At 41.0% G+C, this 544,510-nt stretch overlaps 39 protein-coding genes and 1 long non-coding RNA gene across 85 annotated transcripts in view; 24 read left to right on the forward strand and 16 right to left on the reverse strand.

Moving 5' to 3' along the window:
- LOC109624185 (transcription factor 12-like) overlaps positions 1-7,257 on the forward strand; it is a 10,569-nt gene extending 3,312 nt beyond the window's left edge. The window contains exons 3-13 of the mRNA XM_020078703.2: positions 169-311; positions 403-526; positions 612-682; positions 1,053-1,149; positions 1,268-1,341; positions 2,227-2,403; positions 3,534-3,645; positions 3,753-3,900; positions 5,411-5,640; positions 5,903-6,058; positions 6,292-7,257. Coding sequence (XP_019934262.1) covers positions 169-311; positions 403-526; positions 612-682; positions 1,053-1,149; positions 1,268-1,341; positions 2,227-2,403; positions 3,534-3,645; positions 3,753-3,900; positions 5,411-5,640; positions 5,903-6,039 — 1,313 coding nt within the window. The 3' untranslated portion in view covers positions 6,040-6,058; positions 6,292-7,257. The remainder of the gene's footprint in view (positions 1-168; positions 312-402; positions 527-611; positions 683-1,052; positions 1,150-1,267; positions 1,342-2,226; positions 2,404-3,533; positions 3,646-3,752; positions 3,901-5,410; positions 5,641-5,902; positions 6,059-6,291) is intronic.
- A 2,162-nt stretch (positions 7,258-9,419) lies between these two features.
- LOC109624671 (cingulin-like protein 1) lies at positions 9,420-20,487 on the forward strand. Of its 2 annotated transcripts, none has more exons than XM_069528692.1 (19): positions 9,420-9,551; positions 11,194-12,151; positions 12,225-12,319; positions 13,623-13,728; positions 13,816-13,911; positions 14,000-14,148; positions 15,023-15,164; positions 15,267-15,479; positions 15,567-15,773; positions 16,051-16,155; positions 16,293-16,445; positions 16,837-17,007; positions 17,212-17,364; positions 18,268-18,357; positions 19,112-19,195; positions 19,337-19,461; positions 19,701-19,809; positions 19,904-20,067; positions 20,145-20,487. In XM_069528692.1, exons 2-19 carry the CDS (start codon positions 11,213-11,215, stop codon positions 20,221-20,223), a joined length of 3,180 nt encoding a protein of 1,059 aa, XP_069384793.1. In that variant the 5' UTR covers positions 9,420-9,551; positions 11,194-11,212; the 3' UTR covers positions 20,224-20,487. The 2 variants fall into 2 exon arrangements, with proteins under 2 accessions (XP_069384793.1, XP_069384794.1); XM_069528693.1 differs by having other exon boundaries at positions 12,252-12,319.
- Positions 20,488-20,696: 209 nt separating this feature from the next.
- Positions 20,697-25,280, forward strand: LOC109624672 (aquaporin-9-like). The gene is made up of 6 exons (XM_020079527.2): positions 20,697-20,932; positions 21,157-21,283; positions 22,342-22,479; positions 22,647-22,765; positions 23,574-23,791; positions 24,489-25,280. The coding sequence occupies exons 1-6, from the start codon at positions 20,831-20,833 to the stop codon at positions 24,694-24,696; spliced, it is 912 nt and encodes a 303-aa protein (XP_019935086.2). The 5' UTR covers positions 20,697-20,830; the 3' UTR covers positions 24,697-25,280.
- Positions 25,281-27,728: 2,448 nt separating this feature from the next.
- Positions 27,729-43,164, reverse strand: LOC109624447 (disintegrin and metalloproteinase domain-containing protein 10-like). The gene is made up of 16 exons (XM_020079103.2): positions 42,931-43,164; positions 39,802-39,952; positions 38,340-38,458; positions 37,984-38,142; positions 37,365-37,465; positions 35,701-35,850; positions 34,838-34,930; positions 34,563-34,746; positions 34,111-34,274; positions 33,826-34,009; positions 32,693-32,843; positions 32,424-32,607; positions 32,211-32,319; positions 31,881-32,101; positions 31,649-31,775; positions 27,729-30,897 (listed from the first exon to the last, which is right to left on the reverse strand). Exons 1-16 carry the CDS (start codon positions 42,995-42,997, stop codon positions 30,695-30,697), a joined length of 2,367 nt encoding a protein of 788 aa, XP_019934662.1. The 5' UTR covers positions 42,998-43,164; the 3' UTR covers positions 27,729-30,694.
- Positions 43,165-44,051: 887 nt separating this feature from the next.
- fan1 (FANCD2 and FANCI associated nuclease 1) lies at positions 44,052-50,302 on the reverse strand. The gene is made up of 13 exons (XM_020114013.2): positions 48,876-50,302; positions 48,652-48,792; positions 48,175-48,373; positions 47,857-48,090; positions 47,638-47,769; positions 47,423-47,531; positions 47,218-47,337; positions 46,928-47,092; positions 46,675-46,837; positions 46,480-46,583; positions 46,204-46,398; positions 44,841-44,969; positions 44,052-44,741 (listed from the first exon to the last, which is right to left on the reverse strand). The coding sequence occupies exons 1-13, from the start codon at positions 50,038-50,040 to the stop codon at positions 44,604-44,606; spliced, it is 2,994 nt and encodes a 997-aa protein (XP_019969572.2). The 5' UTR covers positions 50,041-50,302; the 3' UTR covers positions 44,052-44,603.
- A 377-nt stretch (positions 50,303-50,679) lies between these two features.
- apba2a (amyloid beta (A4) precursor protein-binding, family A, member 2a) lies at positions 50,680-60,466 on the forward strand. The gene is made up of 12 exons (XM_020078404.2): positions 50,680-50,838; positions 53,770-55,021; positions 55,178-55,282; positions 55,478-55,517; positions 55,635-55,780; positions 56,367-56,453; positions 56,919-57,104; positions 57,275-57,454; positions 57,561-57,773; positions 58,671-58,790; positions 58,920-59,060; positions 59,576-60,466. The coding sequence occupies exons 2-12, from the start codon at positions 53,801-53,803 to the stop codon at positions 59,645-59,647; spliced, it is 2,511 nt and encodes an 836-aa protein (XP_019933963.2). The 5' UTR covers positions 50,680-50,838; positions 53,770-53,800; the 3' UTR covers positions 59,648-60,466.
- A 46-nt stretch (positions 60,467-60,512) lies between these two features.
- On the reverse strand, positions 60,513-63,260 carry duox2 (dual oxidase 2). The gene is made up of 7 exons (XM_020078580.2): positions 63,113-63,260; positions 62,897-62,954; positions 62,669-62,803; positions 62,320-62,527; positions 62,020-62,234; positions 61,734-61,924; positions 60,513-61,299 (listed from the first exon to the last, which is right to left on the reverse strand). The coding sequence occupies exons 1-7, from the start codon at positions 63,257-63,259 to the stop codon at positions 61,288-61,290; spliced, it is 966 nt and encodes a 321-aa protein (XP_019934139.1). The 5' UTR covers position 63,260; the 3' UTR covers positions 60,513-61,287.
- Positions 63,261-64,222: 962 nt separating this feature from the next.
- Positions 64,223-79,384, forward strand: duox (dual oxidase). The gene is given in 32 exon segments (XM_069527758.1): positions 64,223-64,313; positions 64,409-64,492; positions 64,603-64,767; positions 65,179-65,366; positions 65,530-65,731; positions 66,807-66,973; positions 67,690-67,753; positions 68,126-68,222; positions 68,366-68,456; positions 69,001-69,103; positions 69,214-69,450; positions 69,453-69,651; positions 69,806-69,924; positions 70,012-70,356; positions 70,924-71,126; positions 71,435-71,620; positions 71,865-72,090; positions 72,364-72,457; positions 72,559-72,734; positions 72,819-72,888; positions 73,925-73,963; positions 74,262-74,440; positions 74,536-74,766; positions 74,890-74,989; positions 75,090-75,139; positions 75,230-75,357; positions 75,459-75,612; positions 75,742-75,974; positions 76,074-76,232; positions 76,346-76,501; positions 76,824-76,952; positions 77,046-79,384. Coding segments are annotated over 32 exon segments (4,788 nt in total). The 3' UTR covers positions 77,169-79,384.
- Positions 79,385-79,525: 141 nt separating this feature from the next.
- tjp1b (tight junction protein 1b) lies at positions 79,526-138,440 on the forward strand. Of its 20 annotated transcripts, none has more exons than XM_069527736.1 (31): positions 79,526-80,055; positions 80,651-80,762; positions 96,453-96,594; positions 119,916-119,972; positions 120,241-120,365; positions 120,481-120,583; positions 120,805-121,120; positions 121,493-121,599; positions 122,597-122,765; positions 122,883-123,027; positions 123,708-123,719; positions 125,019-125,152; positions 125,709-125,814; positions 126,296-126,446; positions 127,100-127,208; positions 127,285-127,504; positions 127,735-127,919; positions 128,014-128,109; positions 128,218-128,300; positions 128,394-128,604; positions 128,712-128,812; positions 128,924-129,274; positions 129,607-129,834; positions 130,883-131,740; positions 132,191-132,282; positions 132,718-132,933; positions 133,034-133,170; positions 133,642-134,113; positions 134,253-134,470; positions 134,945-135,088; positions 136,664-138,440. In XM_069527736.1, exons 1-31 carry the CDS (start codon positions 79,620-79,622, stop codon positions 136,756-136,758), a joined length of 5,931 nt encoding a protein of 1,976 aa, XP_069383837.1. In that variant the 5' UTR covers positions 79,526-79,619; the 3' UTR covers positions 136,759-138,440. The 20 variants fall into 20 exon arrangements, with proteins under 20 accessions (XP_069383837.1, XP_069383842.1, XP_069383843.1 ...); XM_069527741.1 differs by having other exon boundaries at positions 134,945-135,049; XM_069527742.1 differs by having other exon boundaries at positions 134,945-135,028.
- Positions 138,441-139,816: 1,376 nt separating this feature from the next.
- LOC109624412 (long-chain fatty acid transport protein 2) lies at positions 139,817-147,815 on the reverse strand. Its single transcript, XM_020079048.2, has 10 exons — positions 147,252-147,815; positions 145,690-145,899; positions 144,363-144,521; positions 144,103-144,227; positions 143,814-144,008; positions 143,076-143,166; positions 142,765-142,963; positions 141,681-141,778; positions 141,434-141,564; positions 139,817-140,959 (listed from the first exon to the last, which is right to left on the reverse strand). Exons 1-10 carry the CDS (start codon positions 147,727-147,729, stop codon positions 140,783-140,785), a joined length of 1,863 nt encoding a protein of 620 aa, XP_019934607.2. The 5' UTR covers positions 147,730-147,815; the 3' UTR covers positions 139,817-140,782.
- A 1,061-nt stretch (positions 147,816-148,876) lies between these two features.
- On the reverse strand, positions 148,877-156,550 carry LOC109624413 (long-chain fatty acid transport protein 2-like). The gene is made up of 10 exons (XM_020079049.2): positions 155,890-156,550; positions 154,864-155,073; positions 154,628-154,783; positions 154,300-154,424; positions 154,001-154,195; positions 153,830-153,920; positions 152,868-153,066; positions 152,694-152,791; positions 150,540-150,670; positions 148,877-150,367 (listed from the first exon to the last, which is right to left on the reverse strand). The coding sequence occupies exons 1-10, from the start codon at positions 156,350-156,352 to the stop codon at positions 150,191-150,193; spliced, it is 1,845 nt and encodes a 614-aa protein (XP_019934608.2). The 5' UTR covers positions 156,353-156,550; the 3' UTR covers positions 148,877-150,190.
- A 688-nt stretch (positions 156,551-157,238) lies between these two features.
- Positions 157,239-170,881, reverse strand: cep152 (centrosomal protein 152). 3 transcript variants are annotated; one of them, XM_020079066.2, is made up of 28 exons: positions 170,514-170,881; positions 170,098-170,194; positions 167,852-167,958; positions 167,669-167,729; positions 167,265-167,576; positions 166,703-166,853; positions 166,187-166,327; positions 165,803-165,942; positions 165,230-165,430; positions 164,993-165,140; positions 164,817-164,908; positions 164,553-164,716; positions 164,225-164,429; positions 163,917-164,021; positions 163,701-163,831; positions 163,486-163,614; positions 163,264-163,399; positions 162,990-163,175; positions 162,638-162,898; positions 162,376-162,507; positions 161,642-162,283; positions 161,052-161,127; positions 160,748-160,915; positions 160,579-160,663; positions 159,979-160,049; positions 159,637-159,793; positions 159,445-159,548; positions 157,239-159,329 (listed from the first exon to the last, which is right to left on the reverse strand). In XM_020079066.2, exons 2-28 carry the CDS (start codon positions 170,182-170,184, stop codon positions 158,551-158,553), a joined length of 4,971 nt encoding a protein of 1,656 aa, XP_019934625.2. In that variant the 5' UTR covers positions 170,185-170,194; positions 170,514-170,881; the 3' UTR covers positions 157,239-158,550. The 3 variants fall into 3 exon arrangements, with proteins under 3 accessions (XP_019934625.2, XP_069383858.1, XP_069383856.1); XM_069527757.1 differs by lacking the exon at positions 162,990-163,175; XM_069527755.1 differs by lacking the exons at positions 170,098-170,194; positions 170,514-170,881 and adding an exon at positions 168,547-169,009.
- Positions 170,882-171,552: 671 nt separating this feature from the next.
- On the forward strand, positions 171,553-177,435 carry galk2 (galactokinase 2). Its single transcript, XM_020079067.2, has 10 exons — positions 171,553-171,766; positions 171,867-171,955; positions 172,609-172,732; positions 173,082-173,175; positions 173,304-173,450; positions 173,555-173,653; positions 173,826-173,978; positions 174,596-174,806; positions 175,565-175,766; positions 176,769-177,435. Exons 1-10 carry the CDS (start codon positions 171,717-171,719, stop codon positions 176,971-176,973), a joined length of 1,374 nt encoding a protein of 457 aa, XP_019934626.2. The 5' UTR covers positions 171,553-171,716; the 3' UTR covers positions 176,974-177,435.
- On the reverse strand, positions 176,769-191,568 carry atp8b4 (ATPase phospholipid transporting 8B4). The gene is made up of 27 exons (XM_020079274.2): positions 191,013-191,568; positions 188,821-188,879; positions 188,628-188,741; positions 188,433-188,531; positions 188,282-188,343; positions 188,109-188,181; positions 187,790-187,860; positions 187,539-187,618; positions 187,243-187,401; positions 187,011-187,099; positions 186,209-186,405; positions 185,652-185,860; positions 185,268-185,311; positions 185,013-185,178; positions 184,725-184,913; positions 183,998-184,113; positions 183,598-183,762; positions 183,402-183,513; positions 183,221-183,326; positions 182,244-182,385; positions 181,654-181,837; positions 181,037-181,260; positions 180,852-180,935; positions 180,352-180,597; positions 180,122-180,260; positions 179,901-180,031; positions 176,769-179,065 (listed from the first exon to the last, which is right to left on the reverse strand). Exons 1-27 carry the CDS (start codon positions 191,080-191,082, stop codon positions 178,760-178,762), a joined length of 3,636 nt encoding a protein of 1,211 aa, XP_019934833.2. The 5' UTR covers positions 191,083-191,568; the 3' UTR covers positions 176,769-178,759.
- Positions 191,569-192,714: 1,146 nt separating this feature from the next.
- sqor (sulfide quinone oxidoreductase) lies at positions 192,715-196,845 on the forward strand. Its single transcript, XM_020079278.2, has 10 exons — positions 192,715-192,869; positions 193,395-193,593; positions 193,739-193,909; positions 194,048-194,101; positions 194,199-194,393; positions 194,488-194,697; positions 194,928-195,111; positions 195,848-195,915; positions 196,022-196,200; positions 196,301-196,845. The coding sequence occupies exons 2-10, from the start codon at positions 193,396-193,398 to the stop codon at positions 196,356-196,358; spliced, it is 1,317 nt and encodes a 438-aa protein (XP_019934837.1). The 5' UTR covers positions 192,715-192,869; position 193,395; the 3' UTR covers positions 196,359-196,845.
- A 610-nt stretch (positions 196,846-197,455) lies between these two features.
- On the forward strand, positions 197,456-206,546 carry ctdspl2a (CTD (carboxy-terminal domain, RNA polymerase II, polypeptide A) small phosphatase like 2a). 2 transcript variants are annotated; one of them, XM_020079276.2, is made up of 13 exons: positions 197,456-198,246; positions 200,032-200,243; positions 201,322-201,457; positions 201,588-201,734; positions 201,844-202,071; positions 203,023-203,116; positions 203,832-203,943; positions 204,029-204,115; positions 204,204-204,266; positions 204,358-204,437; positions 204,553-204,679; positions 204,775-204,870; positions 205,235-206,546. In XM_020079276.2, exons 2-13 carry the CDS (start codon positions 200,055-200,057, stop codon positions 205,298-205,300), a joined length of 1,425 nt encoding a protein of 474 aa, XP_019934835.1. In that variant the 5' UTR covers positions 197,456-198,246; positions 200,032-200,054; the 3' UTR covers positions 205,301-206,546. The 2 variants fall into 2 exon arrangements, with proteins under 2 accessions (XP_019934835.1, XP_019934836.1); XM_020079277.2 differs by having other exon boundaries at positions 203,026-203,116.
- A 1,615-nt stretch (positions 206,547-208,161) lies between these two features.
- On the forward strand, positions 208,162-210,195 carry LOC109624281 (cysteine-rich motor neuron 1 protein). Its single transcript, XM_020078835.2, has 4 exons — positions 208,162-208,594; positions 209,470-209,557; positions 209,640-209,835; positions 209,946-210,195. The coding sequence occupies exons 1-4, from the start codon at positions 208,267-208,269 to the stop codon at positions 210,015-210,017; spliced, it is 684 nt and encodes a 227-aa protein (XP_019934394.2). The 5' UTR covers positions 208,162-208,266; the 3' UTR covers positions 210,018-210,195.
- Positions 210,196-213,803: 3,608 nt separating this feature from the next.
- Positions 213,804-217,923, reverse strand: parp16 (poly (ADP-ribose) polymerase family, member 16). 2 transcript variants are annotated; one of them, XM_069528442.1, is made up of 7 exons: positions 217,816-217,923; positions 216,377-216,573; positions 215,423-215,560; positions 215,127-215,333; positions 214,840-215,011; positions 214,605-214,749; positions 213,804-214,241 (listed from the first exon to the last, which is right to left on the reverse strand). In XM_069528442.1, the coding sequence occupies exons 2-7, from the start codon at positions 216,563-216,565 to the stop codon at positions 214,106-214,108; spliced, it is 987 nt and encodes a 328-aa protein (XP_069384543.1). In that variant the 5' UTR covers positions 216,566-216,573; positions 217,816-217,923; the 3' UTR covers positions 213,804-214,105. The 2 variants fall into 2 exon arrangements, with proteins under 2 accessions (XP_069384543.1, XP_069384546.1); XM_069528445.1 differs by lacking the exon at positions 217,816-217,923 and adding an exon at positions 217,119-217,242.
- Positions 217,924-219,915: 1,992 nt separating this feature from the next.
- Positions 219,916-227,072, forward strand: scamp5a (secretory carrier membrane protein 5a). The gene is made up of 7 exons (XM_020079480.2): positions 219,916-220,099; positions 220,985-221,065; positions 221,237-221,356; positions 222,124-222,280; positions 222,365-222,466; positions 223,393-223,510; positions 224,132-227,072. The coding sequence occupies exons 2-7, from the start codon at positions 221,059-221,061 to the stop codon at positions 224,318-224,320; spliced, it is 693 nt and encodes a 230-aa protein (XP_019935039.1). The 5' UTR covers positions 219,916-220,099; positions 220,985-221,058; the 3' UTR covers positions 224,321-227,072.
- Positions 227,073-227,965: 893 nt separating this feature from the next.
- Positions 227,966-238,210, reverse strand: LOC109624488 (ubiquitin-conjugating enzyme E2 Q2-like). Of its 2 annotated transcripts, none has more exons than XM_069528276.1 (13): positions 237,941-238,210; positions 235,085-235,189; positions 233,945-234,067; positions 233,789-233,845; positions 233,529-233,678; positions 232,011-232,095; positions 231,862-231,922; positions 231,688-231,778; positions 231,543-231,601; positions 230,976-231,024; positions 230,778-230,873; positions 230,474-230,540; positions 227,966-230,363 (listed from the first exon to the last, which is right to left on the reverse strand). In XM_069528276.1, exons 1-13 carry the CDS (start codon positions 238,097-238,099, stop codon positions 230,332-230,334), a joined length of 1,134 nt encoding a protein of 377 aa, XP_069384377.1. In that variant the 5' UTR covers positions 238,100-238,210; the 3' UTR covers positions 227,966-230,331. The 2 variants fall into 2 exon arrangements, with proteins under 2 accessions (XP_069384377.1, XP_019934753.1); XM_020079194.2 differs by having other exon boundaries at positions 233,529-233,681; positions 237,941-238,207.
- Positions 238,211-239,348: 1,138 nt separating this feature from the next.
- On the forward strand, positions 239,349-243,431 carry LOC109623945 (UDP-glucuronosyltransferase 2C1-like). 3 transcript variants are annotated; one of them, XM_069528272.1, is made up of 2 exons: positions 239,349-239,726; positions 240,635-243,431. In XM_069528272.1, exon 2 carries the CDS (start codon positions 240,646-240,648, stop codon positions 242,251-242,253), a length of 1,608 nt encoding a protein of 535 aa, XP_069384373.1. In that variant the 5' UTR covers positions 239,349-239,726; positions 240,635-240,645; the 3' UTR covers positions 242,254-243,431. The 3 variants fall into 3 exon arrangements, with proteins under 3 accessions (XP_069384373.1, XP_069384372.1, XP_069384371.1); XM_069528271.1 differs by lacking the exon at positions 239,349-239,726 and adding an exon at positions 239,769-240,226; XM_069528270.1 differs by lacking the exon at positions 239,349-239,726 and adding an exon at positions 240,295-240,345.
- Positions 243,432-244,635: 1,204 nt separating this feature from the next.
- nptna (neuroplastin a) lies at positions 244,636-258,308 on the forward strand. 4 transcript variants are annotated; one of them, XM_069528273.1, is made up of 9 exons: positions 244,637-245,174; positions 250,315-250,662; positions 252,249-252,417; positions 252,513-252,607; positions 253,532-253,665; positions 254,346-254,619; positions 256,154-256,163; positions 257,103-257,179; positions 257,324-258,308. In XM_069528273.1, exons 1-8 carry the CDS (start codon positions 245,084-245,086, stop codon positions 257,161-257,163), a joined length of 1,182 nt encoding a protein of 393 aa, XP_069384374.1. In that variant the 5' UTR covers positions 244,637-245,083; the 3' UTR covers positions 257,164-257,179; positions 257,324-258,308. The 4 variants fall into 4 exon arrangements, with proteins under 4 accessions (XP_069384375.1, XP_069384374.1, XP_019934050.1 ...); XM_020078491.2 differs by having other exon boundaries at positions 244,638-245,174; positions 256,142-256,163; XM_069528275.1 differs by lacking the exon at positions 250,315-250,662 and having other exon boundaries at positions 244,657-245,174; positions 256,142-256,163.
- Positions 258,309-262,695: 4,387 nt separating this feature from the next.
- On the forward strand, positions 262,696-280,225 carry LOC109624227 (potassium/sodium hyperpolarization-activated cyclic nucleotide-gated channel 3-like). The gene is made up of 8 exons (XM_020078768.2): positions 262,696-263,745; positions 267,920-268,343; positions 269,207-269,368; positions 270,334-270,552; positions 271,607-271,753; positions 273,448-273,688; positions 274,972-275,136; positions 276,093-280,225. The coding sequence occupies exons 1-8, from the start codon at positions 263,090-263,092 to the stop codon at positions 277,613-277,615; spliced, it is 3,537 nt and encodes a 1,178-aa protein (XP_019934327.2). The 5' UTR covers positions 262,696-263,089; the 3' UTR covers positions 277,616-280,225.
- pkmb (pyruvate kinase M1/2b) lies at positions 279,613-287,452 on the reverse strand. The gene is made up of 11 exons (XM_020079577.2): positions 287,299-287,452; positions 285,911-286,089; positions 285,711-285,802; positions 283,897-284,028; positions 283,589-283,775; positions 283,222-283,492; positions 282,992-283,142; positions 282,746-282,898; positions 281,352-281,518; positions 280,319-280,500; positions 279,613-280,224 (listed from the first exon to the last, which is right to left on the reverse strand). The coding sequence occupies exons 2-11, from the start codon at positions 286,059-286,061 to the stop codon at positions 280,118-280,120; spliced, it is 1,593 nt and encodes a 530-aa protein (XP_019935136.1). The 5' UTR covers positions 286,062-286,089; positions 287,299-287,452; the 3' UTR covers positions 279,613-280,117.
- Positions 287,453-288,142: 690 nt separating this feature from the next.
- On the forward strand, positions 288,143-296,259 carry LOC109624084 (protein mono-ADP-ribosyltransferase PARP6-like). Of its 2 annotated transcripts, XM_069528268.1 has the most exons (23): positions 288,145-289,884; positions 289,974-290,047; positions 290,476-290,553; positions 290,784-290,878; positions 290,961-291,021; positions 291,401-291,491; positions 291,578-291,644; positions 292,010-292,159; positions 292,253-292,394; positions 292,499-292,630; positions 293,378-293,473; positions 293,565-293,657; positions 293,747-293,872; positions 293,972-294,037; positions 294,142-294,209; positions 294,315-294,363; positions 294,506-294,618; positions 294,725-294,797; positions 294,920-294,989; positions 295,174-295,253; positions 295,354-295,411; positions 295,508-295,592; positions 295,676-296,259. In XM_069528268.1, the coding sequence occupies exons 2-23, from the start codon at positions 290,045-290,047 to the stop codon at positions 295,770-295,772; spliced, it is 1,893 nt and encodes a 630-aa protein (XP_069384369.1). In that variant the 5' UTR covers positions 288,145-289,884; positions 289,974-290,044; the 3' UTR covers positions 295,773-296,259. The 2 variants fall into 2 exon arrangements, with proteins under 2 accessions (XP_069384370.1, XP_069384369.1); XM_069528269.1 differs by lacking the exon at positions 293,972-294,037 and having other exon boundaries at positions 288,143-289,884.
- Positions 296,260-298,251: 1,992 nt separating this feature from the next.
- LOC109648243 (ribonuclease P protein subunit p25-like protein) lies at positions 298,252-299,119 on the forward strand. Its single transcript, XM_020114035.2, has one exon. It carries the CDS (start codon positions 298,381-298,383, stop codon positions 298,996-298,998), a length of 618 nt encoding a protein of 205 aa, XP_019969594.2. The 5' UTR covers positions 298,252-298,380; the 3' UTR covers positions 298,999-299,119.
- Positions 299,120-300,399: 1,280 nt separating this feature from the next.
- On the reverse strand, positions 300,400-302,088 carry LOC138410810 (uncharacterized). The gene is made up of 2 exons (XR_011243426.1): positions 301,915-302,088; positions 300,400-300,984 (listed from the first exon to the last, which is right to left on the reverse strand). It is a non-coding gene; the product is annotated as an uncharacterized lncRNA (long non-coding RNA).
- On the forward strand, positions 301,166-304,607 carry LOC109624165 (cytochrome c oxidase subunit 5A, mitochondrial-like). Its single transcript, XM_020078671.2, has 5 exons — positions 301,166-301,358; positions 302,181-302,297; positions 303,741-303,862; positions 303,984-304,101; positions 304,190-304,607. The coding sequence occupies exons 1-4, from the start codon at positions 301,169-301,171 to the stop codon at positions 304,095-304,097; spliced, it is 543 nt and encodes a 180-aa protein (XP_019934230.2). The 5' UTR covers positions 301,166-301,168; the 3' UTR covers positions 304,098-304,101; positions 304,190-304,607.
- A 2,353-nt stretch (positions 304,608-306,960) lies between these two features.
- LOC109624571 (AT-rich interactive domain-containing protein 3A-like) lies at positions 306,961-318,993 on the forward strand. Its single transcript, XM_020079347.2, has 9 exons — positions 306,961-307,229; positions 307,929-308,507; positions 313,564-313,638; positions 313,740-313,812; positions 315,173-315,356; positions 315,989-316,239; positions 316,436-316,708; positions 316,798-316,887; positions 317,653-318,993. Exons 1-9 carry the CDS (start codon positions 307,203-307,205, stop codon positions 317,790-317,792), a joined length of 1,692 nt encoding a protein of 563 aa, XP_019934906.2. The 5' UTR covers positions 306,961-307,202; the 3' UTR covers positions 317,793-318,993.
- Positions 318,994-320,331: 1,338 nt separating this feature from the next.
- LOC138410871 (uncharacterized) lies at positions 320,332-324,604 on the forward strand. The gene is made up of 5 exons (XM_069528869.1): positions 320,332-321,014; positions 321,583-322,595; positions 323,002-323,158; positions 324,041-324,201; positions 324,310-324,604. Exons 1-5 carry the CDS (start codon positions 320,870-320,872, stop codon positions 324,454-324,456), a joined length of 1,623 nt encoding a protein of 540 aa, XP_069384970.1. The 5' UTR covers positions 320,332-320,869; the 3' UTR covers positions 324,457-324,604.
- A 136-nt stretch (positions 324,605-324,740) lies between these two features.
- Positions 324,741-332,745, reverse strand: LOC109624085 (putative leucine-rich repeat-containing protein DDB_G0290503). Of its 5 annotated transcripts, none has more exons than XM_069528865.1 (20): positions 332,216-332,745; positions 332,075-332,139; positions 331,709-331,988; positions 331,508-331,602; positions 331,291-331,420; positions 331,069-331,194; positions 330,694-330,819; positions 330,493-330,597; positions 330,233-330,394; positions 329,927-330,144; positions 329,579-329,843; positions 328,856-328,967; positions 328,725-328,767; positions 328,552-328,621; positions 328,164-328,242; positions 327,806-328,074; positions 327,180-327,302; positions 326,528-326,677; positions 325,678-325,738; positions 324,741-325,355 (listed from the first exon to the last, which is right to left on the reverse strand). In XM_069528865.1, exons 1-20 carry the CDS (start codon positions 332,360-332,362, stop codon positions 325,135-325,137), a joined length of 2,847 nt encoding a protein of 948 aa, XP_069384966.1. In that variant the 5' UTR covers positions 332,363-332,745; the 3' UTR covers positions 324,741-325,134. The 5 variants fall into 5 exon arrangements, with proteins under 5 accessions (XP_069384966.1, XP_069384968.1, XP_019934142.2 ...); XM_069528867.1 differs by having other exon boundaries at positions 327,995-328,074; positions 331,508-331,605; XM_020078583.2 differs by having other exon boundaries at positions 328,164-328,239; positions 331,508-331,605; positions 332,216-332,744.
- A 710-nt stretch (positions 332,746-333,455) lies between these two features.
- Positions 333,456-338,396, forward strand: edc3 (enhancer of mRNA decapping 3 homolog (S. cerevisiae)). The gene is made up of 7 exons (XM_069528278.1): positions 333,456-333,604; positions 333,853-334,018; positions 334,110-334,336; positions 334,435-334,773; positions 334,867-335,020; positions 335,399-335,616; positions 335,735-338,396. Exons 2-7 carry the CDS (start codon positions 333,855-333,857, stop codon positions 336,067-336,069), a joined length of 1,437 nt encoding a protein of 478 aa, XP_069384379.1. The 5' UTR covers positions 333,456-333,604; positions 333,853-333,854; the 3' UTR covers positions 336,070-338,396.
- Positions 338,397-338,473: 77 nt separating this feature from the next.
- LOC109623953 (tyrosine-protein kinase CSK-like) lies at positions 338,474-352,601 on the forward strand. Of its 3 annotated transcripts, none has more exons than XM_069528280.1 (14): positions 338,474-338,525; positions 338,838-338,959; positions 345,419-345,507; positions 345,590-345,703; positions 345,821-345,933; positions 347,718-347,937; positions 348,975-349,068; positions 349,190-349,255; positions 349,646-349,745; positions 349,835-349,925; positions 350,017-350,090; positions 350,651-350,846; positions 350,954-351,040; positions 351,313-352,601. In XM_069528280.1, exons 3-14 carry the CDS (start codon positions 345,493-345,495, stop codon positions 351,496-351,498), a joined length of 1,356 nt encoding a protein of 451 aa, XP_069384381.1. In that variant the 5' UTR covers positions 338,474-338,525; positions 338,838-338,959; positions 345,419-345,492; the 3' UTR covers positions 351,499-352,601. The 3 variants fall into 3 exon arrangements, with proteins under 3 accessions (XP_069384381.1, XP_069384380.1, XP_019933973.2); XM_069528279.1 differs by lacking the exon at positions 338,474-338,525 and adding an exon at positions 338,556-338,729; XM_020078414.2 differs by lacking the exons at positions 338,474-338,525; positions 338,838-338,959 and adding an exon at positions 339,955-340,291.
- A 700-nt stretch (positions 352,602-353,301) lies between these two features.
- On the forward strand, positions 353,302-356,662 carry mapda (N6-Methyl-AMP deaminase). The gene is made up of 10 exons (XM_020079256.2): positions 353,302-353,520; positions 353,642-353,772; positions 353,958-354,018; positions 354,101-354,188; positions 354,560-354,641; positions 354,996-355,122; positions 355,428-355,508; positions 355,598-355,736; positions 355,818-355,918; positions 356,314-356,662. Exons 1-10 carry the CDS (start codon positions 353,476-353,478, stop codon positions 356,518-356,520), a joined length of 1,062 nt encoding a protein of 353 aa, XP_019934815.2. The 5' UTR covers positions 353,302-353,475; the 3' UTR covers positions 356,521-356,662.
- Positions 356,273-365,450, reverse strand: nat10 (N-acetyltransferase 10). 3 transcript variants are annotated; one of them, XM_020079255.2, is made up of 29 exons: positions 365,310-365,450; positions 365,029-365,149; positions 364,837-364,928; positions 364,575-364,746; positions 364,062-364,184; positions 363,912-363,973; positions 363,705-363,819; positions 363,157-363,264; positions 362,866-362,999; positions 362,678-362,771; positions 362,493-362,591; positions 362,269-362,405; positions 361,861-361,985; positions 361,633-361,783; positions 361,085-361,181; positions 360,868-360,984; positions 360,353-360,454; positions 360,192-360,266; positions 359,996-360,112; positions 359,737-359,870; positions 359,600-359,648; positions 358,610-358,706; positions 358,423-358,530; positions 358,167-358,339; positions 357,953-358,072; positions 357,775-357,873; positions 357,239-357,312; positions 357,057-357,137; positions 356,273-356,973 (listed from the first exon to the last, which is right to left on the reverse strand). In XM_020079255.2, exons 2-29 carry the CDS (start codon positions 365,140-365,142, stop codon positions 356,829-356,831), a joined length of 3,114 nt encoding a protein of 1,037 aa, XP_019934814.1. In that variant the 5' UTR covers positions 365,143-365,149; positions 365,310-365,450; the 3' UTR covers positions 356,273-356,828. The 3 variants fall into 3 exon arrangements, with proteins under 3 accessions (XP_019934814.1, XP_019934812.1, XP_019934813.1); XM_020079253.2 differs by having other exon boundaries at positions 365,029-365,193; positions 365,310-365,449; XM_020079254.2 differs by having other exon boundaries at positions 365,029-365,152; positions 365,310-365,448.
- A 996-nt stretch (positions 365,451-366,446) lies between these two features.
- On the reverse strand, positions 366,447-376,933 carry caprin1b (cell cycle associated protein 1b). Of its 4 annotated transcripts, none has more exons than XM_020079334.2 (18): positions 376,710-376,933; positions 375,151-375,315; positions 374,967-375,029; positions 374,781-374,867; positions 374,442-374,680; positions 374,261-374,343; positions 372,038-372,226; positions 371,873-371,925; positions 371,704-371,787; positions 370,142-370,318; positions 369,956-370,064; positions 369,791-369,852; positions 369,614-369,706; positions 369,226-369,372; positions 368,798-368,951; positions 368,522-368,698; positions 367,104-367,210; positions 366,447-366,997 (listed from the first exon to the last, which is right to left on the reverse strand). In XM_020079334.2, the coding sequence occupies exons 2-18, from the start codon at positions 375,313-375,315 to the stop codon at positions 366,911-366,913; spliced, it is 2,076 nt and encodes a 691-aa protein (XP_019934893.2). In that variant the 5' UTR covers positions 376,710-376,933; the 3' UTR covers positions 366,447-366,910. The 4 variants fall into 4 exon arrangements, with proteins under 4 accessions (XP_019934893.2, XP_019934892.2, XP_019934891.2 ...); XM_020079333.2 differs by having other exon boundaries at positions 368,522-368,701; XM_020079332.2 differs by having other exon boundaries at positions 374,766-374,867; positions 376,710-376,876.
- Positions 376,934-381,693: 4,760 nt separating this feature from the next.
- Positions 381,694-387,246, forward strand: lmo2 (LIM domain only 2 (rhombotin-like 1)). 4 transcript variants are annotated; one of them, XM_069528283.1, is made up of 4 exons: positions 381,694-381,869; positions 383,160-383,367; positions 385,181-385,396; positions 386,152-387,246. In XM_069528283.1, exons 2-4 carry the CDS (start codon positions 383,327-383,329, stop codon positions 386,372-386,374), a joined length of 480 nt encoding a protein of 159 aa, XP_069384384.1. In that variant the 5' UTR covers positions 381,694-381,869; positions 383,160-383,326; the 3' UTR covers positions 386,375-387,246. The 4 variants fall into 4 exon arrangements, with proteins under 4 accessions (XP_069384384.1, XP_019934000.1, XP_019934001.1 ...); XM_020078441.2 differs by lacking the exon at positions 381,694-381,869 and adding an exon at positions 382,767-382,986; XM_020078442.2 differs by lacking the exon at positions 381,694-381,869 and adding an exon at positions 382,777-383,046.
- A 25,480-nt stretch (positions 387,247-412,726) lies between these two features.
- On the forward strand, positions 412,727-433,199 carry alx4b (ALX homeobox 4b). Its single transcript, XM_020078090.2, has 4 exons — positions 412,727-413,455; positions 422,071-422,384; positions 429,571-429,699; positions 430,515-433,199. Exons 1-4 carry the CDS (start codon positions 413,107-413,109, stop codon positions 430,833-430,835), a joined length of 1,113 nt encoding a protein of 370 aa, XP_019933649.2. The 5' UTR covers positions 412,727-413,106; the 3' UTR covers positions 430,836-433,199.
- A 13,679-nt stretch (positions 433,200-446,878) lies between these two features.
- Positions 446,879-484,547, reverse strand: tspan18b (tetraspanin 18b). The gene is made up of 9 exons (XM_020078169.2): positions 484,260-484,547; positions 462,029-462,112; positions 453,095-453,190; positions 451,830-452,024; positions 451,469-451,543; positions 450,516-450,614; positions 449,182-449,358; positions 448,456-448,539; positions 446,879-447,749 (listed from the first exon to the last, which is right to left on the reverse strand). The coding sequence occupies exons 2-9, from the start codon at positions 462,029-462,031 to the stop codon at positions 447,702-447,704; spliced, it is 777 nt and encodes a 258-aa protein (XP_019933728.1). The 5' UTR covers positions 462,032-462,112; positions 484,260-484,547; the 3' UTR covers positions 446,879-447,701.
- Positions 484,548-518,984: 34,437 nt separating this feature from the next.
- Positions 518,985-540,226, reverse strand: cd82b (CD82 molecule b). The gene is made up of 9 exons (XM_020078408.2): positions 540,084-540,226; positions 534,863-534,935; positions 533,283-533,355; positions 527,593-527,717; positions 526,349-526,423; positions 524,915-525,013; positions 523,385-523,558; positions 522,173-522,256; positions 518,985-521,187 (listed from the first exon to the last, which is right to left on the reverse strand). The coding sequence occupies exons 2-9, from the start codon at positions 534,923-534,925 to the stop codon at positions 521,110-521,112; spliced, it is 771 nt and encodes a 256-aa protein (XP_019933967.2). The 5' UTR covers positions 534,926-534,935; positions 540,084-540,226; the 3' UTR covers positions 518,985-521,109.
- Between the last annotated feature and the right edge of the window lie 4,284 nt (positions 540,227-544,510).

A 544,510-nucleotide genomic window follows, 5' to 3' on the forward strand; every position in this document is an offset into this window, starting at 1 on the left:
CAGGAAACAAACATTGTTTTATTTCTGAACAAGCTTAACATTAGCTTTAATTCAACAAGTGGGGGGACTTAATTGTCTCTGTACAGGCGGCTGTGGAGCTTCATGGCTGCACTGGCTGCTTGAGATGCTGTTCCTGTGCAGGCTATAACATATCGTTATGCATTTTAGAGGGGACGAGCAATTCGCCCGACATCTGGAATGCTGTAAATGGGCTGAACCAGCAGGGCTATGAAGGTGCACTGGGAGCAGCCACAACCCACCAAACACAGCCGGGGAGCTACAGCAGCCTGCAGCCACCACACAGTCACCTGGTGAGATTTACATCCAGGACCTTGGATGTTGACAGCACAGCATCTTTTGTTGTCCCCTGTGTATTTAACTGTGGGTTTGCTTATGGTTCAGGACTACTCCTCACATTCAGTGATGGCTGCTGATATGAACAGGGGTCTTCCACCCATGTCCACATTTCACCGCAACAATACAGCACCACGCACCCCGTCCATCAACACCTCAGAGAATTCAACAGGTGAGGAAATAATCTCCGCTGCTTTTTTCAGCTCAGGTTTGACTGTTAATTCTTCCGTTTTATGATGATTGTTTTTCTTCTCCAGTCTCAGGGAGCCAGGGAAACGTATCAGGAGGGTCACAGACAGGAGCTACCTTGGGCAAAGCTCTGGCCTCTGTAAGTATGCAACACCTCGGTCCCAATAGACTGACTCATCCACGCCTTGTTATGTTCAAACAGTCAGACCACGGCATAAAACCAAGCCTGTGAGAGTCCCAGTAGTATAATCCAAAAGGGAAACACTGCCACTAGCAGACGAGAGCATATTAACGAAGGGCTACTTCTGTGCTACTGGACTTTTTTATTAGCCGGTGACTTGTAAAATGACCAGAATTGATGAGTTTAGCTCAGGTTACGATCCCGCTCCAAAGGCTGTGGCAGCAGCTGTAAAACGTTACGCAGAAATGACAAGTTGTGCTTTTAAAATGATGCATGACCTGGTCCCGCCCCTCCCCCTCTCTCTCTCCCTCCCTGTCTCCCCCACCAGATTTATTCCCCTGATCATACCAGCAGCAGCTTCCCCTCCAGCTCATCCACACCAGTGAGGACTCCATCTCCACTGCCCAACACAGCTGAACCTGCAGGTAAACCGGAGTGATGGAAGCAGCCGGAGGTGCTGCCTACAGTGTAATAAAGTTTATTTTTATTTTGTGTATCTCAGCCTCTTCATGCTCTATTTTTGTTTTGTTTTTTTCCTGCCAGGTTCTAACATGTGGCCCCGGAGTTCAGTCCAGGCACCAGTGTCACCACATTATGAGTCTTCACTTATATCAATGGTAAAGACCTCATTTCACACATCAGAACCATCCAACACACTCATACATATACGTTCATTTACATGCACCAGCATGTGTACACATTTCAAAAATGGACCACACAATACTAATATAACAAATGTAATTATATATATTTGATTATTAAACCACTTCATCACATTAAGTGTGCAGACTAAATTTTGCTGATAAAGAAATAATATTTCCACATTTTACCAATATCTTACTAATACTATTTAATCATTTATTGTAATCATGCTTACAAACAAACCAACAAATAAACCAACAAACAGACAGGGGTGAAAATATGACCTCCCTGGCAAAGATAATATTATATAATATTTGCTTATCATACCAGTTCCGAGAACAGAGACTGAAAAATGGAGTGAAATTAAAAAGCACCCTCCACATATGTTTTCAGTTTACACTCCTGGAGGGATATTTCCCTATTTAAAAAGATATGATTATTTGCTGTCTTGCAGAGTGAACATCCAGGCCACTGTCCTTTCTGTCCAGTAATTAGCTTAGCTTATGATAGGCCATATAAGAGGAAACTGCCAAAATGAATTTGTCCAACTTAAGAAAATCCAATCATCAGCACCTGTGAATCTCACTAATAGACTTGTTGTGTTATGTTGAGGTTAAACAGGTGTTTGTGTACAGGGCTGGTTGCCTGCCAGCCAAACTTCCCAGCTATTTGAGCTTATTAAAGTAAGGATTGTGACCTTAGAAGTATACTGCTGCTTATGTTTGGGAGAATAATTTGGGCAGCTACAATTGAAAACCAAATATCCCATTTTTACTGATGGGATCTTAAAAATTTTGCCCTTATTGACAAATATCCCCCCAAAATTGCCATTTTGACCTTTTGTCTCCTGGTGTTTGCAGTCTCAGGTGGAAGACCGTCTGGACAGACTGGACGATGTGATCCACGTTCTGAGGAACCACGCCGTGGGCCCCACGTCCGGTCTGCCCGCCGACATCCACGCCCTGCTGAACCAGAACCACCACAGCCACCAGGGCTCCACCAACGCTCTGCACTCCACCTGTCATAATCAAGCCATGGTGAACAAGCATTACTTTTTAATCTTGAGTATTTAAAGGTACAGTGTGTAGAATTTTGTGATATCTCCTGTTGAAATTGCATGTTGCAGCTGAACACCCCTCACCTCACCTTCTCCTTCCAAACATGAAAAAGAACCTGTGGTAGCCTTTAATTATCATAAAAACTCAAAAGGGTGTTTAGTTTGTCCAGTCCGGACTAATGTAAAAAACATGGCGGCCTCCGTAGAGAGGGTCCCCTCGATGTAAATATCAAGTATTTAAATATAAAGGGCCTTTTCTGGGGTTAAAAAAACTACAATTCATACAATTTAGATAAAATGAACTAGTGAAAACATCATGAGAAATATTTTGCATTAAATTTCTGCCAATAGTTCCCTTTCACCTAAATCTTTACCTTTAAGGAAGGACAGGGTAGTTTGTATGGAAACCCCTTGTTGTATGTGTGTGGACAATATATATGCTGGTATTCAGTTTCATGAATTTTCCACCCACTATGTTTTTCCTCAGGTTGTTGTCCTTGAAATAGGAAACTGAGCACAATGAGAGAGTGCTGTGATGTGTCGCCCTTGTATGGCGCGTGTGCGGCGTAATTCTGTGTGGGCCGATGGGGGACGGATGTATCGTGCATTCACATTATAGCATGTTTCCCTTTCAACCGACCAAGGGGATTTTAGCCCAGCTGGAGTGGAAGTATATGCAGGGGAAAGGGGTTTTTAGTCTAATCCTTTGGGGGAGGGGGGTATTAAATTCTCTCACTTATATATTTTTTTCTCCAAATGATGTGACCAGGTTTAGGAGTGAATCGTTCCTGAAAAGAATTAGGGAGTATATGTGGTAGTTTTAAGGGAAAGATTAAGATTGTCTGAGATTAAATTAATTCTGCAGAGCGAGAGATCTACTCTGGGTTACGTCGGAAATGAGAGGGCAGATGTTGGTTTTGTGGTTTGTTTGTCATTGGTTGGATGTAAGAGTTTGTGCACTGTATGTGACTGAGGCTGCCTCGCTGTCTCAGAAAGATTTACAGAGATGCTGCATCGACCACGTTTAACATTAAGAGAAATTTCACGTGCTCAAGACTCAGGAACACAAACCCTGCCCTTATCTCATCCCGTTCTCTGTGTGTCATAAAGGTTGAGGCTGTCGTCATGAACAACAACCACGCAGCCTTCCAGGGCCGCACACAAAATGGCCACCCCTACCCGGCCAGGCAGAGGGCCGTTCTTCAGCCCATGCAAGGTGGAGGTAAAAAGTGAATTATTTCCACTCATTTATCCTCTGCTGCAGTCCTGCAACACTTTGAACCATTAAAAGATTTCACTGTTTGATTTTATTTCTGTGATGTTCCACAGGAGGTGTGGGAGTTCAGGGTAATCTGGAGCTGAAGATAGAGAGCGGGGAGAGGGAGGAGATGATGCACACCAGCCACAGCTCCGACAGCCAGAGATCAGACGAGGAGAGCGAACACAAAACACAGGGAGAAAACAGCAGCAGGGACAGGTGAATGCTCACAAACACTCCGGCTTTACTCTGACAGGGGAAAATAACACACACAGGATGCACCTGGTGTAAAAAACTATGTTGTTGTGTAAAATCTGCTGCTCAAAGAAAAAGTCCAAGAAAAGCAAACTGGGATTTATGGTGCTGATTATGCAGAGTCAGAGTCACAATCTGCTGACGTGTGGAGCGCATTATACAAAAACTGTATTTTTAGGTATTTCGTGACAAAGAAATGAAGCTAAATCTGTAATTTTTTAGAATTTCACACAACCGTTTTAAAATGAAGAGTCTCTCACTGTAAGGCAAGTATTAGTGCCTGCTTGCCGTTCAGTTTCACTCTCTTTAAGTACTGTCAGACCCCCCGGTGTGAAGGGCAGCTGTGTCCACGCCGGTCTATTTAGCTCTGCCTCATATTTCTTCTTCATGTCGCTTGAAGTTGCAGTAAATTAACAGATGAAAGAAAAAGAGGGATAAGAGCAGCTGCTCGGACATACAGTTAATAGTAAAGACATCACAGCACAGGCTGCTTTGCATTATACTGCATTATACATTAGAGGCTACACCGCTTTACATTGTACTTCACTGTCCTCAGTCAAAATGAAGAGTTTGCAGTTTTTGCTGCATTTAGATTCTTTTTAACTCCTGCTGCTGATTATTTTCTTTATGGGTAATAATTAATGAGGTCTTAGTTTAGAAGAATAAAAATATATAAAGATATAAAGCTGAAATAAAATTCAATACGACTTTTATTGTCTTTCAGAGTCTGGAACCAGGCAATGTTTTTTTTATTTTTTATTTTATTTGATAAATTAAATAAAATATTAAAGATCAATTTCATTTTTCCTGATGAATCGACTGAATGAATTGTGACATCAGACATGATCACTGTGGATGATTGATGGTGTTTTAGATTGATTAACATGGCTTTGGTTTTAAATGATCCAGTAGAACAAGTCGGTCTGATTTAAACCCAGAATGCACATTTTGAAAATCACAGATTGTCACAGACTGAACCTCCAGATGTCTCAAGTCTCAGAGGTCACATCAGGACGAACCTCGTCATGACATCAGCTCTGATGTCTGAGTGCATGCTGTCTTTTTATTTAGATCTATAATCTAGTTGAGGGATATCAATGCTGGCATATGTGAATGACCTCCAGCAACAATTGCTTTTATTTAACATTGTTTGTTTTATATTTTCTACTGAAACCAAAAGATTTATTTGAAAATATCAATCAATCGAATCAATCACATTTTATTTGTATAGCCCATATTCACAAACCACAATTTGTCTCATGGGGCTTAACAAGATGTGACATCCTCTGTCCTTCAACAAGAGAGAAAACGACCCAAAAAAACTATTAACAGAGGAAAAAACATAGAAACCTTAGAGAGAGCCACATGTGAGGGGTCCCTCTGCCAGAGAAATCCACCATTAAACTTAACACACTTCACTTTGATCTACTTATGGAGTTTTTCACACTCTGTATTGTTCTTGTACCTGTCGTAGTATTCACGAGGATGAGGACCTGAGCCCAGAGCAGAAGGTCGAACGTGAGCGAGAGAGGAGGATGGCCAACAACGCCCGCGAACGTCTGCGTGTGCGGGACATCAACGAGGCCTTCAAGGAGCTGGGGCACATGTGTCAGCTGCACCTGAAGAGCGAGAAGCCGCAGACCAAACTGCTGGTGCTGCACCAGGCCGTGTCGGTGATCCTGAGCCTGGAGCAACAGGTCAGAGGTCAGTGCATTGCTGCTGCAGGAGGGGGAGGAGGCAGGAGAGGCTACATGTCCTTCTATTATGAGATGGTGAAAAGTAAAGGAGAGGGTGAAAGTAAAGAGGGAGAATAGCTGAGACAACATTCCAGTAGTTTCCCCTCAATTCAAGTATTTGGGTGTGCATTACACGGGCGATGGAAATGAACGATATCCTCATTAAACCTAATTGAAAATTCTAAATTTAGAATTCAAATTCTAACCCTGTTGTTTGTTGAATCCCACAGAGAGGAACCTGAACCCGAAGGCGGCGTGTCTGCGGAGGAGAGAGGAAGAGAAGGCGTCCATGACAGATCCGCAGTCCATGCATCTCGCTTTTCACCCCAGTCTGACTGACCAAGCAAACCCCATGGGCCATCTCTGAGCATCACGTCCAACATCAAGTATTTAACATTCAATTATACACTTTAATATTTGTGGTCAATTACAATCATATACAGTAGACGATTTTTCATAGTATAAGAAAATAATGTTTCTTTTTTTAAATGTTCTTCCAAACCATAATATCACTACTTTTATATATATATATAGAAATTCAAGGATATTTGGATATGAAGCATATTTGAACTAAAACTCATTATTGTCCCTTTAATGTCTCCGTGTCTTTGATTTTCAGATGTTGACTAAAGATCATCTCGGGAGCATCCAGCGTTCCAGAGTGGAGAGGTCGACCTCTCTGATTGTAAAGTGTGATGCAGTCGAACAATCATCTCCTCACTTCCCCCAAAAGGACTTTTAACTTTGTGCCTAAACTTTAGACGTAACAGACAAATGCATTGTAAGCTGCAGATGTTTTTTTGTACATATTTTGTATATTTATTGATTATCCTCTACGTTTGATTATATCTGAATAGATGAGACCTGGTAGCGACATGTGACCTGCAGTCTTGACTTTTACAGTGCATCACTATTTACCACAGACACTCGAGATTTCCACCGAGCTCAGAGGACCGACGATACCACAGTGTGTTCAGGCGACGGATTTCATTTGTCCTGTGGTCTGTGTGTGTGCCAGCGTGAGAGTGTTTTTTGTGGGAGTTTGAACATTCTGTGAATGAACAGATCTCCGAGAATGTTCTTTAACGTGCAGGCGTCATCTGTTACTTGTATATTTGTTATGAATTTGTGCTGTAGCACTGTTACAAGGATACACTCGCTGAAACACTGGTGGACAATCCTTCTTCTGAGTGTAATCACTGCTCGTCACATGTAGTCAAAGCTCTTTGCATGTTTGAGTTTTTAAATAGGACATTTTGTTTTTTCTAAGTTATGTAAGTTATCTTTTATACAGATCTTGTGAATTTGTTAATGTCTCTATTTGCTTTTTTTCATTTTGATTTTACAAAGAAACACTTTTGTGCAGTTTTTTTTAGATGTAGCCACGTTTCATGCTCTGAGCAATACAGTGTTACAGAATAACTGATGTCTTGTTTGCTTATCACACTGCCCAAACAGGTAATGAATAATAATCAAGAATAATCTGAAATACTATCATAACATGTACAGTGTGTACAGTTTGAAGTAGCCTACAGGCATGTGTCAAATGATAATGTAGCAATAAATGTCTTTTTTTTCCCAAATAGTTTCTGTGTCAGATAGTACAAGAGCACAGCAGCACAAACACACAGTATATATAGTTCAAATGATCGATTAGTGACACAGAAAGATGTTTGAAAATCACCTTAATCATGTGGTAGTAGATAATGAGTGAATTTTAATTTGGGGGTGAACTATCCCTTTAATCAGATGACTCAGAGCAGGAGGAGTCTTTTTCATCACAGCACAATATTCTCTATTAGAGCATCTTAGATTGTATTTACCATTAAATTCACTGTAGTCAAAAATATTGCCTCTGTCATCCATTAAGTGGTGAATAGACCAGATCTCCTGTGTTCAGGCAATGCTTCATGGGAGCAGTGTGCTCATGTGTGTACCTTGACTCGCCAGGAGGTGGCGGTACGCAATAAGAAATTATTATACTCATGTGGACAAAAATAATGGTAATGTTAATGAAAGTGGAAAATAATGCTGGAGCTGTCAGGACCTGCACCAACATTTACCAAGTTCATCCCTGGTCCATACCACACCCTTCCATCCAGTTGTGTGGTAATCCATCCAGATGTTTGTGTAATCGTGCTTACATACAAACCATCAGACAAATGGACAGAGGTGAAAACATGAGCTCCTGGGCCCAGGTGAAAAGGAACAATACTATACAATAAAGTTACAGCTAAATGGAAGAACAGATACAGAAGGAGAAAATAAACAAGTATGTAAACAAAAACCATTACAGTGATGATCACAATGTCTAAAAATGTACTGCAGTTCTTTCCAACCAGAGGGGAAAGATTGTGTTTCTATATCTAAAATAACTTGTTAAATACAAGATGCAATGTGGGCGAAGGAGCAACTTGCTTTGTAACATTTCAACTAATCATAATATATAAATTACACAAGTTCAATCCTCAGGGCAAATAGACTGTCAGCCGTTACACTTCTGAATCAACATGATATATGTACATAGATGACAGACAGACAGACAGACAGACAGACAGACAGACAGACAGATAGACAGATAGATAGATAGACAGATAGATAGACAGATAGACAGATAGATAGATAGATAGATAGATAGATAGACTGACAGACTGATAGATACACAGATAGATAGACAGATAGATAGATAGATAGATAGATAGATAGATAGATAGATAGATAGATAGATAGATAGATAGATAGATAGATACACAGACAGACAGATAGATACACAGATAGATAGACAGATAGATAGATAGATAGATTGATAGATAGATAGATAGATAGATACACAGACAGACAGATAGATAGACTGATAGATAGATAGACAGATAGATAGATACACAGATAGATAGATAGACATACAGATAGATAGATAGACTGATAGATAGATAGATAGATAGATAGATAGATAGATAGATAGATAGATAGATAGATAGATAGATAGATAGATAGATAGACTGACAGACTGATAGATACACAGATAGATAGACAGATAGATAGATAGATAGATAGATACACAGATAGATAGATAGATAGATAGATAGACTGACAGATAGATAGACAGATAGATAGATAGATAGATAGATAGATAGATAGATAGATAGATAGACTGACAGATAGATAGATGATAGATAGATAGATAGATAGATAGATAGATAGACAGACAGACAGACAGACAGACAGACAGATAGATAGATAGATAGATAGATAGATAGATAGATAGATAGATAGATAGATAGATGGATGGATAGATAGATAGATAGATAGACAGACAGACAGACAGACAGATAGATAGATAGATAGATAGATAGATAGATAGATAGATAGATAGATAGACTGACAGATAGATAGATGATAGATAGATAGATAGATAGATAGATAGATAGATAGATAGATAGATAGATAGATAGACAGACAGACAGACAGACAGACAGACAGATAGATAGATAGATAGATAGATAGATAGATAGATAGATGGATGGATAGATAGATAGATAGATAGACAGACAGACAGACAGACAGATAGATAGATAGATAGATAGATAGATAGATAGATAGATAGATAGATAGATGTTCACAGTCATATGGGTGGAGTCTGACAAATAGTTCACAGTGAACAGTGAACGTCTCTCGGAGCGAGGCAGGCAGGAGGAGGTGCCCGGACAGAGGAGGAGGAGGAGGAAGAGGAGGAGGAGAAAGAGTGTGAGCGGGCCGACTGAGCTCTCCCTCTCCCTCCCCCTCCCTCCCTCCCTCTCTCGCTCTCTCACACACATCGACTCACACAGTTCGTGTGATATTGATCCTGGACAGACGTGTAGTTTGCTGCTGAGCTCTGTGGTGAGTTCAGGGACCACACGGTCCCTCCTTCTTCTTCTTCTTCTTCTTCACTTTATCTGCTCTCTTCCTCGTGTTGGACACAACTCCAGAACAGTTTTCTGTCATGTGTTAGTTTATGTTCCTAAATGTGATGTAACTAACAGAAGAGTCTGTTTGTGTGAATGTAACAGTGTCATCAAGAAGCCAAAAACCGGATATAACCAGCAATTAACTTAATAATTAATTTATAAATATATATTTTGTTTGTTATATCTGGTTCTTGTTTTCATATAAACTATGCCTGGTTTCTGCCACACCCACAAGTATTTAAGTATTTACGTTGTGTGAACTAATCTAAACTAAACTACACTTAGAAGTGATACTACAAAAGTATTTTTTATGAATAGTCGTATAAATCATGCATATAAATGATTAAAATCTGTGATTAATGATGTTGTTATAATGGTTAATAAATTGTTTGTTTTGAACAAAGTTTATTATAAGATATTAATAGGAACATCAGTGGGTTGCCAGATTGTATAAAATCCTATGCTTCGGCATGACACTTAATTTGGCTTTTATTCATTAAGGAGACCCTTAATGTCTTTCTAACCTTTTTCAAGAAGCCAGTGATGATGAAGCGATGTTGTTAAAGTTGGTGATGAATGAGTTTCTGTGGTCAAACAGTCAATTTGAAGGGACTTTCTGATGAATCTTGAGAGTTTGATTTAAAGGTCGAGGAAGCAACTTGTTAGAGGAGGATTCCTCACAACCTTCACAAAAATACTTATTCATGACTTCAAAATGATCCTTCTGGTGAAGGTTCAAAAGAACAAACAATTCAGTTTAGAATTGAGGTCTCCGTGGTAACCCACGATGGTCATGGAATCACAATGTCCCAGGTCTGAGTCTGGAGACCTTAGTCGCATAAAATGACTCAAAAAGCCTACTTGAATGGACTTCCTGATTAATTTAACAGTCAATTTAAGAGGACTGAGCAAGTGTGCTTGAGGAGGACAACCTGGCAACCCAAAAATGGTTCTTCTTAATGACTTATAACATAACAGATCTATCAGTGAATGATTGATAACTTTTATTAAAGCCATTCATAACAGGCAATAATTCTCTTTTGAAGGATACCGCACTACTTAACACTTTTCTTCCTGAACGTGCTCTTTTAATAAAGGAGCTACAGTCTGTGGTGTCATAAATTAAAGGATTCATGCAGAGGATGGTGCGTTTAGGAAGATGTCGTTTTGTCTTCCACACAACACCTCCTCTGTTCTGGTGTGTCACCCTCACAGTAACATATTTGTTGACAAACATTTTCCTCAAGCGTCATACCATGATGCGGGTGACGACACCTCGGAGACCTCGGCCAGCTGTAGTCGTCATTCCATGGGCTCAGCTCTGGCTGTACAATAGTACGCTGTCATTAGCACACAGGAGGAGCTGTTTTCATTGCACAGCAATATCAGGCTGTTCTCAGCGTCTGTTTATTGTGTGTGTGTGTGTGATTGACGCTCCAACCCGGCTCCTCTGTTTTGTAAACATCAATCTCAGCTTGACCAACCAGATGCATCAGTTTTCAGTTCACCTTCCCACACAGAATCAGTCTCCTTCAGTGCAGTCTCTCAACCTATACTTGTCTGTTTTTTGCCAGTTCATCTCGTGGAGTCAGGATGGATTCTCACAGACTCAGCGGCTCTTCGGACGTCAGGATACAGAGGAGCTACGTGCAGCAGCAGGACAACTTGTTTGGAGTGAGGGTTCAGGTTCAAGGGATTAAAGGTCAACCTTTCATCGTTCTGAACAGTTCGGGCCAGGATAGCCACAGGGACGTCTCTGTCATAACTCACCAGGCCGGGTACAACCCAGGTATGGTGAGGAGGTCAGTGGATGAGAAACGCTCCCCAGCTGAGACACAGAGGCCTGCTTCCTCCTCTGGGTTTCATTATCAGCAACATCCAGAGATTCTGAGCCCTTATGACCCTGAAAGTAATAACCTCACTCGCCTCATTCCTTCACAAATGACCTCAGCTGCCCAACCTGGACCTTCTCCTGAGAAAACCCCCAACATGACCAAACCCAGGATCCCTTTGCCAGCTGAGGGCCCAGTTGAAGTAGCCCAGAACAAGATGCTTCCTGCATGTGGACACATCCCTGCACGATCCCCGAACTATGTGGAAACAGACTCCATCATATCTGTGGGGAAGCTGATAAGCCAGTTCAACAGCAGCCAGCGGAGGGGAAGGGGTGGTCCTAGGAACAGGCTGGACCCTGAGCAGTGTCGAAGGTCACGTAGTGTGGACAGCAGACATCCCTCAGACTCCTCCACGTGCTCCTCTTCCTCCAGCAGACCCTCATCTCTTAAAGGCCTCAGGGGGGAGACCCCAGGTGGGACATATCTCTTGGGGTCAGCTGGGGCTCGACACCATAGCGTAGACGGCTTTTCGGTGAACCAAAGGGAGGAGAATAAGCACAGCACACTGCCCGGAGTTCATAATGGAAAAGAGACCATATCTCCACATGCTGCAAAACTGCTTCACAGAACAGAGAAATTGTCCACCTCCCGGTCATGTAGTGACCAGACGGATGAATCAGACGAACGAGACACTCAGGTAATGAGATCTGCTTCAGAGCACAGTTGTCCTCTCCAAGGTTTTATTTATTCGCTGTACGTTCTCTAACCAGGTCACTCCTGATCTTCTGAAAGGACAGCAAGAAGTCTCAGTCGATCCAACTGAAGACACCGCAAAACAAGTGCTGTTCGCCTACCTCAAGGATGGGTGAGTTCTCAGCAATCTGCACTTTTAGTTGAAATAATAGTTTTTATGTTTTTTGGAAATAGTGGTGATTCACCTTCTTGCTGAGAGTGTAATAGAACCATGATACCTCTTTTCTGTTTGTACAGAATCTATGAGGCTACAGCAACTGCTTAGCTTAGCGCAAAGCCAGGTTAACTTTATTTATACAGTGCCTTGTAAACACAGCCAATTCAAACAGCTTCCTTACAAAACAAGGCATCAGTGTTACTAATACAATGAAAATCTAAGTGAAGATTTTGAATTAGATTCCAAGTTCAGCTGAGGTCTTTCTGTGTGGAGTTTGCACAGAAGAAAATCACTTATAAAAGAATATTGGAATTTTCTAGCATGAATGTGAATAATGTACATAACAAGTTGTGATTCTACAAGCGGTCATAATCTGGACTTATTCTTGTTCGGGTGTGCAGTAACTTCCTGGAGGCAGACAAATGAGATACAAACTGTTAACTAGCACATACCTTCACCAAGGCCCAGTCTCCTTAAATTCAATCATTCAATCACCAATCTGTCTGCACCAAAATACACACACTCACAGAAATAAGTGCCTATAATGTGCCTGATCTAGTGATTTAGATCCATGAATTAGTTGCTGAGAAATCAGTGAAAGTGAGGAAAAACGCCCAATGTTAAAGAAAGTGATAAAAAGCTCCTGGATCCACCAATATTCTTTCTTGACCCATACCACATCCTTTCACCGAGTTTCATGGTAATTTTGTAGTTTTTGTTAAATGCTGCTAAATAGCAGATTCACTATTGTGCAGATCTAGGCTAGCAGTTTCCACCTGTTTCTAGTCCTTTTGCTAAGCGAAGCTAACTGGCTGCTAAAACTGGCAAGTGGTATCAATCATCTCATCTTATTCAGCGAGGGGAAGAGAAAGACATTTCCTTTAATATCAAAATGCTCTCCTTTGTAACAGCATAATACATTTGTTTGTTTCCACTTTGAGCTGAGGTTGAGATGGATGGTGTGTAGTACAGTCAGATAAGAGCGTGCTGATCCAGCTGTGTGTGCTCAAACACACAGAAGTCAGGAATGCAGAGCATGAACTTGTTTCCACTGATGAATAACTTTTTTTACACTGAAGGTTTTTCAGACCCATCAGGGCCAATTGTCAAATATGTGCAGATGTAGAGCTGTTATATTTCTAAGAATAGGCCTACACATTTTCCTCTCTGGATACCAAAAGCTCAGAGCCCCGCGCCCTCCAGGTATTTGTTGAGCTCGCGAGTTCCTACTTTGTGGAATATTTGTCTTGCCTTGCAGGACGACTGACGACGACTCCACCACTGAGAGGAAAGTCAACCTGCTGCTCGAGCGGATCAACAAGCTCAAGTGGAGGACTGCTAAGAATGTGGAGGAGGAGGAGAAAGTGAGTGTCAGGATGATGTGTTTTCCAGCGTTGATGGTTGTTCAGCAGGATTTTGCCTGAAACTCCCGCGCCTCTCTTTTCATGTAGGATTACGCTGCCGAGGTGAAGCGGCTGCAGGGGAAACAGACGGTGCTGGAGAGAGAAGTGACTGGGTTGAGGCAAAAACTGGAAACTGAAATGAAGGTGCAGCGCGTCCCCATCCTGCTGACTCACGTCTAAACCACTCACTTCCTGTTCCTGTGACTGATGATGGTGTTGTTGTATTGTGCAGAATGAAAAGACCCTTGCCAAGGCCTGTGAGAAGGCCAGGACGGAGAAGAAGAAGCTTCAGGAAGAGCTGACCAGAAGTCAAACTGAGCTCAGCAAACTGAGCGACAGGCTGGCTGAAATTCAGGCAGAGCTTCAGTCCACCAAACAGGAGTAAGGATTTCGACTCCTGCTCATTCAGAAAAGTCTGCTCAATAACAATACATCCATTGTCTGATGTGTACTCTCCTATTAACCACACAAACGAGAGTTGTATCAATGTTCTCCGGAAAACATTTTCTGGGGTTTGGCCTTTCTAATATAAAGAACACAGCAGGAGATTGTCCAGGTCAGACGCGTTCACAACAACAGGAAAATGTCTGGGGCGTTTAGTCAAGGGGTGGTGTCAGAGTAGAACGTGCAGGAGGCAGGACACTGTGGAGATCACATGTTTGCATTTACAGCACCAGCGTCAGCTCTTATCACCAAAAACCCTTAAATTTCATTATCTTTCAAATTTAACATGGTGATCTGAGATATATTATTATTTTTCCTTTTGTCTTGGTTGTGTGCATCACACAGACATTTTGCTGGGAGGCTCGCAGGAAGAAATTCTGGAAAATGTCCGGAGCAACTCACTTAGACATTTACTTTCTCAGATACAACCCCCAAATTTCAGGATAGTGTTCGGACTCCAGTGCATGTCTGACTACAGCTTAAGTGTTTTCCCCGTTATTTCTTTAAATGAGTCTCACAGCTATTTCATAGCCACAGAGGAGAATGCATGTTTTCCATTAACAGCAAATAAAACAGAAATGAAGGACTAAAGTGAAAACCCAGACTTAAGCTCAGTGCTCACACTCTAAGGTCATTCATGTAAACTGTAACGTGTGATCTGATGGAGCTGAGTCAAATACCACTTGGATTATGTGTACAGATATTATGTTTTTCTCATCTAGTCCTGTTCTAAAACTCCAAAGCTGGGTTACACAGGCTTCTTGCATTAACACAAAACATTCAACTAACTGCACATTTTTTACGTCGTCAGACTGAGTCAGATGAAGGCGGAGAGGGAGCGTTCTCGTACGGAGATGAAAGATCTTCAGCAGCAGCTCTCTGAGATGCACGATGAGTTGGACCAAGCCAAGAAGACCGAGGTGATAAACACAGAGAAAGAAATCCTCCTGAAGGTAAATGAAAGCAGGTGTAGAAGACACAAATCAGCAGCAGCAAAGCTTCTACACTGCACTCGAGGTTAGTGACACTGAATTGTGGTGGATTGTCTTTTTCAGGATATGGAACATCTGCGTGCCGACTTCCTGGAGACGCTGCAGGTGAAGGAGGAGCAGGAGGAGACGCTGCATCACCTGGAGAGGGAGCTCATTGCCCTGAAGGGGGCGCTCAAAGAGGAGGTGGAATCTCATGACCAATACATGGCTGCTCTGAAGGAGGAATATGAGCAGGAGCTGGAGAAGCTGTTTAGAGATTTAGACATGGCCAAAGAGGTAACAAGGAAGATGCACAAGACTGTTTGAAGTCTCTTTTATGTCACTTGTGGGGTTCAAAGTTTGTTTCTCAAACTGGTCTTTTAGAGCAACGGTGTGCTGTGCCAAGAGAAGGTGGAGGTGGAGGAGGAGAAAGGTGTGGCTAAGGTGCAGCTGAAGGAACTGAGCCAAGAGCGAGACCAGCTGAGGTCAAAGGTGCAGGAGCTCAACAAGAGAGTGGATCAGCTGAGCCAGGGGGTCCAGGAGGCTCGAACCACGGAGAGGCTCCTGGAGCAGAGAGCAAAGCAGCTGGAGGTGGGGAGAAGGTGTCGGGGTGGGCCGAGGACATTTCAATTTTTTTCAAAATCCATTTTATCTGCCATTTATATGTTTGGAGTTTGTATGGGTTTTCTCTTGGGACTTCAGCTTCCTCTATCAGTCCAAAAACATGCAGATTGGGGTGAAGTCTCCAGGGTGTACCCCGCCTCCTGCCCAATGTCCACTGGGATTAACTCCAGCTCAAAGGAAAAAGCAGTAGAGATAAAGGATGAATGGATTTAATGTTAATCACTGCTGATGTCTTGTTCATTAGAGAGAGAAGCAGCAGGTTGAGGAAATGCTGAAGGATGTGAGGAGGAACGAGGAGGAGATGTGTCAGTCTAACCAATCGCTGCTCAGTCGGCTGGAGGATGTGCAGGTAAGACCATGTCGCTGTTGGTCTCTGAGGAGCAGCTAGAGAGCTACGCTGTCGTTTGTCATCCCATCTCTCTGTCAGTGTTTCAGTGTTAAACAAATGTTTGGAACCTCAGTGTCTCCATTGTTTTCCTCTGACAGAGTAAGTTGGCCAAACTCAATCAAGAGCACAGGGACCTGAAGGAGAAGCTCAAGGACGAGAGGAAACAAATGGAGGAGCTGTGGAAGATGAAAACTGAACTGGAGGACGAGAGGAGGATGCAGGACCGAGCTGTGGAGCAACTGCAGAGGAAGGTGAGAGGTGGACTATTTATTGATTGATTTATTTACCCTTTCAGAGCGAGTCGTCCACTAACCAGGAGGCTGATGGTTTTATACAAATCGGTCCCCATTCCACGTGCCGAAGCGTCCTTGGTCAAGATACTGAAGCCCAAATTGCCCCTGATGTGCTGCACGTAGATGCACATGTATGAATGTGTGAAAAGCAAAAAGCACTCTGAGTTTTCATCAAGAAAAAACACCAAATAAATACATCATTTATTTACTAGGCCCTGTGGGAGAATTCAACAAGACCAAGAAACATGAGATCAGCAGAAATAGCAGATTTTTCTTGTGCATACAAAGTTTCCTTCATCCCTTGTCTTCGTAAACACTTATCTCACTCTTTGTTATTCCGTCTGCTCAGATGAATAACATCATGGAGGAGTGCGAGGCGTCCACAGACGTGCTTCAGAACCAGGTCGACGAGGCGAGAGAGAAGAGTCAGAGGGAGTTGGCCGAGCTGCGGAGGCAGCTGCAGGACAAGGGAGCAGAGCTGGAGAAATCCAGACAGTCGGCCAAAAAACTGCAGGAGGAGGTGTGGCACTCATTGTCTGTCTGATTCATCAGTTCGTAGCTTCAACTGTCTTAGTCACCAAAATAAAATCACAGAGTTAGATGTTATTAGACTTGATTAGATCTGTGTTCTCTTAATAACGTCTGATTTACTCGCCAACACCAAATGCCCCATGTTACCTTAACTCATAGTGTGTGTTCACTCCGTGGTCTCCTCTACGTTCAGCTCCTTCCCCTGGACGAGGAGCTGCAGCGGTGTCGTGGGAAGCAGCAGGAGGCCCAGCTGCGGGGCCAACAGCTGGAGCAGAGGCTGGAGGAGCTGGAGGAGAGGAGCGCAGCCGCCATGGAGGAGAGAGAGCGACAGGTCAAACTCATGGAGGTAAATTTCTTGGCAGAACTTCCACAAGACCGGACAAGACTGTAAATAAATATACACTCTCGTCCTGTATATAAACATAAAGGACAAGACTTATAATTATACTGGACAAGACTGTATATACAGGTGGACGACATGATGACGCTGCACACATGACGCCAAAGTGCCTCAATCGCCCCCTGGTGGGTGGTCATAACCTCCTCCATGTTAGTGGATGGGACATGGCCTAAAATAAAAGGCCAATTTACTCCAGACTTTGTCATCGGCGCAGGATTGCAACGTTCATACCTGCAACATTTCTCTGTAAATTGTGGCCCCTTTATGGCCCCTGACTTAGAAAATCCTAGATCCGCCCCTGCAACTTATAAATGCTAAACTTAACTGTAACTCTGGACTGTTCATCTGTTCAGGTGCCAGTATTTACACTCTGTTGTCCCTGGGAACCATGAGGGCGCTGGACTGAGCCGTAGTGACAGCATCTCACAGCTCAGCACTGTTTGTCTTGCTGATGACAAAACACGACACTGTGACTCCGGTACACTCACTGTTGACACAGCGTATCAACTGAGGAAGCTGCTGTTTACAGTAAAAAGTTATCAGACCTGTCTGGGTGTTCTCAGGAATCTTCTTTTCCTCCTTCACCCCGGTTTCCATTGTGGAACTCTCTCATCAACACAGAAATCTCTCATCTGATTTAGTTTTTCAGACGCTATTATATTGGAGTTGCTTTCCCTCCAGGCTCCACATATGTTATTACCCAATAACCCTTTTTTTCTCTGAGTAGTTTCCTAACCACAGTCAAGAGTCATATTCATCATGCCCTCTGTATTATTGTGCACTATATGTTGTAATATTAGCGTATTGATGATGATTTGACACATTTTTCATGTTTTCCTCTCCCCTCAGGGACGAATCGGTCACCTAGTAGAAGATCTCAATGATGAGCGCAGCAGTGCCGACCGCCTGATGGAGCGATTAGACAAAACCAAAGAGCAGGCAGGTTCACTCCCTCTCTCTTCTTTTTCTTTTCCTCTTCACTTCTCATTCTGTATTTGCTAAAGTTCATAAATTTCCCTAAAGAAGACTCATCTGTGAAATAATAAGCTCAGTCTCTGGTGTGAACACCACACCCTACATCTGTTTTTATCACAAACAGATGTCGAGCTGAGAGCTCAGATTTCCCCTTCGACCCTGAGAGCTGCTGATTGGTGTATTCAGAGAAGCTCATTAGACGAGTTATGTTTTCGTTTCTTTAAACTCGCCGTGTAACTCCCCTGAAATATATCAGATCTCAACTTTAGATACGCGTCTTTATCTGATGCCTCACGTCCTCGGTGCGTCGGTGAAGTAGGCCACTATTCATGGGAGAAAAGTGGTGCAGACTAATTGATACTAAACACTGTTTTGGGTGCAGAGCAAGGACAAATAAGAGTGAACTATTGTGTGCAGCTATTCACACTCCCTTCACTGGGCCTCTGCATGTTATTAGAGGGGAGAGAGGCTTTAGATCTGATGTGGCCGCTCACAACAGACGGAGCATTTCCTCTGGGTTTAGGAGTTTAAGCTGGAAACTTTTCATTGAACCTGAAAATGCCTGTTGTCATGTCCTGTCCTCTTTAATAACCTCCAGGCATGTTTTTAGTCGAGAGGAAGCACATACGCACATGTCCTACCCTTGTTAACTTACCAAACATTTACCTTGCGCTCTGAGTTATGTCTGAAACTGCGTCTCACTGTGTGTGTGTGACAGATGGATCAGATGAGGAACGAGCTGTTGCAGGAGCGAACGGTCAGACAGGACCTGGAGTGTGACAAGATGAGCCTGGAGAGACAGGTACTGACCCCTGACCTCTGACCTCTGACCCCTGACCCCGTCACACTGCCCCCTAAAATCTACACTGACTGACACTAAACTGAAACATAGAAGATCTGCTGCGTCTATGTCATACGTCTTCTGTTTGATTTCCTTCTTTAGAATAAAGACCTGAAGAGCAGAGTGACTCATCTGGAAGGATCACAGAGGACCAACCAGGATTCACTGGTCTCCAAACTCAACAGTCGCATCCAGGAGCTGGAGGAGAAGCTGCAGGGAGAAGAACGGTGAGCATCTGCTTATTATTATTCCGTACGCACATTCATCTATATGCACAGTTTGTGTTTACCAGTGCAGTGCAGGCCGACACTTTGGATAAGAGCTCCATCCCATACTTGATGGACCCACTCCTTTCACTTTCCCTGTGGTCGTAGGAGTCAGAGTGTCTCTGCTCCAAACACACTTGAGGTGTTGAGTTACAGGAAGCTGCAGCAGAGTTGTGATCTCCTGATGCTTTTGCTCACAGGGACAACAACAGCCTGCAACAAGCGAACCGCAAGCTGGAGCGCAAAGTGAAGGAGATGAAGATGCAGGCGGACGAGGAGCACGTCAACCTGCAGAGCCAGAGAGACCAGGTAGAAACGCATGCTGTTTTTTTTTTTTCTTTAAATGAAGAAACTAATTTGAGTGGTCAGGAGCAGCAATGTCTCACTTTGGTGAACTCTGCAGCTGACTCAGAGGCTGAAGACGGCGAAGAGACAGATGGACGAGGCGGAGGGAGAGATCGAGCGTCTGGAGCACAGCAAAAAGAAGCTGCAGCGAGAGCTGGACGAGCAGATCGAGGCCAACGAGCAGCTTCACGGCCAACTGAGCACAATGAGGAACGAGATGAGGTGACCACTCGGCTTCTGCCACTCAGCTGCCATGACGTCAGACACTTCAATTTAATCAGTGTTCTTTGCATTCACAGGCGTAGGAAGAAATCTCCTCCTCTCATCAAGGTTGTGGAGGACGACGTGAACGACGTGGACGACTTTGGCTCTGACTGATTGAGGAATTTTTAATTTAATAATTCTGTATATTAACAACTCAGGTGTGATTTCATAGTGTTTCCTGTTGTGAGCAGTGGCACCTCGCCAAGGGTGCCCTCTTGTGGCGATGTGCATAACTACAATATCTGATAAACATGTTTTTCAACTTGACAGACAAACTGATTTATTTACTCCAATAGATTTTTTTCATTCCATTACTGTGTGAGTTAATGTGATGCAAACTGCCAATTTTAAACTGATAAATAAATATATTAAAATGCATATGTGTTTATACACCTAAACAGAAACTCTTAAAACAGAAATAAATCCAGCTGCATGATGTTTCAGTTAATCTGAGTTTGTCCGCAACGACACATATAAATACAAGAAATTAGATTTTAATGCACGTTTAAAGGGAAATGTGAGACAAAACTCACCCGTGGATGTTTGCGTGTTCTGATGAGGCACGAGACGAGAAGCGTGTGGTTGTACAAACGGATCAATGGTCTGTGCTGAGTGGCTGCGGAGGGGCAGAGGTGGGGATTTCAACTCTGATCAGCTCCAGAGGTTCACACACTGCTGGACGTCTGGCAGCAGTTTTCACCAGCGATTTCCACTGTGATACATGGCAATACAACACAAGAGAAGCATGAGGCAACACTGTGCAATCAAACATGGAATACTCAAGGAATTCCTGGCAGAATTCCTGGGGACGTTTGTCTTGGTCGTGAGTATATTTGTGTTTTGAGATAGAAATATATTGTATTTAATGTTTTGTATCTGTTTTATGATTGATTTTAAAGTTTTCTTCTGAAGTTAATGTTTATGTGTTCATTTCAGTTTGTTGTTTTTGTTGTACAGATTGAATGACTTCCAATTGAAAATTAGTTTAAAGTGATTTGAAGACTTGTGGGTAAAATCCTGTGGTCCTCTCCCCCCCTCTCTGGTCAGTTGTTCGGCTGTGGCTCAGTCGCTCAAACCGTTCTCAGTCGAAACACCCTGGGCGAACCTCTCACCGTCCACATCGGCTTCTCTGTGGGACTGATGATGGCAGCGTATGTGGCCGGTGGAGTGTCAGGTAAATATGACTTGAATGCTCATATGGCAAGAGCCACAGCACCTCACTAGCAGTGTGATATGATGAACAGTTAATACTTGTTGATGGGCGATATTGATACTGCTGCTGTCACATCAACTAAAATATATAAACAGTTTTAATGCCATTGTTTGTTTTGCATTTTCAGTTTCTTTGCTGCCGTTAAATCTCCTCTTCACTGCTCAGACTCTTGAAAAGAATTGATAGTTATTCAAAACAACCTCATATAGCAAATAAAACAGTTTCTTCCTTGTGTTTAATCCAAACACAGTTAATCGTGTGGTTTGCAGTTTGTAATAATGCTACTTTAGGGCTTCCTGTCCCTCTGTGTGCCACCTCCACCGCTCCAGTGTCGACAGGAACGTGCCAGCGTTCCCTTCGAATTCAATGAATGTGTATTGGCCATTGATTTGTTAGTGCTAGTGCACAACCTCTCCAGGGTCACACATCACCCCGGGCACTAAATGTCCTGCAAACTCCATCGATCACGGGCTACGTTCACCCGTCTATGATAGAGACCGTTCGCCTCCTCTGAGCAGCATCAACACATCCAAATGACCAAGAACATTATATTCAAATAGGGTGCGACGTGCCTTACAAGCCTGCACATTACTCACATCACAATAGTACATCCACAGACAATGAAATAGATTCAGATAGGAAAAGTTTAAAGTAGGCTACTAAAGATGAAATGAGAAAATGATATGTATAAAGGATGGATGGATGGATGGATGGATGGATGGACGAAAGGATGGAACATGCAGGATCTGAGCACAGTTTGATAAAAGAAGGAACAGAGTAATTCTCACTTTCGGTTTTTGACTTGCAGGATGATTTGTGACCATTATTCTGCCTTTGTGGCCTTGAACATCTTTAACCAACCCCTGCACTGTCCCAGGGGCTGCTCCCCTCCTGCTGCTCCCCTCCTGCTGCTCCCTATAAATTTGGGGGCAGCCTTCCTCATAATGGAGAGCGTATCATGCCAGACACCCCCACCCACTGCTCCCCTCTTTCACTCTGTGCTTTGTCCTCTCTCCCAGGGGGCCACGTGAACCCCGCTGTCTCTCTGGCCATGGTGATTCTGGGCAAACTGAAGATTTGGAAATTTCCCTTCTACGTCATCGCTCAGTTTCTTGGTGCCTTTGCAGGAGCTGCTGCAGTCTTTGGATTATACTATGGTAAAACCACTGTCACTCTCTTATTGTTCATTATTATTCATGCTTCTGAAACCGTGATCTCCAAATGATTAGCTTCTCCCGAACTGTATTAAAACTGAATATGTTATAAACATAAGTATAAGCAACAATCGTGCACAGTTACAACTCTGTGTTTGTCCTGTGCACAGATGCTTTCATGGACTTCACCAGTGGAATTCTGTCAGTGACTGGAATCAATGCAACAGGCCACATTTTTGCCTCCTACCCAGCGAGGCACCTGTCAGTCCTCGGCGGCTTCATCGACCAGGTGACACACACACACACACACACAAACACACACACACACACACACACACACACACACACACACACACACACACACACACACACACACACACACACCCCTCCACTGTGACCTGCCGCTCCCATTCAGCCTCTAAATACCAAAAAGTCTGGCAAATGTGGCTAATGCAAAATTGATCGTCCCATTTAGTCTGAGAACATCCTACTTTTGCTCGGTTTTGACCCATTTCCTGTCGTTCACTGGGAGGTCAGATCTATACTGAACACCATTTCTCAGTCTGGTGAGTTGTTGCAGTGATCCAACGATAACACGTCTACCTACCGGCTGAACTCCACATCAGACGAAGCACTAAGATAAATCCAGTCAGGTCAGACTGTGCTCATCTTAAAGTTTCCTTCGTTAGAGCTGTGTGACTGTAGTGCTGTGAGGTGTAGCGCCTCAAATAACTTACAACGCTTAAATACCCACATTTGAAACTTTAAGAGAAAACTGAATTGTTCTAGTGACATATATTCAGGTACAAGCACTGATAGACCGAAATATTAAAGGTTTGAAGCAAAAAGCCTGATATATGTACAAAGTACACATTTATATATAGTAGCTTGCACATTAAAATGCAGTTATTAAAAAGATATACACACTTTTACATAAACATGACTTACATAAGGACGAAGTGCAGGAGAGGAAACTAAAAGATAAATAAACAACAGGGTGACACAGGAAGGATGAATCAAAATAAATCACTCAGTTATAACAGGTTCGGCTGCGTCTGTTGTGTTAATGTGTTCATCCTCTCGCTCTGGTCCTCCAGGTGGTGGGGACAGGGATGCTGGTTTTGTGTATCCTCGCCATCATCGATGGTGGGAACATTGGAGCTCCTAAAGGCGTGGAGCCGCTGGCCATCGGACTCATCGTCATGGCCATCGGGGTGTCCATGGGACTGAACTGCGGATACCCCCTGAACCCTGCCAGAGACCTGGGACCCCGACTGTTCACGGCAGTGGCTGGATGGGGGATGGAGGTTTTTAGGTAACTGTGCGACAGAAGAAGACAGATTGGGATCTTGTTTTTAATATATCTGATTTTTTCTCTCATATGTGATTTCTCAAATACAGGTACATTTGATACGTGTGGGTCTTGTTGCAATCATCATCAGGGTGACACTTATGGAATAGTTTGAATATGCCACAGTTAAAAAAATATAATATATAAATATATTTATCGAATAGAAAAACATTAAATAGTAACGTGTGAATTGCTAAAATATAAATTATAGAAATAATATGTCCCTAATTTCATAATATGAATGAAAAAGAAATGATTATTGGTTACTGTCAGAAACAGGATGTTTGATCAGAAGTTTGTTTAACTTAATTTTATGTCATATGTCATACATGTCATGTTTATTGTTATATATTCCAAAAATTCAATTTTAGGAATCTAATCTGTACTAACAAATGAATTTAGTTTGTGATAAGTTATGTATTTAATGTGTAATGTAGAGATGTATATGTGTCGACCTGAGTCACTTTTATGTGTTCAGATTTGTTTTGAAGCTGCCGACATGAACCACACTTGTTATATAACGTCACATGTATTTGACAGATGCAGTCGATGGTTGTAAATGATCCAGTGATGGCTCCTCTGACCTGCGGTGATGTTTGTGTCAGATGCTTGACTCGCTGCCAGAGACGTGTCTAACTGTTGAACTCTTTCACACTCGCAGCACCGCAGACTACTGGTGGTGGATCCCTGTGGCGGGGCCCATGGTCGGGGGAGTGGTCGCGGCCGTCATCTACTACCTGCTCATCGAGCTGCACCACCACCGCGATGAGCCCGAGAAGCCCCACGAGGAGGAGGAGGACGAAGACGAAGACGAGGACGAGGACGACAGCAGTCTGAAGGACAAATATGAGATGATCACCATGAGCTAAAAAAAACATCACCAGACTTGAACCTCCAGGACTGAGTGTATTCAGATTCATCTGCTCTCACTGTCGGTCGGTCAGACGACAAACACCCAGCACAGCCTCCTCTGTCAGTGTCAGCTCTCTGTGCTCAACCTGTTCATAGGCTGTAGTCCCACCTCTGATTGACTTCATGCTCTGCAGAGACCAGCTTCTCCAGCTCAGCGATGACACCATTAAAACCTGCACAACTCAAAGCTCACAGTAAAATAAATAAGGAAACTTTCTAGATTGAAAAACTGCTGCTAGTTCCACAAAATAAAGATGCGTGGACACTGTTTTAACAACCAACACTGGACTGTCTCCTCTGCAGTTTTATGTTTTATGTTTCATAAACACATGGAAATCTCTGTCCTGCTTCACGTTGTTATGACTTTTCATATATTTGTGTTGTAAATACTGTTTATAAATATGATCCCCTATTGAATGTACTCAGTTGGAATAATAGTTTCATGTGCATGCCAGTTTCCTCTCATTATTCTTCTTCATATTTGTATTTGACTCCATGTTGTTTTGTCTACATTAAAGTTTATAAAAATAACAACTTCTTACTTCAGGGACTGATTTCACATCAGCATATGTTTTTTTGACTCATCACTGAAAACTGCAGTTTAACTGGAGGACTTTACTGAAGTAATTTCCCTCTCAGCATTTTCACCATTAACCTCATACATCTTTGAAATTGGTGTGTAGGCTACAATAGTCAATATGAGACAGTGACAGAAAACAGTAGCAGCAACGTGAATCTTTCCAGTAAAACTCACCCGCAGACATTAGAGCTGGATGATTTGTGAATCGGAGGATGATTATCACGGACAGAATCAGCTCGGAGCTGTATTAGCTTCTTCCTGTATCATCAGTCTAGTTAACGTTGATGTGAGTCACAGTGGGGCGTCTGATTCTGACTCCTCAGGTGGTGACCCCACTGACGCACAGATGAAGAAGTAGAAGAAATGTACTTACACCACAGAGTTACACACAGTGAATTAAACAGTGAGCTGTTCTAACATCCTGCGGAGACTCTGCACATATTCAGTCAGACATATTGGAAACCGGAGCCTGAGTGTAAATTTCACTGCCGTAGAGAAAACGATTTTGATTTAAGATTTACTAACAGACACCTTCCTTATAGACCCCACAAAAACATTCACTTGACAATTCTTAAAAGTGTATCTGCCCTTTCTCCCACAATGAAAAGTCCACAGTTTATAAAGATGTGATTAAATATGTAATAAACTCTCTCTATGCAAAACCATAATAATGTGTATATATAAACTGTATATATTTATAGTAGAAAGATTGAGGTGTTATTTTAACTTCAGTAAAACTTTGTGTACTTCCTTCTTTTCCTTATACATAGATTTCCACACACGTTACTTATCAATTGCCCTTGTTGTAACAATATCCCCGATTTGGGACTAATAAAGGATTCTCTTATCTTATCTTAATTTATCTTATCTTATAGCGAGTAGTGCCTTAATGTTTTCATGAGATATACAAAAGTCTGATTAAATCTCCTGAGAGTAAATGAAGGAGATGTAAGACAGATCTCTAGTGGCCGTTACTTGACACTGTGGACAACGACCTGTCAGTCAAGTCTTTGTGTCTGCTGTGTTTCCATCCTTTTGTTCTGCGGGCCTCAGGCTGCTGATCCCAGCGAGTGTTGGTTGCCACCTCTGGGTGACACTCAGCCGGCCGGGGCCACTTCTACAATCCTGCTTTGTCACTGCGAGGAGACAAAAGGTGCTGCTCGCTCACATGTGGGACGTCAGCTCCTTGCACAGAGCTGCAGCTCGTAGTGCAGAATACTGACCAGGGCCGGTGGCACAGGCCTCTCGGCCTGGATTCTGGTTTCAGGCACAAAGTGGCCACAGTTTGTGGAGAATTGTGGGAAAATTGACCACAGCAGCAGCAGTGACAACAATATAAACTGACTGACACGACTCTCCGGCTGCATTACGCAGAAAGCATCGAACCCAAACTCCTGTTGTGGGTGACGGTGCTCGCTCATGACACAACCAGCGACTGCAGCTCAGGATCTGCATTGAAAATCAATGGCAGGCATCATTCCATTGCATGTGCAAACGTGTGCTTCCACAATCTCACGCACACTTTCCTGTGGCTGTTACATCATCAAACACACTCATGAGGAAAGAGTCGTCAATAAATATCAACAATGATAGTGACGTGTGTGATAAACATGTGGATTAGATCAGCTGTTTGCTCGGGCAGAGCTTTACGGCAGCAACATTTACTTTCTGTCAATTTGAAATAAAAATCAGTATCACTGATCCCAGCAACATTTGGAGTTAAGTTCAGAGGAGTGTGTGCTGATGTTGGCATCTGGCCTCACACGCAGCAGCTGCTCCCTCTGGTGTGGACGCCCTCATACTGCATATAGCAGAGGGTTAAAGATACAGGAACTTAATATCCAGGAATTCTCCAAAATAAAGGATCATTCAGAGCCGAGGAGGCGCCAACACTACAGAGAAACACGTCAACAAACAATCATTGTTCTCGCTGTAGACAAAATGATTATATCCACCCCTTGAACTCCCCTACAAAGTTTAGCGGAATTCCTTTTAGGAAAAAAAACTAAATAACAAACAGGTAAAACAAAACCTCTTTAATGGTGGTGAGAAGAAAAGAAATTGAAAATGTCGTAACTCATTTACATTTGAATCTATCAAAACAACTTGTATTTACACTTTTAACCTTTCAATTGATTATTCAAGAGGATTTTCATATCAATAAAGTTGGGGGGAATTGCAGCATACAGATATTTCAGTAAAATAAATATTAAGATAAAAAAAAAAAGCATCAGCACAATCTGATCTCCACAGAGCGAATTTATTTCTATTTCAGAGACCTGAACATTCGCCCTCGATAAATGATCTCTGGAAAGACTCAAGTGTGCAGATGCTCTCAGCTACAGCAGCTGTGACTATGATTGTGGTGCTTATTAGAGAAATAAATTACAAAAACAACAGACAGAATCATTGCAGGAGAAACATTTTCACTTTTAATCCCAATTTGTTCCAAAAACACTGAAATCCAACACGTCCCGTCTGTGAAAATGTCCACATCTCTATAAGCTCACACCAGTTTGTAACACAAGCTGTTGTTCATTCATGTTTATGTGTTAAATCAGACCTCAGAACACACGACTAAAACTGCACCACACAAACAATAAAAACCAAAGACTGCACACTTTACAGACAGTAAACAGGGGTCTATTTTATTTTGAATGAGTCTTTTAATTAATGCATTTCAAGTACTCCAAAAATTACATCTCTTTGCACAATACAATTTGAAATTTTTTTTTTTTTAGTAAAAATGTTCAAAGTGAACAAAAATTTCCGATACTGTATAAAACACAGTGAACATTAAAATCAGACAGTAGTATTACTTTTTAATCTTGTGTTCTTTCGGCCTACATCACCTACCACATTTCAACTCAATTTGGACATTTTCAGTGCACGTTTATCTAAAAACTTTACCAAGACTACGAAATTAAAAAGAAAAAGTAAATTTACAGGCATTATTTCTTCTGTTCGTCTACCCAAACCATGCCACAGGATAACAAAGACAAAAATGAGAATGTAACATTAACTCCATCACACTGAATTTGTTTTAACCATTGATGATGGTGGAGAAAACGTATCATCGTAAGCAAATCAGTTCAACTAGCACATAGAAAGAACATAAATAACTTAGAGGAGAGGAAAGTTTGTCACATATGAACATCTTTGAACAATTTACTCTGGAATTAGAATACAAAAAATGAAACTGATGTATCAAAATGTCGTTTTCATCTTCAAATGAAATCCAAATTTTTCCGAAGTACTGTACAAGTTTTACACGTAGGGTTTTCTAGGCCTAATGGGCGCGACGCAGCCTAGACGGTGAAATTTAAAAAGAGCTCCATTTTGTACAGACGTTGGAAGTTGTAGCAACAGCCGACCTGCCTGAATCACCTGCTGTGTGAAATGGATGAAACCGCGAGACACAGTATTTTCATGTCCCCTTCAGAGCCCGCGTTTGATTACTACAACCATCAGGACCGTGTGCATCAATGTTATTTCAGATTCGCAGTGCATGCTTTTAAAAATAATGACGCCATAGCCCGAGCAGAAATTTGCTGAATGTATAATTTGAAACTCTGCCTTTTAATGCTTGTGCAAATCTACACGCCAAATTATTTTTGGTGTGTAAAACCTTTGCATCATAAATAAAGATTCTGCATAATAGATCATGACCAGATTTATCACACCCTTCCAACTGGTATAATCGCTTTCCCAAATCCACCTCCTGCACCGAGAGGAAGAAGAAAACATCTCTCCCACAGAAACAATCCCATCTCCTTCATTTCCTCCAGAAACCTTAACAATGAACAAAAATCAGCTTTTCTAAAGTTTTATGGCACGCTGATGTAAACTCACATTAGGGCCTGCGCTCACGGTCTCTAAATGGGTTTCAGTCCATGATGCGATGTGACCAGGAGAAAACTGCACGTGAGTTTTTGAAGAAAACTAAAACATAACAGCTGCTCGTCTCCTGTGAAACTAGTGAACACACAGAGGAATGTGTTAGTGAATAATGTGACAACACTGCTGCGATACACGGCTCCTTCCACTTTGTTTTAAGACTAACATTAATATTTGTCAAAGTAAATAGTGTTGAGTGACATACAAACATTACAGACCTTGGTCAATTAATAGTCACATTTAATAAATGTGTCTGCATGCCCACATTGAAAAGTTCTTAGATTCGCTATCTTGAAGAATAATAGAATGTTTTCATCTTACATTTTTTTTTGTACATCCACACCGGAGTCATTTTTCAATTTACTTCCACACCCACATAAGCTAACTCTGAAACATGACACACTCTCATTTCTAAACTAAGCAGTCTTCACTTTCCCTTGTTTTCGTAACAGGTAGAATCATCTTAAGCTTCATTTAGTGGTTATTCATTCTTCTTCATCAAAAACAGTAAAGACAATAAAAAGGTGTACCTTCCTTTCTGTTCCCGTGATTCCAAACCTCATCTAGCTTGTTATGCGACATGAGCAAAATGTGATGTTAGCAAGACAGTTTTTTAAAAAAATATGAAGAAAGGGGGACCTTAAACAAACAAGGCCTAGAATGCGGGATATGGTGACCTTGTTGTTCAAATCTGGAACCTTGCAATCGAAACGTGAGAGAGATCCACCTGACTGGAAGACCGCGGAGAGAACTTGACGGCCTCAAATCCTCAGCAGCGACATCCAAGGAACTCCTCACGACCATCATTCCTTCATTCATGTGTTAAAGAGTCCTGAGAGCACTAACCAAAACAATAAAAAGAAAAAAAGTGAAGAATTACACATTTACAGTAGAAGAAATAGTTTGTTTTCACTTATGATACACTAAATATGTACAGTCACATGCAGAAGACTGTCTGCACAAGAGACCGGAGCCTGTGTCTTTTGCCGTTTGACATGTGTAAATCACAAAAAGTGCCGCAAATCCTCTCTGAGTGTCTCTCATTTCTGGCTTGAGTGTCAAAAGAAAAGCACAGAACAATTTACCAGCAGCCACGGGTGTGTCACTCAACGAAAAAAAAATAAAAATAAAATAAACACTTCACAGAATGTACTAAAGCTACACATTAATCCTTAACTCCTTGGCACTCCTTCAAAAAAAAGAAAGAAAGAAAAAGAAAAAATGTGGAGATGCTAGATCGCACTGCATTGGAAATGGCTGATGGTCGAGTCAACTCCACAAAGAGCCAATTGAGTTGCTAGATAGTGTTTTCTCTTTTCCACGTGTCCGTTTTGTCTGTAGATGGAGGATATGGTAGTGACTAACAACCATGTCAGGCTTTTCTTTGGATGGAGTGACGCTTTTGTTTCCCACTGTAGGCACAAGGAGGAGCCAAGGCATTGGGGGGAGGTGTGGGGGGAGGTGGTGTCCGCAGGGTCTCAGCGTCTCATCTGGCCCATCTGATAGTTTTCTCTGGGCTGACGGTGGTGCCTCTGGGGCTGTGCCTGTCGCTGGGGCTGCCTCTGGGGCTGCCGCTGGCCCCCGTGCCCGGCGTGGCCGTGCGGGTGGGAGTGCGGGTGCTGAGACTGGTGCTGCACCTGGGAGTTAGCGTGCTGCTGCGCTCGCCGCCTCTTCAAAGTGCCTGTCGGGAGAAACATTCTGGGTGAGCTTGTTGAAAGACAGAATATCGATCAACAACGCTTCAAACTAAATCTTTGTGCATCATTCTGCCTTCGAAAAAGTCAAGATCTTTAGATCATTGTATCGACAACAAATGGAGGGATTTGTGAATTGTAAAGGTTACATATGGTGCAAGGACTTCTATAGAAACACTGCAGAAATGGGATAGATGAGATACATTTGGGAAAACGTTTACCTAAGAAAAAAATGAATTTATTTGAACAGGCATAACAGTCGGGCTGCAAAACATGGGTGAGTGGCAGGTGTTTGTTGCAGAACTTCCTGCTTTTCATTCTGGTGACGTGATGATCTGTCACCACAGTTTCAAGCAGTTTGCCAGCAACATAAATACTTGATTATAACTGACAAATGCTTCTTAAACCTTTTTCTGTCCAAACTTAATGTAGAGTAAATATACAAGCAGAGCAGGGTGGCTGCGGGGGATGTGAGTGGTCCCCATGTGCATGCCTAATTGTCCTTGGACAAGATACTGAATATGTTAACAGTTTAATCAGATTTCTTTTTTAATATATGAAAAACAAAACTTTGCTCAGAAAAGTGCTGTGGGAAGTGATGATGACAAATTTGGACTCATAAAGCTCATTACCCAGTCGATGGGGTATTAATGTGAAGGTAATTGTACTTGTTAAAAGCTTAATGATCCTGTTTACCTCAGATGTGAAAAAAGTTAGTTTGTAAACCTCGGAACTCACCTGGAAGTGGTTTGGGAGGGGGGAGTTTGGGGTTACTGCTCGGTGTGTGCACACTGCAGATCTTAATAAATCCAGCCATGAGCATGATGAGGGCAATACCCATCAGCAACACTGCCCACCAATGAGCCTGGAGAAGAGAAGGAACTAAGTCAAACACAATCGATACAGAAAACACTTCATATAATTATAACTAACAACTGCTCAGAATCCTAATCAATGGGACAACACATACCACAATCCACTCTGCAATGTTCTCATACAGCTCAGGGTTGAAGATGGCCTTCTTTAGCCTGGCCAGCGGCCCATCTGCATCCACCAGTCGACATTTCATGAACACGTCACAGTAACCCTTGAAATCGTTGCAAGGTGAGCCGGCCGGCAGTGTGGTCACTTTCTTATTAAAGAAACGAGCCAGCCGCTCTGATCCGGTGCTGCTGCACGTGTTAGGATTCACTGGGGAGAGCGATCAAAGATAGTCAAAACTATTTGAATGGCAAAGACCTAATCTAAGGCAGAAGGAAAAAATAGCTATGAAGCTGAGAAAAAAGGGTAAGTGACTCACTCTTCTCCATGCAGCACACGTGGCAGAGCTCGGTTTCGTCCTTGCCATCTTGGCTGGCACAGGTGCACGCCTCAAGCCCATACTTTTCACAGATGGAACCGGAGCAGCCCTGTCGGGGAGGAGCGTGAGGACAGGTGAGGTCAGGCAATGGCTGCTTTGAATGCGACATCGCTATGACAACCACTTCGGAGTGTTAAGCCTTCGGCTACTCACCCCGTTGAGGCAGACTTGTGTCTCTCCGTGGCAGGCGGTGAAGTTGGCTTTGGGCTCAGATGTGGGGCACTGAGGACTGACTCCGTTGCACATGCCCTGGTGAGCACACTCTGACTCCTCTCTGCACTTGTCATTACGACCCTTGTAAGAGCAATCGGCCGTACAACAAGGACCTTGGCTGGGACTGGTGGGAGAGAGACAAGTGTTGAGTCGTGAGGGATCACAACTAAAGTTCCCTAAGATACATAAGAAATAGAATCCAGGTCTACCTGCAAACTTTGTTTGACTTTAATTTGCACTTCTTGTTGTCGGCCTGGTTGGCATCATAGCAGCACTGGTCCTTGCACTGATCACTGTAGCCGCAGTCACACTCCTCTCCTGGCTCCACCAGACCATTACCACAGATGGGCTGACCAGACTCTGTTTAGAGAAGGAAGAATAAAAACTAAGCCTGGGCAGCAAAAACTTTGTTTCCAACTTTGACATGAAACTATTTTATCACGAAAGCCAAAGCAAAGAAAAAATGATGCAAAAGAATAAGTTGCTGCAGTAATAGGGAAATAAAATCAATGTTTAACTGTGTTCATATAGAAACAGACTACAGTGATAACCGCTTATAGTGATCACAGATATAAAGATAAACCATTTATATGGATCAAAAAGCTTGGAACAGAATCGTTCCTATACAAATGCTGTTTAAATTATTTGGTAAAAGTGATCAGGTAGACATGAATTATTGAAATGCTTTTAAGTTGCTGTTTGAAAGTTGACTTAAGTGACAAAAAAAGATAGGAAGAAACTAGAGCCTAACCAAGGTGGATTTATTTAAGGCTCTGTATATTACAGTTGAATTTAATTAAAAAATGTATGTAAAATGTAAACAATCTTTTCTGCATCATTTACTCTGTAAAATAAAAGGTTTCATATAGACAAACATAAACGTTGATATCGCTGTGTTGTATCTCATATCGACCAATATCATTGGCCAACCTATAGTTTATACATTGGTCGGGTTCTGGAAAAATATATTTAACTGTCTGTGATGGATTGAACTTTGACCTCTCCTGATATACTGTTTATTTACTATTGAATTTATTTGTATTCTATGTTGTTGTTTTTCTGTGGGCCCAAAAACTATTTATTGCATAGTGGACAACAAAATTTTACCTAACCTAGCACTATCTTCCAATTACTCCTTGTGAAAGAATTATACAGTACTAATGCCAATATTGCTTTTCAAAGCCAACATCACCTTAAGTCCTGGTGCTTTCTGAGTTACATTGATTTAATAATCAGCCTTCATAGGGTTAAAAATCCCCAACACTCATTAGAATGGCAGAGAATCTGAAACAAATCTCAGTAGAGGCAGTTAAATCGAAAGTAAAAAAAACATAAAACGTACCAACAAAGCAGTTGCCTCTCTTCTTCTCCAGCACCTGGCTGATGTTGCGAACGCTACAGATGGAGAACTTATTGTTGTTGAGCTTGTCTCCTGATGTGGCTCTTGCATACATGATATAATTGCCCTTCTCCTTCTTGTCTTGGCTCTTGGATTCCCCGGGGGTACACTCAGATCCAGAGTCATGCTGAGAGTGAGGGGAAAAAAGGTTAAAAGAGAAAAGGATAAAATGTACAAGCCCCTAATAAATCTCAATGTGTATAAATGTGGAACATCTGAGTAACTCACCGGGGAGCCAAAGTTGTGTCCTACTTCATGTGCAAAAGTGATATGGGAGACTTTGGGGGGTACGTGGGAGGCATAGTTCTGTACGGTGATTATACCAGTGTTGAGAGATTTCTTTTTTCCATCTGAGTAGAGCTTGCTTTTTTCACAGATGCCTCCAGAGCTCCCTGAGAAGCAAAAGCACAGGTTGGAACAATCCTTCCAAACCACAGCACAAATGAAGGATTTTCTCATTAGAGAAGAAAATCTGTTTTTTGTCAGGATAACTATTCATTATTTTTTCCTTGAATGATCTTACATATACACTAAGCAAGGTTTGGCTATAATGTGCCTACAACCCAGTACAATGAATGTAATAAAGGATTAAAGGCTTCAGGGTATATTCATATCTTGCTTGAAAATGGATCAGACTTTCTGGAGTTGCTGAATACTGATGATACGCTGTCTTCCAGTACCTGAGGGGGCTCCCACCCAGGCCAAGCCCAGCACTCCGTCATCAAAGTCTCTGTCTGTGAAAACGTAAGCGAGGCAGTAGTCGTCATGGTTCTGCTCAGAGTTGAGCTCCAGGAACTTCTCCACGCCAATATTTGAAAAGCGGAATGGGTTGGACCTGTCCCTCTCGACATTGGTGGTGTTTATCTGTGAAGGACAATGAGGACAATGTCAGAGGAAAGGCAGTGACCATATGTAAAATAAAAACTTCAGATCAGTTTATCAATACATCACTTACCCTGATCCTTTTCACCATGAAGCTGATGTTACGAATGCCCATAAAGTCAGTGCCCTGGTAAATGGCATCAATGGCCTTGACGTGACTGGAGATCTGAAATTGAAAAGGTTTCACAAAACATTTTTTTTTTTTTAAAAGCTTTGACTGATCTTAACAGAGATAAAAAAACAAATCAAAACATCTCACTGTCAGATATTGACCTGTGATGTGTGCTAACTTACTATGAAAGAACAGTATGTGTGTAAAGAGCTAAGCAAACAAACTTTCACTGTATTCTTTTCAGCATCGGTGGAATAACTAATATTACTAAAACTATCCACGCATTAGCTATGCGGCTCATCCTTTCAGGGTCATGGGGGGGGTCTGGAGTCAATCCCAGCTGACATTATGCTTGAGGCGAGGTACACTCTGGATTTTTGAGTCGCCAATTAACATAACCTGCAAGTCTTTGGACTGTGGGGGGGGGTAGCCTGAGTACATACAGAAAACTCACACAACACACTCCTCCACAGCCCTTCACAAGGAAAGGCCCTCACCAAATCAGGGTTTCAACATTGTATTTGAGAAATAATGTGAATTTGTTTAGAATTTAAGAGGAATAGTTTGATATTGTGATAAAAACCGTAACTGGAAGGAAGCAATCAAACCCTGATGTTAGCTCTGGTGTGATTTTTTTGTTTGTTTCGAGGTTGTTAAGTGTTAGGACTAATCACTGGCAGAGGTGTTATTATTCTGATACCACCATTTTTGATCATTTAAAATCTGCCTCTGTGGATGGAATGATTTCATACTTGCTGTGTAAATGTCATTTCTACAGCCCTGCAATGGCATGACTCAAGTGACTGACACTGACTGTGTGTTACCTGAGCAATGACAGCCTCTCTGGTCTTGTAGTACTTGAAGAAGAGATGGTCAGTCTGAATGAAAAGCTGGCAGGTGTTTTTCTCAGCCTGCGCCATCCTCCTCTTCCTCAGCAGCACAGGTTCGTTAAAACCTGCCTCAGCGTAGAGCTCCTGGTGTGAGCAGAACAGGAGACGGAGAGCAGGAAACAGTCAGTTAAATAAAACATATATATAACATTTTCAACCAAACAGTGGGTAAATAAGTAATGACTGGTATTTTTAGGCTGTGGTTTTCAGCTGCAGCATGTTCATAGGCAGCAACTGTGCTTAGGAACATGTACTTCTCATGTCACACACGAGGAGAGTGTGGAAAAAAGAAGGAATAATAAGGCCGAATGCAAACTTAACCATTTAAATGAAAGACTTTTATTTTGGGGGAAATTTCTTGATTGACTCAAAGTGACAACTGGACAGTGCTTCTCTTGTGTTGTGTGCAGCTTTAGGAATCTTCAGTTTGTCTCTCTCCAGTATTACCATTACAATAATATACTTCAGAGCGAAGCATCTGATTATAAAAATAAATAACCAGTGATAAAAATTAAATACCTGTGCTTATCTGAGGGGTTGTGATCAGAAAGAAAATATATACAGATATCAAAAAAATGTTTAAGAAACAACAACATGTCTCAATAAAGCATTTGTATTTTTGGTTTGGGTGGTAGAAATTGAACATAGACAAGTATCTCTGCTTGGAGTAGAAAAACAGGAACAACTTGAGAAAGGGCTTAAAAATCTTTTTTGGTTGGCAGAGTCTGAGGATTCTGAAAATACCGTCAGAAAGGTGTCACGTGTTGTTAAAAGGCCTTTCAGGGATTTCAAAGATTGCTGCTGAGTTATTTTCCAGAAAATTGGATGCTTAGCACTGTGACTTTAATTTAATGATAATGGTGAGCATGGGAGGCATAGTAGTTTGTGGGGTGAGAAGTAACAGCTGCTATTAAATGAAAAATACAACATGAAATTTCTCTCAAGATGAATGGCTGATCAGACTAAATTTTGTACTATGTAATTTCACAATTCACATACAGAACACATTGCATTAAACCTCTAATGTAAATTTTTATCTGAATACATACACATACAGAAATACACTGTAGCAGGTCTTTGAATTTGATTTTTACTAAAAGTAATTCCAAAGAAAATGTCACTGTTAGAACACGTGTTGATTATGTGTCTATGTGTTTGTTGAGAAAATATTATTAGGCTAATGTGTTAAATGTAACAGTACAGTATCTAAGCTTGATTAGACAGGTTTGATTGTTTCATATACTATGTTGAGGATTAGAGTGTATATTTGTATGGAATTTGAATGTACAATAGTTCCATGTGAATTCTTTGATTAAAATGAAACCAGGAGATACTGTGTGCAACCCCACTTTAGAATGAGAAAGTAAAAAACATTCAGCAAAGAACAACTCTGTTCCTGCTGTTCAGATGAGCTACTCATTTATCATGTTGACAACCACTAATTAAGTAGAGATGGGCTTTTCTCACCAGTCAATGTAAATTCAAATTGCACAGAGACACTAAAAAATGTCTGTGTGGGCATCTCTGGAGCTGGGTAACAAAAAGAAATGTCTTTCTTTAACTGTGAGGGTTAATTGTGGTGTGTGGTGAAGTTTCACCTTGGGTGGCTCATCTATGGCAGATGTCTGGTACTTCTTCATCCTTTCAAACACTGAGCTATCAGCACAGCCTCCTTCTGGGCCATACTTGTGCGGGTAGTCTGAGTGAGAGAGGCAGACACAACACTATGAGGATTATGGGAGACAATGATAGCTACTTAACCCCCTGAGTCACTCTATTTCTGGCACTATTCATGATCAGCTAATGGATGTACTTACACGCCACTTGAGCCTAGCTTTGCTGTGTGAGCTGTTACTTTCCTGTCTCCCTCATTAGCGATTCTATTCACATTTCTGTTTAATTTGCCCCTCAGCATCATACTATATGTACACAGATGATTTGAAATTACAGGGTGCCAGGGTAGTGAAGTGTGTTTGGTGCTCACTAGTAGTACCAACATTGTAAAGACTGTGTAAATGAGCTTGTAGCCAAAGAGAAAGATCGTATTACTCATCTAATGAGCACCTCAGGTATCTTTACTCCCTGGGAGGTGATTTATACCAGTCAGCCTCCATCAGCTCCACGGCTCCAACCTCGCACTGTCCCGACCACACATTTACATATGCGTGCATTCAGACTCTCAAAGCATTTCTGTAACTGAATTTGCTGGAAACTTACGTATGTCGTCTTCGTGGTAAATGACAGAGTGGAAAGGCACATCTTTGCCCTCCAAGTATCTCTCTGCAGGCTCCACGTAGTAGTTGCCCTGGTAGCTCTGAATGAAGCCCTCGAACTTACCATCCACAATGGAGCCATGAGTCAGGGTACCTTTCTCTCCTGGGAATCCAAAATTACAAAGTTATAGATGTTTTTTTTTTGTTTTTTTTTTTACACAAGATCGGAAATGTGTATTTCAAAAACAAACAAAAAAAATCAACATAATACATAAAAAACAAAAGGCCTAGGACTGCATTGCTGCTTTGCTTTTACTTCAATAAACACATTCAAACAAGTGGGTTTAAATGCAGCCTTACCATAGATTTCTCCAGTGTAGATATGAGCCGTATCATAAGGAATCTCTTCTCCTGAAACATCTACCTTTAAATCTTGGGAAAACAAGGTGGTATCCCTCTTCATCCGTAGATTAAAATGCCTAAAATCAAAGACATAAAAATATACAATATGGTAAAACTGTTTCTTTGATGTCCCAAAACCTCTCCTGATTTATTCATGCCATATTCATATTCATGAGTGTGAGCCTATGGATTTGGGTGTGGATCTGAATTTGGATTCACTTTGGAGGTAAGCAGTATTTCCCAAGCCCTTAAGAAAAAGGAAAATGTAAATGAAAATAGCGAGGAAAGGGGTGAAAGCAAGGACATGGTTTGGTATCTAAGCCCTTTTCCAAGCGAAGAGAAAATGAGGATTTATTGAAACAATGGTGTTTTTTTGTCGATCGAACATATGGTAGGGAAACAAAGATGTTATAGTAAACCTTGGGTTTCATGTAACACCTACACAGTGCTATCATTGTGTGCTTGTGTTGTGTGCAAGTGGTTGTTGTGTAGGTCAGTGCACAGTCGCTACATTAACTGCTAGAAAACAAAGGACTTTAGATCTGCAAAATATGCTTAAAGTTAACATGATGACTAGACACATAAATCTTGCCCTTACATGTGAACAGTAGCTATTGAGTCACAGCAGTTTCGTTATGACTTAGTCTCAGGTTGAAAATGCAAGGTACACAAAGAAAGCAGAATAACAGCTATTTCAGCCATATTTAGACATTTTGTTCAAATGAGGCAAAAAAAAAAAGCGCAGCAAAGAATTTGGGTTGCATGTCTAGCTTTGACACAAAGTCAAAAGGAAAAGGAGCTGACACACTTTTCAAAAGGAACAGATATCTTCTTTCTATGGGCCTGTTTTCTTAGCTCTTATCGTTGTCTTCCCTATTAAGCACCATCGGTGTATAGGAACAGCAGGCTGTGCTATGGGCAGGGTGAAAAACAGCCTCAGCCAAGCTCCTAGCCAGATGGTCTTGACTTTGTCATGGAGAGAGTGGGCACTTTCCATCAAACAACACCACCTCTTCAAAAGGCTGGACGAGGAACCATCATAAGGACATGATAAGGACATGAGGTGTCCATCCAGCCATCCCTTACTATATCTTGAGGGAACCTCAACCTGACTGTTTTATCTCTAATGCAGTAACTACCATAAAAAAACTACAAAGAAAATATTTTTAAATCCGCTATCACCTGAGTCAAAACGATGCTCCTGACCAGGTTTATGATTTCATAAAACAGGATTAAATGTAAACAAATTTCAATCACTCTGTAGATCTCTGCTACAGCTGACCTCCAACTTTACTCACAAAGCATGTAGGCATATGTGATGAGCATTGCAAAGTAAACAGACAGGTAAATAAGGAGATCGACAGAGATGCTGTTAAATTTCCCTTTAGGTTAATATCTGCAAAAAACAATCTTGACAAACCTTCCATGGGCATGAAAATCTAAATGAAGGAACTTGTCTTCGTGAGTGACCGCCCTCTTGGCCCTCTGATGCTTGCTGTGCACAAGCTCTGTGTCGTAGGACAGGCCTTCATAGTGACGGATGTACTTGTTCAGGGGGTTTCTGTAGTGTCCTGTTTGAAAAGAACAGAGGGACTCCTGTTAACAACAAGAAGCAAGGACAATTCAAGGCTAATAAACTCTTGTGAACTACACACTATTCCAGAATCTCAGAAATGGATAGATCTTTCTGGCCCTGTTCAGACCTGGTATTAACATCCATCCTGAGAGATCCGATCCCAAGTGGAGAGCTATAAGTTTGTCTGTTCACATCTGGACTTAAAATCCTTCCTGAAATGGTCTCCTGTGACTGCTTCTGATCTGATTCCACTTCCCCACTCTGTATGGAAATAAACATGCACATCCTCTCTTCTCACAAACACCAAATGATGTTGTTTTTATCCAGTCTGACTATAGAGACGGGAGCACCGTCAATGTGTTTGGGTGTTATCAGCGTGTGTGTGAGAGAGAGAAAGAGAGATAAGAGGAGCCAAGCAAAGCCGAGTAAAGCAATGCAGTAAACACAGCTTAAAAAAATAGAAATGTAAATAAAAATATAGAAAATATGAAATATGTGGAAGTCAGTGTTGATATTATAGTGTTCACTGCTTATTCAGTTTATCCGGAAAACACAGAAAATTGTTCAAATACTTTAGATTCATTATGAAATCAATCAAAAGTAGTGTATTCAGCTGGTTAGCTGAGTAGGTGGTACTTCAATGTGGCCCACAACACATTTGCGTCCACACAGCTTAAAGAAGGTGGACCAAATTCCGAGGTGGTCATAGAGATTGGATCTCAAATACATTCTCAATGTTCCTTGAGTGCATTCACACCTGTACTTAGAGGTGTCTACTTCAGATCAGACCCCTCAGGATGGATGTTTATACCAGGTCTGATCGTTGTCTCATTCGTTCTCAGATTTGAATTCATTTACTGTACATAATCAAACATAATAACAATAATATGTGAACATGTTACTAAGATTTCATCACAATAATATACTGATAAAACACAATACATGACCAAATGTCAGAGATAAAACACAAACGTTCAAGGCCAGAGGTTTCAAACAACCCCGGTACAACAGCGTCTCTCTCACATCTGTTAATCTTGGCAGATCAGTTAAACCTAATATAGTTAAAGAAATAGATAATGTGATTTGAATCTTCAAAGTATGATTTGTTTTAGAGTAAATAACTGAGGCATGGTTCATGTTAGGATAATTGAAGTGTTCAAAAGAATGGATGATCGGACAGATATTTGACAGGAAGGATTAGAAAGATGGAAAATAACAGCAAACCAGCATGGTCTGTGTTTTAAAATTCAGCTAAATCTATTTAAGTCAAATGGATGCCAGTTTTGGAGCTGTGCTAAACAACTGCCCCCAGCATCGCAGCATAATTATTTCGCCACCAGAGGAGTGGGTGGCGGGCTTGAAGGAGAGAGATTCTCCAGCACCTCCACCCATTTCACCAACTGCTTCACACGCCTTCTGACAAACTCCACAGGCCATTTAAGCCCTTCTGAAAGTTCCTTATACTTAGATCTTTGCCCCATAACATGGAACACAGAAGAAAGTATTTTCAGTAAAACCAGTTTATGTAATTAGTACTCTCTGACAGGTAATTATCTCAGAAGACTGAGCCATAAATTACAGGATTCAGAGTAACCATGTAACAAAGATGGGTAAGTAGACCAAGCCTCAGCTTCTTCTCCAGTCATGTGCATAATGAAATATTTAGGTGCTAACATTGAATTTTTCATTGAGGTGACTATGAGAAGTAAAGGCCATGGCTATCCAGAAGTATCTTAATTCCTCAAGGCCTACATCAGATAAAACCATAAACACTGAGCAAACACAACAATTTCTGAGACTTGGACTTCTGCGATCATACGAAACCTTCAGAAACACTTACAAACCCACAAAATCCAACATAGTTATATAATAACGTGGTCAAATAATGTATCCCATGCATTTCTTTATGTTAATTTCCCTACATGAGATTGATCAAATGTTAGAAAACTAAAAGCTACTTTTAACACTTTGACAGTGGCTCCAATTTAGGGTTTAAAATATACGTATCACACATTACTGAGTGACACTGATGATATGATGGTGGCTATGGATTAAGGTCTGATTGATTTGCTATGGGATTTGTGAAATGTAAGGTAATCACTAAAGGGATGGTCATGTGTATTTATATGAAATGGGAAGGTAATATAAGAATGTTCTCCCTTCCTGCTCCTTATTTCATTGAGGGAATGTAAACAAGTATACAGGTCTAATTTGTTTTTGGATTACATTGAAATTAATGAAATAAAGTAAACTAACGGACACTGTTGAGTGACTGACACATTGTGTATAACAGTAATATAGCTAATGTAATTCAGTTAATTTCACCTATATACAGGTTGTATAGTGTCAAAGGTACAACTATTAAATCCCTATAAAATAGAGGATTCTTTATATTATCTCTGTTCAGATAACATTGCGGCTAACAGGGTGAACCTGTACCAAACAACACTGACCAGCAGCTAAACAGACACTACAAGTATGCCACTAAACATAAAAACGCATTACATGTAACGTGTTAGCTGTAGCCTAGCTCAGGTAACACAATGTCGGGGGCTAAATGTGCTGTTTTCACGATATTGTCAACGTTAGCGACTACAGCGCTAGCTAGCTCAAAGCTAACGGTCTGCTAGCCGAGTCGGCATCTCCATCTTCTCATAACAATGGCTGTCGGCGCTGTTCCCACGATAACAACAAAACCGAGGCCAAGCCCGACAGTAAAAACCGTGACAACACAGGCAGACAACCGGGCGACGTCGCTTTGTGTCAACGAGCTGCGCGGATCCGGGTCGGCTCCTGCGCTGCGTCTGGTTTGTTCGCTGGAAGTGAGAAAAGGGCGCAGTTCTGTTGACAACACGCAGGCCCCGCTGAGCCCTCCCGAAGCTAACGGCTGCTACACCAGCCTTTTCTGCTCCTCTCTGCCGAACCGAGGCAGCGCGGCGCCCCGGAGCTTTTCCCCGGACACGTCTCACTCACCTTGGGTGTAGTTCAGTAAGTAGGCGAAGAGGAACACTTTGAGAAGAAGCATGTCTGATAAATCCATTGTTAGCGCATTGATGCCGTCCTCACTTTATTGTCCTACTTAGAGGCGCAGCCGCCCTGTGTGTTTATTGCAGCTTCCTCTCATCTCCTCCCTCCCTCCCTCGCTCGCTCTCGCTCTCTCTCTCCCTCTCTCCCTCTCCTACGCTCTGACGTCACGCGCGTAGCAACCTGGCATCCCTTCCCCCAAGCGCGTCCACGACCCAGGTCCGCAAACACTAACCAGGATGTAATGTAACGTAAAGTAATGTAACGTGACGTAATGTGTGTATCTTCTCCAATCCTTACGGAAACTTTCAAAACGAGGAAACCAACGTGATTTTTTCAACATGTCCCAGAGTCCACATTATTACATCCAAGGTGCTCTTAGATTCTAACGTTGGTACAAAGTTATCAAGCACATGTACTCAAGTACAGGTACTTCTACTTTACTTTCATACTTCGGTATTTAAATGTATAATACATCTTTAATTTTGCACTTTTACTTTACACTAATTTGAAACTTATATTTCGTAGCTGCTTTGTTTTTAAAAACAAAAATATGGTGTATTATTATGGATTAAATGCATTGGTGTGAAGCCCTGATAAGGTTTACATGAGGTAATTAATTACTAATATAAATCATAAGGTAATTTGTCTTATGATAAAATAACTTCAATCAATAGTAAAAGTAAAGCCTCTTCCATTTAATTTGTTTTCATCTTCTTCCATAATAAAATTGCAATCCAAACAACCTGTGTGCACAAAATGTCATCTTATTCACAAAAGACCTTGAATGCTCTATAAAAAAAAGTATTATATCGTTCTGTAACAAAATATTTTTTACTTTCACTTGAGTAAATATCTGATACATAAAATGCCTGATTTAAACTTTAAACAAAAATGGAAAATCAATTCCCAGGTCCAATTGTGAGGATTTGCTGCTTTTTTCTTATGTGATGATTCTTGTAGTAAATCGACTTTTATTCAGACAAACATGATATTTTATAGACCAACCAATTATTCACAATATGGAGAAAACAAACAGCAGTTTAATCAATAATGGAAATAATCATTAATGATCTTTTTCTCAGTTACCCACTGATGTTTTATTTCTGGTAGAGTAGCAGCAAAGTGTATTATATATATATATATATATATATATAGCCACTTTATCACAGTAATTACTTGCAAAACAAACTCACAGAGCCATTTTACAATTCATAAGAAGCCAACTACATGTTTCTGTTGCTTGGCAACCCAAGATCCCGTGAATGCGGTGTTGGAAGAGAGAAGGAAGCACCATCAGGTTTGTGTGGTCGTTGGACCAATTTCCTGTCATGCATAACCTCTGATTATGTGTAAGCTATTTCTGATCCTGGCAGTTCTCTGTGATGATCATCCCATGATGCACCTCTTCCTGTTGATGCAGTGGTTGACTTGATGATAAAAACACATTCCCAAGGAACACTCCTTTTGACAACAATCCCCTTACTCAAACAGAGTTAAAGTTGTATATGGAAGATACATTGAGATTTGTGAGTTAAACAGAATCAGCACCCAAATCATGTTTATTTCAGTATTTTTGCTCTGTTTCTATTTAATCTCTTCAGTCATTTATTTTTGTGTGTTTATTCCAGGCGAACTCCTCTGGCTCCACAAGCTTCCACGTGACACACCTCTACATCGGCCCCCAGTTTCTGCAGCTCATCCAGCCAGATCTGTTGTTTCTGGGACAGCCGGTCACTGGGCCCCTTCACCTCCACCAGCTAAAACAAGATAACCCATGTCACAAGGCTATGCAGAATAATCAGACATGATTTAGGGATCAATGTAATTCTAATAGCTCGGATGTGACAGTATCTCACCTTGTAGGTGTTTTCTGAGGTGTTCCAAACCACCAGATCAGGCAAACCTCCACGACAGTGTCTGTAGTCTTTTGACATTCTTGCTATTACTCCTCCTAAGAAGGCTCCACCAAGGCAAGACACCAGAGACTGCAAATATCAGTGAATAAAGGTGGTTATGTTAGTACCATGTTAGTACCTCGTAGACACATTTTATCAGTTATTTTTTGAAACAGATTATTTTTCACAATAATACATCACACAATGTAAGTAAAAAATAGAATACACTATTAGATTCATATAATGTATAACATGACATATAATGACCTCAGACATTTTTTGTCCATTATTTTTAAATTGGCAAAATTGCCATTTTTGCTTATCAATCTACACATCGTACTGATAATGCAGAAACTTGTTTTCAGAAATTTTAGCTAATTTCTTAAACAAAAACTGAAACCTTAAAAGTTTGCTTTTAATTAGTTATTTGATGTTATAAAATGGAGTAAAACATCACGATTGGCTGAGATCGACTCCTGAGTCATGTTTCTGCAGGACTTCAGTACCGTGGCTCCATTAATTGCTACAAGAGTAGACGTCTTCGGCAAAAGATGTCAGAGTTCATATCTAGGATATTTTGACTTCTTTTCTGGATAGTGGGAGGACACAGACACATGACGTCCATCTTTATATCCAGTCTATGTTTATACTAGTCTTCCTTTCCATGCTACTGAGAAGGCCCCTCCCAACGCATCGCACTGCACATTCTAAAGCTCTGTTAAATGACTTTTGATTGTTGGACAACTCCCTGACCAAGGTCCTTTTTGCCAGTCATTTGGGTCGGACAGGCAACTCTCGGAATTTCTTTTTCACAATAACTGTGATTACTGCGCCCCTGGGACCATTCAAAGCTTTAGAAATGGTTTTGTACCCTCTCTCTGATCTATGCCCTGCTAAAGTTTTATCGCAGCGGTGTACAGAGACCTCCTTGGACTAGATGACCTGGGTTTTGTCCTGACATGCAGTGTGAATTATGGGACCTTATTTACAGAGGTATGTACTTTTCTAAACTATGTCCATTCATTTTGCCACAGGTTGAATCCAATCAACCTCTAGACACAAACAAAGGCTCGAGTGCCACAACAAAAGATCTTAATACTTTTGTAAATGTGAGATTTTGGTATCTGATTAAGAGATTTAATGAGGATTTGTAATTATTTAAAAACATATTTAATTTTGCCATTATCTTGCACAGATTGATGGGCATTTATGGCAATTTAATCAAATTAAAATAGCATCAACAACACAATATAGTGTGCTAGTGCTTTATTATACTGAATACTTTCTGAAGCCACTGTATACTTGCAAGATTGACAGTAAATACCTGTGCATGTTGAAGAGATGAGAAACGCTCCCAGCTGACCAATGAACACACTTTACCCTCCTGTGAGGTCCAGACATCCTCTAACATGCTATGTAGCGTCTCCACAGACGCCTCACTGAGTAACTGAACACGTGAATCTATTGCCTCCTTCCTGTTCTCATAGAAACAGTCGGTGTAAAGATCCAGTGGACATGTCTGTGAGAGGAAATAAACATGAGTTAAAAACTTGTTCAGATGCGTGGTTATTCAGCAAAACTTATAGAGAGCTTAATTGACCTGGTATGGGTTTCGGAAAACATCTGGAATTCCTTCCATAAAAATGACGTCCCACAGCAAAAGAGCAAACAATGTAGAGAAGGTTGAACCCTCACCATGGATCCCTGTTACATTAACAACAACAATATATTGTTCTTGTGATCAGAGGAACATCCACGTGTTTTAATTTTTTATAGGGCAAGAAACAATGTTTACCTTGGTCAAATCCTTGTTGGCGGTAATGTGCTAAACACAGCTCTTCCACAGAACATATTACAGTGGCATCATCGCTCTCTTTCCCCTCCTCATTTGCATGTAAAAGAAACCTAGATTTGCCCATGCCTCCCTCATGAGGAAACAGCTGTCCTCGGATTGTAACCTGCAGACAAAAGTACAAGCAGGAAAATATAAAAGTAATAAAAGGGTTTTCCCAAGAAAGCTCAGTGCAGACATACTGCAGCAAACTCACATGTTTGACATCTTGGACTTGAATAGTGGGTAAATCTCTGAGTTGCAGGCGATACTTCTTGAAGCTGGCAGACTCTTTCATCCGAATGGCTCTCTGATGCAGGGAGAGTTTATGTCCTGTTCGTACCAGAGTGTCTGTCAGCCCATCTCTAATAGCACAAATTGCCTGAATGCAACAGGAAAAGAACAGCAGCCATGCACATGAAAACTCGTCACATCTATTCCTGAGCACGATGAGTGAATGAAGTGATAAGGATGTATCTGAGGAGGTGAGAGGATACTGCAACTCACTTGCTCAGGTTTCTTTAGGTGCTGGTGAAGGTTTAACGCCAGTCGGTCCCACCATCGTCCTCGACTGTCAGGACAGTAAACGGACTGCGACAGTAAGGTGTGCAGCTCCTCTACTGCTTCCTGTGACACAAAACTCCTCTTTTTAATGATGACATACTTCAAACATGGTTACATGTGTGAGTTTCAGTGGATGAGGTCAACAAACCTCATATTGACGTAGCCTCTGCAAGATCTCCACCCCTCTGGATAAAATACGAGTGTAAGACCATCCTGTAGTGAAGCTGCGCAGGAACACAGGCAACTCTTCCTGATGACTATCCAACACAATAATAATGTTAATGTTTAACAATCACGAAGGACTCTGTATCTGTTTTTCAGACAGAAACAAATGGATTGATAAATAAATTGACGGCTCATCACCTGAAGTCATGGTTTTTCTTCAGCTCCTGCCAGGCACTTTTGGCAACAGTGTAAAGCTCTAGGGCCTCTTCCCACTGACCTGCCTGCATCGCTGAGTTTACCTCTTGCAGAGATCGCATGGATAATTCATACCTGGTGGGATGAATGGAGTTAGATGTATATATTTCTGTTTATACTTCTAACAAAAACATCATCTGAACCCTGTTGGCAGGCCCTCACCTGATCAGGTCGTCTCTGTCCTGGAAAACCTTGGTGGTACGTTGCATTGTGTAGTCTGGGAAGGCCAGACGCCCTGAATTGACGAGCAGGATGGTAAAAAGCTGGCTCTGCCCAGCAGCTGCCATCTCTTCCTCATCCATGGTGTCCGTCAGAGAGAAGAGCAGAAGGATGCGGGAGAAAACAGCTCGAGGACCATGACACAGACGCACACAGGAACCTGCAAGCTTTTTCACCCTTTAACGTTGGAGAGGAAAGCACAGGTGTGAAATCATTACAACATTAGTAGTGCAGTGAATACAAAGTCACTGCTCATCTCACCTTTTGAGGATGACAGCCCTGATGTTTTGAGCAGGGCTCAGAGAGAAGATGGACTTTTGTTTGCTCAGATTAAGCAGCCCGTCCACAAGCTGCTGTTTCTGAGTCCCAGAACTGCCCAGATGGAAGCTTTTAGCCAGAGCTTTGAGTTCAGGAGCGGGCAACAGATCTAGAGCCTCTCCGAGGTCCTCAAGATCATTCTCTTTAAGATAAAAAATCTAAATTTAGCGGACATCTGAAGAATAAAAATAAATAATGTACACATTTGGGTTGGTGTGGATTTTCACAAGGATAACACAAATGGTATTAACTCACAGTTACTATACAACAATTCAATAAGTCATTGTCTTAGCAGTAAAAAAAAATTAAGAAATATTAAAACACAGCTTGCAACAGTCTACTAATAAATGTCAGTAATTTGGAGTTTCGGCCAACTCAGCCAGAGATGTAACATATTAAAAACATCTGGGCTTCATTTACCTGACAGCAGAAAACCACTTTGAACCAGCTCCTCAGCAACAGGTCCCAGATCACTGCATATCTGTTCATAATCCAGTTTATTTACTTGAAGCCACTTAAGCTTCCTCTGAAAGAGCCTCACATACAGCTTCTGCCCCATGACTTTTGATAGAGAAGACACATGAGAACAATTATTTCTATTCATTGTTGTTAAATTATAATAACTGTGTGACACTCTAGCGTACCTGATAGCTTCTCAAATGCGTGTACGAGTGACATATCATCCTGGTTGAACAAGGCTCTGTCGTCTTCATTCTCCAGCACAGCTTGTAGTACAGTTCTGAAGTTACGGAGGTAGTATGGAAGATTTGGTGGATGAAGGCTGTCGACAGCTTGGTCGCTGATGGTCTGCTGAGCAAACTCTGGCAGGGAATCACTATTAATGACTGCAGCGGTTAAATCACATATCTCCTCTGAACTCAGAGGGAGGTCAGACGTTGTGGAAGGCACTAGAGTTTTATCTTGGTCTGTATCAGTTTTTTTGGCTTTATTTTCACTAGAAAACACCTCATCTGACTCCCTGCTCTTGTCAAATTTTGCTTTCTTAGTGAGAACGGAAACCTTGCCAGTGGAAGCCGCTATCTTTTTCCTCTTTGCTAGTTTGGAGGAAGAAACATGCAACTTTGGAGTGACTAGTTTTTGGGAGGTTTCTGGCATAAGAGGTCCTTTTTCTGAACACGATAGATATGTCACTGCTGTTGGAGTCTCGTCGCAGGTTTCTGTCAGGTCGATGACTTTCACACAATCTTTATTGTCCTCAAAACTCTGATTCAGGACATTTTCTTTCTGCGAGCTGCTGAGAGTCTCAGGAGGGTCACTCTCCTTTTCCAGCTGTTCACCATCCGTTTGTGTCCTCTCAGGTAGGTCGTGACACGTTTTAGATAACTTGGAGGAGAGACTTCCCAGGTCAATCGTCCTGACCACAGTTTTACTGTTTATCTCACGTGGAGCCTGCTGAAAGTTATTCTTCTTGAAGTAAGGGCTGATCTTGGTCTCTTTGACCTCCTCTCCCTTGTTTCGATCCTGCTCTGGGGACTTTGCAGGATTCTTTCTGGGTGACAGCTGGGTGCTTGGCACAACATTATTACTTGCTGAGGTGGCACTGCTGTCTCCTCTGTCAAAGTTCTGACATTGCAAATCAATGTGCTCATTGATCCTGAATCTTGGTACCAGTTGGCCACACAGGGGACAGGCCAGCTTGGATGGAGGCTGGCTGCTGAAGAATGAGGTGATTGGAGTCATGGAGGAGGCAGCACTGGCAGGAGTCCCAGCTGAGACATTACCTTTCTTCTTGCTCTTGGACAATGACAGACTTATCCTGGGTTTGTCCTTGTTGGCTCTCTCGGTCATTGTTTTGTTGCTCAGTGAAAACGTCTTTCAGAAACTTCTCTTCGCTGCAAACTTCTCAGTGTAGACAGGGCTAACAATGCTGTGGTTAAGCTAACTTAGCTTAGAGATACTCACATTTAACACGTCGCATATTTGCAGCTTGTTTAGTCTCACGTGCGTCCCAAAGAACACAGAAACATGAACAGAAACCCTGTCAGTGGCTCAGGATGTTAGCTAACGTGCCGGGTAGCATTTAGCCGGAGAGGCGCTGCAGGGCAACAACAATCCCGCTTCTCAGGCGTAACCGGCCGAGCACAGAATGACTGTCAGGGGGAAGTAATCGATCCCAAGTGAGTCGATTATATTAAATTAACTAAGCAAAAAAACACAAACGGGGAAATAAACACAATTGGATGTAAAATAAGTATGTGTACAAATTTAACTCAACTTATATTGTTTGAATTAAAATACAAAAAATACACATAACTCGGTTTTTTTTTTCAAAAAAAATTAATTCCAAATGTAATCACATATGGATTTTTTTTTCAAATTTAAATGATCGCTTATTTAGAGAATGTTTGGCTGTGCAGACCTCACACGGTGTGTATGTGTGTGTGTGTGTGTGTGTGTGTGTGTGTGTGTGATGTTGGGGGGCAGTGAGCACATAATGGAGGGTGGAGTGGGGGGTGTATTTTCTTACACACGTTCCTGGGCTGCTGTGCGGCTTTTATTCAAAACTCACCATTCCGGAGAGCAAACCAGATGTGATCGGCACACGGGCGTGTTTCACATGGAGGGACAGCGACGGGACTGATGCTGGTGAGTGGAAACACGCTGGACTCGTGTGTATGCGTGGACGGATTAAAATGTCACAGTGATGCATTTACACAAATAGGCCCCGAGAAGAGCAGGTCTGAGGAGGACAATGCTGTGATGGGCTCCAGCATCAGCCTCTGAGCTGCATGTCAGCTCGCTGCAGCCTCCACATCAAGGTCGATGTGAATTACAGCAGCAGCAGGATGATGATGATGATATGATGCTTACAGATGCTGAAGCCAGCAGCGTGTGTGTGTGTGTGTGTGTGTGTGTGTGTGTGTGTGTTGTGTGCGTGTGTGTGGAGGGAGTGGGCTCCATTAACGCACACTACAATGTACGCGCAGGGAAAACCATATGTCCGGTTATGTTATCGATTTGTGGCCAGATGTGAGTGCGGCGTCCACATGCGGCACATGCTGCGGCAAAAGTTCGGCGTAATGGCTTTATTAAATACCACCGCAGATCCGCAAAGGGCAGGGCAACATGCGTGAGAAGGGGGATTGCGATGGTCCCTATTGTTTTCAATTAGCAGAGAGGTCATGATGAGGTCTGCGTGGTTTATTATGGGGGTTAAGACCACCACCATTTCAGTTTCATCTGATCTGATCGACACTGCTGTGACCACAGTGTTGAATCCCCCCCCCCAAAGAAAAGCTTGAGCCACAACAGCACAGCAGTGTTTCCAGTACAGCCACAAGATGCTTCATGTTGAGATGAGGGCTTGGTGATGATGACATGTTTATACAGGGCGTGTAGTGGCAGCAGATCCAGTACACACACAGTATATATGATTTTAAACCGAGGAGCCAAGCAAGCCAAAACACATGAGATATACATGTGAATATAAATATATATATATTCGTGTTTAAACATTCATATTGTGGGGCCCTGTTTTCTTTATGGGGACAAAAACAAGTCCCTATAAAATAAATCATTGCATTTGAAGGTGAGGTCATGTTTTAAGTTTAGGTTTAGGTTTAGATTAGGTTTAGATTAAGGTAAGGGTTAGGCAAGTATAAGTAAGTAAATCTCCAAGAAATCAGTTAAGGTCAATTTAACGCCAAAGTCTGTGTGTGTGTGTGTGTGTGTGTGTGTGTGTGTGTGTTTGTGTGTGTGTATGTTTACCTATTATTTCATGTCAAAATGGCTGCCATAAAAAGGGTCTATTATTTTGCTAATGAATATATTAATAATAGATTGATAATAGATAATAGATTGCTTGGGCCATAGTAAGTAGTGAAATGGGCCCATCAAAAATGAGTATCACAGACGTATATGTTCACATTTCAGGGGCTGGAACCGCTGAACTGAGAGATTTCACGTGATAAAATGCAATGAACTGATTTTCAAAATAGTTGCAGATTAAACTTCTGCTAATCCACTAATCAATCGACAAATAAATTCACCTCTATAGGGACATATGACTTAGTTTGATTCATGCAACTGAGTCGTGATGGGTATATGGCTTCTTTTTTACTGTTGTTTGGCTCCTAAAATACATAAAAAATCACAAACAAGAGGACACAGATACTTGATTTCTACCAGTTGTGTTTACATTCTTGTTGAGCTATAACATTATCTGTCCATTTGCCAATACACAGGCTGTTTTGGTGTGCTTTGGTCCAGGTCAAACATTTATTCAGAGCTGCTTTTCAGATGTCAAGAGAATGATGTACTGTTCCACACACAGTATCCTCAGAGACTATAAGCCATGAATCATAAATCTGGCACACACACTATAACCACACTGTATGGATTATTCTGGGATGCGTCTTTGTAAGAACTATAAGTAAACAATGATCAAACAGAAAAGAAACACTGCATGCTGCTGGCTCTGCTCACTTAGAGTAGTTGTACAGCAGGTTTCCTGTTCTGCAGGACATCAGGACAGAATTAGAGCAGACACAACAAAGCAAGACGGCAGATAACAAACAACATCAGCAGACAAAAGGGGTGATATGACACGTGTGTGGGTGCTGAGGGTGCAGAAATAATGGATGAATGTAGATCAGTATGACGTTCATCAGTGGATACTTGTTTGACGTGCGAAACAAAGACATTTAGTCAGTTATTGAAAATAATCACTAGCCACAAGTCATTTAAGTCTGGTGTTTGAGTGCTGCTCTGTTAGTGTCGTTGGGTTTTATCCTAACAAACAAGTGAAGAGGTGGTTTTGCTCCTGAAATTAATCTTAATGGCTTAATAATTTGTGTATTTACAGAGAAAGAGACGCTGCGATAATTGATTTAGACAATATTAGTTCCAATAAATAGTTTATCTGTTTATTTAACAGAGGCCATGCACAACACAACAATTGAGCGGGACACACACAACTCATTACTTCCACAAAGGAGGTTAAGTTTCATCCGTGTTTGTTTGTTAGCAGGATTACTCTAAAACTACTCAACTGATTTCCATATTTGTGGAGGGCTGACCCAAAAAAGATCCCATTAAATGTTAGTGCAGATCACGGGGCAGATCCAGGAATGGTTTTTCACTTTCTTTAACAATGCAAGATATGCTGTTTTTGTGCAATCTGGTGCAAGTCCAAAAATCCCTGATCTAGTGAATTTAAATGTGATGTCATAAGGGGTCTGTTGGGCCGTGGTGGATGTGTGTACTCTAGTGCCATTTAGTTTGGTCCCTTGGCAACACAATATAAAAGACATTACAACAATTCACAGCAAACAACTCAGAGAAATTACACACGGTAGATCACATATAAAACATCATAAATACACATGACAGAGTGTCCATGCATGTTAGAAAATGAATGTAAGCTTAATTATAAAAGCTAGGATTTGTTCAGTGACTTTTCTGAGAACTAGGAAACAGGCAGCATGGTGTTGTTGATAGCATGAAGTAAACATTTACTACAAATTTATTTTACTTAACTGATAAATAAAACAATTGGTTATCTATTTATGTTAACAGGGTTGACAGTGGTGGGCATGCAGGGCCAGTGATGGCTCATGGTAAAAAAACAGGAACCATTTCCAAAATATTGGCTCCCAACCCTCCACCGTGCCCCAGTACAGGACTCACCAAACAGAGCCACGAGGAGCAGCAGGGTTCGGTGAGGGAGGCGTCTGAGCAACCACCTCACACCTTCAAGGATGACAACACCGACCAGCTGACGCCTCCTGCTTCTGCCAAACACTTTTACATGAGCTCTGACCCCAGTCCCGAGGACATGGAGGACACCTGCTCTGAGTACGACAACGTGGGCTCTGATGTTGAGCAGGACTATGACGAGGTGCTGCATTTGAACAGGGAGGGCATGGTGGACATGAGGTATTACAAGCAGTACTGTCCCGAGGATGCTGGCTACATAAAGCATGCAGGAGGTGATAATATTAATGAGAACAGCAGCGCTGTTGACCAGTTCACTCCCAGAGTTCGTCATAGTACAGAAATATGTGAGGGATCGCAGTCTAACACTAAGCCTCTCAAGACGGGCCATCGCTTCAGGTCACACTGTGTCCCCATTCCTGTGGATGAAGCAGAGAAGGGAGCAGAGAAGGGCCAAGAGAACAGGTTTGTTTATAGTGACGGAGATGAGATAGAGGAGGTGCTGGATGGGGCCAGGTTTATAGAGGATTTAGAGGAGACAGTGAACACTGTTCAAAGACCAACCAGCCTTTATCCTGGCAATGATAATGAAAAAATTAGAAAGGGAGGCGATGAAAGGGAAAGAGAAGATGTCACCCGGGTTACAAGAAACCCTAATATCCAAGGAGCCAGTAAGAAGTGTGAGTCATCCCACATGGGTTCAAAAGAGAGGGAGAGGCAGGGCAAAGGACGAGGGAGGAGGGGAACAGCAGAGGACACTGAGCATATTGTCTCTGGGATCAAACGATGCTCGACCAACAGCACTGAACAGCGTCCAAAGGCTTCAGTGAGGGACTGCAAAAAGGCAGCTGTTCGCACCAAAGCTAAGTCTGGTTCCAGTAAACAACATCCTCCTCCGCCACCCCGTCATTCCCACGCACAGTCACCTGCAGATGCCCAGAAGCCACAGTCTCGCCAAGAGACTCCCCCAGTTCCCAGACCCAGTCCCCCTTCTGCCAACGGCCAGGAGAACAAAGCCAGGGTCACCAAACCCTTGCCTGCTCCTCAGCACACACCACAACAACAGAGGGAGCCGCTGGAGGAGAGGCAGAGACGGCCAGAGAAAACCCAGCAGGTAACCACAGCGCACAGGCCTGATCTCATCCTCCGTAGCTTGTGTTTGTTAATGCTTGTGCCACAAATACTCTTTGTCCCCTTTTTCCATGTGGGACAACAAGAAACATTTAAAACAAGACTTGGCCAAGTTAAAGCAGATTTTTGTGTACAACAGGGTGAGAAGCCAAGCACAGCCGTGATGCCTGAGGATGTGGTGGAGCAGCTGAGGAGGCCTCATTGTCAGGAGCTCGTCCCTGCAGAGATGGCCAACACACCCAAGGTGAACATGTGCTTTCATCTGTTTCATCTGATCCATCAAAGAAGGAAATCGGCAACTTTAAATGTGTGACTTTGTAAATTCACCCTCATAATGTCATCTTTTTTAATTCACACATTTATATTTTAACGATTAACCACAATACACACAAATACACTTGAAATCAAACTAACTAATAACTAATACCTTATTTTAAAGAAAACACAGGAGGCTTCTTCTTTCCCCAGCTTTGAAGATGGTAAATATCTCAGAATGTCCTTCTTATTCATTAAAATATATCATATCTATTTTGATATAGTTTATCAATGCTGCGTGTTAGTGTGTCACAACGCGAGGTGTTTGTTCTGCTGCATAGTCCCAGGTCCCTGTGAGCCAGAGGACCTTATTGACGGGATCATCTTCGCTGCGAACTACCTTGGCTGCACTCAGGTGTTGTCTGATAAAAATCCATCCAAGTCTATTCGCATGTCCCAGGCTCAAGAAGCTGTCAGTCGTATCAAGGTAAATCTTCAGGGAGGCAGTCATGAGCATTGTTTTGGTTTCTGAATCTTTAAATCTGCCACACATAGAAACAGACTCAGGTGTAAATGATTCGATTCTGGATCTAGGATCCTGTTTAGTCATGTTAATGCTTCTGGAGCATTAATTGTCAGATTAATGGAGATTTGAACCTGATTCTCAGGATTTTGTTTGCAGGTTTAAAGAAGAGACTTGTTCAGTACTGGCAGACGTTTATGCTCCAAGCACTTTTCAAATAATTTATTTAAAAACATTTTTTCAAGTGTATAGATGTATCTGTATTGGCAGGTTAACTATGAATGAAACGTCAGCAGTGCAGTAGATTATTTTTGTTACCACACGGTGGAGCTGTTATTCCTTTTTTGCCTACAGTTCTTCCTCGTGTCAGTGTTTTGATGACAGACTGTATATAAAGTATATATTATTTATATTCAGACAGATGTAATATTGTATATCTGTCTGAATATAAACCTATGCACAGTCTATGTGTTTGGACAATAAGCTCAAAGTTTATGTTGTGAGATAAAAATACAGAAAACTAATTTAAAAAATGTTATTTATTTAAAAGAGCCAGGATGAAGACTCTCAGATGATGACAGAAGTCGACCTGTTCATCTCCACTAAAGCTGTCAAAGTGCTGAACGCTGACACACAGGTCAGTAACTGAGAACTTTGTGTGTATGTAAATGTGCCAAATTTTCCTACGTAGGCTAGTTTGCATCTGCAGTCCCTAGTAGGTAGACGGTTTAAACATACAATCAACATATATGTATATGTATAAAAAAAAGACACTTCACATAAATTCTTATAAAATCATGGACAACATGGATAAAAGTTAAATAGCACATAGAAGGCACAAAAGTATAAATGATGAGTAAAACAAGATACAGACACAGACGTAACAATTGAAAGCAGATAAACAATAAAACAAAACACACAAAAAATGTTGGCCCTGTGATATGCAGGGGACTTTTCCAGATTGTATCCAGCTTCTCACTCAATGTCAGCTAAGATTGGCTCCAGCTCTTCCCGGAACCTCAAAGGATAAGTGGTACAGATGGATGGATGAAGAATATTTAGCTAAACAACAACAATATTTCATATTCTTGTTGCTCCATAGGAGACAATGATGGACAGTGCCTTGCGTACCATCTCTTACATCGCAGACATTGGTAGCATTGTGGTTCTGATGGCTCGGAGGCGCGTGTCTCAGGCTTCACCAGAGGAATTTTCAGAATCTCCCGATTCAAACGGCGAAGGGACGACTCAGTACAGGATGGTCTGCCACGTCTTTGAGTCCGAGGATGTGAGTGTTGTGTGCTTGACTATGGATACTCGTGTACTTTTGGGTTTACGCTCAACTTTATTTATCTTGTGGTCACTTTAACCACCGTGATCCCTCTCACCTCTTTGCTGTGGTCAACTGGGATATCCTTTATTCTGAGTGGTTTTCCCCAAACGCTCCCCTTCCCACAGGCACAGCTGATCGCACAGTCCATTGGTCAGGCCTTTAGTGTGGCCTACAGAGAGTTCCTGCGAGCCAACGGCATCAACCCCACCGACTTGAGCCAGAAACAATACAGCGACATCATCAACTCCCAGGAAATGTACCACGACGACCTTGTCCATTTCTCAAACTCAGACAACTGTAAAGAGGTGCAATGTTTTTTTCATGAGGCGTAATGAATGATGGTAACCATGAATGATTTAGGCAGAATCTCACATTCAAGAAACTTCAATTGATGCTTTTTCTTCTTTCCAGCTGCACGTGGAGAAACAGAAAGGGGAGAGCCTCGGTGTGGTGATCGTGGAGTCCGGCTGGGGCTCCATCCTGCCCACCGTTATCCTGGCCAGTATGCTGAACAGCGGCCCCGCAGCTCGCTCGGGAAAACTCAGCGTCGGTGACCAGATCATGTCCATTAATGACACCAGCCTGGTGGGGCTGCCGTTGGCCACGTGTCAGGGCATCATCAAGGTACAGAGCTTCTCAGGGAGCTCGAGTTAGTGTTTACAGAGTCTAAACTGTGCCTCAATCCTAACTTCACAACAAAAAGGTCTATCTCTAGCACAAACTACAACCTCTGATGACACCCTAATAAATTAAAATGGATAGAAACAGGTATATGTTAATATGAAACCATACCATTGTAATGTTAAGTTATTCTATCCACATTATTATGCAAAAACACAGCCAACATCACGTGAAAACAAAACATTGATCCAAGCCCATTAGTACCAATTCATGATGTTATTATGTATTTCAAAAATATACATTTGAATCGAATTATTGTTTTAAAAAAAGACTATATATTTTTGTAAAGTGAGCAAACATAACAAAAAGTTATAAGTAGTGGATTTAATATCTTCAGCTGTGGATTTGTTCCACTTGTGTTTAGCAGGTAGATTCATGTGGGTTCAAATCTAAATAAATGTCACTTAAGTGAAACTTTAGGGTCTGTAGCTCTGAATGGTCTGTATTTGTACAGATCTTTTCTAGTCTGTCCACTTTACAAGCACTTTAAAGTTTTTGCCATTCACCCATTCACACACAAGTCATACTGTGCATATATGCACCAGTCACAATCTGCCACCACAGCAAAATTTGGGGTTTGATGTATTTCCCCAAGGACACGATGGCATGCTGAAGAAAGCTCCCATCATCTCTTCAGCCAGTTTGAGCATGTGAGCTCCGGGAGGCGCTATAGAGTTCCTCTGCCAACTAAAATGTTTTTAAAAAGGCCTTAATAATTCCTCACTCAACAAAGTCACATTCAGTCCACAGAAAGACTGCAAGAACTCTTTTTGTTTGCAATTCTATTCTATTCTATTTAAAGTTGTCCTTTTAAAATAAGCTTATGTGTTTTTGTTTCAGGGTCTAAAGAATCAGGTGAAGGTGAAGCTGAGCATCGTGAGCTGTCCTCCTGTCACAACCGTCCTCATCAAGAGACCTGATCTCAAGTTCCAGCTGGGCTTCAGTGTTCAGAACGGCATTGTGAGTAAGCCCTTGTCAGTGAGCAGCGTGACACTAAACTTTAGAGTCAGGCTAAAAATGAATGGTTGGCTACTTCTGAAGAGCACCAGTGTTTTTGATGCAGTCACAGAATCTTTCTCACACCCTCAGATCTGCAGTCTGATGCGAGGTGGCATTGCAGAGCGAGGCGGTGTTCGTGTTGGACACAGAATCATTGAAATAAACGGCCAGAGTGTTGTTGCCATGGCACACGAGAAGATCGTCCAAAACCTGTCCGTGTCAGTGGGTGAGGTAAGAAGTCTGCATGCCACAAGATGGCAGTTTTCAGTAATTACTGAGGCACACCGAGCACTGAGCCATGCAGGCCTTTTAAAGAAACACACACAAATTAGATCAGTTTGAGACTGGTTCAGATCTGATCTATAAATCACAAACAATCTTTAATGAAAATAGCTCGGTTAAATATTTAAACCTTAATGATAAAAGCTTAGTAGTACATAGTGCAAAACATGGAGGTTGATAGTTTGTGAAGATTTAGTTTGCCAGAAATTTATTTTAATTCCATACAATGCAACTCAAAAGTTCTTGACAACAAATAAAATGAATATACAAAATAAAGAAAGTATTAATAAGTGTAAATATCGGTAATGTGAAGCAGAAGCCAGTTATAAATTTGTCCCTAAAAGCTTGTCATGAATGGATCTAAGCTCTCCTCTGACTCAGATTCAAGTGATGTGAATAGTGACTGTGCCTCTACAAGTGGACTCTTAAAGTTGGCAGTGTAATGCTCGTCTTGTCTCTGTCAGATCAACATGAAGACGATGCCGGCTGTGATGTTCCGACTGCTGACAGGACAGGAGACACCCGTCTACATATAGAGTCCCTGCATGGATTGGCCCACTGCAGCTCTGCATGTCTGTGCCGTGTGACGACCGCTGACAGACAGACGACGGACAGGCGGCTCGGTGGGACGAGGAGAATTTATTTTTCTATCATTTTATTTTTTTTCGGCCTCTCGTTGCAATGCTGTAAAGAACACCCAGTTCTCATTTTCAGGTTTCGTCTCGAATTACATTGTCATAATGGCCTTACAATGTGAATACTCTGTCTGTAGTACTGTACGTGAGTTTCTGGTGATGAGGAGAAGTAGCTTTAAGGTCATGGTTATTTTCTTATGAAGAGATAAATTGGTACATTTATTTTTTATTTAGTCATTTTTATAATGTGTATGGAGTTTAAAAATGTACTTCTACTGTAAATACTTTGGATTACTCAAGGACTCGATTGGAAAGGCCATATTACTCCTACAGTATATGCATGTTATTATGAAGAATTACTGACCAGGGATTAAGTCTCAATCTGACATGATAATCTATTACAGTAAATATTTAAAGAAGATGATAATATGCTGTACAAAGGCACTAGACTATGTGTATTATGGTGATGCTGACGGCCAAAGACACACACAGACTTTTCAAAGACATACAGTATGGGTTATCATTATCTTTACCAGAGCGTACAAGAATGTATAAAAACACACATTACTGAATGTAATGTTAAAACACACAAAAAAAAACACAGACTCACTGCTGAACACTCGCTTGTCTTTAATTTATTAAGGTGTTGCTGCAAAAAACAAACAGATACGACAATAAAATACATTTGCTTCGTTTAGCAATTGATGGTTTGAACTTTCATGGGTTGTTTCCTCTTGTGTTTTCACATTTTTGGGGAGGGGGGAGGGGGGGTGACGCCGCTCTGAAAGTATGCACAAATTAAAGTGCCCATCAGCAACCTGCGTGCACCGCTAGGAATCCTGCACTGGCTATGAAATGTCAAGGTAATCCAAATTAAATGGGTTGAAACATAGACTTCATATCAAGATGGAGGAAATGTCAGCTCAAAAAGTGAAGCCAAATCATCTTGAATGCCCTCTTGTGGCTGGCTGCAGTATCGTTCATAAACATTGCCTCCTCCATGTTAGTTAACAACATGGACCAAACTAAAAAGTGCACTGTAAATAGCACTTTCTCAGATTTGAAAGTAGTTCTTATGGCACTGAGTGTCAGTGCTAAGTGAATTTGGTTTAAACACTTACTTGAGCTATAAGTATGGAGTGAAACATCATGATTGACAGTTGAGACTGACTCATGATTGGTTGAGAGCGTAATTATTTGCGGGACCTTGATACGGTGGCTCCACTCCACGATCATTACTGTACAGACATGGGCGTCCATTTTTATACACATTCAATGAGTTAAACAGTGACAGTAACATTATCCATAATGCCCATATAAATGTATATCCACATTGTATGGATCCCATACAAGTTAATATAATCTATTTACAACTACTCTAACATGAACTTTACAATTCTTTTTTACAGTAAATCACTTCTAAATTAACACTTACATTCTCAGTTAGGTATTTCAAACAAACACAGAATCATTTGCACATTCACAAAATAAATCTTCAAGTAGTGGATGGAGAAGTTCCATCAGGGAAATATGGGACGGCTTCATATATGAACCTGAAACAGAAAACAAATGATTGTAGTAAATGAGCAGCAAAGGAGGGGTTAATGGTTTTATTCCTGGTTTATAAACATTTCACCATACCTGTGATTCATTACCTCCACCCAGGAGGTTTTGTTTGTCTTTTATTTAGCAGGATCATGCAAAAACTAGCAAAAGGATTACCACAAAACCTCATGTGAGGATGTTGTATGTCTCAGGGAAGAGCCCATTTAATTTAAGTGCTGATCTAGTATATTCATTTTACATTTTCGCAATTCTATAATATTGAATTGGTCCCATTTTTCAAATATCCAAAATAAGACAACAATGAATAATTCTCTATTGCTGCTTGTAGATAAATGACTACTCCATTAACAAGCAGCTAATATTTACAAGGGTGGCAGTAGAAGAATTATCACCCTCTTTATTCTTAATTCTACCAACTTACCATGCTAACTTGTGATGTCAATGGGGAAATCGTCACTCCTTCAAGAAAAATTGAATTCAGGTATCCCTCCTCGTTAGTACCATCCTCATCTTCATAACTGTCGATGCCACCACTGAATGCCTCCTTCATCTTCTCTGGCATCATGAAATCGAACATCACCACCAGGATCCCAATGATGGTGCACAGGACACCTGGAAATCAACTCAGTTACTAGAAATCACCATCTTCCAGTATGATCTGTGAAATATATTGCAAGGACAAAACATCTGCAGCCATGTATCTGTACCTGTAGCTAGAGCCAGCCAGAATGAGTGGCTGTACGCTGTTTCGAAGGAGTCGGTTCCTATAGAGAAAACACACTGTGGCGCATTCATGACAGTGGAGAAGGAGGCCATGGAGAAGAAGATGAAGGCGGCCGTCGCAATCATCATGTAACCAGCGTACAGGATGACCGGCATAGAAAACAAGATATTGGCAAGCATCCAGCAGCAAAACGCTGTCCTGTGGAAGTGGGAAGCCATTATTGTTTCCTGCTAACTGCTGAATTCAACTGCATAACATCATGCTGTGGGTGACGTGTGGTTACCAGAGGGTCGCGGAGGCGTATCGCCCAGAGTATCTGTAATGGAAGATGAGTCCACACGGGCTGCTGAGGGTGAATTTCTCAGCGATATACAGGATGGGATTGGGTAAACCTTTCTCCAGAGCTTCCTCGTACTCTTCTTCAATGGTGTCGTGCCAGCTGAACATCTCATTGTAGTCGATGGTCTCGTTGAACTGCACAACAGGATTGCCTGAGAGAAAAGAAATGTAAACTCAGGCACGTGCACTAAGATAAATGCACCTAAAATACCAGCTTAAAACATGTAACTCTTCTCTGGAACATTACAGCCACCAGTATGTAAATTTAACCACACACAACCGCAGCGACTCACCCTTCAGAGTGACGTTGATGCCGTACAGTCCGACGTGCAGGCCGATTGTAGCGTTGACCACGGCATTGCTGAAAGACTTGTAAGTGGCAGTCGTGGTCATCCTGGCCTCGGCCCAGTCGTTAGTAAAGTTGAGAGCTGTGGAGGAAAGATCATAAAGGTTTATCATGAGGCCAGGGAACTGAAAATCTCTGATGTATTTAACGATGATGATAACAAAACAAAACTCACCCACTATCACCGCACCTATGAACAAGCTGATGATTATTCTAAACATCCAGAACAGCCTCTGATTGGAAGTGAAATAAGAGAATGAATTTTATTTTGGTGCATAGGATAAAAAGGTGGAAACAATCAAGTTAAATCATCCTAACAAGCACAGAGGGGCGACGGCATCTCTGAGGTTTTGTGATATGAGTAATAGTTAACCTGATGACTCGCACTCACCGACTTCCCTCGTATCCCTGGCAGAATGAGGAGAAGACTCACTGCGAGCACAAGGAACACCAGGATAATGGTGAACAAGCGGCCGCTGAAGATGAAGGAAGTCCTTTGTAGAAGGTAGAATGGGTAAATGTCATCGTAGAAAGTCATCTTAGCTCCTGATCTCGCAGACACAGCTGAGACTGGACGGTGCGACAGAGGAGACAGTGTTAGAGGCGGCGTTCTCAGTTTCCTCCAGATGCACAGATAGCAGCTCCTGTTTCTTTACGGCAGATAAAGGATGGGACATCATTGTCAACGTGTAACATTGAACATGACAAAGTGGAAGCATGTCAGTAACATTCAACTTTCATCGGCACTGTTTTGCATCTTTACTGCAAAGACAAATGTGCATAAATATGATGCACAAATGCAATTCTGTACATCTGACCAGTGTCAGAGTGATGTCAATATGTGCTCTCAACATTTGAACCTAAATAAAGGTTCAGAGATTGGAATAAAGCCAATCAGTGGAGAAGTGAATAACCCCAAAAATGTCCTTACCTGAAAGTTGAAAAGACGAGCAGTGAAGAGGAGGAGAAGTGAAGTGTGAACGTCGAGGGGAACATACACTTCTTTTATACCACCTGTCTCCTTTGTGTCACAGAGGAGGAGGATGCATTCAGTGAAATGCAGCTTGAAAGAGGTGTGATCCCCAGATGTAGACCATTCCCATTCGTTTGGCACAGGTCACATGCAGTTTGTGATAAGCTGTGCAACACATGTTTGGCTTTAGTGTTGCACCACAACCCCTCACCTGTACCTGTGCTCCTGCACCTACTGCATTCAGCCTCTGCAGGAGGTAAGTCTCAACTATTTCATCTCTTCATATAATATTTCACTTGATAACTGGAACATTTGTGTTTAGAGTTTACAGTTAATAAGGAAAGTGTCAACGTTTTTAAATGTTTATTCAAGCGAACAAAGGGCAACTTTTCTTCATATTTTTGCCAAACTAACTTCATAACTACTTAATATAACTGTAAATGTAACTGTAATAGAGCAGTAAACGTTAGTTACCTTCACCCTGTCTCCAGTTCCCAGAAGCACTTCTCTGCTCTTGTCAGAAGTCTGATGTCAGGACCATCTCTCGCATCAATGGATGTGCGTAAACAGGTTTGGAGTGTGTGCGCAGTGGTTGGCTTGGTGCTCCTCGTCAGTGAACGTGAGTAGACGGAGACTACAGTTTATTAAAATAACTTTGCTGAACTCAGGTGATGTGGAAAAAGTGTTTCAACAAACTCGCCATGTGTTGAACAGACTCAGGTGGAGAGAAAAGCTGGGAGGTTCCTCGCTTTGACGGCTGGTACAACAGTCTGGGGTCTCCAAGACGCGGAGCTGTCGGTGAGTTATCAGAGCGCATAGCGGCGGCAGTAAAAGAAATAGTACTAAAAGTAAAAGTACTAGTTGTAGTATAACACACAGTGGTCACCGCTGTCTTCATGTCCGCGCAGGTTCTCACCTTGTGCGTCTCGTGCCCGCGCATTACTGGGACGGAGTCTACCAGCCAGTGCAGGAGCCGCTGCTGCCAAACCCCCGCACACTGAGCAGCCTGCTGGCACAGGGCCCCTCCGGTGCACAGTCCTCACGCAACCAGACCGTGCTCTCACTCTTCTTTGGTAAATATGTAAATATGTTGGACTTTTCTCTAAAAATATTACTGCGAGTGCGCAAAAATTGGATACAAGCCAAGCCAAAGGCAGCATTCCAGCATGGCTCCCATATTTGCAGATGCAACAGAGAAGTGACATGGGTTATGCAAACTAACATATAACAATACATCTCAAAATGCAAAATCAAATGGTCTGACGTTTATAAAGAGGACATGACATCACATGAGATGGATGGATGTACTTTATTGATTCCACTGTCACACAAGTAATGAACATGTTACAGGCCATTTCCTGGATAGTTGTTATCAACAATATAACTGAATGTTTACCCCAGTGTCTTTATCATTACCCCTGACAATATGTTAATTTTAGTGGTAATTGCATTTTGATGTCATTCACTTTTCTTGAATATTTCAGGGTATCATGTCACCTTTGAGATTTTTGACTTAAGACTTCCTGGGTGTCCACCTGAGTTCATGAACATCCCCGTCCCAAAAGGTGACCCGGTGTTCGACCCGGCCGCCACGGGAAAAGTCCTGCTGCCCTTCCAGCGAGGACCATGGGACAAGGAGTCTGGACAGAGTCCCAGTAACCCTCGCACTCAGGTGCTGATCATTGACTCTTATCAATATGAATATCAATATGAATGTCATCTAAGCAGCCTCCAGAAGCAATCGGGCAATGTGAATAGTGCTTTATATTTTGTTACCCTGCGTTTCCCTTTCACAAAATGCAATAATTTGAGAAAAACAAACCCCACACATGCAGGTGAACATGGTGACAGCGTGGATAGATGGCAGCTCCATCTACGGCCCCTCCACCTCCTGGTCTGACTCTTTGAGAAGCTTCTCAGGAGGGCTCTTGACTCCAGGTTCTGAGTGGAACATGCCAAAACATGGAGGCAGACCCAACCTCATGTGGCGTGCTGCTGACCCCTCTACAGGAGAGCATGGGGCCGATGGACTTTATGGTGAGACACGTTATACTTTCAACTTCTGTCCTGCACCAAAGAGTTAATGTTATCATCCACTGAGTTGACTGACCAGAAGTGTTTTATAAATCTGAGCTGGTTCTGAGCAAAATCCTATAATCCTATTGTATTTCATTGGTTCAAGAAACAGTTCACACGATCAAACATAAATTTCCGTCTTACCTGGAGTGCAGAACACAACAGAAATCTTGGCTGGAACGCAATCTTAAGCACTGGTGCAAAGTGATATTAAATGAATGGCCTTTAAAACCCCAAACCTCAACTACAGCAACGTCTCTTTCCAGGTAGAATAACACAGTGGTTAACAATAATCCACAGCTCTACTCTGAGTGTTTTCTTCACATGCTGCAACTATTTTAGCCATTTTGCATATCACAAACTAATTGTTAAAGCAAATAACAGATCTCCAATTTATTTGGTTGAACTTTTCAACGTATCTGTTCTGTATTTTTGTGCTGTCTGTTGAAATACCCTCCCAGTCAATGCGACAGGCTGCTGAAAACATACAGAGAATTTCTTGCAAATATAATTTGACTGCTAGCACGGTTGCAGCCTGCAAGACTGAGTCAAGAGAGGCCCTGGCCTGACGTGTGTAATGACTCTTTAATTATTGTGTAAATGGATTGTCACGCTCACCGCAGTAAATCCCTGTCTCTATAGCGAAGAGGGCAGAGAAGATGCCACACAGGTGTCATGAAACCAGTGTTTTGTTGCTTGTGTTGTTAAAGGTGTGTAGTTATTATGTGGGGTGGAGGTGGAGGATCTTCTCCTGTTGTCACCGCTCTGTTGTCACGTCCTTGAAAACAAACAGCCAAATGATCCTTCCATTAGTGGTCAGAGATCATCACCAATCAATCCAAAGAGTGTGGTGTTCTACTGATAAGGAACAGAAAACCCAGAGACTTGGGGACAGTTTTCTGTTTTCTGTAAGAAAAACATTATCTACATAACCTATTCTGTGCTTATTTTCTTGTAGCTGTAGTGTTGTAGTGTTCTTTCTCATGATGGAGAAGAAGAATTCCCACTAACTGATGCCATCTTCTCCTTCGTCTAGAGTTGGGAAACGCCTGGGCCAATGAGAACATGTTCACTGCAGCAGAGGGGATTATCTGGTTTCGCTACCACAATTATGTAGCCTCCAAACTGCATGAGGAACACCCTGAGTGGTCAGACGAAAAGCTGTTTCAAAACGCCAGGAAGACCGTTGTGGCCACGTTCCAGGTAGAGCGGAAAGTCTCCTTGTAATCTCCTCGCTACGCAAGTGCTGATTTACTGTGCACTCTGGGAAAAAAACGGAGGTTGCATCAACGCAAGGTGGTCGAGATTTTATGGGTGAAATTGATGGTTTTAGTGGAAGGATGAATGCATCATCTCTGACTGGTTCAGACTCTGCAACAGCCTTAACAACATTACGCACAGTTTACTTCTATTGAAAACAATAGGCTACAAACATTAAAATCATTCAAATTCAAAAAGTGAAATGCTCAAAGGTCCAATGTGTAAGATTTAGGTGAAAGAGATCTATGGCAGACATTTTATGTAGAATAATTCTCATGATATTTTCACTAGACCATTTCATCTAAATTGTATAAATTGTAGTTTTGTCCAGACTGGACAAACTAAACACTTTTTGAGTTTTTATGACAACTGAAGGCTACCACAGGTTCTTTTTCATGTTTGGAAGGAGAGAGTGAGGTGAGGGGTGTTCAGCTGCAACATGTAATTTTAACACTAGATATCACAAAATTCTACACACTGTACCTTTAAGTTATATAAAATCACAATTTATAAATGAAGAAACTACATCACCATCCTCAGATTACAGGATATTATCATCTAGAGTGTAACATCCAAGTGTTTATCCCTTTATGAAATGGTTCAACTTGTGCTGTGGATTCAAATAACAACTTTTTGTATTTCTTTATTTTTGCAAACAGAATATCGCTCTCTACGAATGGCTGCCTGGATTTCTCAGAGACAAAAAGCTCCCTCCTTACCCAGGTGAGAATGAGCCACAGTGCTTGTGCGTACAAGTGGAGGGTAAATGGGTAATGCACCACTGACCACAAGCCAGGGTGAGTTGTGCTATCGTCGCTGGTGTTTGACAAATATGCGCTCCGTCAGCAAAGCATTACCCAGAGCCTCCTTTCTTCTGCTGAATAAGCACCCACGGCCGAAGAAAGTTAAAGGGATACTGGTCAGATTAGCCCATCACCTCAACCACTCTTCATTTTTTTGCACATATTGTATTAACATTTGGATGGAGACGATGCACTGGAGGAGGTTTATCATGCACAAAGATTCTTGTAGTTCACTTGTTGTGTCACTCTCATTCTGTTGTTTTGTATCATGAGCTGATTTGTGTGTGCACAGGTTACCAGAAGTTTGTTGATCCAGGAATCTCTCCAGAGTTCCAGGCTGCTGCCATAAGATTTGGCATCACTATGGCCCCACCTGGTGTTTACATGAGGTAGTGTGTCTTTTTATCTCCCCTTGGCACACACTGGAAAATCAGAGCTCACCTTTGTCTATGCACTGCTGGGAATGTGAACACTATGTGTTTTCTGTAAGAAATGCAATGTATTGCATGATCCCCCTTTTTTTTTCCAACAGAAACCGAACCTGTCACTTTCGGCAGATCCTCAACATAGATGGAAGCTCATCGCCAGCACTGCGTCTTTGTAACAGCTTTTGGAAACGTCAGGTGTGTAACAATCATACTTGTGCATTTTTCATAAGAGTGCAAGGAGAATTAGTGCGTAGCTTTTTGTCTGTGCCCATTTAAATACTTTTTGTGTTCATCACCACAAACCTTTTGTCCATCACCCTTTTGTGTGATGGTTTCTTTTGGTAAGAGCGGAGTTACTACTGCAGGTGTGGATCCAGATCAGGGGGCAGATTTATTTTCACTTTCTAGTGCTGTATAGAGTGCTTACATGAACTGGTGAAATTTGTTGTGGATCCGAATAATAATCCTGGTTTTGTTAATCAAAATAAATATTTTTAATAGGGGTTGATCTTTATTCAGCTGCTATGCAGCAATACATATTCATTATATATTTTCCCTGCAAAACATTCCTGTGTACATGGATAATGTATCTGATCTTAATATATATGCAATACACTAAATACAGTGATAAAGTGGCCAATCAGGAAAGCACTCTCTGAGTGTCCTTCTAATTTAACTATGGAGACAATTAAAGAAAGGGTTTTAATATAGCACAAATGCTTTGTTCTTTTGTTTGCAGAGCCCTAATATGAAGACAAGCCAGGATGTAGACGAGCTCCTCATGGGCATGGCCTCCCAGATTGCAGAGAAAGAAGACAATATTGTTGTGGAGGATCTGAGAGGTTATTAATCTGTCTTATTCACCGCCTGCATCACTTCACATATTGATATTGATTCTTGTTTAAGTAAAAAATGAATAACCACTGCTCTCATCTTATTTGTACCTTGATAGACTACATGTACGGACCCCTAAGGTTCACCCGGACTGATCTGGTGGCCATGACCATCCAGAGAGGAAGAGACTTCGGCCTCCGGAGTTACACTGAGCTCAGAGAGGCTCTGGATCTGCCTCCTGTCAAAACGTTTGAGGAGATAAATCCTAAACTGAACAGCATCAACCCAAAGGCAAAATAGAAAATCTTTAAACCAAAAAAAAGATCAAAGATGAGCTATATGAAAAAGTTTAACAGATAATTAATCTGTGTCGTGTACAGTTGCTCCATGATGTTGCAGAACTGTATAACAGAGACATCTCAAAACTGGAGCTTTTCCCCGGAGGACTGCTGGAGTCCCTCGACGGTCCAGGTCCAGTTTTCTCTGTGATAATCTTGGACCAGTTTGAACGAATTAGAAATGGAGATCGCTTCTGGTTCGAGAACAAACAGAATGGGTAAGAGCCCCTCTGAAGCACTTAGAAATAACTGTAATGTAGTCTCAATGCTACAGAAGTCTGACTGATCTCACTTTACTGTTTTATTCCATCCATTTATATCCTTTGGGTGAGTCCGTCCTCCACAGCTTTTTACTGACTTAGAGTTTTCCAGTTTGTTTACAGATGAAGAAATGCAGGCCATCCGCAATGTGACGTTTCATGACGTCCTTATTGCAGTCACCGCTGCAGAGGCCGCTGATATACAAGCTGATGTGTTCTTCTGGAAGGATGGTACATCATACAGCATGTGTAATACACAAATAAATGAATATTACACTGAAAGAATTAATTTAAAAAAACCTCTTCCTCTTGCCTTAGGTGACCCTTGTCCTCAGCCCACACAGCTGAATGCGTCAATGCTCTATCCCTGCAGCAATGCTACCAAACTTCATTATTTTCATGGGAGCAAAGCTGGCTTTGGAATATTTATCATTGTACTCTTCCTCTTTCCTGTCGGTCGGTATCATTGTTACAAATCTGCCTCTCATTGCACCATAAATAACACTGATATCACTCATCAGCAGTATTATTATTGTTTTACCTTCACAGTGAGTTTTCTTGTGGCCTGCATGGTGGCGTACCTCCGCAAGTACAGGTACAGGAAGTTCCAGAGAGCAAGGAAAGCTGGTGCTAAAACAGAGGAGCTGGCCGTGGGAATCAATGGTGAATCACTGTGTCTAATGTTAATAAAGACAAAACATCAATCTATCACACATCAGATCTATCAGCTCTTAAGACTGATTCTATGCCACACTGGTGTTCAACAACCACAAATCACTTTCTCAAAACAACATGAGCTTTTTATTAACCCTAGCACAGACAACACCTAAACGTGTTGTCGGTTTTATGATCTTATTATTTTATAATTTGTCTTTTTTTTTGCCATTCTGTTGTTTTAATCCTGTATTTTATTTATATTTGAGTATTTTTTATTATCTGATCTTAGTCCTGTAAGTACTTAACCCTTTTATTATTATTATTATTATTATAAGGTACATTACATAGAAATTAACGTAAGTGCAACAGAGCTGATTTTATGCCACAGCCACAACACTCATTTGATAGTTGTTATGAACCTCTTTATAAACACTAGTCAAACTGAATTCAACTCATAGTCATTCACAACACAAACCAAACCAAAATGTCTTTGCTGTTGTCTCTAGTGTCAGTATCTGATGTTATTTTACGACCACATGCCACCTATTTTAACTCTGTTTCTGTTTGTTGCAGCGTTCGAGTGGCAGGGCCATAAAAAACCTTTGCATCCAGTCAGCGTGGAGGTCGATGATAAGAGGAGGCTGCAGGTCTTCGACAGATCTGGACCTGCTCTGCGCTGCCTCAACCTGAGCAACCAGGATTACCTGGATGTCCGACTCTCCAACGATCGTTACTGCAAAGCTCTGCTGCTCAAAGTAGCTAAAGAGTATGACCTGGTGAGCGGCTGGAAATGTGGAGGGGATGTTTGCAGAGTTTAATCTAAAAATGCAGTCGAAGTCTAATTAAAGTTACAAGAAAAATAATGTTGCTGGTGCTGCATCTTTTGCAAGCACGCACAGCGAAATTCTGTCTTTACATATAGGGTTGTTTGCACTTTTAGCAACATCTGCATTCTCAATTTTACACTTACGTTGACCCCACTTGTATTTCACCTCATCCTGTCATTGGTACAAACATGATTCTGCAGAAGCACCTTAGCTTACACCACTGTTATCTCTCTGATGTCCTCTGTTTGCACACACAGGTGCTGTTTTTTGATGACGAAAGTAAACGGACAGCATTTGTCAAGCATCTGCGGGCGGTGGTGTCAGACATCGGGCAGGAAATTAAAGTGAAGGAGACGAGAGAGAAGGAGCTGCTGAAGGAAGCTTTAACCAAAGATAAAAGGGCTCAGATTGTGGAAACTTTCATTCGACATGCTTTCTCTAAGGTACCATCAGCCTCTGGGTGTTTATCTCATCCTCTGCACTGTTACAGCGGCAGCAGCTTTAAGATTCACCACAAAATGTCGTCAAACCGCCGTTTGAGGTCAAATTATGTCCAACTTCAAGCCAAAAGAACTAATCGTTGGTCTCGATGGTGACCTCACCTGTGACGATAACCTCAGCTGTCGTCAGTGATATTACTAATGCCGATCTGGTGACATATAATAACACTGTCCCTCTGGTGCTTAGGTCCTGGAAATAGAGAAGTGTGACGCTGGTGACCTGAGTGGCGTTTCCCATGAGAAAGCCAGGGAGGTTCTCCAGTGCGAGCTCACAGCATCAGAGTTTGCTGATGCACTGGGACTCAAGCCCGACTCTTTATTTGTGGACTCCATGTTCACGCTCGCTGATAAAGATGGAAACGGTTACCTCTCATTCCAGGAGTTTCTCGATGTGATGGTTATCTTTATGAAAGGTAAAACCTCTCACAATAATATTCTATCTCTGTGGGTCTCCAGTGTTAGGCCTTCTATCACCACGTACTGTATAACATGAACATCTAAAGATGCTAACACAGGTATGTTTTTCATGAAACCACATTTAAATTCCATAGATCTTTTAGATTTTATGTGGATTTGCTCCAAATTACACACACTCATTAATATAAACTCCCTAAACATGTCTGACTTATTTTATCAACATCTGTGATAGTAATCAACAAAAATGACAATGACGTGGCTTTATCCAGGGTCTCCTGAGGAAAAATCCAAACTGATGTTCTCCATGAACGACATTGGTGGAACTGGTTTCTTGTCCAAAGACGAATTTGCCAGGATGCTCAGGTCTGATAGCCTGCTTTTTTTTAAATGCCTGAACCAAGTCTACCAGTTGTTTTTTTTATTTTTGTTTGATGGGTTGCTTTCACCCTTCTGATGTGCTTCAGGTCTTTCATCGAAATCTCCAACAGCCCCCTGTCAAAGATCCAGGCAGAGGACGGCATCAAGGCCATGATTGAGGCTGCGTGCTTCGACAATAAGGAGTATATCTCATGGGCGGATTTCCATTTCCTCCTGCGGGACCACGAGAAGGAGCTGCAGTTTGCTCAGCTCAACGTCAAAGGTCGGAGAAAGTTTTGTCGAAGAAGATCTTTTTATATCCTTATATCTGTGACCTTGCTTGATGAATTATCTGCTGTGTGCATAGGGATGGAGAAACAGGGGAAGAAGCGGCTGAGTCGAGACCAGAGGGTGTCCTTCATCTGTCGAGCAAACAGGTAAGAGAACGAATAACACAGGCGGTAATTTGTCATCCAGATCACTAATGTAAATATTAACATTTCAGCATATTTTCTGGCTCTTAAGGTGGATAATAGAGATAGAGACATGACTAAAGTCCAGAAATGAATATACAAAGACTAAATTTGGTCAAAGTGACTCTAACAAAGGCTTTAGTAGTAAACCAGGGTGGTTCCAGGTCTGACTGAGCCCTGTCTTTGATTCAGAGAATGTCTGAGTCCAGGGGGGTTAATATGGATGAGAGGCTGGCTTATCATGGCAGGCAAACAGAGTTTATGAAGGTGATACTGGGCAGAGAAACTTAGAGTTAGTGTTCCAGGAACAGAAATACAAAAAGCTCTCCAAAAGGTCAAGTTCTGACAAGAGTTGGCTGAGCCGTTAAAGCCACAGGGTATCTAATGATTTGGCAGAGTGTTGTCCAAGCTGGTCCTTTCATACTGCAGCAGGGGGTAGTTGATTGATGAATGAAATGCAGGGGACTGAATGAGTTGGCAGGAGATGAAGGAAACCGAAAGCCCCAGGCCCAGCAGGTACAGGAACAGGCAGAACATTCAAAAGTGATTCGGTAATAGTCAGATGATCCACAATCCTGACTGCAACTGTTGCATACCACTGTCAAAACAACTGTCTCTGTACTGTACCTTGTGTGTGTATCTTTTCACGTGTTGAAGTGGAACAGTGGTTAGAATTCACAATAAGAAGGTTCCCAGTGTGAGAGAGTTTTGAAATTCATAAATTGGGTGTAGGTGTGAATAGTTTGACACTGTATGTTAGACCTGGTCTCTGTATGTTAGATCTGGTCTCTGTATGTTAGACCTGGTCTCTGTATGTTAGACCTGGTCTTTGTATGTTAGACCTGGTCTTTGTGTGTTAGACCTGGTCTTTGTATGTTAGCATGGTATAGATGGTATATAGATAATGATGGATGGATTGATGGAGCTTTTCATTAAGTTTCATGTAATAATTGTTTCCAACCTCTTAATGCGATTATATTTGTTCACCTCTCGTTTGCAGCTACATCACAGATGGACCGGAGATACGTAGACGCAAAAAGTATGTTTCTTGTTTCACTGTTCTTGTAAATGAGTGAAGACTATTGAGAAAGATGTTGCACAACTTCTAATGAACCAATACTGTTGAATCTTTGTGTCATCACTCGGCATGGAATAATATCTGATAAGTAGACTTGATATTGATACAGATATTTACTCTCACATAGTTCAAACATTTTCCTGTGTAAATACAGCCTTTGGTTTGAATGACCTGAGTAAGGTCAAATACTTCCAAGTGATAGGCATGAGATCAAATATTTCAATGAATAAAGTGAAAGAGTGAAGTTGGATATTTTCAGGTTAAGCGTCAAGACTCCAAATGTCTACGTGAAGCCAAAGCGTGACCAGTACATAAGGAACCCAGTGCAACAAAAGATCCAACACTTCAAACGTTTCATCGAGAATTATCGCCGTCATATCGTCTGCTTTATCATCGTATACGGAATCATGGCTGGGGTGACACTGGAAAGATGTTACTGTGAGTGTTATACTTCCTCACGATGTGTTACGGTCCTTCATTACCTGCTGGTATCCTACATTTTGGTCTGACCTAATTATAAATACTGTGTCCAGACTATGGTTTCCAGGCTGAGTCAACAGGCATCCCAGAGACTTCAATGGTGGGAATCATTGTCTCCCGGGGCTCGGCAGCAGCTATCTCCTTCCTGTTTCCCTACATGCTCCTCACCGTGTGTCGTAACCTCATCACACTGTGCAGGGAGACCTTCCTCAACCGATACATCCCCTTTGACGCCGCCATCGACTTCCATCGCTTCATGGCCATGACCGCCATCATCCTTTCAGGTTGGCACACAGAAGGATCAAGCATCACAATAATTACAGTGATTTGCGATGGGGTGCTATGTTTTTATGTCTTCGCCTGTCTATTTTATTTATTACTTATTCTTATTTCTCTTCTCGCTGTAGTCGTACATACTTTGGGCCATGTGGTCAACATCTACATCTTCTCCATCAGTGACCTCAGCATCCTGTCCTGTCTGTTCCCCAAAGTCTTTTCTAACAATGGGTAACGTTTGAAACATCTGATCATCAGATACTTCGACACTTTGCTGCAGAGTGATGACATGTGGAATCTGTTTGATTAACATTAGGTTTATATATTATAGGTCTGAACTTCCTCTCAAGTGGTCGTGGTGGGTCTTTCAGACGGTTCCAGGTATAATAAGAAACTGACCTGCAGCAGTTATACACTACATGAGCTGTTTGTAATACTGAATAATCCTGTTTCTACTCTGTCCTTTCCTAGGAATGACAGGCGTCTTGCTTCTTATTACGTTTTCATTTATGTACATTTTTTCCTCACACTATTTCCGTCGCATCAGTTTTCGTGGATTTTGGATCACACACTATCTCTATGTTGTTGTGTACCTTCTGGTAAGTAGTTTTCTGCTGTCCGCAATCAGTTGGCTCTCATGACAGAAAGGAGTTTTTAGGTATTACGCTGTTGTGATGTTGGCTTTGTTTTCATCCAACAGACAGTGATTCACGGCAGCTTCGCCCTCCTGCAGGAGCCCCGTTTCCACATTTATCTGATCCCTCCAGCACTCGTCTTCCTGCTGGACAAACTCATCAGCCTGAGCAGGAAAAAAGTGGAGATCCCAGTGGTCAGAGCGGAGCTGTTGCCCTCAGGTTACAATGTTATCTTTAAAATCTCTCACTAGTCTCAGTCCTTGGTTTTAGTCCCTGCAAATCATCCTCACCTCACGTAATGCATGTGTGCAATCGAGTTCACACCTCCCTTGGCTGTCCTACCTGTAGGTGTGACACATCTGGAGTTCAAGCGACCACAGGGCTTTGTTTACCGTTCAGGCCAGTGGGTGCGCATAGCATGCCTGATGTTGGGCACAGATGAGTACCACCCATTCACGCTGACGTCAGCCCCTCACGAAGAGACCCTGAGCCTGCACATCCGAGCCGTGGGGCCTTGGACCAGTCAGCTCCGAGAGCTCTACACCGAAGAAAGCCAGATCGAGCTTGGAGCCTATCCAAAGGCAGGTCACTGTTGTTTTGCGTGTGTGTGAGTGATTTCTGCTGCTTCTCCATTCTTTGTCTCTACATTACATTTATATTCATTTTTATTTGATACCCAGCTGTACTTGGACGGCCCGTTTGGTGAAGGCCACCAGGAGTGGGTTAACTTTGAGGTGTCTGTTCTGGTGGGAGGAGGAATTGGAGTCACTCCATTCACCTCCATCCTCAAAGACCTGGTGTTCAACTCTTCCATCAAGTCCAAGATTCAGTGTAAAAAGGTGCAGCTCAAAATGAACCTAGGGTCATAGAAATCTGGAATCTCAACTTGTAGTATCATATATTTGTAAAGTCTTTAAAAAAACCTTTGCTAACGGTCATTGATTGTGTGAAGGTGTACTTCATCTGGGTGACACGGACACAGCACCAGTTCGAGTGGGTGTCAGAAATCATTAGGGAGGTGGAGGAGATGGACACCCAGGAGCTGGTGTCAGTCCACACTTACATCACTCAGGTGGCCGAGAAGTTTGACCTCCGCACCACAATGCTGGTGAGATCTGCAGATGCCTTTTCAAAGTATAACAAAACAACAGAAACTGAACTAAATGACAATGAAAATTTGACACACATTCATTTTAAGATTGTTATTATATATTATATGATTAAAGGTTTTCTTGCAAAGAATTTTATGTTTGTTAAGTGTAAAGCTAAAAAGTCTCAGTTGGATCTCTGGCAGCTTAATAATCATGATAGGACACCAGGAAGTAACTGCTCATCCCCAAGAAATAGTCCCACACAAAACACCTGATAAAATCACACTTGACTCTATAACTAATAAATTCCTCATCATTGTGCTTGTATTGTGTGGACAGTATGTGTGTGAGCGGCACTTTCAGAAGGTGTGGAACCGCAGTCTCTTCACTGGCCTGAGATCTGTCACACACTTCGGACGTCCACCCTTTGTGTCCTTTTTCAGCTCACTGCAGGAAGTTCACCCCGAGGTCAGCCCGCCTCATCCATCTTCATCTATCTCAGTGCACCAGCCTGTGCTCCATGAATTATCTACATTTTAAACTTGTCATTATTTTCTATAGGTGGGTAAAATTGGTGTATTCAGCTGTGGACCACCTGGACTGACCAAGAACGTGGAGAAAGCTTGTCAGCAGATGAACAAGAGGGATCAGGCCCATTTCATGCATCACTATGAGAACTTCTAACTCTGTGTGTCCTCAGCCCTGGAGTGCTCGTCACAGAGGGAACAATTAGCCACTCATAATATAAGTAACTGCAGCTTTTAATGAAAAATAACACAAATGTCTTCTTTTTTACACCTTTATTCTCTAAACATGACTATTATTGCTAATTAATTTTAATCAGGGCAATTTAATTCTGTATAATATTGCAAAAATACAGGATTGTAATTTATGTCAACTCTTCATAATCATCACGCATCATGTTTTTTATTTAAAATATAGCCTCATGTTTTTGAGATCATAATTTATGAAGGATTTTATGTTAAGAATTTCTTTTGTCTTACATATATTGTGAACAAATAAACATTTCACAATAAATAGTTGTAACAGTGTCATATCAAACGCTGTCCCAAATCAGAAAGATTATGCAAGGATCTGTGGGGTTTTGTGCACTGGGAGTTGACTAAATTCAGCTGTTGGCTCCTTCTGATGCCTAAAGCTTTTGGAAGACAATTACACTTGAATTAACCTAAAAACTAAATTTGATTTGTTGGTTGAGTGATGAGCCAGACACTCCATCCAGAGGAAAAACAAGGAGAGAAAATGTTGATTTTTCACAAGGAAACAAGAAATGTCTGTGGTGCTGCATGGATGTACTTATTACTTTCTGGTTATAGCCAAGTCCTCAGACAGCATCTTTCATATTGAACAATACAGTACGTTCTGTCAGTAAATGTTGGGCTACGGCACAGTCACAAAAGAACTGCTGGCTGGCTGCACACATTTGTTTATCAGATACACATATAAGGGTGTGTGCAGAGGTTTAATAAACTGAATGAGACAACAATGAATTTTAGGCAACTGCAAGATTTCTTTCCGAGCCAAATCCAGCTTGTCTGACTCAGCAGTGTGGATTTACTTCTGCTGAAAATGTCTTAGTTCTTAGACCAATTAAAAACATATTTAATATAATTTATTTCATGCATGCAGTGTCATTGTGTAGCAGATTGTTGGATGTTCATGAAAATTCCGCACTTGAACATGAATTATTTATCATAAATGACTGTATATGAATATATTAGATTGTGTGACTGTATTACCATGCAGGATTTATGTTCAGCTTTACTCTTGAAAACATCTAAGTGTTTCTGGTTGGTGAATAGTGATTTTCAGGCTAAATGATTATTTTCAGTGATTATATATAAATATATAAAGACATTTGTAAAATTGGAGTACAACAACAATATGTATTATAAAACACATGTATGAGAAAAGGTTCATCAGAAGTTAACATTAAAGACTTTCATTATCTCGTGTCCTCTGTCCCCATGTGGTGTTCAATTGTACCGAAGCTCCATATACTGTATTTATATATATATGTTTTACATACAGTTACAGTTAGCTTTTTAAATGTATTTGACAGGTTATTTGTCATTTGTCTTTCTTGCCTTTTCACAGATCTAGTGACTTTGTTCATTTTCTTGCCCAACAGGAAAAGGAAGTTTTTCATCATTCTGCAAAGCTTGGAAACAAACATATACAATTAGTAAAATTTTGCTCTAAATCAGATTCTTAGTGTATCATGTTCGATGTATGTTAGGTTGATATTAAAAGCTTTGAAGGTTAAATATTGGATAAATACATAAAACTGTCACCACATAATTTACTGTTAACGTGACATGTAATGATCAAACAGCACCCTCCTCTGGCACAGAGCAGGCCGCCCTCCATCCTCTCACACAGCAGCTGGAGAAAATGTGATTCAAGGTCATGCTGGTTTGTGCTTCTTTAAAAAAAGAAAAATAGATTTTCAATACAATACATCACGCTCTCCTTGTTGTCCTTGTTGTCCCATTTCATTATGGGTTAATGATTCTCCTGAATGAAGGCCTGACATCTCACTATCACAGATCAATGCTGAGTTTTAATGTCATCTTAATCAGGTGTCACATTGACAGAAATAACAGAAAGGTGAGTGTGAGTTTAACTCAGGGGCAACGTTAAAGTGTGATTCATGCACATGATGCAGATTTTCCAGCATGTGTAGAGGATTTGAATCTCATAAGCCCTCTTTTGTAACTCCCTGATGATTTTTGGGCTACTCAGCATTACCTGAAATAACCAAGGAACTGTGCTTAATTTACCTTCAAGGAACTAAAAGAAAAGTGAAACTAGTTTGATGCATTTTTAATTAAAGAAGCCTGTGGTGATTAAATGACCACTTATAGCTCAGAGGTTTGATCACCAGGAGGAGAGGAAAAATTATGTAAAATTTGTTGAGGATGTACATGTCTGTGCAGAGCAGTTTGCATTGGTGTTCTTAAGAGTCTGGTAATCTTCTTAGTGTCAGTAAGTACCCAGCTAGAAATCAGCTACTGTCCAGATTGTCTCTTCCTGCCCCAGATAAACCCCTCAGACAAAAACAACGTGCGACTCGAGGAAATATGTGGCATGGTCGCACCACTGGCATGAAATATGCACCTCCCCTCCTTTGGGACCTGTGTTGACAGAGCCGTGGAAGAAGTCCTGGTGGGTCTCCTCAGTTTGAAGATGTTCAGCAGTGGCACCAAGAAGTGGTTCGTGAGGAAGCAGAAGCGGCAGCAGCAGAGGGCTGGCAGGAGGCCATGCACCAGGAAGAAGAAGAGGTGGGCAAACAAGATCCTCAAACAGAACCGACAAAAGATCCTGAGCGAGCTGGACGTCAACACCGTGCTCCCCTACCTGGTGTATGACAAGGTGTTCTCACTGGGGGAGTACAAGGAAATACTGGGACAGGAGTCCAGCAAGAAGAGGACGGAGATATTCTTGGACCATCTGTCCTTGAAGGGGCCTGCTGCATTCTACTCGTTCTGCTCTGTTTTGGAGGAAGTGTGTCCACACCTGCTAACCTGCTTCCTGCTGGATGGAGAAGGTAACAGCCATCGAGCCTCTAATTACGTCAAAGACAAACACTAATTAAAGTTCAGAGAGGGCAGTGTGATCTGTACTGGTGTTTTCTTTAAAAAAATATTCCAGTTTGCATTTGTGAGAGAAGAACTGGAGCAACAGATCATGAACTTAGAAGCTTTATACTTATTTGTTCTCGTTATTTTCTGTGAGAAGATGAAAACAAAAAGAAATATAAAGAGAAGTTTCAGTAAGCTAGTGCCACAGACTAAGAGCCAGCAAAAATAGCTTCTTAAATCTGGATGGCTGAGGGGATTACTCAGCCACCAGCGTTCCTAACTAGCCTCTGACAACATATGGCCTAAACGTGGCTACAGTCTGCAGGGCCTTGTCTGTTCTGCACGATAACAAATCAATACGATTTACTTACATTTAAATAAAACCGAGCTCTCTCAAGGACATGGCTCGCATTTACAGCTTAGTGTCTACTTTATCTGTGGCTAATATCCTGCAATTAAGACCATGTGATTGCTTCTTACTCCTCCAGACACAGGGGGAAGAAGTGTAAATTAGCACAGCCATAAAAAAAGAGTGGCTAATATATTAATCTGTTCCCACAGATGGTGCTGCACAGCGGGGGAGGAAAGGGGGCCTCCCTGTGCCCCCAAACAGTCCCGGAGACCAACCTCTGTGCTCCCCTCCCATGTACACCGACCCAGTGTTTGACTCGAGGTGAGGCACACTTTACATATCACTGATGTCATGGGAGAACCTCATGCTGTGAGCCTTACAGTCTTTCTGCTTTATTATATAATGTTCAAGGAGTTGATAAAGTAATTCCGGTGGGAAAAAAGTTGTTCCGAGCCACATTAGATAGAATAGAAACACAAGGACCAGGTTCAATTCACTGATTCTTAGGGTCTGAAAAGTTGCTGGTGGAGATGTCAAATCACACAAATATCTTTGTCTTAAATTTAGAAAGTCCACTTCTCTTTACCCTATAGACAGACAATCAAGGTTGATTTCATCTATAACTTAGACACTCAGGCAAATCTTATATCGCTATTGTCATCATATCATCTTATAAATAATCAAACAGATGGAAAGAAGAACTAAATGAAAATACTGGGAAACATATAAATGCCTCCAAACATGGTTCAAATCTTAATTGAGTGGTTTGAAAAGTATGTGACAACTATATGGGCATCATATGCTTTGGAATTTGCAGTCACCAGATCTCAACTCATCTGAGCACATGCTGTATTTGGACCACCTCAGCCAAGCAGCGCTGAGAAAGTGTCCGAGCACCTCACCGAGACACTTAATGCTGCTTTTCCCTTTAATTTATCACCTGTGTGTAATGTGGCTACTTTGCAGACATTATTATTCTCAAGTGAAAGCTTTCGCTGCTCTATATTCATGTCTTATAATGGCAACACTTAATGATGTATATAAATGAATTGACAGAAAAGAGGAAGCATAAAATGTCATCTGCTGAGCTCTGCTGTATATAATGATCTATGAGTGAGAGCGACTGGTTTCTATTGGTCCTGCAAGGCTGCTTTTTCCACTGTGTGTCAGGCCCAGTGAACGCATCATGACTGAGTGAGTGTCTTTCCCGTACCCTCTGGAGAGTACCCTTCACTCAAATCACAGTGTGGGGGGGTAAACTTGACAGTGTATACGTGTGGGTGTGTGTGTGTGTGTGTGTGTGTGTGTGTGTGTGTGTGGTGGGAAGTTTCCTTGGATGTGATGCCTGAAGTGACAGGACAGACAAGCTGATATGCTCCCAGGACCATTGAGGGGGGGCTCCTCAGTGTATGACAGCTAAGTCAGCATGGAGACAGCTATCCCAATGGTCTGACCATGGGTACTGACACACAAACACACACACACATGCACCCAGACAGGCAGACAGAAACAGACCAGCACACACAATACCACAGCAGCACACACAGGAAGAGATGCTGTACGCCAAGGCAATGTAAGTCTCATACTTTGTTTGTACAAAGACTCTTGAGTGCAGTTGTGTATAATGATGCTCACTGTATTCTGACGTCTCTCCAACATTTCAGCTGGTGTTACAGGGACATTCCCTCTAACCTAAAGAGAAGGCTTTTCTTGCTGTGTTTACGTTGCATCCTTTAAGGACATTAACTGTGACTGCCGGCTGATTCAAGTTACAAAGAGCAAGTCAAATGTCGCACAAGGTTTAATATCTAGATAAAAAAGGGATAATCTTTTGTTTATCCACTCTTTAGAGGAAGTAGGACAGAAAGCGCCTCGAGTCATGGATGCTTGGCTTGGCTAGAATTTGTGTGCCAGCATGTGTCCCTGTGTGACAGAGGGAAGCATGTCTGCAGCCGCGCTTTGTTATAAATGTGGAAGCAACCTGGGAATATCTTCCTGGGGTTATATCGGCGTCTTTGCACGAAGTCGTGTGTGTGAGGGTTTCACCCCCCTGCTCCGCACACTTTCTTTGATCCACAGCAGTGAAGCAGATTGATTGTCAGCTCTGTGGGTTCAAAGAGACACTGTGTTTATTAGCTTGGCTCTTCGTGTCCGCCTCTGGTCAGTATCTTGCTGACTGAGAGTGAACATGCAGCATTTAATCACATCTCTGGGCTTCTGTCTGAAAGGGCACAAAGGACCTGTGAGAGAGCAGTGCAGGAGCTGAGCTGGAACTGACTGAATCCAGTTTCAGGGCCATTGACTCCCATGATAGGACTGTTGTAATGGTTTAAACCAACGTTTCAAATCTCTAGATCGCAAATCTTGAAATTAATTTGTAAATTCCAGTGCAGATTTAGGCGTTACACATTATTATGCAGAAATATCGCTTGGATAACTTTCTCGTTTTAACCGTAGGACATATCACTCTCTCCTGGATGCACGTGTCATTCGCCAGGATGAGTTGGCCATGTGTTTGGATCTGAGGCCTTATATGTATATGTGAGGCTGCAGTGATGATGTAAGCCAGCGTGCCTTCATCCATAAGTGGAGAAAATTAGATGCTGGCAGGTTGGAGGAGGAGGAGGAGGAGGAGGTGGAGGAGGAGGAGAAGAGGAGAGATTAGCTGGAGCTGTGAGGTTATGCTTCTCTGTGCTGATGACTCACCTCACAGCACATAGAGAGGAAGCACTGCGACAGCACCGAGGTGTGACTGTGTGTGTGTGTGTGTGTGCGTGCGTGTGCGTGTGTTTCATTACTCTTGTTCTTCCTGGTGCAGTGCATTCATGTGAAGAGGACTTTCTCTGTGAACTTCTCCTCTTTGTTTGGTGCAAAAGTAATAAATCACGGCGTTACAGCGGTAGTGGTTCTTCGGGCTTTGGTCCAGGTTTGCCTCCTCTGGGAGCGCAGCCTCTGAGTCCTACAAACCAGCTTTGATTTTTGCTACAGCAAATAAAGTGGACAAGAGAGTGTAAGGACACGAGAAAGAAGGGCAGGTCTGTCTGTCCTATTTAATTGCTGAAAAAAGAACATTAGTGTGTTAACAGTGCTTTTCTGTGTGTGTTTGCTATGTATAAGCGCGTGTGTGTGTGTGTGCTGGTGTACAGTAAAAGATGTCAGCAGTGGGTTCTCATGTGAGAAGGGTAATGATGGGGCAGGCTGCTCTGAGCCATTACAGTGGAGATGCAGAGGGGGGGATGCCAATGTGAAATCAAAGTGCTGCAGTGGAGTGTGCACAGATATGCAGTGGGCTTCAGACTGCAGCACAACCACTGACCCACTGCTGTCTCCAAGCTTCCCCACTGACACACTATGACTGGTTCCCATACAACCTCCCCATTATGTGTAAGGGTGTGCATGAAGGAGAGAGAGAGGGAGTCCTGTGTAATGTGTGTGTACATCGGCAGCAGTTTCCCCCATCTGCTAATGAGCGCTGTGTCTTACATGGCTGATAATGATGATGTGTAGTGCCTGATAAATCAGCAGTTATGTGAGTGGCGTCCCGGTCAATGAGAGGTTACAGAGTGCACGGCCGGTGGGTTTGTTGGAGCACGGCTCTGCTTAATGGTTCTGTTAGTGGAGTATTAGTTGAGTGTTGGCTGGATTCAAGAGGATGCTCACAGGAAGCATTGACATATACATCCTGCAACTGGAACTCTGTGTAGACGTTTGCACTCAGTTTAACTATAGCCTAAACCTTTTTATTGTTGTGAGAAATATTTGTTATGTAAAATTGAGTAGAAATCCTATCAAAATAAATGTATGTCCTGTGGAATTGATTTTGGCTCAACATGTAGCTGTTATTATCACCTTCTTATTGCCAGGACCGAAGCCAGGATTTCAAAAATACTCAGGTCCTGAGCCGAAGCCGAACCAACAAAAAGAAGATTTCAAATATTTGTTGAGTTTCTCAATGTATTTCTTATAGTTGTATGTGTATCTTGAGATTTGAATTAATCAGTTGTTCGGTTTTATTTGAAATAATGATATGATAATAACAATAATAATAATTACAGCACTTTTCTCATCTACATAACAAAGTGCACCACAACAAGAAGTAATACCACAAAAATAAGGACATTAGCCATATAAGTGATAAAGCGTTAAAATAAATTCTAATCAACTCAAAACCGTAAATAAGCCAACCTTAAAAAAGCCACATCTATTTTGTCTTTAATCTAATTAGTAATTGCATATGTAATTATAAAGAAATTATGGACCAGCAAAACAAAGTGTGGACATTTGATTTCTACCTTAAATACAGACCTGGTGTAAAAAAAATGTGTGCATTTGTTCTCACTTCTTTCTAGATATTCTGTTTCAAACCCAGAAACAAATCCATCCTTGTTTCAAGTGTCAACATCAGTATTTGATGTAGACACAAGTTTTGCATTTTCTTTCTTTCGAAATGAAGCCATTTGTAATTGTTGTACACAGATGACGTGAGATGCCTTCTCACCAGCAGGTGATGCATAGAGGAGATTTTTCACACACGAACACTGGATGAATTTAAGTTCCTTTAATGGCCTGAAGGGTTTTCTGGTTCCAGTCAACCAGAAATAACTAACTAGCAACCACAAAAAGGGCTGTTTTACATTTAGGCCTGATTTAGTTCATTCTCTGTGCTTTATACAAGGATTATTTTAAAGGCTCTAGATCTAAAATATACAAACTTATAGAGGTGTTTAATTTATTTGCATTTGCAATTTATAAAACAATTGTTTTTATAATTTTTTTAATCAAATGTTTTTTTATAACAGTGCACCTAAACATGCAGTTCCATCAGTTTGTCCTTCACTTGCTACAGAGAGGTTCAGACTGTGCTGCAGGTTATCATTACACATACCATGTGGAGGATGGAGCCATAGAGCACTACAGTGTCATGGGTTCATACATTTTTAGCAACACTGGCCACAGAGGGATTCTCTCCCCTGACACCGGCAGTGTCAGTGCCATGCTCTGCCTCTTTAGCCGTATGGTGGATGTCTTCTGGCAGACACAATGTTTCCTCAAGTTCATTTCCAGTGTTCGCGTCAGTCCAATTCCTCCTAATTAACAAAACGGATAATCCCTTTATCATATAATGCTTATATCAGCTCTTTTTCTATTATGCTTTGTATCACTCACAACAGATACGATCGGTTTTCATTTATCGGGCCTCCTCAGACCGTCCTCTGCTGCTCGACATCTCTCTTTAAGTCTGTTGGGTCTGGTGAGAGTGTGAAGTGCACTTCTCTACTCAGGTGAGAAGGCAGCTCTCTCCTCTAAGACTTCAAAGTCTAGACTAATCGACTTACTCCAAAGTGTAGAACGGCACCAGTGAGTCACTCTATTGACTGAAAAACAACCACGCCAGCCTCTGTTTGCTGCTGATGACAGGTCGTGTGGGCACAGTGCACTCCTGCTGGGTGCTGCGCTTCCATGAGTTCAGCAAACACTAAGCCACAGTCTAATCTGCAAAACCGACTCAGAAACTCCAAGCACCAAAATAACACTATAACTTTAAATTGCTAATAGTATTAAGTCATTAATGTCGCTTGATGAGCCTCGCACAAAATGTTTAATTCCTCCAAATAATTTTCTCAGCCTCACCCATGAAACATTATAGTCACAAACCACATTTTATTCATATCTAAGCTTGAAACATCTACAGTTCCCAAAGTTCTAACTGAGGGATATGTATTTAGATGGCTGGGTGATAATGTGTGGTGGGAAAAAAACGCAAAAAATAAACATAATTGTAAAATGATGAAGAGCTTTGAAACACAAGGGGTTCAAAATTTAGAGATCCAACCATTATAAGCTCAATATTTATGCAGTAAATTATAAGATAATTCATAAAATAAGTACAAGTGTCCAATAACATTAGTTTAGCAGAAAACATCAATTTATTTGTCCAAAATCTTCTTCACAGAACGGTTAAAATGAGGAAGTTATTTTTGCTTAATTCTCATCCTTGCTCACCGATACAACCTAAAGGAGAGATAGATGCATATTCTTTTCTTATTATGCATATTTCCAATTATGTTTTCCCAGTTCATTCCCTGTAATTTACATTTTTGAAAACATACACAGCAAAGCAGCTTGCAATTCTGATGATTATGCAAAATGTGCTTTATATGCAGAAAATATCAGAGTTCTATGTTCCCATGTTACATTCAGGGAATGTTCAGTGTGTCCTTCTAGCATTGAATGGTTGTCTGTGTGAAGTATACATATCAGCCTGGTGACAGATATCCAACTTGTCCAGGATGTTATCCCACCTCTCACTCCAATATAACCTGAGGTAGGTCAGTCGGCTCTGACCTTGCACAGGATAAATTGGTTTGTGTTATGATGGATGGATCAACTGAAGGAGGGTCCTTGACCGGTGTCCACGGTGCCCTACCAAATTTTACAGCATGACGTTAAGTTAAATTAACCACCAACGATTTGCTGTTACCATCTGCCATTCTGTGTGACACGTGATTGGTATTCAGTGCACAGCAAAAGAGAAACGCCAGAAAGCTTTAGTGTCTCTGAGTGTAGGTGTTTCACTGTAACATGAGCAGTTGGGGTTAGGGATATTAGAGTTGCCCCGCTCATTTAACAGAGTGTTAACTAAGTCAGACATTTAAGGTTAAAAGTAATTACAGAGGCCAATAAAAGCTCCTCAGTTACATTCACAGCGCTTTGACTTTACATTCACTTAAAACCGAGAATGACAGAGTAAATAGACTTCTTAACAGTGTGAACTTTAGGGTTCATTTACCTTGGAAATGACGCATTGACGGCCTTGGTCTACTAATTAGAAATTCTCTGGTGAAGACCATTAAATGTGACTGAAACCACCTGAAAAAGTCAAGTAGGACAAACCTTCAGTTGTATTTTATTGCCCTCCTCAGGAGAAAGGGTTTACTCCAACAGCACATAGCCAGAGACATCTGAGATTGATATAACGAGTTCTCGACATTCACTGCTGAACGCCACAAGATGCAAATCAAAGCTCCTGAACAGTAAGTGGCCCTTACACACAGATATAAGCTGTGCTCCAATTCAGCGACTGCATCCTTCGAAGGGTACATTTGAAGGCCGATTGCGTCACAGCAGCGTAAATATGCTGTCCCATTTCTACGGCTCTTCAAAACGCGGCTGACAAATGCGTCCTTCCAGCCCAAAACAAAAAACGCTCCAATGATTGGGTCCAAGTCGGGGCAACATATCCCGGGATTCTGTTAGCAACGGTGACGAAGCTAACAAGCTAGCTATGTGTGAAGCCAAGCTATAAGTGCAGCAGCTCATTACGCTGGTTTTGCAAACAAGACTATTGAAACAAAAAAATTCAGAATTTCTAGCTATACACACCCCTGTCTGTCGCTACATGATTCCAAAAAGTATGTTGTGTAACATGAAGACACTGGGCTAAAGACAAATTTAGAGTGAAAACATTTTTTGGAATATTTTATGTTTTTCATTTTTACCTCCACCAAGACGGTTATGGTTTCAGCCCTGTCTAATTAGTTTGTTGGTTTGTTTGTTTGTGACCAAGATTATGCAAAAACTACTGGTCATCTTTATCCAAAACTTGGTGGAAGGATGTCATCTGGATGAAGGAAGAACCCATACAAATTTGGTGCTGATCCGGATCGGGGGTGCTCACTTTCTTTACATTGCGAGATAGGGTGCTTTGGTGCGTGCTGAACGATTGGTTATTACAGTCCGTCGAGGGTGGAACATACCACCAGGACATCATGTATTAATGGCTATCGGGTCAGATTTTACATTATTTCAAATATCAACCCTTCTGTTTTCCTAATTTGATGCTTTCAGGGAGTGTCCGAATTTCTAGGTATGTACTCCCCTGTCGATCGCTGCATGATTCCAATAAGATTCCAATAAAATATTGTGTATGCAACCCTTTAACAAGTAATCACAGAGAAACTTAGGACTTCCTAAACAGATGCGATACTGAGCACCCCCTCCTCCTCTTCCCTCCTCTTCACCTCCTCCCCATCCTCCTACTCCCTCCTCACCCTCCCCTTCCTCCCAGTTGCTCCCCTCTGACTATACACTGTACACACACGCACACACACACACACTCTTTCCCCTACCTCACACACACGGACGCCTGGACGCTGCAGCGTTTTTTTTTTTTAAAGAGTGTTTCCAGCCCTGGATAGGAGGGAGGAGGAGGAGGCAGGAGGCAGGAGGAAAGGAGATCATGTCCAGATCTTAAAAAAAGAGAGAGAGAATAATCATCAGAAATCGGATGGATGTGGATGGGTCGGTGTGCGGGCGCTGAAACACGGTGGGGCTGAGTGTCATTGCAGACATGGGTCGTACGGCACCTCTCGCTCAGCTCCTCGGGGAGTGTTTTCACCGTCAGTCCTTCAGCGCTGGAAATGGCGTTGTGATGCCGAGCGCGGAAGACGCAGCGGAGGCGGATGCCAGGGAATAAAGAGAGAGATATCTGTATGATCACCTGCGCTTTTCTTCGGGGTCGGATTTTCAGTAGCGGCGGACAGTACCATGGTGAATTACCAGAAATACATTACTGTTATGCAGCTGGCTCTGGGGGTGACCGCCTCCAACAAAGAACATTGTCTTCCGCCCAGGAAGCGTATGTGGTGAGTATATGAATCTCGGTGCGGATGCTGCTGCTGATGATAATGCTGATGGTGGGGATGCGGGTTGGGAGGAAAAAAAAAAAAAAAAAAGGGGGGACCGATGATCCGAGCTGTCGCCTCCCACATCCCCATGAGCGGGTCACGGAACCACGGTGCCGCCGCTCACTCTCCACAATGACATAATATTCAGCCACTGCAGCCAGTCTGCACCATGTTCATCCCAAACCCATAGGTGCACAGGCAACTATGGAGTTTGCGTGCGTGCCCCCGTGCGTGCGTGTGCGCGTGTGTCCTTCCTCTTCCCTCACTTTGTAAAGTTGAATGATGTCATAGCCTCATCACTGTTTCTTCTCCTTCAACTCCATGTGCTTGAATGTACCATATGGCCTCCACTGCACTGCTGTGTGTTGTCACTGGGAATGTCATCATCGAGCTAACCATGTGGTGAACCATCATCATCCCTCCTCTGCCTCCCACTGCTGTGTTGTAACTCATTAATAAAATGCAAAAAAAAAAAAACAGAAGCATGAAACATGGTCCTCTCCTGTTTTTATTGTCCAGGCCTCACAAACGTCTCTCATGGTCATGTCCACATTAAATGATTTCCACCCATACGCAGCTCCCAGCATGTGTCTTTGTGTCCATCCACCTGTTCAGTGTCCTCATTACTCTGTGTATGCTCCAGTATATTTCAGGGGACCACCTCTAACTCACTCACTCACTCTCTCTGTGTCTCTCCTCTCCTGCGGCCTTCTTCTTTTGTTTACTTTAAGACAGTCTTCCTCCTCTCATTCCCTTTTTCATTGCTGTAAGCAGATTGCTGCCGGGGCTGCAACGTGTGTGTACGTGTGTGTGTGTGAGACATAGTTTCCCCTAATTACAGTCGGATAACCATCTTGTTTGAAAGCAAAGATGGTTAATTAGGAGTCATTGGGCTCAATGGCATTCTGATAGCAAGCGTTCCACACAGACTCCAAAATCCATCGTGTGGTGTTGATCATTTAGCCACATAATGCAGCTACACTGGCTCTATAGTGTGTGTGAGGCTTTTCTATTATCATCACCTCCTAAAGCCAAAATAAATCAGCTCCTAAACTGTTTCTGTCTCGCAATCAAGGACAAAACATTGAAGCTGAAAATCTCCGAGAATCATATTGTCATGAGACAGATTATCGTGATCAAAAGAAGGTTTAGAGACTCTCACACAGCCTGGATGTTAGAACATGTGAAATTACAATCCAAGCAGAAACGAATGCAAATCATGCAAATACATTGTATTAGTATGAGGATGCATTTTACAGTTTGTACATCATTTACTACTGTATCTAAAATGTATTCATTTACGAGAACATGCCCATCACCCTTTTATATACAGTGATGTCTCTGAAGTCAAAGTGCTGCTGTAACCTGAGCGGGGGTCAGATGCTCATCACATGTAGTTTTTGAACTCTTGGTCTTTTTGGCTAATCATATTCTTTAGTCATCTTCTTATAAGTCTAATTTCCCTCCTGGGAGAAGATGAGGGATTTCACTGAGATACAGAGGACTCCTTTCATGTTTCCTGATTCCTCTGATACTGTACTCCTAACCCTAATATCTCCACATTTAAGGGGATTTTGGAAAGGGCTCCTTGTTTCATCTGTGCACTGATACAAAAAGCTAAACTAGTTATGTAACTCCTGGAGCAAACTCTGACCTTGTTAAACTGAGTATTTTTTACAGCCTGAGTGAAGAGCAGTTGCCTCAACCACTCTGAGATGTAAAGAAAATCCTGAGCTATGCCATTACAAACACTGATCAAGTTACAATTAATATTTTTGTTTTTAAACTTTACATTTCAAGAATCATACAAGAGATCTTGTATGTTAAGCTCCATCTTGTCTTGCTGTAGTTTAGATTTTTTTTTAATCATATATAAATGGGTGCTAGTTGAGTTATTCATCACCTGAAAACAATGTTCACATTTACTTTTGTTGAAGACACATTATTGTTACAAAGTGGACTAACGGACCAACATACATTTAACCCTTGGGTGTCTAATTTGGCTGTTTTGAACACCTTAGCACATGAGCTTTGGATTTTATTAGACCCAAAAACACAAAACACAATATATGTTTTGATCATGCCGACGTGATTGCACACTCTAGTTTGTGCACATATTTAACAATAATTGTTCTTAAACAAAACATTTTGTGGATTTGATAGTTACTGTGTCTTAAACATGGTTACCTCTCCATTTCACACTTAAAAAATACTGAATCTGTATTCATGCCAAGTCACTAATTCACTAATTCTGTAATATGATATGGAAGCGCTGCCGTGGTCCTTTAAGATTAATAATAAAACCAATCGGAAAAAAAGCCTCTAATAAAGAGTTAAAGAACTTCAGAAAACACAAAGGCTTGAGGATGTTTTCATGTACCAAGAGACAGAAACAGCTGCACTCTTTTAAGATCCAATCAACCTGATATAATGTGTAGAACCCAAGCCCATCCTGATGTGATAGAAACAATAGTAGTTTCAGAAATGGTAGATTTAGTAATAGTAGTAGTAACTAGTACTAGTGGTAATGTGATTAAACTTCCTTCCCTGTGGCTCAAACTGCCCTCAGCAGGCGCTGCACTCTATCGGGATTTTGGAGACCGCCTCTCTATTGGTTTAAGCTTGTTCCACAAATGATATTGATAATTTGATTAAAGTGACCTTTTAGATCAATACAGCTATACTCATTAACACTGTCCGTGAAAATACTCCGGATACACACAACTGGAGCTGAAACTGAATCTATGGTAGTTATATTTGAGTTATCGGTATTAACATTCTCTTTGCAGATTTACTGGTTTTCTGTTTCATAAATACTGATTGTATACTGTGATAAATATGAGCACTAATGGAACATGTGATTGTCAGATGTCATGGACAAAGATCAAAATTTTTTGAAAAATACATATCTACTAAGTAATAACGAAAAATAACTATATACCCTCCCCCGTTCATGATTTGGAAAGGCACTATGGATTATATTGTTGCCATTCATTATCATTTATCATACAGATGTATGACAGGATGTGACATCACTGACAGACACACCAGCGTAAACAGAAAAATGGCTCCATTCCATTTATATAAAGAAACGGCTCATTGTATGATTCATGAATCCTGTTTTTTAAGGTTTGCTTTTTACATAATTGCAGCATTAATTCTGTCCCATTTCTGTTCAAATGATCAGAGCCGCTTCCCGTTGTGCTGATCTCCCAGCGTGTGGTGGTGAGATTACACGGTGCTCTGCCTGAACACTTTCACTATCCAGCGAGCAGAGACTGAGTGAGCCATGTGCATCATATTCTCCCAAAATTAGAGGAGACACAGCTCCGCTCTCCTTTGATAAAGACTGAATAGCAGCAGCAGCAGCAGCGGCAGCAGCAGCCCTCTAAATTGGGATTAGTCTTTGCAAACAGATGTTCCACTTGCCTGCAGTCTTAAAAACGCACTCCCCCTGAACACAGCCAAAGATTGGCATTAACCTGACTTAATGAACTTTACACTCTGTTGCAAGCCTGCAGGGATAATACAACAAGTCTATTGTGTTTATGTAATGTTTCCTGTTATTTTTATCTGAAACAAAAACAGGCAGATATCGTGGTTATAGCTCATTTAGAGTCGCACTCGTTGTTGAGTGTGTTTGTGTTTCTCTTACTTTGTGAGTTTTATTGTGTCTGTGTGTGTGTATCAGACACTTTTCAGGATCGCTCTCTGTGTTAAGTGTTATAATAGCACTGGCCAGGATGGGAGGAATGAAGTGTAACATTGCCTATTGACCTGCTGATGAAGCAGTAGCCGTTATTGCTCAAACTAATCGTACTTGATGGCTCCTTCAGGCAAACCAAAGAGAGAGGGAAGAGAGGAACAGCAGCATAAAGTCCTGCAACTGATTAATGTGTGCAGCCGTCGTTCTTTCTCTGTAATGGCATCAGGCTCCTTCATGACCTTATCTGTGAACTACGTTGTGCAGGGTGCAGTGTTCACAGAGACTACAAAATGTGATCATCAAATCATCATATCAGGGCCAAGCAGACACATCTGTACCATGAACCATCCAAATAGCAAGAATCTGACCTGTTTGCTAAAAAAACTATCATCTGACTTCAACAAAGAAGAAAAAAAAACATCCTACCCTCCCCTGATATTATGTTTGGGAAAATGTGACATTTTGGAAACTACACTTATTCTTCTCCCTACATGAAAGTTACATCAAGACTGGAACCACAGTGAAGCAGATAAACTGGCTCTGTCCAATGGTAACACAATCTCCTCACCAGCACCTCTAAAGCTTTCTCATTAGCACTTGTCATTTCCTTAAATATCACAAATGGCCAGCTGCAGTTTAACATGGGGTTATGTGCTGGATTGCCACTTTGCTCAAATTGATGCAAGAAATAGAATTACATGTAATCCCTTGTAAGACTGCAACGTACTTTTAAAAAAAGTCTTAGTCCAAATGACCTTTGCTGTTTAAAATATCTCCACACAGAAGAGAACACAAAAATAATGCTCAAACAAGCATGTCGGACCAATAGGGGGCCTTAAAGTCTACATTAACGATCCGTCAAATAGCAGAAAGGAACATTGGGAGCATGCACTATAAGCTTATTCTCCTTTGGTGGTAGTAACAATACAAACAACAATGGTAGCACATTTTTATTTTAGTTTGTTTTGTCACCTTATCCTTTTGGCACAAAGCCCTAGTGTGCTATGATATACACAAAGCAACAGTGGGGATGTACAAAGTAAGCTGTGATGTCATCATGGCACAAACGCACCATCTTTTGAGAATCTGCACTTTGGAAGCCGTTTATAAAAATCTCACTTTTAGTGATTTAAAAACAAGAGGATCAAAGGCAGATGAAAAAAATGTGTTTTGCAAAATAATCGCATTAGTGTGGCTAGGAAGTTAATGCTAAGCTAAGCTAACCAGCTGCTGGCTGTAGCTTCATAATTAGCATTCAAACATCAATATGGTATTAATCTTGTTATATCGGCTTAACTCTAGGCAAGAAAACTGATCATCTCAATTCCCAAAATGTCAAGTGCTTCAAAATGTAGAATGTATCATAATAGGTACAACATGTGTCTATGACCACAATAAAGTGAAAAGGAGACATTAACATTCTATGTCATCGTTTTATTTTACATTCTCTCGAACTGCAAGTAAAGCACATTATACCTGCATATGTTATATATTTGATAGTGAAGAAGAACTCATCACAAAAGCAACATGAATCCATTCGCTGCACATTATCTCTGAGTCGGCAGAGAAAGCTGGCACTGTGCTACATTCTGCCTTTGTGGCCTCAAGTGTTTTGGCTTAAATCCATTTCAGAATCAACATCCAAGAAACAAGCCTCTGAATGAGAAGCACTGCACCGGGCCTGTGATACAGTCCAAGCAGCTTTTCTCATTAGTCATGTTTGCTGTATTGTTTATGAGAACGATCTGAGGTCGTATGTAATTGACTGCATGTAGAGCAGGATGCTTTTACCTTGCATTTGCAGCCAGTAAGCTCTTTACAGATGCAGATAGAAATTGGAAGGTGACGCTCTCTTTCCCCCCATCTTTGTTCATTCCTTTCTCTCATAATTTCCCTTGCCGGGTCTCCAAACCTCAGGAGCTCCTCAGGGCCTACTGCTGAGCATGCTAATAGATATCTACTGTCTCCGAGCTGCACCGTGTAGAAAGGATTTTTCCTCATTGAATTTTGTGTAAGGTAAATCCTCATTAAGACTGACGGTCCTGACACCTAGAGAAAAGACTGGGGTGATATAGAGGAAGAGAAGAGGAAGGAATAAGAGTAAAAATGTGAGCTACAACACGCTGCATGAACACAGTGCAATAATTGTGTATTCTATACTAAGTTCATTCTGTGGCTCTAATGTTGCTGGCCTTTCATTATCATTATCTTCATGATTATTTTCTTGATTAGCATACCAATTAGAATACCAACACTTTTTTGTTGGTATTAGAATACCAACACTTTTAGCCAATAAATATGAGAAGAAAAGCTTAACTCCAATCAGAGATATTTTTCACCTTTGTAACCTAAACCTATCAGGTTTAGGTTACTTTATTTGTAGCTGTGGGTAGATGTGATTTGCAGTTTAAGAGAGATGCATCTGTTTGACAGACAGCACAGAGAGAGAAATGTTGAAACGCAACAAAATATTAGAAATGTGCAAATAAAAGAGCAATAAAAAAAACAACAGAACTGGTCCTAACAACTGATACTAAATTAAAATGGAGAGAAAAAACTCTTCAGATTATATTATATTATATTATATTACACAATTCATAATAGATAAAAAGGGCTATTTATGTACTGCACATGCCCTTTGAATATGGGCGATAGATGTGGCTGGCCCAAAAATGTACCCCCTGCTGGAGATGGATTGATAAACGCTCAATTCATTTCAGATTTATTCATCCCCACAGGGTGGATTCATTTTGAACCAAACAGGACACATTACAAAGCAATTAAAGGTTCAGTGTGTAAAATTTAAGTGAAAGGGAACTATTGGCAGAAATTGAATATAAAATAATCCTAGGGATGTTTTCACTAGTGTGTTTCATCTAATTGTACAAATTGCTGTCTCTTAACCGTAGAATGTGCCCTTTATATTTAAATACATCCTCTCTACGGAGTCCACCATGTTTTCTACAGTCGTCCAGACTGGATAAACTGAACACCTTTTGAGTTTTCATGAAAATCGAAGTCTACCATGGGTATTTTTCATGTTTGGAAGGGGAGGGTGAGGTGAGGGGTGTTCAGCTGCAACATGCAAATTCACCACTAAATTCTACACAATGAACCTTTAAGCTGCAAGCATGTGAAACACGAAGGGAATGAAGAGCGTATGTTAATGTGGTCAGCAGGACTCCATCAGTGTTGCTTTTTAAATATTTCATTGGTGAAGGAAAACATTTCCTGAGAGTATTGATGCTGGGTCAACTGTGCCTCTTGTGCACATCTCACCATGAACCAGCTCCACTCTGACTGGTGAGGCCCAAAGAGCAGCAGAGGCCGTGGCTGAAGCTGCAGTGCTTCCTGAGCTCCAACCAGCTCCCCTACAGGGCCTCTGTGACATTAAATCCAATTATAGATTTCCTTAAATGCCATTTTATCCAGCGGGGGACTGTGGCATTTTGAAAAGCGCAAACGTGACCACAGTGGTTTTTTTCTCCTCTTCTTCCATCTTGCCTGTGGCACTTTGTCCTGCTGTGATATAGCCATGCTGGGTGTGCACTTACTTGCCCTGATGTACTGCTGTGGTTTCTCTTTGTCCTCCTCCCGCTCCCTCCATGCTGACCTCAGGATACACCCCAGCCCAACCGCTGGCTCCGTCACAGCAGCGTCCTCAGCGAGCACCGCACAGGGCAAGCCATCACTCCGCCGCATCAAGGGCCGCATACACAGGAGCAAGAGCCTGGACAGCATTGATCTCCTTGACTCCAATGTAAGTAAACTGACTGTACTGCAAACACAATGCATCAATGAACTGAATCTAATGAAAGACACAGTAATACATGACCAAAGTGTACAGAACTAACAATCCAGCCATCTGACATGAGAAAGATTTGATTATAGTGAAAATAAAACTTTTAGACATTCTCTCTTTATTTGATTTGTGACTTAAAACACTATGAGAGACATGTAATGGATTGTTTAAGCATCCAGCATATTTTAACGTACTCCAAATACGGACATTTGCTATTTGAAATATCCATAAAACTATTAAGCGACAAAAAAAGCTTTCACAAAGCAAGTTAGGATCTGTATCTTGGGTAAATTCAAGTATAAAGTATGTGAGATATATGCAATACATATGAATCATGAAAAAGATAAAATGTAATTATTAAAAACTACTTGACGATGAGACGCAAGGGAACAGGATTTGGCCTCAGGAGTTTCTTACATCACAATGATTTTTGAGCATGACTCACACAAAGATAGCAAATGATGGCAGAGTCACATATCACAAAAGAACATTCCTCGTAAATTGCAGATCATTTCCATTGCCCTAGAGGGCCCTTTCATTTTCGTGCACGAACCAAAAGTAAAGCATTTGATTCCATGCACATAATAGCAGAGAGATTTCTTCACAGTTTTAGAAACAGAGCTGAAAATGGTTTTATTGCTGCTCCATCATGTCCAAATGTTATTGTTTGCATATTTGAGACTCGTGTCCATATAATAGTATGAGGCAACAGCAGCAAGACATTTAGCTTGGCCAAAATACTGGACTATACCACTTGCCAGCCCTTATTTAATCTGTATAGTGAAGTGTATAAATGGCACGTAGTGGTTTTGTAGAAGAAAAGAGATATAACATGAAAAATCATGACCTTTAGAGTTGCTGGAAGGTGGATTTATTTACATCTGGATACAGAGCCTGGATTTCTTTCTCCCAATGTTTCCAGCTTAATGCTAAGCTAACTGGCTGCTGGCTGAAGCTTCATGTTGAGCAGGTAAAAATAACAGCGGTGACAAAGACTCTGTCCCTTCAATGAAAGAGAGTAGTGCGGTCGTCCTCTAACCAGAAGGTCGGCTGTTGGATCCCAGTCTCCTCCATCTGCATGCCAAAGTGTCCTTGAATGCACCGTATGAACGTGTGTGTGAATGGATGAATGTGCTTTGAGTGACTAGAACAACATTATATAAATACAGATCATTTTTACAATATCAATTTCTTTCAGTTTTTAAACAAAACAAGGTGAAGAGATGATGGTGTTTTGCTTCCATCAGGCAGAAACAGATGTTTGATGGAAATTTCTTTTCAAAAAATTGAAATTAGATTTGAACATCAAGGTTGTAATAGATGTCCTCCAAAGCTCAAGGTGCAGCTCTTGTCTTTTTAATTTCAATGAATGATCATGAAATATCTACTTTTGAGTATTTTTTATACAAAAGACATAATAATTCACAAAGCAGTGTTTTTGATGCAGATCTTTGATGTGTGTAAATCAAAGCACACAAAGTTGTAATACACACACACACACACACACACGTACCTTGTTGTTTCCAGACAGATCAGTAGACTGCTGCAGGGCCTCAGCCTCAGGGGAATTATATTGTGTTGATCGCTATAACCTGACTGTGAATTCATCCAAATGCTCCATCTCATCAAAAGACACCACAAAACCACTCAGCTGGTTGAATTATTGATAAGTATTGGTCTGCAATAGTGTCACTGACTTCTGCTGATTCGCAGTGGCCTGAAATCATAGCTTATTTATGTTATTTCTACATAAAACGTTCTTTGAAATGCTATTCAGTGAAGCTTGAGAGTTCATCTTTCTTAAGCCACTCTCTGATATGCAGATTTATTAACGAGATCAATAGTGGACAAATTATAATTTTGACCTGACGATGGCACTTCATCATGATCATCAAAGTGAGTATTTATCCTGAGGGTGGCAGGAGATGAGACATTTCCCTCAAACCCTTAAATGTCACCCTTATGCTGAGGGCACTGTAGGAAAAGTCAAGAATCAATAAAAACATGAGGATACATCGTCTGGGGATACATCTATATCAGTGCCACATTTTGTGCCAAAGGAAAAGTTTGGCAAAGTTAAGTTAAGTTTATCAGCTGGGCAACATAAATATATGGCAAGTATAACGTATGATTAGGATTATTTCTACTGTTTATCAAGCCATTGCCATTGATAAGAAATAGTATATTAGAATAATTTGTTAGTATTTGTTAGTCAGTGCAAAGTTACGCCCTTTAACCAAATGACCAAAAGGCTGACATTTAAAAGCAGTGAATATATCACAGCACTTATCAGTCCTACCTACATTTTAAATGTAATTAAAAAATCATGAACAAGTTCCCATCTAGTACACCTGTCATTGATATGTTGGATGATTTTAGGCTGTAATTGGCAGATTAGTGGTTGCCTTGATTTGGAGCCACACACGGACAAAGTTAATCTGAGTGGAAAATGCTGCGTAATGACTCTGTCTTCTCTTATCCTCTTCTGTTCTGTAAGTCACACCACATTGCACGCATTTGTCTTTATGGCCCGCCGCTCAGAGGACGCTTCTAACGGCCACTATCTCACCCGAGAGCTCCCAGCTCGAGCCGGGGCCTTTCCACGGTATATTTCTTTTGTACAGGCTGTGTGTGCACTAGAGGAAAACTTGCTGACTTGCCCAAACTCAAATGCAGCTGATGGAAGTAACGGTCCGCCTTACAGTGAGTGATGAGACTGCAGGATGCTGAGCTGAGGAGCAGTTTCCATTGCATCCTACTAAAATGTCACAACAGACACAACGCTGCCTCTGTGCCGCTGGCGATTCATTCCAACAGAAAAGTGAAGATATTAATCACACACATGTATTAATTTAGCTCCATAGCTATCATTGCTCATCAGCGTAGAGCTTAATAATCGATAGTAGTTAAGACTTTGTTTGTATCGATTGCTTCTTTTGATTGCTTTTCTCTCTTGATAGTCAGGGGAGGACTTTGGCACCGGGCCCACTCCCGCTGTCATTTGTGTTGGCAAGCAGCGCACTTGTTCACAGAAAGCTTGAATCAGATTTTAGTGCTAAGGCTGCAGAAAGCACAACAGAGATGGAGGGGGGGGGGGGGGGGGGGGGGGGGGGGGGGGAACTACAGTCTTTTATGCACCCGGTGCCTTTGTGTGCTGAAGTTATTTTTCAGTGTTCATCAGTGACACATCCACTCATTTCAGAATGGCAGCGTTGACACTGGTTCTTATAATGATGAAGATTTTCCTTCTTTGCAACAGTGTGTGTTTAAATATGGTTGTGAAATATGCAGCTCACCTATATGTGCATTTTATTTCATCATTTCCACGTTGAAAACAACATATTTTACAAACACACTGACAGAACCCACTTTGTAGCCCTGCTGCATTTTGGATGGTAAACTGAGGTTGCTGTTTTTGATTTTGGGAACGATCCATGCAGAATTTTTCCTGCACTCTCAGCTGTTTTGGGAAAATGTTATAGGAATATTTACTGCAGAGGCCATAACCAGGTGAGCTGCAGAGAAAACCAAGTGTGTATTAGCCGGAGAAGATACAACTAAAGCCGAGATGAAAAACACAATTAAATTAATTACTCCTTTACAGATCAGGATCAGTCATCAAACTGGGCCTTGAGCTTTGCCTTGGTCAACGGCTTAATCTCTTATTAGTTCTGCTCGCCCCATCTCACTTCTAAATTCCCATCCTTGGCTGCAGTCTGCCATGGACAGACGCGCTCTCCCCCCTAACCACCACCAAAAAAAGCCCCAGCGTAAGCATTTATTCGCTGCTCAGTCTTCGGAAAGTGCTGCAGATGCATTATACTGGGGGGGGGGGGGGGGAGCAACTGCAGCTGAATTAACCAATCTGCATATTCAGGGGCCTGTTAGAGGGAGATTGTTCCCGTGTGATGAAGGCGTGGAGGTGCATGAGGGTGGGATCTGGACCTGAGTGAGACACACCACAAATGCTGTGGAGAGGGAGAGAGAGGGGCAGAGCAGGGGGGGTGGACGCAGCAGATTTATCACACGGACACTGTAGGAGGCCTTATTGGAAGGAGGGGAGAGGGGGGATGAGGGGAGAGGGGGGACGAGGGGAGGCTCTGTGATTGGAGCTGCAGCTGATTTTCTCTGGGTGAGACGGGATTGTTATGTAAGAACAGAGTCGAATGGATGGTGTTTTTTTGTCCTGCAGGTGATGAGCTCTGGGGGATGGTTGGAGGTGATGGAGGGGGGTTGTGTGTGACAGTGAGGTGAAGCTGGCCATGCGTGATGCGTGCAAAGGTGGTGTGCGTGATGCCACGAGCTGCGTGGAGGCGATGACAGATGCTGAGTTTGTTTCTGGAGGCTGTGACTCAGGATCAAGACCTACCTATGTGTCCTCTGATGGGACATATGGTAGGTCGCTATAAGCACGGTGCACTGTGTGTATCCATCATTACATCTTGACTTCAAAGCCTCTCCAGCAGTGTTTTGTTTTTATGGTCGGCCTCGCGTCCCTCATCTACACCAAATCATTTCAGGAGCGAAGACTCAAACCCACATAAATCCCAACTACTACTATTGACTTTCCCACGTGATTTATGACATTAGTGAAATTAGAGTAGTGAAAAAAATGTAGTGCTAAACCAACATCACATACAATTATTTATTTTGCTGCAAAAGCCTGGTCTGGGTCTCTACCAGAATAGCAGCCTGCTGTTATAATTTGAGCTTATTTTTGAGGAGCGCTTGCGTTGTTATTCCGCCCATTTGAGTACTTGAGCGTTGGGTCAAGTGAAGGACAACCAGCAGGATGATGTAATGTTTGTAGGGAGTCAAGATGGTGGCCATGGCGGAGAAGTCAAGCATGACGAATGAGCCACTGGAGTGGTTGCAAGAAGACAATCAATCACAGGGTTTGATGCTCTGTAGATTATATTGTCTGTTGATTATTATGAGACGAACACAAACCTCGATTTTGGAGGCGATATTTTTTGCTACTAAAATAAGATTCTATCAGATGGAAAAGACTCTCAGCATTTCTTTCCCACAATGTATTGAAATCATGTTTGGATGTGATGTATTAATTTCTTTATTCAATAATAAAATTATTACATTCTTGAGTAACGAGCTGATCTATTCGTTTTTGAAGTGTTGAAATAATCTAGTAAATTTTGAAAAAATTATCCATTAGAATTTACACAACCATAAGCAACAGTTGCAAATTGAACCAGTACTCGCACTACAATGAATTTACAATGATATACAGAAGAAAGCAGGAAATACTCACATTTAGGAAGCACATGTTTGTTTTTGTTTTTTTGTTGAAATATTGCTGATTAATTGACAAATAATTTCAGGCATCATGTAGTGTGAAGTATATAAGCATACATACATAAGATATGCCACAATACAATAGTAGCCATAAGAAAACCTTTTATTCTATTAAGACCTAATGGCTAATGTGATTCCAAAATGCATCTATTCTGTGTTTGAGAATGAATGAATGGAGGGACGTGTGTGTTCACTTAGTGAATTTATAAGTGTGTGAGTGTGTGTGGTGGATCAGTGGTGTGTGAGCGTATCACACAGCCTGCCATGTTTGCTCGACATGTAGGATGTGTGTTGATGCCCCGGGAGGCACCATATGCTGTTTAGACTCGGGAGCGTCCCATCAACGTCGGGCCTGAAGGTGAACAACCCCAGCTCCTTCTTGTGTCTCCCTCACTCAGCTCATGCATGCATCATCATCCAGCAGGGGTGGAAAACAAGTAGGGCCCCTCTCTCCTCCATGCTTGTTTTCATGCCACCATAAATAACGTTGCATATAGATTTCCTCTTGCACAGCTTGACATGGCCAGGCTTGAGCTGATGACTAGTGTTCAGCTGGAGTCCTGCAGAGGGCAGAGTTTTACTACATAAACATACAGGAGCACTAGTGCAACATCCATGTTTGTGTAGCTGATGGACAGAGACACAGAAAGGAGGGGTTGGATGTGCAGATCATTTATTCTGGATATTGAATTTAAATGTTGAGGCTTTTTTATATGTTGTGATAAAAGAACAGTGGTGTTTGCCAATATACATATAATATAATAATAAGAACTATAATAAGATGAGGTGTAAGGTCTTTAGATGTGATGGGGTTTTTTCCAACCAGCCAAACAAACAATGTAACCCCCCCCCCCACTCGTTGGATGTATTATGTTAGGGGAAACCTTGCACTGTTAGCGATGTTAAAAATAATTAACTTTTTTTCCTCACTGGATTTATCAATATGTCAAAGTGTAGTTGTGATAAAATGAATTTCAAGCGGTGTACAGTATTGTCTGGCTCCTTTCCGCAGTGCGGTAAATTACCCATGGGTAATTTTTCCCCCTTTTTTTTCTCCTCCTGTCTCTTTTACCCCCATCGCCTGCCCTCCATAATACCCCTCGGCCTGGTCTGAAGGGAGCACCTGATCCCAGACCACCAGGGCTTCTAATTGCTTCACTCTCATCCTGAGCGAGGTTGCTCCCTCGGGACAAAGCCATGAATAGACAACCACTTATGAATCCAAACTAATTTAAAGCTCTGTTTGATGGGAGATAAAATATTACAGCCACTTCATTTATAATTTAACTGCCAGTATACATCTCAGGTCACACTGTGTGTAATGTTATTCCACTCTTGTGTTTGTAAATAGCACTGTAGATTTTTAGAGAATAATTTTTTTCAATGAGAAGCCTCAGAGTACTTAATTAACATAAATAATTAAACATCAATAATTGTTGCCGTTTGCATCAGTCTTTGAAATCACAATTGGATTGATCATGATCTTGCAGCTTTCCCTGAGGAAATCACGGTTAGCTCTGCAATCTATGATCTGGGCTTGTATTCAAAGGCAGAATAATTCAATTCCCTGTTTTCCTGCTGAAAAAACGTCTCTGCTGTACATGCATCCACATTAACTGATTGGAATTGTTCCTGTTTATTAGCATTTGTGTTCCCTTCCTGGGCTAAACATACTTAGGTGATTGCTTGGTTGCTACTGTGCATAATGCTGTAGTTTGATCCAGAGAGGATTTGGATGTTGGTGGCCTGTTGTCACATGATCCGCAGGCCGGGGATGTGAGGTCATTTTATGTCACCTGATATGTCTGAGCTCTCAGCTGTTGGTGGGAAAATGAGATGGAGATTACAGGTTCATTCGAGGAATCTTGAAAAATATGTATATCTTTCCTGTAGTGGGGCTTTATTTTTTAATTTTAGCTCACTGAATGAGTAAATCCAGATTTGTGCTTGAGTCAATCATCCTTTATGTTCACGGTGTCAGATGATTTCTTTCCTCTTATTTCTTTGGCTCAAAATCTTTATGTATTTATACCATTTTATGATAACACTGTCAAAAAAGGGTGAGTGTTTGTTAAAAATGGACACTTGTGTAATAGAGTATTGATTAAGGATAATTTATTTGGCACAATGTGATATTATACATGAATGCAAGAAGCATTTTTATCCAAATACGTTTTTCATGCACACATACAGTGCTTACAAGAATGAAAGGAGTTTGATACCTTGCTTTCTCACTGTAGACTGATATTTACGAATTTATACTGATTTAGTTATTTGATTGCACCAACCCACTGCAGTTAATGCAACACAAATATGTCAAACATGCATCTCCTGGCAACCAGATGACAATATAGTTGTTATTAAAATATACACATTTTAAAATCCCCTGAATAACAACAACTCAAACCACAAAGAGACAAAAAATCAGTAAAATGCATTGGCCCTTACATAAAGAGCTGAGCACACACAATCCCAAGGAGACCAGAGCCGACTGCATCGTTATTATAATTATTATGTGTGTTTAAAGCAGAGTCGGAATGTGATAGTGAAAGTGCATGATGCGTTATTTCTCCTATTGTGAGGCAGGTGGTACAATCACAGACTGTAAAATCAGCTGCTAATAAGCTGGACGGAGATCAGGCGGCTGCAGCCAAACTCCTGCATGTTGCAGCTGCATTTTACTGCTGCACAGCCTCAGCTCACTGAGGTCATACTTCACTCTTTCATAAAGCGCCTTTTGATAAGTGTCTTTTTTTTTACTGCTGACTTCACAAAATATCTCAGGCCTGCATGGATCATAGATCCCTGTCACTCTCTCTCTTCAGCTCTGATTGGGCTGCACCGTGTAATCATGGGGCATTATGAAACCCCGTCCAAGGAATTTCTGTCCTGAACTAATAGGTCGGCTGTCAAGTCAGAGCTGCTGTCTCATGCTGGAGGTCAGAGATACTGACAGAGGACGACACGGAAATCACAGAAACACAAGCCTCTGTACAGTAGCCAGCTGACTCCATTATGGTATTACACTGCTGTACTTCAATTTGTAAAACTAAAGACTTGATAACAAGATAAGAAGCACACAGTTATGGTTATCATCTTACAGCTTTGGCAGCACGGTGTCACATAATATCACGATTTTCTTTCCTCACAAATGCATTTATTTTTCCTCTGCTGCAGTGCTATGTTTAACATCTGTCATGTCATTCAATAGCTGCAGCCATTACAGCTCATAGATAGTCACGCCAACCTTTGCTTAGTAGGCTGTTTTCCTGACCTGCACAGCTGAGAGGTGACTCACTCACCATCAGGGGCAGTGCTCTCTCTAAAAGCCAACCTGCTGTGAATTTCCAATTTGCTCCTCCGCTCGTGTGATCAGCTCCTGCAGTCGTACCCCGGCTCGGATGCTGTCTGCGTATATAAATGTGCTAATGGGAGAGAAGGGGGCTGCGTAATTCTGCTGCACGGCATGTGGAACTCCCTCTGTGCGGTTGGAGCCAGTGATGCAAACACTGTCTGTAGCATTAACAGAGGGTATTTCAAGGGCTTTAACTGAGATGCATTAAGCAAGTCCACATCCTGGGCTATTCAATCACACATGCATGAGGATGGGGAAATAGTTTGCAGTCATTCATTTCCATGGGGGTTTGATAGTTTGATTACATGTCTCTGCCTCAATACTAAAGCAAGTTTTAATCTTGTGATATGAGGATGATAACTATTGACTACATCTAGCATCATCTAACCATTTAGCCACATGCAGGTCAAAGAGGAATCAACCTTTTTTTGTTGAGTTCCCTTTATATTTTCATCATATATTGTTTACCCTCGGGATATTTATGACTGCCCTTGTTTATCTAATTCTTATGACCTTGGCCAACTCACATTCTTCCATTCAAGATGCCCCCGCCCGCCCCTTATTCTCCTCCCGATCCTCCAATGGAATCTGCGGCAGGTCTCCTTACGTCAGCAACATTGCAGGACCTCTGTGCTCCTCCGGCATAACATTCAGCCCCCTATCTTCTCCTGCGCTCATTAGTGCCAGAGGTAGAGGTGACAAGAACGGTCATGCAATCTCAAAGTGATAAAATGCACAATGGAAGGTGCTTCAGAGAATAAGGTTCTCCTGGAAAAAAGCAGCACAAAAAAACAGCCTGAAGTGCATGTGATAGAGACTTAAGAGTGGGGTTTGGTGCAGTGCACAATTTACATTCTACTGTATATTGATTAAATCTGTATACCCCATGGGAAGGAGTATTGAGCATCGTGGCTGTAGGGTGGATTTTAGCTCTATCCTCTGCATTTTAAAATGGCTTTATGCAGCATGTCATTACTACTAAAGTAGCCTACCTCAGCTTTCCCAATAAAGAGTTTATGTTTGCTGTAGTTAAAAGTGTTATCCAAATAGATCTTTGCAGGCAAGGCAGTATAACTTTAGAGTGGAATATCTTACACATTATGGGCCTCTAATCTTCATCCCGCAGAGCATATTTTTCAGAGAGCTGACATTTAAATTGTGGTGTTTTACCCACATACATCACATAGTCTGCTTACAGATACACAAGGGAAGACAGGACAGATAAAGTAATCTTTTCTTTGTCCAGTCTGTTGCTTTCAGGGAATAATCAATCAAATTGCTCATTTTTTGCATCTGAGTGTGAAGATGTTCATGTAAAGGCAGCATCAACTGGATGTTGAATGCATCCTGCTGTTGAATGTTTACAAAGCAGGTGTAAAAAACAGAAGGACAATTTTTAACACCCCTCTGTTTCCGTCCATGAGGGTGATGTCACTGCAGATATAGATCTCAGTTGCCCTTAAATTGTCTCACTGGTTTATTAGCTCTCTGTTTGATCAGGATGCTTGTTAAGAGCTCTTAAAAAATTGAGCTGCTTACGTCACATGCCACAAACGCGAAGCTGATAATGCTTTGTGTGCACGTTTGTTATACCACTGAGGGTTGCCTGTATAGTTTTCTATAGTACAATTTAATATAAAATGTAAAAAAGTTAAACATATCCCAAGATTTAGGATGAATCATTTATGAAATCTCGAATCAATATTGTTATTTGACTGTTAACATTTTCAGATCAACAGGAACAAAAATATTTTTTTGTTGAGGCTAGAAATAGACCCCAATTTATGAGGCCACATATCTCTTGATTTGTAGTATAGTTCATGTTTAATAAAATATTAATGCCATCAATAAAACCTATAACAGCCCATTAGTATTGGTTATGGTCTCCATTTAAAGTTATTATGAGCTGATACTGAACGTGCTATTCCATCATTGCAAATGCACATGCATTGGTACTTCTCTAACAACTCCCAGGACTTCTGTAATATTTTTATGATTTATGTTGTTTTTGTAAACTACGGATATAAAGCACGGCAGCAAGTTGGCGACAGTCACATCCACCCGTGCATGTGCAGTGGACACTTCTGCCATGTTCACCAGGAGCCCACGAAGCTTCCTCGGTGCGGTTTCATCCTCGTCGGTGACGGTCTGTTCTCACGCTGGAATGGCGCTTGATGCAGCTGGAAGCTGGAGATCTGCTGCTGCTGCTGTGGACCCTCTATCTCTCTCCGCATCCCCCCACCCCCCCGCCCCCTGCGGACAAACCGGAATGGTTTCTTCCAGGCGAACCTGTCACTGTCACCGCGGCAGCCGGAGCGTGAGAGCGGAGGGGGGGAGACGGAAGGCTTCATCCACTGCTGCCATTGCGGTGCGGCGGCCGCTGCTGCTCTGGAGCCACACCAGGAAGATATTTCCATTTCTTTCGATTCTCCGTGAGGGGTTTCCCCCACTTAAAGAGAGGACCGTTGCTTCTGTAGAAGGTGAATGTGTTTCTCAATCCGATCTGTGAGTACGTTGTTGGGGAGAGTGTGTTTCTGTGAGGCGGCAGCAGCTGAGTGGATGTGCTGTCTCCCAGCGGGGACCGATAACGGTGCAAGCCGATGTAACTTAGCTGCTAGCGAACTGCATCTACGCGCTATGCTAAGCCGTTAGCTAGTTACCCCAAAACACGCTAACGGTGTCTTCTGGTTGTCGGCGTGAATAATTGCGCGAGTCAGCCCTCGTGTTTTGCGGAGCTTGTGTTGGGTCGTGATGGGTCACACGATGCTGTGCGGCCGAGCTGTCATCGGGCGGACGGGCTGTTACCGCGTCAAGTGCGCGGAGCGTCCAGGTAACGTTAGCAGGGATGAGCTAGCCTAGCCGCTGGAACAAAATGTCGGCCAGCTATGGGTCGATTTGACCAAGAGGGTATCACGGAGGGGGGGCACGGGATTTATGAAGTGTCAGGACTGCCGGAGCCAGAGCAGGGAGTGGTGACGTGAGGTCAGCCGCCTGAAATACGACAGCGGTTTTCTGAATTAAAGGGAAGGTCATCGGGCGGCTCGCATTGTTTTGATAGCGGTGCGCTGGTGCAGCCGAAGTGGGTGAAGCTAGGTAGCATCTGGCTAACGTTAGCTTGTTAGCTGACCAGTGGCACAGAAATACCTGCTCGTCTGTTCGGTCCTGCCAGCTGTCATAATAAACGCAGTGTCATGTGTGCGTGCGTGTGTGTGCGTGTGAGTCCAGTATCTCACCATGGTCATCTCTATCAGATCTGATGGGGCTGCTAACATGAACTAAGAGCAGCAGTCGTCACCTGTTGAATATTGATTAGGTTGGCCAGCATCGTCTGTGTCTCGCTGGGGTCACAGCTTTGTGTTGAAGCTTGAATGTATTGACCTTACCCGAACCGTTAAATGAACTGATATGATTGCTGAGGAAGATTAAAGCACATGCAATGCTTTGTATTGCATATCCAATTGAAGCATCACTTAACGATGGCCGGCATGTCATTAATGTCATTTCACATTAAGGTTGTGTTTGCATATTCTGGGAATAGAATAAGTTTGATCAGTTTGTCCTTATACACCTGAGTTGTCTTTGATTTCCCTTATTTTTACAAGCTTGGAATTTAAAGTCAAGCCAAAAATGCTACTCATAGATATATTATGTAACAATTATTTATTAAAATGCCTAAAAAGCATGAGTTGCATCAGGTTGATTTTCAGTATTGTAATGGGGTTGATGACAACATTTCCCATGATGGCATGCTGCTTCAGGATGTCATCAAACTAGGTCTTTTCTTATTGTTTTGATTGAAAGACCTCTTGCAGCCGAAGTTGCATTTTGTAAGATTAAAGGCTAAAGTGTTATTACCTATCGTAACTGTAACGTATGCAATTGATACATCTCCCCAAGTGAAGCACAAGGATTTATTATCAGTGTTATACTTCCTGCCCTTGAGTCTGTGACTTAATGTGTCATCGCTAGCCTCTTGATAGTGATATTACATAAAATGGCAGTTTGGCAGGGCAACAGATTGGTCAAATGAAGTGGAGGAGGCACAGTACAGATGCTATGTGTGGCAGCCATTAGATGTTTCATTGCTTGAATGAATTGACTGTTTATTTGAATAATTAAGATGACAGTGTTGCACATTGGATGAGTCTTGCAAACGTGTTGCCTGAGAGGAAGAGAATATCTTTCTGGTCAAGGGCAGCCATACATGGTTGGCCTGTAAATCATGTTGCCCTAAGCTGTCATTTGTACAGCAGTCATCTGAGTCATCTGGGTTTTAGAACATGTATCTGATACTTTGCTTACTTAAGTAAAATTTGACTGTGGTTTTGTAGACCTGTGTATTTGTAGAAACTGCAATAAAAGACTCATCCAGTTGCACGTTATAAGATACCTACGTGACTGCAGACATACTAATGAGACTGCATCACTTTATTTATATGATAAGCTGCAGTCTGGAGAAACAAAACCTTGTATATATTTAACCCTTTCGTTGCATAAGTTAATGTCCAACAAAATGTTTTTTTTATTGAAATAAAACCGCCCACAGTCTATGGCCTCTGGTACTTCTTTGAAATGAATAATGATCAAATTGTACACAGAGATGGTGCTGGGAAAAACAAACACAAAACGGTGGGAGACTGTAAACATAGCATGTGTTTCAGTGTTAGAGATAGCCTGGAGATACCACCAAAATAAAAAGAACATGATTTTAATGAGCTGGTCTGCACAATCCTGAAGTACTGTATCTCTGCTTACACCATGGATTATTCTGCATAATTATCACCATTGTCAGGGTTTCATCCATTGAGTTGTGTTTTGAAACTCAGATTAATTTTTGACCTCCTGTTTAACGTTTCCAGGACTCGTACATCTAATCAGTGATTTCAAACCCGGAGGTGTTTTTGTTTTACAATGCATCATAGTTTAATCCCCTCTCCCTCTAAATGTTCAATTAAATATTACTCTGCATGTTGTTTAATTAATTGGCACAAGATTAATTACATTGCAATGTTTTTTTTCCGCTGCTAACTTTGCATTTAAACATCATAGCATTTAATGGGAATATACTTTAACATCGTTTAAAAAAAAAAATTTCAACAATAAACTGTTTCCATGGACAAAAAAAAGAAAATAAACTACCATATGCATGGATAGATCTTATCAATGACATTTTGTTGATTAGGTTTTAAAAAGCTAATGGATCCTCTTTCATTCCTTAGTACCCTATACCTTCTATACTACCTGATTTTAAGCTACTTCTTAAAGATGTGAGTTGTTATTCTAATTGGTTCCTTGGACACTGAAAGGTCATTGCTTTGATACCTGTCTATAGCTGTAAGTTTTGATAAAGTCTTATGTTATAATAGTACATCACATCTCTCTTTCTTTACAAATGCCGCTTCACACTATGGTTGCGGATTCAGTTTTGCTCGCTTTCACACAGAAGTTACTTCTATAAATCAAGTCCATCGTAAATTCCTCTTTGAATATGTGTGGAATTATCGGGATGCAGATAAATCGCTCCTCCGCATCACATTTTAGCATGATCAGTCTTTAACTTCCAGTCCAGAAAAATCCCTCATCATTGCCACTTTTCATGGGCTCCGTTATCCTCATTTCAATCACAGTGACTGTGAGGAGGTGGGGCGCAGGTCAGTGGCTCAGCTTATCAGCACATTCCTGCCCTCCTGTGTGCTTTGTGTGGGGCACTGATAACTTCCACTGGGCTGAAAGAGTTCAGGAGCTGATTTCTTGGTCCATGTGTTTGAGACACAATGAGATTCAGGATATGTTCATTGGCTCCAGCTGTGAAGCTGAGAGTAGGCTCTGCTCATACTGAACCACTATCCAAATATCAAAGGTGTTTATTATTATTTTTATTTAGAATGAAGAAACATATACACTCAAAAAATGAGCCAAAAATATAGATATAGTATCAGGTTAAAACGTGTGTCACAGATATTAAAAAAACAAAGCAAAATGCAAAAAATAGTGACAGAATTGAAGTATTTTCTGTTTTGTAATATGCTAGAACACAAATGTTCCCGTCTCAAGTACCCAGAAGTGAAACACAAGCTGTAGCAGTGGTTTATTTGAGAAAATGTTTTTGTGACAGAACTGCTCATGTGCATGCTCCCAAACATTTAACCTTTACATGATAAACATTAAAATGAGAGCAACAGTAGAATGAGCTTAAAAGCTTGAATAGCAAGTCGATTTGCCTGAAGCACACATCCTGTGCTGGTCTTGAAGAAAAGTAATGTGGAAGAACTTATTTTGCATATATAATTATAACACCTCTGCATTTTGAAGTCATGAATCTAGTGTTATACTCAAAATGGTCACAGATGTCTTTTACATTTGTCAATTCTAATGATAAGGAAACAAATCTTGCCCCTACCTTAATTAAACCTCATATTTACATTTATAGACTACTGTATAGTTTAGAATGCATGTTTTAAAAAGGTCCATCTTCCCCATATTGAAATAACACAAATCAACTGAAAGCCCAGATGTCCCAGTTTTCCACCAGCACCCATACTCTGCATATATTTGTGAATCTGTTTGAAAATTATGGATAAATCATTTTTGCACATTTGTAAAAAATGTGCGACCCTAATTTCTGTCCAAATGTTTTGGTTTATGTGGATGTAATTTGAGGCTGGTAGGCACAAGGTAGTAGAGCAAGCAAACTATGTGTGGAATCTGTCACCTCTCTCAGGCTCTGCTCTGAGGGATGTAAATTTAACTCATCCCCATCGCCAGCAGTGACTCTGTCAAACTTGTCCAACTCCATCATTATCCTGACTGATAGTGGGATGTCATGACCTTCATGGCCTTGGGCCTTGGTCTGCTGTTTAGTCAGTGTGTTATTTCACAGATCTTGGCTTAACATTTGTACCTGTAATTCTTTTTATTAAATGACTTCACTGTAACAAGGGTTGGCAGGTTTTTGCTTTTTTTTCCCCCGTCATGTCAAATATATTTTGTGATTTTGTTGTATATTGACATTTATTATTCGCTCCTGCACAGACGCAAATAATCTGTATTAGCACTATGTTAATCCATTCTCAGCTGAGTCATTCATTTACTTTTTGTGGATGCTCAGTGCATCTGTGTCAGTGGTGGTGACAAAGACAGCAGGACAAAGACTGCACTGGGTATGCAAATCATGCCCTTACATAAAGCGGTATCAGTAATAACAGTCTCATAAATGTCAGGAATTGTATAAGGAAGAAGCAGTGTGCTACAGGCAATAGGGGTGTTTAAGTACATGATGTTGAGAAGATAGCTTATGATTTAGCATCATACGAAGGCCCCCCCGAGCTTTCTGTGGATAACCTCCTGATCATGTCTGAAATGCTGCCACATTCGTCTCTGATACAGCCCATAATTACAGTAGTTTCTCTCACTGTGGTGTATCCTGGAACAAACGTTGCATTGTGAAGAGACGAGTAGTCCCAGACTTTAATATGGTTGTGTCTACCATGTATTTCCTGTTGGTGATGAGGGAGTACACAGCTCTTCATGGACAACAAGGAACGCTTCAGTGTGTGTGGTTGGCACACACTGCTGTTGCTTGAAGTTGCCTTAGGATGAATTCACATGTTTGTGCAGTCATGCAGTATGTTCCTCTGTAGAAAACACATAGGCCTGAACAATGGTGGGAGAAAATGACTCAACTACTAAAACAAATATAAACAGGCTTGATTTTGTTGTCCATTGTTAGGGTTGTTTGCTTGAAATCGCATATAGTATGTTGTTTTCACTTCTCATTAATTTTGTAATAAAATGTAAGTCGTTTTTAACTATTTTAAAAGCCAAAGAAGCAAAGGATCAGTTCAGTGATGTTTCAGCCGCTTTGCAAAGTGATGTTTGAGTCATTAATTCTTATTAAAAGGCTTTTAAAACTCACAGCTTCCACCACCATGTTTTGCTCAGATGACAACATTTGTCTGAAGAACCTTTGTGATGTGTGTGGGATGTTACACAACTAACCTTTGTTTAATGAGCTTTATTAGCAACCTGTTAATGTTGTTTAAGTCAATGTAAGAGGTGACATGTAGAGGTGATTGTGTTTATGTTGTCTGCAGTATAAACATACTAAGAATCATGTCGTCATGCTTCGCATGTGTATGATTACTGACCATCAAGCTCACAGGTGCATAATGAATGCATGTAATGCAGCACACCTGGGGAGGAGGGGTGTGCATAACACTCCCTCATACAGAGAGAGAATTGATAGATTCTGTTCTGGTTCAACGTGGCAGCTCAAGGGTTAAGTCCAGTACAGCAGTTTACACTGCGGATGGATGTTCGCTAGTACAGAGGAGTCCCATGCTGTAGCGGAACTGCAGATCCCACACAGATCGCTGCCAAGCCAGAAGGGATTTGCTTCGATCCCATGAGCGTAAGGAGAGCGTTGAAGGAGGGATAAATTCTGAAGAAAGATGCTGGGAGAGGAAACAGCCCTGTCCTGGGCAGAGGAAGCGTCAGGGCGTCGTTGCAGGGTGTGTTTCATAACCACTCACCTGTGGTCGTAATTTTTGTTGTTTCCGAGCTGAGGAAAGAAAAAGGACAGGGAGGTGCGGGCAAGTGGCTCCCAGCAATGATTGGTGCGGTCATGAGCTGAGGCTGTCGATGTGCGTCTGCAGGAATGTCCTGCTGGATTTAGTAAGAAGTAGCTGGAGGTTTGAGATGTTTTTGTATGCGTCCTCTGGAGTGACCAGGATGAACTGATGTAAGTACCCCTGATCTTCTACGCATCCAATTTTATTTAAATCTTAAAACAATGAGATGAAGGGCTGAGGTCTACGTCTGTTTTACTGAAGCTTTTAAACAATGCGCGTGTGTCTCCTGAAGCTGCGATGGTTCGTCATTAAGTTTTATGTCACAGTTAATAGGTTCCATCTCTTGACCTTCTCAACATTCGTGCAATGCTGCATCTCTACTTCTGTCCGTCCCCCGTTAGAGGTCTGCAGCAGTGTCAAACCATGTTGTATGTGCAGTGTCATTTATCTCTCAGAGGACCTGCTGGTGTTAAGGCAGGGGCCTTCGTTAGCATTTGAATATGTGCTCCGAAGCAGGGGCGAGGGGGGGGTTAGCAGTTGTCAGCACTCCCCAGCACATCGTTCTCAATTTCTGAAGTCATCAATCATCTTATTCTTCTTGTTTGCTGCTTCACTGCCAGCAGCCACAGTGGAGTGTGATCCTGTTGTTGTTTTCTCTCTTTGGCTGCAGTGCAACTTGCAGAGTTCTGGGAGTAAACTGGTTTAGACTTAGCAATTTGTTGATTGCTGGCACACTTGTCTTTGTGTCAGTATCTTTCTTGGTTTGATTTACTGCCTTAAAAAATCACAATAAATTGCTCACTGGGTGATTGACTAGGTCAAGGATTCTCCAGAAAATGTGTGTTTGTCTTATCTCAACCTCATCATCGCAAATTGAAATGTATGTAGAAAAAAGAGTTTAATGTTTTATTACATTTCTCAGAGGAAATTTAATTTAGGGTAGATGCCAGTGCCATTATGTTCTCTGTATCTCAGCATCAACACTTAAGCATCCCTTATTGTAATTAAAGCCTGACTGACTTATTGGTGTGAGCCTTTCTCAGACATATCAGTATTGGCATTTATGTTTGCCAGTATGCAGCTTTGTATAATCTTCCATTATATATAATAAATGATGCAGTAAAGATGTGTCTTTTATGTTGACATTTTGCATACACAAATTATTTTCTCAATTCAAGTTTAATGTATTTGGTTTTCTTTTCATTTATAGTTATTTTTATGGTCTTTATGGTTAAACTATAAAATATCAAGCCTAAATTACATTTCTTGGTCATAAGGGTTTGATAGCGACATATTAGGAATCATTGCCAATTCAAAACAATAAATAATTATAATATTTATATGTGTGTAATGTAAATCTTTACTTTTTAATATCAGTATCGGCCCTCAAAAGACTCTACTGGTCTGGCTATAATGGTGCTACTTGTTTGAGTAGCCACATTTTCTTTCCCTGCAATTGAAACTGATCTGTCTGTCTTTGTTTTCCTCAGACACCACAGACAAATCCAACAAATTGGCACTAGGGAGGAGTGAATGTATTTTCTTCGCTGCACTGCATCATTTGTTTCAGTCGATCCGTGGCATTTAATACAACAAAAGGTTATTAAATGTTCTCCAGTGTTCATGCTGCAAGTTTCCCTTAAATCATTCTGTTGCAGCATCACAACAGCAGAATTAATGAGAACTATTTTTAGCACCGTGGGTCCCAGAATGGTCAAAATTGAATAAGGTTCTGCTTCACCCCGAAACCACACTACAACACTAAATCTATTCTCCTATTCATTGAATTGAACACCCCACCTTATCGCCTTTTCAGAAGAAATATGATTTTGTTTTTCTGCTGAACAGAGAGTTGGGGAGGCTGTACTATTTTATTTTTTAATGATACTCCAAATAGAATACAAAATAAAACACCCTCTTCATGGGTCCTGTTAGCACTTTTTCTCCAAGTCAAGATAAAGATGATTCTTCTATAGTTTTAGGTTTACATTTTTTTGCAGTCTCTAGACAAAGCAGTTGACTCCACCTCTGCTTATATATACTCCAAAATATAGAATTTTACTATTTTATTTATTAAATGATAAATTGAGGCCATCAATTAAATAGATCCAATAAATCCATTGATTAATAAGCAATGTAGTGCTGCAACTAATTATTGTTATATGTTGTCTTGATTAACCATTTGGTCTATAGTATGTCAACAAATGGCAAAAATGACCAGTCTCAGCTTCTCAGAGCTGAAGACGATGTCCTTCTTAAAATGTCTGAGCAAAGATTTTAGTTTACAATCACAGAAGACTTGAAAACATCTTCTACAACATTTACATTTGAGAAGCTGGAATCAGTGAGTCTTAGTTATTTCTTTCTCAAACATCAATTACAGTTGAATGAAAGTGTTTAAAATAATTTAAGTTTACATTTCTTTTAAACAATTAAACTAATTATTTTTACTCTACAGTAATCAAAATTCATCATAAATGCAGCCCTAAATGAATTTAAAATAAAGATCTTCAGATGTTGTCGGTAGAACATTTGAACGACGCGCCCCAAGTTTGTTCAGTCGCAGAGCAATATGCCACAGTAGGCTTATTAAACAATTGTGCTGTTTACCATTTTGGGTATTGACCTGACACAGTTCGTTTGGACCACAGCTTTCCTGCACGTTCTCCACCCTCAGCTGTGTGATCCATCTGTGTCGTCGTCCATCTGTGTGTTGCTGTGCTGGCTCCCAAGTTGCCTGGTTGTAATCCCCCAAGCATGACCCAACTGACATGGTGCGTCTCCGCTGTGGAGCGGCTGCCAGCCCTGGCTCCGGCTTGTGGCATGAAGCTTCTGTTGGCACAAGTAGTTTGTGGCCATAAAGGGGTGTACACAACAGTGCCACAAAAAGTCATCAGTCAGTGGATGCTGACGCCACTTTACTACAAACTGTACACAGGAGCAGTGCAGAGAGAGTCTGCACAGCTCAAACCAAACTATGGGAAACTCGTTCTTCCTCTAGTGTTTACTCACCTGTAGAGATTAGTGCCTTTGGCTGGGAATCAGGCCCTACAATTTTGGTTTGACTCAGAGTAAACAGAAAATTTCAAATTTTTGTTGTTCTATTATTCTGCAGTGTCCACAAACAACAGCACTTATGAGTTTTTCTAAAATGGTGACATGTTTGTGTTTGCCAGTAGTGCTGACCAGGCTGTATTTAGGTGCAGGCATAGCTGGGAATAAGTAGTGCTCATCTAAAATGTAAAAAAGGTTTTTGCCTTTTAAATTAATTCAGTGTCTTTTTTTAACCTTCCACGGTTGAGAGGAACCTGAAGACGGCCTGAAAATGTCACTTAAACAACACCGCACAGTTCCCCCTCTGTTACCAGAGCAACACGCTCTGCAAGAGGAGCAAACAAAATTACATCCCTTCAAAATGAAAGGTGTGTGTGTGCATGTGTGTGAGTAAGAAAGAGGGATGGGTGGGATGTCGGAGGAGAGGGAGAGACGCAGGACCTTGCTAAACCTGCCCCCCACCCCCACTCCTAAATTCTGTTTCTTTTTAACTCCATCTTAGATTCCTCCTCTTCTGCTCCATCTGAGATTTTACATCCCATTTATTTTATGGTGATTTATTTATATTGGATGTGACATAGTAAGCATTCTGTAATCGTATTTTCCAGACAACAAAATCACATTTCTCACATTACCGCTGCTACATAGGGCCCAAACACTTTTGCGTTTGTGTGTGTGCATGTTTGCGTTATGCTGCATTAATGTCTATAAAGATTTAGAGTGTGGGAATGTCAGCAGGGAACAGTTACCTCCATTACTTTTCAGTTTAGAGGCAAACCCTCTATAAATTTAGACAAAATGACTTCTTTGCGTCAGCGCTTCCTTCCACAGTGCTAATCACGAAGATACAGGGATAAATCCTCCTCCCTGAAGACCATCCCTCCGATGGGAATTCATGCTTTAGTCTCCAGCAGTCTTTTAAATATTCAGTTGTCCTTTTTTCCTTTTTCAAATGCAGTGTATTCACCATAAAAGGCAAGAAGGAGTTTCCTTTGTTCGAACTTTTGTTGTCCCTCTTTGTGTGAGTCCCACCATAGGCTGCTTGGAGAGTTGGTGACTTTTGTTGCCTAGATGAGACTTTTCTGGGGCCACTTGTGGCCATTTATTCAGCTGCCTGCGTTCCCAGATGCCAGCTAACGTTTGGCGCTCGGCTGACAGGTTTCAACAAAAACAAGTACAAAGTGTTTAAGGAAGCTGTGGTGGTAAAACAATAAACAGGATGACAGCAGAGACAGTTGTCGAAGTTACTTCCTCAGACTGCTCTTTTCCAACATACTTTTTTATTACCTTACTAAGATTTGCCCTTGTTTGTTTATTTGTCAGTAGAATTACACGAAAACCTTTGAACACATTTACAAAAAAAGAATTAGCCTTTCTTTAACACTGCGAGATAGATAGATCGTGTTTTTTTTTTTTACATTTTCCCGGGCAATAGTACACACATCATGATGAAGAAAATCTGATATATTTAGGAAACTAATATTAATGAGTGTGGGAAATATTGTGAAGCTTGATTGACTTTGAGGCGACTGTTTTCCCTTGGCTGAGGCTTGCACTCTTTTAAGTGCCATTCTAGTTTAAATGGAGAAGATGTTTGTTCAAAGTGTATTTTTTTCTTTTCGCTCTTGCTCTTCCAGTACCTGGACGCCATGATCACTGTGGGAACTGTTTGTCATGCTGTGAGTTTACATCCTATACGTCAAAATGAAGCTGGACAATTTGCAGGTGTTTTTTTGGATTGAAGTTGTCGACACACTGAGGACTGATGCTGCTTTTGATATACTTTAAATATTTTAATATATTATGACTCATCTCCCATCGCTCTTCTTTCACTATGCTTTAATGAGCCGCAACATGAGATCATTCTTCCCCTTGAGTTTTCTGCCGAGGTGGACTTATTGAAGTGTTCAGAGGTGTCAAAGAAATTACCGGCAAAGCAGGAAGGAAATGTGGGATGGTCCCACCTATTAAGGTCAGAGACCTTGGACCAATTTACATGACAAATGGGAGTTATTGCATTAGGTGCTGATGTGGGTTGTAATTTCCCCCAAAGGGACGGACCTGATAGTATTTTATATGCACTCATTGAATGTCTAATGTGTCGTGAGATTGTGGTGGAGGTGAGATGATACAGAAGAAGAGATAAGATAAGAATTGAGCAGTGGGGCGCAGGGAACAGTGCTGACCCAACAGCTGAATGAGTCGACCTTCATCTTCTCCTCTTCGCTTGTTAATGTGATGGAGTGTGCACTTTAATATCTGACTCACTGTCCGTGGGGTCTCATTGTATCTATCACAGTGTTTATCATTGTACATATTGTATTCAGTGCACTGTAAACCTGGGAGCTCATACTGTGCAACCACTAGGAGAGTGTTTCCACACTGACACCAGTGTGTTGATGGTATGTGCTCTGTTTGGCACTGTGTTAGGGCGCTGCAACTAATAAAGTGCACCACATAGTGCTATCTGTATCACTGCTAATAAATAAGAGTGTAACAAACTGAAGAACCTGCTGAGTGCAGCCTTCAGTGTGAGTGGTTGTGACAGTTTGTATCCTCATCAAATTTCATCTGTAGAGTGTGCAGAAAAACCAGGACTGCTTTCCTCATATTGTTAATCATTTTCACGTTTTTCCTGTGGTTTTGTTTTCGGTAGTTTAACTTTCTTGACTGTGTATCCCCTTAGCGAGATGCAAATAATTACATAAAATCAAAATCCTTCCCCAAGTTTATAAAAAAACAAAACACTATCCAAACATTTAAAATATTCTATTATTCTTGACAGCAGTGGTCTTGGAGTCATGATGTAATACTTGTTTCCAGATGTAACAAAGATGTAAAATGATGTAGAACAAAATTTGGTGTTTTGCTCAAGGAAGCGTTGACAGGAGACACATGACCTTAAGTTGACTGTCTTAGGGATGATCAGTCCATCGTTTACGTGCTGCGCCTCTTATGTTAATCACATCCTTATCTCTTTCCTCCAGAGCGCAGCAATGGAGGAGACTGTCATTTGGGAACAGCACACCGTTACACTACACAGGGTAGGTATCTGTTCTCCTCCCTCATTTTCACTCTACATCGACTTAGTATGTTGAAACCTGTTTCTGGTCTCAGCATCTATCTGTCCTTTCTGTCTTTGTCCCATTCTTCCATTATTTCCTTTCTATCTCCACTAGTACTGTATTAAATCTAAGATGTTGTGGTTTACACACAATCTAAAAACTGTCTAATGGCTTAAGTACAAACTTTCATGGTCTATTGTATTTTTGTATAGTCAGTATCCTAATGTATTTGTTTCTATGTGTGCAGGCACCAGGGTTTGGCTTCGGGATAGCCATATCTGGAGGTCGGGATAACCCTCATTTTCAGAGTGGTGAGACCTCCATTGTCATCTCAGATGTACTGAAGGGAGGCCCAGCAGAAGGCCTACTGCAGTAAGATTTTCTTCCATTATTGGCATCCTAGTCATATTGCTAGTTATTAGTATTAAATTACCCTGCCTGCTCCAGAAACATTCCAGCCTGTCTGTTCTGTGTCCCCTCTCTGTAGAGAAAATGACAGAGTCGTTATGGTCAATGCTGTCTCCATGGACAATGTGGAGCACGCGTACGCAGTCCAGCAGCTACGTAAAAGTGGGAAAATTGCCAAAATTGTGAGTATCAAATTCCCATTATGAATGAAATAGGAAAAGTTGTAGGAATAGAAAGAATTGTTAGAATGTAAAACTAAATTCAAGGAGGACAATGGTTTGTCATGTGTATATTAATGTGTGGAATTTTACTGTTGACTCGAATGAGAAGTGTGATTGATTCACCTTGGTGTAAGTGACTGGCCATCAGTGGGCTGATGTCAAATCTCATTCCCCTCTGCCAGACAATCAGACGGAAGAGGAAGGTGCATGTCCCCATGGGCCGCCTGGGGGAGAGGGAAACTATGTCGGAGCATGACGAAGAAGAGGACAGTTACGATGAGGAGATATATGAGACACGGAGCGGACGCAGTGGTGCTTACAGTGGTATGGGCGGGGCCATGGGCAGGCGCAGTGGCCGGAGCAGCGGTCGAAGAGACAGGGAACGCGAGCGCAGCGTCTCACGGGAGAGGAGTCTCTCCCCACGCTCAGACCGCCGCTCGCATAACCTGCCCCCACGTCCTGCCAAGGTCACACTTGTGAAATCACGCAAAAATGAAGGTGAGGCTCACAAAGTCGGGGATAGAAGTGACAGCAAGAGAGTTTTTTGTATTCTGAACCTAGTACAGTCACTGGTAATCCAAGAAATCACGATTTTATTTAGCCGACTCCTGCCAGACAGCCAGGCTTTCAGAAGAGAATAAGACCTTCAAATCAGCATTGGTCAAGGGCCAGAATAAACAAAACTTGCCAGCCACTGCAAAATCCAAGTTAACTCAAGTAAATCTAAGTAGAAGAGCAATTAATCTTCTTTAATCAGTACTGTTAATCCCTCTGGGAGCAGCGGCTCTCAAAGCAAAGTGTGGTCAGTGTGGTGCGGTTACGTGAACTCTGTGCTAACATTATCTTTGTTGCTGTCGTTCACTTTGTAAGCAGAATATGGCCTGCGCCTGGCCAGCCATATCTTTGTCAAGGACATTTCCCCTGAGAGTCTGGCAGCCAGGGACGGCAATATCCAGGAAGGGGATGTTGTACTGAAGGTGAGACAGAATGAGAGATGGGGGGTTGGAGACAAGAAGCCGGGTGAACATTTGATATGTCATCATAAAATATTTAAGAAACTATTGAACATAATTTTCTCTTTTACATTTTGCTTTCGAAAGGAAAGAATTGATCATGTGTTGCACCAGCCCCTGTGCTGATGTCTTATGTCATTCGCTGTTATTTCCCATTTTAATTAACTATGTTCATAATGCATACGTTAAATCATTTATTCACCAGGAACTTTCAAAACTGAGTTTTAACTGAACCAGTCATTTCTCACATGTAGCATTTTCACATTGCGCTAGTTTCTATAAATGCAACCACTGAATACATTTTATAATAGATAATGAATAGAAAAGAATGATACAATAAAATTCAATAATACCCATTTGATGACTTAACTGAACTTTATTATCCCTCTTTTGTGCTGCTTATCTTTTAAAACAACTAGTGTTGCCTTTAAATAGCATTTGATCTCGTGCCCTTAAAACGGTGCATTTGTAATCTGAACATAACTCATCGTATGACCCTTATATTGTACAGGGTTTCCGCAGGGTCTTAAAAAGTATAAAAAATATCTAGAATTGAATAATTGTTTTGATAAGTCAATATTTAGTAACATTTTTATAAGAAATGTGCATAGTTTATAAGGTCTCCATGCGTTTTAAGTTCTTTCTTAATGATACAGTGATACAGATATTAGCACACTTCAATAAAACTACTAACAGACCAACGTATAACTAAATAGAATCTTTTACAGTATACTCATAGTCAAAATTGGGGTAGTGTAAGTCATCCAGGGACTCTGATATTCATTCATAACAATCGTATTTCATTTCATGATGGTCTCAAAGTTGTTGAAGCCGACAGAAACCCTGATGTATATAATGTGAAACAAAAGCATCATTATTCTACTTCTCAGCCTTTTTCAAGTTCTGAAGCTTATTTGTCACGGCCACGCTAAATAGTCTTTTATCCCCCTTATACTCTCAGATCAATGGCACAGTGACGGAGAACCTCTCCTTGATAGACGCCAAGAAGCTGATAGAAAGGTCAAAGGGCAAGCTAAAAATGGTTGTCCAGAGGGACGAGAGGGCGACCCTGCTGAACATCCCTGACCTCGATGACAGCATTCCTTCAGCCAACGCCTCCGACAGAGATGGTGAGAGCAGTGTTTGGTTGGATTCAGTTGAAATGGGGCAAAGCTTCAAAGCAGGACTTGTCAGTGCGAATTTCACTTCACCCTGCAGTCGTTGACCTGTGGCTCCTGTTTGATCAGACATTTCAGATATCCATTCTCTGGCATCCGACCATTCCAATCGATCGCATGACAGACATCGTAGCAGCCGCTCCCGCTCACCAGACAGAAGATCGGAACCCTCAGACCACTCAAGACACTCGCCCCCTCAAATCAGCAATGGCAGGTAAAGACCGTCTGTCCACAGATGTGAGGTTTTGAGTTGTCATGAGTGAAATGCAATAGAATAAACTTAGTTTTCTCTTTGTCTTGTTTGGTAGTAAACAAATTATTTAGGAAAACAAACAAATAATAATATCAGAGTGGGCTTTAGAAAATGATAATGGGCATTGTTTTCTATTTTCTGATATTTCTTTAGTATAAACAAGTGAAAATTTGCTAAGATAATCAATAATTAAAATAACTTATCATTTTAGACATTTTAATAGATATAAAGATATTATAATAATACCTGTTATAAAGGACGTTTGATTTTATGTTTGAGTAAACACCAGCAATCAGATCATTCAGCACTTCTTTGACTGTAATCTTGTTTGAATGACCGTTAAACTCAACAGAGCAACAGAGTTGTTCCCCTTTCACACTGTTTATCAACCTGAGAAAAATCAAGTCTTAAAAAGTTAAAAGTTAAAAACTACAAACGAGTCAAGAGCATCAGATCATAGCTCCACTCTGTTGAATGTAAAAGATGAATGGATTTTTAAAGCATTTTTGCTGCATCAGTTTTAGCTCTGCAAAATAATATAAAGTGGCTGAAGGAAAAGTCTTAAGATTATACTGTCATCTCATCCACACGGACACTTCATGAGATTTGTTTGCCCTTTTCTTTCTTTTACACGTCAACAGCTGGAGAATACCGTAAGTCATCTTATTAGCCTGAGTGAATGTGTCGTATTGATAGCAGTAGTAACTCCTCAATAGATTTAAAGTAGAGGAATCGTTGTGTTCTCGTCTTGCTCTGTTTTAGGTGTCGCAACTTTGACAAATTATTGTAAGCTTAGATTCCAAAAGAGAAATGAAGAATGATGAATACACATCAGTTGAAATGACTAAAGACAATGTCACATCTTTTGTGACACATCTCGTTTTTTCTTGTTCTATGAAAGTGTCACAGGATCTCTTACCTTTTGTGTTTTGGTGAACAAACAGTCAATCAGCTCTACCAATGAAGAAACAAAAGACCTTCACTGACAATCAGTGTCATCTGTCTCCTCTTTTACTTGGAACTCAGCTGTTGTACCTTCTCTGTTTATATCTGCATATCTCATCTTTGTTAAAAAAAAAAGGCAATAGCCACAATTCTGCATGTGTGCAAGTAAAGATGCCAAAAGAAAAAATGTTTTAATAGTTTCAAGGAGAGACATCGAGATCAAGTATTTTGATTAACAGGAAAGAGATTTGGGAACAGGATGTTGTTATTTATCTCATCCTGATCTTAGACCTTTTCAATCTTTTCTCTCAGTTCAGGAAGTTAGCAGTTAAATGTAGAGTTTCCACCAGGACTCAGGAGAAAAAGAAGTTTGTTACCCGTCCAACAACGTCAAACTTTGTTACCCAGTCTGTGAATAAAGCGCCAGTTAAGCTGTGCCAGTGAACAGACATGTGACTAGAGGGTCTGAGTCACAGCCACAGATCCGGACCAGCGGTCAGCCGGCTTTGCTTACGTCTTTTCCCTTCGGATTCCTCATTAGAAACACTGGAAATTAGTCAATTTGCCAAAAAGGGGGGGATTTTGTCATTATTTACAATTATGTGACTGATATTTGGCCAAATCACAGTGTTAAAGCTTTAGGCTAAGTCAAACCTAAAGCCAGAGCCACACAGTAAAATTCACCTGGAGGACAGAAGCCACTTTGACACTTTAGATAAGGTTCTCTAAAAATAGACCATAAAAAAGTAGAAAGGCAAAGTGGTGACCTTCAAGACTAAGACACAGCTTCAGACTCAAGCTGTTTCTCTTTACCAGACGAGAGTCAGGAGAAAAATCTCATTTAGTTTGGATCTGAACTTGGTAGTGTTGCGTGTAGCCAAGAACTTACAGCCTTAAAGCTTCCCTGTTGCCCCCAAGATCAACATCTACAGAATAGACTATTTATAATCTTACATATTTTTATTTCTTAAGAGAGACTGTTCAAAAATGTCTATTTTTGTCCACAGTCACAGAAGTCGTGATGACGAACGGATCTCGAAGGCGGCGTCGACTCCGGTGAAGCTACCGGAGGACGTGCCTATACCCAAACCGAAGGAGTCGGCGATTGCCAGAGAGGAGAAACAGCTTCCACCGCTCCCAGGTCAGACACAAAACCATCAGCCATCAAATCAAATTATTGTGTGCAATCTTTTTTAAACCAATCAGATTTTAATCTGATTAAACACTATGTACCCATTTGTAAAAAAATAAAACGGCCTGTGTTTTCTGCCTGTCATTTGCAGCAAAACATTAAATGGCTTCAAGATAGTGAAGTGAAATCTTGTTTAAACTGGACATTTTTGTCCTTTTTTAAAAGCACAATGACCAAAAAAAGAGTTAGATGCAGACGCCTGCTGAGCCCGGCTGAATTTGCCTGAAGCCAAGTGAAAATAAACTGTATGAGTTGATTGAGTCTGACGTTCCTCCCCAGCCAGCAGCACTCTGGTGCCTTTCTGTTTGACCTCCCTGCTCAGGACACTGTGTGTGTGTGCAGTTGTGTACTTATTCTCACTTAAACATAAGGGTCTGCAGTTCTGTTAAGTTGTGACAGTGTGTGGGGGAGTATTCCTCTGTTTTTAAACATGGAGAGTGCTGTTTTACATTCTCCATCAGTCTGCATTAATAACATGAGTTTTTGTGTGTGTGTTTTTGTTTAGAGCCCAAGCCGGTGTATGCTCAGCCTGGACAGCCCGATGTAGACCTGCCAGTCAGTCCCTCTGATGCTCCTGTGCCAAGTGCTGCCCATGATGACAGTATTCTAAGGTAATATTGAGAGTAAAATATGTGCAAATATGAACGATTTCCAGAAAGGTACAAGCTTTATTAAAATAAGAAGTCAGTTTTAACAAGACATTTAAACTGCAGTAAAATTGCAAATGAAAAAAGTAGCATTGCACATAGAGTTAATTGTATTTTTCTCAGTTGCATTTAGTGGTTAATAAACTAAGGTAAATAAACAGTTTTAACTGGTAAAGGGTTCTCAACTATCTACAGCTGGTTTTGCACTACACATTTTACAGTAGTTGTTTTTGTTGGCAGCAAACATATTGAAATGTATTCAAATGTTTTCTAGGATTGTATCCAATTTTACATATTTGCTTTTGTAAGCTCCAAAAAGAGTAAAAAGAGAAACTTGGACTTGCAGAGAAGTCCCTTAACTATTCATGAAGTATTCGTTAAAAGTAACTTCCATCAAATGATGTCATGTCAAAGAAATCATCCCAACTCTCGTTTTCGTCCTCAGGCCGAGCATGAAGCTGGTGAAGTTCAAGAAGGGGGAGAGTGTGGGGCTGCGTCTGGCTGGAGGGAATGACGTGGGCATCTTTGTAGCCGGAGTGCTGGAGGATAGCCCAGCTGCTAAGGAGGGCCTGGAGGAGGGCGACCAAATTCTCAGGGTGAGCTACTTTATTTTTAACACAGCCGTACAAGCCGACAGCTGAAAGCAAGACCTTTTTTTTTTTTAAATTGGTTTAAAATTTAAGCTTGCTGTTGAAAACTTAGACCTGTTAGTCTGTACAACAGAGAATCATGTTTTATTATCTTTGTTTTACCCAGTGGGTAGCTCATAGCATCTGTAAACAGACAGGTTTTATGGGATATGCGTCCTCAAGCGTTTCCTTTTCTTTTTTTCTTTTTTTTAAGTCATGCTTTTACACACTAGCTGCTCCAAAATTCCTTTGCCTCCTGGCTGGTCTCTTAGCAATAGGCCAGAGAGATCACATGCACAAAAAACGGTTTCCTCTCCCGTGTTGGTCCCATTTCCTCACAGTCGTATATCTCTCTGTTCGTACCACCTCCTCTTTTCTCCAAGTATAATGACAAATGGCTTGAATTCTTGCAGCGCAGTAAAACCTGCAGTTACCCAGGCAATGCTGAAAACAGGAAGAGCTATGTAAACCTTTATCTTAAAAGATTTACATATGTTTTCTCTCATGCGCTCTGTAGAGAATAAAGCCTACTCCACAACATAAACTTAAAAGCCTTAAATAACAGTGAAGTTATTCTGGGAAAATCATACAGCATTAACCTCTGTTTTCCTAAATTCCAGGTAAATAATGTAGACTTTGCAAACATAATCCGAGAGGAGGCAGTGCTGTTCCTCCTGGACCTTCCTAAGGGTGAGGAGGTCACTATTCTGGCCCAGAAGAAGAAAGATGGTAAGTGAAGTGAGAAAGCAGAGGAAGCAAAAGTAGAATTTCTAAACTTTTGAACTCACAACTCTTTCCTCTTCAGTGTATCGGCGGATCGTGGAGTCTGATGTCGGTGACTCCTTCTACATCCGGACACACTTTGAGTATGAAAAAGAATCTCCGTATGGGTTAAGCTTCAACAAGGGCGAGGTGTTCCGTGTGGTGGACACCCTCTACAATGGCAAGCTGGGCTCCTGGCTGGCTATTCGCATTGGCAAGAACCACCAGGAGGTTGAGAGAGGCATAATCCCCAACAAGAACAGGTGACGACACCCTAACAGACGTGTGTCTGCTTTGAATTCCAGTCAAGTTATCTAAAAAGAACAACATGTCCCCTCATTTGTATTACATTTGTTATGATTATCATTGCCATGTAATGTCCTCAGGTACTGGCAGTGTTGAGACTGGCTGTGCCAAGTTTATGACACTTTTTTATGACACTCCATTAACTTGTGATACACTAAGAACTTGTCTTCCTGCTGTTTGTCAACAGAGCGGAGCAGCTCTCCAGTGTCCAATACACTCTCCCTAAAACAGCAGGCGGTGACAGGGCCGACTTCTGGAGGTTCCGCGGTCTTCGCAGCTCGAAGAGGAACCTGAGGAAGAGCAGAGAGGACCTCTCTTCCCAGCCAGTCCAAACAAAGTTCCCAGCTTATGAAAGAGTTGTACTGAGAGAGGGTGAGGAATTTGATCATGTTTGTCAGGCTATAAAGTCTGTAAATGTGTAGAATACCATTATTTAGTTTTGATTTATTTATTTGCTTTTGCGCAGCTGGCTTCTTGAGACCGGTTGTAATTTTTGGGCCAATTGCTGACGTTGCTCGAGAAAAACTGTCCAGAGAAGAGCCGGATCTGTTTGAGCTTGCAAGTATGTTTTTATGTATTGCTTTGCACATTTATTGAAGATGATGATAACCACTAATCAACCTGTACTGAGAAATGTCTCTTCATAAATCACTTGTACAACATTTTCCAGAGAGTGAACCAAGAGATGCAGGAACAGACCAACGTAGTTCAGGAATCATTCGTCTTCACACCATCAAGCAGATTATTGACAGAGTGAGTATGTCTTCTTTTTTATCATGTTTTCAAATATTTCACTATAGATATGTTTTCTTCATCTCTCTCATTTCCTGTCTTTATCCCATGAAGGACAAACATGCTGTGCTGGACATCACCCCGAACGCTGTGGACAGGCTGAACTATGCTCAGTGGTATCCGATCGTAGTCTTCCTAAATCCAGATAATAAGCAGGGTGTGAAGAACATGAGGACCAGACTGTGTCCTGAGTCCAGGAAGAGTGCCAGGAAGCTCTATGAGCGAGCCATTAAACTGAGGAAGAATAACCACCACCTGTTCACCAGTGAGTGTGCACAGTGTTAAAACACAGCAAAATTAAAAAGTGTATTGTCTTTTTTTACAGGTTTTATTCCTAGTGTGGTGATAGTAACACAAAATATTCTCTCTTAGCCACCATTAACCTGAACAACATGAACGACGGCTGGTACGGAGCTCTGAAAGAAACAATCCAGCAACAGCAGAACCAGTTGGTTTGGGTTTCAGAGGGCAAGGTGAGGAAAAGTGGCCAACTGGTTGATCTATTCCACTGCACTGAACATCATATGAGTCCTGCTAGTCTGACTTGGTGAGCCATCAGATGACTGTTTCTCTGCTCTGCTCAGGCGGATGGCACTACCGAGGATGACTTGGACATCCACGATGACCGCCTGTCCTACCTGTCGGCGCCAGGTAGCGAATACTCCATGTATAGTACGGACAGCCGGCACACTTCTGACTACGAGGACACAGACACAGAGGGTGGAGCATACACCGACCAGGAGCTTGATGAGACTTTGAATGACGAGGTGGGTCTGCCCACGGAGCCTGCCATCACCCGTTCTTCAGAGCCTGTGCGAGAAGACCCGCCTGTAATTCAGGACACCCCTGGTTACCCTGGATACCAGCATCCTGTGCAGCCCGAACCATCAAGTCGCATAGACCCAGCCGGGTTCAAGATGGCTACACCGCAGCAGGTAAAGTTCGTATCTAGCTTTGCAGGCAGTCCACTGCAGGCTGTGCCTGTCAGAAATAAAAGCACGGCTAAATGTATGACTGCAGAGCAGAGGAATAGCTCCTTTGTGTTCGGTGCCTTGTCCTGACCTTTGTTAGATTAAATGTGCTTTGCTAAGTGATAAACATGTTTTAGAAGCTACTGGTATGTTATCTATACTGACCACATGTTGTAAGTACAAGCTCTGGCTGGTGTTAAACTGATTCAGTTTAAGGAGGTAGATCATGGTGTTGGGGTGAGCTGTGCTTTGTATGCCAGGGTGTGTTATAAATGTCTGTTAACAATACTTCACAGCAAGATGAGGCTGCTCTACCCATGTCCTCGTTGCCTCCATCGGTGGTAACGCCCCCTGCTGTTGAGCAGCCTGTACAGCTTGAGGGTATGCACCTAGAGGAGCCGCCTGCTGCAGCCGCAGCTCCTCAGGCTGACTCACTTAGCAGCCCCAGCCCTGCCCCTGAGCTTATTCCGCCCCCACCACCACACGAATCCCACCCGTCTGGACCGTCTGGTCCAGAACCAAAGGTACCCACTGTTTCACCAGCCACTTGGACCGGGCCTGGGCCCCAGCCTGCTGTTTTAACTGCCTGTCTTCTCGCACATGCTTTCCACTCGCTCTCTGCATGAAACGCCCACACTGTGTGACTCACTGATCCCACTGTGTGCCTCTGGCTCCCAGAGAAAATGTGCGACAGACTAGTCCACATGCACCACAGTGGGCTGGGAGACCAGAAGGACTGGTACATCTGAGTCTTTGACCAGGGTGAAGACATCCACAACCAGCCCTAACTGTTGCCTCTTACTTCCTTTGCATGGCTCCTAATGTTTTTTGGGTTCCTTTCAGCTTTTAATCTCCTTTGTAGATGAACAATAGTGGCACTTGCGGTGGCATCGTAGTGGTAGATGTGTGGTTTGTTTTAGTGCCAGTAGTTTGACGTTGCATTAGATGCAAACTGAATGTTGTTTGCATGATGAACGCTAACCTGCAGACAGTACTCTTGGTAATGATTTCCATTGAGTAATTCTCCCTATGGAAAAACAAACATCACACTGCATTATGTCTTCTGTTAAATAGTTTTACTGAGTAGATGCCAACAAATCAACCTCCTTCCATAGGAAGTACTCTAACTTGCTGTCTACAGGCTACACATCATATGTTTGAAATGAGGCCTTTCAGAAATGTGAAAATTTCTTGTTGGGTCAGAATTTATGAAACATGTTGATGTTTTAAATCCAGATGTGTTTATTATCATCATTCTTGAAAGGCATCTTGTCAAACAGGCATTCAGGTCTGTTTTTGAGTAATGGATTAAGGTTTGCTTGTGTATTTGCACTTTGACTTGATGTTTGTTGAATCAATCTGTACTCAGATTTTTCTAATCTGTTTAATCTTCTTCATTTTCAAGCTTTTGGTTTGTTTCTCAGCATTGACTTTGATCTTGCAGTTATTCTTAATCTGATGTTGGGAAAACATTTTTCCCTGACAGCTTTCTTTCCTACAACATGGTTTGGTTTTTTTAAGATCGAAGTAATGAGGTGATGGATGTATTCATTTAGTGTTGTTTTTTCGCAGATGTACAAAAAAGAGCTGTACAACATGGAGGACCCGGTGCGAATCAACCACGGTTTGAAGCAGTCTATGAGCTACAGTCACCAGCCGTACCAGGACAAACAGCCATACCGTGAATACGACCTCCCGCCTTACGGATACGAAGGAGGTGGCTACACAGAACCAAAGCCTCACAACACTGACTCTCACCTGCACTACGACAACCGTGTGCCTCATTACAACGAACAGTGGCCCCCCTATGACCAGCAGACCTCATCCTCCCAGCCCACAGGGTACCAGACGGGCCACCAGCAACCCATGGGCTACAACCCCCATTCCCCCTACGAGGATGGGCCAGGGAGGGACTACAGTCCCCCTCAGCCGCGTTATGATGAGGCCTCACCAGTGGGCTATGATGGCAGACCACGCCACAGTAAACCTGGGCCCATTCGTTATGATGAGCCCCCACCCCCTCCCCCAGCAAGCTACGACGCCCGCTCTCCTTACGAGGCAGAACCTCACACTTTCCCCATTAACTCACCTCGTTCACCGGAGCCTCCAAAACAGTATTACGGCGACTCTGGTCTGAGGCCCACCTATATTCCCGGGCATCCAAACCGGGGCTATAAGCCAGGGATGCACGAGCCCATAATAAACTCTGAACCCGCCATTCTTCCTCCTAAACCAGAGGCACTGCCCTCCCCAGGTGAGCCAGCGATCACTCCAGGCTCCAAACCCCTCCCTCCCCTTCCCAGGGACGACCTGGACGAGGACCCGGCCATGAAACCACAGTCAGTGCTTAACAGAGTCAAGATGTTTGAGAATAAACGGTCTGTTTCAATGGACAGGGCTAAAGAGGGAGGAGAGTCGTCAGCACTCAAGGTACGTTGCACACAGAGATGCACAGCTGTCACGTGACCACTCGCTAACACTGGTGCACTGGCTCTAAAACTCTGCAAAGATGACGTGTTTTCAAACTTAGTGTAGAATAGATTTAGCCCGAGTTACTTATCATACAATATAATGACTTTCAAAGAGGAATAAAGATGAAAGCACCAATAACTTATTTTAAAAAACTGAACAAAATCTAACACAACCAACCTGAGTATGTGAGTCATATTGGGGTAAATGTCAGATATTTACAGTCTACAAATATCTGACAAGTTTGTCATTTAGTACTAGATAACCAATGTTTGAAAGCAACACAGGATAACAAACTAACAGAAACTCCTTTCAGAGTCCTTTCTGCAGATCTCATGTCTCATGTCATTTCATGTGTATGCAATTCATTCATGTGAATGAAAACGTGGAAACTCTGTCTTTGTTTTACAGCCTGCAGATGTTCCTAAACCTGTGAGTGCACCAGGCCCAGTCCTCAAAGCCAATTCCCTCAGCAACCTGGAGCAGGAGAAGTCCACCTTTAGGTATGTAGTCCCCATTACAGCACCCTGGGCTGCAGAGTAACTGGGTGAAGGACAACTCTTGAGATCCTCGCCAAGGCCTCTTGGAAATTCATTTATTGTTGTTTGAGCACCATCTAGTGGAGTTAAGTCACTGTACAGCCAGTGCCCTGTGCAGTACGTTGCAAACGACAAGTGTGTACTAAAAGGAAGGGACTCGACCCAAACTGCTTGTCCTGCTGCAGGGCCTGTTGGTTTCATCGAGCCCTGACCTCCTCACCTTGTCTAGGATTTCCAGATGAATTTCCAAAATACTTGATCATTTCAGAACTTGGTAACATTCAGGATATATGAGTAGTCTTTCCTCAAAACATCATCCGGCTTGAGGTCAAACCTGCTGTCTCTCTGCTGTGAAAACCTCTGCAGCTGTTTACTTGTCTCTTTCTGCTCCCACTGCAGGGCTCCTGAGCCACAGAAGCCCCACACTAAACCTCTGGATGATGTAATGCGTTCCAACCACTATGACCCAGATGAGGATGAAGAGTACTACAGGAAGCAGTTGTCCTACTTTGATCGCCGCAGCTTTGACAGCAAAGCCATGGGCCAACCTGCCCCTGGCATCAACCGGTTCCACGATCTGCCCAAACCAGCTCAACTGTCCTACCCATACAACAGGTATAACAACACACCTTAATACCAGCAGTGCTCCGTGCACAGCGGCTGCAGCATTACTATTGTTTTGATTTGCTGTATCGCCTGTGACTTTCTGCCACAGAGTCGAGTCTGTTGAGAAGGTGAGTCCAGTGGAGAAAAGATATGAACCCTTGCCCCAAATCAGCCCCTCCTCTCAGTACGGACCCCCAGCCTCAACCATCCCACCCAACACACTGCCCAAACTCAGCCCCAATGACGGTAAGCTCTCATGTTTTCTGCCTCTTGAACTTCTTTCGCAATGTTAGTGTGAAATTAAGATAGTTTCACACTAACATTGTCCAATAATTCAAACATTGAAACTTAAGTTACCTCCTTTATCAAATGATGCAGTTCAACCACTTTCAAGTCATGTTCAGTTTATGCCTGGGATGTTCGCTTGTGCCTTCCTATGAGGTGCTAACATGCATGGGACTAAGCACAAAAGGATTATGACCACAGTTCAAATAATCATCATCACTTTCATTATTAACAAGGCATCATAGTACTTTTACTTTCAGTCATATTCATTATAAATGCTTATAATCTTTAGTTACTTCCCCAACAATACTGATTTATTGTGCTAACTGTAAAGAACATGAAAGCATTATCTGAACTTCTCATTTGTTCAGATAGGATATTTTGCTAAACGTCTGTATTTAAGTGCTTGTATCATCCTCCTCACATTTCCAGCAAACTCCATAGCCGAACCGTTGACTTCTCCCAACCCTAAACCTGAGCTGTCAGCTCTCAGGCCTGCCAGCAGGGATGAACCCGCACCAGGTGGCTACCTGCCCCCAAGGGGCATCCCTGACAAATCCCCAGTAAACGGCACTGATGCAGCACCCCCAAAGACCCTCGGCGCTCCTGCTCCAACTAGCTACAACCGCTATGTCCCCAAGCCTTACACCAGTGCAGCGAGGCCCTTTGAGCGCAAGTTTGAGAGCCCAAAGTTCAACCACAACCTGCTGCCCAACGACACACAGGTGAAGACAGAACTACTCAGCAAGCCCAGTGCGGTCAGCGGCAGTGTCGGGAAGCCTCAGCTGTCACCACAGCCCCTAGATCACGACAGCGGCCTGGACACCTTCACACGCACCATGGACAACAGGCCCAAATACCAGCACAATAACATCAACGCCATCCCCAAGGCCATCCCTGTAAGGTAAGACGCTCATAAAGCTCCCCATCCCGCAGCAGCACTACACTTTGATGTTTAGCACTGAGATACAGTTCTCTCATGTCATCTGCTAGTGTGACTGATGATGATGATGATGATAACGATGATAACTTCTGTTCCTCAGCCCCAACGCATTGGACGATGATGATGAAGACGAAGGGCACACGGTGGTGGCCACCGCCCGCGGAATCTTTAACTGTAATGGTGGAGTTCTGAGCTCCATCGAGACGGGCGTTAGCATCATCATCCCTCAAGGTGCTATCCCTGAGAATGTGGAGCAGGAGATTTACTTCAAGGTGTGCCGGGACAACAGTATCCTGCCCCCCCTCGACAAGGAGAAAGGTCAGTGCTGCACAACCGTACACTTCACATGGGTGAACCAAACACTGCCGTTCTAGCCGCTGAGCAGCCGAGTTCTAATCCATCACAGATCTTCTGCACATCGTCTTCCCTCTGTTCTCTGCCTTCTCTTCTGTGTCTCATCAAATAAAGTGGAAATGCCAAAAACAAAATATGTCTTTATGATGAGCAGAATGAACTTACAAGGTTGTGTAAATAAACTATTGATTTCCACCTAAAACAGTTGTACGTAGAATAACATCCATATTTGCATATCTTAAATTAACATTTAGCAACAGGGGAGTGTACTTACGTAATTAACCTGGCAGTTCAGTTAGCAGTTTAATTCTCGTTCACTGTGATGTGTCTGACAGCAGCTTCCATTTTGGACTCTTGACTGGCTAATAGATAATCCTGTATGCTCATTAATTCCTGCATGTTTAATTAGTGGAATTAAAATGTCATGTGTCTGTGCAGGAGAAACGCTGCTAAGTCCGTTGGTGATGTGCGGCCCTCACGGACTCAAGTTCCTGAAGCCGGTGGAGCTGCGCTTACCTCACTGTGCGTCCATGACCCCTGATGGTTGGTCTTTTGCTCTAAAATCCTCCGACTCTTCGTCGGGTACGCTGTCCTCTCTCTGTCCTTTTGGGGTCTGTGGGCTGGCTTTGGTGATTAGAGAGGAGATTTTCTGAATCTTTTTTAATCATCTCATCTGTTTTCCATATTCCCCCTCACTTCTTTATCGTGCATGAGTTATTTGGACATTTAAAAAAAACTCTGTCGTTCAATCTAGTAAGGGATTGCTTGACTGATTTGATTAGACAAAGAATTACATTTTTGAGATAAGCAAAACTTAACAATTGCCTCCACCAAGGCTCAACAGTTCCCTCATGAAACCGCATTTAAATTCACTAGATCCGCATTTTTATTTTGAATCTGATTGCACAAATGCATAAACGTAGCTGTGATTGTTACTTAAAGGGTTCACGAGTCTGCCAGGTAACTTAATGCTCTCATGTGAAGTAGTGATAAAAAAAGAATCTGTCATTATATACACTCAATATTTTTTAGTCACTGTATTGTTTAGGCCTATGCAGGAGTCAGTAACCTTTCTCAGTCAAAGACCCCTTAAATGAATAAATGAAACCTCTGGCTTGTGAAGCACTGTAATAGATCACTCCTCTGCTTGAGCATTACACCCCTGCAACACTGCAGGGTTCAGAATGGACAGTTCTTTTTAAAAAGGATCATAATTAATGCAACAGAACCAGAGATGTTTTCTTCTTCTCTGTTAAAGCCTGACGAGTACATGGCGGTGTAACCCCGTCACTGACAGTTCAGTTGGAGATCATTTCACATTAAGCAGTAATCCTCCCTAAGAACTGTAACCAAACTGATGCATGAAGTTTTTTTTCATATATCTACTTATTCTCTCCTGATTAGTCAGCCAACATCTCCTCCGTGTTGTAATGTAACGTCTCTTTAGTGCTACACAGCATTTTGTTGATGTTCAGTAACCTATTAAAACAGACTCTATAGAGGCCGATCATATGTGTTGGATTCCAGCTCACTCACTGGTGTATAGATTCATGTATGAAATAACTAATGAAGTAACATTCATATTATTAACAATCCATTAAGCATTTAACTCATCTCATGAACTCAAGCAACAGGACTTACATCACATCCTGTCTCCAGATGAGCAGTAAAGGTTCAGTGTGTAATGTTTAGGTGAAAGGGATTTTTTGCAGAAATTGGCTATAAAATAATCCTAGTGATGTTTTCACTGGTGTGTTTCATCTAAACTGTATGAATTGTTGTTTTCTCTACAATAGAATTGACCCTTTATTTTTAAAAACATTATATTTACATGGAGGGGGGGTCCTCTCTGTGGAGGCTGCCATGTTTTTTATAGTCGTCCAAACTGGACAAACTAAAACCTTTTGAGTTTCTATGACAACTGAAGTTCACCACAGGTTCTCTTTCATGTTTGGAAGGAGAAGGTGAGGTGAGGAGCTTTCAGCTGCAACATGCGACTTCACCTCTAGATGTCACTAAATTCTACACACTGAACCTTTAAATCATCATTCGATGAATGGAACAATCTCTTGATCTGTTTTGAGCTTCTACTGTTTTCTGTGTTTTAAGATGAAGGTTCTCCAGCGGCTGACGTCACGTCTCTCTTTTTTCCTGCAGGTGATCCCAAAACCTGGCAGAACAAATCTCTCCCTGGAGACCCCAACTACCTGGTGGGTGCAAACTGTGTATCTGTGCTCATTGACCACTTCTGAAGAGGGCGACAGCTGGCCTGTTACTGAATGTGATAAACTGGGGGCCCCCCCGGCCGTGCTCCCTGAAATGTGGCGGGGTGCACAGTGCTCAATGAAGTATAAACTCGGTACTCTCATGTTGTTTACTGTGCCCAAAACTAAAAAAAAAAAAAAAGACACTCACACAAGGAGAGTCGGAGGAGTCCAGCATCTCCAAGGCTGAACTCTCGTTTTTTTCCTTTTTTCTTTTTCTTTTTTTTTGGTGCTTTCAAGGCTTGCAAAAAATAGAAGATAACATGAAGTTATTTAAACAAAGGAACTGAAGTTGGAATGCATGACCAGTGCACAGACTGAATTATCTCATTTTGACATTTTTAGCTAATTTTGTAAAAGGTTCAGAGCAGTGCAAGAAAAAAAGGAAAATTTTGGAAACTTGTTTAATATTGAAATGAGATTTTTTGCGTACTGTAAGAAAAAAAAAACCCATAACACTCACAAACAGCAAAGTTGGTATATGCAAAACTTTTGTTTGCGAGTTTGTGGTCATGCGTTTCACCCTCGAAGGATCTTGGAGGACTTGAGAAATGCTGAGCCTGACGCACGAAGGAAGAAGAAGTAGGCATCATAAACATAAAAAAATAATAATAATAAAGAATGAAGGTTAAGTATTAGTATCAGATGCCCGTCACTTCTGACGGGGCTCTCTGTTTAAACTGATATTTTGTAGCAAACGTTTTACCGTAGATAAATATACTGACTTGATTTTACAAACTCCTGCTGTCTAGAGATCTATGCATGTGCTATGACTCAGGTCCAGAAGCCTGTTACTACTAAGTTCAACACATGGAAATCCCATCGTACACTGCAAGCAGTGATGCCTTATCTGCATATTAACTTTTCAGTGACACATTCGAACATCGGGTCCTTCGGTTAGAGCGATCACTACAGAAGAAAACTTTGTCTCTGCATTTTCTCATAACCAGTGAACTTGGATTTAGCACACGAGAATAATTGAGGCTGATAAAAAGGTATGCTTTCTTTTACTGCTATGCATATGAAGTCTGAGGAAATACAAAAAGCTAGAAGATGTTTAAAATTGTGGCTGTACATATTGCTAGCATATGGCCTTGGTTCTCTGTAAATTGACTTTTGTACATCTTTGTTATTTTGTATAAAAGAGAAAAGGTTTGTTTAAAAAAGACAAAGCGGTTACATTGGTTATGTTTGTATTCTGGTTATACCCCTGAGCCTTGGAACTGACATAAGCAGTAATAAGTCCGACTTTTTTACCAACATATACACACACTACTTAAGGCATTTTTAACAGTCAGAAAAAGTTTTTATTCTTATTTACAAAATAGAGAAGTGCTTGGTTTAAATGATTTTAAAAGATGTACTTGAGGGGGTCTGCTGTGAAGAGTGGTCCCTTTCTTTATTTGTGATACTGGATGCTGTATTGTGTGCCCTGAAATGTATTTTTGTACTAATAGACAATTTATTATGGCACATCGGTACTATTTTCTTTTGATATAATAACACTGCTTCAACCCAACACTAGTTTATTTTCCTGTGTGGCTGACATTTATTTTTATTTATTTTGATTTGTCTTTGGTTCAACTTTTTTGTTTGTTTTTTTCCTTTGCAACACATTTCTAAGTATACCACTGTATTAATAAATAAATTCATTTTTAAAGTAACTGCTAGTTGGACTCCAGTGTTGTGTTTGAAAGGGGCCATATTCCGAAAAAGTTCTTGTGTTCAAATTTGTAGAAAATTGAAAGGGAGGGGGACTTTAACAAGCTTAAGACTTTAATAATTAAGAGTTATTATATAACTCTGTCAGGTGTTTTTAAATAAATATTGTAGCAATCACCTGCGCGTGAAGAATTCCGTGTGCTGCAATCTGCCCCCTCACTTTTAGACTAAAACACAGTCACACACCACCACTGTGCACACACACTCCTCACTAGTGCAGAGGGATGCCTCCTATGCCTCTTGTGTTTGCGCTCCAACACCAGGTCCTGATCTTCCTCTTAAAATGTTTTTACACTCGTCAACTGTAAACACTGGTCGTCTGTGGAGTCGAGTTTTGTGCTTCTTTATCTTTATCTAGCAGAGACTGTCCAGCAATCACACATGTTGATGAAAGCTTAGCTATTAAACAGATTGAGTGTTAAAATTAGTAGTAAGGTAAATAAATTAAAAAACTAGGAAGACACTCAGTAGAGCACATACCACATCCAAGGTCCAACCAGCTCATAGATATCAGTTCCCAATCAGTTCTCATTGGTTTTTTTCATCAAGATCCATGAATCATTATCTGGAATCAATGAAAATGTTGAAACACACTCTCTTGCAATTTAAATAGAAAGAAAAGAATTCCTGGTCCCCTGATCCGGATCCACACCTTTTAATATATTCAAAACAAATGTTCATTAGATACCTGAGACTATTTCTACTATCACTACACATTCACTACTATTATCACAAAGATATTTACGTTGTTTGATTATTTACTCACACCGGTTCCAAGAATGTGTCACACCTAGCAACAGACCTGACCACACCCCCTCCCTGACCCAAAACATTCCTAAATCACTCCTGAGCTTGGACTCGAAAAGTTTGGCTCAGTCAAGAGTGTGCTCAGTTTGTGTGTGAGTGCACACACACACACAGCCCCAGATGTTTTACATAGTAACACACCCAGACTGTTTTTTCTGCCAAATGCCATAAAGGATTCCTCTGTGTTCAGAAGTTGGCGACTGTATTAACAGTTTGCAGTGATTGATTTATGTTTGTTCTACCGTTCACAGGTGCTTCATCAACACATTCAACATGTTCATTTAGTGAACTGAGCAAAACTTAAATCCAATGCAGACGATCTTCATTTGAACATGAGGAATCCCATTGGTTTCCTAACCACAACTACACTTAAATGTGACTTCATCCTGTTCAGTGGCAATGTTGAATCAAAAATCTGTTTTAAGATTTCCTCTAATCTGCTTAATTAAGTGGGGTTTCAACTAAAAATGTTCAGTTATTTCATTTAAATCTATAATTCAAAATGTAAAAATACAAGTTTTTCTTGAATCAAAAGTTTAATGACATAATCACTAATATATGAACAATGGAGACATCAACTATGCCCGTCACAAACTCAGCACAGCACATATGTCCGTCAAGGCCTAACTATCCCTGAAACTGAATCAAGCTGCAAGAACATGTACACACTCACAGATGATAGTTCACTAAATATACCTGATTGTTTTCATCAAGATTAATTATTCCCAAGGAAATCAGTGGACCCATAACTGTAAACCATCAAACACAGAGAAACTCCCTCAAACTCCAACATCCAAGGGAAGAAACAAAGTCGTTTTTGAGACATCACCAGAGAGACACCAGAACATTTACTTGTTTGCCGTGTGACCAGACTTGTGACAAAGTCTGAGTATAGTTTTATCTCAAAGGGTCAGTCACACCGTCACATCATACAGCTGCTCTGTTCACATGTGTGCTTACAGGAGCACAGCGGCAGCTTATAGATTAACAACAGGACGAGAGACCCAGACCTTCCTGAGTTAAGTGTTGGTCACACACACAACCTAGATAGAGCAAAGATAGTGGCTGTGTGTAACATCGGTACAAAGGTGATAAACACACACTGATTGTACAATATGTGATATAATTACATTTAGTAAGTCATAAAAGCTGACCTTAATTAGTTTTTTAAATATTAGTGTCCTCAGCCTGATGCAAAAAGCTTTAGATAATAGTAAAAATTAGCTTTAAGCAAAAAACAAAGTTAAATTATTAACAGTACAACTGTAGCAGTGATCATATCTATATCAGACTGTCAGCGTCGTAGAATACATTTACAGAGATGAACTGTAGTTGAGTTAATTTAAAAATAAAAGTGTCTCTTCAGATGATAATGATGATGTACCGCTTCAAAGTCAGTCTGCCCCTGAGATTAGTTGACCGCATTAAAAAAGGTCCACGAGTAAACTGTTCAATTTTTTGTAAAGGACGGGTCATGTCCCTGTTAGAGTTTGATATCTTTCGACGCTATCGCTCTGTAGATCTCCTCCGTCAGCGGGACGTAACTCTTTTTCTCAGGATCCAGGAAGTACAGAGGATCTTTGATTTGAGCCGGGTCGAATCCTTCCTGCACCAACTTCACTTTCCTCATCTTGAACGTCCCCGTCATCTCCAGGCAGGGCTGCAACCAAGAAAAAGTGTGGAGGTCAGAAACGTTTCAGTACAGCTTCAGTTTCTGAACAACACATGACCACATCAGTGTGTCAGTGTTTTCCCTGCATTCACTGCTGACTCAATAACTCCACTTCCTGTCCTCATGTGAATTCTGGTTTTCGGGAGAACGTGCATGTGTGATTGCAAATGTCTGCGTGAGAGCCAGAGATTCGGCGAACTTTCTCCACCGAAAGTGGATGTGATATTTGCGGTAGAATTGATACGTTGCATCCTACGTCTGGCCTGCTGCACCTTCCCTGACCGCTGAGGAGAATTTGTTGCTGTTGTGAACGAGTCTGAGCAGAGAACCCACTGCTGTGTTGTGCATGTGCGAAAGGAAAACTGTGGAGAAAGTCCGGACCCAGTTCTCCGGGGTTCCTCTGCAGGTCATGTTGAAAGTACCTTTAATGAGCTAGTCTGGTTAGAGGAAGTGATTTGTTACCTGAATTCTGATGAATCGAGGTCTGGCGTATCCTGGGAGGTTGTCGACCACCTGCTTGTAGACGTCTGAGCAGTCAAAATCTTCTCCGGCGTTCAAAGTGACAGCTGCCATGCCGATTCGCCCTTCGTGACCTTAGTGTTTGATTCACGTACAGGAAATATTAAAAATACAATGTTTATCTATTTATGATTGTCTTCAACTTCAGAGACACATTTCTACTAGAACAATTTCTGAGTTTTTTTTTTACCTTTAACCTCAACACCATAGACGTTTGCCTCAAAAATGCAATGAGCCTTTGTGAGATTGTCTGCGACCTCTGATGTGGCAACGTTCTCTCCTTTCCATCTGTAACGAAGGCACAGAGACGTTTTTTCTTCAAATACACAGTTTCTTGAAACACCAGTCTTGCAACTGAGAAAAACTGTTAATACATCTTATTGTGTTGGGTATGAAAAATTAGCTGAGCAATCAAAACTTTCTAAAACAAGTTTTGACCTAAAAAGCTGTAATTATAGGTGAATGCATTGCAGGGGCGATCGCTGTGCTATTACTTTTCTAAGACATTCATCAAGCAAATCGCAAAAATAATGAAACCTAAATGCATGGGAGTCAAGGTCTCTCGCTCATTTAGAGTGAGTAGTCAAGGGCTCTCGCCCAATTAGAGCAAGTGTGAAAAAATGGCTGAAAACAGCTAACTTTTTGTTAGCTAAAACAGCAACAAATGGAGGTTGTCAGACATGATTTTTAAATCAAAATAAAATAGTGTTTGTTTGCTTCGCAGACATGTGACTATGACATCTCTCGGACCTATACTTTTGGCTGTATCATTTTTTTGAAAAATGTTTTCTGGTTTCACCTCTCCATTGGATGCCATGTTAATTTGAAAAAAAAAGGTTAGAGAGGAGAACAACAGTCAAACTTTTTGAACTCGCTCCCACAGTCACATTTCTTAACTCTAACCAGTTAAGTTATCAAGAAACCTGTAAGGAGCCTAGATTTTCAAAATAAGCCCCCCCATAGTAAGAGGATGTTATCAGGAAACTTGTAAGGAGCCTAGATTTTCAAAATAAGCCCATCCCCATAGTAACAGGATGTTATCAGGACACCCAAAGGGCCTAGATTTTCAAAATAGTCAGGAGTGGACTACAGTTCCGCTGCACCCCAGTCGATCAGATGAATGCATGTCGATAACTTCGAAATTAAAGTAGAGACAGTCAGAGAGAAAGGATTTTTCTGTTTTGTGAAATACATTTAGTCCAATCAGGATGATCCTTTGAGAGAAAACAGTAGCAACAAACGGATTGATAAATACATAATTAGTAGCTACGTGCCTGAAAGTGTCACCAACTCGATCCTGGAAGTACACAAAGTTCTCGTGGTCAAACCGAAGCAGATCCCCCGTGTTGAAGTACATGTCGCCCTTTTTCAAAACATTGTGGAGCCTCTTCTTCTCGTTCTGTTGCTGATTACCAGCGTATCCAATAAAGGGAGACCTCTGAGTTATCTTTCCCACCAAAAGTCCTGTCTCACCTGATAAGGAGATACAGGAACAATGGTCATCACAGTTTCCCATAGAGCCACAGTGAAGTCTTGAAGTTGCAGATCAAGAATCTAAAGGTTTGGTATGAGTGAGTCCACTCACCTCTGGCTGCTTCGATGCACAGACCCTCAGAGTTTCTGACAGGCTCCTCGTTCTCAATGTCAAACTTGATCAGAGTGTAGGGGAAGAAGAACTAAGAAAGAACAAAGACAACGTACATCGGTTCAAAATGTAAATCAGTGAGAAGTTGGTATTTGATTTAATAGTTGATTAAGTTTACAGTCTACGGTGATTACGACTTTGGGCACAGGTCTCTTTCGAGCTAAATGCTAATGCTAGTGTGCTCAAAATAAAAAAAGGCTAACCTGCTGATGTTTAGTGAGAATAATTCTCTCTATGTTAAGCTAGCACTAAACATAAAGAACAGCTGATGTTGGGAATGTTGTTTTGCAGGTTTGATTGTTAAAATGAAAAACATAACAAAGGTGTCCAGTATGTAGTGTGGCTCTCAAACAATGTTGACAAGTGGCCCTTGATAAGGAAAGAGTTCAACTCTGTGCTAGATAAAAAGTCAGAGACTACCAGAATCATTACGGTTCATCCTGAGGGGGACATGAATTTCTGGACTAAATTCCACGGTAATCTCTCTGATAGTTGTTGAGACGCTCCATGAAGAGTCAGAGGAAGTTGTTGGGCTTCATCCTCTTGGAGCTTGAATGTCTATTTTGTGTCAATCCCTCCAGTATTGTTAAAAAACATCAGCCTGAGAGACGGACAGACCAACCATTCCTAGAGCCACATGACTACCATGAATGAAAAACACCACATATGCTCCTTTACCTTGTGGACAAAATTGACTCGCCCCACCGCTCCGATCTTGGACGTGTAGTTTATGAAGCCGATGTTTCCCTCTGTGGCAGCGTACAACTCTCGGACTTGAATATCCCCGAAGCGATTCAGGAACTCTGACCAAATGTCTTCCCGGATTCCGTTTCCGATGGCGATCTTCACTTTGTGGTTCTTCTCGTTGTCCTTCTGCAAACAGTGGCATCACTTCTGATTAGTAAGAGACACAATCGAAACAGGTCATGATATATTTAAGGACGTGCTGGCCTTGGATCCTTGTTACCTTGGGCGTGTTGCAGAGGTAGCGCATTGTTTCACCGATGTACTGCACTACCGTCACGTTATATTTCCGGCAGTCTTCCCAGAACTGAGAGGCAGAGAACTTTCTCTTCAGAACAATGGTCATACCTGCAGCAGACATGAAGTTACGCAGATATTACAGCTTTATCTCACTGTGAACACAATCCCCTTCTTTAAAGCCCAAAACCAGCTGTGTAAATGCTTTTATTCTTCTTCTCATGAGAAGATCAGGAGGATCATCACCTCTCTCAATGGCTCCGGCCAACCCGATAAGGAAGCCTGCACTGTGATACAGAGGAAGATTGATGTAGAAGATGTCGTCTGCTGTGATCCCACACGCTGCCTGGATGAAGGAGGCGGCCCACACCCTCTCATGGGTGACAACCGCTGCTTTAGGTAAACCTGCAAAGGTAAAAGAACAATTAATTAACTCAGGTTTTTCAATGCAACAAATAGAGGTATCTGTTTTTACAGAGATAAACAGGGTTTCAAAACATCCATACAAAGATTAACCCAGTCCTTCAGCGTGATCCACCTCTCTGCTGTTCATTCACAGTACAGGGTATTTTTTCTTTAAAGCTGCACTAATCAATATTTCTTTTTAGAAAATGTGTCTCAACTTTCACTTAATTATTTCTGTTTCAAAACATGTTTTTTTACAATTCACTCTCAGTCCTCTCATATAAGAACAGCAGAAAAAAAACTATAAACCCACTGAGTGTTCCCTGCTTGTGTTGTAAGCAATGACCATGAGTGTCACAGGTTTGGGTTGCACACACAGTTAGTTTCTTTTGGGCTTAAATGGGACAGAAAAATATGACCTGAGCCGCACTCTACTGCACAGCACCAAACAGTCAAAGTTAACAACTAGCCGGTGAATGTGGTGGAGCATTCAGCAGCTTGAGTGGTCATCAAGAATAGAAAAATATATAAATACACACAATTTACCATTTTCTATTTGGTTAAAGGTCCAGTGTGTAAGATTTAGGTGAAAGGGATCTTTTGGCAGAAATTTAATGTAGAATAATCCTCATGATGTTTTCACTAGTTCATTTAATCTAAATTGTATGAATTGTATTTTTCTTTACCCCAGTAAAGGCCCTTTATATTCAAATACTTTATATTTACATCGAGGGGGTCCTCTCTACGGAGGCCGCCATGTTTTTTACATTAGTCCAGACTGGACAAACTAAACACCTTTTGAGTTTTTATGACAATTAAAGGCTACCACAGGTTCTTTCTCATGTTTGGAAGGAGAGGGTGAGGTGAGGGGTGTTCAGCTGCAACATGCAATTTTAACACTAGATATCACAAAATTCTACACACTGTACTTTTAAATAGATGCTTTAGATTAATAACAGTGTGTGGGAGGGAATATGTTCTGCTCTAACAATCCAGCATAAGAAACTAGAGTTTCCCTGTGGAGTTTATGAGCACTAGTCGAGCTTTGGAGCAGCTTTTTATGATTTTTAGTTTAGTTTGTGTTGAGCACATGGACATGCACATTGTGCAAAAAGAAAAGTAGACGTTTACTTATTTGTTGTGTTTTAAGAGAAGTTTCCGGGTGTACCTGTGGTGCCTGACGTGTAGATGTACAGAGCGGTGCTCTTGATGTTGACATTGGCTCTGAGGTCCCGGGACAGAGGCTGATCTGAGGCCTGGGAGATCTTGTCAGACAAAGAGTTTATGCCCTGGACACGGCAGCTGTCCGACAGGATATACACACTGATCCCCTGCTCCCTGAGCGTCGGTAGAACCTCCTCCACAGCGTCCTGCAGCTCTGCAAATATAGAAAAGTCTTCAGCCCCATGCAATATGTCAGAGCCTTGTGTTGCACAATCATGCACATGCCTGCATCACGTTACCTCGGGCCCCACTGGGATACGAGCACATGGTGTAGGCGGCTCAGCTCAAATGCATTTTTCAATAGTAAAACTCCATGAGCCATAGTGAGAGTGTGGAAAAACTGGATTCCTGAGAGCAATGGTTCCTTAAATAACCTCAATCTGCAGGAGTGAATGTGGAACACACAGACTGAGTCCATACAGGACATGAAGTCACTAAAAACTGAACTGTTGAAATATTGACCTGTCCAGGAGATACTGCAACAAGTTGAAATAAATCTGCATATTACATTATCCTCATGAAAAACTTATCAGCTAACAGTGTAAGTACACAGGAATGATACTGGATGAGAGGAATTATTTTTACACTGTTTTTACCTGTTTGTTGAAAAGTCTGGTAACACTTTAGTTTAGGGAACACAATGTTAGCCACTAATACATGAGTAATAAGTGTATGTGTTAATGATCAATAAGATCTGCATTAAGCATCTCTACATATGTATTAGGTATTTATTCAACAATTTCTTATTCTTACTGAATAGGTCATTTATTCTTGACAAACCCTTAATAAGCAGCTAGTTAGTCTTGAGGTTAAGTTGCTGATATATAGTATGGATCAAAGTAGACTCCTAATACATTGTCACAATATGTTGCTACACTGTCTCAATAGGTAGTATATTAAGACAGTGTATAAGGAGTCTGTAGCCTCTTTATTTTGACCCATACTAAATACTAATAACTTACGATCATGGCCAACTAAGGCCTTCTAAGGATTTACCAAGAATAAACCAGTTGTTAAGCAAAAATAAGAATGTGTTCAATTAAGACCTAATACATATATGCAGATGCTTAATAAAAACCTTACTAAGCACTAATAGATATACTTATTAGTTATGTATTAATGACTAATATCGTGTTCCCTAAACTAATGTGTTACCAAAAGCCTTATGGCTGTTGGGATGAAGGACCTTTGAAACCCCTCTGACTTGCACTGTGGGTGCTGCAGTCTGCCACTGAATGAGCTGCTCAGAGTTCCCACATAATTACACACAGGGAACAGATAAATGAATAGATGATAAATGAAAACACACATGTCTTATCTTTGGTGGAACAAAAAGATGTTTCATTCTGAAACGTGGACAAGGGCCCAAATAGACAGATTTTAATAAAAATAATAATAATGATCAGACACCCGACACCCGACACCCCCCCCCCCCCCCCCCCCCCCCCCCCCCCCCCCCGGACCCCTGCCCCTCTTTCCTGCGGCCCTGGCACCTGTCTCTCTTACCTGGGCAGGTGATGATGACCTTGGCCCCGGAGCAGGAGAAGCAGTGCAGCAGAGACTTGGACCTGATGTTGAAGTTGAGCAGAGCTGCGGGACACCCCAGTTTGAACAAGCCGAGCCAGACCCACACGAAGCTGGGCTCGTTGGGGAGAAACAGGGCCACCGTGTCCCCCTCCTCCAGCCGGGCTGCAGCCTGCAGGGCTCGGGCCACCTTGTTGCTCCGCTGGTCCACATCTCCGTAAGAAAAGTCTCGACCCTCGAAGCGCAGGAAGATTTTTTCGGGGTGTTGTTGGGCCGCGTCCAGGAAACAGTCCAGGATGCTGTAGAAACTCTTGCTTTTCTTGTACTTGACGAGCCTGACGCCGAGTTTGAGGCTCCGCAGAATGTACGTCAGGTCCGCGGCCAAGTACGGGAAAAGTGTTGTGATGACCGGGAGGGACAGCAGAGCCAGTCCGGCCAGCACGGTGAACCACAGGTACATTTTGCAGCTCTGTCTGCGAGCTGGGTCATCAGTGTGTGTGTGTGTGTGTGTGTGTGTGTGAGAGAGAGAGGGGGGGTGAGGAATCACTGGATATTTGTGACAAAGTTCAGCAGCTCTCCCCGGGGCGGTGCTCAACTCCGACCCACTGACCCCTCCCTCATACCGGAGTGGTTTCCAGTCGCTGAGCGGGTGTTTGCACATTTGAGCCCTCGGTTGATTTCAGGGTGTCACTGATGCAGTTGTTGTGTTGATCAGCTGCTGCTCTGTGGATGAGATCCTCCAGAGGAGCGACTGAAGCGAAGACACAAACATGGAGAGAGACACTCACCCCCATCGAACTGACTCACACCAGCGACACCTGCAGGTTAGAGAGTTAATGTTGTTTTTAAAAAGGACAACATGTATTCAGAACACGATTATAAAACAAGAAACTCAGGAGCAAGCTTCATCACAAATAATAATTCTGATTAATGAGGAGGACACACACACACACACACAGTCATGTCTCCATGGCTTTAGAGGACATTAAATTGACTTGTATTACATTTCTGGAAACTTATTCTAACCTAATACATAGTTACTACTTACCTAACCCGAACTTTTATCTTAATCTAAGTTTAACCTAATCCTAGCTTTAACCTAAACCTAAATTAAACTTCACCTTAAAACATGTCTTCACCATAAAAAGGAATGATTTACAAACCTCTGGACGGTGTAAACAGAATTAGGTCCCCACAACATGAGTAATACCTGCACCACCCCCCAACACACACACACAGGTTTGTGGGATCCTTATTAGGACATTGTAATGACTTCCATTCATAGACAACCTAACCCAAACTGACCACAGTTCACATCTTATCATTAACTTTAACCAGGACCACAGAAATGAAGGTAAGCCTCAGTAGGACCAGGCCTGGGTCCCCATCACATGTACTGGTTCTGTCAATGTCAGTGTTTATGCTGGGAAAGGTCCTGAAGAGGTGAGGAAAACACACACACACACACACACACACACACACACACACACACACACACACACACACACACACACACACACACACACACACACACACACACACACACACACACACACACAAACACACACACACCACAAAAAAAGGAAAGAAAAAGAAAAAAGAACCACATATTTTACACTTCAGACTTTATGTAGTAAAAGTACCATGACAACAGTGGATGGTTCATACATCATCGTGTTTTCAGGAACATTTCCATTGCATTGAAGTGAAATTCACTGCTGGTTAATGAGGTTGCTCTCCATGTCTGAGCTGCTGGGTCACCCTGCTCCCGACCTGAGTCAGTGTCATATCGATCAGAAACACTCTGTCGTGATTCATGTTGAGCATGACACGACAAACCAGTCACGTGCGGTTATTTTAAGAAAACCACACAAGTTATTAATCTGCAGGATTTAAAAAGTCACCTTTCTACATTAACATAGATTAATGTGCCCAAAATAACAGACTCTAATATTTACAGGATACACAAGTGTGAGAAATGACTCATTTAGTCCACATTAATGATTCTTTTCTTTTAAACTGAAATCAAGAGTTAAGAGCTTGTGATAACTTTATTTTAACTTTAACTTATATTTAACAGTGTCTAAAAAGGCATGGGTTCAGATCGAATTAACAGTGTAGGACTCAAATAATTCCATCACTTTATTTTATTCTATTAAGCAGAAGAGGACATGTGTGAATATGTTGGCCACAGTCATTTCTGTGTGTTTGGTCATTGCCCCTCGGTAGAGGGAGGGACCCTACAGCAGACACTCTCTTACAAAGAGAGGTGTGTTGTATCCAGGCCAGAGATTTCACCTCCTACACTGACAATAGGCTCCACAGAGCAGAATGCAGGGAGAAGCTGCTCTATGAACAAGAGGCTCACAGCTCTGCTTTCTTCAACAGGAAGAACTCGCTTTCTTGTTTCATTTGAAGCCACGGTGTCGCTGCAGCAGTGTAGATGTGTTCTGTATGTGTTACTCACAGCATCAAACATGTGCCACAATGTGTCATCAGGGGGTAGGTGTGAAATGAATGCAGAGGTAGAAGAACAAACACGTGAAGATAAATCACAACCCAGCATCACATGGATTTTTCCTTTAAAGGTTCAGTGTGTAGAAATCAGTGACATCTAGTGGTGAAGTTGCATGTTGCAGCTGAATACCCCTCCCCTCACCCTCCCCTAAACACGAAAGAGAACTTGAGGCCTTCAACTTAAAAGATGTTTAGTTTGTCCAGTCTGGACTACTGTTAAAAACATGCAGCCTCCGTAGAGAGGACCCGCTCCTGATGTAAATATAAAGTATTTCAATATAAAGGCTCATTCTAGGGTAAAGAAAACAACAATTTGTACAATTTAGATGAAAAACACTAGTGAAACATCACTAGGATTATTTTATATTTCATTTCTGCCAATAGATCCCTTTCACCTAAATCTTTTATATTTTGATTTTCCCTGACGTCACTCCATTAAAGATGTCCAGCGTTAGTGGGATGTAACTCCTCTCTTTCTCATCCAGGAAGTAGAGAGGGTCGGTTATTAGATTTAGGTCAAAGCCTTCCTCCACCAGCTTCACCTTCAAGTGCTTGAACGTGCCTGTTACCTCGATGGAACTCTGCAACAATCAAAATGATTAAATGACATGAATGATCATAAATAAATCATGCTCTCAACACCAGAGAAATATTCCATCCGTCCATTATCTATACCACTTATGAGCTGACACTGGGTGAGAGGTGGGGTACATTCTGGATTTGTAAACATTTCGAAAGAAAAGGAAAATGCACCTGAATCCTGATAAACCGGGGTCGTGCGTAGGCTGGCAGGAAGTTTTCAACGTGTTTAAAAACATCTGCAGAGTCAAACTTCTGTCCGTCTCTTAAAGTGACAGCAGCCATCCCAGCCCTCCCCTCCTGACCTGTAAAAACACATTAAATCAAGATTCACAAGAAATCAGTTTACTGATGTGAAGCAGTAATGATTCAACGTACACAATGATACATGGTACATGCAGTAACATAGTGGTACTCAGCGCCTTGTACTTGTTGTTATCACTGCTCTTAAAGGGGCAGTCCACCAATCTCACACATAAACATCAGAAGTAGAAATAGCCTGTGATAAAAGTTGTGTAATGTGTTGTCAAGCTGTGGAGGAGAACATCTCCTTAAGTCAAACCCAGGGTGTGAGTGGGCTTGCAACGGAACAGGAGGGTTGTATAAAACACAAATTGTATTATGGGAAATGTAGGATCCAGTGTTTTGGGCCTTGACTCATACTGGGGACTAAAAGAAATGCTTTAAACAAACCAGACTTCAACTGAGGGTCTTCTGAACATCAACACACAGAGTCGGGGGGAAATGTCGCTTTTTGTAAAGAAAGATGAGAAATGAAAATAATTCCGATAACAGGGATCACAGTGTGAGTGTGGGAGCACACACTCCTCGCTGCACTGATTTGAGCAAACAAAGTGACAGTAGTTTTGTAAAGAACAAGGTGCTGTGGCACTTTCTGCCAAAAACAACGAAGGATTTATGTAGCCCCCCCCCCAGTCCCTTTTGCTTCTATTGTTCTGTTATTTAAAGTTCACTCTGATCCAAGTCATGAGTTGCAACATGTTGCAATCTGTCTGTGTTTTGAACTTTGCGCTGCCAGTGTCTTCTCTGCCATTTCTGGTTCTGATTTTTTACTTCACATCAACTGCAGCCAATCCCCGGAGTGGGATCGTCTGTTAGCACATCACTGTGGGACTGGGAGAACTGGAAACCCAGGATGAACTTGTTCCTCTTTCTCAGTCTGGTGTAAGAGTCTAAAAACCAGTGATGCGCTCGGTCGGCACATAAAACTGCTTTTACTGGTCAAAGTTTACGACCGGATCATTGACTTCAACACACTGACAGAGTGTAAACACAGCTTCACCGAGGCAAGGTCCACTGTGAGTTTATAACACGAGCTGTGACCTTTCACTTAAAAACAACGTGTCTGGTCTGTGACATTCACGCAGAACAAAACCAACACATGAAGCTCATGTTTAACTCGATCTGTATTCACAACAATGTAGTGATTTATGTTGACTGATCACACATCTGACACAGAATACATACATGTGATGTGCTCATTAGGTTGGTTGTAGAAAAACTACATTTCCTTTCACTGTGAAGTGAGAAGATACTTGTTGGTGTTCCCTGTTCATTTCAGTTATAAGTCAATTATTCAACATTAAGAAGTGACTCAACATCATGGTGAATTATTAACACGTGTTCAGTTGGGGTTTGTGTAGTTGCAAAGTGCCCAAGATTCACAATAGATGGCTTTAAATATTTAGATTAATAGAGGTATTATTAGATACATGAGTAATATAGTGTTAGTAATAAGTATTATTTTGTCAGATCAATATTGTGTGAGACAAATTAAATAAAACCAACATTTAAATCAGTTTAAGAATTATGAATAATTATTATATTCTACTCATGTATTTGTTTAATAAAACATATTTGACTGATTAAATAATTAATTAGGGTTAAATCATGGAATAAGATTTATTAAAAATTATGTGACAGGAATATATTTACTCACTCAATAAAATAAAAATATATAAAAAATAATCAATTTAAGAATTGATATTCAACAGATTTGTTTAAGTCATTTTGACAGAAATGACAAACAGTCCCAAGTTGCAGCCTCTAAAATATGAGCACATGCTGCTCTTCTGTTTAAAGTTATTGCAAAGTGAATATATTTAAGTGATATTACATTTGTAGACAAAAAAAATCAATCTGAAGACGTCTTATTGGTTTTTAGGAAGTTGTGATGGACATTTTTCCTGACATTTTACTAATTTAATTAATTGCTCATCAAATGAAATGAGTTGTTATTTGCTGCTCTGGTTTATGCAACGATTTCTGCTGCTGCATCTGTGACAAGAAGATGTCAGTGAGAATTACCTGGCACTTTAATTCCGTACACGTTGGCTTCTTTGATGCAGTCAGCCACCGTCATGATGTCAGCCACCTCAGTTGTGGCCACATTTTCTCCTTTCCATCTGTTGACGATAAAAAACTAATCTTACAGGCTGCGTGGCACCAAGAGGTTTGAACTGCACGTGACTGAAACACAACCTGAACGTGTCTCCGACTCGGTCGTGGAAATAGATGAAATCATCCTCATCGATGCGCAGCAGGTCGCCAGTGTTGAAGTACACGTCTCCTTTCTTGAAGACGTCGTGGAGCTTCTTCTTCTCCGTCTGCTGCAGGTCTCGGGCATAACCAGAGAACGGAGTCCTCGCTGATATTTCAGACACCAACAGTCCAGACTCACCTGAGGGAAAAGGTTCAAACAGGAGAAGTTGGTGAGGTGGCCCCACCAGTCTTTCATGGTGTCATGTACAACAGAGACCTGGAGGCAACAGACAAGAGTTTAAAGTCAACATTTATTATAACAATTATAAAGTGACAGTGTTGTTGAGCACAGGGATCATCTATGATTGTATAAAATGGAATTCACCGAAGTGAAAAGTGCTAACTGGGTCATAGCAAGGATTTCAGAAATACTGATGTCATACGTCCGAGTAGACCTCTGCCAAAGAGGTTATGATCTCCCTCCCTCCATCTCTTTGTTTATTATCAGGATTACTCAAAAACAACTGAATGGATTTCCGTTAAAACAAAAGGATGAGACATGGGCCAGGGAAGAACCAATTAAACTTTTGGTGCAGATCACAGATTTCTCAGTCAACTTTTTTTCATCCAGATCCATGAATTATTCTCTGAGATGTTGAAAAAGGTTATTTCCTGACCCATGGTGCATCCTTCCACCATGTTTTGTGGTAATCTGTCCATTATGTTTGTGTAATCTTGTTCATAAACCAACTAACAAACAAACTGACAGTACCAAAGTGTTTCTACACAATAATAATTTCCTTCTTTACTCCACTGGGGATATATTCCAGTGTCTGTATTGTATTCTAGAATTGTCAGATTTAAGGACACTGAGTTTAAAAATGTATTGGTCTTTTGAAGGCAAACTAAGGCTAACTTATAACATTTAAATTGTAACCATATTATTTATGGTCCTGACAAACCTTTCGCAGCCTTTATGCAGAACCCAGAAGAATCCCGCACAGGTTCTCCTCCTTCTACGTTGTATTTGACCACACAGAATGGGAAAAGCATCTGCAAAACAAAAACAATAACCATATTGATGAACACATTTAACTTCATAATGTAGGAAAGAAAACATGAACTTTATTTACCCTGTTGAGGAAGGAGTCTCGCCCCACAGCTCCGATCTTGCCGGTGTAATTGTACAGAGCGAAGTTCCCCTCCGTCGCTCCGTAAAACTCTCGGATTTTGATTTTCCCAAACCTGCTGAGGAATTCCCTCCAGACATCAGCTCGAATCCCGTTGCCCAATGCGAGTCTGACTCTGTGGTCCCGATCGTTGGGTCTCTGACAGGAAAGACGATATAAAAACATCAGAACGGTTTTGTTGAATATTCTTTCCTGGTGACAGTAGCTGCGTTAGTGTTAGTGCTGCCACAGACGGTACACACCTTTGGTGTGTTGCAGAGGTAACGCATGATCTCACCGATGTACTGTACGACAGTAACATTATATTTTCTGCAGTCGTCCCAAAACTGAGAGGCAGAAAATTTACTCCTCAAAGCCACAGTGATACCTGCACACAAACAGCAAGGTGACAAACAACAACCATGGAGGAGGAGGTGGGTGACATTTTTTATTATATAGATTTTAATATTTTCTTAGCAGAAATTTTTGGGTTTTTTTTTCGTTGGATTTGTTGACTACAGGGGAAATTTACAATAACCCTATAGCCTCCTCCTTGAACTAAATGACTGTTAAACCCAGAGGTGTGCGTACCTCTCTCAATGGCTCCGGTGCAGCCGAGGAAGCCGGTGCTGTGATACAGAGGGAGGGTGATGTAGATCACATCACTGGAGTTCACTCCTGATGTGCGCTGAAGCCAAGATAGGAACCACAGTTTGGTGTAAGTGATCACCGCTGCTTTAGGGAGACCTGGTGAAGAGAAGCCAGAGGCTGCATGTAGCTGACATGTCGCTGTGGAATCCCACACGTTAGAGCCTCGAGTAGCTCACCTGTTGTTCCAGATGTGTATATGTAGGCCGCTGGACTGTGCAGGGTCACGTGTGACCTTGAATCCTTGGGCAGAGGCTCAGAAGAGGCCAGGCTCATCTTATCTGTGAAGCTCTCCATGCCGACGGTCGTGCACGTGTCAGTCAGGATGTAAACAGTGACCTGCTGCTCCAGCAGAGTGGGCAGGATCTCCTCCACTGCATCCTGCAACTCTGGAAATAAAACCCAGTGAGCACGATCGTTCTCTGACACTGAGACTTGAAGATATCTTGAAAAAATGTGATCACAATCACAGGGAACAGTGTATAAATATATTGTTGTTTTCTTTGTAAGAGGCCACAGATAAAAACCTCTGGTAGTTTTCATATCTGTAAAATATAATATTTCGTAACATGGTCCCACATGTACAATCTTATTGGGCAAAGTGCAACTAAACCTCGTAAATATATGTGTTGGGTACAAGTAACATAAAAGGAAATACAAGTACAAATACCTAAAGATTTTATGTAATTCATGGCTGCATCACCCAGCCTTAGCGAAATGTATAATATTATGTATATAGTAGGAAGACAATTAATTCAATAATAAATAAATAACATCAAATTCATTGTGATAATTATCGACATTTGATTTTGTCAAATCTTGGTGTAATTTTTGTCCATATAGCTCTGCTCTAGTATTTAGTAAATGATGCCACAGGATCTGGAATCACTGATTAAATACTGTGTATGTGCACATGGGTCCTGAGCTCCACTGGGTGTTTTACAGGCTGGAATGACATTAATAAACCTGACGTGTGATTTAAATTGTATAAAAAAAACTTCTATTGCTCCTCAAATAGTTAAAGAGGGAAAATGCTCTGCAAGATTCCGTCAAACTCCAGGTGTGAGCCAGATATTTAGTTACTGACTTTAAAGATGAAGACAATGTTAGATGAACTGATGTTGGATTTGTTCTGATGAAAGTGATGCTGCAGAGACAGATGTGTTGCCAGCTGTAAGTGAATGAGTGAGATGGGACATATGAACCTGCAGCAGCCACCAGTGTGGACGCTCCGCAGCAGCTGAAGCAGTGTAGCAGGGACTTGGATCTGACGTTGTGGTTGAGGAACGCGGCGGAGCATCCGATCTTCGCCAGGCCGAGCCACAGCCACAGGAACATGGGCTCGTTTCCCAGGAACATCGCCACCGTGTCGCCCTGCTTCAGCAGGCCGCTCTGCAGGAACACTCTGGCGGCCTTGTTGCTGAGCGCGTCCGCGTCCCGGTACGTGAACGTCTCATCCTTGAAGCGGAGGTACGGTTTGAGCGGATGCGTCCTCACCGCGTCCAGGAACCGGTCCAGGACAGTGTAGTTGTTCCGGATGTGTTCCAGGATCAGGCGTCCCGTTTTGACTTTGTCGAGCACGTGTTGGAGGTCCAGGTGGAGGTAAGGGAAGCGGAGGAAGAGGAGGCCGAGCAGGAGCACAGCTGCACACAGGATCCAGAGGAGCATGGTGGCGTGAAGAGGAGTTCAGCCAGAGAGACGAAAGTTTCAGAGGGAGAGAGGGGGAGAGGAGGGTGGGCGAAGGTGGTGAGGAGAAGGAGCTCAGAGAAAAAGTGAAGGTGTGGAAACATTTACAATCTGGTTATAAACTAACTGAGCTGCCACAGATCTGGAATGACGGATTCACACTGAGTCCATTCACTCTTGTAGAGAGAAAATGCTCTGCAGGATGCCTTCAGGCTCAACCTGTTATTCATATTTATTTTCACACTTGAGGAACAGGAGCCAGTGGATTTAGAAATGTCATTATTTACCTATTTAAATTGTTGCCATAAATTTTGTTTTTGTTTGAACCAAAATGAGCTTTAGTTAAATATTAAAGAGGTACTACATACTAAAATGTGTTTTGGAGCTATGTGCTCCCTATTACCAAATCTATAAATTAAAATTTACATTTATGGATTGGACATGCCAGGAAATAGTGAAAAAATTGCCCACTGTTTCAAACACGGTCGGTAGAATCAAACATTTGTTGAACACATTCATAGACACTAGTTCCCTAAGTAAGTCTGAGGTCATCAAGATCTATGAATTATTATTATTATAAGAAATCAGTGAAAATGCCAAAAAAAAAAAATCTCACAATTGTAAAGAAAGTGATACAGAATATTCTGGATCTTTGTCTTTGAGCAGATCTGTGGTATATTATAGTGGATTTTTTTCCCATCCTTCCACTAAGTTTCAAGGAAAATTGTTCAGTAGAGCTTGATAATCCTGCTAACAAACAAACTAACAAACAAACAAGCGGGGGTCTAATAAATACTTATCTCTTGTATAAACAATATTTTAGATTAGGAACAACAGGATTTGCTTCACAAAAGAATTATTCTCTCAATTTTCAATAAAATGATAAGATTTATTCAAATGAATTAAAGCAATAAATATAAATATAAAACATTCATACTCATCTGTACACAGTGTGTCATTAATAAGACAAACATATTTACAAAATATAAAAACATAAAACACATTAAAATCTAAGTCTGGGAGAAAAAAGATTGCAAAAACAGTGACATAAGCTGCCAGCGTCTCATGTGGTGTCACAAGTTCAAATTCACGTGTGGGCAGAGCTGCGGCTTTAGACCTGAAGGCATTTCTTTTCAAAGTGCACATATCCCTGATGTACTTATCAGGCATATCAGGTCTACCCAACAGGAAGAGAACACCTGAACACTCATGGACATTAACCTCCATCAGGTAACACTGATATTCATAACTAACTAACTTATTGCGGCTGTGTTTATCAAATCTCTCGGGCCAACAGTAAGACAGCAAAGACACTGAGCACTAATTAATCTCACAGTTTCTGCTGCTGAGGATGTGAAGAGCAGCACAGTGTTGGGAGTTTCAGGACAGAGGCAGGTTTACTCAACACTGGTAAATAAGTCAGTACACCCTTGTTGAAATAGGTAAATCCTTATTAAGTAAATTGTTTCAACCCGGACGTACGGCAAAACAACCACAAACTGCAGAACTGGGTTTGAAATGTAACGGCGAAAGAGAAACGTCTTTGGAGTGTTGCCTGAGGTGACAGATCGTACAATCCACAGACAGATAGGTTCTTATAAACTTGAAGAAATAGTTTGAGATTATTGGCAAATACGTTTGTTTGCTTTCTTGTTGAGTGTTGAATATTTGCAATGATAAAAAAAAGCACAAATGAAATGAAACCAGGGGGAAACAGCAAGTGTGGCTTCCCACACAGTGAACACTGCAGCTGTGCAGTTCTTTTTTTCAGCTCGTTTTCTCATTTAATCTGGTTTAATCTCGCAGTCAATAAATAGTAAATTAACTTTAAATCTTATTTAGGAGCAGCAGTGAAAATTTATTTTGTTACCATTTGTTAACTGTTCCAGTTTAAACCATGTTAGCCAGCTGCTCACTCTAGCTTCATGTTTAGCTTACAAACATACTAGTAGCAACTATCTCATCAAACTCTCAACAAGAAAGTGATTGAATGTGTTCGCCCATATGTCAAACTTTTCCGACAATCTTAACGCAACACACAGACATAAAAACACTGCTATCAACTATAGAGGCAAAAGTTCTACACTCATGTAAACTTTGTACACTGTATTGAAGGCACTATTTGGTATGGTCAATTTTGACTACTTCATATTTCACCTCATATCTGCCTCTACACTTTGTCATTTTTGTTGGTATAACGGACTTTCAAAGCCACTGTCCTGCTGCCGCTGCCTCAGCTCGGAGAACAGAGGCCTGGAAGCAACTCTTTGCTGCTGCTCAGCCTCAGAGCCAGGGGTTGGCTCTCTGTGGGTACTCATCTTCACACTGGGGAGGTTTAAAGTCTGGGTTTGAGGCGTCTTCTTGGCGATTTCATTATAAACTGTCAGGTCGGACGCATCCGGGGAGAGGCCCCCGAACTCTTTAAAGATGCCGGCCGATGTCACAGAGACAGAAAACGGCTTCACCGGTTCTACTTTCCTCCCCGAGAAAGAGAGTCGGGGAACTTGGAAGCTTTTATCTGAGTCGCTGCTAGTCATGCTCCAGTCCGTGTGTTTCTCACCTCTCACAGGAGCCTCCTGGACGAGAAAAGCTTTGCTCTGTTGGTCTGAGTCTGGCTGGTTGTCGGCTCCCGGCGGGTACAGATCCCTGCTCTTACTCCTCACAGGCGCTCCGACTAAATTCACCTGGGATGAAGAGGCCATGTGATGCAAAGAGGTCGTCTGTTTGGATGGTTTGTTGGAGAGAGGTTGTGTGTGAGCAGAGGTTTGGGGTTTCTTGGCTACGTCCTCAGGGGCCTCATCCTTACCAGAAGTAGAACTGTCCTGGTGACTCGAAGGTTTAGTCCTGTCTGCAGCAGTCTGCTCTGGATCAGCTGACATCTTTCCTCTTCTCTCCTCTGCTCTGATGTCCGGAAGCTCAGGTAGGGTCGAGGGGTTCTTATTGAAAGCTGCGTTTCTAACTGGAGGGCAACAAACAGTGGAAACAGTAGTTGAACAATCTGCTGAAAACAAAGATCAACAAAACATTTTGAGGGAATAATCCACAGTAACACAGCTCTGAACAACAGGACTCACTTGGTAAACTGTAGTTCTTTCCAGATTTACTTCTGACAGGCGTCTCTAGCACTTTAGCCATGGCCGCCAGCTTGCTTGCAGCATTCATTATTTTCTTTTCAGCGCTGCAGAACATGAGGATCAATACAATTAGCCTGAGGAGCCATGATGAAGCAAGCAAACAAACTTTAACAAACAAGTATGGCGTCTTGCCCTGTGGTTTTCCCTCCATCCTCCAGTAGCTCCTGCAGACAGGTCAGATAATAAAGCCGCATCTTTCTGGCAGTGTCCTGTCGCTCCCTCTGCACCTCCATGCACATCATCTCTGCTGCTCGCTCCCGACTCTCCTGGAGGTAACGCAGCATGTCCTCTGTCATTAAAAAAGAAAACCACAATCACAAGCTGTGAGTTTGATGAAAACGTGTGTGTGAGCACTGACTCTTTCCATCACAGGTGTATTATTGTAGATTTACCACCCATTAATTAGTGTTCATACGACTGAATTATTTAACTCCACAGATACAAACAATAATGAATCAATAAATGATAACAAACCTCTGATCTTTTCTACAGTCATCAAATATTGCTGCTTCATCTCTTCCAGGCCGTGCTGAAGATCAGAACTCCTGCAACCAAAAAAAATCTGTTGGTATTGTTCAACTGAAATTCATAAACACAACTAATGTCATCTATGAATGTTACCAACACCATCCTGAAACTTCATCTGATCACTTATATACTTTTTTTCCACTATTTCCTGGCATATAATAGAGATTAATCGAGAAAACAATTGACAAACTGAATAATAATGAAAATATTCATCAATTTCTATATATTGTCATAGCATTGCATCCATTTGTCTTAATGATCCAATAAATGAAACTGAGATTTCTAATTTTTAGAAAGACTTCGGGTTCACAAGTTCTGCCTGAGCTTGTCATCTTCATGATGAAGGCAGATTGATAGATTTTATAAAATAGGAGAAGATGGTTGTTGCAAATTGCTACAATAAAATACTGCAAGTCGTGTGATTCATTTTTGACATATGTTTGTATATAACAACAGATAACAGGTAATCATACAGCCAGAGAAACAATACATACCTTCATTAAGACTTTACTAAATGAGAACAGAGGTGATAAAAACAGCACAAACCCTGAAGATTCTTTGGCTTTCTTCACTTCTTCCAGCTGCTGCAGATGTTCCTCCTTTGCCTTTTGTAAGCTGCGCTCATGCTCGTCTACAAGACATGAAGCATCTCATCAACATAGAGGCACAGATGTAGTTGAGTAATACTTTTTAAATGCCTAGGAAAAAAATGTACCTTTGAGACGCTGCACTGTGGTTTTGTGTTCTCGAACACTGAGCTGGAGCTGACGGCAGGCTTTCTCCAAGTGTCTCTGGAGCTCCTGGTTTTTCTTCTGCAGTTTACTTGAGGTCTCAGTGCACTCCTTCCTGCAACGAGCCGACTCCTTCCTCTGCGACAAAGAGCCTGGACAACGTGGATAATATTGTTCAGTACTTTGTTGATGGGAACTTTGATATAATCAAATCGGTTAATGCTGAATCTCAATGATTAAAGTTGAAATGTTTCCCGATGCCATGTGAAGTGAAGAGACATTACATACTCAGCATTTTGTCCATTTCTTGTTCATGTTGTTTCTGGGTTTCTTTTAACACACGGCTCAGTCTCTCCTCACTGATCTGAAGGACAGAGATGAAACCATGAAGCTACTCAAACATAGAACCGCATCAGAGACTACAATAGCAGTAGTAGAGCACAGACCTCCGCCAAGGCCCGACAGTCCCCTTAATACCACCAAACGTCATCAAATTTCACAGACACATTGATACCAGTCTCCTAAATGTTCCTGATTTTTTTCATCATGATCCATGAATTTTTCCCTGGGAAATTGGTCAAAACATTTTTTTAAGTCCTATCGCTCAAGTCTTCCAGACTTATACTTCATTCTTCCACCATGTTTGATGTCAGGCCATCCAGTAGTTTTTGTCTGATGCTGACAAGGGTGGAGGGAAATATTAACATTTTTTTAAGCATATAACCAACGCAGCACTCTGTGTTTTAGCAACAGTTTAACCTTTGTTTTGTGCAGATTTAGCAAATGAAGCATTTTTCGCAACACTTCCTCTAAAATCCTTTACAGATTAAAGCACTCCACTCATGGTTAGATGACAGATAACCCCAAAATAAACTCACTTTCTTCCACTCCTTCTTGGTCTGGGATACTGCCCTGCTGACCATGTCTTTGCAGGATGTTTGTATGACCTGTGTTATTGTTGTATCTGCTGTGGCCTCGCTGGTCCTCCTGGTGTTTTCACTGCCCTGCTGATCAGTTTTGGGATCTCTAAGAAGTTGTGCCTGGACCTGTGCCATTCCAGACTGAAGCTCTGTCAAGAGTGCCTCCCTCATCTGCTGTCTCTGAGTCAGCTCTCTCTCAGCATGCTGACATCTCCACTCCTCTTCTCTGACCCTCAGAGTCTCCTGAAGCTTGGCCTCCATTTGCAGAAGCAGCTCCTTCTTCTGGAGGTCAGCGTCCTCTCTGGCCTGCTCCAGCTTCTTGTGCTGCTCTTGCAGCTTGCTCTGGTACACCTGCTCACTGCGGACTCGAATGAGGGCGATCTCCTGCTGTTTGTCTCGGTTCCAGACCGCTCTAGCTCCGGCCAGCTCGGCCTTCAGCAGGGCAGCTTGTGCTCTCTTCACTTGCTCTAGCTGGCACTGGAGTGTCACCACCTCCTCTTGCAGCTCCTCCAGCCTCAGCACTCCAGAGCCCTGCCCCTCCTGCTGGTTCTTGTGTTTCTTATGCCACTGCTCCTCTGCCACCCTCAGAGCCTGGGACACCTGAGACATTTAAAGGAATATACATGATCACAGCAGAAAAGCCAGATGACATCGACAGCATTTGTTTTACTCAAAGATGGAAAACATCATACTTGTTGTTCAGTGTGTATTTCTTGCAGTTCTTCCCATTTCTCCTTCTCTGTTTGGAGAGAGGCTTGATATTCTGGTAATGAAGTCAAATCCTCGATCCAGCGATTGTAGGCCCTGGTCACCGCACCTTCAACCTGCAACAACAACACATATGTTCACTACTCGGTTGATCCTTTCAAATAACCAAGGACAGTGGTTTGTTATTTCCAATTGGTCCCACCCATACAAAACTACAAGATAAAACAGATGTATTAACTCAGTGACCTGCTTGGCCATGTCCTCCAGATGTTTCTCCTGAAGCTCTCTCTGGGCTTGTTTCCTGGTCTCCTCCACAGCCTTACGTTTGACTTTGTCAGCCTCCAGTTGCAGCTGTTGTTTCTGGGCGCTGAGCCTGGAGTCCAACTCCTCAGGAGTCAACGTCTCACTGCTGCCCTCGATCTCTTCTGTCTGACAGGTTACCTCAGCAGTCTCTCTGTGCTTCTCCCTCCTTGCCTCATCCAGCCTTTTTGCCCATGTTCTCTCCATCTACACAAAAGCAGAAAAGAAAAATTCCGGTCAGAGATGATATTCTCATTTGGGAGATAAGGGGGCTGATGGGGATTGTAGGGAATCATACTTTTTCCACTTCTTCCTTACACGTAGCCTTGGCTGAGGCTACATGAGAGTTCACCTGCTGCTGGATCTCAGCCTCCTTCTGTTTGGACCAGAGAGCTTTCAGTTGGTTCATTGAGGCCTGATGCTGAGCCTCCAGCTCCACCCTAAGCTTCTCCACAGCTGTCACACTTTCCTCTCTTATTTTTTGCTGGGAATAACAACCAATCAATCATAAATCATGCTACAATGTGGATTTTGTGTGATTTCTCATACACTTTATAGGATCTTTTATTTACCTCATTTTCTCTGATCAAAGCCTCCTCTTTCTCCCTGTTGTGTATTCTTTCTTCGAGTGTGTCTTTCTCTTTGCAGACAGATATGTAACATTCTTGTACACCCAACATCTTATCATTGGCCTCACATAGCTGGGTCCTGTAAAGGAAGACGTGAACAATATCAACATGTTGCAAAGGCGTACAGTTGACTTGAATTCTCAGTGTCAGGGTCTGAGGACTTACTGTAATAGTTGGATCTGCTGCTGGTGCTGTGCAGTCAGCTGTTCGACCTGAGCATCATGTTCCAGCATGAGCTCTGTTTGGACCCTGTTCACTACGTCATCCCTGTACTGCTGATGAATCCGTTCAGTTCTACATGAAAAAAACAAAGATTGCCTACATGAATCAGTAAATAGATAAAATAAGCAGCATGTGATTAGCATCCCTGTGTGATTCACCTCTGAGCAGCCTCTTGCTTTTCTTGGTCCAGCTCCTGGATCATCTCCCTCATCTTAGAGCACAGCTCTGCGTTGGCAGTCCTCACCTTCTCCTCACTCTGTTTCAACTCTTGATTCTTTTTCTCTAGCACCTGAATTTCACACAAAGGAAGTCTTTCACGATTTAGTCCAAAAAGAAAGAACATAAATAATGAGACAATAAACTCAAACACAAACCTCTACTTGTTCCTGCAAGTGTTTCTTATCTTTCTGTAGTTTCATCAACTCTTTGTGAGATTCTCCAGTCATGTCAAGATGTTTCATCTGACTTTTCTCTCTGATCTGTGGACATAAAGTCAGTTTTAAAGACAGTTTTTTTGATCACTGTACAAATTAAAGCCATTTAATTCATTTGTATCGTGCTATTTACACCAAGTTTTTCATATTATTGTGTGTCTGGGACAACAGTTTTATGGATTTCTCATCTTAAATGTCAGCAGTTCAATATTAAATCGGGCGTATGTTCATACAGGGCGAGTCCTTACCGAAGAGCTGAGCTGGGCTTCTTCTAACTGGGTGTTGAGTTCATTTACTTGGCTCTGACAGTGCTGAAGCTCCTCCTGCAGCTGACTGATTTTCTGCCGCTTCCCTTTCAGACTACCCAGACAGCGTTGCATCTCCACACGCAGCAGCCGCAAAGCCTCGTCAGCCTTGGGCAGCTTGGATTCTGACAGATGAGCCAAGGCAGGGCTGATGAAACGGAAGAAATGTAAGAATTTGTAGTTTCACAGTATATACCAGCACTCATTGCACCAAGACAAAAGGACACAGGCTGTGAAGATAATCAGAGGCCCTATAATGAACACAGTGTACCTTTGGAGAATGCCATTTTTCCTGCTCATTTTCTTTAATCCTAAATCTACACAGGAATCAGACAGCTGATGGTCCCAGTCGTTGTTCAGATCTAACGCAATTACACCATGTTTCACAGCAGATTCATACAGAGTGATCTGCTCCTTCAAGTCGGCCAGGTCCTCCTTCAGGGTGAACATGTGAAAATAAAAATAAAACATTTAATTTGCATGTTAAGTTTTTTCAGAGTGGTTTCATTTGTGACAGAAGAATAAGAGAGCAAACCTGCAAAACTTCGTTCATGTTTTCACTCAGAGCCTTGGCAGATAGAGCCTGTTGAAGCTTAATTTGCACCTGACTCATCTCCTGCACTGAGCCTGAAGACAAATATCAATTAGTATAAAGCAAAGTAAATATATGAGCACAGAAGTTCATATATGTCCACAGACGCCTTCACTCACTTGTCTGCAGTAACTTAGCACATTGATGCTGACTCTCCTCCAGTCGCTGAGTGAGGCAGTTGATGACTCTCGCCCTCTCAAGTTGCTCCTCCTCTCTCTGGCTCTCCAGCTGTTTCACCTGCTCTCGTAACCTCTGATTGACATCAATCTGGAAGGAACAACACAAAGCTTTTAGTGTCTTATGACAATGTCTGATGAATAGCCTGTTGACACATTCATCTCAGAAAAACCACAGACCTGTTCATTCAGAGCCTGAGAAGAAGAGTCGATCTTCTGCTTCAGGGCCAACACTGCAACGTCATGCTGTTCTCTGATGATGGTAAGGTCATGGTCGTGCTGCTCTCGCACTCTGGACAGGGTGTCAGAACGACAAAGCTCCAGCATCTGCTGCTTCATGCTGTCCACCGCAGCGTCTGCCACCCTCTGCTTCTTCATGTTCTGCAAACAAAGTAAAACTTATTTCCAAAACTGTAATCTTTAACTGAATCTCTCACTGTGGATTTGAACGTTCTCTGCTTGTTTCAGTAAGCTCTGCTCAGATACATTTTAAAGATTTTTAAATCCTGAAGCTGAATTTTAAATGCATTAAATAAATACTGTATGACTGATTATTGTCTTTTCCTTCTTTATTTCTTCCATAAGCTGAACTTGGCTGATTAAGACAGTTTTTACATATACATGTTATCAGACTAATCCACAACAAGCCTAAAGAAATTACAGATAACCTAGTATATTACACTCCATCTTGTATTTTGCTTTAAACAATTAGGAAGATGTGTAAACAGTGAAGTGTTTCAGCACAGAACTCACCTCATGGTCTCTCTCGGTGAGGGCGTGTATTTGCTGCTCCATAGCCTTCACTTTATTTTTCATTTGCACCTCTTGCTCCTTGGACTCTTCAACCAATCGACTTGATTCCTTTAGACTTACTGTAAGGCCATCCTTTTCATCTATTGATGAAAAAAAAAGACAATGCCCTCATGAGCAGCACATCCAACAAAACAAGGATACAACAGGCCAGTGCAGGATTGACTGATTCTGTAGATAGCACAAGCCTACTCAACAGCCACAAGGGGGCATATGAATGATTTTATTTAATTCTATCAATCTCAAGAAATCATGAGTTCTGTTCTGCTGTAAAGTAAAAGGCAATGCCCACCTCCCATTTTGCAGGTACAATCTCTTTAAACATACCTTTGACAATTGCAAACTGATGCTCGATGTATCTCATATTACGCCTTGAATCTTCCAGTTTTTGCTCCAAGTCTTCAATTTGTCTCTGCTGAGCTTTGTTTAAAATCTGCAGCTGAGCGAGTTGCTCCCGGTCAGCAGTTTCTGAAACACAGCACAACAATGTGTATACAACAAATCAAACATCAACCCCTTACTTGAACAGCAAGAAGATATTTAATATGTCTATGTCATTTGAGAGGGTGTATATTATACAATAACATTGTAGGTCTCCAGTTTCACTGTAGTAAACTGGGATTAATCAAGGGCTCCGTGTCTGTTTAGGTCTATTTGTATCACAGTTTGATTTCAGGTCTTAGAATCATTAAACCCCAAATCTTTATTGCTTGTACACAAGGAATTTTAAAGAAGTCACTAAACACTGAGCACAGATTTCCCTTCAGATTATTGTGCAGTAGCTCAGGTAAATTTGTTCAGTCTGGAGGAGACACATCTCAAAGATAAAATGAAACCACTCACGTTGTGTCGAGTCGAGGAATTCTCTCTGCAGATGATCAAACTGAGCTCCTTGGCGAGTGGCCTGTGGGTTAAACATCTTTGGCTGATGGGCAGGATGGTGAGGATTGTAACTGACCTTGTACTGATTGGTTACATTGTCTCCAGCTCCAGGCTTCAAATTCAGAGGAACAAAGACACAAAACGAAGACGGAGAATGTTTGAAATACAGATATATGTGCTAAATACACAAGAACAAACCAATTCAATATTGCACAATTTAAAAACTGCACAAAATACAAACTTACTTATTACAGACAAAATCATGTACAATATGAATTAAAGTGAGAGATTCTTTTGGATTGAAATGAAAAAAGTTTTAGACTTGTGACTGGTTTACAACAGGACATTGTTTTTACTCTGACAAATGATAGAAAGCATATCATTACATTTCTAGGAGACTTTAAAGGACAAGAAGAGAAGCAATCCCTGCACTGAATTATCAAAACATTAAAACTTTCATTCTTAATATGACACATGTAAAACACTACCGTTAGGTGATGCACTGATGAAATAGTTCACTCACCTGAAATTGGTTTCTGATATTATGGTCCCCATGGTTTTGGACGTCTCTGTATCCTCCATCTCCGTTACATTCCATGTGGTTATCAGATTCTTGAGAATATGGTTTAGACTCTGTGGAGAAGTCATTGGTCTCTATAGATTTCTCTGTGCCCATGCTCGTGTACGTATAATCTCCTTGGGTGAACTGGTGATCTCCTGACTGCTGGTTCCAGGTGTGAGGCAAAGGTTGCCTCCGCTGTCCATTAATCTGATCTGCACCATCCTCGTAAGTGTACTCATCATGAGAGCCTTGATCATAGTCGCCTCCATAGCTCTTCAGAGAGACATTGACAGTAAGAAGGATTTTTATTCTCCTTTAGAAGTTCAGAAAAAAAAACGTTCTGTGAAAACAAACTATATCTCTACCTGCTCATGGGAGATTGGCTTCGTGTGATTTGACCATTGCTGAGTCCACGTGGACTGTGGGCTGAGCAGAGAGGGCAAGAGAGAAAGAATTGTATTATAAAAGAAAAGCTGCTTGTCTAATACTACAGACAGACTTTACAAAATCAGTGTGTTGTGTGTCAGCAGCATCATCCTGTGTGTTACCTGTTTCTGGTGTTTTTATTGCTGCAGGCAGAATACTCAAGCTCTGGGGAGGAGTCTCTGCTGTCCTCCAGCATGTCATCGGGCAGGTCTGTGAGCAGTTTGTGCAGCTGTGGAAAAACAGCACAAGGAAATGAGTCACCATGGTTGCTCTGCAACTGAGTGATAAAGTAACACAGATTTGTGAAAAGTCAATAACCTAACAGACGGAGAAACAGAGCATGCCGGGGGGGTCTGAGTTTTGGTCCTAAGTGATCTACAGTGGTTATTAAAGTTAAAATGAATTCCAATTTCTTTTTCATTATATATTAGTGTACGCAATAGTTGTGTTATTGTGTATATATTTCATTCTGTAGTCAAAGATAAAATAATTCATTATTTGAATAGTTACAAATGAATAGCAAACATTGCAGCTTAATGAATCATTGAAGTATTTTATCAAGCAAAAAATCACAACATTTCTGATAAAAGCTTCTTAAATGTGCTTTAAGATTAATCAATACTGAGAGGACTCGTTACAGCCGTAAATGAAACAAAGCTTTACTCAACACTGACAATCAGCATCTTGTTCTCTCAGTGTAAAACATCTCAGCTCTTTCACTTAAAGGCAAAAGGGGAAACGGTAACAGACAAACACACACACACTTGCTTTTCAACCAACCATGTGAGATAGAACAAGCACAGCCATTTGCACTTACTTCCCATAAGGACTGTTGAATATTCCTCAAATCCTCAACAGTGTCCAAAACAGAAGGACCCATATTATCCCATTTACACATTCAACAAAGATTGAAGAAGCAATTCTTCTTCAGCTGTGAGGCCACATGATAACCATGTCGCCTAATCTTTCTGCACTGAAGACCTTCCGTGAGAACCATCCAAAACGTCCCTGGCATGTTGTCAGCGCTCAGTGGCATTCTTGTGTTTTGCTCCCAGAGAACTCCATTGTTTTGTCAAACATATAGGAAGGTTAACTGGAGCAGAAATAATCATGTTCCACTTGGCCAACATGTGAATAATAAGCAGGCTATATCCAAAGAAAAAAGTCCATTTAAGAAATAATATTGAAAATCAAATGTGTGGCAGCAAACCAGCAAGACATCCAACAGACCGTTCTCATCATGCTTGCTCTACTCAAGAAGGAGTGAGGTCAAACACAGAAACAAGGCAACCTAGATAAAGAGAAAGTAGGGAAACCACAGGGCAGAGCTAGTTTCAGCGTGACACACCTGGAAGGAGGCATTTTCTCTGAGCCAATAATAGCTCAGGTTCATGGTGCAACAGACGTGTGGGCGTGGGTAATAACATAGCACGCCTCTCAAGCTGTGAAGCCGGGAGACTTGTGAAACTCAAATGTGCACACCTCAAATGCTTCCCCAAACAACAACAACACAAACTCACAAATCTGAAGAACCTGATAAATTTAAGGTTCTCAAAGGAGAGGGAACTGTCGGGGTTCTCAACAACTTTTAAGCTCTCAACCTTGCTATGTAAAGTGGCTTGAGTATGTCATAATGTAGCACAATACAAATACAACTGAATTGAAAGGACAACATAAATGTACAGATATGAAAATGTACATTATGAGAGAGCAACAGTATTAGTAGGGCTGCTGGGCTATATGGCCTGAAATTACATCAAGATACATTATTCAAGTCAATATTGATAGTTATAACTATAAAGGTGAAATTATAATTTATAGTCTGTTGTTTTTTAAATTAAAGACTATGGAGACTAAAGATTATGGGTTTAAACCCCTCTGTATTACAAACACTTGATAAACAGCAAAACATTTTACAAATGGGAGGTTTCTGTGTATTACCTCCTCAATCTGCTTGAACAATGCATAATCATTACAATCAATGTTTATGGGACTTTTGTTATATGGCTACTAATGAAAATTATATTACAATAATAACTGATATTGCTCTATTTTCCAGAAGAGGTGACAGTAATGGTATTACTTAAGTACAGACAAATAATACCTGAAGAACTTCCATGCTACAATTGTAAAATGGTTATATATATATATATACGTATACGTATAATACACTGTATTATACTGTAATCTCACATATTGAATGGTAGCTGTGATTGACCATTTGAAAATCGAATTACCGCAGCTCATAAAATCTGGACAGCTTTAAGAAAATCACAACATCACACAACCACAGTACAAAAACACAACTGTAACACACATGTGAAGCCAAAATCTTCCCAATGATACCAGCTATGAATATTTAATGCACCTCCTGCTCTCTGGCATAGTCCTCCGGGTCGTACTCCTCCTCCTCATGCTGGGTCTGGAGAGCAGCACTGTCAAAGTCGATGGACATGATGCACAGCCTGCAGGTGAGGGACACAGACACGATGCGGAGTTAATGGAGGGAAATCCCAATCACGAACTATGTGTAACTCTGCTCCCGGTGTGAAACGGGGGAAGTAAAGGTCGCAGGGCTGCGGGATGTGGGCACCAGAGGCTGTGGCTAGGGTGAAGCATCATCAGATAACGAGGCTCTGGTTAGAGTCAGGGTTAAAAGTCTTCGTCACAAAACAACTTCTCCACAGCTCGAAGACAAGCACACATCCGATCGTGTGTCGTTCACGTTAACTTAGCGAACATGACCGGTCGGTTAAATATTCCGTGTGGAATCATGAAGCTTACCTTCAGTGAAACTGTGGCCGATGCTTCTTCTGTCGAGCTGCTTCTTCCTTCAGTGAAGTTGGTGTGAATCGACTGCCAGCAACACATGTGTTTACATTACAAAGCCCCGCTGCTAGCTAACCAGCTAGCCTGGCCATGTTGGCTTCACTTAGCAACGACGAGCACGACTAAACGTTTAAACGTGATGAAGCCCATGTTGTGAAAATGTCCGCAGAGCTCGTCAGGTAAAGAGAGTTGGTTTCTTTAAGCTTGTGCAGGTTTAGCGCCGCTGAGGGTGAATGAAGCAGGAAACTGAGAGAGCAGATAAACACACACACACACAGACTGAGCGTCAGACGGTTTCTCCAAGAACTCAGGGCTCGCCCACTTTGAAAAGTCGCGCGCATTAGCAGCGGCAAATCACCACACACACACACACACACACACACACACACACACACACACACACACACACACACACACACACACACACACACACACACACACACACACACACACACACACACACACAAATATATATATATATATGATGCACTCATGTTAACGTAACCATTTTTCTTTGTGATTGCATGATCTTTGTCTGTGTTGTCAATGTTAAACATTAATTTCAATATATATATATGCATTGTTGTACGATTCATTAAACATTAATATTGTGCATAATGAAATTAATGTTCAACATTGACAACACAGACAAAGATCATGCAATCACAAAGAAACATGGTTACGTTAACATGAGTGCATCACATCTGGACAGAGATTTTTTTAAATCTTTATTTACAAAGGTGAACATTTACAATCATGGCTCAGCATAAAATAATCAACACAACAGCTCAACAACAAAATATTAGTTATAAAAATAAATCATTATATACCTACTTTATGTAAAAAAATATATACATAACACGAATATAAAGGAGAGAAGAATAACATTAAATATTTTTCCATTTTGCTCATTGTAAAGTTGATTGCACATTTGGACAGTTGTGTTACTTTGATAGTGTGTACGAGTTGCACACGTAGGTTGTACACGTCTTTTAGAAACTCTGTGGCTGAGCTCAGCTGCTGACGTCTGCTGCGGTTCAACATCCGGGATCCTCTTGTGACAGTCAGCTGACCACCGCCTCCAGGATGTACAGACAGTTCTGAGATCTGCTGTGCGACGACCAGAGCTCCACTGATCGTCACTGTTAAAGTGTAGCAATGGCAACTAACCCACCGAAGTTAAAGACCAACTTTACCGGAAATGAAAGGTGAGTGTTAGTGCTCGTTGTTGGAGAAGCAGAGGAAGAAAGCTGTGTCTTTTAAGTCGTCGATCAGCTGATTGGGTTTTGTCTCGTTCTTCCCATGCAGGCTGCAAAACCTGAAGAATACTTTTGAAAAGAAATATGGAGAATCTCCTCTCTTCTATGCATATGCACCAGGAAGAGTGAATCTGATAGGTAACTTCATTCTGTATAGTTTGTTAGTTTTACACTTTTATAGGTTTGAAGCAGAGGAAGGTTTGAGACAGATGTTCAGTGAATTAGGACTGATGTGCTATTTAACATGGTGTTGTTTATAAGTTACAATTAATGGCTTTAAATAAGAGTGAAGGAGTTGGTTAACGATGATTACAGTTATTGTTTTAAGGCCTTAAACAATAGAATTGGTTTAAGTTCAGGGAATTTTACTATATGACACCAGTATTAATTAATTGTATGTAACTGATCTATGAGCAATGAATTAATGACTTTATTGATTACATTAAAATGTACAAATTATTAACCTATTTGAAAAGTTTACGTTTGATGTATTGATCCTGCCAGACCACAGCTACACTTGAGCAGCTGGTTGGTTCCTAAAATCTTCAATGAAATACTCTTTTGATTCTCAGTAATTTCAAGGAATCTAATTTGTTCTAATAGGGGGTGAGTTTAATGTTTGGATACTGTGTCAGAACATTTTGTTTGTTCAACTCAGGGAAATGTAGTTTTATAATCAAATGTATTGATATTGGCTATTGCCAGCTTTGGTCTCGACACATTCATACTGGTTGTAAACATATCAACATTTATATTTACACATTTATCCTCATCTGTTTCATGTTTAACAGGAGAGCACATTGATTACTGCGGCTATTCTGTGCTTCCAATGGCCATTGAACAGAATATCCTCACTGCAGTGTCAGTGAACAGTTCAGGGATGATCCAGCTGGCCAACATGAATCCTCAGTTCCAGTAAGAGTTACACACTCATCATTCAGAGCAGTGCTGAACTTTAACATGTAGCCGTGTGGGTAATCCGGTGATTTAAAATGCATCATTATAATTGTAGCCAATTTTAAAGGGTTATTTAAATCCACGTCAGTGATAAATTGCTAATAGCTGCTGCTATTTCAGCTGCACACATTAGGCCAGAAATACTATTCACTATAGCTGTAATCTTTTGTAGGTGTTTTTAAATACATCTACATAAAGAACTGAAATGCAGACACTGAGGTCTCATCTTTCTTTGCACCACTACGTGTTGGAAGTGGCTTCAGAATCTCTCAAGTGTCATTTTTGTTGGTTGTTTCTGACTGTGCAGGGATTTCACTGTGTCATGTTTAGAGGACATCGCCATAGACAGAGACAATCCAAAGTGGTATTATTATTTTCTCTGTGGAGTTAAAGCTATTCAGGTGAGACATATTTGATTCTTCTGACTCTCATAATGAAGAATCTAGTAGTACAGTAATAAAATGATTGTATTCATGATACCTTTGTTCCAATTTTACAACTTACCCTCCTGCTGCGTTTTTCTGAGCAGGAGAAGTTTGGAGTCGCTCGTCTCTCTGGGATGTCGTGTGTCGTTGATGGAACGGTTCCTCCGAGCTCTGGTCTGTCCAGCTCCAGTGCCTTAGTTTGTTGTGCCGGGCTTGTAACGATGGAGGCAAATCAGAAATCCCTCTCGAAGGTAAAATGCTTTAACCTTGAATCATTTCATTTTATAAAACTACATGTTTACATGGTAAAAAATTATATCTACAACTTCAAAACTAACATCTGTATTATGTTTAGTTGGCTCTTGCTGAGATCTGTGCCAAGTGTGAGAACTACATTGGCACAGAGGGAGGAGGCATGGACCAGTCCATCTCGTTCCTGGCTGAGGAAGGAACTGTACGTTGCTTCTCGTAAAGTGCATGTGGTCAAACAAGTGATGCAAGTTTTTATCCACACCATTTAAATTCAATATAAAACTATGTTTGAGGTACAAAGTTCCTGACATATAAGTAGTGACCTGAACGTAGTTTGTTTTGTTAACATTAAAACTTTTTGAATGGTCTGTCAGGCAAAGCTGATAGAGTTCCAGCCTCTGCGGGCCACTGATGTCAAGCTCCCAGATGGTGCCGTGTTTGTGATCTCCAACTGCTGCAGGGAAATGAACAAAGCTGCTTCCTCTCACTACAACATCCGTGTGGTGGAGTGTCGAATCGCTACAAAGGTACAGTGATCCAGACCACTGATTCTCAGCCCGACTCCGGGAGTGGTCTATGTGAAAGAATCATTTTACAATTGAAGTTTATTATCGTGACTTTATATTCAGATTTTTCTGAATTTGTTTGTTGTCGTTGCTCAATATCTCAACCTCTCCTCTTAACCAATAATCAATCAGTCAAACTGAAATGGTTAATGGACTGTATTTATATAGCATTCACCCATTCATACACCACTCCTATATTTTTCTATCACACATATTCATACTCTGTAGGCACAGCCTTAAATTTAGGGTTTAGTATCTTGCCCAAGGACACTTCAGAATGCAGAGGGGGAACCACCAACCTTCTGGATAGTGTACGATCCTCTCTATCTCCTGATCCACAGCTGTAATTTAAGTGATCACAGGCCTGAAAGGTTCAGAAACAGTGATCTGTGGGACATTTTGACATTTAAATCTTGACACAAGAACCTGCTGACAAAGACATTTGTCAATGATCCTGGTGAGAAATCTCATTAACTATGTGACCATCAATCTAGGTTAAGTGCAGAGAACATCAACAAGCTTGTGTGTGAGTAAAAATTAGATTTTGATCCAAAATGTCCCGGCTGGTTTGACCTCAGATGCTGGCACAGGCGCGGGGTTTGGACTCGAGCAGACTGCTGAAGCTGTCTGAAGCGCAGAAAGAGCTGCGAGCCTCCCTGGAGGAGATGCTGGCTCTGGTGGAAGAGGTGCTGCATCCTGAGCCGTACACCCGAGAGGAGATCTGCAAGGTGCTGCAAATCACCTCTGAGCAGTTCTCCACGGAGCTGCTGAGCGCTAACACCCAGCATAGTAAGTAACAACACCCAGAACATCTGTGTATTCATATTTTAGATTTAAAACTCAATCATATTAAATGTTGGAAGAATTGGTTGATTAGTAGATTTGGAAAAGATCTCCCTGTGTGGGTTTTCTCCGGGTACAGACACTACACTCAGGTTAACTTACATCTTTCCATAGGTGTGAATGACTGTGAATGGTTTGTCTCTATATGTTGGCCCGTTCAAACACTGGGGACCTAACCCAATGTCAGGGGACATAACTCTGTGACCCTCAAAGGATAAATGGTATAGATAATGGATGGATGAATAATCAACTGCAATTTTGATTATAGGTGAGTTTATTGAGGTCAGTTATCTAAGAAAAATCCCCCAAATTAACTTTCCAAATTCCAAAATACTTGAAATACTTAATTGTATGTTCTTGTACATTTTTTGTGTTGGGCTTCTGGTAACTTGTAAAAGACATTTATCATGATCAGTAATTCAAATTAAAGGTAATCGCAGACTTTATTTTATCAACATTGAAGTGAGTAACATCCATCATTATTGTGATATGTGTTTTTCCCAGACTCAGTGTACACATTTTCAACTATATAACAGAAATCATCACATTCTCTCGATGTTGAAGGACATGACAAAAGAAACCATCATAAAGATTTGTGTTCATGTCCATCCTCATGTCCACTCTTTTATATAACCAAGCAGAAAGATTGGCTGAACCAGTCTCCATACAAATGGTGGAACACATTTTCCTCTCCTCTGTTTCAGTGACGCACTTTAAGCTGCACCAGCGAGCCAAGCATGTGTATGGTGAAGCAGCGCGGGTGCTGCAGTTTAAGGCCGTGTGCGACTCTGAACCTGCTGAGTCCGTACAGCTGCTGGGAGACCTGATGAACCAGAGCCATGCGAGCTGCAGAGACCTGTACGAGTGCAGCTGCCCTGAACTGGATCAGCTGGTCGACATCTGTCTGTGAGTACAGACAAAAACTCCCTGCACTCATTGATCTCACAGATTTACAATCGTGAGAGAAGATAAAATGAGACGTTAGCTGATCTACTTTTAGAAGTCTAGCAAATAAAAAGCAGCTCTTTGTTTGTATGTAGCTGCTTCAGTCTCCAGGTCATGTTATAGTGAATGTTGGCTCACCTGCTGCATCCAAATCCCATATTAATTTAAAAAAGAAACTCAGAAAAGCAAAAACCACTTAATGACAGCAGTCACCACGTCTGTCTTGTTAAAAACCACTGATCCGATTTCCATGAAATTTTGTGGAGGGATGGAAGGTGACCCAAGAAAAAACTGATTAAAATTTGGATATGGATCAATTTTTCCATTTTCTTTAACATGGCAAGATCGGGTGTCAGCTTTGGTGGAGGTACACGCTTACTGAGCATCCTTCTAGTTTTTATGCTATAAAAGAAATCAAATGTACACCGTGAGACAAACTATGCATATTTTTAACATTACAGTATGTAGTCCTATTCTTGTAGACCAATCTCAATGGACAAAATATAGGCACTGTAAATATCGTGTCCATGGCAACATTCTCACTCTGGCCCAAAATGATCTAGAAAAGGTTCGAGCACGGCATCATTAGTGTGGATTGTTCTTGTTGCGGAGTCCTGCAGTTTGTATAATTACTCTGGCAGAGGGGAAGACAAAGGTTCTGCACGTCAGGTTCATCAAAGCACCCACAAAACTAATGATGGTCAGCCTCAGCTCTACTTTGTATTTAGTGCAAATAAGCAGAAGTGAACACAATGAACTAAGATGATGAACATTAAAATGTGAAAAACTTGGACGAACATGTTGCGTGTGGACATCTTATCCTCTGTATATTTAGTGTTGGCTGGTCGATGTTGAATTTAGCTGTGTCTCTGTACAGTGGATTCTGAAAATCTACTTTTTAATCTTACTGTCTTAACCGTGTTCTCTCAATGTTTTTCTTTTTCGTGTTTCCTTTGGTTACAGGAAGTCAGGGGCTGTGGGCTCCCGACTGACCGGGGCAGGCTGGGGCGGCTGTGCCGTATCCATGGTTCCCAATGAGAAAGTGGAGTCTTTCTTGCACGCTGTTCGAGAGGCTTACTACCTTCCTGATCCACGCAGAGCCGCGATGGAAAAACAAAGTTTGTTTGTGACAAAGCCGGGTGGAGGAGCTGCAATTTTCCTGGAGTGAAGTGGATCATACTCCTGCAACGCTGTTTGTACAGCGATGAATACGTTTCAAATACACTGCTCCAGGGAAATGAATTCCATTTTCCCCTGTTTTCTTACACTTGAGGTGAAGGCAATTGCAAATATAAAGATAATACAAAATGTAAACCTAAGTTGGTGTTTCATTTGACTGCTTTGTGGATAATCTGGATTTGAAGGGCCAAAAAATGTAATTCACTGGTGCTATATTTTAATGAAGAGAACAATGCTTTTTTAAATCATAAATGCTCTTTGTAATGATTCCTTATCTCTGTCTCATTGTTTGCATCGGACTGTTTTCCTATAAAGAGAAACAGATGTCAGATAAAATTACATTAACACGTTTCATTTGTGCTTTATAAAATCCATTCAGTTGTCTTTTATTAACATTATGTTGTTTCCATGAAGATGTAAAATCCATGAAGAATTAAACATGATGAATATTTTCAGGCTTTACATCATTGGAACAGCATCACTCAGCCATGTTTCTTCAGGATGTTTAAGTGTGTGATGGTGTAGTTGTGTTAAAGGTGTGTGAGCCTTTGGGGAAATCAGAAAGAAAAGTCCTGATCACGCTCATCTGCCCTTGAGCTTCTGCACACGATCAATTTTTACTTCATTAGACTAAAACAGTGATGGTGGAGGCTTGGTGGTCTAAGGCACATTCTCCTGTACTGTAATGAATGTGACTGCAACATTCTGCTTTAATAAGTCTCAGGATCTAGTGGATTTAAAGGTGGTTTCAGGGTGTAGGCTTATTTTAGTTACTGTATGGTAACAAATAGATCTAGAAACCTGATGTGTTGTTGAGAAATATAATGTTGGCCTTAGCTATAAGCATTTTTTTAATAAAGGAGGCTTTAGGGCCATGGTGGAAGCCATGTGCTCTACTGAGTGAGATTCTAGTTCATTCATAAGAACTAAATTGAAAATAAAAATCATTTGGAATTTGATAATGCAAAAACTGCCAGGAAAGAAATACTTGTTTTTATGATGTTTTTTTGAGAGGATGTCAGACATGTAAAAGGCACTGCACATTGGATACAGCTCTCAGAATGATTCTTGCACGTCCTTGTCCACAAATGCTGTAGGTTTTAAAAATCCCATATTTGAGGTGGTATGAATGGACTAAATATAGAGTCAGTAAAATGTAACCAGAGATTTATATCAGTAGCAAAGTTGTGCTTATCACTATATTCAGCAGCTTTATTTAAGTAATTACACAAACCTCTGTGTTGGTAGGTTGAGGTGAATGTTTCAATGCATAGGCTTTACAGACAGAAGTCTATTAATAAACTTAGTTTTTGCTTGTGTTCGTTTTGCATTACACCTCTGGTTAATGGCACTAAATGTTTATCCCAAGGTGCTGAAATGTGCCAATTGATTTTTGAAAAATCAGACAAGGACATGCCATTGATATAATATAGAAAAAACTCCAGCTGCTTAAAGATCAAATAGGATCAGTTAATGCAGGATGACTTTGACAACCCATGCATAACATTGCCTCAAATTATTCTGAACCTGCTGTTGTCAGATCAGCTTTTATAAATTGATTGTGTTTTACTCGATACAGTTTAGAAACAAATCTGTTTAAATTGGCCTTTCACAAGAATCACACTGATACAAAATGAGGTACATGTGAGTTGTTGGAAATTTAGTATAAACTCACTCACAACTTGTGATTTGTCTGTGGGATCCATTTGTTCATGCGATCCTATAGTTTATACAGTGTTCATTGGAGGTGGAGCTCAGTGTGTGTGTTGATGCTGTTACGGAGTCTGTAACGTTCTGTTGCTCTTCTCCGGTGCTACTGTGCTTTCGTCAGAGATGCAGGAGACTTCGTTCTTTCTCTTTAACATATTTTCTATCCAGTTGGAGCTGTGCTGTGTTCTTTCAGGGGAGCGAGCTGTAGACGCCGTGTGTGTCCTCATGTTCTTGCCTGAGGTTATCAGCTCTCCGTAACCCTGCTGGTGGGAGAAGGCATAAGCAGAGCGGCGGGAGCTCGTCCTGCGAACTTGCCTCAGGTTCTGCTCCTGAGGCCCTTGCCTCTTTCTGGACTGTTGTAGGTGACGAACCTGTTGAAATACAGCAGTGGTGAAAGTACTCAGACACATACCAGTACTTCAATGTAAGAAAAATGTTTTACTGTTGTAGTTGGCGGAGATGGAGTTAATATGTTCATATAGTTAAATGCTTGAGCTCCGTGGTTTTCAAGCCAGTGGCCATGGCCATAGTGTCACAAGATAAATCTGAAGTGTCATTAGAAAGTGCAGCAAATAGATGCACTGTCTGAATGGGTGAATGGGAAAAAGGACTGTAAAGCGCTTTGAGTGGTCATCAGACTAGAAAAATATCGACCATTACTATTTACCATGAGATGATATACGGATTAGTAAGAAAAGTTCTATTTCACGTTGGGTATTCATTATTTTGACTTTCCTCTAATCTTTGTTTTTATGCCTGTGCCCGGAGACTTAATGTATCCTAGGTTGTCCCATTCTTGTGTGCACAATACCACAAGGAACGTTCAGTTTGACTCAAGATTGAAGTGATTTGAGTTTGGAGGTCAAAGGTCACTGTGACCACATGAAACCTATTTTTGCCTTTTGAACATTTTAGAGCCTCAAGAGAATCCTTTCAAATTTGCCACACATACACTGATTGACTGATTAGATTTGGGTGGTGGAAGGTCAAAGGTTAAGGTGATGAAGGCCTCACAGATCATGTTTTTGTGGAGACATACAACTGCAGGACGGTGATGCCTCTGAAAGGTAGTGAAATGTAAGAAAAGTATAAAATAACAGTGAAAGGAAATATTTACTATACAATTACAGCAGATATATTCAGTTACTTTGCACTTCTATAATACAGCAATGGGAGAAACAATAATATGTATAATAGTTACTGCACCTTGTCTGTCAGAGTTGGAGAGAGGTCTATTCTCAGGAAGATGATGACTAACCCCGGCACCACACACACCACAGTGGTTAGCAGAATGACCAACCATACGCTCTTCTCTGACAGACAGTTGCGGGCCGTGCCTGAGGAGACACACATCTAAATTAATTCGTACTCAATATCCGTGCATCGGCTTTTATTCCCTCACATGTATCACAATGAACCAAACGTACCTACGAATGGGAAATTACTGGGAAAGATGCCAAACATGCCGTTGCTTTGCATCGCGAATAAAATGACAAAGTACACAGTCAGACTCCCCCATATGAAGAGGTGATTGACAGCGGTCCAATAGTGTGTGTCAAGTCCAATCTAAAAACAGACACAAGCGTCATAAACACAATTATCTTCTCTTCATCTTATCATATCAGGGTCACTTTTTTTTTTCTATTTATAATCATACCTGAACACTCACGACTATAACCAAGGATGTTGCTATGGTGACAGCAAAAGTTTGTTGGTCGGAAAAGTGTGAGCCGTCTTCTTTCACCATGACAGAGAAGGCTCCGTAGGGAATAAAGAAAAGTAGGAAGGACGTGCATATCCCCTGCAGTGTGCACAGGAAAAACTGACGCTTGTTGAAGAGGAGGTTCTGTTGGCCGGGTCTGTACAGGCTCGGGTAGCGAAGGCTGTTGTGGTCGTTGACGTCCTTTAGAAAATATAAAAATTGTGATGGTTATCTATTTTGTTTATTATAGATATCTTATATCGTTGGTGAGGGGGGAAGTGATGGCACTCATGGCACAGTTAAAGAGGTCGACACTGATTCAAATATTCATGACTTGACAGTATCTTGAAAATAAAAATAAAAATAAAAGATGCCATTGGAGACTGAGAAAAATACTTTTAATTTGACAATGACTCAATAGAGGTCAGTGATGTATTTCCCTCATATACTCTTACCTGATCAAAAAGTCCCATTGCCAGTACTGGCAAAGATGTGTAGACTATATTGAAGAGGGTTATGAACCACTGGTCATACACAATCTGTGCAAAGAACACAGTGACAGTACATATTTATTTCAACATAAAAAATGCAGCAACATTCAGAGCAGAAAGGCCTCATGATGTTTTCACCATATTCTCACCTGAGCTGAGAAACCACAGAAGAAACCGTACCAGAAGTGGACCAGAGTGAAGGCAAAGTTCTTGTAGAAGAAGTAACGCAGGAAATGACACATGCGGAAGTAGGACCAGCGTCCGTGCACCAGCAGGAGCCGCTGGAGATACCGAAACTGAGCGAAGGAGTAATCTGATGCCAGAGCGGCCTGCATCCCCTCCTGACCACTGATGCCAACACCGATGTGAGCAGCTGAGGAACAGATACACAAAGTATGGTTCACCAACACTAGAAAGTAAAACATTGAATATCATTGATTGTTCAAATATTGAATTAATCATGTTAAAAAGGAACAACCTGTGATTCTAAAGTTTGAAATTGACTGATACACTTTGTTTTCTTCAGAAACTCAAAACGATTTTTCATCTGTAATAAAACACTTGTCCTATTGTTTGCCCAGAAAGGTCAGGTTCAGCTTAGGAAGAGTGCAACTGAAGCTGGTGCATGCAAAATAAATATAAAGTACTTGTAGGACAAAGCTTTGTGAGTAAAACACTGGAGGCAGAAACTGGGGCTGTGCTTCATGTTGCTGCTCCTGTTCAGTGTCAAACTCAATCGTTAAAAGTGATCAATCCTGAGGTTTACTCTTGATCATGCTGACGTCATTGGCTCCGTCTCCTATGGCCAGGGTGACGGCCCTCTTGTGCCTCTTCACCAGCTCCACCACCTGAGCTTTCTGCATCGGAGTGACCCGGCAGCAGATGACGGTTTTACACAAACAGGCCAAGTCCAACAGGACGTGCTCCAGTTGTGGCTCCAGAGCATGAGCCTGCAGGGAGAACACACACTCATCATAATGGTTAAACCTGTCATTACCATCCTATAACATCAACCCCCTGTAGAGGCACCTCCAAGCAGCAGTTGCTGAATGCATCACTTCCATCGCCATGCAAACTGCTCAAAGGGCAGCGAGGGAGCAACTCCTCTGTGAGGAAGTGGATGTTAATGAAAACCTGTAATAGCGTGGAGGGCCCTCAGCAGCACAACAGCTCTCTGCTCATTACAGACTTAGCTCAGTCAGCAGCAGATACAGAGATGCACGACTCAGCAGACAGCAACACAAACTACCTTTTAATTAAGTTAAACCTGCAAGCTAAAAACAAGCATGGACAAAACAAGCACAATAAAGAAGAAGGTCATCATTTCACATGATGTAACACATTTGAGTATCTTACCAAACTGTGTCCATTGATGACTAAGGCGTACTCTGCTATAATGGTTTCTTCAAACACAGAGCCATCTGCAAACATGTCCGACTTCTTAACGTCTCCTGCACTGCCAACTCGAGTCAGCCCGAGGATGTGCTCCTTTGCACTTCTGACAAGAGACAAGAGCAAGTAAACATGCAGTGGCATCCAAAGCGCGGGTTGTTTCAAGGAACTTTAGGGGACCCAGGCAATAACCCAGACATAACCACATAATTCCAATCTTCAAACAATTCTTTCTTTATCAAAATGCTGTGCAGAGTGCAGACAGTACACACACATAAATAATAGTAAAGTAATAAAGTTGAAGTGAAAACCTCCACCACCATCCCAGGCACATTTAGACACATTCAACGATTTGGTCTTCACAAACAGAAATGACGTACATGATTATTTGCATACAGAGCAGGGAAGTGGGATCTGATTACATTTGGTCACAGGAAAAACATTCCAGATGCATTTTAATGCCAGGTGTGTACAGACTTACTTAAAGCTGTCCTCATGATCGGATCTGTCAGAACGAAAGTTAATACCAGGTCTGAATAGGGCCTTAGACTTTTGACATGGGGTCTCGATAGGAGGTTTCTGACCACGGTGGCATTGCAGTCATACATAGCAGATCATAGAATTCAAGGGGGTTCTCAAAAATTGTCATTGCTGTGTACTAATCACCCATTCATGGGGGCCCACTCTCAGCTCAGGGCCCCAAGTAATGCTTTGCATATCCTTTCGCAACGCCCCTGCCACCCTCCCATGTTTCGGACCCTTCTGTAAATCTTCAGTAGTTTTCTAAAATATCTCTTACATACTGTTGTCAATTGTTACTCATAGGCTATAAGATATTTTAAAGATTTTAGACACCAAGATTGTCCACCACTTGGGCCATAAACATAGTGGCCCATCAGATTTCCTCCTGTGTCATCAGAGAACCAAGAATAATGTGTCACCTGAGCTGCTGCTGCACCTCCAGCAGAGTGTGGCCAGACATAACAAACACCTCGTTCATGTCGTCTCGCAGCATGTTGCAGGAGTAGCCGATGTTCATTGCAGTCTCTGGAACGTCACACACAGTATATATCAGAGATGGGCAAGCAGGTATTAAAGATGTATGACCAATAAGATAATTACCTAGTTTGTCTCCTGTGAGGACCCAGATCTTGATGTCGGCCAGACTTAGACAGGCGATCGTTTCTGGGACTCCTTCCTGCAGCTTGTCCTCTATCGCTGTGGCTCCTAGAAGCTTCAACCAGAACAGCAGTCAGTCTGCAGACACTAAATGAGGTCGACCGGTTCAGGGATGTAAAGGAGAAGTTGTCAATTTTACCTTCAGGCCCTGCTCGATCTCCTCATATAGAACAGCCAGCTGAGCCTCCCGGTTGTCAATAACAGTGCTGGCGAACCGAAGCTTCTTCATCCAAACTTCAAAATCATTTTCATCGAGGTCTTTGCAGGCCAGAGCTAATGTCCGGAGGCCTTCTCCGGCAAATTCCTGGAGGGGGGAGAAAAGTCTCAAAATCTGGGGAGAAACTAAGTAAAGCACAATAATGTATGCAATTATAATATTACTGCATAACTGTGGCACATGACATGTCAATGTTAATGCTTGGATTTTTCCAGTAGTAACACTTGTACAATTTTATTGCAATTTCTGAAATTAGTATTGCAAAGTGCATTATTTAAAAAGGTAGTCACTGAGTAAGGTCGTCCATCCAAACGGCACTCACATTGAGATGCTCTGAGGTAGTGTGCATGAGGTCTTCACTGGGTGGATCCAGGCGTTCGAAGATAACAGTGTCAGCTCCTTTGGAGTAAAGTTTAATTTGACCTTGTGGATTTCTCACTGTAAAACACAGGAAGAGATGCATGTACATAAAAACTAAAACTTCATACTATTTGAAAATCAATTACTGATGTCAACAAGTAGTCTTAACTGGTAAGGCTTATAAACTGTAATGAATGGCTCTATTAATGGTTCTTAAATAATTCTCTCATGCTTTTTAGATCAGTGAGTTATTATCATCAACTTTTGGGTTGCCAGGTTGTGGAAAATCCTCCTTTGCCAGCCCTTCTGCTCGGGTAAACTCAAAATGAACCCATCACCTGTAAATGTTGATGAATCATCGGTAAAGGCTTCAACAACTAACTACCAAGTCTTTTGTTATGAATATTATTAATAAGCTGTTTTTGAACTTATTTTCTTCCAGATGTCCTGCAGCTCTTTTCTCAAAGGTCAGAAGTAAGAAAGTTCACATCATAATAAAGCCATTAATTACTGCTTTATAAACCTTTTATAAATTATGCCTTATCAAAAAGTCAAATAAAAATAAAGATGTTAGAAATAAGAAGTCACATTCATTTCATTTCCTGATTATTAATCTGCATGAAAATGTACTTGTGAAGCTAAAACCAGCGCTTGAACTTGAGCATTGCTGTTAAAAGGGAAGACCTAACCAATGACACTCATTCTCTTGCGCACGTTGTTGAAGTCCAGTATGGCCAGCAGCTGGTAGGTGACGGCTCGTCCCATCTCACACAGTGTGATGGTCTCCGGGGTTCGAGTCTGGAAGACAAACCCAAAGTTTCGTGCCGCGGTGACCAGAGCTCCCTCATCAGGTGACTGGGCCTGGTACACTAGAAGTCCTTCAAGTTACAGAAACATCATTCAGAAAGCACCATAGTAAACTGAGTGGCTATGTGTTATTATTACTTCTACAACTCCTGTGTGTGTTTGTGTTTTACCTTCATTCTTCTCCTCTGGCATCACTGTGTGGCACAAAGCCAGCAGCCTGAAGAACTCGTGCACGGCAGGGTCCTCCACTTTAATAGCTTCAACCAGGCGGCTGTCGTAAAACTTAAACCTTCTGTCAAACAGAGGGTTGAAGGAAAAGTCCACACAGGCTGTTTTCTGAGGGGACATTTTCACCATCAGCATGGACGTTAGAAAATAAATATAGTATTAGAGAGCAAGTAAATTAGCTACTTTAACTTACTTACTTCTGTAATTTCCACCTTCTGGTCAAATTCATCATAAACATCACCTAAGAGGGAAAACAAATTAATGAGTGTCATCTATGTCAAATATTACAGAAGTTCAGCACTGCCTGTGTGATTGCTGTTTTTATCTACACTTCTCAATATGGCTCTTAAGACTGAATAAAAAGAGAAGAAACAGTAACCACCACTCTATGTTTGATGCATTTTCATGTCTCTCACTTAAAAACAGTAAATAAAGTGAGAAATTCCAAGTAAATGGATTTAAATATTTTTTTCTTCCTCTGATATTTGAGTTAATTACCTGTTAATCTAAAAGAAAACATATTGTATTAATTGTCAAAAAGTAATATACAAGTTATTATAGAGTATCACAAAGCTCCGTACCATACGTCTGTCCATTAATGGAGCACTTGCCGAACACCATGATGTTTTGGGTGAGGGTGCCGGTCTTGTCGGAGAAGATGAACTCCACCTGGCCCAGCTCCTCGTTCAGGGTGGTGGTGCGAGCTTCAGCTGCAGTGTTCGTCTGACCGTGGTACATTCTGTGGTCCCAGTTAATGAAGAAACTGTGACCGAGCCGCAGAACCTCCACACTGAAGGAAAGGCCATACAGCTCATTGTATAATACAACTACAACAAGAGATCATTTGAAAATGAGCAAAATAAAATATCCACTGCCTGAACAAAGTGACCATGGAGCTCGAGCATGAACTGTGATGACATCTATATTGAGATCATCATCAAGTGGTTGGTTCTCAGTGTAAAAGAAACCATCTCCGTTGACTTTTTCAAGAACTGCTCGTCCAAAATTCAGCACACATTACAGCTCCTCAGGCCATCAGCTACTCACCCACCAAGTCCACCAGGTAAGCAGTTACTGGGACAACTTAAATTAACACAGACAGACAGAGATTCCTCAAGTGTATATTCTTTGATTGTACCTGACATATAGTGAGATGGGCACCACAGTGTTGAGGTTAATGATGTAGGACCAGAAGGTGAGGAAGCCAGAAAAAACAGCGCTGCTCTGAAACTCCGTCCAAGGCAAGAACACCTGGAAACTTCTGCCGATCCGACTCTCCCAGATCGTGTTTCCAATGGCCAAAATAACTCCCATGCATATGAGGAAGGCAAAGATCTGAAATACAGAATGAGCATTTAATGTAGATATCGAAGGTTGTCTCTAATAGAGGGGGCTATCATAATAACTGTGCTACACTCTCAGTACACAGACACTTGTCTGAAGCGCCTTTTCCACTCAGGACTGAGTGGATGTACACACTACGCTTGATTGACATGTCCCTCATGCTCTGTTTTGTGTTGTTGTGGAAACTCTGATGGGACAACTTACTCTACCTATAAATGACCTGTTTACATGCTCCAGTGTTCAGAAACACATTACTTTCTGCCGAAAACTGTCAGCCTCCATTCTTGCTTTATATGAAATCTTTAGGGGTGAGTGCAAGACTAGCCACTATGTGTGTATTGTGCAAATTATTGTTTTTATGCAAAAGCTTGATGCAAAAGCTTCAAGAGCTTCAAGAGCAGAGTTTCCTTTGGAGGGGAGGAGCTCACTTTACCTCAGTTTGTCTGTTTTACTTTACATAGACAAAACCCCTATAACACACCAGAGAAAACAACACTGCACAGTCAAATATGTTTGGTTTATTCATCAGCACCCCTGTTGATTAATTGGAAATATACAGTGTGTACATTTCCATGAAGAAGCAAACTGCGGCTCACCCAAAGAACCAGAGTGTTCATCAGTTTGTCTATACTTGTTCTCTTAAATTTTGTTCTTCCACAGTTCTGCATCAGTTTGGTTTGCAGCCCTGTTGAATAAAGAGAAAACAACATCAGCGATGACATAATGTGAGCAACAGGAGGGTTTATGGGAAGGTCAGAGAGAGAAAACACAAGAAAATAGAAACAAGTTTAATGGATGTGGTGAAAGAAAACAATCTAAATATCTTACCAGCAAATATGACCATTCCAAAGCAGCACTCAGTGTTTCTGAGTACACACCCTCGCAGCAGCATCCTGTCATTATCCAGAGGGTATTTACTGTCTCTCCAGAATAATGTTCCTGTGAATTTATCCAGCTTGTTGTTCGGTGGTTCACAAATGACTTCTCCTGAAGAAGACAGTTAAAAGAGTTTTAGATAAAAACAGTAAAGGAAAATTGAGATACTTACTCATCCAACAAAAATGTGTCATATATGCACATAAGGCAAAAATGTACATGAATAAATATTCCAAACATCAACTCACCATCAAATTCCATCAGTTTTGAAATATCTCCCAAGTCTGAGGTCACGGTCAAGGCCTGACGAACTTTTAGATTTGTCTCTCTATGAGGGCAAAAATGGAAAATTCTTCTAATGTGAAATATAAGAACTCAAACAGATCTTAAAGCCACATTTACTACATTTCTCATATTCCCACAGTTTCCATCATCACACTATTGATATTGTGTCATATTTGATTGTTTTACCTTGAAAAAAGGCCAGTACGGCACTTACCCATCTAGCTCTGCCGTCTCAATATAACACAGTCCATTGGGCTCACTGCTACAGAGGAGGAGGATGTCTGCCTGAGTGTAAAACCAATTTGAAACACTAATGAGAAAATGCAATAAATCATTCACCACTGAACCTGCAAAAGCAGCAGCCTCTGGATCCTCCAATAACTTTTCTCTGTATTATATCCTAACATAAAGACGCAGAAATGAACTTACTCCAATAATTTGTTTCACAAATTGAAAAAGAAATTCCCCTCTGAATGCATCAGCAGCATCTACTTGGTATCAATGCACACAGATTAAAAGCACAATTTACTCACAGCAACAAACTGATTATTCTCTAGTTTGATGATGTCCCCCACTAGAACGTTCATCCATTTCTTATTCTGCAAACTTGGGAACAAATAGCACAAGATCTTACAATTATATTCATGAAATGTGTTGAGAATAAAAAGCATATAATAATTTGTGCAGGTGATTTGAACTTTCATACCTTCCCCTAATGAGAACCTGAGACTGACGGTTGTTGACTTGCTGGTCGCTCTTATGTCGGAACTGAAATTAAAGAAGTAAAAATGACCATGGGAGATGTAGGAGGAGTATTTAGAAGAGCTGCAAACACAAACTGATCTGGATTAACTAACGTAGTCGTCTGTGGCGTCCTTCACAGCTGTGATTAGCAGCACCAACACCAAAGGCACGATGGTTGTGAACCAGGACAGAGAGGATATTGTTGGAATTAGCTATGTAAAAAGAAAATCTGAGGTTAGTCCACTCAATCATTAGATAAATCAATATGTGAAAGCAGATTTTGTCTTCATAGACACAGTTTCTCTTACCTGCAGTATCAACAGCACTATGAAGTAAGCATTGGCTACTCTCTGCAGCTGCTCAAACAGGTTGAGGGGCAGGAAGGTGACGATGTTGTACTTTGAGGTTTTGATGTGATTGTCCTGAATAATGAAAAAAACACAAATCAGCTTGAACTTGTGGATGATGCAAATAAAAAATGATGTTGCGATGTCTACTTACAGCATATGAGAACTTGTCATTGTAGTCCCGTGCATTGGCTTTAACGTGGCGTTCCCTCTCTATACAGAGAAAGAACCTTCATTAATGTGAGGAACCCTGCATGTTTCCTGTTGTGACGAGTCAACACGTCTGCTGTGACAGAGGTCGTTCATGTTTCAGGTTGTATCTTCATCCTTTCACATGATCTGTTGCAGGTTCTGTGTCTCCCTCATGTCCTCAGGTACTTTTTACTTTAGAAAGAGATTTTTATTAAAGGGGCAATCTCTCATATAGAAGGGGACTCATAAGAGACCAACTTTAAATTAGATCTTGCAATGAAATCACACCAGCTGTCACACCCTTCACAATGTTGACATTCATGAGTACTCAGTAGACATTAGTACATTATTAAATCCCTTAGTATTAATTTGTGTGTTGAATCACTGCCGAGTTTGATACGAGGGAGAGATTCCTGTCAATATCACCTGACATCAGACGCCTCACCAGCTGTGAGTAGCATCTTCATCACCATCATCATCATCACCATCATCATCATCATCATCATCATCACTATCACCACCATCATCATCATCACCATCACCACCATCATCATCATCATCATCACCATCATCATCACCATCATCATCATCACCATCATCATCACCATCACCACCATCATCATCATCATCATCATCATCATCACCATCATCATCACCATCATCATCATCACCATCATCATCACCATGATCATCACCATCACCACCATCATCATAAATTATAAAGTTCATTAATTAGAAACAACAGTTTGTTGCTACAATTTAATCCCACTTCTCTGTGAATGTTAAAAGCTATGTTTACTGTTAGGGTTCTTTCACACAGTCTCACTCGTATCACATTTAAAGTTGGAATATTTATGTATACAGCTTGAACAATTCATATGATTGATCAATATCCTCTAAAATGAAGTTAAGCTTCAACAGACACCTCTTACATGTTTGGACTGAGATACTCTAACAGTGTCTGTGGCAGATTGAACCCGCCTGAGCCTGAAGACTTCACCAACACTCAAAGCTTTGGCATTCATCTCATGGCTCATACGTCAAGGTGATGCATTAATAGTCATTGTCATGCTCGACCATGCTTTTTAAACCATCCAGACAGGAAACATATTAAGTCATGAAACAACACAATTAATACCAGTCACCTGCAAAATGATGAAACCATAAACTTTCCACAAAGCAACACCTTAAGGAGCTCAGAGCTAGATCAGTTGTTTCAAAACGACCTTAAATCATTGTTGAATTATGCATAAAACACACGCAGAGATGCTGCAACAGGATAGATCCTCTCACAAAAACCCACTGCCCTCATCCTGCTATCAGTTACTGTGACAATCAATTATTTAAAAAAGGCTTTTGTAGTTTGAAGGCTTCAGTCTGCTTAAGCATTTGATTAGAAGATGCATCAATACAAAATTGTTTTTCTAATGAAGCACAAAATTGATAAAGTTTTCTGATTCCTGAGGGAGTTTTACTTTTTTACCAGAGACTTCTACAGACTCTTGAGTAAGCCTGAAGTTCTGAACAACACTGTGATATCATGCAGCGGTGAAATTATTCACAAATGCTTCTGGAATTATTTCAGACCACTGAGACTTACCGTTGACACAAGAATGTTTTAGATGACCAGTGTCAGTAGCTCTGAAACATCTTTCTTCCCCAACACACATATAGTTGAGAAATTTAAATAAATAGAATTTCATTAAAAAAGAGAACATGTTTGTCACAGGGTCACCTCACTCTGTGTCTGCCAGCCACATACTGATTACATGAGGTGACACACGACAAGCACATGCACACAGAAAAAGACACACATAGAGACAGAGAGAGTACATCTGACTGTGAGAGGACGAAACAACATCCGACTCATGCTTTTTGAATAATAATAATAACAATAACAAAAATAATTTAACAAATATGTATAATTTATTTATGTAATACCAGAATTATTGTTCCTATCTTATTTTGGATCTTTTTAAGAAAACCATCAGCTACTTTTTTATGCATTAACTAAATACTTCAATATGTTGTATATCTATTGTATCATTTAATATAGGCTACAATAAAGGACCTGCCCCTTCTTGAAAACAAAAAAGAATGATTTTTGTTTCTTAAATAAATTGAATGAAAATGAATGGAAAATATGTGTCTTACCAACAAGAGTATTTCTCCTCCAGAAAGCCATCTTCTCCTGGGACCTTCCCCTAAAAGACACAATAACCATCTATCTGACTGCCAATAATAATAAAAAGCGTGGTGCTGAGCATTTTACAGAGGAGCACAAGTGGAGTATGTGTTGGAGGAGGAATGAGTCAGTCTGTAATAATAATGCAAGTTGGAGTTACATCTGAGGCAATAGGAAGCAAAGTGGTGTCTTGTTTCTTTTGTCTTGAGACAAGCTCCAGCAGCAACAGCAGCAGAAGCAAATACATCCCCTGGGAGCTGTTTCCTTAGGAAAAGGTTCCAAGTACAAATATTCCTCAAACTTGATGTACAGTTCAGTCATGTTACAAGGAAATAGCTCTCTTTGTGTTTGGATGTATCATGGAAATATTTCTGAAGTCTGCCTCCATTTCTCTTTTCCTTGCATAAGTTTGTCACAGGCGCATCCCTGTGTTTCCTCCATGTATCTTCTGATTCAAGCTTATTCCAAGCATCACATTGTGCGGAGTTCTCCTCACAAGACCTGCGTCCTCCCCCTGAATCAAAATCACCAGCAATGGATGGAGTCATGTAAAGGGTGAGAGACGAAACGAGAGAGAGAGAGAGAGAGAGAGAGAGAGAGAGAGAGAGAGAGAGAGAGAGAGAGAGAGAGAGAGAGATGGGGACTGACTGCAGGCTGTGAAAATGGTGCAGGAAGACACCAGTGTCTCAGGCTGGAGCTGTGTGTGTGTGTGTGTGTGTGTGTGCACCTGTGCATGTAGCAGCAGGAGGTCTGTCAGATTGGATTGGACCAATGGTTACTTTGAAAAACTTTTTTTCATAATTATTCTTATCATATTTATCTAATTTTATATTTCATTTTATATAGTGGTAGCATAATAAAAACATAGCACTGAATATAATGATTAATGTACAAGTATGATGCTGTTATTAATAAAATAAATAAATAAATAATCAAAATAAAGCTTGGTTAACAAGATACATATAAAATATGCTCCATTAAGGAAGGTGAAATTAAGTAAAGTAATATGCAAGGTGCAATGCAAATATATAAGATAATCTCATATGAAGTGAATATGTAGTGTATTTCTGTAAATGTATATAAACGCTCATATGAATATATAAAACTATCCAGAAATGAAACCAAAATATCTGGGATACTAATGTCACTCTTTTGTACATTAGGATCCACAGTCTGCACAATAGAGATCGGAAGACAAAGCCACGGTCTGTAAACCGGCTCAATCAATCATGAGTCAGTTTCAGCGGTCAATCATGACATGACAGTTTTTACTGCCTCAATTAACTAATTAAAACCAACATTGCCAGGAAAAATTAACAGTTGAACATGTAACCACAATGTACTTTTTAATTTCAGTCCATGTCCCATCCACCAACATAGAGGAGGCCAGCTTTCTAACCTATACTGCAGCCAGCCACCAGGCGGTGTTTGAGATGCTTTGGCTTCACCTTTGGGCAGCAGTCATGCCATCCTACAGGCTTGAAGATGATTAGATGGGTTGTGGAGAGAAAGAAAGAAGGAAAGAAAGAGAGAAGGAAATAAAGAAAGAAAGAATCATAGAAAGAAAGAAAGAAAAAAAGGGAAACAGATGAGATGTTCATTATTTTATTAGTGGGATGTGTTTAAATCTGAAGCTTTTGACTGGTCAGATTGTGGAGGGGGCGGGACTAAGGCTGTGAACTACATATACCGACACAACTCATTTCATTCTTCGCTCCAGAACCAGGAAGTTCAGTCCAGGTAACTGCGACTGTTCTGTCCGCTGGTGACAGGAAGCACACTGACTCTGCAGGCTCCAGACAGGACTTTAACGGAAAACAGACGAGGTAGGTTTATGTGCGTGTGTGTAGACAAGTGGTCTCTGTCGACGCTTCTGTCCTAAACTGTACCTGAATACCACGTTAAAGCTGTCTACGCTGGTGACGGAGGCTGTTTGTTACGCAGAAGTACTAAACAGCCTCCCAAGTTCATCTCAGATTAGGATCCATGATATCCCCTGACTGAACGTCTCATTCAAGTTAAAGGTTTTTAACTTATTTGTTTAACAACTTGTTTTAAAAAATTTCAATATAATGAAGCATTTTTTCCTACAGATAATCTGCAGTATTTTTATTGTGATAGTCCTTTGAATCCAATTCCTCTTCTTCGTATTACCACATGACTGAATGTCACGTGTTTATTACTTAATCATAAAGTCATTTTAACCTACAATAGTGAGAACAAGTGAAAACCAGTCATTTTCTATGTTGAGCATAAACCAGTAAGTTCCGTTTGTCAACTCTTCCGCTCACAGACAAATATATCAGATTTGTTGCCAACCAGCATGACTTGCATTTGTTGTTTGGACGCAGAATGGCTGCACTGCTTCGTCTGAGGCAATGCCACTCCAAGGCCAATGCCATCTGTAATCTTCACACCAGCAGCCGGGCCTCTGCTAAAGAGCACTACAAAATGCTTGTGCTCGGAGGAGGCAGCGGGGGCATCACAATGAGTGCACGGATGAAGAGGATGATGGGAGCCGGGAACGTCGCTGTCATAGAGCCTAGTGAGGCAAGGATCTACTAGTCTGTGCCCCAGACCCTAATACAAACTGTCATGTATTAAACTTTGCTTTCATCTCTCCTGTAGAAAACATTATAATGCCTTCTGTCAAACCAAACTGCTGTTTAAGACTTTCTTTTCATTTTTTTCTCAGATGCACTACTATCAGCCAATATGGACCCTGGTCGGTGCCGGTGCAAAATCTGTAGCCTCATCCGGTCGACCCACTGCGAGCGTAATACCTTCTGGAGTGAAGTGGGTCAAATCTAAAGTTCAGGAAATAAACCCAGACACAAATATGGTCCTCACAGAGGATGGAACTGAAGTATGTTTGCTTTAGGGAGCTATAACAATGGCTGTCCACAAATTGAAGTTATAAAATTGCTGATACTGGCTTATCATTATTGGCTTTTGCACTGAGCAAGCTGAAGCCGTCCATCTAGCCCTGTCTTTCACATTGCAGATCTCATATGAGTATTTGATTGTGGCTCTTGGAATACAACTGCATTTCGAGAAGGTGAATTTCCATAAAGCTTTCTGTCTTTTGCAGCTCTATAAACAGTAATTACAACTGCAGTTATGTCCCAGGAAACTTACACTCTTCTTAAACACAGATCAAAGGACTACCAGAGGGGTTCAAACATCCAAAGATCGGGTCAAACTACTCAGTGGAAACTGTGGAGAAAACATGGAAAGCTCTGGAGAACTTCACCGAGGGCAACGCTGTGTTCTCTTTCCCAAATACTCCTGTGAAATGTGCCGGAGCGCCACAGAAGATCATGTACCTTTCAGATTCCTTTCTCAGGAAGGTACTTCACATTTTGGGATGTAACAACTATTTTTTGTTTATGTCCCATGATCTCTCAGAATTAGTCAAGCTCTCTTTTTATGTTTATTTTCAAGACAGGAAAAAGGGCCAAGGCCAATATAATATACAACACATCACTCCCTGTGATCTTTGGCGTCAAGAAATATGCTGACTCATTGTGGGAAATTGTGAAAAGCCGTGACCTACAAGTGAACCTGAGGCAGAACCTGATAGAAGTGCGGGCAGACAAACACGAAGCTGTGTTTGAAAACCTTGACAAACCAGGAGAAACAAATGTCATTGAGGTATTTGTATTTCTGTACCTCCTCGTGTTGTATAGACCAATTGCCTCTGTGGTTTGTCATTTGCTTTCTATTTAAATCCTGAAATAATAATGCAGTGTTTTTGTCTGCAGTGTCTGTGTGGTATCAACAACCTAGTTTATCTTTTGTTTCAATTTGTACCTAAATATATGACACATTAGGAAAAGAGACCAGGGTAATAACCCTTCACCTTCACTGTTCTTCTTCATCAGTATGAAATGCTTCACGTCACACCCCCAATGGGACCCAACTTGGTGATTAAAGGCAGTCCACTGGCAGATGAGGGCGGCTGGTTGGATGTCAACAAAGAGACTCTCCAACATAAGACGTATCCAAATGTGTTTGGGATCGGAGACTGTACCAGCCTGCCCACGTCCAAAACTGCTGCTGCTGTCGGTAAGTGATGATTGTGTAACAACTGTGAACATTGCAGCATCACATTACTGGAAAGTACACTGTTTTTTTGTACTATTAATCATGTTTTATCTTCAGTTAGCTGCCAGTGTATCTTGTAGTTTGATAGTCATTGTGTTCCGTGGGTGAGTTACACAACAAACTACTTTAACAAGACTGTAAAATAGGGCACCACACCCTGTGACGCTTGTAATGTAGATACACTTCTCAATAAGAGACAGACTCTCCCATCACTTTATCAGTCTCAAGTGTACTTTGTGTTTAACATAATGTTATGTTAAGATGCTGACTGTGTTAACATGTTGAACATTACAACTTAAATATTGTCCTATTTTTGTATTTCAGTAAGCTCACTACAGATGTGATCTCTTTTTTGCCTTCTAATTAATACTAAAAATTATTGTGCAAACTATTTTGTTTTAAACATAACCTTGCTTTCAGACATGAACTCTGGGAAATGTCTGGAAAATTGGGTCTGGACATTTTCCGATTGTTGTTATAAATTCCGCTGCGGAAATCACATGTTATGTGTAATCTCTTCCTGCTTTTATTCATCTATGAAACTTTTTAATTCCTTGCTGCTCACCATGAACAGGACTCCCTGGCAGATGAGATGCGATCTTCCTGGTTAAATTAAGGATACATTTAATTTTAAAAAAGTTCCCTAAAGGAAACATCTATAGATTTCTTTACTCTTAAACTGTCCTTTTCTCTATAGCTGCGCAGTCTGCCATCCTGAACAGAACCATCAGCAAAGTCCTGAAAAAAGAGAAGCCAGATAAGAAGGTAAAGTGGCACATAAACATCAACTTAGAATTGTTTTATAACTTCCCTGTTGGAAGCGTCTCAGTTGCAAAATGTGCAAATACATTATCAGTTATGTTGTTAACAGTATGATGGCTACACATCATGTCCACTGGTTACGAGCTACAACACAGTCATCCTGGCAGAGTTTGACTACAATGGACAACCTCTGGAAACGTTCCCCATCAACCAGGCCAAAGAAAGACGATTAATGTACTACATGAAAGCTGATGTAATGCCTCATCTCTATTGGCACGGGCTTCTCAGGTATTTATACATTGTGGTTGAGCAACAACGTGTTGATAGCTTGTAGTACTGATTCATTCCAACATATTTACTACTATTCTCTTTATTTCTCTTACATAAGGGGCCTGTGGGGTGGACCAGGACCGTACAGGAAACTCTTTCATCTTGGGATGAAATAAACCCTTAATCATGCGTTACATTTCATTGTATGACATTTCTATTATGAAAAAAGAGCAGGAAATTCATCATTCGTGGTTATTTTTCAGGAAGGGATTTTAGTGATTCAAGTGTCATCAACTATGAAGTTAACACTGTCTGTGACACTTATAAAACTACTATGATTGTATTCATGTAAAAACTTAAATTGTTAATGAAAATGATAAATATATACCGAGTATAGTTTTAACTTTGTACTTTATGGTGTTTTATGATAATTTTATATTATAACAACAATATTGATCTATTGCTTAAAGGTACAGTGTGTAGAATTTTGTGATATCTAGTGTTGAAATTGCATGTTGCAGCTAACACCCTTCACCACACCCTCCACTTCCAAAAATGAAAAAGAACCTGCGGGAACCTTCAGTTGTCATAAAAACTCATAAGGTGTTAAGTTTTTCCAGTCTGGACTTATGTAAAAAAAATATATATATATTCTACATAAAATTTCTGCCAATACTTTCCTTTCACCTAAATCTTAAACACTTTAAGGCTTTGTGTTTCTTTAGTAATTATTTTTTTACTTGATGTCTAAGATTATTATTGTCACTTTAGGTCTTTGGGCACACTGACTGGTTGATTGATTGAATACCACTGTCTTTGTTACAAGCATCAAAATTCATCAGTGAAGCAGGTTTCAAATCAACTCCTTTATTCATGCAAACCACAATTTTTCATGTTATCATATTGCCCCCAGCTGCTGACTTAGATTTTTCTTTGGACTTTTGATTTATTTATTATTATATTATTGTTATTATACTGCTTTCCAGGTGGCCAGTTTGTCTCATTGTCATGGAATTCACCTTGCAGACCCTTAAACTTATTTGACATTAAGTTTTATTATAGGATTGTTGTATGTTGCATTTTGGTTACAAGACAGTGCAGCTATGTGTTTCAGAGAATCCATCCATGTTGCCGCTGAGTTATGACGGCAGAGACACACATTAAAACTTTGCCTTTTACACCGTGAACCAGGGGTGGGGCCAGGGGACATCTTATTTTATCTTTTTAATAAACAAACCAGACTTACTCACAATACTATTAAAGAGCTTTTATTTTGAAAAGTTGTGAACTTGGGTCCAAAGATGTTCGATAGTTTCACAGACTCCTGAAATAGCTGACAATTACATTTATGGAAAAATAAAAACAGCCCATCAAAATATTCAAACATAAACCACACACATGAACAGTAATAAAGCAAATTCCCCTTCATTTTATGAAAAACATCACTGCAGATAAACTAGGTAGGATGAACGCAAAGTTTTTCTCACTTCACTCTGCACCATGGACTGTTAATAAAAAGCTCTGCTCAAACTGCCCAGCACATAAACAATAACAAAGTGACGGTATATTTACACAGGTCAAGCAGACGGCAGGTTTTAGTGAACGTTGGCTGCATCCCACACTGAAATGTTAAACTAATGATAACAATGTGAGCTAGCAAAAAAAATAAATAAAAGAATACATAAAGAACCAGATCATGCTCTCCATGTAACATGGAACAGGCTGCAGGTGCACCAGCGTGAACATGCAGTCCCACCGCAGCGCCAGCAGGGACTCGGTGCGGTAGTGAGCCTCGGTGCAGCTGCTCTCAGTCTAAAGCCATTTTCCTCCGCTCTCCGCCACGTTGGTTCCCCGACGCGCGTGTCGCATTCTCCTGCGTTGTGTTTGTGAAGAGGCGGGAAATGGCGTCTACGCGCAGACATGGTTGATCTGTGACCAGCCACCGAGCGACACTCACCGCTGCCAGCGACCACCACGGCCCGACATCCACCAGCTGGGCCGCCACGGTCGCCGCCGAGAGCCGACCACGCTGCAGCAGGGGTCCGCGAGCTTTCCGGGTCATCGGTAAGCAACAAACAACGTCAACATGTAAACAAAAAGAAAAGGGTTCGTCCTCCGCCGCTGCTACATAGCGGCTAACGTTAGCCTAGCGAAGGGGGCGTAGTCTAATGGCTGAACATAGTTATGGAGGCAAACAAAATAGCCACAGCGCGGCTAGCTGTCAATTAGCTTCATTCCACCGATGGATTCGTGGGTAGTTTGCGTGTTTAACACACGGGTGTCACCGGGGACACGTGTGAGGACTGAGGTGAACACTGTCACCGCTTTGCCCCTGCTGCCTCTGGTTGTTTTGTTAGCCTAGGAGCTAACTACACTGTAGCTTCCTGCGCTAACCACTGAAGCCATTAACAGCAGCCGGTTCACGGTGCGACTGATCCCAGTTGACCGCAGACATAAGCGGCAATTACGACCACACACACGTGGGACCCCAGCTTTGCTTCAATGGTTGTAGCTTGTGGTTTGTGACGTTTAATACCAGCAGATGGCTAATGCTAGCGCTAGCTGTTGTCGCTAGTGTTAACGCTGCCTGTCCGATGTTACATAACTACAGACAGCGGTGCTGTGAGGCCATCACATGTGGATCAACTACAGCTACATGATACATAAATAAATATACAGCTTCACTGACCAAATATGAAAAGAGAGAGAGAGAGTTTGTAGAGAACATGTCTGATGTTCACATATCAGAGTGACACAGTGTACACTGACAGGTCTGACTCATCTGGTGGGGACGTCAGCTTGTGCTCTCAACTTTGTTGCGACAACCAAACATGACTTGATGTCAATTGAATCGATGATCATGTTCAGACAATCCACTCTGATGTAATTCAATCTATTGAGGCATCAGCAGAGATCAGTGTGATCATACACCGACAAGAGGCTGGAGCTCAGAAAGGCTCCACATGTTGTTTGTTTGAGGTCATTTAAACACAATGTTTCCCTCACATAGTTTGTCTCTGGGAGATTTAGTCATAATGCACACATCTTTGTCACATTATTCAATAACTAACTGCAGAAGATCTCTATTAAAAACGTTTGATTCTAAAAAGCATAATCTCCTAAATTCCTAAATGGCTGTGATTTTGGATTTTATTCAACAGAACTGTGCTAAATTTTACAAAACAAATGTACACTGAATTTACAGCCTTTTTAAGATTGTAACCAGGCAGACATACAAAAACACTCACATTCCAGCAGAAGAAGGGATGTTGACTCATGACATTGACTGATGTTTGGTATTAAACCGGTAAAATGACTTGTTGACTTGTCTTTGACTTATAAAATACAGAAATATGTTCTTATTGACTTGATCTTTGCTAAGTTAACTTGTGAATTTGACATTTGTCACTTCTTACCTATGTTGGTCTCTACTCAGTGGTCATTTTATTAGGCACAGATGTACAATAATAAGAATAAAATAATCATTTTATTTTGTGACGTCCGTCTAAATACCTCACAGTACATAAATAAACACACAAATATGTTACAGTTCAATGCAACCACTCTGCCATCAATTCTACAAAGTTCACTATGTACATTTTTGTTGACGTTGTGGTAAATATGTAAATGTTATTACAATTTCAAAAAGATTCACCATGAAGGTTAAAGTTGAAGGTGACATTGTTTGACTACAATATATTGAAGTGTTACTAATTTTCACACACACAAGAAGGGAGCTAAATCTGAATATAATGTGCTCTACAAATAATAATTCTCTATTGAATGTCTAGTTTATATTATCTCCAATATTAAATCAACATTTCTCTTGGTTTTTTTCCCCCTTCTCAGATTTTTCTATGTGACGGTGGAGCATGATGAGGCTGAGAGTGCGTAAAGCTCCTCAGCAGCCAAACTTAGGGCGTCGAACCCACCCAACCCCGGCCAAACGGAAACACTGTGAAGTGGAGCCATCCTCGGTGAGAGGTCGAGGCAAAATGCAGAAGAATGAAACCGGCCTGTTCTCCACGATAAAGAAATTCATACGTGGAAATGCTGTCAAGGTGAGCATGCATCAGGATCCACTGCCGCTCTTGTGCAATTTCGTTTTTTCTGCTTTAACATGATCATACGCTCTTAAGATTACACACACACACTCACTGTTAGTAGAAACAGAGCAGCTCTTCAGCTGTTTTTTGTGCTGATAAAGTGAAAGTGTGACTCAGTCTGACTGTGACTGTTTTTAGAGCCATAAACTTAAAACACAACCAACATTGTTCCCCACCAGCCAGTTTCTGTGAACGTCTTCTGTATTCAGTCTGGCAGCTGTGGCACATAGTAATAATAAATAGTTTGCCACTTGAGCTTATTTCAATTATTTAATACTTATGTTATTCAAACTTGTGTCAATGTAAAAAAGTAAGGCACATAATGAGAATTTATTCAAAAAGCAAAACTTTTTTAGATTGCTTTTAAATTGCTGAAGGGGTCACTTTTACACAAACTTCTTGCTACATCTCACAAAGTGAATCCCATCGGTGGTTTGAACGTGATGCACTGTGAGAATGTGTGTGGGTGGTAATAACTGTACTGTACGATGAGTGGTCAAGACTAGAAAAACAATATAAATACAGACATTTACAAATAAGTAAGTTTGAGTATGAACCAAATAAAGAACTGTAGGTGTGAATGATAAAATATGAAATCGTTTTTTAAATAATTTTTAATGGCAAAGTTGAGAATAATTACTTTTTGCCATTTACAACATACAACTATGATGTGATGTCCACTAAACTATTTCTATTTCATTACCTCTCAAGCCTGATCTGTCATTTTGTAGCAGGAGGATCAGTCAGACTCACAGTGTCTTCTCTTATGCATGTTTTCTTGAGCAAACATAGTTTGTAGACCAGATACTAGTCAGAGTTTCTCCTTGTGAAAGATCGTGTGTTGTGTGACCCCCGCCTCGTGTTGTATGACCTCACAATGACTGCACATCACATGGCTGCAAACTGTGTAGTGTGATCAGACAACTTTGAAAGTTGTGTTGTGTGACTTTGGCATCAGACATGTACAGAGAGAAATTGAGATTGAGAATTGTCACAGTATCCCAGACTTCAGATGACATTTTTCCTCCCGCAGGTTGAGCAGGAAATCCCTGCCAAGAGGAGTCGTATTGATTGTAATTCTGACGGCAATCTCATCACTTCAACACCACAGACTAGAGGCCTTTCCAATAAAACAGTCACCAGAGTTTGCCGGAAAACTCCAAATAAAGGTCAGTCACAGTCTGAGTAGGAAGTGTAATTTGGTTCCCTCTTCACTGCAGCTTCACAAGTTGAATGGTAACAAAAAAACACACCATATACAGAAAATGATACATTTATTTTTTCCTGTAAATATTCAAGAAACAATGACGTGCAGCAGTAAACCCATTAAACCAAATGGTAAACTAGACGCCCCTGTTGAGCCAGCAAGCAGCCCACCACGCACCACCCTGCTGGGAACCATCTTCTCTCCCGTCTTCAACTTTTTCTCACCAGCGACGAAAACTGGTAAGGCAAAAGTAATCTTTAGATATGTGTCAGAAACTATATAGATTTAAAAAAGTGTCTGGACCAAACTATAATCCCCGCTCTTTCCTTTTGTGTTCCCTCTTTGAAGCCACTCCTGGTTCAGACTCTCCTGGCCAAGCCGTGGAGGCAGAGGAGATCATGAAACAGCTGGACATTGAGCAGGCAGAAGAAATGCCGAGCAGCACTCTCACGTCCACAGAGGACATCACCACGTGTCACACTGACCCCATGTTGCCGCCGAGGCTTCAGATCACCTCTGACACAACCATTGAACAAGCGGAGATTGTCACTGAAACCGACATGCCCCCGTTAACAGGTACGACTGCTCTTACGTTAAATCATTCTTGTAAGTTGGGAAACTTTCTTGACACGAGCGTGAGCAGAGACAGCTAACGTGACGGATCATTTATGTGTCGGGCACCATCATGACGTGCTCTTACAAGTTAATTGCATGTTTTATTTTCACTGCCAGCAGTTTAAACCTGAGTCAAATGCTAACTGCTGACAGTTCTCAGTACTTCCACCAAGGAGGCTCTGTCATTGCTACGTGTCTGTTTGTCTGTCAGAAGGATAATAAAACTACTGAACTTATTTTCATGAAATTGCATGAAGCAAGAAGGAACCCATTCAAATTTAGATCAGATACAGATTAAGGGGCTGGTCCAGGAATTCTTTTCTCTTTCTGTAACATGTTTAGATGGAAGATCAGTCACAAACAAGCAAACAAATCAGTGGCGAGCCTTCACCTCCCATTCATTTCCAATCTGTGCGAGGACGTGAACTTTGACCCACGATATTCACTTTGCATTCGTGTACGACTGTGCCAAAAAACGTATGCGCCCCCTAGTGCCCTCGTAGTTCTAAATGAGGTGGACAACTTAATACAAACATCTGTCAGTCTTTATCAAGTCAGTTTGACAGATGCTAACATAGTTGTGGCCTCTGCTTTATGATCCACAATAATTAAATCTGATAATTAAGAAATACGACCTCAGAACGAAGCTTTTCTCAACATTAAGCTCTGAGGTTCACTCCAGGCGTTAGATGAGGGCAGTGAACTCAGTGGACTCAACACTGTAGACGTCTTTAGACAGCATAGATCAAGGCTCAGGTGTTTGTGAGTTTGATGGATGGAACCAAGTCACGATGATGATGGCGACATTAAGCCTCAGGAACGTGCTTCATGCTCTCAGAGGGACTGATGTAAGAAACACTGAACGAGAGATTATTACTTATTTCCACTAATTCTCCATCTTTCTCCTGTCAGCAGCTCCGGGTTGTATGCCAGGCGGTTACCCACACACTTTACCCTCAGCTCCTCCTGAAACTACATACGATGAGGACTGGGAAGTTTTCGACCCGTAAGTAGAGCAATTTACAAATCTTTCCAAAATGTCTTTCCAAATCGACATCTCTTCTTTTACATTCTGAAATATTTGTATTATTTTTGTTGTTTTTAGTATTCTGTATTAAAATCTCTGGAGCAACTGACTCAGAGCTTAACGTCATCACATACTGCCCCTCCAGTCCGGACTTCATTGCTTGTTTGAAAGCAGATACAGTGACTTAACATTGTGTGTGATCTGACGCTGGTGTCATGTAAAGATTTAACCACTGGATGGCAGCAGAAAGTCAAACTTTCTTTTTCCCCAAATTGATTGACTCATCTGAGAATATCATGTTCTAATGTTATGATCTGATGATAGTATGATCTTCAAACCCCTGAAAGATTAATTAATACATAATCAAAGTATTCAGTTAAATGTCCTTATCGTTCACATTTGAGGCCAAATGATGACCAACACGATTTTAAACCAACTTTAATGTCAAAGTCAATTTTATGTACAGGACATAAGCGGGATTGTAATGCTGTTTGATCCCTGGTGTAAACATATAAGTAGACAGAACATGTAAGTACGCAACATATTGAGCACTCGAAACATAACACATAGTACAACCTAGTATACAGTCAAAAGGCACACGGTGGATAGAGTGAAGTAACGGTGTTTCTTTTCTGTCACATTCATTTTTAACTTCAGTAAATAAAGACTCTTTTTATGTTTCCTCTGCCTTCAGGTATTTCTTCATCAAGCATGTGCCTCCGCTGACAGAAGAGCAGTTAACACGCAAACCAGCGTTACCTTTAAAGACCCGCAGCACGCCAGAGTTTTCTCTCGTCTTAGATCTGGTAAGAACCGACACGTCTCCTGTCTCATTTTATTTCTTGTAAACTGACTTTAAAGGTTTTTTTTGTGCTGTTTTTCTTCTCTCAGGATGAAACTCTGGTTCACTGTAGTTTGAATGAGCTAGAAGACGCAGCACTGACTTTCCCTGTGCTCTTTCAAGATGTCATATACCAGGTACTAACTGTTGAAGGTGAATCACGAAATGGAAGAGTTTCTATATTCTTGCAGCTCTAAATTTCTTTTGTTCTTTTTGAATCTGAAGGTGTATGTTCGGTTGAGACCCTTTTTCCGGGAATTTCTTGAGCGCATGTCTCAAAAGTACGAGGTGAGGTGTCTCTTTGTTACAGTATTTCTTCAGTCTGACAAAGTTATAGCACTCATTACACATTTATTGATGCTGTCTGTTCACATTTCAGATTATCCTCTTCACGGCTTCAAAGAAAGTCTACGCCGACAAGTTACTCAACATCCTGGATCCGAAGAAACAGCTGGTCAGGTGAGTGGTCCGGTTCTAGTTCTAGTTCCTTTGTTTATGTTTGTTTGGCTAAATCTAATTTAAAAAGCTGTATTATACATTTTTCACACTCTGTAATATTCTTCTTTCTCTTCAGACATCGGCTATTTCGTGAGCACTGTGTATGTGTTCAAGGAAATTATATTAAAGACCTAAATATTCTCGGACGGGATCTTTCCAAGACGATAATAATCGACAACTCACCCCAAGCCTTTGCTTATCAGGTAAACCCCCCCCCCCCCCCTCACTATTTTAAAAAGCAGTGTGTGATTTATTTTTTTGTGACGCAGTGATACTCGAACACGTTTTTGTTTTTCAGCTTTCCAATGGAATCCCTATAGAGAGCTGGTTTGTGGATAGAAATGACAATGAACTTCTAAAGCTTGTCCCTTTCCTGGAGAAGCTTGTGGAGCTGGTAAGTGTTTCAAGTTTAGACATTACGTCTTTTGTCCAAATAGATTAGCAGCCTGACTTCCGCGGTGGTGGATAAATCGTCTATCTCACCATCTGATATGAGATGAAAACATCAGTGCTGAGCAGCGAAACCCAGAATCTGCTACTTTCTGACATTTTCTTGATTTTCTGAACTTTGGATGTTTCAGGGGTGAAATATGTCAATACAATCATGAAACTTAAAAATATATAGACGAAATATTATGATCACTCCTCAGTATGATGCTAAGAAACATGAGGTTGTTGTCATTGACAGTGGATTAAAAAGTCTGTTTTCTTATGAAATGATTTCCACGGTTCTCTCTCTCTCTCTCTCTCTGTCACAGAACGAAGACGTCAGACCGCACATCCGAGAACAGTTTCGTTTGCACAACCTCCTTCCTCCAGACTGAGGACCTCATGTTCGTCGTTCACTTCCAGATTGTATCAACTAATGAAAAAAAAAACAGACTCCTCGAAGGATATATTTGATGGACTTTTGTTTGAAAAGAAAACATAACTATTGTGATCATTATTTTTGAAAAATCGTGCAAAAAAAAAAATTTGACAGCTATGTTGGAGTCAAAAAGTCCTGGATGTTTTTATACGTACGCAGTCGAGCGCGCCTCAGAACAAACCGACCTGCTTGCGGCGGGGGGGGGGGGGGGCGGGGGGGTTCTTCACTTTTCACTTGCTTCTTTTTAGTGTGACCATGAAGATGGTGGCCTCCTCAAAGGTGTTTAGTCTCTTCAGAAGATTTTTGGACAAATATGAATGTCATGCAGTGTTGGATTTTATGGACTTTGTTGGCTTCAGCCTGACGTTGACCGGCCAGTCAAACCTGTATAATATTCTCTCTATTGAATTGTAAATAACTGTACATATATTATTTTTTTCTTCAAGGTTTTTAAGTCGTTTTATTTTCACTTTCACAGATTTTAGTATGTATTCTTTGATCAGGTTTCTTTTATAAAAACCAACCAACTGTTAGTGTGTTTCGTTTGGAGTTGTTGATAAACTGCTGCTTTTCTGTTTGTATGCCTGCGTTTTACCTGTGATGCTTTACTCCATTACATGCAGTCGTCTGTATTAAGGTGCAGTTTTTAAAAAAAGAATTATCTTTGGAAGGACCATGTTTCTGAGAAGATATTTTAACGATATGTAATTTAAGCTTGAAGAGGGTCTCATCTGAATACAAAGCCATAATGGCGCAACAATAATTTTTCGGGGGAGATTTATATCTGAGAGTCCATCTCCGATTTCAATACGTCCTCTTTGATGATGGGAGGCGAGGGAGGTGGGGCTGAGCGGGGGGGGGGGGGGGGGGGGGGGGGGGGTTCAGGCATCTTGCACTTTGACATCCAGCCCTTTGTAAGTTGATGTTAAAAAAAAAAAAAAAAAAAATCTCGTCACTTTTTCTACAGGGGTGTGCATCACCTCGATTTGGTTTCTGAGGAGAGAGAGAAAAAAAAAAGATGAAATTGTAGCACCAGCAAATTGCCGACATGTTTGCTTTGAGATCTTGTTTTCCAAGACGTCTTGTATGTGGGATTCTTTATGATGTAGGAGTCACAAGTTTTCTTGACTATTGAATGATCACTCCTGTTGTATTCAGTGTTACTCAATGGTTTCCTTGAAAATAAATACATTTTTATACGACTGAGCTTCTTACTGATAATTTAAAAGCACAACTTCGGGCTATGTAATAATTCTTGTATAACAAAGCAGGTACCTGAGAAGAGAACTGAGCAGTTGCTCATATGTTGAATTTGTCTGATTTCCCTGTTTTAACTTTACTTCCAAATGATCACTAGATAACTAATTTAACATCTTAAAGATAAAGAATAAGTTGACTTTGAGTAGAATTTAATGTACTGTAGTATGTTTCGTCTTAAAAAGTGGATCTGTTTTCCTCAAAATAAAGTCTTTGGAAATGATTCAAAATATATTTTCTCTTGACTGATGAGAGACATTACACACTAACACAATCAAAGTTGGATTGTGGAAACTGGTTTGTGCTGCAGGAGTTTGAGTTGCTTCAATCAGAGCTTACATCTTTGTCTTAAAATGGTAAAATGATGCTATTTCAATGGGAAATATTGTTTTTAATTTGTAAATTATTTATCTTTTTTTATGCTGCATATCTGAGTTCAGGTCACTGACTACGTTTTAAGAAGTTGGCCGCTGCTGCTGGAATGAGCATCTCTACTAACTCTCAGTCATACCTCCATATTTTTTGTATTAAAAAGTTCTTTAAAAAATCTGAATCCCTCTGGTGAATGACTGTGTTGATAACAGTCGTGTTATTGATGCTTTTTAAACAGTGTTACACACTGAGCAGGAGAAGCTATCCATTTCTACACAAAATCATATCAGAGCAAATCAATCAACACATTTATATCATGAGTTTCTGAATTGTTAAAAAGTAAAATGCTAATAATAATAATTATTATTAATAATAATTATTATTATTAATACAATAATAAGACCTGCAGCATCTCTTATGCTCAAAAAATATTGTTTATCTGCTGTGCTATTTTTTTTAAATCGTGTATTATTATTTTAAATAGATTTACAGTTATTTACTTTTACTTTTATTGCATCAAAACAGCTCAGCTGTCTGATTTAAAAAATCTAAATAATATATAATATATACTATAAAACCAAAACTGTACTATTGTTTTTAATAGTATTTAAATTTGACTTTTATTGCATCAAAAATAAAAATTTACCTCAACTGTCGACTGATTTGAAAACTGAAATAGTATAGAATAAAATATTATTCAAGAAAACCAGGATTTTCAATGGTCAGCAATTTGTCAGTTATGATTCAACCTGCTCCGTCATTTAAAAAAACATTTCCTCACACTGTAACCGAACAAAATAAATTGTTTGTAGAGAGGAAGGCAGATTATATTGAACTTGACAGACGTCCAGTAACAGTGGCCGTCTTTTATTGTAACGTACACAAGCTGCCAGCTTTCATTGAGAGATAGGAAGCTTGAGACGATAACCTGTCGATGTCTTCATCCCATTGTTCTTTGAAGAAATAGGTCATTACCTGATTGTAAGTGTGCAATGAGTTGGCCCCTCCAGAGGTCATGTGACTCCAAACACAAAGGGGGCCAGTCTTCATCACACTTATCTGACACTGTTCAGAGAATTATTTCAAAACTAAATCACAGTCTTGATAGTGTGAAGATAAGACGTGGGGATAATTAACTGTGTATTTCGACTAAATCCACCCAGTGAAACCCCCTGCCCTCATCCATTGGCTGCTGGTGGGGGGTGGAGGTTGGTGGCTCGTAAACTATGAAGCTTCTTTATAAAAGGTGCAGACGGGTGCTGTCCCCTCAGGACGACTTTAAGTCTGCTGAGGATGTGGATGCTCTTCTTGTTGGGTGCCCTGCTGGGAGCGTTGGGCTCAGAGGAGACGCCCTCTGGGGCCACTCTGCAGCTTCAGGCCCTTCACTGCCCGCCCTGTGAGAGGATACACTGCTCCACCCGGCGGGCGCTGAGGCTCCAGTGTAAAGGTGGTATCACGACGGGTGTGTGCGGCTGCTGCCCCGTCTGTGCCAGGACAGAGGGCGAGACCTGTGGGGGGACGTGGGACTATCTGGGCAAGTGTGATGAGGGGCTGTTGTGTGTTAACCAGGACGCAGCAGCTGACAAAGCAGAGAAAGAGCGCAGAGGCATCTGCAGAGCAGGTGAGATTATTTTCTTTATCAAGCAGGTCATTTACCTTGTACTAATTGTTATTCTGAACTAGCAGGAAATGGACCTTGGATTTGTCATTGCCACTGATTTAATCCGTCACAAAAGTTGTTTGAGTTATTTTTGATGCATGAATGACCATGTTTTTAAAAAGAGATGAAGCATTGTCCAAATTTAGCATCACAATAAATAAATAAATAAATAGCCAAAATACATGTTGTGCACTCAGATGCTTTTCATGAGTGGAAGTCTTAATGTCAAAGTAAGAATATAGAAGTATGTATAAATATAAGAGTATCTATAAGTATGTTAGAATATAAACATATGTAAAAACTGTGAACTATGTTGGAGAATTGTCATACAGTATGTGTTGTAATTTGTTGAAGCTGAGTGAGGGGAGGCTTATTTTAATTATTTGTTTACAGTTTTAATTTAAGTAAATTTAAGCTGCAGCATCACATATTTATATTTGAGCTGCAGCATTACTGGTAAAGCTGTAAAATAAATCTGGTAAAGTGAAAAGACTGTAAAGGACATAAATAATAAAGTGGCAGAAAATGGAAATATTCAAGTAAATGTGCTGAGTTGTATTTGTCCACTGATGTTGTGTAGTGGAACGGTGCCAGTGTAGTAAACCTTGTTTATGAGCTGTGAGCACTGATAGTGTGGTCAAGGCTTCCTTTGAATCAAAGGTTCCTGCTCACAGTTAGGCTGTCATTACGCGTCTTATCTCTCCATGGTGAGGACTTCTCACTGTTATTGATAGTATCCGATGCAGATGATTCGAGGTTTTCACACTTTGTTGTCGCTCAGGAAAAGATGTAAATACTGAGTAAACATTGTGTTTGAAATGTTTTTTTGTGTGTAGTGATTGAACCAGTGGATCCAGAGACGTGTCACCCAGAGTGCACCAGGGAATTCTGTCAGGCCCACCCATCTGACGTCTGCTCTGCCAGGTGACTGAAGGAGAACTCAACAAACCCTTCATTTGCTTTTTTGTCTCAAGGTTAACAGAAATCTGATTCTGCTGCTCCGTAGATCTGTGTCTCTGGAGAAAAGCTCGTGCCAGGGCTCTTGCCAACACACCTCCTGTTCAAGCTGTCTGCTGCTGAAACCCCCACCGTGTCCTCAGACCTGCAGCCCCTCAGATTCCACCTGTCTGCACCGTTTTGGGAAGTGTGTGCACAATCACCTGAAGGCAACTCACAGTCCCGTATGCCACAGCGACCTGCAGGTAGGTGGGAGAGAAGCATGAGCGAGCTACCTCAACATCAAATGAACAACTCGTATTTCTACAGCCATGAAACCCCTCACCCACTGATCCAGCTCTGTTTCTCTCTGTAGAATAATCCCGAGGGGCATTTTGTGTGTTTCGTCCCAGCCTGTGTGGACACACCAAATGAACCCCAAGCGTAAGAAGAAGGAATCCACAGAAGATCTTCAAACACAAGATCTTCACTAGCTCATGTAGCACAATTTAACAAGGCAGCTATCTGTGAACTTTGTACATTGCATTTTATGTAAACCTGAGTGTAATCCTGTGAAATGAAGTGTATCTTAAATAATGAGAAATAAAATTCAATGTCAAACTGTACTCAATCTTTTTTATTTGGTGGAGACGATGATGACGAGAACAGATGGATGCCAGTTTATGTTCATCATTTTATTTGAGCTTGTGTGGTGAGTTTAGTTTATATTTGATTGACATAGTTACAGCTATAGTTTAGTTTTTTTACATAGTTAGTCTTATGATATGTTGGGCTGTCTGTAAGTTAGCAGCATGAGGCAGAAACTACTGGACGGATTATCATGAAACTTGGTGGGATGATGTGTTATCGGTCAGAAAAGAACCCAATGTGTGGATCCTGGATTTTTCGTTGAGAGAATAATTCATGGATCTTGGTGAATAAATCAGACATGTTTAAAGGACTGTACCTAACTGCAAAACAGAGTTCTCTTCAACAGTGAAGTTCCGCTGAAGTTCAATAACATCAAAGTGATCAACATCGTACCAATAAGCACTGTTTAAAAAAAAATTGTGAATATTGATAATGAGAAATTCTCCTGGTTATTAGTTATGTTATGGATAAATGATGAAAGAATGAATGAAATGCAGCCAGAACATTATAGTCAATTCTTGAGATCTGTGTTGGGACTTAATCTCACAATGACCCATAACAAGTGATGGCAAATAATGAAGCACTTTGCTTTGCACATTTACTTAGAGTCATATATATGTCATATATATATATATAGCTGCATGGCTTTAGAAATGGAAAAGTATTCATATTAATAATAAAACTCGATTTTATCTTATCTAAACAAAGTGCTTCATAAAATACGGGTATAAAACAAAATAAAATAAAAAACAATATAAAATATATATTTTTTAAAAACATCATAAAACCAGTTAAAAATCAGGTATTAAATGTTTTGCAAGTGTCTCTTCAGGCAAAGAGTCCTAGAGCCTCAGTGACCAGCCTTGATTTGAGAACTATAACCTAAGTGTTGGGTGGAAGATCTTAGACTGCGGCTTGGGGGAGCAAAGGGAATTTGAAATTTTGCAATATAACTGAAATCTAGACCGTGCTGAGCTTTAAAAGTTATTAGAGAATGTTGATATCAAAACTAAATTTAACTGACAGTCACTGAATGGAGAGAAGAGGACGAGAAGAGGTTTGGAAGAGTTGGTCCGTCTGTACACATCATAGATTGAAATATCTCAACAACTCAGATAATGGCCTGTCATTTTACTCCAATGACATCAGACACAGTTGTTGAGCATTCAGCTCAAAGCAGCGTCGGACCTCAGCCACGAGCACGGCTGCCTCACAGGGATTGTTAACCCATGAATGGATGAAGCAGTCTGGAACAATGCAGAGATTTTAAAACCTCAGGGCAGAGAGATGAAGTGGAACAAAGCAGGATCAACAACAACAATGCACTGAATGAACTTGTGGTATCAGTGCACCGCTCTGTCTCTTCAGGTTTTCAGAGGTTTTCTGGTTCACTGCCAGAGGAGTGAAACGTCTCGAGTCCCCTCTGCCATCGCGGCCCCCCCGATTGTTGATGGTTATTGAATAACAGATGGTTTATGAGGCAGCAATAATGAAGTGTGTACAGAAAGGGAATAAAGCGTGGACCAACAATGGGCAGTTTGTTCTGTGTCCTTCAAATGTGAGACGTTTCTGAGGACGAGAGGTGGTTTATCTTCTGGGTTTCGCAAGATAGAGTCGCTTTTTATACCAAAACAAAGGCTGCGCTTTCTTTCATCTTCAGTCAGGTGCATCAGTGAGGTACACTCTGAGTAACTCGTATTCAGCCAGGGTAAAGAGAAAGACCGTGCAGCTCCTAGTCCGACTAAATGAACAGGAGAACATGTCAGAGGAGGGGATAATAGTTAAATACAAGTTATACAAGTGGTTTTTAAACCTGTCAAATATGCACAAATGTTTTATGTACCAAGTCATTTCTATTTAATGCTAAAACTTCACAGATCTTCCTGTTTATGTGAATTTTTCATTCCACTTCTCCATAATTTCAGTTGATGACTTGTCTTTTTTATGATGCAGCTACAGTCTAACTACAAAATACTCTGTGTGTACACATTCTCATATCAGGTGTCTATTAGAATGACGGCATCCATCACCAAAGCAGGCCGCCTCCGTTATCAATCCCATATATCCGTCTCACTTCATTTTAACTGATAAAAACACTGGATAACAAAGGACTGTCAGCGTGCCAGCGGTAATAAACGTGCCCTGTCTGCGGCAGCCCCTGTTAAAGAGTGAATACAACACAAAACCTGGAACAATCGAAAAGGCCAGGAGATTATTATGAAAGGGTGGCCTTCAGTAGATTTGGATGTAAGGGGAAGAAGCTGCAGAGATCTTCATGATTATTCTGTGTGAACAAAACTGTGCAGTGTGTTGGAAATCATTTAGAGTCTGCCACTACTATTTTAAAGTTTTCAAGTCAATAAGAACTTGTGTATCTTAATGTTTTTTTTACATTGTGTGTGTTTTGTTCATATCCTTTATGTTTCTTGAATTAGAACTGAATAACCTCACTCATACCCTTGATACAAGATCAATAAATACAAACCAATATAATATAGTATAATCAGTGGCCTCTGTCAACACTTGCCAGGGTGTTTAATACCTTAAAGTTACAATAATGTCATGAGCTATACTCAAGAAGAAAAAGTTACTCTTCACCATCTATTTATGTCCTGTCTCTTATAATATATTTACAGAATACACACATATATATATATATATATATAATAAATTACTTTAGACAAAGTTGTAGCAGTGACAGTAGACAAAATATGGCTGTTGCTGCAAAGATGTTGCAAATTCTAAAATGTGGATGCGCACCGATATTAGTGTCACCCGGTTAGAATCTGACCAAATGTGGAAAATGATCGCTATCTCTCCTGATCCTGAGGTATGGTGTTAAACAATGAGTCTTCAGACAAAAGTGAAGTTGACCTCTTGAATATAAAACATCTTTATCGTTTGAGCTGCAACACTAGGGTAAAATGTAGTCATGCTAAGCGTATGAATTCTTGAGTTATGACAAAACATCTTTTATGTTGTGAGGTCACATAAACAGTTCATTTTTGGGGCATTGTGAATGATTGTGACAAATGATGATCTTCCTAATAAACAACTATATGGACAAAAGTCTTGGGACATCTACACATTAGTTTTGTGCTGATGTTGATGCCAGAGGAGGTTTTGGAACTCAGTCAGCAGGGTGTTGAATTCAGTGAGCGCTTTAGAGCGACCCATTCTTTCACAAATGTTGGTAGAGGCAGACTGAATGGCTAGGTGCTTGATTTTATACACTAGTGGCAATGGGACTGAATGAAACACCTGAATGAAATGGTTAAGAGGAGTGTCCCAATACTTTTGTCCACATAGTGTATCAGGTTCAGGAGAATGGGACAGATGTACATATGTATGGGTGGACGAAAAACCCAAAGACACAATTTGTCTGTTCACTGAGGCATAACAATGAGCATTTAAAGTGGTACAATGTTGTTATTGGCTGATCTAGAGTCTGGCATCAGGGTTATGTCAAGTCAGTAGTTACAAAACAAAAAAGGCGTCGTAATTGTTTTTCACAGGAATGCTTCACTGTGTGCAACAGTTAAAAGACTCACCCCAGAAATCTAAAACCACACAGACACAGAGCTTATCTATAAAACTGAATCTTTACTAAACAATACAAATTACAGAGGAAAGTTTGCATAACGTTCTAAAAATGCAGAATGATCTTCTGACACTTTCAACAGAACTCAACGCACAGTAGCAGCTATGGGTGCTATTTGAAAAGATATGTTATCTTGGACTAATAGTAATCTGAACTACTTTTACAAAAATAAAGAATAGAACCAACAGTGTAAAGGTGCATCTTTGCTCGGGCCTTCTGTCAGTCTCTGATCAGGAAGGCACAGTGGATAAAGCCACATCCAGACCGTGTGTTCCGTCGTCTCATCACCTGAAGAGTCTGTTCCAAAAGGATACGAAGGTGTTGGAGTTAAAGGCACCGATGAATATGAGCAGCAGAAGGTAGAGACTCATCATGATGGCAAAATGGTGTCGCAGGAACCAGGAGGAGCTGCGGGAATGTCTGAAAAAGAGAAACGCAAAGCAGCCTGGTTTCATAACTACAGACAAAATCGATCAATTGTTTCCAGAAAAATATTTATTTTGAACAATTAATCATATAATCATTTGATGGAAAATAAGACCAATAAGACTATAGAAAAACATCTGTATCCATATTGTTATACAGAGCTTCACTGTATCATAGCACAATCTTAACATAAAATGCTGAACATACATGTGAATGTGATTTCACAAAAATTATCACAAACAATTTTTTTAAGTATCTTCATTTTTTTGTGTTAAATAGCTTAACAATACTTTTTGTGTCTTTACATTCTTTGCCACAAGTGACCAATAAACTATATTTGACCTGTGAGACTTTTACCTGGACAGGTGCCTCTTCTGAGAGTAAACAAGCAGGTACTTGACTCGCAGAAGCTGATTGTTGGTGACAACAAAGTACTTCTGTGGTACGTCCCCTCCTTCACTGTTCTTTGCTCTGGAGCGCTGACGGTCGATGGTTTCAGAATCTGTAACAAGTGGGAGGTTTTAATATGCAGCTATTTAAAACATGTATGATTTATGTTTTCTGAATACTACACTTCACGTGGGGTTCACACCTTTTTTCTTGACCTGGCACTTAACATCTGGATGATCAATGACTTCACACAAGGCAACGCAACTGAGCAGTGAACCGAGCAGACTGTCTCTCCAGCCGCTGCTGTGGGGACTATAGAGGACAGCCATGCTGAGGTCACTGGTGAGGTAGGTCCCCTCTCCAAACACTGAGTTCTGTGCATCCAAAAACAAATCAGATCGAACAGATGCAAGTTTATACACTGACACAACCAGGCATCTTTGATTTCCACCTGGTCTTCAATCCTGTACAGTTAAAGAAGCCACTGACCTTGTTAAGGTGACAGTGCAGCCCGTTGTGAATGATTGAGTGAAAGTTCTCCAGGCGGCTCCCGTGGAATGCATAGAAGACGTCTTGTCCCGCCCTCGTCTTCTCAAACCTGGCGTTCAACTGGTCACAGTATTCCACCTCAAAGAGGAAGTCTGGCACAGGTGCAGAAATCCCTTCGTTTTCTGTCAAGTTGCACAGTTTGGCATACTGGTGGAGATCAAAGAAACAGACCGCCATCAAAACAATAACCAGTTACAGACACTGTGATTTAGGTCATTCTAGGTGTAATGATGTACCTCATCTTTCTGCAGCGTCTTCACAGCAAAGCTGTTTGAAGAGAGAATCCAGTGTGTGAGAGCCAGATGATGATCTGCCTCTCCAGGTCGCAGTCTCACCAACTCTCTGACACCAGGCAAAGACTTCACATCTCCCAGCTACACAACAAAAGAAACTGTTTGGTACAATGGCATGGCAGCAGGCGGCAGAACGAGTCATGTGTCTTTTTATTTACCATTTTTTGATCAAATATTCTAATGCTCATTTTAATTACTCTGAAATTAGAAAATAATAATAGATATATATACTACACTATAGACTGTGTCCACTTTATTAGGAACAACTGTATATAACATTCCTCTTCTGAGGAAAGTGAAAAGATCTAAAAATCTTTATGAATTCTAACTGGCACTTTATTAGTGGGTTAGGTTAGAATATTTTTCATTGTGATTAAACAGTTTTGCACTTGAGTATATAGGCGTGTGTGTGTGTGTGTGTGTGTGTGTTAGAACATTGCATGCGCTGCCTCTAGTTTTATTGTTTTTTTTTGTTGTTCTGCCATGATACTGAATTGGGTATTAAGAATCGTGGAAATTTCATGGTATCTGTACAACAACATTTGAGTATAGTGACATCCATATTTCCACCATTTGTGTTGTTTATATATTTGAAACATTTACTCAACTACTTGTTTTAAATGTGTCTTGTTGCGTTTGTTGTTCACCTTTATTTACTGACACATTGCCACCTTTAACAGCACATTACTGCCACCAAGTGTACATGAGTAACATGCCACTACCATTCTCATTGTGTGCCTATGCAGCCTTATTAAAACAAAACTACAAATGTCACAGAATTTTGAGTTTACTTGAAGTAGTTGTTGCTTCATTGACAATAACAAAAAATTGGTGTTTAAAAAGTTGTTTAAAATGCACGTTGGTAAAAATTGTTCAGAAGCTATAAAAGTTTCCTACCAGCTCCTCAAAGTCCTTATGGTCACCACTTAGGTATCTTGGTGGGAAGGGTCTGAGCAGTGAGTCCCGCTTGTAGTTCTGCACAGCAGCAACAAACAGGCTGCAGCGGAGGTCTGCTGCGACCGGGTCTCTGTGCAGACAGGAGCACACCAGCTCTCTGACTGCTTCGGGTGGGAGCGGAGGCTGCATTCCCAGCTCTGCACACAGAGGAGATAAGATAACACACTAGTGAGAACAGCTGAAACATTAAGTTAACACTTCCACACACAGTACTGTGCAAACATTTATGGGATTAAAAGTAGCGCGAGGATGCTTTAAAAAAGAATTCCATGTAATGCTTTTATTTATCAATAAGCTTCATGCAAAGTTCCTCAATTGATGTTTCTTCTGTCTCTTGTCTTCTTCATGAAATTTTACATTGACTACATGACGTGAGATCAAGGCTCTGTGGAGGCCACACCAAGTATAACAACTGTAACTGCCAAAAGTAAATTGCTCTGTCTGTCTGGCTATAATCTCCTCCCTTCTGATTCAATATGTGCAAGCATTTCATCACTCAATAATCTGATGATTATATTATCAATTCTCAGTCACAAGAAATACCCCATCAAATATTAAGTTTACTATCAAAAAAGCATGGAATCCTTGATAAGCTAGAGACATTAAATATGTTTACTTTTGTCTAAAAGAAATTAATTACAAATTATCAATACATTATCAGAATAACAACAGATTCATTTACAGTGAACGATCTCATCCAAGAGGTGTTGGGATTGGTATTTTGGCATCTTGTAATCTTCTCCCTCCTCATTTTCTCATGGTAATACACACATCTACACCTAAATCATGTTCTTCTCGTGATCCTGCTTGTAAGACACCCAATATAATTATTAGTATTAGTCATGTATTCAAGTAAAAACAACGTTTATGTAGGTGGCTATTTATTAAAGCAATTCACTAATTGTTTCAGCTCATTTTGACTACTAGATTATTTAATGCATCACAAAGTTTGATATATTATATGTTCAGTATATTTGTAAGGTAACAACAGCTGTCAGAGCAGTAAGTACAGTATTCTCCTGACATACAGTGCAGTACAGGGAGGAAGTAGCATGGAAAGACAATACTCAGGTACAAGTAGGTGACACTTTAGTAAAGTATTTAGTAGCAGAATGTACTGAGTTAAGACTTGACTACAGGTTTAACGTTAGCTAAGCTTAGCAACATCCCTTTAACTACTTGGCATTAGCAGGGTCGACGCTAGCTAACGTTAGCTGGGCTACAACAAGTGCACAGCTGAAATATCTGTCGTCGAGTGACGTTCCTGACGATAAATACAGAATTGTTGGACCACCATGTGATCCTACGTGTTTCAGAAATACACCACAGACATGTGACAGACGATAAAACTCAAGTTGTGCATCGTTAATAGCTTTTACCTTCCGTCCTGCTCCACTCATAACACTACAGGAAATGCTAACCTTAGCTCCAGGCGCTGCTGTGTTCATGTGCATTTAAAGAGTCGGAGGTTTGGTGGCATCGGGAACAGAGATACGTCTAAAGCTAAAGGAAACACGTTGGAGTCGAGTCAACGCATTGATATAAGAGTATAAAAGAAAGAAACTTGGTCAAAATAATAATGTTAAATGGTTGTGTGTTTTCTAATTCTCGTTATATTATGGGCACTGAAGTACCGAGAAAATCCAATTTTCGAGGAGACGTAAAGGCAGCATCCATCATAACTTTAGTGATTCGTCCTGAACCAGTTTGTCAGGAGCACTCAGCTGGAGCCAACCATGCAGTCCTGTCACAAGTCCTCCCTGCATGAAGGATCCAATGACCTGTTTTAATCAAAAGAATCAATTATTCAACTCTATGAGAACTTTGGAGGTTGTAGTTTACTCTTATGTTTAAATCGTCCTCAATCCTTTGGCCAAATTTGTTTTTAATTAGTTTAAAGTGACTGAAGGCTCAGGGGATTTGTTTCGGGTCTGAATAAATTAAATTTTATAACTCTAACCAAGTCTCTCCATAGACTGTATCGTGGGTCTGGTTCTCCCCAACCCCCTCAACTCAAACCTTGTAACTTCAGCTCACTCTTACAGTCCTTCAATGGCACATAAAACATCTGCACTTTCAATGTGTGAATAAAAAAGCTTTTCTATTAGAATCCCTCACCACTCTGTTTGCAACCTTTTACCATATAAACCATCTTTGTTTCTCATCTGGTAGTGATCTCTTGATTATTCCCAGTATGCAAACTTAAAACCGAAGAGCAGCAGTATTTGCATCACAGAGCTTGAACTTCCAGAGTCAACTTCCTTTTCCTTTTATTATAAGACACAGAATGTGAAGCCTCATATGGTTCAATAATAAGTAATACTATTTAGATCAGATATGAGAAGTTAATATCTTTAAATCAATTTGATTTAATAACAGTGATTTAAATGTCAGTAAAATCATGCACTTGGAAATTCATTCAATGCTACTATTTCCCTGCTGGTTTTATTTTTCATATACTGTCACACCTGTATGATCATGAAACAGGTTTTGAATTTCATTGTGTGTTTTATAAAAGAAACTCTGCAGAAACGCTGATGTAACTTGTTTATACATGTAAACATCCTGGTGAACAGGGTTTCCCCTCTTGTATCACAGTGACATTCTTCTCCATCACAGCAGATCTTTCAAACATCTTGTAAATAAGGTGGCTCTGAAGTACAAATCACGTCAAATCAAAAACATAACGAATGAGAAACCACAACATCAAATCACATAAAATGATCTTACCTTAGGTTATATGTTTGTCTGTGTTATGTGAAAACTATACTTCATAGATTATCATGAAACTTGGTGGAAGGATGTGGTGTCAGTCAGGGAAGCATTCATTACATTTTTGTGTGGATCTGGATCAGAGGGCAGATCCAGGAGTTTTCTTCACTTTTCTTAACATTGTGTGATACGGTGTTTCTCAACATTTCGATTTCTCAGCTAATCAATGATGGATCTTGATGAAAACAATCAGGAATATTTAGGTGATCCAAATAATAATAAACAAATCAAGATCTATAGTTTCACAAGAGGTATATTAGACCTTGGCAGAAGAATGTGCTGAGAGGTTGCTATTGTATTTTGTGAAACGTTGTTGTGTTTTCCTAGTTGTAGTTGTGATATGATCAGAAACAAGGTAGTGTTCAAATTAAATGAATAAATAAAGAACTATGTCACATGATCACTTGAACACATAAAAGCAGTAATATGATAATAATAAGTACCCATGAATATGAACACCATATATGAATATATTAAATACACCATACATTAATGTCAACGGTGAGTTACAGTGGTATATTTAATAGTAGCTAACAGGCAGCCAATCAGATCAGTCCATTTGAGGCCTCTTCTTTTTCAGCACTGTGGACAGCATCACCGAGGGGGCGGAGTTTGTTGAAATTCTTCTGCTCTGATTGGTCGGTTTTCACCGGCAACAAATCGCTTGTTATGTTTCTCGGAGCCCCGCCCCTATGCTCCCACCCTGGCGGGGAGATGTGTGCGTGAAAGAAAAGGACGTCACGTGACCGCCTCTTACTCTTGACCCTCCGTCATCATCTGAGGATAAAGACTTGATTCGTCTCATCGAGCGCCACGTTCCTCTCGTTTGAATCCGTAGGATGCTTTTTAAACGAACAGGGGAAGAGGCGACATTGTGGCACTGATCGGGCGGTAAGACGTTTTTACCATTTCTCATTCATTACACTGCATCGAGGGAGAAAAGAGAGAGAGAGAGAAGGCGGGGGGGGGGGGGGGGGGGGCAGGGAAATCAGAGTGTTAAAAAAAAAAGATTATCTGGCTTCAGTAAAACATCCAAGTCTGTGTTTGCGACGATCTTTGTCCGGATGCTGATGGAGAAGAGGAGGAGGCGGCGGCGGCACCGTGTCGCACAGGCTGAAGGACGCTCCTCCATCGTCTGTGAGATCACGATGCACTAACGCAGCATCTCTGCCGTCCTCCCGGAGAAACACACATTCCGGACAATGCTCGGATCACTGTGCATTACATCTACCGATATCAGCGCGTTTGGTTGTGGCAGAGGTTGCTCTGTTTTTTGTGGGGGAATGATGCCCTTCAGAGCTGCTGCCACATCCTCCATCACAAGCACTGACAAGCGGTTTGCAAACACAATCAAAATGACTTGTAGAGGAGTTGATTATAATCATTCGGAGGTGATAGGGGATAAACTAACATCTCAAATGTATTGTCCTGTCTGTAATCTCTATAGGCCCGCATCACGCCTATTTTACCCACATAGGTGATGAATAGGAATCACGACAAGGCCACAGTGAGCGCACACAGACCCACACAGCTGTAATATATGGTGGAGAAACCCACCTTCATCATGTCGACACAATCAATGATGCTCCATGATGTGTGGATGCCCTCAAAGGATTGGGCACCACCTCTGATCAAATCATAAGGGGATTCAATGTCGTGTACTGTAGTGAAGACAGTGTGCATGGTGCTCCACATGGAGGAGGCCTATAGGACTGTGGCCTGTTGGCTAACAAGGAAATAAATGTGCACTTAATAAAAAAGCTCTGTTGTTTGCAGTCTGGTTTTCAAGGCAGCTGGTGTTGAAGATTGCGAGTCTGTTTGCAAGTGGAGGAAAATACTGAGCGGTCATCATGGCAGGTAAGATTCCCTTCCTGTTCAGCTGCTGCATGCATGTGATGTAGGTGTTTGGACAGTGCAGAATCAACCTGTGTATAAGGCTCAGTTGTAATCCCCCCATTCAGCTATCATGACTACATGTGAATTCAGTGTGTGTGGGCGGGGGTGCTAAACTGTGCCTTTGTATCGTAGAAAACAACTTCCCCCCCCTGCCTCGATTCATCCCCCTCAAGCCATGCTTCTACCAAGACTTCAATGAGATCCCAGACCAGCGTCGCACCATGTGCAAGAGGCTCTACTACCTGTGGATCTGTAAGTGTGCCTGCAGTTAGCGCTTGTGTGCCAGCTACTGGCTCACAGGTTTGATTTGTGTGGTTACATGAGCTGTTAACCTGTGCACGGCTTCTCATCTCTCATGTCACTTTGTTTTACCCTAAATATTATGAGAGTCATACAGTCCAGTAAAGCTGTGGGACCAGACTGACTGGTCTCACCACAGGGCACACTCAACTATGTTTTCCATTCTCTGTAGCATTTTTTTGCGGAGCTTGAAATATTGTGTTTACACTCGTGTGACACATTTGCTATTTGCTGAGGGGTTGTTTTAAAGCAAAATGCTACATTTTATTTTGGTCTGTTCTTTCAAAATGAGATAGTATTTATAATATACTGGATAATGTTTATTATTACATAGATCAATTGACTAATCATGCATCAATCAATATGTAAATAATCAATAGTTGGAGCCCTAGTTATAACAGTAGATAATAGTAATATTTCGAGTTGTGATCTTCTCATGAGCATCATGGTATCTTTTTTATCACCACTTAGGTTCTGCCATTTGAAACCAAGAACGTAAGTCTGGTATAAAAGTAGAATAGTTTATACATTTGGTACTGGTTGAGTAGAAATTGTGGGCTGTGTGTGCTAAATGAACTGTAGCTTTGAGTATTAGCTGAAATTCCTAGTGATTCAGCTTCTGAATTGTGATTTATATAAACTCGTGGGTATATATACCATGAGGTTTTATCCTTAGTCATGTTTTGTTCGTCTTTGCTTCGCCTCTGTGTTGCTGACAGTGAACAGTGCCACACTGGCTGTTAATCTGATTGGCTGCCTGGCGTGGATGTGCGGAGGTGGTGGAGCGACCAACTTTGGCATGGCCTTCCTGTGGCTCATCCTCTTCACCCCCTGCTCCTACGTGTGCTGGTTCAGGCCCATCTACAAGGCCTTTAAGTAAGCTGAATCCACTCTGACCACACAAACGTCTGCTTCTGCTGAATCACATCACTCAGGACGTTTGTTCTTCTCTCTGTGCAGGACAGACAGCTCCTTCAACTTTATGGCTTTCTTCTTCGTCTTCATGGCCCAGGTGGTGATTAGTATTATTCAGACTGTTGGCATTCCAGGTTGGGGAGTGTGGTAAGAACTTTCAGTGGCTTGTTCAATCAAACACACATAATTAATTACATTTGTTTTAAATTAAAAACTATATAACGTGTACCTTCGGCTACTAGTGCTCTCTCAATCAAAACGATAACAAAAAACCTAGTTTGACAACATTGTGAAGCAGCGTGGGATCATGGGAGTTGTTGTCTTCACCACGGCTGTCCAGTAGTGTTTCCTTCCTTTCTTTGCTCTTTTACTAACAATATCACCATACCAACCTAAAAGGTGATTCTCTGTCAGTGTGTAAAAAATGAGTTTTAAAAAAAAAAGTTTTATTACATGCTGTCAAACAATTCTCCAAACATGTGGCTCCCACTAAAGCCTAGTTTATGCTTCTGCGTCACGTCGACGGCGTAGCTACGGCGTAGACGCAGACCCATACGCCGTAGCCTGACGTGCGCCTCCCAAAAATCCTAACTACGCGGACGTCGACGGGGACCGTAAGCGCTGTGATTGGTCCGCTCAGAACGTAAGTTCCGGCAGTTGCTTTTCCGGTCTTTCTTCCTCGTCGTAAAAACCAGCTCCGCAAACGTTTTCTTTGTAGCTTGCGCTTCAACATTTGCAATATAAGCATTTGTTCTTCAATATTGATGAGCTCCAACAACAAAAACAGCTGCTCCACCTCGGTCGCCATTGTTTACTGTTGTTTACTTTACGGAAGAAAAAGCGAGGATTCGGCTATAACCACACAAACACACCGCTACACCCCCTAGCGGCATGGCGGTGAATTGCAGAGCAACGCGTTCCCTCGACGCAGAACTTCGAATGCTCAACGACCTACGGCGTAGGTACGGCGTAGACGTGACGCAGAAGCATAAACTAGGCTTAATGCATCACATGTTCATGTTTTGTTATAAGTTTGTGACGGTGATGTTAACTCTCTTATTGTCCCCCCCCAGTGGCTGGCTGGCTACCATCACCTTTTTCAGCACCAATATTGGGTCAGCTGTGGTGATGCTGATCCCCACCATTATGTTCACTGCAGTGGCTGTGCTCTCCTTCATCGCCCTCTCAAAGGTGACTTATTCTGTACACGTCTACCTTTTCTCAGGAAAACAAATGTGAAAGGATTGAAAGGATTTACTAACCTCTCAGAAAAAGAAATACACATTGGGTTGTTTTCATTTGGTTCAAAGATTCACGTTTCCCTAGGCAGCTGTCAACCCCATAATAGTACAACCGATTTCATTATGTGAACGCCCATCACATGATAAATCTTCTCATCTCGACCAACTATCCAACAGGACATGAATGCAGCAGAAGTATTCGCACATACGCAAATAACTTAAAATTCAACACATAAATCTATTTGAATTAAGTAGATTCAACTAAATCAAATAAATTGGAAGAAGGAAAAACAGCAGTCTAACATGCTAACTGGCTACCTTGCTTGCCCCGGAGGTTACGGCAGCTCATCATACAGCACATGCAATTTAAAAATCGACTTTTTCGTTAAAGCAGCTATGAGTAAATAACTACACATTCAAAAACAAACCAATAATATATACTGCTGCTGATGTCTGAGCGGAAGTACAATTTCCCCTCAACTTTTAGACTCTAGACTCTTGTTTATTTTAAACACAGTAATGATAGCAAAATACTTTGTCAATGACAACTCTCACGCGCTGTCTTTGATAGGTTCATAACTTCTACCGCGGTAGTGGGGGCAGTCTGGGTAAGGCCCAAGAGGAGTGGACCAGCGGGGCCTGGAAGAACCCCCATGTGCAACAGGCGGCTCAGCAGGCGGCCATGGGCGCCGCGCAGGGCGCCATGCAGCAGGACCAGTACTCAGCCGCTCCCACCTACAACTACGACGACCCAATGTAGGACAGAGGCGGGGGCCAGGCTGACGAGTGGGAGAGATATAAAAAGGGATCAATTAACACAAATCAGAATTAGGTGCCCTTCATTATGATACTGTACAAGCTGAATTCAAAAAGAACAATGTACAGGAAAGTCATGTTTCTGGTGGAATTGTACTTTATTGAATTTTGATTTCAACCTTTTTATATTCTGTTCACATTTAAATCCACCGGTTATTAAAAAGCTTCTTCTTTTAAATCTCTTATGCTGCTCAATTTTAGCTAGTCAGTGTGTGTGTTGCTTTTTAATGGAGACACATAATATAGCTAATGCTAATCCCCTGAGCTTCATCAGTTTATTCAGGTCGGTTCGTCTATGGTCAACACAGGGTGACTTCTCTGCCTCCGCCTGTGTCACTCTCTTAATATTTCATTAGCATATTTACGTTACAGAATGCTAAAACAATTTTGCCCCTCATTTAACTATAGATAGTTAGCAGCTACTTAGCGTAGGTTAGCGTAAAGACTATCCAAATGTTACAAAAAATATACAACTCAACTCAATTAATGTGTTTAATAGTGATCAATTATTGATTGACTAGTGAGCTTTACATTTGGACAAAGCCAGACTGGTTGATTCCAGTCTCTGTCCTGTGCTAACAGGTTAGTAGTTTTATTTATCACGAGTGGAATTGATCTTCTTCAAATTTATGTGTAATTAAATCTTTAGGCTTTTATTTAGATGTCTAATCTCTATGTAAACCCCATTCTTTTGGTAGAAGAAGAAAAAGTTAAATTTGACCAAAATCTTAAACAAAATTTTAACAAATACCCCGACTGTATTTTCAGCTTTTTAATCCAGTAGAGGCAGTTTACAGTTCATGTTTTAACAACCTGTTTTTTAAAAATTTATTTTCTGACAACGTTTACGTTAAATTCAAAAGATTTTCACATTCTCAGGAAATTTGTGATAGCTGGTTTTAAATTCTACACCTGTAAAGCCCTTAAAGTGTCAACGTCTCGGGCTGTTGTCTCCCTTCTTCACCACTATTTAACCATTCTGTGTTTTGGTGTGTTCGGTTTTGTCGTTACCTCCCGGTTATGTGTTGAGCAGGTTGATTTGAGTTAAATGAATTATCATTATGATTACAACGATCAAGTGAAGCACATGCAGTATTTAGGATTGCAGTTCTTTGGATAAAACATTCCAAAGTCATCGTTGTACAGGTTAAAAGTGACAGAAAACCAAAATGCTTGCAGTTCTGAACAATACAGTTAATATTAATAATCCTTGTTGTCGGTGGTCATAGCATTGTATGAAGTGATGGATGTTTCCTCCCTTGGCAAATTCTTCCACTAAACCCCTACATGTAAATGCTTCAATGGCTACTTGTTTCTGAAGCTCTGGACTTCAGGCCTTAGTGTGTCATTTCGTGGCTGTCGGTGTTATTCCATGAGTAGGTGTGATAATTACATTTATTTAAAAAGAAAATATAGAATATAAAATTCAAGCCAATAACTTCAAGTGAAAGTGAGAGGGAGGATATTTGTGCGTGGCCCTCGTGATGCCCAACGTGTTCGGAGACAGCGTCATGAAAAAGCTTCTTTTTTTTCTGCCTCGTGTCACTTTGACTCTTCAAGACTCAGTAGATGGTTATTAAAGTAAAACAGTATTAGACTTGAAACAAATGTGAAGTATCTGAATGCTCGTGATTTCAAAACCTGTGAGTTGTCTCGTCTGATCGTGATGATGTGGTATTCAATAGGCTGTTTGTTGTTTTCCTTTTTTAGGCGTTTTATTTTGTACCAACCCCGTTTTTCTTTTTTTTGAAGATGTGTGTGAGTGTGACGGACATGTTCATTGTGTCTTTCCATGTCTGTAGATAACAATTTTTTTCATTAAAAATTTTTTTTTGTAAAAATCTAAGTAAAGTTTGCACTGCGTTTCCTGTTGACATCAGTGCAAACCTAATTCACAGTGAATCACAGTGTAGCAATACTAACAGGAATATATTATAAACAGTAGAATTATTAGGATTGAGTGGGGTTCTGTTGTGCAGGCCTCAAATATGGAGACAAATACTAACAACCATAACATAAAAGTGTTATGAATTGAAAAATGAAACAGGGGCCTGTTTTTTTCCAAGATGGACACCACTAGTATATTTTACAATTGCATTACATTCTCACCAGCAGATGCACACAGTCGTTACAACCCTGTAAAATGTACCACACATGCTCATCTGTTAGCAAATGCACAACGTTTAGCTCTAAAAATTGTAGAGTGTAAAGTTATGCACAAAGACGAACAAAGAAATTCTCTGTGGCAGTTAATGTGGCAGTATGTCCAGTTAATAATCGCGGTGGGTGTTTGGATCAGTCTGCCACGTGTGTGTACAGCACAGTCAAAGTGTTTATGGAAATTGCAGCTGTAGTTGTTGTGTAGCGGGAACTTCAGTGTGTCGGACTCATCTCATGTTGCTATATCAAAGCTTATGGAAGCCATCTCCCATTTAACTTCCCCACGTCCCCACATGTGCTGTATGTTGTTTGATATGTATTATTACCATGTACTATATCATGAGTAGATATACATATATATAATTACTTGAAATGAGGTAAATATTTGCTGTGGATAAACAAATAGGAACTTGCTCTAATTAGGTGAATGAGGAGGCTGTGTCTCCATGAGTGAAGTCAATGAGGAATACATTTTTGTGTATTACTTTTGTATTATTTGGTCTTACCCTGATAGATATTAAAGAGTTCTTGTTGCATTTGTTTTTATTCTTGAACAAGTTTGCAGATATAGGTCCTCTACACACACACACAGTCAGTATGTATGTATCCTACATGGCTGTAGATGTAGAGGATCCATGTTTTCAGATAATCTAAGGGATCAAATTCTCCATAATCAATTGAATAACAAAAAAACCCATCATTGAATAGCAATTGACATAAAGCTTTTCACATTTCAAATCATTTTCTAATTTTCATACGCCCTTCAAATAAATTTGAAATGTATGTCCTTTGCTAAAACTGGTTTAATAACATCATTTATTACTTTATAGAAAAAAAACATCTGATGGACAAACTGCAAGCAAAAGAATTCAGCATATATGGAGAATAAAGCTTCCAATAGATTTTTCCACTTAACTAGACCAAATGACAGCTATTTCCAAGGATTATATAATTATGACAAACTACATAAAAATAAGGTATTCATTTTAAAGCTAGGCTCTAAAACCTGACTGATATTGAGAACATGTGCGGTCAGATAGGAAACAGTAGCTGTAGGTGTTAACTGTGTTACATTTCTCACTTCAAATATAAATGCTGTTATACAAAATCAAAATAGTATGACACTTGTATCGACAGTGACGTATATGCACCATATTTATATGCACTTTTCTAGTCTTGACCTCTAGAAGCACTTTTCTCATTCGCCCATTCACACAATGCAGTGATGTGCAGCACTTTCTTTACCACACAGATCACACGTCAGGGGCAACTTAGGGTTCAGTATCAAACCACCAACCCTCCGGTCAGTGGACGACCCACTCCACCTCCTGAGCCACAGCCGCAGTCAATTTATACATCTAAGCAAAACTACTGAAAGGTGTTCATCTTGTGGTTCAAATAACACATTGAAAAGACGACAAAAAGGCAATAATCTTAAAATTCTTTATTCATAAACTTGATGCAAGTTTACAAATTACTGTACAAGGTCAAAATTTCTTCAAATGGAAAATGAAAAAGAAAACCAAAGCGAGCCAACGTGCCAGACTGTCCTCTGTTTCTGTTGGTGCCAGAAAATGAAAATGAGTTGACATTTGAGATAAATGAATGCTTTCAACGCACTGTCCAGTTAGAGAAGCGTGCAAGTCTCTTCACCACAGCATGACTATCAAACTCGAATCACCTCTCAGTGTACCCTCTGATCAGAGATTTGGCATTTTTGAGGGAAGGAATCACAGGTAGATAAAGAGTTTTTAGCAGGGGGAACTTTTCTGTCTCGCTAAGCAACGCGGGCCCTTAGCACTGAGGAGACATGTTGTTCCTCACCGCTCAGATACAGTATCAGACATGTAACAACAGGATATGAAGTAGTGTGCTGGGGGGAGAAAAATTTAAAAACATTTTGCTCAGAATGTGCTTGGTGTTAAAACTGACCTCTCCAGGCACATTGCTGCCATTTGTGCAAAACAATTTGTCAGGATCACCCACTGGAATCTAATCTGTTTCAGAACTTGGGAGGGAAAAAAAGCAAAATACAACCAGTGGGTGGCGATGAGCCGTCAAGTGGGCTGGTGACCGTGTATCTGCTGCAGTCCTGTAATGCGTCTAAAAAAGTCCTTCCACTCTTGAATTCAAAGAAACATGGCACGTATTATTGCAAAACGGATTATACTTCCTGTTTCTCACATCGTACGAGTTTGAGAGTAAATCTCAACATCGGTGGAACAGAGCGTTAATCGATCCAAGAAAATAACCTGAAACTCGACATGTGCATGTATAGAGTCCCCTCCTAAGGATTGTTTGTTACCTGAGTTGCCATTCAAACGTGCTTTTGCAGACAGTGTCAACAAATAAACTGCAAAAGAACAAACAGATTGATACAGTGTGTGCCCTGTAGTATAGGGAGTAGCAGTACTGGTGCATACTACAGTATATTGCGAGGTCAAAGTTAAAAGTTTCGGGTCAGTTGTTATCACACTACAAGAGATGCTTTTTATGTTTCACACCCAAAGAGACACCAAAACACATCTGTGGGATATTGTGATGGCAAAGGAAGCCCTGCAGACATTGGAAGTTTAGCTGCTGGGTGAGAAAACAAGAGGCAGCAGAGAGGGGATGAATCCAGAAGCAAATGTCATGCAACATCGTGGCAGTTTCAAAATTTAAACTGGGAAGGGGATGAAATATTACAATCAATTAACACCAGGAAATTAACTGGATTAACGGCAGAAAATCTCACATCTAAACAGCCTTCATTTATTCCCTCTGTAAAGCCCATCGCAGCACGGCACCAAATATCTTTGAGACGAGGCCGCTGAGCATCATGCTGTCAACTCTGCACACACAGGGCCTTCATTTCATTTTCAGCATCAAACCAGCCTTCAACGTCTACAGCCAAAATGAAGAAAAAGGCCAAGCTGAGCTGTTGCAGGGCCGCTGTGTTGACAGAAATAAGGCAAAAAGAGCTAATCAGCTTCAACATAAGGTCTGTTCGAATCTGATGCCACAATGCTCGTCTTACCATCGTTAAAAGATATATAGAGATTCTGAAATATTTCAAATCCACTGGCCAGGTCTTCACATTCGCCACAGGTGGATTTGATCTTGCCTGCGGCATTTTGGATCTGCTCGGCCCAGTATACTTCACACATTTTTAAAAAGTAAGAGCTAAAAGATGCCGAGTGGTAGGTCGTCTCAATTTAAAGATAAGCTCCTAAAATATTGAAAATTGGCTCATAATTGTCTAGGATGCTCAAATAATAATAATAATAAAAAAAAACATTTGCCAAATAATATTTCTAAAAACAATATCTGCATTTATGTACCACTTATTATCCAAAAAGGAGAAGGAGAGAAAGACAAAAAAAACAGGTGCGGTGAGGTGCCACTTAAAGAGCTTCTGTCTCAATCTTCTTTTAAAATTCCCATTTAACTGACTGTGAAGCCCAGTTTGTCAAAGCAGCGAAAGAAAAAAAAAGCATTTCCCCACATTTAAAGGGAGAAAAGTTTTTTTTAAAGACAAATGAGCATATTGAGAAAACAGGACTAGTAACACGCTCACATCCTCCTCCTCACTGAAACACTGAGGGGAAGAAGCAAAGTGACACCAGAGTCAAGTCTTTTTTTTTTTTTTTTTCCCGGAGCGGGGCAGAGGAGTACTTGTCAGATGAGCCAGCGAGATGGTTTCCGCGAGAAAGAGGATATATTCCCAGTTAAGTCAGACGGGGGAAATATTCCAAAGAAAACAAGATACTTTGACCCAAAGACATGTTTCCTGTGCATAGTGGTGGTAGCTCCTTATCCATCCTCTTTAGGTGGTGTGTACCAGCCTGGAAGAACAGACAGAAAAACCCTGTTTGCCCACAGATCTATACCACAGGGAGTCTATTCAGCCACTCAGAAATATAAGATAAAATTAAAATAAATATCCAACACTTACCATTCTTTTCGTGGATTTGCACAAGGGATTTGTATGACTGTTGTGCTCTGGCAAGATTGTACTGGTTCTGAAAAACAAACAACGCTCTGTAAATTTCCTGCAAGAAATTGCCATAACAAACAATGGTTCCAGTCTTGTTGCTGTCATTGCCCATCTCTCACTCCCCTGTCTCTTTCTACTGTTCCTAATTTTTACTCCTCAAAAAGCATCTATGTCAGTAACTAGTTGTTAGAGAATATCCCCACTATTCACATTTATCGTGGTCAAACAACATGTTGTGCAGCCTTATTTTACACATACTTACCTTATTGGCTCCAAACTGCACCCTGGCTTTTCCTTTCACCAGAGTTGCATTTATCTGCATAATAACAGATTCTATGGAATAGGCACTGCTCCAGCCCTGGAAAACACAAAACCACACAAAGCAGCCATGAATCAACGTCCACGAAAAATCACATCATAAAATGTAAGATGCCATAATATCAAACTCATGATCAAACACCTGTTTCGTGAGAAGCTCCATGCACAAGGCTCCTCCTCCTAGAACATAACTGAAATAAAAAATATACCCAAGTTTTAGGGATGAATATTAACCATTTCAAAACAGATATTTACATTAAGCAAAGAAAAGTGATTTTATGTTAATTTTTTGTGCTTCAAGTCGATTATTATGTGTCATTATTTGCCTTGTGGGAGAAAAACATTTGTATTTGTATTTAATGCACTTAATGTACTGCAGATGTAGCAGCTAATGAGCAGTAATTCTGATGTAAATTTGTTAATGCCTATTTTTAATTATCAATGCATGAAATAAATCGCAGAGTAAATCACATTAGGTCTTAGGGAACAAAATGAAAGGGCCCTGAGAGGCTGAGGTCGGGTCTGGTTTACTTTGACTCAATATCAATTGAGATTCAGGATACATCAACATTTTCTCATTGATGTAGAAGGTATTAACTTATTTCAAAAGTGCAGAACTCGTAATTTAAATAATCACAGCAAGCGAACGCAGCAGCAGTCAACAGAAGAATGTGGCGACCTGGACGACAGGAGATCATGACACACTCACCCTCCGGACAGCACAGGGGAAATAACCCGTACAAAAGGTGGATCAAAGGGAAAATTATCCTATTGAATGAAGAAAGAAAGAAATTTCAGTGTTGAGAAAATCTTTACTCCAAAAACAAAATGAGAAAAATCATCACAAGACTCACTTTATAAGAGAAATTGAGGAGAATGTAGTCCACTCCTTCTTTTTCTTTTAAGACCTGCAAGTCACTATGCAATGGACTATCTGGGTCTACCCTGTAATGAAGAATGGCAAAGTCAAATATAACACAACACACAATATATGGCAAGATGAAAATTATTAAAAAGCTGAAACTTACGTCCTTAACTTGACATGCCATTCATAAAGGCTGTCATTGACTAGTTCAACTGAATAAATACCTGCCAAGTGAACGACACAAACACACAAGTTAACTTCACTCTGATGATGAGAACTTGAAACAATAAACATGTATGTCTGAGTAGTCACCTGTCTTGTAACTCTGTGATCTGTAGATCTCCCTGAGTTCCTTCATTAGGCGGTCTGAGGCCTGCACTGAGCCAGAGACTGCACCCTGCAACACAGATCACATCAAGCCTCATCACACAGGTGATTACTGAAAGTAGTTTCACTCATACAGAATTACACATTTGAACAGGTTCAAACAACTCTCCCTAAGCACATGGAAAAACTTCATGAAGCTTAGGTGTACGTCATACACACATACTTAATTTCTGTTCACAGAAACCAAGTGATGATCTTACATTATTTTTCCAGGGATATTGCTGTATTATATACAGATTTATCAATTGCTTATATCAGTTCTGTTCACATTAAGCTGGGTTATTTTCAAAAACTATACTGTGGTGTGTTGGTGTCTGCAAACTCCACATGAACAGAGGAGTTTATGATTCCAACTGTCGTCTTCTCCAAAAGCATTGAGGCTGTGTTGGAAGATGATGGACTGTGCTGCTGTGAAAGATGAGAACCAATCCTTTTTTTTTCTGGGAAGCCTATCTTCATTTTTTTCTTGCTGGTGTCCTCTGCAGCAGAAGCAGCAGCGACACTGTGTTATATGAACAGTGAGTCTGTGATTTGTCACAATGCTACTGTTGATCCGAACATGTGCAAACTGAATGACTTTGTCAGAAGGAATAATTTATGTGGAGTAGCTGCAGCTTTATCCTGTAGTAAGAGCTCAGTTACAATTTCCAGGTTGGAAAAACTCCAACACTAACAAATCTCTTATTGAGTCTTTTTATCTCTCCCTGCTCTTTTTACTAGTGAAGAGCAAAGAATAAAACATTTGATTCACAAGGATGGAATCTGATCGACATTTCACATCTGATCATGTTATCTCAATTTCAAGATGTAAACATTATTTTGGCTGTTACTAAAAAGATAAGTGTTTTGGCCTTCTCATCAAACAAAGGGTGATTACAGAGATAAACTAATGTGTCATGTTTTTGTGCTGAGTAATATGGAGACTGCTGCCAAGGGTTAACATTCAAAGATTATGTCAAGGATACAGCAAATCCTGCACTTCTCTACTCTATTCAGCTGTTTCAGAGATGACAAGGGGCTGTATGTCAGAATGCAAACGTCTACAAGATGTACAGTGTGCAAGTGGGTGTGTTAATGTTGTTTCTCACAAGCGACATGTGCGAAACTGAAAGAACACGAACAAGGATGAAAAAGAAGAAACATACGTGTGAAAACGTAAGACAAAGATTTCCTAGAAAGACAATGACATTTGAGAGCTTTTAATGCCAAGGCCTGATACGGTGTCTCCCCTCGCCTGAACATTCTGGAAATGTTCCTGTTCCTGTGATAGCGTCTGACTCGCACCATCTATGGCTTTGTTCTTCATAAAAGGCAATTCCCAAAAATATCTGACACAATATTACAGACATTTTCTTAAGTTCATATCTGAACATGGCTTTACAGTCATGAAACTCATTATTTTGACAGAAAATTAGAAAAAACATGAAGTGAATGAGAACTTACATTCAAGTGATCCTGTCTATGGTTTTTACGGATTTTCTCCAAGATGGCCAGATTTTCTTTTTCTATCCCATCGTCTTCAGACTTTTTTCCATCCACAGGCTCCTCCTCTTTCATGTCATAATGGTCAAGGTCTTGGTCCAGGTCAATGTCCTGCTGCCACAGTGTATTAATTATGTTTAGGAACAGAATGTTAAATACGTCCTATCACTAATATATAAATGATATAAATCCACTGAAGTGGCAGGGCTACATATAGGCACCTCTCCCATTTCTTCCTCCTCCTCCTCTTCAGATGTTACCTCATCTGACGGCCCATTCTGTAGCGAAGAGAAATAAGAATAAGAAGTGAGCTGTCTTTACAGTTTTGAAAAGTAAAAAAAAAAGCAGAGGATTCCAATCTTGTTTTTAGTTCCTACCTTTCGCTCTTGAGTAATTGGACCAGCAGGTAGAGGCTGGTCCAGCATTTCTACATCTGGATGTTGTGGCAGGTTGTAAAGACGACAAAGATCACAAATGAGCCGCTTCAGCTGTTGAAGGAGCTGCAGATTAAACCAGCAAGACAAAAAGTCAATAATAAAAAAACAACCTGCAAATACACTATTCTTACCAGTTTCCACTTTGGTAGACTTGTTCATTAACAAACCAGTAAAACAGTTCAAGTATAAAATCTACCTTTATTTCAAAAAAACTGTCTCCAAAGATTGAGCATTGTGAGCTTAGACCAAAAAAAGTTTTTTAATGTGGCATGTGCAGAAATATGTCAATACTAAAATAAATCCTGTTGAGCATGGAAGTGGAAATGTTAGAAATCATTTGGAGTTGTGTAGCAGCCCGTGCCACAGGAAACATTGAACAGACAGACGGATTACACTAAACAGCGTCCTGCAGCCAGCCAAAGACCTGCGATGAGGCTGGTTTCCACATCACAATGATCCAAATCAGACCTGAAAATTCATCATGAACCACTTTAAGAAATAGGAAGCTCAATCTGTGTGTAGATCTTGAACATGCTGTACGGGGGCGACCCAATAGCTGGACGGTTAGGGCATGTATCACACTGGCAAAAACATGCGCTGAGCAGCAGGTCCCTGGTTTGACTCTTGGCAAGCCAAACTGTTTACTGCACGGCAGTTTCTGTGTCTATCAAATGAAGTCTCAAAGACATGTTATATGTGCAGATTTAGAGAGATCTGCAAGAGGAGTGGGTGGTTATTCATAAATCAAGAACAGACAGACCATCAGTAGGCTGCCAATGCTGGTGTTAGTATTGATAGGGTGCCAAAACTTTTGCACACGTCACAATTACTTAAGTAAAATGTTCCCCCCTTTTTTTAAGTCATGAAATAAGAGTAGCAGCAAGTTAACATTTGAAGGAATTATTTCCGTCTGTTAACTTTTTCACTTTCAACAAATGTGTAATTTTTCCAGAGATAACTTTAGGGAATCTCTATCTGACTGCATTCATACAAGAGTACCTGATAGCATCAATGTTGGTTATTTGACAGTAACATGTTGTGCAAGCCTCTGTGGCACTGGAACCACATAAGCCAACTTACCAATGTGCTGCCTTTTCTCACATCCTCCAAGCGCTCCAACACTTCAGCCAGACTGGGATCATCAGAGTCAACAAACCATATTGGGGGTGTTGAGGGATAGGATTCCTGCAACAGAGGCAACAATAGGACAGGGACATTTAGCCAGTCATGCTGATGTGTCTGTGTGTTTGTGTGTGTGTGTGTGTGTGTGTGTGTGTGGTGTGTGTGTGTGTGTGTGTGTGTGTGTGTGTTTGTGTGTGTGTAGCTTTATTGTCTACAGATTCATGTATGTTAACACTAAGCAGAGAACAATAGAGTTTTTATTAAACCAAAACATTTCACATAGAAGCCTCATTAACATTAAATGTCAGTGTATTCCAAAGCTACAAAAGATGTAATAATAAAATATCTTCGGGCTGCTGCACACTAGAGGATTTTCAACTCTTGAACGATTTAAAAAAACGTTGGAGACATAATGACAGATTTATTATCTTATAATCTTCTGAACAAACAGACACTGGATGATTTGGCCAGAGCGTCAGAGCAAACACTTGCCATTTGTAGGAAACAATTTTGACAGTGGAGAATCCAGAGACTTGTAATTTTACAGAAACTCACAATATCTTCTTCTTCTGTCTTTTTCTGGCAACTTTTTGGTGCATTACAGCCACCTTCTGAACTGGATTGTGGAAGGAACACTTGCGTGACTGAACGTGACTTCAGAAGAAAAAGAAACATGGAGGAAAACCGGCACTGTGTGTTCTGTTTTGCAGTGAAGAATAAACAAAACAACAAAAATGTTGTCAAGGGCTTTTACATTTTGCACCGCGAGCTGGAGGAGAGTTGAAAATGTATTGTTGTTTTGAGTCACAGTTGTACAAGTACACAACTACTGGTTGGTGATGCTTCCTGGTGGGCTCTCTCGCGCGCTGTTGGGAATTTCTGTCAGAGCCGATTGGAGATCGGGGATTATTCAGGTTATTTTGTAAACCCCTCACACTTGAGAAATATTTGGGAATGCCTCCACAATTGTCGCAAGGGGCAAATTGGCCCGATTATCCTCTAGTGTGCAGCAGCCTTTAGCCCAACCAACAGCCCTCCACTGAACAAAATGATTTGTCTGCTGCCAGCTGCAGAGCCGCAAGAGAATCTTCAGCACTGGCGAACAAGTGGCTGAGTGATGCTCTAAAATCTTCAATTAGACTTTAATGCAGTTGTTAAATCATGTGTGGACTTCAGTTCACAGGACTAAAGACTCAGGAGGCAATTCTGAATTATAAAGCTGAAAGTCCTGTAGTGTAGTGTAAAAAATACAGCTTCACTGTTGTATAGTGAATGAAATACTCAATAGCTGCTTTCTTAAGTCTGGACATTTTACTCAAATTTTCCAGAAATAAGTTAACCAACGATTTGTTAGTGGCAGCCCTACTCCACATCAGGATCTTGCACAAACCATCAAAAAGCTTGATTAAAAGAAACTCACATAAAATATTTTTTGCAAGCACTATGCTTATCTCGCTGTGCTCTTCCTACACCTGGATTTGGTCAATTGTGTTAAGCCAGTTGAGACCTAAAGTAACTACACCTTGCTCAGTTAATCCCACGAGGGACGAGCAGGGGAGAAACTAAAACCATCTCTTACTCAATTTTCATTATCTAGTGGGAGGAATGTGATGTTAAATGGAGCTGTGGTTTTCTCTGAGACTGAGGCTGGACTCAGAGGGGATGCAAGCTGAGTCTCAACATGACACGGTTATTGAAACATGTTAACAAGCCTGTTTGTGTCTCCGCCAGAAGTGAGCATGAGTGTGTGGGTCCCAAAAAGTGAGCATGAGGGTGTTTCCCTAAAAGTGAGCATGGGTGTGTGTCCCAAAAGGTAGTTCTATTGCATTAGTGTGTACTAAAAGTTACCATGGGTGTGTGATCCAAAAGTGAGCTTTTATGTGTGTCCCAAGAGTGTGTGTGTGTGTGTGTGTGTGTGTGTGTGTGTGTGTGTAGAGAGAGGATGTGGTCAGGGTGTGTTGATCAGGTCTGTGCCACCTTCACGTTACAGATACAGGCTCCGTGATAACTTGACATTAGCCTATGTTTTGCACATGATTAATAATGAGTCACTCATCATTTATATAATCTGGATAAACAAGCTGGTGTTGACGTGCATACAAAGGCCCATTATATGTAATGGAAATGAGCCCAGCTCACATTATAGATGATTTAAAAAATAAGACTGATTTAATTACAGTCATTCTAATTCATGTGTGTCGCATTCTACGTGGTTTCGCTTCCAGGACCATGAGCCACTATCGTCGCCAGCTGAAGTTCGCCACATGGATCCGTCTATTTACTGAAAAGCCAGAAAACACAGTGGCACTTAACATTCCATTAAACTGCGTCTGTTGACGGTAAAAATGTGAACGGGACATCCAGCGGTGCGTCCGCGATCTTTGTGAAATAAATGTGTTCAAACCGCAGCTGTAATGCTGTGAAAGTCACCTTGTGTCTCGTGTCCAAGCTAAACTAGGCTGAGATTAAACTAGCTAGCGTGGAGCGGGTAGAAAGTTAGATGTCGTAGTAGCGCAAACTGTAACGCAGTTATTTTGGCTAAGCTAGCGTTACTCTCAGTTAAGAGGCTAGCTAGAGCTACCGCATCGTCGTTACTGGTCGACGTTTTATTGTTTTATTTTCAGAGCGGGTTTGACACCGGAGCTGCGGGGTTTGGTTTTATCCACTGGGCCATTTAAGACTTGACGGTGGAAGGGAAATAAAAGCGAACACTTTATTCGGGCTTGACGTGTAAACACGGAACCTTGCGCGGAACGGTTTGGTTTCAGTGGATAGTCAGTGGCTGTGGGTTTAGCCTGGCTGGCCTGGACTCACCGTGATGTTGCAGTGAATGATCAGCAGCTTCTCCCTCGTTACGTTGAACTGGCAACTCAGCTCGTCGGGTTTCCAGTCTATTATTCTGAATCGCTCGTGGTTTGGGTCAAAGATTGACTCCAGAAACTTCAGTTCGGCCTTTAGCCCCGACACCGACATCTTCTGCTCATCTCAAACCACCAGGCCGCTGGCAGGAGGGGAAGTCGGGGCGGAATGCGACCGCGCAGTTGAGTCGGTGCTCGGATCTCGCATATTAGCGTGAGAACAACAACAAAGGGCTGGATGGGTCTATGGAGCACGATGTCACCGGGTTTTACACCAGGACACTACACAACTTCAACATTTCATTTCAAATTCAAACTAACCTTCTTGTTGGATATTATTATTACATTACATGTTTCACTTGGCTCCAATGTCTTCTTCTAGGAGCCCATAGAGACAAGATTATATTTTTATACTGATGAATATACAGATATAGTTTAATACATGTACAATATATAAAATATGTGCAAACAAAAAATTCTAAAGTTTTTAGAGAAGCTGGGTTTTCATTAACCCTGATCCTCCGACCTACAGGGGCCCCTAAAAATGTCATTATAATTGAAACTTGTACATTGTATATAATATAATATATGAACAATGTGAGCAAACATTTTTGATAAAGTTTAAGAGAAAGCTGGGTTAACAAAATAACCCTGGTCCTCAGACCTACAGGGGCTCCTAAAGACAAGTTTAACATTTTTACTGAAAATATATCGATATATTGTAATTTATGTGCAATATATAAAATAAGAGCAAACACAAAGTGCAAAGAGACAACTGGGTTGCCAATTTACCAAGACCTACAGGGGCCCTAAAGACAAGATTATACTTTTATACTGTAAATATAATTGTACAAGATATTATTAATAAACAAAATACATGAGCGTACATAGCATTTATCAAGTGTAAAGAGAAGACTTGGTTACCAATAGACCCAGGGCCTCGGATCTATTGGGGCCCCCGGGTTGAAAAAGTACAATTTTATACTGTAAATATACAAATATAATTGTGATAAGTGATATACAATGTATACAATATATGTGCAAACAAAAATGTTATTAAGTTTAATGAGAAGACTGGGTTACCTATTTACCAAGTGTCTCACCCTATAGGGGTCTCTAAAGACAGGATGAAAAAATTATACTGTAAATATATAGATATAGTATAATATATGTACAAGATAAGATATATGAGCAAACAAAAATTTGATAAAGTTTAAAGAGAAGACAGGGTTACCAATTAATCCACATCAGTCCTCTAGGCCCCTTAAGACAATAATATAATTTCATGCAGTAAATATATAGATATAGTATAATATATGTACAATATATACATTATAGAAGCAAACACAAATTTGATAAAGCTTAAAGCGAAGATTAGGTTGTCAATTATCCATCTGATTGCACTGGTTAAAATCACTGTTCAGGTAAAGGCTTTTCTAAAGAGCCATTCAAAGTTGTGTACACTGACTTGACACTAGGTGGCACAACAATACAAATAATTCTGTTCAATTTACAACCAGACATGAGCTGTTGTTGTAAGCAGTGGCATGAGCAGTACACACATTGTACAGCAGGAGTCTGAACTGCAGCACCTTCTTTTACAACGTGTTGCATTTCACCCAGAACAGTGCATGACATGTAACTGCATGTAGTACAGCCCACACATCGAAGGACAGAATCAAAGGTGAAGAAGCTGACACTTTGTTGGAGTTGTATTGACTGACCTTCACCAGTGGATTTGGGTAAGTGTTTGTGATTTAGAGAACAGAAACTAAAAACAGTCATGACTGTTTTTAGTTTCTCTTTTGTTGAAACATGCTGTGAACATTGGAGGCATGTGTAAGTAATTGTTAACAGCCATTTCTATCAATGTTCAAGTTCAAGAATATTATGATTAGTTGTAGTTTTGAGTTTTCTCGCATCGTATAAGTATGTATTACAACCAAGTGTATAGTTGACACATTGTTAAAGTTGTATTGACTGACCTGCACCAGTGGATTTGGGTATAAATGTTAATGTAACTCAAGATTTAAGCGGATACAAAGCTCTTTTATAAAAGCAGAAACTAAAAACCGTCATGACACGTGTTATGTTGAAACATGCTGTGAACATTGGAGGCATGTGTAAGTAATGCTTGTTTTGAGTTTTCTCGCATTGTATAAGTATAAGTATGTCTTACAACCAAGTGTATAGTTGACACATTGTTGGAGTTGTATTGACTGACCTGCACCAGTGGATTTGGGTATAAATGTTAATATAACTCAAGACTTAAGCGGATACAAAGCTGTTTTAGAGAACAGAAACTAAAAACCGTCATGACACGTGTTATGTTGAAACATGCTGTGAACATTGGAGGCATGTGTAAGTAATGCTAGGTGGTACTTGTTAACAGCCATTTCTATCAATGTTCAAGTTCAACAATATTATGATTAGTTGTTTTGAGTTTCTCGCATTTAATAAGTATATGTATGTCTTACAACCAAATGTAAAGTTGATGTATAGGGGAATTACCTTAAAGTTGTACTTAGTTCCAGTACTTGAGTAAATTTACTTAGTGATCTTTCACTATATCTCATGTTATAGTGTCTGTAAACATCAAAACATGTGAATCAGCCAGGTAGTACTATACCGACTTGTTTTTGTTTTTCAGGTCAGAGCAACATGATCATGACGGTGCCTCCCTTAGCTCTGCTCACCTTTACTCTACTGTTGAATCAACTTACCGGTGCTCCTGTGGGGAAAATATTAGTTTTCCCACTGGATGGAAGCCACTGGATAAACATGAAAATACTCATCGAGGCGCTGCATGCCAAAGGCCATGAGGTCGCCGTGCTCAGGGCGAAAGACAGCTGGTACATCAGTGAGAAGTCTCCTTTCTACACCTCCATCACACTTCCAAGCACAGGTGGCTTTGAGGAAAACTTTGATACCTTTTTGTTGCCACAGCTGGCGATCCGGCTGCAGGGTAAGCCTACGTCTCTTTGGTCTCTCTTCTGGACCCAAGTTAAGTTGCAGTGGATGGTTACAAACCAGTTCTCGGAGTTCCACAAGCGAGTGAGCGAAATGGTTGATAAGATGTTTGAAGATGAGAACCTGATGCGTTCCCTACACGAGGCCAAATTCGACGTGGTTTTGACTGACCCTGGCATCGGCGGAGGGGCCATGCTGGCACGTCGGCTTCAAGTTCCCCTTGTTTTCAATGTCAGATGGACCATTCAAGGTGAAGCCCATCTTCTCCTGGCTCCATCGCCTCTGTCATACATTCCTTTTACTGCAACAGAGCTCACAGACAGGATGACCTTCCCTCAGAGAATCAAGAATGTTTTGAGTTATGTTCTTGGGATGTACACGCTGTCCTCCATCACAGAACCTCATTACAAACCTTTGGTTAGGAAGTACTTTGGTCCTGATGCGGATTACTCAACATTTTTCCTGGACGCTGATATATGGCTTATGAGGATTGACTTCGTCTTTGAATATCCACGTCCTACGATGCCAAATGTAGTCTACATTGGTGGATTTCAGTGCAAGCCCCCAAAGCCCCTGTCCGAGGACCTGGAGAAGTTTGTCCAGAGCTCCGGAGACCACGGTGTCGTTATGATGACCTTAGGAACTTTGGTAGGCAAGCTTCCCCAAGATGTTGCTGAGGAGATTGCTGCAGCCTTTGCTCAGCTGCCTCAGAAGGTTGTGTGGAGGTACGTTGGAGAAAGGCCAGTCAACCTGGGCAACAACACATTACTGGTCAACTGGTTGCCACAGAATGACCTCTTAGGACATCCCAAAACTAGGGCGTTTGTTTGCCACGGAGGCACCAATGGAGTTCAAGAAGCAATTTACCATGGGGTTCCTGTAGTCGGCCTTCCATTATTCTTCGATCAGCATGATAACCTCTCCAGAATCAAAGTGAGGGGAGGAGCTGTGAATGTGGACATTGCCATGCTCGATAGGCACATCTTCGCAGATGCACTTAGGACAGTTCTCTACAACTCCTCTTACAGGGAAAACATGCAGAGGCTCTCGAGGCTGCACAGAGACCAGCCCATGAAACCACTGGACCGGGCAGTGTTTTGGATAGAATTTGTAATGAGGCACAAAGGAGCCCCTCACCTGCAGACACAAGCCAACAAAATGTCCTGGTTTGTTTACAACTCTGTCGATGTCATCGCTGCTTTGTTGGCAGCTTTTCTGCTTTTAACTTTCACCTGCATTTCCGTTGTAAGATTACTGTGGAGAAGGTTTTTTGTCGGAAAAAAGGTCAAACCTGAATAAATGAATGAAATGTGTTAAATCTAAGCATTTCTAGACATGATCCCAAATAGTCTCTGTGTGTGATGTTGCAAGAGGCAAACTATTTTTTTGATTATAAACCATAATAGAAAACAGTATTTTCTAGATTTCTCCATTGGTTGAGGATTGTATCCTGCACAAACATGTGACTGTGAAGGTTTTCAAAGTCAATAATTATAAAGTAAATGATCTTCCAAATTAGTTCGATTTCTCCAGAGACAGTTTGTTTGCAACATATTAGACACAAGTTTACAGGAGGAACAGTGTCCATAAAGTATCCATCCAGCAGCTATATGTCTCTGGAGTCAAAGTCTGAGAGCAGTGAACTTTAACCAGATGACCTTATGATAAACTTGTTGATTTACCAATGATCCTGTATGTGTATGTGTTTCCATACTGAATTGTGTGCCGTTCAGAGGAAGTGTCTCCAACACGCCTGGACCCCTTCCCCTTTGTAATGTGTCATTTGTGTCCAAGCTCTTCCTTGAGGTTTAAATCAGCAATTTGTCTACTTCCATAATGAACCTGAGAGAGAAAAAGAAAAGTGCATATATAAAGTGAGAGAATACATGTTTGATTATATATTAAACAAATGGTCAAAAGCTGGATGGTCAACATGTATTGACTTCTATGAATGTCTATCATTTTATTTGTACATTTTGTCCTCTTTTTCGGTTTGTTGGTCTGTCTCATTTTACTTATATTAGCTACTTTTACTTTCCTCTTGACTGTTATGTTTTGTCCCGGGTGCATATTAGGTATAATTAGCATTTGCCTTTTCTGGTTTAAATTTAGTTTACTGTTTATCTTGTTTAATGTTTACTGTTTATCTTGTTTATTGTTTATTGTTTATCTTGTTTATTGTTTACTGTTTATCTTGTTTATTTTCAATATGTATTTCATTTGATTTTCCATTTTGTTATATTGAAATCAGTCCGTTTCTTGACAGGTCCAGATTTGAACAGTAGGTGGCAGCATAATGTTCTGCCATGGGAAACCACGAGGAACCTTTTCCTTGCACAGATGATTTAAAATGTAAGCATTATCTCTTCAATTGTGTTTATTTTATGGCTTTTTGTTGAATTATAAAGTTTGTTTGGGTGGTGAAAAGTAAATAATGATAATAATAAAACCATGACAAGAGCACATACAGACAAAAATCTATTTTCTATTAAATCAAATTGCATTTCACTTTGATTTCAACCTCATCAAACTTCTATCCACTGTTGTCTTTCTAATTATCAAAATGTATACATTTGACATGCAAACTATTGAATTGTCCGTGTTTCCCTGATCGTAATCATACACAGGATATGATGTGAGAGAAACCTGGTTCCTCATATCTCTGAATGAATCCAACATTATCCAGGCTTCTGATTGTCTGTGCAGTAGTGACTGTGACTTCTATATGTCCCGGATACTTTTCATTAGTATACTGATGATCAACAGTGGCCTGTCTGACATTATGTACATCTTGACAACATTTAATAGAGTATATACTGTATATCAACAATACATATTTAAATCTTTCTCAAATAATCCTGCATTATACAATTTACAGTTGAAAATAGTTTACAATAGACCCTCATTGAAATAAATATGAACATACTGCATGTGTGATAGCTGAAACAGATAAGGAATATGCTGGTGTAATCAGAACATGCTGTGTAGTAGATGTATGAATGCAGCAAATGAATGAGGCTACTGTGTTGTAGGTGTGGGACTCCATTAGCCTCTGTTAGTTCAAAGAGGAATAGGATTAAAACTCTACTTAAAGCCTGTGCATGTGCTGTTGAGGTCAGGGCTTAGTCAGCCTGTGAGACTGCTTGACCCAAAGCACAGTTTCAGGCATTTGTTAGGCACTTTGTTATGCACTGATACTGTCATGGACGGATTATCATGACCACAGGCCCTGGACATAAACTCGCTACAGATCCCTGCATGCAAAATAGTATCCGAAGACTGCGTGTGCCCGAGAGCGACCTGCAACCACACAGTTTATATCACTTTAGGCTAAAAGGACATCACAGTGTCAGACACAGTCTTAATACATCAAAGCCTATATATTACGATTTAATCTGCTGTTTTACAATCAGGTAACAGTTTCAAAATCACATTTACTCCAATAGCTTACAAACAAAAAATGCTACACAGCAGGAAAAGAGTTTCATAAAACATGTTTAAGCTAATGGGGCCCTGGACACTGGCTTACTTTCTCTATGCAGTTCATATTTGGAGAATCCTGTAGCAACGCCTGAGAAACACTGGCTTCTGATTGGTCAGTAGAAACAACTCTATTAAATGGCAGGTAACTATAGCAACAGCAGACCATTAACATTAGCGAAGCTGGTTTAACTAGAGTTTGATGTTAAAAGTGGCTACAGGCTGTTTCTCATGACTGATATTCACTCTGTAAATGATTTCGATGTAAGACAAACAAATCCATGGATCCTTGTTTATTGTTTTTGATATCATCGATTTGTGCTCCTCTTTACGATGGGACGTCGCCTGCCTGTCCCCGTGGTCCTCTGAGACCTCGCGGGATTTGGGATTAGACGGAGGGGGTTAAAAAGGAGCGTGGCTCCCTCGGCGCACCGGAGCTGACAGCAGCGGCGGAGGCAGCGCAGGTATCGGACAGCAGTACTGCAGGCTCCCGCTAGTCCACCCAGCGACACCTCCCTCTCTCCTCCCTGCGTGACACGGTCGGTGTGTGGGAGCTTCGGACGGATCCACGTCGCATCACTCACCCCCCCTTCCCTTTTTTAAAAAAAATCTCGCCTCTAACGGCATTTCCGTCTCCTCGTCCCTGAAGATGACACCTGGAAAACCCCGAGCTGCAGTCATGTCCTTCTCGGTGCTGATCCTCGGGGCGCTGATGCTGCAGCCCGTCTCCTCTCAGAACGGTAAGAGAAGCAGCTCTGCCCTCACATGCCCCACATGATGCTAGTAACCCATCAACATGGCGTTTAAAAAGGGGGGGAACAGAATCATGCGGCTTTCAGGGAAGGATGTCGAGATGGTCCATTACGGGACGTGTGTGTTGTCAAGAAGCACGAATGTCTCCGCAGCCGCCAGGTCTCATTAGATAATCCCTGAAACCAGTGGAAGGGAAGCGCAGTGTTTCCAATCTCCTTCCCTGCAGTCTGAGATGAAGGGTCAATAAATCTTTGATGGGCCACAATGTGTATTCGTTTGGATGATGTGGTTCTCAGCAGAGGCCTGTGCGATGTCCCTAAAATGTCCTTTGGCGTGTGGAGCTGAATACAGAGTGGAAACATGAGCCCTTCACTCAGCAAGGACAAGTTACTGCTCATTACACTGGGCCAGGAGAGGACACATGGAGGAATGGTCTCTCTCTCTCTCTCTCTCTCTCTCTCTCTCTCACACACACACACACACACACACACACACACACACACACACACACACACACACACACACACACACACACACACACAGACCATAACCATGCAAATGATGGTTAGCCTCAGAAGGATCAGGTTTTGGTCCCTATGAGTTCTAATGGTCCCAATAAGGTCAAAGGTTTACAGCTGGAAAAGGTCCTAAAGAGATGACATAAAGTACACACACACACTCACACACACCAAACACACACGTTTATGCAGCTTTCCTCATCAGGATACTGCATTGACTTCCATTTAGTGGGGACAACATAAACAAAACCATATCACTAACCCTAAAGGGATAGTCCAGATACAGCATCATTTACACCATGTTTTAAGCCTGAATGTCTGCTGTCATTTAGGCTAAAAACTTGGTTTAAGTGATGCCGTTTCGAGTTAAATTTGAATTTCGGGTCTTACGGACACTCGGATGACACCACAGGAGCAGTATGGAGGCATGTTATGTTTGAAGAAGTGGTCACCATTTACCTCAATTGGATTGGATTTGGCTGTAACGCTGTTTACCCCTGAAATTCAAAAAGTGTTTTGTGAACTCAAACACTTCACCCACCCCTCCATGGGCACAGTGGTGAGTAGATAATGAGTGAATTTTCATTTTTGGGTGAACTATTCCTTAATCTCTGACCAATTCATACCTAATCACAATTCACATCTTACACCAACTTTAACAGGGACCCCATAAATTACGTTTTGTCATAAGGACCAGGTTTTTGTCCACGTGTGGTCCACTGCTAGTCTGTGTTAATGCTGGAAAAGGTCCTAAAGAGGCAACAAAACTGTATACACACGCACACACTCGATCAACATGCTACACACTTGCTGTCTGCTGAGATATGTAAGGATGTATGTTATTAGTAATTCAGCGTTTAGTCTCCTGCAGTGTATCCTTATAACTCCTCCTGCAGGGTGAGATAATTCACTGCATCACTCCAGGTCTCTGTAACAGGGAAAAAAAAATCCTAGCCAATGTAATTAGATGTAGGACCTTCAAAGTGCTGCTCTGTAAATAGCATCAGTCCATTTTGCTGCATGCCTCTATTTTTAGAGCAGAGATGCTGCACTGGGAACCATGGCTTTAATGTCCTCCTGCAACAGTGAATCTGTTAACTCTTCGTCGAGATGCACCGCACTGCAGGACAGCATTGATTTCTTGTCGCACTTCTGCTTGTGCAAATGACTCCCCGCTCATAAATCCCATTGCCAGCGAACAGATCCGGGGCAGTGTGGCTCCATCTTAGCGGAGTATTTGTAAGTGTGCGCTGTAAGTGAAGCTTCTGTCTCATTGCAGGCCCTGTATGAGAATGAGTGAGTTGACCATGTGTATGAATGCATTATGCATCTCCTCCTATGCTGCACACCCACTCCGAACACTTCTTCATCAATCAGTGCTACGGCAGATAAAGCTCAGAACGCTGGTTTCATGTAATGGCTTGGAAACGCTAGAGAGTGTGATCTTGTCTTCTTCACTTGTTTGCAAGAGTCCAGAGAGTCTCTTAGGGGAGTATATATCAAATATTATTAGTACATATTACAGGCTGGCATTATTATTGGCTGGATCTTGTTTACGTGATTTGTTCTCCAGCTGAGTCTAGTAATAAAAGTGTCTAATGCACATAGTTAACAGCCACATAAGAGGCCTGTGGCAGCAGAATAAACAATGCAGATAAGATGAGCATTTGTGTTTGCATTTAACGTAAATGTTTTAATTTTTAAATTGAAGTTCAATAAATTTGGCTGTGTTTGTATTTTCTTTTTAATTATAATTGTTGGTAGATAGATATGATAGAGTTAATACTTCAAATGTAAAGTATCGTCAGAAAATAGATCATCATTATTCCCTAAAGCCCAGCGATGTCATCTTAATGTTTCTTATTTTGTTTGTTTGATCACATGTACAACAAAGAAAAGTATGAAATCTGTATTGGGGAGAAGTGATAAATGATAAATGACAAATGATATTCCTTCTATTATAAAAGGAATGACTCTCCTTACTCAGCTCAGTTTGTATGAGTATAAACCTTTTTGATTAAATTCAAGAGGCCATTTTTAAAGCACATAACAACTAGACTGAATCAATTAATCTGAATATTTATCCTTTAAACAGCGACTTGTAATGTCAGTTTGCTGCAGGCAGTTCATTCAGCCATCTGTCAGATTGTACAGTTTGACGACTCAACCAGAAATCAGCACAGATTTAAACCCTGACTCTTCGTATTATTCTATTAAAAAGTGTAATGATAATGACACAGTTTTATTTTCTGATATGAGCTTCAATTTAACCTCTTCCTTAGTCCTGAGTCGCTCTGACAGGATGTGGCAGAATGGTGCATTTTGATTGCTCTCTTTTCTCTAGAATAGCTTTCTGTTGTGCTGAATGCAGTATGTGGATATAAAAGAATCTTTGTTTGAAATAACACTGCACTGTAAAGTCACACGTAGAGGTGATATGATTAGTCAGCTATTTTTAATCATCAAGTTATTTCCAAGCTCAAACTCTTTAGTTTCATCTTCTTCAGTGCATGTGAGGAGATTACTGCCTATGTCTGTTTGTTTATTATTGCACAAGAATGATTTTAACGGTTTGTCGGACAAAAATTTTTAGAGATGTCTCTTTGAGTGCTGGGAAAGTGTTGTGGGTATTTTTCATTATTGTCTGATGTTTTGTGGAGCAAATGATTAATGGATTACAGGCAAATATGCAGCACAATTTATGCAAGAGGCCATTTCAGAGTGGTTCAGTTTAGTTCTGTCATTTAACAGCATAAACATAACATACATAATACAAGCATAAGGTGCGATGTGTACAAATTTACAGGCAATATGCAATACATTAAAAAAAGATCAACAAAATGGGGGCATTAGAAAATAGCAGGTTTTTATGGCAGCTTATGACTTGTCCAATGTATCTGTTGTTTTGGACAATTTAAGGTGCCACCTTGGGCTTTGAGAAGTTAATTGTTAAAAAATGTTTTGCATTCCTAGTTATTTTCAAAGATTAGAGATATCAAACGATTGTGAAATGAATCAGGATGTTCTGAAGTCATCATGAAAAAATGCCATTCAGCCCAAAAGGGCATTTTCAGGAGACCAGCAACAATGACTTGATTCATTTGATGGTCTATAGAAAATTCCAGAACAGGCTAATTTGAGAATATTGTGGGTTTTGGAATTGGCCATTAAATGAGGTCACCTTGTGCTGTAGGACACTGAGCATTGTTTCTGATGTTTTATACAGCAAACTATGAATTGATTAATTCGAGAAAAGGATCTTCAGATTATTGAAGTGAAGAAAAATGACTGTTTGTTGTAGCCCAAGTTTGCAACCACGATCCAAAAGCAAACAAACATCACTGTGACATGAGTGAGATCGTTCAGACGTGGACGGGACAGTGGCGTGCAGGCACAGTGTGACTGGCTCAGCACATCTCGACTTCCAGAGGTGTCAGGATTTGTCTCTCAGCAGTTCTAGTCTGGAGCTGAGGTGTTGGGTGTACTGTTCAGGCCCACTCGTGTTGTTTACAGGGAATCTATACAGGACTTGATGAATCTGTCGTGGGCTGTACAGCAGGGTGATGAAGTCAGTTGAAAAAAAAACATGATTGTCTGTGATGATCTCCCTGGTCTGGTTGTTTGTCTCCTCTGCTTCCGACTTTGTTGCCGTAGAGTGCTTCTATGGAAACGGAGTGGGTCTATTACCAATGCGCCCACACACTCCCCAGAGACCTAGAGCTGCAGCTTTTATAAATCTCCTCAATCTCATGTGCACGCTGCACGGTGCCTATAGACCACGCTCATGACTACAGCCCCTCAACCTCCTCCTCCTCCTCTCTGAGCAGCCATAATCAATGTTACTCCTCTTTTGCGTTGGCCTCTGCAATTGGGACATTTCAGTCCAGTGAAATGAACAGAACAGTTTGGTGTCTGGTGTCTGGTGTCTTCATGATTGAATGATTATATAAACAAGCTTCCCTGACCACTAATGATCATCACACAGACAGGATGTGGTATTATATTATTATTATAACGCCAAGGTCACTTGGAGGACTTTTGGATGTGTGCGCCGTGTGACCCGGTAACAAATTTAAAAGATTCTATTAATTGAACATTAACCAAGTGAGAGCAGCCGTGCAGGGGCGTCCCAGCAGAATCAAATTAAAGCTCCCAAGGAATAGCAGTAATAATGGCCGCGGCACTGAGGTCATCTCTCTCCTGCTCTCTGCACTATGATAAATGTTGACGTGACCCCTGTGCACAGTCTGAGGATGATGATTTATAAGAAACATTTAATCTATTAGTCGACTGACAGAAAATTTATCAGCAACTATACAATATTACTACATTTTCCGTCAAAATGGCCAAATATCATCTTGTTTTACATTCTCACATCTGCTTTTTTTTTTTCTTCTCTTTTTCAAAGACTTTAATTCACCTTTGTTTTCTGATTTAAATTTGAATGCTATTTGTCTTTTTGATTATTTCACATGATCTTTTTTTTTTTCCTTTCCTTTCTGGTTCCCTTTTAATTTACCCTGTCGTTTTCTCACCTTTCCATCCCACACCTGTTTCCCTTTGGGCTTATCTCTGGACATGTCGTCCCTCAAACCTCCACCTCCACCAGCCGGCTTTGTGAAGTCCCCTCTTTCCGAGACTAAACTCACAGGCGACGTCTTTGAGCTGTACTGTGACGTGGTGGGAAACCCCACCCCAGAGATCCAGTGGTGGTACTCTGAGATCAACCGAGCCGATTCTTTCAGGCAACTGTGGGACGGCGCCCGTAAGCGTCGGGTGTCCATCAGCACGGCTTACGGCACCAACGGCGTGAGCGTGCTGGGCGTCTCTCGTCTCACGCTGGATGACTCCGGGACCTACGAGTGCAGGGCCAGCAATGACCCACGACGTAATGAGCTACATCAAAATCCAGCCACCACCTGGATCCGTGCTCAGGCCACTATAACGGTGCTGCAGAGTGAGTGGCCAGTGTAGAGGACTCCCCCAACCACCACCACTACCACCCCCCACCCCCAGCAGCCATATTAAACAGTTCCTGTGTGATTCAGACTCCCTCGATCCTCTCCAGAGGACGGCTAGCTTCCTCTATAGACACCATCCTACCCTACAGACCTGGAAAATAAAGAAAAACACAACCGACCCATCCTCATTTTTTTTTACAAGCAGAGTTGAGTAGTATTTTGTGTTGTGCTCATTCTTTAGTTTAGTACAAACCTCAGTCTGTAGAGTCCGTTTTCCCTTCATCTCCCTTCTACTTCACTTAGACTTAGATTTCCTGTCTTCAAAGTAGTTGATGGAGCTGATGGTTTCATTCATTCACCAGTTATGAAGTCTTACGTGTTTATTTTTTACTGTACTGTGACGTTTGTATGTGCTGTCCAAATTGATTAGAAGTTTCACCAGTGTCTACATGTTTAAGCACGATGTGGATAATTAGGATTAAGCAACATATAGATTACACTATTTCACATTTCCTCCAGAGCAACTTCATCTCTAGACTATGAGAGAGTCGTTGGAAAGATCCTGACCTACACTTGTCTTTGCTGGCTGCTAACATGAATATGTCTTTTATAAATGCTGAGTCAGTTGTGGTAGGATTACCTGCACAATTAAGTTCTTGGGAGCTCAGTAGGTTTATGCTTCATGAAAAGGATTTGGGGAACAAACTAGTCACCGGTCTACCTGATATTCAGATAAGGTAACAATGCAATAAGTTTACAGCCCAGCTCTGTAATTTAAGAGTGGCAGGTGGCTGAAAACTACGGTGTCCGAGACGTTGCACACAAGCTCATTAACGGAAGCACGAATGCAAGATCCACAACACAAATGCAAAAGTGACAACACTACCGCAGAAGCAACACAACGGAGACACTATCACAGTGGAAGCGAGTGAAAACAGATGTAAGAAATGAAACGAGAAGAGTTCATTTCTACAGTCAAGTCAGCCGTCTATTGTGAAAAACAGTAAACAGTCAGTCACCAATATTTGATGCTTGTCTGATGTCTGTGTTCTTCAAGTACCTGTAAACACCCTCTTCGACTGGCTTGACATGTTTTTCACAAACGACGGCTCAATTGACGGCAGAAAGTAACTGCTCAATTTTACTGTCAACATTCATCGTTGCTCACTTACATTGTGATTGTGTTTTTGTGTGGATCTTTTAGTTGCATTGTCACTTCTGCATTTATGTTGTAGCATTTGCAGTTCTGTTGTGAATCTTGCATTTGTGTTTTTCCGATAATGCACTTGTGTGAGTCCACCATATAAATGCTTGCAGACCACAACACAGAGACATAGCTGCAGAATTCATCAGGAACTGAACACTTGAATGGATGCCTATTTCAGGAACCCCTGATGCCCAAATGAATTCCTCCCACTCAGCAACTCAGTTTCTTTTATATTATCTATAACTCTATCTTATATAAAGTGTGGTTGTCGTGTCTCAATCATTTGTGTGTTGTTTACATCTTTGGACACACCCTCACCCACGAGTCCTAGCAAGCATCACCTCTGTGGTAGCTGATTTGAGTCTTTTTTTACAGAGCCATCAATCGCCGCCTCTGAACACATCACACTTCCAGTGGAAGGCGACACTTTCACGCTGCAGTGCAACCTGACCAGCGCCTACAGTGTCCCCGAGGAGAGCTACTGGATGAAGAATGGCGAGGAGATCCCGGACACACGCAGTGTGAATAAGAACACCGAGTACAGGTGGAAGTCACAGCAAATTCTTATGTGTGTGTGTGTGTGTGTGTGTGTTCAGCTGTCGGTTGTGGGTTCATGTGAGGTGTGTTTATGCTCTGCAGGCTGAACAAACCAAGGGGAGACGACGCTGGAGTGTACACATGTGTCTACACCTTTGAGGTGGCTCCGCCAGGCAACGCCAGCATTGAAGTTAAATGTAGGTGTTGATTTGTGAGCTACAGGCGTCTGTGTTAGTTTCAAGGCCACATCAGAGATGTCACCAATAAAAACAGCCCATGTAGCCTTGAGCCACCAGCAGCCTTGTCATGTGAGGGCCTGTGATTTTCAAACGGCTCTGCTAGCGGCTCAGGGGCAGCCGGCGCCCTTGACACCTCCATCTAACCAATGCCAGGCTCAGTGGCAGCAGATGGTGTCTTGTTTGTCTGATGGCAAAGGATTAAGTCCCAACCGCAAAATCTGGTTAGCCTTCTCTGCTGTCGCTGTTTAGATGTATTTTATGGGGAATATTCTGTTGGTCCAGGCAAAAAAAAATTATTGTAGTTGTGCAGGTAACAAATAAAAGAATTATAACAATACAAAGAATAATACAGACATCATTTCCTATTGTATCTTCTCTCATAAAAGACTTGAAAAGGGGAATTGTTTTTATGTCTTAGATGAGTAAAAATACACAACATCCTGCATGTGTAATTCTTTTATATTGTGTACCTGTAGTACATTTGTTGCATCATTTCCTCCCTGCAGGACATTTTCTTTTAGCTGTCTCACTCTGCTTTGTGCATCTTACTTGAAAAATACATTACAAATGAATAATTATCACAATTATTATTTGAACTGACAGTAAAGAGATGTTTGGTGCATGGAATTTTTCATTTATTAACCATTTTCATTGCTAAATTACAAAATGCTTTGGTAAGACTACTGTTTATCATCAGGTCCAACTTGAAAATGAAAAGATGAAAAAGCACATATTTCTAAGCCATACATTATTTTCATGCAGCTCACTGACATGACTTCACCTGAATTTCCAAATAACTGCACTCATATTAGACATACAATAGTTTAATTTTTTTTATCCTTTTGTATTATTATAACTATTACTTGGTATTTTCTGTTTTAGCTGCTCCTGAGATTACAGGCCACAAGCGCAGTGAGAATAAGAATGAGGGCCAGCTTGCTGTGCTCTACTGCAAGTCTGTGGGCTATCCTCACCCTGTCTGGACCTGGAAGAAGTTTGAGAATGGAGTTTTTAGGGTATATAACACAAATACTGACACTTATATAATTAGATTTGTATATATGTTAATTTGTGAACTGCAAGTGTGTTCAAATCTGACGCAGTAACATCTCGACACACAGAGAAGAAACATTTCATTTTGTAGCACACTTGTATTAAAAAAACTGAACTAACAAAACTGTATATTTGCTATTGTTCTCTGCAATTCCACGACGACTCATCATCAGGGAAAAGTTGCGTCAGTTGATGGTTGAGAAGTTAAAATCCACTTTGCCTTATACTGAAATTTTTTTCTATAACTAATTAACAGTGTCACATGTTATTCTTGTTTGAAGGATTCAATTAAAACCACACTTACCCTAAATACTGTAAATATTCTTGCCTAGAAATATGAAATTAAGTCAAATGTAAAATCTTGCAAATATTTTACATTTGATTTAATTATGATGCATTTATATAACTTTATTTATACAACATCACTTAAAAGAAAGTTACGAAGTGCTTTACAAGGGAAAAACCACCAAGTTAACAAATAAAATCGATGAAACATATTGGAACTGTAAAAGTAGAGGAGCAACAGTTCAGTAAGCCATCTCATAACCTACTTTGTTATTTCAACATTTTCCTGTGATACAGATACAGAATGATTGATCTAAACTAAAAAAGTGAAAGCAACTCTGTCCATGTCCCTCTGTAGGAAATCGACAACTCAACTGGACGCTTCTTCATCAGCAGCAGAGACAATTACACCGAGCTCCACATTACCAACCTGGACATTAGCCTAGATCCAGGCGAGTACCACTGCAACGCCACCAACAGTATCAGCAGCCGCGACGAGAAGTCTGTGCTGAGGGTCCGCAGCCACTTGGCCCCCTTATGGCCTCTCCTGGGAGTTTTGGCCGAGATCATCATCCTGGTTGTCATCATCGTTGTTTATGAGAAGCGCAAGAAGCCTGAGGATCTGCAAGACGGTGAGTCACCAGCAAGTGGTGTCTTGAATTGTTTTATTATTCCTCTGTTTTTAATATTCCTGAACAGAAACAAACTTTATTGTACAATTTTGACTTCTTTAATGTAATTAATGCCTTTTACCAGAGACACCAACAGAGTCACCTGACTCTGTGCCGTGCCCGCATTCAATAATTCAGTCTGGCAAGGTTGACCCGACAGGCAGACACTGTTGCAAGAGGTCGCACCTTGTCAAGACAATTTCATCCATTTAATATTCATGAGATATATGATACTGCAATGTTGCGGCGGTGGACAGTTTCAATTATTAACAACTTTCCAAGGACCTTGTTCTGTCCCCAAGCTGCTGCGAGCTTAACCACGACGCGCCATTTAGCTACACAACCAGCGTTCGTCATCCCGGGATTCTTTTTTTCCTTTAATACTGCTGAGTATTTCATTTTCAAGGGACCAGCTCTATCATAAATCATGCAGTAATGGTATTTGGGTGACCTTTTCCTCTCAAACAGACTTTTGATGTTGTCACACGCTGATTAGACCCAACATGCAGTGAATGACAGACAGCTCTCTGTGACAGTCACTGCACAGAAATGTATCACCATTATGGATCATTACAGGGTCAGAGATGGACTCCTGCTTAGCTTGAAGTGTTTTACTCATTTTGATCAACTTTACAACGTCACAAAACAGATGTAGACTGTGAATTGTGTCAATAATTCATGAATTAGATTCTGGCTTCTGATTACAGATTGTTTTAATGTATGCCTTTTCCACCAAATCGCATAACCTAAATCATGTTTGTGGTAAGTGTGAGACTTTGCATGCGTCATGAATTCCAATAAGCATTCAGCCTCTTCTGTTTCCTGTTCACAGCACAGGACACGCTTCTGTTAAGCTTCCTCCATCTTCAGCTTTACAGTTTTTCTTTTTCTTTGTTACAAATATTTCTAGCAACAAACTCAGAATTGCTACAGCAGTGAAATGGCATGCAAGAAGCTGCTGTAAAGAACTGAACCTATTTTGTGGTCATCAGTCATTTCTGCCCACACGGCTTTGAATTATTACGTCCAGTAAAGTTTCTCATTGATCTCTGAGTGAACAGATGTTTTTGTGATGCTGCTTGTCTTTGCATGACAACAGTATTTATTTATTTTTTTTCCATTTGAATTTCCTCTGTATGTAATCAATCTCACTTGCACATGTGTTTCAGTGTGTTGTTGTGCTGGATTTTTACTGCACTCTGTGTGTTTGTTAATGACCTCACCGGGTTGTTTTTTGCTGCGGCATGACGATGCGTTGTTTACTGTTTTGTTATTTCATCTGTAGGCTGCATTTTCATTCCATGACACAGGCTGCACATACAGTAGAGCTAAAGGAGAACTCCTCATAAGGCTCAGAGCTAAATGCAATATGTGTTTACGCTTTATTTAAAAAAACTCTGTCACTTGTCAACTTGTTCTACATTCTTGCGATTATTTCATTTTGTTCGTCTTCATTTCTCCATATTTTTCCTTGTTGCATCAGATGATGACCCAGCTGGACCAGTGTAAGTATAAACCTCTTACCTTCACTACCTTCTCTCTGTGTAGCCTCCTGCATTCATGTGTTTTGTTGTAGCTTACCATCATGCACCTACTGCTGACTGTCTGTAGAGCTCATGATCTATCTACCCCCCCAAATCTGGGTCATAAATAACTTGGAGCAATATGTGTTGGTTTTTACTGCTTTTTAAGTAAAACAGAAATAAGTATTTTGACGTCAGACATGGATACTTTAAATTGTTCTGATTGGGAAATCTATGATGCTCTTTGTTAAAATCCCTATATTTATAAGCAGGACATAAATGTTTGTTAAAAAATTGGTTAGCAGTTTAGTCCACACACCATTTATTTTCTGTATAAACAGATATCTAATGATAATAAATATAATACAACTATTGTAATAATACTAATATAAAACATCTCCTCACAGAAGAAGCTAGATTTGTTGTCAGAGGCTGTAAATGATTAAACAATAAAATGTCCATATAACTATTAATACTGCAAGAAATAATAAAAAACAAATGTCTGGTTTGCTCCTCCACTGTAAAAAGTGAAATGTGATGATGTAATGATTAACATTACCATTAATGTTTGTTACAACTGTAGCTGCCTATTCTTTTCATCACTGATTCCAATTAATCATTCTAATAACATCCTCAGGGTTATTTTCTTTCAACGTTTGTCAGAAGACATTGTACAACACAGACTGTGTGTAAAATCTGTGGACAGCCCCTTAAACCAGACAATATGCTAAACTCCAATTTTTAAAATATATTTTAATCAAAATTCTCAAATTATGAGGTGAAACGGAGAAGAAGCAAATTGTGTGTCTTTATAATAAATAATGACGGCAATGATTAAACAGAAGTAGAATGTTTGTCTCGACTAGAGTTACAGTTCTGTGTGACGTGTGAACTGATTGTGTAATTTGCTTCCTGCTAAAGGAAAACTAATTCCACTAACAACCACAAAGACAAGAACCTCCGCCAGAGGAATACGAACTGAGCAGCCTGTCCCCTGAGTGAGTATTCAATTATTAAGAGGAAGCCTGACGATCAGTATGTTTGATAAGCCTGTGGCCACAAATCACAAGATGAGCCACTATACATATCTTGTGAACCAAAATAAGGCCTAATGAGTGGATTTATTTTTGTTTTATTCACAGGTTTCATTACACATGTATTGACCATATGAAGGTAAACAAGAGGAGAGTCCATACCAGTCATTAACAGGATGTATCTGCCATTGAAAGTGTGGTTGTGCAGGAGTTAAATGGGGCATGCCTTATGATTGTGTGAGGGTGTGAGATCAGGAGGTACTGGAAGCATTATGGAATTGTTCACATTATAACCATTGTTGCTGCATGCGGTTGTTGAAGTTTATGATTTTTCTCCCTCTTATTCACTAATTTAACATTTTTACTACTTCTAAAGTAATGCATGCAAGATGTTGACCTTCTGTTTGACACAGAAATGGCTTTCTTTTGTTTAGTTTTCTCTGAGAGTGGCTTCATGTAGATAACCAATACTGTGTTCTAGAGGAAAAACAAAACTCAACAATGTAAAAGAAGATAACCACCATGATCTGGTATGACAGTCGTGTACAGTTTTATCATTCCACTGCATACCATTTTCTAAGTTCTATCATTTTACCAGACAGTATTTATTACATTATAAGGGCTTTGCAATGTCCCTCTAAATTTGGTTAAGGTTTACTTATGCTGTATGTATGATCTGTATGTTTCCAATCACTATAAGTGTGTATCAGCTCATATATATAAAGACTATTCATATAATATGATGCACTTAAATGTTGAGAATAATGAAAAACTGTATAAACTTTAGGGAATATGTACTAATCATTATACCATATTGTTTTATAATTATGTGTATTGTACAGCATGGCTATTATCCTATGCAATTATTATCCATATCAATATATTGAAAATCATTGCAGCTTTTGATTTCTCTGTGACAAAGCTTTAAACTAGTAGGATCACTGTAGAGCGTTGATGGCATACTACACAGCTGCATGAATTATCCACAGCTGACGTGGGAGGTGGCGAGAGGAAGGCCCACGTCAGGACCGACATATGATGCAATTCCAAGATCCTGAGTCATTTTTAAGAATAAACATCTGGAAAATGAAAATGTGTGGTTTGAGTTTGTTTATTTTGTCGAACAGAAGAGGTGCTGCAATACTCCAATAAGGATGGCACAGGGTTTTCTATGGGAATGCGGAAAGAAATGAAAGCATGTGGTGAACAACACCATCTAGTGGATGTGGGATGTGAGTGACTCACAGCAGAGACTTTTATTTTCAGTGTGAATTGACTTTGTTCCAACATATGAAGCTGGTCTCTTATTTTAACAAGGACAAATCAGTCCTGATAAACTGTTACAAATGGAAAAAAAAATATTTTAAATAATAAATTGAAATTATCACTTTCAAAACTAATAATCATGTGATAAGTAGAAACAATTACCAAACGAGATTGCTTTATTTACATTAATTTGAGGATGTGTGTATAGAAATACTCGATGGCTGCTTTGTTTTTCTCTCAAAAATAAATCTATGTAAACTATAATGAGGGTGTGTGATGGAGTAACCTCCTGCCAGCTGTCACTTGATTTATATGAGTGATACTCATAAAGAGCAATGTCTGATTATTTAGCTGAATAAAGATGAGGCTTGACACAATAAATTATTACAAAAATGCACAAAGGAATCTGGTCCTTATAAAATTAATATTCAAAGTGGGTACAGTATTTTAGTTACTTAAGCTCTGAGTAAATTAACTAAATTAAATTTGTTTCTGGGTACCGGATTTGATTGGCAGGTGAGTGAAAATAGTCACATGCCCAATAAGCACCTTGTTATTTTATACCTTCACAAGGTATTTTTGATGAACAAATCAACAGGAAGGCATAAGCAACAAATGCATAACCAGACCTATCTCCACAGTGCTATGTCGGTACTATTATCATTCTGCCATAGGATAAACAAATGCGCTCACTTGTTTGTATTTTTTTTTTATACAATCTAAATCATCTTGGGCGGCACAAAGCCCAAGACACAATGACAGTCCCACTGAAAAATTGGATTTGTGGGGAACTTGTTTCGGTGGAAGATTTTCATTTGGGGGGCGAGCACTGTCATTAGAATTCCTAATTGTCCACAAACCAAACACCACAAAAAATAGTAAAATATGTATCACTGTGCCATTGCATGATAGAAATTTTCATCAAAACTTGTCAGTTTCAGCGTGTAGCTTGCTAGCTCAGAGACTTCCGCATTGTTTCTCTTAGGACAGAACATTTTGAAAATGATAAATGAAGGTGTTTGGTATCTCCACCTTGAGAAAATAAAAGTCTTGGGTAAACATAGGAAAATCTTTGAAGCTTAAGTGTGTAGGATTTTGTCGATCTGTGGGCAGAGATGGAAAACAACAATCATGTTCATAATCACCAGAAACTAAGAATCATGTTTTCATTACTTTAGAATGTTTCCCCTGTATATCTACATCAGGAGAAGCTGCTCATCCCATCATGTTTCTACAGTAGCTCAGAATGGACAAACCAAACACTGGCTCTTTAGATGACCTTTTAAATTGTGTTTTTTCTGAAGGCCTCCTTAGTTTCTCCTATGCTTGGAAGGGAGGGATGAGGTGAGGGGCTTTCAGTTGGCTGCAATATGCAACTTCACCGCTCGAAACCACCAACTGTTACACACTGAACTGATAACATTGGTTAACAGCAGCCTTTTCCCTTCGTAAAATTCAAGCCAAAGGTTCCATCAAAGTTACAGTGGACACAAACATACAAGGTTGTTCTGCCTGCAAACATAATGGAGAGTGGTGACTGAGAGTACTAAGGCACAGAGTGTGTTCATGATAAGGAGACTCCAAACATCAAGTGCTGACGCCAGGACAGTACGCATGACTAGTTACTGATGGGAAACTCTATAAATAACAAGCAGCAGTAAAGATATAACCAGCACACAGATAATTACATGTTTTTAATGATTGATGGATATAATATAAATGACATGAATTAAGCTGAAAGGTTCTGTTGCTCAGTGGCAGTCATAGATTACATATGCTGTATATACAGTCTATGCAGAATGCAGTATTGTGGGTAATCTTGATCTCTGATATATAGCAGCATATATCATTGTGTCATAAGGAAATATTTTGGCAACAATACATGGCTCACTTCTTCCTGTCATGTGGCATTACTCCATATAAAATTGCTTTATGCTTTAAATCAGTTCAGCAAAGCTCACATTGAGTCACACAAACGTATAAGGCATCCAGCTGTCAACGAGCTTACGTCAAATTCATTCCCCCATGTTGGTCTGTGCCAGGAAAGTATTTCATTGCTTGTCTATTAGACTGGAAATGTCATCTTCAGGGTATAAAAATTAAACTGTGAGGACACACAGGGTTTGAACAGATGGATGCTCAGGCTGCAGCTCACTGTAAAATTTAGTTTGAAATCACACAGTAAGTAAAATGATCTACATTAAACAAGGAAATAATTGAGCGTGTGACTTCTCTTCCCTGTTTAAACTTTAGATCCAAGCGCTGATAAAATGCCAGGGTGTGAAGTTAGAAATGATGAATTGTTTTGTATATTTTAGATATTTCCGACTGTGTCGTATGTTGTTTTCAATGGATGATAGATTAGGTATGACTTCTAAAAATCAACAATCTGTTCTTTTAAAAGATATTCAACAGTGAGTCAAGTGAACTGCTGCAGCACTTTGACCTGTGATGATTATGTTTATGATGTCATTGGTTAGAATTTGGTCACATTTATTTTTCCCTATAAAACCCATATCTTTAATGCAATATATATAGTGCCACTCTAAAAAAAACTAATGCTTGAAATTGCTCAGCTAATGTGACTTTTGAATAAACTAAACATTAATTATCATCATAAACTTAACTAAATATTTCCTTCAAGTAACTTTGTTAAGTTTCCATGTGTTAAGTTTGCCTTAATACCTAATTCATGATGGCATACCACAAACCTTTAAGTTTGGGCCAGAGTCTGGGGTCCGCAGTATTTTAGGAGTTTTTGCAAAAAACAGGGTCTACATAGCATTTCTGCAGGGGTTTTCACATTCAGATCAATCCATCTTTACTGTTCTACTTAAGTATGACATCACAGGTGAGTGTAATTTGCTTAAAAGGTTTTGACCGTATGAGAAGATTTGTATGGAAACAATGTTATCAATGTTAAATGTAGGGAATCCTTTTCCAAAGAATTCTGTTCTACCTTCAAAGAGCTCCTGTTAACTATCTGGGTGAAACTATGGGAAAACAAGAACAGGACCAATGTTTAAAGTATGTTCAGCTCAATATCACACCTTAAATAATTAGGAAAGAAAAACCATCTGAACAAAAGATCATTAATCCGCACAACTTTCTAAAGATGTAGCAACTGATTGAAACTAACGATTGAACAGAGCCTGAAAGATCAGTTCATTCAAAAGTGGCAGTGTGAGCTCAAGTCGTCATCATGTGATGTCTGTGTAGGATTCAAACTACAGATCAAGCTGAAAAAGTATTCGTTGTGTGAAACCAAAAGGATTTCTGTAATTTTAGAGTGAATACCCTCAAGGTCATTGATGATAGAAATCAGAGGATCTGTAACCTTTGTTTGAATGTAAGAATTGAAGCATTATGAATGATAGAGAAAAGTATCTGGCAAAGTATTATTAAAAAAAATCAATTATTCAAATCAATTATTTTATTACTATCAGAGAAGGCAAAAGGTATGTGTACACTGGGTACACTCTCTTGAAGTGTCCCCACTCTCTTTAAGTAACATTTGTTCAACCTCACCATGTGCTATTTTGTTTTCATACGTTATGTTGTTCTCCTTAAGCCATAAAATAAATAAATGAAAAGAAATGAATAAAAAATAGTAAAAAAAGACATTTGAGCTCATGTCAAATTTCAAAAACCGAGTGAGTTTTCCTACTTTTTCTTTTTTGCAGTGTTGCCTACCTGCTGTAAACTTTCTAACTGTTGCTTTGTTTTAAGTGATCAAACTGTCCTCAGTTCCACAACAGTTTGAGGACGGATGGACGTAAAACTTCAGCAGCTTAAATTCAGAGATCACAATAATTGCTGCTGTTGCCTTGATAGGATATGATGTGTAGGAACACCAACATCTGTAATCTGTATGAGTGCCCATAGATACATCTAAAATCACATTCCCCAGAGTTTGCACACTCCAACAGAACTTCAGCATCTTTTCCTCATCAAACAAGTCAACCAACACGATGCACCAAGACCAAACCTTGAGTCACCCCCCTCCAGTTCTCCTGACTGGGCGGGGTGAGCGCATGCATGTGCCATCCTGGCTCCTATGGCAACCCGATAGATTGGCTCCCATCGATATTCACGATATTGGGAGGCGGGAGGCTGATGGATCAGTGATGTCAGCGCCCTCTTTGAATGCCGTGGCCGGGCTGCGTGCATGTGTGTCATCACCTTGCACTGACACAGAGCTGTGGTGGTTGTTTTTTGGGGGGAGGTGGGGATCATGCTTTGTCATTGAAAAGCTCAGCAGCAGCAGCAGCCGCAGCAGCAGCAGCAGCATTGTTCTCCCACTCCGGCACGTCCGACGCTCAGCAGCATGCTGCATCCTGATGCGCTCTCGTCTGCACGCTGTGGGGTTACCTGGATTTACACGCATTTCACCGTCCGTACATGACCGACGGGTTGAAGCGGCCACGTATTGTCGACGCATCCTCAATGTTTGAACCGGGGGGAGAGAGGCACGTCCCGAGTGCCAAATAAGATACGACCTGTCCTGCGGATGCGCCGTCACTGTTTCTGCCTCCAGCAGCTCCCCAAGTCTGCGAGATCCATGATTTATCCCCCTGTTTTCCCTTAGAGCGCATCTCCTTCCCCACAATGGAAAGGTTCCAGTCGTCCATGCGCAAACGGCTCTACAGCTTGCCGCAAAACATTGGGCAAAAACCCTTCGTGATTGACGAAGGAGACAGCGGCGACAAGGACACCAAGAGGAAAAGTATCCGGCTAAAACATTTGTCCTCTCCGTCTCCTGCCAGCAGCTGCAGGAGCTTTGAGGAGGCCAGGAGCGAGGACTTGGAGAGGGACGTGATCGTGAAGACCAACTTGAACGGGGACTGTCGCCTGTTCAGGGGCAGCATCTCCTCCATCACCGGGCGCCATCCTCCAGGGTCAGACCCGGCGGAGCAGCGGCGCCTCATCCCCGAGGCTGACGCCTGGGTAGGTGAGAGTTTCCCCGGTGAGCGCGGCCCCGGGGCCCAGCAGCGGGCAGCGGGTGGTCCGAGTGGCGCAGAAGAGCAAGGGTCTGAGTTCGACCAGTCAACTTTCATCAAGTTGGAAGGCGCCGAGCAAATCATCCCCGAAGATGACCGGCTGTACCAAGCCGGCTTCATGCACCGGCAGTTTGGGGCGATGCTCCAGCCGGGTGTCAACAAGTTCTCCCTGCGGATGTTGGGGAGTGAGAGGGCCGTGGAGCACGAGAGGGAGCGAGTAAAGTCTGCTGGCTTTTGGATAATCCACCCGTACAGTGATTTTAGGTAATTCATCTGCAAAACAAACTTTGTTTTATTCCAACATGTAAATAATGCTGCAGTGATCCTGTCACATTGGGCTCATCAGGAAAAACACAGACAAACTCTGCGTATAGCTTCTTTTTAATGAGACATAAATTGTCACCAAATGTGATAAGGTCACTTTAACTTATACACCACTGAACAGAGACACGCTAATTGTAATTGAGACATAATACAGCCATAACATCTGTTCACCAGAAGTGTGTTTTTCCAATTGGATCACAGTGATGATATTATGATGACAACATAATCAGGAGTGTGCAGAATAGGTGTATCAGAAGATGAATGTGCCTCAGTGATCTGCACCTTGAACATATAAATGGCTTTATGATATTGATCCTTTTCTGAAGCCTTGACTGCACTTACACTGCTCTGGCCACTCTCGCAGGGAAGTTAAAGAACTTGCATGCTAAATCCTGTTATGAGCACAATGACATATACCAAACACATGCAGGATATTGATAGGAAATTGCTCTTATGTTTGGTCCAGAGAAATGAGTGTGGTTGGTTCTTTCAACACAAGAATGGCTTTATATCCTACCCAGCAATTTTCTCATTCTTGGAGTCAATTAAAGTTGTGCACCAAACTACCTCAACCTGCAATTCCATGATTTGCCATCCACACTGTGTTATGCATGCATGCACGCCTGATCTACATTTCATTGCATGTTGCACACAAACAGCATTCTGATCATCACTGCCATCAAGGGATTTTCGTGACATTTAACCTTGAGGCTCGCTCATCATATTTTCACCGGCCAGTTGTACGCCGATGTGTGTCACTGCAGTTTTTTTCCACTCATCTGAATTACACTTTTTTTTTATCATTTAGCAAGGGCAATGGATTACAGAGAGTGCAGCAGGGGCTTGGAAATGGGGTAATCAAAATAGGGTAACATGACCATTCAAGATATTAGAAGCACACATCAGTGGAGATTATTACAGCACAATTAGTCTAATGGAGCAGAGATGGTGTGGACAGGGAGGGGACACACCGCCAAACACTGCACACACATACACACACAGAAAGACAGAACGGGATTGAAATGAAAATGATGTTTTAGAGGAATCAGGACGCCCAGCTGTTAACTCTGTGTGTGAGGTATGAGGTCTCATCACTCCGTGCTCGGTTCGGGTCACACTTTGAGCAGGAGCAGGGGTTGCGGCACCTGGTGTGGGCCTCTTAAGGTGAACATTTTCATCTGCAGATCCCATTTTAAGCTGCAGGTGTAAACCTTTGCAACATTAAAGATTATTTGGGATTATTTTGGGGTTATGAGACACGGCTCATCCAGGACTGCACACAGTCATGGTATCTGGAGCAGTTGGGGGCTGACCACTGTTCATCAGCTCAGTATTGTGTAACTTGTACGTCTCCTTGGATCTTTTTACAAGCTCTGTCTCCCAGTTGTTTATGTCATAAGTAACTGCTGTTTTTTCTGTGGCTACAGCAGCAGACATACTGAACTGGCACGCTGCGTAAATATGGTTAATATGATTGCTGGTGGGACTGAGCCACAATACAGGTGTGTGTTAAGCCACTGAGCCGCATACAGGCTGTTGTGCTTCAGCTGAACTCTGGCAGCAAGAGATAAGTATCTCTAGTACAAATGTGATCCCTTTTCAGCTGTCCTGATTGATCTAAGCTTCTTTCACCATTTTAAGCCTTTTTGTGTTCACTTTGCTTGTAACGCCCGACTCTTTGTGCTCTCATGCTCTTTAACGTAGTTGCACTCTGACCCAAATAGTGCAAGATTCCACTCTGGACCCAGTAGAGGTCCAGAGTCCCCACAACTGTCAGCTTTTTTATGGTAACACCAGATTACACCAGCAAATTGTCTGTCCTCTGTGGGCGGAATGCTGCGTGCACAGTCAGCTGATGAGCAAACAGGATGGTCTGCAGGGGGGACAGCAGTAATGCACTGTTCCCTACAGACCTTTTTTTTTTGGTCCAGCTGTTCCAGGGTTCTGCAGCAGCGCAGTGACGTGTGCAGAGCAGTAATGCTAACTACTCAACATCTGGCTGATGGGAGCTGACTTCTGGAGATGACATGGATTCCCAGGAGATAACGGTGGATTTAGCCCGAGAGGGGAAGTGCAATTAGGACCAGTGTGTCAGTGTAGAGACAACAGGCAGATGAAGAGACAAATGCAAATGCTTTGTTTGGCAGAGAACAACAGAAAACTGATTAGAACAAATGGCCACCCTGCCCTCGCTGCTTCTCTCGTTTTGTGATGTTCTCCTGTTAAGGTCTGGTTCAAGTAACTGGGACAGGTAGAACCATGTTGGAATTGATTTAGGGTTGTTGGTTGCCTCTTTCCTGGACCCTCGTTTGAGACCAGAAAAAGTGAGAGTAATGTTTCTTCTCTTGAAGGTAATAAGTGTTCAGATCACACAGGGTGGTCCCTGTATGCTGTCTCACAAGCTGCGGGAATCATCAAGTGGTGCAGCCCCCCCTCCAACAGTTTGTGCAGGCCCTGTAGGTTTGTCAGGCTCCTGGTTGGATTGATTTGTGTTTAATTAGGTTTCTGAAATAGATCTGTCATGCAATCACACGCATGCATGCTTTCTCAGCTCATGCACACATACACACTCAAGATGGTAACTGGTAAACAAAAACTCTCCATATCTTAGCTGGCATTTGTTAGGCTGAGCTGTGCTTTACTGAGCTGTATGTTTCCTCTGATACTGTAAAGTGTAAAACATCAAATATTCCTGATTCAGTTACTGAAATGAGCTCGAAGCTAAATCAATGAATAAGACATATAATTTGCAATATGGTGTCAGATTAAATGAACGTTTATGTGGTATGTGGCATAATTTGATTCTGAAATAAATCAATAATATTTGAGGAAAACCTTTATTGCTGTTGGTTACTATGAGCGTGACTAAAATCAGCTTCCTTTTTTGTGTGATTCTAGATCAAATTGAAAACACTGTCGCTGACACTTGAGGATTTAGTTAGTTATGAAAATCAATATTTCCTCGTAAGCAATTCAAATGAATACCAATATCCATTTCCTCTCTATTCCTGTGGCCGCAAGCCCAGTATTGAGCTGAATTAGCACACCACTGTGGTTTTCTTGCTTTATTAATGTTTACACTCAGTGTTTGGAACAATGTTTGCACAGTTTCTGCTCGTTTGAAAATTAATCTCCTGGATTTTGAATTGTAGTATGAGACTGAACTTGTTCAGGGATTCATTTTTATTTGAAGTGACTTTACATGGAACATGCAGCACATACAGACTGTTGACACTATGACGACATGACTTATTTTAGACTAAGTTAAATGATCTAGTCTTGTGTCTTTTGTTTTACTATTTGTAAACTGAACTGAAACTTCAAATTACTGACAATAAACATTTTCACCAGGGTTATTACCTCTGCCAGGAAGGCTAGGTTTTCACTCCTGTCTGATTGTTTGTTCTGGGTTTTACATTTGTTTGTTTGTTTGTAAGCAAGATTACAAAAAGACAACCAAAACATGAGCCAAGGAAGAATCCATTGTAGCTTTAGATCCGGATAAAGGAGCAGATCCACACATGTTTTATCATTTAATGTTAGGGCGCTTCTTCTGCATTTTCATTATTTTCTTCAGGAGTATTGTATGAGTTTTGTTGAAAAACAATCAGGCTCATGTATGAAGTGGATATTTATGTCATTGAACAATTTGGTGAGCATCAGAATTCAAATCTAGATTAACCTGACTGAAATGTATTTTCATGGGGATGGCAGTCTATTCTCAGCCACTGTTTTGGAAAAAGGGAAAATGGTTTTACTACAGAATGCATTACAATTTTCTGATACTTAAATATATACCCCCTTCATGGTTGGGTTTATTTTGATATCATAATATAAAGCTTCTTTCTCCTTTTTAAAAAGCTGAACCAGAAAATGTTTGTCTCTTTTGGTGATGGGGACGGTTTATCTCTCCACACTCAGATCTCTAATAAAATAACTAAAAATGTCTGAAGGTCACTAATACATGCTGACATAAAATATTCAGCTCAGTTTTTCTGTCAATTGTCAGAGTGAAGTTTATGATGATTTGTCTCAGGGACTGTACCTGGGCCTGAATGACTTTGTCCTGCTGTTATTTAGAAATGTGAGTGATATGTGTCCCTGTGGGTTTCAGGTTCTACTGGGATCTGACCATGCTGCTGCTGATGGTGGGAAACCTCATCATCATCCCCGTGGGCATCACCTTCTTCAAGGACGAGCACACGCCTCCCTGGATCGTCTTCAACGTGGTTTCCGACACCTTCTTCCTCATGGACCTGGTCCTCAACTTCCGCACGGGTATCGTGAAGGAGGACAACACGGAGATCATCCTGGACCCACAGAAGATCAAGATCAAGTACCTGAAGAGCTGGTTCGTGGTGGACTTCATCTCCTCCATACCGGTGGACTATATCTTCCTCATCGTAGAAACACGCATTGACTCTGACTTTTACAAGACGGCCCGGGCCCTGAGGATCGTCCGCTTCACCAAGATCCTCAGTCTGCTGCGGCTGCTGCGCCTCTCCAGACTCATTCGCTACATCCACCAGTGGGAAGAGGTAGATCCTGCAGGGATGAACCTGGATCTTCATAGAAAACATTGCATAAGCTGGTTATGTATTTTGGCATCTTTTGGATGCTCTGAAAATGGGGCTGTAGGAATTGGTCATCAGATATTAATTAGAAGCAAATATTTTTACAATTTAATAAATATATATATTATAGCATCTATTAAAATGCTCAAATCTTAAGTATTTTTGGTTTAAATTGCTCGTATTATTAAAGACGGTTATCTAACTACACCCAAATGGCCTCTTGGAGCATATGACAGGCATTTTATTTCATGAAAGATTTCATAACTATAGAAAAAAATAATAATAAGTTTCAGCCTCACTCTCAAACACTTGGAGCTAAACAGAGTGGCATTTCTAACAACAGCACTTTCCTCATAACTCCTACTCTTTTCTAGATTATTACATTTTTACTTCACGCATCAAGGGAAAATATGAAGCTGCTTTCCTGTGAAAATACATGTCTCATTTCTCAAAGCTATAGAGTTAATTTGTTGCATCTCCTCTGAGGTTCATCCACAATCTCACACAATCCACCTGCTTAATGACATACACTATACTTTCCTGCTTTATCTTATTTTTATTAATCCAACCAAGGCTGCATTCCCTATAGAGCGTTAATGTTGCTTGCAGATGGTTATGCAACAGTGAAACGGCCTCTGGTCTATAGAAGATTAAGAACAGTGTGGTGTGGTAAAGGACCCATGTAACCATCAGCCCACACAGCACCTACTGTCTATTTCAAATCCTCTGTTCGCATGAGAGAGAGTTGGAATTGTTTCATAGATTTATTTACAAAGAAATGCGTGTTGTTGTTTCAGTTGCATTATTGCTGATAATCTGTGCCGCAGGTTTTCCACATGACCTATGATCTGGCCAGCGCCATGGTGCGTATCATGAACCTGATCGGTATGATGCTGCTGCTGTGTCACTGGGATGGCTGTCTGCAGTTCCTGGTGCCCATGCTGCAGGACTTCCCTCCTGACTGCTGGGTCACCAGAAACAAGATGGTGGTAAGTAGATTATTTATGAGTCAGACAGACACCGTCCAAATGTGTTTCTCTAAAAGGCGCTAAACACCTATTTGGTTTCAGAAGCCGTCTGACTGTGAGAGATGAGGTCCCACTCGAACAAGCACAAAAGCATTGGTTTTAGTTCTCGCAACATTTTCTGTATTTTTTTGTCTTTGCCCTCATCACTAGTTTTAAGTGGGTGGATCTGATTAAGGTGATGTTGCATACTTCCATGGACCAATCAGATTTCAGCAACATTTAAATCAAAATCTGACAGCGATTGGTTGTTTGTCAATCAAAGCTGATCATTCCTGATAAAGCAGAGTCGTTCAAACTGTAAGTTTCATTGTTGCTTCTTCAGTCATGTTATATATGATATGTATATAATTGTAATCATTTCAACCATAAGTCGATAAATCGATTAGTCTGAATCAGTCAGCAACACTTTTAAGAACTGATTCATCGTTTGTGTTTTTTATTTTTTAAAAAGTCTGAAACATTCCCAGGTTTCAGTTTCTGAAATGTCAGGATTAGAAAATGTCTTTGACACATACAATACTAAACTGAATATCTGGACTGTTGCACAAATAAAACAAGCTATTTTATCACTTCAAGTTGGACTGTGTGAAAATATTTTTGGACATTTTTCAGGCTGCAATGAATAAGTCCTCAGATTAATGAATAATGAAAAAAGTTAGTTTCTGCCTTTATCATATTCACTTAATAAATATTTTATTAATTGTCAATCTGAGCACAGGATATATTAGTAGGTTCACTGGTATCTGACTAAAAACCAGGACCAGGACAGTGATGCAAGTGCAAAAGTCCTCATTCATGATTTAAGGTGATTCAAGTTTCTCAGTAAGTTGCTTCAGACCCAACAAACCTTTAAAATTAGGTCCTCATCACCTGTTGATGTTCAACTGAAAATGCTTTAAAACGTTCTCTCTCCTCGTACGTTGCAGAATGACACGTGGGGTCAGCAATACTCCTACGCCCTGTTCAAGGCCATGAGTCACATGTTGTGCATCGGGTACGGCCTCTACCCCCCTATCGGCATGGCTGACGTGTGGCTCACCATCCTCAGTATGATCGTGGGGGCTACCTGCTTTGCTATGTTTGTGGGGCATGCGACTGCACTCATCCAGTCTCTGGACTCCTCCAGGAGGCAGTACCAAGAAAAGGTGGGGGGGGGGGCTTTCCCTCTATGACTGATATTTGTCACAGAAAACTTTAAGTCCAAAATAGTTGAAATCAGTGATGAAATACTACTTTATTCTTCTATTCCACTACATTTCAGAAGAAAATGTTATATAATGGCTCTAGTTACTTTTCATATTAACGTTTTACACTCAAGACATATAATCATTTTAAAGTTACCTCAACAAGGCATAATAATTACATCCTTGTAAATAATAATAATAAATTAGTGTAACATTCACAACTGCCATTTTTAGATATGAAGAATGATTTTACCTTCACTAATTTTAGGTACATTTAGCTGATAGTAATTTATTTAACTTAACTATGTTAAGTGTTTTTATTAATAGCATGTATGTTTTAAAGTATTTTTTCATTGTGGTGCTACTTTTAATTTAGGATTAGTATTTTGTTAATGATAGATTTTAAATGCAATGGATGTGGTGATGTTGAAAATTGAGAAAGCATTTTATCCAGGATGTGAAGTGTTTTTAAATGTGACATTAATACACAGAAACCAATCGTCTTTACTACATTTAGGTGTGAAAACGCTTCACAGAGTTGCAGAGAAAGTCACTGTTTAATGTTACAGCTGCTGTTGTGCAGGTTAAACACAGAAAATGGAGGCTGACGTTGGAGATAGCTAAATCCAGAAATTGAAAACCAAATAGAGAGGTACAGCAGGATGGAGCATACATAGATAAACACCCAGCATCACTTGTACTGTGCTGGCAGAGCACACGGCTGAAGGACACAGTGGTTAATGTTATTAGCTGAAGCCTGCAGAGCACAACTGTATTTGTCAGATGGGGCAGAGGCACAACATTGCACTGTGGGCAGGTTTCACAGATGGCCTGACAGTTGACTGTTAACATAATGAGACACATTATTGTCCACCTCTGAGCCAACACATCAATCACTTTAATACATTCATTTTGACGTGACTTGCATTAGTACACATATGTCTGTGGAGGGTTTTCTCTTAAATACGTTTATTATTGCTGTGATTTAATAATTGGGCCTGTGTTGTTGTTACAGTATAAACAGGTGGAGCAGTACATGTCCTTTCACAAGCTCCCGGCCGACATGCGTCAGAGGATCCACGACTACTACGAGCACCGTTATCAGGGCAAGATGTTTGATGAGGAGAGCATTCTGGAGGAGCTGAACGAGCCACTGCGACAGGTCGGAGTTCACACACGCTGATCTTTGTCCTTATAACGATGTTGCTGATGATGCTGGGCCATATTGTTGGTGTCAGAATCTAGAGCAAAGTATAAGTGCTTAAGTACATAAGAGTTCATAATTGCTACTAATACTCTGCATTAATACTTATTTATATTAATATTATCCTCTTGTATCTGCTTATAAGAATATAAACATTAAAAACATGTTTATATTCTGCTAAATGTTAAACAGTGGTGTTGAAAGTGAAACATTACCAAAAATGGGTTGAATAATATTAATAAGATATTATTATTATTATTATTATTATTGTTATTGTTTCTCTCATTGAAACATTTTTTATATTTATTTATGTGAATTAACAACGTGATAATTTTGGCTCTAAATTGTTTACACTTAGTTACTGATGTAATCTAATGTGCCTCTCTTATCTTTGCACGATAACGTTAATAGTCATGTAATCTGATTAGTAATGACTGGAGATTGTATGAGGACAGAGAACCTCATTAACGGAGCACTAAGCCGTTAACCACCCTGCTTTTATTATGATTGAAACATACACACATCACTGCCGGCTCTGGCCATTTCTCTGCCGTAGGCAAGATTAGGATTTGTGTGTATTTTCTTCTTTTCTCTCCCATTAATCATCTGACGACCTCTCAGGTTTATCTGGTGTCTCTGTTTGTGAAGCTGTATATGAAATGGTTCAAACTAGTTTCTCCTCCTGCAGCTGCAACAGTAGCATGCTGCCGATGCTTCAGGATTCATTCTACATCTAATGATGTCATGTGTCATAATATATCGTCAACTCAACAATGCATGGACCCATTTTCCCCAAACTTAATAGAAATATTAACTTTTGGTGTTGATCCATTTAAGGTCAATGTCAAGGTCAATAAAAATACGACTCAAACTCATTTTCGAAAATATCTATGCAAAAAATACAGTTAGAGACAATCTAAAGCTTCTGTTAATCAGACATTCATCATATGATGTCATGTGATAAATACTGTCATGTGGATGCCACAGTCAGAAAATGACATCATGCATCTGTGCTTCCTCTAGGACCTCAAGCTGATGCAGATAAAAAACAAGCATAAACATCCATTAAAATGATCATTATTTTAAGGATGAATCTATGCATGAGACATCTACAATTCAGACGAACCATCCTTCGTCATCATATAGCGTATAGATGATGCCGTTATGAAATGGTATTATCACAGTATGAAGAGTTCATTTCTTCTTACCGAGCTACCTACTACAGATGAGTCATTTATAAACAAAACAGTATTGCAGAGATTGCATAAGATAATGTACGTCTATACTGACCTTCATCTTCCTCCTCCTCTTTTCTCAGTTTTCATCACCTGAAACTTTGGACCTTTATTATGAAATGATTTGAGCTGATTAAAGTTGAAATGTCCGTCGAGCTGATCCAGAAATCAGTCAATGTAACGTCTCAGAGTGATGCACTAAAATTCCTGAACTGATTTCCATGAAACTGACATTTTGGAGTAAATGTGGATAAATGAGTGGATCCAGAATTTATTTTCACCTCCTTTAAAGTTAAAGTTGTATCTGTGATCATGATTAATCAGATTATGTCAGTGTGCTCCCTGACAGTCTTTGTCCGTTGTTACTGTCTTTTGCCTTTCCTAAAGTCTAAAACATTGTTTTTGTGTTTTCTGCAGGAAATCATCAACTTTAACTGTCGTAAACTTGTGGCCTCCATGCCTCTGTTCGCCAACGCCGATCCAAACTTTGTGACCTCCATGCTGACCAAACTGCGCTTCGAGGTCTTCCAGCCGGGCGACTTCATCATCAGAGAGGGAACCATCGGCAAGAAGATGTACTTCATCCAGCACGGTGTCGTGAGTGTCCTGACCAAGAACAGCAATGACACCAAGCTGTCTGATGGCTCTTATTTTGGAGGTAAGATCTGGGTTTGTCTGAATGTAAGTGAAGGAGTGCTGATAGTATTATTTGTTTTGATTTTTTTTTCTGAGGCACTCAGCAGATTAACTTTTCAGACGGCTGAAAAAAAAAATCATCATCATCATCTCCTTAAAAGGTCTCAGGACTAAAGAGGAGCACAGCTTTGTGATCTTTGATTCAATCTGGGGTTTTCCCTTTCGTTCACATCGTAACAAAGCTGAAATCCACGTCTTTATTTGTATATTGTTACATCATCTTGACCTGTCATTGTTTTGATGCAGCAGCAAATAGCACAGGCTCAACAGTCACCTCATGAACCACATTTAAAATCAATAGATCTGGATTTTTATTTGGATCTGCACCAAATTGCATAGACTGACTAATATCATTGCTTTAAACATTTTTTTCATTAATATCCATTAATTAATCTCTGAGAAACAAAGGACAATGGTGAAAAATGTAATATCTCACAATGCTAAAGAAAGTGGAAAACAAATCTTGGATCCAGACCGCACCAAGTTGAGTGAGTTCTTCCCTGGGTTATACTCCACCTCTCCACAAAATTTCATGGAAATCGGTGGAGAGGTTTTTGTGATATATTGCAACAAAAAAACAAATGCAAAAAAAATCCCTTTACTTTCATTTTCAATCAAAAGACGAGTGACTCAACCACCACTGATGTATTAATCCTAACCCAGTTTTAATGATAAATCTTACCCAGGCACACAGATAAAAGAATTAACATTTATACGCTTTGACCCAAAAAATTAAAGACATACACACAGATGGTAAATGAGGACAAAAAGTATGTCTGAAACCAACATGTGGCAAGTAAATATATAAAAAATCCAATGATGTCATGTGAGATAAATGGATTAAATCAATAAACATGACATGAGAGAGGGAGAGCAAGTGAGCGTGTGTGTGTGTGTGTCTATATCCTCAATATGTCTCTCCTGAAAAATATGTCTACTTTTTCTTTTTTTTTTAAATGGCGCATTATTTTATTTTTCTGATCTGACACGACAGATGAGGTCAGGACAAACTGTAAGCTGCAGAAATTGCATTAAGTGCTCCATCTGTGGGCTTCAGAGGCATCGCTCTTTTCATGTTTTATCGTCTCACGTTAATATTACTTTCCTTTTATGAATGGATCTAAAAAGATGCACGAATTCTGTTGCAATGTTAAATTATTAATATTAATCTCGGACTTTTACTCAGCAGGAAGTCTTTGAAAGAAACCGTATAAGTAATTGTTTTTTTCTCTTTCCTCCCGGCAGAGATCTGCCTGTTGACCCGAGGCAGGAGGACAGCCAGTGTGCGAGCAGATAACTACTGTCGTCTGTACTCGCTGTCTGTGGACAACTTCAACGAGGTGCTGGAGGAGTATCCCATGATGAGAAGAGCCTTCGAGACTGTGGCTCTCGACCGCCTGGACCGAATCGGTGCGTCCTTTGCCAGGAGATAAAAACAGTCCAATACATTCAAAGCCAATCTCATGTTTTGCAGTTGAATATTATTTACTATTATTCTTGCTTTCTTCTTTGCAGTGGCGGGAGAAGTTTTAATTCTTTGTGTAAACAATATAAAAACTACTTTTACAAGTTCTATGAGTAGGGTACAGACATATCATCAGCTAAATGTACATAAAATGTACTCATTCTGTCGGAAATGAACAATTTCAATATTTGATTGTTATTAGTTAGATGGGCCAGTGCAAGGGCTCACTAGATACATTTGAGCGTTCATGAGATTATTATTAAGACTTTCTTTGGAAATAAATAAAATATTGGATTATTGGGTGATTTTATTTAAAATAGTTGTAATCTCAGTGGGGGAAATGGAGTCAAAAGCACCTAAATTTGGGACCACTGCTTTAATCTTGAATGATGTATTGTTTCATGTATAGTGTGGTGGAATAATTCCCTCTGAATTATCCTGGAGTTGAGATAAAAAGTAACATAAAATAGAAAAACTTTGAGAACCTCAAAGGTTTAATGAAGTACAAATAAAAAAAATACACTTTTAAATCAGGTCTACTTTCATTAATACCAATTAAATTTTTCAAGTTTTCTATCGTTTTTCAATGGTAGGATAAATAATAGCATTATATATCACAATAGTCCATTTCATAATCATCAAACTCATCATAATCAGTTTTGTATTATTCCTGTTCTAAACCTACCTGCTGGAATGAGATGTTTACTGCTGGTTGGAGCTTTTCTTTCTGGAACTGTAGAAGGGACCTGCAGTAATTGATTCAACGCTACTTTTCCTTGGTCCTTTAACAATACCAAAAAAAATGTGAAGCTGATTAGACAAACAAAGATATATTTTCCACAGACAGACAGAGATTTCTGCAGTTAGTATCACATTAACCTTATTTCTCTTCTCTGTACAGGCAAGAGAAACTCTGTTCTTCAGCATAAAGTCCAGCATCACCAAAGCTCTGGTACACTAAACCTCCAAGAGAATGAGATCATCCAAAGAATAGTGCAACACGACCGTGACATGGCCCAGTGCACGCAGCTGATTCAGACCAGCGATACACAGAGTCTCAACCCTCTACCTTCCCCGTCCCCCACCCCAGTTATCTGGGCCCCGCTGGTACAGGCCCCGCTCCAGGCTGCTGCCACCACCACCCCTCTGGCTCTGGCCTTGGCCCACCACTCCCAGCTTCCTCCCATCCTCTTCCACCATCCTCTGGTCCCAGGCTCTGGCTCTGTGAAGGACCCCAGCGGCCATCCAAGGAGAGTCCATGTTGGAGCGAACACCTCCAGCATCTGTGGATCAGGGCCCGGTTCTCCCACCAGCTCCACCCTCAGGACACAGCATCTGTCCACTGGGTCAGTGTCGCCCGCACTGATGTCCCAGCCCATCTTCAACAGCAGCCTGCAGCCCCTCACCCCTCTGCCCATGCACCAGCACACGCCCCTGCCCCCTCCCCATCCTCCCCACTCCGGCATTGCCTCTGTCTTCCCTATCAGCCAGGCCACTGTCTCCTACACCTGCTCCGCCCAGCTCCATTCCCAGCCCTTCCACGGTGCTATGACCACCCCACCCCACCCCATAGGGTTACTCCAGCAGGGGGCACCAGGGAGGCTAGGAGGGAGATTCCCAGCCCCCTCCGCCTCCTTCATAAGCCCTCTGATCTCCAGCTCAGTCGACCCGATTCTAAGCCACCTGCAGCAATCCTCTCACGCCACACTGCAGCCGATGAGGTCCAGTCATGACAGAGCAGGGAGGACACCCAGTGGTCTGAACCTCCCAAATTTCCCCTTCATCACCAGCACCCAGTCCTCCAGTGGATTTACGCAGCCAGCGTCTGCAGTCGGAGCCGGAGCCACTGCCTCTCTGGCCCAGCAGAGCCTGGCAGGCCTCCAGTCTGTTTTCCTTCCCCAGGTTCTTCCAGAGCACTCGGCGCTCGCCTCCCTGGCCCAGTACGGCTCTGCAGAGGTGTCGCCCTGCTACACGCCTCCGGTCCAAAGTCCCAGAATACAGAGCCCTGTGAGGGGGAGAACAGTTTACCACAGTGAGCTCCCCAGCACCGTGGGCTCTCACTGCCCTCTAACCCCTCAGACCTCATGCCCTGCCAGGGTGGCTTGTACCTTCAAAGAGAGGGCAGAGTCCTCTGTGAATCTCTTTACCCAGGAAGTAAAGACTATCTCAGGCTCTCACAGCTCTATACACCAGGAAAGGCCCCCTTCAGAGGGAGCAGTGGGGGCGTCGAGCCCCTTCTCCTCCCCCATGGCCGTCAGCAAACCCTACAGTTCCATCCCTGGTCAAGCCACTCCTGTCAGTCGGACTCATTCAGGGCCCGAACATCAGAACCAGTCCGCTGGCGTTCACTCTCCCCACGTTAGATCTCCAGCTAAGATATTAGAGACCGAACACAAACAGTCCAAACTTCCCTCCAACTTGTGAGGTTCAGACACACCCTCCTTTTAATGCCTGAACACAAGGGAGATCATCCCACTCCTGGCATTGTTTTAACCACTGCTTTGTCGAATTCTGACATGGGAGGGTGTGTTATTCTAATCAGACTGATGATCAATGGCTTCATTTTTAATCCGAGTGAATGGATCATGAATAATGATGGACAATGAGAAATTGCTTCCTTCAGAATATTGTTTCTTTGGATATAAATAAATGAATTATAAATTATGGATATATATATATATATAGAGCACCTCATGAAAATATAAATTGTTCTATGTATTATATTATAACCTTACTCAAGTATTTGTTTAAAACCCCATTAACCAGGCAATTTTGTGTAACCTTTTAGTGACACCTATTTAGTTGATATTTAATTACAATTGTATCCAGTTATAATTGAAACCGAAATTATTATTCTTTTTTATGATTGTGTATATTTTTTTCCATTACTGAGCATATCCTGTGGATGCAAGGTCACCCCTTAAGAAATGTGAGGTGAGAAGGACAGTGCACTTTGCTTGTTTCAGAGATCAGCCATTCTAAACGTTTGATGACGGCATGTCTTCCATGATAGCGATCCAGCAATATTGCACACCCCCATGGGTCACGCAGGAATCAGATCACGTTCAGAGACACTGAAGTAATGAATGTAATGTTTTTTGTCAGAGAAGTGGAAGTAATTTTGAATGTTATGAACATGAAGGCAATGATTGTTTTTATGTTTTGTTTTTTAAAAATAATAACTAGTTACAGAGACGACGCACACATTTCCATTTTCTCCCTCCACAGCTGCAGCGGCACATGGCGAGTCACACAACTCATGCCAACTCATTTCAGTCTGACAATAACTTTGGTACAGAGCGAACACCTGAGCCAAGGTTGGTGTGCCGATAGCATAGTATGCAATAATCTGTGTTTCTACTAAAGGTACTGTGAATCGAGGCACTTGACGATGGGCCAGATACTGTTTTTTTAGTTAGAGCAGATACAAATAAGGGAATCAAGCAATTGTGGATAATCAAACATCCTGAAACCAGCAACGCACTAAGATGGATGTGAATGTTTCTTGCACCAGTCAAAGGGCTAAATGCAGTTACTTGGGCAAATGGTTAATACGAAACCCTCCTGGGTCATATTGCTGCATATTTACCTCTATCATTGTACATGGTTTGATTGTAAAATCTGACGTCTGTCCTTGAACAGTTGCTGCTTTGAGATGCTATGCTGAATCAATAAGACATGTATCACTGTTTTTGTTTTTTTTTTAAACCAGACTCTTGAATCCGACTTGTTAATATGTTCATGTGTTCCGATGATGCTTTTATCTCTGGACCCTCGGCCGGTGATGAACTGTAAAGGCAGCAAGCCGCCGGTCACCGGGAGGATCCTGTCCGATGGTTTTATCTGCCTGGTGACTGACCCAGAGGTTTGCTGTGACTCTGACTCCCCCCTGAGGGAGAAGAGATGCTATCAGTCACTAGCCCGTCACTGCCAGTCAGCTCGAGCGATCCCTCATTACTATTCTCTCCTGACCCCCGCACCGACACAGCACCTGCCGAGGGGAATCAGCTCGGATTGAGGAACTGTCAGTCATTCATCTTTTAGATATTTATTTGTCATGTCGCTGCCTTTTAACCACCAAATCTGACAATTCCATCACCCATGTATGTTTGACATATTTTTTTTTCAGCTACTGAATTCAATGCAATAAAATCACATATGGTCAATGATGCTTGTCTGAGCTGTTGATTTCTTTTACCAGAGTAGAGTGTGCAGGCATCGAGGAGGATCTGATAAAACCCTGGTGAACCTTCAGACTTTAAGTCGGATTATAAATTGAGAACTTCATGAGGTTGTTTTGTACCAACATTCAAAACAGCCAGGATTATAAATTGTCATTTATGAGTCGTCAATAAAAAAGAAAATGATTTGTGTTCATGCTGAATTAGTGTGAAAGATAGATATTCAACTCAGGACTGCTGTAAGGTTTGATTCAAATCTTTATTTTAGTTTCAAAACAGACATTTGTAATATTATTCATACCTAGGATAGATAGTGGACGACCTGATGTTCCCTGTCCTTCATTAACCATTTTTCCAGATAAACTTGCTTGAAGGCTGCGTAATAATATTATTATGATTGTCTTATTTTGCATTGATGTATTTTTCCTAGTGAGATGGTTGAAAAGTTGCAGTTTTTACCTAAGAATAAAATCATGTCTTGAAAGCCTCTGGGATTCAAACTTGTGAAACAACAAATCGAGTTTAGACTCAGCAGCAGGATTGAGAGAATGAACTACACGTGTGACAGGAATCATGGAGCTACAATCTTTGAACGACACCATCGAAAGTCCTTCGAAGGAGCGGCCTGGTTTTTAACTTTCTACCGGTCACGGAGACCAACAGACAAGAAAATTCCAACACGGGGGTGGGTGACCATTTACAGGAGCGGGGAGGGGGAGCGGTAACTAATGTCCCTGGGTGAAGTTCAAGGCACCAGCACAACTCTCATGGTGTTGGTGTAACCAGAGCCTGGGCGCCAGCCAGTCACGACAATGGCCACATCACCTGACTTGAAGAATTTGCGGTGTTTGCCTTAGGATGGAGAAAAAAGATGAAGATTAACAAAATCCTCTCCTTCTGACAAATACAAATTTTACTGTTAAATCAACAAAACGCAAACACTCACCAACTTCCAGGGCAAAGTTCACACGCAGGTCAACGTCCTCAGCCCAGACATCGTTGGCGGGCTTGGTGTAGAGCACAGGGTAGATGCCGCGGTACAGGTGAGCCTGGCGGGCCGTCTGTCCAGAGCGGGTCACAGCGATGATGGGGGCACGGGGCCTGTACCTTGACAGCATATGAGCCGACCTGCAGGAATCAGGAACAAGTTATTACAGCGATGCAGAATGGAAAACCTTTAAACTGAACAAAAAATGGGGAAAAAAATGTAATAAATATCTCAGAATGAAAAATAGGTGCCATGTACAAGACACCGACAAAAATGTCAACTTGGTGAAAACAACCGACAGGGCCATTTATGTGCTCTAAACAAAAATGTGTTTTCCGCAGCAGAACTCCATGTCCTGCTTCCTGTATGTTGTACCCAGACACCACCCCTCGCCTGAATGTTGCTGACATTTCCCTGTTGTTATGAGCATGTCTGACTCAGGAAATCTCCTGCTACGTTCTTTATATGTGAAATGCAAAGTCTGGAAAAAGTCCCAATCCAACAGTTTGGACATTTTCCAGAGTTCATGAAGGAAAATGGCTTACTGAAGTGGGGAGAATGAGCAGAAATATTATAGAGCCCTACAGAGTTGAGTGAAACTAGAGTCGAGGGATAAAACATCATCAGAGCCACATGCAAGCAGTCATGTGATTCACTCTAACTGCTTTGATTATGACATTGTCTTTAAGCCACTCAGCTGACAGTGGTATGTCTTCTGCACCATGTGTTGTGACGATGAGCTCCCACATGGAAAGGAATGAACAGGGAGTTAAAATTAACTTGTATAATGTCAAGGTTCACAACTCAAAAGGTCACAGTGGAGCACAGGTTGTACAGGAAAGAAACAGTTTTCATATGAGCTGTGGGCTTGTGTAACTGAGAGAGCGGAGGTGGAGAGATAGAAGCACCCGTTTCTTCGTTCTTAGTGGGCGCCGTGGAGGATCTCATGACTCACAGCTATATAGAGATTTACAGGAGGTGCACTTCTCACCTGCCAGACTTGGTGAGCACAATGATGGCACTGGCGCAGCACTTGAATGAAGCCTCCACAGCGCCGATGGCGACAGACTCCGTGGGGTCACGGGTCAGATGAGAGGTGCGACGCAGCTCCTCGAACATCTGTCTGTGGTACATGGCGGCCTCGGCTTCACGGGCAATCTGAACACGTCGAAGAAAAACAGATTACTGAAGAGTCGTGCTGCAGTCGCACAGACAGTTGTAACTGCAGGAGTTAGTTTGTATTTTAAAAAGGACAAAACGAAGGGCTGTTATGTTTAGTGCAGAGGTCGTCATACCTGATAGCACACTGAGACATGAAGCTAAATATCAGCAGCGGCCATGATGTCCAGGGACTGTTGGCGTGCACTGCGGGTCCTCAGACACATGCTAGCTGAGCGACATGATAACACGGTTAACGCACAAGGCAAGACATGAGTAGTTGTTTGGTAGCAGATGGAGGGAGGGGTGCAGCAGAGATACACAAAGCAAGATAAACAACAACAACAACAACAACAACAACAACAACAAGCTGTTAGTGAAACCCAAGCTGATGTGTGGAAAACATGCAACTCATGTCTCAAAGAACATTCCTGTCATTCGTACTGCCAGTAAGCACAGTATATAGTTAATTTCATCTTGGTTACTTGTTTATTAGTCATGATATTGATGATCACTGAAGTGAGGACGTATTATTATGATACAGATATTATGAATATAAGAGCAAAATTCAGGCAGCTTAGTTTTCACAAAACAGTATTTGCAAAATCGTTGTGATCTCTATGAAACAGATTCTGCATGTGAATATGCACAGTCTAAAGGCCAGGAGAAGATTTTGTGGCAGGAAGTCCTTTGGTTTATAATTTGACCAGTCCCATTAGAGCAGGCTTTGGTTCCCTGCAGTCAGAGTGTGGACAGCAAAAGAGGCCAAACACACTGAAATGTATCGGCTTTTTAAGTTATCTGCTTTTATGTGCAGTTAAGTTGTTAATAGAGTTTAGGGAAAATGTCATCTGGACCTGAAACATCTACAAAATGTTTTCCTATTTATGTTTTTATTTAGAGGAACGTTCAACTCGGACATAACAGCGCTTGGCCAATGGAAGATGGAGTCTTGGTCTCGGCTGTCACCGGAGCCCCCAAAATAGTGCCATTGCCCCACAGTACTTTGTTGACAATAGCCAATGTGCTACAGTATTACGTTAAGGAGCTTTTATTCTGAAAATACAGGCATCCTGACACTGATAGATTTGAGTGAATAAAGCTGCTGCATTTGTATCATTCACATTTGCAAACTTTGCACATCAAACTGTTTATAACATGCCTAAACACTGGTATAGACATCTACACATTGTACTGAGGGAAACAAATCAGAACATGTACTCTTACCCTGTGCTGTGTAATCACGGCCTCCAGGGGGTAGTCTCCCTTGGCGGTCTCACCGCTCAGCATGATGCAGTCATTTCCATCCAGCACAGCATTGGCGACATCACTGGCCTCAGCGCGAGTGGGACGTGGTTTCTTGGTCATGCTCTCCAGCATCTGTTAGAGAAAACATTACATCTCATGTATGTCTGTATGCACACTTTGATAGACTTATTAAAAAAGACTCCCTGACGGTGCAGTGTCACGGACCTGTGTGGCGCAGACGATTGGCTTGCCAAGCCTGTTGCACTTGCCAGTCATCATCTTCTGGGCGATGAAGACCTTCTCTGTTGGGATTTCAATTCCCAGGTCTCCGCGGGCAACCATGATGCCATCGCTGGCCTCCAGGATCTCATCAAATCTATCAAACAAAAAGACAAACAAGCTCTTAAACACTTATCCTAAAGATGCAGATGTGTTCAGATTTGACCGTGACTCACCTGCGGACGCCCTCGTGGTTCTCCAGCTTGCTGATGATCTTGATGTCCTTGCCCTTCTCGCCCAGCACTTTCCTGACAGCATGAACGTCAGCTGCCTTACGGATGAAGGAGGCGAAGACCATGTCAACACCCTGCTCCACACCGAACTGCAGGTCCTGAATGTCCTTCTCAGACACAGCGGGGAGATCGACAGCAGCTCCGGGCAGGTTGACGCCCTTCTTGCTGCCCAGCATACCGCCATTCTCAATCTCACACATGAGATAGTCCGAGCCTTAGGACACACAAAACATCAAGAAACTTAATTTCTTAATTTCTTAAGCTGAATGATCTTCAACAGTGGCTGTCAGGTGTCTATTTCTGTGCTTACCGACTTCTTTGACCTTCAGGGAAATCAGACCATCGTCAACGTAGATGTGGCTTCCAATCTGCACAACCTTGGTGATGTTCTTGTAGTCAAGCCACAGAACTTTCTCATCGCAGTTGTCAATGTACTTGTCGTCGAGGGTGAGCTTGATGGTCTGACCCTTCTTCAGCTCGACCTCAGCGGTGCCACTCTAAACAAGGGGGGACACTTTGTCAGTTCTACGTCACTGCAGGAAAAACCTTTTATACAATTATTTGTGCGATAAATCCAACATGTTCCCTTCGAGTTTTGGTAACTTGGTAGAGACTCACTCCCTTGATAAGTCCGGTCCTGATTTCTGGTCCCTTGGTGTCCAGAGCGATGGCCACTGGTCTGTAATCAACAGATCCTGCACCGAAGCTCTCGGTCGCCTGGCGGACATTCTTGATGGTCTCAGTGTGGTACTGCACGATGTGAGGAGACATTGAAAAACAATGAAAAAATATTAGTGAGTTGTTGTATCTAATTATCACAAAGCTGCTGCAATGTTTTCATTTAGTTAGGTTTGTACAACAGCAGGTGGACGTGTCATGCAGGCGAGTCACATAACTATGTAGTCAGGCTTGAGTGTCAACTGCAACACATTCTTAGGACGTGACATTCTGATGTTCCATTGTACAAAAATAACTGCACACAAACTAAAACATATTAAATGCTTTTCAAAGTATTTGGGCTATAACCTTAACAACACAATATCACAACAAATTAAATTTAATACCTAATTTCCACCTGAATGTGACAGACATGCACAGCTGCTACGTGTCTACAGTCATGTACGATTGAGTATCAGGTCCATTTAAAGAGAAAGGATAACTGAGATTTGAAGGAATAAAGTAATAACTTATCGTCATGTTACAGGATGACTATCAGAAGATCAGTCTGTCACCTGTGTTAAAATTAGGAATGTAGAGCATGTGGATGAAAGTTATATTTCTATAGTTATACTGCTGTAGGTTTCACACTTTCAAAATGTTTGGTATTTTTTGGCTCATCAGCAACACATTCTCTTAAGTATGAGGACTTCGATTGTGCAATTAAAACTGAGTCTATTCCAGAGAAAGAGCCACATGGACTTGGAAGAAGTTTCTTGGAAATGTTTGGTAGTGGTCGACTGTAAGGTTACTGTTGGTTACATCTGCCTGATATTCTAAGAGGTTTCATGGTTTCTCTAGAAAACAGGGAGACTCGATCCAGAGGGAGTGGAACTCCGACAAACACTGGTTCTCCTTGCTGCTTATTTCCTTAAATGGTTTCTTTCTTTTATTATTATTCTCGAGATCTCTGATTCTTTTTTTCCGTATGGACTCAACCCCCTATTATAGTTATGGATCTAGTAATGACATGTAACAATACAGAACAGCATTGTCTAATATGACCACTATGTTCAGTCAGTAAACATAAATGTCTCTCTGTGACCCCTAGTCATGCCTCCTGCTTGCACTGCTGCTGCTCGCCTTGCTCTCAGAAATGACCTATTTATAGCTGCGCTGACAACTGACACAGCAATGAGACACGTTTTCATAGTGAATCATACGCCTTGTCCAGGAGAAGTTTTATTATTTTATGTTGCTCAAACCACAACTAGATGCAAAGCAAAATAATTATTCAGCAGTTCTGAGCTCTCCCGCTGCTGCACAGGCAACTCACAGCCACAAACAAATCAACCACTTAACCTTTAAAGTTCAACGGTGGGTGTTGGTATTACAGCTGATGAAAGACGAGAGACGGTGCCTCGTCCGCTCAGGTGACAGTGAAAAGGTGAAGAGGCTTGACTTTTAATGGCGAGAGGTCAGTGGTGAAGGGTTGGCTGTGATACAGTTGGTTCGCCGAGCTACAACTCTGAGCCAGCACCAAAGGGGCAAGTACAAGCTCTCGGATCACATTACAGTTAGCAGGCCACCGGAGTAATGTCACGCAGCTGTAAAGGGTAAATCCATGCTGAAGCTCCCTCAGAGGGCACAGAGACCGTCTGCATTCAAACTCTTGAGCGTGTTGGACGTGATGTCATGGCTTTGACATGACTTTGACATTTGGGGTTTAATCACCTGGCGTTCACTATGGGGGATAAGATGTTTCAGTGCCTCACCTCGTGTGTGCCATGTGAGAAGTTCATTCTTGCGATGTTCATCCCAGATTTGATCATTTCCTTGGACATTTCCACAGATCGGGTGGCAGGTCCTACATCAAGACACATGGATCAGTGGGACATTTGTGGGGTCGTGTGGATATTTTAAACATTAATACATGTGCTTTAATCATTGCTGGAGGAATAAATTGATATCTGACCGATTGTGCAGATGATGCCAGTGTTGCGAGACACGGCAGGTTCAGAGTCGATGTCGAGCAGACACATGTGCTCTATGAAGGTATCCGCCATGGCAGCGTGCAGCTGCTGGGTGTGGATAACCGAAGAGCCTGTATCCTTTGTCTTCAACATGATTGGTTCTGTACCTGCAGGAAAAGACCTGAGGAGACGCAGAGGGAAACAAGAGACTTGATTGATTAACTCCCAAAATACCTGTGACATTACTTTAAAGTTGAATACAAGATTTTTTCATGGGTCACACACATAAAACAATTCAAGTCAATGCATCACTAATGTTGACACAGGGGCTTCACGTTAAACCCAGAGGTTGTTATAGAAGCAATGCATATGCAAGAAATTATCAAAAACCTGGTGTGGGAACTAAATCACGACGGGATAGAATAAGAATTTGAATGGAAAAGTAAACACTCATAATAAGGTGTGACATCTGTATGGATAAATCTAAAGTCTACCAGTGAGGAGTGGCTGTGTGGGCTGAGCGGAGAGAGCCTCTGCACAAAGCAACAACAACAGTATGTGCCTGCCTGACTGCACTCTCCCACATTCCAGCAGGAGTGTAGTGTACGTGCAGCTGAAGAAGAGGTGACTCCTGACTGAGACTAACGCCGCTTCATACACACAAAGAATAACTGCCTGTAGCGCGCTTGTTGAAAAATAACATGGTCAGCTTAGAGTTTTACTGACTGCAAAATACAAAAAACTAAATCTAATCCATTGTAATTAAATTGTATAACTTACATATATATATATATATATATATATATATATATTCGACATGTACATTATGTAGATAGATACAATTCTAAATATAGAGTGCTGTTAAATACGACACAATTCGCAGACCTGAGACAGTTTAATAAGGTGCAGTATAGAAGCTGAGTCTAATAAAAAGTATTAAAATATTTAAAGAAAAATAAACAAAGCAAGAAGTGCAGTATATATATATATATATATATATAGTAATGTAATGTCTTGCATAACTTGTAATTTATTCTAAATCATTTTAATATATTCTTCTCCATCATTAAGCGTGCAAATGAATTGCCCCCAGTGTGATAAATGAAGTTTGAATTTGTATTGAATAATATATATATATATATATATGACAACTTACAGACAGTTATGAATTACTTAGTTTACAAAAAGTCATCGTAAGGGCAGTGGAGGCTTAGAGTAAATCACATTGTAACAAATTGCTGAGTAATATTAAGTACATTGAGTTAATTATTTGATTAAGAAGTAAAAGTTTCTTCAGTTTAATAATCTGAATAATAATGATATAATAAATGTATTATCAGATTAGTATGAGTCTCTGAAGACAAACTCTCACACTCACACTGTTACTCACCTACTGAGTGAACTTCGCAGGGACCAAAGTTCCGCTGGTTCTGCTGCAGCCACAGCCTTTTATTGCCCCCCACCAGCCGGAACTACTTTCCTGTGTCACCAACATGCGGTGACACAGGATATAGGGCGTGCCGCTTAAGGAAATGCATGAGGTTAAATATACAGAAGCTGCCTGGAGACATAAAAACATGTCAGAGTCTTCATCACATTTTTACAGACGAGGGGCTGGAGGAATGTGGGGAAGGATACAGCGCAGGTACAAGCGGTGATCTACACTTTCACAGATCTTTCCGCTGGGACAGAGTGAACCAGAGGCGCCTTAAATCCAGGATCACTCAATACTGACAGGTTCATACTGAGTTACATGAAGACCGTTTAGAAAATCTGACCTTTCATTGTTGGTTATTTCTTACTTCATCACTTCAGCCTTCATAATTACACAGTTTACACATGACCTGTTTTATAATGTGTGTTTCTTTACTTATAAAATAAATACTTTTTACCATTTCTATTGTGTTCTATTTGTGTGGTCTGTAGTTTTATACTTTTTTTATCTCTGTAAATCACATTAAATGACCTCAGTGTATACATTAGATTAAAATGTCCCTTTACACATTTTACACATAACCTGCATTACAATTTGTGTTTCTACTTGTTGTTATGTTTTTAATCTTTGACCATTTCTGAAGTGTTTTTATACATGTGGTCTGTACGTTTGAGCTTTTTTAATTTCTGTTAATCCCATTGAAGGAACTCTGTGTAAATTCAAATATACTGTGCTACACACAGGAAAAACTAATAAAAGTATAGTCAGTACATGCTAAATAGAAGAATGTCTGATTTATGTGTGCTATCGATGATCTCTGTGCCTCCACAATGCAAGAAAAGGAGGATCTTATCTTTTTCTTCTCTTTACCTTAAACAAATTATGAATAAATGTTGTGATTATATACATATACATAAATACACTTGTGAAGACTGAACATACTGTACTGTGTACATACTGAACTGTCTTCACAAGAATCATAACAAAGAAGTCCAAGGGACTTAGAAAAGATTACTGAGTCAGCCAACATGATATCACTGGACAGATTGTTCCATACATATAGTATATATATATATATATATATGTGTGTGTGCATGTGTGTATGCATGTATGTACAGTATGTGCAGGGCCATGGACATGTGGTATAAGTACCACATGTTCAAACTCATCTCATCTTGATTTTTGCTGTGTCGACAGAATGAAATCAACCATTTGCTTGACATTGAGCTGCACACAACCACACGACACACTTTTCATGATGTCATCTGAACAAATTATTTTTGCTTGTTATATTACCAGATTTTTTTGAATAGCTTAACAAATAAAAACAAATTCTCATTCAATATAATTGTTTTAATAGTGTGGATAGTGTGATTAAATTGTAGATTCAGATTTTACAATCAAATTTATTGAATCACTATTTTTTAGCAATGCCATAAACACCACGGTATGTGACACTGGTCCTATTCCTATGGAAATACATATTAAACAAATAAAATCCATTCATGTACCTTGTTCATGTTTGTGTCTTCTCAATGACACCACCTGTTGAAAGCAGGATTGAAAAACTGCTGACTTGACAGATAAAAAAAGTTATAAATAATAAACTGAAGGTGATTAAAATGAGTGGACACAACAACACAAAACTGCACATTCTAATACAATATAAACCAATTATCCTGCAGCAGACACAACCTTTGTGAAGCTCTTAATGTTCTGCTGTTTCTGAAATGTGTTCACTCATCTCAGCAGAAGATTTATTTGCTTTCTATTTGATCGGTTCATAGAAATATTTGACCATGTGCAGCATACGGTATCAAATACATGGATATTGTGCCCACCCACTATAATTACACACGGCCACGTAACAAACACCTGCTCTCGTCTAAGTGGATTACTGAGAAAAGTACTTGTTGAGAGAAGACTTGCACAGATGTATGCAGTCCTGCAAGTACCTAATCTGACCAGACTACAGAGCAGCAGGCGACTGCTAACAAGGGTAACTGCCGATTAAGGTCAGACTACAGCACCGCAGACGGACAGGATGACCAACACACACCAAACATCACCTGAATCACCATCCATCAAAATCTGCCACCGGTCATCTCTGTTCACATCACAGGTTTACAACACATTCATCAGCCTAACTTTTCAAGAGGCTGCAGGACAGTGTGTGGATTTCTTTGTTGTCATCTTTTAAAGAGGAATATTCTTCACATGCATTGCAATGGACAGCATTCGACTGTAAGTGTGCAATAAAAGCTGTGGAGCTGCAGGTCCTCATCCCCCCCAGCCTCTCAGGACCAGGCTCGCCTGATTGGTCCGTCGGTATCTGGAGCCAATCACAGACGCTGAAGTCTGAGAGTGAACATGTGCGACTTCCTGCTGTTCAAAACCACAGGGGTAGAGGAGAGCCGGCCAAGCTGTCAAACAGAGATCCTCGTTTGTTTTGGTAGTTTTGGGGTCAAATATATATATTTTTTTTATCGGATTAAAAGGTTTCTCAAGTGGAATATGTGGAGATTTTCACGTTAAAGAAAGGTAATAACTTGATTTTATGCTTGTTCCATTATCAATATAGTCTTTTGTCTATTGCAGCTGAACTGATTAAGTCGCATATGTTCTGCCAGTTTTTCTGTTTAGTACAGTGGAGCGAAGACACTGTTGATTGTTGGTGAAGAAGTGTCAAAGGACTGAGTGCATGGTGAGTGTAGTTTTAAATCTCCAGTTTCTCTCTTTCAATTAACTGATTAGCGGTTGAAAGAAAATCAATCTGTGACAATTTTGAAAATAAATCAGTGGTTGATATTTGCTACTTTTGAATTGAATAGCTTTAGTTTGAAAATATAGAACAGATAGAAACTGACCCTGGGTCATTTTATTAATAAAACAGCCTCATAGTATAAACAGAAACCTAATTAGCAGATTTTTTTTTACAAAAAACCTTATCACTCAATTAATCCAAGACTTATATTACATGTTATCATATATCCTGTATTGAAATGCTCAGATATAAGATGACATCCTCTAACTGATCAGTTAGATGTTGAAATCAGTCTGAGCACAGGGAAACGATTATCTCCATAAATAATAGGATCTTTTGATTAACAGCTTTTCCCATTAACCCGACAGGAGAATGAGTGCCAGCAGTGGACAGAGAGCCAGACTGACGAGGACAGTGACACAGGGGAGATCCTGTGTGGAATACAAGTAAACATCACTCTCAGTCACCTCCTCGTAGCTCAATGAATATTACTGCAGCATATGATTGTTTAAAAAGGCTTGATACAATAAAGTGTTTTCACAAACCTTTTGTGATGATGGTAGTAACAGTCGTCTTCTCAGCTATTGTTAAGAACTGAGTGGTTTAATCCGTCAGTGCCCTGCGGTGCTGAGCTGTTTGCACCATAAGGTGAGTGTGTTGGTGTTTGTCTCTGCAGGAGAGCTGTGCCACTGACCTGTATCACCACCCCCAGCTGGAGACGGACATCGAGGCCGTCAGGACTTTGTATTCAGACTCTGGCGTCTCTGTCAGGTGAACGTCTGAACAGCTTCTCTCAGTTAAACCTGGCACTCTTTTACATGATCTAATGTTCTCCTCATTCTTCTTCTGTTAGGGTGTATCGACCAATCGATGCTGTGGATGTTGATTTAAACATTAACGCCAACTTTCCGGATGTAAGTTAACTTTACAGTCCTGTTGTAAATGTTAGAATCAAAAGTTCACAAATTCACAAATTTAACGTAACATGCTAACGATGCATCTACAGAAAATTTAACAGAGTCCAATGGAAAAATATACATTCAGCACAATTATATAATTATAAAATTAGCTTAGTTATCATCCCAGAACCTTTTCTGATTTGTCTGTAGGGTCATTGTTCTGTTAAAACACCTGTTTGCATCCAAAATATAATTTCTTGGCTCACTTTAATTTCCCTCCGGGGATGAATAAAGTACTCTATCTATCTATCTTCTCTGTCTGCTTTCAGCTCCACAGTCAAGTTTCCTGTCACAGCATCATGGGCCTGTTCATGCTGTTTGTGTGTGTCCACAGGAGGAGGTGGCCAAAGCCTGGAGGATTAACCCGTCAGAGCCCATTGTTATCCGTCTGCACTTTTCTCTGTCTCAGTATCTGGATGGACCCGGTGAGCATCTACAACACTGCTGCAAGATAACTGTGCAGTAAATGTAGTGAGACCAGCCGCTGATAAAATGATGTTTCCCACTGCAGCACCTTCAGTTGAGGTCTTCCAGCCTTCCAACATGGATCACTTCAGTCTCGGGAAACAGCTGCAGAAGTGAGTGTCCTCTTATGGCAGTGATGGGAAGACTCAGTCAAAGTCAAAATCAGCGTTAATATCAATTCTGCCATATGTACAGGACATAGACAGTATTGAAATGCTGTTTCTCTCTGATCCCTGTGTGAACATATAGGTAGACACAACATATAAGTACGCAGGAACCGAATATATAAGTACACAAAAGAATTAGTGCTCAAAACATAGTACACAGTACGACATAGTATGCAGTCATAAGGAACAGAGAGAGTAGCACAAATAGTGCAAAAATGGATTGGATACAGTGATGTAAGACTTCATCCCTCATTATCTGTTATCCATAATTGCATAAAGACAACACTTTCCTGATGTGTTCTCTTCCTCAGTATTCTCACAGTTTTCATATCCCGGGTGTGGGACCACCTGACCAACGAGAAGATCGTGGTCCAGCAGAAGCGCAGACACAGCTGGTTCAGGCCCAGTGGAACCATCAAGAAATTCCGAGCACGACTCAGCATCTGGTTACCACTGTCTAAGTAAGTGGCGACTTCAGGAATCCAGCTGTTTCACGTCTGACTGGATCTGTTGTTGGATAGGTGTTCACCTCTCTGTTCCGTCACTGTGAGCAGGTCGAATGAGCTCCAGCCTCCATCTATGAGAGGAAGAGCTTTTTTACCAGCCATGAAACTGAGCCGATTCACAAATCACACGACCTACTACACCATCAAGAATCCCAGAGGAGAGCTCTTCACCTACACACCCAGTGGGAAGGTGAGACTCCCTCCGGACAGCCAGTGCTACTGGTTGTGCAACAGTCTCACTGTTTTTTTAATTTTATTTATTTACTAAAAGTGTTTGTGTGTCTTCTTTCACAGAGGGTGTTGGTGTCGGCAGTCAAATCATCAGCACAGCTCAGCACCAAACATCTGATCGAGCTGCTCTTCTGCACCCAGGCCATCGGACACTGTAAGACCACCCCCACTCTGCAGCATGGCTTCTTAGTGCAGGTAAAGCCTTGTTCCAATACGATCCACTCTAAATGCTATTATTGTGATATGTAAGTTTGTGAAGAAATATATGAATTTAATTAAATGCTGATACTTTGCTGGGGATGTTTTTGTTTCGAGTGTTTTTTCCACCTCAGGTTTGTGCATGAGGAGGATGAATAAATGACTGTAGCCCCGCAAACACCTGCATTCACGAACAAACATGTAAAATAATCAGAAATACTGTGACATCAGAATTTAACAATTATCAGATTACAATGTTTAAAGAATATTTCAGGAATTTTTATTTTTGTTTTACTTCATGTAAAGGAGATTGTGAGGGATAATAATATAAATATGTTGGACTTGTGGTAAAATTAAGTGAAATGTAAATGAATAGTTGCTGAATCACTGCTTTTTAAAATAACCTTTAAGGTTTGTTGTGACCTTTGACACCAGCCTGTCCAGCCATGAAAATTGCAGCACCTCAGTAATTGAGATATTGTTCCGCCTAGGAGGTTTTCACCCATTTGTTTGTTTACTGGTTAGTTCTAATGTTGGTTTGTAAACTACTGGACAGATTTCCACAAAACTTGGTGGAAGGAACTTTCTGTAACTTTTCTTTTAATGGTTAAGCAGATTCCATGATGCTTCTCATATGTGGAGTCTGTTTCCTGGGCCCACACTAAAACAGTCTCATCTCTGGGTGTGAGTTTTTCAAGTGATCAGGATTTACTGTACACAGATCATTTTTCTTTTGATACACAGATAATGAGGTATGCTGAGCAGAGAATGCCGATGCTTAATGAATACTGTGTGGTGTGTGATGAGCGGCATGTGTTTCAGAACGGCCCCATGTTAAAGGTACGCTGCTGCAACAGTCAACTAATGAAATAAAGCAGAACTTTAAAATACAGGTGAGCCTTTGTCACTATTCTGTTTTGTGTGTTTGCAGCCTGCAGTTTGCACAAGGGAGCTGTGTGTGTTTTCCTTCTACACACTGGGGGTCATGTCTGGAGCTACGGAGGCGGTTGCAACCGGTGCAGAGGTTGGTAACAAACACACAGACACTTTAAACACAAAGCATGAGTGATCACAGTAAGATTTATGTGTGAAAAAGAATCCCTGATCTTGCAGGTTATTGACCTGCTGGTCGCTATGTGTAGAGCTGCTCTTCAGTCTTCACGCAAGAGCATCATATTTGAGCCGTACCCCTCTGTCGTTGATCCATACAACCCCAAAGCCCTGGCCTTTACTCCTAAGGTATGAGCTCAATCAATCAATCTCAAACTTTTTACTTGATTGATTATTGAGTATGTCAGGTTTTAAATTCTGAAAGATTCTTGTCATTTGTTGTGGCAGAGAAAGAGCTTTGACCGGCTGCAAAAAGCCCTGGACAGTGTTTTATTAGTCAGGAGGATGGCACAGGTGACTGATCTGAAAATCAATCTTACATCAGTCACACACTTATCTTCTTCAGAGAATAACTTGAAAGTTGTTGAAAGTCTTCCTGACGTCGATTTCATTTCCAGGGTCCATATACTGAAATTAGGAAGCAGATGGACAAGTTAGATCCTCTCGCTTATCCCCTGCTCCAATGGTGAGTGCTACAAACTAAAGTGTCTCTCTCCTGTAGTTGTTCTATTTAACTTGCGATCATGTCAGTGTTTCTCAGATTCATATTCACATTCGTGTTTGTCACCAGGATTCTAGCGAGCAACAGGTCCCACATTGTCAAGCTTCCACTGAACAAGGTACGACAGAGCCGTTCACGTAACTTCTTAACACAGTAGCTGCACGTTTTAAAGCAGAAGTTAATATTTTACCTTCAAAATATTTAGATCATGTTCTGTCTTTCACAAACTGATGTTTTTTATCTGTTGCTGCACAATATAGCAACTGAAGTTCATGCACACGCCCCATCAGTTCCTGTTGATCAGCAACCCTCCATCCAAAGAGGCTCGATTCCAAACCGCCAGAAAACTTTACGGCAGCACCTTCGCTTTCCAGTGAGTACAATGAAACCTGTAATACTACAAAAATAACAATTATAATAATATCTACACAGATTATATGATGCTTCATGTGCTCAGCCCTGATTCTTTCATCTTTCAGTGGTTCCCACATTGAAAACTGGCACTCTATTCTAAGAAACGGGCTGGTTAATGCCTCATACACCAAACTACAGGTAGAGTATGAAAACACCAAGGTCTAAACATTTCACAGTGGAAATTCCAACCCACAAGACTTTTATATATTCATTTGGACCTTGAAAAGTTATAGTGGACATATTTATTTTCTCTATTTAAGCTTCACGGAGCTGCATATGGGAAAGGCATCTATTTAAGTCCTATGTCAAGTGTATCTTTTGAATATTCAGGTAAGAATGCCCATTTTATTAATAATAATAATAAATGGGATTAGTTAGTATAAATAAAAGCCCATTTCAATCATCTGTAGAATGGTTTGCATATAAAACGAATATAATATCTATAAATAATATATAATCATTCTGTATGTTATTGCTTTTCAGTTTTTGAAACATATTCTTTGTCTTTGTTCAGAGATGGGTAAAGGTCGACACCAAATAACTGCCAAAGAAGATCTCCTAAAGAAATACAATCGAATGAACAAAGTCAAACAGGTAGAGTTGATTATGGTTCACATTTGTTCAGGCTGAGCTCATATGCTCCTCGTACATCTTCTTTTGTCGAAATCTAATCTTGTTCTCCGTTTTGTTTTAGGAAGAGCAAGCACGGTTTCTGCAGAGCAGGAACCTAAACTGCATTGCACTCTGTGAAGGTAAATACGGGAACATGTAGTGTAACAAAGAGCTTTGATTTGTTAACATTTGTGTGGGACATTGTTTTATAAAAGGTGTCTCTTTGTCTCTAACAGTCATAACTTCAAAAGACCTTCAAAAACATGGGAACATTTGGGTGTGTCCGATATCTGACAACGTGTGCACACGCTTCCTCTTTGTGTGAGTGAAATATAAAGCAGCAGAGAAGTAATCATCCGTCTATCTACAGATTATCTTTAGTCCATGTTTCTCTTCTTTCTCAGGTATGAAAATGGTCAGGTGGGAGATGTCCACATCAACACTCAGGAAGCCAAGATCCACAGAGAAATCGTACAAGTAATTGCTTCAAAGCTGTGCTGAGAAAACAAACATGCACATTTCTTTATGATGTAGATTTCATAAAAAACATGGACTAAGAGTAAATCTAAACATTTACACATTAGTTTTGACAGATGTGACAAGTGATAAGGGATGTCTTTTTTATTTCATCATGTATGATTGTGTTTGATGGAAGAGATGGAAGTGTTGAGTTGTTGAATCGAGGACCTGTAAAACCTTTATTTGCCTTGTATCTGATATAATTTAAATGTATCTACTGCCAGTCTTATAAAAACATTTTTATTTGAATTTCTTTTTTTAAATAAAGTTCTACAATATTTGTTTGCAACAGATCAAATGTTTTCATCTTACTTGTTAACGCACTTTGCCCTAAAACGCAAAGGCCCATTTTACTTTACGTTATTTGTGTAATACATGTGTTGCACCACAAGATGGAAGTGTAACCGATAACAAGTCTCTATATGAGATCATCATTGTCACCACAGAGCTAATAAAACCATAGACTGTATGAATAAAACTCATCACTGTGCTGCCATGACGCTCATGATTCAACCTGTGGAGACTGTTACAGCTGGATAACACTGTGACCTCACTGAAAACGTGGGTGTTGAGCTTGTGTCTAATCCTTATTTCAGTCAGAATAAAAGAAGATGCCCCACACAAAAATATATGTCATGTACTTTACACTAAAAACCCTAATGCAGTAAAAATATTAGAGTTACATGCAATGACTCCAGTGATTTCAAACCAAATATCCCAATTTCTTGTCATGATGATTATACTATGATTCACTGTTGCACATTTAATTGACACTTGCTCAGTGGATTGTTCTCCTGGGTGCCAGCTGCCATTTGCTCTGAGTGATATAGACAGTATGAGGAATGTCATTGTTCGAGTCAGTGAATAACAAGAGGTGCACACCATCCTTTGAGGCAGAAATGCACCATTATAACAGTGTACTGGTTCCATATGAGCCCCACAGCTGCCTCCCCACCAATGAAAACACATCTGTTTGCATCTGGATAGAGATCTTCTCTTACAAGTGCTGGCTTTGTTATAATTTCATTTATAAATTTGGCTTAAAGGGATTGTTCACCTCAAAATGAAAATCCGCTCTTTACTCACCACTATGCCGGTGGAGGGGTGGGTGAAGTGTTTGAGTCCACGAAACACTTCTGGAGACTCAGGGGTAAACAGGTTCGCTGCCAAATCCAATACAATTGAAGTAAATGGTGACTGATTCTTCAAATGTAAAAAAACAACATAAAAAAGATAAAATGCCTCCATACTGCTCCTGTGGTGTCATCCAAGTGTCCAGAGACCCCAAACTCTAAACAACAACATTTACACCATGTTTTTAGCCTAAATGTCCACTGTGATCCATGCAGGGACACATACAGAGGAACATATCAGAGGACATTTTTCTGTGATCCATGCAGGGACACATACAGAGGAACATATCAGAGGACATTTTTCTGTGATCCATGCAGGGACACATACAGAGGAACATATCAGAGGACATTTTTCTTACATTTGAAGAAGGAGTCACCAGTTACCTCAAGTTGTATTAGATTTAGCTGGAACACTGTTTACCCCTGAAACTCCAAAAGTGTTTTGTGGACTCAAACACTTCACCCACCCCTCCATCGGCATAGTGGTGAGTAGATAATGAGTGCATTTTCATTTTTGGGTGAACTATGCCTTTAAGCAGCCGCTCCGAGGTGTGATTGTCTCTGAAATGCCATTGACTCAAAATTACGTAGCGAGCATTTTCTGGGTCAGCCCAGCTGGCGATGGGCTGAAGGGAGCAGAGCTGTGAAGTTGCTGCAACAGCCCAAAGGAAGACATTTCTCAAGGACCATATGGCTCTGTGATGATAGTGCAGAGGGAAAGTTGGGATATTTCTGTATATTGGCACAGCTACTGCAAATATCTTTACCCCAAGTGACATTTTTTCAAGAGGTTGATGAAATATCTTCAAAAATGTACATGAAGAATATCAACAAAACGTGACAATCACGACCAAATCGTTTAAAACAAAGAATTGTTTCAACTACATGCCTTGTTGAATCTCATTAACTCATGTTATTCATCCAAATGATTCAAGCAACCATACAGACAAATAAAATCTCTGAGCCCTCGAGGGTTTAACAAAAGCTTCCCCCCTCCAAAAACCAACAACCCAGAATGTGACAGACATTGTTAAATGTTGCATGTGCCTTTAAGAGCACTATGTCCCACTCTACATGTCTCGCTCCGAGCCTCATATGTGTTTGTTGGCATCAGCTGTCCTCAGAGCTGAATAGAGCAAGGACATCTTTTCCTTCACGTCAATGGGATTAGAGGAAGAAATCCTATGTTCATTCTGCTGCCTGTCATCTTAGTACTGTGGAGACTTAATGGAAATGCAGCGTGGACAGAAGACAGACAAAAGATCAAGATAAGTCACAAGTTTGAATTTTAAAGCTGCTCAGTTTTTTTGTTTTGTTTCTTGCACAAATGAGCAAGAGGCAAATCTTCAGATCTCAAGGTTTGAATGGATATAACCAGGGCTGCAGGCTCAGAGACATCATCCTCTGCTGTTATTTTGTTGCTTTCTAAGCAGTGACTGAACCCATGCAGCAATGCAATGGAGCCACAGTCTGCCTCCATCAACCCCCCTGTCCCATCCTCATCAGTGTCTTCAAAACTTGGCCAAAGCAACTTCAGAAGAATCAGCCGCACAGAGGACAGCAGTGTTTATCCCATCCCTGGCCTGGCTGCTGACTTTCTGCACATGAGAGTGAAAGAGGGAAGCAAGATCCGCAATTTACTACGATTCGTGACAGTTCGCATGCACAGGGAGGGAAGAGACAACAACGGGACATCTCTGAGGCAGGTGGTCTTCACTGGCTCAGGTAGGGGAGTCACCAAGACTATCACCTGCGTGGAGATCCTGAAACGTAAAGTGGGAGGGCTGCACCAGGTGTCCAAAATCTACTATAAGACAGTGAATGAGGTTTGGGAGGGTCCACAGCAGGGGGCTGCAGGGACAAGCATGCAGAGGACGGTCCCTGCCATCTGCATCCTGCTCTCCAAAGACCCTCTGGATCCCCAGGAGCCTGGATACCAACCTCCACAGTCCCTGGGTGTTCCTGCAGAGGACACAGAGAGACGCAGGGCTCTGCTCAGGCCAGCTCACAGTCCGTCCTCACAGGACAAAGCCAAGAGACTGTGTCAGGACGACTGGAGCTTGTGGTCCCCCTGAACCAACCAGGTCTCACTGCAGATTGAACAATTCTGTTTATTAGTCTGATCTGATGGTTATTTCATCACGCCTGTCAGCAGCATCACAATTTCCTAAGAATATGAAATAACTTAAATGTTAAAAAAATTATTTAAATGTTTATGATGTTTGTGTACAAATAATAAATAGAAAAGCATCATAATTAGTATTTATATGGATGTTCATTATATTAGCATTAAATAATAATAAGGAGAATTAGAAAAACAAAATACTTTTTAGAATAAAGATATTTTTTCGACATTTGAGAGGAATATGTTGGATAAAGATGTTACATTCTGCATAGAGCTGATTTTGTTATTGGGAGAGGGACAGTATTTTGGCCTTTTTTTTTTGTTTTTACCAAAAACTATACAAATCTAACGATATATTTAACGTGCTGACACATTACTTTAAAAATTTTAGATTTTTTTCTTTCTTTTCTTTCTTGTCTATTTTTTGTCAATATAATTGTATAGGAGTTACAGGGGATCAAAATTAGCCTACAAATAAGAAATAATTCTGAATTTAAACTAGCATAGTTTAATGTTTATGTATATATAGCTAATGAAACCTAATGAAAGATGTTCTATCAATTCATAATCCACAGTATGCAGCTTTACTGAGAAATTAAAAACACCATGATACTCCTCCTTGTGATTTGTACATACATGTGCATGTTGAAATTTAAATCAGTCTGTTGCCACACCAACTTTGTAATTATTATTAGCAGCAGTAACGAGTTACAGTACAAGTATGTTCATATTCTGATGCACTATTTCAACAAAGCACCATAAAAGTACTCAATATTTAGTGAAAGCCGTAAAATATAAAAATCAAGTTTTGCACAAATCGTCTATATTATGTTTCCTACTTTTCAAGGGATTTCATGAACATAATAATGTATGATAAGAATGTTTTGATTAAATGTTGACTTTCATATACTTAATGAATTTGTAATCACTAAAACAAATAATCTAGTTTAGGAAATGCATCCCAGCTTATGTTCTTTGCTGGAAAGGAGGGATGCATCTTTCATTTTGAACAAATGTGCCTTTATGTTTTTGATGCACCTGCACCTAAAACTGTCAGTGCTCAGTTGATTTTGGATCCAGGTCCCTTTGTCCTCTGTCCGTTATAGTGACACACACGCAGTGGAAAATTCAACACCACAAGCCTGAAAGCTGTTTAACTCTAATTCGCATCCAGACTGAGTGCAGTTTGTATTCTTCAAACCTTTATAAAAAATCTGATCTTGCTGTGGGAACTACTGTGCATGTTTAATGGGGTCAAAGGTGAGGATGTGTTTATTTTGGGGATTGCAGTTTGTGGTGCTGTTGAGATGCATATCATTAAATGAGTCAGTGTGGAGTGAAGGTGAAATATTGGAAATACATGTCTTTATAAAGTAATACAGTTCAAAAACAATATTAACAGAACATTATAACACATATGAACTGATGATTTGCAAGACTGTTATATTACACAGCATTTACCTTAAATATGTGTACCTAAGAAACTGTCAACTGAGTGTTCAGTGTTGTGCAAAGATTTTAGGTAGGTTAAATGTTTGGATCTTTTCTATCTGGCCCCCACAGAGCCCCTCAGAAGACAATGAAACAGATCATCATCAGAGGAACTATATGGCAGCTCTTCCAAGATACTAATGGAAACTCTACTTTCCCAATTAGCTGGAAAACTGTGGAACAAATATACCTGAGACAACAGGTGCTGTTTTAGCTTGATCACTCCAAACACTGATTTGATTTAGATTTTTTTTAGGATGCTGTTGATAAAGTGAATGAGAGAAAGAGTCCCCCAGTGGAGGTGGTCTGCAGGCGTCCCCTGGTATCTGATATCTGCTGATGAACCCTGATCTCTGCTGATGATTGATGATCCCTAAAATCTGCTGGTGATCCCTGATTTCTGCTGGTGGCTGGCAACTTCACATCAAGATTCCCAGCAGAAGACCTTCAAACATAAAAGAGATATTCACCATACTGTCCGATGCTCTAAAAAATCTGCTTACAGAATTAATATGAAATCAATTCATGAATGAAGAATGAAGTTTGCATGCCTATAACCTCTGAGCAGCACTGTGTGTGTGAATGTCAAAGTCAGAAGCAGTGGGTCAAAAGTACAGGAGAGAGTATCAATGGGCTGTGTTTGCGCATGCGCAGTACGGGGAGCGCGTACGTGCCAGGCTAAGTTAGCTGGTGTTAGCTTCCTCCTGCCAAACGTCACTGATTCTTGTAGCTGGCAGCGCCGCAACATGTTCAGAGCCGCCGTCCGACTCTCCGTCTCCGGGGTCCGGAGTGTAACCCGTGCGAGGCCCGGGTGCCAAGGTAAGGCCTCTGCGTGTCTACCACTCGTTAATGTTTCGTTATTTCACAGCGTGTGGGGGGTTTCCAAGAAGCTGTAGCGGAAATTCAAACGTGGCTAGCATGCTACTGCTAGCGTCCCCGGTGTACCGGTCACTTAAAACTATAAACCTCGGCATCAGTGTGTTAATGTTTCTGTCACTTCTCGTGTATTGTGGTGCACCAAAGACATTTTACACGGTTTTTCTGTGTGCTGCTGTGAAACCACCCCGGGGTGGAGCTCGGCCGGGTCCATGTCCTTGTCATGACCCGTTTAGAGAGCTCACACTCGGGCCCTGTAGTTGTGCCTCCGATGCTAGTGGCTAACATGCTAACCAGTTTAGTAAGGTTAAGTGACTGTAGCAGTGTTCAGCCGACCGGTCTCTGAGATAGAATCATGGATATCAACCTGTGTTGCTGTAGACAGTAACAAACAGGAAACATACATTCATATTATCATTTTAGTGTTGGCTGCAATGATGCTACTAAAGCTTTAAGAAAGGAAGAAGATGAATGAGGCATATAAATACATGATATTTACAATCAATGTTGACTCAATAATCGATTCCCACATTGATTTGAATAAATCATCAGGGCCATAGTTCCTTCAGTGTGTTGTCAGCCTGGCATGTACAGTCACATCAGGACAGCCACACTAAGCTACCACACAGCGTTTGTCCTTTACTTCCTCCCTCACTGTAGATACCCTTCAAGCCACAGTTTGCCTCCTGCACCACCTGACACTAGAGGCCGCTGATTTATTTTAGTGCTGACATTAACTGTAACTTTTATTGTTTTATTCCGCAGCTCCTTTGGCCTCGAGGTGTTACTCACATGGGAAGCAGGAGACGGATGAGGAGTTTGATGCCCGCTGGGTCACCTATTTCAACAAGCCAGACATCGATGCATGGGAGCTGAGAAAAGGTACTTTAATGGAACTGTCGTGACCCTCAGCAGTAAAGATGCAAGCCCTGAAAAACATTGACAAATAGATGATTAATTCATAGTGTAACTGCAACACTTAAAGGCTCATTGTGTAAGATTTAGGGGAAAGGAATCTATTGGCAGAAATTGAATATGAAATAATCCTAGTGATGTTTCATCTAAATTGTACAAAGTGTTGTTTTCGTTACCCCCGAATAGGCCCTTTATATCCAAATTCTTTTTTAACAGTCGTTCAAACTGGACAAACTAAACACCTTTTGAGTTTCTATGACAACTGAAGGCTACCACAGGTTCTCTTTCATGTTTTGAAGGGGAGGAGTATTCAGCTGCAACTTCACCAGCAGATGTCACTGAACCTTTAAATATGAAAAATGTCTTCAGAGCTAAGTTATTGAAATAAAACAGTACTTATTGTGAGTCAAATACTTATTTTCGACCATTTGAAAGTGTGAAATCATAACTGATAATCTCCCGAGTTTAAGTACAGACACCAAAATGTACAATAACTTAAATGTTAAGCTGTTCAAAAAGTCTAAAATTTGCTAAATCATCACTAAAATAAAGAATGAGGCAGACATTCAATGCCAACTGAATTCTTTACCATATGTTATCAAACATTCACTTCTAGTAGGACAGGAAAATTATTCTAAAACACTTAATATATAATCTTCATATAGGAGAAATTATTAACCACAAATCTGGCATGTGAATTGTCTGCAGAATCAAGCATCTCTTCTTTCACACCTTCTTTTACACTTTATATTCCTCTTGGGGTATGGAATGTAGTATTAATGACTGAACAACAGTGGCACACAGAATGATCTCTTTGGTCTACTTCCATAATAATATAGCTCACGTGTTTGTTAGGAAGACACCGAATTATCTAAGGAGCTCATACTTTTAAGGAAACTTTCCTTCTGCCCACTGGTACAATAGTGTACGTGTCACCTTACCAGTGCCTCCTCAGTCGACCTTGAAAATTAACAAACCTGTTTTCCACTGAGCTTTAAAGATCTTTCAGTCAGGATGCCCTTTTCTCTGTACCACTGTACTAAATTTCTAACTAACAATAACTAATTCATTTTATTGAATACACATCAGTGGAAGTAATGATTTCATGAACACTGAAGATACAGTTTATCAGACTTTAACAACACACTTTTTCAGAGGAATATTATATTTACATAAGAATGATAAGCAATATATTAAACCTTTTACTTTTAATAATAATCGAAAACTTAATTTATATTGCACTTTTCTTTTTAAAAAAGTAACACAAGTGCTTAACAGGAAGAAAAAATAGAAAGTAAAAGCAGATCTAAATTACACAACACATGAAACGATAGCAATGTGGTGTAGATAGTAAAGCTGTTGATTCCTGCCTCTGTTCTCCAAATTAATACTTTTAATTTTCTCCTTCAGGGATGAACACGTTGATTGGTTATGACCTGGTACCTGAGCCAAAGATTCTTGAGGCAGCACTGAGAGCTTGTCGGAGGTTAGACGACCTGGCCAGCGCTGTCCGAATTTTGGAAGCAGTGAAGGTAAGATGAAAGCTTCCTAGCTGAGGAATAATTATGGGAATCTTTCCCAGCCAACAACTTTGCAGTCAGCAGTCATTTCAGTTAATGATTAATTTATTTCACCATTGATTTATTTCTCCAGCACAAAGCAGGACCTCATAAGGATATCTACCCATACCTGATCCAAGAGCTGCAGCCAACATTATCTGAGCTTGGCGTCTCCACACCTGAAGACCTTGGCATTGACAAACTGTAAAAGAGTAGGTATTCAATTCTCTTTTTTTCTCTCTGCATGTCCCATGTAAGGTTGCATTTAAAATAAATATTTGTTTGTTTTTGTTTTTTCAGATATCACATGGTGGAAATCCCCAGGACAGAACCATTGTACTTAAATGTTTGCCTCATATAATACATGTGATATTTAATTTGGCCTTTATTAAGTTCTTTTGCTTGTAAAATATTGATGAACCTAATAAAGGAAAATGTATCTTTATTGAGTGTCATAAGTATTTTTGGATATTTGAAATAGTACGTGGGCATGGTGAAGCAACGCTTGTTTACATGTTGCTTTAATCGGGAGCATAGCATCACTTTACACTGCATGTTGTCTGAGTTTGTCTAGACACTCACGTGAGGGTCCCAATTTCCCTCCAGGGAGCAGCGTTTTCACATGAATGTAAACAACATTCTACTGTATTCAGTTTAAACTGTTTTCATTTCAGGGAGAAATTTACGTGCTGATGAAATAAACTTGTTCAAATGGAAATTGTTGTAATGTCATTAACAGCACAACTGGACGATTAAAGAAACAACTTTTTTATTTCTAAAATATTTCTCAATTACAAACAGAAAGCTATTCTTACAGATCATGGTAAATTGGGAGTAGTTTAGCAGAATTGTGTCTTTGAATATTAGTCATGGGTGTAATCTATTATTTTAATCCAATTGATCATGTTGGCTCTAAGGTCATAATCATATTACTTGAATAATTTAGTAAATATTTTTAGATAAACTGACTGTCAGTTATCTCGGAAAGTTTCAGTTAACTACGTTCATCCCTGTGCACTCATTATGTTTCTGGAGCAGACCACAACAACCATTTAGATGTTTTACACTTGTGTTGATTGGGTATTAGTGCCTTTTGATATTTTGGGAGTCATGAGGGAAACATGACTTCAAGTAACAATGATGGCATCAATTGATCTGCTATTTCTACTTTGGTGGGTGACTGGATGCCACTAGAGTGCCGATGACTCATTACAATATTTATGGAGCTTTAAAAGGCTCTAGTGTGTTATGTGGAATTGTTTATAAGATGCAGTGCAATCACCTCTCAACAGAATATGAGGTTTCAAACTATTTCTATCAATCATAAAATACCACATAATTATTTATTACTTTAATTAAACCACAAATGCATTCTCTGTTTACTTGTCATGCTAATATTATTTTTGAGACCAAAATACCAACAACAACATTCTGCAAAGCATTTGATTATTACTTGTTATACAGTTTAAAGTAAAGCACAGTCTGGGCTTTATATGCTTGCAATTGCCCCTTTTAAAGCCGTGACTGATCCTGTTTTCTACCACACTGAGATTGAATTGTAATTCCTCTCTAAGTGGCTCCGCCCAGGATGTTATGTTTTCACCTCAGCCTGTTAATGGGTTTCCATGAAAGTCGGGGGAAGAATGCGTTTTGGGTCAACGAAGAACTTGTCAACATTTCTACGGAACAATTCATGGGTCTTGTATTGATTCAAATGAAGAGGACCGCCTGGCCTTTGTGGAAGCATGCATTGTACTGAGTGTCATGTATTTGGTCTGAAGCTCTTTCATATATAACATAATGGAAGTTAAGGGTCCAGTGTGTAAGACTCAGGTGAAAGGGATCTATTGGCAGATATTTCATGTAGAATAATCCTCATGATGTTTTCACAGTTCGTTTCATCTAAATTGTATGAATGTAGTTTTCTTTACCCTAGAAAAGACCCTTTATATTTAAAAACTTTGTATGATTTTTACATTAGTCCAGACTGGACAAACTAAACTTTTTATGACAATTAAAGGCTACAACAGTTTCTTTTTCATGTTTGGAAGGAGAGGGTGAGGTGAGGGGTGTTCAGCTGCAACATGCAATTTCAACACTAGATATCACAAAATTCTACACACTGTACCTTTAAGTCTTTACTCAGATGTTCGGCTCTTTGTTCAGCTCATGTCAACAACATCTTGGGCCTTTAATTGAAGTAGGAAGGAACAATAATCACTGTCTCTCAATGAGCACTGTGGTCCCATGTAGGATGTTACTGCTCAGAATAGAAGCACATTTTCATTAAGGTGCCATGATTTAATTGAAGTTGTTACATTAGCCAACAAATAATCAATACAGACATATTTTTTTAGACATACCTTCATTCTCAGTATATTAAAAACTATAATATAACTGTTGTGGTCCTTAGGAACTGGGGGGATTAAAAATAGTCAGACTATACATTTATACCTTGAGTTTATATGGACCCTGTGGGGAATTCACTGAGAATGTTACAACATATGACCTCTAACTCAGACAATTTCACATTTTGTCTGGACACATGTGTACTTTCATTTCAGATCATTTCCATTTTCAATTTATTTGTTGATCACACAGTTTCCGATATTCATACAATGGAGTCTCTGTTTTTTAATCCATTCAAGTTCTTACATGCTTCACATTAAAACAATTGTGAAGTTGACAAAAAGATCTGGAGCATGACTTTACAACTCGAAAGAATGTCCTTGTGCGATGTGAAAAGCAAAGAGTAGCAGCCTGTGGATGTCAGATCTGTTTGCAGAGTGAATGAAGAGAAGCAGCTCCAGGCTAAAAAAAAAGAGAAGGAGTTGTTATATTTTTAGCAGAGGTCGTGTTACCTCAACAACACACACACACACACACACACACGAAGTGTAATAAGAGCAGTGGTTTACAGCTCTTTTAGGGTGGGATTTCTTTGAGGAGTGGGCGGGTCAGCTCCACAGAGATGTAGGCGAAGAAAAACCCTCCTGCGCTTTTACGCACGGGGCGGGCCTTTCATTCATGCATGTTGGGGGGTGTATAGCACTCCGTCAGAGACAATCAGAGATGTTTGAGTTTCCATGCACAGTGACCAGGGAGGTGAAGCGGCGCACAGCATTATCACCCCTCCTCCAGCCCCAGCTCCGAGCACACGGGCCTCCACGTCCACACCACAGGGGCTTTTAAATCACAGCTCACCGCAACTATCTGCTTTTTATCTGTCGAGTTACAAGAAGGAAACTGGTCATGAGATGCGATTTGTTTGCGCCGGAGGACAGAAGGAAACACTAGATCAGACCTGTTGGCGATGATGGATTACTCCAAGGCGCAAATGGTGAGTGTCGATGGCTGCTGGGCAAACGCTCCCGCTCGTGTTTGTTACAGTAACAAAGCAAATGGCGTTTAATGTAGTCATCATCCAGAGCAGTGCTACTTTCACGGTGAAGTTTTCGCTGCAGTTTTTTTTCAGGATTATTTCGCCTTTACTTAGGTCTTAATGTTCACATTTATCTGTACTTTGGATTAAGTTTATTTCCATTCATAAAATCGAATAATCGATATATATCAGGGGCCTTTTTCTTTTGTTTCCCCTTTTTATTCGTATTTATATTGAAGTAGATTTCCCAAAAATGAGGCCTCATGTTCTCTTAATGAGAAACATTTGTATCCTGATTTCTCTCTCTCGACTAAATCAATACATTTTCTGTTGATGATTGTCTAAAGGCTTCAAGCTTTGTTTCACTTTAATCCCCCATTAATGTGCTTTCTGAGGAAGAGACTACCTCTCTTTGGAAAAGTTTCACTTCAACTCAAATATATACATGTATTTGAAACAACTAGTCTTATCTTACTTGGGCAACATTTTGGCCTTTTTGTACTTGTTGAATGCAGTTTCTAGTATCCATTAACTGTGGATCATTTCCTGTAACATATGGAAGCAAAAAACAAACAATCAAACACTTAAACAAACTGTGAACAACATTTTCTCAATGAAATTTCTCCCATAGTGATCTGTTCTCATTTTTGTCCATAGTCAAGCTTCTCCGAGGAGGGCAGTTCTCAGTCCAGTCCTGCTGGGGTGAAGCTGGAGGCGGTGATGGAACATCTGCAGAGGCAACAGGAAGCCAAACGGGAGATGAACCTCCAAGAAAAGCATCTTCAGGCTCAGCTGCTCTTCGCTCAGCACGCCTCAGCGGCCAGAGCCTCCGTGTTGTTCGGCAAAACGGACGCGCAAACTTATCAGGATGCTCAGCAAGCAGCTTTGCGCAGCCACCTCAGCAGAATGCATCAAGATGAAGAAGATGAAGACACCGATGAGGAGGAGCAGGAGATGGCTGGAAATGAAGATGATGATGAGGAAGATGAAGAGGAGGATGAGCAGAATGGGCCACATGGACAGGCGAAGAAACCCAGACTCCAGCAGATTCCTGGCTTCCCCTTCTCTTCTTATTCCACACCTCAATCAGCTGCTGTGAAGCAAATGTCCGAATCTCCACCTCCAGTAGTAAAACAGGAGCATGAGGAGAAGGAGCTGCTGTCTCCTGCGAGTCAACGCGCCTTCACATCACCCAATGGCTTCACTGACTGGGGCTACGATGAGCCACTGAAACAAGTGAGTTACCAAAATCATTGTATATTTTTTATTTCCTGTCATAAATCACAGGTCCATCCAATCCATTGTCTCATCTGAGACCACTCAGATACTTTTGTGACTATATTCCCATTTATAATGAGCCACAGCCTCACTTAAACATGTCCAGCGTCAAGATGAACATCTGTGACTCTGATCCTTACAGATTGTGTATGTTCTGCCTCGTGTTATTAACTGTTGCCTTCTTCCTGCTGAGTCAGGCTGACCACTCTACCTGCTGTTTTCTCAGAAGTGGAGAAAGCCAGCGTAGACCCTTTGGCAACATGCCCAAGCTTGATAGTGTTGAGGCTAATTACCGGCCGGGCCAGAGGTCTCTGCCTCTGCCGTACTCCGACTCATGTCTCACACTTTCAAAACGCGTTCTCGTCTCTCCAAGAGCTAATTGGTCTTGGCTCTTGTCCAATCTTGACTGTTCAGAGAAGCTGGTTCAGGACGGACAGAGCAGAGGGTTAATGAAAAGGCCTCAAGCAGGTTTTTATGGTCATGGTTTGCTTTGAGGGTTAACTGTGGTGTGAGGAATTTCTTGGTATGGTGGAGGATTTCTTCCCCCCTTGTAGTATCAGCCACGTCTCCTTTAAACATGTAAAAATAATCTGTATTAAACGTGAGATCCTGGAGCCAGTATTTACGAGCATGTTTTTCAGCAGATGTTTAACTACTTACAGGAAACGGAGGGTCTCCTCGTGGATTCCTTTTCTCCTTTTATGGGGGCTGATCTGATTGGTTCCTGTGTGTGTATGTTTCCCTTGCAAAGGCCCCACTTCAATACAATGCATTATGATTAATGAGGCCTGTGGGCAGAGGGTCGGCTGTGTGAGTGCCTCACAGCATACCAGCAGGCAACTGCCTATAACGTTTACTTACAGTAGTTTCAGTGAAGCAGAATGAACTTCTGCTCTCTGTTGAGATTGTTGTTGTTTTTTATTCAGAGGTATTTCAGGCGTATATTTGTTTTGTATTCTTTACCCTTTTATTCTCTGATTGTTGGTTAAAAAATTATGTGGACTACTGGTCCTTTTTATATATGTAAGAGCCGTGGTCATCCATGCTGGTCATTAGTCATTTAAAACCTCAACTAGGCCAGAAAATTCACCGCTGACGTAGCTCAGATGATAGCTTTGCATAATTTAGCCGTTGCTTGGCAACACTAAATGGCAGGTTAATTCAGCCGCAAGAAATCAATACATTATATACAACTGCATTGAGAATGTGTTTCCTTTTTCTTCAGTGCAGCACACAGAACCGTGAGATGTGAGGATTTAAAGCATACATTCGTTTTGAGTTACTTTGTGTTTAGGCCTGTTTTTCCAAGTCTCCATCAACATGTCAAACATTTCATCACTAATTCATCATGTGAAGACATAGAAGGTGATGTGTCAAGAATAGATGAACAAACATCTTTATATGTAGTCAGATTATCTTTTCAATCCTGTTAACCATTAAATAAAAGTAGCCAGGGTTTCTTTATCATCACTAACCAGGGAACACTGAGCATAACAAGCAAATCTACGACCTTTTAGCCGACAAAAGATACAAATATTAGTATTATTTTAAGATTGAATTTCAAAGCAAGATTCCTTTTGGTGTTTTACCACAAAACTATCTTATGGGAAATCCATGGAAATAACTTTATTACAAATAGTTTTATTTATTTTGCAAGTTAAACAGTGTCTGGTTGAAATTTATGTGGTTTTACTTGTCTCTCTTGTTTCCGAAGTTTTTTTATTTTCTGTTTTACACTGGCCAATCAGACCTCTGTAGTTAGTCATGGTCCTGCTGTACAAGCTAGACAGCCATTGTTCACTCCTTGTGTGCGGTCTCACTGTAAAAGCCCTTAAATGTAACATGGGCGGGGACAAAGAGCCCAATGTCCACTGGCAGACTAAGCCCCCGGCTCAGCGAGGGGCCAGATAAATGATCTTGACTTGTTCGGGTGACTAAAGGCTCAATAATTTGATTTGGATTAAACATTTGTTCCCCCTGCTGTTACATTGAAATTTGGTGAGGGATACGTTTTCACTGCTGCTCTGCTGGAACAGTCGAATGATTTTGATGAAGCTCATTAAAAGAGGAAGTTTTCAGTTACCGACAATGTATTGAGCATTTTAATGGGACATTTCTAACTTAGTGTGAATTCTTTTTTTTATCTTGTCCAGTTAAACAGGCATATTTTACAGATCTACTTTTATGTGGTAACACACATTATCTTGATAATTTCCCATATGAATACATTATATCACCTAAAGCCCAATAAAAAAACTGTCCTTTTTAACGAAACAAAAGAAACCTTTTCCTGACCTACATAGTGAATAGTATCGGGATTCCCAGGGCTGGATGTGTGAAAGCTCTGTGAGCAATTAACTGAAAGCTCTTTGTTAATAGATCCACAGTAGGTCTCACTTGCTCATCAATAAGGGGGGAAGGGTTTTATTTCCATTTGATGGTGAAAAGACTGGCATGTTTATCTGCCCTCACATCAATAGGTTCTCTGCTGTGGGAGTCCTTTTATTAGAAATCGTAAGATGAAGCTTTTACATGTGTCAACAGCTCTGCCACCACAGACAGAGTTTTGTGTGTAAAGTGGATGTACTGTTCGACCAGTTCAGTCAACTTAAAACAGAGGAGCAGAAAATCATTTCCCAGAAAGAAGTTGTTGGCCCCCTATATGTTTATTTACACTGAATCAAAGAAAGCCAGCATGTTACTACCCCCATGTGTGATTTCAGATAGAATCAGAGGTGTGATGTGTAACACAGCAGTGTCAGCGGTTTCCCCACCACGCTACCTCTCCCCTTTATTCAACCCTGCAACTATACCTCTGCTGTCACCAATAAAGGCAGATTATATACAAAGTGAGGCAGAAGTACGCTGCAACGTTTCCCACTGTGTGAAGGGGACTGTTGTTAAACATGTGTCTGATGTAACAGCGGGGCCTAAATAAGCCATACTTATACCCTAGCTTCTGCAGTAGTCAGAGGTACAGTACGTGGACATATCTTTGAGTATTTCAAATAATTAAAAAACATCACTGGGAAAATGTTCAGCTTTCACACTTGCTTTGTATTTTAAGCTTGTGAAAGTTAGCAAGTGAGCAGACAGGTTGAACTGTTTGAAAAGAAAATATGAAAACTACAGTTAAATGCTAAAGTTTCAAAGTTACTAAGTGTTTAGGATGCTTAGCTAGAAGTGGATAAATGTTAAAGTAGCTAAAGCAATGAATTCATATTTGCCTACTGGATAAATATTTGAAATAGTCAACTAAAAGTAAACAATAAATAATAATAATAGATTAAAGTTGTGAAGCGAGATGGTTACGAATTTAGCTAAAAGGTTTGGGTAGTTAAAATCATTAGTTAAACATATTTAATAAATAGTTGAATTAGTGAGGCAAATGTATGAGATGAACAGTTCAAATGCTAGTAAATTATTAAAAGGTTTAAACTTATAAAAGTTGAGAAGCTCCATTGTGAGATAGTTTGCGATAAGTATTGGAGGATAGTTGAAATAGTTAGCTAAACATATTGGAGAAATAGTTTTAATTGTTATCTTAAAGTAATTGATGGTTGAAATAGAGGAAAGAAGCAAAATGGTTTAAATTGCTGGCTAAAATCGGTCATATGTAATTAAGATGGTGCAAATAGTTCAAACTGGTGTTTTCCTAAAGGTAAAGCTTATTGAAAAACAGCATTGAATAAATAGGTACCTATTAGATAAATGGTAACAGTTCTTCTGTAGTTTTAAATTAAATCCAGTTTAAACTTGTCCCACCGAACTCTGGTAGGACCGTGCATGGGTCACATCTGACAAAGGTTGGGAACCACTTTACATCGGCCTGCAGCTGTTGATTGTGGACCAGCATGTGCAGGTTAGATTGTGTTTATACTATAAACACAGGGAGAGTTACAGCTGGACTGGAAGTTAACAGATAATGGGTATCCTGTATATTTAACAGCTCTTAGTTTATAGTTAACTGCACCAGATGGGATCAGGCTGCTGTGCCAAACACTTAGTGAATATGAAAATGCGTTTTAACAATAAAATTATACATTGAAATAAAATGATCAAGTCTTTGTGAGGGGAAAGCAAGTTAGGACAAAAACAGTCTTATTTTGATTAACCACAAAGCACGATTATTGAAGCATTTGATCCTTTCACAAACTAAAACATGATTTGTTGTCTAGAATACACATGCTTTGTTTTGACATAAAACACAAGCAGTAGCTTAACGACATGTAAGCAATGTCCTTCACATGCCCACAGAAAACAAACCAGTAATAGATATCCAAAAAGAAAACAAACATGTCTGGGGCTGTAACTCGATCCACACTAGTCGTCGAATAAATAAATTGTCTTGTCAGTTTTGAGCACCCATGGGAGGGATACTAGAAAAACACATCAACAACTTAGAGTAATTGTAGTGACGGACTGTTTTCTTCCCATCATGTTTGATTTTCAGACTTGCATCATCATGCAGCTCTTGGTTTGCAGAACAATAACTCCCCAGCATGTTTTTCCGCACAGTTGCACACACACTGCCCTCCACTCACATTTTTAACCTTTAACTGTCGTCTCAAGGGGGGGCGGTGAGGGAGGAATAACATGTCACATTAAAATACCTAATGAGCATGGGGCCTTTCATTATTCTCTGGATGCCGTTCTTTAATCCCCATTTTACTTAGCCCAGCCCAGCTTCTTACGATTGGACACTCTGATAGTGGTTTTAATGCTGGACACAAGAAGTGGGAAATGCAGATTCCTTGAGGAAAATGTGACAAATATTAATTGGAAGCTACAACATCCCAGTGTTTGATTTGATTTATTGATCTCTTTGATAATCCTGTGTGTCTATATTGCATGTCTGGTGGTCCAGTGACATCATCTACAGCACATTACTCTATGTATATTCATTTTTTGTCTGAAGTAAGCTTTTGGAAAATAACTTCTAAACTAACCGGATGCGAGACAATCTGGTGGACAAACTGCCAACTGATGTTTTTCTCTGTGGGTTTTCTTACAGAGAGGAAGCGCTATCTGGGCCGAGGAGACTGACGGAGGGAAATTGAGAGGAGAACCATCGAGGGACTTTGCCAAAGTGAGTAGATTCAGCAGATGTATGTAAATAAGATAGTGCCTGAAATAATCAGAGTAAAAGGTGATGAGCATGTTGCTGATGTTTTTTAAATACATTTTCAGCTCTATGAACTGGATAATGACCCACAACGAAAGGAGTTTCTTGATGACCTCTTTGTCTTTATGCAGAAACGAGGTAAGACCCATTAATGATTTCATACATTTTTTCTTTGTCTCTCTTCTAAAGCGTTTATCTGTCTTTCTTTCTTACATTTTAAGTCCATGTCTTTGTGGATCCATAAACCAAGTCGCTCTGTTCTTTAGCACCAGGGAGTTGTCTTTTCTGCTATTCAAGTTAATGCAAGGGAACACTGCATCACACCACATTATTAACCCTCAGTCATTAACCACTCATATTTGGACACGCTGGATAAAGTTGCCTTCAGGGTAATTGGATTCTTTTTTATTTCTAATAAAGTGAAATGTATGTGAAAACCTAATAAGTAACATATGTCGACTAACTAAATATTATTGTTTCCATCTTGTAAATCCATCATAGTGTAACTGAATTTCAATCTTTTTCTAATTGTCACAAATAATTTCAACACATGGTTTTAAATACCCCAGAACATGGAGTGACTTTGGTAAGATTAGAAATAATACCATATAATACTCACAACATACATTTACAAACAAAAATGTAAATGTTTAAAAACTCACTTTTCAGAATTTTTTAAAATTAATATCAAAACAAACAATTTTTTTGGTCCATACTGGCATATGTGCAAACTTCCAGCTCTGCATTTTTCGGAGTTTCCTTTGATATTTTTTACTGGTCACATCAAGAAAATATTGCATACAATATAAATCAGCCATTTTGAGCTACATCACACTGACATTTATCTAAGAATTGCAAAGTAACTGATCTCTAAAAAAAAAGTGCTAAATAAACAGTATTTAACTGAGGCAAATTAAAGAGAAATATAAATATAATGTCCTTTAAACAATGAACTCTTTTGATAGCTTTTATCACAATGTTGTTAAGTATTGCTAAGTTTGTTAAAGAAACAATTTCCAGTCAAACAAAAGTCCTATAGATGCAGCAATCTTTCCTCGTGTGGATAAAGGCCACACATGGCAAAGGGTCGTATTTGTCTGTGGCATGTGTTCATCTTAAGCACAAAGTAATCTGACCCCTGCTACTGCTTTTTAGCCTCCTTCATTAATTGGCTTTTCTCCAAATCAGGATTTGAAGGGTTGCCTGTCATCCCGGTGATTGGCAGACACTTCTGGCTTTGAAGTGACTCCGCCTCCTGCGCTACAATCAATGCAGCAACAAGGCTGCTGTTGTGGAATTATCCCAACCCCCATCCATCTGAAATAGGCCTCATTAGACTAGTCTGCCCACATAGATTATACATGCTAAGCCATATTGCTTAATGTTAACCTCGGGTAGTCAGATGACACTGACCAATTCTTCATCATGCCTTTACAAAAAGTAGAAAATAAAAACACCATCACAATTTTTCATTGTGTGTATCCTTCTGTTTATTCAGGAACTCCTGTGAACCGCATCCCCATCATGGCAAAGCAAATTCTGGACCTGTACAGGCTCTATAAGCTCGTGACAGAGAAGGGAGGCCTGGTGGAGGTCATCAACAAGAAGATCTGGAGAGAAATCACCAAAGGCCTCAACCTCCCCACGTCAATCACCAGCGCTGCGTTCACCCTCCGCACCCAGTGAGTGTCTCTCAGATTATCAACAGAAATCTTCATAACACTTTTCTGTTAATTCATCAGAGTCTAAATTGCTTTATCTAGAACACAGTGCACCCTTTATGAATAAATAATGAATAACAGCTCCCAGTGTATCATTACATCAATTAATAATAATAATTCTACTTGTATATCTATATTATACTTTTAATATTATTGTATTTTTATTATTTATCACAATCAGAAGTACTTCATTAGAAGAGCGACATGGATTTGGAAAGAAATGTCATAATCTGATTACTGTTGAATTAATGGATACATTTGAATCACTAACCAAGGACAATAAACCCTTTATATAAATTAATTCATTAATACAAATGAAACCCACAGGAGTTGCTCATTATTCTGGATTAGATTGGAATTGTTTTCATTTAATGTGAGCAGCTCTACAACATGTGATAGTAATTTAAAAACTGCCACATTCTACCCTCCATGTTGGATGAAACTGTAGGATATATCAAACCCATATGCCTGTAATTAATGCACATAAGATTGTTTTTATATTCTTTTAATTTTAAAGAATTAAATTATGTAACTGCAGCATGTTTGTAAAATTGAACAGGTATCCATCAAATGTTAAAATCCCTTCATTGCAGGTATATGAAGTACCTGTACCCATTCGAGTGTGAGAAGAAGCGACTGAGTTCTCCTGGTGAACTGCAGGCCGCTATCGACAGCAACCGCAGAGAAGGCCGACGTCCCAGCTACACTAACAGCCTGTACCGCTACTCTCCCTCCCCGAGCGGTGCTCCTCACTCCCTCCTCTCCTCTCCCACGATGCAAAGCACCCCGACTCTACACAACAACTTGAATTCATCCGCTAGTCCAAATCTAAAGAGAAACACAGGTATGACATTACTTTGAGTGGATGTTGTTAAAAACTGGTTTGATACCCCCCCAACACATTGATAATGAAATTAATATTTGTTTCAATATACAGTAAATGCAGTTTACACAGACAGGATTCTTTCTCATGTATCATGGTATAAATCTAAAGAGAACCCGACATTCAATTAAAAATTATTTTCACTTTTTTCTGTCAGATGAGAGCCCCACCCCTCTTATACCCACTCGGCTGCCCATGGCTCTGGCCCTGGGACAGCAGCAGCAGCAGCTGGCACAAGCTGCCACATTGGAGCATCTCAGAGAGCGGCTGGAGCGAGGAGCTGCAGCCGCCGCAGCCGATGCTCCAGAGAAGAAAATGATGCGGCTGGCAGAGGAGCAGCAGCGCCTCATGCAGCAGGCGCTCCAACAAAACCTCCTGGCCATGGCCTCTCACTTCAACCCAATGAACCTCAAGCTTAACAATGGACATGGTGGGTTAACCAAACTTTACTGACATAGATAATTATTAAACATGAAGAGTCAATTAATTTGAGTATTTCATATTGTTGTTCTTCCACAGAGAGCAAACAGGATTTGTCTCTGAGTATCTCCACTAATGGAGCAGCCAGTATCAGTGTGTCTGTGGAGGTCAATGGAACTATTTACTCAGGTATGTGACTTCTTTTACTTTTAAAAGGAAACAGTGTTTTTTTTCTCTTCTAAATTCCAAAAGTACTGAGAAATGTTCTGGGATTAATGGGATTTATTTCTATTGAATTAATCATTTCATTTGTCGAAATTAGAAATTCAAATTTAATCATTTATTATACACATTTCATACCATCATCACGTCGAGTTTATTGTGAAAACGATGCACATTTTTGAATGAGGATGCACTTTACTCTCAGGTCTACTTAAAACCATAGTTAAACATTTTTGGGAAACATTTAAATTTTCTTTCTTACTAAGAATTTGGTTGGAAAATGGGCATTAGTTTAATATCTATGCATAAAGTAGCCTATGTAGCTACATGATTAGCTTAACTCAGCATATATATTGGAAATAGGGAAATTAGCCTTGCTCTTTTATAAAAAAGATAATAACTTCTGACCAGCACCTATGAAGCTCATTATCTCGCATTTTATATCTTTTTTATTTAATACATGCAAATACTAAAGTGTAAAAGCAATTAGCCTTACGAATGCATTTTACTGACTTTTGTCTCTGTTTGCTGTACGCTAGCATTATAATTTTCATTATTTTCATGAATTCTTTGTATATAGAGCAGTTAATATTGAGAGAATGTTGATAATGTCTACACTGAACTTTGCCTTGAATATTGTAATGTCAGTAAATACAAGAAGCTGAACACACGGAGTGTTTTTAATCTCTATTGTTTTTAATATTGATCCTTTCTCTGATCAACTGATTGTAGGAAAGCTGTTTGCCCAGAAATCTGCTGCTGCTGTGGCGTCGCAGGCCGTGACTTTGGCAGGAACCAGTGGTTTCAGTGCCCTCTCCTCCTCACACAGCCCCTCGTCTTCATCATCCACCTCCTCTAAGGGACCAAATTAAGGTTTACTGGCTATTAGATCTGTCAAAACAACTACCAAGTGTACTTCTCTTGTCAGACAACTCTGTGAACTTTGTAGGGAAATCAGCCGCAACACATTCCACCTTAGTTTTTCCATTACCCTGACAGCGTAATGTGCTCGTCAATGGGACACTGGTGTTTGACCAGACTGACTATAATATAGATTTGAATCACAGTTTACCTTAGTGCCTGGCAGAAGCTTCTTTTTGAAATGTACTGGCACTCATGTGTGAAGGGCTTTACATGGTTTGTTTAGAAGTGTCTTTAGAGCAGAAAAGTGCACAATGAGAACCAATTCCAACAGGTTTTTTCTTTTAATGTCAGCTACATTTGTAGCTAATCATCAAACAGGTCTTTAGCTGCCCTCTTTCCTTAGTCCTCGGTAGATCAGTGTGGTTGCCAAAGTGCAGCTAGTGAAGACCAAAAAGCTGTATTTCAGTACAATAGGTTTAATGATTATCAAAGGTTTTCACTGAAGCCATTTTTTTTTCTTCCTGTTGGCAAAAAGTTGGTTTAATTTCAGTGGAAGTGTGTAGTTTATTGTCAGCTGTAGTATTTACTTAAGAATCAAATGCAATTTAAAAGAAATTGGTTGACGGTTGGTTGGATTTTTTTTTGTAATGTATTTTTTTAATTTAATCATTTGGCCTGGCCTTAAAAAGTGCAAACATTTTTGTTTATTCAATCAGTTTTGAATCAAAGGCAAATTTTTGAGGACAAGGTTCCTGCAGTGAGATGTAGGCCTATGTTAGAAAGGAGTGATAAAACATTTACCTCATTTGACTTCCCACGATTGTAAGTTTTGTGGAAGTTTGTTCTGGACTCAGGAATGTCCTCTGGACTTGTCACTGTTCCATCTCATAATATATTGCTGTGTTGTATTTGTATAAACGTAAAGAATGTATCATTAATGACCTCAAGCTTTTGACAAGTGAACACTGAAACAGTGCTACCTCACTCTTCTGGAGAAATATGCAATAGTTATTGCAGCATGTGTTGGTTTAGCCATCTGCTGAAATAATCTGCATGTGGACAATCAAGTAGACATATCACTGCAAACAAATGTCACTGTGAACTTGGCAAAAAAAATCAAAGTTAATGTTAAACTCTGTTTTGGTATTTGATTAACATATTTCCTGGACATGTGGCCATGAGGAATAAAGAAATCTTGTGTGCTGTTGACAGACTGTGTTCTGTTGTCTCATTTAAGATATTACAATGTGTTTCACCTTAAACTGATCTCTAATTCGTAAAGTAAAAGCGTTTTAGAGCAAGTGGGATTAATTCATTTCTGGTTTTCTTCTTTCACCTGCATCACACTGACTTCATCTGTGATTTATCTGAGTTTATGTTGTCACATTTATTGATCTGAATGTCAAAAATTGACTTCCATGATAAAATCTGATGTATATTGCACCTACTTTCATCGCAGTTCAAATTCACTCAAGCTGCACATACTCATTGATATCAGTTTACTTAATATACCAGATTTTTCATCAAGAGTTATTGATTATTCCCTGACAAACTGGCGAAAATGTAAAAAAAAAAAAGTCCTATCTTGCAATGTGATAAAAAAATAAATAAACCCCAAAATTAAATGGGTTCTTTCTTGGTCCATGTTCCAGCTTAACACAACGTTTCATGGAATATTTGTTCCTTGGTTTTTGCGTAATCCTGCAAACTAGCAAACATCCAAGAAAAAAACAGACTGGTGAAAACTTCCTTAGGAGAGGTAATTAAATACCAATGGTAAAATGCAAATAACCACTCTCACATATTAACTTGCATACTTGCATCTGTAATGATTACTTACATTTAATGTACTCAATGCTACATTCAACTAAATATTTATATGAAGATGTTCTGTCATGTATTAAACTACTCAGCTGCGGTTATCCAGCATTACAATATATAACAGTATAATTTAAATTATACTAAGAACTAATAATATCCATGTACTTTCATATCAGTGTCAGGACTATCTCTTCAAAGTGAATATTTTTAATAAGTGTCTTTACTGAGAAGAATATTAAAAAAATACTGTACTTAGTTGAGTGACCAGGTGGGGGTAGCATTTCCTCCTCTACAAAATATACATATACGTCATAAACATATGAGTTCAAGGGGTAATACATCCACATAAATAAAAAATACTTTTTATAGTATATGTAGTTAATCGTTATTTTCACATCTTTGGAACCTGGAATCAACAACGAGCTAAAAAAACATTTTTTAACCAATCCCTGCCCTGGGTTTTATTCTCAGTCAAGCTTTGTCTTTGGTGTCAAACCAAATGCGTTTCACATCTCTTAAGGTTTTTAAATTGAAATCACCACATGGTGTATGTAGAACATGAAATGCAGAAAGAGTGTGTTTGAGATTTAATTCCTGAAATCTGATGTGCAGCAGACTAATGAGAGGAGGGGGCTGCACTAATGGAGATAAGAGCTGAGGGGATGAGTTGCAGGATTTACTGTCGAGGTAGTTATTCTATAGTGACACTGCTGGATTGGTATCTGGAGCAGTGTGGAAGAAAGATGCTACATGGCACAACTGAGAGGTATTATGAGATGGATGTCTCCGCCCATGGTCCCCGCCCCCCCAGAGGGGAATAATACCGGTCAAGTCACTCGGCAGATGAGGGGACTGACTGTGGTGGGACCAAGACTGGGATGAACTGAACAGATATTAGGACAGCAGGAGGACTTTCTGATTTGAAACGAGCTGAACGACTTGATAGAAACTCATGGAATAAGGGCTCTGAATGACAGATATCTTTTTTTAATAATTGTTAGGACATCATGTAATGTGCAGGTATTGTTGCTGAAACTTGAGATTGGAAATATACGGGATATTTTAAAGGGATGTTTCTTTTTTGCCTTTTTGCCTTTTGCACTCAACAATGATGTCTTTGATTGATCTTCTGAAGCAAAGATTCACTTTCAGCACTGAAAGCCAGAATGTGTTTTCATCAGTCAAGCAAATGATCGTCATTACTGGGACCTCTCCGCCTCTGAGGATAATTCTCTAGGAAAGCATTTAGCCCACTGTTTGCACCATGCCTTACCATGATGAAGAGTACCCTGGTCAGCCTCTGTGGCAGTCAGTGCTGCTCTTCTGCTGTAAGGGGATGATCGAGGGCATCATGGTCGTACTCTTCTTCTGGCTCCTGGTGCAGGTCCTCTTCACCAAACAACTGGAAGGTACGGTCTTAAAGGATCATGTTTATCTCATTATAAAATAATGGTTATATGCCTATAAATATATTAGAAGAGATGACTGGACTCATTTATCCTGTACATTCTGGCAGTGAATAGATCTAGTGATGATTCCTGTGTAAACGATAGGGGACCAAAGGACAACATTCAAATGTCCTTGTTCTGTGAAGCCAAAGTTAATGGGGCATCATCAGGCCAACAATTCAAGAAGATCTTCAGAAGTTACTACAGTTTTTTGTACAATATTCGCTCTTTGTTTTACAATCTATCCTTCATAAATCAACAAAGAATTTCAGGGGTAAAATATAGATAATTTAGAATAACTGTATTTTTGCACAGATGGATTATGGTTTCTATCTCTTTCACTGGATACAGTGGTTAGGAAGGGGTCTTATAAGGAGGAATGAACATAAAAATACTTGTGATTGATGTTTTATGAAAGAATTGAAAATGCAAAATATGTAATGCTGTAATCCAAGGCCTGCATTAGAGTAAGAGAATTTTAAATCTCCTGCCATCTGACTGCCTTTATTATTCTCCCTCATGTCTACAGTTCACCTACAAATTCTCCTCTTGGTCGGCCTCATCGTCTTCTGTCTCTGTCTGATCCTGGGATGTGTCCTGTGCTGGAGGAAAAGTCAGATTTGTTCAGCGAAAGACAAAGATCCTGTGACGCCACCTCCTGCTGAGCCCGTGACCTTTGCCCAGAGCTCACCTCCCTCAGCAGCAACAACAGCATCCAGGCAGCAGTATGAGGAGCTGGACGGAGACCTGCTGGAGTATCCCTCCACTTTCACTAGCCCTGCCCCTTCGGAGGGTGAATGCCCCTCTCTGCCATTTCCTAATCAAGCTCGAACTGCCTCTGAGCAGAAGGAGCAGCAAAAGTCTTATTTTTCCTTTCGCCGTCTCAGCACACCACCACTAACGTCACCGCTGTATAAACCCATAGATCCCAGCCACAGTTCCCTGCCCATGTTTCCCAAGCTGGCACTATTGTCCAAAACATGTAATGCTCTGCAGAGGCGGTGCAGTGTCACTGGAGACAATATATCTTATAGTGAACACAGCAGGCTCACCAGCCCTGGTGCTTTCTCTCCGTCAATGCCTGAGGAACCAATCCCACTGGCTCCACTGATCTATGGCTCCAGTGCCAGCTGCAAACAGCCAGCATCACAAACACCCTGCCTCCATTTCACCATGGCCTTCTCTCCAGAGGAGCAGACCCTGGCAGTCACCGTCTTCAGCCTCAGTGGGACGCCTCACAGACTGGAGGACGTGTCCGTGCTCGGCAGCCTGCCGCCTTTGTACCCCTGTCCCACACAGGCCTCTGTCCAGAGCCGCCTAAGCACGGAGCCACGCAGCCTTGTCCTGCTTTTGAAGGTGAACTCTGTGAATGAGCTCCAGAGGTGCACGCTCAGAGCAGCTGTGTACACCCGAGAGCCGCAAAGCCTGGGAGGCACCACGCTCGGTGAACTGGAGGTGGAATGTGGAGGAACAGATTGGAGAGCAGAGCATCCAATTCATTACATGAAAGAACTAAAACCAAACAAGGGGAAACTAAAAAAGGTAGTGGCTGGTTGAAATAATATCATTGAGTCTGACAGTATATTTTTGGATAGAGAAATGATCAGATTCACTTGTTACAAGGCCCAAGAGCAAACATCTGTTTCTGGGCCCCTTTGGCCCTTTTGGGCACATTTAGGACTTGAGGTCTACATTCATGTCCGATACAGAGACACACAGTGAACCTGGGGGTGTGGGGGGTCCTGCATTGCATGGGGGTTACCAGTTAAAATGACCTGCTAAAACTAATAAAGAAATTGATGAGCTTGATTTTTGTGCTCAGTAATGTCATGTCATTCTCTTAGATCATTTCTGTGTTGTCAGTTTGCTACAAAGCAAAATTCTCCCCCCTCCCCCCCGACAGACTCTTTGTCCCCTCTTTGTTGAACTTTTGCCCTCTTCCCTGCAGAGTTTGATCTCCCAGCATACACCGACACATAAGGGGCTTAGCTGTCCTCCGCAGATCTTCATTTTGCTGCACTATCAGTCCCTGGCCCACCGGATCAAAACCACAGTCCTCAGAGCGGATAACCTGGACAAACTTGCATACATGTCAGCAGCACCAGGTAAAACTGGCATTTATCCTCAGTTGAATTTGTTTAAATATGTGTTCGACTTATAGGGATTCCATAAGGGCATGCTGCATGGAGACATTATGTAAAATTGTGTGGACCTAACGTTTGCCTTGCAGGGACAGAGGTAAAATAATTCCCTATGTTTGCTTCTAATGTTTGAGGGATTAGATGATGTCTACAGGATGTGAATGCCGCTGGAGATCATCCCCTTTTTTTAATGACATTGTGGTTTAATCCTTCACTCTTCACAATCCTCTGGAAAATGTTCCAATCTCCTCTGAATCTCTGGTCTGACAGTAATAATCTTTGTTTGCATTAGCCTGTCTGCCCATTCGATTTTATGATATCTGTTTCATGTGCAGTATGTCACATAAGATAATCTGTTTTGGTTTGCATCAGACTCTGAAGGAAGAATATACACAGTAAAGAGTAGATAGGACTGTGTTACTATTGCTAAAGACTTAACTCTTAATTTTATGCATCATAGCTCATTGTTGTTCTTGTTATTTATTCCAGTTAAATATTCCAGGTTTTGTAACTGGACTGTGTATATAAATGTTATGTTTCCAAATATCATGTGTGTTTTAGTTTCAAATACAAATCTAATCTGATACAGGGGTAGCGAAGCATTACAAATATTGCAGTTACTACAATATTAAAAAAAATATTATTTTAAACATTATTAATAATACAGTATCTTACTTTTTGTCTATGTGGTATATTCACATACAAGAGGTAGTATATCATAAAGTTTACTTTATTAATTTGTAAATAATAGTACATTAGTTTCTTTCCTTTTTTCTTATTGAATCTTATTTCTATGCTTAATTTATTTTACTGTAGAACAGATTTTTTCACACTTTCTGTGTTCAGATTACCAGGTGGTGATCAATCTGCATCACGACAGAACTGTGATCAGCAGCAGAGAGTCTAAGGGCGGCTCCTGCACTGTGTGGAACACCTCATTCCTGTTTGACATTCCTCCAGGAGACATCAGTCAGCTGCCCCTCATGCTCGAGTTCATAATCATGCAGGTACGAATTTCTTTGGGAGCTCACACTTATACAATAAAATTATAAATACATTCATTTGTATTGTAACTACACTATAAATTTCCTATTCTGCTCTCTATTACGTGACAGAATCACATGGACTCAGAGGCTAAAGTTCTTGGTCGAGTCGTCATCGGTGCAGCGGCTGCAGATGCAGGCCGCGCTCACTGGAGGGACATGTGCAGTCTGCAGATGGAGCAGGCACGCTGGCACAATGTTGAACCACAACCACAATAGATACACATGTCCTTAAAAACTGTTCTGTGACCAGAGGACCTAATACACTGTGATCTCAGAGCTGATGTTGATATGACAGTTCTAATGGATGGATTCCTGAGCACCATGAACATGGCCTTATTTTAATAAATCCATTATTACATAATAATGATTTGTCGAATAATACATTATGAGACCAGACATTATATAATAGTATATTTTTTCAAACTGTTATATCAATAAAGGAAAAAAAAGGAAGGTAGGTGAACAGAAATATATGGTCTGTATATCTAATAATACTGTCACTCAAGTGTTTATGTCTATGAGACTTTTCATTTATATGATACGTGAGTAACACATGTTCTTTATATACTATAAAACTCTTTTGAGACACATTTGAAATATCTTGTCGGCTGCAGGATTTCCTAAATGTTAAAGTGCTGTGAGGAACCATGTAATATAAATAAAGCACACATTTGCCTGAGGTTGGTGGCTTCATCACTCAGTGAAGTGCTCTGTTAGATTGGCTACAAAAAAAATCACAATCTTTGTATGTATTATTCAAAAGCATCTGCGTCATCTTCTCAAAAGGGTTATTTTTAAATACAATATGAGCTAAAAGGTACAAAGACAATAGGGTATTGATATATATATATATATATATATATATATATATAAATTCTTGCACAATGCAAGTTTTCACAAAACACCCTGTCCCTCCTCCTCATCTTCATCAGGGCTGCAGATATCTACAAGCTCAGCCAGGAATACTCCATCAGGGTAGAAGGACGGTGTCCTCTGCTGCAGGTCACACTCATCTGAACAGTGAGTCAGGATGGACTCTTCAGTATCTGAAGATGTGTCTGATACTTTCTCTGCTGCAGTGTGAAGATCCTGGATCGGCTCCTTGAATCTTATGACTTAAATCAAAATAAATAAGGTTGACATGATTAAAACAGGATCCATTTATTCAAATGTCAAGTCTAATAAATGTTTTACACATGCATGAGCTATAAAGCAAATGTAGACAAAGAAGGAGATTAATTCAAAGTAAGGATTTATCCACCAGTGAAGATTGTAATGATACAATTAGCCATTTCAATTTGTTAGTTCATTAAGTTATGGCCATGTGTGAATATGTCCCTGTTTGAGGAAAATTATAGAGATTTAAACTATAAACTTGACACAGATTAAAGCACATACATCTACACAACTGATTATATTGATTTATGTATATTTTACCTTGCTGCAGATTCTCATTATTTGCCTTCAGATCGCTGATTTCTGCACTCACAGCTGACATCTAGTAGAAGAGAGGATGGTTTTGGATGCTTTTTTAGTCAAACACTTCCGAATGCATTTACTTTTTTGTGAATCTATCTTTATTGTCAGCAGCCAAAATAGATCATATTCAAAATCCTGATCAACCCTGTAGACCTTTTTAAAACACACTGTAGTTTTTATTTCAGGTTTTGAAAAGCTGCATTTGGTCATAGATAATACAGCTCAGACTTTGAACCAATCACCATGTTCACTGTCTGTTAACAGAACAGTGGTGGTCACAGGCCCTCAGTGTAAGACAGCGACATACTGTAACTCTTGCCCATCCTCTTATGGTCGAGTTAGATGAGTTCCAGTCGAGCGGCTCACTCCTCAGCTTCAAATCCGATTATTCACCAAGCAGAAAGGGTCATATGTGAGATTATGGATGAACTGCGTTTAACATGGAGTTTAAGTGGTTATGCAGCCATGTCACCATGTACTATTTGCTGTTTGATTGAGGCAGGACCTGGGATTAGTGCTGTCTGCACATATGTGTGTGCATGTAATGAGTGGATGTAGACGCAGCTCCATTAATTTCATGATATAATCTACAAGTCACGATTAATTATATTAATTTAAATCAGTTGCAGATGCTTATGAAGCATATAGTGGGATGAGGAAAGGGGCCTTTTGAGTGGTGTGTTGGCTGGAGGTTTATGTTGATGTTTCTGTGGTATAACTTGTGCTCTTAGCATTGACGTTCATGTATACAGCACCTCTTTAGGATTGAGTGTTGATCTCCACCCTCTGCAAGTAAAGCACTCCTAACCTTGTTTCCCTGTTTGTGGAGGTTTTCCTCAGCCTGGGCCTCTCCTGCCAACCCTTCCTCCTCCCCTCCTTGGTCACTGCTCTCCTCGTCCTCCTCGAACACTGGCATCAAACCGGGGCTCTGCTGACAGCTCCACCTGTCCACTGCAGTCTAAATAAAATATTAAACACACACAACCTGAGCTCCTTCTGCGAACCTTAGTGGCTCATCGGCTGGAAATAAAGATGGAAGACATGAAATTTCCCCCCAAAATTAAGTCAAAGTGTTTCAATTGCCCCCTGGTGGCTGGCTGCAGAATATGTCATACCCCAGCCTGCATCGTGTTGACAGATGAAACTAAAAAATCCAAGAATACATTAAATACATTTTCTCTAAGAGGGCATCTATCATTTTAGGTAGTTCTTAACACACTGATATTTGTGTTCATAAAACTTGTTTACATTTTAAATTTTTTTGATGCAATAAACACGAGATGATGATTGACAGTGATTGATCAAGAGCTCTCTATGATCACTACAGCACAGACCCTGATCCAGTGACATCATTAGTGGAAGATGTGTGATTCACATCGTCCATCTCTATAAACAGTCTCTGATCTAATCCATGTCGTTACTGTCAGGATGGTCATGTTCCCTCAGTTCTTAGTTCTTACCCTGACAGCTTTAGGAGTGGGAGTCCAGTCCTGAGGTGAGAAGGTCCCAGTCTGAGCAGCTGCTGACGTGTTGTCAACATTTCCCTCCTCATTTCCTTCTCGCTCTTTGAACAAACTCTTCAACTACCAAAATGATGAGATACAGAATATTTAGATACCTTTGATACTAATGTAATATATTAATATTTATTAATGTAAAATATTAATAAATGAACTCATTATGCAGCGTGGTCCAATAATATATGCTAGTATATTATATTGTTGATGCAGTAATTAGCACATGCAGTATTTCAATGTTGCTGCTCATATATTTTTTTATATTTTTATATTTTATATTTATTCTTTGGTGGCTTGTGAACATCCTCCAGGAAATTATCCCATCATCCTCTTTGGTTTTATTTTATGAATCTGAATCTGTGATGTAACTAATAACTAAAGTTGAGTAAACCTCAAAACAGCCCATATTGAATTACTCTCCACCACTGCTGTTTAACACTTGATACAAATTGTAATATAGTGTAAAAATATTATGGCCAATTCTGTCTAATAGTTGTTAAAATAAGGTGAAGTGGAATCATGTTGGTATTATACATATATATATACGTATATAACATATATATATATACCTGCTCAGTGACCATTCTGTTCTGCTGGACTGTCTCCAGATTAACTGGACAGACAGATCCATCCTTCCTGCCTTCCACAGGTGGTTTCTCATCTTTCACCTGCTGATTAGGTATCAGTGGTTTTTCATATTCATCACCAGCACACGCAGGAAGCCATCTTTGAGGGTTTCCTGTTTCCTGTCTCTTTACCGGGTAAAGCTGCTTTAGTGTTTGAAGCTTCTGGATTGCCAACATTTTCTCCTGCTGCTGATTCACCATCCTCCCGCTCTCTGAAAACATGGAAGATGAAGGTTTGGAGCTGAACCAGTGAGGAAGATTAATCCAGCACCATCAGACATGTTTTCAAAAGCAGACTCACCTTCTTGATGAGTCCGCAGCGAGTCAGTGGTTGATACTTTTGCTTGGTCCTCATCATCTTGACTGTCTTCGGTGGCCTTCTCCATGGGGTTTCATGAAAAACAGTGATGTTAAAGAGAGACGAAATGTAGCCTGGGGCTCTCTGCTGGTTCTCAGGTGATTAAACATAGATGTGTGTACTTGACTCATAGATTGATCAGACTGAAGTCACTGTAGAATCAGCTGTGAAGTAGAAACCTTGACCTCAGTTTTCCCTGTGTCTCCCACCTGGCTTACATGTAAAATACATCAATGTATGATGTTCATGATTTCATCCTCTCTGCATACTTAAATCCTATTTATTGAATGTTGAAAAATTAATTTGCTGAGGTGCGGAAATGTGTTGTTACCTGAGGGGATTTGTTTTGGCTGCTGTGGGAGTCTGATGGCGGCTCCGGTAATAAAGAGGATTCAGATAAGCTGATACACAGAGTACGAGATAAAGACACAGATCAGAGAGTTTAATTTTCAGCCACTGCTGACAATAGATTTTGAAAATGAAAGTGGATAAAAATCCACTCACTCTGTCACTGTCTCTTTGTCCTTAGTCTGCACGGCTTCACCACCTGTAAATACAAGCAGTTCTGGATCAGAGTTGTATGAGTGCATCACTCAAAACAGTATTTGGTCGAGAATATTTGCATTTTCATTCACCCATAAGACCGTCTTTATATCTGTGAAGCAGCGCCCGACTCCTGCTCCTTTCCAGCTCCAGCTCCTGTTTACATGCATCAAGCTCAATCCTCAGCAGTGCGACAGATTCCCTCTGTAAGAGTTAAGCGTAATATTATGTAGCCCATTCATATCTACCAAATATGAATGGCTTCTTACTTAGAGCATCTAAGTGTCCCAACACTAATGGAGATCAGGCACAAGCTTTTCAGGGTTATACTGCCATGTTTTGGGTCAGCAGCGTCTCCATACTAACATTGTACTTCAGCATATTTGTTTCTCCTCAGGTAGGAAAATATGTATTATCCAATAAAGATGTAATGACCTCCGCCAAGGAAGTTATTTTTTTATTGCTGCTCGTTTGTCTGTTAGCATAACACAAAATAACAGATTTTCACATTCAGCTGCTGGACTTTCTATGTCCTCACTGCAAATCTGAGTTTAACATGTGGACATATACAAGCATCTTTTTGAAACATCCGAAATTTTGATCACATCAATAATAATTTGCTTTCATATTGGACCAATACAGATGCAACGCAAACAAGTGTAATGTATAAACTTGAAGTCTCCAGTGTTTATACAATTCGAATGGACTTTTCAGTCAAGTATATATTCTGGCTTTTTCAATTAAATGTTAAAATTAATGTTTCAATTAATGTTTTAAAATGGATGTTTAAGAGAGCAGTAAAGAAAGAGTCTTACTTGATTTCTGGAGTTGTTCTGCTTGAGTTCCTCCAGCTCCTCTTGTGTGAACTGCAGGGTCAAAGCCACCTTTTGCCATTTCTCAGTCCAGTGTGAGGTCACAGCTTTAAGTTCCTCGATGTTTCTGACTCTTGCCGCATCTTGTTCCTGATGCACCTCTTCCAGCAGCTGTACCTTCTCCTTGTTCTCTAAGACCTCAGCCTCCAAACACAGACACTGATCCTGCAGCTTCTGTTTTTCTAATTCCAAAACCTCCACAAATTCCCTGCATTAATAAGCAGGTTTTAGTGTGGAGAGGATAACCGCATCTTCATTTTACTGAAGAGGAGTGAGTGTTTAACGTCTCACCTGAGCTGGCAGCACTTTTCCTTCATCTCATGTCCGCCATCATTCATTTTAGTCAGCAGCTCTTCTTTTTGTCTCATCAGCTCAGAGCGCTCTGCCTCGAGATCTTCGATCAGTTTGGTGTTGGCGACCCTCTCTGCTGTCAGCTCCTGCAGCTGAGACTGTGATGTGTCCAGCTTCTGCTCCATCATCTTGAGCTCATATGTCAGCTTTTCATTTACCTTGTGTAATGAAACATTGGCAATGATTCAATAAAGAATTCGGAAAGAAATGTAATTGACAAAAAGACAATCACTCAAAGGTTGTAACCTCTATGAGGGCCGTTGATTTTTCCTTCATCAGAATCGTCTCCTGATCCTGTTTGTTGGTGTGAGACTCTGCAGCAGCCACATGCTCATGGATCTCACAGACCTCAGAACCTGGTTGTGTCGTCTCCAGGACCTGGGCCCTCTGGTGCAGATCTGCTTTCTCCTGTTAAAGCATCACGCCAAGAAAACCTGGTCAACCATCACAGCACATTTTGGTCTTCGTTGTCTCAAATGTTAAGGCCCTGTGGAGATTTTTTATACCTGGGTCAGGTGATCTTTGTCAGACAGAGCCCCTGTCAGTTTGGCCTTCAGCTGTTTTACAACATCCTCCAGCTTTAACACTTGAGTTGACAAGATGGCTTTTTCCTGAGCAGAGTTATAAAGATGTTTTTGAATGTGTCACTGTTTCTGTAAATGTTCAACGTGATGTATAAGTTAGGAGTGATTAGACACATAACTGACCAGGCATGCTTGGCTGATTTTGTTGTTGGCTTCACTGAGCTGCTCTTGCACCTCGGAGTGATTTGACACCGTGTGGCTGAGCCTCTGATTCATCTTGTCGATTTGATTCAACAGTGCCTTCTGTGTCTAAAGGCAGACATGAACAAAAAACAGTCAGTAGAAAAATACAGTATATATATAACAAAGACAAAAACATAACCCCTCTGGCAGAGGTAACAATTCTCTCAATGAAAATATCAGACATGTTTAGGGGACTGATATTTATGAGTGTGTGCAATTTGGTGCACATCCCAAAAATATCCGGGGCATAAGGTCACTGCTGGGCCCTGGCGGAGGTATTCACTTCTCTGACTCTTTACATCTTCATAAACTGACCTCAGTTGAAGTCTGGAGTTGCTGCAGGGCCTGGTTTTGTTGTTCTTCTTGTGTTTTCGCTCTTGTCTCAGCCTCTTTCAGAGCCTCCCTCAGCCTGCACAGCTCAGTGTCAACCCTCTGCTTCTCCTTAACACAAATAAAGCAGGATAACAATCTCAATACACAGAATAATCCACTATTTACTACACAAATCTATTTTCACAGTACAGAAAGCTAACACACCTGTCTGTTTAACTCTTCTTCCCTCACTGGTAAGGTTCTGCTGAGTGAATCAGGTTTTTTCTCAGTTGGTTGATCAGTGCTGTCCAAAGCAGACCTCATTTGCAGCAGGTCCTTCTCCAGCTTCAGGATCCTTGTGAAGTGAATTTCACATGAGGAATGTCAGTCTTTTCTTACAGCCTCTCACATGTACCTCCTCCACGTCTTTAACCTCACTCACTTTTCATGGAGCTCTCTGTGCTGGGGGTTCTTGTGAAACCAGGATAATTCAGCTGCCTCCCTCTCCTGCTCAAGAGGGCTCAGTCCTTCTGACATCTGCTGTGTCACACATTAGAATGAAGTAAACTGATGTTGTGTGCAACTGCAGCAAATATCAAACATCCACTGAAGGCAGAAACAGTGTAAACACCGTTTTACTTACCTTCTGTGTCATGTCGATCAAAGAAGTCATGTTGTAGCTTAGTTGTGCATCTCTGGCCCTCAGCCGGTCCAACCGAGTGTCGATCCGTTCTTGAGCATCCTGCAGCCATTGTGCCACCTCTGTTTGTCTAAAGCTACTTTCCCCTCGGGCAGCTTGTAATTCAGCTCCCGGCGATGGAGGAAAGGGCCGTGTTGCACCTTCAGGCACCAAATGGGACAAGGACTGCCACTTCCTTAAACCTGGGTCATTCTGTCTGAAGCCACCACTGCTGCCTGTTGAGCTGGAACAGATACAGTATTTCAGCCACCCTGACTTAAAAATGAGTATTACTGTGTCTCTGTTGCTTAAACGCTGTCTCGTCCTCACTTTGTGCTGACTTTGGATAGAAACCCAGATCCAGAGACAGTTGCCGAACCATACCACGCTGAGGTCTGAGAGAGAAACACACATATTTGAATTTGAATAAACGGTTCTACTTTTAGAAAAGAAAGTATATTGGGTTCTTACCTGGGCTGAAAAGCGAGATTTGGTGTCCCACATGTCAAGGTCCCCGAGGGAAAAGGGACTTGAACTTCTGCATGAGGATCTGAACATCATGGAGTGACTTCCTAGATCTGTGCTATTACTTTGTATGGGAGAGACTGCGATCCTCATCTCCCCACGTCCGCCCAAGTGACAAGGTTAGATTTTCACACAAAGGTGGCAGCTCTGAGTGAGTGACTATACTTGGATGATGTGTCTTGATTTTTTCCAGTGCTTGCTTGATGGCAGATGTTCACTGTACCACATGGTATAACAGTATGTCTGTGATCTACAAAACTATGGGTTTGATTATAGATATGCTCATTATACCTATCTCTATATCTAAATGCAGGCCCATCTGGTCAAAGGGTAGTTTCCACTAATCTACACTTTCTCTTATGGTACCTTGCTGCAGAAACTCTCCTGTCCATTGACAACACTCACCCGCTCTGCTTGTGGTTCCCTCACGGCTTTGATTTCCATCAGATACAGCCCTTGAACAAAGTATCCATGGTAACCCGTGTATACAGGACACAGTTGGGTGGGTGTGTCATGTGCTAACACTTCTGGGATAGTTTCCGCATGACCTCACTCAGCCTGCTGACTGGCTGTTTGTTGCCAGGAGTAACAGTAATCATGATACACATAATTTATCTCAGACTAATTAAATGTGACAGTAAATGTGTCATGATTGATTTGGGTTGCCTGTAGGGATATTGAGATAAAAAAGATACTGGATATGATAATTTTAAGGGATATTATATTTGCTCCATGGGTTAAGAGAGCATGTGATGACTTGTTAGATGGTAGCATGGTTGTAAGCTTACTAATACTCTTCAAATCAGTGTGAAATATTACATCCTGCTGACTTAATCTCAAGTTCTGTTTTTGCAGAAGCAAGTCAGACCATTATTCAGATTTAGTGCTCCAACTTTAGATAGTAATAATGCTAATAATAATGCTAACAACAACAACAATAAAATAATAATAATCCAATAATTAAATAATAATAATAATAAATGTTGCACATCCTAATTTATGCTCCAAATGCATCCTAATATAATAATGTTCATAGGTTAATAAGTAGTACAGCCTTAATATTAGAACAAAACATAATTAGATAATTCTAATCTATTTTTTAAATATAGCTTTATTTGCAATCACAGTAGATGGAAAAAGGTTAGGGTTCAAACTTTGGATTTTATTTTGAAAATAAAGGTCTTCCGGAAACAGGAAGTGGTCATTCAGACGCTAGCAGCAGAAGGTGATAGCCACTCTTGAATCTGAGAAGCTACAATCTTCCTTCCAGCACTTAACTTCACAATTCACCCATCCGTGTTCTCGAAGAGTTTGCTTTGTGTTAATCCCTAAAAGGTAAAACACTTACACCACGCGACTTTTATTAAATGGAGCGTTTTTGTGTCTAATTTGAACTGAAAAGGCCGATGCTAACGCTAGTCAGTTAGCACAACTATTAGCATAACTATTCGCTAACATCTCGCACTCCGATGTTGCACAGTCAGAAAGTTAGTGAAGTGATTAAAAAGAGAGGTTGTGTTCACTATGAATTCACGGCGACGAGAACTGTTGGATTGAAACTGATTTTCTGTAACATCGTGCAGACATGGCTGCGGATTGGTTGGGTAGTTTAGTGTCCATCAACTGCGGTCCAACACTGGGAGTCTATCAAGGAGAGGTGACATCTGTGGACCAGTCGAGCCAAACCATCTCCTTGAGACAACCTTTCCATAACGGAGTCAGATGTCCTGTTCCCGAGGTCACATTCAGGTAAAGCACTGCATCTGATTTCCCCCCTGGCTCTTTGTGCACTCTGATCTGATTCACAACTTCACTTCATTCCTCCATTTTTTTCCTGCAGTGCCATTGATATAAAAGAGTTGAAGATCTTAGACATCAGAAATGGCAATGCCCGGACCAGCTCTTCTGCATCCACAAAAGTAGGCAGTGCTCCAGTTGCAGTCCCAAAGGGAGACCCCAGACCGACGGAGAAGCCAAACTCTCCACCGCACTGCTCAAAAAGCTATGGAGACCGTCACCTGGATGTTCCTGGTCAGCCCAAAGGATTCCGTCGAAGACACAACTCCTGTAAGTGCAATTTTATACAATCAAACCAGAGTAAAACAACAACAGTACAGTTGATTGCTCAGGTGTAGAGATTAAATACGTATTCACTGTCCCATCAGGGTCGGCCAGTAGTCGAGGAGTAAACCAAGTGACGCCAAAAAAGAACGGGGTGAAGAATGGTCATATGAAGCACAGAGATGATGAGTGCTTTGGTGATGGCGTGGACGAAGAACTTGACACAGACTTTGATTTTGAAGGAAACTTGGCACTTTTTGACAAAGCAGCCGTTTTCTCAGAGATCGACGTATCAGAGCGTCGTAACGGCGCAAGGTCGCGTGGGACGCCACAAGAGCAGACCCCCTCGCGGTACCGTCACGATGAGAACATCCTGGAGGCCAAACCTATTGTGTACAGACAGATAACTGTACCGCAGCCTGGAGCCAAAGAATATTGCACGGGTAAGTATTTCACAATCTTAAGAAATAAGTGGTGGAGAGGGGAAATATTTGTGACTTAATTTGTGTCCTTTACTCTCTCCTGTACCCGTTCAGACTCTGGACTTGTTGTACCCAGCATATCCTACGAACTACACAAGCGCCTGTTGTCAGTTGCTGAGCGTTACGGTCTCTCACTGGAGCGAAGACTTGAAATGACTGGAGTGTGCGCCAGTCAGATGGCACTTACATTGCTGGGTGGGCCCAACAGGTATGTGATGGTTTCTCATGTCAGTATGTATTATACGCTAACATGTGACATGGTATATTAGTATATTTGCACATGATCACAGAGTGTTTAGTGTTGCAATTAGGGTCAAAGTTTGAAAAAAAAAAAAAAAGAAGCTATGTACTAAACATCAGAGACGTGGCTGTTGGTTATCTAGAGATATGGAGGCTCAAAGTGTTTTATATGACATGCATTAAAACTATTAAATGAACAATGAGAAAACAAGCAGGATTAAATAATATTTTATATTATTGAGATGAATTTAATATACTACTACCTTATACTGGCTATTGGTACTTTAAGAGAACAAAGTACCACAAATTGACTTATTTATTCTTGGGTGTTTTTTTTCCTTTTCAGATTCACTCCCAAAAATTTACATCAGCGTCCCACAGTGGCCCTGCTGTGCGGCCCTCATGTTCAGGGGGCTCAGGGCATCAGCTGTGGTCGTCACCTGGCCAATCATGAAGTGGAGGTCATTCTGTTTATGCCCAATTTTGTCAAAATGCTTGACTCCGTCACCAGCGAGCTCACCCTCTTTAACAAAACGGGGGGCAAACAGGTGTCAAGCATCAAAGGTGAGCATATTTTTATACTTGGACTTTCTGTTTTGGTCTCAATAGATATAACTGTTTTACATTTCCCAGTGTAGTTGATTGAACAATTTCCTGGTATTTTTCTCTCTTGACTCCTCAGACCTTCCAGACACTCCAGTGGACCTAATCATTAACTGCCTGGACTGTCATGAGAACACATTCCTAATGGATCAGCCTTGGTACAGAGCAGCTGCAGACTGGGCTAACCAGAATAGAGCGCCAGTGCTCAGCTTAGACCCCCCTGTTAGTGGACAGGGTCAGGCTGTTGAGGCCAAGTGGTCCCTCTGTCTTTGCCTCCCGCTTCCCCTGGGTGAGGGCGCCGGCCGGGTTTACCTGTGTGACATAGGTATTCCTCGCCAGGTGCTCCAGGAAGTTGGAATCCAGTACCACTCTCCTTTTGGGTGCAAATTTGTCATCCCCCTGCACTCTGCGTAACAAGATTAATGGTCAACAAGACAGCTTGAATCTTTCACCATCCTTGACCATTTGGGCTTGGTCGCCTTATATTAGAGAGTTTCAGCTGTATTTCTGTTCATCACTCAAGTTTCTAACAACGTGTGGAAGGGACTTTGCCGTCACACTGAAGGACCACGGTTTTGTACCATTTTGTTCTGTAAGGACTAAATACATAATGGGTGGAGAAAAGACATTTAAAGCTTTTTGAATAAACAGATGTCATGAAAACGAATGTATTTAAATACTACAAGATATTTTGATGATGAAAATCAGTTTAGAATTTACTAGGACAATCTGAAAATGGTAAACTACTGAATGTCATTGTAAACTAATGTCATTCCAAAGCCATGTTGTGAATAAGATCCTCCATCCATTCTTAATTTCATCTGGATGAGACAACAGAAATGATCACTTCTAATGTCTCTGCTTCCGTACTTTGCAGTATTCAGTAAATACCAGTTGTTTTATTAGGATAGATTTATCATCCAGAACCTTCATCTGTGTGTTTTCACTAAACCAATGTTATATGGACCAGCTACTGGAGGGAATCCAGATATCAGCAGTGTTGTTTGTCCATGGTAAAACTAGGCTGTGGTGATAAGGGCTTTGCTAATTTAATTGGTAAAACTTAAGGACCATACCAGTGTTTCTGAACGTTTAAGGTCCTTAAATACAAATTGTGTATTTAATTTTTCACTAATCTAAATGTTGGCTATAAGGTTTTTTTCTGTTCAATATAGATACTGGTTTCCATTCATTTACAGTATTTAATTATCTTAAACTCAAGTTATGTTAATTCTCTACAATGAGCATTACGTCTGTTTGTGTCAATGTTATATTATTGTTGTGTGGAAATGCAGTTCAAGCACATTCATTTGCTTAAGTCCACACTGCATCACAATACAGATGCAGAGTTGATCAAAATGTAGATTACACAACATAAATATGTTTTAAGAGGTCGGGAAAAGATTCTCACATTGTACAGAAATGAATAGTAGCAATGATTGTTTGGAACAGTCGAGGAAACATCTTAATTTCTTTAAAAAAAAAAAAGCAGCATCATTTGCAGGAGGTTGTGAATGTAAATGGTTTGTGAAAAATGGGGGAGAAAAAAATACACTGGTATGGTTCCCTCTGTTAAAGAGTCTTAACCATTCAGGTTAGAATGTCAGAAAGTTTTGTATTAGGACGTTTTCTAAAGTACAAGCCCTGTATGTGAATTCAATGCATTTTTGGGGGGTTAAGTAATCATGATCTGAAGTCACAGGAAAGGATCAACATGCACCATCCTGCACCAAGTACCACCTCTGTGTCAGGTAGATCAGGTCTTTGTGATGAGAAGTCATTGGCAGACTTGTATTGACCAGGACTTTTTTTCGTTTGTATTTTCTACAGGTATTGACCATAAAACTAAAGTATAGTTTATGAAGTACACAAATTAACATAAGTGCAGAGCTGCTTGTGTTTTGCTGCTTTTTGAGGCCTTGACAGACGGGTCAGAGTCCTCTGTGATGCCAGATCTTTGTTCGGATGAAAGTCAAACCCTTGTTGCTGGTTCTTTAACGAGACCAGAGCTCTGTATCACTGAGGTGAGTGGAGTGTAGAAAAGGACACACGGCTACAGATCGTTCTGTTAGATTCATAGTGTTCAGCGTGCCATCACATTGGCTCTCTAACATCTCAGGAGGATTTTTAAAAAAGGAAGCTTGTGTTGTTTTTGTTGTTTTCTCTGTGCACACTCGTCTCTGCGCTCATTCAGAGGAAATAACTGCCATGCACAAAGTCTGTCCTCTCTCCAACATTCCTGCAGCCTGATGTGTTATGTCACATCTGTCCAGTCTTGCTTGGGAAACATCAGCCTGGGTTACTGAATGTGAATTTGAAATGTTTGTCTCTGGCCGCCAGGGGGCCACGCAACCACACGTTGAAGCCGCGGCTCTTCCTTTTTCTGTTGGATCTGATGTAATGGCAGCTTTAATTCTATTTCCTCAATGGATGGTGTCATCACCTAACAAAATGTGAACAGTCAGAAACAGTCGAGCGGACCTGGGGTTTCACAGGAAGACCGTGGTAACGTTTAAAAGCAGGTTATGTTTCCTGAAGTCAGTTCTGATGTTTGAAATGATTTGACCTGCAGGAGATGTTTGGTCCAAACTCAGTGTTCAGTTCAGCCGCGTTAGAAAAGACGCTGATACGATGTTTTATTTAGTTTCCTTCGTGGATCGAAGTTCACTGTCAGGGTTGTTGGTGTGTGAACTGTGTCACATCTGCAGACTGAGTCTATAAATAAAAACATTTACCACTGACTTCTTACTCTCTCTCTCTCTCTCTGTGTTTGTAAACACTGATCATCAAATTCCTCTCTGACATGTTTTCAGTGATCGCCTCGTTTCAGCCGCAGGAGTTTTTGGTCAACGCGCATGTGCAAAACCAAGGTGGGGCAAAAAAAAAAAAAAAAACGACTTGAACGTTTCTCACAGGGAAGAAGTGAAGTGAAGCAGCCTGAAGTTTGAATCGAGCAGAATCCACCGCCTGCTTCTTGACAGATTGCGTCATCAGTGTTTTTCTGATCCTCTTCACTTCTTCCACTCATCGACTCTGCAGTTTGTAGAAAAGCAGTCTACTCTGTATGTTTACAGGTATTTTCCTCAGAGTGATGTTGACAGGAGACGCAGCAGAAGTGGTTTATTATTGAGCAGTTCTCACACCGCTGAAGTTTCACCTGGGACACTTCACTTCCTCATCAGGGCTTCATGTGTCTCTGCTCCTCGGTGTCACAGTTGCCGATCTCGTCAATGGGAATTATTCTGCTGCAGCTGCTTAGATGAAAACATACGATCCCCTGTTGCTGCCTTGAATCTGCAGACAGGTAAGATGTTTTATTTTGACATCAGGCCATGGCTTCTAGATGCAGTCAAGCTGCCATATCACATGAACTTAAACAGCCTGATGAATTTAAATTCAGTTTCTTGTAATGCACTTGGTTTTGATTGTTTTAAGTGACTGGGGCACATTAACAAAACGTTTGTCTGTGCAGCTCAAAGTGCTTCACAGTAAAACAAAAGAAAAGGCTTTAAGGGACTCTGCACACCTTAGTGTGGTTTATGAGCTGCTAATTAATTATGACTGCTCTGTATTGAAATATAGTTATGCTTGATCACATTTTAACCAAATTTATTGAAACATCTACATTTATGTGTTGAACATGGCTCACAACGCCACCTAGTGTGTAACACCGTCTTGGACCTTGCAGGACCATTGATTATGAACAAACACTAAACCATTTGAGGTCATGACTTTTATATATTTGAAGAGGTTAACCCTCTCTAATGTAGGTCAGCGGCCACCGGCGACTGCTCATTAGTGGGAATCTTGAGAGCCGAGCCCCTAAACCAACACATCATTTGCCATTTAGAGACACCCCCCCCATCCTGAATAGTGTTGCTTTTAATGTCCTCCTCCTTCACTTCCTGTGGTCTTCCTGGGATGCAGTAGCTGCATCATGCAGCTCTCCACATTGCTGTCTCAAAATGGTGGATAACAGTATTGATACAGATTATGGTATTCTGAGTAATAAAGATGTTGAGTGAACTGTCACAGAGCCTATTAACAGTTACTTTGGACTGTGTGGTCTTCTCAAGCCGCAAAAATAGAGATCTGTGACTTTCAGAGGGTTATTAAAGGTGGCAGAGAGAACTCAGCACTTTTAAATAGAAAAAAAACATGCGCAAATTAAGAGAACAACTTTGTGAAGTTATTGAAGTCTGCTGCTCGTCTGTGGTGATGGAACTTCAGAAAGCATTGAACTGCAGCCGGGTTCATTGTTTTTTTTGATCCCCTAGAAACATTTTCGTTGTTTTTTTTGGGGGGGGGGCATGTGCATGCGTCATCAAATTGATGAATTTGTTTTCTTAATTTGTCAATATTTTTTCTATTTGCATGTGTTTTCTTAATTTGCAGTGCATTGAGCTCTCCCACTGTAGTTATTTCTAAATGGTATTGCTGATCCTATCATTTGTTCGTCATTTTCAAGAAATGATTAATCAAAAATCTGAAAAAAGCCACCGATGCACTAAAAATCAAATGCGCAAGAGAAAACAAAGTTCAGTGGAAGCAGCAGAAGTCACAGAGAGGGAATGAGGACCTCTTGGGTCTGTTTCAGGGTGAAGCCCCTCCAACTGAGACAGGAATTTCCTCAAAGGTCAGTAACTTTCCAAGAAATAAAAGACTGGCACTGCTTTAGAGGCCTTTCCACTGATAATTCTTGTGAGTGTGGGGGGAAACTGGTGAAACAAGATGAAGAGAGCGCAAGAAACCACAGCAAAGTGTTGTTATCACAGTGTAATGTGCTGTGCATGGCTGCATTAGTGGAGCAGTACTGCACCGCATAGTGTGCAAAGCTCCCCAGCAAGGAAATGACTGTACATGGTTCAGCCTTGCCTTAATTCCCCTGCATGCTGCTTTGGTTTCAATATCTTCTCTTGTTCGAATTATCAATCATACAAGTGTTAAGAGTCTCACTGTGTGGTCTGAACGTTGGAGCATTAAAATACAAAGTTAACTCGCGACAAAACATTTTTCTCTGCTCTGAAAACAACTTTGTTTTGCAGAGTTTTATTTTCAATTATGATAAACAGCGTGTCATTTTAGACTTTAGGCCAAACTGTCTATCATTAGAGTGATATAAAGATGGCTTGGGCCGGCTGTGGCTCAGGAGGTAGAGCGGGTCATTTAATTCCTGTCAAATACTGCACCCCAGATTGCCCCTGATGGCTGTAACGGCAGTGTATGAATAAAGTGTGACAGAGAACGTGCTGCATGTAGAAGCTGTATGAATTCAACATTTGTGCTGCGTGGCCTACCACTAGATTTGCACTTCCTCTCTCAGACCCCACACTATAATCCCCAGAGGCAGAGGTAATTTCCTCACATCTGCAGACTGTCAGGACCAGCAACTGTTAGCATGAGCTCCTTCTGCACATCTCTCCTTTCCTTTTGTGCACCTGCCAGTTAGAAAGTCAGTGGATTATAAGCGGAAGTCATTGTGTCCGTCACTCTTCACTTGGCCACCATGCTGCTGCTGCTGCTGCTGCTGATGTTATAACAGTGATGTGAACAGAGCAGCAGCATCAGAGCCGCAGCATCAGAGCAGCTGCAGAGCGTCCTGAGGCTGGAGGGTCAGGGTTAGGGGTGGATCATCCCGGCCCACTGCCACATGTAGAGAAGGAATAAAGGAATACCCAGTGCTTTAATAACTCAAACCTAATCCTCATTGTGATATTTACCACTGGATTGCCACCTATGGTAAGTGGTATTCAAATCCTTTCCAAGAGTATAAGTATAGGAAAACACAATCAAAGATACAGCAGTTTGATTAAATGATCAAAAGTAAAAGTCAGTGTGTTGTCAAAGAGAGGCCCCTGTGACTGATATATTATAAATATATACAGTATGATAGGATTGATAATACGTATGCATCTCTATGTAACATTTTTCTGTCTACATATTGAGGTGAAGCTATAGTTTTACGTGTTTCCCAACCTACGGGACTGTCAGTCAGAAGTCGTGAGATCATCAAGGCAAGTTTATTTGTATCGTACATCTCAAAAACAAGGCAATTTTAAGTGCTTTACATAAAAACTTAAATACTTCATGACAAAATGTAAAAGAAGTTAAAAGGTTTTACAAAAAATAAATAAAGTTACATAGAGAATAAAATAAAAGGATGAAAGTAACACTCTACCTCTTTGTGCATTGAACAGTTATTTCAATGAAACCATCTGAGAAGTGATAAATAATGAAGAATCAAAGAAACGTTTGTTTGTTTGTTTGTTGGAACTGCTAATAAATCATAGACAACTGAAATGTGAACGGGACCATTCGATTTTTTTGTACATTTATAGCAAGGCAATTTATTTGACAAGATTCTTATTTTTCAATATAAAATGTTGATCAGGAACGCAACAAAAATTTAAAGCCAAATGTAGTGGTGAAAAAGTACATAAATAGTAGAGTGGAGGAATAAAGATTTATAGAATGGAAATACTCAAGTAAAGTTAAAGTAGCTCCAAATTCTACATACATACATTACTAGACTAATTGTTCTGGTTGCTTTTTTCTCCAAAGGAACATATAAATCCAAGAAGCACATTTACAAATCCTTCCACAGCATGTCTGCTCCTCCCCTCTTCACTGTATCACAGCGGCTTTAACTAAACCAATAGTATAATTATCATTTTGATCTCAGATTGTGTGTGCAGATAGACAAGGGAGTGGCACATTTACACACAGCCAGAGAAGATACATACCTGTCCTGTCTTGCTTTGTGCAGTCAGGCTCCTGCTGATTTTAACAGTTCACACCGTAACTGACTTGCGAGTCGAATGTTGTTCGACCGGTCGGGTTTGAAGAAGAGGGATGCCAAAAATATTAAGAAAAACATTGATATTTACTTTAAAGAAAGAAATAAAGTCTTTTGAAGTGATGTGACACCTCTGTATTTCAGTTACCTGTCAAAGTGCTTCTCTGACTCCAGTCAGGCTTACTCTGTCACCCAGTTTTCTCTTTCAGTGAATAATGTCATCCATCAGTTCTCCTGTAGCAGATAATATGTCTTATCGGATGTATGAATTGAATAATGTTGCAGCTTAACTGTTTTCAGTGGAATTCACATGATAATTACATCAACAATAGACACTTGCATGTTACATAAACATGCAATTATATACATAAACCATGTAAACAGAACTTTCTACAAGCTGTTGACATTTTGCACAGGTAAAGGATCAGTTCTCTGATGTGGTTGAAAGTAATGCTACAATACAGAAACTGATCAACCCGTACAATTATTTATTTCAATTCATAGAATCCAAATCATTTCATTTGTTTTAAAAGTCAACTAAAAATAAAATGACTTATCTTTTATATGACAAATATCTATGAATTATTCATGTGCATTGTATATACCATCCAATATACAAAAATATATCCAATATCCTTACAACAACCCATGATTAAAACTCTATACGGCCAACAATAATAAAAAAGAATCCAAGATTAAACAATACACTTGATTAAATTACATTATTAAAATCATAAAAACATTTCATCTGTTCATAGATATTAGCACTTTACACTTCTCTGATTTCTTTCATTCAGATCTCTGCATCCTTCCTGCAAGTTTCCTGGTAATCCGGCATCCAGTAGTTTTTGTAAAATTCTTGTAATTATCAAACCATAACCTTCTCGGTGGAGCAAACAAGTCTTATTTCCATTGCTGCCCTTAAAGCCTGTGACTGGACAGACCGATGATGATAATGATGATTTTTCAGTGAGACAGGAGTCATTAGGAGCCCAGGGGTCAGTAGAAACTCGACGACGCACAATGACAGCATTGTGTGCCTCCTGAAAAGAGCGTGCTGTGGTCCCATGTCGAGCTCTTTGGAAATGGCAATGTGACTCCATGACAGTCGCAGTTCTGTCTCGTTCAGTCAGCTGCTGGTGGCCTGCTGCTGTGATGCATTCACTGTCCGGCAAGAGATGAATTTTAAAGTGGCGTTCTGTGTCAGCATTGGTCCGGTTGATCCATTAAGATCACTCTGCTCCTTCACCAAGCACATGTTCTGATGGCAGGGAATTGTGGGTAGGATTTCCTGCTCCAAATGAAAAAATATGGAGTTTGACCAAATCATAATTACGCTTTAGATAGCAAGGCTTTATGGATGGTAATGTTTGGGCTTTTGGTCCGTGCCTTTGGTCAGGGATCACCAGAGTTATTATAGCTCATCCTCTGGGCACCATGAACATCTGTGTAAAACTTCATGATAATCGATCTGATAATTGTTGAGGTATTTCTGGTGCTGTCCAACAGATATATTATATTTTTGTGTTTTACTGGTCAGTCTTAGCATTGAAACAAACATTTAACATTTCTTTATTCAAATGTGAATATAAAAAAGGCGTGATAGAAGAAGGAAGTGTTTGGACGGTGATGTCAGCAGAACAACAGGAAGCTGATTGCGTAGCATGTCAAAGGATGTGACCTCATGTACACATGGGTTAAACCAGGATTTTCCCTGACCTCTGGGATTTGCAACCTTTGCGTGGGAACTGATGCACAAAGAGAGAGTCTAGGTTTTTTTGGGGGGGCGGCGTCGGTTTGAGCACTACTTTATCCAAAGGTCATCATTTTATTACGACGACTGTGCTCTTATTTGTAGTGTGTATATTATGGGAACTCTGCCCTGGGTTGCTGTCACAGTGGCTGTTTTATTGATGTAAAGAAACACTGGGTTGGACGAGTCCCTCGGGCCTGGTCCAATCTCACCACCAAGTTTATATTCCAGCCCGGAGGAGAGCTATGTTGATTCATGTATGGCCTAGTGAGCACAGCTAAGAACCAGTGGATGTCCACTTAGGTCAGAATGGACAGTGTTGCCATATGAAACACAAAGTAGATCACGTTTCAAGGAATATTATACCATTATGTATGGTATAGTATATTTCAATCAGGAGACACTTTGATTCAACGTTTTAACAACAATTATTGACTTAGCTGATTATCTGATGCTTTTATTTTACTCTTTTTTTTTCTGAAGTTCTGCCGCATCTATCTACATGAGCGGGTTGTTGCAATAATGTTGGCAGTTAGGGAGATTTGACTGTTGAGTGTCACACCCAGGTTCCTAGCAGTCTGGGTGGGGGTTACCACTGTTTTTTAAAAGGTAATAGTCAGGTCATGTGTTGGAGAAACAGAAAGTAGTACAGGGACTCCCCCCAAGGTCTAGACACTAGTGACTATGGAAGAGAGGAAAAGGTATTTAAAGTTTGACAGCAGCTGCATGATTGGCTGGAAGAGACTGTGGCAGAATCCGATTGGCCATTTCGAAACGCCCGCTGATCAATAAGCATAGAAAGAGATTTAAGATTGATTGAATAGGGGTAAAGTCTTTCCTGACTGAACTTACGCTGAGCTTCTATTCTGTCTTTTTGAATTTGTGTCATTGCTCAATCTACTCAGAGGAAATCACTCTTCAAGTAAATACTCTTGCTTTGCATCATGGAAACATTCTTGACCAGTTGTGAAAGTGGGATTAAAAAAAAGAAGTTCTGCTTTCTGTGAGCAAGCTATTTTTACTGACACTGCCTGAACTTACACAGCATATTTACACTATATTCTGTTGTGTTCTGATAATAGCTGATTTAGTTGCTGCTCTGAAACTGCGCTGCAAACCCCCAAATTAACGGCCTTCCTTAAAATATATTTGTGTTAAAGCTTTAAAACATCTTCCTCTTAAATTTAAATGGATTCTGTTTGCTTTTTTGTCAGGTACGTGTGTGTTTACCAGCTCTAATGGTAGCAGCTAGACAACGTCACCTGTGAGAGGATCCAACCCCCTCATCATGTCAGAGGTCCAGGTAAGACAGAGATGTGTAACAATACATACATAAACCACATGTGATCTGATTACTACTTATCGAACTGACCATGTCCCCACAGACTCCTTGGCCACCGGGCACCGAGTGTGTGGCCAGGTACAGCTTTAAAGGCACATCAGAGCAGGACCTGCCCTTTAACAAAGGAGACTTGTTGAGCATCATTGTCGTCACAAAGGTAATGTTTCATATCCCACACAAAGTATGTGAATTTGATCATGCATTTTTATAAATATTACAAGATACTAAATTATTTAAATGTTTTGCCACCAAATTTTGACATTTTGCATTTCAGGATTCAAACTGGTACAAAGCTAAAAACTCAGCAGGTCGTGAGGGAACAATCCCAGCCAACTATGTCCAGAAAAGGGAAGGTGTCAAATCTGGGGGGAAACTGAGTCTCATGCCGTGAGTATGCAGATTATTGTGACATATCTAGATCTGATATAATCTTTTGCTTTAAAAGCAGACAGATTTAGGTTTGTCTATATATGTGAAATTCTGCCACCACCTCTGCTTTGTGTTGTGTCAGCAGCAACGGCTAAAATAGCTCAACTTTCCCCTCTGCCTATGGCTGTGTGGTCGGATGAAGGCAGATGGCCTATTTGTTGCAGCAGTGACGCCGTAGTTATGTGAACGGAGACCACAGTTGGGTCGAGCCATGTTGTAATTGCAGTACAAGTGTGTGTGGTTACAGCTCAGCTTTCGCTTGAATTCTGCACAATTTCCTGTTGAGAGTTAAAAAAAATCTCCTTGTTTGTTATATGACAGACATTCGTATGCATTTGTTGATGTGGGGGTAGGAATGACTGATTTATTTACAGTGCACTTTGCTCTTCAAATGAAATATGATGAAACATCATGAAGCTAAACCTGGCCATTACAGAAAGAGTGACATGAAACATGAAGACAGTCACAATGAAATTGAAACTATGGCCATTAAGAATATATAGCAGTTGTACTTGAGCTTCACTTAGTCTAATTTACCCAGCATTGACCTTAAATCATCATTTATGTGTATTCATATTCATAGGCACACAATCTCTCATTTCTTATGTGACTACAGCAACACCTTTTTACAAGTTAACTAAAAAATAATGTCAAAGGAGATTTATTATGCTTTTTCAGGATTTCTTTTCTCTCGTGTGTGTTATAAGGTTTTTTGTGTAAGACACTGCTCCTGAAGTTCCTGAAAGTCTTGTCAGTAGTCCAGCCAGTACTTCTGCATCATCTTGATGTGATGTGACATCATGATAAGGGCACAGTCACAAATATGTAAATGTGTTGAGTGTAACGTGGGTCAAAGTTAAAGTGTGTGACCATGCCCTATTGCGGTAGTATGTTCCTACATTTGCTTAATATATGCTTATAGTGTTTAGTCTGACACCCCCCCTAACAAAGCCAGGAAAGATAGAGAATAAGCCGTTATTTCCTTAATGAGAGACAGGAGCTAAAACCAAGAGTTTCAGACAGAGGCTGAAGAGAGGAGTTGCAGCAATGCACAGTCTGAGGAAAGTGATGTGTTTTCTGAACATTAGAGAATGTAAACATTTTCAAGTTACAACCCAAATCAAAAAATTTAAACCTGAATAAATATCACCAGCAATTGTTCTGAGAGGAACATGCTAACAGGCCTCTGAGTTTTCAATAAGAGAACTGAAAACTGAGAGGTAAGCTGCTTCTATTTCAGTGAAAAGAAAGTTGTCTCGTTCCCAAAAGATTCTCTGTATGATATTTAAATGGGACTTTCCCATGGAGTCAGATGCAAATTAATTTATTGAACAATCCGTGACTGTGTCAGTAATAAAACTGATCACGGTGGATATGTAAAATACTAAGTTCTCTATCTCTCAATAACCACATTCATTATTTTTCCCTCAGGACCCATTTATGGGCAATAATATGATAATGAAATACAATTAACAAGGAAAGATGGAAATTTCTTATAGGCTTATGGAAAATAATTGGTGACACAGACCCAAAATTGACCCCAGGAGTATTTACTTATTGTTTATTCCTGCTTTTACACAGTGACAGTCAGTCAGTGTCGTCCCTTGAAATGCCTCGTTAATGCATTGTCAAAAGGCTTATGATAAATCTGTGTGATAAGTTTAGTTTTGTTGATGGACTTTAATCTTATATTATTAAAATGTTTGTTTGTTATTTCTTTGTGTGCAACCTGTGGCTCTCAGATGGTTTCATGGGAAGATAACACGGAATCAGGCGGAGCAGCTGCTTTGCCCTCCTGAAACAGGCCTGTTCTTAGTGAGAGAGAGCACCAACTTTCCCGGCGACTACACCCTGTGTGTGAGCTGCGACGGCAAGGTGGAGCACTACCGCATCATCTACCACAACGGCAAGCTCTCTATTGACGAGGAGGAGTATTTTGAGAACCTCATGCAGCTGGTTGAGGTGAGACAAGAAATTAGATTTTGTTTTACATACAAAAATGAGGTGTTTCTGGTGTTTGCTCTGCAGCTATATCAAGTTTTACTCTACTGTAGCAGTGATGCATCTTCCTGTCCCCCGTCATTGCACTGCCTCCTAGACCACATACAGTTCCTGTGACATATAGTGAACAGGAAGTGTCGAAGAGGAAGAGCCAGCTGTATGCTGAGGTTCAGAGGTCTAACCTCACAACGAAACGAAACAAAACATTTAATTTGAAAATGACTCATTTTGCTGTGTGAAACTCTTCTTAAAAAGATGCATGCTTTATACTGTACAGAGTAAAAGACATGTGTAGGTTCAGTTTGACTAAGTTAAAGCAAAACCTTTGCTGTCAGTCGGCCGTTCTGTCTTTTTCTTTTGTACAGACAGCCCTCTATTGGTCACAGTGAAGCACTGCTCACTGAGTTGTGGTGCAGTTTAATGCTTCAGTTTTCCATAAGATTAAGCTAATAAACACTGAACCCACATGAATAATTAACTTGTTAAAGAATGTAGATAGAAGCTCAAGAGGCAGAAATTCTAAAGTGGCTGGATTGAATAGAGTCTCACAGTCGTATGCCTCTGCCAGTCCATCAGGTTGCAAGAAATATGCTCACAACCAACTTGTGTGTTCAGAAAAGTGTTGATGCACAACATTATTTTGTCACAGTGAAGTGTAGTTACTTTATTTTATCCTTCATTTTATTGTCTGAAAAGTTAAAATTAATGAATGCATTACCTCTTGATTTATGGCCAAAGACAAGTTTAGTGACATTTTGTGCCAGAGTGACTTTGACCCAGACAATCTACTCAGTTCATCTTTAAGGCCAAATAAACGTATGTGTGTGTGGAGAGGAGAAGGTGGAGAACCATGCATGCTATTAAAATGGTGGTTCTGGTGTTTCCTTTGATTATACAAGGCCATGACCAGGTGACACTCTTCTGGGCAATGTTATTGTTTCCACTTTATATTCATTCTGCTCCTGGTTAGTTTTTTATTTTTCTTTATTTGTCTCCAGCACTACACCAAAGACGCTGATGGCCTGTGCACCAAACTCATCAAGCCAAAGCTGGAGGAGGGGACAGTCGCTGCTCAGGATGAGTTTTCCAGGAGTGAGGCTCAGTTTGTCAATCTTTTTAAATTCTTGACATTTCAGCCTTTTTGACCTTGAGAAACATGTATGGGCCTGTTATGTCTGAGCTGCTTGTTGTTTTCTCTTTGACCGACCAACAGGTGGCTGGTCAATGAACAGCAAGGACCTCAAACTACAGCAGGTTATTGGAAAGGGAGAGTTTGGAGGCAAGTTCACGTTTAATGCTTTATTTATTTATTTTTACACAGCAACATAGAAGTGACCCAGTTTTATATTATTGCTTACATGTGGCAGAAATCACAAACATATTATTAACATGTACTAATGCATTTTCATTGCCTCAGATTGGTATAAATTTGGCATGATGTTTTCTTAAAGAACATTTGAATCAATATTAGAACAATACATTTTGACCATACAACATATTTCTTATCCCTTGTACAGTTGAAATAAAGGCTCTTTTTTTTGTGAGTGAATACAGATTTAACAGTATCCGCGTTTCATCATTCATTGTATTTTTTTCTACCATGTCTAATAAATACAGTTTCCCTGCTTGTTTACCAACACAACCTTGTCATTGTTTGTGATTGTTCCAGATGTCATGGTGGGAGACTACAGAGGGACGAAAGTAGCTGTGAAGTGCATAAAAAATGATGCTACAGCACAGGCCTTTATTGCTGAGGCTTCTGTCATGACGTAAGGATCGTTGAATAGTTGATATATTTTTAACAACAGAAATAAATGATAATATGATAACAGGTCAACATGCTCCTCTCCTCTCTCAGACAACTACGGCACGATAACCTGGTGCAGCTGCTTGGAGTCATTGTAGAGGAGCATGGGACTCTGTACATAGTAACTGAGTATATGGCCAAGGTAGGTGGACGCCTGTATTATCATTTATCAACATCCGGATCATAGTACTACATAGTATTGAACATGCAAACTTTTTTTATTTCAATTTCAGGGCTGTTTGGTCGACTATTTACGTTCCAGAGGACGAACAGTACTCAATGGAGATGCCCTCCTTAACTTTACACTGTGCGTATATTTCTGTCATCTGATATTATAAAGTGTTAAAGGTAGACTGTGCAGTTTTTGACCACTAGTGGCACTGTGGAGCACTGGTTTGATGAGCAGGTTGCAGTTATATTTGTATTTTATTTGCAAAAACCATTAACATACTGATTTGAGAATATTTCTCATAAATCTGCAGAGCAGTCTCTTACATTGAAGTTAGAGCCTGTAAAGGACAAGCTGTCCCCCAGTTTCAGGCAGCTACGTACATCAACAGATAATGCAGCGTAAAGGCAGCTGTGCTCTCGTAAACAAGGAGAAGATGGAGAAAAATCTACCTCACTCAATTTTTTAGAAGTTTGAAATTGCATTAGGTCTTGCCTGTTTGTCAGGTGAATGCATTTTAGATGAGAAACAAAGAATGTTAAGAAAACCCTGTTTGTTAAGAAGACCACTCCACACTGTGCCTTTACGATTGTCCAAAAAATTTGTCTCATCGTCAGAAATTCTGTTGAGTCCAGCATTGGTAGTATGAAAGGAAACGTCCTCCCGGTTTTGAACTTTTCTCCCCTGTTCCTCCACAGAGACGTCTGTGAAGCCATGGCGTACCTGGAGGCAAATAACTTCGTCCACCGAGACTTAGCGGCTCGAAACGTTCTCGTGTCCGAAGACAATATCGCAAAAGTCAGTGACTTTGGTCTGACCAAGGAGGCCTCCTCCACTCAGGATACTGCAAAGTTGCCTGTGAAGTGGACGTCACCAGAGGCCCTCAGAGAAAAGGTATCAGTGATAGAAGGACTGCTGAATGTGTAGTATGTAGTGGGCTTTGCCATGTGTTACAACTACACAGTGAAACTCTGACATTTGTATTTTTATCTTAATTGTAGAAATTTTCCACCAAATCAGACGTTTGGAGCTATGGTATTTTGCTCTGGGAGATTTATTCTTTCGGACGAGTACCTTACCCAAGAATTGTGAGTATCAATATTTTTTGGAAGATTGAAATGTCTTTTAATTAATGTAAATAAATGAATCTCAACAATTTTGGAACCAATCAGCTGTGGTCTCATGATGAGTTAGCCTCTGTGGGGAAAGGCCAATATTTATAGTGGACCAAGACTTCTTTTGTTTTTTTCATACACTGTTTATCGTCTGACTACTTGTGTTGATGAGTCGAATGTTTCTCCTGTTCAGAGTTCAGCTGCTGTCAGTGAAACACATTCTAAATATCTACTGTTTTCTGCAGCCGTTAAAAGAAGTAGTGCCTCGAGTGGAGAAAGGATATAAAATGGACTGTCCGGATGGTTGCCCTGAAGTGGTGTACAACATCATGAAACAGTGCTGGAACCTGGATCCTGCTGCTCGACCGAGCTTTCAGATGCTGAAGGAGTGGCTACAACATGTCAGCCAAGGGATGGAAAAAAAACTGTGAGAGATTCAACAGAGGAGAAACGAAAGGTGACTTTGATCCTCTTTCATTCTGACGACGTGGACCATGACCGGGGATGAAATTAGTGATGTCATGGACTGTTTTATATGTCAACAACAATATGTTCGTCATTGATTGTTAATTACGACTATGAAATGTAGGTTTCATAGTGTCTCAGGTGTGTCAACCCGCAGTGACTCTGAGTTACTGCCTCACTTGCTCTCGCCTTCTTGTGCTCTGCGCAAGAGTGAATGATTTACACTCATATCGATGAGTGCTGCCTTAAAGTCTCTTGACCTATTTTTTATTTTATCATGAGTTCATTTTATGAACAAGAACATCATCATCTAGTTGACTGGATCCACAGTATGAGTTAAAGAGGAAAGATGACGCCAAATGCAATTACTTGCTGTATTAATATTTTTTTCTCTACAGTTTCCAGGTTCACCTTTTGGCATGAACTGTTGAATGTTAAATTGTATTTCTTTGTGGTTTAGGTCATCTTTATCTTTATTGTCCTGCAAGGGGACATTTGTTGTGAAGAGTTTACAAAGAAACAAAAAAACGGAGGGAAAAAAAGGGACACCATCAAATTTCACAATAAAAACATGTTTCAGCAAGTACAGAAAATTCCTACTACTTACAAATATGCAATATAAATACCAATTTAAAATCAGACAGCTTTTTTCTAGAAAAACAAGCAAACTGTTAAGCGCTGTTGAGTATATCGATAGCACTTGGAATGAAAGAAACATGAAGTCTTTTTGTCCTCTGAATAGACGCCCTGTAACAGTGACCTGACGGATGATCACAACAGTCCAATATCGCATAAGCCCTCCGATATTTTTATTTTGCCTATTTTGGAATCTCTCTGTATGTCAAAGAAAGAAGCACAAGTTCGAAATGTCACTTTTACTACTGATATACGACATCATTCAGCTCAGTCATGTCATCATTTCCATGTGTATATATATAACAGAGAACAAATCATTGACTTGTTGGATTCAACCAAACCATCTGGAGTTTGTATGTAATGAGAAAAGGACAATGTTAATACATTTAATATGTTGCCATTTTTAACAATAAAAATTATTTTGAAAATCATTGTGATTTTTATGAATGTCACAAAATTCTACACATCAAACTTTTAAAGTCTGTGTTTAGTGTACTCTGTAATATAATTTACACAATCTACTTACTGTACCATAACAATTTTTCATTTGTTGTTATGCTACATTTTACCCCACTTCATATTTCTGTATTTAATTAGCTACTAGTTATTATTATTTATTTTGGTGGTGAAGATTTTAAAAAACTAAACATATTATCTAGAAAACTAAGTTTAATTATTATAAAGTACTGAAGTAGCATACAACATAATTTGCTGCCCATTGCTCAGCTATATAAAAGCTGCATCATTACAATTAATGCATTTATGTCGTATATGCAATGTAATATTCCTAAATAATGGATAATGAGTAAAAAAGTTAGTCTTTATTATGCTCTATAGAGCTTTAGTAGGTAGGTATGATTTTATAGCCAATAACACAGCCATTGACTATGTTAGCAAAACATAATTGACCAGTAATAAAGACACTGAATACATCTGGTAAAACGATAAAGTAAAAATGTGCCATCTCAAATAGTTTTTTATTACCACAGTTTATTGCATAGACTGTTGGTTCAATGAAGACAACAGCGCCATCAAGTGATGAAGGCAGAACATATAAAACAATGAATGAACTTTTGTTTTTCGATACGTGAGATAATTTAATGAAGAATGGAAAGTTTTAGAACGGCAGAAGAAGCGGAACCTTGAAACAACTACAAAGCGCGGGGGCTGCTTTCTTTGTTGCACCCGGCGGTGCAACAGAGAAATGTGCACTGAAAACAGAGGCGGTTTGTCAGCGGTGTGTGACAGTAGCAGTAGCAGCTCACACACACACACACACACACACACCGTCCCTGCTGTTCTCTGTGATGGACACTGAGGCTGATGTCTTCTACCGGCAGCTTCCTAAAGTGGTGAGTCACCAGATACAAGCAGAAAAGTCCCAGAAAGTAAAGAAGTGAACTCAGTGCTCACTACACGGGGTGAAATGTTGTGGTAGCTACATGCTAACGTCAGCGTTTGAACTGTCCCCAGGAGCTTCATGCTCATCTCAACGGCTCCGTCAGCTCCCACACCATCGAGAAGCTCATCAAGACCAAACCTCATCTGAACATCGAGCACAGCATGACAGCCATCAGCAAAGGACAGAGCAGGAGCCTGGACGAGTGAGTGTAACTGTAACACGAGAGCCAGCGGGGCTGTTGAGCCTCACACCGGTGTAATTATGTTGAACACGCTGAACACTGTTGAAAACCTCCAGCAGATGATAAGTAGATAATCTCCCTCTTTGGGCTCAAAGTGTGAAACAAACGACACAGAGATTAAAACAACATGGCGCACGTGTCCGCAGGTGTTTTCAGGTCTTCAAGGTCATCCATCAGCTGGTGGACACAGAGGAGGACATCCTCATGGTGAGGACCCCCCCCCACCCACCTATAAAATATTAACATTTTCATCTTTATCAGCAACACATTTGACTTTTCTCCTCTCCAGGTGGCTACAGATGTGATCAGGGAGTTTGCGGCTGATTCTGTGAAGTACTTGGAGCTCAGGAGTACACCGAGAGAGGTGAAAAACACAGGTAACAATACTTCAAAACTTACAGCCTCATGCTCAGATTGTGTGATTGATTGAGATGATTGATTTTTACAAAGTTGTAATTCTTACAAGTACAGCTGCAATCATTCATTGGTTAGCCGATTCTTCTTATAATCTGATACTCATTAGGTAATGAGAAGACAATGTCAAAAATATGTTAACGGGTTCTCAGATGAAGGGACTTTTTATGTTACATAACATTATACTGAATATCTTTGGATGTTGTATTTTGTCTGTGCAAAACAAGACACCTGAGTGAATCATGTTGGGTTGTGGGAAATCAAACTGCATTTTGATGTAAAAATAAAAAGGAGTGTTAGCTGCAACTTATAAGTTCATTATCTTCTTTCCCAGGATTGACAAAAAAGAGATATATTGAAACTGTCATCAGAGCCATCCAGCTGTGTAAAAAAGAGGGACTGGACATTGATGTCAGGTAGGTGTAGTATTTATCATTGCTATGTATGAAACGTAAAGAAATGTATTTTAGGTCTGTAAGGTGCGGACACACCTGCTTCCTGTCTTCCACTTAATGAGGGAGTTTTTCTCTCCACAGTCCCCATTTGTTTGCTCATTGTGGGAACTGTTGGGTTTCTCTATGATTTTTAAGGTCTCAACCTTCTATGTAAAGTGCCTTGAGATAATGTCTACTAGATTTAGATACACGGATTAAATAAAATGTAATTGGCTGGGTAGTAAAATACTGCATAATGTTTGGCTATTGTGCTTCAATAACTTGATTGCTGGCCACAGTTGTGCCTGGTGCTAAACTTGCTCATTTATCTTGAAGGTTCCTTGTGGCGATTGATCGCAGGAATGGGCCACAGGTTGCCATGGAGACAGTGGAGCTGGCAGAGGAGTTCCTGCTGTCTTCTGATGGTTTGGTTCTGGGAATCGACCTGAGTGGAGATCCAACGGTCAGTAGACCAGTTTGAATAAGTGGCTCACAAAGATCATAATAGTAAATTGATTCTATTTTATATTATGTTCAGCAAGAAGAAGTGCCTACTCTATAACATTATTTCATAAAGTAAAGTAGCAGCATTCTATTTAAACATGACATGTATTTTATGTATTAATGCTTCCACATTATGTGGATTTGTTGTGTATGAAAATTATCTGTATCTTTTTTTGTCGCTTATTTCTGGTGGAGGGCAGGTCAGGGCTGTTTGCTTGATTGTGTCAACACTAAAATGTTAATAAATGTAATTTTTGTTCTTAGGTGGGCGATGGAAAAACTTTCCTTCCAGCTCTAGAGAGGGCCAAGAACTGCGGACTGAAGTTGTCACTGCACCTCTCAGAAGTACGATAATAACAATCTTTTGGTCATTTGACTTTAAGTGACATTATCTGCAACTGCAATGACATTGCAACAAAAACAAAATCCTGCAGGTGCCGTCCCAGCTGGAGGAGTCAGATTTGCTGTTGAATCTTCCTCCGGACAGGATCGGTCACGGCACCTTCTTGCATCCGGAAGTCGGTGGATCTCAAAGCGTGGTTGACAAAGTGCTTAAGAACAACATACCACTGGGTAAGACTGAGTTGGAGATGAAATGATTGTTCTGTGGGTTGTGCACTATGCTAACTGTGTTTCTGATCTCCCCTCTTGTAGAGCTGTGCCTGACCTCAAATATTAAAGGACAAACTGTGCCACGTTTTTCCGAACATCATTTTAAATACTGGCACCAGCTGGGGCATCCAAGTGTGATTTGTGTAAGTTTCATCTCTTTATACACATCTGTTACACTGTGTGTGAATTTAACCAAACTTCTCCTCATCATCATTTGTTATCCTGATACAAATATTGACAAAAAATGTCTCAATACAGAAAAAAATGATTTAATTAAAAAAATGAATTACTTAAAAAAAAGACCTGCAGTAACATGTAAACAGAAATATGTATGGAACATTCTATTAGCATTTCATGTAAACACATTATTGAAATAATGTCTTATTCAGAATCAGGTTAATAGTTAGAATATTGATGTTCTTGTAAATGTAATTAGTGCTTGCTTTGTAAAAAAGAATCTATGAAGAACCTGAAATGACGATGCCTGAGAGGAAAAATGAATTTCACAAGTCATTTTTTATTCTTTGTCACATAACAGACTGATGACAAGGGAGTCTTCTGCACAGACTTGTCTCAGGAGTATCAGTTGGCAGCTTCCACGTTTGGTCTGAGCCGTGAAGCCGTATGGAATCTCTCCCAGCAGGCCATCGACTGTATCTTCGCACCAGAGGCGGTGAAACAGCAGCTCAAACAGAAGTGGACTAATTTAAAGCCTCAAGTGTTCTCAGTGGAACCGAAAGCTTAACTCATATACCTCAGGTTTCAGTTTAAAAAAACATTTTTCATTAACTTTTTTACAAGACTTTGTAGAAAACCATGAAGTGATTTCTAGAACTAAAGTTAAATGTTTAAAATAGGTGAAAGTAAACGATACTTGTTTAGTTCAAGTGTGAAGTGTTTTCTTTTGTCTTCACGGTGTTGAACGCAACACAAATGAAAACAACAGACCTTTCGGATGCTCTTCAATATCTGCAAGTCCTTACCAGAACCCAACGTTCTCTAAATTTGCTCTGTGCCCACAAACAGTCCAGGCATTGCAGCAGAGTTCTATAATCATGCCTTCTTTCCAAATTTACCATGTTTGTCCTTGTTCTTCTTGAATTTGCCGTGTTGCATTTCCTTCTTTTTCAGTTTCCCGTTCCCCATTCCCTCATTGCCGGCTGTCACATTTCCCCCATCCAACTTCCTCTTCTTGTCACTGTTGAGGATAAGACACCATCACAAATATGTTTCTACAACAAGCGCACAGTATTTCCTCAAGATCCTTGAGTGTCACTTCACCTCTTTATGCTGACAATAGCCGTTTTCCCTGCTTTCTTCAACACCTGGTCCCACTCGTCGTCATCTCCACGGATCCTGTACCTGTAAACACAAACAGTGATTAGTGAAGCTTTAGTGAACGTCGCACTTACTCAAACCTGCTGAGACAAATGACCAAAGCCACCCTCCTACTTCATACTCACTGTTCTAAGTCCATTTCCTTCACTTTCTCCATATCCTGCTTGTGTTGCTCCTCAAACTCCTTCGCTGCTTCATTCTGGTAAGAGAAGAAATAACAATACATTTAATGTCTTTCAAACAAACATGTTCTTAGTGGTAGAATATTACAACTCATCTGCTAATATTTGTATCAGGTGTTTAGTCTATAAAATATCTGAAAATTAATGCCACACGGTTGAGTTTGAATTTCTTAATATAACAGATCCACAGTTCAAAACATAACTATTTGACAAAAACAGAGAAGATTGGAATATTTTCACATCTGAAAGGCTGCACCCACGGACTGAATATAAAGATGTTTCACCCGTTTTATAGCATCAAATAACCAATTAACACCCAACTGCTCAGAGGAGGTGGGTTTATGACATGTACTGCAGCCAGCCACCAGGGGGCAGAGCAAGTTGATTTGAATTCACTTTTAGGAGCTATCATGGCGTCCATCTTTATGTTCAGTCTACGGTTTGACACTAATCACATCTATGAGTGAGACATCACATACCAGATCATCATTCAGACTTCTGACAGTTGGCTCCATGGTAACGTCTTTAGTGGCCCCCATCTCTGCTTCAATCGCTTTCTCCTGGATGCTGGTGAAGGCCTGGGACAGAAAAGAAAAACATTTTAATAATAGGTTGTTTTAATACTTGATATAACTTCCATCTTCCCTGTCAACTCACTTGTACGAATTTGCGGATGAGGCGGTTGAAGAGACCCATGAGCTGCGAGCTTGGGAGTTCAATCTCCTTTTCCAGCTTGTCCACCGACTTGTGTTGTAACCCGATACCCAGCAGTATGGCCTGGAGGAGAGCGGTCATCAGTCAATCAACATCTAGAGGAAACTAAACGTGGTCACAACAAAGGGAAAAGGTTGTTTCCGACCAGGCTACTTACACACTGCGCTGCTGAGATGGAGATGTTGCCGAGCTGCTTAAGGAAGAACATGCGTGCCACCGCTGGGATGAGGTCCATGATGAGGTGGTAGTCCACCATGCTCCGAGAATACAACTCCAGACGTTTGAGGTCGTAGGGGCTGAAATGTGCGTCCAGCTCGGAGCGACTGAGAGCTGTGAAGAACAAGAGACGAGTCAGATCAGGACCGTGAGAGGTGCTGAGGAAATCTGATGTGTTGAGGTGGAAGGGTCTTAACTGCTCGTCTCCTCCTTGGCCTTCTTATTCTGCAGGATGCTGAGGGCCAGGCTCGGGTGGAAGCCGCTGAACTGGTAGGAGAGGAGGGACAGGAAGCGCCGACGGAAATCTGAAGAAAGCAAAACCTGTTCAGGACGACTGCGTTTAAGAACACACCAGATCTGCTGAGGTAGTGCAGGAGAGTTCACCTTTCCAGAAGGCAGCCAGCCACTGACTCTGCTCTGGAGCTTCATCTGTGTTCAGCTCCTTCAGCATCACACACGAGTGCTCTCCTGTCAGGTCATTCTAGACACAACCACACAACCATTACACCATGTGACAAGAGCAGGGGTTCAACCAATCACAGTCCGGACCAGACCATTTTTCAGATCAGCAAAAAAGAAATTAAAGGGAAATATAGCTTTGCTGTTTCTTATAATAACATTCCAGGTTTTAAATGTTTAAATTACATTTCAAACTAAAATATTTAATAAGTACTGAAATGCAATATGAACAATGAATTTGTTGTGGTATTCAGTGTTTTCCAGTAATTATCTAGTCTCACCATGTTTGAATTTGTCCTGCCACAGTTTCATAATGAACCTCCCCCCTAAATATACATCACTAAAATCATAAGAGATTGTAAGGTAGTGTTCTGCACTGCTGATTTCTTGTAGAGCTGTCTGCAGAGCTCTTTGCACTCTTGTGCTATCGTTCTTAAGCTTTTAACGTCCACCCAGACTGTCAGACCTCATCATTTCAGCTGCAGTCCTGTGATTACCCACGACACGAGTGGAATTCAATGCTTGTGTGCCTGTCATTCGTGAGAGCGAACAGCGTGCATGTGCGACGGTGCTACCACAAAAGACTAAATCAATTCTGTGGGAATCCAAAATGCTCCCAAACACATGAACTAAATGATGCAGGAGGCTCCTCCAATAGGCATGACTTTTATTGTCAATACACGTAGGGAACACACAACTGCTTTGATTGACCTTCATCTCTGGAGTGAAATTTATGCCATTATAACCTTAGAAAGTCACAGCGACAGTAAAACAGCATTTAACAAAAATAAACTTCTGTAATTCAGATGCGTTCAGAGTCAATCCATACAGATTACAGATCAACCTTGATCTGCTACACCTCAAGACAACAGCACAGTGCACAGACCCATAGAAGAATATTTTTTTCATACTTACAGGAGTTTGTCGCAAGTAGACTGGAGTATAACCTGCTTTCTTCCAGAACCTGTCGGGATGCACGAAAGGTTTTTGACATTTCTAAATCTCCAGAAATATTAACACCCACCTCCCACCTCCATATTTAGGGCACTCACTTGAGCAGCTGTGTGGTCAGACCATAGGAAACTCCTAAATAGTCGAGTCTCTCTGCTCTCCTCTCACTTAGCTTAAGCAGCAGAGGCGGCAGCTCCTTCCGCGGCGTGACGACCTCCTCCAGGAGACTGACGGCCTGCACGAAATCATTTTCTGTCACAGATGTGTGCTTTTTAAAACTGCCGAGTCCAATCTCTAAAATTTACTTTTACACTTCAAGTGGGGAATTAATGCATCTCAGATGTCTTTCGTTGTTATTACCTCACTGCTGACGGAGGTGATCTCATTGTGATTTGAGTGTGTGCTCTCATCCATGGTGGGAAACTTGCCCTCATAGTACATCTGCAGCAGTTGGAGAGCTCTGGAGCCATAACCCATCTGTAACACAGGCGGAGATCAAGTTACACACATGAAAGGTCATTTAAAAAAAACTGCTGAGGTCTTTGTAAGTTCTCACCCCCTGATAGTCTGGATTGACAGCGATTCGCACCACTCTGCCTCCAGAGAGGCTGCCGAACTCTGGGTCTTGGAACTAAAAAAAAAAGGGTTAACTGTTAATGTTCGCACTGAGGAAATGAGCTGCCATGATTAAATAAAGCTTTTGTGACGGGTTCGTACCTGTTCTGACACAGTCCAGGGAATGAGATCACCAGAGGCCTTCTTCCCTCTGGACAGACTGTTGAGGATGGACTGTCGAGATATTTCTCCTTCCAGACACACCTGAGGAACCACAGATAAATCCATGTATGTATCAATAAGCCATTATAAGCCTGGAGCTGATATGTGTTTGTATTTAAATGATTGACAGAAATAAAGAAACAATTTCTATAAAGCAGGAGGATTGTAAGATGTCAATCTTTGAGTCCAAGTGACAACATCTGAAGTAATTCTCTAAAGACAGACTTGAAATATTATGTACAAAAAGTCAAAAAACATGTTTTGTGAGGTCAACATGACCGTGACCCCCGAACCCTAATCAGTTCATCCTTAAGTGCAAGTGAACATTTGAAGAAATTCTCTCGAGGACAGATGGACGGATAACTTGAAAACAAAATGGCTCTGTCCATCTTCTACTCCAACTGTTGTCTTTCACAGGCACGACAGCTTTTTAAAACCAGTTTCCTGAGTCTCACCTGCACCACAGCGAGCACCTCGGGCAGTGAGTTCTGTGTGGGAGGAACAGGCGGCAGGAGGCAAAACAGGTGATGGGCCGGAGCGTCGGACAACATCTGCAGGTCATTGGGTGAATTCTGGAGACAGGAAACAATGAGTCAGCAAATGAACACAAAGATGACACAGCACTATTTTCAAAATAATTTTTTTTTTTTACTACAAGATAAATGACCTCACCTTGTAGTGTGATGCCACATACAGCGCCATCAGCCTCTGCAGGAACGCCTCAGACGCCTTATGGTAACAGAACAATGTGTCTCTGTTCACATAATATCTGCACAGCGTGGGATTAAAGATGACAACAGAAAAATCCACCACAGTGTTTGCTTCTGACTCAAGTATGAGCTCAGGGTGTGACTATGACGATGAGGTCACACTGACAGGAGCTGCCGTGGACACGAAGAATTGAGGATTGATCATAATCATCAGATTAAGTCAACTTTTACTGAACACTAGTGCTAGCTTCTAATACGTCCTCAGTGAATAACTGATAAAATAAATGGAAAATGAATACATATTAAAAAATATTGATTAGTTGCAGCCCTTAATACTTAATTAAATTAATAATAATAAATAATATTTAATAAAATGTCCCAACATGAACACTTTCTTTTTTTATATTATCCACAAAAGGGATTTCGCTTGTATCACTTTAGCACCTCATGTCTGATGGGTGATTTCAGACCAGGAGTAACTTTCAGATCTTAAGAGTGAATGAAGGATACAGGTCACAGGTCTGTGGGAGCGGGCAGCCAGAGATGAGCCTGGGGATGTTGAGACAATCCAGACAGAGCAGCTCGTTCAGCCACTTCTCCACAGCGTCTCCTGGAGCGTACCGGATCGACTCGTGGAGAGAGACCTCATGGAGGGACCGAGCTGTGAAGTGGACATGAGCAGCAATTAGGTGATGGTCACATGCGCACGCACGCACGCACACACACACACACAGTTACCTGCAGCCAGCCTTGCTGTATTGCTGCTCCTGTTCTCTGCTGACAAGCTCTGCTGACTGTCTGCACTCTGCTGCCTCAACTGCTGAATCAGTTTGAGTGAGAGGGAGCGTCCGGTACCTTCATACCTACAGACACCAGGAAGACAAATGATTAGGGTTGAAATGATCAAACGATTCATTGATCCGCAGAATACTTTGACCATTGATAAATATTTGAAGTTGCAAAATGCTGAAGTTTCACAGTTTACAACTTCCCATGTGCAAATATAAAAAAATGTCTTACTTGTCTATTAAACCAGACTTAATATCTTTGTGTTCTTTCAATCACAATTTATTTCATTAATCATCATATCCCTCTCTACTTGGTTAATATGATAATATGTAAATGTGATCCGGCTCTGTTACTGACCCGTTGATGGTGGAAGCCATGAAAACCAGATAAGGCCCCAGCAGCTTCTTGACCAGGGGAAGAGGGATGGCTGCAGCCTCGTCGATGACCAGCAGCTCAGCCTGGCCCAGTTTCACTGCATCGCCTGGGTGGATGTACTGTTGGTCACAGAAGAGCAACACCATGTTATTCCACTTGTGAGGATAAATAACAGGGAATAGAGAGAGCGTTGTCGTTTCCTTTACCTGAATCGTCTGCCGATGCTCTTTGAAGATGTTCACGCGCACCACAGCTTTGTTAAACTCTGGATTCAAAGACTGGATGATCTCATAGTCAAGATGCTCCTACAAATGAAAAGAGACTGTGAAGTTATCTGTGCTCGGACTTGAGATTCTGTCAGTGACACAGAGGAGATGACCACATAGCCTACCTGATACTGCAGAGCATCGAATCCTTTAAAGATAAACTCAAACATGGTGTGGAGGTTGTCTGGGCTTGGTGACGTTACAAAGATGTTGGAATAGCTGGAAAAAAAAAGAAAAATCAAGCAAACTCGGTTATACTTGAAGAAAATATAACTGACAACATATTTTAGAAGATTCTGAAACTGATTCGTACCCAAAAGCCACAGCTCCAGCGACAGCCAGCCCCAGAGCTGCAGACTTGCCTCGACCACGGGCAGCAGTCAGAGCCACTGTGCTCCGCAGGGTCTTCTCGGAAATCGCTTCTATGAACTTCAGCACTCCCTTGGCCTGGAAGGCAAGAGTAAAACAAGAGAGCAAGGAAATGACAACTGGGACACACATTAGTTCGTCCTTCGTCACGAACATTGTCTACATGTCTTATTGGCGAAGTCATTAAATTATATTGCACATTGTAAATGTGCTTCATGATTGAGAAGGTCCTGACCTGGTCCATGGTCCTGCAGGATTCCACCAACACGCCCACAGGCTGAGTGTCCTGAAGAGACTCCTTCAGCTCCTTCAGCTCCTGCTCTCGTGGAGACAAACCGTCCTCCTGAAGGGGACGAAACAACACATAACAAACTTTATTCATGTGCACTTATCCGAACCACTTTATAGAAGGAGAACAAAAGGACAAGACAAAATAAAAACAAGGAAACAAAATGAACAAAACACAAAAGACAAGTTATGAAAAAGAAAAAATTATTTCAGAATTTTGTTTCAACTGTAATCTCGGAACAGCCACACATCTCTGCTTCACAGACACAAACGTCCTCCAGGTGGTAACAACTCAATATGTCCAGAAAAAACTTTCAAATCAATACTAACATAGATTGGGCGTTGGTGGAGAGAAGTCGAAAGTGGTGACACTGATGTGTCAACAACATTTTGTACGAACATCAGTGAATTATACTTGGTCAATGATCAAAGTTGCTGCTAATTAATTTCCTATTTCCTAAACAACTAATCGTTTTATGTAGATTTAAAAAGTACCTTAGTCTTTGGAGGGACTGGGTGGATGTTTGCCATGTGACTGGAGATTGGAAGGATGTTGAGTTGGTCGTCAATGGCAACACAGTTTTTGCAGGAAGCAAGAGACAGAATAAACCTGAAAAATGCAGAAAGAAATATCACTACTGATGAGTCATTCTAAATGACCAACAATCCTGTAACTTCAATAATCTCATTGAGAGAGCCAACCTCTCATTGAAGCGTCCGACCACATCCTGATGAGCCTCGGTTCTGTATCGTGAGTGAACGTCCTGAACAAAACAAGCCACAGAGACCCTTAGTTATCTGACTGGAGAGAGAGTGTGACGTGTGTGGAGGAGAAACACGATGAGGACTTACCATCGTCATGGTGTAGAGCTGCTTCAGAGAGTTCATGGTCCGCAACAGTATGACCACGATCCCGCCTCCTTCTACTGTCTCTATAGTTCTCGCTAAGAGGTTTGGTGTGAGAGCTTCAAAATCCTGTGTAAAGAGTGAAACAAAAATAAAGACAACCCGATATACTGAACATATTATTATTGTATTATTCTCTACAGCCGAGGCCGCAGATGTGACCTCATAGAATAAACTAGTGTCTCTTATGGAACAGGGTCTCAGGTTTGCATAGCTACAGTGGCCCTGAGGTAACACAAATAAGAAAACACAACAGCATTCACTTCCAATGGGAAGTAGGTACCTACAATGATTGGACGGACACAATGTTAAACAGGAAGGGAAAGCTGACAAAATCATATCGTTGTGTTTTTGTACTTCAGGGCCACCACACATACAAGGAACGATTCATCGCTTTTATTTTGACTTTTGTATCCAGTCAATCTTCGGTGTGAGCCCTGGTCTGTGACAGACACTCACCTGTAGGACGCACATGCCGAACGTGTTTCCCAGGATCTTGTGCGTCTCGTTGTAGTAACAGTAGCGGATGTTGGTGGCAGCGATAAAGAGTTCAAACGGGTCGTCCTGGTTCAGATTCAACGTGCCCGTCTTGATCTTCTTCTGCAGCTGTTTCATGCGCTTCTTGCGGTTGCTGATGGGGACACATCAGACAGTCAAACCTCCTCCTCACCTCCTCCTCACCTCCACACACATCATGTGACTCTGAGGAGCTCAGACTCACCTGCTGAAGCCCAGCTCCTTCTTGTAGCACCACAGAACTGAGGGCCGCGCTCTCACGGAGGCTTTGGACAGCATGTGATGCAGGATGACAACCTGGACCAGAGACAGGGTGTTGATGCTACATGACGACAGACTCACGTGACAGGGTTACGTGGACAAAACGAGCCTGATGCTTTGTACGGTGAGATCTCACCTGGTCTCTACCACGATCTCCCACCACCACAAACAAGGTGCGGTGCTGCAGAGCCACTCCATTCTCGATCTGCACCCGGATCCGGTTGTCCACCTTCTTGCGGACAGTCGCCATCGTCTTCCTGCTCAACAGCGATGCCACAAAGAACCACGTGTGAGTAAAACACTGAGAAACAAAAGTGCTGTTAGCTCAAGACAGGAGTCAGGGTTCAGCCGAAACACACGAGTCAGTCTTCAGCACGAGGAAGAAAGACCGCGAAATACAAACTTTAAACTTTTCACCTTCTTTGACAAACAAACTGTTCTTTGTTTAATCCTCGTAAAAAGTCCAGAGAGTCGCAGTAGCTGAAGTTACATGTCAGCCATCATGCTGTTGATACTCTCACGTGGAGACTCCAGTTCATGGAGGACCCCCGGTGTGACGTCATTGCTGTGCGACATTCCCTCAAGCTAAACAGGAAGCTGCCCCCGAGTTTAGTCTGACAGGCGGAAACTTTTTTCGCATTAAAATATATCCTTTATTTTTTCTTGTACATTTTAATTTGTGTACCAACTTTTATACATTGATGTTGTTGTAACTACTATAAAATCTTTACAACAATTTATTGATTGAATAAAAAAAAAATCAATTATATAGCAGACAAATGTGTTTTATTCACCAAATTCAAATTCATGACTAATATTCAATAATAATATTCAACCGACAGAAAATACATGCACACCTATTCTTTAAACCGTGTTTTGAATTAATTTTGAAGCAAAGTTATCAAAAGATTCACTAAATTCAGATTCACTGTTATCAAGTTCTCAAATGAGCTGACACTACTGGTCAACCTATTTTTCTTTTGGTCAACGTAAGCTTGATGGGAAATCATTTTCATTATCTTTTAATTATAGAAGTATTTTCAAGCTAAAATTCCAAACTTTTGCTTGTTCCCACTCTTCCAGTGTAAGAATTTTAAGTTTTCTGTTTTACATAATTAAATATTGTGGGATGTTCTGTAACTGACACATTTAAACGATTTTATAAACCAAGCAGCTTAATGATTAATCAAGTCTTTGGCAGATTAATCAATAATAAACATGATCATTGACTGCAGCTATAATCCAGTGAAAATATTTACTGATTAACTGAGAGGGTAATGTGAATATCTTTTGGTTTGAGAAAGCAACAAAGACTGTAAATCGGGCTCTAAAATTGTGATGAGCCTCTTAACATTTCATCCTTGTTTTATAAACAAGTAATTACTGATGAAAATTTCCATTAAAAATTACTTTTAGTTGTCAGACCCTTAACTGAATGAGCACACCTGTGTGTCCATGGCAAAATACAAATCATTTATCAGCACAAATTGTATTTTGAAAATTTCATGTAACATTTCTCAACTATACAGCAAAAACTCAAAGCTGAACCAAGGGTATGCAACACAACTTTATTGAAACTTTTGAAGCAACATCAATGTACAAACAAGAAAACGGGAGCTCATTGAACATAAAATGCTTTTTTTTTTTAGAATCAAAATGACAGAAAAGAACTGAGAAAGGGAATAAACTCCCAAGGATTGGACCAGCAGTGGCAGGTGCATTTTTTTATACAAAAAATAACTTATGAAATCTTTCAAGTTTACAGGAATATTGAAACACATAGCATGTGTAAATCAATGATTGGATTTACAGCTTACCTTGTGTTTTAGACTTAAAATGATTTGAATATTTCCAAATATCAAAGCAGGCATTACTTTGATTGAAGAAACAGGAAAAATACCACTGATGAAGAACAAACAAAGAGAGGACATGAGTGAGCTGGGGCAAATGCATTCTTGAATTTTGAATTTTCTGTGTGGTGCAATTTAAATCAGTCACAGTCATTATGAAAGGCCTTTTCAGGATCGCATTGCCTGAGTGTTGCCTCTCGACACTCCCCTGGGTCCCTGACCAGCTCCGCGCTTGTAGTTCTGTTGGTAACCATCCTGAAGCAGCAGGGGGAGATAAGAGAGACAGTTTAGAAACTACTCCCAACAGAAAACAAAGATCAAATAAAAAAGGCAGTGGGAAGTGTGAAGGCTTCTTTCATACCCTCTGGTAATTTCCATTTGAGTAATCCCGTGGTGTGTTGAACTGGGTCTGTCCGTAGCCAGAGTTTTGAGTGTTGGCGAATGGTGGACGATAACCATCATAGCCACCTGGAATTAATAAGACCTTTTCACTTAAAATGCTGAGATTAACAAAAACTAAGCTCCTCCTTTAAGCCCCTTTCAGACAATAGCATTTTTACATGTAAACAAGCACTCAAGTCACATTTGAAATGTCACCCAACAAATGGGTGGGGTTTGGTAACATAGCACATATCAATTATTCAGCACATATCTGAATAAAATGCTGTGAAATTAACAAAGGTTCCCGTTACACAAGATTAAATAGTGAAAACACAGATTCTCACGACAGACATTTACACAGATTGCTTAAGAAAATGAGTCCTTCAAGGTGTATGCCTGTTTATGGTGATCACAACACATACATAACTTATGTGGTGAGTGTCAATAAAAGATGCAGCTCATTCCAAAATTAATTGACAAATCCTTATTTTTTTTTTTAGGTAAAAGATAAAACAGTGTGCCTGGTTATGTTGATGCACTCGCAGTGAAAAAGGCCGATCATAAGCATCATAACAGACAAAAACAATAAACTTGAGTTGCATGAGACAAATGCTTTTGGTCAAAGCCAACACTCTTCAAGAGAGTTTGTGCCAAACAAGCAGGTTGTGTGGTTTATGGAGCTAAAAGCTTAGAAGCTGAAACCTCAGAGGGAACATTTGTGAAGGAGCCTTGTTATTGCTGCATTAGTCTGTCTTGAAGAACCCTCACAGAGGAGAATACTGATATGGCACAAGACAATAAAAAAAAAAGAAAAAAAAAAAAGACTTGGACATTGGACTTTTTTTCCTCTTTGCTAAAACTGTGTTGCATCAAGAACACTACGATCAGGCGCCTCGTCAAAGACCCTGTGCACACCTTGTAATATATGTGGTTTTTGTGAGTACAGGTGGGAATGCACACCAGACTGCATTCAGAGGAGGTCTGGGCCACATGTGTCCACACTCTTTTAGAAGTGTGAACGCAATTCCATCCTGGGCCACATGAGGGACCTCCTTCTCAGCCGACATCCTTTGACCCACTACAGTTTCTTGATGTATTGAACGTTCCTTTTTTGCTGTACAGAGCGGGGAGGTGAGATCTGATCTGAGATCCAATCAACAGACGCACATTGGCCACATTTTAATGCCAGGTGTGAACGCACGCACTCAGAGCTGTTCACTTGTGATCAGATCACAAAAACCACATGTTAATACCAGGTGTGTACGGGGCCAAAGAGAGTGAAAGTGAAAGAACAGACAAAAATCTGTTACTTTACCAGATTGATGAAGCTATCGATGTAACATATTCATCGTCTCAAAAGGTCTTAAGTGAAAATAATTGATAAACTTGTGGGTTTACCTCTGAATCCATTTGATGAGCCTCTGTAGCCATTGATCATGCCCCTGGCGTTACGAGGTCCGCCACGAGACATGCCTCTGCTGTTGTAGAAGGACTGACCCTGCCTGCCGAAGCCTGGGCCCTGCTGAGAAGGCTGCTGGTGGCCTCCTGACTGGTCTTGGGAATGGAAAGCGCCAACTACTAAAAAACATGGAATCACTGTTACAGGTCACCGTTTCAGAGGTGAAAATACAGTATTACACTGGAATATGATCCCAGAAACAAAAATCTACCCACCAGACTGCAGTTGTTCTGACTGAATGTCCGTCTGCTCCACAGGATGCTGTGGCTGGTTACTGAAGGCCTGGTTGTAGTTGTTCTGGTATTGGTTGGCCTGGTTCAAAGCCTCCGTCTCATTAGCTGGTGGGACTGGGGCATTGAGGTTGAACACCTGAGGGTAGACAAGGGCCACATTGTAGTGAAGCCGGAACCAGAGGAAAGGTCACAGGCTCATTAGGAGGAAAGTACATTACTCACTATTTCCACAATATAGCTGCAGGACTACAAAGCCATAGAACCGCAAAACAATGCGAGAGCACTTAAGGACTCAATGTGCAATTACCAATGGAAGTCATTTAGCTTTATGACAGTCCAGTCTTTGATGAAACTTGATCAATGAGGGTTTTAAACAGGTATTGTTTGTTAACGTTGTGTCATGGTCTTACTGTCTGCATTGACTGGAATGGTGCCGCATTGACATTGATGCCACTGCTGTGAGGAGCTTTGGAAACAGGTTGGAAAACCTGCGTCTGGGAGGCAGGGGGGAGAGCAGTTGAGGGAGGAGGCTGCTCCGATGATAAGGACATTGAGGTCTGTGGAACAGGGAGACATGAAAAGTTGCAGGACTGAAAGATACTGATTAATGATGATTGGGTGATTTGATTTAAAAAAACAGTTCCCTGAAAATTATCACACTTTTTTTTTTTCCAACATTCATCATCAGTAAAACAAATTAAAGATTTTTCCAACACAACTTATTTCTAAGTAACACATGTGAGTCTTCACTATGGAAAACTATGAGTATCATTCAAAGAAAAGCAGAGCCTGGTTTACCTGGATGGGGTCGATAGTTTCTGTTAAGGGTCGAGGATCTGGCGTGTGTGAGGGCTGATACATGGGGGGCGGTGTTGGGGAGACAATGGGGACCTGTAAATAGGGAGATTGACAATAATCATATATGAAGATTTTCCCCTGGTGGTCAGTTTTGGCTTCTCATGTTTGGTTACTTACTTGCGTGGGCTCAGGTTGGACAGGAACAATGTTGGGTTGTGATAGCCGGGACTCTGGGTGAACTGAGAAGATTTAAACACTTCACTGTAGTCAACTTCCACTGTAAGATATTAGTTTTAATATTAAGACATCATGACGTCAAAACTTTCTCTTTGTCAAACCCACCAGGTGGACACACCATCTGTGTTAAGTCCATGTTTTGAGCAGGTGTCATGGGCTGCGCCGATACAATGGCCGGATCAACGGGCTGTCCGTCAAACTCCAGCATGGAGTCCTGACAACAAATATGTAATCAGCATCATACTAAAACTTCTACAGTAAACATCTCTGTTCTTCACACTAACTCCTCACCTGCATGAAATTGTACGTTCCCTGCATCTGTGCCATTAAATCCTGCACCACCTGCTTCCTGGCCATGGGGTCAGTAGGTGGCACAGGAGATGCTGAGTTCATGGGGTGAGTCTCCAAGGCAACAGGGGGAGCTGCAGGCTGCACAGGCTGCTGTTGCTGCTGCATGGCACTGACTGCCTGGGGGAGTAAGACAGACACACACAACAGGTTAGTGATGGACTTAAAAACAAAAGGAACAAATTTAATCTGTATGACTACATAAGACTTTAATTCAGAAGAGTTTAAACGAAACTGCTGATGACTAAATACGGAACATGAGCATTGCAGCGTAGTTTCACTGTTTGCCCTCAGGAGCCAGAATGTAAAATTATTCTCATGCAAGTGACAAAAAATCTGAGTCTGGCAGAAGCAACATCCAGACCTTTAAAACATCAACTTGTCAAAGCAAATCACAGTGTCACACCGTGACAGGGTGGTGCTACAACACCTGCCTCACAGCCCTCACTGGACAAAGGCTCTGTACACACTATGCACTCACCAGCACTTTATAAGGAGCACCCGTACACCTGATTATTCATGTAATTACCCAATCAGTCTCGTAAAAGCAGTGCGATTCATAAAATCATGTAGGTCAGGACCTTCAGCTGATATTCCATCAAACGTCAGAATGAGGAAAAATGTGAACTCAGTGACTTAGACTGAGGCATGGTTGTCGGCACCAGACTCCAGGTTGAAGCTCACAGAAAAGCAACAGTAAACCAGAAAATCACTGTTTACAACTGCAGTGCTTATAAAGCATCTCAGGACGAACACTTTGAGCCATGTGGAATATAGGTCTACCACAGCAGCGAGCACGTCAGGTTCCACTTCTCTGAGCCAAGAACAGAAGTCTGAGGCTTCAGTGACACACGCTCACCAACACTGGACAGATGAAGACTGGAAAAATGAGCCTGTCTGATGAATCTGTTTCTGCTGAGGCTGCAGATGGTTGGGTCAGAATTTGGCATCAACAGCATGAATCCGTGGACTCATCCTGCCTTGTGTCAACAGTCCAGGCTGGTGGTGGTGTAATGGTGTGAGGAATGTTTGCTTGACACACTTTGGGCCCGTAATACTAATCAATCATGATGTGAGTGTTACAGCCCGAGTGTTGTTGCTGACCATTTTTGTCAATGTACAGCCACAGTTTTAAATATATTCGAATAGATATTTCCAGCACGATAATGCTGTGAACTTAATTTGTCTCCTTGGTCACCAGACATGAATCCAGGAAACCTTTGTGATGTGGTAGAGCAGGAGATTTGCAGCATGAATGTGCAGCTGACAGATCTGCAGAAACTGAGGCTGTTTTGAGAACAGAGAAGCTCTACACAGTAATAGTATGGTGTTCCTAATAAAGTTCTTGGTGAGATAATACTTCTCAGCTTTCTTACCGACATCATTTGCAGGATTTATTGTGATCCAAATGTCAGCAAAACATTTGCGAAACAAGTGACAATCTAGCATCATGTGTGGCTAAATAAATAATCAAACTCAGGAAAAATGTATAACTAGCAGCGTACCTCTGTTTCCGTGGTCCACTCATCCCCCTGCTCCTTCTCACTTCCACTGTATGTGCCGTCTGGAATGAATTGTCTATTTACAAACTGGAGGAAGAAAAACAAACCAAACGTCAGTATAAAACTACAATCAGCCCAAAGACTTCAGTGGTGAAGGGAACTTTCATCTCACCTCTGTTGTTTCCACTGCAATGGGCTCCGTGAACTCCTCAATTATTTCAGTTTCTGCAAGAGAAAAAACATTTAGAGAATGTAATGCTGATCTTTTTATTACACTATTAAATTAGAATGTTAAAAATAGTCAACATTTGTGCAGAATGACTTTAGTGGTCAGGACCTGGATCAACAGTCTGCTCCTCTGCTTCTGACGATTCAGCTGCTGCCACCACCACCGCTGCTGCTGCTGCCGCCACTGGCTCGTCCTCCTCTTCCTCCTCACACACTCCGTTTTGATGAGACTGAGACTGAGACCTGTCAAAGTACCCACTCAGCAGAACCTGGTCCAAAGTCTCTTTCAGTTCTTTGTCTAGCAGAGGACAAACATCGCTGGTTGTCATTTTACCGTGAAGACAGGTCATGACAGAAAACATCCAAATTCACATTTATTACTAATATTGATACTAATATTTTGTACGTGTTCTTGTTTGAACTGCTCAAATAAAATGTCACAACATAATAAATTTGTACTTTTAAAAATAAAGATACCCTCTAAAAAAACATCTTTAAAACTACTGAGCAAAATCCAACCACTGACTGAGATGACAATAATAAAATTATATGTCATTTGAAAAGATTAAATTCATATGACCAGATCTGTCTATCAGGGTGAATGTGAGGTCATGTAACCAGACTATACACACTGAGGCAAAGAAAGCCAAACACTGTACTGGTCCCAGTTTTAATGTGACACAACATACAACCCAGAAAATATAGTTTCAAATCTTCATATTTCTCTGTGACATTCAATATTAAAAATTAAATAACAAACAAGAAAATAAAACTCATGTTAAGTAAAAAATAATGATGGGATGATTGAAAACTAGGGCAACACCAACTAGGGCTTTAATGGTATGAACTGTCTACAATATAGTATTTCACGATTATCATCAGTTACAGATTAAGAAAGTATTCATATCCTTTACTTGAGTAAAATACTAATATGACACTATAAAGTACTCTGTTACAAGTACAAGCCCTGCATTGAAAATGTTAACTATGCAAATATGATCACAGAATGTACTTTAACTCTACTATAAATAAAGACACTCAAAGCAGAATAGTGTCTCTGTGACTCTTAAGCTATCGTATATTATATAATTAGTTTATTATTAAACATGCATTAATGTAAAAGCAGGATTCTGCTGTTGAGGTTGCTGGAGATGTTTGTTCGGATAGTCAATCTGATAATAGTGACAAATGCCATCCCAAGTGTGTACACAATATTAAACACTTTTAACAATTTATTGTGTGTTTCTTTATGAGCATAGGGATCAATGTAGCTGGGATGGCCTGTAGTTTACTAGATAAAAAACTAAACCTTTATACCAACTTGAGTCTTCATGTAAAGCAGGTGAATGTTATTTCCACCACTGTCTCTTGCCTGAGGCCACCAAGTCTGTTGCTGCCTGAAAAAATATCACCCCGAGTCACCGAGTGAGGCCTCCTTGCTAGGCTGAAGGGGTTGGCTGGTGTCACCACAGTGAACTGGGTCACCAGTATCCTAATATGACTCCAGAGAGCTGACCAGTGGAACCACAGGCGACAGGGCCACTGGCACCTTGCCCCGCTGCTGAGTCAGGATAAGCCCATAGCGCTCAACCCCCGAGCAGAATGCAGCAGTGCCTTTCCCCGAGGCCAGACCGCTGAGAATGCAGTACGCGTTTATGCCCGAGCCCTGATTATTCACATCACAGTCCCTCACACATGCTGCATTAACAAAACACGATTCTACTGCATTCCCTACATTATCTTATTAGGCCTAGTTTAAAGCTGACAGTACCGTATGAAGAAAGTATCGGATCAAGTTTTTGCCAAATTACTTGGTCAAATTACTTATGGTTGAATTTCGATAAAAAAGCCTGTTGATGACTGCACCTTCACTTACTAATAAAATGTACTATCAGCAACTGTCACCACCAGCTGGCCAGTTTGTACTGAATGATGAATCTCCTTTCATTTAGACTGAATGAATCAATTGTTTTCAATACTGATCCATCTGCTAATTATTTTCACTGTCTGATACATTTTTCATCCATATTCTGAAAAAAAAAAAACATTGGATAAAGGCTATTGTCAAACTAACAAACCCCCAAGTTTACTAAAATAACCAACACCAAATATTCACAGAGCTTAACCAGTGGTAACCTGTGCAGTGTTGAAACGCCTTTCTTTTAACTGGTCTACATCACGTTTGAAACTTATCTGCTCAGTGACAAATCAATTTGACAAATAACCAAGTTTATAGTGAAAATAATTTGACAAACCAAGACAGTCAATGTAAGAATAGTTATAGTTAAGTGTTACTGCTATACAAAACTTAGTGTTGAAACATTTGACTTACATGTTGTTCCAACCACAGCCTTGTCCCTCCCTTCCAGGAGGTCCCAGAGGTGCACAGATGCTTCTTCATACTGGTCGACCAACCTGTGACAGTAACGATAAGTGGCATGGATCACCTTGATTAATAAAAAAAACATATGTTGCATTTCTCATTGATCCAGATAGTAATGCTTTACACCAACCTGACATTTTGATCACGGTCTGGCCCCACTAATTTGTAGAACTCATCAAAAGCTGCAAGATCTGCATCTGTCAGCAGCGGTGATCCACAGAGTCCCTGCTTCAGGTCCTGTCGCACCGTCTCTTCTCCCAGCCGGTCCAGGAGGAACTGCAGCTCCAGAATCGTTTTCAGCCTCCTCTGCTCTGCCTCGTCGCGCTGCAGCTGCTCCCGCCGCACAGACTTCTTCACCACCTTCTGGATCTAATGAAAATATACATGAGCCACATACAGCTGATTTTCTACAGTCCGAACTGACACTTCTCTGAGGGGAACATAACCAACAAACCATAGTCAGCCTTACATCTTGTCCCAGTGCAACGAAAGTCTTCTGCAACTCTCGAGAAAATTCCAAGTTATACATGATTTCTTGGTATTTGGAGAGGGCCTCCTAAAAAAACAAGGAGAAATAGACATTTCACACATTTCCAAGTAGTAAAATATTTGTAAGATTTTATGTGCGGAATGATGCAGAATCCAGTGTACCCACCAGCTGGTCCTGGTTGAGTCGCTCCCCGTTATTCTTCCTGACTTGATAATCGTCCAGTTTGCTCTGTGGATGACCATTCAAACGGTTTAGAAATGTAACACATTAAGTGGAGGAATTAAGAGATGTAGTTACAGTCCATATTCATATCTGGAAGATCTGGAACAAATGGTTGCCAAAGCCTTACCTTTTTCTTCTCCATGTTGCGGGCCTTCTTGTCGATGATGCACAGCACCTGCTTCAAGACATCAGACTGTCCACCGAGTGTAAAATTGCCCATCAACCCTGGAGCGGATCCCACATCTGGGCTCGCAGACTGCACTGCTCTGTTTGCATTCATTGCTGAGGGCATCTAGAAATTAAAGGATGAAAGATTAACTTTTGATGGCGATTAAGACTTTTCTTTTTTTGTACCCTGCCAATTTTTTTCTCAGTTAAATGAATTACTTGGTTCCATTAACTGCCATTAAATAGTAAACATGCATTGATCATATTCTCCAGATCAGTATCAGTGCAGATGCACGTTCTTTGTCAATGCAGTAACACATTGCATTGCATTACATTGAATGAATTCAGCCACAGCGAGCCCCTGACTCAGCTTTTAATACCACAGCAATCCTTGGCCTAATGTTACCTCACAGAAATATAATTCCTGTAAATTTAAAGCAGCGAGATACAGATTTATAAATCTAAGTGAAAGACAGGACAAGACTTAGACTTGATATCTGCATTGGCAGATATCCAAAGTAGAATCCTAAGCAAACCAGCAAACATTCCCATTTGAGTAGATGAAGTTTAAATTAAATGTAGGTGTATTTGGTCAAACAAGGTCTTACATTAGCTGGGTTGTTCAACAAAAATGCTGATTATCATGTTTCTGTTAGACATAATAGTTAAACCTGCGTCTGCTCTACATGAGTTATCAGATTGCATGATACAGTGAAAGACTCATGGTCATAAAAATGAATCAGCAATTGTTTAGATAATCAATTAATTGCTAAAATTCGAAGTGTCAAGTCACTGCTTTACTTAGTCATACTCTGCAGTTAGCAGCTGAATATTTCTTTGTTTTTATTTTGTTCTAAAACAATTATTTTAGTGACATCATCCTGTTCTCCAAGATTAATCCACTAAGTGATCAGCGGATTTATCAGTGACGAAAATGATCATTAGTTGAAGCCCTAAACTAGATCAGCAGAGACAGATGTCCCAGATGGGTTAGCTGTGTGATACAGATAGTATATAAGAGCAATATGTCATAAAGAAAGGTGGGATTTAGCAGCTCAAGCAGAACAGCAGATACGCATACTATTACTATATGTATACTACAACATCAGTGTTAAAAGTCAACAGCATTGTTACGTGAGGACTAGCTTGTTTACATGTATTATAAATACTCAGGTTTAACAGACATGCTGCATATCCTAGCACTTCATCATAAGCTGGCTAACTTTGAACACAGAGTGAACTAGAGGGAGGACATTTAACCCTGTGCCATCTCCTGATCAGTATATGCTCTCACTAACATGTGCTATAAAGCTGTGTCCTCGGCTGGCGGCTCTGTGGCCCCGTGTGACCGCAGAAAGAGGGTCAGCTCACGGTGCTTGGTAAACGGCCCTGTCCGTTAGCACACACACCACTGCCTTAGCATCCCCATGCACTGCTAGCTCCGGGTAGCGAGGCGTGCTAGCTAACAGCCGACCGGCAGCCCCGTTCCCCCGGCGACGCGACTCCCGATTCACCCACCTTGATATTTTATATATCCACAGGGGAGCTTGCTAGCGAAATGTGCGAAAGTTGTTGTTATTGTTGTGTTGCTTTATTGTCTCTTTCACTCTAGTGTGGGATCCGCCCCGCCGGCCTCACCGACAACTGAGACTGTTCGAACGACGGAGAAAGTCTTTATAAAGGCGGAGGTCCGGTTTTTAGCTGTCCAAGATATGCCTGATTACATAAACTACAAAACAAACCTCAGTGACGCATCGGTAAAACATAAAATCACAGAACCACACAGAAATAAACAATCTTAATCTAATTATGGGATACAAAATTAATCATATTGTATTTAAAATTTATATTTTTTCATTTGTGGTGAGGCATATGAGTGACCAGCCAATTGGCAGAAAATCTGCACAATCATTAGCTTTGATTAGTTTTATGCCGCGTTCCATTACACCTTGGAGTTCGGCCCTCGGAATGACGTCACACTTTAATAACCCGAGTTGACAGTGTTCCAGTTACAGAAGAACAATGTCCACTTTAGCCAACCGGCCATTGTTCGAAAAACACTCCATAATAACGCACTGAGGGGGCGTTCCAGGTGCCATTTATGACTCGGAGGTGGGTAATTCCGAGCTCCGAGATGTCATGGAACGCAGCATCACTTTCCCCATCCCTGTTCAGCAGCTGTCCATCCTGCTGTAGACTGTGTGTGTGTGTGTGTGTGTGTGTGTGTGTGTGTGTGTGTGTGTGTGTGTGTGTGTGTGTGTGTGTGTATTACATTACATGTAGTTCACAGCTGTCTCACTGCACAGCCCAGCAGTCATCACAGTACTCTGCTTTGTAATGCACTAAATTCAAGAGCAAACTTTCCAGGTCTAGAAGAGAAAAGAAATAAAGAAATAAGCGAACGAGTTGTCAGGCTTATATAAAGCATAAACAGCATCAGTACAGAAAATAAATGTTGGATTTGAGTTCATTCTGCTCACATGTAACTCAAACATACACATGTGATTAAGTGTTAGTTCCCTAGTACTCCAGTTTTATTAGATATAACTTTTAATTGCCAAATGCAAACAGCACATGTACAACAAAACCATGTAGGCAGTGGATACAAAACAATACACACATACACACACAGTTTAAACAGTTTAACATAAAATAGAATAAAAAGGTTCTGATATAGTTTGGGATAAGTGCTCTTCTTTATATGCATGTGGAATTCATATTATCAAAATGAAATGTGCATAGAAAATGAAAGCACACAGGATGTTTGAGTCAGCTTTCTGATAGCCCCTGTTTTATTTACAATATATCTTGGAAGAATCTTATTTAGTTTAAATCTTCATTAATGAACCCTCCTTAGTGCTCTGTGCAGCTGAGATGTTTTGTCCCTTCTGAAGAAACACAAACTAATTGTGAGTTAAGATAAAGAAGGATGTGACAGAACGTTGCCAGTTTGAATCCCCAGCGGCAGGAGAAACATTTCCCTCATATATGAAAGGTCACATATATTTAATATATCATTGATTCAATATGATATATATTTTTAGCAGTCTGAATAGTTTATTGGAAACAATGGTGACATGACACTCCCCCTTCACGTTCATACGATATGAAATCATCTGGTGTTGTGTTTTCGAAAGTGCGATCACTGCAATTTATTTTTAGAAATGATATATAGTATTTCCTAAACTGTGTTTTTAGCATTTACAGCAGATACATTTTACAATTGAACCTGCATCTAATGCAGTTCTTCTCCTTTCATTCTAGAAACTAATGCAAATGTAGGCGAGAATTCATTAAATAGTTGTGTCAGATAATTAGTTGTAGGTGGTTGCAGACACTAGTAAAAAGTAAATTGAGTTTCAGAAACGCAAAAACGAAACTGATTGCAGATCAAGCCAATGCTGCGATCAACATTGATTACTTGCGCCAGCAGGGGGCAGTAAAGCTCAGCACTATAATCGTCTTCACACTGAGTTGTTTAGAAAGTTCTGGAAGTTGGCAGTGAGCCCTCCCAAATTCTAAACTGTGCATAAACGATGATACATTTTCAAAAGTGTAACTGACAAATTACCACCAGAACAAAGGCAAATGTAATGATCAGATAACAATATTAATTTGAGGATTCAACTTTATCAGATCATTTTGGAGCTGCTTCGATGTGCTCAGTGGTTTTAGTTCACCTTTGTCCACAGGTTACGTCAGCGTGTAAAGTGGAGTAAACCCAGCGTTAATCTAAAAAGAATGTGGAACCAGCCTTCTTCTGTTTTGCCAAATACAGGAAGCAGTTAACATGGCTGCAGAGCTCCTTGATTGCACTGTTCCACTGAAAGTGTTTTCTTTGAGGGATAATACTGATTATGGGAGGATTCCCAGGGCAAGTGAAGCTCCCGTTCAACAAGTGACTCATTTCCGCAGCCTGCTGGGTTTCAATTAAACAACACGGAACACCAGCCGATCTCTGACAGAAAAGGGTGGTACCTCGTCTGACCTCCGACCTTTACACCTTGACATTGACAAGCTAACAATAAATCCTGCGACTCTGTGGTTTAACCCCATGTGTACGGTAAACAGTGAACAATGAAACGTTCCTGCATTCGTAGACACTGTGACATTTCAGGAGGATGGATTTGAAACAGAAGCCAATTATCATTAGACTTCAGATCAGACAGGAAGTGGTGTGTTGTGCTATTGCTGTTCCATAGTTTGTGCAATCACAGCGCCAACACTATATCCACTTATTTCAGGAAACAGGCCTGCACCCCTGTGTCTATGCTGTGGCCTGCTGTGGACCCACAGCTTTGTTTCACTAATAATCAATATATTCAATGTGAAGTCCTTAACCATTTAAAAACAGCTTAATCCAGATGTTGTATGTAACCAAGTAGATTTACTTTGTACATGTACTTGAGTATATTTTTCAAGTATCTGTACTTAACTTAAGTGGATTTATTTTCAATTACTTTTCACTTTTACTTCCCTATATATATCAGCAAATATCTATACGTCCTACTCGACTAGTAACTATATTGCACTTGAAGGTACTTTTACTTTAAATACTTTGAGCATATTTAATAACAAGTACTTACTTTTACTCAAGTAGAAAAGATAATGAGGCACTTTGACTTAAATAAAATCTTTGAGTACTTCCTCCACCAATGCAGCTTTTTGCTATAAGAGGAACTTGCAACTTGTAATATTCACATTCATTTTGTGAATAATGAGCAGAGGGAGCAGGGGCCGTGTGACAGACTTTTACTTTTTGTTTCGTGGTAACGCTCATTTTCAGGCTGCCCTCAATGCCACACAGCTTTCAACTCCATAATGCTCTCAGTACCACACAGGCATAACAGGAAACTGGGCATGAGTAACACCACTTCCCAAAAGGTTGTCTACATTCTTAACTGTTTGCTCCCCAACGCGCAGACAGGAAGAAACCGGGCCCGTAACATAATATGAATGATTAAATCTTATATCTTATTTTTAAAATTGAGACATGACGTTTGCAACAACCTTTCCGCCCCTGAGCATATCTGCTGTAGAGGAGGGCCGGTGCATTCATGTCAAGTCTGCATTAGAGTATCTGGTGTTATTTAGGAAGCCTAAAGACGCAGATAAGGGTTTTTCACTAACAACTATCAAGAGTGTTTACGATGCTGTGAGCCTGGTTTCCTCTATCATGCTGAGCCATCTGGAGTCGACTTGTCTGTATGGGAAGCCATGTGGGGTGCCTGTGTGTAAGGAGTGGTAGGAAGTGAAGTGCAGCGTGCACCAATCCCCCGAAGACAGCGTCAACTCTGTGTGCTGGTTGCACATCCTCTGTGCTTTCTCGGTGAAAACTACATGAAGTATGTGGATGACTTGGTTCATATAAGCACCAGTATTAGACAGCACAAACCCATACTCCTCAAATAGATCTTTACATGTATCCATTCTTGGAAACCCTGTTGGTAAAAAAAAAAAAGAAGATCAAACTCATTTTTATCTGTTGTTTTTTTTCTTACATGGATTAAGGGATCATATCAGGTTGAATAAAAACAAGGTGGATATAATATAACCTCAGGGCTGGTAAGCAGTGGGAGGAATGATGCTTTAAAAAAGATGTTATTTCTGAAAGTTTATTCTTGAGCTTGGAAACATCCATCCATCATCATATATCGCTTAATTAACTAAACAATTACTTTCCCCCAAGAAAAGTATTCGATCCTCTCTTTCCACAGCAGATGTTTTTTGTCACACTAAAACAGATTTTCACTTTGACGTTATTTTAATAACTTCTGTATATGTTTTTCTAACTTCTTATCCATGCTTATCTATGCTAACTGTGGCCGAGTAAGATTGTGTGAAATAATCAGAAGCTATTGTTGAGTGGAAAATATGGGAAGCTTGAAAATAATTTATTTTGAATACATTTTTGTAATAATGTTCATCACAAATCCTCATGAACAAGTGATGTTCATAAAGAGGGAAATCTGAATGTGTACACTTCCATGGTTTGGTGCAAAGTGCAGGAGCAGATACTGAGAGGAGCTTGAGGTGATTGTTTTAATATCTAGTAACAAATGGTTATTAAAGGAGGGGATGTCTTTGTTTAAAGTTGTTGCATTTTTATTTAATTAATCCTAAAAGTCACTGTAACCCTTGTTACATATGTTTTACAAAAACTTTTACTTTAAGGGTTTTTAATTTTGAGTTTTCTCTCTGTGAAGGTTCTTTGCTTTCTACTATAGCATGGCACACAACAGTGCCACGCTCACCTTGCTGCTGGGCCTTCTCAGCTTGGTATCTCTCCAATGACACCACTCTCTAGCCCAGGGACGGTTTCAGCCTACATTTAGAGTTTGCCTGCGATCTTCTTCCACTGCATCTGGCTGAGGAGCTGACTCTGCTGCTGGAGTTGAGGCGCTTTATCTCCCTGCCCAGTCCAACTGCTGTCTGTGTCCCTCCCTCCTGCAGGCACTGGCAGTAGATAAGAAGAAGAAGGAGGACCCACAGCAGCTCTACGCTGAAAAGATCTGGTTTTGAGATATTTTATAGCAATAGACATTTTTCTCTCAGTTTTATAAGTTAGTCGATTTTTATAGTTATCTAAGATATTTGTGAATAGATTGATAGATACTTTATTGATCCCGAAGGAAATTCAAGAAAGAAGAATGCACAACAGGAGAAAAATCCAGAAAAGTTAATTTTCTTTATTTATAATATGCAATTTATCAGATATGTATATATTTTTTCAATAGTGCATTTTCTTAAGAACTGTTGTATTGAGATATTACAATCAACAATAGGGTTAGAAAATATTATTTAATGTTATATCTTAAACTATGGGCCAACACTAATTAAACTGACCCACATACTTTGGAATAAGCCAACTACAAGATAAAATGCATCATGCACACAACAACAGCTTAAAATGGAATATTTCTGAGGCTTCAAGGACTTTTCTATTTTGTTGTGATAAAAATTACAACTATCACTTTTACTGTATTGCGGCCTCATGCCCTGCAATACACCACACAGGGCCTTTAATCTACAGTAATACATCACATGTTACAAGTTAATCATGTGTTTGTAGCCTATTTGAAATCATAGAGACTAACCATTACTTTCAAATAAACATAGTTTGGTACAAAGTACAGTGTTACATTGTGGTATAATTATTGTGATACAACATTGTAATGTACTTACATTTGAAATACTCAATAACAAGTAACTCAAAACTACTTAAATAACGCATTGTAGAGTATATGAGTAATGGTGTTGTTAAAGATTTCTCACAACTTGTCAACCGATTATTTGAATGGCTTTTATAAACAGATCTATGACACACTGAATCATTTATTAAGTATGAATCATTATCTTCAACTTCCTGAAACAATTGGGTCTTATTTGAAAAAGTGGTTCTAAAAACTCTGTTCATTTCCCTACTATGTTTCCTCTCTGAGAGACGTGATGATTCTCAGTGTCCCTCTGTGAATCTTTGGTGCAGTGGAGCATGTAATGAAGTGATCAGTGTGAGTCGTGACCCTGCAGCTCACTCAGCTCACTCTGCTGTCGCTTTAAGACCCATTTCCCCCCATTGTCAAAGAGTCGTGAGCAGGAAGAGGGAAACGAGAGAGAGAGAGAGACCAAGGGGGGCGATGTTATTTAAACACGATGCTGCCGCTGTTGCACAATGACCGAGGATGCATGTGGAGGAGCGCGACTGCAGCACGCACACTGGTAAACACGCATGCACACACGCACGGAGACCCACGCCACCAATGACCTTCCGATCGGATGAATAAAAGCTCGCACGGTGCGTAAAGTGGCCGCCGGATGGTGACATTCGTTTGAGGGGCGTGAAGCGTCACCTCGGGTTAGTGCCTCAGGAAATGACAGTGTCCTCCATCATCGTTTAGCTGCTCACAGAGATTTCTCTCGTGTGTGTGTGTTTGTGTGTTGCGGTCCTTTCACCTGGACGTGATACAGAGTGATAATCTGACAGCAAAGGCTCAGAGAGAGTGAGGGGTCCTGGTGGGGTCCTGGTGGAGGCAGGTGCAGCGCGTCTTGGCTTCAGTCTGTCCGAAGGCGCTTTGACAGGGAGCCGCTGAGCTGCGGACCCTGAGGACTCATCTGGATCAGACTGGACTTCAGCAATGTCATCCACTATAGAGAGGAAGACAATGGAGGCCAATGAGTAAGTATATCTGAGGTATACATTTAAATAATATGCTTATATCAGTATTTCAAGGACGCATCGTGGTTGATGTGATCTCACTGCAGAGGGCTGGTATAGCATGAGGAGTCACCTGCTGTCAGACAAGACCATATATTCTGCTTCATGTCCAACAGAAGGTTATAAAAGTGTGATAGATAAACAGGTACAATCAGCTCCTGGCAAGAAAAGTTCAGTGTTGCCCAGATTGAAGGAAATAATCTAAAGGTAAATTGCTCAAATCCAAATGCTTGATAGTTTATTGTATCTATAGCTTTAAAGGTTTCACATGAAAATGCATGAGTCGCATTTCTTTGTTAAAGTATAGGCGTAATGTTTTGTGGCTTCTTTCGTTTATTTAACAGAATCCAATGGCTCCCTCAGGTGGACAGCAAGTGTTCAAGTCAGATGGACAAATCATAAGAATTAAATACTAAAATAATGAATAGGCAGATGGCATAACTATAGGCTACAAGAAACAGCAACATTAAAAACATACAGACTTTCAAGGATGCATCGTGGTTGATGCTATAGCCACTTTATCTCAATACAGATGGTTTGTATAGCATATAGAGGTCAGGGGTCACCTGCTGTCAGGCAAAAAATATATATTCATGTTGTGAAAGTGTTTAAGTTTCAAGGTTAATTTGTCGTGTGCAAGTCAACACAGGGTCAACAGTGAAAGGTGTTGGACAAGAAGAAACTGTTCATAAAAAAAGTGTGATAAATAATAAAGAAAAATAATGTTCAAATAGCTTTACAGTTTATTTTGTTTGTAACTTTATAGGCTTCACAAATACGATATATAAATTGGCTTTCTTTGTTAAAGTATTGGCTTAAATACTTTGTGGCATGTCCACTCTGGGCTACATGGCTCCATCAGGTGGACATCAAGTTTCAGCAACTCAAAATGGACAGATCATTTAAAGGCTAGTTAAATACATAAACAGATAAAAATATAGTACTTTATTTACATAGCACATTTACATTAAAATATGCAGCAATACTATGTGCTTCACAAAATAGGATAAGCACAAATAGGATAAGACAGATGGGCCACAATAAATGTTAATGTTGCTGTTTATGGGCCACAATAAACAGCAACATTAAAACCAGATGGATAATAAGAAACCTGTTTTGAAACCTGTTATTTCCTTGTAATCGATACAGATCTCAAATATATGATGATTGCGCATCATAGATATTAGACAGCATCACTCTGTGTGGTAGACATGGAATATTTACAGTTGCAAGACTATTCCCTATAGAAATATATCACCTTCATGTTTCCAAAGCTTCTTCGAGTTCACAATTCTCTAAAAACATAAAAGAGGGTCTCCAAACCTCATGACATTCAGCTGATTTCTTCTAGACTGTGGATGTAATTTCTCGAGCACGAGGCACACAGAACGTTTTTGAAGCCAGTGACCAACAGATGAGCTTGTTCCATTCTTCCAACAAAGAGGAATCATACGTCGTGCTTGTAACAAAGATAAATCTGTCAACTTCTTCTACGTTCTGTTTAATATACAATCCACCACGTACAGATGAACAATACAAAGTTATTTATTTTATCACAGAAACAACAAGTTAGAAGTTAACTGGTAACGATAGTAACAGATTAATTGTTTCGGTTGTTCTTTCAAGTGTTGGTTGGAAAGAAACAGCATGATGATGTCATCCTGTGCTTTAGGAAACTGGAATTTATTTTCATTACATTTTATGGACGAAACCTTTTTAGTTTTTACAGTTATTTGTTGCAGCACTAGGATCACTGATCGTCTTATCTCTGCAGGGAGCCGGTGGACGAGGTCCTCCAGATGCCCCCCTCTCTGCTGTCATGTGGTGGGTGTCAGCAGAGCATAGGCGACCGGTTCTTCCTGAAGGCCATAGAGCAGTACTGGCACGAGGACTGTCTGAGCTGTGACCTGTGTGGCTGTCGGCTGGGCGAGGTGGGCCGACGACTCTACTATAAGCTCGGGAGGAAGTTATGTCGGAGAGACTACCTCAGGTCGGTCTGCTGGTGTTGTAACATCATGATTTAATTAAGCAATTTGTGGATTTGTACGCATCACAAGACACGAGGGATTCACAATTAAAAACACGTCAGAGGTCGTCATTGTTGCACGGGGTGATGCTTATTATGGGGAACACAAGAACTGTTGTTTACGAGGACTGTTCTGCTGTTATAAAAGCACAGTAAAGCACCAAATGCATATTAATCCGCGGCTGAAAATTGTTTCCAAAGGAGGATGGCACTTAGTAAATCATGTACTTCCGCCAAGGCCCAACAGTTCCCTAAATGTGCTTGATTTAAAAAATAAAAATCAAGATCTGTGAATTATTCCCTGATAAAACGATGATAATGTTGAAAAACTATCTCACTATGTTAAAAGAGTGAAAAAAAATTCATATAACATTTGCTAAAAACCTGCTGTGCTCATCTCTATTATGGATACTCTTTAGAATAAGGAAATTAAAATATATGATTCTGACATATGCTGTTTTCCCTCTTGCTAGAAATATTTTGTAAAAAGTAAGAAAATGCAGAGGCAGAATGGTTGTGGAAATTCCGAAGAATGACTGAGAATTTGATTTGTTTTAAATCAGGAAAATCCTGGATCAGGGGCCGAAACCATGTTTACAGAGTTTAAGATGCACAAAATGTAAACTTTAGAAACCTTGTTGCTCATGTGACATGTTATTTAGGATGATGGGTGATGTTTTTCATCGTCCTCTCAGTGACACCCCCTCTGTTTCACTCAGGCTCTTCGGTCAGGACGGTCTCTGTGCCTCCTGTGAGAAGAGGATCCGAGCGTTTGAGATGACGATGCGTGTGCGGGACAAGGTTTACCACCTGGAGTGCTTCAAGTGTGCCGCCTGCCAGAAACACTTCTGTGTGGGCGACCGCTACCTGCTCATCAACTCGGACATTGTGTGCGAGCAGGACATCTTTGAGTGGACCAAACTCAACAACAACATGGTGTAGGAGAAGCTTTTGATTCTCTCTCTTGACTTTGCCTTCTCCCACTGGCTTTAAAGGCAATAAACCACTGATGAATGAACTTGTTGTAGCCTTTACAGGCTTTATCATGAATCTGATGTTCATGTTGACTCATTCAACAGAAATGAGAGGTGACATCTCTGCACTGCTCCCTGCTGGAGACTTACGTAGACTGCATCAGCAATAACAACTTTACCCTTAAATGCAAAAAAAAAGAAAAAGTATATGTACTTAAACGTGCAATAATATTTTTGGGTTTCGACACTGGACTTTGTGAAATTTAGCAATGATGTTTCCTGTAGTAAAAACATTCAATAAGAAATCTGGAAATGTTTTATTTTACAGTTTAGTTATATCTATAGATTCATTTGATACTGATTAAAGTCAAATTATGAACTTTGTTAAAAGAACTGCTCCATTGAAATGCAAATGATTAATTCATTTTTAGACTTATTTCTCCATATATGTTGAATAGTTTGCATTGTTATCCAACCTGCTGCACTGACTGAAAGACTGTGTTTTATTAGCTGTTAAGTATACTAATTGAACACTGAATCTATTTTCTGTCTTATTAGAATAAGACTACACAGTTCTCTCCCACACCTGCCAAATAAACCAATAAATATCAATTTTTGTAAAGTCCTAATCAGAATGATTGTACGGTTTTGCCAAGTTGAACTGGTGTCGCCCTCTAGTGATGGAGGGAACCCATGCAATACTAATTTTATTGACTTCTCACGTTTCCTGTGTCTCTTTTGTAATTGCAACAATTCAATGAGGATGCACCCAAGGCTTTTTAGATATTTTCTTGTGAATTTATTAAATGAAATACAATAAAAAAAAAAAAACACTGATAACAATGCTCTGTCTCACAATGTTAAAAAAAGTGAAAGAAATTCCTGGATCAGCGCCCTGAACTGGGTTTGCACCAACATTTAAAGTGTTTCTTCTATGACAAATAGAAAGGGGTAAAAACACAACCTCTTTAGCAGAGGTATTTAACATAAGCTGATTCTCAGTCCCATACAAACAATAATTATGTGTTGGTTTTAAGAATGTGGTAATACTAGGAAACTCAATTATGTACATAATAGATGTGCTCACTGTCAAGCAGTGTACCGTTATCCAATTTAAGGGAACTTGAGAAATTTGGTTAACATCTTATTATCTATTATCTATATAATATCTATTTCTAAAGGTTTCTAGTTGTGGGATACATAGAGTCTAGACATAAAACTAGTTTTCAGCCACAAGAGGTCACTTAAAGACCGAGTGAATGACAGCTCAGTCAGGTATGAAGCATTCTATGAGGTAACAAACCTAAGGAGAGATGGCTGGATAAGATACTGATCATGTCTCTACTGGGACGCAGATGTTTCTCATGATAAAATGGATAAAATGAATCCTACAGAGAGAAACAGATGAAATGTTTGCTGATGAAGTCACAGCAGTTTTTTTTCTCCACGCTGTCTATGGTCTCCTGTGTTTCTCTTCTCTTCGTCCACTCACTCTGATGTGACCATGAGGTGTTGGGTGCTCCTCCAGTGCCGTCCCCAGTTATCTAACTATTGAATCAACGAACTGCTCTTGTGCATGAGACAAATTTGTGGAGAGACAAACTGCTTTATCTCACACAAAAAGTGGTTTCTAAATGTGATCGGGAAATTTGCAATGAAGACAATGGAGAAAGAAAAAGGGGAGAAGAGGGAAAAGGAGAAGGCAGAGCACCGAAACTCCAGGATGAAGTCCTCCGCCCTCCGCCTCTGACAGTAGTTTATTCATGGACAAAAGAGAAACAAAGGAACAGACAGAGTCACAAACCCACCCAGGCTCCTACTGAAAGAGATACTTCTGGGGTTAACTAACAAGTTTTCCCACAACAGAGATGAGAATATACAGCATAGGCGCACAGAGGCATGCTGGGCCTTTGCTCGTTTGGAGGTCTGCAGATTGAAGAATCATCAGTGCGGCATTGAGCAATGCTCGTGGAATGGGCTGCGTAGAGAAAAAATGATCTACTATGTGGTGGTCTCGACAATAAATCAGCTCCACATTGAACACCAGGCTTAATATGTGCTGGATGAATAATGATGCTAATGACGTAAACAAATCAGGGGAGACACAGGACAGTCAACCTTGTGTTAAAAATGTATACAAGTATTTTTTCTTTCCATATATTCTTTTCTTTTCTTCTGGGTGGAAACATAATATGCAACCCTTCTCTTCAGCCTGCACAGTTGATGAAGAAGACTAAATATGGAAATGCATGGAAAGCAGTGTCTCTACTCCAAATAATGGGATAATGTGTTGTTGTACGGTGTGTAGACGATGATTTTATTGTGTTTGCCAATAAGTCATTTATAGACAAAGAAACATCTATATAGTGATCGTGTATGATGTCATTTAACTTGTAAAAACAGAACCATCCATCTATTCATAATCTATAAAACTTATCCTTTAAAGAATAAGGATGAGCCAATCCCAGCTGATGTTGGGTCAGAGGTTGGGTACAACCTGAACAGGTCACCAGCTTACTGACAACTATTCACATTCACATCTATGGACAGTTTAGAGTCTTCAATTAACCCAACCCAATCTGCACATCTTTGGACTGTGAGAGGAAGCAGAGAGAACATGCAAACTCAAAACAGAAATACCCCCGACAGAACCAGAGCTCGTACTGGGAACCCAGTGCTAACCACATTCAAAATAGAATCATAAATGTCCAACCACACTCATAGTTTAGTCTTTTTACCAATGTTAGCAACATAGCTCAAGGTAAATGGTCTTGGTCACTTTCTCTATCACACATCACTCATTCACAACTGTCTTGTCTTGTCTTGTCTTGTCTTGTCTTGTCTTGTCTTAGCCAAGGACAAGTCAGTACAAACAATGGAGGAGCCAGAGATTGAACCACAGACCGGTTAGTGGAGGTCCAGCTCTGCCTCCTGAGTCACAGCCACATGTGTCAATGTTGGTCAGTCAGTGGAACTAACCACAAGCTTAAGTCTTTAGCCAGGTTTTTGATTAAGTATGGTTTATAGGCATTAGTTTATTGCAGCTATATGTTTTAAATGTTTTAAAATTTCCCGTCTGCTAATATTAATGTTTGTATTCCCTTTTATTGAAATTAAATTTACTCTGTTATTGGGGTCAGCATTTTTATTTGTTTTATCTAATTCCTGGCTCAAGTCTGCACTCACCTGCAAGAACGCTGCTACTCTAATGAAGTATGACTGACTGATTCACATCAGCCTAAACTATACTTGTTATTTACTGTTGACTAGTAAATGTTAGTATGATAATTTGCTGAATTAATATGTGTAAGCAATGAACTCACTTCTCCACTGTGCCTCACGGAGCCACGTGCATGGCTGATGACTTGTTTACAGTTGTGGTCTCTGAGAAAGCAAACAGAAGTACTGAATCATTTTCTGAAACCTGCCATCAGTCCAACAACATGTATCATCAAAATGCATTGCGTTTCGTTTTTCTCACCATCAAGCTGACAACCCAGTGTCACGTCTGATGTTTTGAGCCATTAAAGAGGACGCAGGCTGAGTTGCACCTCAGCACTACTTGAGTTTTAAATGAAGGTGTCTCTATTTCTTTATCTGTTGCTCCCTTTTTACGCAGAGTTCACTGAGTTTAATGAGACCAGAGCTGAGAGGAGGCCAGGTCTCATGTCACGACATTCGAGTTCAACACACTGGCCTATAGAGACACTCGGCATTGGCCAAGCGGCCTGTGTTCCATCGGCCCGCTCTCCTCTGATGCCTCACATGCTGAGCTTTGCCAGAGCACTGCCCTGACTAAAACAGCAGCCTCAGAAGGACTCAATAAAGCCCTGTGCCTCTTGTGTCATCCCTACCAGCTGTACACAAGGCCAGGAGTGTAGTGACGTGTGTTTGTGTGCCGAGGGAGGCCTGTTTCATCTCCAGTGCCCATGTCAGAGTGGTCCCGAACGGGTAAAAACATCCAGCTGTGTGCATGGAAACCAAGGAGACTTTCTGAGGATGAAACCGCAACAGGCTGCAGCTTGTTTTTATCAAACATCTCACCCCACTGAAAGAACCACCACTCTGGCGCCCCACTCTGCTGCAGTGCGCGGTGTGGACAGCAGGTGGCGATTATGGTCCAGCTAGTTATATCTTGGGGCATAAGAAAAAAGGCTCTGTGTGTGTTTGTGTGTGTTTGTGTGTGTTTGTGTGCCTATGGATACCTCTGCGTTCCAGCATAAAATAGGGATAGCTGCACAAACCTGTGTGTGTGTGGTCCAGGTATTACCCATATTGTGGGGACCTATATTTGTTTACACAGTCACTTTATGGGGACTTGACTTGACATGTGGGCAAAAAACAAGTTTCCACAACGTAAATCATTACATTTTCAGGTAAAGATGTATTTTAGATTAAGTTGGGTTGGTGTTTAGGCTAAGGCAAGTAGGTATGGTTAAGGTGAGAGTGAAAATATTTGTAAGTCAATGTAATGTCTGAGTGTGAGTGTGAGTGTGTGTGTGTGTGTGTGAGTGTGTGTGTGTGTGTGTGTGTGTGTGTGTGTGTGTGTGTGTGTGTGTGTGTGTGTGTGTGTGTGTGTGTGTGTGTGTGTGAAATAACTGACAGGTAGATTAAGGAGAACCTGGATTTTGTACTGACGTCGGTTCAAAAAAAGATTAATTGGAACTGAACTGAACGTGACGAGCCGTACTCAAAGCAGCGCAGACATGACAGTGAAAGTTCAGCGACACCTACAAAGGAAGATGTGGTCGCACAATTATCTGCAGCACCACTGTGATTAATCATGCTGCGGCCTGTCAACGTCATTTGACAAAATGAGTCAAGTACTATTGATCACGGCCGCCTTGGGTTTCACTTGCACTCAGACTTTATCAGATGGAGCTAATTGGGAACATATTTAGTCTGTGGTCCTGAGAGATGTGTCTGTCAGGAGTCACATTCCTGCTTCGATTCTCTGATAGCCCGTAGCGCCTGCAGTCTGGATGGAGGACAGGCTGTCGGAGCAGGGTTCGGGTGGTGGGGGTTTGGGGTATAGGGCGGTACATACAGCGGTGGATAGGTGAGTAATAGGCGTGCATCCTGTAACTCTTGCTGAACATGTCCCACATGGCTGGATTAAATATGTGCTGAGGATATATTAGGTAGAAGATCTCTGGGGCCCCAGAGGAAATCCACTTCTCTTCCACTTGACATTTTCTCTGCCTATTTTTGTCAAACATTTTTAATGTCCGCATTTTAGTTTTTCAAACGTTCCTCCCTTTTTATTATGTTCTCAGTCGTCCATGTGTATAGTTGTGATGGATTCTGTGGTTATTGTGATATTTTCTGGTTCAGCTTGGATACCTGCTTCAAGGCCTTTAAAAGTGTTCAGATCCTTTATTTACCCTAAGTTAACGTAGCAGTATCACAATGTAAAAATACCCCAGCATGGGGTGAAGACCTGCAATAATGTAAAATGTTACATAAGTAATGACACACAAGGATAATTGCGAACATTTATTTTAAGTACTGACTGGAATAGCACTCAGATGAGCTCGTACCTCCGCCAAGTTCCAACAGTCCCCTTAAATCCAATCAAGCTGCACCAAATTACACACACTAATAGATATCAGTCCCACATATACCTGATTTGTTTTCATCAAGATAACAAACAAACAAACAAACAAACAAACAAACAGACAAACAAACAAACAGACAGACAGAGAGACAGGGGTGGAAACACATCCTCCTTGGCAGAATGAAAATAAATGTACTTGAAGCAGAAAAGTTTTAATGTGTGTAAATAGCATTTTATTATTAGAAGGTCAAGATGGAGCTAACTTTAACTTTTTTTTCTACTGCTTGGGGGTTTTATTTGAAAATGTAAAATCTATACATGTAACTCTAGCAAAGTGAAAATTACAACATTTCTCTGAGGTACACTGGAGTTGGGACATAAGTGGAATTAAATAAGAAATATCTAAATCTATTGAAAGGAAATATGAATATTTGATTTGCAGAAGTTAGATGAGATGTTCACTCTTGTATCTGTGCAGTGGATATGAAGCTACACTGAGCAGCCAGATTGACAGACTGAATTGGGTGTACAGGACGTTCAGTGGTATCAACCTTCTTCTCTTTCCCAAAACGTCAAACTCTCTAAATATTCTACTTATGTCTAATTCTACCACAGTTGAAGAGGTTTGTCGGTTACACAGTTTCCAAACACTGTTTCTAACTTCTGAAATAAAATAAAGTTGTGATCATCTCCTCTGTGATGCATCAACTTCTGGGAATATTTGGCACACATTTTCGTTACACATTTTTTCCAACCCTGAGTACTCTGCATAATGTCAGTTTAAAGTTTATTACACAGGAAACTCTTTGTATCTGCAAATATACATGATGAGCTGTACTGTAAATGTGTTTTGAGCCAAACTACCGTATGTTTCTTACATATGTTTCTTTGGTCATCAGTAACCCCCCCCGCACCCCCCCGTTTCTAAAATGATCTCCATATGTTGAACAGTGTTGCTGGCTTCTGATGAACCAACTGCACATTGCATCATAGACTCTCTCTCTCTCTCGCCCCTACGACCTGCAACAAACACGGGGAGAAAGTTCTGCCCTCATGGGATGGGTGGGGTGTTAGGTGTACCACGCTTCCTCCGAGACTGTCAGAGGGGAGCAGCAATATTGAAGAATAATAAACGCAGAGACCACAGAGAATGGATTGGAAACTACAGTCGTGGGATTAATGTGCTTTATAACTTAAAACTACCTGTTTTGATTTCATGGCTGAGTTGTCGAAGAAATGAACCAGCATGTCACATAAAAATAATATCCTGAGGACTCAGAGTGATGACGACTCTATGTTCTTAAAACATTTTAGCATCTACACATTAGGCACTCAAAAACCCAAAAGGTTTTTATAAAAATTTTTTAAATTAGAGCATTCCTGTGATTTTTTACAATATGTTGACTAGATATTTATATATTTCTCTATACATGCGCCTGAATGTTGATCTATGGTGTCACGCACTCTCCCTATTTTAACATATGACTCCAATAGTCTTTACAACAGCTAATTAGCCTGAAACTGTTATGGAATAGCAACTATTAATGTGATATGATTTCATTTTTACATTTTGTATTTACGCTTTTGTGCTTTTTCTATGTATATTTATGATGACATCTACATTTTGTATAGCTGATACATCACGTGATTAGTTCACAAATGGACTGTAGTTATTTAAGATGGACTGTAAGCATTTAAGATGGTGCCTCTCTCTGTTTCTCTATCAGAAGTCTGAGGAAGGGCTGTCTCCAAACATCACTGACCAAATCAATCCTTTAACAGGAGGGTTCTCTCTTTTTCAAACAAGCATATTAGTCTGATTTAGCTTCTCATCATTGGTTTAAACTGCAGGATTGATTTTGAGATTTTATTGCTGACTTTGAAGTTCTAGACTTGCACCGTAATACATTTTGGATCTTTTGACACCATATGTGGCCGACGAAAGCTCTGCTCACCATTCCACGATCCTGGCTGAAGACCAGAGGTGACCAGGCCTTTTCTGTCAGGGCTCCCGCTCTGTGGAACAATCTCCCTGAGGAGAACCATCTGGAAAACTCCCTCTCTACTCTTATATCTCTCTTACAGACACATTTTTTACAGGTGTTCTTTCTCCTTGTTCTGATCTTACTGTCGATTTTATAATGCTTTATTTCATATTGCTCGCTTGTTTTTCATTTTTTACTTGTAGAGCACATTGTAACTGTGTTTTGAAAGATGCTCTTTATAAATAAAGACATTTATTATCTTAATTACTTTCTTCCCAGATGTTGCTCCCAGTTTTGAGGATTTCAGTGTGACCATGAGTGAGTGGATTTGGTGTTACAGGTCAAAAGTGAACTTTGTCAAAGAGCTGAAAGTTCTGTTACCCTCTCTAGCAGTCTTGATAAATGTTTTTCATAACTTTATATTGAGGATGTGAATACTTCAGATTTATTAAGAATTCAGCGATTGATTTCAGTGATTTAGCTCGACTACTTCCATTTTCATTAAAGCACAACACGAACATGTATGTCATATGTTATCTCGCCACATTATTCCAGTGACAGGAGGCGACCTCTCACCCTGCACGTCACAGGGACCTCATAAGTTTAAACCTGCTCTGTTCAGATGAGCATAAAAAACCACCTCCTGGTATAAATCTAAACCTGACTCCCACCTCCTTCTCCTCCAACATCAGTGAAAAGCCAGACTGTTACCCAGGAAGTAGACCGTGGCGATGCATTTTTCTCTTTCAAGCAATCAGCGATGGAAACTCCAATTAAGGTGGAGGAAAAAGGTGGCTACTGCTTTTAACAGACCAGTGCAGATGTGCAGGTAAGTGACCATTCGGCAAACCCGTGGCCGCACAGCGCAGAGCTCACTACAATTTCCGTCTCTAATTGGACTTCCCACACAATGCCTGCTTCCAATCATCGCAGAAAGTTGGTGCAGGCGGGCCGGAGGACCACAGTCAGACAGATTGTGGAGAAGTTCAGAACAGAAAATTGAAGGGGGCAGGGTTTTTAAATGACAAATTTACAGGCTTAGTACTGCTTTTACAAAAATCAAATAAACACCACAAGTAAAAGTCCTGCGTTAAAATTTTAACTTATTCAGAAGTAGCAGTACATTTAGTTGGAGTGGTACATGTGGCCAGTATGCATGTCTATAGTTTTACAAAGACACTTTCCAAAACTGCAGGAGTACCCTGTGGTGATGCCACCCACCACAATACAGAATATTTGAGCCTCTGCGATTTTCTACACCTGCTCGTCCAAATCTGCTCTTAATGCTTAGATCCTGGAGATGCCATCCTCGGTTAAGGCTTCCTCTCTTCCCTTGGATTTCCTCTCTTTCATAGTTGCCTCACCTGGAACCAATCTGTAACACAATCAAAGTGTCCTCACATGAAAGCCCAGCTCTTCCCTTTGATAGTCCATTTCTCTCTACACTTGTTCTCTTCTCTTCCCTCTGGTAGCTCAAACTGCCGTGTCTGGAAGAAATTCAGCTTAAAGCGGAGACTAAGTCACTAAGCATTATGCAAATTTCCTTGAAACAATCCGCTGGTGCTCTGCCTTCTTGCTTTTGCAGACAACAGAATGGGGCCCTTTGTCTAAAAATAAGTGGCGTATAATGAAAACTAAGAGTCGTGCTCGTGGAGAAGGCCTTGAGAAAGTCGAGGTAATAAAAATGGAAGCAGGAGGATGAATAACTTCATCTGGACATTCAAGTGTCATTTAAAAGTATAATTTAGTGGCTTCACAAAGCAGCTGGTGAAAAGCGAGTGAGAGCCAGTTATAAATAAAAAAGAGGCGTGAAAAGTGCAAAGAAGAACGTTTTCTATTTCAAAGCTTTGCTCATGTTTCCTCATCGTTGGATTGCGCTCATCCATCCAAAGCGTTGATTGCACCTTCGGGATGAGCTGGTGCTTACAGTAGTACGCTGCATGTTCATCAGTTGTCCCTGAGTGTGTCCAGCATCGCAGAGTGATTAAACTCTAATAGCAGCCCTTTGAGGAGTCCAGGGGGATTTACTCCTGAGTCAACATGCCAGACCCCATTTCCTCCTCACTCACTGCAGCCTCTCAACACCCAGCCGGCAGCAGCAGCCACAGCAGATCTCCGCATGGAACGTGTACAGACTATCTAAACCTTGGGGGTGACCCTGCAGAAGGCCCTGGATATACATACAACAACTGTGCCAACAACTGACCTGTTAATGCCAAACATGAACTTATTTACTGTGTTATAATTTTAACATTTGGAAATAAGTAGATACAACATCCAACCAGATCGTGCACATGAGTCATCTCCAATCATCTAATCATGCATACTGCCCTAATTTGTATTTGTTAATGTAAACTAGAGTTTAAATAATTAGTCAATTACTCAATTAATCAAAGAATTGAAGAAGCCTTTTCAGTGAGAGGTGAAACCTCCAAGAAACAGAAGCAAGTCCGGTTGCCTGTTTACAACTTCTGGAGAACCATGATCTGGATGACTGAGAATCTTCATTTGAATGTTTGGATCAGTCATATTGATGCAAAAAAACACAACTGCTGGTTTTTCCTTTGATATATAATAATTCCAAATTATTGTTTAACAGAAAAAACAACAAAAACAAGGCAAATGTTAAATGGAGTCCCAATGTACAACACTTCAGTTTGAATGTCTTTTGCTATTGGTCCTCACAAGCTATATACAGTATAGACACTAGATGATGGCAGGGTATGTGTGGATTTCAAATAGGCAGAGCTCTTTGTTGGAAAACAACAGGAAACTAAATAAGTCTTTCGCAGAATAATTGTTGGTGAAACATGCAGCGGGTGACACAGAGAGGAATCCAGATCTAAGCTGTTTATGCCAACGTCTGATATTTCTGTTACAAAAGAAATAGGATCCATTCGACTCTTTTCCCAATAATCTAACATTTGTGCACTTGCTCAGTGTTCTTCTTCTTCTCCTTTCAGCTGAGTGGAAGAGGTTCTCTGCTCTTTCAGCCCAAACACAGGATGAAGAAGTTAATTATGGCACACTCTTCTGCGCACAACTCTGCCGTGTGTGTACGTTGAATGAGTCTAATATTTTCATCACCAGCATTTTCTCTCACTGGATATTTTCTTTAAATCAGTCTCTATATATTCTTCCATAGGAATCCTGGAAAGAGCGCATTGGCTGAAAATCAATTTCCATTCTGAAAATACATGAGAACAATTTCCTATGTAAAATGAATCTTGGCAAATGTTGCATATATTTAAAAAATCCCATCCATCCTTGTCACGTTATATTATATAAAGTTTTTGCATGAATGGGATGTAGTCACAGGAGGGCGTTTGATCTTGCTTCATGGTGGTGCTTTCCCAAGCTGTCGTCAAACAAAGCTGATCGCAGCCAACGATTGAGACGCCTGTCACAGCGTTAACATTTCAGACATCTTGTTTTGAAACTTCCCACGAAGCACAACAAAACAGCGGTTATCCAGCGTCCAGTGGCTCGGCCTAGACGACGCATGCTGCTCCTCCATGTGACTCTAATTGAGTGATTAGATGTAATTCAATAAGCAATCGAAGGGCAATGCGCGTGAGTTTGAGGTGTAAAGCAAAAGAGCACTTGTGAGTGGAGCCTTTGTCTGTGACCCTCCATCATCGCTGCTACCTTTCAGGCAGCATCACGCGGCCCGCTCTTCTTCTTGCCAGCTCCCCCCGGCATGGACCCCTCTGCTCTAATAGTCTAGGCCACCAATTTCAGGAACCACGGAGTTTACAGGTTTAAAGCTCGGGCTTTGCCATGTCTTGTGTTCGCCATGTGAGCCACTATCTTTAGACCGGGATCAACCACACAAAAACATCCCAATTATCATTGTCTGTGAGCAGAGTTTCCACAAATCCCTTTGCTATGATATATCAGGTTTCAGGGATGTTTGCCATCAGCTAACTGTGGCAGGCCAACACCAAGTCCAAATCCATCACATCGAGCTCATCGACGTGTCTGTTTTCAAGAAGTGAAAGAAGAAAGCTTCGAATTAAAAAAAAGAAAAACATCAGTGACACAAGATTGTGAAATTATTCTGAATTGTGACACAGCTTCTCCCAGCTTGAAATATTACCCCGCGTGTGGACCCATTACCCCCACATTCACACAGCTGTTTACTGTCAATCTGCCACAGCTCATGCAAATTTGGCAGGAAATGGTTGGCATTGTAATAAAGAGAATGAAAATGGCTCGCTCCATGGCTTCACTATGATGCAGCGAAATAGTTCCATAAATTACTTCAAGTCTGCTAATTCTCAGAGTAAATCAAAGTCCCCGGAGGAGCTGAAGTCTGTAAAATACGGCGCATTACTAAACCAAAGGGACACCAGCCCTCAGAGGGATTTGAAAGTCTGGATATAAAATATTTTAAAAGAAAATTCATTTCAAATCCAGGATTGTAGAAATGTCAGAAAGTTCTCGCCACCATTCGAGAAGCTGACTTGTGGAAGCAATCTTGGCAAATGTGTGTGTAGACAAGTGTATTATCCGACATGTGTCTTTAATGCTTGGTCAGCCCACTTGCCAACTGTCATATTGTTAAAGATAGACTACACCCTCATGGCTTGTGCCAAGAAAGGCCTGTAGATTTACAGTAATACCCTGCTCCACAAGAGTGAGAGCAGAGGCCTGTGGGGCAGCCGGAGGCCCTATTGTAAAGTTCGATGCTGTAAAGCTTTGTTATTATAATTGTTACAGACTCCTGGGCGCAGTGATGACTACTGCAGCTGAATCCGATCATCTGAACCCACAAATCACAGTAAAGTCAGCATCACAAGAAGTCCGTCTGTACCATCACAACAAATCTATAGATCTGATGTACCAATGACTGAGACACTTCAATACAATCTCATACAATAAACCTTGTAGTCTTTTCACAACTAATAATGATATTATTTGTACAATAAGGACAAAATGATAATCAATGTTTTTTTTGCTAAATATAGGGTATATGTGACGCTTGGTTTCCAAATTTATTATTATGGCACTCAGGAGAGCACACACCTCTGCCAAAGCCCACATTCTCCTCAAATTCAATCAAACTGCACTAACTTTAACACACTCCTAGATGTCAGTTCCCTTAATATGCCTGATTTCCTTCATCGAGATCCATGAACTATTCCCTGCAAATGATGAGAAACACCTTATCTTGTTAAAAAATGTGTAAAAACATTTTCTGCATCTACCTCCTGATCCTGAAATATTTCAGCAATAGCTGATACTCTGTGCAAGAAATACACAGTGAGATATAACTAACCAAATCACTATAAATAGTAATGATAAACACACAGAGAATAATCTATTGATTCAGTTACACACAGCACACAACTCACAACTTTGCTGTTAGGGTTCACTTTCACCTCTCTCATGGTGCTGAGCAAAAAAATAACCTTCGATGATCCCACTGTGCACTGCATGCAAAGAACCAAAGAGCAGACAGACAAAGTTCACAGGCTGGTGGACAAAGTAGAGCACATAGCAATTAAAGAACCAGATATTTTACCCAGGAGATGCTGGAGCCTGAATACGGAGCTAAAACTAGAACGGCACTCAGTAGAGCACATATCTTCTGCCAAGGCCAAACAGTCCCCAAGCTGCGCCAATGTCACGTATCACACACATATAGATATCATTCCCTCAACTATGCCTGATTTATTTGATCAAGATCTATGAAATATTCCGAGGGATATTTTGAAAAATGCCCGATCATGCTATATTAAAGAGAGTGAAAAAATATATATCCTGGATCCACACACCAAAATTGAATGGCGTCTTTCCTGACACATACCACATCTTTCCTCCAAGTTTCGTGAGGTGTACAAAAAACCAACAAACAGACAGACAGGGGTGAAAACATAACCTCCTTGGTGGAGGTAAGCAAGAGAGTGAACATTGGACTTACATGTTGAAGGCTGAAGGTAACACGTCTCCAAATGAAAGCTGTTGTTGCTTCCTGTATGCATGAATGTGTAAGGGGCAAATAAATATGTTCAGCAGATTACCTTTATGCAGTGATAAACTATGTTAATGTTGGCTTTACAATTTGCTGTGCTGCCTTTGACAAAACCCTGTTGAACTTATGCCAGGCGTCTTTTCTCTTTGACAACTTTCCCTTGTTCAAACTATGAATAGAAGAGTAATAGGTGACATGTTGTTTAAAGTGGCAATCAGCTGCCGTGGCATTAGCGAGCTGGTGACATGGGCAAGGCTGTGACCTAACATCGTCATGTGGTTGTTCTGTGGGGGGGTAGGACACTGAGTCTCTGCAGCCGTTTGAAAGAGGACAAGGCAGTTGTTCAACAAGTGTCCTCCAAAATTAAGTGCAGGGAGCATGACTCTGATTAGGCGCCATGTGAATGAGCCTCTTTCTTGACTCAATAAGGACATTCCTGACAATTACGGAGGATAAGTACAGCTCTGTTTGTCCCTTGGACACGACCTCATCTGTTGGGTCAGTGGCTACCTGGGAGTCTGAGATGCACAGGAGTCATGTGATTTATCTGTATTCAGCTCTGCAGCGCCAACATTAACAAACAGCAGGTGGAGAGTCTCTCTGTTAGGTAAGATTACTAATCACAAGAGGGTTCAAATAACAACACTTACAGTGAATGCTATTTTTACTGTTACATATCTGTTACAAATGAGAAGTAGTAAAAACGTGAAAAGGATAAAACAGGTTAACTAAAATGCCATTTCCCACCCAGGAAATGCATTGGGAGCACCGAGACATTTCCTGGTGGCCTGATGGTCTTTTTCTTGTAGCTTCTGATAACAAGCCGCCGGTTGTTATGGAAGGTTGTAGTCAGAAGAAAAGGAAAGGTGGAGCAGAGAGGTGGGGAAGTAAGAAGAGAAAAGCTCTTCCCTCAGATGCAGCTGAATACTGCAAAATAATGTTCGCCAGGAAGGGACCAGGTCAGTCAAGAGACACTCACACTGCAGCACTGCAGTCAAGCCAGCCTCCACTCCGACACACAGGGTCAAACTAGCCTCCACTTATTTCACGGTATGCATTGAGTCTAAGCATTAAGTTACCAGCGTGTTAGAGTGATTTCAAAATAAAAGTGACCTTCCTGTAAATGGGTTTGTTCAGTCTGTGATACGTGAATGAATTAATGAGATAACTCATTAATTAATCAATTAAATATAATAAACAAAATAAATTGAACTGAATTAATTATTGAGTAGTAGTAAGTAATAATAAGTAAAATGAATGACAGGAAATTGCAACTGCATGTGACGCTTTCAGAGAAAATTGAAAAATGTATTATTTCTCATTACCACTGTGTGAATAATTAGTCAAAGTTTATAATGAAAACAAAACTTAAATTCAAGCAACAAAATAACAGACTGTCATTGAGATGTTTCCACAGACTAATTTCACTTCACAATGACAGGTCACAACATCACTGCAATGGGAAATATTACAATCAACATTTAGTCCCAGGTGTAATAACTCTGCAGTTGACACAGGGTTTATCAGCGTGATGGAAACATCTGGATGAACGTCATAATTTCTTCTTCTTTATTTCTAAATATTAGCGCTGCTCCTTTTCGGACACAACATAATGACGCATATTGAACATTCGGGTATTGGTGCATAAAAAGCCCTAAATGTTTGTGTATGTGTTGTTACGTTGTTACGTTACTGTTTTTGTTTTTACAAAAACAACGTGCAACAGCCTTTTTTTTCTTGGTATCGTGCAACACTGGCAAGACAGCGAGGTGCGAGAGCTTCCTAGTTTCCGATGTGTTCACCATGGGATGAAATACACAAATGATGACACATGATTCAATGGCCTTCTTAGCAGTTTTACACTTGTCTAAAAACTTGCATATCCCCACTGTTTTGGTGTAAAAGAGGTAGGAGAGAAACTTTCTGGATTATCATCTTTTGCTTCTTCGTGACACACGTGTTTAAAGGGGCTTTATATTCAGCTGCAGAGTCAACCAAGAATGTAAATGTCACATGGTCAGAATATTTTATGGTGCAACCGCAAAACCAGAACCACCAGTAGAATTAAAAAGAATGGAATGTAATGTGACCGTCAAAGGAAAGTAGAGATGATAAAAGCGGTGGATAAAGTTTATTTCTTCACAGATACAAATACAAGAGAGGGAGAGTTTAGGCAAAACAACTGAATCAAAGTATCAGCCTCATAAAGCTGCTGGCTGTGTAGACTCTTAGATTTGTTCTATAGTCTTAATCAATAACAGTCTGCAATATATTTCATGCACCGTTTCCCCTCTGCACTTTTAGTTTTAGTGTCACTTGGCTATTTTATGGCTATTTTTCTACTCTACATGACGGAATAATATGCGTCATGATCTGTGTCATGGTTAGAGTTGGAAATTGAAATCCTAATTTCACATTCTCTCTATTGTGACTCATTTTATGGTCGCACTTTGTCAGAGAAGCACTGCTGAGCCAAACGGCCAAAGAGAAAAATATAGAAGTAATGACGTGGGGGAAACTGTCTCGTAGCCGAGATGGAAGAAAACGTTTGGGACCTGGAGTGGCTGCTCGATAATGATCGGGTCAAGATGCCCTTGCACACCTCCTTCAACATACGCAGGCGGGTGGGGGATGAAAAGGAGGCTGGGTTAGTCGTCCAGTCACCCACAGTGTCTTCCTGCTCAACCTCCTTTAAAGCGAGCGCTCTATTGGATTAACGTTGGCCTGAGGGTGAGAGCGGGTAGAGGTAACCTAAACAGGGGGGACAGGAGGGTCAGCCAACTGTTTCAAGTGAAAGTGGAATTCGGGGCATCTGTGTTTGTTTGTAATTGGATGTGTTTGGGTCTGACGCTGACATCCTGCAAGGCCCAAGGGGTAGAGGTTAGTCATCGTAGCTTCATGCACGGAACATAGCACACTTCTGCTGTTCAGTTTTAAGTATTCTTGTTTTTCTGCAGGTTTGGGCATTAAAACGATTTTTTTCCTGATGTGTGAACCTGCGTCTCTTTCCTCTTCACATCCCTCAAGTGAGTAACCTGAGCCTGTTTGGTGTGATCATGTCAGTACACCACCACTGGCAGAGATAAAAAGGAGCCAACAGGTTTCTGATGACAGCTTCTCTCCTCACCTCCGTATCTGATTCGTGAGCTGGCCTCTAGTTTGCTGAGAAATACCAGGCTCTTCTCAGACACTGGCAAGTAAATAGTGTGGACCACATGCTGCCTGTGCAATAGAGATACACATCAGATACGTATATTAAAATCTCTAACTGTGTTTTGAACTAAAACTGAAATATTTGCACGTTGCAAACTCTGACACAGGATCGTACAGCACTCCAGGAACGGCCCCCCCGAAAGCCCACCTCTGAAACTCCTGAGGTGAAAGGTCACTGCTGTGACAGTGCCTGCTCATCTGAGGGTCTCTCTTTACCCCAAAAGCAAAACACCCGAGGGCAGAGTGGTGGGCTTGTCTGGCCACCCCAACCCGACTCCCCAGAATCCTGGCAGGGAGGCAGAGAACCCTGGATCAGGGCTCCCCCTGCACAAATACAGACGGGGTCGTGGGTCATCTGGGGAGCTCACATGAGGCTTTCATCCCAGAGAAGCTCATTTCAGGGGAATGTGGCTCTTTCCCCATCTAGATAGGACGCCTCCTTCAGCCCTGTGTGGCTGCGCTGAAGCCTGGACAGACAGACATGTTCCCTCGGACCCGTCTGTTTTGCTTTGGTCCTGCGTCTCTGCTCGTATCACTTTGCTGGGTCCAGACGTTGCTGTGGGAAGATCAGGCCGGGTCAGCACACACATGGTGTTCTGTTACAATCCAAACACTCACCAAAACTGTATCAAACAGGCAGACAGAGGAGACCTGGGTAAAACAATAACGTTGCATTATATTTTTGGCTATTACATTTCAGGGTCTAGAGATGACCGCGGGGCTGATATCAAACATAGACTCACATGCAACAATTAAAACGTCTATGAAAATATACAGCAGGTTGAGCCAGTAGCTTCCTTTGAATCGAAGCTTAAAACTTAGCTCAGTCCCTGATTTCAACTAATTATTGTGTTTATTATTGTATTGTGTGGTCATGTTTATATTTCTGCCTCACATTTAGTGTTTTTATTCTTTTATGACTGGGTTTTATTTGTTTTTTTCAAATGTATTTTTAACGTGTGCGTTTTTTAATTTGTGAAATACTTTGCTTTCATTATTATTATATTGCAAACAATGTTAAGTAACATATACTGCCCACAAGCATATTGTGAGTGGGAGAGACTAAAGCTCAGGTTTGAGTACATTTCCAAGTGTAATTATTATTTAGTGCCAAGTGTAGACATGCCAAAGTCTAATGTATCTGGCTAATTGAACTGTTAGTTGGTGGATTCAATGGTAGATACAATGCAAGCTGTGTTCCATATAATTAAGCAAACTCAGACATTTTTGCTGCAGAAATACAGTACCAACATATTCAAATAGATACCGATGCTAGACTCAGTCATAGTAATTCAGACATCTGAGCACAGATTTCCACAGAAAGGCCTGCCATCATCAGCAGAAAGCCCAAGAGTTTAAAATGTAATCACTCCACCAAGTATTTTGAAATAAAGGCAACAAATACTAGTACGTTTAAGAGTACTTCCAGCAAATTAGAGCTATATAAGGGCAAAATAAATAAGTACATGCAAATGCGACAAGAGCTATTTACAGACTGGGAGCATTTGACTTGCATTAGGCCTTAAACCCAAGTCTGTGAATAACATTTCTAAGGAGCTGCATCACAGCAGCTAGAAACAACTAACTGTGTGTGTGTAGAAATATTTTACAGCTGCATTACACCAACAGAAAGAAGATATTAGAATGCAATAACTCCCGTAGTAGAGTTATAAAAACTTGTGGTGTGTGCCTCTACTGTTGTTTCTTTTCATGACAATTCAGGAACAAAGCACATCTGGCTTTTTCCAACAATATTAAGGCTAACGTCAAAATTATAGGATATTAGGGTAATCTTTCCAGAATGCTTGGCACACGGCACCATTTCTGTCTGCAATCAATTTGCACGGCATTAACGGAGACTCATTATCTTCATTATCTCCTGTGTTCGTTTGCAGCGACTCAACTTCTTACACGCTCACGCCGAAGATTCCCAACAGCTGTCAACTGGTGCGCAATGTAATGACACCTAACACCAACACAGCCATGTTTCTTCTTTTGTAATACAGTATTATTAGTGTGTGTGTGTGTGTGTGTGTGAATAACTCTTGATGTGGGGACCTAAATCTCTTTGCGCCACCAAATTATGCAGGCTCAGGGCTTATGAGGACATAAATCAGCAACTTCTTAGTGAAGCTGGGTTTTAATATAAGGGTTAGGTTAGGTTAGGTATAAGTTATGGTTAGACAAGTAGTCATGGTTAAAGTTAGCGTAAGTGTCCAGGAAATGAATGTACTGTATGTTAGTGAAATGTGAAATGAAAATAAAATAAATTAGTGTGAGTGTACTCTTTGTGATATCCTCACTTTTCAAAGGTGTGTTGGTGGACTCTCTTTTAGGTTTAGGATGAAGGATAGAATAAGAGCTAGGTTCTTTTTTAAAGCTTTTGGAAATGTTTGATTTGAATTTTCTATTGGTTTTATTTTGTTTTCATTATTTTTACAGCTTTACAGCATGTGGCCAATGTCTTTTTAGTCAACTGCCTTGTCTAGTGTTTAATCTTCAGGTTTTACTTCTTGTTGAGAAGTACTTTGTATCATTGTTAAGAAAAGTGTTATGTAAATAAAGATAAACACTATTATTATTTATCAGGTATTATGCCTATGAATGTCCTTAAAAAGACAGAAGTACAAGACTGTGTGTTCTTATCTGTGTGTGTGTGGGCGTGCGTGTGTGATATTTGCAGCACATGTCCACAACTGTTCGACCTCGTCCTCTGAAGTCTTCCACATGTCCCATGTTTGAACAATCGCGAGTGCTGCTTCGGTTTTTATATTATTAGAGCGAGGCACCTCCATGAATATGTTAACACCATGGAGTAAAAATATATTCCACATTCAAGCTTCTCAATCTGAGACGTTTGATCTACTGTTGGCACAATCCCTTTGTAAGATTGACTGTATGTGAGGGGCTATAACATCAGTTTGTTTTTTTGTACTGAAACGTTCTTTTCTATTTCCATTGTATCTAGATCAATGTTTCAATTCAGGAGGACAGTGAATCTGGTTTGATCTACTGAAACAAAATGCTAGACACAATTGTAACGACGCAAAGCTGTGATTGATGATTACTTTCTGATAAGAACGATTCATATTTTTTTAAAGAAAATCTTATAAATAGCTCGAAATGCCCATTCAAAGTCCTGCAGCCCATAATTAAGTCTTCAGATGAAGATGCTTGTTTTGTCTAAGTTCACAAAACATTCAATTTATTGTCATACATAACAGAGAACAGCAGCAAATCCTCTGGTTGGATCAGCATCAATCAATGGACTAATGATTTTAGCTCCAAATAATGAAAGAAGCCTAACTTTAATCTCAATGTACCCAGCAGTGCAGAGCTGAGGAAATGTTTCATTACAAATTTCAGACAAGTAAACAGGAAAAGTGGACAAACAACCACCACAAAACCTAAGAACTTTCCAAAATGCATGAATCGCTTTCTCTCTAATGAATAAATGCAGATGTGGTGTTCATATTTTCAGTATTGATTTATCTGCCAGATGTGATCTCAGATGATCGGTTTAAGTGTCTAACTTGAATCGCACTTAGTAGAGTGCGTACTTGAGCCAGGGGCTGATCCGGATCAGATCTAATGGGTTCTTACCTCATCCTTCCACCAAGTTTCATGGTAAAATGCCCAGTAGTTTTTGTGTAATCTTGTTTACAGACAAACAAACCAACAACAAAAATGGACAAGGGTGAAAACAAAACCTCCTTGGTGAAGATAAGAAAACATAAAAATCAGTGTCACAAATTCCTCAAACCCACCTTGATGTGTGCAGATTTCTTGCATTGTCCAAACATTCGAGACATATTAGTTATTGATCACATCACATGAAAAGGCAAAAAAAGAGCCAGAAACCTTCACAACTGGCAATATTACCTCAAAATGATCATTCATTATCAAAATATTTGACAAGTAATTTATTTTTAATGAATTAATTAATAGTTTCCCCTTTTTTTGTTCAAGAACACATACAATTAGAGATTGCTTTGGGGAGTAAACTGAGACAAAGTCCATAATATTCCTCTCTGCACCCGTGCTCATGTATCTGTACTCTGTGACGGCTGTTGCAGTGATGATGGATGAAGGTTTAGTCCTGTGCGTCGCTTCTTCGAGGTCCAACTATCCACAACTAAACCAGATATAGAACTGAGAGATGAAGGGAGCACAGCATCCCCTCTGTCTTCTCCTGCCTCGGTCCTGTTTATTGAATTATACATCAGTACAACCGCTGCCTCTTTTTTCTCTCCCCTCATCTCTGTTTAATTTGATCAGAGAATCTGCTGATGCAGTGTGTGCCTGCTTCATGTGAAACCAATTTAAAGCTACACATAAAAATCTGGTGTCTCTCTTACTCTCTCTCTCTTGCACACACACGCACAGACACATGCAAACAGAGGGTGTGGTGTGTGCCGTTTGTCAGAGATGAAGTCAGCCCCCCCCTCCCTCGTAACAGGGGTCCAGCAGCTGATCCGCAGGTGAGGGGCTGTTTTCTGAACAGCAAAGTAGGATATGTAGAAAAAATAGACTTAATAAAAAGATGGGCGATGCGTCTCCCCTTCTCCCCACTACCCAGAAATGAAGCCAAAATATCCCAGTTCCAAACGCTGCCATCTTGTGCATTTGGAGCCAGAGTCTGTGTAGTATCTGCGGTATCGAGGTCCCATCAATATGTGCTCCACCAATAATGAATCAGTGATCCCAGCTGTCAATCATAACGTTTCACCTTGTTATTATAGGATCAAATAACTAATTAAAACCAAACTTGCCCAAAAATGAAAACTTCATTAAGCATCAGTGTGATAGGAATCATCTCAAATGACTGAAACCATCTTTGTTTGTACAGATTAAAAAATATTTCACATGTATTTGGACTTTTACTTTTGAATTAAGTCCTAACATAGGGTAGCGGGGTTTCTAACCTACACTGCATCCAGCCACAGGGTGGCGATGGAGACGATTTGGCATCAATCTCCATCTTTATAAACAGTCTATGATAGAAAGATGTGGCAATGGCGGTGAGTGGAGCAATGTTTAAAGGTGTATGTAGTTTAAGGATTGTACAGTTATATCACATGTAGATAAATATTGTGGCCGCATCACCAAGGCAACATTGTCTCACAAGGCAGTTCACAGATTATGACTGGAGATGTAACTGTGTTGTAAACTGTCTAATGCTGTCTAATTGACATCATAACTTGACTGATATTCAGTTACCATCTGTGCGACAACCAAATCATAACGAATCCAACAACTAACAAGCACAGAGGCACATACAAATACTCCTTATCGAACACACAGTATCACAAAATAGAAGTTCAGTTTCCTTAAAATCTTAAAATTCCATCTCTCCGTCCCTCACAATGAAAAATCTAGTATCTAAATAGAGAAATACTCATTTTAAAAGTTTGACATCTGGACGCAACATGTTCCCTCAGTTTGAAGTCCATTCAGTTTATTTCACAATTTCACACAGGACACTGATTGACTTTTACACATCACCCAATAAATCTAATTTTATTTGCATAGCCCACATTCACAAATTTGCCTCATAGAGCTTAGCAATCCATACAAGGTGAGACATGTTACGGATCCCTCTCCCAGGATGGACAGAAATACAACAGATGGATGTTGGACAAAATAACATTTAAAAGATCCATGAGGAAAGACAGTGACTAGCATAAATGCAGAGGTGTAGTAATGTTTAAAGCTTTCTAAACAAAAAGATGATGCTTGTACCTGCTGGTTTTCAACTCATATTAGAGGCGAGCACAGAGAAATGCTCCCTCAGCTGATGGAAACAGCCCTCCACACTGTAGTTTTCAAACTCTGCACTGATTCATGTGTGATCACATGAAGGGACAGAATGAAACAGACTGAATCCACAGAAGAAGTGCAACACGATGCTTGAGACAACAACCTGCCAAGTACCTAGAAAAGCTTGGACATCCCTCAGAGAATTGATGCTGTTTCAAAACTGATTTGTGTTTGATTTTCTTCGGTTTCACTGAGGTGAAACAATAAACAAAAGTTATCTTAATTTTCATGTTTAGTGTCTAAGACTTTTCTCAATTCTGTACATCACTCTGTAAACCATCTTGTGAAGTAACAATAAGGAAAGCTGATTTTTTCACGTGCAGCCACAGAAGACAAAGGGCCAATGCAGCGACATGAGCGACAGCAGCCAAGTATAGAACAGACAATGCATGTCACCCCTAAAATAGACTGCAGGACAAATGAAAGCGAGAGATCACTGTGAGATCTGTTCTGCAGCCGTGATGAGACAGGCTCGGCTGTGGAGGCTCTGCTGGCTTACCAATTCCCAACATTCCTCTAATTACTTAAAATTCCAAACGACGAGCGAGCCGAGGGATTTACAGGAGACAGGTTGAAGTCCAACTCCAGTCTCAAGTACACTGCAGCTCAATGACATGAGAGCATCAATAGATGAAGTTTCCATACATGAATAGCTCTGATGAGAGACACATGTCAGTCGGTTCCCATAGAGCATAAACAACAGAATATAGGCTGCAGGTTATTTCCCATCTCCCAAGTCTGGCCTTTCCCACAGCCAAACTGAACATGGCATCGCAGAGACATATTAAGTCTAACCTAAAGCAATTTCTCCAGCCCATTCACTTCCACCGCCACGCCTCTTTTACGAGGAACTGATAGCCAGTCGAGTTTTCAGGGACTCTGCTGCTGATACACACAAGGCCACTGACAACGTCAACCCCAGAGGCTGTGAGCTGCTGCATCAGGCCTGTCCCCTCTGCATGCAGTGAAATACCTGGACACAGCTCCTGCTGGAAGTTAAACAGACAAGTCAGTATTTAGTGGAAACCTTTTAGAGAGAATGCCACAGCTGAGTGATGCATATCTGTGACAGCTGAGAGCTGCGGCCTGTGGCAGTGGAGTGGTTTATATTAAGGGAGGGTTATTGCACACGCTGCACTAAGAGAGGTTTGCCACTACTGTTTGTTTAGCTGTGTGACAAACGTGAATTTCTCTTTTTGTTTCTTTACTCTGACACTTTTATCTTAAAATCCTGCAAAGGTTTCCCTTCCAGAATAGTGACATGAACCATGGAAAGAAAACAATCATGGAAACGGAAAGGCATATAATAAAGCATATACCTTCAACTGAATAGGCTCTTATATTTATAATCTTTTATATGCTTGAGGCCATGTTCTCATGAGAAAAAAGCAGGCAACCTTACATGTGTAAATATGTACATGCATGTGTTTCTCTCTTCTCTACATGCCCATACTTTGCTGTGCATAAATAATAGCTATAAATGAACAGCATATTCATATTTTGTTATGTTAAAACTGTTTCTGGTAAAAAATTATTAAAGCTAATGTCATTTAAAAAGTGGAAAAAAAAATCTGAATTAACCTTGCATCACTAAGAGATTATTTAAAAGTCTAAGGCAACAGTGATTAGATGTTTTAGCAATACTATTCACAATAAAGCCCTTTGGCAACAATGTGCAAATGGAGTAAAGATTATGGAAGAAATGAGCTGTGAATTACGGAGCTGACATGAGCCTGTTTATGTGTCAGACACATGATTCAGACATGAAGATAAAAGAAGTCACAGTTAAAACACTTGGACTTTTCATTATGAAATTGACTGAAATAAAGCAACAATGAAAACCAGAAAAAACCCTAATTTATGCCATAAATAAAATATGAATATAAATAATAAATACAATATGTAAAATAAATAAATGAATAAATAAATAAATAAATAACTGGGTTTGGTCTGTGGTGTGTGAAGCCAACGTTGAATTCGTTTGTACTGTGAATGGCTCTTTATTCAGGAGACATTATCTAATAAACTAGAATAGAGACATAAACCCTCATTAACAAATACCTGCACAGTCAGAGAGACACCGAGCACAGAACACGTGCACGTGGGTCTAAACCATTGTTTTTCTTTTTGACTTTTCTTTTTTCAAATGAGCAATTTAACTTTCAAATAACAATGTGACCTCGTTACAGCGAGAAACTTAATAGATGCTAAAATATTATTGCTTTTGGGAGGAGGGTCTTTTGGACTACAAGTCAAAAACCAGCCGCAGCTTGTGACTTTTAATCGCTTGTGGTTGCAGACTTGTATTTTTTATTTTCATGTAAGCAGCCATGAGGCCTCCTCATCCTGACCGAGCTGCAGTGCAGATGTGGAGCACATCGTGTTGTGTAACTGCGACAAGACATGACTTCAGACCTTCGTGATTAAACAGAAAAGGAAAGAAAAGAAAAAGAAAAGAAAAAGAAAGCAACAAGCTATTGATTATATTCGTACACTAACAAGAGTGAGACTACTCCTATCACCGCTAAATACCTACAACTATTGTTACTATAATAATAATAATAATAATTTTATATTATCATTGTTATTATTATTTTTATTATTATTATTATTATTGTTATTATTATTATTATTATTATTGTTGACCTGTCCAGGACGCTCGCGGCCTCTGTCAACAAGGATTGGCTCCAGCGAACCTGCAGAGGATAAGCGGTATAACGTATTGGGGTATTAATAATAATGATAATGGTAGTAATAATAATAACAATAATAATAATGATATATATAATATCAAATATATTCCCTTGTATACAAATCAGAATTAGTGTTAGCAGAATTAAAATGATCTATTTGCCTCATTTGTACAGGCTAATTAAATGAAGGCCCATCTTGTTTCTTGCAACACTCTCTTTGGAGTTTTTATAGCCACATACGAGCAGAATTACTGACGTGGCGTCGTTTCTGCTTTTTTTTTTTTTTTTTTTTACCAGATTGGCAAAGCTCACGAGGCCAAGTGTCTCAATGAGCATCAGGTTTAATGGCTCAGAATTAATTAAATGTTAAGATGTGGCCCGTTTTCAAACGGAGGGGCCTGGAAGTGTTTGTTTTTGTTGTTGTTTTCTTTGCCGTGATGGGGCTTTAATTCTCCAACCATTACATGTGGCTCCTCACACCAGGCCCTGCTCAGAGGTTGTTTGGTGTCACATAGGCCTCTAAAACAAATACACAAAGACAAATGTTTGTTTAATATTAATACTTGGCTCTCTTTACGCACGGCAAAGTCCTGGCCTGATCCGTGCGTAAAATTGACACTTTATCGTTTCACTTTTGCGCATGTGGGAATCTAAGAAATCACAAATGAGATTGTTCTATTAAGATAAACCCTGTCCACTTTTTAAACCCTACAATTATTTTTTGTTCTGAAATGCTTTCAATATATGACAATGTCAAAAAAATTAATGGGAAATGTCTTTGACTTCCTTGAATCGCTATACAAATAAATTACATTATTACTGTTGTTATTATTTTGGTGTGACTCCCATGTTAGAGATGGAAACAAAGGCTTTAAAGTTTGATATGAATAAAGTTGTTTCAAAGTGAGGAGTTATATGATGTTCTGTGGTGCAGCAGCAGGAATCAAAGCTGGTATATTCATCCTCTTATTGCATTAATGTCATGTGTTGTTTCTCCCGCGTGTTCACCAAAAAAAGCTTCACCCTCCTCCTCCATGAGCTTGACCTCCCATTTCTACTGGCTGCATAAGGCTGGAGCTCGTAGTGGGCCTGTACTTCACATGTGTGCGCAGGAGCCTGAAGGTCGGGCTGCTGGGTGTGTGTGTGTGGGTGTGTGTGAGTGAGTGTGTGTGTGTGAAGGAGAGAGAGGCTACTGAGGCGGCATCAGGCAAGGCATTTTCTCTTTACCCCGACAAACCTTCAGGGGGCTTTTAGCATTTGTTCAGTCTGCAGTCTCTGGAAAACATCTGATTCATTTTTCTAACCAGTCCCAGATGCGCCAGTGTGAGCGTGTGTGTGCATGAAGCGCGCGTCACCCTGAGTCTGCGGGAGAAGATCTGTGACGGAGGGAGGGAGAAGAGGAGAAGAAGAACAGTGTGGATTTTTTTCCCGGTAATATCACTTTTTTTTTTAAGTATGAACGCAGATACGTGCGTCTCATACTGCGATATGACATCGATGGATTCATATTATAGCACAGCCACCGCTGCGCAAGGTAGGGAGCACCAGGCCAACAACCCGTTCAGGACTTTCCCGAGCGCAGAGAGCAAATACAGCCCCACGTTCATCCCGGGTAAAGGGCAGGCGTACGGGGAGAAGTCCCGGAGCCCCTTCCAGTCGGAGTGCCAGTCGCTGGATGGCGCGGAGGAGGGCACCTTCAGCAAGTACCAGCTCTTCATGCAGCGGCCGAGCTGCAAGACTCCGCCCGAAGGCAGCAAGCTGCACCCGGACAGCGCGCACAACGGGACGCTCATTCCCTGCTATGGTGAGTGCGCACGCTCGTATATAGTGTGACTGTGGGAGACAACATGTTGGCCCCGAGTCTGAAGGAAATGCAAGACAAGAGGGGATGTTTGTAGGCGATGATGGAAAGTTACTGTAATGTCAAACACAGCGTGAGAGTCAGGAACAGAAACATAGAGAGAGAGAGGGAGAGAGAGAGAGAGGGGCCAGCAGCATTCTGCAGCCTCTCTTTCACTCAACAGATCGGTGCGTGTTTCTACTATTAATTCATAATTTAACGATGTGGAGTAGTTACTTGTCACTAGTGTGATTATATGTGCAATGTGAGCAAACAGGAGAAAATACTTCATATATGTGAATGCAGGCTATATCCTACTTTATTGTGCATGGGAGTATGTTTGAGATAAAATGACAAAAACTACAAATAATACAGAATTAAATAATTAACCCTGCATAGATTTGATTTAACATTTTTATTTTTCAATTTCAGTTTTGCAGGGCTATACAGTTTAAGAACTGAGTCCAGTTCATGAATTTTCTTTCTGCAGAGTCGTTGCTCTGACTGAGATTTGATGAAGATATTATAGGACGTGGGTTTAATTTATTTTGTGTTTATTGACCTAATGACGTTAACAAGTCCCAGTTTTCACCAACCACATCTTTGCATTTATAATTTCCTCCCGCAGCATCTCTGTCACAAATCTCACATGATCCACAACTGCAGCATTTTATTTTTACTGTTTTTTTCTGCATAAATACCCTCTGACAAATACATATCAGGAATTTGAAAAATATAAATAATATTCAAATATTTTCTAGGCCTACATGTCACCGAGGCTCGTCTGCAAACACACACACACACACACACGCACAAACGGAAAACCTCACTCTGGTAAAAAAACAAAACAATTAACACTACTTCCTTTATTTTGATTTATTTTATTTGTTGTAAATTATTTCCAACACAATTAGGGCTTCATCTTTCATAACAAACAGAAGAACTGAAGGACAACTGCCGCAGCATATAGGCCACGATCTCACCATGTGGGGACCAGAAGAAAATGTCCATTCAAATCTAGATTTAAACATTTGTTATCACATTCTGACAAATACCATCAATCAGAAAATTAAACTGTGCGTCTTCAAGGAGTCTCACGACAATTCGTTGCTCTGTTAATGTCGTTTAACATAAACAGACATTTTACTGTCCTATTTATGAGACATTAAAATAAACGTAAGAATAAAATAATAAAACGCTTCTTGCGAGCAAAATGACCCAAACACTGAGTGTGATAACAGGTCAAAACAGCACGATCCCTTAAATATTATAATTGACTTAAATATAATATACTGCCTATATATTATGATTGGTTACTTGGTTACAACATGAAAATATATTTTGTTTAGCGATCAGACCCGTTGGCGCCTGTATATTTCCAGTCCAGATGTTTATCATGCCGTTACAGAGGAAAACATCTGTTATGATCATGGCTGAAATTTAAGCGTCGTGATCGAAAATTATGCAGCAGCAACCTTCGACATGTTTTAGTCTGTGATGTGCGCATTGGAAATAAACACACAAAAAAAATTAAAGATACTAAATGCATAATCGTGAGTAAGTAACTCTAAGGTGTCATAAATAAAACTGAACTCCTCATAGTCCTGCTCAGTGGGACCAATTACAACAGCTAACTATTTTTTGTGTGCAGTAGTCACAACCACACTTTGCCAAAACACATCCATAAAGTGCAAACGAATGTGTTTTCCTGAGAAACAACCAGAGTCACTTTTTATTTTCACACACTTTTTTCAGCACTGTATGCCTCCAACAGTCTGCAGCACCCCCTGCACTGAAGTGAACTGATCTGGCAAGTGCATTGACAGAACCGTTTAAACACCATCATTAAATGCGACATGCCTCCCTTGAGGAGAGCTCTGCAATGTTATTATTGAAAATGTTGCAGCCAGATGAAGGCATCATGGCTCTGGGGAGGATACTTTGGGGTCTCGCCAAAGCCTCAGGCGTCAACAGGCTTGTGCTGTTATGTGTGGTCCTCAATGGGAGATATATTGCTCAACGCTGATGGTTTATCTCTGCACCATGATGACAAAAGTCCTCTCAAGTCCATGGGGAGTTTTCTGTGTGGCAACGTCAGCTATATAAACCTATGTACAATTGTATAGCTTTTTATGTCTGTCGGTTTCATTCAGAGGTTGTCACATGACAAAAAATTACAAAAGATGCGTCGCTGGCTCTCATCTCTTCGTAGATATACGCAAACATTTTAATGTTAATATTTGCAATTAATAGCACATGAAGATAAGAGCAGCGACGGTAAAGATGTTGATTTACTGCGCAGATTGTTGAGATGAATGTGAAATATTCATACTTGTAATCCAGGACACTTCCAAACATTTTGGCTAATTATTTCTAATCACCTCATTCATAAATTAGAGTCAACTAAGATGATCAAAATCTAATAGCTTGAACATGATTCTAAAATTCATACTCAAATATTCTATTTCCCTCTCAGGATGCTGTTGTCTAAGGTCTAGGTTGTGCATAACCATATAAACTAAAATGGAAAATCCTCTCTGAAAGAGTAACTCAACATATTCCTGCACGGTAGTTCCTCCGCGTGGCAGGCCTGCTCATTTAAGTGCACGCTCATCGGTGAGACTGTCCCACAGCGAGGACAGGGAGGGATGGAGCCATCTACCTGCTCACACAAGCCATGAATGAAATAAAACCCCTGGAGCCGATTGAGCGCTGAGGAATGCAGGTCAGCACTGCGGGAGAGGTCTGCATTAATCTAAGGCAGATGTGCATTACTGGCTCCTATATAGTTATTATTCATACTCCCCAAACATCGGATCTGCAAAGCTACACAGAGTCCCTGAGATGACAAAGTGGGACTGGTTTACATAACCCTGTCTCAACAATACCTTGTGCAAACAAGCAAAGAGTCAGAAATGGACGCGGAGATTGGGTAATGATTTGAGAGGCTTTGGGGTTTCTGGGAAGGCCGCACACGTGTGGGAATGACTGTTTACATGCATGTACTTTACTGAACTCTGTGACTTTGAGATGCACTGTGTACACTGCTGCATCTACTATCTTTGCAATCATCACATTTTCTTTATGAAGGGAGTTTAGATCAGAAAAACGCTGGTGTTTATGGGCCTGTGGTCGATCCTGAGGTTGAGTTCTGCGTTTGCTGATACACAAAGGAAGCATTTGTGGTAACACTGGTACTTTCTAAAGGTTGTTTGTGCCTCACCATCTTTGTCCTTTTTAGAAAATAACCATTTAAAGCAAATTATGCAGTTATAAAATACAGCTTGTCAGTGTTTATACTCCCGAGCAGACCCCTCCTCCCTTCTAGTGGGATATCGAAGCATCCTGTGATATGTAAAACATTTTTTCTCAGAGTATGAAAACCAAAACAAGAACCCCCCAAAAAGTCCTGGCACCGTTTAAAAAGCATCCTGTCAAAATACAGTGCTCTAAGTACACGTTAAAACGCTCGGGGAAGTGATGTCACCGGATATGCATGTGCTGATGAGTAACACATTGGGCCCATGTTAACAATAAGCAAATGCTAAAGTGACACCTTGTGATCGTGCCGGCAGAATAAATTAGAATGCATAATAAGTGAATGGTGGAGAGCATGAATTCCTGACTTGTTAAGAAACGTAATAGCTGAAATAAATGTGTGAGTCAGGAGGTGAGGCAGCAGCACTTCTCCTGCCATGAAAGGAGAAAAAAAAGTTTCATCTAATGAGAACTTTTCATTCCCTACATAATGATCTTCTCTCATGCTGTTGTGCAGAGCACGACAGGTATTGGCCTTTTACCTTCAGCCACCCCGCTCGGGGAAGGTGCCTCTGCAAAGCCAATACCTGTATCATATGAATCAGGAAGACCTTTTATCAGCTCTAATCAGCGGACTACAGGCCTTGTAAATGCATTTCTTTTTTCATGCATCTTTACTTTATTAAAGTCCACTATATATCAGAAAATATCTGTTCTTTCTACTCCACTACATTTTTACAATGCTTTGTGTTGAACGTTCACATAACTTTTCATGTTTTTCAATTGAATCAATGATGAGAGTGGAACTGGTCCATTCATTCAATCAGAGCAGGCAGGTAACACACAGTATACTCATTAGACACTGCCTCCTACAGCAACGGCATCACTGGATTCAGCCATAATGATGCAGTAGATAATTGCATTAGAGAATGGGCTACACTCAGCAAGTACTTTTACTCTTAAGTATATCTAAAAGCAAGCCCTTACTTCTCTTATTCAAGACACATTAATGTGGCTTTTTATATTTTTATTTGTGCTTTTACTTCAGTAAAAGGTTCTTGCACCAATGGTTGAATTTAAACCTTTGTAAGAGAAAATCTGGAAAATGCAAACGTGACCACACATTATGGTATTGTCATAAAAATAGATTAAAGCTTATTGATTGAAATGTAAACACAAGAAAGTCAAAATACTGGACATTACATTACCAGTATTATATGTTATGACCACTTTGGGTCCATGATTAACAATACTAATTTTTATCTTCTTCAGTTCTGCTTTGATATATATTTTCTAAAATAAAAGCCAGGAGGGGAAAGTAATCATCATTGAGTGACACTGCTGCACCACAAACTTTCTTTATGGAGCTCAATGATTAGAAAGAGCCAAAGCTACTACATGAAAATGTGATTAGAGTTTGATTGACAGTATAAATGTGATGGTGGAATGTATTTCAGACCTTCAGAAGACAGGGAGAGGTTACAGACGATCATTTATAATCACATTTGATTCTAATTCCTTCCTTTAAGGATTCTTTTATTACTTAATGTTTCTCTTCCAACCCAAACTTCCAACCCCAAATACAATCAAAACACTGAAAAGGTTAGAATAATAACTTTACTTTGTCTTGACCTTGAGTGGTCAATGCATTGACTGTGTAGTGATACTCTGCATTTTGCCGAACAGGCACTTTTAAAAATAATATTATATCATGAGGTTTTTTTAACGTTAAGGAGAAAACCTGTGTAGTTCCTTCACTTATACACTAGAAAAATTAACACAAAAAAACTATTTCTGTGGTGTTTGATATGAGACAGAGACAGCCACAGCCCAAGGTATTATGACAGTAGTGAGGTCATGATCGTGTCAATTTATCAGGAGCTGAAGCTGAGCAGAAAGTTTTTTCGCTTTCCCAGGGAATCTGCATTCCTGCGTGAGCCGCTGACATAGATCTCTCCTCTGGAACATCTGGGAGCCTCCCTTCCACCAAGGAAACAACAGTCAACATCAGGCGGAAAAAAAAAAAAATCCAGCCGTGAAGCAGCAGTGAATGCAAGATGAATAGTCACCTGTTGAGGACCAAAGCTGAGGGAATATCTGACTGTATTTGGTCCATATAGAGGTGTGATGAGTAGAGAAGCATATCGTGGCAGACTGCTATCAGCTCTGGGACAACGTTTTAGAGCACTCTGTTTAAAAGCATTCCCTTCCCTATTTAGTGTTTGGTCATTAACCCTTCCCCAGGTTACTAATTTATAGTGTTTCTTTTATTTGGCTTCACTTGACCCTCCCCGTCCCATTCCATAAAAACTGAGAGGGTGCCCTGTTGCTTTACAACTAGTTAAATTACACTTTGATGTTTTCTCTCCGTTTTCAGCGGTGATTAAATTGCTGACCCTAGTAAACATCTGACCTCAGCTAACTGAAGAGGTCTGCAGAATGTCACATAGACATTCTGGCAAATTGCGGGATCAGCTGGCGATACGCGGAGCAATCGCATGTACGTTGGTGAATCCTGACACATTCGAAAAACACATTCTGCTGAAAGCCTAAAGAACCTAGAGCCAACGCAGTGGAATCTTGGCACTAGAAAGAAAGCGTTGTGCGATGGCAGCGTTCTGCAGAACAGCGTGCAGAAGAGACAGCTAAGCATGCGGGAATACTTGAAGATGTTTGTCGTAAACGATTGCGTGGTTGGCAGAGAGAAGAGAGATGAGTTTGGAGTAGGAGACAGAGAAAAGATATCTATTGAAGTGGAACTGTTGCAATCAATGCAGATTCCAGTGTAAGCTTTTTCCAGGCTTTATGCTAAGCTAGGCTAAGCTAGGCTAACTGGCTGCTCCAGTAGGTTGATAATAACTGTACAGACAATAAAGTTTTAAATTCTTGTTAAGAAAGCAAATAGGTATATTTTCTTCCTCCTTGGAGATAGAACTGCTAGTCTGGAGCCAAAGTAAATGTTGGCGATAGAGTCCTGAAAATGTCAAATAGTTCCATCTTTCCATCCCCTCATCTGTGCACCCAGCTGGGCTCTCTAACAGGATATGTGCCTTGCTCAGGGGCATGATTGCATATTCTCTCACTGATGCAAATGCCAAACAGAAAACCTGGAGTTGACCTGTCTTACTTCTTAACGCTGCATCCACGCTCCTGCCCAGGGCTAGAATAATAAAATATTGCACAGTTCTTGAGCGTAAGAGGCCAGTGCAGGGGTTGGTGATGTCAGAACATCTGCCTGTGCGCCGAGACTATAAGAGGGTCTGACAGGTGGGCCACAGCAATATGAGGTCATGAACTCCAGCTGGGCAAGCTGTGTTGTTCCATTAGCGTCTTGAACGGGGCAAGATGGAACCAGAGAGCAGGGGAGGGCTGCTGCAGTTTTCTGAGGGGATGACGATTGACAGCTCATTGTGGGACACTCTAGCCAAAGGCGTACTAATCCATGAAAACAAACATGCATGCTGGAGACAGCCACCGCCTAGCTTCATCACCCCCAAACTATTCAGTCATCTAACTAACCACTAAAACACTTGGCTCAGAGAGTCACCAGTGCCACACGGTGTCAGCTCTCTTTCAGGCAAGGCACTGGGCTTCAGAGAGTGACAGTATTCATTACTGACATCACTCGTGACAAGTATAGAAAGTGACAAAGTAAAACGCACGCACATTAGTACAAAACTATTAAGTTAATCATGCTCAACTTGATCTACCTCAGAGAGAAATGCTGGACTGAAGTAACGCTGGTGTTGCACAAGACTCACAAATCTGTTTATGTGGAAGAGACCATTATGCGCTGGTTTCAAACCAATACAGTTGGGACAGGGCGCGCTCCCCGTGCCCACTCGCAGGAAAGGCAAACAGAGAGTCTGACAGAGCGCGCTGTTCTCACTGGCCCACAACCAGAGCCCTTCAGCTTATTTATTCACACGGTTGTTTGTTTATTGAAGGAGAAGGGACAGCTTTCTTCATCTCCTGAAAGGAAACAAAAAAGCTGGCGTTTCGCTGACAGGAACAGAGCAAGGTCTGTCACAAAATGGACGCTCGCAAAATTGAAGGTGACAAACACAATGTTGTTTACATGTGAGGGGCAAGGCTGTGGGGGGAAGTGTGGTCGCCCCCCGCACACAAGGCCCACCATACACGGCGTCGAGACGGAGCAGGTTTCGGGTGGCTCGGATTTCATGTGGCGTGATTGAGAGATGAGAGGGAGAGGCCTGCGACGGTTGTGTCAGGGGTCACGCCAATGTGTAGTGACATAGCTTTCAAACAGAAAAATACATTTCTTCTTTGTGACTGTGAGACCCGCTGCATGCAGACAAGGCCTGTGAGCCTCAGAGTAAAACATCGCAGAGGTGATGTAAGCCTTAAGTAAATGTCATTTCATGTGGATGTGGTAACGTGATGATGAGCAGACACACACTCCCTGACATTAATGTGAGGCAGCAGGGTTTTAATTCAGCCACATGTAAAGAAAGTTTTGCTGTGCTGAATATCCCCATTATACATTAGTAACTACAGGACTATATGTCTTTATTTGTTCAGCTCTAAAACAGTTAGAAAGTTGGTTAAAATAGATTGTTTGAAAGTAATAATATAGAGTAAGAATATGATTATATAATTATATTCTTATTTAAGAATATAAATATTAATAAACAACTGTGATGGTTCTTTTGGTTTTTTCATTCTAAATGTTTAAATTATACTCATGACAGTTAACTTAAAAATCTATGGGCCCTCGAATGTAAAGGTTTGAGTCCTCCTGCAATGGTTGTGGGTTCTATTCCGACTCAGCTCCTTGCCGTCTTTCCTCACTCTCCCTATTCTACACATTGCAATTGCGTCAATGCCTGAAAAACACATTTTAAAACAATAGAATCTACAATATATTGTATGAATTTTTTGAGCAGTTTCATCAATTTAAATCTAATAATTAAAGGTGTTCTCCACTCATTTACTGTTATAATTCTGTAAAGTCGGGAGACTCACAAAATACTAATCTTTAAAAAGTTGTCAAATTTAAAGTACGAGCTGAGGTCTGGTCTTGGCCAACAACCTGGATCCTACATGTCCCATAATACAACTAGACATCAGCTTTCATTGGACCCACTTCTTTCAAACCCCACCTCATTAGTTTTTACTGTCTTTGAAAAAATCAAAGACTGGTCCCTCATGAGATACAGAAAGTATCTAAACATATAAAATGTATAAATGGATCCTCATGTGTAAAACTGGTGGTTTGCACCATTAAAAAAACACAATATCATTGATTGTAATCTTCAACATTTCTTTGTGGCTCTTTGTTAAATTCAATATATATGCAGGTAAAGACAACAGCGGCCTGACAGATTCCGAATTGCCCCAGAGCGTCGACCCTCCTGGGATGGAAGGCAGCTACCTGAACCTGAAGGAGCCTGGCGTGAAGGGACCGAGTGAGCGGCCGGGCTCGGACCTCTCCAGCCCTCTGGACAAAAGTGAGGCCGAGAGTAACAAAGGCAAGAAGAGGCGCAATCGCACCACCTTCACCAGCTACCAGCTGGAGGAGCTGGAGAAAGTCTTCCAGAAGACACATTACCCAGATGTCTACGCCCGTGAGCAGCTGGCACTGAGGACAGACCTGACAGAGGCTCGTGTGCAGGTGAGGACATCAGGTGTAACACCTGCAAAAACCTTTCTTTGCATTGACATGGACCAACAGGTCCTTCAAATTCATTCAAAATCAGTGTTAAACAATGTTTTATGATGTGAACACAGTTTGGTTGGTTTAGGGACAAAATTGTCTAGCTAAGTTTAGTGAGAGGGTGTGGGGGATTTAAAGTTAGACTTGGGGTTGTTTAAGGTAACGAGAAATAGTGATCTGGGTCAAGGTTAGAGGAGCTTTGGTGTCTTGTTTAAATAATACTTACATGGATATAGTTTGGAAATAATAGAAATCTTGTTAAAAGAGTCATTATAGGTATGAAACAGGAAACAAACATATATTTTTCACCTCAACCTCCTCCGTACACAGGTGGACTAAAATATATTTTTTCTCACGTCAAAATGACCACAGCCATTAGAGGGCTTTGTCACTTGAACACGAACGTATGTTGTTTTGAGGCACTTCCTGAAATGACTGATGCTTTCATTCCTTCTTGGGATCCTTGAGATTGAGTTGCCTTGTGTGAGGGCGGTCGTCCATGTTTGCATGCTAATAACCACTCAGGGAACTGAGAAAGAGGGCTGGGAGAGTTAAGACTGGCATGTTGACAAAGATTGTTGGGAACAGCAGACAGCAAGGCCTATTGTTCTGAATCTCTCTTTCTGCCTGCCAGTTTTAGATCAGAGTGGGATGGGTGGGACTGAGGGAATACTCTGCACTTAGCTCTTACATGCTGCAGGCTCTGCAAGAAGGTCAGAGGCCAAGGGTTTCTCCCGAGCACTACCGTGTTCAAACTACTTCACCGCACAACTCTGGAGGCAGGGAGGGAAAACACATGGGAAAAAAGCAAAGAAAAGTCATCAAAGCCATTTGGCAAGGATATAAAAAACACTTTGAGATGCCACTTTCAATTTCCATACATAGTCCAAGACACAGTCAGGGACAGAGAACCTGGCCGGGTCCTTGTGGTGGTACAGTAAAATAAGTACATTGATGTTGCGTTCACACAGACCCATCTATTCCCCAGATGAATATAATTAACTTCCTCATCTGACAGGCACACAACAGACTCTGTTGAGTCACTGTGAGGTTCGACCCGTACTTCTAAAATCAGGCCCGAAATATGCGTGCAATCAAGACTAAACCCCACAATTTCAACTGAAGGTCCATCAAGACAAAGTCCAGGGATATCCAATTGTTGAATACCAAGGGGCACTCGAAGCTTGGCAAGCGACCGGAGAATCCTTTTCATCTCAGAGAGAACAGCCATTCAAATCCAGAGTACAGATGTTTTCTGCCAAAATGCCAGTGTCAAGGTCCTACAGTTTCATCCTCAGTTTGATGATGAATGTCTTCATAAACTAGGCTGCAGTTTTCCATAATCAAATCGGCAACTTTTGCTGCCACCAGTTTATTTAGTACAATTTGCTCTCAACCTCAGCCTTGAACTTCACCACACTGCCTACTTTTTTATGGAGGAGGAGGAGGCTGCGTGTGAGTGACTGCTGAAGCAGTCTATCAATTGCCGTGGTCGTGGATGACAGAGATGAGGTGCGACGGCTGAACTTCAAAGCTGCATTTGGAGCCGTGCACTTTGCCCTCCCTCTCTCCCTCTTCCTCTCTCCCTGCCTGCTGGCTCCAAAGCATAAATAAAGCTCTTTAATGGCTCTGTAAGCTGCGTTTTGCTGTCAACGTCTTTAGCAATTACTGTATCACCGCCAAGCACATTGAGCTCCAAAGGCACTGAGCCACCTTCATTGCAGATGTCTGCGAAATAAAATAAACAAGGCTAAATAAGCGTTTGCACTTGGTAGATACCATGCCCTTCTATATCATACAATAAATATATAAAATTTGTCATTGTGTATTTTGAGAAATAATAAAAATAATTGTGACGCTGCTCATGACACCTCAAGCCTTCCTCTTTGACAAACATAGAAACGTTATAGGTTGGGGAATAAGAGACACGGAGCAGCAAAGGACACATCTGACTTCATAATGTTCCCTGAATGATCTTCTTGCCAAACTATTTGGCCTCAGTCTCATTCCTCCTGCCATTCAAAGGAAAAGCAACACAGAGCAAACGGTCTGTGAAACATGACACACTCAGAACGTTAGAAATCATCAGTTAGTGACTAACTTAATTTTGTGAATAACATAGTATGTAAATGTGTGTTCTCTGTGTGTGTGTGTGTGTGTGTGTGTGTGTGTGTGTGTGTGTCTGCTCTTGTCTACACGCCTCCGAAAGGTCAGAGGGGTTAGCTGCGGAAAGCCAAGGGCTTAGGCGTCAGGAAATTAAACATGAAATGAAAACAAGCTCCAGTTTGAACATTCTCCCATCTCACTTTCCAATATCCCCACTTCCCCTCGCTGACTTAAAAGGAAGGAGGGAGGAGAGCGACACGGAGAGGGGTCGACGGCGGGGGATGGGGGTGCTGGAGTGGAGAGAAGAGGCTGAGCTTCGACCGAGGGGAGGGAGAGAACGACAAAGAGATTAAGATGAGGGGAGGAGAGAAGGGGAGTTATCTCGATCCATCACAATTAAGATGACGCTCCGTAACTGATAAAACTTCATATGTTAAACTGATAGTGGAGCTTTGAAATACATAAACAGTATTAATCTTACAGACTTTAACCTCAGTCACAGGCTGAGCCATTAATATATAACAATTCCATTAAAGTCACAATTTATATACAGTATATGCAATCTGTGAAAAATATATAACTAGCAGTGTATCATAAAATGTATAGGTAATGATCTGTAAAAAAGTATTACATCAGCCATAAAAATAAAATAAAATATCTACTTGTACCTGTATTGCCTAACTGAGGTAACTGGTGTTGCCCTTGTAAAACCTCCATATATACCAATAACATTTATTTACTTGTATTATAACTTCCTTAAAATATTTTGAATTTGGCTTATGCTGGAGACCATGTTTGTTTTGATTAAAAGGAAGAGGTGCCTCTTAAAAGTAGATTTTATGTGCAGAGGACTGAAATGTTTTCATCCAGGTGGTTAGTAATTTTACCACTGCCAACAAGATTATGTTTTCATTGCCGTTTGTTTGTCTGCACGTTAGCAGCATTACACAAAAACTACTGGATGGATTACCACAAAACTTGGTGGAAGGATGTGGTATGGTTCCGGGAAGAACCCATTAAATTTTGGTTTTGGATCAGGGGGTGGATGCAGGAATGTTTTATTTCCTTTTTTAAATTATACAGAAAATAATACAAAGATCTTGATGAAAAATCTGACAAATTAAGGAGGCTAGTATCTATTTACAACCCATAGCTAAAGTAAGAACTTAGTGCTAAATCTGTTCAATAAGGACTGTCAGAGGAAAGTACAAAGTACGCCTCTGTTCGTATAGCATTTGGTAGCTTCCACCATCGGGGAACCACAAACGAGAAGGGTCTGGACTGTGAACACCAGAAGATGTTCCTTGCACAAACGCAGTGGTCTGTACAAAGCATTAGTATATTTCAAGAGTTCAAGATGACAGTTGCAAGAAGTTTCTCTGGGTTAGGGTTAGGGTTCCATCATTTGTAAGAGTTTCACTGTGTAAGAAGAGAGGCCTACCGGGGGGGCATTGCCGTAGTTGAGATGAGAGATGACCACGGTGTGTAACAAGACCTGGGTTAAATAACGAGTCAGGTACGGCCTGATCTTTCCTATGTGTAGTGGCACAATAAGGCGACAGAGCCAGAATAGCCTGAAAAGATAGTTGGTCAAGATGTTGACAACATTGACACCCAGGTTTCTCGCAACATTGGTTGAGGCGAGAAGTAAAGAGGCCATTTTGATGTTGAGATACAACATATATCAACCTCAACTCAATCAAACTGTCGTGTCTAGATACTTAACCTATACCTGTCCATATGCTTTACACGGGTATACAAAGGTCAAACCTTGAGGATTAAGTTTGGAAAACCTGTGATGTTTTGGGTTAACAAAACCAAAGAGCCACTAAAGTAAAGACATGACAAATTTTAAAACAATAATAGACCACAAATCCTGAGGGGAATATAACACAGACTGCGCCTCCTATCCTTCCCCCTCAGAACATAAGATATAATTCAAAGGGCAACGACCCCTCACCTTGACGTTGGGGTTCAGTCACAACCCAAGATATCAGCTTACCTCTTCGCAAGGATGAGCTGTCCTCTAATCTCGCCAGCTGACCTGAGGAATGTCGGAGTCAGATGACATATCTTTACGTCACCTTCTTGCAAAAACACAGGCAGCAGCTATATGAAGGCAACCATAGGACGCCATATATGGTCTTCTCTTTGAAAATGAACCAGAGAGTTTAGCTTTATAGTAGATTTTGCAGGGCAAAAAACAAGCATGAGGTTATAAGATCATATGCATGTGGAGATCAAATCTTTGAGTGGCAGCTCGTGTTTGTCACTAAACTCTCGTACTCATAGAAATGGTCAGAGAGAAATGTGAGGAGGGGGGATTTGAAGAGGTTGACTGAGGCAAAATTGCATGTCAGCGACTGTGAAAACCACAAGCTGATTAGGCTGGGAATCAACCCACAATCCAAGTTCAAACCCCTGTGTCGAGGCGGGATCGCTCTCTCTTCTCTCTTTGAAGAAGTTTCCCCCTTCCCTCTTGGGAGGATAAGATTCAGACAACTAACAAATAGATACAGATAAACATGTGGAGACTCCCAGAATCCCACTCTGCTCGGCTATTCTCCTGCATGGAGATATGAGAAAATGATCTTAGAATAAAAAAATTAAAAAAAGACGGATCAACAGACATTACAATGGATTGTGTTAGGAAACCCACAGTTCCATGGCTGGGAAAGAAAAGAAAGGAGGAGAGAAAATAAAAGACAAGAGGAATAAATGAGGTGGCAATTGGGTTAACTTGATATGGTTAGGTTTAGGAAGGTAGTTGCTTCTGATGTACTTTATCTTATTTGGAGAAATCTTCACATCTAATAGCCGGCAATTAATAAAGTTGGCTGAAGACAAAAGACAAAAAACGGCCCTTCAGGACTTTAGCACAACCAATAAATTATTTCAGACCGAATGAAATGATTGGTCGGCATATTTGTCCGTCACTAACCAACCTGTCAGCATGAGCGCACCCGGCCCCACCCACGAACATATTTTCAAACGCACCCATAAATAGTATCTGTTAGTATTGTGTCAGGGATTGTTCTCTGCCACTGTAAGTGCTATGGATGTGAATGTGTATGGCTGAGATTGTAATAGTACCAAAGTACCATATAATACCAAAATCAGACCGACTGAGGGCACCGACAGAAAATGGTTGAGTCCACCCTGTCTTCACCCTGCACACGATGACATAAGCCTTATTCAGACTTCCAGCCCAAATCTGTGTAGTGGCATCCAGACTGTATCTAAGTTGATTTTAAAGAGTATTGATGGCAGGGAGAGAAAAAAAACAACATGAAATGAGATTTGTACAAATCAGATACAAGCCACATTTGGAGGTGGCCTCACCGTCTCAGTCCGGATACTCCGACAGCTCAAACAGCATTTCAATTAGAATATCAAATACGGCCATTACATTGTTAGTGACATGTTGTTACTACAGCAGCCCATGGAGATCCAATCTGAACACTTAAAAATAACAGGATATCCCTCATATCATGTGTATTATCAGTGGCTCGCACACTTTGAGGTTGGTGGTTAGAACCATTGTGAATTTCAATTCAATCATTCAAAATAACAAATAAGTGTTAAGTGCTGATATCTCTCAAAGGTTTTATACAGATAAAACCAATTAAAAGATTTTTCTATAAATTATCAGATGACAAATATTCATTAATGTCACAAGTTGACAATTTAAATATCTTAAGTCCAAACCTCAAAGGGATTTAAACTATTTTGATAAAAGAGTAAGTAAATCAAATATTCACATTCCGGGAACAGAGAAAAATGTGTTCAACAATTTACATATTTTTCTAATTACTGACTGACAAATGGTTTCAACCTCAATTTACTGTACATACAACCGGTGTGAGAAGTCATGTTTGTGCTATTACACAGTTTAGAAGTCAGGCCAGGAAATGTTTAACCAATTATTAAAAGATGTGAAAGTGAAGGGAAAAAAGAAATGGCTCATGTTAAAGGATAATTACAATGATTATGTTCTACAAGGTGTAAACGTCTAGTCGATCTGTGGCTGTTTTATTAACACAAACAATGAATCATATGCTCATGTTACCTTTTTCTTTTTTAAATCGAGTAAATATTTATAGATTTTTATTAACTTCTTATCACCTCCTGGATGGACAGACATACAACTGATGTGTATAAGGAGTATAACAATAGTAGAGTATCTTGTAATACTGAATGACAAAGCATTGACAGTTAATACAGATATTAAAATGTGGATTCCTCTAAAACTAAACTTTGTTGTCTCTCTCTATGTTATAATCCTCCTCCACCCTTCAGTCCTGCTTTCCTCCGGTGCCGGCACAGTCCGGGAGAGTTGCCTAAGTAGCCTGCACTTTGTCTGTCAGCGGGTTCTACCTTTTCTACACAGTGCCATGTCTCTCAATCTCAAATGACCCAGAAAAATCCAAACTCATAGGCTACATTTAAAATACTGAATAACCCCAAAGATCGAGGGATAGAAAAATATATTATTATAGAATATAACTATTCTTAAGTTGAACTTGAGTTTCATGGATGATAGAGGGATTCCCTGCTGTATCCCACTGTGCTGATATGTGGGGGAGAGCACACCTTTCTCCGCGTGATTTATGAACGGCTACAGGCCCAGATGTGGATCTGTCGGCGCTGGCAGCCTGAAGGGAGGCAGACGGCCGCGTTTCAAAGGGAGGAGCTGAAACGCACAGCACCAGGGGAGACTCACCACTTTCACATCAATAGCCCGCGTGGACGGCACTTTAAAGACACGTCAAGTCTTAAAACTTGGGCCTGGACTTTCATGTGCTGCAGAATTTATTTGCTCCACTATCTTCATTTTATGTGGTTCAGTCTCTTACTGTGTCTTGCTGAATAGAGAGGAAGGGCCCCGGTTAGTGAAAAGGCACCAGGGGGTTTCTACTGTCTGTGACTTGAAAGCTAAAAGAGATATTTATTCAAGTTAAGATGGTGTTTGGGTTTTGTTTAGTAGTGGCTGGTGTGTATTTTGAGGTATTTCCCTCATGGACTGTTTTCTTTGCAGGTGTGGTTTCAGAATCGCAGAGCCAAGTGGAGGAAGAGGGAGCGTTTTGGCCAGATGCAACAGGTCCGCACACACTTCTCCACCGCTTACGAGCTGCCTCTACTGACTCGGCCTGAGAACTATGCACAGGTAAAAAAAAAAATCTTTACACACCCAAAACCAAACTGCGCTGATTCACATGGATTTTTAGTATGTGCTGACATGAGACAAGACAGACTGCAGAATAAATACAGTACATTTTTGAGGCTGCTGTCCATGGACACAATTATCCCACAATGCAATGCACAAAGGCGATGGAGGAGCTGCTCACAGATGGAAAAAATTATAATAAACTGTGGATGGTGAGGAAAATACTCCCCCAAAATCTACGAAAACCAAAAAAAAACCATATTAACTGAGGAAAAAACATTTTGATGTGTCAAGTTCACTTGGCAGAAGATTCCCTAAGTCACAGTTTAAATCACATCCAACATCACACGTTGTGTATCCTGTTACTCAACTGTTTTGTGATCACATAAAAACAGAATACTACAAAACTTAATGTGTTGCAAATATTACGTAGAATTAGAATTGCTTTAATTTATAAAGTTCGTTAAGTAGTTTTCAGACAAGAACTTTGTATGAACAATGCAGCAGGAGCTTCTCCAGGTCAGACGCGTTCACAGCAACAGGAAAATCCCCATTGAGTTCAGGCGTCACCTCTTTTTTATCCTGAGATATTCGTATTCTTTTGTTTCAGTTTTGTGTCGGTCACGTTAGAAACGTCATCAATACGTACACTTGCTTGCAGTGAATTCTCTGGACATTGTCCTGCTGAAATATACACAGCAACTGACATATGTGTTCTCACATATAGCCCTTCTGGAATCTCTTAGGATAATATCTGTAGTTCAGTGGATGTCTGAAAGCAACTCTATTCTCATTCTGACGCTCTCGTCCTCCAGATCCAGAACCCTTCATGGATCGGGAGCAGCAGTGGAGCGTCTCCAGTGCCCGGCTGTGTCGTGCCTTGTGACTCTGTCCCATCCTGCATGCCCCCTCACCCTCACGGCCCCGGAGGCGTCTCCGACTTCCTTGGCGTGTCCAGTCCTGGAAGCAGCCACATGGGACAGACGCATATGGGCAGTCTGTTTGGGGGTCCCGGGATGGGCGGGGGAATCAATGGCTATGATCTCAATGTCGATCCAGACCGCAAGTCCTCCAGCATAGCTGCGCTGCGTATGAAGGCCAAGGAACACAGTGCAGCCATCTCCTGGGCCACATGATGTCCCAGCCCAGCTCCACCCTGCCCCCACTGGGCCCCTTTCTCCGGAGCAGCCGCCGGCCAGCGCTGCGAGGGAGGAGGGACTTTTCCTGAGAGCACTAATGATAACACAGGTCAAATGAACAGGGAGAGACTGTGGAGATAACAGAGGCCATTACAGCGGCCACAGCAACCGAGATAACAACTGTGACAATCAGCAGATGCTGAAAGTGAGAGAAGTACAGAGATGTGACTGAGACGAAGATGGTAGTTGGATTGTTTTCACTCTTGATTCCTTGATCTCTCAGGTCTCATTGATATATGGGGTTTATTCCCTTATAAACTGGGTACGATTCACATAGGTTTAGGTAAAATAAGCAACATAAGATACATGGTTTACAAAATACCTTGATGCAGGAACTCAAACCAGCCGTATCATACAGTATTCTTATTTACAGATTTAGCTTGATTCATACTATTTACATAATTTAGCTTTTTTTTTTATTCCATCCATCCTGTTCCAATCACATCATTTGCGTTGTTCGTGCGACTGCCTCTCGAAACTCATCTCACATTATGTAGAAATCATGATTTACATTTTCAAAGCTATTTAAGAAAACAAGGTTACTCAATGAGATTTATTTTCTGTCACTTTCCAGTGCAAACTGTCCATTACAGCAAAAACAATATTTGGTTATAAAATGTTAATTTGGTCTTTGCCTGCTGTGGGTGGTTTATGTCCCTGCAAACTAAGACAGGGCCTGAATGAAATAAGTGAACAGAGTCTAATTGAGAAAGAGCAGACGTGGCCTGTGCCAGGTTAGTCTGGGAGGAGGGCAGGCCCTGGATTGGCAGCAATTTCAAACCAACGTGTCATTTCCTCCCCCAGGGCTGCCTCCACAGGTTCCCCCTGCGAGGCTCAGGCCTCAGGTTACAGGAAGCAGTGTATGACCACTGGCAGAGGCGCAGCAACGCACAGCAGCAGCCGTCAACACTAACTAAGCACGCCAACTTACATCAGCAGCCCATGGCAATAGATACACATAATTAGCATCAGACTGAGCTGTCCTGCCCTGTGAACACCACAGTGCATCGCAGTGTACGCGGTGAAGACAAGCTGCACACGAGCTGTAATAATCAATTCACCGTTAGACGTGCGCTCAGCAGAGACGAATCCTGGACTCGCCGCTCGCTCACGGAATCCGTCCCATGCCAGAGACTGCAGGCCAAATCAGTGGCCCTCATCGTTCCAGAGGAGCGTTCTGTAATGTTTAGGTAATGTGGAGACATTAGAGCTGGACTGCAGGAATGTGGTGAGTGTGTCCAGTGATTGCAGGGGTGTCTGTGTGTGTTACCCTGCTGGAATAAGTTTGTCACCAGAGCTGGGCTGCAGGCTGAGGCCAGAGACAGGCTTCATCAGCTCTTTTGGCTGATCCCTCGATGACGCCCGCAGGGCCACATATCCGTTTTCTTTTCCCCTGTGTGGATGATGGCAGGAAGGTCTGGCTCTGCTGCTCATAGCTGGTTGATCATTGTAACATATGAGTGACCGTTACAGCCCTCCTATCAGAGAGTAGGACTGCAACCAAGTATTTTCCGTATCGATTAATCTACATTATACAACATTCTTCATTATTTTCTCTATGAAAATGAGGCACGAGTCCATTCAGTTTAGGTAACGCAGTTTGAATTGTGAGAGGTGAAAGTCAAAACCATCCTTCAAAAGTTCAGGATAAAAAAGACTGTTGTGAAAATAATTGTAAAATTAATGTGTATGACTTCTCGCTGGTCCTCCCTCAAAGCTCCACTCCTCTGCAGCTCCGTCCGTGTTGATACTACTGAAATGAATTGAAATCCATGGTTATGATGTCGTATTGTGTGAACGTGAACAGTATAAATGATATTGTTCTTTTTGCTTGTACATTTGTTTTGCTTATTTGTCGAATAAAGAACCTCCAGAGATAAGCCAAAGAAGTATTACAGTAATATTGCCAAGTCGTGTAAAATTATGTTCTGCGTGTTACTGAAGAGTTGACCTGGATTTCTTCCGAGGTTGAAATTCCTTCTAATTTTCTTATTGCTTCACGTGGCTTTTTGTATATTAATCAAGTATTTCTACTTCTGATTGTGTCTTTATATAATGTGCTGTTGCAATAAGTTATTGCACTTAAAGTTTTTTTTTTTTTTTTTTTACTTGGGAATGGGACCGCAGTGTTTTCGATTTTTGAACTGTCTCCCAAGTCCGTCCACATTTAGAAACCAAGAACAGCATCACTGAGATCTGTTTGAGGTGTCGACCATTTGTTTGTACAGATAAGTAACTTGCTGTTTCTGTTGATGATGGTTTTGAAGTGACTTTGAAATAAATGAATCTTTAATGGTTAAATGAGTTAAGATATTTTCTTCTTTAAAAAGGTCCTCAATGAAATTCTAACTCTAACTGATGGGGTGGAACAGCATCGCAGTTGATAAAGATCTAGTCATTAGTTTTCTGTTCCTGATTCCTCATTTAGCAATTTTTTAATCAATCAACAACCGTTAGTCCCTACATAATACTCGATAGGTACTCTGCAAGGTAGGACTTTGCAAAAACTACAACAGATTTCCATGAAATGATGTAGGGGCGTAGTGCATGACCCAAAGAAAAACACATTAAATGTTGATGTGGGTCTGAATCAGGGGACGGTTCCATGATTTTTATTTCATTTTCGACTAGCGAGATTTTTCAACCTTTGTGGATTTCTCAGAGAATATAATTTTTACAATTAAATAAAGCATTATCATTCTAAGGCCACTGGAATCAATATTCTAAAAAACATGTTCAAAGAAAGTATATTCAGATAAGATAAACTATAAATTACTATTCTTAAAAAAATGCTGCAAGGTTCCAATAGTGACATACAAACTTTACATAGTCGATTCCTATAAACTGCTACGTAATATAATAAGACCAGTGAATACACACACACATACACACACATACAGAATAAATGACATAAAGGACTTGATAGAAAACCTACATTGACCAGGGTGGTGGTGGGCCGGGGGTGCTGTTGAACATGGATGATATGTGATCCCATTCTTTTTCTTGTATCAGCAGCTTCCAGATGGGATGCTCTGCCCGAGCCATTAGGCCCAAAGTTAAGCCTCATAGTTTGAATGGGCCCTAAATAGCTCCAGGTGGTCTCTGGCTAACGGCCTAGCAATGGCTGTGGTGAGAGAAAGCTGTCATGCAACACAATGTGCAACATCATTCTACACAGATGTTCCTGGTTTTTGCAATACAAGCTCAATCATGCAACAAAACAGTCCTCAGAAAAACATTTTCATAAGCTCTTCTAAACATCCTTTCCTACGCAACAAAAGCAGCCTGTGATCAATCCACCCTTTATTTCAAACTTTGTGCTGAATGTCATCTGCAGAAGGCACAACCACTTGTGACAACTCTCACGTTAGACAAAAGGGGAGGCACGGCCAGAAATACAATAAAAAAAAACACAATAATGTGTGCCAAATCACATCTTACCATTGCTGGGGTCTTTGCCCTGCAAAGAATGTTGGAGCCCTCTCATCTCTGCTTGCTCCCCGCAACAATTGCCATCTTTTCCACAGTTGTGCAAGAGTTTAAATGCAGCGCTCTGATCGCACGAGAATGTGAAAACTCAAGAGAAGCCTTTCTGTAACCCACTGCGGAATCCAGCTCTAGCTGAGGAACTGGAGATCAATAAGACGACAATAGAAAGAACGACAGACCTGCTTCTGAACAGGCTTTTAAGAATCAGATGAAATGCTTAAGAAACAACAGATATTCCCTCTATTGTGTCGGCAATAATAGTAATAGCATCTTACTCTGTAGAGAGCATACCCCCACCAAGGCCAAACAGTCCTATTATGAAACCACATTTAAATTCACTAGATCCAGATTTTTAATTTGGATCTGCACCACACTGCACACACTCATAAATATTGGTCATTTTAAATCAAGATGCATGAATTATAATTATTGTAAAATAAAGAAAAAAAGACACCATAACTCACAACATTAAAGACATTTTGATTGAAGGGAGTAGTGAGTATTTACAGCAGCAAGATAGTGTTATTTGACATTCACTCAAAATAAAGTACAGTGCCTCTGCATGTCAATGGAACACGTCCATTTCTAATATGAATCATGCTCCCTGATCCATTCCTCATCTGTCTACCAAATTTTGTGGAAATCCATTCGATGTATTTTGTGTAATCTTGCTTACAAATGAACGAACATGCAAACCAACCAAGAAACATTTAGACAAGGGTTAAAACATAACCACCTTAGCAGAGGTGAAATATAAAATATCTACACTTATTTTGAATTAAGTGCTGATAAATCATCTATGACCCCTGAGAGATCATCTTACAGCCGACAGAGTTCAGAGGTCACAGAAACTCAAATGACAATGGGAGCACTATAGGTAAAGGGACATTCCCCCTGCCTCTGCTCTCCCCACATGTCTAAAACGTGAGCAGATGAGATAAATAAACACTTGCAGGGAGGAAGAAGAGCAGCCCACTGTGCCCTGAACAGCACTCATTAAACCTAATGGGTCACGCTGCTCCAGCCAGGCTCCACTGACACCCTTAATAGAAGGCTGCATGGTTAAGGGACCATGAAGACCATTAGGGCACTTCAAAGTTCACTCCACTACATTAGGGCCCTGCAGAAATGGCAAAGAGGGGACAGATCCGATTCCCCGTTCACCGCTTTATTTTTCCATCGGTCAGTCTGTCAATCAGCCTGCTCCATAAACAAGTGGATGCTTGAGCCGCTCATTAAGAGCCGTCGTTAGCTAGGCCCAGGCAGTAAATCTGTGCTTATATCAGCTTTCAGCAAAAAAAATCTTACGTTATATTTTAGAGCTTACACTGTTAAATGATCCCAGTGGTTTGAAAATTAACTTGTAAATCTAATTTCTCCACTCATCTCTGGACCAGTGTTTGGACGCCTAAGTGCAGAAGACAAGCGCAACATGTGAATTCACAAACGCCATCTCTGCTACTACAAAACTAAAGTCCACCTTATTCAAATAACTTCAAGTGACATCTTGTTGTAAATCAAAAGAGGCAGCAGAAGCTTGATATATTGATGCAGTCCTCAGGGACATTAAAGACGGAGCAGTCTTCTGCCGTGGCAATAAGTCAGAGCACTACAGCTCCTCAGCACAGATTTTAGGAGAGGAGCAGGCGGCAGAGGAGGAAGAAACACGTCATACATCACTTTGTCCAGGGAAACGCTCCTCGTTATGAGACTAGAATGCCAGTAAACAGCTCCCATTTAGCTAAGCTTTTCACGCACATAAGAAAATAATCCTTAACAGCATGAATATACCAAAAGTAGTGACATCTGTTTTTTAGATTTCCCATCAAAGTACAGAAATAAAACAGCATGAACAAGAGACAAGATGGTTCCTCGCTAGGATGAAAATGTTATTGAAGTTAATGCTTGCAGGGACATTGTATGCACATTTTAGAACAAAAGTTAACTAAAACCAAATTTGCATGTCAGATCATTTATGCCTCACAGGGCCTGACAGGTCATTGTGTCTGTAGTAAGTGTAGGAGGAGGATGTGACTCAGGGGTTAGATCAGAGTGGAGCTTTACTGAGAGACGAACATGGATACCTGACTTCTCTAAGAGCCTTCTAATGGGCTCTCTGGCTCTGAGACAGCCTCCCCCATCAACGCATCTACAACTCCACTCCATCACTTTCATCTCTTCTCATGCTCACGCTATCATGCACATCTGCAACGCCATAATTCTGCAAATTAATGTTTGTGATCATGACTGACGTGCAAGTAAGAATCAACAATCTTTCATTCTGCCTTTAGGTATGAAAGGAGATACATGCATCCTACATGTTGGCGTGGTTGCTAAGCAATACATCCATTAAAGGGCAGTGCAGAGTCGAGAGTTTCTAACAACAGCAAACATGACGACGGTGGAGGAGGATGTGATAATGCACCTTAAGAAAGAGGCAAAAGTGGCTGTTTGTCCCTTTTCCTGGGTAAAAAGGTCTATCATTGATACAATCTCTTTTTGTCTCGTAGTCTACTGGCAACACTGCCCCCCACTATTTCCTGTGGTATTGCTTCATTTCTGATTCTTTCATTTTTATGAGCTTTTGAAAACCAGCACAAATATGGACGGAAGTAAATGAGCCTAAAGTGGTTCCTTCCTCCTTCACTTAAAAACCTCTGGGCCATATTTGGATCATTGCTGGGCCAAGGTCGGACCATTGCTCTAACATAGGAACATCTTTATTATACCAGAGCATGTGGAAACAATATAAAATGAATAATAATTGCATAATTTCATAAGTTATCATAGGGTATAACCTTGAACTTGGCACTGTCCGTCTCTGTAGCATTTTGCCTGATGAATCCCTGTCATGTCCTGGGCAGAAACACACCGATTCTGAACTGAAGTACTGCAAAGTAACCAGTCAGTCGTCTTCAGCTTTCACCATTCAGCAGTAAAAAAAGGGTTCCTGAGAAGTCTTTTCAATTCTTTCAAATGTAGAAATTTTCTTTCATTCTGGCACTTTTACATGAAGAGGGCAAAGCTAGAATCAAAGCAGGTGGCACAGTGGATCAGTGGTTAGCACACTGGAGCAGCCCTGTCACCTCGCAGCAAGGGGCTCCCCAGTTCAAAATCCCAACTTGGCCGTGGTCTGTGAGTTTGCATTTTCTCCATGTGTCTGCGTTGGGTTTCCTCTGTGTCCTCCGGCTTATCCCCAGAAACATTAATTGATTGACACTCTAAACTGTGAATGTCTGTAATACTCTGGCAACCCAGAGTGTACCCTGCCTCTCGCCCCAATTTCAGCTGGGATTGGCTCCACCTCCCCGCACGACCCTCAAAGTATGAACTGTATTGATAATGGATAGAATGACTGAATATAATCGAAGCTTAAATCAAGCTCCACGAAAGTCTATTAGAGTGAGCATGTTTCCATATCTTCGAAGGCGTCCGCTTGCTTTGTTAATCTGCAATCAGTCCACGGTCCCAGCTCTATTTTCCCATCAGATGACAGGGGGCACAGAACAGCTGACGGACGGCCAGCTGCCTGACAGGCATCTCTGTGGCCTGTTACCAGGAAGACTGCCTCGCAACGGCTCCCATCAGTCACTGACTCCCACTAATAAAACTCTGGTTTATTAGAGTGTGGAAATGTCTAGTGTGGCTTTCTGACATACTAACATAAACAGCGAGGGAGACGATTTAAAGTGGTACTGACACATGAGAGTAAGTTTTGGGCAGACGAAAAGTGGATATAGCAAGTGGGTTAGTGGGTTAAATCAATGCTTGTGTATTGTTGCAGAACAGCAGCAATGTTCAAGTAACAGGCAAAGATAAAAATGCATATTCTCAAAGGCATTAAATACAAGAGCAGATTTATTGAAGATCATAAAAGGAGCTTTCTTTTTATATTTACGAGATGCATATGTTAGAACATAAATAATACGGTTGATGAAACATGCGTGAACTGTCAGTTGGTATGCTGGAGTGATGAAAAGACTCATCCTGTCGAAACATGTAGTTTCTTACTTTGCCCATGTGCAGCTTTTTAAAATCCAAGAGTCAACACAGTGAAAGCAGCCGCCTCCTAACACGCTTCGAGTTTGTTATCAGCCTGTGTTTCTAACCCCTTCAACCTCTCAGCTCCAGAGCAGCATTTCCTCTCTCGTCTCTGCAATATGCTTTCAATTATAAATCTTGTGAATATTGGGGGGGGGGGTGAAGCATCCCTCTGATTTATCGTGTGCTCAGGTCCGTCCTTGTTCAGTGCATTTGCACGCGTGGCCCTCCTGCTGCAGAGCTCAAAGGTCAGACATACACAACAGTTGACCTCTCACAGACGCAATGTGCACGGGACCTGATTGACAGGCCGAGTCGACGGCAAGGGCCACAGGGTGAGAAAATCTGGTGTGCAATGAGCAACGGAGCGCTGCATTAGTCTCCAGCTCAGAGTGGAGTTTGCAACATAGAGACAAGGTGAGCAGAGAAAAGAAGGCGACATCCATACGACCTTTTCAAACTAAAGCCATTTCTGTCCAAGTGTCCATTTTGATGCATCACTTTTAATCCCTGTCCATACGAGAACTCGTGAAAACGTAGATCATGGGACGAACATGTACACTAGGTATGCACGTGATGATGTAAACAGGGTATTCATGCGTGTCCTGCTGGAAATGTGATTGACGCAGATTGCTAGAATAACGTCTGGTCTCCTCTGCAAACAGTTAAATCATTGTAAGATGCAGAATTTAACTGTTCAACTTGTAATAAATCATCCATGTTGCATTCTTGTAGCCGCGGCTGAGGCCAACTGTTAACTTCCAGAAGAGGGTCATGTGATGGGACCCTGACGAATAGGCGAAGAACATGTCTTCACCAAAAAGACCAAATCAGCAAATAGTTGTGTCTTCATCGTAGTTTACGAAAATCCATCCAGACTAATTTCAGTTGTGCGTGGACGCAGACGTATACGTAGCAGAGTAGATGCTTTTTCACATGAAAACATAGCAGTGTGGATGTGGCCAAAGATAACCTATGAGAAAGTGGCCTCACACAGTCACCATCATTTGGCTGGCAGCTGACTGCTAAACATTAGTTTTCTCCCTTTGTAACCATAGAGCATGTTGTGGTCCTCTCACATGGAATAGCTCAGGCCATCTATTTGTAGTCATCAGTTAAATCCAAGTCGTGCGGACTGAAAACACATGCTCCGCGAGTGAGTCACAGAGCACAAGAGACTTCTCAAGACAGCGGTGATGCTCGGCCTGAGAAACGACACATCCCTACAGACTCATTTCCTGGCCTTTCCAGCTCACTTCCTGTTTCACACTGGGTCAGGGGCACCAAGCTGCCTCTCAAAGTCCAAGGACACAGGTTGTGTGAGTCTCAGTAGCTGTAGGATAATGAATCTGTTCTCTACCACAACAACAAGGCGGCTGTTAGAGGGGGCCGCTGCTTTATTTGACTTAACGCAAGCCTTGTTTATTAAACTGTGCTGTTGAGTGTATTTTCTAGATTCTCACATTTTCACTATGGGTTTTGTGGTCTCATCACAGCAGATGTGAAGTGTCTGCCCCTGGTATGGTTTCTGTTGAACGCTCTTCGGGGGGATTTCTCCTCGGCCCTTTAACTCCCCACCGGACCTAACACCTTTCACACTGGATAAACACAACACAAAGGAGGAAAATAAGTTTTATGTTAGAGGCTGGGTTATTACATGCAGGAAAAAGGGGGACTCTCTAATTCCCCTGGGAGGCTAAGCACTCATAAATCATCAGGCAATGAAAGTTTCCTCTCCAAACAGGGGGCTAAAACAAACTGAACACAGAGCCCCTCGGCCCCACCTCACCCCCATCCATCCCTCACTCTCCTCTTCCTTTTCCCTGGGAGGAATTTTTATGAGGAAAGAAGAGATGCAGCACTGCAAGACAAAACTTGAGCAAAGAAGTAAATACAAAAACATCAATCCTTTGCAGTGACCTTAAACTACAAAAAAAAAAAAAATCTACATTATTTTCAGGGATTTTAGACGAGTTTCTCTAACAGCAACATAAGGACTGTAACTAGTAACATATTGAGAACAAAGGAGTAAGCTTGAATGTATAATGCTCTGTGTTGATTCTTGCATTAAGATTTGTTACTTTATCGAGGATCCAAAAGCTTTTCAAGTATGTCGCGGCCAAAATTAAAGACGATGCACTCAGAGATGCTCCGTTTTACCACAAACTGTCACTGTATAGGCAACTCAAATTCTAAGCAGAATAAATCATTTATTTTTAGTATCGTTCAGCAAAATGAAAGCAGTCTTTAATATGTATGATATAAAAAAAGGAGGAGAAAAAAAGACACCATGTTTGCATCACGTTGATTTTTGCCAGATTTTGAAACTCAACTTCCTCATCCTTTGGTGGGATGTCACAGCACATTTACTTAGTTAGTGTACTTCAATATATTTCATGTATCTGTATTTTACTTAAGTAGATTTATTTTCAGATACTTTTCACTTATGTATCAGTAAATGAATAAGATAGGAATACGGTACAGGAATAGGATAAGATAATTAACCCTAATCAATAATGAGAGGGGAATTGATCATAGCTGGCAGGTAAAATTGAACCACGCCTCTTTTAAAGACAGCAAAGAGTGTCTGCAGCCAAAGGACTCACAGGTGAAGAAACATCTGAAATGTATTTAGAAAAGGCAGAGACAGCCATAATGATGTGATACTAATACTTTAAATATATTTGAAAGCAACCACTGCAACTTCTACTCAAATAGAAAAGTAAATGTGGTACTTTTACCTTAGAACATTTTTGTCTGTTTATTTATTTTACTTAAGTCAAATGTTTGCATACTTCCTCCACCACTGAACACAGCTATTTCCCTATATGACCTACTCTCATGCCACCGGGAGGGTCTGCTCTTCAAGCTTGTGTTAATTCCTCTTGGATGTGAAGTGACACGAGCGTGCTGGGGAGAGCAAACCACCGGGATCAGGAGCCGATCATTCTCTCCACCAGTAACACTTAGCAGCTGTTAAATACTCAGTAGCGAGAACCCGACCTGCACCGATGCAGACACTTCAGATGTGAGGCAGGGTGAACTGACATGCCGCCTGCTACTGGTGCTTACCGTCTGATCAGCAGGTCAAACACAAAATCTGCCTAAAATACCAAAGACACACTGTTTTAATTTGAGGGCTCTGGCCTTATAGTCATGTCAAATTTGCTTCAGTCAACTCTGGGGTTTGCAGGATAAAAATCCTCCTGAGAGTCGTCGGTCAGAGTTAGTGTTTACGGAGTCTATGAAAGGAAACCATGTGATATTTGTATACAGATGGTGTTGTGTTGTATTACTGTGGCATGTCTCTACATTCATTTCTAACAATGTCATTTTTAAAATACTACAACATTACATTTAAAATGATGATGAATGAATAAATGTTAAAATCTTTATGCCACAAAGTCTCAAATACAATGGTCCCCTCTTGTTAATGCTGAGAAGAAAATATACATCTGCAAGCACTGGATGGATGATAGTGAAGATGCTACTGCCCTCTTGTGGTGAAATAAATAATGGCTGGTTACTGAATATAAATATTTCTAGCAGAGTTGAGAGAAGGGCCTGACCTGTTATTCATAATTTCTGACTGGGTCAAAAGAATGTGTGGTTTGGTGAGATGGTGGACTTGGATATAGTTCAGCTTGGACACGACTCATTTTACCACCACTGGTTAGTGTTCTGTGACTTCTTGATTACCTGTGACGTATATGGCACGAGACACAAAACTGCACATTTCACTTTTAATTTGAGGTGACTGTAATAAGCTCCAGTATATGGTAATGAGGCACGGAGACTAACAAGAGGTCAGCTGGCTGCTTCTCCTTGAACTTTACATTTACTTTTACTTTTGTCCCCAGTGACACATGTAAGGCGTTATATAAATTCAAGTTCTATTATTATTTATGTATTCAAAGTCGGAAAATTGTTCATAATGAGCCTGTTAGGAAAACTGTGATCACATGTTCTGCTGTGTCGATTATTTAAATGACCTCATCTTCACTAATGTTACTTTTGTGTCCAACAAGTTGAAACAAAAGCTATAAAAACCCAAACATTCCTGAGAAATAAAATATAATGAACTCAAGTACTGAGGAGTCTAACATGAGAGTTATAGTTAGTTCATCTTACACAAGGTTAAACTACAGCAAAGAGAGTCTGTGTTCATCAACGTAAAGTGTAACTTCTTACCCAAGTCTAAGCCTAACTCCACCCACTGTGGGATTTTTTAAATTGCTAGAAATTGGGCATGGAACTGAGAGGGTGAGGGCTGGATGTGAGAGGGGGCGAGGGATGCAAGGCTGAATGTCAGTTTCACCATAAAAAATGGAAAGCAACAGAATTGCAAGGCATCTCTGCCACAGAGGGCTCTACTGATGTGAAGGATTTTCCAATCCAGAATCCCCTGAAGTGGGCATTAGTGTGGTGGAGGACCGTGATGGTCCCGAGCCACATCAGTACAAGTTGTTATGCCCCAAGCCAGAGAAGTACAAGAGAGGGTGGAGGTAGTGGTACATTAACTAGAATGGCACTCAGAGTATGAGCTACTCTCCAAGGCCCAACAAAACCACCTTTAAATTCAATAGATTAGATTTTTATATAGATCTGCCCCAAATTGCACACACTAATAAATACCAGCCCCCTAAACATCATCTCCTTAGCAGAGGTAATTATAAGGCTAATGTTAGCGAATGTTTGAATGAGTTTAGAACATGTGTTGTAGGGAGGTACCAAATGTAACGCTACACTACTGGAATAAGACCAGAGCACTGTATCTCTCTCCTGCTACTATAAAAATTCATGTTAGTACACAGCCTCATCCAGATATCCATTGATGCTTCCTAACATTTTTTATGAGGAGGTGAATTCATCTTGAATGACAACATCCGTCTTTTAACCAAACCAGATAACATGACAACATCAATCATTGTGTTGATGATGGTGGCAAGCAGACATCAACAGATCAAAAGGGTGAGGCGATGCAAGTTGCCTCAAGATTCATCATCTGCCTCCTGATCAGCCAAAAGTAAAAATAAATTGTAATAGCTGCGTTTCAACCAATAGAGGGCAGTCACTATGCATATGGACCACAGAGAGCGGCAAATTCTAACTTTGCACGAAAATATCAAGGTTTGTACCTGAATCTATCAACACTGCTAAATACCTGTATACATTGGTTTTGACCCAGAGAAGTGGTTTAGGAATTAAGTTAGTCTTTAATGATCAAAATACTTTAAAATACCTTCTGAATAGCCATTTAAATATGATAAATAATGAAAAGTATAATGAGAGGGGAACTGATCATTCAGAAAGCTGAATAAAACTGAAGGTAAAAAGAACAGAGTGGAAGCGAGCTCCAACAGGACAGCGTGAGGGAGGTGTGGGGAAACATGGAAAACATCTCTGACTGTCAGCAGCCTGAGCAAATTAGTGGGGGGGAACAGGAAACAGTGTACGAGTAACACCTGTGTTGCTTGACTTGGTAAGTACACAGATATGTCCAACCCCGGTTCAGTTGGCTGGCCCACTAGAACATTACTCTTTCATAATGTTAACATCAAAATCGAGCATCTCCAACAGCCTGAAACTGTACGTCTCACATGCAAGAAGAAAAGTGAGGAGGCTGCACAGAGCGTTGAGTGTTGCTGAATTCAGCTAACACAAGTATTCCAGCACATTTTATGATTAATATGAAGAAGGTTCTAACTGTCAAAAAAAGGATGCCCTGATGTCGTCAGTGTCTCGAGGGGAAATGATGAACAAGTGATGCAGTATATACAACAATAGCCCTGTTTATATGACTTTTAACACAATTATTGTTCTGGCAATTACGCTGCAATGGAGGAAGTCAAAGAGCTGGATTCATAACTGTGTGAAAGTGAAAGCCAGCATGGTGGGACGGGGGCTGATGCCAGTGTGTTGTGTTGTACTTTTGATTTCAGAACAACAACATATCTACAAATCACACACTGGCTGTGTTGTGTTCGGTGTAAAAACAGCAAAGCTGACATAATGAGGGGTTTCTACAGTAATGATCCTTCTCTGACAGAGGCTGAAGTCAGTCTCAATGTCTAATGGCCTGGTGTGTCAATACGGAGCATGAGCCCTGTAGTTCTGCTCAGTAGTCCATCCATGGTCATACCATCATTAAATGAGTAAATTCATTACAATGCCAAAAATCACTCAGCAGGTTTGGTCAAAGCGTGTCGACTGTTAAGTTTGCAATATACACGAGAATCGTGTTCAAACTGGTATTTAATTCCAGGAAGTAGCCAACTCCAACACTGAGAAAAGCTTTCACCTTCTCCCATCTATACTACAATTTGTTTGCATACTAACTGCCAGTCATTTCACTAAAGTGTACAACCTAAAGTACAACCTTAAATAGCTTTAGTGTACGTTTGGGTGGTTCTGCAGTGTAATGACTGGCCGTACTTATCCGCTACACTTGTATGCTGCTACAAAACCAAACAAAACATTACAACCTAGTGTAAAAACTGTTGTTTTCATCTTATTGAACATGTATGTAATACACACTGCAGTTTGTCTTCAGTATATTTTGTTTTGTGTTATCAACTGAAGTACTTTGATCATTTTTAGCTTCTTCCTGTTGATTTCTTGATACAATAGGCTATCTAAACGAGTTGGTACAGTTCTGTCTATTTGCAGTACACCTGTAGTACAATGATTGTAAGTTAGATTATCACTCATGTATGACTCTTTATTATCTATACTTCTAATGTTCGTGTAGTGAATGACTGACTCACCAGATGCAGTCTGTAGATGAAGTTTGTCATTGGCCTCTTGTCTCGGGCAGAATCTCTTCCTGTGGATTATCTTCAACAACAAACCTCAGATTTACCGGCTGAAAACGACTGTGTTTTGATTAACACTTGGGTTGTGGAGTCACACTGTCAACATGTGTCTGTTTTAGGTCATTTCTTTGAGGGCAACTATCCATTTTATTAACTCTCAACTGTAACAGACCCAAAAAACACAAGGCCTTCTTCACACCACGCGTCTTGTACCACGTGTTCTCCACCTTATCCGGAAGTTTAATCCCATTCAACTTCCGTCGAGTTGACCCTACATGACTTCACTTCGACATTTCCCACCCGAGGTGAGCGAGTACCTGACTCTACCCTGCCTCTGATTGGGTGAAGTTTGAGCAAAGAGCAGCGATGATTGGTTAGGATTCAGGCAGAATATCAGGTTGGGCCAATCAGAGGGAAGGTAGAGGCGGGTCTTCGCTCACATCCGGAAGAGGAAAAAAACAATAACAGCATCACTTCAACACAAAGTGTCGGTGATGAAATGAAGGTAGAACAGACTTGAGTTTCTCTTTTCTTTATTTCCAAACTGTTCACTTCTTTCACACGACACCAATCTCACTACATAAGTGAGCAAAGCTGGTGTTTATTGAGTTTGACCTTGAGTCTTAATTCACATAATGCAATTTATGATCATTGAGCATTTTATTTTTCATTCAACAAAATTGTGAGACATCCATCTGAGGTCTTGTTGCTGGAGCTAAACCATGAACGTGTCTTTGAGGAAACCACTTGTTAAGGCAAATACAGGTCATTTTGTACCTAACAAAACGTTCATCTTGTGCAGGCACATCCTCCTTTTGACAGATTAACCCTCATGGGTGGGAAGTATCAGGGTAAAATATTATCATGTATTTAAGAGTGATTAAAGACCAAGTTGTCTGACATTACCTGCACGGTGAAATAAAAAGACCAGGAGATACAATTATCACTGTTCAAGCTGGGTTTTTTTTCAATATTTTGTGTATCATATTTTTCTATTTATCTTGTCTGAGTATGCTATGCTAGTGTTCATACAAATTATGCTTTTAATGTTCATTCTTTGTGCAGTTTTAATGTTAAATGTTGTCATTATATGTGATTCACTTTAACTAATTCTTTCTTTGCTGTTGCTCCTACAATGTTTTTACATTTCCTACTTGCTTACCTTGCCTTTTCTATTCTAACTGTATGTTGTTCATGCTTATCATGGATTTTCATGCAGGAAGGGGAAAAAATCAATACACTAATGGATTCAAGGTGAATTCAATCTAAACACCACAATAACACCAAGAGCCGAGGGTGGATCCTATAACCACATTTTATTATTTGGCTCATCGGTAAATGAAACCATCCTTCATGTTTCAATATTTGAAATGTCTACAAGGTGTAGCAGAGGAGAATAATTTGATCGTGAACGAGACTAATCACCCATGCAGAAAATCTGTCAGTTCTGACAAATATCTTGGTCTTACAGTTTAATGAGAAAATTGATTTTGTCACAAGGCCTCATGACAAAAAAAATGTATATATTAAAAGTTTTCAGAACATTAAGCAATTCTATCGTCTTTCTTATAAAACCGTAAATATGCAGTAAAAATGAAACGTGTTCAGCCAGTTTAAGAAAAAAACACAAGGACGGTCATTTAAAATGCCATTTATGTCACTGACTTTTCAAGAACCTAATACAAATGCATACACTTAATGTACATTTTCACCGCCTAGAACCACAGAGGCTACAGCCACTACTGCAATAAACATCACCATACGATTAGAAAAAAGTATCAGAAGTCAGCTTTCAAGCTTGGGAGGGGTCATGAAGAACCACAAACTCACACATGCTCACAAACTACTTGAAACACATTCAAAGAGAGCATTCAGTATGTACACACACACACACACACACACACACACACACACACAGCTTATATAATACAACATTAAAGGAGTGGCTGTAGAAAAGGCGTGTGGAGGAGGGAGTGTGTTACAGTATACAGTATGTAAGGGAAAAGGGGTAACAGCCACCAAAGTGTACATAAAACACTTTTTTTTTGTTTTTTACAATTAAGCCAACTTTACTTAATATAAATATTCTTCATCCAAAAGTCAGTGCAGTGCCTTCTGCTCAGGCTTCACCTGGTCCTCTTGCCCGGTCAACTATACAGCCAGTCTGTGATAGACCTGGTCCACAAATCACTGTTTCCACTTTTCACAGAAATATCTTTACATCAGTTTTTTCTCTGATCTCCCACTTTTCTCTACGGTTTGTGTGTATTTATGTTTTTGTTTTTTTGCCACCCAGTACCTCAAAAGTCCAGCTGTGAAGTACAAGAGTTTGTGAGTTGGGTTTTTCTACCTATTAGCCAATAGAAAAAAAGATCAACAAATTTACAAATGTCCATTGTGGTTTTTTTTCTCCTGAAATCCCTTTTTTTAAAGAAATATGTTCACAGACGGAGCAGCTCTACTGAATTCCCCTGAAGAGACACATCGCAAAGACCATGGCGAAGAGCTGAGGAAAAGAAGAAAAATAAATTACTACGGCACAAAAGAAAAGTCACACATTGTTTTAAACAATTGTCCTTTTGTTTGTTGGTTGGTTTGTTTAAAAGCAAAGGTTATTATTACATTATTTCCATTATGATGATTACATGAGTTGCTAAAAGAATATTCCTTTCATGCATTTACACATTTAAGTAGTCTGATTATGACTCATGTCAACATTATGTCGTAGTACTTGTTGACACTAGAACCCAGGGAGATCCCTGGATGATCTCCATTTAAGCTTTGTACCAGGAGAGAAACAGGAACATGAGAAGATAATATTCATTTTGATACAGATGAGAGCTTGACTTACACTACTATAGCAATTGACTGTAAAATGATACATATACGTGTGTATATCATTTAACATAACGCAGTATATTACAATACAGTATATTACAATACTAAAATAAAAACTCAGTATAGACACATACAACATGTAACCAACATTTTTGTAAACAAAAACTGAAAGCAGCACAATTAAATCCTGTAACACCAAGTCTCAACACTAGATGGAGCTGTTGCCACACAAAGAGCTTTAAGAGAACACTTCACAGAGGAATCTTCAGCTTGATGCAGAATTCCTCATTTCTGAAATGAACATCCTCATTACTGGAAAGACAGAGAAAAAGCAGCACGTGTGATGGTTGGACCAAGATGAAAAACCGTCATACCTCGATGGTCAGAACCACGATGGCGAGCGCTCCAGCCACATAGATGTACAGTTCAAAGTAGTCGACCACTGCGGAGTAACAACCCTGCGGACACACACAAACACATGGTGCTCAGCAGAGAATCAATGGGCTTTAAACTTGCAGAATAACAGAGGCAATTAAAGTAACATCACGGCTTTAATTGAGTGAGGCTTTGAACAAAAGGCCTGTGTTGAATGAGTAGGAAGCAGGGCCTCCAGCCTCACTGCGTTTTAATGAGGCTTCTTTGTGTGAATGACAGAGACACACATTGTGGATATCGCACATTGTTCTAGTGGCTTGAAAAACGACAGGTGGAGAGTGCAGTAAAAAAGAAACATCCTATCAGCTTTCACAGTAATTACATTTCTCTCCGAGACTTCCTTTACACTCGTGGAATCAGGGATTTGGGTGTAGGTGTGTAACTGTGACGCACACCTAATCTCACACATTGCCCATTATCCTGCACTTGTGCATACATGTATGCTCAACCGAAATTCAAATTTACCCTGGTATTCCACACTATATCACAAAAGAAAGATGGTCTATGACAACCAAAACGCTAACCAGCCATGGAGGAGTCAGCTAGACCCTGGATGTCAACCCTCACTGTCTCCTGCTCTAATTAAGCCTGGAGGTGGTTTGGAAGGAGGGATAGAGATAGGGATAGAGATAGAGAAAGGTTGACACAGTGATGTCAGAAGTTACCTTGTTATTGCGGAACATCATATTGCCTGATAAGCACTGCTCCTGGGCGATATGGGCCACCTCCCCGGTCTGACTGGCACGCTGGCAGCAGGCTTCTGGCACCATATGATTTTTGTTCATCTGTTTGAATAGGCTGTCCTTAAAATCCTCTGGGCTGTTCACCCCACAGCAGTCAAACTGAAGAGAGGCAGAGAGGAGAGAATAGGAGAAGACACCCTTAATGCTGGATCTCCCCACAGCCATCAAACGAAGGAAGGAGAGACTGGGGAGAAGACACCATTATCGCATGCTTTACAGCTAGAAGGCTTGGAATTCAAACACAGGTCCTGTTTAGACCTGGTATTAACATCCGTCCTGAGGGATCCAATCACAAGTTAAGTACGTTTGTTCACACCTGGCTTTAAAATGCATCCTTAACATCTCTCCTGTGATCAACTGTGATCGGATCCCACGTTCTCACTCTATATGCAAATAAATGCTTTTGTCAGACTCGTTTGTGTGCACGAAGACAAAATAATTTGATTTTACCCAGTCTGAGTTCACAGATGAGTCCGATGTCACTGTGTGTGTGTGTGTGTGTGTGTGTGTGTGCAAGCAAGAGAGAGGGGTCCTGAGAGGTTTAATAAATCTTTTGCAGCCCCACAAAGATTTTAAGAAAAGTATCAATAATAATGTGGTGACCAGTGCTAATATCGAGGTGGTGGCCACAAACAAATCAAAGTATGTGTACTGAAGCATAACAATATGTTGGGATCATTGTGAAACTGCAGCAGGTCAGAAAATGTCAGGTGTGTCGGTGGTCGTTCTTTTATGGCCAAGGACACATTTGCATTCACACAGCGAAAAGAATATGGCCACATGTCCCAGAGCACCTCCTGATGTGGTTTTAGTGATCACGCCTCAGGACGGAGTTAGTTCTCCCTGCATTTGTTTCCTCCAGGTACTCCAGCTTCAGTCCAGGGACGTGTAGTTTATGGTTAATGAAGAGACCATAAATTGCCAGTAGTGTGAGTGTGAATTGTTTATTGTCTCTACATGTGAGCTTTGCAAGAGACTGACCTATTCAGCTCCCCCCCTCCTGCCACCTAGTGTCAGCTGGAATAGTCCCCAGCCCCCCAATGACCCTCAAAGTATCAACCATCTAACTAATGGATGGACCCTTATTGCTGAGTGCCTTTTTGTGCACTGGCCTGTGTTCCACTGTGTGTGCGCAACAATCCAGCATGAAGATTGACCTAAATGTCTCGGATTTTATCTATAAAATATATCCCCTCCACACCAGGCTGCAACAACAGGAGTGTGTGAGCTTTTCTCCATGTATGCAGCGGCCTTACTGTAGACATGATGGCGTTCCATGTGGAGGTGAAGACGTCAGTGTTGTTGTAGCCCTGATATTGTCTCTTCAGCTCCATGGTGAAGTTCTCCCTGGTCAGCTACAGCAACAGACAGAAAGAGGTTAGTTTCACCATAAAAATAATATCTGTTTCTTTCAAATTTGGAGAACATCACTGGGACACGAGGGCTCTGTGTCATTTTAATGAGAGACTACTACATATGAGAAAACTGTCGTATGAAGCCTTTTTGTCAGTGGTCAAGCCAGATAATGCAAATGCCAGGTTTTGGGAAGGGAATAAAAAACGAGGACATTTCTGCTTCTGCTGCATCAATTCTGATCCTTTTTTAAAAGAGGACATCCTGAGTCTGACAATGTTATCAGAATTTGGAGCACTCTAATAATCTCTTTCACATTAAAATCAGCCAGTATACGAGTGGTTTTTAAATGTGGGTAAACCCATTAAAAAAGTCGATAGACTCCTTTCCCATTGCCAGAAGAGGAGTTTGCCTTTTTGGATTTTTTTCCCCCAGTGAGTTCGATGTCAAGAACGCACAAAACGGCTGTGTGCCCATAAGTTCATTACTTGTCGTAACGTCATACAGAAAAAGTGCAGGATCAACGTCTAGACGAAGTAAGAAAAATTAGCGCTTTCACCCAGGTGCCATGTTTCCATTACAGCCGATCGGAGCTGATAAAAACCTGTCTCTACTTCATAGTCATTTAACCCAGGACTGAATGATGATTGTTTCCATTCCCATTGCAGACAAAAGCCAGATGTTAGTGGGCTTCAGATCTGTTAAAGCAGCTTATGTCAAAATAAATACACAAGATCAAGATTTTAATCAGAATTGCCAGATATTATGATTCTGATCCTCTGTGCTATGGACATATTTTAGTATCAAATCATGACTGCTAGTGATCAAATGTTGAATAAATACTGCAGCAACTCACATAATCCCGGAATATGAAGGCCAGGATGGCAGCAGCCAGCTCTGCTAAGAAGATGAGGAGGATGAGCATGAAGAACTGCAATAAAACAAAAAAGGAAGAGTCAGAAAAGGTGGATGAGTATCAGAAAAAACTGCATGTCAGTCAGTAAAAAAAAAAATCACACTCTGGCTGTGGATGCTTCACTCAGCATTAACTATGTATGAGGTTTGAGGCACGAAGGCAAATATAGGAGCATTTTGCTCTTTAGGCTTTCTGTTTCAAGCATGACAGTCCAAAGAACTGACAGACGGCATAATCAACACACATGCACACAAACAAGATCAGTAACACAACCACATTTCAAATTTGTCGGCCAACTCACAAAGAGGAGCAGACACTTGTTTTCACGGATAGCTCCGCAGCAGCCCAGGAAGCCCAGGAGAAACAGCATGCCTCCCATGCCCAGGATGATGTAGACGCCGGTGAATAACAGCGGATTGGCTGCCACAATTTCTCTGAACCCTGTAGGGTCCACCAGTACCCACACTCCCACTCCCAGGAGGAACGAGCCCCCTAACTGATGAAGAGAAAGAAGGCACTGGTTAGGCTAAAACAGAAACTGGCTGCATTTTAGAATTTAATTGGAACTCAAAGGATCGCTCGGCATCCCCAGTGGCACATGAAACATTCCACAAGATGTCATATGATGGAAAAAATACAGTTGTGCTTATCTTAAAAAGGACAAGATATTAAATCTGAGAGTGAGGTGAGAGCAGGGATAAGAGGCTGGGTATCTACACAGCCACAATGGGAGGGTGGTCGGGTGGAGATATCAACTCTGCTTCAACTAACCCCCCAACCTGCTAAAGCACTGCAGTCTCAATCCTCTCCCATCCTCCCTTTCATCTGCAGCCACTGTGGGGTGACTTATGTAATTAAGAAAAGAAGGTATTGAGAAAGGGGGGGGGGGGGTCTGAGCTTCTCCTAGCACAATCCCCTCCTTCCTGTCACAGAGACCTGGACTCCTGCAAATGAACATCAGTTCAGGTGCAGAGGCCGTGCTATGAGGAGAGGAGGGAGCCATTTTGAAAGCTCATTCATTGGGTTTAAAAAATACTGTCCTGTTACATTAGTGTGAAATGGCCACAGAAACACTAGAGAACAGGGAAGTAAACCTGTGGTTTTTATTGAGCGATGCTAACGGCTGCGTTCGTTCTTTGCTCTGCTGGATGCATTATTACCTCACTGCTGAACAACTGCATCCGAGCAGAGTCTCTAACTGGTCTGGTTGCGCTTAATAAAGCAGGAAAAGAGACAAACTGTCTGCACTCAGACCCTCCCCCACTTTTCACAGGCTCAGACTAACAGGATTACCCTTGATTGTCTGATCAAGACTGATAAAGTCAGGTGCCAGTCACAAACTCCACATGGCACAGTGAGCCTCAGATGTGTGTCAGCACACTAAAATCTAATCAAAAGAGAATTTGATAGAATCAAGATTGCCTCCGTCTAATGAAATGCAAATGTGGCTCCATTAGTCAGTGGCGCAGGGGGGCAGCCAGAGACCCATCTTAAATCATTAGACTGACACTAACTTCAGAGATCGCCGAATCAAGTGACTTTGAGGGAGCAATGAGAAATACTTACGAAGATGAGGAAATTGAAGACAAACATGAGGTACTTGATGCAGCTGAGACAGTCCCCCTCCATGGTCGTCCCGCGCGCCGAAGCCTCTCCCTGCCCCTGGGAGAAAACAACAGAAGCACGTGACACTTAATGAATCTAGCTCACCATTTTCTCATTCTCCTGCACTGGAGAAGGCATTTCGATGAAAACTGCCAAGGAAATAAAACTCTGCAAAGAAATACCTGCTCACATTTTAATGAGTTCTGCCAGTCAAACGTACACACACACTCGCCCGTCAGTTCATTCAGCCCAATTCCAGCAGCAAAGCCTCGTATTATCCCCTCAGACGCAGCGTACCAGGTATAAGTTCTCAACAATCCCTGAGTAACTACAACGTCAGTCGACTGAGTGTCAACCCAACCTGACATCGCTCATCTTTTCACACACTGCGAAGTCTAACATTTTAAAACGCCCACTCACAGTCAGAGAGACAGATTCTTTATCAACACTTCTTATCTTTGGACAGATGGGTGATCTCAGAGCGTTTTAAAGATACGGCTCCATGTGCATTGACTGACAATGCACGGCCTTTACTATGGGGTTTCTTCTTCTTAATGTAATGAGACGCAGGAGCCCTCTGCTCCCATCAGGCAGCTCTCTATCTGACATAAACACACTTTCCCTGATGAAGGCCCGCCCTGGAAGCACTCCTGCTTAATGAAGAATGCCTCCCTCGCATTAGGAGACAACACGGGTGTCTCCTGTATCCATGACCCCGTGCACCTATATATATCTAAGACACCACAAAGCAATTATGGAAGCATTTTGTTTAACCCAACAAGCTGCATATGAAAAAAAAGAAAAGATTTCACCGTCTCAGGATTCTTCTCCACACATTCTGCACAAGCTGAAGTGGAAAACATCTGTGGGGGCAGCTATAATTGCAGTCTAAGTGAAAGAAGAAAATTAATTATTTGGCAGAAATTAAGCTACACTCTTTGCTTTATAGTGTGATTATTAATTTGCTCTCCCATAGTGATAGCTGGGACTGAGAATGGGGAACAAGCAAGATTAAAAAGTGATTTCTCCAAGGAATTATAAATCCATTCACACAAGGAGGCAACACCTCCAAACTGGAAGAGAAAAGTTAAACGCCTTTCTTTCACGTCTTTTGTCTTGTACTCTGCTGCACGTACATCAGATGTAATCTTATAATCTTTAGGCAGTCTTCCCGCTACGTGATGCCTGTCAGACGACTCCTCTGGGTGATCTCTCTGCTTCTCTGAGGCAGCGGTGAAACCCGGGTTATGATCGACGTTGGCTTTGATTCCTGTCTGTCTCTGCTGTCGCTCAAACGGGATTCAGCCTTGACCCTTTCACCCTAACTGCACACAATCGACTCAGGTGAAATAAACCATGAACTCAATGAAACCAGTGCGTATTTGACACAGAAATAAAGGCAATAACTTTTCCTCATCGTCTGATGTGTTTTTCACCCTGCTCTTTTGCTTTTTCCCCACCTCGCTGTAGGCGTGTGTAAGTTGCCGTGACAATAAAATTGAACAATACTAGAGATGTGAAGGCAGCCTTTGTCTGCCGTGGGAGCGAGCTAATGCAGAATGAGAACATTTCCTCCCCTCACCAGCCCAAGGGCTTATTATTCTTTTTCCTCTCCTCCTTTCCTCCCAAGATCCGGTGAAATTGATTTAGAGCTATGGTTAAACAGGACCTCTAAATCATAATGATATGCTTGGGTATTGATCACCCTCCAAGTGGTGTTGTGAGAGTGGCCCGAAAGCCTCATCACCCGAGATGGGTTTTAATTAACCCCTCCCTTGCTTGAGCTCCACTGGCCTAATGAGGGCACAGGAGGTCTTAATTGAGATTTGCATACATTACAGTCTCACAGAAAAGCATCAGAAAAAAGGTTTCTCATCACTCTGTGCTCTGCGCTGTCAGTCCCGAGCCCCGATGAAGAGCTGTATTTATTGGAGCAGAGGATAAAGAGGTGGAACGAGGATGGGGGGAGGAAAAAGGGGTGGGTTGGAAAAACTCTCTGGTCTCGGCTCGCATCTCATTCTCCAAACAAAATGTCTGATTTCTCTTCCAGCTTAGCCCCTTTTTCTTTTCTTTTTTTTTTTTTTACTCTTCGCTCCCATCTCAGGGGTCAAAGCGGCTATCAGATCTGCAGCCAATTTTCTTCTATGCATTAAAATACATTGGGTGCTTATGAATAAAGTGGACTGTGCAGGCCTGCGAATAACAAGCCCGTGGTGCAAAGCAGCAATCGTATAAATCAAAGTGCCACAGAAACCCCAGAGAAAGTGCAGCGTAAACAAACTGGCCTTTCCCATGACTCCCTTGGGATCACAGTTCTTCATCGATCACAGCCCAGTCGTGGAGATCAGACCACTAAGGGCTCTGTGAATAGTCTGCAGAGTACATTAGGTATAGGGGGGAGACTTGGTTCACACCCCGGGAGCTGCAAGTTTAAAACAACGTTGACAAATTACCTCCAGATTTACCGGCAGATCCTCATCAGGTGTGCAGTCTGCCAGGATGAGGACTTGGGTGGCAAGGTGTTTGGACAGAGGAGCAAACAACATGAAACATGGAGCAGCGAGCGGTTTTCCTCGCTGTGATGTGTGTCTTGTTTGTTTATGACTGCTTACACTGCAGACAATGTGTTTGTTAGCAGGAAATAATATATGTATGTCCTCAATCTGACAACCTAAGCGGCAGACGTTGCCCCGAGGTATTCGGTAAATGCCAGCTCCATCCACGCCGTCTGCAGGGTCTCCCGTTGCTTACATCACAAAATGCCATGCAGCCCTGTTGTTTAGTCTCGCTGAAGACGGATCCACAGCCAGCTTTGGACCATGGAGCCTGGCATGGTTATGTTTGATAGCAGATTAATGAGAACTGATGCTAACTCAACTTCACAGTGCCAACAGAAGCCGGAGCCCTGTAATGAGGGCAAACCCGTCTGACCTACATTCTTCTCTGTGCGAGGATGAGGAATTCTGAGACACTGCTACAGGCCTTTTATTTTCCTCCACGCTTTACTCAGAAAATCAGAGTTCTGTTTGTCCAACATCTACACAACCAACCATGATGGTCATGTCAACCCAATGTAATTAAAAGATAAGGAAGACATAGACCCACATTGAGAGCGCTCCATATCGAAATAGCACCCTTGGGTGGTTCTCCTTGAAGTTGACACTTTCGGCACGATTAATGAAGTGAGCCCATATTCCCCCTGCTCCTCTGCCTGGACAAAGCGAACGGTGTGACAAGGACACCCCTCCACAACCCGAGTAACCAGCCAGTTCACCTCATCTTGAGCGTGAGCCTGCATAACAAATATTCATTAATACCCAAACCCCAGTGAGATTATAAGGGCTGCAGCTTGACCCCTTTAAATGTCATTGACCCCCTAAATGATCGTGTATAATTGAACCCTTGGGATGAAGCAAATCATCCTCCGACTCCCTGATGCAGCTGGGGCAGGTGTATTTTTCCAGCTACTGTATGCCACTCTCTCCGGAGTGCACTAATAGTCCCCGACGGTGACACTGAGCGACCACATGTGTGCCACATCACCTTTTATCTCAATTAAAAACCCATTTCTCCATGAATTTCTAAATCAGCCACAGCAAGCAAACACCCCAAAATACCAAATAAGGACCTGCTCCTATGGCAGTGAGCGAGGCTCCCCTGAGGGACACCATGTCCCTTAATGAACCTCCAATTAGAAGCGAATGAGCCCAGGGCTGTGCTGTCACACTAAGAAATGGACTGAATGCTAACCAGCTATAGCTGTGTACACTGCTTTAGAGGGCATACAGCTCACAGACAACAGGGAACAACCACAGAGAGACAGTGTATGAAAGTAGCTCAAAGGCAACCCAGCAACACAGTGCGCGAGTGAGTGGGTGTAGCTCACACAGAGAGCAAAGCATCCAAACTCAGGCAGGGTTAGGGAAGTTCAGGAAACTGATATGTATTTATTTTGTATGTATGTATGAGCGATTGTTGTGAGGGTCCTATTGCAGTTAAGCCACTTTTCCACTCGTCAAAAAGCCCACCAACATCTGGCTTTTGTCTGCAATGAGAATGTAGACACGGGTTTTTAATCTGCTATTGACTCCTTTACTTGCAATTCAAAAGTAGTCAATCGCCTTTTTTAGCCATGTTTAAAACACTTCTGTATAGCTGCTAATTTTGGTGTAAAATAGGTATTAGATACTCAGGAGGAGACAAACAAGTACTCTCCCCTCAGGCAAACTCAGCTTAATGAGTTTTCACCGTACACTCGTAGGATTGATGAACATTATCAGCGTCCGCACATTACAGGCATTGTTAGTTTCCCACCAACAAAAAAGAGAAAAATAAGCAGACCTTCAGTGATTAATTTGCTGTGCCTCGCAAAGCCATTCATCATTTAAACCCATTGTTCCAATATATGTGCTGTGAATCTAAAGCGGTTCTTATCCGAGCATGTGAGTGCCCCCCCCGCCCGACCCGCTCAGTTGGGAAATGAGATAGTGTGAATCCCTCTGACCAGGCAGCTGACACACTCCTGAACAACAGGCTGATTAACTCTGGAGAAGGCTCCCAGAATGAACAAATGCACAGTCAGAGGCACACTGACCATGTGTTGTCAACAACACTGCAGGCCACATTCTTGACATCGCAACTGGGCACACATCCAGCTGTTGGTTCAGTACGAACAGTTGCTCACACTCCTACAGTGAAATCGATTTTGCAGTTCCTTATGTAAGAAGCACGGGGAGAGGGGAAGGGCACTGGCAGCTTCAAACTCAAGCAAGAGGACATGTGATTGAGATGAGGAGATTTTTTGGGGGTTTTATCGTGTGTCTGTCTCTATATGTGTGTGTGTGTGTGTGTGTGTGTGTGTGTGTGTTAGTGTTCCTCGCCCTCTCAAAGCAGAGATTCTCCCTTAATTGTGTCAGCACCTCTATCTGGCCGAGTGAAGATACAAACTGGCTGCACAGAGCTAGATCAATACCAGGCCCAGGCACATGGTCAATGATGCATTGATCCCCGGAGTTCCAGCTCTCTGCGCTGCTTGTCTGCTAGTGAGGGCATGAGGCAGCAGCAACACAATGAGCACATAAACACTTCTTCACAGACGCCTGTTAGGACTCAGCTCGGGCTTTTCCCACGGGGCGCTTCAAAGGATGACACATTGCTGTCGGGGCTTTTCACAAAAATGAGTTACAACTAGATTGAAAACTAAATGCTTGGTAATTACTGTGATGACAACAGGGGCAGAATTATTTCCAAACATTTTCACTTTTCTAGTTGTGCCCGCTGGTCTTATTCTTCCTTCAGTTCAGTTCCGGTAATCTCAGCCAAAATTTTCTGTTTGTTATGTCAGAGTCACGAGAATCAATATCAGCTCCTTGTTTTTCAAAAAACTTTTGGAAAATCTGATCAATAATCTCAACAACTCCGCTCTGACCAGCATTTGACCCTCAGACGAGAGATGATTAAAATGTAGGCACTGTTTTCTCCGGACCGGGGTTTAAATACCGGTGGAGTCGAGGTGGCCGTCTCTGTCAAATCTCTATATAAAGAGCGTTTACATCACAGATGGCCTCAGCAGAAAGAAACAAAAGGGAGATTTGAGGAAAGACAACACTTTCAGCCTCAGGGGAATAAACACAAATACACACAACTCACAGGGACACACAAGTGCTCACTAAATTCTGATATAAAACAGAAAATGAAAGAAATTCTAATTGAATTGTTGCCCTCTAATAGGTCAAATACGACATTTTGTGAAATCCATTGAGGAGTTTTCAGCACATGTTGGAATCTGTCCAGGCCTCCACTGAGGACCCTGGTCTCCAAGGCAACCCGGATATGGGGTAAGAGTGGTCTTTGTCTGCGGAGTGGTGTTTGGAATCTCCACTTAGCACTAGTTCCTGTTGGAAAACAAAGGGGAGTGGAGCCGGGCACTTTACGACAGAGGGACAGCCTGGCCAGCCATTTGAGTAATGAGCGCTCACTCACACCCTGTCGCAAGGCCATATGTTAGCGAGCATGCAGCCAGTCCCCCTGTGTAGAGGAGAACTGGTTTATCACTTACTGACTTACTTACTGTTGACTCCGTGCAACACACACACTTGTCTCTCTATATTAGTGAGGACACTCATTGACATAATGCATTCCCTAACCCTAAAACCAAGTCTTAACCCTCAAACAACCCTTTGAAATTGTGAGGACCAGCCAAAATGTCCTCACAATGATGGTTTTGAAACGGAACTGGCCCTCCTAACTATAGAAAAACAACCTTCATACACTCAGCAAACAGCAATAACAACTGTAACCAGTGTGACGGACTTTGTTTTACAGGCCACAGTTGCCATGATTGTGCAAAAACTACTCAATCGATTTCCATGAAATTTTGCGGACGGGTGGAGCATGAACCAAGGATGAACTTATATACATTTTGGAGGATCTGGATCAGGGAGCGGTTCCAGGATTTGGTTTTTCACTTTCTTTAACATGGTGAGATAGGGCATTAGCCTTGGTAGTTCCTTTTAGTTTCAAACAAAAGATAAAAACGAAGAGGCATTTTAAACTTTGGCTTTTAGTGCGGGCCTCAGATGGTGCATGAACTGCATTTAAATAGGACTTTTCCTCCACATTCAGCGCTTCTATGCAGCACTTTTTCAATCACACACAATTCATACACTCTTGCTCATAAGGATACTTTAAAGTGCAGACTGGAGGAGCCAGGGATCAAACCACCGACCTTCTGGATAGTAAAGGATTTATCACACAACTTTGAGTTTAATTTAGGTTTATTACACCCTAGGTCCTATTTTCATTTATATTTTAGAAATCTATCTCACTTCAGTATCACACAATCTTACTCAGCAGAGGGAATTTCCTCAATTGTTCTTGTGGATGTAAAGATTTCCCTCTCATGAGTGCAATTTGCCAAGTTCTGTTTCTAAGATAAAAAAAATGAAATTCAGTCTCAACTTCCGAGCCAATATAAACAAGAACTGGGCAAAATCTCAAATATTCAATCTGCTGAAGAAGACTTAAAATGATCAAAAGCTCCAGAACACAGAATAGACAGAACATGTGGTGATACGGAGGCCCTGTTCAGATCTGGCATGAAAAAGAATCTTGGTTGATCTGATCAGAAGTGGACAGTTTTAACTACAGGTGTGTGTGCACTCAAGATGCACTGACGACGCATTGAGATCAGATGTCACAGACCACATTCTGAGGTGGTCTGGACCACATATGGCCACATTCCTTTGGCAGTGTGTACGGAAATGTGTCCTGGGGCAGAGTGAATGAATGTCTGCACAACTGACTTATTCTGTGTAAGAGGAAATATTTACTAACTCATTCAGTTGTTTCTCACATTATATAAAATCAGCTTTATCCACAGCATCTGAAATGTTCAAAAAGCCCACAGATTGAGGAGTAAATCAAACTGTCTTGAGCTCTTCAGTTTGCCTGAACACATCATGTATTAGATCCAGTTGAATTGTTTTCATTTCTTTTTCATTTCTGGCAGATTAGGCACATGAAGTCTATTGTTGCCTCCTGCCAGTTTAAAAACTACAATGCATTTGTTCTGCTGATGTACTTGTTTATTTGCATACTGAGCAGGGTTTTTATTTGAGGTAATACTGACAGCGAACACCCAACATTTTGTATTTTGTCTGTCTGTAAACTGTATTGGATGTTTACACGTGACAGATAACAATGTTGAAATGTTGCCTCTCTTTTTTTCTCCAAATATCTTCATTACATCCTCCAAGGAGGTTATGTTTTCACCCCTGGCCGTTTGTTTGTTTGTTGGTTGGTTTGTTTGTAGGCAAGATTGTACAAAAACTACTGGACACATTACTACAAAACTAGATATTTGGGAAGATACGGAGCAGGGGGCAGATCCTGGAAGCTTCTTTACCTTGCAAAATGGGGCGTTTTTCAACCATTTCCCTTGAGTCCTCTACATATAAATCATGAATGTTGGGAAATTTGGTGCCGATTCCAATACAAATCTAGATCTTGTGAATTGAAATGTGGAGTCATAAGGGAACTGTTGGGCCTTGGTGGAGGTGTGCACTCTACTAAGTGCCATTCTATTGAAAACTAAAACTGGTACGGTTTTCTTACTGCTTGTGCTTCTTACACTATATTTTTTATCTTGTAAATAATATAATGTTCACAGGTCTCAGCAATTCATTAGTTAAGTACAATCATTATTATTACCAAAAAAAAATGTGCAAAACTCACAAAACAAGACCCAAACTGTAATAAACCAGAACTATTCTAGACAAACGTTACAAAATTTAAAATGGCTTGAGATTATAATCTTACATGTCACTCGCATGTGTAGCCCACGTATATTTGTCCTGTCAGCTGATTTTGCGGTTACATGCTATGACTGATTACAGCTGACGTGTCTGACTCCAAATTCCCCTTTAACCTCTCAATCTATACATGTCTGCTACTCAGCCGTGTCTGGAATACTAATGTTATGAATGCCAATGAAAATCAGAGGCTAACAAAGCCCAGTGCTGGGCCTGCTGTGATGGTAAAGGAACAAAAGCACTTGTCTGCCCCTTCGCAAGACCAGCTCCATGCACCATGCAGCTCCGCGCCTCCCGCGTTGACAGTGACAATGGCTTTGCACCTGTGCTGTCAGCATCTTACTGAAAAGAGACTGTCAACAAGCTCTTTCTGCGATTTCTCTCGCTGATTTAACACGTGTCCGCCAGCGCTGAATCACAGCCGGGTGAGGTGGAAATCACTCATGGCTGCTCCCCCACATTACAGATGAGCAGGGAAAACTCAGGTTAAAATATGTTTCACAGAGGAATATGTGCTGCAGATAAAATTTCTTTTTTTTTATCCGAGGCCACGTGTGCTTCAGTCGTGGATGAAATAACATACCATGTGTATCTGCTTGTGTCTCCCCTTTGTTCAGACGGAGCCGATGACTTCTCTCTGTTTTCTCTCCTCTCCTGTTTTCATGGGCTGTTGGACAGAAGCACAAGGGAAGAAGAAGCAGAGGTCAGGACCAAGCTAATGAGATTAAGAAAAACAGTGAGGCACCGGCAAGGAGAGAGAGAGGTGGCAGATTTGTGATGGCATGAGTAATTCATTTAAGCAGGATAAGAGTGGGAGCGAGAAAAAACACAGAAAATAAAATTGTAGGACATTTAAAATGACAGAGTTGCCATTTATTATGCATGAAGCGCTCGCTCCCAGCAGTGAGCTAATATAAGACTGCAACAGTGTTTTATCTGTGTGAATATTTCACTTCTCAGCTGGAAGGCAAAATGCACAAGGACTGAATAAAGAAAAAAATGCATCGCCTTCACTCGCCCTTGTTCTGCAGGTATGATGTTAAACCTAAAGACAGTTTAAAGAATGTGTGTCCCTTAACACACAGATAATTATCATTAGAAGCTGCAACACACCGGCCTCCTCATACAGTTTCTGACGTGACCTTGATGAGCATCTGAACTCATGCATTATTCACATGAAGTAGACTCCCTTGCTTTCTTACCATACTTACTGGCCTGTATTATACATCTCCAACCGAGGGTGTCTAATAAGCATAAAAGCCTTAAAACTTTTTTTTCTGAACTGTTTGTCCACTAGTGGCTTTACAGCTGAAAATAGCCACGTCGCAATAGCGGGCAATTAAACCGCTGGTATTTCAGCCTCTACGTGCAAAAATAGTCAGCAGATCAGCTTTGACTGACAATACTTTGGAGCCGGTTTCAAAGCTCTGGCACCGTCAGCCACGGCATCAAAATGTGGCGAGGGCTGTCTACGGAGGCATGAACAATATGCAGCTCCTGCCACGAAACATGGCAAAATACAGGCAGGTTTTTCTCTGCCGGGGATGGAGAATGTCTCTGGAGTATTCTGGCTGATGGAGCCGCCCGCGTCATCCCGCCGACACACCATATTGCCAGCAGACATCAGATTCACTGGGATCAAGAGCCTGACTGACAGTGGTAGCTGCACACCCTCCCTCCCCCACACAGAATACACAGCGCTGATTATATCTAGAGGAAAGGCAATCAAAGTCCGAGTGAGGAAACTGGAAAAAAAAAATCTGAGAAGTGGAGAGATGCACTGGAATGATACACTCCCTTATCACAAAGCCTTGAATTCAGACACTGCAGAGAACATGTGCAGGGAATCAATAGCATCTCCACAGTGGCTGCACATGCATGGCGAGCGAAACGATGTGCAGTTCAGTGAAGAAGTCATTTACTATACCCATTCTCCATATGGCCTATAGCAAACATATCCCAGAGAAATACAAGACTGCAGCTGCTTTTAATTTGGTGTCAGAGATAGAACAACAGCAGCATTATCATCATATCTGTGATCTCGTACTGAGCAGCAAAGTGGTCACATTTTATCCTGAAGCCTGTTGCAGATGTGACTCTCCTGAATCGCTGTTTAGAGAGCTTTTAACCAGCGAAGAGCAACAGTGCTGAGGGTCTGCATTATTTTTTGGTTTCCATGGAGCTCTTTTCACGGGAAAAGCAGAGCGCCAATAGGATTGCACAGCCTCATTGAATCAGTTATGGGGGTGAGGAGAGACATCAGCACCGACGGCTGAGAAGGCACAACAATAGGAGAAACCCTCGAGGGGGGACTAGAAAGGCCAGGCCACTGAGGGTCCAACAAAGCGGGGGAGCGACTGAACACTAGAGAAAAGGTTTCATCCATATCCACTCAGCGGCTTCGGCTTTTAAATAAATCTCTCTCGCCAACATGTCATTGACATTTAAGCTCACAAGCATTGTAGGCAATTTAAACATCAATGCAGTCTCTCAATGATTAGCCTCTGCTGATATTTCAGGATCTGACAATATTATTGCATCACTAACATCCATCCACTAGGCAAGAGAGTAGCTCATTACAAATGATGCCCTTCTACTAACAGGATGTTCAGTTCAATTCACAACAGAGATAGCAAAGGAAACTGCAGCAGCCATAAAGCAATGAGAGGTATTAAAGGCGCCAGTACACTCCAACAGAGGTTCCTGTTGAATAAGTGGATTCATCCATTTGTTTAATTTAAAAATGCATCCCTGTTGTTATGTTTACCTTTGCAGTCCACACTACTCTGGAGTTTTCCAACACCTAAAATTGAGAACTTTGGAAACACTACCAGCCCCATTTTAGTTTGGAAACTCCAGGTCCTCTTCAGCTTCTTAATGCAAAACTTTACTTTCAGTCAAGCTGTTTTCAGACGTGAACTCTTGACTTACATTTTCCTGACTTTGCCTTTCACTTATGAAGAATGCAGTAGGAGATTTTCTCTGTCAGACGCGTTCGCAACAACGGGAAAATATCCGCAGCATTCAGGTGAGAGGTGGCGTCTGGGTAGAGCATGCAGGGGCAGGAAATGAGGTATTAATTGTGCTACTGAAGTCACGTTTTCGTTAATAGCACACAACAATTTTTAACGTCTTTTGACAACTTCATCTGCATCTTCTATGTGTATGGCATCTGGAGATATTTGTATTCTTTTTTTCCAGTGGAAACATCATCAACACTCCCACTCACTTGCTACGATTTTTCAGGACATTATCCTGCTATATTCTCACATGAGCCCACTCTGACGTTTTACAAGGAATTTGTCAGGAAAAGCTCAGGAAAATGTACAGAGCAACTGACATTTGCGTTCTCACATACAGCTCCTTTGGAAAATTTCAGGAAGTTCAGTACATGTCTGAAAGCAAGACTGCTTGTGCTACCACCATTTCTAAGATTATTGTATCTTGCCTCCTCTGTCACTGTGAGCGTTTCTCCTCGCCTTCGTCTGTGTCCATTCATGACAGCTTTAACACTTTTTCCTTTTATCGAAAGAGCAGGTTTACTTTTTGAAATGTGTACTATTTGCTATAGGACTTCGTTTGTGTTCCATAAGCCACCTCATCCTGCTGATCAGGCGGGCAACCTTGGCCGTAATGTCAGAGGTCACACAACAGCAGGTGGTCTGAACGGCGACACTTCCTCTGGGGACAGGAAATGAGGGAGGAAGTGACAATTCCTCCATCTACATCTCGCAGCTGGGTGTGACCTCAATTTCTCACAGCGTTGACGGAAGCAAACCTCTGAGTTTTAGAGGCAACTCAATATTTACAGAGCACAACCTATGAGGCCTTTAAAGCTCTGAATCAGACATAAACACACTTAATAAAAGGAAAAATCTACAGCTCTGGATGTCAGCGCTGCTCTTTGATCTCTAGCCAGCAGCTGACAGAGTCCATATACATCAAGTTCTAATATTATAAAAATGAGAACGAGGGCAATTGCCAGCTGCCATATATCTCCAGAGCGTCCGCTTTAATGAGGGCAATGCTGCGGCAGAATTATTGCCAAATCCCATTTGGATTTATTGATCTCCCAGTGTGAGTCAACCATCAGAGATAAAGATAAACTACCACGATGGAGAAACAATCCCTGCTCTGATCAGAGGGCATCGCACAACTAATCACTCAACCCTCCTCTCTCTGGTCACAGCGAAGCCACAGTGTTCTTTGTTCTGCAGGCTACAGTAGGTGCGCTCTGACGAGAGCGTATTCGCTCATTTGAAATACACAATTATTCCAGCTAAAAAATGCAGATTGAACTCATTACGCTGTCCCCTATTTTCTCTGTGTTAAATGTTTCGGGCTAAATGGACCCCTGATAAGAATGCAGCCCCAGGAAATGTGTTGGATGGGTGCTACTGTGATGCTGATGAAAGCTGACACTGTCCACCACCTTGGTAAATCGGAGGTAAACATTAGCCAGGCCTCGTCTCTGTGCAGCAGGTTCCTCAGACAGCAGCCCTGCGTCTCTCACTTCTGCAAACATGTTGACATCAAAGAGCAGAGCAAAGTGTCGGCATACACCGACTCTGTGAAACATCTGCAGTCGGCTTCTATAATTACACAACACCCACATCTCACTGGTGACACCTTTACGTAAAACAGAAACAAAACTACTTGTTGTTATTTTTTTTTAACTCATGCCTGTCTAAACTGACTAACTGCCTTTTACACCCATACTTTCCCTCCACTTCCCAGGACCCCAAGGCTAGCCCCCTGTCTCAGAGGAGCCAGGGGCCCGGGGGGCATCACAATGCAGCTTTGAAGTCGAGCGATTAAAGAGGAAAGACCTGTCGAATTGGGATGATGGGGCTAAGGTTGGGAGAGGGGGAGGATCAGTGCGAGGGACAGGAAAGGCTGTGAATACTGAGAGCTCAAGGGCCCCACGGGACACAATTAAGAGCAAGGCTTTTTTAGCGAGGGTTACAAAAACACAGTGAGGATACCAGCAGAGCAGCCTTCCAAGCCAAGGTAAGAGTTCATTACTACACACACAGAGGGGGCTGGGGCTGTTAAACTCTCCCAAGTTTGTTCGCCGATTCCCCCACCTTCAGGACCAACAAGCTGATCAGCCGCAGCATGATAACCATTTCCATCCCAGTTAAATCCTAAAGCCCAGTAAAGCTTGAGAATTGTGCAGTGTACAGCTCACAGAGCCTCCAACTCAGAGAGGAATTGAGATGAAGATCCAGGCAGTGAGCACAACAAGTACGTTGGTATAGAGTCCTATGGCCTCTGGATGAAGGAGAGCATTTACACGCAATAAGAGAAACATTACAAGTGCACAACACATAACAAATCAATTAATGACAAATTGTTAGCCAATCTGCACACACGTAAAAACTGATCTCTAGTCCACTTTGTCTTAACAAAAGGAAACTCCTAATTCATTTTCAGGCAAGAACACTGGAAAATCCCAATTGTCTGGACATTTTCTGGAGATTGTCTTTCATCTGAAGAACGCAGCAGCAGATTGTTCACAATAAAATTTGGGTTTGCATCTGGGCAGAGTGTGCAGGCCGCAGGACATGACGTATACATTTAACTCTGGAATTCACACACTGACACTGGAGTTGGCCCCGTGTATTTGACAATAAAAATCTTTGAATCTTGAATCTTGTTGACAAAAGTTCTAGGATATTGATGTTTTTACATGCCTGACCCCTTTTTCATCCTGAGATATTCTCTCTTTTTTCCAATTTTGTTTCCATAAGAAACACAACATTGTCTCGCAGTATTCTCACATGGGCTCACTCACAATTCCTGGACAATGTTACCAGGGGGGCTGACAGAAAAAAAAAAAATCTATAAAACAAAAATTGTGTTCTCACATGCAGCCCCTCCCAAAACCTTTCAAGAAAATGTCCAGAGTTCAGTGCACGTCTGAGAGCAGCTCTAGTTTGTTTACCAAAGTAGGGCAGTTATAGCATGTTACTGCACCTTGAATACTTGGGATCAGTGGCATGCTGCACTAAAACATATGGTATCCTGTATAATATTTTCCACAGGACATTGAATATAGAAATATGTGGCCACTGTTGTCCTATAAGTCAAACCAGCCACTTTAACATGTGTTTGGAACACATCTGTTAACCATTTTTAGGCCTCATTTTACGAAAATACCACAGAGCAGCGGCTTGTTTTGTATATTTGTGGAAATCAGATTCTGTAGCAAAGAACACTTTAGCTCTGATCATTAGCACAAAGTCTTTATCTGGAACATTTGGGAGGATGTGTTCTGTGCCCTCACCTTGACCCTGCTGCCTGATTCAGATTCATGAAGCCGTATAATTTGCTAAAAACAATGTGGTAAACGTCTTAATGCAGAAGATGCTCAAGAAGTGAAAACAGTCTTTGCACAGTGGGGCTCAACGTAAATTATTCTCAAAATTAAAATTAGGCCTTTGAGATTGTTTTTTGAGTTTTGCTTTTGTTAATTTCAACCTCGCTCCAATGCTACATAACAACTGTCTGTACAAAACAGAAAACAAACAAAAAAAGTGCAACGTGGATTATTATATATTAAAATAATATGTATAATTATATTATAATTTCTAATAAAGAAAATATAGTCAAAGCAACTCTGGGAGTTCTGCCAGGTAGTTACAACATTGGTTCAGCCCAAACTCTGAGGCCCAGTGGGTCTGGTTCCAATTGCTGATGGTTATCACTGCATACCTTTCTAACCACAGCCGTAAACACTCAAGACTACATTCACACACTGACACCGGTCTGAAACTCAACATGATAATGGCAAATATCTGTGACTGACTTATTCCAGTAGAAAAATATATATATATATTTTATTTTTAACATTTTTTTTGAGACAAAGAATTGTTGTTTTCTACTATGTTCAAACACAGCACTGAAAAGGCTGAACAACATATAAACTTATTTAGTTTATGAGCACAAACATGTGGCTCATACCACACAAAGGTAAACAAATATGAAGAAAGATGGCTGGAGTGCTGCTCAGTTTATATCTGGTGCTATTTTATCAACAATAGCAATGTCCACTGGTTTCATAATATATCTCTTAAAATCTCTGACCCTTCTGCTTGATTTTTCTGCAGCAATTGTAAACTTTATGGTTCGTATATACCACTGCTGTCGACACAAAAAGCCTACGCTACATGTAGTATATGCATAATTTACTCGTGTTTAGGGCTTCCTATAAGTGACTGGCTCAATGTACCTTATATTCTTGATGATTTCGACACTATGAAGGGAGTTAGAAGATCGGAGATAAATATTAAATAATATTTTTTGAACTGTCACACTTAGAGCTGAATAACACAAGAATCAATGTCACATCAAATCAAAAATCTATTTAAATTTACATTTGACTGTTCAGAGACCTTGAAATTAATGAGATAATAATGTTTTGATCTTATACAGACGATTATGCACAGGCTAAAATAAATTACTTATAAGGTCAGTCTAATTTCCCCCTAATGAAAACAAATGCAACATTATGCAACGTAAATAAAAGGTGATTAGCGCTGTGTTTGTTTCCACCTACACACTCAGGTAATGATGTGTGCAGCTATAACTACAATAACATGGATGATAGTAGTACTTACCTCAACAGTCTACAGAATGAGCACATGTTTAACAGATCCAGTTTATCGCAAACTGGATCAAATCAAATTAAGGTTTTCTTAATCCAGTAAACCCCTACTGGGAGCACAGAACAAGTTTTATATTGTTACATGTGTTCATTTCAGAACTATTAACGTTAAGTAATGACTTTGTCCTTAATGTGAGTTTACATTCCCGTGAACTCAGAAGCAACTGAGGCAACAAACTATTTGAGCGTGAAAACCTTGTTTGACTTGAGCTTAGTGGTAATCATGCTCCATTGAGATGGAAAGCAGAACTCTGTTACAGAGAATGAAAGCCAAGACACAAATATTGCACAAGCTGCATAGAAAATCAGAAGGCAACAGCTTGTATAACAGCGTTCTCCCATGTAGGGCCACGTTAGCCTCTTTCTTTGTGGATTTGGTAGGGGGCTGTATACGGGAGCAGCAGGGCAGGTGTCCCACTGGGTTACGAGAGCCAGAAGCTTTGCATCTGGATCATTTCCTCCACCCACAGGCCCTCTAGGACGGGGACCTCCTCGTAAAGCTCCACATGTGCCAAAGAACCCCATATCCCTCTAAATGCTTCATCTGCGTCCGCCTGTATGTGGTGGCTGTGGTGATAGCAGGTAACAAGCTGTGACAACCGCACAACATCACAAGGAGGGAGGAAGCAGTGAAAATGACTCATGCTTTTTGTCTCTCGCATCAAGCAGCTCGCGCTAATGGCCACAGAGCCTGAAAATGTGTTTCTGCATTAGGTGCAAAAACATGGTTTTTATCACTGGTGTTCCTCGGCAGAGCAGGGCGTGACAGATGGCAGGAGGATTACTGCAGCGGCGGAAGATGAAACCAGGATACAGACAAATTCTCAGCTGTTTGAGTTCTGCCCACACCAAAAAAACAACAGGAAACACACCTTTCCACACTGGATCACTCTAAACTTGTTACTGCCTGGACTAAGAGTTGAAAGATATTTCTTTCTGCTTCTGAGTGAGTCTCAAGAGAAAGCCAAGAGGGACTGAAATGTGGAAAAAGGGGGTTGGACATTTTCCACAGTGCAATCTCGTGAAAATGTAGGAGTGCGCTTTAAGGAACATTCCTGCGAATGGCTGAGGGAGCTGCAAGCCGGGAGACGTCAGGAGAAATCATGCTTGGCTCAACACAAAAAGCACTCAGAGAAATGAGATTTAATCTGCTGAGCTTAGAGTGAATAGCCAGATGTAAACAGTCAGTACCAGCTGTGAGAAAGTTAACTTCCACAGCCTCTGCTGCTCGGAAGTAGAATGCATAAAACATCGACACGTCGCCGGTGACAGTAACTCTGATATTTAAAGGCTAAAATAAAACTTTCACAAGGCGGGCAGTTGTGGGAATCGGGGGGATAAGGTTATCCGGCCTCACTGAAACACTCTCTCTCTGAGAACACTCTGCCTTCAGGCCCAAGCTGTGGGAAAGGGAATTTATGCAATTACATCACTTTGATTTATGGGAGACAGAGGAAAGATGGGGAGAGGATGGAAACTGAACTGCTTGGAGGCTGTCCAAGATTAAGTCCCCAAAGAAACACAAGTCAATAGGTTTACACCACAAAACATGATGGATCCGAGACAATTGTGTGGGGGTGGCTGTGGTCAGGCAGCACGGTGAGGTCAGACCTATCTAAAATTATTGGTTTTGATTTAAGTCTCAAAAACCAAAAAGTATGAGGACGGTCGCAATTGTAATGCAGACGGGTCTCGGTGAACCTGCTCATGGGGCACATGCAGATAACAAGTTCAGAATAGCAATGACGGTAGAGCTTACTTTGAATTTTGCTCAACTCCAGGGAAGTGATGATAAGTGTATTCCTCGAGCAGATGCTCCTGATGCATCTTGAGTATTAATTGGGTACAGTGATGAAATTGTGAGTAATGCGCCCAAGCGTGTACTGCAGATTTGGTGGGGATAGCATACCTCCATCGGCCAACCGCAGCCTAACAGTTACAAATAAACAGCCCATTTAGTGCTCTCCACTTCTGTAACAGGACCAGTGTAGTGACCACCGCTGCAGGATGCTAAGAGTGAAACACATTACTGCTCTATTTGAGTTTAAAGTACAAATAAAAAAAACTATAATACATGTTCCACTTGAGCTGCTTTCAGACATGCACTGAACCCTGAATAATCTCCTGAAACTATCCAGAGGGGCTGTAGGTGAGAACGTAAAGGTCTGAGTCAGTTGCTGTGGACATTATAAGGAACTTTTCCTGTCAGCTTCCAAGTGAAAACTCCAGAGAATGTCCAAGTGAGCTGATGTGAGAATATACTAGCATATTATCTGGAGGATTCAAGCGAGTGGGTGGGCACTTTGATGATGTTTGTAAAGCCCCTTTTCCACTGGTCACAAACCCACTAACACCCACTAACATCTGGCTTTTGTCTGCTATGGGAATGGATACGGTCAAAATTCACTCTGGTCAAATGATTCTGTAGAAGATGATCAACAGTCATGGAAATGATACATCCGGTTGATCGTGCTAATTTGGCAAGACAGCGAGGTATGAGCTTCTCAGTTTTTTGCATGTTCGCTATGTTGAACATGAAGAACTGGGGTAGATAGACTCCTTTACTGGCAATAGTAAAGGAGTCTATCATTCTGGTGGTTACATAAATCTGCATATACTTGTTAGTAAAAGATGTTTAGCACATCACAGACACAAAATTGAAAAAAAACTAAATGAATACAGATATCTCAGGATGAAAAAGAGGAATCAGACACGTAGACCCCAAAGAAAATGTCAACTTGAAAAAGAAAATGAGATTCAAGAGCTTTTGGTGATAAGGTCTGACTCCAGTGACTCCATTGTTCTGTAAACAAAAACCTGTGATCTCCGTCGTGGAATTCATACATCATATCCTGCCTGCTCTGCCCAGGCACCATCGCTCAACCAAATGACCTGAAGATTTTCCTGTTTTTGTGACTTGGAGAATCTCCTGTTGCTTTCTGAATAAAAAAGTCTGGAGAACATCCAAACAATTGGGTCTGTACGTTTTCTGGAATTCATGTCTGGAAACTGCTTTTGAGACGGATGTACAGCAGTCCTGTGAGCTGCAGCACCACCACTGTGTGTGACCAAGTGCTGATCATTTGTCGAGGTAGCCAAAGAAGCTCTTTTTAACAGACTCTGTTAACAGACTAATGTTGTAGGTTGTTAAAGGAAGACAATGCAAAACCCAGAATTTATTCAGGAGTTTAAAGAGATTTGAGCTTTACAAAAAAATGCAGACCAAATCACAAATAATGTACAAGCCTCCACAACAAAGGAAGAATGTAGCTCATTCATTTTCATGGAGCGAGACTTGTGTTGATACCAGCCATCAAATGGTGAAGATGTGAACAAAGCAGGAGGAGATTACAGCAGATATTCAATATAATGAGCCGCAGAGTTACAGTAGGAGGCATTAAATGGTTTTTGTTTCTTAACTTCAAAAACTCCAGCTGTCTGCAAATTCTCAAGCTTCTTGGAAACACAACAGTGCGTTGGTTCGGGCCAAAAGTAACAAGAATAAATATACACACACACAGCGGCAGCCAAATATTAAAAGGGGGGGGGTTCGAAAGTTCACAGTACAGACTGGAATATCAGGGGTGGGTGAGCGGGTGAGGTGGGGGTGGGTTTACTCTAGATGTGGCAGATCTACGGAAAGCTTACCCAGAGATGTTTTGAGTTTGAAAAGGTTGGACATCTGTTCCCTATTACATAAAGGAAAAAAAACACAGCTTGTCCAATTCCAAACTGCCTGCAGAGATAAGCAGAAGTGGTTTTGGTAATTGCTCACATCATTGGCTTTCTCCTCCTCCAATGTTTCTTGTGCATCATTTTTATGCGGTGAGATCAAATGAGATCATGTCCGGTTACTGACTGAGAATACAAATCATCTAAAAGCTTGTTTATCTGTGTAACATCCCGACTCGTCATTTGTCTAGTTAAAGCACCAGTTTGGAGCTACCAGTTGGATGAATGATGGATGGTTTTTTTTACTCTATGGTTGACAGATGAAACCAAAATAACCTCTACAGGTCCAGGGACTTTCAGAGAGATCCACAAAATTACTTTGGCTTCAGCACTGGTTGTTCGAAGCGTTTCTCATGGGATCTGACTCCTGCCAAGCGTTATCGGGAAAGATGATCTGGGCCCGGGGTTTTCTCCAGGGTGCAAACTCTTGGAGAAATGCCTCAGTTGTCTGTTCTGTGCTCAAACACACAGTTTTGAGCATCACACTCAGGTGGTCAGGGCTGGGTCGGACGACTTTGCTTGCACCGTCCTGTCGTCCTGTTGTGGAGCATGTAACAAATCAGTGGGAAGCCATCACAGAAATTAAATCCCTCCGAGCGTTTGTTCTCTTTTTTTTTAGCACTTAAATCGGTGAACACTGCAGCAACACACTGGAAAACACCTGCTGAATCTGCGCTATCGCTGAAAAACACATGCAGAGGTGATCCCTGGAATCTACCGTTAGAGACGTTTGTACTGAAAGACATTTCCATAAAAATATCTAACATACTTCAAATGGTTAAACAGTGGCTCGCTCTCCATGTGCAGTGGATTCTCCTTTTCCCCTAAGCTTCAAAGGGACGGAGATGCAGGGAGGTAAAGATTAGGAAAGAGGGAATTATGCTTCATGGTGTGCATGTGTTTATCCTCATAACTATTAGTGAAGATAAATAGCTCTTTAACTCAAAAAGAAGATCTATTTTTATTATTCACTCCACAGAAAACCATACTCCATGTGGACGTTGATCCTTTATTAAGCAGCACATTCCCTTTCACAGTAATGGAAGCTTGTGGCCACAACACGTCGCCTGGTATTGACCAACTCTTTGCCCAAAGGACAGAGGCCGAGTTTTAGTGCAGTGACCCATGAGTTGCTGTCTCGAGGAGCACGCTTTTAAAGTGGCAGTGAGCTGAAAATTTCATAGAACGGCATCAAAAAATCATGAGACAGCAAGGCGCTCCATCTTTGCCGTCTAATTGTTTTCCCCCACAAGGACTCGAAGTAACCATCTAAAACATGTACATTTGATGTGCTGTTAAAAGCCAATTATTTAGTCGGACATGCAGAGGCCGTTTCAGACAAGTAAATTCATCATTAAACCATCAACCGTCGCTGAAACCTCACAGAAACTGGGCTGGACGGCTTAAGGATGTTGGGTCGCTTGAATGACCGCAAATGGCTTTATTGCTGCACTGTGAGCCACAGTCCAGCACCCTTTACTGCTTCAGTTTTCAACCACATCATGACCCATTATGGTGTGAGTGGGGGCAATAAACAGAACAACAACAGGAGAAACACTGGGAAATGCTGCAAAAAGCACACCAGAGGACTTTATATACCTCAGGTGAGATAAATAAACTCAGCTTGTACTACAGCTACAACCAAACTACTACGTTTTCATTTGAAAACGCATCAACTCTGCTATGGATACGCCTGGTGTCCACACTACTCTGGAGTTTTAAAGCCACTAAAACTGAGAAAATAGGAAGCGTTGCTGGCCCCATTTTAGTTTTAGTCTGGACGGAGAGAAACTCAGATGTTTGGAAACGACGACATAGACACTAACAAGTTCTTGCTGATTGTGTCTTTTCAGTCACAATGTGGCCTTTGCTGATTCGTCAGGCTCCTGTCACATGACCCCTTTCTGGAATAAAATAACAGTCGAATGCAGTTGAATTCTGCATTTTACAATGATACAACTGTTGATATACTCGGGAAACAAGGTCATCTTTGAGCAATTCGTGAGAATTCCTGTGTCCAGCAAGCTTTCGTGTTTATGCACCTGCATGCCCATTGTATGTAAGGCCTAAAAGTCCTTAAATCTCTGCTACTGGTTAATAATATCTAAGAATATTGAGATGAAGTGAATCACCAGCGTCCCTCTCAGAGGCTTGTGATCCTGACAGGAGAGAGATCATTAGCTGGGCCCTTCCCCCAAGTTTCCCCAGGTAGAGGCTGGAACCCGCTGTGGATTTCTGTTTTCTTTTTAATCAAACACTGATCTGTCCCCCTGATGCTGTGGAGGCTGACAAGGAGCGTGTGTCTAAGAGATGTGTGGAGAAACCTGCCCTGTGGGAGGGAAGCTAACGGTTTGTTGTTATCCCAGAGGAGCAGCAGGGAGCAGAGCTGTGGACAAGGTGTGTGGGCTTCAAAAGACGGCAAACAGCAGCCGGTCGAGCGGAAAAGAAAAAGTCTGCAGCTTTTTAAAAAGTACTCACCCTCACTGGCTTTATGTTTGAATACATATCCGCATGACCAGATATGAAGAAGAAGAATTACATTAGCCCAGTTAAGTCTACTACAACATTCTCTTCCAAGTTCAAATAAAGAAATCTCTGCTTAGTTAAGGGGTTTTCTGTGCCATGTTTACGAGTCGACTAAAAATGTTTAGCCTAGATTCCAGCAGATACGAGATTCATATACAGTAAATATAAAATAACCCAATTTCCTGTAGCCAGCAGCACCCAGGCTGCAGGGTGTGTGTGGGTGGGCTGTACGCGTACATATGTGTTTGTGTATTTGTGGTTTGTATGGTTATCAGTGACTGCAGACAGCAGATTGGGACGCAAACCCAAATCACGCTAAAAATAAATCTCTTAGAGTTACTCTGTAATTCAACCATGGCTGGCGAGGCCGAGACAGCAGAGGAGACTACGTCATATTTACCAACCAACAGCCCTCCCTGTGTCCGTCAGTCTGATGGAACCACACCACCGACTTAGTCTCATCATCATCGTCTAAACGTGAGTTAATGAGCAAACATGTATTTAATTTGTTTAAAATTATAAAAGGATAATTATCTGGGTCATCATTAACAACCTACTGTCCATTTACTATACAGTCATTCATGCCCTCATAATTACCAAATCAATTTGTGGTGAGAGCAACTGTTTGTATTTCCCACTAACAATTATTACATGGCATTACACTGCGTTGCCCATCGCCGGTGTTTAAAAATAAACAGGATATTTACGGGGGCTCGGATCTCCCTCGGGCAGAGGAAATAAAAACTGCAGAGCTGACTATGGAATAAAATAGGGCACATTATAATAAAAGGCCCAGATGACTAATGAGGGTTTTCTTGTAATGCTACGTTCTCTTATTCCACAACTTGGATAAAAAGAGCAGGAGCAGTAAAGGAGAAGAACCTGGGAGTAGAGGAGGAGAGGAGGGGTGGAGCAGACGAGAGCTGGGACACAGTTGTGGTTGGAGCAATTGAAAAGAGGAAGACCAGAAGCATGGGAGAGTCCCATTCTATCAGGAAAAAGCCAGTCAGGAGGCAGGAGAAGCATTAGGCCCAATGAGTCACAGGGAGAGGCTGTAAAAACAGATATGGGCTGAGCCCAATTCCCAGTACCATCCCGAAGAACAGCCAAATGTATAGTGTTTACATTTTTATTTATATATATATATATAGATGCATATTTGTATTCTTATTTTCATTTAATTTATCTCTATCTTAATGTCTTCTGCGGCTGTAATGTCCAAATTTCCCCAGTGTGGCATGAATAAAGTCTATCTTATCTCATCTTATCTTATCAGTGGAACAGTGGAGTGTAAAAAGGTTAAACACTATTCAAACAGATTAACTGACTCATGTTATCTTATTGCAGATTTATCGATATGGTTGTGTAAATTGGCTGATAAGTAACAACAAACTGCAGATTAGAAGTGTTACACGGGGTTTTATGTCATTTAGTCTAAGGGCACTTCACACCTACTTTGTCTGGTCCAGACCTTCAGAATTTTCAGCTTAGTCTGACCAAAATAATAGGTGTGAAAGGTGCCTTGGAACACGATCCCAGACCAATGGATCAAAATGTAGTGCAACGAAAAGACGTGGTCTGAGCACGGATCAAACTGAACCATGGTTTGGTTTAATTGCAGTGTAAAAAACACTTTTTGGGATAATACAGTATTTCAGACCAATTGCAGGAAGTTGAGACGGCATTAAACAATAAAAGAAGAACAGGAAGCAGAAGCATTTTTGGTCTCTGACATTTGAACGACAAGGATGTTGATTTGGAGCATCCGAACTAGTGTTGAGTACTGCGTCTGAAGTTGGTGATGCTGGTAGTAAAACCACATCGATTATACAGTCGCAATGAAGTTAATTAAATTAACCGGTTCATTCATTTTCTCCACTCAAATGGAAAGACAACTACCCCTGATTTGACAACAGCAAATCCTCATGAGCGAGAAGCTAGAACTACTGTAGTTGATATTTGACATTTTACTGAGGAACAAATTAGTTGATTAATCAAATAAAATTAATGATACATTTTCTGACTCATCAGCTTTCACATAAACGTGTCTCAAACCTCAACAATATGTTACGGCAGCGTGAATCAGACAAATGGTGATCAATGTTCAAAACTGGAGCTGAAGTGGACACAACGACATCATTCTCGGAATCTGACACCATGCTTGTTATTTCATGTGCAGAAGCATACAGTATACCAGCTTTAACATGGACACAATCCACAGTGTGTACTCTGACTGAATACAGACAATTGTTTTACTCTTTATCCACCACACATCCTCCCCTTACATTCAACAAACAATCCTCTGCTTGTGTTGATAAAAAAAATCTGAACATCAAGTTTTAATCAAAATCTGTGACAGGAATAATTTAATAATTTGCTAAGCAAGAAAAAAATTAAAGTTCAGTAAGCGAGGCTCACAAGACGTCTTTATCTATAGAACGTAAAAATATTTCCCAAACATTAGTGACAGTAAAAAGCTCCAGTGTCCAGCAGCGAGCATGGAAAACAATAACACATCCATAAAATTAGCTCTTCCTCCCCGGTGCTGCTTGATTAGCACCCAGCTTCTTCCTGCCCAGTGTGCCAACAACACTGGAGCTCATGTGAGTCACCCCAGCACTATTGTGTGAATTTAACCAAAGAACTGCTTGTTCATCTGGCAAACAAACGCCTCTTCTACTGCATTCTGCCTTTTTCTTTTCTGCGATATTCTCTTTACGGAAGGAAAGTGCTTAAACTTCAGCAGCACTCGCTGGATCAGAGCCGTGCTCCAGTTTCTCTGAAGTCAGGCAGGTAATCTCCCCACACGTTAGCCCCGTGTCACACACCTATCAGGCCCAGTCTCCTGGCCGGCCTAAGCTCCTATCTGAGCTTTGACTACATCTGGGGATAAAAAGAGCACAAGGTGATGAAGAAACCTTCTGCAAAGGCGCAGGGATTTGCCGAGTGTGCTTGCTCTGGGTAATGACCAGCAGGTCCTCAACAGCAGCCTTTAATGGACACCTGAGTGACACGGTTTATTAGTTTGTGAAAAGCATTATGCAGAGGAAGTGATGGCTGAGGGGGGATTTCGAGATAGATGCGATTTGAACACCCCAGACAGGTCTGAGCGCACGTTCGTCTAAGTGCCTACCAAGCTGCAAGCCTATCTGGAGAGCCCGCTATCTGCCGAGCCCAGCTTGTCAAATACATACCTTTTACCTCATTACCTGCCCAGCGCCGCCGTTATTGAGGGAAATGGGGTGAATGCAAGATAACCACAAAGAATTCTTGGGTTGAGCACAAACAGCCATCCTGCTTCCTCCTGATAAAAAGGAAGCGTCAGCGTGCTTAGGCCCCTCAGCTTCCTGCTCTGGGGCCGCCAGCTGCCCCACACTGAGGTCACTCTCTGCTTCCTGGCCCATACTGAGGCACTCAGGGGACAAAGAAACGCATAAATGTGAATATTACTGGATCATGCTTCATTTTCTCCATGTGTTCATGCAGGAAAGTGACTAAATGTGGATCCAAAACTGGTTCATACTTCATAAAAGGGGTTCACGCTGAGTCACATAATAATCTCTTATGACTTAGGTTTTGATTTAGTGTCTGAGGTAACACTTTATTTTTACACCCAAATTACACATTTATTAGGAGTATATAAACACTTAATATATAGTTTGTAACTCACGATGAGACAGTTGTAAACGTTTATAAGGTGCTTTAAAATGTTAATGGGCGCAGATATCAATAACTTACGATCATGAGCCTGGTGAAATATTACCAATGACAATATTAAATAAATACGCCTTCATGTTATAACTGATGAAAACACTGAGTGGTTATATACAATAAAATGTATTAGTTGTAATATTTGTTACCATTATGTTATATCCCCCCCCCCCCCCCCCCCAGATATCATCATCATATCCACTAGTGAAATGCAAATATTGGGAGTCGGGTGCATTGAGATAAACATTGTCCTTTCAGGGGCCATGAAACCACTGCAGAGGAGGATCCTCAAAAACACCTCGCACTAATGAAAATGAGATGGAAATATGACATTTGTCTGTTGGTGCATTCATTTGAGAAAGGTTCGGTCCACACACATTTGATGCTTTTGTCTCTTACATATCTTCAGTGGAGCAGAAGATAAAGTGGAAATCAATTGAGTGAACGTAGGCTACATATATGTTGTGATTGATTTGTTGACTTTCAACAGCGTTTTGTCACAATTTTCTTTAATCAATACACCAACACTTCCACATCGTCAGGGATGAAAACAGACCCAAAATGCAGTCGTATTTTTTAGGAAGCCAGAGGGTTTTATGATTGAACGTAACCTTTGAACATAAAACTAAGGCCACTTTCACAACCATTTTGTTTGCTCCAGAGTGTCTGATTATTCAGTTTAGTGTGAAAGGTGCTTCAGGACCACGGTCCAGACCAACATATCCAAATGAACATAAGAGGAAACTAGAAGAAGAAAAAGAGGATTGCTTTTAGTCTTTGCCACCCACAATTTAATGTTTCAACAAGAAGGACATTCATTTTCCTAGTGATGACACCATAATGAGTGGCAATGAAATTAACCACGTGAACGGGTTCTTTCATTATCTCCAAAAAAATTAGTAATTACAACAACTGAATTGACAACATACCAAAGACAAATGTACACTCGTCTAAAAATAAAGTCAAATATGGGTAGACGCAGCCCACGTAACTGATGATGACAGCGGATATATATATATATGTATGTCATACAAAAGTCTAGTGCGCTCTGTTGAGAAACCAAAGCTAATGGATCAAATGTATACACCAAAACAAAGACATGGACCCTGCTCTAAAAATCCAGCTTCATGCAGGCACCAAACTAGGCTGTTTTATAATGTGGCAGAGTTTTGATTTGAAACGACCTTTAGCTAAAAAACAGTCTGCAGCAGACATCAGATAACACTGTTTGGACATCCAGTCCTGACAAAATGTAGCACACACAAATTGAACAACACACACCTTCAAGCCTTTTAAACAACTGTTGAAAAAAATGCACCTTTCCGAGAGTAAATTATTTCTGCCAGCTGAAAAGCAAATTTCATTTTCTCATGTCTCCTGACAACAAAGATGCTGAACCCATTACCGGCTGTGGCCTCCGCATCACACACATTAAATGAAGGGTCCTCTAGCAATCGAAAAAAGCAATTTTCTCATTGAGCCAATAGATACTCCATTTAGTTCCGGGCTCTCTACGGACCGCTGCCGCTGCACTGGGGCTGATACAGGGGAAAGCGAGTGAGGACTGATGACCCAGCCTCGTCCTCTCTCTGCCTCGCTGCCCAGAACCCATCGATACAGATACAGATGCTGGATGAGCTGGATGGTGGTGGTGGTGGACCAGAGGGTCAGATAGGATCACACAGAGAACGTTAAAGAGTGAGCAGGAAGGTGTGTGTTGAGGTGAGGCGGGATGAATCGAAAGACGAAAAACCAGGTGCTTTGATCATAAAAAGGGCCAAAAAAAAGCAAGAAAAAGGGGCGAGAGGAGCGACAGGTTTCAGAGACATCCAACCATGTGGAACTGCAGATTGATTAATTTCAGCTCTTTAATGAGCTGCGTTTTGTCAGCGCAGACGGCTTCAAGTCAGTCACCCTGCTCCTCTCAGCAGGAGCTGCCATACACTGCAATTCACACTCGTCTATCCCTGCCAAGAACTGAGAGGAAGAACACACACACACACACACACACACACACACACACACACACAGATTCTTTCATGTCTTTCTAGAGCTGTGAGGACACTCGTTGACATAATGCATTCCTTTAACCATCACCACTAAAGCTACATCCATACTACATAAAGTTTTAGAACGATCTCTCTGTCCACAAGCGTTTTGGCTCTGTTTCAGTTTTAATCCCTGTCCATACTAACATGCCTGTATGTATATCTAGTGATCACTCATGTACGCTGTGCACGTGTGTTTGCCGGTGTCCAGAGGAATTACTTGAATAACAGCTCGTCGCCTGCACATGAAAGCAGTTGTGTCTTTGTAAAATGTAGAATTTAACTGCAAATCAGCAGCTAGCAAAGTACAGTGTTATCAACACTTGCAGATGATTATACATGTTGCGGTCTACGCTGGTAGCTGAGGATATGCTGAGTGTGTCTTCTGGATGGTGTTCATGTGATTATGGGCTTCAGGAATCAGTAAAGGTTAAGTCATGACCAAAAATACCCAATCAGTCAATCAGCATGCAGTGGTGAAGGTCATCGTTTCCAAACATCTCGGTTTTTGCCCGTCCAGACTAAAACACACAGCCCCAGTTTTCCAACTACAACAGGACCTGTGGTTAAATGTCCAACCTTAATCTAAACCAAATTCTTTCGATAAATCTAAAACCAAGTTTCAACCCTCAAACAGCCCTTTAGAGTTGTGGGAACCAGCCAGAAGGTCCTCACAATGATGCTATAGAACCAAAGTTGGCCCTCACAACTGTAGAAAGACAAGCACACACTCTATCCCACACTTCCTCTCCTGTTCATGCGTTTTGCTGTTCATTTCTTGATTGGCACTGAGAATGTGTGATTTAGAGCAACACATTATCTGAGGCACTATTACAATGAGCGCACTGATCACCAGTGGCAAGTCTCACACCAGGTGCTCTGCGTCCGTAGGTGGAATTAATACCACGTTGGCTCGGTGCAGATTTGAATCCACTTAAAACATGCTCCCTCCTAACTGTCGTCCACAAATGCATCGTAGCTGACCTTTAATCTCTGTATAAATTACACTGTGGGTTTGCAAACCCTGTTGTTTGCATTTTGTGCTCGTATCCTGCGGACATCACTTCTGTATCTGAGCAACTAAACTATTTCCCAGCGCTCATGTGAATCAAGCCGAGGAGAGAAAGGCTTCGGGCGAAGTTTAGTCATTCGTGTTGGCAGCTGCTCCAAAGCATCAATACTACTGTTTCTTTTTTTTTAACTCCCTTTCTTTTCTTTTTTTTAGACAAGCCAAATGTTCACCCACAACATGGTGAACAAGCACGCCTGTGTTTTCAGTCTGTGTGCCTCTCTCTCTCCCCAAATCTCTCAATCGTTTAGTTTTAGGAGAAATAGAAAAGGGTGTCACATACATACACATACACACACAGAGAAAGAGAGAGAGAAGTGTTTAAATGATGCAGCAGTATGGTAGTAGGTGAGGTCATTAATCATGATCTGCAGATTTGTCAGTCCGACCGAGCTGCTGGGGCGTGATACGATTCTTTTCTCCTCTTCCTTTTTTCTGACAGGCTGCAGCAGCCTCAGGGAGATGGAGAGCCAGAGCGAGAGGTTGTGACTCTAACTCGGAGCAAGAAACCCCAGCACTGCACGCTCACCTGGACACCGGTGTGTTAATGGGTCCCTTGGAGCCAGTGTCCTCGGGCAAAATCTGATTATAACCTGATTTCCAGCTGTTGCTGTAACCACACATTTTTTCACAAGCGGCAACTTAACTTTTTGTTTTACTCCAAAAATGCACTTTTCTTTAGCTGTTGTTCTCCAGGAAAACTTTTCACTGATCAAATCAAATCTAAATTTGCTCAGACACAGTCACATGCTGAGCTCTCTGAAGCACTTGGCTGCATGCGGCCTCCGTTTCTCATACTGAGTTTTTTCCTCTCCGGAGCTCTTGAATGTGTCACGTTTGCTCCAGTGGAAATCAGACAGGAGGATTATGGGTGCGCTGGTTTTTGGATGATGCACGCCTCTGATTAATGCAGACTGACAGTGCATTTGTGCCCTACAGCAAAGGTAGCACCGTCAGAGACATCCATCTTGTGACCCCACACACACACACACACACACACGCACATCTCTGCAGACAGCCTCCTCCTCCTCCTCCTCCTGGGCTGTGGCTGGACCCGTGGGAAGGATGCCAGCTTGGAGACTGACACACATCGGCCCGGCTGTCAGGTTTCTCATATCATAACCTACGATTACATTACAACTATATACTCTCACAATGTATATTTTCTGTTTACACTATATATATTATTTCAGTTCCAATTATATTTTTATATTTTCCTTGCATAGTTACTTATTATTACTTTGAGTAGTTCAGACTAATAAAGGATGATCTTATCTTATTATTTTATCTTATCTTATCTTAAACCAAATTTACAATCACCAGTGAATTACTGTATGTCTGCGAGTCTTTTTCCAGTCCTTAAGGGTGAATCAAGTACTTGACCTGAGGTTAACTCAAGTCAACATGGTGCAAAAGCCAAATAAACAACTTATAACAATAAGACTCATTATATTATATTGTACAAATACATTATCTATTCTTATTTATGTGTTTTCTGGTGCTGGACTGAGGAGAGAATGTAACTTGCAGCAACAAAGTGAGCTGAGTACATCGTCAATGAGACATGATATTGAGTATCACTATTTACACTGATCATATTATTTTTATTCCATTTATATTTATATATTTTCCTTGAATGTACTTATTATTACTTTACTGATGTGTATTTTTTGACTGTTCTTTCCCCATTGTGGGAATAATAATAAAGGATTATCTTTTCTTACATTATTTAATCTTATTTTAAACCACATATACCATCACCAGTGAATTCATTGTATGTGAGAGTCTTTTTCAACCTCAAGTCTACATGGTGCAAAAGCTGAATAAATGACTTGAATCAAACACAGTATTTACTCTCCTCCATGGTACTGATGTGGAGTCTGGAGCTGGTCTGAGGAGAAAATGTAACTTGCAGGAAAACAAAGTGAACTGAATCAACAGCATCGCGCAGAAAACACGACATGGAGCTCGATCAACGAGGCAGACAGGGAAACAACGGAGTGGTTTCCAAACCGGGTCGTCTTTCATTTCAACACTGAACTTTTCTTCTCATTCTTACCTCAGAGCTCAGCTCCGTGCAGAGACCTCCGGCTGTGTCGAGCTGTTCACTTGAGCCTGTGTGAGGAACCCGGGCTCTGTGAAGTGAGAAGTGAGAAGAAATAAAGACCCTCTCCGGAGCAGATCGGAGCAGATCGGGGCAGACGGTGTCTCCTCGGAGGTGAATCGTGTCCTGCAGTTTTCCTCCAGTAAAATCCAGCGCTCGCAGCTGTGCGATCGCAGTTTGTAGAGACACGCAGTGAGGAGAGGAGGCTGAGATTCAAACACTCAGAGGTGAACTCACTGAGAGCTGCTGCGGAGGGCGGAGCTCTGGGCAGACACGCCCCCCCAGCCCCCTCTATTGTCAAATAAATATATTCTATAGTATGAGAACAACAACCCAACAAATGATGACCATCTAGATTCAGAGCCTAACAGGGATTTGTCCATTGATTTATTTACCATATTCTCTGGGAGACACTGTCTAGTATCTTAGTGCATGAGACTTTAGCATTTCAGAGCTTTTTCTCTATTTGCTACCATTAAAAATCAATGGCACCCTTATTATCCGTGATGTTACACGTAAATAAACACATACTCACAAAAAACTTACAGTGCACTCTTAAACCAGTCCTCTTATGAATCCACATTTGACAAATCTGCACAAAATGTCACACATTCATAAATATCAGTATCCTAAACATCCTAAACATGTCTGAATTTTTCTGCAAAATCAAATGAAAGTGTGGAAATTCTCACGTGGGGAGAAAAAAATCCAGGCTACTCCCCTGATCCAGATCCCCATCAACATTTAATGGGTTCTTTCTCGAACCATATCCTTCCACCAAGTGTTGTGGTGATTCGTCCGGTAGTTTTTGCAACAGTAACAACAATAAAAGTCAGTGCAGCACAATTGATGTGTTTTACCTGTAGACTGATGGACGATGTGTCTCCACAGAATTTCCTGGATACAAATTTTGCTCATTTGGAGCCAGAGTCCTCTCAATAGTGATAAGGGGAGGAGTGAGGTCCTGCCAATACACAGTCTCGACCAATCGAGAGTCAGTATCAGCTGTCAATCATGACGTTTCACACCATTTTTACAGCATCAAATAACTCATTAAAACCACTGGTGAAGTTAACAGTGTGATAAGAAGTACCTAAAATGACAGCAACCATCTTTGAGGAAAATGTATTTTACATGTAGTTTTACTCTTTCATTTGGTCCATGTTTCAGCCATTAACACGGGGGAGGCGGGCATTATGACCTGTATTGCAGCCAGCCACTAGGTGGCGATGGAGACACTTTGGCTGCACTTTAGGAGAGCTGTCGTGTCATCCATCTTTATATAGTCTTTATATGTTTGTTGGTAATGTGTCTGAATGGTGTCGGTTAATCCCTCTGACTGAAATTGATTTAACAGAATATAAATCCTTCTTAATATCTTTAATTCACCACAGGGCCATAAATGGGGTTTTAGATTCAAAGAGCATACAATTTTGGAGAAATACACTCCTCAGCTTTCTTGCTGAGGATTAAGCAATGGGATAATTTCACACTCATGTCAGAAACAAGTAAGTTTTACAGACGGGGAATGGAGGAAACAGTAATCATAGCTCTGTCTAACTATAACAAGCTCTGCCTTCAAGCACCTAAATGTCATGTAAAATCCTGAATGTTGTGTTGCAGTTTATGGTTTTAATGTGATACTTGGGACTATTTCTTTGCAGAGGTTTTCAGTCTTTGAGGTAAGTTGAGATAACTTCCTGCTGTTTGTTGCTTAATATTTAATTGACACTTATCAGAGTGTTATATATCTGACAAGAAGGGAAATAAGCATATTGCACAAAATATCTTAAATGTCAGCAGGGAGAAGCCTTCTCGGAGCGGGTCCTCACAGTACCAAGTGTTGGAAAACAATTTCCTTTTCTGATCCATAAGCTAATTGTTAATTTCTGCCCTTTTCCAGCACTGTGACATGCAGCATGGAGGAAACAGAGTCTTGTTTCCTCCGCCCATAACAAATCTGTCTCCATTCCCGCAGTTACCGAGCATTGTTCAGTCAGTGTTCAGCTTGAAAGAGACTGAAGTAAAAGCTAAAACACATAACAAAGTCAATGCTTCCATATTGCTTTTTACTCTTTACTAGCCCTGCAAGTTTTTTTGAGACACTGAATGTGATACAGAAAAAAAGAAAATGGGAAAGGAGTCAATTGCCCTTTAATTGGCTTTACTTACATATAGGGTTTAATTTAGCTGTGAAAATGGTTGGCTATTTATTAGTCTCAGTGGGGAAACACTATTAAAGTTCTCTTTATAGAGAAAACACATGGTGGAAGGCAAATTCCTTTTTACACTGATAAGACGAGCTGCAGTCATTACTCGTGGGGAAAGTAATGAAAAAGTTTTGCAGCACATCAAATGCGACAAAATGGCTGCTCCCAGTGAGCAGTCAAAGTAAAATTACTATTGTGGAAGGAAAAATCGCATATTGCTTTTTTTGGGAGAAGGAAGCTTGGCTTTGTTTTTCGATTGCAGCGTCAGATAAGCGACAGCTCTCAGATAGGCAGCTGATTGCTGTTATTTGTCCCTGGTTAATTTTTCATGTTGTGTTCCTCTCTCACAGCCAGAAAACAAGAGGAGTGCTTTTCTTTCAGGTTCAGAGGGAGCAAGAGGGAGGCCTGAAGTGTTTTCTATCCCCCTGTGCTCCTCGTGTCACAAAATCTACTACAGATGGAGAGCGAGATAAGCGCTCCAGAGACTGATCTTTTTGCCTTCTCCTCTGAGGTCGTGACACTGACATTCCCTGTGGCATACGTGATACATCCAGCCCCCCGGTCTCCTTGTGTGTTTCCCCTCATCCCTCCTCTTATTGGCCCTCTGCAGTTTTAAGTGCATTTCTGAAGTCGAGATTAAACAACAACCTTCGGATTAAAGTGACATTTTAAAACAAGGCAGAGATCAGCTTATAGGGAGGCTGGATTCAAAGAGCCATTGGGAGTTCGGCTCAGACGTACAGGGGCCCCTGTGTGTGTAAGAAAAGTATCACAGGAATGGCTCGGCTGCAGAGAGAACAGCTGTGAGGTATTTTCTTTTTGGCTCCTTGGGTATTTTCAGAGAGGCTCAGGGAGTAGAGAAAGGCTGAGGTGAAACGCTGACTAAACAGCCTTCCCCCCCTGCCGCTCTCTGAGCGCTCACATGGATCAGTGGTGTTGGGGAGGAAGGCCCTTTCTTCAGACTCTGACGCAGTTCAGCTCAGGGATTTTTTGTTTTTCTTGGCTAATCAGTGATTGATCAACAAATGTAGTGTCCGGTGTTCCCGCAGTGCAGCAGTCAATGCAGCCTTAAAATTGAGTTTTACAATCAAGAGTTTTGACCTTTTATTGATCTGAATCACTGAGCAAGAATTTAAATGTTTAAAAGTGACTCACTTAAACCCACTTAAGAAGGAATTTTACAAAAGCTGAGACTGAAACACAGGATGCCAAACTTTAATTAATGACTTTTGAGTTCATTAACATGAGTTGATGGGAGATTTTTTACAAGAACAAGAAGTTATTTATTTCAGTGAAAGCCTGTGACTGAACCATGGAAACCGTGGGGAATTTAAGTCTGCATGCTGTGTTCATTACACGCACCAAAATCATTTCAAACCTTATGTAGCCAGTCTGCATGTTCCTCATCCATCTACGCTGCAGGCAAAGAAATTTACTCTTATGTCCCTGTTAATCACGTAACACACACATGTCTCACGCACACACACACACACACATACACACACACACTCATGGGCAGACTATGTTAGTTCAGACGACGTTCCTCACGTGCACATTCTTGTCACACAATTAATTTAATTTACACAGCCTGAGCTTCAGTCACACATAGCATATAGCACATGCTATCTCATTAACAAGTTGTGGCCATGCTTCACAAGCTCCCACAAATCGGCCCTTTTGTTGAGCATCCATATGCACACAAGCACAACACGGTATTAGTAATCAAATATTTCATTCTGTGGTAATGTATATAATATATGCAAATGTTGAATTCCTGTAAACATGAGGTGTAATTTCACATCACAGTCGCTGTTCAAGCTATGAAGCTTCTTTTGTTTTTCAGTGTGAGAGAATGCATGAGAGAATACATGTGAGAATACTGCAGGAACCAAAAAGAATACAAATATTTCAGGCTATAAAGAAGGTGACATACATGGAGAAGACACTGACGAAGATGTCATCAAGAGAGATGAGAATCAAGAGCTTTTGGTGATAAGGGCCAGTGTGCTGTAACAAAATGTGTCACTGTGGATGTTATGTCCTGCCTCCTGCATGCTACCAAACTGCCCCCCCTCAACTGAACAGAGTGGAGGTTTTCCTGTTGTCTGACATGGAGATGTGAAAGGATCTCTGAAGGATCTCTGAAAACTGCTTCAAAGACCACCTGTAGTCACCATGTCCACCTGATCACCATGAAATTGCTCCATCAGGTAAACTTGAGTGAAATTGCGAAAGCTGTTTACAACAGAAACAGGCTCAGAAGACAAACTGTGTGGAACTGGTGTATTTGCACAACAATTTAAAAGTGATTCGACAACTTTGACAAAACAAACAAAGCAGAAATCCCAGCAGGAGGATCAATTACAAAACAAAGACGATTGTTTTCATGACTAATTTATTTTGGAATTTTTATTTAATTTGAACTAACAAACAAAGCTGCAGTGGTCTTGTCTCCAGCTGTGGGTTTTGCCTCGCATCATTCTGATAAATGTTACATCCTTAAGTGCATAAACACAGATGTACACACAGAGATGTTGAACACAACCTTGCAGCCTCAATCTGTCAGGGGGCATCAGCCAGCACCCAGGGGAAACGTACCATGCGTCACAGCTTCCTGTCCCTCTACAACTGCAGGCCCAGGATCAAACAGTGAGACAGGGTGTAAATGGGGCGAGACTCATCCCCTGATGGAACCACACATACACACTGCAGGCTCACCGTCTTCAATTTTCCATTTTATTGTCGGAGTCATAATTTGGTTTTCCGGAACTCAACTTCAACATGCAGGTGTCTCGAGGTGAAGATTTTGAGAAAGTCATTCTCAAGAGGTGAATGGCAGACATTATCACAACTTATACTTTTCCTTGAGACAGATGTTGGAGATGTGTGTGTGCTCTCACATGAAATCATCTGTGAACTCATGCATCTCCATCTGGCTAAGCGAACTGCATCTGTCACGTGTAGCCAACTTGATGGAGATGAAGAGTTGGAGGAAGGTGATAATAGAAATGATGGTTTTGCTATTAAAGGAATAGTTCACTGAAAAAGAAAAATGTCCCCCTTATATATCACTGACAGGGGGGGCCTAATTTACACTGTGTTTAAAGCCTAAAAGTCCACTACTGGAAGTTGTGATACTAGCGGACATAGCAATGCGAACAAGCACCCCTTGTGCGGTTTTCCGATGTGTCTGTGAGAATGTGAACGCGGCTCCGAGGAGGATATCAGTGGACTTTTAGGCTTAGAACACAGTGTATGTCTGAAGAAGGGGTCCCATTTACTTCAATTTATTGGATTCTGCTGCAACACTGTTTACCCCGAGACTCCAAAAGTGTTTTGTGGAGTCGAACACTTCACCCACCCCTCCATCAGCATAGTGGTAAGTAGAGAATGAGTGAACTATCATTTTCTGACAAACTATCCCTTTAAGCTGGTACTGACTCATCTTTATTTGGAAACACCTTCATCTTAACAACCCCTGCTGTAACCGTGTGTATGTGTTACCTGCCTGTAGCCTAGCAACAAGTCTCTGACACTGTTTAGAGGGGGTAATTGGACAAATCCGTGGGAAGAGGCATAAAGAAGAAAATCAGAGCATTAGCACACTGAATATGGAATCAGAAAAGCTTTGAGAAGTCGAGGCAGCTCTGCACTGTGTTTCGGTTTAACACTTTCTGTGTGCATTCCCCTGCATTTAAAAAAAACACACCTGTAGGCAAACTCAAGTGTGAGACTTTCCTCCACCTTTATAATTATGGATGTCTTTACCTTTTCCAGCTCAGGCACTGACAGGAGCCTGAGGATATGACAGAGTGTGAGGGAGGAAGAGTTAGAGAGGAAAGTGGGGAGTGTGGAGATGTGTGTCAATCTATCCAGATATTTCTTCTTTCAGGAATTCAAAATTCTGAAAAACATCCGCCGAGCATTACCAAGCAGCATTGGAAAACAAACAAATGACGAGTATCACACCAGGAATGATTGGACCACTTTAGCCCCTACTCCCTCTTCATGTACAGTAAGTGTGCTGACTCTCCCTCCACACCCCCCTCCTCACCCTGAGTGCAGCCATTTCTTTGCCGTCTCGCAGTGACAGACCAAGCGTGGCTGAAATTCCCTCCATGCACTTTCCCCCTCCAGTGTTCCCAGAAGGAAGAACTGGCTGGTGAATGGAGGAAAGTAGGGCAGGGGAGCCACCGCTGCATCCCCTCCTCCTCCTCCTCCTCCTCTTCTTCCTCCTCCACAAATCTGATTCACCAGGAAGAAATGATCCATTTTTCTGTTGTGCACAATTTCTCCTCTCTTACAATTTGGAGCTTTTAAAAAAAAACTCTCAGATAGAGCACGCATTTCTAACAGTGTGGATTTATTTCTTGTGTTCACTCAGTTGCTTCAGGTGCACTCTCCACATTCTCTGTGTTTTGGCAAGACGTCGCTCTGTCTATTAATTCAGAGACGTCTACCACTGTTCACCACGGGCTGTGGTTGCATACGCCAGCACAAGTATGGAGCTCTGTGGTTACTGGTCCCAGCCCAGACACATTTTCTGGTCTGGGAGTCTTGGATGGGGGAACTGTGGGATATAAAGGATTTTGAAAAATGAATTATAATGTGTGGAGCGAGTCACTGTGGCCTGATGCACTGTACAACACTATGAGTCGATTTAACTAAAGCATACAATATTGTTACACACAATCACTTTTTATCACTGAATGAATCAGTAGCTTTTAGTACAGTAAAGCCTGCATCACTGGTGACTGAACACACTGTGGTTGGTTCAGCAGTGATGTAAAGCAGATGATGTCCTGGTTAAAAGCCACAGAAACGATCACAGTGAGAGAGATAGCTGCTGTGGAATTATCCTCACAATGAGAGTTTGTATAGAACTGAATGTAAAAGCTTGAACTTCTGACCTAAACACATCACAAGTTCTTGAAACAACGGTGCTTTCACAGGAAGTGATGCAACTGTTTAGGTGGATTTATACATTATTATTATTTTTACTGGAGCCAGTGTAAAGACAACATATGAGGATACTGCCATCACCTCTGTTAACATTGGGCTTTCAAACAAGATTTAACATCATCAAGGTCGGCATCCAATGAATCAATCAATGAACTAATCATTTAATCAATCAAAGCGATCAATACAAGAAAAAAGACAACAATAAAATAAAGTTAAGGCATTAAAATATATGATAGACATCAACATTTTCGGGAAATGAAACAGCATTCATTTCACTATTGTCACAGGAGACAGTTACCTAATTTAACTTAACCTGAGATGTATACTCACAAGAACAGAGTGAAAACAAGACAGAACAAAGCACAACACATGACAGAAAAAAAATGTCTAGAAACTATTATAAGACATTATCAGACTGAAGCAGTCAGTGATCACATTCCTGGAATCACATAATAATAATAAGAGAGATTAAAAAAACAATAGAAGAATAGAAACAAAGAACTGAAATGGTCCTTAAGAGGAACCTTGAGGCACACCCTTTGGCATCAAATCAGTTGTACAACCTTGCAAAACAACTCTTTCCTCTCTTTCCTACTTTTAGTGATAACCTCTAAACTTTGTATCCTGGAAAAGCTGCTAATCTGCTGATCCGAGTTTTCCCTATCTTTATGAGCTTTTGTGTTTTTGTACAATTTTAAGCCTGACTGAATGGACAAATCCATATGCTGAGCCACTCAGCATGAGAGGAGATCATGTCGGCCTGAATATAAGAAGTATTTTCCTTTGTCTTTACTGCTGAAAAGCACCAGGGAGAAAAAGTGTCAAGCAGCCAAGAATGACAGCTGTCACAGACATTGAGCTCAAAAAGACCGAAAAACTGTCAGAGAGTGATTCTTCTCACTAATGTCAGAGTGTAGTGAAAAAAACAATAACCTATGTTATGTTTTTTATAAATATTGTAATGATAATAGTCCAAAGTATAAATGCTTAGATTTTTGTCTATTCATCCCCTTCGAATGAAACTGAGTTGACTCCTCTACACTCCGGATGTTTTACAGTGTATTTTTGTGGTGCGTCTGCAGAAGCCTGGATGACTGTGTTTTTGAGAGCTTTTAACTGGAGAACAGTAACCGGGTGTGGAAACAACACTGTCATAGTGGTCACCATTTTTTTCTCTCCCTGCAGCCCACTGGAGACCCTGCTGAAGATTAATGTGGAGACCTGTTAGTATAGTTTGAGCCGCAGATGTTCAGGCTCATAACTCTACTTGCTACTCTCCTATCCCACCACAATGGTTGTTGTAAATGTCCTGGGAGCCGACAGCGATGCTCCTGAAGTTTATTTTGCAGCGGCTACGCTTCACGCTGCAGCCCAGTTACAAATGCACAGGTAATTTTCCTCTTTCCCTTCCGAGAACTTGTGCACATAAATGAAATATGGATGCAGCTTGAAATCAACTCCAGCAGCATTCAATCTCTTGAATAAACTTTGGGGATGTTTCCCTGCCAACTCCTGCTTGGATACCAACACTTCCCTAGCAACCGCATGGCCAGTGGCTATATATGTGCATTTAATGCTGTCAGGAGCTGCAGGGCTCAGCTGTTGATGGAACACAGTTATCCTTTTTCTCATTACTGTCTGATCTATGTGTGAGATCCACCAGGCCTGAGGGAGACCATCAGGGACTTAGCATGTGTGTGTGAGCACAGTGTGGCCAATAAGGAGAACAGACCCACTCTGTGGAAACACCTGTCCAACAGAAATCTCAGCACACAAACAAAGGATTTTCTCCTCATCGCACTCCAGATGTCTTCGGATATGGATGTAAACACAGCTCCCCGAGAAAACAGCTCAAACATGTTCAGAGTGCGAGGACGTGCATGCATAATTTCATTAGATATCATAAAACACAAATCAGGGCTCCTGCCGTGACAGCAGTGTTGGCTAACCTGTTTCTACATGCACATGAGCCGCATCCACTGACACACAAAACATGGAAGAACCAAAACCCTTTTCTCCAAAACACAAGCGCTGGATGGATGTTTGTTTTGATCCTGCTTCTATGGTTGATTAAATAAGCACCTTCGGACAGAGAAAAGATGATGTCATGCCAACAGAGACACCTTTGTGTTTTTTTGATATTCATCAGAAAATAAGTTGCTTTGCTCGTTGAGGCAACAATTGCAAAACTAAAAAAAACAAAGTGGTGATCTTGGAGGAGAACACCATTTCCTTTATTGATCCTCCCCCTCCTCATTCAGACGTTAATGTAAGTGGGCTCCTATGTCAGCCCCTTATGGTCATACAAGGTCAGCAGCAAAAGCCCTCGTCTCCTGAAAATCTCTGCCAACAAAAAAATGATGTAGCCTTCATTGCTAATGGTGCTGTTATGAGCTTTCAAAAGTAAACATTCAAAAAATAGAATGGCACACAGATCGACCACCTCCACCAAAGCCCAACAGTCCCCTTTACTTCCATCAAGCTGCTCCAAACCACACACTCATACATATTTGTTCCCTACATACACCTTCTTTCCACCAAGTACAAATCCAGATGTTAATGTAAACAAGTAGGTGAGAAGCAGAATTATCACCTGACTGCTGTTCCGCTCAGCTCCAAGGTATTTTAGCGTCTTTCAGCACTCTCATCATTCTCACAGTTTCCAGCAGCTCTAATGAAGCACTCTACACTACCTGTCAAAGCAACTGTGGACATGCACAATCAGCGATGCTCAGGGGAAAAGAGCGGAGCATTTAGCAGCTAAAGAGCCAAGCATTTTACTGAAGAAGTTAGTGTCGACCAAAACAGAGCTCAAAGGAAACTGAATATTGGGCTTTTGTTAATCCTGCAGATATTAACACTCAAAATAAATGCTATAGTTTGTTCTATAGTTGTAAATAACAATAATATAACAATAATAATGTATTTTTTTAATACAGCACTTCTCGAAACAAAGTTACAAAGAGCTTTATAATGTAAAAACAATGGAAATAGCACAAAAAAACAAATAAAACACACAATAAATAAAAACACAGCAATAAAAGAATAAAAACACAAGATAGGTGACAGAAATGTAAGCATTACAATAATGAAATTAGAATTAGGTAAAGCTTTAATGCTACACAATAAAAGCTCTAGGCTTGGATTCAAATGAAGCCACTGATTCAGCTATCAGCAGAAAAAGGTGATAATGAAGAGATTTGAGTCATTTGGCTCAGGTGTTAAATCTACCAACAACACCATCATGCCACTGCAGCTGTCAAATACTTTTCATTTTTTACGAGCAATAAAACGTACATTAAAAAATATGATGTATGATAAATAATAACTTGATGATTGTTGACCAACACGTCTGTGAAAGACTGATAGAAACTGACATTTATTTGGCTGCCAGAGCGACGGTCCATCCATCTCGTCTGAGTGATGTGACACATTCATTTACTGAAGACCTCAGTCTCATTATTTGAAGATGTGATAGGTGTTCAAAGATTATCCCGGTGATTGATTGTAACCGTCTCTCACAAGAAAATTGGGCAATTATTTACAGACAAGGACGAGAACAAGGACGAGCGTGATTGAACCTGTGACCTCAAAGCGCCATCGGCAGAAAAGACTCACAGCTCAACTTAACGGCTGTGAAATATTGTCACATCAAAGTCCTACTTAGACATCCATCTGTTGCTGGATCAAAATTTGGTAAACATGTCCACCGCCATATGAGATGAAGGACTTAATGAAAAGAGGAAAGCAATGCGGGAGTAAAAGGAAAGGAGAGGCAGCACAGGTTAGCTCTCATTAGACTCTTCTTGTCAAAACTCTGCAGGCGGTTTCCTGGGGAGAAAAACCACACATGCCGAGTCTCATATAAAATCATTTTTAAATCATAAATCAACGAGTCCGAGTCCATCAGGGGCGAAGGGATGCCTTTGTCAGCTGGCAGTGTACATATTCTTAATAAAAAGGATCTGATTCTTTGATGCCATATTTATACTCCCCTGGGATGAATGTTCAATTTGCTCTGACTCCACGATACCACTCACAAACTGACAGATGCATGAAACTTTAACGTGAGATGTGGATTCAGGGAATACGACTCACATTAAATAAATAAAAAAAATCTCTCTCTCATCCTCCATCGGTTTTCCTTGTTTGAGCTTTACAGGAAGACTTGTTGTGAATCTCCTCCAGCCACTCACCTTGTGTGAAGAGCTTCCAACTTGGCAGCTCTCAGTTTTTTCATTAAACTGTTTATCCTGCAGGAAAGTGCATTGTTAATTACTGCTAACGATACAGACGTTTGGCGCCGGAGGGCCTTGTTTAATAATGAAAGCTCTCTTCCTCTCTCTCCTGGAGGGGATGTGACAAACTACACGTTGCTGCTACACTGGAACAAATTAGTGCTTGTTTTCTTTCAGGCCAACACTGGTCAAAAGATATCATCCATTCGCCCAAAACAGGAGTGAAGACAGATATTCTGATTGCAGCGTGGGTTTCGTTTATAATTTACATTGACCTGTTTCTCTACTTTCTGTGTGGTGTGTGAATTCCCGGAAAACAAGCACACAACACACTTCAGGCACAGCAGGCAGCGCCTCAGCAGCTGTTGGCGTGATTTACCTCCTCACACGTGTGGCTTCACTATCACAGTAAAACATGCTGACCTGTGAGGACGCATGTTCTAATATTAAAAAAGTGCTGTATGTTGTAATTATATAGTCATCTGCCTCAAGACATTTTCAAGAAGCGGGTCATTCACTTTTATCCCGTGCCACATAACAAATTGCAAATCCTCAAAGAGGTGCTGGTGATAATCAAACGGTGACTTCATGTCAATTAGAGTGTAAACAGGATAATCAAATCCATTCTGTCTGAGTGAAGAGTTCTCTTTATATGATTATATATATTTGAGCATAAATCCTACCCCAATGTTCACTTTCTGATAAACAGGTGTTTCAATGAACATTTAACAGTGTCTGTTTTAAAGCTGCCTGTTTGGAATGGTTGGAATAGAGCAACAGAGAGACGGACAAAGATTTCTGGATTTATTAGACAGACCGATATATGTGATATGGGAGAATAATTCACATGATCAGAAATGTAGATTGTGTCTAAACCTGAGGGTTGTAGGGGGAGGAGAAATAAGCAGGAGCCAGTAGGAACTTATAAGGAAGGAGGTGGGTAGAGACATTGAAATGAACCAGTTATACCCCTGATCCATGAAGGCAGTTCAAGGCAAGTTCAGAGCCAGGGCCTTATCTGGAGTTCTTTGTGTTTCAACAGCCAAAGAATTGGCTCTCAGCAGAAAAATTGGTTCCAGTGTAGCACCAACTCTGGTCTAAAAGAAAGAACTGCCTGGAATATAATGACCACTTGTGATCAGATCACACTTCACCACTGTATGCAAAACATGACATCTTTTCCAAGTTCAAACTATAGACCTGCTTTGTCTTCCAGTGATTTGTCCAGATAAGTCCTCCACTTAAAAGTTAAGGCTGGTTGCTGAAAACTAGAAACATAAAAGAAATCATAAAGTGAATGAAACTACTGAACAAAGTTGGACACTTTGGGAGAGATTTTCCTTTTTAGTTTTAATTAACGTCTTAAATCAGAAATAAGACTTTTCTGCAGAATGAGGGGCGAGACGGAGACGAGAGTCGAGGCCACGTCGGCCATTTATCTCTTTTCCTGTGAACCCTCTTCTAATGGCTATTTAATTCACAGAACTAAGGGATTATCAAAGCCGTTTAAAATGAGTCGTTATGGAGAGGAGATAGATTGTAAGACAGCCATGGGAGGTGGGTCGTGTTAACCGAAAGGCCTGCAGGAAAAATGTGGAGCGCATGCAAATGAAGTAAAAAAAGAATGATTATTCTTCTCTCCCTGTAGATTCCACAAGCTCAACATATGATTTAATCTGCAATAAAGCAGGAACCCACGGTGGGAAGCCCCCGAGGAGGAGCCTCTATCCTCTACCCGAAATAATGCCACAGTTTCGAGGGACTCTTAAGAGGAGAAGAAAAGAGAGACAGTAGAGGATGTGTGTGTTAGAGAACAAAGCTGGACAGAGAAATGGAGACGCAAAGTGACAAGTGTGAAATATTGGCAGCGCAGAAGCCAATAAAATATAGATCTCAAACATCACAGTGGAGAGGCAGGGTCGCCTTGTACCCACTGAGTGCCACTTAGGAAAAGCTAAGAAAAGTTAAAGCATGGACTGCCTTTCTTTTCCCTCTCTTTTGTCTGCGGGCTGAACTCAATCCAGTAAAAACCCTGAAAACTACACTTTTCTCCTGCCTGTTTTTTGGAAATATGCATGAGTAATTTTCAATATAGGTTTGAATATATTCAGTAATATATTTAACATATTGCAAAATATGCTGATTGGTATAATTAATTACCACATAACCAAGGAGGTTATATTTTCATCAGCGTTTATTTGTGTGTTTGTCTGTTAGTCAGCAGCATTACACTAAAACTAATGGATGGGTTACCATGAAACCTAATAAGATGAAAGATGTGGTATAGTTGAAGAAAAAAATCCATTCAGTTTTGTTCTGGATACAGATCAGGGGGCGGATCCAGGTTATTATTTCACTTTTTTAACATAGCGAGACAGGGTGTTTTTTCTTTTCTTTTGAGCCTTTTTTCCAACCTACGACTTACTCTTATCTCCGTACAAATATTTTATAGGCAAACCACTCATATTCCTTTGTTTGATTAAAAAACATTTTGCAATAATGCATTCTTCAATAACATTTACTACAATTGGCATTTAAGATACAGTACCGATATGCTATAGTATAGTCATTAGTTAAAAACAGTCCATAGTCTTCTAAATACTGATTTCAAATGTTTTTGTCATAATTTCAGCAAAGAAGAGATAAAAGAGGACTCTGCTCATCATGACTTGATGCAGCAGTGGAAGTCCACACCTCTGACTGTGTGTCAATCATCATCAAGGGAAAACAAGTTCTTGATGACTGTGGCAAAGGTTTACCTTTTGCTGAAAGGCCTTTTTGGGAATTAACTTACTTTATTTCTATACTGTATTTCTTACCAAGTTTTTGCCTCTACAGTGATACTTCATTGAAAATGTCATCTCTGCAGATGTACACATTTGTCTGTTTAGTCAGACTGTCAGTAATTTTCTGACAGCTCTTGAAATTGTTAAAAGGTTTTGGCTAGACTGTTGAGCATGAGGCCGCTTTGTATGACTAAAAGATTGTTTATTCTGTTATGGCATTGGTTACACAACTGTTATATGCAGGCTAGCTTAAATATTCATACTTAAAGGCCTTAAGGGTTCATTTGGATTCATTAACTTGGTTCATTACTTAGCTTCTGTGCTGGTGCCCGTCTCAGCTTCTCCTAACCGGGGATGTGCTGACCACTATTTACTGCAGCTAATACACTGACTACAGACAAATACCTAATTTAGCCACACATTTAATAATCCTATCTAACTGTTTAAGAGGTAAAATGCATCAGAAAGGTCACATGTCCTATTTGAAAATGTTTTAGTCTGACTAAGTGTTTAAAAGGAAAGTCTGCAGTACTGTTGCCAGCACTGATTGAGACATGTTTTAATGCGCACCAGACTGCATGTGTAAGAAAGAACCTCTTACATCATTGTTGGAGGGGGAATAAAAGGTGCTGTTCTGTAAAAACATCTGTTATTTCATGTTTTATAGAAATCTAACATTCAAACAATTGTATTGACAAACACTCATATTTAAAATGCATCAAAGCACTTTCTTCTATGAGGGCCATTCAAGGTTTAGCATCTTGCCCAAGGACACTTCGGCTGGGATCGAATCGCCAACCTTGTGGTTGGAGGACGACCGCTCTACCCCTCAGCTACAGCTGCCCAAAGTGTTGGGGTGTATGTGAGAATGTGAGTGGCCTTAATTAAGTCAAATTCATGTCCATTAACCAAATATATGTATTATAGTTTATCATCAGTGAATATCATTTACATCTATATGAGTTATTACCTGTCAAACCACAGACAATATTTCCAGATTCTCATTCCCTAAATACACAGTAAAGAAAGAAACAAAACAAACAGCAAATCCTCAGATGTATACAACACAACAAAAGCCCTGTTTATGTGCTACATTGAAATACAACAATATTATTCCTGAGTGAGATTAAAGGGCGCTGAGAGATGCGTGCACGAGCACGAGCACGGTCACAGTGTGACACAGACCACTTCATCAGCTCATGCCTCTGCTCACCACGGGCCACCGGCTCTGCTCCACCGTGAAAATATCTTCCAAACCATATAAATATTTATGTCCATTAATAGTAAAGAGGCAGCACAAGAGGATGCATAATGCTGGGCTTATTTTTTCGAGGAAGATGCACTCCAACTGCCACAACGTCTCTGTCGCCATGACAACAGAGTTCAGCGAGCGAGCCAGGCAGGACTCGGCCCCGTCAGTCTACTCAATAAGAAAGTAGCATGTTTCTCATAGAGGGGAGAAACAATGTGCACAGTGGGCGTGCTCCAGTAGCAACATGCATGTTAATGTTAACTTGTAGCTACTTGTAAAAACACAAGGACACATGTTTTTATGAAGTAGAGAGCGCGCGCTCCGCATACGCTTCAGTGGTTCCTCTGAGAATAGGCTACAGCACAGATGTGGAAATGTGGATACGGACTGGATATGATGATCTCAGGCCATCTCTCGACATTAGTTACCAAATAGCAGGAGCCACTCAGAATACTTTGACCATATAAAGATGTGGATGCTTATGAGGAAAGCAGATGTGAGGAATTATAAGCTATCGCGTTCACATTCACATTCCTCAGGCCAATCTGTGCACGGGTCCAGAACATTGTCTTAACAAGGAACCAGAGATTTATTGTCCTCCTGCTGTCAGATGTTAGCTGATGGGGACATTGTGAAAGAATAATTATGCACATGACACTCACTGATGTAGACAAACAAATAATTTAACCCTGACTCAACTTTTCTCTATCTCTTAGGTGGTCTAAATCTTTCACACAGGGATCTATCTTTTAAATTTTATATAAAATAATCCTAGTGATGTTTTTACTAATGTGTAATCATCTAAATTGTATTATATTTATATACAGTTTATGTAAATACAATTTTTATTTACAGTAGCCCAAACTGGACAAACTAAACACTTTTAAGTTTTTATGACAACTGAAGCTACCACAGGTTCTCTTTCATGTTTGGAAGGGTAGGGTGAGACGAGTGGTATTCATCTGCAACATGCAACTTCACCACTAGATGTCACTAAATCTTACACACTGGACCTTTAAGGCTGCTGCACACTAGATGATAATCTGGCCGATTTTAGACCTGATGTGCCCCTTCCGACAATCGCAGGGGTGTTCCCCACTGAGGGTCCCTCTGCCCAAGTAATCCTGTAGTGTGAGGTGTTTAAAAAATAATCTTATGCTACTGATTTAGTCGGAGCCTCCCCGATCTCGCATCTCGAAAATTACAAGCAGGGTCTACGTGAGTGTGAGTGCAGGGTTTTGAGTGACAGCATTTCAAAATCTGAATGTAAAATTGATAAGTATTTTTTAAACTGAAAGACGTCTCTCTTAAATAGAGATAGGAAACCAGACATTCACATGGACGTTCCTCCTTTTTGCACATAGAGCGGCGACAGTTCTGGGAGGGACAGTGAATGAAGGGGGTGCTGGCATCCATCTGTAGCTTTCCATCCACAGATGGTGGATGAGAAACAAATGAAAGACAGGAGGCCCAGATAAACCTGGTGTGCGTGTGTCAGAAAACAGAACTAAAGCATTATGAGAGTGCGTGTTGAACACAGCAGCTCCATGAGCGATTAGAAGGCCGAGCAGCAGACTCTGTACTTTCAAGGTAACACAGCTTTAACTTCCAGACTCAGCACGCATACACACGTCGACTCAAAGTCCTTTGCTGCAAGATGAACAAGAAAGTTTTCTCATTGTGTGAAGAAGACGCAGAATATCTTCCACCAGAGGATGGAGCTGGAAAAGTTTAGTTTTATGTCTGTTGAAAAAAGATGTGAGGTTTACATCATACAGTTAGTCATTTTCCACATGATGAGAGAGTTGCTCTGTAATGACAAGAGTCTGTCTCTGCTGCTGTCCTCAAAGACTCACTTTCCAACAGAGACGTGACCATGTGAGGGAAGCAGAGATGAAGCAAGTTTATTCAAACAGAGATGCAATTCAAAATGCTTTAACGTGACAATGAGATGGATTCTAACATTAAAACGGGGGGGGGGGGGGGGGGGTTGTGACTTAAATCAAGGCCCATTTAAAGGGAAATTCCATTTTTCAATTTTTCTTGGCTCTTAGTTAATAAATGTAGGTGTGTAAATGAATAGTATAATACAAAAACCTTTAGAATCAGAACAGCCAATTGCCTGTGATGGCAGCCGCAACAAGGTAACAGGGATTACAATGTAATCTCATGGGGCAACTGCAACAGCTCATGAAATGTCCAATATAGGTGTTTTAGTCACCAATTTAAAGGAATAGTTCACCGAAAAATTTAAACTCCCTAAATATCTACTCACCACTATACCGATGGAGGGGTGGGTGAAGTGTTTGAGCCCACTAAACAGTGTTGCAGCCAAATCAAATACAATTGCAATAAATGGGACCTCCTCTTCACATGTAAAAAAACAAAAAGCAGTGAATTCCATTTGTGTGAAGTAAATTTTCATTCTTCAGTGAACTATCCCTTTAAGGCTCAAATTGTTATTCTGGGTCTTTGCTAAGAGTCACACAACACATGTCTCGATCAACGAGAAGTCTGTTGCTTTTGCCCCGTTACAATGTAACCACTGCTGCCGTGTCGTGACTGCTGGTGGAGGGGATCTCCTGGACTGATTCAAAAAGTGTTTGCAAGTAACAGTTTTATTACACACCCACATTTATATAAACATCGGGCCAAGGTTGAAAAATACCAACATTTCCATGTAATATCATCAGCAAATAGTTTACTTCTACTTTTCGTGTAAAAACAGCAGCTGAACCATGTTTCTAACCATGTGTTCAAAGCTCCAGTTGAATGTTTCCTGGCGATCCACTTAGTTTATTCTCTTCATCAGAAATGTATTTTGGCCCCAGACCAGTGAAGTGATTTATATACTAGCATCAGCTCTTTTTAAGTCTGTTCTCCAAACCACAGGGAAGCCAGTATGATGATAAATGTTAGAGGATGATTCCACTTTATTACAACTTGGACCTTATTTCTATCGCTTTTTCCCCCATATTTAATAGAAAGATAGTGCTCAGGGTTAACGACTGGAATCAGGGGACATAGCAACAGTTTCCGAAAAGAATAACTTCACAAGAAGAAACACAAGAATGTCTTTGTTTAACTATACCACCACCACCGTAATTACTTTGTAACCTTTATTTATTCAGGGAAACCAGGAGGATCCACATATTAAACAATGTCATTCCAGTCTGATCAGTCACCACTGGAGGGATGAATGCCCTGCTCAAGGGCATCTCAGTGGTAATAATGAGGGAGGGGAACATTTTTTATTTTTTATTTTGCAGACTTAAGGTGTGGATCAAGCTATGGACCTTACAGTCAAAATCCCATTTCTTTGACCTTTAGAGCTGGACTTTAGTCCTCAGTTCTAATCCTTGTTGACATCAGCATCGTTCTGAATGTGATGTCTTACAAAATGTCTCTGTCATATTCTGCAGGAGATTAATGACACTCTTCAAATCTTGTATGGACATAAAATGTCATTCTTTGCATTCTTTGCTCGATTGAATTTAGGGAGACTGTTGGGCATTGGTGCTCTAATGAGAGCCATTTTCTCTTGTTCCTAACTATTTAATTTTTTTGAGAAACTGGAAAACTTGCCAGTCAAGTAATCCATTGCTTTACTGATGTCTCCCTATTAGACATGATGTCATTTGTTCAGACTACAACCCCCCAACGTGCCCAAGGAGACCCCATGTAGAGACAAAATAGAGGAGGGTGTGGCGGAAGACCAGCCTGCCTACAATGACAGCAGGACATTCCCAAACACAAGCACGCACAGACAGACACGCACAGACACACACACACACACACACACACACACACACACACACACACACACACACACACACACACAGAGACAACCTGCTGTGTTTCACTGATATCAAACCCAAGGAACAGGAGCAGGAGCAGGAGGGCAGAGGGTTCAATTTATATATATATATATTTTTTTTTTTAGGGTTGGGGGTGGGGGTGGGGGGGGGGTCTCAGCTGTGCCTCAGGACAGTGAGACAGCAAAATCTACACACAGACACACGCACACACACACATGCCACTCACTGTTAATAACACAGGTCATCAATTAGGCCTGACCTAGAAAGCCTGTCTGCACGAAGGCTACATACTCCAAATCCTTTTTATCAGCTCACTGTCTGAGAGCCTGGATTAACTCACACACATAAACAACAAACATTTGTGAAAGAAAACACTCGCAGACAGAGGACGTCACTCAAACAAACCTCTTCAACACAGGGCTGGTTTACAGAAGCAGTGACATGAGGCACAAAGACTGCACGGACACAAAACAGACACAGGAGGAGTTGCCAACACTGAAACCAGGAAACTAATTTAAAGCTTTTAAATGGCTTAACAGATGAGACATCTTGCTCCAGCATACCTGTAACTTTGTGACTGTACAGGTACAGTATTTTGGAAAAACAACACTAAGCTGCCGAGGGTGATATGGATACTCCCACCTTTATTTTTTATTTGGTGTACAGGGAGTGACTGTCAGAGTCTCAGGGGCCATGTTGAGTGAATTAGTAGAGGAGGGGGCAGAGGGATGTTCTGAAGGTGAAGAGGGTGAAAGTCGTCCTCCTGTGCCAGGCATGTGCTCTCAGTTAGCAGGCTGGGACGTGCCAGGCACGTTTGGCTACGTTCCCTGCACCGAAACCCCCCCTGCTTTCATTCACGACTTGGTCTTAAGAGCTTTTTCCTCCTCTATTGTTGCAGGAGGCCCATCTAAAGGGTTTATGCCTCTGACTTGTACTAAGCACTCTGGGTGACAGAGCCAGAGCTCATCACAAATCCTAGAACCCTCTGCAAATGCTATTCTCTTCTTCTTCTGTCTATATTATTGTTTTTTCACCCCCGGTCCTCCCTCTCTGCCCTCTCCCCTTGTCCCCCCCCTCACTCTCTCCTCATCTCTTAATGCCTCTATCTCCCCTCCACTCTCACTGTGACAGTGGAGTGCAGGCGTGCACTAATCTAAGCCAGATGAGCAAGAAAAACACAGGCTTCCTCCATCGGTTGCTTTCCCCATTAACCAAGAGGCCCATCATTTCTCTCTCCAATCACAGGGCAGACTTCTGAGGTTTACCAGCACGTCTGCATATGCACTAAAGCAGACCAGCCAGTAAAACTCCTCTGTGACTGATTTATAATGACACTTGATGGCTTTGCTGCTGCCATTTTCTATCTCCTCACCACAGACTATCAGCCAGTGGCTCGGAGCCAGACTCGTGGCACCTGTTGAGAACACTGCGGTGTCAAAACCATTTTGCATAATGAGCTCTTTTAATGGACAGATTAGAAATTCCAACATATTTTAGGATTGTGGAGGTGAATTTTTTCAGAGCACATGGGTGCAGCGCTGCATGTAAATGTGGCTCCTGATCAGAGCAGACTCAGAGTCCAGTCACCATCAGGGTTGAAGTGAGGCACCGGCCCCTCTGTCATGGTGAGTTTGGGCTCAGGCTTTCATGGAGGACTGGCTGGCTTTTGCTCACCGCCGAGGCAGAAGGACATCATGTCCCTCTGGGGACGGCTGCTGTCCTGCCCTGTCACTTTCACTCTTGTATCCACAGGCCATGAAGCACATGGCTTACAAGACTGCGGTGATGCAGAAGAGGGGAAGAAGAGGTAAAAGATCAACTGGACAGAAGGTTGAATCATGGAGATAGCTGAATGTTTTTTTTACAACAGCATTTTAGACTCAACATGTTTTCGAGTAAAAGAGAGAGTTTTTTAAAATACTTTTTGGCAGAATAAGGAGATTGATGTCACTCTCATGTCCATATGGTAACTGCATATGAGGACCCATATTTCGGATCTTGCCCTTCTGATATCATTTGGGACAATAGTCTGTACAGTAGTGATCATGGTGTGCAGCCACAGTGTTGAGGTCTTGCCAATACACATGCTGACCAATCACAATTTAGTCTCAGTTGTCAGTCATGATGTGTCACCCTGTTAGCATTAAACAAAAAAGAAACGTACTACACAGAAAGAATGAACATACATTGTGATAAGAACTATGTAAATGACCAAAAAAAAATGTATGTACTTTGACTTTATAGTTCATAGTCCATGTCGCATCCACTAACATGGAGGAGGTGGGTTTAATGACCTATACGGAAATAGTTTGGCTTGGTTATATTTTGTGAACTAAATCTATAAAAAAAGCAGAATAAACTAATAAAGATAAGCATATAAACAACATGAGATTTTTAAAGGGCTTATGCTTCTTGTTGTCCGGCTCCCTGTGTCCAATGGTATTGAGCCGCTCATCTAACCTTCAGCAAGAAAACCAGCATGTGAGCGACTATTCTCCAAAGTGTCCAAATATTTTAATGTCACGGTAAAATGTTAAATGGAAGCACATGAAAAACTTTGAGGGTCATCATATGGTGCAAAGGGTTCATTAGAGAAACCAATTTCACGAATTACAGACCAGTTTCCTTTTCTGATTTAGTGTCTCCAGGGTGGCTGAGGCAAACCCTGATATCTGAGAGGTGAAAAGAATATTCCCAATCTTCTGTTCCACACGACAGAGTGGTTAGCGCCCACAATCCGTTGGGCTCTGTCGGGACCTGAGGAGTCAGGCCAGGTTTGAAAAAAAATTTGAAATAATATTTTGGTTCAGGTTGGGTTACGTTACATTGGCTGGGCCATGTATCTCATTTTTTATGTTGTACGTGCTGTTAATCAGTGAAAACATTAGGCTCTGGTCAGATTAGGACTCAAAAAGAGAATGTCTGTCAGGTTCAGCTAATTTTCTCTCAGCCTCGGTCGGGTTCAAACCGAAAATTGCAGACAGAGCATCTCTCCACTCAACACTGGTGTCATGCTGTCTATGCCTCCCTCCATGTTCTACCTTGTATCTTCTCACTCACATTGGATAACCATGACCTGGGGGAATCTTCACAGATAGCTCACGTCGCACTTTGGGTTCATCACCCTCAGAATAGTACCAGAGAAGAACAGCAGAACAGAAGAAGCCTCTGAGATGAGAAGTGAAACATCTTCAAGTATCTAAAACCAAGTCGAATTGCCCTTGATTCATCCCCTCTAGGATTCTCACTCACCCTCTTACCTCTACCTCCCCCTCATGTCACCCTCTGCATTCACCCACATTCGTCTCACAGCTGAGGCCATGATAAGTGAGGATAAGATTTCAATCAGCAGCAAGATCTGGGACATGGAAAAAAAAATGAAACTCTCCTCTAACAATGCATCATTTTATAAGTTCCCCCAGAGAGTACATATCTCTTACACAGCATCTAAAATGCTAAGATAATAACACCAGGAGGACAGTATGGTGCAGCAGGAGAACTCAGGATCACACAAGAACACACTCAATAGCGAGTCCCACATGAATCAAAATGACAAAGCCAATCTAGCGACGAATTCTTTCTTGCTGGCTGTACAGCGCTCGGTTCTGTGGATGGGTGGATACAGGAACACGGGCTGAGTAAATCATGTATTAAATTCAAACGGTAAAATTCATTTAGGCGCACAGCCTCTACAAGCCCACCTCTTATTCCATGCGGTGGAGTTAATCACATCCTGTTTTATGGGTGTAGTATTCTTCCCAGTGATACAGACTTTTACTTTTTGTGAGTGCACATGTGCATCATAAAGGTCTGACAGCAGAGAGTAGAAGGTCAGTGAAAGTCGAGTGAGTCCACTTATTCCTGTAGCTGCCTGTTGAGCATAAAACCGCGAGCTAACCTCAAGAGGGTTCAGTATATTCTATATATAGTGCTCGCTTTTAAAGCTGCTGCCTTTAGAGGAACTATCACAACCAGGAGGAAAGCAGAATATCAGTATCTGGATGAGAAACTAAAAGCTCTTTTCTGGCATCTTTCAGTTTTTCTTAAAGACAAACCACAACAGCAAATTATTCTGAAGCCAGTTCTGAAGTTATACGAAGGGTCATGAAACCTCCTCACATTATGAAAACCCCTGGTCCGAAGAATCAAAGCGTCTCTAAGTGCAAGTGAGATGCAAACATGAAGAAGAGCAGGGATGTGAAGGGGTTAAGCTTCTTTTTGTAACCAGTGTCCAGGTGCAACATGTCCCACCCCTCAGGTTGTGAGTCTCTGTGTCGTTGAGACCTTTAACAGCCTCGACATTTAAGCACACTATCCCCAATAGTCCATAAAAGACAGTGTTCGTCTGTGCCGTTCCTCCCCGTCTGTCTGGTATGACCTCATAAAAAAACTTAACTGGTCTCACGTGACATCCTCTGTCCACTGGTGACGTGATTGTCTGAAGCCTCAGTGGCAAAAGGTGTAAGTGGATGGTTCTTAGATGGTAAAGTGGTCCAGTGCCTCAGAGGTGAGCTCAGCTCGACCCAGTGTCTGCTAGCTCTGATACGGGTAACTCCAAATCATCAGCCAGGTCTTAGGTGTGAAAGACAAAGGTTGTAATGTGAGAGATCACTGCAAAATATTATGGTGGAAATGGTAGTTTCTGGTAGTGCATCATACATATAATTAACATGGCCTGACATGCTGTGGCTCCTTCTTGTTGAGATAACTCACATGCTGCAGAATAAAAAAGTCATATTATGGATACTGACGCATGGAAAACGGACACAGATGGTTGTCGACAGGAAATGAAAACAAATGCAAGTTAAACCATAAAATGAACAAAACAAACAAAAGTGCATAAGACATGAATTGGCCATGATGATTCTTGACTGAGGGAACACGTTCAGTATCTTTGATAAAATATTAAATCCTGAACTTCTTCCAGAGCTTTGATCTGCATCTCTTTTACCTCAGCTGAGGGGGTCATGTTCATCTGTTGGTTGGTTTGTTTGTTGGCAGGATTACACAAACATTATTGAAGAGATTTTTAAGAAATGTGGAGATAGGATTGGATGTGGGACCAGAAAGAATCCAGTCTTTGTGGGATTCATGGCATTTTCTTATTTTGACATTTTCCCAAATTTACTTAGAGAATAATTCATGGATCCTGAAAAAAGGGGGCAGATCTATGAATGCATTTTAAATGTGGTTTCATGGGTTGATAATTCTAATTTGACTTTGTTTTTCTGTATCAATCTATGATTTTTCTGCAATGGAGATACTGGACTTCTCTTTTCTAACCGACCACTCAAAGCTCTTAACAGCACACATTCATCCATTTACACAAACATTAATACAGCGCTGCTACACACAGTGTTTTTTTTCTATCACACCAACACTGTCAGCACATCAGGGGCTGTTTGAGGTTCGGTATCTTGCCCAAGGACACTTTGAAGTCAGGGATCAAACCACTGACCTTCTAGTTAGCAGACGACCCTCTCTACCTGTGACTCCTTGCTTTGTGTCACCATGATGAGGCTTCAGCCGCTCAGCTATCATCTGTGTAGCCATTTACACAGGCCTGGCTTTTTTACTGTTTGCAGTGAAACAGCATCAACTACACACAGACACACACCTCTACATATTGAAGCTACTTCAGTTTCCCTTCCTGATGTCCACAGTCACAGTCTGAACCATTTCCTCAACCCCTCAGTTTCTCCCTCTGTATCCCCCCCTCACAAACACACAGGTACTCCAGATGCTTCAGCACATTTGTTCCTGCTCACACATCTGGCCAGTGTTTTGCTCCTCTATCTTCAAGGACTCTTATGCCAAAAACGTAATTAGGTCACAGTTTATCTGAACAGAAGTACTTGCACAATAGAAGCATCTTCAGCTTCCTTGCTTATGAAAGAGATATGTACACATAAGTCCTCACACTGGCAGGAGTTTCTTTCTGGGGTCAACGGATCTGAAAGCCTCAGATGTTCTCCCCATGAACTCATCCTCAGGCTTGTTGAGCTAAAACATCTGGCCCCCCTACTTTCCCTGTGCAGCTCTCTGCCGAGCACAGAGACGGATCCTTCAGGATTTGGCCAGTAGGCAACACACGCACGCACGCACGCACGCACGCACGCACGCACGCACGCACGCACGCACGCACGCACGCACGCACGCACGCACGCACGCACGCACACACACACACACACACACACACACACACACACACACACACACACACACACAGGCAGACACACACACACACGCTGGAGCAATGTGTTGAGTGACAGCACCTGAGAAGCTGAGCTGAACTACTTATAGGTGAAAAAACCAACAGCAGTGGCCCGTTTGTCATTACTCCAGTTAATGTGGCACAGCTGCCTGCCTGTCACATGGCTCCACCCGTCCCAAAATCCCAAGAGGCTTTGTGTGTGTGTGTGTGTGTGTATCTTGGCTGGCTGCTCCTGCTGCTTAAATACCCTAAGGAAGAGGAGACAGTCGTCCTGTGAGAAGCGTGTGATGTTAAAGGTATGACGCCTCGACTGTGATCATTACTGAGTTTGGTGGAAAAGGCCAGATCCCTGCTGTCCTAGTGCAAAGTAAACACACTTCCCTCTGCGAGGAAGAGACAGAGCGAGAGAGAGACAGAGAGAGGGGAAGAAAGCGACAAAAAAAAAAAAAGAGCATGATCGAGACGAGAACAGGGACTGAGAGGAAGGGATGGCACACACAGCCACAACAGGGGGCATGCTGTTCTCCCTATTAGACTGTCAATGAATCTCATTAACACGGTTTCTTTAATCAGCATCCGAGAATATTCCGAGGGCCATCCGCTCTGCTCCCCACCTCCTTCCTCTCATTTTGATTACACTGATGCATACGTTCATCAGTTTTCCCCTGCTTTTAATAAAACATTCGGATTTAAAACGCTCTGTGTTCTTTTCATCAGTGGCCTGTCTTTACTTGTGAAACACAGTGGGCTGCCATGTGAAAGAGCTCCGCTCAGCCCCCGTCACATCAGGAGAGGCTGGTTCAAGCTCGGCTCCACTTGGTGAGCAGAGGGGGTGAATGAGCATTCATGCTGAAAATCTTATCCAAATGAATGCTTGCTACAATACACAACCCAATTATTTCCAGAGGTTGCTCACTGTGATTAAAAAAAAGTGTCTAGAACATGCCATCAGTATTTTCAGTGAAAAAGGTCAACAGCAGTTACGTTTCTTCAACTGGTCAAAAAACACAATAACATCTGGCTTTTATCTGCAATAGACACAATCAGCATTCAGTCCCAGGTCAAATAACTCTGTAGGAGACGTAGGTTTTTAATCGGCTCCAATCGGCAGTGATGGAAACATGGCGCCCACATTTCTTAGTCTTTAGTTTGACAGTCTAGACGCTGACAATTATTCAGCTTAACATTAAGACGCGCATTGAACTTCCCGGTGTTTAGGCGTAAACATGCAATGCAACATGCAACAGCGATTCATTTCCTTATATCCTGAAAAACACAACACTGCAAATACAAGGTGAGAGAGTGCCTCAGTTTCCGGGAAGCTGGTGTCCACCGCGTGAAAAGGGAACAGACAATCATCCTCATGGGAAAAGAGTCATTCAACTTTTTATTGGTTTCACCCCCGTTATATAAAAATCACATGCTTGTGTGTATATGTATCTGTGTAGCAAAAGAAGAATAATTGTTTAGAATTCTGTTGTGCAGGTTTTCACCTCTGAGAAGATGGACTCTCAGGGACAAAGAGGTGTCACCGATCTGTGGTTGACACGTGTCACATGTTGGGGCCCCTACAGGAAGCAGGCTGGTTGTTAAACAGGAAGCTCTGACCCCATGAAATGGTGTTTCCTTCTTTATTTGCTGTCTGCTCGTTCTTAATGAGAGCAGCAGTGCAAACAAACTCCACCTATTGTCCAGAGACACGAGAACAGACATATATGATTTCATATATTCCCTATACATACCATGAATACAAATGTCAGAGGCTGGAAGCAAACAGTCATGTGAGACACATTCCCAACACCACACATGCTCATTCTTAAATCATGATCAAATCTTGCCAATGTTGGAAAATCTGAATTCCAAAATCTGCACAGCATCAGAAATGGGACCAGCAGCTTCGTCAAACAGACACAGAGACGAGCGGGAGCTTCTGAAGCTTCACTGCAAAGCCCCAAACCTAAACACCCTCAACGCACTGATTGACTCCAACTCTCTCCCTGTACGTCTCCTGAAGGAGCCTCGACTTACACGGCAGCTCTGATGCACATCTTTAGGTCCAGAATGATTAACTATCTGTCCTCTCCCTTTATTCAACACTCTTACAGCGGCACAAGGCAGCACATTCCCAAAGTCCTGTGTGCTTTCCGGGTGTGTTCCTGGCACTGAACGTGCAGATAGGATAAATAAATCACATGCAGGTCCTCTGGAGAGCAGAGAGACTGACTGGATCAGGCTACAGGGAAAAAAGAAGACATCTGGTGGAGGAGAAAATCATTTACCTTCATAAAGACATTATGTTCGCAGGCACCACATGTTTGCCCTCAGCTGTTTAACATGTTGGATTCACTTTCCTGAGAGTCATCGAGGAAGAGTGTCCTGTTGCAAAAACCCGTCAATATTTTTTGATCACAATTCTGATATATTGAAAAAATAGTATTACAAAGAACTGAGGACATAAACTGTGTAATGTCATGGTACATTTTAAATTCAAGTTTTTCAAAATAAAAATATATCTAGAAATAAATAATAGACAACACAATAAGTGAATGAACCGAAAATTCATATTATTAGTGAAAGTTAACATGGTTCTTTACAGGAAACTTTCAAGAAATGATTAGAAGAAAGCAGTAAAATGAGCCAAAATAGCTGGCAATGACATTTAAAAGAAAAGTAAATTAAAGTAAATTAAAGACATATTGCGAGGGAGAATTATTGATGAGGGGAAGATCAGTCTGTAGCTTATGATAAAATGTGGAAAGTTCAAATTTAGTTCAAATTTCACCAATAAGAAAATACTTAATGCTTTGGCTCATCAGCTCCACATTATTATTTGAACCAGATACCATTCTGTAAGAAACTGTTTATTCTGAAGCAAGAAACAGAGTTTGAAGAAGTTGCCTCTTTAGTGGAGGAGGAAATGTTTGGTGGAGGTCGACTGTGAGGTAATCACATCTGAATCATATTTAAAAAGTTTTTGTAGTTTCTCAAGAAACTGTGAGAATGGTTCAAGATTTTGGATCCAGAAATAATATTAAGACTTTCTGAGTTTGTTCTCATAATATTACTCTATTATTTTCAAAATCTCATGTCTTTCTTCAATTTGGCCCTAATACTCATTGTGCTGAAGGAAAGCTGAAAGCGTCCTTGTATTATTGGATGAAATAAACCACTGACCAGACGGAGAGATCACATTGCTGTTAGCCAGAAAACAAATCATCTCGGAGGCCTTATGTTGTGTGATAGCACATACTAGCCACTTTGGAGAGGCCACCACTTTGTAGTCTGCACACAAATGCAGTCATGGATGCAGGAACAGTTGATCCTTTGTAAACCCTCGGTCCCAGCGGGTTAGTGAACACAGATTCTATCAAACACTGTGGCTGCCGTAGAGGAGTGGGGGGGGGGGGGGCGAAACACGCGTGCACCATCCTCCATCTGCAGCGGTCAGGTTTGGCACAGAGTCAGCAATACTCTCCAAATGGCAGAGCTTACTTTGTGTGTGAATGTACACGAGAGCAAGAGCAATGGAGAGAGAGACAGAAGGAGATGGATGGAGCGAGGAGGGAAGTCAAGCAAAGATAAGCAAAAAAGAGAAAGAAGAAGCGAGAACAGCATCTGCAACCAATGTGCTGCAAGGATTGGGTATCGGGTGACGGGTGCATTATCATAGGTTAATGAGAAGACTAGCGCTGCCTGTAGCTGCAATCAGGGGAGTGCTGCCTCCACCAGCAGCTCCATCAATCAGAGCCGACATAAACTCCCACTCATCACCGAGCACGCTCACAAACAGACATACAGCATATATACAGTAAACAGGCACATGTACAAACAAGTATCCATGGCACAGATATAATAGTAGCGCACAGCGAAACAACTATATTGTGGCCAGAGTTCTGCTGAAATCTTTACAGTGTAATTATGAGGTATTTATGGGCACAATGAGAGATAATTAGCACCTCAAGCCCAGTCTTCAGTTATCATCATAAAAAGATGTTAACGAGCTGGTGCTGGAGTCTGTGACGTCTCTGGAAATAGACAGCGGTGGGAAAAGTGCTGAGATAACGACTACGCCACTTCCACTAAACACGCTCAGTTTATGCATGATGTAGTGTTTTTCGGGTGCCCCACATTCTGGAAGTAAAAGTCAGTGTTACGATTGGAGCAGTTAGTTTGCAAAGGTGATAAAGAATGGCAGTAAATCCCTCACATGTTATTCCAGCATAATCGATTCAGCTCAATTATGAAGAGCAATACATTAGTTTCTATTTATTCATATGTTCAAACAAAAGTTCATGACTTTAAATACTTTGTCATTTAAATGATGTGATTAGGTTTAATGAGGACAGATACAGACTTCTGTAGATATTTTGTATAAACATGGAGCATAACCCAGCTTGTCATGCACTATCACTAATAGAACCAGTACAAACTTCCACCAAGGCCCAACAGTTCCTAAAATCCAGATAAGATCCATAAATGATTCCCTGGGAAAATGGTTAAAATGTTGAAAAAATTCCTATTTCACAATGTTAAAGAAAGTTAAAAAAAAATCTTTGCTCCTAAATCCAGATTCTTGTAGGATCTTCCCTGACCGATGCCACATCCTTCCACCGAGCGTCATAGTACTCAGTTCAGTTGTTTTGTGTAATGTCGCTGACTTAGAAACATACAAACCAACCAAGAAACAGATGAACAGCTGCATAAACAAAACTGTGTCAGCAGCTTTTTAATGTTGGAGAGTCAAAGTGGATCTGATCTTAGCCACGTTGTACTGCTGACACTTTTTTGTAATCTACAAACGTGCTTCTAAAATACAGCATAAAGTAGCATCAAATGGAAATACTCAAGCACAAGGTCTGAGTAAATTTTAGTTAATTAATTCAGTTTTTGCAACCTGCTAAATCTCGGATGTTTTTTATGTGCAAGTTTTGCCCAGCTGTACTTTCTCTCTCTCGCCTCCACCTCACTGTGGAAAAAACGACTGTTTTCACAAACTCATATTTGCATGTTCACCTGTGTTCTGTGAGGCAGTGGAGCTGAGCCACAGTGATTTCAGAGGTCTTTAGTCTCCGCAGGCCAAAGAGGCCGCATGGAGAGGAGAGCTTGCCCTTATCAAACTGGATTAGCCCGCGAGAGAGGAGAGAGGGAGAGTTATTAAGAGGAAAAGGGAAAGGGAAGGTGGCTCTGAGTGTGAGTCAGTGTATCATTCTTCTCCAGAGCTGGATCCAACAAGCCGCTGGGCAGGAAATGAGGCGGAGGACACCCACTGACCTGCAGCCACTTGCTGCCTCTCAGCCTATCACAGAAACAATTTAAACAGCTAATGGAACGAGGCTGATCCTCTTTCCATCACATACAGGACCTCTGTGACTCATTTCTGATTAGAGCTCCTCAGGCTTCAAGGTAATGCGCACCAGACAGGGGATCGACCCAACTAGTTATGTTATTACACATATCTATCAGAGGGATGCGTGGAGCAGACTGCAGAGGGCACGCTGTTTGTTTATGTATGATTCCTGAGAGAGATTGAAGACAGGAAAGCCAGAGCAGGAGGAAAGGGACTGGGCAGGCTACAGGTGGAGGATGGGGGTCCACTGTGGGGGTCTGAGGGGGTGACATCTGAACATGTCCGTGACACAATGTGAAGAGGAAGCTGAGGGGGAAGAGGAACAGCGGGCGGCGGGGGCAGCCACAGAGGGGCCGCTGGAGAGGGGCCCTCACCGGCTGGATGAGCACCAGTGGAGCGGCACGACAACTGAAAACACACACCGATAGGAAGACGGATAGAAACACAGAGCGAGCATTGTGGTAAACAGACATCTCATTTATATTAGTTCAATGCTGCCGTGTCAAATACATGTATGCTCCATATTAACAGAATACAATGTTGAGAGAACCTCAGTGAACACATGAACTCTACATCCTCATTATTCATCCTTTTCATTTCATTTGCTCTCAGTGGGATCATCATCATCATCATCTGTCCCATTTCCTCTGCCCTGGACTCACTGACAGTGATGTGGAAAAAACACAGGAAGCTTCCCTTCCTCCTCGTCTTTGGCCTGGAAAGGGTGCGTGTGTGTGTGTGTGTGTGTGTGTGTGTGTGTGTGTGTGTGTGTGTGTGTGTGTGTGTGTGTGTGCGTGCGTGTGTGTGTGTGTGTGTGTGTGCGTGCATGAGTATGAGTGTGCTCATGTGCCTGAACCTTTGGAACACATTTCAGATCTAATATGTCAAAGTCAGTTAACTGGCGTCAGCTTGTCCAGTTATGGACAAAAGCTGTGTTCTCCAAAAGCTGATTTGGAGGTCAGGGGTTAACGTTTGGTGGGGAATAGTTCTAATTCTACTTCTTGCTTTCTTTGCTGCTCCATTTTTGCATTTTTCTACTGATATTTTTTGTTTTTCTGCTGTAAGAAAGTACAACCAGCAGCTTGTGTGTACTGACAAATCACTGGGGTTACATTTCTGGGAAATATTATGCTATTGTCATATTTTGACTTCTTTATCCCCTCTGAGGGACTGAGTGAGTGTGGCTGGATATGTTATACTAGTCACAGCTAACCAGCAGCGAGCTGCCTCCCCTTTCTTCAGATGACTACCACAAACTTCTGCAGAACGAAGCAGTGGTGGAGATTAGAATTCACCAGTTCGAAGTGAAAGTGGAGGTAAATGGACAGCGTTTACGATAGAATCAGAAGAAGCCAACACACAGCTCACCAGCACCAACAAGACTGCAGAGAAACAGGAGGGTTGTTTACACACGATTTAGGAAATTAATAAAAGTCTATTTGGTTTTCCACAGCCTGCAAGAATAAATGTCAAATATGTATTTTTCATTATCAACTAATCTTTTAATTTGTTTCCCAAGTAATCCCTAATGACTGGAACTAATCAGTCCTAACATTATCCAACATTAATCTGCCAATTACTATACTGATTGTTTTCAGCTGTTTAAATGGCTGCTCTGACCGCCACACACACGACCAGAGGTAGGGTGGCCGAGACGTCTCGCACAGGCGCATTAACGCAAAACAAATTCAAAAGCTTTAACACAACACAAAGAGGGAGACAATGAAACAAGGAGAGTTTTTATTCTCCTTGTTCTGCTGGAGTTCTCCTTTGATTTCTGGTTCCAGTCGATCAACTCAGTGGTGTGTTGTTTAGGACAGATGAGCATCGACTTCAAGTTCACAAACCATTGTTATTGACAATGCATGTTGTCAATTCCACGACTGAAGTAAAAAGATCTAACCATTACTTATTGACACAATTATCAAAAATACAAACCAGACCTGTTTACTATGGGACCATCGAACGATGGCAAACTCACATTGGTCATGTTCTTAGTCCAAACTTGAGAGGATGAGGCCCGCACCACAGTCAGGTCTGTTTGTTCAGGAAGGAGCGAGCTGGCTTCCTGCTTCTGTGGGTGGAGTCACAGGAGGAAGCAGTAAGCCAGGTGAGGAAAGGAGGGGAAGCAGGATGGGATTTTCCAGAGGTCAAGTAGTATTTCGAATATTTAAGAAACTTTTTCAATGATAAAAAGGTTGGAATGTCTTTGAAGAAACCACCTGTGTCAAATTATTTGTACAGTACTGCTCAAAACTAAAAAACACAAGTAACTATACATGAAAATAACAAAAACAAAAACACAGTCTTAAGAAATAAATAAAGCAAATTTAAACATGACCACCTATGACAATAATAGAAACCAGAATTAGGTCAGATCAGGGAATGATGTATGATTAAAGTATGTTTTCAGCTTTGCTCCAAACTCAGCTGGTCATATTTCCTCAGGCATTTTGCTCCAGAGCCTCGGAGGTCTTATTTCAAAAGCTCTGTCCCCCTTAAGTCTTCAGAGAATCTGGAACAGTTAAAAGGCCCCTGCCAGAGGATCTCAAAGAGTGAGCAAGGTTGTATATATATATATGTATGAAAACAATCACATCAAATAATATTAGCTTAACAGAGTACATGTTGCAGTTCTGTCATAATAATACAAACTAGTACCTATATCACAATTCCAGTAAGACATGCATGGACCAGGCCTGACTCCAACCATGGATGTTGCAGCTGGGTGACATGCACTGGGATCATGTGGCCACCCAGCTGATCTATTGTTGTACATTTTCACTGATGTCAACATGTAATCAGTTTATTCTGATATGAACCTCATCCTCTGTCTTGTTAGGGAGGAAGATCCAGGAGAGTCGTTTCCTTTTTCCAGCCCAGTGGTCATCATGGGAGCTTCTACTCCCATGTGTGGATAACCTCCATTTTTATTCTCCCCTTCCTGCAGCCTGCACACGTTACTCTTATGTTCAATATTACATTTTAAATGAGGGATTGGGGTTTGGTGGTTGAAGCACGCAGCGTGGACACAGCTCCCTGATGAGATGTGGCTCTGTTACTGGGAGAACACCGAGCTGTACTCGCTACACTGAGGTGAAGAGTCAGACAATGGTGGATTAGAGCAGCGAGGTCTGTGCTGTGTTGTTGTGCGTCAGTGCTGGGGCATCAGCTCCTGGCATGATATGACATCATAAGACTTGATAAGAGTCACTGCACTCATATCTTATGAGAGAAGCTTTTTTATTTTTATAGCGGAGGATAAATCCTGTTATCGCAGGGGAGTGAGTGGATGTGGAGCTCTTTGTTCTGTTCAGCCACGGGGTAGTCAGACTGAATTAACAAGAAAATACAAAGACTAAATTAGGGCGTAATCACAAAAAGAAATGACTTGGCTTCGAGCTGTAGAACTAAGAAGGTAAGGAAATAACTAATTTCTTAAGAATCTGCATAAAACACATGATTAAACCTGCAGCTTTCACAAATTAAGCTTTTAAAAGATAATGAATTCATTGATGACTCATGTTTTATTTTATACTTGAAGCGAAACAACCTACTACTTTTGTTCATCTTTGTCCAAATGCATTTCTGCCTGAGCCAGACACTAATAAGTTTATGCTGCCCTCTTGTGGTTGCTTTAGGCACAAAACCCGAAACCGACCAGGAGGGAAAGAAAAACTTCCAACAGGCAAAATATCTCCACATTTATAGACATTTAGTTATCACCAAGGGTTCGACAACATTGACTGGATTTAAGTTGAATAATAATGTAAACAAATGCACAATGTTTAAAACATGGCTCTAGAGTCAAAACAACGTTATGCGCAAGACACAGGATGAAGGCAAATCATAATTTGTTCAATATTAAACTTTTATTTATTATTATTAAAACAAAATGAACTTAAGTATTATTATTTAAACAAAATGAACTTAAGATTCTATGGGATGCGGTCATCAATAAAGTCATTGGTGGGGCTGTGTGTGTGCATGAGTTCCATTTGTAGATTGAGAGATGATGATGTTGGATGAATGAACACAAAACTTCAAATGTGAGGAGGGGTCCTGGCAAGAAAAGGACATTTCTGATAGGACAGGACCACTGAGTCCAGTTGCTTCCAACCAACAAGACTCCGCCCTCCGGCTAAACAGCTGCACCATGGGAACAAAACATAAGATCGAGCTGCTGATAAACAGAACACATACAGACAGAGCAAGGGACCGTCACACAACTAAACATTAACTTTTTTGTAAAAAGTGTACAAACTTCTTTAAACACAATAAAAAACCTTCATCTCTCATTAAGTTAAATTAACGTTCTATTTTGGCAGGTCATAAAACAGAGGCTGGTTGTAACTGTGAGAGACAACCTTTCTATTTCCTCTCGTCATGAACACGATTGGAAGTGACAAGTGCGAGATGGCATGAAAAACTACAACTACATAAAAACACTATATCCACCGACGACAAATTCAGACATAATAGTGTGTTGAAATGAAGTGGAATGACTGAGGCGAAGAGGAAATATAAGTGGGGAGAGGAAACTCAAAGAAATAATTGTGTACGTTTTTTTTTAGCAAAGACAGAATCAGTTGATGAACAGTCATTTTCTGGTCAAAGCTCCGTCTGAAAATATGAAATCACTGCTGGCTTCTCACTGTTTTCTTTGCTCTTGTTGAGAATATAAAAATGACCTCTCAGAAAACTGTCATGAAGAGATCGGTGAGATTAGAGAGCTTTCGCCAATGCAGCTTCGTTGTGGTAACTTAGGGTCAAAAGAAACAAGAAAATGGTGATGATTGAGGATGGTGATTTTCGTTCGACTGTTCACAAACTAATGCTGCGCTAAAAAAATAAAATACAGTTTTAAGAGTGACGACAGATTCGCTCTTAAAGTCTCATATTTCTCTGATTCAGACCAAATAATTGCTGACGAGCTGCTGTGGCAGCCACTTTCTGTACATGATCAGCAACAGAGAGGAAACAAAGAACAATAGCACTCTTAAAACAAGGGAATGTGGGTGACAACTTTCCCGTTTCAAATGCTGACAAAGCACCAAAGTGCTTATAATCCCTTACCAAGGTCATAGATATATATATACAGTTGTAAAAAAAACAGAGCTTACATGAGAATATAAAAAAAGACATAAAATACTCACTCAACACATCATACACACTTACTTCATGCAAAACTAGTCATTTTGGAGAGCTACTGGCTACCAGTCAGACACGCCCGAGAGGAGGACATGAGCTGTGATTTAGAGACGCCAACAGATGATTGATTCTGGGAGGGTGGAGGAGGTGGAGGAGGAGGAGGAGGAGGAGGAGGAGGTGGCGGTGGGTGAAAATGAAGGTTAATATTAAGGCTACTGAGTACAAGGTCCTGATGACAGAAGCCAAACCCTCCACCGCAGCAGCCCTGCCCTGCGCCTCTCCTCCACCCTCTGCAACCAAAAATACCAGCTACAGGATCACAGAGTGGCATTAACCCTTCAGAGTGTCTCCCTCCCGCATCCTCCCTCCCTCCCGCCTCGCTCTCATCTCCCTCCCTGTCCCCCGGAGTCACAAGGTACTTCAGCTCTCAGCTTCGCCAAATGTCACTAAAGTGCTCTCTCTACTACGACTACTACGATAAGCGCTTTTCTGAGGTCAGCCGAGGAAAACACAACAACACCTGAATTTACATGGTATCAAACTGTCCAAAATCACAAATGCTTCATCAGAAAACACGTGATGAGACAACAATGGTAACTTGTGTCCAACAACTGGGTCAACATTGATTGAGAGGTGAGTGCGACATGTGGAGCGTGAGAAATTTGCACAGCTGTCGAGGCTGGAGAAGCTGAAATGGGGAAAGACAGCTGTCTTATTTTGTGTGTGTGTGTGTGTGTGTTTGTGTAAGAATGTGAGACGAAGAGAGCGAGGGAGAGAGAAAGAGTCACTCCATCTGTGCGTGGTGTGAAGCTGGCTCTGTCCTCAGCTCAGTACTTTGGTACTTTGGTGTAATCTTCCTGGACGACGCTCTTGCACAGACACATGGAGAGAATCATCCCGAGGAGCTGGAGGAAAATGAAGTTGTCACTTTAGTTATCAGAGCTGAAACTGAGCAGTGGAGCGTTCACTCATACATACACAGCATATGTGTCAAAAAGAAAGAATTAGATCACGTAAAAGATGTCAACGGCTGAGGTCAATGAATGAGACAATTGTTTTCTCGTTGCATTGCCAGAAGACAATAAAAACGACCAGTGCAATTTCCTAAGATCCAGAGACATTTTAAACACCCTGAAAACTAAATGTATTCACTTTTACTGTGACATAAATCCTCATATTTTCTTATTAAATGATACCAATCACCAGTGCTTCTATTAAATAGGAAGCTGGAGACAGGAGACAAGTTCATTTCGCTCAGCATAAAGACTGGAATCTGCCTTCTGGTACTTTTAAATCTCACAAATTAACACATTGTATCGCTTTTATTAACTCAATACCCAATAAGTGCAGTGTAACTATTTAATAATGTGGTTTGAAGGGAGCTTATGTACAAGGATAGTTAATTGAGAGTGGTATCGATCTATTCCTATTCTCTAAAGTAAGACTAACAATCCTCCATACTGGCCATGAACGCAGTTTTTGTGAAAACTGAATTTTAGATTCATAGTGAAATATATGTCATTGTGGTTATTTTCCTCTTATTAGAGTCAACTGCTCTGTCTATTGATGATAATGAGCCTATGATGTCACTTCCTGATATCTCTGAGAGATTAAAGGCCACCTGAAGTCTGAACAACAACTGGGAAAATCGGTTTTGCTACACGAGTTGCAGAGTTGCTGACGTCATCACTTAGAAGCCACATTAACGGACTTTTGAATTTTTCCACAGTGAGAGTGTCTCATTTTATTTCCTTCCTATGTATCAAGACTCATGGTGAGCATTGACAAGAGTAATACTGACCAAACTCATTCATACAACATGACAGCAGGGTATCAAGATAGTCCTGATAAAAATCTGAACTGAGTGTGAGGGAGGGATAAATATTTTACCTCCACGACTGCCACGCCGACACACATTCCCAGAATAACGCCGCAGTTGTCCAGGAGCCATTTCTCCACGCTGACGATACAGCCCTGAAGGAGAGAAAAACAGAGGGAGAGGGGGGATGAGGCTGAGAGAGAAATGGAAGGAGGGCAGGCTGAGAGCCAACATGAAGAGGAGAGATGGATGACTATGTGATCCCAGCCGGACATGAACAGAGCCTTTTCAAAACACCACTGTTAGCTTTGGGCCGAGTCGCTGAGAGGAAGAATAACACGGCTTAACTGGGCTGAGGAAAAACAGTCGACAGAGTAAAGTTCCTGTAACACGCAGACCAAACAACAGTACAGCTCGCCATTATTTTATTTTTTTCTCTAAAGAATCACAGAGCACAAACAACCACCCTCGGCCGTCAGTGCTCACTGTGCTGAGCAACCACACAGTGTCACACTGAGCTGGAACCCAGAGTTACACAACATGAATCTAACGGACTGATGTAATCAGTAGAGGTGTGACGTCTATATGAACAATGCAGGCGTGCAGTAGCATTGTTCACACAGCTGAAGGGCCACTGACTATAGTCTGGACCCAAAGATAAAATGTCTCCATTCACACGGAGCTCAGAGGGTTTTTATTGTAGAAGAAAAGTCGGACTGTGTCAGGTAAATGTCACCATGGTACTGCAGTAAATGTAACTAAGTACATTTACTGTAAGTAAGTACAGTTTTAAAGTACTTACCAACTTAGTAAACCCCCCCCCCCCATCAGCATAGTGGTGAGTAGAAAATGAGTGAATTTTATTCAGTTAACCATCCCTTTAATGGAAACAACCATAGTTAAACTGAGTGATATCCTACATGAATCATGAATCATGGCTGACCAATTCAAATGAAAACACTGACAATCGAAAAAAACGCTCAAGAAAAGTTCTCAAGAAAAGTTGTCGATTCAGCACAAAGAGGCAGAGAGCAGGCAGCAGTTTCATATGAACGAGTGAGAGACCAAAATTATTTATGAAGCAAGGAGCCAGTTTGAAGGAATTTACCATCTCTTAGAATTATGTTTCTCCATAACTAAAATGCATTCACACATACTGACCCTGATACTGAGACAGAAATGAGATGGAAAAAATGTGATAAACAGCTTTGAATTAAATTCATATTTATGATCTCAAACCTCAGTGCAGAAACATGGTGACAGATTTTAGAAGAGTTATGTACCGTTTCGTAGACAGGTAGCTGTTTGGACGTGTGCTCACACATGCCGACTTCCTCTATGTCCGTGCCAGGCAGATCCCCGTTACGACAGGAACATGGGTAAAGGTTCTTAGAGCTGTTCATGATCAAAAGGTTCTCAGACCAGTTTCCTGGACCAGTCCATCCACAGCACTTCATCTGGACAATGAAAGAGAAAAAGGATGTGAAAAAAGGAGTGCACATACATAAACTGATGTGAAAATACAAATATATATAAATACAAAATAGCTTTTCTATTGTGGTGTTTCTGGTCATTTTCTTGTTAGCTCCTGTTCTCAGAAAGAACCGGGAGAAAGAGGTTTGGCAGGAAAGAGAAAGCAAAGAGTGGTGCAAAGAGATAGTGAACATAAAACATAATCAGAGCGCAATCTGACTTCAGCTTCCTTCAGACCTGCTTTTATTCGAAATGGGCTGATTAGCTTAATGAGTTCATTCAAAGTACAAAAACACAATTTGTCACTAATAGTGTCAGGATAAGGGAGAACAAAACAATTGAAATGAATTACGTTTTTGGGTCAGCATAGAAACTGAATAGAACCCTGCTTTTATTAAAAATACCTCTCTGTCCATTTGCAAACTTCAATACCTGCTGCTATTTAGAGTGCATAAGTGGGTTCACACTGACAATCATGACATCACGAGGTGCACTAGTAGCGGGATGGTGCTGTCAAAACAGTCTAAATGTTCAGTGTGAAACGCTCACAATCTTGTCTGCGGAGGGGAAATGACACCGATGTATTTTCAAAATTCCAACAGCAGGGGAAGAAAGACAGATGGAAGCAAAACTTCCATGTTGCATGAAAAAGAGGCTACACACAAGAATGTGAATCACACATATAAGTTAAGTGAGCAAAGCAATTGGTAGATATTTTGGTGGGTAACAATCCAGGTCCTATGTTTTGTGATAATTATTTTCATTCATTTCAATCTCTCTTGTGTTGGCAGTAAATTTCACTTGCACATAAAACCATAGCTGTCGGCTAAATACCGCTGGAGAAATATAAAAACATTCAACATCCTCTACCTGACACAGTAAAAGAATGTATTGCGTGTACAATTATGCTGAGTACATCTTGTACATATGTATTGTTAGATGTTAGATCAGCCTTTGAGTTTTAATTACTAGTTATAGATATGGGGAATTTCTGACAGTTATGACCTTATACCTCCTACTAGGTGAAACCCCCCCCAAAAAATCTAATCAAAATGCCATATCAAGTAATACAAGTGATTCATTTAATTTAAAAGGAAGTGTTTACAGTTTGTTTGTATCTAGTTTCATTTGTCAGAGCAGCTGAATGAGGTCACTGTACTCCTCATCCTCTAGCCATGGTGTGGATGCAGCGTTACAATGAAAAGAATAAACAGAGAACACTTGTTAAATAAACTAACGACATCCACTACAAAATATGTGCATTCAAGTCACTATAAGAATCATTCAAACTGTGGATGATGTTAAACATTTGTCTTGAACAAACCAGGTTTGGGACTTACCGTCCTCTGAATGAAGTCCCATGTGTGCTCTGTGGTCCTGTTCTCGCCGGTGTAGTTGATCATCATGCCCTTTATGATGTTGGCCATCTCATATTTCAACTGGAAACAAGATGACGATATGTCAACAATCGTTTGCATATAATAAAAGGGTCAAAAGATTGGAAGAGTAACAGTGTTTAAGAAACAAGGAGCCACAGCCACATTTAATATTTTCAAAAATTTACAACCAACATCTGAACTTTAAGTTTCTTGGGGCAACACCTCAGGTGGTAGCGCCCTGTGCTGTTGGGCTGAGACATTGCACAAATATAGCTTAGTAGAACACAGTGTTTATGTGTGTGAGACCACAGAACAGTAGCAGCGCTGTAGCTTCAGAGCTCGACTGGAGATGAGTGAGAGCCTCACCCCATTCTGGCAGAGGGCACCTCCCTGCCCTGTGGTAATCAAAGCATAGGGAGCATGACTAAGGCTACACTCACACGCATGTACGCAAACACACGCACATGCACACACATGGCCTGGAAGTCAAACGGTTGAAAGATCAACGACAGCCTCCACCTATCAGACTCCTAAAGAGGTGAGGTTTGTCAACGGCAACAGATTTTTTTTATGCCTGTCAGAGTAGGAGACTAGCCCAGGAGGTGTGTGTGTTTAATGAGATAATAAAAATATATAATCCAACAGGATATGTTTCACCCACTTAACCCACTGAGCAATGATCGTGTGTGTGACCTGTTTGACTTGTTTTCTAATTTGTCCTTATCTGAGTATTAATGACTAAATTACCCCACGGGTTTATTTATCTATCTAATGAATAATTGAAACTTTATTACACTTCTTTTTTTCAAAACAGACTCTTAAGACACTTAATTCAGAGCATCCAGTCACTTGGTGATTTGGTAATGCTGCCTATAGGAGGTACTGTCTATTCAAAGGCGTTGTTGGAGTGGTTTCGGTCCCTGTTGTGATAATTAAGGGTTTTAAGAGGGGCAACATTACGCATACCAATATAATATGTCAGCATATAACAGCAACTGTAGGAACATACAGTCAACATAAATGTGTTAAATCTCTCTCTCTTCAACACAACACATCTCAGTCAATCCACCTACTTAATCTCACTTTCTACCAGCTCACAACATCCATTCACTGTCCATTCATCAAGCAATGAAACCGAGTCTGATCACAGAATGCCGGGGGGTTACTACAAGGTTAAGCTTATAACCTAAAAGCAGCCAGACACAACTGTACCAGTGAGAGGAAGGGTGGTGAGAGGGCAGGAAGGGGTGAGAGGTGTTTAAATTAAGAGAGAGAACAAAAAGGGCAACTCTAAAAAAAACATGAAGTAGAAAGAAGGGGATAAAATATAAATCAGTGAAATTAAGAAAGAAGGGAACAGAAAGAAGTAGACTGATAAAGCAAGTTGGTGTTTACCGGCTCTCTCTGGAAGTAAATGAGGACTCCAGCTGTGACCTGGGCGATGAGGATGAGCAGGAGGCAGGTGAAGTACTGTGCAGGATGAGGGGAAAGTCAGTTTAACAACATTTATAATTCAGACTTTTAAAGCACAAAAAACAATACATGAAATCAATGGTTTTTGATCGAAAATGATGAAAAATTGAATAATAACTATTGAAGCAGCTATAATCTGCCCTGCTCTAAACAGCAAACACACAGACCAATGAGCTTGTGAGCACAGTGAAGTGTGTGAAAGAACCATATATTTTCCCAAGTAGATGATTTAGATATTTAATACTGGACTTACAGTAACAAACTTTTTGTACATGTGAACAATTTCCACATATCAAGTTAGTACTAAGGTGGTCAAAGTCAATGTTCTGTTCATAATTTGTTTCGGTTTCCACTAAATGATGAATAAAAATCAATTACTGCAGGTTTGAAAACACAACAACAAAGGAATAACACAGCTAAACGCATCAACTAACATTAATGTGTTTACATTTTGAAATTAATATCTGAAGCCTCCAGCAATTCGTTTAAGATCCTTCCATTGTATATGTCCTCTGTGTGTTTGTGTGTGTGTGCGCGGGGGGGGGGGGGGGGGGGGGGGGGGGGGGGCGTGTGTGTGACACTCTGGTCTATCGCCAGCTGGTCATTGTCACATGGAGAAGTAGGTCACAGCAGTTCTTCAGTTAACTCCTCGCAGGTTTAACGCGATAGAGGTCATGCAACTGACCCTGCTCTTGTTGTACCCCCCGCATCTAACTGGCTTTATCCTGTCATGCCTCCTTCTCTCAGTAAATCCACACATGCTGCGAACCCTCTGCTCACACATGAGCAGAAATGCACAAGGGCTTTGCTGTCAGCAAGAATCTGTCAGGTGTTGTAAGTCAAGCTTGGCATTTCGAGCAGGTGCATTTAGCTGAATGAACAAGTGCTGAAGGTGCAACTGACATTTCGAGTAATGTATTTTATAATTATGTATTATTTTGGGCATTTTACATCTTTGTAACAGAGAGATCAGGTTGAAGTTCTGGTTTAAGTCCCATTTATCTTCTTTTCATGTAATTCAACGCTGAGTTTCCTGTGTGGTTGAACACACAATCTAACAGAAGATTTGAGGTCTATTTCCTATTCAGCTGCGATAGCGAGGGTGTTAACTGTGTGTGAAACCAAACTGTTGCACGTTTGAGTTGAAAATGAATGTGTTTCCTCACCAGACCCAGCAGACAACGGATTTCGTAGATGGCTCCGATGCAACCGAAGAAGCCCATGGCCATCGACAGTGAACCCACTCCGATCAGTATGTATGAAGCCACTTTCACTGTATGCGATGATTCCTCTGATGAAAACACAGGGAGCATTTAACGTCAACTGCAATGCATACTGCACATCCGCTGCAACAGTTTTATAGCACAAGTAAAAAAATATAAATTTAGTTCTGCAGTTAAATTCAACATCTTTTCAAAAATCACAATCACTTTGCATAAAAATAGAGTAACTCGTGGTTTTTCATGATCAAATAAGAGCAACAGCATCTTGATCTCTCCTCGTCTTCTTGCCTTAATCACAGCGTGTTTGCAAACAAATGCAGCTCAGAGGAAAAACCATTTTGATGCAGATGGCTACAGTGAGCCAAAAATGCTTTACGTAACAAACCTTCTACTCCTCTGATTTCAGAGGTTTCTGCATCTTCTGCTCCCACAAAAATGATTTAATAGGCCACCACAGAGAGTTGGACCAAGACAAGTAAATGTGTGGCAAGATTAATTGAGTTCCCTCTCTGGTATGTAGAGCGGGAGAGAGCCAGAAGGAGGGGCTGGCACTGAGAAGGGAGTTTGGAAGGTTGGAGAGGAGATAAACTGGAGCCATTATGTGACTGTGTTATCTGGGCTGGAGGAGCTCCAGAGTGTCAGTGCTCAGTGTGTGGATGGAGCCAGAATCTGAGCACTGTGAAATGGCTTCAGTTTCTAAAGATTGCTGGGCCAAACGGAAAACTCAGTATCATCTTTTCAGTGGGGAAGCCGACAGACTCAGACGCTTCTCCACCACTGCCCTGTGACAATGATGTAGTGTGGGGGTGATCCGGATGCTTTTGGGGGGGCTGTCATGTTGTCTATTGGTCTTTATGCACAGAAACAACTGCTTACATTTTGTGCACTGGAAGCTGTCATTACCATGCTATTTTTAGAGTTTTACAAAGCGAGCAGAAGTGACATGTGCCAATACATGATACCAATGATGCTCAGAGCACACACTAACACACTTTTTGTTTATTGTGGTTTCTGATAAAACATGTGTCCATTTCTCAAAGGAAAAGGACAGACAAGAGAACAAGAGGGAAATCCAGAGAGAGCTGCAGGCTATAAACAGCTGTTTCTATGTGCCTCGGAAACAAATATCATGGAGAAGATCAGCCAAGGCTTGAGCAGACAGAGCACCATTTTATTAGGGTTTCCATACTATTTGAAGGTTGGGTTGAGGATTTCTCATTTTTAGCTGTCGTAGTTGGGCATGAACAGAAACAGTGTGATGCATCAACACATTCCATGCAATTAATATGCAGTCAACGTTTTGTTGAGCAAAACTCGAACCATTCTCAAGCCCCTGCTTCAATGACACAATTTGCCGGTTTTCTCTGTTTCATATCATTGAAAAATTGTTTTCGGACTGTTAGGACTGCGATCGATATTTGAAAACATCACCTTGGACCCTGGGAAATTATAATTCACATTTACATTTTATGAACTAAGTTTTTGTTTTGATCAGGAAAATAAGCTGCAGATTAACTGCTAAAGAAAATGGTTGTAACTCGATGCACAAGACATATTTGATGAATATACTTGGTACACAGATGTGGTGTTCTGAAACATCTTCGATGTCGTACTTGATGTAAACTTGCATCAAAGCTTGTAAGAAGATGTCATTACATGCATGTACAAGGCTGCGTCTACATGTTTTACCAGAGCTGTGGTGGTTTGAGAATAATTGGAAGCTAAAACTTCTTGGGTCAACATATGCAGAGTGTTTATGTGGCTTCAGGGTATTATTTAAAGGGAGGAAGACAAGCATACATTATGTTCTATATGCAGCACTGTTGAAGCATGTTATTTCAGTCTCTCTCATACACACCTACACAAGCAATGTCTGCAAAAGCAGCAGATCAGTGTAAAGGCGGTGTGTGTCATTGTCTACAGTTCCATAGAAAACTAATTACCAGAATTTGGGGGCGGGGGGCATGAAATGTTTAAAGCACACATCACCGATTGCCAACAGTCAAGTTGCTTAACTGTACGTGTTGAGTGTTACCAGATCAAACCTTTGCAAGAGCCTGTTGTGGATTTGTGGTGCTATAAAAAATATATGTCTATATTTCAGATAAAAATGTTACTGAACCATAGACTGTATATAAAGATGAAAAACATGACAGACGAAACAGTCTCTGTTCTGAAATGGTACTGCATGCTTATTGTCTTTGCAGTATTGGTGAAAATATAAAAGCTATTTCAAAGTGCTTGTAGAACATTCCAATCAAAAGGCAGAATTCTATGGCGATTAACTGTAGAAAACTAAAATTGAGCTGAATGTTTCTGTGTAGTTTCTCTATAACTCTGTGAACACTTGTTCCAGTAACAACCATCAGCCTCGAATTACAGAGAATGTCATGTAACCCTAATGCAACCTTTAAGCCTTTATCTGCTGCCCCCACTACTCAAGTTTCCATTTGAGATGTTTGAGACTATTCTTGGAGCGTCATAGCAGCACATCAATTCTGTAGATTGACTATTTCCTTTGACATCATATACGGTAGCAACAGGAAAACACAATAAACAGGACTTCTATGTCCCACATGCAATATCTATCATACACTATTTAAATTAAAGCCTTGTAAAACTCAAAAGGGTGTTTCCTCTCAGGTGTATTTGAGTTACAGAGCAATAGATACTGTACTTGACAAGTTTCTGGCTGTTAGAGCTAACATCTGTGTTCTTCTGTGGTCTGACTAAAACATACACTCAGCATGTGGTCGCCCGGTTACTGTGCTGTTCTGTCATGTACTATGGCACATTTCCATGTAGGTCTTTCCTAGATTTTCGAAAATAGATCCTCAGGTGGTTTCCATGGAACTTTCCATTTAAAGAGGCAAGAATTATGGAGCCCTTCAAGAAAGCTGCAGAGGGGCGAGCGACGGCTGTTGTTTAGTAAATGTGACTAAAAACGCACAAAAATCTGGAGAAAAGTAATTGTTGTACCGATTTAAAAAGTAAACATAAGAAGAACAGCTCTGTGTTGAATCTGAAAAAAGTCTCTTCTTTCTCTTCATGTCTGTGGAAAGTTTCTGAATTAATCTGCAGCATATTTCCAAACTGTGCTTCGGCAAACTCTTTAGCTCAAAGACCTACTTTCCAAGGCTGACTTTGTTCAAACTGAAGGCAAGCTGTGTTTAAGTAAGTGCCAACAAGATCAAGTCAGGACATTATATCACTGGGGTAAACTATTAACACCACTGTATTGATATCGACAGGCGTATATTTAGGCGCAGATGGCCTTTTAAATGAAAAACAGGGGACATTCCCGCTAGTTCCCCTGCTTATGGGAGTCAGCAGGACAGCTGCAGAGGCCTCTATTAATATCACTCATAAAGAATGGAAACTGAAAACACAGAGATCCTGTTTATGACCAGGCAATGGTACAACTTCTGAGGAGCGCACTGAGTCAATAAACAAAGTTGTGTGCTGCTTTGGTTTTTGTTCCTTTACAGAGTGATAAAGAGATTTCCAGTGAAAATATAAATCCATGGACACGGGGAGGAGCTGAGGTCAGCCCATCCTGAGTAGAGGGAACAAAAAGACGTGGAGGAGAGAAGGTCATCAAGACCCACATCCAGCAGGAAGGGATATCCTCAGGGTATCAATGATGCAGAGCTCTGCTATCTATGGAAGAACAGCTGGATTATTGTAACAATAGGACAGGGGCAGGCTGGGATGATGGATACTGTACTGTCTTTACATTCTGAACGCCTGGCTGGAGATAAGCAAACTCAGCTCAGTGATAACCTTGGAGCGATTCCTCCTTGGACAGTGACCTCGAGAGCTGAAATAAGAAAATAGGACTGTGGAGTGTTCAGGACACAAGGTCAGATCTGTAGGGTCTTCGTCATAACTGCAGCATCTTCATGACTCATTAGTCAAAGCAGCACAAAGCATCAGCCTGAATATTTATTCTTTGGGCCTGCTTGGCCCTCACAAATGGGGCTTTCTTATCAAAAAAACATTAGGGAGATCACGTTATTCCACAGTTCAACAAACAAAGAAAACTAGCCTTTTATGCTGTAAACCACTGGAATATGCTACCAAATTAAAAGCTGCCAATGCTATCATCTACTAAAAACTGAAAACATTAATTTTTAAAGGCAATTTCAAATGCTCTGGTTAGCTGTTTTATATTAACCATTTTATTTTAACTTTTATTCATCATATTTTTATTTCAATTCCTTGAATTGCTTTTATTTGTCTTTAATTTATGAGTCTAATTATTATTTTATTTAATCATATTTTGTTCATACTTTCAATTTGTGTGTTTGTTTTAATCTGTGTCTAATGTTTATCTTTACACTTTCCACATAGTTTATATGGTTACAACTTCCATGGTAGCTCCTCCATTGTGCAGCAAACTATGTATCTATCTGGAATTACATATGCTATATAAATAAAGCTTTATCTTGATTTACTACTTACTAATTAATATTATTTAATCAACTATTGATATCAGCTCAAAAAAAGCACAATACATTTTTGTTCAGATGGTGTCTACTTAAGAGCAGTAACTCTCACTCTCATTTCCACAGTGATGCAGGTAATAACCAGATCTGAGGTGGATCTGAATGTGTTAACTAATTTAGTACTACTAGCTTTGTGATCCACATCAAGTTCATCTCTTATAGGGCGGAGAAAAAAGTAATAATTGACTTCCAACAAGTACAAAGTTGTGAGATAATAAACTGAAGGAACTCTTCTTTAGAAACTGGGAGAAAACTTCTCCGCTCGCCTCAGCAAATCTCCATCTGGGAAGAATACACTGAAAGCATTCATAACAAGATTTATGGCAACTAAGAGTTTCCATCCTTGGTTCCCTGTTCTTTTCAGGCAGGGCTGGAACTGGGTTTCATAGCATTTTCTCTTCACGATAAATAACGTTAGAGAGACACATTGCTTTCTATTACAAAACTTTCTATTACAAAACTGATAACTTTGCCTCTTTCAGCAGGATATCGTAGGAGTCTTGCTGTCTCTCTAACGAAACCGTGTCTACAAATAGATCTGTGGCAACATCTGTGAGGGTGGGAGATTCTATATGTGCGTCTCCACCATCTGTGGAATTGAGAGAACATGCATGCTCAAAGTATGACTCTGTGGAAACTGGGGGGAAATAAACCTGCTGTTTTCCAGCATAAGATGAAACAGCTTGAACGCCTTGATAATCGATAGACTCTCCACTCCCCTGACAAACCCATTCCCATGGATCTCAATATATGTATGTGTGTCCACAGGGCAGTTTTTGAGAGGCTGAAGAAGTCATCAAATTTCTCTGTGAGTCATGTTTTTGGTTTGTTGCAAACATCCTTTCCAGGAATTAGTCCTAGGGGATAAAAATCACATAAACTGCACAAAGTAGGTCTGGGCTTTTAGGATTTGACAACCACACTCTGCAATCTCTATTTTCACTTCACTGAGCTGGGGCTCGCTGTGTCAAAAGTGCTGAATGTCTCTTGAAGTGAGTGTTATCAGTAAAGGATGTGGCAGCAGAACAGCAGAGGTGTGTGTGTGTGTGTGTGTGTGTGTGTGTGTGTGTGTGTGTGTGTGTGTGTGTGTGTGTGTGTGTCTCAGTGAGTGTTACAAACACTTACGCAGCACAGCAATGAAGCTCTGATTATCAAAGAGAACCCAGAGTCCAAAGCCCATGATCAAGGCTCCGAAGATCTGTGGAGGATGAAACAAACAAAAATCAGGCACCAAATCTCATGTGAGTAAAACACAAAATCTTTGCTGGACGTCTGAAACACTGAGGTTTATTTCTGAATCCTCAGTCTGTCACATCTGAGATTAATCTGATCTTAACTCTGTCTTTTTGTCTTCTTGTCGCTCTCTCTCTCACAGCAGATACGAATAGAAAGAGGATGTGGATAATATCACAACATGCAGATCTCTTCAGCCTTCAGCAGCCCAACTTTCTCTAATCTCCACTTTGCTGGCTTTCATCAAATTTAACACCCCGGTGGTGCTCAGTGAGGATAACCCGGTCAAGACTATTTGAAATGAGAAGAATCATGATCACTGGGACATTTTGTCACTAGCGTCTGAAAATGATCAGCTTTACCTTTTGTGCTATTGTAATGAGGTTATGAAGTTCAGGACTTTTACATAATTGAGAGGTTACTCGGGTGGAAGTTGTGGGGCACTGAAGAGGGAGCAAGATTCATAGTTGAGAGACTTTGTTGATTCACCAGCTTCCCCCTTATTTTGCTGCCCCTGCCCCAAATCTACAACAGTAATTAGAGCCCTGGTTAAGAACTGCTCATTTACAGGGCCTGTTGAGCTCCCGGCAGCCATCATTAGCCCACCACTTCCTGGCTTCCCCCGAGCCTCCCCTAGTCTAATGTGTCCACATGGACAAACTGACTGACACAGACACACATGCTTCCTCTTAGACACCAGTTGAGCGTTCACATCAAAAGGTCTGCATCAGGTTTACAGCCGCACACTCATTGGAAAGGTCTGGACATCCTCGCAGTTGGTTTTAGGAGTCTGGGGTTTTATCAATCCCTGGACTTTATGCTGTGGCCGATGTAAAGAGGAGAAAACAAACCATTTGCAGCTGTTTAGACCTGGTTGTGTTGAGGAACTCAGTAATGTCCCTCACCCCAGGCAGAGCTGCAGTAACATTTCCCTATGTATCTCAACTAATCTCTGGTGATATTTGAATATTCAAATAAAAACCTGCAGAGCCCCACACAGCTCTCAATGCCTCATGAATGTTGACTGATATATCAGATGGCTGATCACAGATATTGTGATATCTGCGTTTAAACTTTCCAATATATGTTGATATGAAAATTTTTTTTACAGAACATAATGCAGAAAATGATGCTCGGTGTAATGTAATTTTGTCATCATATAGTTTGTCCAGCAAAACGGAATCGATTGCAGACAATACTCTCAGCTTTGTCTGCAGCACATGTAACAGAGTACACAGCTGAGCAGACAGTGGTGAAGAGTAGAGCAGTGTCTTTGCAGGAAGTGGCTAACTAGTTAAACATAAACATACAATGTACACATACACAATGGGATAGACTTTACAGTATATACATTGTGTACTACAATGTCTTTTTATTGTGGGTAAAGAATGCTGCTGGAGAAGTGGAAGTAATGCTATGAGCAGTGTTGCAAGATGGCCACTAAACAGGGATGAAGACGTTAGTTTACTTACAAAGAAGAGGAGGTTGAAGAGGAACAGAAAATACTTGGTGACTGTGATGCATCCTTTCCCCATGGTTGTGATTCTGGAGGACAGAAGTAAACAAAACGTGAAGGTTAAACGTCAGATAGAAATAAGTACGATGAAAAGAGAAGACAGACACAACATGGACAGAGACACAAAATAGAGCTAGGGCACATTTCTCCAGTCTTACGAATCCCAAACTGCTCTATTGTATGTCTGAAAGACAAACATTGGGCTTGTTGTTGTAGAATTTAGTTTTTTTGTATTGTATTGTCGGGTTTGAAGGCACATTTGCTGTTTATTCTTGACAAACAAGAGGGACCACCTGAATGAGACAGATTGGAGGGAAGACCACAAAGTGGCTGGTGGTTTAGTCATGATGACTGTCTGGAGTCCATGACAGCTCATGTGGTTACGTTTGCTATTGTCATCACAAGAAGAGGGGAAACTAGGCAACTGCGAATTTATTAGCAGCAACGGGTATTGGCGACACATGTCTTTTTTTACAGTCCATTTTATTAAATTATTAAACTTCAAACCAAATATACAAAAGTGTAGCTCATTTGTGACCATATTCCAGCTATACTAAACAGGTCTGATTTCATGTAATAATTATATTTTAATCAGCTTTATTTGTAAAGTTTAACAAAGTTAATAAACGCTTTACAAAATGATTAAGACAAAAATAAAGCAACAACAAAATGATCGCATAACAGACAAAATAGTATTGGGAAGTAGTATGTCAGTTGCTGTCTGACACATTTTTAACTGTGTGTGTGTGTGTGTGTGTGTGTGTGTGTGTGTGTGTATACCCATATGGCTGCATTCTGTGAGTAACACTTTCCTTAGGGAAAACACCTGCAGGCCAGCACCCTCCCACACTTCAGTACAATGGAGGGACATTATGAAACCTCTCTGGCAACATGGTCCATAAGTCCAGAGAAAATATTTACCACAACCAGACATTTTCCCTCAGAGAAGAACTGAAAATATAACCAGCCATTGTGGTTATTTCAGAGGCTGAAAATATCCCATGAAGACAACTCCCTGTGAAACAGATGACAAGCTGTTCTCCTCTCTCTCTGTCTTTAAACGTCCCAGCTGTAGGTTCTTCCCAAAGCCTATCATGTTGTGTATTTAGATTAAATGTATTTTCTTCAAAAACTTTATTTTGAAGGATCACAGAAGTACTTTTTTAAAACTGTAGATTTTTTGTTTATGCAGCGATTTGATCGAAACTGAAAACAAATACTGTGTTATCTAGTCAGAACAAGAACTGGCTGGTGAAATAAAGTTATGTAAAGTAATGTTTAGTGATTACAAAATAAGTCACTTGTCAGCTGTCTCCTTTCAACAAGGACTAGTTTGTTTTATTAATCAGTAAATAACTTTTGAGTGACCAGTGAGCATGTGTGAAGCTGAGACGTCATCGTTTCACCACATCACTCTTCTTACGTGTACACACAACTGCTTAGCTGCGTAGATCATGTGACTCTGACATCTTTGTGTCTTTTTTCACCAGGAGATGTTTGTTTTCTTATAATTTTATTTTATTTTCTGTCCATCAGCAGCTTCTGATGACATTAGGATTCCTTAAGTAATATCACAACACCAATACTTCTATTAGTGCAACAAATATAAACGAATAAATACTGTATATATCTTTCCCATCCATAAGACTTGGCTGGGTTTAAGCTTTGTGTGGACGACACAGTATCTGTAGAGGTTATTAAAAGACAGATGATGTTGATACTAATGTTAATAATGACTTATACTAGGCTGTTAAATTCACTCAATAACCTAAATACCACTATAAAATTCATGTTTTCAAAACCGAAAACAGCACAAAGCCCAAACCACACAGCACATACCCCTGCAAAGTAGATAATCCTAAAAGGAGATTGTTGGTCTTTATGTCTAGATAGTGAACAGCAGTGCCGATTAAAAAAGGCTTAGTTATGACTACCATTGTTTGCTGAATGAGCCCTGACCATGTGAGAACAACCCCTGAAATGCTTTAGTGCTACTTATTATATTTTTCTGAAATCAAATTAAAGAGGCTAACAGGCCCAGCCCAATTTATACTGAAGCAGCTAAGTAACACACTGAGGTTGGGAGCAGAGCCAGTCCAAACCACAAATACATTAATACAGCCAAATGATTTTTGCAGAACTTCCATGCAGATAAACTGCTACTTTAAAGATTCATTTCTTCCTCTGTCTACCAAGAAAAACCTAAATGCACTGGGCTCCCTGAAAGTGAAAGACAACACTCTTCCAAAGTGCAAATAAAGACGGAAAGTGCTATGGAAATTTAAATCCGAGCCAAACGGCCCTTCCAAGGTACAGTGTCGCTGTAACCTTGGATAAGAGCTACAGTGGTATTAGAAACAATGTAGTTTATTTGGATTGGGGCAAGAAAGAAAGGCCAGAAGAGGCTTGAGCAAATGAGTCATCTGAACTTTCCAAACTCTGTGACCTCACACGGCCATGTTTTTTTCCCTTCATCGACCCCTGATCTTTCTCCCTGTGGTTTGGCAAAGGTGTGATCACCATCACACAATCAAAGACCTCTTATACTGAGGTGTTCCATTGAAATCGTTGCTTGTTTGCTGTAAAAAGAGCAATTCAGAAGTGTGGGGCAACCGAGATGATTGTGAAGACAGCTTGAGAGGGTGATGGCACCGACTGTGTCTGGAATGAACGCAGCATGGATCAACTACAGCCCTGTTGTACAGGAAAACACCAGGCCATGTGCCAACCTCCAAGTACAACCTCCGATCATATAAAATTCACTGTGCCATCTGTGAGGTCGTCGTGCTGGCATGATCCTGCCGACATCGTCTTGGTACTAAACCCTTAATACCATGTCAGCATCCTGCTTTAAACATCTGCTACGATGTCATTCATCCCTCTGCAGAGGATGTAGTCTACAGCTGTGTTTGTGACTAAACAGAAATAATGAGGAAGTTTCACCATACATACATTTCTACAAGCAGCTACTTGTGTAAATTCAACTTTACTGCTTTCCTGCGAGAGGGCCAGTGCTGGAAGCAATGATTATTTTTTTATTATCTGATTATTTTTTATCTGTATAAATGTTTTTCATCATTTGGGTCATGCAAAAGCTGTGGTCTAGACAATCCTTCAAGAGTTTAAGCTTTGACGAATTCTGCAGGGATGAACGGGATTTCCCATCAATGGGACTCTAATACCATATGACACAGAGGGGGGAAATCCCCCACACTGGTGCTCAGTGCCCACTATCTTCCCACCACCCAGTGGAAATGATGAAGCATCTGTAGCATGGCTAAACAGAGCACATGTGGCTTTAACCTGAATATCAGTGCTCATCTGTTTAATTATTATAACATATATAAAAAAGAATGAGGCCTCTTACAAGTTATCAGAAGCAAACCAATGTTCCAAAAACCAAAGTATATATTTTATAATAAACAGAAATTGGAATAATTGTCAGCTCAGCTACAACGCTCTACTACAGCTTTTCAAAAGACAGCATGTGGCTGTACGAGCGTTTAAAGAAGATGTAATTCGGTGATAAACTGCAGTTCACAGTCACAACAAGCAGCTGCTGAATACATGGCCATCTGAATGCTGATGGAGACCGAACATTGCGTCTAACCCAAAAGTCGAGGGGTATGAAAGCTTTAAGTGACTAAGAGTTGCTTTTTCTTGTAAACCACAAATGGACTTCAAAAGTACTCGGACTGGATGTTGCCTCCATTGAATATGTGCCTTCCACACTGCTTCTTGTTAGTTTTACCACAGACATATGTTAGTACAGCTCACCATAGTAACATATATTGAACTGTCCACATTAACTTTGTGTCCCATAACAAGGAACCATGAGACATAAGAGTCTTTGTAACGTTAATCTGAAAACAATCGCACCTTCATATTGTTTTGCATCATCATCAACCCTCATCCAAATTAGAATCAATTTTGATTCTTGCATAATTTTAGCCAACAATACACGCAGTGTTTTTGCATTAGCTCCGTCACTCAGGGTAAAGAGTCATAGGGACTGTGGGGAGACTTTTAAAGTTCCCCCAATAAGTTGAAGCATGGACGCTGTGATGACGACTGTCTTCCTGACAATCATTTATAAGAAGTGAAATAATGACATTCCACTACTTCTCTTGGAGCCATGAGAGTTGATCCGGGAGGTCCTTCAGTTTGGCTCTTTTAAAGGCTCAGTGTGTAGAATTGAGTGGTGAATTTACATGTTGCAGCTGAATTACCCTCACCTTACCCTCCCCTTCCAAACTTAAAAAATACCTACACTTACATTTTTATGAAAACTCAAAAGGTGTTTAGTTTTTCCAAAACTGTAAAAAACATGGCGGCCTCCGTAGAGAGGACCCCCTTCCTGATGTAAATATAAAGTATGTCGACAATTCCAGGGTAAAGAAACAACCATTTGTACAATTTAGATTATTACACACTAATTCAAACATTGCTAGGATTAATTTATATTCAATGTCTGCCAATATCCCTTTCACCTAAATCTTACACACTGGACCTTTAAAATATCACCAGGTCCCTGACAGGAACACTGACAAAGGTTTCTACTTGTACTGATTCCTCCTGTTCCTACTGGACGTTTCAAGATCTTTAAATGAAAGTGTAAAACTCGATTAAAGTTTTTATCAAACTACTTTCCATGGATGTATTTTCAAATCAAGAAATCTTTTTTAGTAAGCAATCGTAGAGGTGAGTGAAAGGGTTTGAAAGAGACCATGTCCCAGTCATTTTCACTTTAGGTCCACTGTGCAGGGACATTTCAATGGATAATCTACACGAGGGGGACTTCACAGTGTTACAGCGGTGAGCCGGGCACCTGACCACCGGGTGAACACTTACGGAAGAATGTGCATACGAACAAAGTCTGACACAGCGAAGAAGAGGCAGAGAGCTCACTGCCACAGAGACAGAAGCTAAAATACACGTGGTTTCAAGTGTTTAACCTTTAATACACAGTCTGGGGTTTTAACACTGTATCTAAACTGCGTCTGTTACCGACAGAGAACCGACATGAACCGTAACCTAGAAGCTGTGAGCGCTGTGACATGGCACAGAGAGAGAGAGTTTGTTCACTAACTCTCGTTCCGCGGGTAGAGGAAGTTTTCCGAGGACAAATAAACAAATAAAATGGCAGCTGACTTAGTGGAAACATGAGAGACACTTACTGGGACTTCAGTGGAGGAGGTAACAGTTGTCTGAGGGTCGACCGTCTCCTGAGCTGTCCTCACTGTGACTGCACCGTGTACGTGAGGGAGCTGCAGGACCACTGTGTGTGTGTGTGTGTGTGTGTGTGTGTGTGTGTGTGTGTGTGTGTGTGTGTGTGTGTGTGTGTGTGTGTGTGTGTGTGTGTGTGTGTGTGTGTGTGTGTGTTTAACCCTCTCCTGTCCAACACTAGTTGAGAAAGTTGTAAAAGTACATTTAAAATCTACTACTCTACTGCATCCACTGGATTTTCCTTTAAGGACACGTTGCACTTTATTCTTCAGATGGTATTTTATTTCCACTCCACTATTATTATTATTATAAATATAATAGTCATTGACATCTCACGTTATTAATACTTTACTCATTAATACTTTACAATGAAGGTATTTACATGCAACACATTGATTATCTCACTTCTGAAGACACATTTCTATAGAAAACTTGTGTCGTGTGCAGTCTATTGCTGTTATATCTTTATTATTAATATTATAATTATTGGTAGTAGATGTATATGCTTTGACACAGAGTAAAACAGAATAATGGTATGTCGCTTATTCAACTAATACATTTTTCATAGTTCCAGTTTTCTCAAATGTGAGGATTTGCTTATTATATGAATTAAATTAATTAAATAAGGATGAATTCCTTATATTTATTTCCAATTATTCTGAGTCAAAACAAGCAGTGTAAGTGTGTCACTTTGGGCTCAGGGTAATTTCAATGACAATTGTGTCTCTGAATTTTTGCAAGCAAATTAGTTAATTAAGAAAACTAATTAAGGACTGGATCTACAATGAATTGTGCTATATAGTTAAAAAGAGATTTTGTTTTTGTGCATAACCAACAATTATCAAATCATCTGTTTGTATATTTAAGGTCAAAGGGGCCCTTTTCTGTATTGAATACGTCTACCTTGATTACTTGCAGTACAGTTTTTGAACACTTATTTCCTGGGAGGTGTTAGTACTTGTACATACGCAAAAGACATGAATACTTCCTTTCCCACAACACACAGGCGTATATGTGATGACTCATTATTACTTCATTGTCTGTTTCTTTCTCTTAAGATAAAATCAGACATTGTGATGTGAAAAATCATCAGCAGACAATGAGCAGCCTCTTCCAGACATGCTTATATTTTTTTAGTAGCATATATTTTGAACTACTTGATTACATCATAGCCATACTGAGAGTCTTTGTAGTGCCGTAGAACTAGTAAAGGCAGCCTGTGGTAGTCAACAGTAGTGATCTCACTCATTGAGAAATGTTAGAAAGAACCTTTATGTGGTTAAACTATATTATCAGCACATGTCAAATAGGAGCAGCAACATGGGAGAATTTCTTATATTTAACCTTTATTTAAACTCAGAAAGACATTGAGGTAGAGACCTCATTTATGCCAAGATAAAACAAATGAACAAAACATTTCAAGGGACTGTGAAACACCAAAGAAGGAGCAAATATTTAAACAGTAAAACATGGAAAGAAAAAAAGTCAGATTAATAAAATTGTGAAAGGAATAAATAATGCAAATGAAAAATTCAAAACAACTTAATCAGCTCGTTCACAGAGGGGAAGGAAGTGAAATAAGATTAAATTAAAGATTTCAGATGCCCTAAAGATAAACAAATTGATTGATCAGCATTTCAGGTTAGGGGAGCTTAAAGAGAAAAAATGGATCAGTGAAAACAGAAGTGAAACATAGTCCAATCATTCAAGCTTGTTTGGGATGAGCCCAAGTTAAGACAGAAATAAAGTAGCATATGGGTGTAAAAAACAGTAAGGGCCTCATAAATAAATAAAACCCAGTCTGTCGTGCCTTACAGTAGGAGAGGGCCACCCAGCCATGGCATACAATTATAATTATCACTGGTTATAAATCTTAGTGTAGCACGATAAACAGTATCCAAGGGTTACAGAATCATAACTGAGGCATAATCCAGTACAGGCAGGAAAGTTGCCCCAATAAACACCCTTCTACAATGCATCAGAAACATGATTTACTCCTAATGCTTACATAGCTCTCATCCATCCAGATTCCACCACACTTGTATTCTATGACTCGTATTCAATTATATAATATTTATATTTAGTTTTGAGTGCAACTTGCAACTCAACAAAGTACTTCTGTAAAGAATTAACAGGAGAATGTCTCAGATCTGAAATATATCAAAAAATAGAATCATCAGCATAAAGGTGTTCATTATACCTGCTTGCTGATGAATTTAAGTATAGAGTGAACAGAACAGACCCCAGCATTGAGCCTTGAGGGACACCTTTTATTTTTTTACATATATTATGAAGTACTCTTAGAAGCAATATCTGACTGACTATATTGAATACCTTTGAAACATCATTATGAACAGCTGCAGTGTTTCTTTCGATTCAAAGATGAAATGACATTATTTAAATGAAGAGTGGCTCTAGTGCTCAGAAGAGAAAGATGTTTGATTGTTTTAGTGATTGCACTATTGGCAATTGTTTAGGTCAGCTAAAAAAAAAAACTTTATATTTAATATAAAATAAAAAAAGTTTGATCTGACCAACCAAATTCTTTAGATCTTTTTTGGTCACTTCAGCAGAAGAGAATAGTTGTAATGTAAGACGAGGGGATTGGTGTTGGCTGGGTTTCAGGATTAATGACAAAAAGAAAGGGTACTGTATACATTTCATCATCACATCCCCAGCAAATGTAAAATGTTTATTTAAAGCTGCACACGTCTGTTTATGGTCTGATAATGAACACCCATCAGCTGTGGCAAGAAAGAGGAGGAGGAAAGGAAAGGAAAGACTTGTTGTTGACAAAATTCGCTGCCTTCCAGAATTTTGCCAGAGCTGAATATGATTTGAGGATTAGAAACAAATCATAGTCAGATTCAGCCTTTCTTAATGTGGGCGTGCATTTGTTCCTAAGATGCCTAAAAGCAAGAGAGTGATTGGGATCCCCAGCATGCTTTTTGTCTTTCTTTACAGAGGGATGAAATTTCTGCTTAGAAACAAGGACTTGACCTATTTTAATATCTATGTTCATTCAAAAGGGTGCCCTCTTCTCAACGCCTTCATGGTCACATTGAGTGTCTGGGTTAAGTTGTTGTATTATCCAAAGTTATGAAAACAAAAGTTTTAAGCTCGCAAAATAATTATTTTTGATCATGACAAACAACAAAAATATGAACAGAAATTTCCAGTCCAGTCTGCTGATAATGTATGCAAATGTTTTATTTACTTGTATGCAAATCATGTGGTGATGCTGGTAAAACCTGATAAAATAGTCTACACCGCATTATAAATGATCCGTTGTGAGCCATTCTAAGATACTGCGTACCACCATGCCTGAAGACATAAGCCAGGGTTCAAAATATTAAATGGAAAGTATGGGGAGAATGCATACACACAGAGACACGTGGGCGCCTTTTGCCTATAAACAACCTTAAACACACATACATTTCCTGTGACACACAATCCTCCTTTTCACCGCTTGCCCAGTGTGTGTGTGTGTGTGTGTGTGTGTGTGTGTGTGTGTGTGTGTGTGTGTGTGTGTGTGTGAGCATGCGGAAATAGTGAAGTTAGACTATGTGGCAGGCTACACCAGGTACATTCATTTAAATTCACAGAAGGGATCCTAGAGGAAACCTGAATATGATCGTGTTGTGACACGTTGTACAGTCTCCAAACACACAACACAAAACAAAGCAGGGGACATTACGTCACACCTCTTAAGTTTCTTTGTTGAGACACGTTAGAGCCAACATGCACATTTTGATTGTCGTGTATTTTGTTGAATCTTACAGGACACATTATGAAAGTCTCTCCACTTTAAAGCAGAGTGTATTCTGTTCAAAACTGCTCCAGACTGTCAGCTATCAAATCAGTGGATAAAATAAAAGTCTTCACCTTGTGTTTCCTGTTATGCAAGTGAGGCATGGCATCTGTGGTATTTCGGCATGTTTGAAATTGTATGATAAACTTGTTTTTTTAATTTAATGCCTTTAAGCTTGAGTTCAGCATGTTACCATTCCAGTAAACATTTAAAGGTCCAGTGTGTAAGATTCAGGTGAAAGAAATCTATTGGCAGGAATTAAATATTAAATAATCCTGGTTATGTTTTCACTAGTTTGTTTCATCTAAATTGGACAAATTGTTGTTTTCTTAAAACTACAATGCGCCCTTTATATTGAAATACTTTATATTTACATTGGGGGCGGGTCCTCTCTACAGAGGTCGCCTTTTTTTTTTTACAGTAGCCCAGACTGGACAAACAAAACACCTTTTGAATGTATATGACAACTGAAGCTACCACAGGATCTCTTTCATGTTTGGAAGGAAAGGGTAGGGTGGGGTGTGTTCAACTGCAACATGCAACTTCATCACTAAATTCTATCCTTAT

The sequence above is a fragment of the Paralichthys olivaceus genome, chromosome 7 (genome assembly GCF_024713975.1).
Source record: "Paralichthys olivaceus isolate ysfri-2021 chromosome 7, ASM2471397v2, whole genome shotgun sequence".
Lineage (NCBI taxonomy): Eukaryota > Metazoa > Chordata > Actinopteri > Pleuronectiformes > Paralichthyidae > Paralichthys > Paralichthys olivaceus.

Coding starts and splice junctions, on each gene's coding strand:
- LOC138410871 (XM_069528869.1), top strand. CDS start 320,870: ATGCCTTACCATGATGAAGAGTACCCTGGTCAGCCTCTGTGGCAGTCA. Junction 322,596..323,001: donor ACAAGGGGAAACTAAAAAAG/GTAGTGGCTGGT, acceptor TCTTCCCTGCAG/AGTTTGATCTCCCAGCATAC. Junction 324,202..324,309: donor TCGAGTTCATAATCATGCAG/GTACGAATTTCT, acceptor ATTACGTGACAG/AATCACATGGACTCAGAGGC.
- LOC109623953 (XM_069528280.1), top strand. Junction 347,938..348,974: donor ACCTCATGCAGCTGGTTGAG/GTGAGACAAGAA, acceptor ATTTGTCTCCAG/CACTACACCAAAGACGCTGA. Junction 351,041..351,312: donor GAGTACCTTACCCAAGAATT/GTGAGTATCAAT, acceptor TGTTTTCTGCAG/CCGTTAAAAGAAGTAGTGCC.
- nptna (XM_020078491.2), top strand. CDS start 245,084: ATGACACCTGGAAAACCCCGAGCTGCAGTCATGTCCTTCTCGGTGCTG. Junction 250,663..252,248: donor CACTATAACGGTGCTGCAGA/GTGAGTGGCCAG, acceptor CTTTTTTTACAG/AGCCATCAATCGCCGCCTCT. Junction 253,666..254,345: donor TTGAGAATGGAGTTTTTAGG/GTATATAACACA, acceptor GTCCCTCTGTAG/GAAATCGACAACTCAACTGG.
- lmo2 (XM_069528283.1), top strand. CDS start 383,327: ATGTCATCCACTATAGAGAGGAAGACAATGGAGGCCAATGA. Junction 383,368..385,180: donor AAGACAATGGAGGCCAATGA/GTAAGTATATCT, acceptor TTATCTCTGCAG/GGAGCCGGTGGACGAGGTCC. Junction 385,397..386,151: donor TGTCGGAGAGACTACCTCAG/GTCGGTCTGCTG, acceptor TGTTTCACTCAG/GCTCTTCGGTCAGGACGGTC.
- mapda (XM_020079256.2), top strand. CDS start 353,476: ATGGACACTGAGGCTGATGTCTTCTACCGGCAGCTTCCTAAAGTG. Junction 353,521..353,641: donor ACCGGCAGCTTCCTAAAGTG/GTGAGTCACCAG, acceptor AACTGTCCCCAG/GAGCTTCATGCTCATCTCAA. Junction 354,019..354,100: donor CAGAGGAGGACATCCTCATG/GTGAGGACCCCC, acceptor TCTCCTCTCCAG/GTGGCTACAGATGTGATCAG.
- LOC109624413 (XM_020079049.2), bottom strand. CDS start 156,352: ATGCTCCTCTGGATCCTGTGTGCAGCTGTGCTCCTGCTCGGCCTCCTC. Junction 155,074..155,889: donor CACACTGGTGGCTGCTGCAG/GTTCATATGTCC, acceptor TTTTATTTCCAG/AGTTGCAGGATGCAGTGGAG. Junction 152,792..152,867: donor CGAGTCGGAGACACGTTCAG/GTTGTGTTTCAG, acceptor TATCGTCAACAG/ATGGAAAGGAGAAAATGTGG.
- galk2 (XM_020079067.2), top strand. CDS start 171,717: ATGGCAACTAACCCACCGAAGTTAAAGACCAACTTTACCGGAAATGAA. Junction 171,767..171,866: donor AACTTTACCGGAAATGAAAG/GTGAGTGTTAGT, acceptor CTTCCCATGCAG/GCTGCAAAACCTGAAGAATA. Junction 174,807..175,564: donor GAGCGCTAACACCCAGCATA/GTAAGTAACAAC, acceptor CCTCTGTTTCAG/TGACGCACTTTAAGCTGCAC.
- LOC109624227 (XM_020078768.2), top strand. CDS start 263,090: ATGGAAAGGTTCCAGTCGTCCATGCGCAAACGGCTCTACAGCTTGCCG. Junction 269,369..270,333: donor TCACCAGAAACAAGATGGTG/GTAAGTAGATTA, acceptor CGTACGTTGCAG/AATGACACGTGGGGTCAGCA. Junction 270,553..271,606: donor GGAGGCAGTACCAAGAAAAG/GTGGGGGGGGGG, acceptor TTGTTGTTACAG/TATAAACAGGTGGAGCAGTA.
- cep152 (XM_020079066.2), bottom strand. CDS start 170,184: ATGTCCATCGACTTTGACAGTGCTGCTCTCCAGACCCAGCATGAGGAG. Junction 164,909..164,992: donor TGCTAAGTTACTGCAGACAA/GTGAGTGAAGGC, acceptor ATTTGTCTTCAG/GCTCAGTGCAGGAGATGAGT. Junction 164,717..164,816: donor ACATGAACGAAGTTTTGCAG/GTTTGCTCTCTT, acceptor TTCACCCTGAAG/GAGGACCTGGCCGACTTGAA.
- tjp1b (XM_069527736.1), top strand. CDS start 79,620: ATGCACCTCCCCTCCTTTGGGACCTGTGTTGACAGAGCCGTGGAAGAA. Junction 80,763..96,452: donor GACCCAGTGTTTGACTCGAG/GTGAGGCACACT, acceptor TGCTGACCTCAG/GATACACCCCAGCCCAACCG. Junction 125,153..125,708: donor ACAGCTTCCACCGCTCCCAG/GTCAGACACAAA, acceptor GTTTTTGTTTAG/AGCCCAAGCCGGTGTATGCT.
- apba2a (XM_020078404.2), top strand. CDS start 53,801: ATGGCTCATGGTAAAAAAACAGGAACCATTTCCAAAATATTGGCTCCC. Junction 55,283..55,477: donor AGATGGCCAACACACCCAAG/GTGAACATGTGC, acceptor CTTATTTTAAAG/AAAACACAGGAGGCTTCTTC. Junction 55,518..55,634: donor TTTCCCCAGCTTTGAAGATG/GTAAATATCTCA, acceptor TCTGCTGCATAG/TCCCAGGTCCCTGTGAGCCA.
- caprin1b (XM_020079330.2), bottom strand. CDS start 375,315: ATGCCCTCAGCAATGAATGCAAACAGAGCAGTGCAGTCTGCGAGCCCA. Junction 374,344..374,441: donor GACCGTGATCAAAATGTCAG/GTTGGTGTAAAG, acceptor TTACTGTCACAG/GTTGGTCGACCAGTATGAAG. Junction 369,707..369,790: donor TCCAACCTGAGCCCACGCAA/GTAAGTAACCAA, acceptor CCCTATTTACAG/GTCCCCATTGTCTCCCCAAC.
- fan1 (XM_020114013.2), bottom strand. CDS start 50,040: ATGACCGAGAGAGCCAACAAGGACAAACCCAGGATAAGTCTGTCATTG. Junction 48,793..48,875: donor CGCATTTGAGAAGCTATCAG/GTACGCTAGAGT, acceptor CTCTATCAAAAG/TCATGGGGCAGAAGCTGTAT. Junction 46,399..46,479: donor TTTTCCGAAACCCATACCAG/GTCAATTAAGCT, acceptor TTCCTCTCACAG/ACATGTCCACTGGATCTTTA.
- LOC109624281 (XM_020078835.2), top strand. CDS start 208,267: ATGTGGATGCTCTTCTTGTTGGGTGCCCTGCTGGGAGCGTTGGGCTCA. Junction 208,595..209,469: donor CAGAGGCATCTGCAGAGCAG/GTGAGATTATTT, acceptor TTTTGTGTGTAG/TGATTGAACCAGTGGATCCA. Junction 209,558..209,639: donor TCTGACGTCTGCTCTGCCAG/GTGACTGAAGGA, acceptor GCTGCTCCGTAG/ATCTGTGTCTCTGGAGAAAA.
- LOC109624571 (XM_020079347.2), top strand. CDS start 307,203: ATGATGGATTACTCCAAGGCGCAAATG. Junction 316,240..316,435: donor AAATCTAAAGAGAAACACAG/GTATGACATTAC, acceptor TTTTTCTGTCAG/ATGAGAGCCCCACCCCTCTT. Junction 316,888..317,652: donor CAATGGAACTATTTACTCAG/GTATGTGACTTC, acceptor AACTGATTGTAG/GAAAGCTGTTTGCCCAGAAA.
- tspan18b (XM_020078169.2), bottom strand. Junction 449,359..450,515: donor GGAACGCCATCATGTCTACA/GTAAGGCCGCTG, acceptor GCCTCTCTTCAG/TTTGACTGCTGTGGGGTGAA. Junction 448,540..449,181: donor TGATGTTCCGCAATAACAAG/GTAACTTCTGAC, acceptor GTGTGTCCGCAG/GGTTGTTACTCCGCAGTGGT.
- LOC109623945 (XM_069528270.1), top strand. CDS start 240,300: ATGACACGTGTTATGTTGAAACATGCTGTGAACATTGGAGGCATGT. Junction 240,346..240,634: donor TGTGAACATTGGAGGCATGT/GTAAGTAATGCT, acceptor TTTGTTTTTCAG/GTCAGAGCAACATGATCATG.
- edc3 (XM_069528278.1), top strand. CDS start 333,855: ATGGCTGCGGATTGGTTGGGTAGTTTAGTGTCCATCAACTGCGGTCCA. Junction 334,019..334,109: donor GTTCCCGAGGTCACATTCAG/GTAAAGCACTGC, acceptor TTTTTCCTGCAG/TGCCATTGATATAAAAGAGT. Junction 335,021..335,398: donor TTGCTGGGTGGGCCCAACAG/GTATGTGATGGT, acceptor TTTCCTTTTCAG/ATTCACTCCCAAAAATTTAC.
- LOC109624671 (XM_069528692.1), top strand. CDS start 11,213: ATGGATTCTCACAGACTCAGCGGCTCTTCGGACGTCAGGATACAGAGG. Junction 13,729..13,815: donor ATGTGGAGGAGGAGGAGAAA/GTGAGTGTCAGG, acceptor CTTTTCATGTAG/GATTACGCTGCCGAGGTGAA. Junction 17,365..18,267: donor GACAGGTCAAACTCATGGAG/GTAAATTTCTTG, acceptor CTCTCCCCTCAG/GGACGAATCGGTCACCTAGT.
- LOC109624672 (XM_020079527.2), top strand. CDS start 20,831: ATGGCAATACAACACAAGAGAAGCATGAGGCAACACTGTGCAATCAAA. Junction 20,933..21,156: donor TGGGGACGTTTGTCTTGGTC/GTGAGTATATTT, acceptor CTCTCTGGTCAG/TTGTTCGGCTGTGGCTCAGT. Junction 23,792..24,488: donor TGGGGGATGGAGGTTTTTAG/GTAACTGTGCGA, acceptor TCACACTCGCAG/CACCGCAGACTACTGGTGGT.
- duox2 (XM_020078580.2), bottom strand. CDS start 63,259: ATGACTTTCTACGATGACATTTACCCATTCTACCTTCTACAAAGGACT. Junction 62,955..63,112: donor CAGGGATACGAGGGAAGTCG/GTGAGTGCGAGT, acceptor ACTTCCAATCAG/AGGCTGTTCTGGATGTTTAG. Junction 62,235..62,319: donor TACGCCTCCGCGACCCTCTG/GTAACCACACGT, acceptor CCACTTCCACAG/GACAGCGTTTTGCTGCTGGA.
- LOC109624488 (XM_020079194.2), bottom strand. CDS start 238,099: ATGTCGGTGTCGGGGCTAAAGGCCGAACTGAAGTTTCTGGAGTCAATC. Junction 232,096..233,528: donor ATAGACAGGATCACTTGAAT/GTAAGTTCTCAT, acceptor TCTGTGTTGCAG/GGTGCAGTCTCTGGCTCAGT. Junction 230,541..230,777: donor TGCAGTTTGGAGCCAATAAG/GTAAGTATGTGT, acceptor TTTGTTTTTCAG/AACCAGTACAATCTTGCCAG.
- sqor (XM_020079278.2), top strand. CDS start 193,396: ATGGCTGCACTGCTTCGTCTGAGGCAATGCCACTCCAAGGCCAATGCC. Junction 194,698..194,927: donor GAGAAACAAATGTCATTGAG/GTATTTGTATTT, acceptor CTTCTTCATCAG/TATGAAATGCTTCACGTCAC. Junction 195,916..196,021: donor AAGAGAAGCCAGATAAGAAG/GTAAAGTGGCAC, acceptor TGTTGTTAACAG/TATGATGGCTACACATCATG.
- nat10 (XM_020079255.2), bottom strand. CDS start 365,142: ATGGCGACTGTCCGCAAGAAGGTGGACAACCGGATCCGGGTGCAGATC. Junction 360,985..361,084: donor ATGTGGCATCACACTACAAG/GTGAGGTCATTT, acceptor TCCTGTCTCCAG/AATTCACCCAATGACCTGCA. Junction 358,707..359,599: donor TCTACTTGCGACAAACTCCT/GTAAGTATGAAA, acceptor GGTTGTGTCTAG/AATGACCTGACAGGAGAGCA.
- atp8b4 (XM_020079274.2), bottom strand. CDS start 191,082: ATGGTTATTGTGTCTTTTAGGGGAAGGTCCCAGGAGAAGATGGCTTTC. Junction 184,914..185,012: donor GCCAGAGGAGAAGAATGAAG/GTAAAACACAAA, acceptor TGTAACTTGAAG/GACTTCTAGTGTACCAGGCC. Junction 180,261..180,351: donor TTATAGTCGTGAGTGTTCAG/GTATGATTATAA, acceptor GTCTGTTTTTAG/ATTGGACTTGACACACACTA.
- LOC109624085 (XM_069528864.1), bottom strand. CDS start 332,362: ATGAGGATCGCAGTCTCTCCCATACAAAGTAATAGCACAGATCTAGGA. Junction 331,195..331,290: donor AAGAAGAGTTAAACAGACAG/GTGTGTTAGCTT, acceptor ATTTGTGTTAAG/GAGAAGCAGAGGGTTGACAC. Junction 328,243..328,551: donor GCCAAAACAAATCCCCTCAG/GTAACAACACAT, acceptor AACCCCATGGAG/AAGGCCACCGAAGACAGTCA.
- LOC109624165 (XM_020078671.2), top strand. CDS start 301,169: ATGGGCTGTGTTTGCGCATGCGCAGTACGGGGAGCGCGTACGTGCCAG. Junction 301,359..302,180: donor TGCGAGGCCCGGGTGCCAAG/GTAAGGCCTCTG, acceptor TTTATTCCGCAG/CTCCTTTGGCCTCGAGGTGT. Junction 302,298..303,740: donor TGCATGGGAGCTGAGAAAAG/GTACTTTAATGG, acceptor TTTCTCCTTCAG/GGATGAACACGTTGATTGGT.
- LOC109624447 (XM_020079103.2), bottom strand. CDS start 42,997: ATGGATTTATCAGACATGCTTCTTCTCAAAGTGTTCCTCTTCGCCTAC. Junction 34,747..34,837: donor TCATGGTGAAAAGGATCAGG/GTAAGTGATGTA, acceptor TGTCCTTCACAG/ATAAACACCACCAATGTCGA. Junction 32,608..32,692: donor AAGTCAAACAAAGTTTGCAG/GTAGACCTGGAT, acceptor CTCTCCCACCAG/TCCCAGCCAAGGTCCTTGTT.
- alx4b (XM_020078090.2), top strand. CDS start 413,107: ATGAACGCAGATACGTGCGTCTCATACTGCGATATGACATCGATGGAT. Junction 413,456..422,070: donor GACGCTCATTCCCTGCTATG/GTGAGTGCGCAC, acceptor ATATATATGCAG/GTAAAGACAACAGCGGCCTG. Junction 422,385..429,570: donor TGACAGAGGCTCGTGTGCAG/GTGAGGACATCA, acceptor TTTTCTTTGCAG/GTGTGGTTTCAGAATCGCAG.
- LOC109624084 (XM_069528268.1), top strand. Junction 290,554..290,783: donor AGATCCTGTGTGGAATACAA/GTAAACATCACT, acceptor TTGTCTCTGCAG/GAGAGCTGTGCCACTGACCT. Junction 293,474..293,564: donor AGAACGGCCCCATGTTAAAG/GTACGCTGCTGC, acceptor GTGTGTTTGCAG/CCTGCAGTTTGCACAAGGGA.
- scamp5a (XM_020079480.2), top strand. Junction 222,467..223,392: donor ATTCCAGGTTGGGGAGTGTG/GTAAGAACTTTC, acceptor GTCCCCCCCCAG/TGGCTGGCTGGCTACCATCA. Junction 223,511..224,131: donor CCTTCATCGCCCTCTCAAAG/GTGACTTATTCT, acceptor TGTCTTTGATAG/GTTCATAACTTCTACCGCGG.
- LOC109624412 (XM_020079048.2), bottom strand. CDS start 147,729: ATGTACCTGTGGTTCACCGTGCTGGCCGGACTGGCTCTGCTGTCCCTC. Junction 143,167..143,813: donor GAGTCAATTTTGTCCACAAG/GTAAAGGAGCAT, acceptor GTTCTTTCTTAG/TTCTTCTTCCCCTACACTCT. Junction 141,565..141,680: donor CTATGGTGTTGAGGTTAAAG/GTAAAAAAAAAA, acceptor TCAAACACTAAG/GTCACGAAGGGCGAATCGGC.
- parp16 (XM_069528442.1), bottom strand. CDS start 216,565: ATGCAGCCTCCGCTCCCACCCGAAGCAGTCAGAGAGCTGGTGTGCTCC. Junction 215,012..215,126: donor TGCACTGTCACCTTAACAAG/GTCAGTGGCTTC, acceptor TTGGATGCACAG/AACTCAGTGTTTGGAGAGGG. Junction 214,242..214,604: donor CAGAAGAGGCACCTGTCCAG/GTAAAAGTCTCA, acceptor TCTCTTTTTCAG/ACATTCCCGCAGCTCCTCCT.
- pkmb (XM_020079577.2), bottom strand. CDS start 286,061: ATGTTGAAGACAAAGGATACAGGCTCTTCGGTTATCCACACCCAGCAG. Junction 285,803..285,910: donor TGGCATCATCTGCACAATCG/GTCAGATATCAA, acceptor GTCTTGATGTAG/GACCTGCCACCCGATCTGTG. Junction 280,225..280,318: donor GAACTTTGCCCTGGAAGTTG/GTGAGTGTTTGC, acceptor CTCCATCCTAAG/GCAAACACCGCAAATTCTTC.
- LOC109648243 (XM_020114035.2), top strand. CDS start 298,381: ATGGAGCCACAGTCTGCCTCCATCAACCCCCCTGTCCCATCCTCATCA.
- cd82b (XM_020078408.2), bottom strand. CDS start 534,925: ATGGGGAAAGGATGCATCACAGTCACCAAGTATTTTCTGTTCCTCTTC. Junction 525,014..526,348: donor TTTACTTCCAGAGAGAGCCG/GTAAACACCAAC, acceptor TCTTGTTTCCAG/TTGAAATATGAGATGGCCAA. Junction 522,257..523,384: donor AGCTACCTGTCTACGAAACG/GTACATAACTCT, acceptor TCTCTCCTTCAG/GGCTGTATCGTCAGCGTGGA.
- ctdspl2a (XM_020079276.2), top strand. CDS start 200,055: ATGATGAGGCTGAGAGTGCGTAAAGCTCCTCAGCAGCCAAACTTAGGG. Junction 201,735..201,843: donor CTCACCAGCGACGAAAACTG/GTAAGGCAAAAG, acceptor CCCTCTTTGAAG/CCACTCCTGGTTCAGACTCT. Junction 204,438..204,552: donor CCGAAGAAACAGCTGGTCAG/GTGAGTGGTCCG, acceptor CTTTCTCTTCAG/ACATCGGCTATTTCGTGAGC.